At 43.4% G+C, this 526463-nt stretch overlaps 1 protein-coding gene across 4 annotated transcripts; it reads left to right on the top strand.

Moving 5' to 3' along the window:
* The first annotated feature begins 43347 nt into the window (after nt 1-43347).
* NETO1 (neuropilin and tolloid like 1) lies at nt 43348-455055 on the top strand. 4 transcript variants are annotated; one of them, XM_029590887.1, is made up of 11 exons: nt 43348-43417; nt 44812-44865; nt 45907-46044; nt 115650-115898; nt 199880-199921; nt 200037-200164; nt 335783-336011; nt 430713-430826; nt 436116-436674; nt 437759-437833; nt 452862-455055. In XM_029590887.1, the coding sequence occupies exons 1-10, from the start codon at nt 43390-43392 to the stop codon at nt 437817-437819; spliced, it is 1602 nt and encodes a 533-aa protein (XP_029446747.1). In that variant the 5' UTR covers nt 43348-43389; the 3' UTR covers nt 437820-437833; nt 452862-455055. The 4 variants fall into 4 exon arrangements, with proteins under 4 accessions (XP_029446747.1, XP_029446748.1, XP_029446749.1 ...); XM_029590888.1 differs by lacking the exon at nt 437759-437833; XM_029590889.1 differs by lacking the exons at nt 335783-336011; nt 430713-430826; nt 436116-436674; nt 437759-437833; nt 452862-455055 and adding an exon at nt 305820-306738.
* Nucleotides 455056-526463: the final 71408 nt, after the last annotated feature.

The raw sequence follows: 526463 nt of genomic DNA on the forward strand, positions 1-526463 counted from the left end.
AAAATCCCTCAACATCGAAAAAACAGACTGGCTAAAAGACATCCTTCACCCGTACACCTCCCAACAAAACCTGTGCTCCAGTAACACTGGATTACTCTCCATACCCTCCAACAAAATGGCCCACCTTGTCTCAACCCGAGAACGAGCAATCTCAATAGCTGACCCCACATTATGGAACAAACTAGCAGAAGATCTCAGAACAGAACCTTCACCACAGAACTTCAAGAAATCACTAAAAACATGGCTATTAAAAAAAGCCAACCCAACCTACAACTAACACTATGACCCCCACTGCAACTGCCACAAAAAAAGATCACCCAACCCTCATTAATCTTCTAAAAAACAGCCGACGATCCAAATGAATTAACACAGCATTCTAGCTCACTCTATATTGTTGTTTATATTGCTTACATTAGTTTAGTATGTTGAATACCTATATATATTGTTTATATAACAATACAAAGCTTATATCACAGGAATAATGTCAGGAAGTATTTCTTCACAGAGAGGGTGGTGGATGCCTGGAATGCCCTTCTGGAGGAAATAGTGAAGACCAGAACTGTGAAGGACTTCAAAGGGGCGTGGGATAAACACTGTGGATCCATAAAGTCAAGAGGCCGTCAATGAAGAGTGGGTGGCTCGCCAGAATGACGGCTACTGCCTGGAGATAATATCCTTATTCAATAAACATACACATGGTTACTGTGACTCCAACATCGCTCTAAGCTTCAACAGCAAGAGGAAATGTGGAAAAAAGGATTTGCACTCACAAAGTGGGGAGTAGCTGGCTTGTTACGGTGGTTACTACCCCAAACCAAATAAGCCTGATATGTCACTTTCAATGCATATCCAGCATAGCTCTCTGCTTCAACGGCAGGGGAGAAGAAAAACTGATACTTCACGCATAACCAGCATAGCTCTCTGCTTCAACGGCAGGAGAGAAGAAAAACTGATACTTCACGCATAACCAGCACAGCACTCTGCTTCAACGGCAGGGGAGAAGAAAAACTGATACTTCACGCATATCCAGCACTGCTCTCTGCTTCAACGGCAGGGGAGAAGAAAAACTGATACTTCACGCATATCCAGCACAGCTCTCTGCTTCAACGGCAGGGGAGAAGAAAAACTGATACTTCACGCATATACAGCACAGCTCTCTGCTTCAACGGCAGGGGAGAAGAAAAACTGATACTTCACGCATATCCAGCACTGCTCTCTGCTTCAACGGCAGGGGAGAAGAAAAACTGATACTTCACGCATATCCAGCACAGCTCTCTGCTTCAACGGCAGGGGAGAAGAAAAACAACCAATAAGGGTTGTATAACATAGTCTGGGTAAAACAAATAAGCATGGGTGTAGCTTGCTTATTGAGGCGGTTACTACCCCTAACTAATCAAGCTTGATATTTCACTTGGATGCAGCTCCATCACTGCTCTCTACATCAATGGTGGGGGTGGAAGGGAAATAGAACCAAAGAGCTAAGAGAAACAGATAAGTATGAGGAAAAAAAAATGTGTGAAGCTTTCTGGGCAGACTGGATGGGCCGTTTGGTCTTCTTCTGCCGTCATTTCTATGTTTCTATATAACTTTTTACTACTTATATAATACTTTCATTAGTTAGTCCACTTTATTATTTTTACAATCCTTTTTAAAACCCCAAATGATATAACATTCTCTAAACATTGTTATCCTTTAAACCTCTCAACCTAATAGTCAAGATAAACAATAGTTTGCCTCTGTCTCGCTTTATCAGTATTATATATATATATATATGTAACGATACCGAATCTCACTGTAATTACTCTATAAAATAGTGACACCTATAAGCACACTAAATGTATATTATATGTATATATATTATATGTATGTATTGGTAACAAAACTTCACCTCGATGTAATTACTCCATGTTTTGTATTACAAAATAGTGTAGCCAATAATCACACTATCTTACATACATCATGTAAACCGATGTGATAACCAGGGTGAATGTCGTTATATAAAAACAAATAAATAAATAAAATAAAGAGAAAGGAGTTCCATAACAATTGGTCTTGAACATAGAAAAGCTTCTTTCTGGTCATTTGTAGTTGATTAATTTCAGGAGATGGAACAATCAAAAGATGTTGATTTGAGGACAGAGACAGGATGGAGGCAGTCCAGAGAAGGGCAACCAAAAAGGTGGATGGTCTTCATAAAATTACTTATGAGGAGAGATTGAAGAACCTAAATATCTATACCCTAAGAAGAGGAGGAGCAGACTTTCAGATACTTGAAAGGTTTTAATGATCCATGGTCAACAAATCTTTTATGTTGGAAAAAAATCAGTAGAACAAGGAGTCACGATTTGAAGCTCAAGGGAGGAAGTCTCAGAACCAATGTCAGGAAATATATTTCTTCATGGAGAGGGTGATGAATGCCTGGAATGCCCTTCCGGAGGAAGTGGTGAAGACTAAAACTGTGAAGGATTTCAAAGGGGCATGGGATAAATACTGTGGATCCATAAAGGCTAGAGGATGGGACTGAAGAGAAGAGCCATGGGGGTGGAGTACTGGAGTGGAAGCTACTACCTGATGATTAGAACCCTTACTCAATAAGCTTTCACACGGTTAATGCAACTCCAACATTGCTTCAACGGCAAGGGGAAATGTGGAAAAGAGGATTTACATTCAGATAACAACCAACAAGGACTGAACTTCACAATCTGGGTAAACAAATAAGTGTGGGACTAGTTTGCTTATTACGGTGGTTACTACCCTAAACCAATTAAGCCTGATACATCACCTTGAATGTATATTCATAGTTGCTCTCTGCTTCTACGGCAGGGGGAAATGTGGAAAACAGGATTTACATTCAGACAGCATCCAACAAGGCCTTGATCTGTGCAATCTGGGTAACAAGCATTGGGGTAACTTGCTTGATGCGGCGGTTACTACCCTTAACCATTAAGCCTTATGCTCACCTTTGATGCAACTCCAACATTACTCTCTGCATCAATGACAGGGGATGGCAGGAAATTTGAATCAAACAGTTACCAACAAGGGCCCTGAACTTGGTGGTTGATGAAACAGATAAGTATGTGAAAATAAGTGTGGGAGTTTGCTGGGCAGACTGGATAGGCCGATTGGTCTATTTCTGCTGTCATTTCTATGTTTCTATGAGGATCTCAAACAGCGAGAAGGTTGATAAGGTTTTAACGCTGCATTGAAGCTAGGAGGAGCAAGCTCATTAATATCCTTAAACACAAGCAAGATAATTTTAAAAATAATCCTCCATTTAATTGGAAGAAAATGTAAACTAATTAATGATGGGGTAATATGTTCTCTTAGTCTTACCCCTGTGATAACCCTAGCTACTGAATTTTGTACCAATTGTAGGGCTCAATGATTTTTGTGCAAACCCTAAGTGTAAAGAATTGCAATAGTCAAGAGGAGAAAATAGACTGTATAGTTGTTCTTAGGTCTGTCTTGCTTGGAAATGTTTGTAGTCTCCGTAGCAAGTGTAACTTAAAGTAAGATGTTTTAATAACCTTAGAAATTTGCGGTTTCAGAGACAAGGTGGTATCCATAATAAATCCTAGATTTCTAGCTTCTGTTACTATAGGAATTTGTTGGTCATCTAGTACAAAGAATTTTGGCAATTTAAGATCAGGAAATCTAGCCAGGTATAGGATTTCAGTTTTTGACACATTCAAAAGTAACTTGCTTTTAAATAACCATTCTTTCAAGACATTCAAACAGGTTACAATCCTTTTCAAAGAAGATTCGACTGAATCTTGAATAGGTACATAAAACTGAATGTTGTCCACATATAATCGGTAGCCTACATCCAACTGCGCCAGTACTTTACATATTGAGGCTATATAGATGTTAAAAAAGACAGGAGAAAGGGACTGTTTACATCAAAACTTTGTATACCGTTGTGATGACGAAACTGAATGACGGTATATAAAACACGATAAATAAAAAAAAAAAGATCCCTTTGGCACTTCAGTGTTAAGGTCAAATCTATCAGAGCAATTGCCTGATATACAAACGGATTGAAAATGGTCTTTTTAAAAAGAAGTGAACCAATTTAAACATGTATCACCAATCCCAATATTACTGAGGCGATGAATTAAAATGGAATGGTTGAAAGTGTCAAATGTTGCACTAAGATCGAGGAATACTAGAAAAAAATCCTTTATCACTGTCAAAACCTTGCCAATAGGTATCTACAAGAGACAATAATAATGTTTCTATATTAAAATTTGGTTTAGGGGGTGGGGAGAGGGGAAGAGGAAAGAAAGTTAGGTAGAGGGGTAGGGAAGTTCTCTCCCACTCCGCTCCTTAATTGGTGCAAACTGGGAGAGGCCCAACTGTATCGCCGTATGTTTTTAGTGAAAATTCCCCTCCCTGTGCTTGCGGCCATCAGATTTTATAACATGTGTGCACCGGACCTTGCATGTTATAAAATTGGCGTATCCATGTGCCCACACTGGGAACCGCACACACATGGGCGGCTGCATGCAGCTTTAAAAATCAACCCCATAATGTTGTCTTAGATATTGTGATGACCAGAGGTGATAGGGTGAGGTCTGGCCTATTGGGGGCTGTCTTCTGCAGTCTTGGCTTGCCTGGGAATGGATTCTATGCCAGTAAAAACATTTGATCAGGGCACTCAGGACTCTAAGGAACTGGATTTACAATCCCCCATTTTCTCAACAGCTTTAAGTTTCAGTGTATTCTGACCCTTCACTGTTTCCACATGAGGGCAACACTTCCTTATAAGTGTAGTCCAATGGTGCAGACTCACTGTAATTACACCTGTGGCTAAAACCCCCTTCTAGACTACAGGGCAGTTCCCTTAATCTGGCTGTCCTGTCTCTATAAGGTTCCGCCTTTAATTACCACTCCCGCTAGATTTGTCTCTGCTTTCACTCAAAAAAGGGAACATAAGAAATTGCCATACTGGGTCAGACCAAGGGTCAATCAAGCTCAGCATCCTGTTTCCAACAGTGGCCAAACCAGACTACAAGTACCTGATATTATTCGTGATGGTTGTGGGTGGATCCTTGGGCCGGTGACAGATGACCACGCCCACGGGGGAAGATCCCGAGAGGGACCACCGGTCAGGTTCCGAATTGGGAGACACACACACAAGTTCTTTTATTAAACAGTTCTTGAGAACCACCAGAGGTGGCAGTAGTGAGCTGGAGAGCCCGGCTGGGCTGTAGTCCCTCAGGCACTGGAACAGCGATCCCAGAAAGGCTGAGCTGTAGAGAAACTGAGATAGTGAGTAGGCAGAGTATGCAGAGTTCAGGAACAGAACCTTGATGTTAACACTCACACTGTAGTCTCTTAGAAAAGACCAGGAGCTGGAATGAAGTAGGCCCTCAAGGAGCGAATACCTGGTTCCAGGGAAAGCTCTGAGAGAGAGATGGTAACTCACTGGTGTTGTAGGCAGTGGTGACTTCCTGGCAGACGCTGTATTCCGTAACAGGTCCGGGAATGTGGGCCCTCGAGGAGCGAGTACCGGTTCCAGACTTTGACCTGAAAAGTAAAAGAGAGAGTGAGGCCCCCAAGGAGCAGGTACCCCTGGTAAAGTCCGAGGAGGCAGAGTAGCAAGGTCTGCGGAGAGCGAATCCCATCCGCAGCGATACCTGGAGGCAGTTAGGTATGAAACCCTTTGCTAACTCGATTAGTTAGCGAAATGAAAGACCTTTAAATATCCAAAGATGATGATGTCATCTCAGGGGGACGCCCCTGAGGTTCGCGCCACTGCTAGTACTTGAGTCGGGGCCACACCGCGTGCGCGCCCTTAGGCTTCAGGAGAACATGGCGGAAGGCAGAGTCTAGCCAGTCTGGGAATGCTGGAGGAGGTTGACAAGATGACGCCATGGCAGCCAAACTTCCATCAACCCCGGAGGGAGTCACCAAAGGGGTAAGAAGGGTGGAGTGGAGACATCGGGCAGCGACGGTTGCAACAGTACCTGGCAAGTACCCTAAAAAATAAGTATATCCCACGCTACTGGGCTATAGCAGTGGCTATTTTCTAAGTCAACTTGATTAATAGCAGGTAGTGGACTTCTCTTCCAAGAACGTATCCAAACTTTTTTTAAACCCAGCTACACTAACTGCACTAACCATATCCTCTGGGAACAAATTCCAGAGTTTGATTGTGCGTTGAGTGAAAAAGAATTTTCTCCAATTAGTTTTAAATGTGCTACATGCTAACTTCATGGAGTGCCCCATAGCATTTCTATTGTCCGAAAGAGTAAATAACCTTTGTGTAATGTTCTTATTCAGTCCTTTAAGTGCTTGATATAACCCACACTATTCTTATTAGGGATGTGAATTGTTTTTTGACGATTTAAAATATTGTCCGATATTTTTTAAATCGTCAAAAATCATTAAAGAGTGCGATACAATAGAAATTCCCCCGATTTATCGTGAAAAATCGTTAATCGGGTTTGTGTCCACTAACGGGAGTTATTTGGGGGGAGGGCGGGAAAACCGGTATACCAAAACAACCCCTAAACCCACCCCGACCCTTTAAAACTAATCCCTTACCTTCCCCCACCCTCCCAAACCCCCCCAAAACGTTTTAAAATCACCTGGTGGTCCAGTGGAAGCCCCGGGACCGATCGCTCGCTCTCGGGCCGTCGGCTGCCACTAATAAAAATGGTGCCAATGGCCCGATAAAAAAAACCCCACCCTGACCCTTTAAAACTGACCCCTTAGCCTCTCCCACCCTCCCGACCTCCCAAAAAATGTTTTAAAATTACCTGGTGGTCCAGTGGGGGTGCCGGGAGCGATCTCCTGCTCTCGGGCCGTCGGCTGCCACTAATAAAAATGGTGCCAATGGCCCGATATAAAAAACCCCACCCCGACCCTTTAAAACTGACCCCTTAGCCTCCCCTACCCTCCCGACCCCCCAAAAAACATTTTTAAATTACCTGGTGGTCCAGTGGGGGTGCTGGGAGCGATCTCCCGCTCTCAGGCCGTCGGCTGCCACTAATAAAAATGGCGCCGATGGCACCGGCCATCCAGTGCTCCTATCATGTGACAGGGGCCGGCCAATGGCACGGATACCCTGTCACATGGTAAGGGCAAAGGGCCATCGGCGCCATTTTTATTAGCGCAGCCAACGGCCCGAGAGCAGGAGATTGCTGCCCGCGCCCCCACTGGACCACCAGGTAATTTAAAACGTTTTTGGGGGGGTCGGGAGGGTGGAGGAGGCTAAGGGGTCAGTTTTAAAGGGTCAGGGTGGGTTTTTTGTTTATCGGATCGGGCGCAGCCGATAAACAAAAAACCAATCGGGCCGGACGATAAAAATTATAAGATATGAATCGGAACCGGAACCCAACTGATTCCGGTTCCGATTCACATCTCTAATTCTTATTAATAGCAACTTTCCACTCTTTAAGTCTCCTCAATTAAGGATCTATTAACCTTAGAACAATTTTGAATTTTCATACAGTCACTGGGTTTTCCCAAACAATACACACATTTTGTCCTTTAAACATTAGAAATAAACAGAACTCACACGCTATTGCTTAATTACTAACAATGGTTCAGTTCTTTGTATTTTCCCTGTAACATGCTCTACTTCCAATTATTAGCTAGACAATAGCAAGGTTTCTATCTATATTATTCCCCCTTCAACCTAAGTTGGGGAAAAGAGGTACAGCTGACAAATCTGAGGCAAGTCTTTAGTGCTTGACAAAGGTTCAGTGCATAAGCTTTCCTACTGCATCTTCCCCAGCATTGCTTCTATGGAAGGAATAATTTACCCATTTTCCTTTTCATAGGCTATCACACCTGATCCTTTTAAGCTTCAAAATAGCCATACTAACATTCACTTCCTGGAGGTATTATTTCTTTACACCAGTAGTTGCATTTACCCAGGTGGATTTTAGTATCTTCACAGAAACAAACTATAGTCGCTATCTTGGTAATACGAGTTCAGCTATTCCCCTTCCTATCACTTAATAAAAGAAAGGTTTTTTCAACTGTGCTGTCCACTCTGTTTACCTTAATTAACCTTCATCTTTACCTTAATTAACCTTCAGATCTTTATGACACAAAAGATAAGCTTTTACACACAGCCCAACCTTCAAAGCCCATTGAAATTATAATATTGCTTAGCACAGTTTAAACCTAAAACTTTTACTTTGTTCTTTACCCTAATCTCAACCAAATCTATATTGAATCCACTTCACTGCCCTACTCTCAGTGCAAAAGAGCCCTGATTCGGTATTAAAGTCTGTTAATGGCAATCAAAAGGAACTTAGCTTAGATGCTAGCAGTGTCTATAAGTCAGGTAACTCTGGATCTTCCTCATCATCATCAGCAGAGGGTTCCTCCAAAATAAAGCTGAAGATGTTGCTCCTGCTTCCTCCACTATGCCTCTTTGTGTCAGTAAAGCCCTCTCTTTTATAGTGCCTAACAGCCTATAGCAGCCAAACTGCTGATTCTTCATGCTTCAGCTGATCGCTTTTGTTGTACTAGCTGCTACTTCTCAGGAATTCTGGGCAATGTAGTCCTACTGACAATCATTAATTTTTGTCAGCCTGATTTTTCCTGTCTAACCACACTGTCTGTCTTTCTTCTGCACAGGGACTAACCAAGATTCTAGTATATCTGTTACAATGTGCAGAAAAATATATAAACAGTCAATGCTTCCTTGGACACCCTCTTTTCCTGAAGTTCCACTGCCTTTGCCTGTCCTAACCACTTGCTTCTCCACAGCAGTGTCTGATCATTGGTTGATAGCTACTGAAGGGGCCTGAAAGGTAGTGTTGCTCCTTCAAGGAAATGTGAGGCTGCAGAGGAGATAGCCTTGGAGCAATGGTAGACCTCTCCTCTTCAGCATCCTCACTAGGTAAGGCCAACCCCATCATGGCAGAGGATAAGGATCCCATCAGTGCTCTCAGAGAAGGAGGGGGGATCCTCTGTTTGTGGTGGTGGTATTGCTGGTAGCGGCAAAGGTACTGGTGGTGTTGGCACACAAGAAGTCAGAACCATTATGGGCGATGATGGAGCAAGAGGGGAGCTATCAATGGAGCAGGTGGAACAGCATGGGGAGGCACCATCCAGGCTGGTGATGTTGCAGCCAAGGCTAGTGGGGGCTGATTCCTGGTAGGCCTCAGATACCATGAAGTATTCCATGCTGCCAGCAGCTGGCAGAGTGGCATTCTCTGTATCATCTCCCTCCACACTGTAGTCTGGGCCTGCATTTCTTGCTACATGTCTCTCAGATCCTGTAGCATGCCCTAGATCTCCTCTTGGACCACATTTTTCAGGCCCTGGATGTCATGCCTGAAGGCTGCTAGCTCCATCATCACTATAGCATTCAGTTGGACTCTGCACCTCTCTGCTGGAGTGAACTGCATTTTCTCTTCTCTTCTGGAGACAAGGTCTTTCTTCAATGGGCTGACCTTCTCCTCACCAACTACATGCCTCTAGATACCTGGTGTGCAAAGGGTTGCCAACTTCTCCACAGATTAGGATTGGACACTCAAGGACGGAGGGGGTGGGGCCCTCACGCTACCTCATTTGCATAAAATAAAATCAAGAAATATAAAAATATCAATATAGTAAGATTATAATAGGAAAGAATGTTTCAGAACAACTGATGAGTAGAATAACACCAATAAATGAAAGCCAAACACCTCCTGCCCTTTTGGGCTTCCAAAACCTACCCTAAACGTACTATAGCACTTGAGCATTTTTTGTGTTAAAAGTATTCTCCCATCATGGTTATTCCTTCATCATATCTTTTCTGAGACTCACACTCACACACGTGTATGCAGACCAATAGGCTGGGTGGGGATGACTTGCTCTAGATGGGGAGGGTGAGAGGTTGCATTCTGTGTAGGGGTTGTAATAGCTCTCGTGTGTGTATGCTTACAAGATGAAGCCTGGGGAGAGAGGGAGATGGGAGGAGGGGCATCAGTTACTCAAGGGACGTGTGTTGCTTGAGATGGGGAATTTTTCTGGAATAACTGGAATGTTGTGGTACTCGCCCTTTGCAAAATGAGGGGGCAAAATAAATGCTTCTAGTAGGGAGGTATATGGCAGAGAGGAGACCAGAGGGATGCCAGGAAGAAAGGGGTGGAAAGAGGAGTCAGAGAAGACAACCATCCAGGATGCATTGTGCCAGGTCTGGGGTGGTACCACCTACGTGCCTCATCTGGGCAAAAGTAAGGGGGGGGGGGTGGAAATAGGGGGAGAGAAAGGAAGGAAAGGTGAAAGGGGGGAAAGCTGGTAGCAGGGGGAAATGGCTGATGTCAGGTGAGAAGGGGGCCGAGAGAAAAGGACAGGGAGGGGTGATCAATAGCAAGAACAGTGGGAATAGGGGGGACATAGAAGAGGATGGGGAGAGATGAGAAAGTTGGGGGGGGGAGTCCCTCTCCCCAACAGCTTCTTCCTCCTTTAGCAAAATCCTCTTTTCCCTTCAGCCCCTCCCCACCTCTTTGCGCTTACCCCATTCCCCCGCTGTCCTCTCCATTTAGTCTCCCATTCCCTCTCTGTCTTCAGTCTTCCCCCTTTTCTCTTCAGCCTCCCTTCTACTTTACCTCTATTTTATCTTCACCTCATTTCCACTCCAGTCCTCTTGCTCTCTCTAATGCCCCCCCCCACACACACACACACTCATTGCTCCTACTTTTCTCCCCAGACAGCAGCTCTCCTAGTCCTCCCTTCCATCCATTTTCCATTCCTGTGGTCCCTGTCCTGATGGTTACAAGTCCAGCTTGGTTTGAAGACAGTGGCGCTCAGCTGGACACGAGCAGATCCCCACGTGATGATGGCAGGCAGCAGGGTCCTTTTGAGTCCTACACGCAGCATGGCAAAACTAAGGTGGAAGTTCCATGTTGCACACTGTGCACTCAGGGACGTAACACAGCTGCCACTGCAAGAATCAGGAAAGGCTGAGACTTACCAGCAGCACCAGCAAAAAGGGTAAAAACATAAACTGCAATTTTTTTTTTAACTTGCTTGCAGCAGAAATTACATCCGTTGTAAGAAGTTGCAGGCGGGGGAGGATCAAAGCTCATCTTGTCAATCATTTACTGGCAGCAGGTCTCTAATTGGTGGAGTAGGTGGGACCATGATCCCAGTGGACCACCTCTTTCCGATGCTCATGCCCCATAGGCTGTGAGCCTGAGCATGTGCAGAAGCCTTTTTTTGTTTCCTGTATGCATCTATCCAGCCGATTGGTGCAGCAGCCAGAAGGAAAATGTAATCTGATTGGTCCCTAGCCTGGCCAGCATTTTCTAACTCTGCTGCCTGCCTTGACCAGATTTTACAGTGTCCAGTTACACAGTGTATGTTCAACTGAGGGGAAAACTGGACAGTTGGTCAACCTAGGTATGCATGATGGGGTATGAGTTGGCTGGGTTTCCATCTTCTTTTCCTTCTCTTCCTCCATGTCAGAGTGAAGATGCTTAGATGATAGGTGCTCATTAGCTGATATCTCCCCATTATCAGTGTCCTCTTCTGAGCTTGTGGCCAGCATCTGTGAATGCTGACTTGCCCATGGGGGACCACTGGGTACAGGAACATCAAAGTCTTCACCTGCCTCTTCTCCTGACAATAGAGAAAGTGTACATAATTTCAATATACATGTGATGTGGCCTTTTCTTTTCACAGTCACTGGACCTTACTTTTAGCTAACAGAACTGCTCCATGAGCCTTACACTTAGCACTCCCTGCTATTCCACAGTTTATTAAGCCTTCCCATGGCTGAGAAATGTACCATGAAGCACTTGTAAAGCATAAGCATGGACAGAGAGAGAGGACTCATAAACTGGTGTGGGTCTTGACTGCTGACCCTATAAGCCTTGTGCACCATTTAATATTTTACGAAGTTACATATCTATGTGTAAGGGCTGGCCTTTTTCTGACCCATAGAAAATTTCACAGATACTTACAAATATGCTGTATGTGGTTTAAGCTGGTCTAAGCACCTTCAATATGACAGGGTTCTCACTAGACCTAGCTTGTCTGATGTCAGCATTGTGACAATGTGCAATGGAGGAGCAGCATTCCCCATATGATGAGGTGTCTTCCTGAGTAGCAGCATAGGGCTGATATTTCTACAGAGGAAAGTTGAGGAGATGGATTCTAGAATACGAGGAAGAAGTGCAGAAGAGTGAAGAGAGAAAGTGGATCCGAAGCTGTGGACAAATATATAGGGAGAAGCAAGAGGTGAGGCATCCTGCCAAGATATGGTCCCCAGACTCTGAGTCTGATTCTGCTTCTGCTTCAAGTAGCCCTAGATTGTTAGGAGACAAAAAAGGACCTAGGAGAAAAGATTTTGGTAAGCTAATATCTATTGGGGGTCAGCCAAGGAGGAAATGATACCTGTCCTGAAGATGTGACCTGTTTTGGGGTCAAGAGTTGAAAATAAATAATGTTATTGTGTATTTCAGGCTAGAGATACTATGGGAACACTGTACAGAAGTGTTTAATCTTTGGACTTTCATTATCCCGCCATCAGTCAGTAAAGTATTTTATTTTTTACAACAGCACAGCGTGTCTTTTTGGAGATATTAACTAATAGACAAGGAGAGCCTGTATGAGTATTTATGCCCATGAAAATACTCTGCATTCCCCCCTGTTCAGGACCATTGGGAAGTCATGAGGGCCTTGCATGACCCATTTCCCTCCCTGTGTGCTCACATGCCCAGAAACTTAACTTTTTTTGCCTTTCCTATATAAACTACTCACCTTGATGGCCTTCAGGATGCAAAGAGTCCAGCTCTCCCACATCTCTCACAGCTACCTCCAAAATGGTGCTGATTACCATCTGTTCTACTGCAGAGAAGGTGATCAGGTTTGCAGGCCTCTCTGCCTTCCTCCTGGCCTGCTTCTGTTTCACCAGGTGTCAGAAGCCTCTCAACATGAGGCTCAGGTCTTTCACACTCCAGTTATCATGGAAGGTCATTATCAGCCTGTGATTAATCTTCTCCCATGCCTCTCATTCCTGTGTGAATCCTGGACTTCTGTCCATACAGGATATTCTGGACCTTCATGACTTCTTAAACCAGAAAATTGACCTCCCTTGGCTAGAAATTAGACTTCCTAATCAGGGCTCCCCTCCTTCTATCATGGTGCAATTTGGAAGACAAGCACTAGGAGCAAGCCCTTTACACCCATATGTATGCATAAATGTACTTGTATTTATTAAAATGTATTAATTGTCTAACACATGAAGGCCTAAGCAATTTACAATAAAAAACATACATAAAAAAATAATGGCTCAGCAATAACAATAAAAACATAAATTAGATGATCAGACCATAGAATCAACAAAAAAATCAACAAAAGGCCTGCTGTAATAAAAGCCCTTCAACAGGAGTCTGAATTTTTTTACATTATCTTGGAGGCGAAGATCTAAAGGCAGCGAGTTCCACAAGACAGGCGCTGCTACAGAGAATACTGTCTTTCTGGTCGTGGCAAGGTGGGCATGATGTATGGAGGGAACATCTAATAAACCACATTGTGAAGATCTTAATTCATGAGAGGGATTACAGATCCTTAAAAGGGCATTTGACCAAGCGCAAGAGTCTGTGCCTGGTAGTTTAAAAGTAGTTATTGTGATTTTATACCAGATACGCTCTCAAATCGGCAACCACTTCATTTTAGCCAGAATAGGTGTAACATGATCAAATCAACTAGAACTGGAAACAAGACTTACAGCAGAATTGAGAAGAAGTTGTAAAGGGTGAAGAGAACTATTAGGAAGACTTAACAATAGACTATTGCAATAGTTAACATGCGGGTAAATAATTGCACGTACAGTAGTATGAAAATCAGGATTATGCAACAAGTGATGTAAACCGGCCAATAAACGTAGTTTATAAAAAACGGCTTTGATGATTGATTTAATTTGAGGTTGGAATGACAGTGTTGCATCCAAAAAAACACCCAAAGTTTTAATGGGGGAATTCAATGCAAAGTGAAGTTGTCAAAAGAAATTGAGTCGGGTTGAGAAATAGAGTGAGGCCTATGAATTAGCAAGAATTCAGATTTGCAGTATTCAGTGACAATTTATTCTTATGCAGCCATTGTTAGGGATGTGCAGAGGGACGCCATATGTTGCATTCGTGATTCGGATTCGTCGGGCAGCATATATGTTGAATTCGGCCGTATGGCGCCCCGATGCATTAATACGGCGATTTCTATTCGTGTCCCAGCTAAAATTAAAATTAACTACAACCCCCCACCCTCCTGACCCCCCCAAGACTTACCAAAACTCCCTGGTGGTCCAGCGGAGAGTCCGGGAACCATCCCCTGCACTCTCCCACCCTCGGTGCCGGTTTCATCATGGCGCCGATAGCCTTTGTCACAGGGGCTACCGGTGCCATTGGTCAGCCCCTGTCACATGGTCATTGGCGCCATCTTGTGCTCCTACCATGTGACAGGGGCTGACCAATGGCACCGGTAGCCCCTGTGACATAGTATGGGCAAAGGCTATTGGTGCCATTTTGAGTACTGCCATCGGACGCCGGAGTTCAGGAGGTCGCTCCGGGACCTCCGTTGGACCCCCAGGGAATTTTGGCCAGCTTGGGGGGGCCTCCTGACCCCCACAAGACTTGCCAAAAGTCCAGCAGGGGTCCGGGAGTGACCCCCTGCACGCCGGCCGTCTGATGCCAGTATTCAAAATGGCACCGATCGCCTTTGCCCTCACATGTCACAGGTACCGACGGTCGGCCCCTGTGACATAATGAGGGCAAAGGCAATCTCCTGCCAGTATTCAAAATGGCGCCGATCGCCTTTGCCCTCACAATGTCACAGGGGCTGACCGTCAGTACCTGTGACATAGTGAGGGCAAAGGCGATCGGCGCCATTTTGAGTACTGGCATCGGACGGCCGGCGTGCAGGAGGTCGCTCCTGGACCCCCGCTGGACTTTTGGCAAGTCTTGTGGGGGTTAGGAGGCCCCCCTAAGCTGTACAAAAGTCCCTGAGGGTCCAACGGGGGTCCCGGAGCGACCTCCTGCACTCCGGCCGTCTGATGCCAGTACTCAAAATGGCGCCGATAGCCTTTGCCCATACTATGTCACAGGGGCTACCGGTGCCATTGGTCAGCCCCTGTCACATGGTAGGAGCACAAGATGGTGCCGATGACCATGTGACAGGGGCTGACCAATGGCACCGGTAGCCCCTGTGACAAAGGCTATCGGTGCCATGATGAAACTGACACCGAGGGTGTGAGTGCAGGGGATGGCTGCTGGACCCCCCGCTGGACCACCAGGGAGGTTTGGTAAGTCTTGGGGGGTTCAGGAGGGTGGGGGGTTTGTTTAAATTTTTATTTAGGTGGCCGTATAATTCGGGGGAAGATTTGTGTATTCGTGGGGAAGAAGCGATATGTTTCGCTTCCCCACGAATACTACGAATAGTAGGGATGTGCAGAGCAAAAGTTTATGTTCATAAGTCCATAAGTCGAAAGGGGGTCCCATTTGCGGTCAATATGGACATATGGAGAATTCCATAAGTTGAGTCTATGTCCATACGTGCAAATAAAAATGTAAACCCCTCACCCTCCTTAATCCCCCCCCCAAGACTTACCAAAACTCCCTGGTGGTACAGCAGGGAGTCAGGACGCCATTTCTGAACTCCTTTGCGAGGAGCACGTGACGTCGGCGTCACGTCGGAGTGACGAGGCGTCACGTGATTCCCCGCGCGATCGCTCCGGGAGCCTCGTTGCACCCAAAAGGAACTTTTGGCCAGCTTGGGGGGGGGGGTCAGGAGGCCCCCCAAGCTGAAGACTGATGCCAGACTGATGCCAGAGTTGATGTAAAAGCAGTTCTTTTAATTGGGTTTCTAGAATTTCCTTGTGAGTGTCAAGATGACTGAGAGCACCTAGAAGGCCCTGCTGCCACTCTGCCTCCCTGCCATGCCCCAGATGTACCACCTTAGATCTCTTGCTGTCACATGTCTACCTTCCTTACCCCTATTCCCCTGATGGACCAATTTGGGGGGGTCTTGCTGCCACCACTTTGCCTACCTGCTATGCCCCTGATAAACCACCGTAGGAGTTTTGCTATCATATGCCTACCTAACATGTCCTAGATGTATCACCTGAGGGGTCTTGCTACTACTCTGCCTACCTTCCATGCACCAGATGTACCCCCTTAGGGATCTTGCTGTCACATGCCTACCTGCCCTACCCCCTATATACCACCTATGATTCTTACTGCTACCGTTGTGCCTATGTGCCATGCCCTTAATATACCACCATGGTGGTCATGCTGTTAATATACCTACCTGCCATGCCTATTATGTTCCAGCATGGGAATTTTGGTGCCTCTGTGTTGTTTCACATGTGCCTCTGTGTTCCGATTCACATGTGTTTTTTTTTTCATCGGCTCCGATCATGGTTGGCGCGGTTGGCGCGGGCCATCCAGTGCTCCTACCATGTGACAGGGTCCGGCCAATGGCATGGATACCCTGTCACATGGTAAGGGCAAAGGGCCATCGGCGACATTTTGATTAGTGGCAGCCGACGACCCGGGAGCGGGAGATCGCTCCAGGGATCCCCACTGGACCACCAGGTACCTGTAAAAAGTTTTTTTGGGGGTCGGGAGGGTGGGGGAAGCTAAGGTATTAGTTTTAAAGGGTCGGGTGGGTTTTTTGTTTATCGGCTCGGGCGCAGCCGATAAACAAAACCGCGATCGGGCCCAATGAAAAAAAAACACATGTGAATCGGAACCGGAATCCGAACCGATTCCGGTTCTGATTCACATCTCTAGTTTGTTATGGACTGGATTTCAGTATTTACTTCAGGTGTTACTTCAGGCTCCTTAAGGGGGAACAGGTTAGCACTTCTGGATGGAGGTGCTAGCTATCACTGCAGGTTTCTTGCAGCTAGCACATCTGTATGCTTATTGATGGTGCAGGCAAGCATTTCAGGCATGCACGAAGGGGGTGCACAAAGGGACAAGCTGCCTGGCTCTTGCCTCCTTGGCGGTGATGGTGGGAGGGCAAAGGGGCAGTCGGTGGATGGGTGCCAGCCGGCTGGCGCCAGTGTCTTCCTTCTCTCACCTGTTGGGGGAGGAGGTGCCCCTTCCTGCTGCCAGCGGTCAGCCAGCAGGAAGCAGCTCAGCCAGTGAAGCTCCAACAGCGGTCTCTTTCTGGCATGGCTGCCAGGCTCTTGCCTCCTCGGCAGTGGTGATGGGCGAGCCAAGGGGCGGTCAGTGGACAGGTGCCAGCCAGCTGGCTCTGGAGCGCTTTGCTGTTTCTGTGGCTCCAATTCTTCCAGCATCTCCTCTGCACATTCATCCTTCTGCTGCTTCTCCTACTCTCAATACTAACAAAAACAAACCCACTGAGGTGATTATATATATATATAATCAGAAAATATGAATTCACCATATACATTTGAAAGACTATATTAAAAAAGATAAGATGACCATCATATATAGAGACTCTGATGACACTCCCAGAGTGTATATGGTCTTTTTCAACCACATCTATTATTAATAATCACTGGTCATCAAATAGTCATATTTTTGTTTTTTCATATGCAAATAAAAGTGACTTATAAGAAAGCTTTTGTTATGTGTTTCTTCTACATTGAAAATTCATGTAGGCAGCAAATTCATGGTAGGCAGCAAGCAAGAGTGGTCAGGTGTAGGCAGCAGGCAATTGAGGTCAGATCCAGGCAAAGGGTCAGGTCCAAGAGGCAGGAAGTCATGGTCAGGTCCAAGCAAGAGGTCAAGATCCAAAGAGCCATGTGAAGGGTGGAAGATGACATACTGAAGACACATGACAAGGCAGGCTGGAACATAAGGCACAGGAAGGAACCAGGAAAGCAGACAGGATAAAGGAACCAATATACAGGATCAACACGCACTACTTCAGGAGTAGGAGACACATTGCTAAAGCAAAGCAGGAAGGTCTGAGGAATGCTTATATATGGCTGGGCTGCCAATGCCATCCAAAAGTGCTATGGGTCTTTTCCCACCACAGGCCCTTGAAGAGGCAAAGCACAAAGAAGTAGGAGCATGGTGGTAGAGAGTGGCATTGGAGCTGTTGGAAGAATTGGAGCCTGCATGGTCATGGCGGCGTCAGGGGTAAATGCAGTGGCTGGCGGGGCCAACTCACGAGCTGTGAATCTTAACACATTTGGTCTGGTTTGTCTTCTTGGGTACAATAATATTATAGGGACCCTCTTATACTATAACAATTTATAATGGAGACTTATGTCATATCAAATATATCACAATATATTAAAAACATGTATTTTTATTTAATCCAAATTTTTTAAATGCAATATAATTAAACTATAAAGACACACAGATCTCTCTCTCTCTCTCTCTCTCTCTCTCTTTCTCTCTCTCTCTCTCTCTCTCTCTATATATATATATATATATACACACACACATACGCACACACGCATATACACATATATATATATGGGAGTTTAATGCTCATCAATGGCAGGAAAGAGAATTCAAAGTGAAAAATTCAGATCCTACATTATCAGGCATTTACACTAGAGAACAGGGGTGGCAGGAGGTGTCCAGTGAAATTGCCATGTCACCCCTAAGCAAAACAGGAAGAGGGAAGAGAAAGTAACAAAATCAATCAGTTCAAAAATGCAGAAAAGGTGACTAGAAATAGTAGCTGTAAAACTATGACCACAAATACTGGTAGTATGGGCAATAAAATCCCAAAATGGCAGGCCCTAATGATGGAGCTGGACTTAGACATTGTTCATTGAGACATGGTTCATTGAGTTTCATGATTGGGTTATGACCATTCTGGGCTATAAATTGTTAAGGAAGGACTGAGAGGACAGAAAAGGTGGAGGCGTAGCTCTTTATGTCAAAAACAATTTCCAAGCAACTGAATTGCAAGGGACGCTGGGTAGAGAAGAAGCATTATGGACTGTCCCAAAAAATGAAGATGATGCTTCCATTTTTACTGGTGTGATCTACAAGCCACCAACTCAAACTGGCCAGAGATCTGATCAATGACATCCAAAAGGTGGGAAAAAGAGAAGAGTTGCTCTATGGAGATTTTAATCTGCTGGATGTGGATTAGAGTATCACCTCTGCGCAATCTATGAGAAGTAGAGAGATGTGGATGCCCTTCAAGGGTCTCTGCTTAAACAAATGGTAATGGAACCCAGAAGGGAGGGTGTGATACTCTATCTAGTGCTCAGTAAAGTGGATAATGACTCTAACATTTGGGTAATAGCTCACCTGAGCACCAGTAATTAAAGACGGTAAGGTTCAATATCACGAATAAGATACAAAGAAGTCACACAAAGACCCGATGTTGGAAACGTGGACCCTTGAAGCGAGTCAAGTTGTTGCTACCTCTAGGGGACAGCTCCTGTTGCTTCTCGTTGTCAGGAGGCAGTTCTGGAGGAGAAGACCCCATGGGACCTTCACCTGTACCAGCCTTTGTTTCCCGCAGGTTGAGCCTTTGGGTGCCGGAGCTTCCAGGACTTAGGCATGGGTCTCTCAGAGAGGAACCAGAAGACGAATAACTGATGCAGCATCGAGTGATCCAAAGGGGCTATTAGAAAGGCAACAAATCTATATGTAAGAACAGTAAACAAGAGTAAAAAAGAAGCTGATCTGGTTCTCAAAGGAGGCGGTTGACAGAAAGGCAAAAAGAACAGTGTTCAAGAAGTATAAAGAATCCTAAAAAAGGGAACACAGGAATGAATGTCTGTTAAAAGTAAGAAAGACGAAGAAAGAAATAAGGAAAGCAAAAGGTCTAGTGGAAAAAAGGATTGCCAGAGAGGTAAAATGAAGTGACAACCTTTTTCAGATATATCAGAGAAAGAGAGGCCAAAAGTGGTATAGTGAAATTCTATGGTGACAAGGAACAATGTGTGGAGAGAGATGAAGAAATGGCAGAAATATTAAACAAATACTTCAGTTCGGTGTTCACTAAAGAATATCCTGGAGAAGGACCATTGCTGGTTGAGAAGACCATAGTTGGGGAAGGGGTAGATGAAATTCCATTTACAGAACAGATTGTATAGGAGGAGCTAGGTAAACTGAAAATGGACATGGCAATGGGGCTGGATGAGGTACATCCCAGGATACTGAGGAAGCTAGGAGCATGGTGGTAGAGAGCGGTATTATATGGTTTGCAAATCTAGATGGATATATATATGTGTGTCCTCAAATTGACCTACGCATAAACACACTATAACTGGGGCCATCGGAGACCCTGTAGGATCCTACTTTGTAGGGGTCCTATATAGATAATTTTAATGCGGGTGAATGGTATGAGTGAGTGAATGCAATGGTATAAAATACTAAAGAATTATTAGCATTTTTATATGTATTATGATCATTATTGTAATACTATTTGTCTCAATAAATTATTGTAAAGTAAACAATATATCTTTATATATTATTGGTATAGTGTCTTAAGTGGTATTGAAGACAGATGATCATACATAATGAATTCCAGTTGAATACAAATTTATCCCTACTAGTAAATTAATGATTTTCACTGAAGTATAGGACTGAAAACGTTAGCTCACATACATAAAGACCTTAATGCTCCTGCTCATGTCAATTTGTGAATTGAAATGGTTGGTTAACACCACAACACGATTTCATTAGTCTGCTCTACAACAGATTTCGCTGTTACATTGAACCTACTACAACTCAACTATAAAATCAGTATAAAAATAAAGCTATTATACTCTTAATGAACAAAAGTATACTACATTTTCACAATGCCTAATCATGCAACCAATACAAGCTTTGGTCTTTACCTGCATGTGCAGTAGATTGTATATTAAATCTCACAGTATGTTGGCAGTAAAATATGGTGTCATATACTGGTTAAGTCACCAGATAACCTAATCATACATGGTTTTTAACAGAATGTATAACAGGATTTAAATACCTGGAACACCACACTATAATTACTTTTTAAATTAAATAATTATGCTTTTTAAAGGCAATGAATTAAAATGATCAGGAGATTTATGAAAAAGAATGCCTCTGTAGTAAAGCTCTTACTAGATTGTCCACAGCAGTGGTTTACAATGACAGAAAGTACTATTATGCAAAGGTTACTTTTATTTAAATTATATCACAAGAACTTCAATTCTGTGACTGACAAGCCTGAGATTGGGTGACGTTAATACACTCTAACATTTCACATCTCATTAAATTCCATGAATTAATCTCACAGTCTGATAAACCAATCCCTGACTTTTGATTGAATGATTACCTTCACTATCGCCCATATACTGGAACGCAAAACTTGTCAGACAGTGGCCCTGGCCATTACAGTTTTCTTCTCTGTTTCATCCAGAATTAAATATTTCCCTTTAGATCATAAACAAAAATATAAACATCAGTGATTTTGTTCATTATTAAATACTGCAGATAATTTGAGATGGGTGATTTGCACAACAGCATTGTAAGCACATGTGAAGATCCTTTGATCCTTGACCTCTTTTCATTAGCAGGATCACAAACAAACAGCTATAAACACAAATAAAAAGTGACAGCAAACATTTTGCCATCTTGATTTGCTACATAATCTCCATTGAATCTTTTCAGTCGTCTGTATAAAATTAGATAGCGTGAATGATTTTCTATAGTAGAGGTAATAATTATAACTCTTTTCAGCTGAAAACAAAGCACCTTGACTACAATATATTTTTGTTGCACCTATAAAATGTAACACATCCTAAAAAGACTTCAGTTAACACATTTCATGCAATGTATGGAGGTCAGTATTCCAGCCATTTAGTTGGATAACTCACAAGTTACCAGGCTAAATGGCAACTTTTTTGAATATTTGGCCACACATCCAGTTAAATTATAGCTGAATAAGTCAATATCCAGCTATAATTTAGCCAGATTAATTAAAAGGCATTCTGGGGGTGTTCCAAGATGGGCTCAAGTTATCTGGCTAAGGGCTAGATTCATCAAACTATCGCATGCGATAGGAAGAGGGGCGTGTTTTATGGTAATAACCTATTTATCGCAATGTGCGCTATTTTAGCGCTTCACATAAGTATTACCGCAGAGTGCGATAACTTTTTCGCCCTTTGCGGTAATACCACAATTGTTGCAATTCCTACCTACAACCACTGGGGGAGGGGGAGACTCTCAACCTGGTTTATATCGAGGACATCAAATCTTCACAAGAGAGCACTGTTCTGTTTGTATGTCGCACTCTGCATGTCAAAGTGGCCCCTAACCCCTACACTAGTACCTAAACCTCACCTCGAGTTACTAGTTGGGCCTCCAATAGAGAGATAAATACCTAACTACTAGAAGGGCCTTATAGCTAGTCTCTCTCTCTCTCTCTCTCTCTCTCTCTCTCTCTCTCTCTCCTTAAAATACCCAAAACGCTATTTGTGAAAAGATCACAAAGTGTGATCTAGCCATACCACACACTTTAACGCCAATGAAAAAGGAGTAGTTATTTCTGGTGTTAAGACCATGCAATATGTCCCCTAATTTAACAAATTCCCGCCCAAAACTCCTCCCCAATCTCCCCCCCCCCAAAAGATTTTTCTCACAGGATATTGCTTGCGTTAACGCCATAATGCATTTTGAAGAATGACGTAGTATGTTAGCTGGATAACTTTCGAACTGCTTTAGAGCAAGTCAAAGGTTATCTTGGCTTTGTGTGGCCAGATAACTTGCTACTTTACCATATATCTTAAGATATATCCAGATAAGTAGCACTCTAAAACCTAAAAAAATAAAAATCCTATGTGAGTCTGTGGCCCGATTCTCATCCCACTCCCCAATTTCTTTAAACTGGCTCCACTTGGCCGAGCAGCCCCAACCCCTCAACCTTCACCAAAAGAGTGAATTTTATGGGAGAAGGAGGTTACAGATTGCTCCATCCCCCTTCTTCCCATTATATTTTTTCCAAAGCCTCCCTGCCACTCCACCCTCCCCATCCACAACCTCAATATACTGTTTTCTCTACCCCCATGGACCATAAAAATGTCTGCTGGGAGCTCCTGTTCTGATAATACAGGTGCTGGAAGCATAAGGTGAGAGTGGTTTATCTTTCAGAACATGCTGGAAGTGCCCGGAGCAGGTAAGAGGTTACCTCTCTCTCGGCAGGGGTTTTTGAGGTCCAGGGAGGGTGGGGAGTGCAGGTTATTGAGATTGCAGATGAGGAGTGATTGAGGGGAGGCAGGGAGGCTTTGGAGAAATATAACAAAATGGTAAAGATGGAGGTGGGGGAAATTTCCAAACCCCCCCTCCCCCCAATGCCATTCTTTGGTGGAGGTTTTGGGGGAGGGGATTGGTCTGGTTAGCCTGGTAGGGCCAATTTAAACATACTGGGGAGGAAGTGGAAATCAGGCCACAGGGCCACACATTTTTTTTTTTAAGTTTTATAGTGTTACTTAACTGGATATCTTTGAAGGCCAGGGTCAAGAGGCGGGCGCCTCAGGGTACATGCAGAGGTACTATGAGGCTTGACCTGCAAGGCAAACCTTGTGACAGCTTGGACAAAAAAATGCATTACTTAAGACGCATTGCTCATGATCCCACCCTAAAACATGGGTTGATGGTGCTCAAGGCTGACCCTGGAGTCACTTCAAATACTCTGAAGAGAAGATCACTTAGCACCTCTAGTGCCTCTTCCTTCTTCAGCATTAGCTAGCAGAAAAGCCCCTTTACTCTGCAATTATATTATTCCAACATAGATCAAACATTTTATCTCATTTCCACCTCTCTGGGAATTACAGAGATGTCCTCATAGTCTTTACTATTTGCCCCAGCTTCATTACCAAACTAGCTTTTGGCTCCAAATGTCACTTTAAATCTCTTTACTGTGATTTTAAGTCAAAAACATTCAGCATGGCTGGGATTTCCTCTATAGTGACTTCATTCCCCTTAAACTCTCAATCCCAATTTTGTTTGGCTGGTTTCAGCTTCTCTGTCCAAGACACAGAAGCTTTGTGGCCTCAATCTCTCTGACCGCACAGTCACTTTCCTTTTTTCTCCTTTTGAAAAGTGAAAATGCAGCAGGGATTTCAATAACAGCAGCTTTTTATTGATAGTTTTTACACATATGCACCTTTTCACTTTAGCAGATTCATATCATCCACATCTCTCAGAGAGACAGGAACACAGTTCTCAAGACAGAAATCACAATACACTTTGTAGTGAAATACCAGTTGTAGTATCCCCACAGGCTTTAGTAGCCCCCTTCTCCAGGCTTACGCTAAAACATCTGATATTCAGTTAGTGCTGCATGTCTCCTAGCTCTTTCAATGCCTTACTCTTAGTTAATCTCTTCCTGAGACAGCTATAAAAAACAATGCTTGACCACCAGCTGGGCTTCTCTCTCAGCTTTACTTGGTACTGTTTGAGTCCTTAGCACTGCCACACGCATAAGAGCATTAAAACATAAGAAATTGCTAAGTTGGGTCAGACTAAGGGTCTATCAAGCCCAGCATCCTGTTTCCAACAGAGGCCAAACCAGGCCACAAATACCTGGCAAGTATCCAAACACCAAGAAGATCCCATGCTACTGATGCAATTAATAGCAGTGGCTCCTCCCTAAGTAAACTCGATTAATAGCAGTTAATGGACTTCTCCTCCAAGAACCTATCCAATCCTTTTTTGAACCCGCTACACTAACTGCATTAACACATCCTCTGGCAACAAATTCCAGAGCTTAATTGTGCATTTAAGACTAGTTTTCTCCAAATTCCAGAGCTTAATTGTACATTTAAGACTAATTTTCTCCAATTAGTCTTAAATGTGCTACTTACTAACTTCATGGAATGCCCCCTAGTCCTTCTATTATCCGAAAGTGTAAATAACCGATTCACATCTACTCGTTTAAAACCTTTCATTATCTTAAAGACCTCAATCATATCCTCCCTCAGCCATCTCTTATCCAAGCTGAACAGCCCTAACCTCTTCAATCTTTCCTCATAGGAGAGCTGTTCCATCCCCTTTATCATTTTGGTTGCCCTTCTCTGTATCTTCACCGTAACAACTATATCTTTTTTTAGATGCGGTCTCACCATGGAGCGATATAGAGGCATTATGACATTTTCCATTTTATTAACCATTCCCTTCCTAATAATTCCTAACATTCTGTTTGCTTTTCTGACTGCTGCACCACACTGAGCCGACAATTTTAAAGTATTATCCACTATGATGCCTAGATCGTTTTCCTGGATAGTAGCTCCTAATATGGAACCTAAGATCGTGTAACTACAGTAAGAGTTATTTTTCCCTATATACAACACCTTGCACTTTTCCACATTAAATTTCATCTGCCATTTCGATTCCCAATCTTCCAGTCTTGAAAGGTCCTCATGTAATGAATGACAATCTGCTTGTGATTTAATTACTCTGAATAATTTTGTATCCTCCGCAGATTTGATAACCTCACTTGTCGTATTCATTTCCAGACCATTTATATATATATTGAAAAGCACCAGTCCAAGTACAGATCCTTGAGGCACTCCACTGTTTAACTTTTTCCACTGAGAATATTGACCATTTAGTCCTATTCTCTGTTTCCTGTCTTTTAACCAGTTTGTAATCCACAAACAGACATCACCTCCTATTCCATGACTTTAGTTTTCTTAGAAGCCTCTCATGAGGGACTTTGTCAAACGCCTTCTGAAAATCCAAATACCCTACATCTACTGGTTCACCTTTATCCACATGTTTATTAACCTCTTCAAAAAATAAAGCAGATTTGTTAGGCAAGACTTACCTTGGGTAAATCCATGTTGACTATGTTCCATTAAACCATGTCTTTTCTATATGCTCAACAATTTTGATCTTTAGAATAGTTTCCACTATTTTTCCTGGCACTGAAGTCAGGCTCACTGGACTATAGTTACCCTGATCGCCCCTGGAGTCCTTTTTAAATATTGGGGTTATACTGGCTAGGGATGTGAATCGTTTTAGGACGATTAAAATTATCGTCAGATAATTTTAATATCGTCTTAAACCGTTATGGAACACAATACAATAGAGATTCTAACGATTTATCGTTATAAATCGTTAGAATCGTGAGCCGGCACACTAAAACCCCCTAAAACCCCACCCCGACCCTTTAAATTAAATCCCCCACCCTCCCGAACCCCCCCCCAAATGAGTTAAATAACCTGCGGGTCCAGCGGCGGTCCGGAACGGCAGCGGTCCGGAACGGGCTCCTGCTCCTCAATCTTGTTGTCTTCAGCCGGCGCCATTTTCCAAAATGGCGGCGAAAAATGGCGGCGGCCATAGACGAACACGATTGGACGGCAGGAGGTCCTTCCGGACCCCCGCTGGACTTTTGGCAAGTCTCGTGGGGGTCAGGAGGCCCCCCACAAGCTGGCCAAAAGTTCCTGGAGGTCCAGCGGGGGTCAGGGAGCGATTTCCCGCCGCGAATCGTTTTCGTACGGAAAATGGCGCCGGCAGGAGATCGACTGCAGGAGGTTGTTCAGCGAGGCGCCGGAACCCTCGCTGAACGACCTCCTGCAGTCGATCTCCTGCCGGCGCCATTTTCCGTACGAAAACGATTTGCGGCGGGAAATCGCTCCCTGACCCCCGCTGGACCTCCAGGAACTTTTGGCCAGCTTGTGGGGGGCCTCCTGACCCCCACGAGACTTGCCAAAAGTCCAGCGGGGGTCCGGAAGGACCTCCTGCCGTCCAATCGTGTTCGTCTATGGCCGCCGCCATTTTTCGCCGCCATTTTGGAAAATGGCGCCGGCTGAAGACAACAAGATTGAGGAGCAGGAGCCCGTTCCGGACCGCTGCCGTTCCGGACCGCCGCTGGACCCGCAGGTTATTTAAGTCATTTGAGGGGGGTTCGGGAGGGTGGGGGATTTAATTTAAAGGGTCGGGGGTGGGTTTTAGGGGGTTTTAATGTGCCGGTTTTGCGATTTTTAGATTTTTAGATTTTTCACGATTTTTCACGATTTTTCACGATATTTTACCCCCCCATACGGCAACAATACGATTCCCTCCCCCTCCCAGCCGAAATCGATCGTTAAGACGATCGAGGACACGATTCACATCCCTAATACTGGCCACTCTCCGGTCTTCAGGTATAATGGATGATTTTAAAGATAGGTTACAAATTTTAACTAATAGGTCAGAAATTTCATTTTTTAGTTCCTTCAGTACCCTAGGATGCATGCCATCTGGTCCAGGTGATTTGCTACTCTTAGTTTGTCAATCTGGCCTACTACATCTTTCAGGTTTACAGTGATTTGGTTCAGTTTGTCTGTCTCATCACCCTTGTAAACCATCTCTGGAACTGGTATCTCCCCAACATCCTCATTAGTAAACATGGAAATAAAGAATTTATTTAGTCTTTCTGCAATGACCTTATCTTCCCTAAGAACCCCTTTAACCCCTTGGTCATCTAATGGCCCAACCGACTCCCTCACAAGTTTCTTGATTTGGATATATTTTAAAAAGTTTTTATTATGATTCTCACTGCAACAGGTCTTGCCTCTTAATAACATACAGCCTTACCTCAGCTCTAAATAACTGACCAAAAAACCATATACACCTGAAGGGCAGAGCTCTGTATGGTTACACTACATTTTTATTTGCTTAGCTCTATCTGTTTCCCCACAAGCCTTCTAGGAAGTCTTTTCTTTTACTTAACCTTCTCAAGGAAGGACACAGTCCTGAAGCTTAAAGATACCAGCTTTTCTTCTTTCTCTCTCTAAAATGTAAGACTTAATCTCATAGGTTGTCTATCAAATCCTTCTGGATCTGGGTCCTCTCTCTTCCACCATTTCACTGAACATTTGGGCTGAACTGCCTATCTGGTGTTGAGATCTCAACATCTGTAGCTTTGTTGTGCTGTCTGGGTAGCTGTGTCCTCTGCCTCCTCCATTACTGGAAAAACTCACTTTATACAGGTGCTAGCCTACTACTGCAGGAGTGGGTGACCACAGCCTATCTGTCACTCCTGCCTACTTGGGTCTTCCTAGCTGCCTGCGCCCAGGACTTCTTGGAGGTGTGGTTCTTCCTATCATCCCTCTTGGGGCTGTTTCTGGCTCTCTCAGGGGCTCCTGCTGGAGGGGGTCTGGAGATTTTCCTGCATTACAGCGAAACCTCACTGATGGTGCCTGCCTCCCACCCTTCTTCAAGGACAGAGAAGCCAGAGGGGATCAAAGCAGAGCACCACTACTGCTGCCTGCTTCCTCCAAGACTATCCCCCACCTTTTCATTCATGCAGTGCTGCAGCACCTACCCTCCCTTTTGCTCTTGCTCCTGCTCACCCTTCTCAAGCTACCCCTCCCCCTCTTTTCAATTACAGTCCACCTCCCCAGACAGGGCAAAGGAGAGGAGGACAGAAAGTCCTGAGTGTAGTAATCTGAAAACGTCAGAGGTGTAACTTTTAGGGCAGGGCTGGTGAAGTCCAGTCCTCGAGGGCCACCAACAGGCCAGGTTTTCAGGATAACTACAATGAACATGCATGAGATAGTTTTGCATACATTGGAGGCAGAGCAGGCCGATCTATCTCATGTATGTTCATTGTGGATATCCTGAAAACCTGGCCTCTTGGTGGAGCTCGAGGACCGGAGTTTGCCACCTGTGTTCTACTGGGTAAGAGGGTTGCTCTTAGCTCTTGTTTTCCATCTTGTTTTCTTGCTAAGCCTCTAAGACCCTCTTTCCCACTTTCCTGCAGTTGAAGGATTTCTGTTTGTTAGATTGCTGAATTTTTCCTGAGTTCAGTTAATTGCTGCCTTCCACTGTTACCGAGTCAGTCCTTGGGATCCTTTCTTTTCTTCCCCCAGCACATAAAGAATAGCCAGGAAATGTGTTTGTTTTGCGGGGGGGGGGGGGGGGGGTTGTTTTTTCTTTCAGTTACAGTTTGTTTTACTGGGTCTTTTTCTGGGATTTTTCCTTTCTTCCATCCTGGCTAACTATTTTCTCACAGCTTGCTTCAACAGCAGATGCTAGCAATTAACCAATCAATTTCTTTAGCTGAGTTTCTCCACTCCTCCCCCACTGGCTAGCAGGCCCAGTGACCATCTGGGGGAGCCCCTCCTGCATAACCATGCTCTGAGTTTGGAGGGGATGGAGGAACTGGGCCTGTGACAGCACCTGGTCAGAGCTCGGGTGACCAGGGTCGAGGACTTGATAGAAGCCCTGCCCGACATCGTCGAGTGCCTCCTCGTGAAGGCGCTCGACATTCTCCATGTTCTAACTACTGCCATGAGCAAGGGGACCCCACAACCCAGGGATCCCCGCCTGACTGCACCCCCCGGCCTCTCGCTGTTGCTGGTAGAGCCAGAAGGTGGGCCCCCTCGGAGAGCTGATTGTCCTCCTTGCACCCACAGCCTTAGCAGGCTGTGGGAACTGCCACTAGTGAACTTGAACCATGTTTCAGAAGGTTCTGAGCCGGCTGGTGGTACATACCATGCACCACCTCGCCATCGCCCCTCTGCCTGACACGCCATGGTGGGAGTTGTTGGGTCCAGGTGGCGTGGACGGGGCAGCCCCCGCTGGGGATCATTCTATTCAGCGATGGTCCCCGGTTATGAAGGGGACCACTCCTGTAGGTTGGTGCACAAGGACGTGGCCTCCGGCGGTTCAGGGCACAGGCTTTCTGGGCGGACTCCTCCTGTCCATTCTGCAGGCAGGAGGAGAATGGCTGACCCCCCACATGCCCCTGCACAGAAGGCAGATTAGGGGCCCCCCAATGAGATTGTAGGCCCCCTCCCCTCCCCCCCCCCTTTTCTGCTGTCAAGGGGAATGTTGACGGCTCTGGAGGTCCGGAGATGGAGACAGCACAAGGTGAGGTAGCACGTGCCCATACCCCTAGGAAGAATTTGCAAGAAGACAAGGTAAACAGGACAAAAGGGTTCTGGATTACAGGGGAACTTGTGACCCTTTGGTTTGATTCCCCCCTCCCCTTCCCTTTATATTATATTGTCTCCAGTGCCCTCCCTAAGGGTGCCAGAGGAGAGAAGGTTCTGTTTTGTGCCTGACCCATGGAGGTCCGCGGGCCAGTCCCCCACCTACCCCAGGATGCCTTGCAGCGGCGTCCGTGAGGCCTATTCAGGCCGGCTGGCTTCTTCACGTGCTGTTCCCTCTGTGAGGGCGACGCCGCTGACGTTGATCGCTGGCTCCGCCCCTCTAGGCACGCGCGCGCTGGGGCATGAAGTTTAAAAGGACCAGCGAGGGAAACTGGAGCTCCGCCCCTGAAGGATGTCAGATGCCGGTAGGTATTTAAACCCTGCAGCCTGCCTGATTCTTTGCCTTGCAACAAGTTTCTCTCTGCTTCCCAGAGCTTGCTAGTTGCTGTTCTTTGTGTTCCTGGCTTCTGACATAATAACATAAGAACATAAGAAAATGCCATACTGGGTCAGACCACGGGTCCATCAAGCCCAGCATCCTGTTTCCAACAGTGGCCAATCCAGGCCATAAGAACCTGGAAAGTACCCAAAAACTAAGTCTATTCCATGTTACCATTGCTAATGGCAGAGGCTATTCTCTAACAGGCCGATACAGTAAGGAGCGGTAGGAAGAGCTGCGTAAGTGCCGGGCGCACCCGCGTTTTCCGCACGCACAGTCCGGCTCACTTACCGCTCGATACTGTATTAAAATGGCATGCAAATGCAAGCTGCGTCCAAGAAGAGTCCGTGAAGCGTTAGGCCCGCACAATCCATTTTACTGTATAGAGCGCTATACAGCACCTATACAGTAACCTGGGTGCGCTGGTACCTGTCATTTCAGGAAGTGGACGGGTCTCCTACGCTCGGGATTGCCAGTCCTCTCTACCCTCCTCCCGAAGCAACGAAAAGCGAAAAAGGAGAAAAGCGAAATGACATGTGAAGTGTAACTTACTTTTCTTGCAGCCGCCCAAGGCAGTGCATTAGCGAACGCCGACGAAACACGCCATGACGCCAAACATAGTGACGTCACGCCTTGAGCGGCCAAATTGCACACACAGGCTGAATGCATGCAGGAGAAGTGGCCACAGCTCAGTAAAGGATTCTCCCGGGAGCGATCATGTCAGAGGGCCCGTGCAGGCATCCATCTTCGCCGGCGGGGCCGCTTTCACCGCAGGCTGCCCCCGGGAGGCAGGGGGCAGCCCCCAGGAGGCAGGGGAGCCGCGGTGCGTCTCCGAAGGAGGGCTGCAAGAAAAATAAGTTACACTTCACATGTCGTTTCGCTTTTCTCCTTTTTCGCTTTTCGTTGCTTCGGGAGGAGGGTAGAGAGGACTTGGCTGCCCCGGAGACCGGCACCCATGGAGGCAGCCGGGGCAGGTGAGCGAGGGCTGGGGGAAAGTTTGCCGCCTACCCTTACCCCTGCCTCCAATGCAGGGGTAAGGGTAGGCGGTAAGTTAGCAGGTTAAACGCGCAGCAAAACTGCAGGTTTAAAAAGTGATAATCGGGGCACACGTTACTGTATGGGACGGAATAGCTAATCCGATCGTTTACATCTCATATACATGCCGCGGGCGGAAGGGGTTACCCGTTGATTTAAAGAGGCAGTAAGGATGCGTTAAAAGGGTTAGGGAATCGCGGGTTGGACTAACGCGGCCAAATTATGAGTAGAAAGTGGGTTAGAAGCAGGGTAACTGCGGCCGCACTTTACTCTATTGACCTGTAAGTAAACTTAATATCAGGTAATGGACTTCTCCTCCAAGAACTTATCCAATCCTTTTTTAAACACAGCTATACTAACTGAACTAACCACATCCTCTGGCAACAAATTCCAGAGTTTAATTGTGCGTTGAGTAAAAAAGAACTTTCTTCGATTAGTTTTAAATGTGCCCATGCTAACTTCATGGAGTGCCCCCTAGTCTTTCTATTTTCTGAAAGAGTAAATAACTGATTCACATCTACCCGTTCTAGACCTTTCATGATTTTAAACATCTCTGCCATATCCCCCTCAGCCGTCTCTTCTCCAAACTGAAAAGTCCTAACCTCTTTAGTCTTTCCTCATAGGGGAGCTGTTCCATTCCCCTTATCATTTTGGTAGCCCTTCTCTGTACCTTCTCCATCGCAATCATATCTTTTTTGAGATGCGGCGACCAGAATTGTACACAGTTTTCAAGGTGCGGTCTCACCATGGAGCGATACAGAGGCATTATGATATTTTTCGTTTTATTCACCATTCCCTTTCTAATTATTCCCAACATTCTGTTTGCTTTTTTGACTGCCACAGCACACTGAACCGACGATTTCAATGTGTTATCCACTATGACGCCTAGATCTCTTTCTTGGATTGTAGCACCTAAAATGGAACCCAACATTGTATAATTATAGCATGGGTTATTTTTCCCTATATACATCACATTGGACATATCCACATTAAATTTCATCTGCCATTTGGATGCCCAATTTTCCAGTCTCACAAGGTCTTCCTGCAATTTATCACAATCTGCTTGTGATTTGACTACTCTGAACAATTTTGTGTCATCTGCAAATTTGATTATCTCACTCGTCATATTTCTTTCCAGATCATTTATAAATACATTGAAAAGTAAGGGTCCCAATACAGATCCCTGAGGCACTCCACTGTCCACTCCCTTCCACTGAGAAAATTGTCCATTTAATCCTCCTCTCTGTTTCCTGTCTTTTAGCCAGTTTGCAATCCACGAAAGGACATCGCCACCTATCCCATGACTTTTTACTTTTCCTAGAAGCCTCTCATGAGGAACTTTGTCAAACGCCTTCTGAAAATCCAAGTATACTATATCTTAGGGATGTGAATCGTGTCCTCGATCGTCTTAACGATCGATTTCGGCTGGGAGGGGGAGGGAATCGTATTGTTGCCGTTTGGGGGGGTAAAATATCGTGAAAAATCGTTAAAAATCGTTAAAAATCGAAAAATCGAAAAACCGGCACATTAAAACCCCCTAAAACCCACCCCGACCCTTTAAATTAAATCCCCCACCCTCCCGAACCCCCCCCCAAATAACTTAAATAACCTGCGGGTCCAGCGGCGGTCCGGAACGGCAGCGGTCCGGAACGGGCTCCTGCTCCTGAATCTTGTCGTCTTCAGCCGGCGCCATTTTCCAAAATGGCGCCGAAAAAATGGCGGCGGCCATAGACGAAAAAGATTGGACGGCAGGAGGTCCTTCCGGACCCCCGCTGGACTTTTGGCAAGTCTCGTGGGGGTCAGGAGGCCCCCCACAAGCTGGCCAAAAGTTCCTGGAGGTCCAGCGGGGGTCAGGGAGCGATTTCCCGCCGCGAATCATTTTCGTACGGAAAATGGCGCCGGCAGGAGATCGACTGCAGGAGGTCGTTCAGCGAGGCGCCGGAACCCTCGCTGAACGACCTCCTGCAGTCGGGGTTTTAGGGGGTTTTAGTGTGCCGGCTCACGATTCTAACGATTTATAACGATAAATCGTTAGAATCTGTATTGTATTGTGTTCCATAACGGTTTAAGACGATATTAAAATTATCGGACGATAATTTTAATCGTCCTAAAACGATTCACATCCCTACTATATCTACCGGTTCACCTTTATCCACATGTTTATTAACTCCTTCAAAAAAGTGAAGCAGATTTGTGAGGCAAGACTTACCTTGGGTAAAGCCATGCTGACTTTGTTCCATTAAACCATTTCTTTCTATATGTTTATTTATTTATTTGTTTATTTATTTATTTAACATTTTTATATACCGAAATTCATGTAGCAAAGTTACATATCAATTCGGTTTACATTATAACATTAAACAGGCATGACCGAATGCAATTACATTCGTGTTCTGTGATTTTGATGTTTAGAACACGTTCCACTATTTTTCCTGGCACTGAAGTCAGGCTAACCGGTCTGTAGTTTCCCGGATCACCCCTGGAGCCCTTTTTAAATATTGGGGTTACATTTGCTATCCTCCATTCTTCAGGTACAATGGATGATTTTAGGTTACAAATTTTTACTAATAGGTCTGAAATTTCACTTTTTAATTCCTTCAGAACTCTGGGATGTATATCATCCATTCCAGGTGATTTACTACTCTTCAGTTTGTCAATCAGGTCTACCACATCTTCTAGGTTCACCGTGATTTGATTCAGTCCATCTGAATCATTACCCATGAAAACCTTCTTCATTACGGGTACCTCCCCAACATCCTCTTCAGTAAACACCATAGCAAAGAAATCATTTAATCTTTCTGTGATGGGCTTATCTTCTCTAAGTGCCCCTTTAAACCCTCGACCCCTTGATCATCTAATGGTCCAACTGACTCCCTCACAGACTTTCTGCTTCAGATATATTTTAAAAAGTTTTTACTGTGAGTTTTTGCCTCTACAGCCAATTTCTTTTCAAATTCTCTCTTAGCCTGTCTTATCAATGTCTTACATTTAACTTGCCAACATTTGTGCTTTATCCTATTTTCTTCTGTTGGATCCTTCCAATTTTTGAATGAAGATCTTTTTGCTAAAATAGCTTCTTTCACCTCCCCTTTTAACCATGCCAGTAATCGTTTTGCCTTCTTTCCACCTTTCTTAATGCATGGAATACATCTGGACTGTGCTTCCAGAATGGTATTTTTTAACAATGACCATGCCTCTTGGACATTTTTTACTTTTGTAGCTGCTCCTTTCAGTTTTTTTTCTAACAATTTTTCTCATTTTATCAAAGTTTCCCTTTTGAAAGTTTAGCACGAGAGCCGTGGATTTGCACACTGTTCCTCTTCCATTAAATCAAATTTGATCATATTACGATCACTATTGCCAAGTGGCCCCACCACCGTTAACTCTCTCACCAAGTCCTGTGCTCCACTGAGAATAAGATCTAAAATTGCTCCCTCTCTCGTTGGTTCCTGAACCAATTGCTCCATAAAGTTATCTCTCTTGTGTATTCCGATGATACATTTACCCAGCAAAAATTGGGGTAATTGAAGTCTCACACTACAAACAGTTATATATTCAAACACAACGAGTACAATTCTCACTAGAAAGACGTCATTTAATTGTAATTTTTCTTAATGTGCTATTGCTTATAGAGCCATCATAACACCTGCGGGCATACCAGCATATTTTTGCTTAAGGTTTTGCCACTTCAGGTCGTATTTAATCATTGGCCCAAGTCCTTTATTCTTCTGCGTGTTTTTTTTGTTTTTTTAATTTTTGTAAAATTCTGTATCGGGGTGAAGTAGTTGCCCCGTTACTCAGTTATTGCTGAGAGATGCCGGTAAGAGGAAACGGCGGCAAGGTTGGAAAGCAAAAGCAAAACTGAGTAACGGGGCAACTACATCCGTTAAATATAGAAGCGGAGTGTATTTGTTTCAGTCCCTGAAGCAGCAATGCGAAATGCGCGTCGGACTGGACTTTAAATTTCCTTGATACCTTGAGTTATCCTAAGGAAGGTATTCACCCCGATACAGAATTTTACAAAAATTAAAAAAACAAAAAAACACGCAGAAGAATAAAGGCCTTGGGCCAATGATTAAATACGACCTGAAGTGGCAAAACCTTAAGCAAAAATAAGCTGGTATGCCCGCAGGTGTTATGATGGCTCCATAAGCAATAGCACATTAAGAAAAATTACAATTACATGACGTCTTTCTAGTGGTAATTGAAGTCTCCCATTATTACTGCACTACCAATTTGGTTAGCTTCCCTAATTTCTCTTAGCATTTCACTGTCCGTCTCACCATCTTGACCAGGTGGACGGTAGTATACTCCTATCACTATAGTCTTCCCCAACATACAAGGGATTTCTACCCATAAAGATTCAATTTTGCATTTAGTCTCATGCAGGATGTTTATCCTGTTGGACTCTATACCATCCCGGACATAAAGCGCCACACCTCCTCCCGGGTGCTCCACTCTGTCATTACTAGAGATGTGAATCGTATGATCGATCGTCTTAACGATCGATTTTGGCTGGGGGGGGGAGGGAATCTGATCGTCGCGGTTTTGTTTTGTTTTTTTTAAATCGTTTAAATCGTAAATCGGGGGAGGGCGGTAAAACGGTCACACTAAAACAACCCTAAAACCCACCCCGACCCTTTAAAATAAATCCCCCACCCTCCCGAACCCCCCCCAAAATGTTTTAAATTACCTGGGGTGCAGTGGGGGGGTCCCGGTGTGGTCTTCCACTCTCGGGCCACGGCTGCGTTAATAGAAATGGTGCTGGTGCTACCTTTGCCCTGTCATATTTTGGTTCCTGTCCCCCGACGTCACGAGCGCAGGAGATCGCTCCCGGACCCCCGCTGGACCCCCAAGGACTTTTGGCCAGCTTGGGGGGCCTCCTGACCCCCACAAGACTTGCCAAAAGTCCAGCGGGGGTCCGGGAGCGACCTCCTGAACTCGTTGCCGTATTGCAAAATGGCACACACTTTACTAATAGGGTGTAGGCTGCTAGATGACAACCCTCTCAGGCTCAGGCACCTCAGGCCCACAGTCTTAGTAGGCTGTGGGAGATGCCCTAGCGATCTTCGAACTGTGTCTCGGAAGAACCACTGCCTGCAGGTGACCCATAGGCTGCACCGCCTCACCCTCAGTTCCCATCCTGATATGCCCTGATTGGAAGTGTTGGGCCTCAGGGAAGATGAATGGGACCACAGTTGGAAGCTGATTTATAAAACCATGGCCACTGGCAGGTTCTGAGCATGTACTTTCTAGGCAGACTCCTCCTGTCGTTTTTACAGGTATGAGGAAAAGAATTTCCACCTGGGACTGAAATGTCCCAGGTTGACTCCCAAGCCTTTATATAGGTATTATCTTTGGGATTTGGTTAAATTTCATTCCTCCTGATCTATGAGTACATGGCCTGGAGCCCCCTGCATGAAAAGGACACTCTGGTCAACTTTCTTTTGTCCACCACCAAAGAAGCGGTGAGGCACTTGAGACAGGAGAGGTTTCCAGGGGCAAACTCCTGGAGTGTGGGGTCCTCTTCAAGGCCATGGTGCATGCCCGAGTGAAGGCAGTGCACCTTTACGTGATGTTCAGGAGCCGTGTAGAGGAGTTTATCTGCTGGTGGGTGATAGGGTGATCTGATCTCCTCCCCATCATACTTTATTCCTGAATATATAGTTTGGTTCTTTTTATTTTGTTTTTCCTTTTCCACATTATGGTGCCCCTGTTTTTTCTCCATCCCCCACCCATTTAACACCCTAGCTCCCCTGTTTTTCCATCCGCTGCCCCATTTAACCCCCAACCCCACCCCTGGCTGAGGTCGGTGAACTCCTTGAGGAAGGGAGTAGTCACAGGGGGAGCCCCCTCCCATCCAATCCTCCCATCCCTCTGGGGCCAACAATACTCCCTGAGGTGAAGGAAGAAGAAGGAGCCATTCACGTAGTGTATAGTGACTAGAGGTGAGAAGAAGTGAGGTGGATGATGAAGGGGTGCTGTCGCTGGGCTGCATGTGGTAGCCTCTCCTATTGAGCCCCTCCCCTTAATGTCTACCTCCCCATATTTCAAGGGCATGAAAATGGAGATGCCCCGCATACTCTGGAATCCCCCTATTCAATATTCTTTGGATCCCCCTCCCAGTGCTATGGGGATTTCCTCCCCCCATACTCCAAGATCCCCACCCTGATATTTCCTTATAATGGAGTTCTCCTCTCTTCTTGCCCAAGAGACCTCCCCATTCTCCTGAACTTTAAGAGCCCCACTCTGGAGTCCTCTTTTTCCCTGGACACTGGCCTCAGCTCAATGCAGTGAGTTAATGATCATCCCACACCCTGGCAAATCCCCCCCCCCCTCCCCCCCGCCACAAGTTCCTGAAACTTCTCAGCTGGCTTTGACCCAAAGGAGGGAGGAATGCGAGAGGAAACCAGCCACTCAATATGCTTAGCTGGTCAGGGAGGGCCTGGCAGGGTAGGTAAAGAAAATATAGGTCATGCGCCAGCAGGAAAAAGACACCCCTCCCCCCCCCCCAACCTCCACCCTAGCTTGAATGGGAGGGAAGGAAAAACAGCAGGGATAAGAGAAAACTGCAGATAGAAATCTCAGGAATCTTTATTAACTTAAAATCTTTGGTTGCAATCCTTTTTGATCATTTCTGGAAAAGAAAAGTGTGGCATTTGTTCTGAGTTTGGTTCACTCTCCCAATCTTATGGGTTCCCACTAGAGGGCACAAGAGAAAAGAAAAAAAAAAAGAATACTACAAGCGGCGGAGCAACCTTTAGCCACCCCACCCCGACCAAGATTAAAAATAGTGCTAACAAGAGAGACAATAACTCCAAAAGATCCCCTACCAATGAACCTGTGCCATACACCAAACAATGAGGATCCTAAAGTGGCTTAGATTTGTTCGGTGAGAAGTACCCAGCAACAGTAATTTTTATACCTATTCACTGAAATGTCTTCTCCCCGCTTTTATTCTTTAATCAATTTGCTTTTTGTTTATTTATTTATTTTTTTATCCTTTATGAATCTGTCCTTTAAGCTCATAGCAGAGACTTTAACATATCTGTAAAACAGTCTTTAAGCTCTCCTATGTAGTGACTTTCACGCTAATAGAGTGAACACTGTACATATTTCTTTAATCAGTCACAGTTTGTTTTCTTTCCACAAATCGGAAAAAAAACCGCGAATCGGAAAAAAAACCACACCAACTCTTCACATTTACTTTCTTATACCCCCCTCCCCCCCACCATCCCGATCCCTCCCCAAGACTTACTAAAAGTCCCTGGTGGTCCAGCGGGGTCCCGCGAGCGATCTCTCCCTCCATGCCGTTGGGCTGTCGGGCCTGCTATGACTCAAAATGGTGCCGATGGCCTTGCCCTTACAATGTCACAGGGGCTACTGGTGCCATTGGTCAGCCCCTGTCACATGGGGATGACCAATGGCATGAAGCGCCCGAACCGAAACCCGACCGAGCCAGAAAAACGAAGCTCATCTCTAGCTGATATAGTCAACCTGGTAGGAGCATGTGACAGGGGCTAACCAATGGCACCTGTAGCCCCTGTGACATCGTAAGGGCAAGGCTATCGGCACCATTTTGAATACTGGCAACTGATGGCCCAAGTGCAGGAGATCACTCCGGACACCGCTGGACCACCAGGAACTTTTGGCAAGTCTTGGGGAGGGATCAGGATGGTGGAGGGGTGTAAGAAAGTAAAATTGAAGGGTTGGGGTGGGTTGTTTTTTTTCAATAAATGTGCCTCTCCCCCCGCACTAACCCAAAAAACGAATTTTCCCTGAAGCTCGGGGAAAATCCATTTTGTGGTTAAGGTCTCCCCCGAACCACAACGAATTAGGCAATTTCATTGAAATTGCCTAATTTGTTATAAAAGAATGCACACGTCTAATATCAGCTATGGGTTTGGCTATGATGTTGGGGACTTGCTTTAGGAATTTTATTGGGATGGGATCGAGGGGATGTGTGGCAGGATTTGTTTTTTGGATGAGTGTTTCAATCTCAGTTGAGAGAACGGTTTCAAATTGTGCTCATGTGTTCTTGGGTATGATAGATGATTTGGGCGATTCCTTGTTGATGTGAGGGTTCTTTGAAATTAATTTTGATATTTTGGCACTGAGAAATTGGGCTAATTCTTCACAGGTTCTTGATGGATTATCATATGAGAGTGGATTGTGAATTGGTTTTGTCAGGTCAGTGACATAAGCGAAAAGGGTTCTGGGGTTGAATTGATAGTTATGGATTTTCTTAGCATAGAAATCACGTTGGCTTTCTCAGTGTCTGTTCTGTATATATATAATAGAGATGTGAATCATGTGCCAGATCGTCTTAACATTCAGATTCGGCTGGGGGGGGGGGGGGAGAATCTGATCGTTAAGATATGTGAATTGGAATCGTTTCCGATTCCAATTCACATCGCTAATTTTTTTTTTTTTAGGGAGGCCTGCACCGCTAAAAAAAAAACCCCACCCGACCCTTTAAATCGACCCCACCCTCCCAACCCCCCCAAAACCTTCTAAAATTACCTGGTGGTCCAGGGGGGCCTCGGGGAGAGATCCAGGGGGGCCTCGGGGAGAGGAGAGATCCAGGGGGGCCTCGGGGAGAGATTTCCTGTTCCCAGGAATCAGCTGTTCTAAAAAAAAAAAATGGCACCGATGCCCCTTTGCCCTTACCATGTGACAGGGTATCCGTGCCATTGGCCGGCCCCTGTCACATGGTAGGAGCACTGGATGGCCGGCACCATTTTTTTATTATAGAGTATAGTATAATAGGGGCTGATGAGTAAAGATGGCCGGCACCATCTTTAAAGATGGTGCCGGCCATCCAGTGCTCCTACCATGTGACAGGAGCCGGCCAATGGCACGGATACCCTGTCACATGGTAAGGGCAAAGGGGCATCGGCTTCATTCTTGTTAGGCAAGACTTCCCTTGGGTAAATCCATGTTGACTGTGTTCCATTAAATCATGTCTTTCTATATGCTCTACGATTTTGATCTTGAGAATAGTTTCCTCTATTTTTCCCGGCACTGAAGTCAGGCTCACTGGTCTATAGTTACCTGGATCACCCTTATCTGCCAAATTCTTGTCATGTTTTTAGCAAGTTTCTCTCTTTCTTTATGCACTTTTATATATTTTAATGAAGATGACTGCCAAAGTTATTTCTAAACGATTTTTTTAAGTGTTTTGTGCTTCCTTCTGGGAATGTTTGCACTTCTTTGGCAGATATCTGTTTTCATTGAGCTCCATTTTTAATTAATAATATTAGAGCTCTGGATGACATTCTACTGCATGGACCACATGATGCAGGGTCGTATTCAGCAACAAGGCAATGTAAGCAGACCTGACGAAGGTCTTGTGCTCCATTCTATTATTACATCCCTGGCATAGCTTACCTTTAGGTGTAGTCTTCACGAGGCAAAAGCTATCTGTTTGGTATTAGCAAAACTAATTGACACAAACGAGTCAGTTCTTGAAAGAAATTTGAATGCGTCCATACTGCGTAAAGTAAAAAAATAGACTGAGGCAAATGAAATCGGTAACTGAACGTGGGAACACTTAACGCATATTCTAAAAAGTTTTCCGGATGGTTCAGCTGGCGCTGTCAGTGATGTCACTCAACATGTGGGGTATTTTGGATGCTCATCCATGTAGCAATTGGAAGCAGCAACTTCCTCCTTGAACCCTCCCGCTCCCAGCAGCAGGGAAAGGTCAGAGCAGAGAGTGGAATGATCTTGGCATGGGCTCCCGGTTATACTCGACGCCTGTGTACGATGGGGTTAGTGCCACGTACAGATTATAAAGGCTGTCACATTTCCTACTAAAGTATCTGCTGTGCAACCTAGTCACCATTTCAGTCTCCCAGATACCTCGTGTGTATCGGGGGAATGAACTCTGGTGACCAGAGCGTATGAACTAGCGTACAAAGTGGGAAGATGGGGTGTTGGATCCTTGTATGATCGGAGACTCCTCTAAGCCCTGTCCTTCTCCTCCTCACTCTTGCCCGAGGCCACTTTGTAGCCTCTTCCCCTCCTTTTGGAATCTGCCTGCCGCAGCTGCAGGCGAGGAAAAACCATCCCCCTCCAGCCTCGGCAGATAGGGACACTCTGAGAAGAACATCGGCAACAGTGACTGATGTCAAAGCAAAAAAAAAAAAAGAAAATCAGTATAATAGCAAGCAGTAAATGTCTGGCTTACCAAACTTCCCCCCTCCCAACCCTTAACGCAATGCAGAGAAAATAGCCCGCGTAAAGGTACTTAAAGACTTTTTTTTTTCCTATGTATATTGCTTTCTCCTGGAAGCCTGCCCACGATTCTTGTTTGTCTCATTTGCACTGAATGGGATGTGGCGGTGCCGCGCGCTCTGGAAGGGGCAGGATTGCAGCGCGAGGTTCGCCGCCGCTGCTCGGGCAGCCCCCGACCCCTCTGTTGACAAAGCTCTTTGCAGCTCCCCGCCTCCCACTCGCCGACAGCCCTCGCCGGTCTTCCAAGGGGTCTCTGACACCTTCTCTCCGTGAATCTCCCCTCTGCCTGCCCCCACCCCCTCCCCTCCCTGCTGCAGCAGGTGCCCAGAGTACACACACTGGCCGAGGTGAAGAGGAGCACAGTTACTCCTCGCTACCAATTCACGTTCCCTCCACAAATAAAGAAATCCAACCGCCCCCCCCCCCCTCTCCCACCCCCACGCTTCCTCCTCACTTGCCTTGTGTTTGATGTTTCCCCGGTGAGTGCCGCAGCGGGAGGGGGGCACTGCTCCCCTGCACACCCGGGGGCTGCAGCTGTTCCCTCTCACCTCCTCCAGCTTTCGCTTCATTTGATTTGATGCTTTCTTTAACCATTATTATTATTATTTGTTGTTTTTTTTTTTTTTTTTACTCACATTTTTCTTCTTTCCAAAACTACTTCCTTGAGCTGACTCATGCTTTTCAGCCTTGATTTTTTTTTTGTTTTTTTTTTATCCTGATTTTCCCCTGCTCCTTCTTTCTCTCTTTTTTTTTTTTTTTTTTGGAGGGGATGACACGCTCTGCCTTTCAGTATCTGTCACGGGAAGAGCCATAATTACGGCTTGCTGGAAGGATTTGCTGCTGATAAACTTTTATCGCTGGCTTTTGCTGGGGGACACCTTGTATTGCTTTCCTAGGGGCTGTTCTGACAACTAAACAGTTTTATTGTTATTTTTATTGTTATTGTATTGCTATTTTTTATCTTATGAAGTGAAGAATGGGAATAAGCAGTGATATAATGGAAGAGTCTGAATGTTTTCCTCCCCCCCTGTCCTTTTCTATCTTCTCTTTTTTGTTTTTCTTTTTTGGGGAGCAAGGAATATGAACGGGAAATAAAAAGAAGAAAGGATTGCTGATCCCTGTAAAAGCTTTTTTTTTTTCAGCTGCTTGATGGGTGATGCTATCCACCACGCAGAGGGTTTGGAAAATGGATTTGTTTAATTTGAAAGGATTTCTTCCCTAATAAGGATTGCAGTCCAGCAATATTGCAAAATCCCCTATTTATTTTGTAAACCTCATCTTCGGAAGACTGCAAGGTGGAGCCATCGGGGAGAGCAGATGAGGGACCCTTTCGTCCTTCCAATGCATCGGAAGAACGGGGAGATCTTGGAAACGTTTGGCTGGGAATCATGTGAATACTTGGATCTGCTCTTGGTTCTGTATGAAACTGGAGATTAGATCGCTCGGCTGCTAGTGCTAGGTTTACCCCTGACGTGAATGCACAGCATTACTTAAGCCAGTTTCTCTAGTCTGTTCATTCTTTGATCTGTTTGGCTGCACTCCTTGGCGATCTGTTGCGATCATCGTCCCATGCAGCGCTATTGCTATAGGATGGATCTGCTGATGTGATAACTATCTTTGTACTTGTTGTCCCCCCCCCCCCACCCTTCCTCCCCACCCATCCCCTTTTCCCCCCCCCCCCCCCCCCACCTCTTTTGCATGTCGTGATTGTGTTGCTGGTGATTATTATTGGAAGAACTGAAAGGAAGAAGTGCTGACCTGCAGTTGAACGCGGGCTTGTCCTTTCTAATCCATCCTGTATCCCCCCCTCCCCCCTCCCCTCACTGGAAGTCCTCCCCTATCTAAATGGAATTAGTGGAGATCGAAGCGCCTTGCTTACGGACCAGACATGATCCATGGGCGCAGTGTGTTTCCCGGTGAGTATCTCTCTCTCCCCAGCTCCTGCTGCTCCGAATCAGTGATGCTGCTGCTGCCCGGCTGCACTCCTCCTCTCTCCACTTTAACTTCTGCAGCGCTGCTGCTGCTGGGCAGAGCTCAACTGGAAAAAAGCCCAGCACTACCCTTGATGAAACTTTAACAAAAAGGAAAAAAAAAAAAAAAACAACATTGAAATACCTCCAAAAAGTTCATCTCAATTTATGTATGAGTTTTTTTAATCATAGAAATAAAAAAGTGGTTCGGAGGCTTGAGTGAGGAAAGAGGAAGGCTGATTCAACTTGTTAAAATAGAGGTGCTATATATATAAAACCCTTTCAGCCCCTTCTTTATTTCTGCATGTGTGTGTGCCTGTGTCATACACTTACACAATCACATGCACACATATAAACAAAAAAGGAGCAGGAAGAATAATGTTAAAGATAAGAAAGGTGACTTGCTATCTTTCTTTAGATAATTATTGCACCTTACTCTATTTTGGAAGGCTCTTGTTTTCTGATATAATATTAAGAAGCAAGTTTGGTTTCTATATTTTGTGTTCAGTTTGATGATACTGTCTTATTTGCCCAAAAAGATGCCCCTTACAACTCAGTGTTTGTTAGGAGAAATAGCTTATAAAGCAGCTAATCTTCAGCAGTCTAAAAGCAATATATTGCCAGTTCCAAATGTCCTTAACCTCTGCATTTTATGTGGGTTAATTTCCTTAGCTCATTAAGAACCAAGGACAGTGACAGTTCTGTGTGCGTCAATATATCTGTTTTTTAACTTGGCACTGGGCCATCCACCTTCATTAATCCATTAATCTCTTTCTCTCTTTTTTTCTCGCCAGTCTTATGCCAAAGGACCTCACCAAGTGACTTCCCTTCCAAAGAATTGATGTACTGTAATAGATCAGGCCTAGAACATGAGACCTCTTTGCTTCCCATCCCCACCATTCTGATTGTTTTCACATTGGTTCCTTCCTCTTTCCTTTCCTGTACAAGTTGCTCATTTTTCCATGGCTCGGGCCAAGACAATTCAGGAAGTTGCAGCTGCAGTGCTTTGTAACGCATAGAAACGCATTTCTGTGACTCGGAGAGCAGGATTCACAGAGAAATGGGGGGAGGGATCATGCCAGATTATGAGAGATGCTGAGCACCAACACTTTCCTTAGGTCTTTAATAGCAAAAGTAACCCTCTGCAGCTATAGCAAACAGTGAGAATGCAAAATGCTGCTGTCTATCTATCTGGTTCCTAGAGCTATGCAACCACATAAAGAGTTTGAGGTGCTTGTTTTTCATTCAGCTTTGTTTTTAGTTTGAGGAATAGGGAAGATTCAGGTTGAGCACACTAGCCCATAGCTGTACCTCAAAAATCCACGTGTCTTTTGTTTCAGTTGTAACAGGTCTAATCATCCTATATGTGTCTGGGGCAACAAAAACAGGAACAGGTACATGCTTTTTTTATCATTACTATTTTGTTTAGCTTCTGCTTTCCTTCTGAATCCTTGTATGGCTGGTCAACTGTGCTGCTTCCATTTTCTTTATTGATTTCTCACTTTTGGTAGTTACTTTTTAAGTTGAATTTGACCTGTTTCTTCCATCTTCTATTGTGTGCAAATTGGAGTCAATATTTACATGGTTTTTCTGGCCGATTTCAGTACTGAGCTGGACAAACCGTGGATTTAAAATTTCTCTCTGTTCTGACCACCTCTGACTTATCCAACTAACTGTTTAGTCAGTTAAGAGTTAGCTGGTTAAACTGGAGGCATTCCCTGGGTGTTCTGAGGCAGAGTCAAATTATCCATTTAATCTATCTCAGGTGTGGCCAACTCTGGTCCTGGAAAGCCACAAAGAAGCCATGTTGTCAGGCTATCCACAATAAATATGCATGAGTTAGATATGGATGCACTGGCTTCAAAATATGCAAATATATCTCATGCATATTCATTGTGCATAGCCTGAAAATCATGCCCTTTTTGTGACTCTCGAGGACTGGAGTTGGCCACCGCTGGACTTATCCAACTAACTCCAATATTCAGAGTTAGCCGGATAAGTTATCCAGCTAACTCTTTACATGCCTGAAACTAGTCCTAGAATTAGCCAGATAGGTTTAACTGGCTAACTAGGACTTTATCTCACTATACTTAGTGGAGCACCTAATTGGCAGTGCACTGGAAAATATCCTTGACAATTTATCCAGCTATCTTTAGTAGGATGAATTGTTTGCTCACTGTGCTACTGAATATTGACCTCATTATTTTTGTTTGCTTTTGCATTACTAAAGCATGTCCCTTTACTTTTGATCTTTCAACTATTTACTAGGCATGTTTTCGGGAGGGTGGAGGGTATTATAAAAATAAAATAACTGAACTGATGAAAGGCCATGCGTTACTTTATTTATGTAAACCAACCCAACAAAGGATGAAACTTAATTCTGCATACTGGGTTTGCAATGCTTTATTTAACATACCTTTATTTTGTTTTTACAGAAAAGCAAACCAATTCAGAAGGGCAGAAATCATTGCAATGTGGATCTTGGACAAAAGATGCAGATGGGGGCATCTTTGCTTCTCCCAATTACCCCAGCAAGTATCCTCCGGACAGAGAATGCATCTACATTATAGAAGGTAACTTATTAATAAAACAAATGTTCTGACATTATTTGAATTTTTTGTGTCTTTTTTTTTTTTTTTTGTATTACTACATTGAATTTATTTGATTGTGAGTTATCTTGGTTAGGGGAAGCCACATAAAGCCTGACAGAATTAAGCAATAATGTTCCACATTAAAAAAAATATGATGATGCAGGCAGTATTGATTTTGACAAGTTTTTATGACAATCCACCTATTATAAAGGTTTTTATTAGCTTGTAGTTGTAAGCAGGTTGCTAAAAATAGTATACATAATGAAGAATGTCTTATAGATGGGGGTTGCACAAATTGGAGAGTGTGAAGGAGCTTCCAGAGGACTGCCAGCTGCAGTGGGATATTCATCATTAAAAAAAAAAAAAAAGTTGCTGCACAGAGCCTGGAGGGTCTGTGAAGGAGAGAGAAGCACTTAAGGAGGAACTATCTCAATATGAAAGAGTCTCTGATCCTAGAAGCTTTCCTTCTGGCTTACTCTTAGTGGAGGTGGGAGTGCTACTTACTCTTAGTGGAGGTGTTCGCTGGAAACTAACTATGCTGTTCTTGCTCCAATGTGCTTTCCAGCATTGTGGAGAAATGTTTGCTTCATGTGAAGTTGTTAGGCAGCTCTGGTGGCTGCTCCGAGTCTCAGGACAGTGGCACCCTTAATGAGGAGGACTTAACTTCACAGTCCACTAACTGATAGTCTCATTGGAGACTCATGTTAAGAGAGGCAAGGTGATGGAAGAAGATCAGTGTGACAGGGTCTCTGAGAGGCAGGAGATGGAGAAAGGGTCAGTCATTTGATTTGGTTCTCTTGCTGTGTTTTATGTAAGCTCCCAGTAAATGATAAACATGCTGCTGTGGTTGTTTTCTCCCTCTCAGTCTGCCCTGAGGAGAGGGGGACAGAAGGGGAGAGTGAGGGGTGTGAGTGTGTGGTGAGTTTTATCTGCAAGGCATAGAGTCCCCTTATGCCTGTTTGGTATGTAGGTATGAGGGGCATAGGGAGATTCTGAAAGGAATTTTTGGCATGCAGACAAAAATGATGAAATGAAAAGAAAAATCTTTACGGGGCTGCAGCATTTTTGCAGGGCTTGTACTATCACTACAAACACACTCTTTTCCCCCCACATCCTACCCCCCCCCCCCGAGTGTATGTATATTTGCCCTGGCAGGGAATGCTGAAACAGATGTGCAGGTAGCAGGATGAACTTAAACAAAAATCTGTGCAAAGAAAGCTAAACATTTGTGTTGCTCCTTTCATTCACAAAGTAATAGAAAACATCTTTCCATGTTTACATCCTAGGTGCATGGCCTGCAAAATCTCACTCTTTGGCTTTTAATCTTATTTATGTATGTATGTATTTATTTATTTAAGAACATTTATGAAGCACCTTACAGATTACAATAAACCTCTCAAAACAATGTACATCTCAAATTTGGAAGTGGATGCCACAAAGAAGTCTTTTCCAATTCTTTATTAGTGGAGATGTGTAATATGTAACTATTCTTAAGAAGCCCGACTCTGGCCGAGTTTCGCCACACTGAGTGGCTGCCTCAGGGGCTTAATTTAAAAAACAAGTCAGAAGTCAGAAGATATCTCAAACAAACTCATCCGCAATAACAATCTTTCATTTGACTGCCGGAGACCATCAGTATTGTCCGGCAGTCAAATGAAAGATTTTTATTGCGGATGAGTTTGTTTGAGATATCTTCTGACTTCTGACTTGTTTTTAAAATTAAGCCCCTGAGGCAGCCACTCAGTGTGGCGAAACTCGGCCAGAGTCGGGCTTCTTAAGAGTAGTTACATATTACACATCTCCACTAATAAAGAATTGGAAAAGACTTCTTTGTGGCATCCACCTCTTTGTTGTTTCCTCACGGCTTTATTGGATCGCCTACCTTGCTGTTTCTTGGTCCATCTCAAATTTGGGGCATTAAATGGCACTCTTAGGGGGTGGAAAACCCTTGGCATCTCTGCACAAACGTTTAGTAACAATAATCCAATCTGTGTGTGGAATTTCATTTATGAGACTCAACACACACAGATTGGATTATTGTTACTAAAGGTTTGTGATCAGCCAGAACAAAATGCAGAGCCCTTATGGTTAAACTTTGTCATGAATACTGTTCTGAGTGGTAGAATACTTCAACAGATGAATATTTAGAAAATATGTCAACAGTATGTCTAAAATGTAATTTCCAATGCCATATAATCAGTGCACCTGGTCTCCTGTGATATTGTATGAAGGGCCGCAAAATCTGCCCCTTCCCATGGAATTTGCTGGTCCCCCACAGAATCACCCACAGGAGACTAGGGGGGCTGAACTGGGTAGAGAAGGCAGAAGGTGTGTAGCTGCACATTTAGCTCAGTCCTCTGCCTGGCCAATCCCTCCTCCCCCAGCATGCACTGATAGGGTGACAGAAAGAGAAGGAGAAGAGCTGCAGCCTGTCAGGTTACATTCTCCTCTGCTGCCTGGAGTGGGGTGGAGTTGAGCTGAAGATTAGTTTTTAGTATAAGTACCTGTTCCGCACATGGATACGTGATGGGCCTGACTGGGCATGGAATGTCTGTCTGTGTTTGTTGCTTGTGTGTCTTTTTTCGTCTAAATAAGGAATGTCCGTGTTTCTTTGTCTGATTGTGGTGTGGTGTGTCTATCGCTGTGTCTGGACATGCTTTTGTGAATCTGCTGCTGGATGTGTCTCTTTATCTGAGTGTGTTGTGATCTGTAGTCTTTCTGTCTATGGTGTGACTTATGGTCTGTATGTCCTTTGTAATGTGTATTTTTCTGTGTAAAATGGTATATCTGTGTCCCTTCGGATGTAGTGTGTATCTCTTTGGACGTGTCTTCCTGTGTCTCTGTCTGGGTGTGGTTTGTTTGTGTTTATCTGGTTGTGTGGTGTCTCTCAGTCTGATCATGGTGTGGTGTGTGTCTGTGTGGATGGATGTGACTTGTCTGTTTCTTGTGTGAGTAGGTGTGGAGTATCTGTCTCTCTGAGTCTGGGTAGGATGTTTCTCTGTCTATCTCTCTGCCTTTGGGTTTGCATTATTTGTATCTGGATGTGAGATGTATATGTCTCTCTGTGTTTTTCTGAGTGTGCCTGATTTGTCTGTGCCTGTTACTGTCTGAGTGTGGTGTTTTTGTGTTTTTCTTCACTACTGTCTATCTTTCTGTGACTGTCTGGATGGGGTGTGATGTCTGCCTCTTTTTCCATTTGTTTATGTGTGTCTGCTCCTTTTAACAATGTGAAGAGATTCAAAACTGGAACTTTAAACTTTCCGTGTGATTGTCTGCTGCTTGGCAAATGATTTGAAGGCTGATTGGTTGGTGAAAGACTATGATACTAAACCAGGAATCCAGGATACAATTTTTATGCGCATATGCATATGTTTCTGTTTGTATATATATATAGGTGTGTATATATATATATATATATATATATATATATATATATATATATCCTCACACACATAACTATATAATTATATAACTATATAACTATATATATATATATATATATATATATATATATATATATATATATATATTTGATATAACCCAACTCTTGAAAAGGGATCCAACCAACTGCAAGGATAGGAGAAGAGGACCACGGCTCAAAATGTTTGGTCACCCCTGGAATAGGGAAAGACGGATGACTGGAAGGGAAGAGTGCAAAATCAAGTTGTGGAATCTTTTTGCTAGAGGATATGGTCAAGGCAACTAGTACAGAAGGATTTAAAAGAGTTGTAGAGAAGTTCCTTGAGGAAAAATCCATAACATATTCATTAGGCAGGTAGACTAGGACAGAGCTTCTCGACTAGTGTGCTGCAGGAAGATTCCTTCTGTGCTATGGTGGTCTCCTTTCCTCCCATCTTCTTCACTGTGGCTGAGGAGAAGATGATGCTGGTGGGGCGATGGTGGAAACCTTCTCACTGTGACCCAAAAAGCAAGGAGGCCAGATGGGCCCTGGTGGAGCCCATCTCACTGCGGCCCAAAGAGAAGATAAGGTGGGAGGGACTGCGGTGGAGCCCATCTCACCATGGCCCAGGTGAGAAGACAAGCAGGGCTGCAGTGGAGCTCATTTCACCATGACCCAGGAGTTGTGGAGGCTGGAGGGACCTCAGTGGAGCATATCTTACCGCAGCCTGAATAGAATAGGAGGACATGAGTGTTTGTGTGTCTGAGATACAACCTGTGTGCATGTGTATGCATGTATGTAGGTGTGTGAGAACCTGTATGTGTATGTGAGAGAGCCTATGTAGGCTCTCTCACACACAGGGAGGGTAGTGGAGACCTGTAATGACCTTCTGGAGAAGGTAGTGAAGAAGAAAACAGTCAAAGAATTCAAAGGGTCATGAGATAAACACTGTGGATCTCTAAAGTCTAGAGGACGGAAATGAGATGTGTGCGGGGGGGGGGGGGGGGGGGGGAACTTGCTGATATGACAGTTATTACCCTTAGCAGAGTCATGGGAATTACTGCCCATGACCCATTTTGCATTGATGCTTTTAATGCAACTGCAACATTGCTCTCTGCTTAGACAGCAGGGGGATAAGAGGAACTGGATTCAGGTGATAACTGAGAGTCCCAGCTTCCATGGTCTGGGATATTGTTATGCGGACAGAGGGGAAAAAGCACAGAACTACTTCTGTGGCCAATTCCTAATGGAAACAAAGCGTGCATGAGGGTAACTTGCTAATGTGGCAGTTACTACCCTTAACCAATAAGCCTTGATATTTTTAATGCAATTCCAGCATTGCGCTCTGCTTCAATGGCAGGGGATAAAGGGAATTGGATTTAGACAGCAACCAATGAGGACCCCAACTGTCTGCAGAACTGATAAGCATGGGGGTAACCAGCACAGAGCAGCAGTTACTACCCTTAACAAAAGGCATGAGATTACTACCCTTAACCAATAAGCCTTGATGCTTTTGATGCAACTGGAACATTTCTCTCTGCTTTGAAGGAGAGGGGTGGGTGCTGAAAGGAAAGAGAAATTTAGATTGAGGGACAATCAACATGTTCCATGATTTTTTTCTGTCTGGGGTACTGATGCTCAGACATTAAGGAAAAAGCACAGGACTGCTTCTATGACCAAGTCCATAAGCAAAGTATGTCAAGCAAAACTGACTGATACATGGGGGCAAGGCGCGGCTGATATACTACCATAGGAAGCTTGCTTGGTAGACTGATTGGGCCATTGGTGAGAGAGCCTGTGTGCATGTGCATGTACGTGTGTGTGAGAGCTTGTGTATGTGTATATATATGTGTGTGAGAGCTTGTGTGTTTGTGAGACAGGCTGTGTGCCTGTGTATGTATATGTTTGTGAGAACAAGTATGCATGTGTGTGTGTGTGTGTGCAAACCTGTAAGAGCCTATATGTCACATATAATCTCTCAAAGGCACATATGTACACACACAAAGTGTGTGTGAGGGAGACAGAGAGAGGGAATACATGTGAGAGCATGTGCATGTATATGAGAGAGGGAGTGTGACAGTGTGTGAGAGAATGAATGTGTTGGAGAGTGTGTGTGCAGCCCTCTTCCTCCAATCCATAACAATCTCAGGTTGACTGGAAATTAAAAGATCCCAGGTATAGAGAACAGGATATTTTTTTAATCCTTACTAATTTTAATTATTGTGTGTTGTTTGATGTTTCTGCTGGTTTGAAATATTTTATTGGTGTTTTGGCAAATTTATAACATTTTTTAATTACTGGATGTTTTATTCATCAGATGTTTTGAAATATTTTATTGCTGTTTGGGAAATATAACTAATTTATGCAAGTTTATAAAATTATTGGATTTTCATCTTCTGTTTTGACATATTTATTCTTTTTATAAGAATTGTTTTAATTTTATGAATGTTTTATGTCTTTTGGTTTTATTGCTGGGGTTTAGCATGAGGAGAGGAGAAAGAAAATACTAACTGCTTCAGCCTGGGGGGATGAGAGAGCTAAGGTTGAATGGGGATAGTGGAGAAAGGGGATGACTAGCATGGAGTTTCTAAAGACTGCTTTTAGGAAATTTAAATATCAATGAAGAGTGGAAGCATGCAGAGGAATGTGGAAGTATTTATTTATTTATTTATTTAAAAGTATTTATATACCGCTTTTTAAAATAAAATTTTATCAAAACGGTTTACAACATGTTAAAATAAAGTAAAAATAAAATATAACTAAAATAAACTTAAAATACATAAATTTAACTAAATAGCTAGATAAATGTTAGCTAAAACAAATTATTAAATAACAAAATAATAATAATGGTAACATGCCATGGGTAAAGAGTAGGGAGGGTAAAAGGGATGGAGGGGGGGAGGGGGGGGTAGCAACTTATCGAATTGTAATGTCCTAGAAAGAACACGGATGGGATGATAGAGGAGAGACGTTAAGGTAATATGTATCTGATGAGAGAAATTTAGGGGATGGAGTTTCATTTTTGATCGGGGAGATGCTTAGTGGGAGTGTTAAATGCTTGTTGAAAAAAGAATGTTTTTAAAGCCTTTTTGAAATGATGAGGATTTGATATTAAACGGAGTGGGTTGGGTAAGGAGTTCCAGAGAGATGGTCCTGCTACTGAAAAAGCTCTTTTCCTGGTGATATCTAATCTAGCCTGTTGTGGTGATGGAATGTCTAAGAGATTTTGAGTAAGTGATCTTAAGTGTCGGGTGGGTTTGTAAATGCGGAGTAAGGTGCAAAGCCAAGTGGATGTAGAGTTGTAGATTAAACTATGGATGATTGAGATTACTTTGTATTTTATCCTGTATTTTATGGGTAACCAGTGAAGGGAATGTAAAATAGGTGTAATGTGATTGCGAATGGAGGTACCGGATAATAAGCGAGCTGCACTATTTTGAACTAATTGTAGCGGGTGAATTGATGAATCAGATAGACCTAGATAAAGAGCGTTACAATAGTCTAGACCAGAAAATATAAGAGATTGTAGAACAGTCCTGAAATCACGATAGAAAAGAAGAGGACGAAGACGTTTCAGAAGCTGTAATTTGTAGAATGATTTCTTTGTTAGGGAGGAGATTTGTTGTTTCATAGATAAGTCTGTATTTATGGTTACACCTAGATTTATGGCATGGCAGTTAATTGGGATGGTTGAGCCATTGAAAGTGAAATGAGATGGTGGGCCTATAGAGGAATCTGTAATGGATGTTAAATGGACTAATTCAGTTTTTGATGGATTTAATTTTAAACGATTATGAGATAGCCAAGAGTTAATGGTGGAAAGGTAGAGTGAAACTAAAGATAGAGTATCGGACCAGGAAGTTTTGTAGGGGACCAGAAATTGAATGTCGTCTGCATAAATTTTGAATTGTAGGTTGAGTGAAGATAAGATATGACAAAACGGAAGAAGATATATATTGAATAGTATGGGAGATAATGAAGATCCTTGGGGAACGCCGGATGGAATTGTGTAGGGGGTAGAGGATTGATGGTTAATATTAACTTGTTGAGGACGATCTGTAAGAAAAGATGAAAACCAACTTAATACTGTTCCAGTGATGCCTATTGCTGGTAGGCCTGAGATGAGAATTTGGTGATTGACCGTATCAAATGCTGCTGAGATATCTAAAAATACTATAATGTAATCTGTATATGAATCAAATGCCCGGAATAATGTGTCAAAGGTAGATAGGAGAAGTGTTTCTGTAGAGTGTCCCTTTCTGAAGCCGTGCTGGTTAATGTGGAGTACATTTAAAAACATTTTTAAAATTGCAAAGCCAGCTGGGGGAATGAAGCTAAAATCGCAAAAAATATAACACATTGCCATTGATTCTGCTGTGATTCTCATCCTATATTTCTAAACTTGTCTAATTAGATTATAGGATTTTTAAACCGATTAATTTACTTAAAAGTATATTTCCTTGCATTTTCACAGTCACATGACCAGTGACCAGCAGGCATGACTATACGTGACATTGTAAAATTGGTTTTGTTCCACCACGAGGATCAAGCAAACTTGAACGTGTGCCCTGATATTAAAATGGTTGAGAAGCTCTGGACTAGGGAAAGCCATTGCTATCCCTTGGAGTGAGGAATAATAAATTAATCTACTTTGGAATATGCTGAGTACTTGGGACCTGGAATGGTCACGGTCAGAGACATGGTGCTGGGCTTGATGGAGTTTATTATGACCCAGCATGGTATTTCTTAAGTGTTATGTTTTTTATGAGAGAGCAGGAGGAGCGGGAAATCTGACTATAAGAAGATAGGTAGAAAAGAGAGATGAAGGGAAAAATCTTAATGCTGAAGACAAGGTACAGGGATGAAAGTGAGGCAGAGAGGAGAAAAAAGAAATGGAAAATGGAAAGAAAGTTTTGGAGTTAGGAGAATATAGACAAGAGGAAAATGGAAACTAGAAACATGGATCAATACAATTCTAAAAATAAAATGTCCAGACAACAAAGGTAGAAATAAAAATTATTTTCTGTTTAGTGATTGGAATATGTAAGCTTTGGAAATGTACATCTCTTATATCTTTGTATTTTGCTTAGTATATTGTAGGAGGAAATGCATTTCTATTTCTCTTTTTCTAGTGTTGTATTTCAAGAGTCTTGCTTCTTGGGTTTCCATTTCAGTTTTTAGTCTGGCTGTCTACATATTCTAATACTTATTTGTATTTAGTTAGGAGTTGTCTCTGTTCTCCATGTATGACTGTGGTGAAGTATTCTGCTAGTGCATAGTTTCTGTGTAGGAATCTATAGTAGTTTGATGTGCTCTGTTTGCTAGTAGGAAGTATATTGGTGTTCTAGGGCCTACACTAATGTTTGCAGTGCTTCCTTTTCATTGCAAGAGGAGCAGCTATTTGAGTCAGAGCAGTTATTTTTTTTTTTATTTTATTTATTTAAAATTACTTGTATCCCATGCCCTCCAAGGTTCAGGGTAGGTAACATAAAAACACTCATAAAATTGCATAAAGAAACTTACAAAATAAACAGATCGAAGGGACTGAACCCACTATATATAGAAACTTATGTACAATTGTAAGAAATTGGTTGTAGGTTAATTGGTAGGGTTAGATGCTATTAATTCACTAAAAGTGTGGTTAAATAGATATGTTTTTGTAGCTTTCTGGAACATTTTTGGATCAGTGATGTTTCGAAGTTGTGCGGGTAATGAGTTCCAAAGTGTTGGACTGGCTATTGAAAATGCTGGTTCCCTGGTGGAGTCAAGATGAGTGGCAGATTTGCCATATAGTGTTGTGGTCCGGAAGTGGATACTTGGGCCGACCGGCGAAGAGAGACGATCGGTAGGCAGACACTCACATCCGGAGCCGTATCTTCACCTGGAAGTCCGTGACCTCCCCAGAGGAGCTGTCGAGGCCCGGACCGCTAGGTGGCTTCGCCCTGGAAGCCCGTGGTCCCCCCAGGAGGAGCCTGTAGGGACCCGGGCCGCTGGGACTTAGGAGAGCGGCTGGAAGCAAGTGAGGACCAGGACCAGACCAGGATCAGGGCAGGCGGCAGAAGACAGAGACGATGAGACGGACCAGGACCAGGGCAGGCAGCAGAAGTCGGAGACGATGAGACGGACCAGGATCAGGAGAACCAGAACAGGCAAGCAGGATCAGGAACACTTTAACAGGCAGGCAGGATCAGGAGCACTGGGACAGGCAGGCAGGATCAGGAACACTGGGACAGGCAGGCAGGATCAGGAACGCTGGATCAGGTAGGCAGGAACTGCTACTCACTACTCCAGGAGCAACCGCGTTGCAAGGCCCTGAGAGGAGTCAGACGCCGAGTTAAATCCCCCTCGGCGTCTGACGTCAATCCGGGGGTGGAGCTGGCTCTTTGCGCCAGAGGCCCTTTAAAAGGGTTCCCTCTGCACGCACGCGAGCCCTAGGAGCGGGGCCGCCATCTTCCGACGGCGTCTCCCTCGTGGGAGTGCCGCGGGCTAGGCCGCAGCAGGAGCGGCGAAATCGCGGGCCAGGGCGCCCCCCGGGACTGGAGCGAGGTAAGGGGCCGGTCACGAGGAGTGCGACCGGTACCGCAACATATAGGTTCTGAATATTTGCAGGACAAAGTTGTATTAAGAACATAAGAACATAAGAACATGCCATACTGGGTCAGACCAAGGGTCCATCAAGGCCAGCATCCTGTTTCCAACAGTGGCCAATCCAGGCCATAAGAACCTGGCAAGTACCCAAAAACTAAGTCTATTCCATGTAACCATTGCTAATGGCAGTGGCTATTCTCTAAGTGAACTTAATAGAAGGTAATGGACTTCTCCTCCAAGAACTTATCCAATCCTTTTTTAAACACAGCTATACTAACTGCACTAACCACATCCTCTGGCAACAAATTCCAGAGTTTAATTGTGCGTTGAGTAAAAAAGAACTTTCTCCGATTAGTTTTAAATGTGCCCCATGCTAACTTCATGGAGTGCCCCCTAGTCTTTCTACTATCCGAAAGAGTAAATAACCGATTCACATCTAATCATTCTAGACTTCTCATGATTTTAAGCACCTCTATCATATCCCCCCTCAGTCATCTCTTCTCCAAGCTGAAAAGTCCTAACCTCTTTAGTCTTTCCTCATAGGGGAATTGTTCCATTCCCCTTATCATTTTGGTAGCCCTTCTCTGTACCTTCTCCATCGCAATTATATCTTTTTTGAGATGCGGCGACCAGAATTGTACACAATATTCAAGGTGCGGTCTCACCATGGAGCGATACAGAGGCATTTTGACATTTTCCGTTTTATTCACCATTCCCTTTCTAATAATTCCCAACATTCTGTTTGCTTTTTTGACTGCCACAGCACACTGTACCGACATTTTCAATGTGTTATCCACTATGTCACCTAGATCTCTTTCTTGGGTTGTAGCACCTAATATGGAACCCAACATTGTGTAATTATAGCATGGGTTATTTTTCCCTATATGCATCACCTTGCACTTATCCACATTAAATTTCATCTGCCATTTGGATGCCCAATTTTCCAGTCCCAAAAGGTCTTCCTGCAATTTATCACAATCTGCTTGTGATTTAACTACTCTGAACAATTTTGTGTCATCTGCAAATTTGATTATCTCACTCGTCATATTTCTTTCCAGATCATTTATAAATATATTGAAAAGTAAGGGTCCCAATACAGATCCCTGAGGCACTCCACTGTCCACTCCCTTCCACTGAGAAAATTGCCCATTTAATCCTACTCTCTGTTTCCTGTCTTTTAGCCAGTTTGCAATCCACGAAAGGACATCGCCACCTATCCCATGACTTTTTACTTTTCCTAGAAGCCTCTCATAAGAAACTTTGTCAAACGCCTTCTGAAAATCCAAGTATACTATATCAACAGGTTCACCTTTATCCACATGTTTATTAACTCCTTCAAAAAAGTGAAGCAGATTTGTGAGGCAAGACTTGCCCTGGGTAAAGCCATACTGACTTTGTTCCATTAAACCATGTCTTTCTATATGTTCTGTGATTTTGATGTTTAGAACACTTTCCACTATTTTTCCTGGCACTGAAGTCAGGCTAACCGGTCTGTAGTTTCCCAAATCGCCCCTGGAGCCCTTTTTAAATATTGGGGTTACATTTGCTATCCTCCAGTCTTCAGGTACAATGGATGATTTTAATGATGCAATTGACAGTGGATTTTAATGATGCGATTGACAGTGGAAAGAGTTTGTGCAACTGTTACTGAAGTAACACAAAAATTTGATAGGGATGTGCAGGCAATTTTTTTGTATTTGTTCTGATAAATTGTTTCATGGTAGCTTTTCATTTTTAGGGTTTTTAATTTGTTCATGTTTTAATTTTGTTTTCGTCAAATAATGTTCATTATTACTAGCATTTAGTGAGCACTAGAAACAAAATATATACTTTATTTGCAAATAGTGCTCACTATTTGCCGAAAACAAAAAATAAATTAATTTTTTAAAATTACTTTTTGGTTCATTTGAAAGGAAATGAAAATGGGCTCATCCATCCTGTTTCACACTTTTGTTTCAAATGAATACACATCAATAGCATTTGAATATTTTTTGTAGAGAATTGTAAGGGGACATGACATAGTTTTGCTCTACACTTTGAGGGAGTTTCTATGGCTGCAGAACTTGAGGGGAATAATTTATATTATGGTTCTGTCCCATAGGCCCCAGACTTCACTCCCATATAGAAAAATAGAATGATGATGCTACAAATAATTTAAACGGTAGTTTTACTTGATGGTTGAAACAGACTGGGGCTTTTCTTATTGAATAGAAGACCCGTATGATATTTTCTTTCAGTGTTTTATAGCTAATTGGTAGCTCCGCTCTGGACTCCTTTTTAATCTGTATCCCTCCAGAGAGTTTGCCTACAGGATTGATGTAGGGTCTAGGAAAAAGATTTAGAGATGGATATTATTATTTCCTTTTATTTTGCTAGTTATATTCATCCTTCAATTTATGGCATTGTGCGTTCTTCCTATAACCTTATCACTTCTGTTTGAAAGACTTCAAGCCATCATAGATGCTTACCCCATATTCTTCTGTTGTTAGTAATGATCAGTACCTTTCCCCTAAGGATATGCAAACAAATATTTTACATTTTATTTCATGTTTTTCATTTCTAGACCTTTTTATTCAAATTTTCATTTTGTGTGCTTTTTTTTATTTTTTGTTTTCAGGAAATAGCTTGCACTATTTAAGGTGAATTTTAAAAGTTCAACGTCCATCAAAACCAGGAGATACATGAATATGTTGGGCCAGCAAACATTGAGCAGGATTTTAAAAGCTGCCTGGATATGCGTGTATCTCCCGCTGCATGCACAAAGTATTTTTCAAAAAAAGGGGTGGAGTGTGGGCATGGCCTGAGTCATCATGGGCGTTCCTGGACTTCATATTGAAACCACCACGTAAAATACTTATGCATACAAGCATGTGCCAGGGTCTACTGTCACGTAACTTTACTTTTGCTATGGATGGCGTGTAAGTCATAAATTAAAAAAATGCAAAAATCAGCATGGTTTTAAGGGTTGTGGCTAAGAGGGGGAAAAGGGAGGCTATTTAACTAGGGGGTAGGAAGTACTCCTCATGTAGCAAGGAGTTTTACAGACAAAAAATGTGCACACAATCCTGAGTAAAAATATATGCACAGATTAGTGCTTTTCCATGAAAATTAAGGCACTAGTTATTACTAGTGATGTGCAATCGTTTTCAACGAATGTGCAATCTGCAATGCATAAGTCCCTATTCGTTGTATTTGTGGGTTCACAAAACACATCACAATCCCCCATGAATAAAACATATCATATTAGTTTCATTCTTTTGGCTTGCAGTGATTTCTTAGCAGCCTTTTGAAATAGGAGAAGGCCATGTGGGAGTATCCATAGCAAAACCCAGCCCTTTCCTGTGAGTCATGAGTGACCTCACAGCCCTGTCATAGAGTGAGTCAGACAGGTTGGCAAGGAGATGAGAATGCAACATATCAGAGCTAAGCATTTTTCTAATGCAGCCAATCGGCGCTCTCACTCAGTGCTCTGTGACGCTGTTCCTGATGATGCTATACTATTTATACATTAAGTACGTGGCATGCCATGCTCTTTCTTTGTGGGGGTCGTCTGGGGAAGTGGCTGTTCTCAGAGCTAGTCTAAGTGTCTCAAATCTGTATTCAATTGCTAGCTACTTTGATAGAATTTTCCATTCAGAAAGCTATTTGTTCGATTTTGCTGCATTGCCCCAGCTAGCCATGCTTTTTTTGACCTCATATTTTTTTATTGATCTCAGAAGGTCTCTCTGTCTGTCCCACTGAGACAAGCTACCAGCAGTGACATTTTGCTGCTTATTTTTATATTTTATCCCCTGGCGTAGGTTGCAAGCAGGATTTGGATGTTGTGTGTGAGAGATATATTCAATTTCTAGCTAGTTTGATAGAATTTTACATTGCGAAAGATATTTCTTTGTTTTTGCTGTTGTGCTAAGCCAGGCTTTTTTGTTAACTGTCGTTTTTTTTTTTTCTTGAAGTCAGACTATCTCTCTGTGCTCTTTTAAGCCATGAAGGCAGTGCACTGGGCATCCGTGGGCACTGGGCAGTTTTGCAGACTCACATATATTGGTAGAGGAGTGTTCTTTTAAGCCAAGACGGCAGTGCATTGGGTGTCAGTGGGCAGTTTTGCAGACTCACATATGTTGGGACAGTGGTGCTCTATGAAGCCAAATACCCAGTAGGCCTCTTTTGTAGTTACAAGTTTGGTGTGTGCACATACAGTGGTCCCAGTAGTAGTGTACATCCAGGCATTTCCTCGTGGGCCTGTGGGCAGGTTTGCAAACTTACATATATTGGGACAGCAGTGCTCTTTTAAGCCAAGAAGGCAGTGCACTGGGTGTCAGTGGGCAGTTTTGTAGACTCCCTTAATCTTTCTTAGGTGCCAACATTAATGTTTCTAGTACTATAGAAAACTGGTGGAAGTTGCACTCTAGTTCATCCTCTGTGTTGCCATAGTTTACAGAGGCACTGTGTAAACTACAAAGACAACATAGGTTGATATTGTAGATTTGGACCTGAGCAGCGGTTTTCTTATTTCTGAGAGCTCTTCAAGTTCCTCTGTCTTCAGCTGAAGTGCATAAGTACAGTTAATAGCTTTTGGGTATTTACAAGGGCTTGACTTCTAATGCTGTGCCTGTCCATCCAGGCCTTACATCCCTACAAGGGCTTGACCTCTAATACTGTGCCTGTCCGTCCAAGCCTTATGTCCCTATAAGGGCTTGACATCTAATGCTATGCCTGTCCATCAAGGCCTTACATCCCTATAAGGGCTTGACCTCTATCCTCTAATACTGTGTGTGTCCATCCAGGCCTACGTCCCTACAAGGGCTTGATCTCTATCCTCTAATGCTGTGCCTGTCCATACAGGCCTTATGTCCCTACAAGGGCTTGACCTCTAATGCAGTACCTGTTGATCCAGGCCTTACATCCCTACAAGGGCTTGACCTCTAATGCTGTGCTTGTCCATCCAAGCCGTACATCCTTACAAGGGCTTGACCTCTAATGCTGTGCCTGTCCATCCAGGCCTTTCTAGCCTACAAGGGCTTGACCTCTAATGCTGTGCCTGTCCATCCAGGCCTTTCTACCCTACAAGGGCTTGACCTCTAATGCTGTGCCTGTCCATCAAGGCCTTTCTACCCTACAAGGGCTTGACCTCTGCTGTGCCTGTCCATCCAGGCCGTACACCCCTACAAGGGTTTGAACTCTAATGTTGTGCCTGTCCATCCAGGCCTTACGTCCCTACAAGGGCTTGACCTCTAATGCTGTACCTGTCTGTCCTGGCCTTGCAAGGGCTTTACCTCTAACCTCTAATGCTGTGCCTGTGCATCCAGGCCTTATATCCTTACAAGGCCTTGACCTCTATCCTCTATGCTGTGCCTGTCTGTTCAGGCCTTATGTCCCTACAAGGGCTTGACTTCTAATGCTGTGCCAGTCCATCCAGGCCTTACATCCTTACAAGGGCTTGTCCTCTAATGATGTGTCTGTACATCCAGGCCTTATGTACCTATAAGGGTTGACATCTAATGCTGTGCCTGTCCATCAAGGCCTTACGTCCCTACAAGGGCTTGACCTCTATCCTCTAATGCTGTGCATGTCCATCCAGGCCTTATGTTCCTACAAAGGCTTGACCTCTAATACTGTACCTGCCCATCCAGGCCCTGCATCCCTACAAGGGCTTGACCTCTAACGCTATGCTTGTCTGTTCAGGCCTTACGTCCCTACAAGGGCTTGACCTCTACTGCTGTGCCTGTCCATCAAGCCTTACATCCCTACAAGGGCTTGACCTCTAATGCTTTACCTGTCCGTCCAGGCCTTGCATCCCTACAAGGGCTGTACCTCTAACCTCTAATGCTGTGCCTGTCCATCCAAGCCTTACTTCCTTACAAGGGTTTGACCTCTATCCTCTAATGCTGTGCCTGTACGTCCAGGCCTTACGTCCCTACAAGGGCTTGACCTCTATCCTCTAATGCTGTGCCTGTCCATCCAGACCTTACGTCCCTACAAGCGCTTGACCTCTATCCTCTAACTCTGTGCTGTCTGTCCAGCTTGGAGCTTGGATATTTCATATGCTCAATAGTTTTCATGACCTTCATAATATGGGCCATTTTCCCTAGATGTTTCTTAGCTGCCAACGGTATCTCTCAGAGCCCACAGAGGACATGCAAACAGATCTGCTGACATATTGGGCTCACAAGTCCACTGTCTGGCCACACCTAGCCAAAGTGGCTCAGCTATATCTGTCATGTCCACCATCCAGTGTGCCCAGTGAATGTGTATTTTCAATGACAGGGGATATCATGAGCCCTCACTACTCAAGGCTGGCACCAGAGTTGATGGAAATGCTAATGTTTTTTTTAAAATAAACCTGCCTTTGCTTGAGTTTCTAAATTTTCCCTGTGAATGGCATGATGAATAAAAGCAATTGAAAGCCTTGCAGCAGCTCCAACTGCCTCCTATGCTCCAGATATTATCAGCACATGTACCTGACCTGAAACGCTGTGCCTGTCCTTCCACTGTCCAGTCCTTAAGTCACTACAAGGGCCTGACTTCAAATGCTGTGCCTGTCTGAGTTTAGTTCTAGTATTTCTAATTTCAGTTTCATGTATTTGTGCATCACTTCTTTCCAGAATATTCTTTTCCTGTTTTGCAACATTTGGAATGTAAGAACATAAAAAGTTGACGTAAGATGTTTGGAGCTTACATAGTTCATATGCTTAATAGTTTTCATGACATTTATAATATGGGCCATGTTCCCGAAATCTTTCTTAGGTGCCAACATTAATGTTTCTAGTGCTATAGAAAACTGGTGGTAGTTATACTCTAGTTCATCCTCTGTGTTCACATAGTTTACAGAGGCACTGTATAAACTACAAAGTCAACAAAGGTTGATATTTTAGATTTGGACTTGAGTAGCAGCTTTCTTATTTCTGAGAGCTCTTCAAGTTCCTTTATTTATTTATTTATTTATTTATTTATTTATTTATGTATTTAAAATCTTTCCTATACCGTCGTTAAGTTAAATACCATCACAACGGTTTACAAACAGGATTGTCATCAGCTGAAGTGCATAAGTTCAGTTAATAGCTTCTGAGTATTCACTAGATGCCAATGGAACACCACACTCTAGGGGCCAACCCATTTCAGGGAGCCCTTTCCTGCACAAAGGAAAAGGAACTCTCCCCGTGTGTAGCCAGTCTATCTCTTAGTACCCTCTGACCCATGTTGAACCAGAACCGCTGTTCAGATGGAAACCTCCTCCACGTCGACTCGCCACACTTGAAGCCTCGTGATCCACTCTAGGGGCCAACAACCCATTCTAGGGAGCCCTTTCCTGTGCAAAGGAAAAGGAACTCTCCCTGGGTTTAGCCAGCCTATCTAATAACACCCGCTAACCCATATTGAACCGCTGTTCACTTGGAAACCTCCTCTGCCTCAGCCTTGAAAATTCTCATTTGTATATCTGCTATGTCCACCATATTTTAAAAGACCAGCGAGAGCTCACTAGACGCCAACAGAAACACCCCACTCTAAAGGCGAGCCCATTCTAGGGAGCCCTTTCCTTCACAAAGGAAAGGGAACTCTCCCCGGGGCCAGCCTGTCTTGCCCCTATCAAAATCACAGGGACCTGACTACCTCAGCTCTGCCAGCCTCTCTTGCCCCTATCAACTTTCTGCCACTCTGCCTTGCTGCCATACACCAGACGACTCACTCTACTCCTTGTGGTGTCCTTGCCTCTATCATGGTTCTTCAGTGTGTTGGTGCTAGTCTTTCTTCTGCTTTGTCCTTTTATTTGTGCCTTGTGGTTTTTCCTGACACTCTTTCTGCTTGCTATGTTCCCCCTTCATTGTGCTGTAGGATGCTGATACCACTTGTCTTGCCACTTTGCCTGTCGTGCTGCATTTGAGGGTTCATGCAACTTTTATCGGTGCTCTCTTTTGAAGCTGTGGTGTGTTTTTGACACTCTTGCTGCTGCTCTGCACCTCTGTTAAAGCACTCTATCCACTCCTGGTACCCCTTTGCCCCTTTACAGTGCCTTAGGCTATTCATGCCACTTTGGTGTCACTTTGCCACAGTCTAAGTAACTTGAAGCTTTTTTCTCGTTCAGGTGATTGCTCCCCAGAAGTTTCATCAGAATTGTAAGAAAACCCCAATTCTGCAGCCAAAAATAGGCTGCAAATACTTTCCCCTTTGACTTTAATGGGAAAACAGACAACAAATAAAACTAATCAACGAATTTGGGTCCCAGCGAAACAAAAACCGAAATAAAACAAATGTTTTCCTTCTGCACATCCCTAGTTATTACTCCACAATGCAGAGAGATTTTACTCCAGTTTTGTTAATGCTACAATTTAACCCCTGGTCATTGGTAGAGTAAAGTTTTTGGAGTAGTGTTAATCTATGAGACTGAACCTGGAGTTTGTAGTGTTGGGGTCCTATTCGTGGTATTTATGCACATAAAACACGTTGTACACATAGAGGCAGATTTTATAAATCTGCACACACGCGTACTTTTGTTCGCGCACCAGGCGCGAACAAGAGTACGCGGGATTTCAATAGATACGCGTGTAGCTGCGCGTATCCTTTAAAATCCGGGGTCGACGCACGCAAGGCTGCCCAAAATCGGCAGCCTGCGCGGGCCAAGCCGCGCAGCCTGCCTCCGTTCCCTCTGAACTTTCCTTCACCCTCCCCCCACCTTCCCCTCCCTTCCCCTACCTAACCCACCCCCCCGGCCCTATCTAAACCTCCCCCCTACTTTTGTCGGCAAAGTTACGCCTGCTGGAAGCAGGCGTAACTTTGCGCGCACCGGGCCGGCTGCCGCGCTCCATGTTCCGGTCCGGGGGCTGGTCCGGAGGCCACGGCCATGCCCCTGGAACGCCCCCGGGCCGAAACCACGCCCACGGCGCCGCCCCCGAAACGCCGCGTCACTCCAAACACGCCCCCGAAACGGCGCGTCCCTCCCGGCACGCCCCGAGACGCCCCCCGACTCGCCCCTCCATGCAAGCCCCGGGACTTACACGCGTCCCGGGGCTTACACGTGCCGCCGAGCCTATGCAAAATAGGCTTGGTGCGCGCAGGGGGGGTTTGGGGTAGGTTTTCGGGGGGTACGCGCGTATGTTACGTGCGTACCCCTTTGAAAATCTACCCCTTAGTGCACATGTTTATAATCCAAATTATGCTCCTAATTCATGTTTTATAGGTGCAACTCTTAGGAGCACAAAGTAACTTTATCTTCTTAACTCATATGTTCCTATGTTGTGGATTGCAAATTTTATATGCAAAACTTGTTTTGTGCCCACAACTTTAATCATGCTTTTTGCACAGGGATGGTAACTTTAAAACTGATGCTTGGGTTCAAATGTGCACGCAATCACCTGACTGTGCGCAGGGATGTGGCCAAGTTCTAACATATGCACATATATGCATGCATGTTATAAAGCAGACTGACCATGTGCACGCACATGTGTGCGCAATTTTAAATGGAGGCGCGACTGCTTCTGCCACATAAGTGGGGGGATTTTAAAAGACATGCACACCGATGCCATTACCAGTTTTTCCAGTTTGTTCCCAGATCGCCCAGGCAAGGGATAGGACTTCCAAACAAACCTAGTTTAATAGCCTCCCATCTTCCTTGTTAGACCTGGCCTTTAAAGCTCCACTGATCTTCCTAAAATTTTTTGTTTTACAATTTACATGTCATCCATAGCAGAAGTAAAGTTAAGCAGCAGGGGACACATACCAGTGGGCACAACTATTTATATGTGCAAATTTAAAATTTGAATCCAGGAATGTCCAAAACCACACCTTGCCCCTTTTTTGAACTTTTCATTTATGTGCTCAGGGGCTAGTATGTGCATATCTAGGTGGCTTTTAACATCCGTTTGGTGTACGCAAGCCTGACTTGTTTGTGTATCTTCCAGTTATAGTGCATGTTGGGCTTTTAACATTTACCATATAGGAAGCCCAGCTTTCAAAAGTATCTGCAGTACACAATTTCGGGCAGATTTTAAATGCCTGGTGCGTGTAAATTCTGGCCTTTATGCTCGCCGGGCAAATTTTCCAAGAGGCCAGGCCACGTGCATAAAGGCAGGTACGTGCTCGAGTGCTGGGCCTCATGGAAGGGGCGGGTCAGAGGGCAGGGAGGGTTGGGGAGGAGCAGGGGGGGGGCTGGGCTGGGACAGTGCCATTGTTTGCTGTCCCAGAGCCTCACACACCGGCTGGCTGCTGGCACGCACAACTTGCTACAGCTGAGGAACTGAAGTAAGTTGAGCAACAAAGGTAAAAAAAAAAAAAAAAATTGATTTAGGAGTTGGGGAGGAGAGGGGTAGAGGAAGGGTAGGGTAGGGGTAGGGAAGTTCCCTCCCAGTCTGCTCCTTAATTGGAGCGGACAGAGAGGGAACTGGAGAAGGCCAAAATGTGTCGCCGCACAAGATTTGCAAAAATCCTCCTCCCCCCATGTGTGTGTGAATTACAAAATCCAGCACTCATGTGCGTTCAGCCCATCAATTTTATAACATGTGAATGCCATCAACATAACATTTTCAGTGTACAGCAGGGAAGATGGACAAGGGTATTTGTTTTCCAGATCCACATAGACATTTGCACACAAGTGCACATGGATTCTGGAAAGTAGACTGTATTCAATCTGTGCATCTGTTTTCATGCTTGCTTTTGTCAATCTGTTACTTAATATTTTGGTCAATAATTCTATCGATATGTACTGCCCATCAACTATCTGTGTAGACCACTGATTATCAAACCTGTTCTATTGACGCCACAGTCTGGTTTAAAAAAAATTTGGATAAGTTCCTGGAAGAAAAGTTTGTGAATCTCTATTAAAGTAGATTTGGGGAAATTCAAATTGGGATTCTGTCAGGTACTTGTGACTTGGAAGGCCTCTGTTGGAAACAGGATATTGGGCTTAATGGACATTTGGTTTGACCCAGTATGGCAAACCTTATGTTCTTATGGTTTTCTGAATAGTCTCAATTAATATGCATAATCTATATTTGCCAGTACTGAGCATCCTATGTATATTCATTGTGGATATCCTGAAAAGCTGGCTAGCTGTTGGGTCAATAGGACATGCATGGGATCAGTGATATAAACCTTAATGTGTTGTAAGATGCCTTAGTTAAGGTTGCCAGATAAATGAGGAAATGACTTTAAATAAATAATAGGATTATAAAAGAGGACTAGTGCATGGGGACGGCAACTTTGAAACAGTCACGCGGATGCACATGTATGCGCATATGCTGAGTTGTGCCAATGGATGTGGCCATTTTATAACATACACATGTATATGCACGCATGGTATAAAATAGGCTGTGAACGTGTACATGTGCGCACAATTTTATATAGACATATGCAACTACTGCCTCTACCATGTAAGTGGTGTGATTTTAGTAGATGTGCACTGACAGCAATTACCAGTTTCCAAAAGTTTGTTCCCAGTATGCCTAGGTAAAGGATAGGACTTCCTAACCCCCCCTAGTTAACTAGCCTACCTTTAACCCTATTAGCCTAACCCTTAAAACCCCACTAACATCTTTAGCTTTTTTTGTTTCAGGACTTACACAACTCCCGTGCGTGCTTCTGCGCGTTAATACTTATGTGCAGATTTTATTGAGAAATCTAGGAATGCCCATGTCCATGCTCCACCCCTTTTTTGAAAAAAATGTTTTGTGTGTGTACTGGGAGATACACGCGTACTCACGCACTTTTTAAAATCTGTGCAGCATGTGCCTGCCTCACTGCGTATCTCCCACTTTTGGTGCGGAAGGCTTTTAAAATTAATCTTTTTTTTTTTATCTAATTAGATGTCTAGAAATATCAAATCATCAAAGGAAAACTGTTCAGTAGTCAAAGTGAATAACACAGAAAATCCATTCACAAAATCAAAACTTCTGTACTCTACTGTGTAACTGGTCAAACATCTGGATATGTTAAACACTAACATTATTTTCTTATGCTATAAAATTGATGTTCAGGCTACGGGTATGCATCCGTTTTCGATGTGTTGGCGATCCGCAACGTATTTTGTCCTATCCGTTAAATACGTAGGGAGGCGAAACGCATCGCGACTCCCCACGTATTTAACGTATTTTCTGTTTAATTCGGTGCGCCCAGCGGCGCACACTTTTCTTCGCCCCCATTAGCTACTTACTATCTACGACTTGCACAAAATTGGCAGCGCCCCTGCGGTAACCATGCCAACCTGTCTGCCCCTTTCCTGTGAGTCACAGTGACTCACAGGAAAGGGTCGGACAGGTCGGCATGGATACCGGAATGCAGCGTATCCGCGCTGACATTTTCTGAGCTGCACTGAATGCAGCCAATAGCACTGTCATTCAGTGCTCTCTGTCGATTTTACTGATGAGCCAGCACTATATAAACATCAGCACTAGGAGCCACACACTTATTTCCAGTGATGCTGTGGGGAGGTGGGCTAGGTGGAAGAGAGAGGACGCTGAACTAAGAGAGATAGGCTACTAGTAAAGGAAAGAAAATTGTTTTGCTGCAGTGCCAGGGTCAGCTACAGCTAGTCCTGTTTCTTTCAAGCTGTTTATTTTGGTCATCTCTAACTGAGAAGAGAAGCTGTGCTAGGTCAGCTAGCACTGACCACCATTTAGGGTGTTGGGCTGGCTTGGAGAGATATATTATTTTCAATTTCATCCATTTTTCTGGAGTGACAAAAATTCCTGCTTTTTTAAATTCCAATTACTTAGTCTCTCAGTCTCTCAGTGCCCAGCCTGTTAAACTGGGCAGTTTAACAGGCTGGGTCTGTGCAGTCAAGTGCCCAGGGAGTCTGCCTCTTTTGTGCTTACAAGCAAGCAGGTTCTGTGTGCATGCCACACACATTAGTGCACAGCCAGGCACAGTGACAGTGGGCAGTGGGTAGTTTAAACAGACTGATCCTAAGTATTTGGTTGGGTCTGTGCAGTCAAGTGCCCAGGGAGTCTGCCTCTTTTGTGCTTACAAGCAAGCAGCTTCTGTGTGCACGCCACACACATTAGTGCACAGCCAGGGACCGTGACAGTGGGCAGTGTTACTACTCAGTCACATTAAATCCATAATGTCAGGGAAAGAGAGATGTAATCGAGTGATTGGGACTGGCAGAGGTGGCACCTCAAAAGACACTAGTGCAACACCACCAGTACAGCTAAAAAGGCAACTATCACACTCTAAACTCTTTGTAGGGGATGGCAGTTCCATGCCCAAAAAATGAAATCTGACCATGATACATCACCATCGCCACCACTTGATTCTGGCCCTATAGTTTTGGAGGTGAGGGAAGGGGAGGCAGAGTCATGCCAGACAAAATGTAGACACCCAAAAGCAGCAGGGGACAGAAGTCTCGACTAACACTTAGCGTTGATAAGGTAGCACAGTCACTGTTTTCTTCTGATTCAGATGAAGAATCTTCTTGTGTGGGATTCTCATCAGAAACGGAAGAAGTAATAGCTGACGAATCTTCGGTGGAATCAGTTAGTCTTGTCTTAGCCTCCAGAAGCGTGCAGCAGGGGAGAGATGACAGTGATAATGAGGAGGAGGAAGAGCAGCCAGTACAGGCACAGAGGGTGACTGATGCCCCCTCTGCATTGCTTCTCAGGGTGCACCCACTACCTCAACTCCAGTGCCAGCATCCACCCCCAAGGTGTTAGAGAGGGGAGGATCACGAAAAACATCTCCAATCTGGAAACACTTTAAAGTGACGGAAGACCCGCGTTATGCTCGATGTATTTACTGTGCCAGGGATATTAGCAGAGGCAAGCAAATGGGACATCTATCTAACTTTGGCATGAACCATCATATGAAGAGGCAACACCCAACAAGATTACTGCCATCTGGGGATGGTGGCAATTCCAGTCGGGGGACCCCTTCCAACCAGTGTGCAGTGGTAGGAAAGCAGCAGAGTCAGCCCACACCCTCAACCCCTTCTAGTAGTCAGGCGGCAGGCCAGCAACCCCTGACATGTGGCGGAAGCAACAATCCACCATGGAGGAAATGGGGTGGAGTGCGGTAACGCTATCCCGGGGTAGGAGGCAGGCAACCTCAAAAGTTGTAACCAGGACCATTGGGGAAATGATTTCCCTTGATGACCAGCCCTTGCAGCTAGTGCAGAACGTGGGTTTCAAGCATTTTTTGAAGGTCGTACTTCCAAATAACAAAATCCCGTGCAGAACCACATTTAGTAGAAAGGTCATCCCCAGCCTGTACAAGCTGTGTCGCAGTCACATGCAAGCACTGCTAGCTAAGGCAGATGGAAGAGTGCATTTCACCTGCGATATCTGGACCACCATGAATGCTGCACACTCTTACCTCTCTCTGACAGCACACTGGTGGGACATGGCTGAGGCAGGGGCAGCCAGCAGCTCTATTACTGAAGAAGTATCAGGGTGGAGGTGGGTTTTACTGCACACCCACCTGACGGACCAGTCCCATACCACAGCCAATATTTTAGCATGCATCAGACAGAAGCTGGAGTGCTGGCAACTACACCAGCGAGACAGGAAAATGCAGGCAGGATTCTTTGTCACAGACAATGGTGCAAACATGGTTAAGGCAATAACCGATGGGAGGTTTAAGAACATCCGATGTTTTGCACACACTCTGCACCTGGTAGTGAAGTCAACTCTGGGCTTGGAGTCCAATGACAAAGAGAATGAATACCTGCATAGGTTAATACAGAAGTGCAGGAACATAGCAGCACACTTCCACAGAAGTGTCAAGACGGGGCAGGATCTCCGACAAAAGCAGACTGATTTGGATATGCCTCACAAGCGTCTCATTCAAGACATTGCCACCCGGTGAAATTCCACCTTTATGATGCTGGAGAGGTTACTGGAGCTGCAGACACCCCTTCATGAACTTTCTGGTACAATGGACATAGGTGTGCAGAATCCCCTAGGGCATCATGATTGGTTAGTCATGATTCAGCTGGTAAAAATCCTGCAGCCCTTCAAGGATGTCATGGAGGAGCTGAGTTCCAGAAGTGCCACCTTGGCTGACATCATCCCTATAGTTAATTTCCTGGATGAACATTTGGAGGCCTATAAACAGGAAGAGGGAATGACTTTTGAGGTGCTGCAGTGTCTGGATGTTTTGCAGCAGCAGGTGAAAGACAGATTAAGGCCTTTAACAGACGATCGCACATACATGCTCGCCTCTGTCTGTGATCCCCGTGTGAAAGGTAAACTCACCCTACAGTCCAATTGTCTGTCATTTGTGAAGGAGCTGCTGTTAGCAAAGGTCTGTGAACAGGAGCACCATAGGCGGAGACAGATTAGGCTTGAAGCAGAGGTGGAAACAGCAGACATGTCAGAGAGTTGTGTTGCTAGCCCAAGCAGGAGCAGCACTGTGTCAGCGACAGATAGTACCTCCTCCTCCACGTCAGAACGCCCAAGGCATGTTGCCCATAAAGATTCATCAGTTGTGCAACGGGCGAGAGAGAACACAGCTGGATTGAGTGACTCTGAGCCCCCCCAAGCACAGGAGACAGCAGCACAGCTGTCAGTGACACGGTATCTCTCAGAGCCGATAGAGAAAATGCAGACAGATCCGCTGGCATATTGGGCACACAAGTCCACTGTCTGGCCACACCTAGCCAAAGTGGCTCAGCGATATCTGTCATGTCCATCAACCAGTGTGCCCAGTGAATGTGTCTTTTCAATGACAGGGGATATCATGAGCCCTCACCGCTCAAGGCTGGCACCAGAGTTGATGGAAATGCTAGTGTTTTTGAAAGTAAACCTGCCTTTGCTTGGGTTTCCAAATTTTCCCTGTGAATGGCAAGATGAATAAAAGCAATTCAAAGCCTTGCAGCAGCTCCAATTGCCTCCTATGCTCCAGATAATATAAGCACTGCCGCACATGTACCTGACATGAAACGCTGTGCCTGACTGTCAATTGTCCAGGCCTTGTGTTCCTTCAAGTGTTTGACCTCGATTGCTGTGCCTGTTCATCCAGGCCTTGTGTTCCTACAAGTGTTTGAACTCGATTGCTGTGCCTGTTCATCCAGGCCTTATGTCCTTAGGTGGGATTGACCTCTGTCCTCAACTGATTTGCCTGTAGTCTGGACCTTGTGTTCCTTCAAGTGTTTGACCTCGATTGCTGTGCCTGTTCATCCAGGTCTTGTGTTCCTTCAAGTGTTTGACCTCGATTGCTGTGCCTGTTCATCCAGGCCTTGTGTCCCTAGGTGGGATTGACCTCTGACCTCGACTGCTTTGCCTGTCAGTCCGGGCCTTGTGTTCCTTCAAGTGTTTGACCTCGATTGCTGTGCCTGTTCATCCAGGCCTTGTGTTCCTACAAGTGTTTGACCTCGATTGCTGTGCCTGTTCATCCAGGCCTTATGTCCCTAACAGGGCTCAACCTCTAATGCTGTGCCTGTCTGTCCAGCTTGGAGCTAGGATATAGTTTCATGACCTTCATAATATGGGCCATTTTCCCAAGCTGTTTCTTTGTTGCTACATTAATGTTTCTAGTGCTATAGAAAACTGGTGGTAGTTGTACTCTAGTTCATCCTCTGTGTTCCCATTGTTTACAGAGGCACTGTACGGTACAAAGTCAACATAGGTTGATATTTCAGATTTGGACTTGAGTAGCAGTATTCTTATTTCTGAGAGCTCTTCAAGTTCCTTTGTCATCAGCTGAAGTGCGTAAGTACAGTCGGTATTCACTAGACGCCAACGGAATTCACTAGACGCCAACGGTATACACTAGACGCCAACGGAAACACCCCACTCTAGGGTGAACCCGTTCTAGGGAGTCCTTTCCTGCACAAAGGAAAGGGAACTCTCTCCTGGGCCAGCCTGTCTTTCCCCTATCAAAACCACAGGGACCAGACTACGTCCACTCTGCCAGCCTGTCTTGCACCTATCAGCTTTCTGCCACTCTGCTTTGCTGCCATACAACAGATGACTCACTTAACTCCTTGTGGTGTTCTTGCCACTCTCATGGTTCCTCAGTGTGTTGGTGCTAGTCTATCTGCTTGCTATGTTCCCCCTTCATTGTGCTGTTGGATATCAATGCCACTTGTCTTGCCGCTTTGCTTGTCGTGCTGCCTTCGATGGTTCATGCATCTGCTATTGGTGCTCTCTTTTGAAGCTGTGCTGTGTTTTTGACATTCTCACTGCTGCTTTGTGCCTCTGTTAAAGCACTCTTGCCACTTCTGGTATCCCTTTGCACCTTTATAGTGCCTTAGGCTATTCATGCCACTTTGGTGCCACTTTGCCACAGTCTAAGTACCTTGGAGCTCTTTTGTTGTTGTGATGATTGCTCCCCAGAAGTTTCATGAAAATTGATAATAGAACCCCAATTCTGCAGCCAAAAATAGGCTGGAAATCCTTCCCCCATTGACTTTAATGGGAACCGGAAAACAAATTCACATATCGACGTATTGGATTCTCCATGCAACGGAAATGACCCCCGACGAATATGTATCACGAATGCAACGAAATGTTTTTGGCTGCACATCCCTAGTTCAGGCTGACATAGAGACAATTTAATTCACTTATGGACATTTACTTCCATCTGAAATTATTTTTTGCACACCTCCAAATTTCAAAAAACAGTTGTCAAAAGTAGTGGTGATGTCTTTTTTGTTTTGTTGAGGGGGAGGGGGATGGTGAATTATCTTGCAATCAAGGAAAATTTTCCAAATTAAAAAGAAATTTTAAGAAAAGAAAACTCTCTTAAATGAAAAAAAAAAAAGACTAACTTTTCCATTACCCGAGAACTAAATTGAAAATATGAAAGCTTATTCAAATCCATTTGCTGTAGATTTCTTTCAAGAGGGTAAAGGCGTTAAGATCAATGTCTCATTTTGAGGCACTGTTAAATTGAAACAGATTTTTCTTTCTTTGCTTGGCTTTAACTGCAGTAATACTGTGTTGTAGCTAGTACTTTTGGTTTGTAAATTAGAAACCAGAGATTTTCAGAAAACATAAAATCTCATGATAGCACTTACATATTATTCCCTAAATAAAAAAGACATGCAAATGGCAGGAGGTATATCCTCAAGAATTCTACAGGTATTAGTCTGACATGAAATATGTTCAAAAGGAAGATGATATTCAAGATTTCCAGCAACACTGTAAGTCTACAACTTTTATAGCCCAGATGAAGAATTGTAGAATTAGAAGAGCAGATCAATTTAACTTTCAGTTTTGCAATACTGCTAAACAGGAAATAGTGAATTTGCAAAGGGGTTGTGCTTGTAGAAAGGTATACATGTGTGTACGTAGCATGCATGCATATAAGATAGCTTATACATCTTAAGATACACATATGTTTAACCGGGGGAAGAAAGGGGCAATCTAGGGGCATTGCAGGATAGGGTTCAGAAGTGCATGTGGTTGCTGCTGTTTTGTAAGAGAGAGATACATTATCAGATTTATTATTTGACACCTGCTAATTGATGTATGCAAGTGAAATCAGACTGTCTGCAGTTTTTGGGTGGGTGGTTCTGGGCAAACAGGTGGGGGTTCAGGGTGAAGTTCTAGAGGATCCAGGTGAACCAGAGAAAGAATGGGTGAATTAGTGCAGGCACTGGCGAACTGGTGATTCCAGATACATACACAAGTATTTGCAAAACACTAGATGCACAATATTTTATGAAATACCTGCCTCCACATTTAATTGTTGGTGTTTATTTGTGCAGTGTCACAATTAATTGCACATTAAATATAAGCATGTGTGAGACAGCACATGTGGTCTGTGACTTCCCAGAGGACAGAAGCATGCTGAACTCTGACTTTTCTTACATAAACCTTTATTTTCCACAAACAAATTGTCCAATATAAATGGCTTACCTTCAGCCACATTCATTTTGGGCATTTATCTTCATTATTCATATTTTTACAGGAGCTCCTTCTTCTGGAGGCCCAGGGCCTGTCTGTTCTCCTCTGGGCCAACTTCTTTATTACTGCTCTCAGGGGACTCCTCCACAGAGCTACTTGTGTCTCTAGCTTTTAAGGTGGACCAGGCTAGATGCCTGGTCCAGCACTGGTTAAGGAGAGCTTCCAGGGACATTCCTTTACACACCCTCAGACCTGTCAGGATGAGCATCTTTCTCCAAGGACAAGCAGGATGGTAGTCCTCGTACATGGGTGACATCATTAGATGGAGCCCTGATGCGGAAAATTTATGTCAACGTTTCTAGAACTTTGACTAGGCACACTGAGCATGCCATATAACCCGCGTCCACAAGGAGTCTTTCTTCAGTCTCATCTTTTCCACAGAGCTGTAAGCCTCATGGTCTGATTGAGCTCACTTTGGCTGTTTCTGGCCTAGTGGAAAACTTTTTTTCATCATGGTTTTTTGTGGTTTTCAATATTGTTCCATCACTGGGTCCCTCTCTGTGCCTCCCCGTAGTATCCTAGACAGGATTTTTGGCATTTCTGGTAAGTTTCCTTTTGTGGTTGATTCCCTCTTGGCAGCTGTGCCCCAGTGCCATTTCATATCTCTGGCCCTTTTCTTTCATTACATCATGGCCACAATCAGATTTTGTTGATGCCTCCGGTGCCTGAGGATCATGTCCATTACTTATACTCATGAGATATGTGTCCTCTGCCTTGGGACATCACATGACATCGAGAGTTGTCGCTTCTGTGTCGAAATGATCCCGAAGGGATGATGGCTTTGACATAGACAAGATGGATCAGTTCTTCAGGTTGAGGAAGTCCGAGCTATCAACATCGGAGGCATTGGCATTGATGCACCTTGGAGCCGCACCGATGGACACCATGGCATCCATATCAGTTGGACTATGAGTGCCGTCGGTAGATAGGGGTGTCAGAGACTGACCGTTGTCAATCTCTTCCTGGTCAAGGATGCCAGGTTCATCGTCTTCAGCTTCAGCACCAGGGAAAGACTGGGCCAAGCATAGAGGGAAGCCTAAGAAGCATCAGCAGCAGTCCCCTTCGATGCATGGTGCTGAATGTGGGGATGCACCAGATTTTACCAAGATGCCCCAAAGTGACATAGAGAAGGAAACAATCTCTATCAGTGCTGGGGGTCCACAACGATCTCCACCTGTCTTGGTGCCAATCGCTGATCCACCTCATGGATCTGAAAAAGATCTGGCCAACCCTCCTTCCTCCCAGTTGGTGTTGTCATTGCCATGTTTGAGGAGTAGCTGGAGCATCAAGTCCAGCTAGCGGTGGATCAGGTACTGCAGGGCATCAGGCCTGTGGCACTGAAGGCACTAGAGCCAGTGCTGCCTGTCATCCTATTACTACTGGAAAAGCTCAATGTACTCATCAGTGCATTATCGACCCAGCTGGGGCCGATTCCTGGGACATAATTGGTGCCTGGAGGGGCGCCGAGGACTCCCCCTACTGAAACGGTGGTTGTTGGTGATTCCTACAAAGAGGAAGCTCCACCAAAGCCGGCAGAGATGCCAAGGCCTTTAGTCCCCCATACAGTTCTACTGGTGCCTGCACCTCTGGACGAAGGCCGAGCACCTAGGGCCCCATCCCCTGTAGCATATAGTGAGGATAAGGGTCCCTTTCACCCCTGGGGGGATGATCTGACAGAGTCCTTCTCTGAGGACTCTGATGGGCTCCCATCAGACCCTTCTCCTCCAGATGAGTGGAGGAAGTCTCTGCCTGAGGACTTGATCTTCGCAGGTTTTGTTTGGTGATGGTGGAGGCCATCCCATTTCAACTTTTAACAGAGGAGGATGCCAGGCCCAAAATGCTTGAAATCCTCCAGTGTGTGGAACCTCCTAAGGAGATTGTGGCAGTCCCGGTACATGAGATCCTTATGGAGTTGCTGCTGAGGATATGGGAACACCCCCTCATAGTGTCTCCTGTTAACAAGAAGGCAGGCGGGGTCTACTTCAACCACAAGGCTGCCAGATTTGATAAGCATCAGCTGCCTCACCAATTGGTGGTGGTCAAATCTGCTCTCAAGAGGGCCAAGCACTCTCGGACCCATTCCTTGGTGCCCACAGGGAAGGACGACAGAGTAATCGACCCTCTTGGGAGGAAGGTGTTCCAAGGCACCATGTTTATTGCCTGCATCACTGCCTAGCAGTTCTATTTGAGTCAGTACCCACAAGACATCTGGAAGCAGGTGCAGGAGGTGGCTGAGCAGCTGCCTCAACAGCCTCAAGGCATCATCATTTCATTGGTGCACAAGAGTCTGGAGTACAGAAAAGATAAGGTCCATGCGACCTATGATGTTTTTGAAATCGCATCGAGAGTCTCTGAAGCAGAATTCGGCACCCGCAGAATGGCATGGCTGCTGGCCTTGGATCTCTGACTGGAGACACAGGAATGACTCGCTAAAGTATCATGTACTTGAGAGAAGCTCTTCGGGGATAGGGTGAGGGATTCTGTGGCCCAACTTTGGGACTGCCATGAGACCTTCTGCTAGTACTCCGGACCCATCCTCCTCATCCAGGAGGCTGTCGAGACTGGGGTCAAGGATGTCTTTCACCAGAGGAAGAACTATCCTCTGCCTCCTCACTCCTGTCAACACAATCAGGGAACATGCGGCCATCCCAGGCAACAGAGAGCCCCCAAAGCCCCATCCAGCACCTCAACAAATCCGGGGATAGGGTTTTGATTGGGCCAAAGGCAGTATAAGCCAGTTGCCCATACCTAGGACAATAGAGCCTCCAGTCAGAGAGAGACTACAAATGTTTGTAAACCAGTGGCCAATGTATCCTCAGACCAGTGAGTTCTGTCTATCATCTGCCAAGGGTACCAATTGAATCTATTGATTGACCCTCCAAATTGCCTTTCATGATCATATAGGGGGCCAATTGTGCATCAAGAGGTGCTACAAGCAGAGATCTCCTCCCTCTTAACAGCCAGATTGGACAAGCCAGTACCACCAGGGCAAAGAGGGTGGGGATTTTACTCCAGGTACTTCCTGATTCCAAAGAGAACAGGAAGATTCTGTTCCATCCTAGATCTAAGGACCTTGAACAAGTTTCTAAAAAGAGAAAAATTCAAGATGGTTTTCCTGGGCACCTTGATCCTGAGGGTCTTTTTCAAAAAGAGGACTGGCTACACTCCCTTGACCTAAAGGAGGCATAAACTCATATCAAGATCTTCCCTGGTCACAGGAAGTATCTCCGATTTGGGGTGGGAACACAGCACTTCCAGTATTGTATGTTGCCATTCAGGCTCGCATCCACCCTACTGATCGTTACAAAATACCTAGTCAGGTGGCGGTGCACCTCTACAGACTGGGAGTGCATGTCTTCCCATATCTGGACAATTGGCTAGTCAAGGGCATGTCTCAGGCAGGGTCTATCAGGTCCATGCGCTTGACCATTCAGGTGTTGGAATCACTAGGATTCATTCTCAACTTCCCAAAGTCCTATCTTGGCCTGTCACTTCAATTGGACTTCATAGGAGCCCTGCTAGACAATGCTCAGACCAAGGCCTTTCTTCTTCTCAGGAGGGTCGTCGCCATGGAGACCATTGTGGCAGAGATTCAACAGAGCCAGCAGGTGTCAGCTGGCACATGTTGAAGCTGTTGGACCATATAGCCACAATTGTCCATGTTACTCCGTGGCACTTTTACACATGCACAGAGCCCAATGGATGGTGAGGTACGGTGGCACCAATCCACTCAGAGCCTCCAGAATTGCATCTGAGTCAGCCCAATCTCTCCGTGACTCATTGTCCTGGTGGCAGGTATTTTCAAATCTGGAACAGGGAATCTCATTAGGAGTCTCTCCACTCAAATTGTCCTAACCATGGATGAATGTACCCTGGAATGGGGAGCTCATGTAGATGGGCTCGGTATCCAGGGTCTTTGGTCTGCTCAGGAACATTCTTGTCATATCAACTTCCTGCAGCTTCAGGCGATCAGGTACACTCTAATGGCTGGATTTTAAAAAGGTTATGTGTGTAAATCCAGAGGATTTACGTGCGTATCCTGTCTTATGCACGCCGGGTCTATTTTAAAAGGCCCAGCAATGCACGTAAAGCGCCAGGACACTGTTAGTCCCAGGGCTTTACAAAAGGAGCGGTCCAGGTGCGGGGCGGGGGTAGGATCAGGGCCAGAGGCCTCCAACAGAGGGGGGGGGGGGGGTTAGAGTAGGGCTGGGGGGAAAGGTTAGGGGAAGGAGTGGGAAGGTCAGGTTAGGCACAAGTTATAAAATTGGGTTACATGTGCGAGCGCCGGGTAGCATGTGCACCTTTTAAAGTCCACCCCATAGGCTTTCAGAAATTGGCTATCCAACAAAGTTGTCCTGATCCAGACTGCCAACCAAGTAGCCATTTGGTATGTCAACAAGCAGGGAGGCATGGATTATACCTCCTGTGTCAGGAAGTGGTCCAGAAATGGCCGTGGGCCCTGTCCCACGGGATGGTGCTCAGGGCCATGTACCTAGCTGGGATGGAGAATGTGGTAGCAGACATGCTGAGTTGAGCCTTCAGACCCCATGGGTAGTCCCTGGACCAGGGGGTAGTGAATCGAATATTTTGTTTCTAGGGGAGCACGGATGTAGATCTGTTCACATCTCCCTGCAACTGAAAGGAGCCTTAGTTCTTCTCCCTGCACAGGACAGATGGTAAACCAGGCTCAGATACCCTCGCCCATCATTGGGGCAAGGGTTTTCTGTATGCATGCCCTTCAATTCCCTTAGGGGCAAAGACTCTTTTGAATCTTCACGAGGACAAAGGGACTATGATTCTCATAGCCCCTCATTGGCTGAGACAGGTCTGATTTCCACTCCTTCGCGAGTTGACCATCTGGAAACCGATCAGCCTGGGGACTTTCCCAGATATTTCCATGCAAGACCAAGGCATACTGTGGCATTCCAACCTCCAGGCCCTGTTGCTCACAGCCTGTACATTAAGAGGTTAATCCTGCAGCTGCTTCATCTTTCAGAGGATATGTCTTGGGTCCTAGTGGCTTCTAGAAAACCTTCCACTAGAAAGTCCTATGGACTAGAGGAGGTTTTCTGGGTGGTGTGAGCAGATGGCCCTAGATACGTTCTCCTGTATCACATAAAAACTGCTTGATTACCTTCTATAAATATCAGAAGCTGGCTTAAAAACCAACTTCATTAGAGTTCATCTTAGCGCAATTGGTGCACACGACCAAGGTGTAGATGGTATGTCCATCTCTGTACAGCCTTTAGTTATACATTTCATTCAGGGCCTGCTTCAATTGAAGCCTTCCCTAAGGCCACCTGCTATGTCTTGGGACCTCAATGTGATGTTAGCTCAGCTGATGAAAGCTCCTTTTGAGCTGCTGCGCACATGTGACCAGAAGTACCTGACCTGGAAGGTCATATTTATGGTGGCAGTCACTTGAGCGAGCAGGGTCAGTGAGCTCCAGGCCAAATTGACTTATCCATCTTATACTAAGTTTTATCATGACAGGATGGTCTTGCATACTCACCCTAAGTTCTTGCCTAAGGTGGTGATGGATTTCCATCTTAATAAATAAATCATCCTGCCAATATTCTTTACCAGGCCCTATTTGCACCAAGGTGAATGAGCACTACACAGTTTGGACTGCAAGTGAGCCTTAGTCTTCTATTTGGAGCAGACAGAAGCTATAAGAATAGTTTGGGCATTGCCATTGCCAAACAGACACTATTCAGTTGGCTAGCAGATTTCATCTCCTTCTGTTATGCTCAGGCAGGACTTCATCTTAGGGGTCATTTCAAGTCTCATTCTGTCAGAGCCATGGTAGCATTGGTGGCCCACCTGTGAGCAGTTCCCATGGAAGAGACCTGCAAGGCTGCAAAGTGGAGTTCTCTCCCCACATTCACATCTAATTACTGTCTGGATAGGGATGGCCGATGCGACAGTAGGTTCAGCCAATCTGTCCTTTGGAACCTGTTAGAGATATGGAACCCAACTCTCCCACCTTGGGCCCATTGTTTGTGTTCAGGCTGTCTCCCTCTTTGTTACCAACAGTTTTGATGTTGTTGTGCCTGTTGGCACCTGTTTTGGATGTCTGTTGGTCCCATTTTTTGTTGAGGAGCAGCCTGTAGCTAGGGATTCACCCATGTCTGAATACTACCATCCTGCTTGTCCTCGGAGAAAGCAGAGTTGCTTACATGTAACAGGTGCTCTCCGAGGATAGCAGGATGTTAAGAACATAAGAACATAAGAAATTGCCATGCTGGGTCAGACCAAGGGTCCATCAAGCCCAGCATCCTGTTTCCAACAGAGTCCAAACCAGGCCACAAGAATCTGGCAAATATCCAGACGAAACCCATCTGTCACCCCACAGTGTTGGGTTTCTCCTATTTTTATTTTAATCATAATTCTATGTTATGAAAGGGACCCCATATGGATGCATGGTATAGGCCATGCTCAGTGTGCCTAATCAAAGTTCTAGAAACTTTGACATAATTTTGACATATCAGATGGGGCTCCATCTGATGATGTCATCCATGTGTAAGGACTACATCCTGCAGTCTCAGAGAACACCTGTTACAGGTAAGCAATTCTGCTTTACTCAACATGGATATCTTCCAGGGAAGCGACTTCTCTCTTCATTATGCTTTCTTGGCTTGAATTTGGGCTGATCCTTCCCCTGCATTGAACATCTGGGAAGAAGCAAGCTCTCCTGTTTCTTAAGGTCCTTTCAATTTTAAATGTTTCCTGTGCAATTTGTTGGGCACCTTGCCAATTAAACTGAAGGTAAGGGCTACTGGGTCACCAGTTTCCATTCTTACTAGGGTTACCCGTAAACATGATGCTCTTTGCCTAATGTCCCACATAACTTAACATATATCAGGCCACTTATGCACTCCACTTTGTTTCTGTTATTAAACTTAACAATAGCCCATCTGATCAATACTATTTTACATTAGTCCATAAGAAGCTCTGAGTTCCAATCCTCCTCCTCAAGACACATTCTTTCTGGAACCCCTTCTGTGAGGACTTAATTGTATCCTTTAGGGAGCTGCTGCTTCTCTTGGAATACTCAGTTCTTCCTCTGGACTTTCAGAGATTGTTTGCTCAGTTCTTTTTTTATTTTGCTCTTTAGCAAGCTGTGGTTCTGAACTGTCATTAAATTTTTTTTCTTTTCCATCTGCTTCATTACCAATACTTTTCTTCATCTCTTTCTCAGTCTTTATTACATCATCTTCGGGATTCTCTGCCATGCTTCTATCAGGCCTCTATTATTTCAACTTCTATTTTATCGTCAACCAGAAGCAACTCTTTTTTCTCAATTATTAGGGCTATTTTGGCTAGGGGGGAGGGGACCTCAGTGTTTGTTCCACATCTCGCTCTGGTTCTGTTCAGCCAAGGCCAATTTTGGTAACTTTTACCTCCTTACTTTGGGGTTGTGCCTCTTCGGGCTGATCTGTGTCTCTGTTTTTCATTGAGAAACATACTATAAGGCTCTACCGTGGGATTCATTGGAGATGAGCCACAGACACCATGGTTCCCATACTCTTTTCTTGCACTCAGCTGTGCATGTCCTTACAATTCTGTATTCCCTTCTGCCATCTACTTCAATGGTGAATTCGCTGACTCACTTGGCTAATCGTCAGGACTTCATATAGTATCATCTTCAGGTCCCTCTCTGGGACAATCAGAGTGGGCCTCAGCCATTCGTATTTTCTCTCTTTCCTGTACCTCTGGATTTTCATGTTCCTGGATTTTATACCCTCAGTCAGGGGTCTCATGGGGTTGCTGTGCTTCCTTTTTTTTCAAAGATTCCAAGCCTATCTCTGGCCTTAACTTCTGGCATGCAGGCAGTTAGAAGCTCAAGTCCTGCTTCTACCTATTTCCAGATACAAACCCACAACATCTGTCACTGTTCAAGTCTCTCTTGAAGTTGCTTCATTCCTTCCAAAAGGATTTGGTGCCAAACTTCTATTTCCAGTTCAGTCATCTTCTGGGAATACCCCTTATTACTGCTCTCAGGGGAACTGTCCACAGAGCTACCTGTTTCTCTAGCTTTTAAGATGGACCAGTCTAGATGCCTTGGCCAGCACTGGTTAAGGGGGATTTCCAGGGACTTTCCTTTACTGCATGTATTTTTCTATAATGGGTAGAAAATGTATGCATTTTCTGTTGCGGAGCATGCTCATTGGGACCGAGCTTATGGCCTTTGGGTACTGTTGCGGAGCGCACCCTCATGCCCGGTCAGGAACTCGGAAGCGTGATCCATCTGGAGAGGAATGTGAGCCCTTGAACCATGGCCTGACTCAGGGATGAGCCCCAAAAAATACCACAGGAGATGAGCTGGTACCAGCATGGATGAAGTAGGAACAAGGTTGGAGCGAAGACAAGGTGTGGAATATCTGGGACAGGAACAAGGCTGAAAAATACTGATCCTCCACCAGATCTGTATGCTACAAGGAGACCAACAAAGCAATGGTGGTCAATGAACAGTCCTCTGACCATACCAAGCCCTTTCGGATCTGCCGCTGGGTAACGGCAAGAAGCGGCAGGCAGAATGGAGGCAAAGATATGAATACTTGGACGAAGACTCAAACGAAGACATAGGTGCTTGGACGAAGACTCATGAAAAGATGTAGTTACTTGGATGAAGACTCAGGATCAAGATTCAAGATCAAGTCAAGTACTAGGTTGAGGCTGCGACACAGTGCGCCCTACACAGCCCACCTGCGGGACTGGTCACGGATCACACTTGATGTGGGGCAGACTCTAGATGAGATAATGGAGCAAGTGAGGACATGTCCCAGAAACTGAGAGGCCTGCACTGGGGCGTGCCCTACACAGCCACCTGTGACTGGTTGTGGACCACGCTTTGTCGATGCAGGTTCCAACAGCATCTAACACATGGATGGAGCAGACATAAAGAATCCGAGGGCCTGCAAGTTTCAAGGATCAGGAGTCGAAATGTTCAAGACAGAGGACCAAGACAAGACTTGACTTCAAGCAAAGATTACCCTCCGGAGGCTTGCGCTGTGAACGAGGAAGGGTGAACATCAAGGAACGAAAGGTACAGGACATCAAGGCAGGATCACGGGACATCACAGATGTCATGACAGGATCACAATACATCAGGAAGATGGACATCAGGAACATCAGGGCTGGATTGCAAACATCAGGAAACAACCCAAACTACAGATGAAAGAATTCCGACAAGGAACGAGAGCAAGACATCAAGACGAGGAGCCCAGAAACATCAGGATCAGGAACATGTAGAACACTGAACACAAAGCCATCTAAGCAATGAAGACCACGGAGAACCTGGACCAGCAGACAGAACACAATGATGTGCAAGCTGATCCAAAGGCCACGAGGAACTGAAGAGAAGCCCTTTAATAGGGCTGAACCAGGAAATGAGCTGCAGATGACTTCCTGTAGGGCCACAGTCTTTTCCCGCCGCTGGTCCTTTAAATACATTGAAGAGGCGCACACTGGCACCTAAGGAAGGGCCCAGAGTGAAGCAGGACCACGGACAGTGGCAACCTCTGCTGTGCAGGTGAGGAGCAGGCAAGCCGGCAGACATAAGGGCGGCCTTCAGGCCGCAGGATGATGTCGGGGCGGCAGCAGCTTTCTCCTGCCGCTCAGGAAGACTTTGATGGCAGCTCCATGCTGCAAAGAGAACAGCTGATTAATGCGGCCTCCAGGCCTCATAAGGATGGCAATGGCAGCGGCCTGCCACAAAGGGTCTCAGCGTTGGCAGCAGTGGCACTAGGCCGCAACAAATATGGCGTCAGCAGCGGCGGCTCCAGCTGCAAAGACGGAGGACATCAGGCAGGATCAGCCTGCCGCGAAGAATGGCGGAGGCGCGACGGTCCATGCTGTGCGTGCAGCAGCAGCAGCAGCCTTCTGGCCGCTTGGGTGGTCGGCAGCACGGCCATCAGCGTCAGCAGCAGTTCGGGTGAGTGGAGAGGCCTGCTCACGGGAATTAGCTTCGCGGGCAGGAATCGTAACATTTTCTTCCATTGGAAACATATATGCATACTTTCAGAGCAGAAATGTGTAGTATTTTATAAACTGTGCAGCTCCCACTGCACACTTTATAAAATACTACCATTAATTTTGGTGCATCCAATTAAGCATGCAAATGCTGTACAGCGGATAGGCTTGAAAGATGGGCACAAAATTGACAAAAGGAGATATGTTAACCTTGTTAACATTATTATTTTGTGCACTATGCTAATTGTATCTGTATATTCTATAGAACAAAACATATTCTGACCAAGCTATGAAACTACGTAGCTGAAAATGTTGTTAAAAAGTGTAAAAGATCATGTTTTGTGGTCAAAGTGACATCATCTGTAATTGGCTTTGCTCAAATAGATGGATTTTCTGACATCATATTTCAAATGAATGATGCCCTATTTTTGGGAGGAGGGAGAAGAATAAAATGTGTGCACTTTTTATTAAGGCCACCCTCTACATTTTAGAACTCTGAGATCAAGAACCCTTTTAGTTGTTCATGCTTTACATGAAATCTATTTATGTAGTTACATAGTAGCTGAGTATAAGACAACAGAAAAAGGCCAACTGGCTCATCCCTTTTGCCCAGGTATTCCTTTCTTCATTGTCAAGGAAACATCCCAGCTTTCAGCCATAGAGAGTGACTGCCTGTAACATATTTATTTATTATTTTTTTATATACTGACATTCAATCTGAGATATCACATCAGTTTACATTCAGGAACTGTAGGTATTACCCTATCCCCAGAGGGCTTACAGTCTAAGTTTATACCTGAGGCAATGCAGGGTAAAGTGACTTGCCCAAGGAGCGATAGCAGGACTCAAACGCTGGTCTCCTAGTTAGTATCCCACTGCTCTAACCACTAGGCTATTCCTCAATACACATTTTGTTATCTTTCTCCATTATTCTCCTGGGTATCAGATTATGCAAGATTCTTTTTTTTAGTTACCACCCAGCAGCCATGTCCTTCCAAAATAATTCACAAATCTGCCCACAACAGCATGATTGTTCACCCAAACAGTCAGCCTCTTAAGACTCAGTGGCCTTATTGGATGGTGCCATGCCACTGCCAGCCCATCACACCCCAAATAAATCCAAAAGTAACTTACTAGAAAGGCCTGCATGTTCACCAGGTCATTCAGTGACAACCTGACTTTCATACTTTCATAGTTTTGACAGGGATTGAATAGAAACACTACTTTGCAAAAAGCTTACACTTTTGACAACTGCTTAAGAAATTACTCTTGTAATAGCTCATAGTTTTGCACGTAGTTGCCCATGGCTTAAATCTCTCCTTTAGTTTTGCAATAATGGGCAATTATTATGTGACCCTTTGGCTTCAAATCATTAGGAAGAAATTAATTTATAAATATGGATTAACTCATTTTTCATTACCAATCACATTTTCCACAAATTTATGAGAATTTGCATTGCAAATAAGCTAAAAATTAATGGAAAAATAATAGCCATTTCAAGTTAGGAAAAGCATTATGCAATAAGAAATCAAAAGATTTTCACTGAGGCATTTTCATGGATTATTCTAATGGTGTACAGATGTACAACAGACCATGTCCTCCCAGAGTCTGTAGAATTGTATTTTGAAGAATGTTTTCTTAATTTAGAAACTAATATATTAGAATATTGCCATTATGTAATTAGACAAAATTATTTTTGATCAATATATACTGTTCATGATATCTTCTAATAGGAATAATTACTCTGTAATATCAATACTGTGTGCTTTTTTTTTTTTTTTACTTTAAATGAAACACATTTGCAAACATTATCTTTGGAAGAGAATATAACATGAATAACTGCCTGTGGCCACCTCCATGCCCTTTTCAAATGGCAAGTAGCTATTTGAAAATAAAGGCTGTTAGAATCAATCTTTAGGAACCTAAATATTTATTACAAAAATATTTTTATTACTAAGTACATTTTTATAAACACATTTGAACAACAGGGAAGTGCAGAGGCAAACATTATTTTTCAATTCATTTTATAGTTCGCCAACATTCATTTGGTTTACTTCAGATGATAACAAATGTGTTTTTCATTTGTTTTCCATTAAACTCAATGGGGAAACAGTGCAGCATATTTTGGGCTCCAATACTGGGGTTTTATAATCAGCTTTAATGATACCTGTGGGTAGATATCATCAGAAGAGGACGAGCACTGCAACATACCAAGACTGTAGATGAGTAGGGATGTGAATCGGGCTTCGGACGATTGAAAATATCATCGATATTTTCAAAATCGTCAGAAATTGGGGGCTCCCCCAAAACGATAGGAAAGCCCCACGATATTGTTCGTGGGGGTTCTCTTATCGTTTTGGGGGAGGGTGGGAAAAACGGTTAGTACTAGTAAGTCATACGAAGAGGGAATATATTGTTAAATCATTAAGAGAGTCTATTAATAGACCATTAGAATTACTTTCCATGGTAAAAGCAGCTATATCATCAAAGAATAAAAAGACTGTAATTAATAGACCTAAGTGTACAGTGTTATTAAAAGTCACGTTGATAATGAGCAAACATTAGAGCAGGTTTCTGAGGAGAATCTGAGGAGAATCAATGGGATAGTTTTATTCTGATGAGTAACATGGGAGTAGAGTAAATGATTTTTTAACTTAGAGTCAGTGCTAGTCCCTTCAATCCCTGTCCATTTGTGATGATTAAGAATAAATGTCCAGCATTTCTGGATTGTTAAAGTTGAGATATTGAATTTATCCTTGTCAGAGGGGATTGTTCCAGGTATTTTTAAGGAGGCTGTGGTTAAACCTATTCAGAAAAATGCCTCAGTATCCCAGAAGTGTTTGCAAATTATAGGCCAATTTCAAATTTATGTACCTTAAATAATATTCTATAAAAATGGTTTTTAAAACAGTTCATTGAATTTGTATTAGCCCATTGTATTTTCAATAAACATCAATTTTATTTTTGTAAAAAACACTGCACAGAGACTTTGTTATTGTCCCTTTTGGATGATATTTATTGTGCTTTAAAGCTTAAGAAGTCGGGGATACTAGTGCAATTAGATACTGCTCAGCTTTTGATACGGTCTCATGATAAAATGCTAATCAGATTATATGAGTATGAAATTGCAGGCACTGAATTGCAGTGGTTTACCTTTTTAACAAATAATAGGCAGAAAATCTTTTATAGTGGGAAATGTTCTGACAGGTATAACATGACAGCAGAGGTGCTACAGGAGTCTGTTTTATCCCCAAGGTTGTTTAACATATATTTGAGCCCATTGGGTTAATTTATAAGTGCTATGTGGATGATGTGTACAATTCTTTATTCCTAGCGTGATATCAGGTGAAATACCTTTGGAACAATTCTATCAATGTATGAAAGTTATTAAGGAGTGGTTGATGGAAAATGAATTATTATTAAATTGTAATAAGACTATTGTTTTATGGATAGAGAGATCTTATGTGCAGCCTATTTCAAAGATTAATTTTGAGAATTATAACTTAACAGTGATGGATGAGACTCGTAATCTGGGTATAGTCTTGGATTCTGCACCAACTTTAAAGGCACAGGTTAGAAAGGTTGCATATATGGCCTTTTTTAAGCTTGAAGTTTTAAGACCTTTGAGGAATGTTTTGTTATTTGAAGATTTTAGATTGATAGTCCAGGCTTTAGTCCTAAGCTGTTTGGGCCACTGTAATGCTATTTATGTTAGAATGCCAGTTAATTAAACACTGGAGTTAGGGTGATATTTCAAAAAGAATCTAAAGACTTGGCTGTTCAGCCAAGCGTTCCCTGAGAGCTAAGATCTGATGAATCGAACTTTATAGACGCTGGTCCACCTACCCCACTGTATATATGTTCTGAATTGTACTTTGTTTTAGCTAATCGTGTTTGGAATTGTAGTCCACCTTTTTCACTGTAAGTTCATTTTCAACCTGTTCCAATGTATCCGCCCCAGAGGCGACAGTTCAGTTTCTATGTAAACCGGTGCGATATGTATGCTATACAGGAACATCGGTATATAAAAATTAAAAATAAATAAATAAATAAATAAATAAATAAATATTTAAATTACCATGTGGGTTTTCCATTGAGCCGTATATGCAGAAATTACATTGGTTACCTAATACCTATATTGTATAGGGTCCAATTTAAGATGTATATAATTAAACATAGGGACAGTAACTTTCAAAAGGTATGTGGCAGAAAATGATGGCAGAAAAGGACCAACGGTTTATCCAGTCTGCCCAGCAAGCTTATGGTAGTTTCTGCCATGCCGTATAAGTCACCCCCATACTTATCAGTTTCCCAGACCATCAAAGTCAGGGCCCTTGTTGGTTGCTGTTTTAGTAGAGTTCCCCGTTACCTCCTGCTATTGTTGGAGTTGCATCAAGAGTTTCAGGCTTATTGTTTAAGGGTAGTAACAGCTGCAGCATCAAGTTACCCCTATGATTATTTGTTTTCCCTGACTGCAGAATTAATGTCCTTGTTATTTGCTGTCTGAATCTAATTCCCTTTTTTACTTTTTTTCTCCTGCCGTTGAAGCAGAGAGCACCGATGGAATAGCATCAACAATATGAAGGCTTATTGGTTAAAGGTAGTAACCGCCACACCAGCAAGTTACCCCCGTGCACTCATTTCTTCATTTCCATCCTTTAGCCTTTAGGAATATACAGTGTTTGTTAATCCCATGCCCCTTTGAATTCTTTCACTGATTTTGACTTCACCACCTCCTCCGGAAGGGTATTCCAAGCATCCACCACCTTTTCCGTGAAGAAATATTTCCTGAGGTGGGTTCTGAATCGTCCTTCCTGGTGTGAGTCAGCAGAAGCCCAAAGATGTGGCAATTTTATTACACGTTATAAAATAGTCTAGGCACGCATAAACTTATACGTGCCCAGCAGCATAGGTTGGCTTATAGACGTGCAACTGCTTGTCTGCTCATCCAGCCGAGGATCAGTTTCACTGGTTCATCCACCAGTTCAGTTCACCCAGTGTTGTCATAAGTCCTCCCACACCCTGTGGTTATGCAGCATGTACTCCCCCCAGATACCCCAGACCACTGAAACCCCTGACAGACGCCCATATTTTTTTAACTTGCAACTTCTCCATAGTAGAAGTAAAGTTATGTGGCCCCAGACCTGGGCATGCATCTAGGCAGGTAGGTACTTGCATGCACATCTTTTGGCCCCACCAAGGAATGCCCCAACTACGTCCTTTTTTATTTCAGTGCAAGATATGCACACATCTTCCTACTTTATAAAATAGGATGGACACATGCTAGTGCTAGATGCACACCCATCTCCCAATTTCAGCACAAGTTGTTTTTAAAATTCACCTCAAAACGATCAATGTGGAATCATGGGTTAAATATATCTCACTTGTTAAATATATACCCACTCTTACATTACGTTCTGCCTCTCAGGAACTGCTATTCACTCTTTCCCTGCAGGATTATCATCTCAGTTGAACTAGATCAAAAGCATTTTCAATTGCAGAGCTTACAGTGTGGAATAAGTTGCCTGTTAGGATGGTTGAGCAAAACTTCACTCTTCTGGAGTCAGGAAACATGCTGATTCCAGCTTTTCTTCTTGCAACTTAACTTTTATTCACATAAACAGCAAATAAGATATCAATAGACTGAATAGACTGACTACCTTTGCAGTTTACTTACAATACCTTCAGGTTAGGTCAGAAGTATAGTCCTGCCTTCTCCTAAAGAATAGGGGCCTTCTGATCCCAGCTAGGCTCACAAACTTATTCCCCTCCCAGCAGAGTTATGTCCACAGAACTCTCTCCCTCCATAGGAGTTAAGATTGACCAGGCTAAAAACAGGGTCACTTCATCAGATTAACACCCCCCCCCCCACCCCCAAAGCCTGGACCTGTTTCTCTGAGAGTTTTCCACTCCCCCCTGGATTCCATCCAAGAAAGTGCCTCACATCCCCAATGCCCTTCATCTAGCCTCCACCAGCTAGGCTTGGGATCAGGGTTCTTGTCTCAGGCTCACTCCCCACACATTAGGGTTATCCAATATAACAATATTAGTACCACCTACTATGCCCTTTGCTCAGTGTCCACACATAGTCCTTTAATCGAGTCCATTATTGGCTTTGGGTTCCAATTCCATCCTAGTTGGACTCTTTGGACCAGCTGTGGGATTTGTAGTGAACATTCTTCACTCTTCTCTGCAGTGACTTGTGCTTCCTCTGCACCATCATGATCACCATCCTCTGTTGATTCCACCATGCCTCCCACTGACTTCTCATCAGCAGCATGCATTGGATCCTTTGTGGTCCCTTTTGCTGGGGTCTCTATGCTCCCTCTTTCAGGGCTCTCCATGGCCCCTCCTTCTGGGCTTTCAGCAGCATTTCCCTCTGAGCTCTCCATGACAGCTCCTCCATCTGGATTCTCGGTAGCTCCTCTCACTGGGGTCTCTATGCTCCCTTTCTCAAGAGTCTCCATGGCCCCTCCTTCTGGGCTCTCCATGGCAGCACCTCCATCTGGCCTCTCTGTAGCCCCTCTTGCTGGGGTCTCCGTGGTCTGTATGGTCATCCCATCAAGCCCCTTGGCAGCATGTCTCTCAGGCTTTTCCATGCTGCCTTTTTCTGGCTACTCAATGCTGACTCTTGCAGGCCAGTCAGCAGGGTAACACAGGCTTCTGAGCAGTCTGTATTGCCCTGTCCAGGACAGGCTATGAAGCTCTACAATGAGCTTTTCTCTATTTCCCACTCAGGTAATGCAGGATCATTCCTCTGGGACTCCTCTGTGGGTGCTTGCTGCTCAGGATTTGTGTGGGGTTCACCCTCTTTGCTGCTTTCAGCTTCTCTGGAGTAGAGTCTCTCTGAAATATTGAGCCACAGTCAGGTGAATCACACAGTTGCTGTACTCCCTCCAGGCTCTTTGTGGCACTTCTCTCAGGGGTTTCTGCAGCCCCTCTCTCTGACTATTCCATGGCACCTGTTTCTTTGCTCCTGGCAGTGTCTTCAACTATAACAGTGCCGATCAGTTCCTAAAGAGCACATTGCCACAGCTCCCTTGGCACTTGTCCATCTCTGCAGTCGTTGCTTTATTTAAGCTACCATCTGTAGCCATTCCTCTCTATATGCATCTATGGTATCTGGGAGTGGGTTCCCTGGCCCCATTCGCCTGGCTGGTATTTCCATCTGCCACACCTCAAGTTTCAGGTTCTCCCTCTAGTCTGGCTCTTGAGAGTGTAGAATTCCTATCATGCAGAAGTACAAGCCTGCTCACTTTTTCCAAGAAGTCTGGCTTCTTCCTTCCTTCATCTGTAGTGCCGTATACCCTCTGGCTCCAGGCCAGGTTTTTCATAGTACTGCCAAGGCCTCTGGCAGCTGCAGTCTCCATAGGGACCATACCCTGTTTCTGCACTGCTTATTTGTAATTATTTTCTCTCCTTTTTTTTGCATAAAGTTAAAAAATAAAATTTTCTGCATGTCCAATGCTAACTACACTGAAAACAAGCCCCAACTCCAAGTGGAGCTTGTCTCCTTAACCTGCTGAAAAAAACATAGAGCTGAGTTCCTTCCAGATCCCTCAGACAACTCTCTGTTTAAAGGCAGTTTCAGCTTTATTTTTTGTCTCTGTGTACTCTTCTTTGAGCCAGCAAGCTTGTAACTTTCAGTGCTCTGCAGCCATAGCAACTCTGCTGTCCTAGCCCCCTTTCTTAGGCAGGGCTACACAAACCTTTTTTTTTTTTTTACTTTTCTCTGCTTTGCTTCTGTGTGCTCCCTGAGCCACATAATTTTTAACTACTTTACTTCTGTGCTCTTGTACAGATTTTTAAGAGCACTGCTTTGCCTCCAACTTTTTTTGTTGGCCAAATACAAAGCACTTTCTTTCACTTTTCTCCCCTGGAGTCTTTGTGTATTTTTTCTGTGCCAAGCTTAGAAAAAATTCCTGATTTGACATAAAATGTGAGGATGGCTGAGCAAAACTTCACTCTTCCGGAGTCAAGAAACATGCTGACTCCAGATTTTCTTCTTGCAACATAACTTTTAATCACATAAACAGCAAATAAGTTATCAGTAGACTGCCTACCTTGCAGTATACTTACAATTCCTTCAGGTTAGGTCAGCAATATTGCAGGATCTGTCTTCTCCTGGAGACATAGGGGCCTCCTGTTCCTTGCTGGGCCCACACATTTATTCCCCTCCCAGCAGGGAGTTGCCCACAGATCTCTCTCTCCCTCCACTGGAGTTAAGATGGACAGGTTAAATGCTTGGTCCTGCACATGCAAAAAAGGGAAAAAACAGGGTCACTTTATCACATTGCTCTTATGGCTGTGACAAGAACAAGATTATATCAGATTCAGAAAGTTACTGAAATCTGAGCCATTTGGAAAGGTAGGGGAGAGGATTGAGGTTTGAGAATTGGTGTAGGGGAAGTACAATGAGTTTGTTTTGTTGATTTTTTTTTGTTCTATTTTATTTATTATCTTATAGTCTGTTTTTATTTTGTGATTGTGCATTTTTAATCTGCATTGAATGGATTGAATTATATGGAATGGAATATGTTTTAAATAAATACATAAATGGAAGCATCCAAACCCCCAAAATTTAGAGTATGGGGCCTCACAAACAGTACAGATGCATCAAAGCCCCGAAGGTGTAGAGTGTGTACAATTGCAAACAGCATGAGGGACAAGGGAACCAACAATATTTTTATGAATAGCCCTAGTCACCAAAAGAGCATCAAAGGAGGCACCAACAGTGGGATGAATAGCACCTCAAAGCACTGCAAAGCAACAAAAAGGGAGTGGTTAGAGGAGGAGAAACACTGACATTACATCTGCACTGTTGTTGGATGTCACCTTCCTTTCCCTCCCATTGTTGTTTTGTACTCTTTTTGATGTTATCGCACAGCACCCTCAAGCTCTAGTTCATTGTAGGGTGTGTGGCTGAGTATTCAGAGGATTGATGTTACATCTGTGCTATTGCTGGATATAACTTTCTTTTGCCTCCCATTGTGGTTGGAGCGACTTTTGATGTCATCTTGCAGCACCCCCAGGCCTATATTTCATCATTTGACTGAGGTGTGCAGTCATCATGAAGCCAAAGCTGCATGCCATATGGGTGTACCCCTTAAGTAGAGTTTTTTCTTTTAATTAGAAATTTTCTTGATGGGTAGAAAGAGGAAGGCTAAATTTCCAAACCTATCTTCAGCTTCTACTTCAGTAAAAAAGGCCAATGGATGCCCATGTTCAGCATCATTTGCATTCTACTCATAATAATATGAGTGAAGATGGGGCAGAGGTCCTTCTGAGCCCCAAACAACAGACTCCACCCCATTTGCCTCAGCCATCTGGGACTTTGTCTTTGTCTCAGACATCATTAGACTTAGACAATGAATCTACATGTCCTGCCAGTGGGGACCTCTCTGAAGTAAAACATGTTCCGGTGCCAGTTGTAGTACCGCAGCCTCAGGCCCTTCAAGAGGTGAAGAAAGGAGAGGATCCTGATGAGCCTACCAACATCTCCTTGAGGAATATATGGCAGGTGGTGATACAAACTGAGAACACCCTAGCACTGACTGTATAGAATGTCCATACAATTTTCTGAAATGGAACAGTGTTTTGAAGGATTAGATAACAAAGTTTGCTTTTGAAGGGACCATATTTCTACACTGAAAGCTATCTGGGTTGCTAATATTAAAAATCATATGTATTTGCTTAATAATTTGGAAATTATTGAATGTTTAGTTAGATCAAAAAACTTGAGGTTCCTACATTTCCATAAGGGTAGGTTCCAAACCTTTTAAAAAATGTTAAAAGAGATCCTACAGGTTGTATAGGATAAAGATATTCCTTTCTCTAAATGTTAAATGCCTGAATAGAAATGGGTTCCTAATGATGCGGATGGACATTTGGATATTTTAACTCCCCATGATAGTGTTAATTTTTCTGATTTCCTACAGATTTCTCATGATAACATCACAAGATCAACACATTTCATCAGGAAACTGATAGGGATCTGGACATGAAACAGTATTTTAAATATAAACATGAAGTTTTTTTTGTGAGCAGAAAATGCAAATTTACTCAGATATATCTAAGCTGACTCAAGTGCGAAGGAAATGTTTTCTTCAATTAAAACATTGGGTATTCACTTTGGGAGCCACCTTTTTTATTTTAAATTTTCATTTAAATGTGTGTTTGGTTTTCAGGGTAACAAATTTAGGTTTTCTCTGATCCCACTCACTTAGAACAGGTACTTTTTGATAACTCTCTAGTAGCATAATGGCTAGGGTTCTCTTAGGGGTTTAGTTAATTAAATCATTTCAGCTATTGTTTATTTTTCCCTTATGTAATATGTTCCTTATGTTTCTTCTCTTTATGGGGACTTGAAATGTGCTACAATATTTTTATTTGGAGAGACTGAAATCTTAATTTTCCTCGTATAGCTGTTTTGTTCTTTGCTTTAATTCATGTTAATAATTAAATTAAAATTACATTTAAAAATTAAAGTAAAGAAAATTGGTACCCATAGTGGCAGGTGTTCTCCAAGGCACCATGAGAGAGCCAGAAGCAGGCCACTTAGTAATAGTGGCAGACTTAGCAAATTGTAGAGCCAGGAAAAAGATGGGATGAGAGGAGGAACTTGAAATTTTTTTGTGTGTTAACATTTTTTTCTGTGGTTGAAAAGCCTTGCTATTAGCAAGAGAGAAGCAGTGTGGAAGATCGTGGCTGGGATCCTAGGGGATGCACCAAAACAGTAAGGTGGAGAACTAGAATAGAACTGGAGAGGGAGCGTAAACTTGTAATATTTTTTTATTTTGTACATTTTATTTTGGTGATAAAACATACCAGTATAACCAAGAAACAAACAGGGAGAAAGAACTAGCCTAGAATCCAAGTAGCAAGCAACCCAGAGCATGAAGTCCCCCAAGATGTTATGTTAATAGCAGAGCAGCAATCTAAAGTGGCAGCAAAAGCCCCAAGGTGTAGTGACAGGTACCTGGCAGCACAGCAGAATTGCAGCAAGACCTCCAAAGTATACCATCAGGGGCATGGCAGCAAGGCAGAATGACAGCAGCACAAATAAAGTGTAGTGTCAGGAGTAGCGCACTAAGGCAGAGTGACAGCAAGACCCTCAAGGTATAGCATTAAGGGCATGGTAGCAAGGCAGATTTGCAGAAAAACCCCCAAAGTATAAAGTAAGAAGCATGACAGTAAGGCTCAGTGATAGCAAGACTCCCAAGGTGCTTTCAGTAATCCTGCTACTCACATGAAAATTATGGGAAGCCCAGCAAAGGCAGATTGATTTTCAAGAAGACTAACTTTTCCCAACAACACTGACACCAGCCTTGAATGAAGAGTTCTCACAATGTCTCCTGGCACTGAGAAGACACATTTCCTGGTGATGCTGGTTGGTGGGTAGGAAAGATAATGCTGAGTTTCCTTGGCCTGGTCTGGGCAGACTGTGGACTTGTGTGCCCAATATGCAAATGGATCTGTAGACATGTCCTTGATCGGCTTTTTCAGATAGTGTATTACAGAAATTTCTGCTGATGTCTTCTTTGCTGTGCGTGGGTTGACGGTGTGTGCTACCAGCTGCTCTAGCTATGGACTGCATCTGGAGAGATGGTTCTATATGGGCAACATAGCTGTGATTTATTGAGGTAGGGGAAGAAGTGGTAGCTGCCAGTTTGCTGCTCATTCTCACACTACTCTCTACCTCTGACTCTAGCGCCTGTTCACACACCTTAGCCTCTAGTATCTCCTTCATATAAGTGACATTCTGGGACAAAAGGACAAGACTCCCTTTCACCCATGGGTAACAAACCGTGGCAAATATGTAAATTCTGTTTTCTGTAAGGGGTTTCAGTCTCTCTTGTACCTGCTGCTACAAAGAATGCACAAACTGCAACACCTCTGCTCTTATTCCCTCTTGCTCATGGAAATCCTCTAACTTCTCATCCAGATTATTTATAATGGGGATGACCCCACTCAGAGTGGTGCTTCTGGAACTCAAATCATTCGGAAATCTGTGAAGGGCTTCAGGACTTGTATCAACTACTTTATCACTACCCAATCATAATGCTTCAGGAGATAATCCACGCTTATCTCCATTTCCAGAGATAGGTCATCCTCATAAGCAGCTCTGCAGCATGAGAAGAGCTGCTTATGAGGATTCTGAAATTCTGCTTCTCAGAGAAAAGCTGTCCATTGTTCATGCTATGATGAAAATGCCTAACTATTTTCCTGCACCTCTCTAGCAGGTCCTGCAGGACTAGAATCCTGTGTTGCTTGGACCCCAGTCCCAGGGCATCACTTACTGCCAGGTGCAGCAAGTGTGCAAAGCAGTAGATCCACTGATAACCCCCATTTCCACTGCCCTTGTCATATTTGCACCACTGTCTATCACAAACAAGCCTGCAAGAACACTTCCTTTTCTCTAGTCCAGCTGCCAGCCCTTCAGCATCTTTCTTAATACTCTTAGGGCCATATTTTAAAAAGGTTACACGCGTAAATCCGGAGCCAGGTGCAAAAGGAAAAATAAAGGTCAGGGGGGTTAGAGTAGGGCTGGGGGGAAGGGGTAGGAAGGTCAGGCTAGGGGGAAGGGAACAGGGGAAGGCAGCACGGCTCAGCACCTTTCCTCAGCTGATGGTCTTACTACATTGAAAGCACTGAACAAAACACAAGTCCTCTCTCATTTTAAAGTGCCTCTAGGCAAGAAATGTTTTGCACAGTCTACTATCTGTATCCTTGAGTGCTACTGCTGCTGGCATTAGAGTTGAGGCTGAGAGTGGACCATTCCTGAGGGAGTATTGAGAGGAGAGGAAAAATGTTCTAGTAGCTAAAGAGGATTGGTAAATATTGCTAGCTGGGTAATAGTGGGACTTAAGTTTGGGGAGAGGTGAAATTGTGGAGTAAACTAACTTCAAGTGTGTGTGTCTTGACTAAAACCAAGGCAAAGTAATTTCTTTTAATGTGTGTGTGTGTGTGCATTTAATTAAAAACAAAAAAAAAAAAAAAAGACCAGGGAGCTAGGTAAGTCTCCTCTGGTAGCATTGAGAGGAGAAGATCATCCTGCTGGTTTTCTGAAGAGGATCGGTGACTATTGCTTTGGGAAATTGTAAGACTTAAAAAGTTTGGGAGACTGGCAAAATAGTGGGGTATATTCTTTAGTGTGAGTGTGCCTATAATAAAAATCAAGCTAATATCCTCAAACTTAGAGTCCTGCAACTCACTATCACTAGGCCTACCTTCAGGTCAATTAAAACCATTACTACTACAAAATGCCTCTGCAAGACTACTGTTAGGAAAAAGGAAATTTGACCAGTTTGGAATTCCTGGAATATTAGTAGAGGCTTTAACCTTTGTAAAATTCATAGCTTGGAGTATCCTATTTTAATTAATGTGTTTATGTGCTTTTTCATCGTGATCTCATTGATCTGTATTCCTAGATCCCATACTTGCTTAGAGGGTGTGATGTGAAAGTTACCCAGGTCTAGGGATGGCAGTCTAATTACAGATTGGTTTCTCCTTAGCCATACAATTTCAGATTTATTGTTGTTTAGGTTTAGTTTTAGCTGAGATAGCTTTTGCTGTATTGCCTTCACGTATGTTAAGAGTTTTCAGTTGGTTTGGCGATAGGAATGTAGAAATATGTCATCAGCATATAGGAAAAAGTTAATTCCTAGATCTGCTAGTAATTTACATAGAGGAAGCATATACATGTTGAAGATTGTAGCTGAGAGAACAGAGCCTTGAAGGACACCTGTATCGATTGGGAATGTGTCAGAAAGGTGGTTGCTGGGGGCGAGCCAGAGGAGAACTTTTCCTACAGCAGAGCCTTACCGGGGTAGGAGCGATCCTAGCCCCGACGGGGCACAGCTGATTTCTAATTCCTGTCAGCACTGGAAGGGCTATAAGAACAAGCCACACTGTGGCGCGGGGGGCGCACGGCTTTGCCCGGATTTGTTTGGAGTCGGTTGGACTTGATTTATTAAAGTTTGGGATCTTTGCTGCTTTATAAAAGAAAAGAGACTCCAAGGGGACGTTTTGAAATCTCCTTCAGGAAGGCTTAGCCTTTTGATCTATCCTCTCTCAAACCCCCATCAGAGAAGATTTTTTGAAATTGAATGCACCACAGACATAAGTTGCCTCCTCAGTATGTAATCTCACTATTTTTAATTCAAAATAAATAATGCCTCACACCAAGAAGAAGGTTAAATTAAAACCTCCCTCTGGTACTTTCCGAGATGAGTCAGAGGAGTGTAACAGACTGGCTGGAACAACCCCCCCCCCCCCCCCCCCCAGATAACCCCTGTAGAGGAAACTGCTGTGGAAGTGTTAGTAGAGTGGACTACACCCCACCAGGTTGAGGAGATCTCATTAAGTTCAGGGGCACTGGTAACACCTTCCCCACCTGGGATTGCTGGGGACTCCCCAGAAAAAGAACCGGGTGATTCTCAGGAGGTTTTGGGTGTTCTGGATCGGAGATCCAAAAAAGACTTTACATCTAACCAATTAAATAAGGAATCTCCCCTTGAGGCATCTGGATTAGAAGACTCTGCCAGTTCAATTTTGATTCCTAAAGATGAAAGCACACCTAAGATAGAAAAGTTGAGTATGATGAAGCAAAGGGATACAATCAAAAGTTGTTAAATCTAAAGTTTCAACTTCTGTAATAATGAAGCCTCCAAATATCACTTTGGAGACTCTATGGAACTATATAGCTAAGTTGGATACTTCTATTTTGAATTTGACAGATGCAGTAATGGAAGCAAATAATACTATGAAAAGTCAGAAAAGATTGAGAGTCAGAAAAACGAAATTTATAAGATTGAAGTGTAGGGATGTGCAGAGCAAAATTTTATGTTCATATTTTTTATGTCCGAAAGGGGGTCCCACTTGCGGCCAATATGGACATAAAAAAAATCCAATGAGTTGGGTATATGTACATATGTGCAAAAAAAAAATTTAAACCCCCTCACCCTCCTTAATCCCCCCCCCCAGACTTACCACAACTCCCTGGTGATCGAGCGAGGAGTGAGGACGTCATTTCTGCAATCCTTGGCGAGAAGCATGTGACGTCGGTGGCACGTCGAGTGACGCGGCGTCACGTGATTCCCGGCTCGTTCGCGCCGGACGGCTCGTTCGGCCCAAAAAGAACTTTTGGCCAGCTTGGGGGGGCCTCCTGACCCCCCCAAGCTGGCCAAAAGTTCTTTTTGGGCCGAACGAGCCGTCCGGCGCGAACGAGCCGGGAATCACGTGACGCCGACGTCACGTGATTCCCGGCAAGTTCGCGCCGGACGGCTCGTTCGGCCCAAAAAGAACTTTTGGCCAGCTTGGGGGGGCCTCCTGACCCCCTCAAGCTGGCCAAAAGTTCTTTTTGGGCCGAACGAGCCGTCCGGCGCGAACTTGCCGGGAATCACGTGACGTCGCGTCTGAGTGACGCAGCGCCACGTGATTCCCGGCTCGTTCGCGCCGGACGGCTTGTTCGGCCCAAAAAGAACTTTTGGCCAGCTTGGGGGGGCCTCCTGACCCCCCCAAGCTGGCCAAAAGTTCTTTTTGGGCCGAACGAGCCGTCCGGCGCGAACGAGCCGGGAATCACGTTACGCCGGCGTCACTCGACGTGCCGCCGATGTCACATGCTTCTCGCCAAGGATTGCAGAAATGGCGTCCTCACTCCTCGCTCCATCACCAGGGAGTTGTGGTAAGTCGGGGGGGGGATTAAGGAGGGTGAGGGGGTTTATATTTTTATTTTGGCTCAACAATCGCGATTTCCCACATATCGAACATATCTATGTTCGATATGTGGGAAATCCGATCGTTTATGTCGAATCAATTTTTTAAGTAAAAAAAAAATATGAGTTGCGTTTTACTAATGCGGTCAATCCGAATGCACACCCCTATTGAAGTGCGACTTACTAAGATTGAAAAAGTTCAATGTAACCAAATTAAGGTTGAGGAGCAGTTTCAAAGGAAATTTGAAATTTTGGATAACAATATGCGGACACTGAACTTAAGAGTAGTTAACTTTCCTATTATTAAGCAGTTAAACCCTGTTGACTTATTTAAAATATAAATTTCACAGATATTAAAGGTCCCTGACCAGGCTATGCCAGTAATTGAAAAAGCTTTTTATATAGGAAAAAAGAAGGAACAAGAACAAGATTTAATACAGGGTGAGGATATGGATAATAAAGAACAAATAATTTCTGATGAAAATTTAATCAACATTTCAGATTTGCTTCAAAAATCCCAAGAGGAATTTGAGGTTAAACTGCGAAGTACATTGTTAGTAAAAATTTGCTTTCATTACTGACAAAGAAAATGTATTAAGATTTTTCTTTCGCAATAGATTAACTCCATTTTATGGACAAAAAATTTGGATATACCCTGACTTAGTCAGAAATACCCAAATACGTCGGAGGAAATTTCTGGGTATGAAGAAGAGTGTGATTGAGAAGGGTGGCTACTTCTTATTAAAATATCCCTGTAACTGTGTAGTTAAATTTGATGGGAAGGTTTATTCGTTTATGGAACCCGTACACCTGGAGAACCTTCTTGAGAATATAGTAACACCGGTAATAAGTAAATAGGGGGTTGTTTTGCATTATACCTAATTGAAATGTAACTAAATTAATCTCGCTCAAAAAAAAAATCTTCTCTATTTTTCCTGAGATGAGATCTGGATAAATATATACATGTTTTCATATAAGTGTTTAATCTTATGTTATATGGTATATTGTATAAATATGTCCAGTATTTGCAACCAGCAAGTATTTGTTTGTCATTAAAAAACTTTGCAATAAATAAAAAATAAAAGAAAAAAAGAAAGGTGGTTACCCAGTTGGACTTGGAAAGTCCTATCAGCTAGGAAGAAGGAGAACCATTTGAGTACACATCCATCTATTCCAATTTTTTTCATCTGTTGGCATAGCAGAGTGTGGTTGACCGTGTCAAATGCTGCTGTTAAATCTATTAGTACTAAGATATAGGAATCATCATTGTTTAAACCCCTGTAGCACAGGGTCGAATAAATATGAGTAGAATTTCTGTCGAGCAATCTTTTCTGAATCCAAATTGGTTTGGGTATAAAATGTCATTGTCTTCTAACTGATTTTCCAATTGCGATAACACTGCTTTTTACAGAAATTTTGTGATAAATGGCAAGTTGGATATTTGTTCCATTTGTCAATTCTGCCCATTTTATTTTTCAGGATTGGTTTGATTACAGCTTGTTTCACCTTACATGGGACCAGCCCTTCTGAAAGTGAATGGTTGATTATGGTTGCAATTGCTGGAGTGATTATTTATGTGCAATTTTCAGGGAACTTGCCAGCACTGGTTCTAGTAGGTGGATAGCATGTTTAATTTTGGAAATTAATTGATTTATTTCTAGTTTGGTTGGTATGACAAACCTGTTCCATGTAGGACTTCCAGGTTTTTCTTCATGTTCATTTCTTAGTAAGTAAGTAGGGAATTGAGTTTTTACTCTATTTATTTTATCTAACAAGGTGGTGGCATATTCATTGCAGTCCTTCTCTGAGAAATTGTATATTCTCAAGTTGGAGGAAGATGGGGACTTGATTATATTTTTGATGATTTAGAAGAGTAATTTGGAATTAAATATTACTCCATTAATCTGTTTTGTAAAGTAGTCTTATTTTTTTATTATTATTGATTTGTTCACGGTATTTAGATAGAAGGGATCTGTATTTTTCTAAGGATACAGCTGAAGGGTGTTTCCACCATTAGAACATTAAGAACATAAGAAAATGCCATACTGGGTCAGACCAAGGGTCCATCAAGCCCAGTATCCTGTTTCCAACAGAGGCTAAACCAGGCCATAAGAACCTGGCAAGCACCCAAAAACTAAGTCTATTCCATGTTACCATTGCTATTCTCTAAGTGGTTATTCTCTAAGAGGTAGATTTTAAAAACATACGCGCGCGCGTACTTTTGTTCGCGCACCAGGATTTTATAAGATACGCGCGTATCTTTTAAAATCCGGGGTCGGCGCGTGCAAATGGGTGCACATTTGTGCAACTTGCGCATGCCGAGCCCTGCGCGCGCTGGCCATTCCCTCCGAAGCCGCTCCGAAATCGGAGCAGCCTTGGAGAGAACTTTCTTTCTACCCCCCCCCCCCCCCCCCCCCCGCACCTTCCCTTCCCTTCCCCTACCTAACCCACCCCCGGCTCTATCTAAACCCCCCCCCTACTTTTATCGGAAAAGTTACTACTGCCTCCGGGCAGTAGTAACTTACGCGCGCCGGTGCGGCAGGCCCCCACACAGGCCACTGTGTCGGGGCACTCGGCCACGCCCCCGGGCCATGCCCCCAACCACCCATTTTTGCAAGCCCCGGGATTTAGGCAAGTCCCGGGGCTTGCGCGCGCTGCCGAGCCTATGCAAAATTGGCTCGGTGCGCAGGGGGGGTTTGGGGTAGGTTTTCAGGGGGTACACGCATATCTTACACGCGTACCCCTTTGAAAATCTATCCCTAAGTGAACTTAATAGCAGGTAATGGACGTCTCCTCCAAGAACTTATCCAATCCTTTTTTAAACACAGCTATACTAACTGCGCTAACCACATCCTCTGGCAACAAATTCCAGAGTTTAATTGTGCGTTGAGTAAAAAAGAACTTTCTCCGATTAGTTTTAAATATGCCCCATGCTAACTTCATGGAGTGCCCCCTAGTCTTTCTACTATCTGAAAGAGTAAATAACCGATTCACATCTACCCGTTCTAGACCTCTCATGATTTTAAACATCTCTATCATATCCCCCCTCAGCCGTCTCTTCTCCAAGCTGAAAAGTCCTAACCTCTTTAGTCTTTCCTCATAGGGGAGCTGTTTTATTCCCCTTATCATTTTGGTAACCCTTCTCTGTACCTTCTCCATCGCAATTATATCTTTTTTGAGATGCGGCAACCAGAATTGTACACGGTATTCAAGGTGCGGTCTCAGCATGGAGTGATACAGAGGCATTATGACATTTTCCGTTTTATTCACCATTCCCTTTCTAATAATTCCCAACATTCTGTTTGCTTTTTTGACTGCCGCAGCACACTGAACTGATGATTTCAATGTGTTATCCACTATGACACCTAGATCTCTTTCTTGGGTTGTAGCACCTAATATGGAACCCAACATATTGTGGGTTATTTTTCCCTATACACATCACCTTGCACTTATCCACATTAAATTTCATCTGCCATTTGGATGCCCAATTTTCAAGTCTCACAAGGTCTTCCTGCAATTTATCACAATCTGCTTGTGATTTAACTACTCTGAACAATTTTGTGTCATCTGCAAATTTGATTATCTCACTCGTCGTATTTCTTTCCAGATCATTTATAAATATATTGAAAAGCAAGGTTCCCAATACAGATCCCTGAGGCACTCCACTGTCCACTCCCTTCCACTGAGAAAATTGTCCATTTAATCCTACTCTCTGTTTCCTGTCTTTTAGCCAATTTGCAATCCACGAAAGGACATTGCCACCTACCCCATGACTTTTTACTTTTCCTAGAAGCCTCTCATGAGGAACTTTGTCAAACGCCTTCTAAAAATCCAAGTATACTACATCTACCGGTTCACCTTTATCCACATGTTTATTAACTCCTTCAAAAAAGTGAAGCAGATTTGTGAGGCAAGACTTGCCCTGGGTAAAGCCATGCTGACTTTGTTCCATTAAACCATGTCTTTCTATATGTTCTGTGATTTTGATGTTTAGAACACTTTCCACTATTTTTCCTGGCACTGAAGTCAGGCTAACAAGTCTGTAGTTTCCCAGATTGCCCCTGGAGCCCTTTTTAAATATTGGGGTTACATTTGCTATCCTCCAGTCTTCAGGTACAATGGATGATTTTAATGATAGGTTACAAATTTTTACTAAAAGGTCTGAAATTTCATTTTTTAGTTCCTTCAGAACTCTGGGGTATATACCATCCGGTCCAGTCATTGTTTTTCTGATTTTCTCAGTGTCTGTTTAGTTTGTCTCAGCTCTTCGATGTATTGAATTTTCTTTTGTTTTGATATATTCCATTCATTTTGGAATGTTTTTGTATGTATTGGGCTTAGGTTATCAGCAATATCATTGACAATTCTATCCCAGGAGATAAAGGCAGAGGTGGTATTAGATTGATTGATTGAACTCAACTAGTTTATTTTTCAAAGGTTACTCTACCTTGTGTGGCCCCTTTTCTGAGAAGCCTGCCTCTGACCCGACCTATTGCCCACCCCTTTATCCTCCCTCAACCTATCCCTTCCTCCCCCTGCCTGGTTCTCCACCCCACCCACATGTTATGCCCTGCTCCCTTATCCTTCCTAGTTGCAGGGATCTTTCCCTCAGGGTATATCATCTACAACATAATTACTATGGTGTCTAGAAAGATCTGGGATTAATGACCAGGGTGCCTTAACTTTTGCATATAACTGTATAAAGCATGGGTCTTATGATTTACTTCAATGAGCTAATAACTTGTTCATTTGCAACACATATGTAAAATGCAATGAATGAGTATTTGCATTTCATTCATGACCCAAGAAATGAAAGAATGGTACTTGTGAATATCAACTAAAATTTTTGCTTCGTTTGTTTCCCATTCAAGTCTATGGCTCATGTAAAATTGCGCCAGTATGACTGGTAACTATAGCAGCCAAGCTATGCCTGTGAGGTAGTAGAATGAATAGAGGTGGGGCAAGAGAAGAAGGCAAGTACACAGGATGGAGGACCAATGAAGGTGAAACATTTTTCTTTTTTTTAACAATCCTATAACTGGCACCTGGATCAAGTGCCACTGATGTCCTCCCATTGAAAGGTTTGAATATATACAAAGAAACTCAGTTTCCTCAGTTGGATTTCATAGCGAAAGGTTGTATTATTGGAAGATCTCTTAGAGTGAAAGAAAAGGTTTAAAGAAGAAGGAAAGAGAAGCACTTTGACATTGGCAAGGGGCTTTTTGCTATCTTCACTACTGCAGTCACAGTACTCTCAGGGGTAGATTTTCAAATAGTGCGATTTGGCGTACTTTTGTTGGCGCATCAGGCGCAAACAAAAGTACGCTGGATTTTAGTAGATACGCGCATAGCCGCGCATAGCCGCTAAAATCCGGGATTGGCGCGCGCAAGGCTACCGATTCCGTATAGCCGGCGCGCGCCGAGCCGCGCAGCCTACCTCCGTTCCCTCCGAGGCCGCTCCGATTTCGGAGCGGCCTCGGAGGGAACTTTCTTTTGCCCTCCCCTCACCTTCCCCTCCCTTCCCCTACCTAACCCACCCGCCCGGCCCTGTCTAAACCCCCCCCCTTACCTTTGTCGGGGGATTTACGCCTCCCGGAGGGAGACGTAAATCCCCGCACGCCAGCGGGCCGCTAGCGCGCCGGGACGTGACCTGGGGGCGGGTCCGGAGGGCGTGACCACGCCCCTGGACCGCCCGGGCCATGACCACGCCCCCGGGCCCGCCCCCAAAACGCTCCCGACACGCCCCGAAAACGCCGCGCAGATCGGGCCCGCCCCCGACACGCCCCCCTCTGAAAACCCCGGGACTTACGCGAGTCCCGGGGCTCTGCACGCCGGTAGGCCTATGTAAAATAGGCTTACCGGTGCGCAGGGCCCTGCTCGCCTAAATCTGCCCGGATTTAGGCGAGCAGGGCTCTTAAAATCCGCCCCTCAGTGTGTAAGAGAGGCAGAGGCACTACCTTCTGCTTCATTTATAATGTATTCCATTTATTTTCCTGATTTTAAAATACAAATTTAATATGATCACCATAAAATCATGAAAAAAGAAAACCAAAGAAAACTATATATCTAGGGATATTCATTTTCAATTTGTATTGTATTTTACCTGGGAGTTTCAATGTAATAACAAAAAAAGCAGTGGGAAAAGACTTTCTTATAACACACAGGAGGAAAATAAATGAAAAGGCCAGTTTTCCTCTGAATTCTTTTTGTTCTAGCATTTAAATTCCCAGACAAAAGAAAATGAAAACTGAAAATGAAGGTCCATTCATATATGTTATCTTATGATACGTTGCAGGACAAAGCCACAAAAGGATGTGGTACGACAAGCGAACACATTATAGAACTAGTCATTACAGCAGGTGTGTTGCGAAGCTTTCACAACACACCTGCTGTATTGACTAGATCTTATGAATCATTACCAAGTCCCCAATATGAGGGATATCTAAAGAGGAAAATACAAAATAAACACAAGAAAAACTGTAGTGTGCACGGATGGCTGCAGAATTTAAAGTAAAGGGCTACCACACATTTTGAAGTATTCCATATATAGAAAAAGAGGTTTGTGGTTATTAAAACACCAAAGAATGTAGGGATAGCTGTAGGATTTATAGTTAAGGGCTACTACACATCTCTTTGTCAGCTCAATAAAGTTCAAACAAGACTTGAATCAAAAAGAGATCAAAAGAGCCGCCTCTTCGCGGTAGCATTCAACTGGCAGGCAGTCTCCAAAGCCACTTCTCTTCAGCTTTTAGCGGCACAAGTGTCAGGCATACAGGCACATTTTCAAATGCCCACGCATGTAAATTTCGGGTTTACGGTGCATGGCCGGGCCTTGTAAGTGCAGCGCGCATTTTACAACAGGCCCAGCCATACGCGTAAATGAAGGCACATTCCTATAGATAGTGAAGGAGTTGTGTCGCTGTTACAGAGATACCCAACTCAAAAAGCACCAAAAAAATGTTTTGGGGAATTATAAGATAATAATCAAACCTCCTCCATCCAATATTTTTGTTGAAATTGTGTGCAACAAGATGAAACCACCTGTGTAAATTTTTGTTTCACTTTTTTTCTTTTTTTCCTTTAAAATGTCATTGACAAAAGACTTTATCAGATATATTTTAAATGTCCCGACTTATCTGGTAAAAGTTGACAACCCGACGTAGCCACGTTTCTGGTCCTCGAAAGGACCTTTCCTCAGGGGATATTATCCTGTTTTTAAATCAGTCGGTGTACCAAATATTGGATGGAGGAGGTTTGGTTCATGATTATATATACACAAATTGAGTTCCCCCTGGTGGGGGTTTAAAACTCATATATATGAAACCCTTCCTCCATCTTTTATAAATATTTTCTTCTAATTGTAACAGGTAGGCTACGACGGGTCATATACAGGCTCGGTAGCCTTCTGTGAATAGTTGTGGCATTTGGAATGAGATGACTCACGGTTGGTGAGCAACAAAGAATTCATAGATTTATATAAAAGATATTTATGGGGTAATTGAATGTGGTTTGGCTGTTACAGAGATGACACCAGAATTTGAATATTTGTTTTTTTCAGAGAGAGAGAGAAAAATATGTTACAGGGGAAAAGGAAGGAAGCAACAAACTACAGCAACCTTCTCACTTTTGTTTGGAATTTGGCAGCAATTTTTACATTTCTGACAAGAAAGCAAATCTTACTCTTGGGGTTCACATCTACAATAAAGTTCAATATACACAAAGAATTTTGCAGATAAGCATTTACTGAGCAATGAGATAAAGAGAAAACATTTCTCCACAATACTATAAGTACATATTGATTAATCAACAATTTACAGAGGTGCTAACTTGATAAGATGTTATAGAAGTAATTTTCAAAGGAGTTACATGTGAAAAAAATTAGTGTATGCATGTCTAAGTAGCTTGTACTCGCATATAAGCTATTTTATAAACATCAAAAGTATGTGCATTTTTTTTGTATTTATGCAATCATTTATCTGCGTAAAATAGAGTGATCCAGGGGCATTCCTGGTGAGGCCAAGAGGGACATATTTAAGTTCCTATTTTATAAGAAATGTATGTGAATAGAAAACTTATTTGTACAGTTTTACACCTGCTAATTGTCTAGCACAACTGATAGATTTGTCTGTCTGCTATTATTTGGAGGGGGGGTCTGGGTGCACTGGGTGGAATTCAGGGTGAACTGGAGACTGAGTGGGTGAACTGGTGGAGGTATTAGGAAACTGGTGATTTTAAGTATGCAGGTTTCAGAGTTTTACGCAAACAAATTATCGGGTAGATTTTAAAAAGTTGCTCGATAGCGTACTTTTGTTTGCGCACCAGGCGCAAACAAAAGTACACTGAATTTTATAAGATACGCGTGTAGCCGCGCGTATCTTATAAAATCCAGGGTCGGCGCGCGCAAAGGGGTGCACATTTGTGCAACCTGCGTGCGCCGAGCCCAGCGCGCGCTGCCTGTTCCCTCCGAGGCCGCTCTGATTTTGGAACGACCTAGGAGGGAACTTTCCTTCGCCCTCCCCCCACCTTCCCCTCCCTTCCCCTAACTAACCCCCCCCCGGCCCTATCTAACCCCCCCCCTTACCTTTATTGCACGATTTACGCCTGCGAAAAGCAGACGTAAATCTGCGTGTGTCAGCCGGCTGCCCCGTCCGTGTTCCGGTCGCGAGGGCTGGTCCGGAGGCCGTGGCCACACCCCGGAATGCTCCCGGGCCAAAACCACGCCCGCGTCACCGCCCCCAAAACGCCGCGTCACGCCCCGAAACGCTGCATCGTTCGGCCACGCCCCCGACATGCCCCCTCCCGCCCCTTTTAAAAAACCCTGGGACTTACGCGCGTCCCGGGGCTCTGCGCGCGCCGGCGGCCTATGCAAAATAGGCGCGCGAGGGCCCTGCGCGCGTAAATCCACCCGGATTTACACACGCAGGGCATTAAAAATCCCCCCCTATATTTGTTCCTATGAAAAATATACGTTGGAAAGAGGTAGAAAAAGTATGTGCTTTCAATGCATTGTTGATATTTGCACATGAATACACATTTTTATCAATATTATAAATCAAAATTTAGAAAAAAGCATCAATAAGATACATTCAAAGAAAAACCAATAGGGAAGAGATATAATGATACAATAAAAACAGTCCACAATAAAGGGAGGCACGAATAGGTAAAATCAAATGAAAACAAGATTTTTAGAAAAAATGGAGACAAATAAGAAATCATCTGTCAATAATGCAAGAGTTATTTAAGTCTCATCAAGCAGTTGAAATAGGAGAAAACATCACAGGAATGTACTCTAATGGAAAGAGAGGGTGTGAGCTGAGTTGGGTCAGTAAAACACATATTTCAGGCCCTGAGATTGGACAATACATTTACATGGAAATATGTGTATTATATAATCTGGACCGGGTTTTAAAAGCCCTACACTCGCAAATCGCTTTACGTGCACCGGGCCTATTTTATAAAGGCTTGGCGACGCGCGTAAAGCCCCGGACTCATCTAAGTCCCAGGGCTTGCAAAAAGGCGCGGGGAAGTCCGGGGCGGGGCTGTGTCGGAGGATCTTGTGCCTGCAGGCTGCCGGCGCACTCAACCTGCGCCTGACACAGGCAGGCACAAAAGGTGAAATGAAAATTTGGGGGGGGGGGGAAATAGGGTAGGGCTAGGGGGGGGGGAAATTTAGGAGAAGCGGTGGGAAGGTTAGGCTGGGGGAAGGAAAGTTCACTTCCAGGCCGCTCCAATTTCAGATTGGCCTGGGAGAAGCCCACGGGCGTCGGCATGTGCAAGGTGTCTGACCCCTGATTTTATAACTTGTGCACACCTGTGCGCACAAGTTATAAAATTGGGCGTACATATGTGCTCGCCAGGTAGCGCGCGCACATGTACGCCTGCGCGCAGGTCTTAAAATCTACCTCTCTGTGCAGAGTATATACTGTACACTTAGGGCCTGCTTTTTAAAAAACATTTACTCGCTTAAAACTGGGTTTGAAAAAATGTAAATGCACTTTACCCATGTAAGTGGGTGTTTGAAAATTGTTACAATATATGTCATTAAATTGTCTTTATGCTTACCAGTGTTTACATGGGAAAATTACTTTTGAAAATTAATATGAAAGTATGTTACATTTACATGCATAACCTCTTTGAAAATTCACCTGACTGGTTATATAATACTAATACAGATTTTTGTGTACCCACATACATGCATATATGTGGCCATGTGGTGTTCTATGAAAGTTATTCACTATCAGATGTCAATAAATAGCATTGCATCCATTACTAATGATACACAGCAGTGGACAATGGGCAGGCAGTTGCTTAGTCTTTTAGCTTTGCTTGTGATCTCAGAACCCTAGGGTAGCATTTTCAGATATTAGATAATAATATTAGTTCTGGAAAATGACTTCCAGTATAGCCTTTTTGCCTGTTGTGCATCTGACTCTCTAAGCAGGAAGAACACCTATAGTGATAACTGCACGATTTGTTGAAGTGTTAAGGGGTCTCATTTTTCTTAGAGTGACAAAGTTGGAAATCACAAGGGTTAAAATAAGGATGTGCATTTGTTGAAACAAATGGGAAAAACATAACAAAAGTACACATATTTATTTCTTTTGTGTCCTCCTGAAATGAATGGAAGGTGTCCCAGAAATAAAACAAACATTCTTCATCCCATTCATTTGTTTTTTATACATTTCTATGGCCTATTGAAGTCTGTGGCCACATACTGAAGAAAAAAAAGTAACTGTTATCAATGGCAACCAGCTCTTGCCTGTGCAACCTCTCTGCCTTATCAAAGCCAAAGCAGGAGAAGCTGGCAGAGGACAAATCATGGTACATCATTTTTTAAAGAACCTATAGCAGCACTCTGGAACAAGAATGCTGATGTCTTCCCACTGTAATGTGTGAGCATGTGCAAGAAGCACATCCTCTCTAGATCCTCATAGAGAAGCATTTGCTACGAGAAGCTTTCTGAAAGATTAATTTAAAAAAACAAAAACATATTTTGGATTTGGCACTGGTAAAAGGCTACTTCTAATCTTCTCTGTGCTGCAGTGGTCTCATTCACTATACCGGGAAGAGAGAGGCAGTGCAGTGCTGCTAGGGTAAATATTTCTCTTCACTGGGGGAGGATCAGGGTGGGGGTGTGGGAGACAGTGTGGAGATTGCATTTGTGGTAGTCCTAGTGATTTTTTTGTCTCTGTCTGGACACTAGTGATGTGAGCAGTGCATGCTGAGAAATTCAAGAGAAGTCTTACCAGGCTGCCAGTTACATTATTAATGTAACAGTTTTCTGTGTATGTAGTCAGTCAGCTCTAGTACATACAGCAAATTTGATGGTATATGTGCGACACAGCTTTCTATATAGTGAGTGCTACTGTGAGTGCTGATATGGTTGCAGTAGCATTTGAAATATCCAATCCTAAGTAGGTACTGCACTTCAATACATTCTACAATATCATGAAAAATGAGGGAAGGGAATATTGGCAAGGTTGCCGGCTTTGACAGAGGCAGCAAAAAAAAAAAGACAATCCTGCACCTAATTTAAAGTGGGCCATTTTTATGTCCAGAATGGCAGGAGAGGAAAGCAGGTCAATGCAGAAAAAACTGAAATTTAGAAAGCCTGTGCCACCATAGCCAGTTCCTCTCTGTCTTGTTTTGGAGCAGAGGGGAAAGTCATCCAGACTGGCATAAGCAGGGCAGGGGTAGCAGAAATGCAATGTCCCAAACCAGCAGTGTTCTCCTGTTTGGTTCTTGCTTCTACGTCAGTAAAGGTATTATTTGCACCAACTGATTTGTTACACATGAAATCCATGGCAGACCCCGGCTCGGCCCCCTCACTTTGCTACAGTATCTCTAGCTCCTGGTTCCACCTTGCTGGTGGTGCTGAGCCATCAGCTCCGTGCTCGGGCCTCCCCCATGCCGCTGGTCCTGCTGCGGTCCCTCATGTTCCCGGTCCAGCCACCGCTTCCATTGCTTTTCGTTGGGCCTCTATGCATGGCCCATGGAGGGACACTTCCTCTTGGCACCGCACCCCTCCCTAGGCACGCTTGCTTCAGATTTGCTTAAGTAAGGACCATGGTGGGAACCTAGCCTCAGCCCCAGATGATGACATCAACAGAGCTATTGTATTTAAGCGCAGGCTCCGCTTCCTAGCTTTGCCTGTTATTATTTGTGATAGTTGTGGATGGATCCTTGGGCCAGTGGCAGATGACCACGCCCTCTGGGAAAGATCACGAGAGGGACCACCAGTCAGGCTCAGAGTTGGAAGACAGACACACACAAGTTCTTTTATTAAACAGTTTTTGAGAACCACCAGAGGTGGCAGTAGTGAGCTGGAAGAACCCGGCTGGGCTGTAGTCCCTCAGGCACTGGAACAGCGATCCCAGGAAGGCTGAGCTGTAGAGAAACTGAGATAGTGAGTAGGCAGACTATGCAGAGTTCAGGAACAGAACCTTGATGTTAACACTCACACTGTAGACTCTTAGAATAGCCCATGAGCTGGAATGATGTAGGCCCTCGAGGAGCGAGTACTAGAGATGTGCATCGTTTCTTGTGTTCATGTTGTTCTTCGTTTTTCGGCCGCCATGGAAAATGATGTTTTTTTTCGGTTCAGGTCTTTTTTTCGTGAAGGCTCAACATGCGGGGAACGAGGGCTGGTAGTGGTGAAGCTCCAGCTGGCCTCTATCCATCAGCCCACTCCGTCTACTGCGGCCCAACACGATTTAGAAGATAAATCTTGTATGGGAATCTCTGAATCAGATGTTTAAGAGCTAGTAGCTGAAAAGAATTGGGGAAGTTTATTCAGTAGTGTCTAAGTCTCAAGCTCAGTGATAGGGGAGAGAGATAATAATGACAATGCTGAGATTAAGCCCAGGAAGAGCAGGCAGTGCAGGCAGAGAGCATAAGTGATGCTCCTGGTATTTTTCTTCAGAGTCCACCTTCTACCTCTACTCCAGGGCCAACATCAGCCTCCAAGAATGTAGAGAATCATTAGCTTTAGAATCAGGGGAGAGTGCCAGCATTAGCTGAGAACCCCTTCTGCCATTCCAAGTAAAAACCAGATGAAAAGGATTGAAAACGGGAAATCTTTTCCCCAAGCTTTACCCAGCCATGCATCCAAAATAGAAACCCACCATAGAGGGAATGGGGTGATGTTCTGTAGCATTGTCCGGTGGAAAGAGGCAGACAGTATCTAAAATTATTATGATGAGCATTCCATATCTTTTATGGTTTTCTACTATTAAGGTAGATTTTAAAGGGGCCACTCGCGTGCCCATAAATGTGTTTTCTCGCTGCACACAAAAATGCACGCTATTTTATAACCTATGCACATTAGTTATAAAATATTCTCCAAGTGTACATGTTTGCACTCTGCAGCTGTATGCATATAAATACACATGCCACTTTGCTACTGCTCCTTGTTAGGTGCAGGAGTCTGTTGAACACTGAGAGCTTTATAGGGCTTAGCCTGATACTCTATGGGGCAGATTTTAAAAGCCCTATGGGGTAGATCTTAAAAAAGTATGCGTGCGCGTACTTTTGTTCGTGCAACCGGCGCAAACAAAAGTACACCAGATTTTATAAGATACGCGCGTAGCCGTGCGTATCATATAAAATCCGGGGTCAGCACGCGCAAGGCTGCGCAAAATCAGCAGCCTGCACGCGCCGAGCCATGCGGCCTGCCTCGGAGGGAACTTTCCTTCCGCGTCCCCCCACCTTCCCCTCCCTTCCCTATCTAACTCACCCTCCAGCCCTACGTAAATCCCCCCCATACCTTTGTTGTACCTTTGTATACTAAATTAGAACAACGAGCAAATTACTGATTTACCATCATTCGCTTTGCTGCCTGCCTGCCTTAAAACATGTTTGGCTCCATTGCACCTCTCCTAAAATTCCCCCTGATCCACGGCTGTACTTTCCTGTCCTCACTATTTGATTTTTCGCAAGCTTGGCCCATAAAGTAGCAGCTCACTTTCCCCCCAGAATCCTTATCCACTCAGGGCTAGGGAAAAGTGGGCGAAAACTCCATTGGAGAGGGTTGCCAAGGCGCTTGATCATCATACTTGTTATGCTAAGGTGCAGTGTATAAGCAGCCTTTAAGGTGAATTTTTAAAAGGCCGACACACACATTAATTAGGGGATGTGCAAATATATCAGGTTTGCTTGCACACAGCAGACATTAAAAGCTGCCCTGATATGCGTGTAAATGCCACAGCACGTGCACATCACAGAAGTTTACAAAAAGGGGCAGAGGTGGGCGCGGACTGGGCAGGGCATGGGCATTTCAGGGAGTGAAGCTAAGATGTGCATGTAAATACTTAGGCCTCCATGCCAGTCTGAAAGTTATTGTTCCGGTTTCTAGATTGAGAACAAACATAGGCTAAAAATAAGTAAACATCTGCTTTGTTGATTCCTTTCCATACATCAGCATGCTTTCCTTATTTATTTATTTATTTTATTTAAAATATTTATATACCGTTTTATAAAATGAGTTTTTGTCAAAACGGTTTACATAATTAAAATAAAGTTTTTCAAAGAAAGTCAAATTAAAAATAAGTTAAAATATACAAAAATTAGTCAATAGCTAAAAATTTAGCTTTAAAAAAAATAAATCAAATTAATTACTCAAAAACAAAATAATAAGAATATGTTGCCATGGACTTCCTATCGGGGGGAGGAAGGGAAGGAGGGGGGGAAGGGGGGGGGTATGAGAAAATATTGCTGATCATACTTTTGTTCTGATAGTACATTGTATGAAGTTTTCAGTTTTTCATTCAGTGATTACCTTCAGGATCTTGGTTCCTCAAGAATAGCCGGAAAAAATACATTTTTTTACAAGTTGCAATTTTTCTCTGTTAATGAAAAGACTGCATTTAGTTTAGTTTTTTTTTTGTTTTTTTTTTGAATGGGGTATCAGTTTTGCAAGCAATTGTGTTACAGAAGTGTCTGATTCACAGCGGACTTAATTGCTTATCACTTCTAAGTATATATAAAAAATGTAATTTTCAAAGAAAATAAAGCATGCAAAATAATTAAGATTGAAAGCATTAGTAACTTAATATCGCTTTTATTTTTTGTCTTTAGCTGCTCCCAGACAATGCATTGAACTACACTTTGATGAAAAATATTCTATAGAGACTTCCTGGGAATGTAAATTTGACCACATTGAAGTGCGAGATGGACCTTTTAGTTTTTCTCCAATAATTGGACGCTATTGTGGACAGCAACAGCCACCTTTTATAAAATCTAGTGGCAGATTCCTCTGGATTAAATTTTATGCCGATGGGGAACTAGAATCTTTGGGGTTTTCTGCACAGTACAGCTTTATACCTGGTGAGTACAAATATGTTTTTTTTCTTTCTCGTACACATTCTTTCATCTTTTTTTCTTTTACTGTGATGAGGTACATTGTTTAGTTACTGCTGCAGTTTTACTAAGTATTTGTGTAATAATTTTATAATGGTGAATGTCATACTTAATGTGAATGAAAACGTCATAAGGAAAAAAAAAATCATATTGTTAAATGGGCTTTTCTGTTTTATCACTTACTGCTCAGGAATTATATTAATGCTTGTTTATGATCCAGGTAGATAATTTGAAAGATGAGTGCTGTTTTAATAGATGGCATTTTAATGAAATTTTACAGTGAGGTACATAAATAAAAATTACTAAGGAAATATTAAGAGGTGGAAAGATCAATGCTTTCCAGCTGGTAACAGTCTAGTACATCTGGATTTCAGGTCATAAAATCAGCCATTCATTGACAAAGAAGAAAGTCCTATAATATAAATAACTTTTCTTTATCATTTTCATTTCTTTTATAATGTCATTTCCTCTGAACATTGAAATGATTATTCCTCCCTCTCCCCTAGAAGCATGGTACTATAGTATAGCTTGTCCATAATCCAAAATTGACTTGCACACTACTCTAAGGTATAAACAGTGCACATACTGTAAGTGTAATAGGAAGATGCTGTTATACTTTATTTGTATTGCCTAATAAGTTAAATATGGGGTGCAATATTCAAAGTATTTCTGTGGGCAAAATGGTGCATTATCCACGGAAATGAGCTCATTGATTATTGCCCTCCCTGAACGCTGGCAAAATTATACACAGTTTTCAACAGTGTTATTTATACTTTTATCCTCACACTGTGAAGGCATTCCCGGGGGGCTGGTGGGAAAAGGCAGAGAATGAAAGTATGCATAGTTGTTGTTTTTTTTGTTTTATTTATTTTTATTTATTTATTTACAATAAATGACCTAGAGAGAAAGCAGGTGCAAATCTCTGTTGATAATTTTCCATTAGGCAAATTATCAAAGCAAAACTGCTGAAGTAATTTTGCTTTATTATTTATTAGTGCAAACCCCATTCGTAAAAGTACCTTTGGAGTTTGCACCCACAAGGATACTTTTGATATTGCCCCCAGCTTTTGAATCCATTCTATGAGAACATTTTTTTGTGCAAAGTTATGTTAGAATTTTGTATTGCCAATCAGGAGACCTGGTTGTAGCTCTTGGTTTCATGATCATGAGGATCAAGAGCTTGGAATCTTTACATCTGGACTGGAAACACCTCTGAATTAGCACTCGCATCTATGATTGCAGGAGGAGGGATGAACAAACTGTTGTTCTTTAGACAAGACTTAGCTGTTGTCAAAAGAGAAGCATTGCAATTATCTGTGGGAGAAAGAGTCTCCCATAGTTGGCCTATGTGGGGAAAAAGAAAGAACAGAAAATCAGTTTCATTGTTGATGCTATATGTATTATACACAGGATTACATGGTATGGAAAGTTCAAGATGGTCACATTTCCCATGATTCTCCTAATGTTAGACTAAGGAGACTGGCTTTGCTCTGTAGATCTAAAAGATGCTTACACACACATTTTCCCATATATCCCGAGCACAAATGGTTTCTCTGATTTGTGTGGGATCCACACACTTCCAGTACAGAGCACAATCATTTGAACGCTCATCAGTTCCCCACATCTTCGTGAAGTGTCTAGCTGTAGTAGCAGCACACCCCAAATGTGAGATTTACCTATTCCCTTACCTAGACAATTGTCTAGTCAAGCGCAACTTCAGATCAGACCTGAGAACATTAAATATATGTTTGTTTTAAGTAATATCTAAATCCTTAAAAATAATGACGTCAGATATTGGTAAACTGTCCTTTATTCAGAATGGCTAAAACCAGGAATACAGCCTTTGCCTTAAAGAAAATAAGAGCATACCTGACAATTCGTTTTGTAAGCACTACCTCATGTTAATCGCTTTCTAAAAGTGCATAAAGAACAAAAATCTCTACCTGTCAAGATATGTCTCTTTTTATAACTGGGTTTCATCATTTGAATAAATAATGTTTTTTTAACCAAGATTTTAAAGAATGCATACTCTCTTTTTTGTGAGTTTTATACTTATTGTATTGGGCTGTAGATGTAGGTATTTGACTTAACAGGATTACTACATTCTAATTTTCATTGTATTTCAAATTCTTTAAATAGTCATTGCTTCTTGCTGGATATATAGTAATATAGTAGCTGATGGCAAATAAAAACAAAATGATCCATCAAGTCTGTCCATCAAGTTGCTTATGGTAGTAACTGCTGCTTTATGCAAGTTACCCCTGTGCCTTCTGTTAAGGATAGTAATTGCCACTCCATGCAAACTGCCCCATACAGAAGGTACTACACCTAAAGTTAATATAGTTTACCCTAGTTCTTCATTCCTGTGCTGTAGCTTCTATACACACACTGAGGTAGATCTTAAAAAAGTACACAAACGCGTACTTTTGTTCTCGCAACCGGCGCAAACAAAAGTACACTTGGATTTTATAAGATTCAAAAGATATGCTCTTTTGCATTTCAGTATTGTTATTGTCTTCACTACTTCTTCTGGGATGCTGTTCCTGGCATCCGCCACCCTCTCTGTGAAGAAATATCTTCTGAATGTTAGTTCACAGTTGACCCCCACCCCTGGAGTTTCATATTATGACCCTTAGTTCTGCAGTTTCCTTTCCAGTCTTAGCATTTATGGAATTCTATCACTGTTTTATTTAGGGACTATAGATCTTGGGCATGATTCATTTAAAATTGGGAAATACAAAAGTTTAGAGTAGAAAGATATCTACCGATTTCATTGAATAAATTATTAGTGCTGTTTCGCTCCTGGTGGTTTTTGGCTTCCAGAATGTGAATAGTGGCCAATATTGTAAAAAGTGATTTTTGACTGCTATATGGTGTGTTCTCAAACACTTCAAAAGCTAGTTGCAAAAGTTGAATAAAGATAGAACAGCCGATGAGAAAGCCCTTTGGTATTTTCCATAATAAGGTTCTTCTCCATCTCTACTTCTGACCCCAAAGGTTTATTCATGCACCTAGATACAGAGCATTGATTTTTCTCCCCAGGGACTTTATCACAAATATTTTGTATCTACTCAGAACAGTAGTATTGAGTAGTCTTACTTTAGACTGCATAGCTCCCATTATTTCCTATAGGAAGAAACATGTATTTGTTTATTGCATTTCATTTATCCCATGGAAACCAGACTATTTGGGTTATGGCACAACATATCCTTTTACTCTGTGACATGCAGTTCTGTTCACATCAGAGACAGCAGGAAGTGTGCAAGGCACAGCCTAGACTAGATGGCACTATGTCAGTCAATATATACACTGGCTGTATGGAAGGCAGTAGGTTACTTTCAGGAATAAGAATTATGAAGGCAGCATCTCTCTCTATTATGATATGATTGCTGGGGATTCAGATAGATGATATAGTGATGGAACCCTAGAGTGTGAAAGTTGCAAGTGTTATGCGAGTCTGTGAGGTTATAACCTTAGGGGCGGATTTTAAGAGCCCTGCTCGCCTAAATCCGCCCAAAACCGGGCGGATTTAGGCGAGCAGGGCCCTGCGCGCCGGGAAGCCTATTTTACATAGGCCTACCGGCGTGCGCAGAGCCCCGGGACTCGCGTAAGTCCCGGGGTTCTCCGAGGGGGGCGTGTCGGGGGTGTGTCGGGGGCGGGCCCGGTCGTCGCGGCGTTTCGGGGGCGTGTCGGCAGCGTTTTGGGGGCGGGTACGGGGGCGTGGCTACGGCCCGGGGCGGTCCGGGGGCGTGGCCGCGCCCTCCGTACCCGCCCCCAGGTCGTGGCCCGGCGCGCAAGAGGCCCGCTGGCGCGCGGGGATTTACGCCTCCCTCCGGGAGGCGTAAATCCCCCAACAAAGGTAAGGGGGGGGTTTAGACAGGGCCGGGCGGGTGGGTTAGGTAGGGGAAGGGAGGGGAAGGTGAGGGGAGGGCAAAGGAAAGTTCCCTCCGAGGCCGCTCCGATTTCGGAGCGGCCTCGGAGGGAACGGGGGTAGGCTGTGCGGCTCGGCGCGCGCCGGCTATACAAAATCCATAGCCTTGCGCGCGCCGATCCAGGTTTTTAGCAGATACGCACGGCTCCGCGCGTATCTACTAAAATCCAGCGTACTTTTGTTTGCGCCTGGAGCGCAAACAAAAGTAGGCTATTCGCGCTCCTTGTAAAATCCGCCCCTTAGTATAGGGGTTGAGGAATGCATTAAAAGGTGAATTTTAAAAATCCAGTGCACGTCAAAATTAGGGAATGCATGAAGAAGTCGGGCATATGCGCACTGATTGTATTTTAAAAAGTGCCCATAAATGCACATAAATGCCACAGTGTGTACATTTCAAAAGTTTTCAAAAAGGGGCAGGGCATGGTCTGGGCAGAGCATGGGCACTGGCATTTCGGGGCCTGGCTAAGTGATGTGTACGTAAATATTTACGCACCTTGGTACCGAGGTCCCTGCCATGTAACTTTACTTCTGCTATGGATGACATGTAAGTTATAAAATAAAAGGATCAAGCCAATTCTGAGGGGTTTAAAAGCTCTGGGGTAACTGGGGGTGTGTAGGCTATCAAACCAGGGGGTTTGGAGGACCTAAACTGTTAACTGGGAAAACTAGTGGATGAAATGGTAATCTGGGAATGGCATGGTGCACTCCCCTTTTAAAATCCCCCGACTTACGCGGTAGAAGCGAGATTAGGTGCACTTGTGCATCAAGCTAGGCTATTTTATAACATGCGCGCACATACACATGCAAGTCATAAAATAGCCATGTCCCTCGGCGCGGGCCGACTACACATGCACAAGTGGGTGCCTGTGCGCCGGTTTGAAAGTTACCATCCAAGTGCGTAAAGGAGAGATAAGTGGTTATTCATGTGAAAACTATTGATTCATCGAAAGGACAACTGTGAGTGAAGAATGAAGAATAGAGAGCATGTAGATAGGCTATTTTCCACTTTTCTTCTCATTTAGACACATTTTGGCCTTTTATATCATTAGTATCTAAAGACCAGCAGATTGTTAAGGCATTTGTAGTTTCTTTTATGATGTATTAAGAGTTTTCTTGCCATGTGTATGAATGCTGGGGTTTTCTCCACTGAGTAGTAAGAAGCTGGAGTTAATATATGTGTCAGAATATGCAAATGAGGTGGCACATTGATAGAAGTGTAGGCTAGCATTTTTTGACTTTTTGCTCTTAATTAGTGTTGACATTGTGCCCCTTGCACTCTCAATGTGGTTTTTCTGCTGTTTTCTGTTAGGGACCAATGTCACTAGAGTGACTTTGAATGTCGGATAAGGTATAATGAGGTTCATGTATACAGAATTGAAGCAGCCAACGCATTCTATGACTCACAGCAGGGCGTGCCTAAAATGCCTCATTATATACAAATTGTTGCTCTATTGGCCCCTATTCAGCCTCAGATGCCGTCTGGACTCCAACTTTGAATAATGATTAATTTTAATTGCTTGCCTGTACAAACAGCTATTTGCATCTGCTTCCATGTAACCTCAAAGTGACTGTATTGACATCCATGAAATTTTGTACAACTGAAATAGAAGTAAAAAGCATGTTTATACATTAATATCAGTGCAGAAAAAAGGCATGAAACCAATAATGCTTGCCTATATTCACACTGCAAACCTTTATAGCATTCCTTATTTCTAAATACAGTTCCAGGCACAGTTCTCCAAAAGAATCAAAGGGAAAAAGAAGACTTAAAAATATAAATAAAAGTCTTAATATTTTGCAAAGCAATATAGGTTCACATTGTTAGGTTTATTTTTTTTAATGAACAAAATAAAAATCTAAATACTTTCTCCTCATAAAATATTTCATTACCTATATTTACTTTTGAAGTGAACAAAACATTCCGCAGCACTACTAAAACTATATCAGTCACCAGACACTGTGGCCCCATATATTAATTAATGAAAGGTTGCTTGAGAAAAACAGGTTTTAACATGTTTTCCAACAGCTAAAAAGTTCAGATCCAATCTTGCAATTAACGGTAATGCGTTCTATAGTTTTGGGGGCAAAACATGAAAAAACATGGTTTCTTGTTCTTGTGCACCATAGGCTAGTAAGGGGAAGAATACACAGAAACGTTTTAGAAGCAGGTTTTTTGGAATCCAGGTTTAACTTAAGACTCCTATCTCCAGAGTATTTCATTCTGTTTTGTTTTGTTTTTTTTAATTAAGTCTCATGAGTAGATTCCATCCTTTTTTGGATATGAAGTCTTTCAAGTCTGCGATTCATCTGTTGGTTGACTCACAACTGGATTACTGTAATGACCTACGTATGGGCCTCAAGAAGTCCAGAATGCAGCAGCCAGGACAGTGCAGGGGTGTCCTATACATATACCTTCTTTTGTAATGCTTCATTCATTTCTGATTGAAATTGAACTGCATATAAGATATTGGCTCTTACATTTAGGGTGTTGAGAGATAATGGCCCTCTTATTTATTTATTTCATAAATCTGTCTGGTATTCTTCATTATGCTGATTGCAGTCCAACCAAGGGACTTTATAGTTCATGCCCTCCTTTATGGAGGTGCAGCTTGCTAAGGTGAGAGCGAGGGCCCTTTCCATAGTGATCCCTACACTCTGAAATAAGATCCCTCTTGAGATTAGACAGGAACGGATTTACCAGTCATTTGCAAGAAAGTGAAGACCTAGCTCTTCCCTTGAATGTGAGAAGAAATCTTTAGTTTTTTGGGGTTTAGTCCTATCTTAATCGTGTTTGTTTGTACTGATGTTTTGTTGTTTTTGTGTGTTTTATTTTTGTTTTATTTTCTGTTTTTATTATATGTTGTATTCTCCTTTGGGCAGTTCCTTGATCAGAAAGGTGGTGTAGAAAAAGAATTTAAAAAAGAAATCAAATAATTAAATAAATTAAGCTCTCCCTAGCATATAAACATTTAGACGGCTTCTCAAATACATATCCCCCCTCAATTTCAGCAATTTAAAAACTAACAGGTAGATTTTCAAAGTGTTGCTCATGCAATGGCCTGGGGTAGCCACGCTCCCTTGCTGATCGTGGGCACACCTCTCTACTACCTCTCCGGGAGACCCTGCAGGCCCACTTAAGACCAAGCGGCCCGGGTCCCTAAGGGCTACACCTGGGGGCACCTCGGGCTTCCAGTGGTGAAGCTCATCCTAGCCTCTGTCTCCTCCTGTGCTCCACCCCCTGGGGGCAGGTGCTTCCTGGTCCCTACCAGGCAGCCATTCTCCACTGCTCCAGGACAAGGGTCCACCTCCAAGCGCAACATAAACAGCCTTTCTCTAGACTCTATCAAATGTACATGCCTAACTGATGGTATGGTTAATAAATTTTGTGAGAATGATCTCAGCTGGTAAACAGATTGGTATATTTTCAGCACAGAACCAACACATTTAGAGACAACACCATGAATGATTCTGAACTCCAATACTACTATCTTAACTTTTATATGCCCTAATAATCAGTAAGCAATGTAATTTAAATAGCACTGGTATTATGCGCATGTAGTTCTTTGCTCTTGAAATCACTCAAGCAGTTGCATTCTGCATAAACTGCATGGATGTTAATGTCACTTGGAGTAAGCTTGCATGCAAAGTGTTGCAATACTCCAAAGTAGAAGTAACCAATGCATGCATTATTGTCTTAAGATCAAAATCGGAAACTGTTTCAATTGGCAAATAAGACAAAGTTGATAAAATGTGCTCTTTACTATGTATTTTACTTGCTGTCTCAATGACAAAGATATGTCCAGTAAAACTCCTAAATTTCTAATCTGATTTGAAATTAAAGTTGTTACCCTATAAAAAATAAATTTAGAAGGGAGATCCAGCATGATTTAATAGGAAGGTGAAAGAGGCAATTACAGCCAAAAGGATATCATTCAAAAAATGAAAAGCAGACCCAAATGTCAAAAATAGAGAAGAGCATAAGCAGTGGAAAGTTAGATGTAAAAAAGTAATTGCACAAGCTAAGAGAAAATTTGAAAAAAAAAAAAAAGCTTGCCTTAGAGTTAAACACAAGAAATAAAAACTTTGTCAAGTACATTTGAAGTAAAATGCCTATGATGGAGTCAGTTGGGCTCCTAGATGACCGAGGGGTAAAAGGAGTGGTCAGGGAGGCAAAGGAAATAGTTGAAAAACTAAATTAATTCTTTGCCTCTATCTTTACTCAGGAGGATGTTGGGGTCATACCCACATTGGAAACATTTTTTATAGTGATCATTCTGAGAGACTAGTTGGAATTACTGTGAAACTGGAGTATGTAACAACTCAAATTGACAGACTAAAGATTAACAAATTACTGGGACCGGATGGCATTCACTGTAGAATTCTGAAGGAATTCTAAAATGACTAGTTTCTAGTGATTTGCAATCTTCATTTATAACTGCTATAGTATCAGAAGACTGGAGAGTGGTCAATGTCATACAAATTAAAATAAACAAAAAACAGGTTCCAGGGTAATCTGGGAAACTATAGACTGGTGAGCTTAAATTTGGTGCTGGACATTGAAGATATTCTTAAATAATGAAATATTGTATTCATCTTGTCTATTGTTCACTTTGTTATATGTGTAAATTTTATTTGTTGTTGATCTTTTATTGCCTTATGCTTATTTATTCATGTTTTATTTACATCATCTAGCAATTTTATGATAGGTAGTTTATAAATAAAATAAATCAATAAAATAAAATTCTTGACCATATAAATAACATGGTTTAAGGGGGAGAGTCAGTATGGATTTTGCAATGGGAAGTCTTACTTTACTAACTTACTAGGTTTTTTTTTTTTTATGAGGGTGTAAAGAAGCAGGCAAACAAAAATAAACCAGTTAACAGAAAAACAGAACATTCTTATGTTGTCTATAAGCTTGTTGGTTATCTTGTTTGGCTCACTATTTCTTGTACTAAATAAACAGTTTAAACTTAAAAAAAAGAACATAAAAAACTTGCCATACTGGGTCAGACTGAGGGTCCATCAAGCCCAGTATCCTGTTTCCAAAAGTGGTCAATCCAGGTCACAAGTAGCTGGCAAGATCCCATTCTGCTCTCGTGGAATGATAAATATTGGTTATTCTTAAGTTTACTTGGTTAATAACAGTGTATTGACTTCTCTTCCAGCAATCTGACCAAACGTTTTTTAAACTCAACTACACAATGAATTCAAGAGCTTAATTGTGGACTGAGGGACGGATGTTCAGAATTATCCGAATGCGTAGATTTGTGTGCGCAACCTGGCATGCGCAAATGTATGCCCGATTTTATAACATGCGTGCACAGCTGCGCACATGTTATAAAATCCAGGGTCGGCGTGCGCAAGGGGGTGCACACTTGTGCACCTTGCACACGCTGAGCCCTAAGGGAGCCCCGATGGCTTTCCCCGTTCCCTCCGAGACCGCTCCAAAATCAGAGCGGCCTTGGAGGGAACTTTCCTTCCGCTCCCCCCCACGTTCCCCTACCTTCCCCTATCTAACCCGCCCCCCAGCCCTACCTAAAACTTCCCCTACCTTTGTTTATGAGGGCATAAAGAAACAGGCCTCGGTCCCACCCCCTTCCCACCCATTTTTCAAAGCCCCGGGACATACGCGTGTCCCAGGGCTTGTGCGCGTCGCCGAGCCTATGCAAAATAGGCTCGGTGCGCAGGAGGGGTGGTGTAACCCTTTGAAAATCCACCTCGAGTGTAAAATAATTTTCTCCAATTTGTTTTGAATGTGTTACATACTAACTTCATGAAATTCCCCTTAGTTTTTGCAGTTTTTGAAAGAGTAAATAACCAATTTATATTTACCATGCACTGCTGAGTGACTGTCGGCCTTCCCTCATGTTCTAGTTTAAAAGCCATTGATATAGTGTATTTGGCTTTTCAGAAGGCATTTGAAATAGTGTCTCATGAAAGACTCCTCAAGTAATTGGAAAATCATGGGATTGGAGTCAGTGGCCTACTGTGGATTGGTAACTGGATAAAAGATGGAAACAGAGGGAAGGAGTAAATGGTCAGTTTTCTAAATGGAGAAAGGCTGTTAGTGGAGTGCTTCAGGGGTCTGTATTGGAACCTGTGCTGTTTAGCATTTTCATAAATGATCTGGAGAAAGGAACAATGATTGAGATGACCAAATTTGCAGATTGTGAAATACTGCAGTGCAGAAGGAACTTGTGAGACTAGGAGACTGGGATTCTAAATGGCAGATTCAATTAAATGTGGATAAGTACAAAGTAATGCACTTAGGGAAAAATAATCCCAACTACAAGTACACAATGCTGGGTTTCATGTTAAGAGTCACCACCCAGGAAAAGGACTTTAGAGTTCTTCAGGATAATACTTTCAAATTTTCAGCTCAGTGTGAGGCGGCAGTCACAAAGGCAAATTGATGTTAGGGATTATTTGAAAATGAATAGAGAACAAAACTGTGAATATCTTTATGCCCTTGTGTAGATCCATTTTGGGACTGCACTTTCAGTATAGTGTGCATTTCTGATTGCTGCATTTCCAAAAAGACACGGTGCACATGGAAAAGGTATAGAGAAGGGCAACAAAAATAATAAAGGGGATGGGAAAAGGCTAAAGGAATTAGGACATTTTGCTTGGAAAAGAGATGTCTGAGAGAGGATATGATTTGAAATTTAGAAAATCAAGAGGTGGGTGTAATGTGTATATAGGGAATTGATATTTACCCTTTCAAGAAACACTAGGACTAGGGGACTCTCCAGGAAACTAGCAATCAGCAAAATTAAAACAAATTGTAGGAAGAATTTTTTCACCCAGCTCACAATCAGTCTATGGAATCTATAGCCAGAGGATGTAATCAAAGCATCTAACTTACAGGCCAATTCAGTAAAGTCCGCGGGAGAGCGGGCGCACAGGCCATTCGCATGTGCACACGATACAGTATTTAAATGAGGCCTGGTGGTAGAAATGGGCAAAAGGAGGCGCTAGGGACACTAGCGTGTCCCTAGCGCCTCCTTTTTGACAGGAGTGGCGGCTGTCAGCGGGTTTGACAGCCGACGCTCAATTTTGCCGGCGTCGGTTCTCGAGCCCGCTGACAGCCATGGGCTCGGAAACAGGATGCCGGCAAAATTGAGCATCCGGTTTTCGACCCGACAGCCGCCGGCCGACTTCCAATTTATTTTTTTTTTAAACTTTTTTTACTCTTCGGGACTTCCGACTTAATATCGCCATTATATTAAGTGGCTTTTTTGAGTGGTCGACTATTGGGATAAGTATAATTTTTTAAATTTTTTGCACTTTAGCTGTTTTGCACAATTTATTGCTACAAAAGATGCATTAATAATAAAAAATTATTTAGCACTTTAATAATAAAATAAAAAAAATGTTTTTGGAATTAATTACAATGGGAGACAATAAATGATTAAATGAAAATTTGCTCTATAGGGCTGGCGACTGCCTGAGGCCCATTGTGGACGAGAGACAGGAGATTATAACACCTTTGAGCATCTGTTGATGATATTGTCTCCCATTTGTATATAATTTTTTGATTAATAGAATTATATTCTGTTTTCCCTCTCTTTTGATGGGTATATCTCTTACATCTTCCCCAGTGAATACTGAAGGAAAAAATTAATTAGTCTCTCTGCTATGGCTTTGTCTACTCTAAGTTCCCCTTTTACCCCTTGATCATATAATAGTCCAACTGACTCCCTCGCAGGCTTTTACCTCAAATAAACCTGAAAACATTTCTATTTTGAATTTTTGTTCTCATGGCAAGCTTCTTTTCAAATTTTCTCTTTGCCTTCCTTATCAATGCTTTGCATCTGACTTGCCAGTGCTTATGCTGTTTCCTGTTTTCTTCATTTGGATCCCTTTTCCATTTCTTGAAAGATGTTCTTTTAGGTAGTATAGCCTCTCTCACCTCACCTTTTAACCATGCAGGTAGTCATTTAGCCTTCCTTCCACCTTTTTGAATGGGTAGAATACATCTGGTCTGGGCTTCTAAGATGGTATTTTTAAACAACATCCATGACTGAGCTAAATTCTTAACCTTTGCAGCTGCTCCTTTCAGTTTTTTCCTAACCATTTTCCTCATTTTATTATTGTCACCTTTAGGAAAATTAAAAGCTGTCACAGTAGATTTCCTTTTTGTGCTCCCTCTAGTTATTAAGTCAAATTTGATCGTGTTGTGAACACTATTGCCAAGTGGCTCTAAAATTGTTTCCCCTTGCATCAAATCCTGTGTTCCACTGAGGGCTAGGTCTAAAATAATTCCCCCTCTTGTTGGTTCTTGTATCCTGCTACTCCATGAAACAGTCATTTATTTCATCTAGGAACTTTACTTGTCTAGAATGTCCTGATGTAACATTCACCATGTCAGTACTAGGGTAATTTAAATCACCCATTATTACTGTGTTGCTGATTTTGTTAGCTTCCCTATTTTCTTTTACCATTTTATTGTCTGCTAGTTCATTCTGGCCAGGTGGATAGTATTAAACCCCAAGTACTATTTTATTCTCATTTTTACCTGAAATTTCTATCCATAAAGATTCAACATTGCATTTTGTTTCCTGGAAAATATTTATCCTGTTTGACTCAATGCTCTCTTTAACATATAGTGCCACCCTCCACCAGTTTGATCCATCCTATCATTTCAATATAATTTGTACCCAGGTATCACAGTGTCCCATTGGTTATCCTCCTTCCAATAGGTCTCTGAGAAGCCAATTATATGTACCTCTTCATTCAGTGCTATACCCTCTAACTCTCCCATCTTATTTTTTAGACTTCTAACATTTGTATACAACCATTTCAAAGTATTTTTTTTTATTTGTATTAACAACCTGCTCATCAATTGACAAGGGTAATTTGGAATCTTTTCTTAAAGACACTTGGTCCACTTTGACATTTATTGAAACCTTTCTATTGGGATGCTCTATTTTTCCATAATCTCTTAGTATCCTTTAAAGATACATCATTCTGAACCATGCACTTCTGAGTGACAGTCAGCTTTCCATTTTATTCTCATTTTATTTTTATATCCTTCCTAACAATCTATTTGCTTTTTTGGCTGCTGCTGCAACTGAACTGAGGATTTCAATGTGTTGTTCACAAGGACTTCAGCATCCTTTTCCTGAGTAATAACCTCTTAATATGGAATCCAGCATTGTGTACCTGTAGTTACAATTATTTTTTCTATGTGCACCATTTTTCACTTTTACACATTAAATTTCATCTGCCTTTCAGACATCCAGTCTTCTAATCTCACAAAGTCATTCTGCAGTTCCTCACAATCTGCTTCTATGTAGGGATGTGCATTTGTTTGAAATGAATGGGTAAAACATACCAATGAGTTCATATTCATTTCATTCTTAGTCCCCTGAAACAAATGGAAGAGTCACACAAATGAAACAAAAATATCTCATTTGTTTGTTTCTCGTTCAAGGCTATGGTCCATTGAAGTCTATGGCTGTATACTGCCATAGACAAACAATTACACTGCCATAGACAATTAAACAATTACATAGTAACATAGTAATGATGGCAGAAAAGGTACAGATGGCCCATCCAATCTGCCAGCACTCTTCTTATGATAGTATCTGCCGATCCATGCAGGATACCCCTATGTTTCTCTCAAGGATAGTAACTGCCACTCTATGTAGTTACTCCCAAGCCTTATGATAAAAGCAGTAATAATTATAATCAATCAAAACCAACAACTGTCAAACCCATAAATTATTACTAGCAACATTTTTACTGGTTGAGGGTGCTTCTTGATAATTCAGACAATGTTGCTTGACCTTCTTTGATTTGGGACTATAGCAACCAATTCTTGGCTGTGTGTCCTCACAGCCTTGTCAGAGCTGAGTCAGGACACATGGGCTAGGAAACCATAGAGAGGACAAATCACAGTGCAACATCTTTTTAAATAGCCTATTACTGCGATCTGGATCAAGTGATGCGGACTCATTCCCACTTTAAATTCTCTAAGCCTTTGCAAGAAGTTGACTGTATTTCTTCTGTATTGCATTGGAGGTGGACCCTTGGGCTGAGGTGAGGTTGATGAAACCCATAGGCAAGGACCTATGGGTCCCCACTGTCAACAGGTGGAGTGGGCTGAAGCTAGAGGCCGCTGGAGCTTCACCTATACCAGCCCTCGTTCCCCTTGGGTTGAGCCTTTGGGTGCCGGGTCTGGAAGGACTTAGGTGGGCCTCAAGGTTAGCTAGAGGTGAAAAGTAATTCATCCCAGGCACAGCAGCCAGTAGATGGCATAGTCCTACCCTGGACTAGATTCGGTACTGGAACTCAGGCATCAAAGGTACAATGAGTAATTGGAGGCGCTCAAGCAAAGGAAGGCCTAAGCCTTATAAGTCCACGTCTAGAGGATAGGTGAGAGGAGGTGTCACTGACAGGCTAGGATCAGAGCCAGCGGCAAGTGGAAGTTGTGGCAAGCAATGTAAAACTCTGGACACAGGAAAGTCTGTAGCATAGTCATTCAAAGCAAGGGTCAGGGCATGGAGAAGGCAGGCGTAGACAATCAAGGCAATGGTCAGAGCACGGAGAAGGCAGGCATGGTTAGGCATAGCAGAGGTTCGGGGCTGGAGAGTAGCTGAAGAGTAGTCAGGCATAGCAGAGTTCCGGGGCTGGAGAGAAGCTGAAGAGTAGTCAGGAGTAGAGGAGGTTCGGGGCTTGAGAGTAGCTGAAGAGTAGTCAGGCGTAGCGGAGGTCCGGGGCTGGAGAGAATCTGAAGAGTAGTCAAGTGTAGCTGAGGTCAAATCCAAAGAGTCAGTCCAACACATAGACGAAACAGGAACAAGGAGAACAGGAACCGGGAATCGTAAGAAACAGGAAAACAATGAAGAGACGATTCTAGGATCAGCAACGAGTACTCTGAGTACGAGGAGACCTGTTGCAAAGGCAATGCTATGGAGCAAGGCCTGAGCTTTTATATGCTGAAGACTCTGACGTCAGCATCCAGTTCCGAGGCCAGGTTCCTGCCGTGGGCCATTTAAAGAACTAATGATGCGTGTGGGTGCCTAAGAAGGGGTGCGGTGCTGATGGCGGCATCTTTCCACTAGCCACGCGGAGAGGCCCGACAAACATGGACATCTTGACTGGCAACACTAGGCAGTGTGGCAGGGTGGGAGGCACCAGAGGGAACCCGAGGTCAGAGCTGGCAGCCCACTGCCACCAGCGACGAGGAACCAGGAGCTGGATTCCATGTGAAAAGGTGAGAGGACCACGCCGCGGGGATACTGCAGACAGCACGCGTAACATTCTGTAGTTGTTGACAGAATAAGATGTGCTTGTAGAAGCTCTCACATAGTAGAAATAAAAACTTAGAAATGTTTGGATTTGGTACTGGTAAAGGGCTATATCTAATCTTCTTTGTGTTGTAGTGGCCTCATTCACTGTACCAGGAAGAGAGAGGCAATTGCATTGTTGGTGATTTTTATTTTTCTCTTCACTGGGTGAGGGTTAGGATAGAAGATATTGTGGAAATTGAATCAGTGCTAGTGATTTTTTTTTATCTCTGAACAATGAGGTGAGCAAAGCACAGTGACAGATTGAAGAAAAGAAGTCTTACCAGGGTGGCAGTCTTTTTGATGCTTTTAGTGCTTAACTAACACTTATTTTTCTGTGTGGAGTCAGTCAGCAGTATACACAACTTAGCACATATACACAGCATGTTTGTGTATGTTTGTGAGAGAAACAGTTCTCCACATAGTGAGTTGTACTGTGAGTGGGAGTACAGGTACAATATCAAATAAATTTATTTAGAATAGCCAAACCTTCATTAGATCATGTCAGTTAAAGGGAGAGAAGGGAATAGCAGGTTTGGCAGATTTTGCAGAGGCAGAGGCAGTGGTGTAGATCTCTGTCTAGTAGCAGTGATAAAAAATAAAAAAGGCATTAGTCTTGTTCCAAAATGGGAGAGAGACTATTTTACCTGTAGAATAACTGCAGTGGAAAAGCACTGGAAGCTCAAGGCAGAAGCATTTGAAATTTGGAGAGCATGTGCCATCGCTGTCTGTTCATCTCCCTTCTGTTTTGGAGTGAGAAAAAAGGCAGGAGAAACATCCAAGGCAGACAGTGGCAGGGTAGAAACATGGACTGGGGCAGTAGAAGCGCAACAGCCAAAACCATCTGCATGATCCTCTTCAATAAAGTAATAGAAGCACTATTTTCAGCAAATGATTCTACAGAATAATCTTGTCTAGAATTCCATAAATCAAAAATTGAACAGCTAATAGCTGAAGAAAATTTGAGAGGATTAGTCAGTAGGGATGTGCAGAGGGATGCCATATGTTGCATTCGTGATTTGGATTCGTCGGGGAGCAGAAACGTTGCATTCGGCCGTATGGCGCCCCGATGCGTTAATACGGCAATTTCTATTCGTGTCCCAGCTAAAATTAAAATTAACTACAACCCCCCACCCTCCTGACCCCCCCCCCCCCAAGACTTACCAAAACTCCCTGGTGGTCCAGCGAGGAGTCCGGGAACCATCCCCTGTACTCTCACACCCTCGGTGCCGGTTTCATCATGGCGCCGATAGCCTTTGTCACAGGGGCTACCGGTGCCATTGGTCAGCCCCTGTCACATGGCCATCGGCGCCATCTTGTGCTCCTACCATGTGACAGGGGCTGACCAATGGAACCGGTAGCCCCTGTGACATAGTGAGGGCAAAGGTGATCGGCGCCATTTTGAGTACTGGCATCGGACGGCCGGTGTGCAGGAGGTCGCTCCCAGACCCCCGCTGGACTTTTGGCAAGTCTTCTGGGGGTCAGGAGGCCCCCCCAAGCTGGCCAAAAGTCCTTGGGGGTCCAACGGGGGTGCCGGAGCGACCTCCTGCACTCCGGCCATCCGATGCCAGTACTCAAAATGGCGCCGATAGCCTTTGCCCATACTATGTCACAGGGGCTACCGGTGCCATTGGTCAGCCCCTGTCACATGGTAGGAGCACAAGATGGTGCTCATGGCCAAGTGACAGGGGCTGACCAATGGCACCGGTAGCTCCTGTGACAAAGGCTATCGGCGCCATGATGAAACCAGCACCGAGGGTGTGAGAGTACAGGGGATGGTTCCCGGACTCCCCGCTGGACCACCCGGGAGTTTTGGTAAGTCTTGGGGGGGGGGGGGAGTTCAGGAGGGTGGGGGGTTTGTTTAAATTTTTATTTAGGTGGCTGTATAATTCGGTGAAGATTTGTGTATTCATGGGGAATCGCGATATGTTTCGCTTCCCCACAAATACCACGAATAGTGCAATATACGTTGTGGATCGCCAATACGGCAAAAATGAATGCACTAGTGTCTTAACCTTCAGTTCAGTGATGGGGAAGATAGATAATGATACTGACACTGGTTAGAGCAACCCCATGCATGAGAAGATAGTGCAGGTAGAGAGCGTGAGTAATGCTCCTGGCAGTTTTCATCAGGGTCTATCCTCAACCTCAACTCCAGTGCCAGCATCAGTACTCAGAGATGTAGAGTAGAGATTGTGGAAGAAATCCCCTCTCTGGACACACTTTAAAGTGAGAGAGGACCTGGGATTTCCTCACTGCAGAAAAGATATCAGTCAAGTGAAGAAAGTGGGGCATTTGACAAGCGCTGCTATACAGTATCACCAAGAGACCAACTAGCATTGGCGTCAGGGAAGGGAGGCAGGAATACTTTTAGCTACTCCGAGAAAAGTCAGAAGGTTTTCCTGCTACACTGCCCACATGCAATGACCAGATATACCAGCTTAGGGGGCTTGCTGCTACTCTGCCTACCTGCCATACCCCGGAAGTATCAGCTAACTGTTGTTACTGCTGTTCTACCTACCTTCCATGGCCCAAATATTTTCCCTTAGAGATTTTAATGCCACTCTGCCTACTTGCTATGCCCCTTTTATACCACCTTGGGGGTCATGCTGTTAATATGCCTATTTGCCATACCTATAATGTACCAGCATGCAAATTGTGGTGCCTTCACATTGTTTATGCTTTGGATCTCAGCCTAGTTCTCTTGCCCTGTTTGTTTAAACATAGAAATATAGAAACATGATAACAGAAAAAGACCAAATGGCCCATCTAGTCTTCCCATATGTTCAATGTATGTAGCTTTTGTAATTCTCCTCGCATCCTTAGAGATCCCCTTTATTTATTCCATGCTTTCTTGAATTCAGATATCATTTGTGTCTCCTCAATGTTCATTTATTTATTTATTTATTTATCTATTTATTTATTTATTTTTACTTTTATATACCAACATTACTGTAAGGACTACAAATCACATCGGTTTACAAATGAACATAACATCGCATTTGAGCGTTACATGTAACAGAGTGAGAGACAGGTATATACTGGGATAACTGGGACTACAAACTTGCCCGTTGAGAAACATAACATTGCTCTAAATAGAACATAAATAAATAAATACTTCAAAAACGGAACATGATAAATACTTAATAAGCCCAAATAATGTATTTCAAAACCAGGATATAAGAATCAATTCAAGTAGAAAGAAGGTGACATAAAAGTTTCATAAGTTAACTATGGATCTTGATAGAGGTACAAATCTGCAGGCAATCTTAGAACAGGCAGGAACTGAAGATTAGCACAGAGGGTACATAAAGGTCTCTTGGGAATTACTCTCATAAGTGAGGGCTCGATTAAAGTTAGAACATTAGTTAGGAACAATGAACCCCGAAAATAAGGAAACAAGGATGAAGACATAATGAAGGGAATTAGTCAGGTGGACCTGAAATATGAACAGAAGTTTTCATTCTGGGAATGCTAGTGAAGTGTTCATAAGGAGGCCACTGCTATTACTAGCTTAGTTTTTGGGTACTTGCCAGGTTCTTAATGCCTGGATTGGCCACTGTAGGAAACAGGATGCTGGGCTTGATGGACCCTTGGTCTGACCCAGTATGCCATGTTCTTATGTACTTATTCCATGAATCCACTACTCCCACTGTTTGTTGGTTATACTGAGGTGTTTTGTTCTTTTAAAAAAAATACAATTTTCTTTTCCCACTCCACCTTTTTTCTGGTTCTTAATTTTGTTTTGCCCCTGTACAATCCCAATCTAGTTTTCCCACCCTGTTTGTTTATTGGTTATACTAGGGAGTTCTGTCACCAGAAAAAAAAATATAAAAAAGAAAGAAGAATACAAGTTCCTTCTCTTATCCCACCTCTTTTATCTTTCTTAATTTTGTCCTATTCCTCTACAATTCCATTCACTTACCCTGTTTATTTCTAAGTTATACTGGGGTATTGTAGCCCCTGAAAATAATGTTTATACTGGGGTATTTTGTCCACCCCAATAAAGTGTTTAGAAAGAAAAAAATATGTTTATCTTCCTAAACCACCTCTTTTAATGTTTTCTTTCTTGCTGTCAAGACCTAGCCAGGCATTTCTCCTGTTTGCAATTCACTACACTCCATGGCTTGGTATTTTAGACAATGTAATGGTTTTGCAGTTCATTGCATTCCATAATTTAGTGGTTTAGACACGTTTGTGCTGTTTGTGATTCACCTAAATCAATTATTGGTGGTTTAAATACATTTGTGCTGATTCACCTTATACCAGGCTTTGGTTGTTTAGATATCTTTGTGCTGTTTGCAATTCCTTGCACTTTATGCCTTGGAGGCTTTGATATCTTTATGCTGTTTTGTGATGTCAGCACAAATCAGTATATATTAGCTCTATAATTAATCACCACACTTATACAAGTAACTGATAGAAGCATAACTGATTTAATAAGCTATTCCCAGTTTCACTATACTGGCTGTGTGTACATAAGCCAGGGCATCACTTGATATTTACAATTTAACACCTCAGCCCTCAAGATACAACTTGGGTGTATTATGGCTATTCTTCTCACTGTGTTGCTCTGCTCCTTACATTTCATTTTTAATAATTGCCAGCACCAATGCTTCCGCTGCCACTCCAAGCTTGATTTAGTACCTTAGGGTGCATACTCCTCTGCTCTGGCTGTCTACAAATTTCTTTCCAAATCCTTTTCCCTTATGGTATTTTCCAACTCTTGCTCTTACCCTTGCCTTCAATTGCATTGTATTCCATCAGCACCACTCCTTTGGTTTTTGTTACTATTTGTCTTCCACCTCGACACTTAAGATACACTTTATGGGGCGGATTTTAAGAGCCCTGCTCGCCTAAATCTGCCCAAATCCGGGTGGATTTAGGCGAGCAGGGCCCTGCGCGCCGGTGAGCCTATTTTACATAGGCTCACCGGCGCGCACAGACCCCGGGACTCGCGTAAGTCCCGGGGTTCTCCGAGGGGGGCGTGTCGGGGGCGTGTCGGGGGCGGGCCCGGTCATCGCGGCATTTAGGGGGCGTGTCGGCAGCGTGTCGGGGGCGGGTCCGGGGGCGTGGTTACGGCCCGGGGCGGTCCGGGGGCGTGGCCGCGCCCTCCGTACCCGCCCCCAGGTTGCATCCCGGCACGCTAGCGGCCCGCTGGCGCGTGGGGATTTACGTCTCCCTCCGGGAGGCGTAAATCCCCCGACAAAGGTAAGGGGGGTTTTTAGACAGGGCCGGGGGGGTGGGTTAGGTAGAGGAAGGGAGGGGAAGGTGAGGGGAGGGCGTTAGAGGATTCCCTCCGAGGCCGCTCCAATTTCGGAGCGGCCTCGGAGGGAACGGGGGGGAACGGGAGGGAACGGGGGTAGGCTGCGCGGCTCGGCACACGCCGGCTATACGTAATCGATAGCCTTGCGCGCGCCAATCCAGGATTTTAGCGGATACGCGCGGCTCCGCGCGTATCTACTAAAATCCCACGTACTTTTGTTGGCGCCTGGAGTGCCAACAAAAGTACGCCAACGCGCCTTGTTGGAAAATCTACCCCTATGGGTTTTATGGCTACTCTTCTTGCTGTGTTGCTTTGATCCTACTTTTTCAGTTTTTAATAGAGATGTGAATCATGTCCTCGATCGTCTTAACGATCGATTTCGGCTGGGAGGGGGAGGGAATCGTATTGTTGCCATTTGTGTGTGTAAAGTATCGTCATAATCGTTAAAATCGTGAGCCGGCACACTAAAACCCCCTAAAACCCACCCCCGACCCTTTAAATTAAATCCCCCTCCCAAATGCCTTAAATTACCTGGTGGTCCAGCGGCACACTAAAACCCCCTAAAACCCACCCCCGACCCTTTATTTTAAATCCCCCACCCTCCCGAACCCCCCCAAATGCATTAAATTACCTGGGAGTCCTCCGTAGCGGCGGTCCGTGGCTAAATCGGGGGAAGGGGGAGAGCACGAAAACCGGCACACTAGATCGTGAGGTCTTCAGCCGGCGCCATTTTTCAAAATGGCCGCCGCAAAAGGGCGGCGGCCACAGACGAAAACGATTCGACGCAAGAGGTCGTTCCGGACCCCCGCTGGACTTTTGGCAAGTCTTGTGGGGGTCAGGAGGCCCCCCCAAGCTGGCCAAAAGTTCCTGGGGGTCCAGCGGGGGTCAAGGAGCGATTTCCTGCCGCGAATCGTTTTCCGTACGGAAAATGGCGCCAGCCATACGCGTATGGCCGGCGCCATTGTCCGTACGGAAAATGGCGCCAGTAGGAGATCGACTGCAGGAGGTCGTTCAGCGAGGTCCGGAAATCTCGCGAGGGTTCCGGACCTCGCTGAACGACCTCCTGCAGTCGATCTCCTGCCGGCGCCATTTTCCGTACGGACAATGGCGCCGGCCATACGCGTATGGCCGGCGCCATTTTCTGTACGGAAAATGATTCGCGGCAGGAAATCGCTCCTTGCCCCCTGCTGGACCCCCAGGAACTTTTGGCCAGCTTGGGGGGGCCTCCTGACCCCCACAAGACTTGCCCAAAGTCCAGCGGGGGTCCGGAACGACCTCTTGTGTCGAATCGTTTTCGTCTATGGCCGCCGCCATTTTGCGGTGGCCATTTTGAAAAATGGCGCCGGCTGAAGACCTCACGATCTAGTGTGCCGGTTTTCGTGCTCTCCCCCTTCCCCCGATTTAGCCACGGACCGCCGCTACGGAGGACTCCCAGGTAATTTAATGCATTTGGGGAGGGGGGGTTCGGGAGGGTGGGGGATTTAATTTAAAGGGTCGGGGGTGGGTTTTAGGGGGTTTTAGTGTGCCGGTTTTCCTGCCCTCCCCCTTCCCCCGATTTACGATTTTTTGACGATAAATCGGGGGAATTGTTATTGTATCGTGGCCCTAACAATTTTTGACGATTTAAAATATATCGGACGATATTTTAAATCGTCAAAAAACGATTCACATCCCTAGTTTTTAATAATTGCCTGTGTTGCAGCTGCCACCACCACTCTGAGCTTGAACTGGTACCTTATGGTGCTTCCTTCTCTGCTCCAGCTGTCCATGAGAACTTTCCAAATCTCCTTCCCCTATAGTACTTTCTGACTCTTGCTCTTGTCCTGGCCCTCCAGACCTTACCCACCCAGATATCTGTAACAGTTTCATGCTCTCTTGGACATTGTATTCACTCTCCATTCACTTATAGTTCTTGAGATTATTGGTCTCATTCAGTATTTAGCATTTGATAGATTAGACCACATGAAAAGATATCCAGAACAGGACTCCTTCATGATTACTGATTGAGAGGTAATGGAGGCAGTATTTGCAAAAACTGAATCAAAAAAGAATCATTTCCTTAATTATCTGCAGGGCTTCCCCCATTGACTATAATAGGAAATGAATGAACAAATGTATGTGTGTGTGGTATTAATACATTGGAATAATATTGTATCATCTGCAAATTTGATCACCTCACTAGTCATTCCTTTTTTAAGATCATTTATGAATGTTAACAAGCACATTTCCTGGTGCAGAAACCTGTGGTACTCTATTATTGAAGTTTATCTTTTAAAAACTAGGGATGTGAATCGTTTTTTGACGATTTAAAATATTGTACGATATATTTTAAATCATAAAAAATCGTTAGAGGCGCGATACAATAGGAATTCCCCTGATTTATCGTCAAAAATTGTAAATCGGGGGAGGGGGGAGGGGAAGGGGGAGGGCGGGAAAACTGGCACATTAAAACAACCCTAAAACCCACCCTGACCCTTTAAAATAAATCCCCCACCCTCCCGAAACCCCCCAAAATGTTTTAAATTACCTGGGGTCCAGTAGGGGGGGTCCCGGTGTGATCTTCCACTCTTATGGCCCTATTGCCATTTTGCAATATGGCAACGAGTGCAAGAGGTCGCTCCCGGACCCCCGCTGGACTTTTGGCAAGTCTTGTGGGGGTCAGGAGGCCCCCCCAAGCTGGCCAAAAGTCCCTGGGGGTTCAGCGGGGGTCCGGGAGCGATCTCCTGCGCTCATGACGTCGGGGGACAGGAACCAAAATGGCGCCGGCGCTACCTTTGCCCTGTCATATGACAGGGCAAAGGTAGCGCCGGCACCATTTCTATTAATGCAGCCGTGGCCCGAGAGTGGAAGATCACACCGGGACCCCCCACTGGACCCCAGGTAGTTTAAAACATTTTGGGGGGGGATTCAGGAGGGTGGGGGATTTATTTTAAAGGGTCGGGGTGGGTTTAAGGGTTGTTTTAGTGTGCCGGTTTTCCCGCCCTCCCCTGATTTACGATTTAAACGATTAAAAAAAAAAAAAAAAAACACGACAATCAGATTCCCTCCCCCCCCAGCCAAAATCGATCGTTAAGACGATTGATCACACGATTCACATCTCTATTAAAAACTGACTTTTTAGTCCTATCCTTTGTTTTCTGTCTTTTAATAAGTTACCAGTCCACCAAAGTACACTGCCTCCTATCCCTGAGGATTCACTCCTGGGGGACTTATTAGTTCCCTTCTGAAAATCCAAATATACTATATCAGTTTGATCACTTTTATCTGCATGCCTATTTACATCTTCAAACATTCTAGAGATTTGTAAGGCAAGACTTCCTTGTTCTAAAATTATGTTGACTCTTTCCATTAAGCATGACTATTTATATGACCTGCAATTTTCTTTTTAAAATAGTTTTTATCATTTTACCCCACATAAATGTCAGGCTCACAGACTGTAATTTCCCAGATCAGCCCTGAAGCCCTTTCTTAAAATTGGGATCAAATTGGCATCCTTCAGTCTTTAGATATTGTGGCTGTTTTAAATAATAGGTTACAAATTACTTGTAACATGTTTGAAATGTCATGTATGAGGTATTATGGGGTGGATTCTGGGGTGGCTGCCATCAAGACCTGGTGATTTATCACTCTTTAGTATGTCCATCTGATCTATTATATCATTCATTATCACAGATATTTGTTTTAGTTACTCAGGATTATCACCATTAAAGAATGTTTCTGATGTGGTATATTCACAACATCCTGTTCATTAAAGATTGAAGCAAGTAATTCCTTTAATTTTTCTGTTATTTCCTTTTTCTTCCTGAGTAGCTCTTTAACACTTTGGTCATCTAGGATCCCAATTGGACTAGAGTCCTTGTAGGCAATATGGTCAAAACCTGAGTTCATTGTGCAGTAGTGATATAAAAAAGCAAACATAATGTAAGGAATGGAGAATAAAATGGAAAATATATTGTCTTTGTATCAAGCCATGGTATGACTGCATCTTGAATATTGTGTGCAATTCTTATCACCCCATCTCAAGAAAGACATAGTAAAACTAGAAAAGGTACAGAGGAACAAAAATGATAAATGGAATGAAACATCTCTCCTATGATGTGAGTCTATGTAGGCTAGGCTTATTCATAGAAACATGATGGGTGACCTATCACAAAAAATGTGTAACCTATCATTAAAATCATCTATTGTACTTGAAGGCTGGAAGATGACCAATGTAACTCCAATATATCAAAGGACTGCAGAGGTGATCCCATAAACTATAGACCAGTGAGCCTGACTTCAGTGCTGGGAAAAATCATGGAAACTACTATAAAAAATAAAATCACAGAACATATAGACAGACATGATTTAATGGACACAGCCAGCATGTATTTACGCAAGGGAAGTTTGCCTCACAAATTTCCTACATTTTTATGAAGGGGTTAATAAGTATGTGGATAATGGTGAACTAGTAGATATGGTATATTTGGATTTTCAGAAGATGTTTGACAAAGTCCCTCATGAGAGGCTTCTAAAAAAACCAAAACGTTATGGGATAGGAAGAGATGTCCTTTTGTGGATTGCAAACTGGTAAAAGACAGGAAACAGAAAGTAGGATTAAATGGTCTGTTTTCACTGTGCAAAAGGGTAAACAATGGAGTGCCTCAGGGATCTATACTTGGACCGTTATTTTTTAATATATTTATAAATGATCTGGAAAGAGGTAAAACGAGCGAGGTGATCACATTTGCAGATGACACACAATTATCCTGAGTAGTTAAATCACAAGCAGATTGTGATAAATTGCAGGAGGACCTTGCAAGACTGGAAGATTGGATGTCTATATAGCAGATGAAATATAATGTGGACAAGTTCAAGGTGATGCATATAAGGAAAAATAACCCATGCTGTAGTTACACAATGTTAGGTTCCATTTTAAGAGTTACTACCCAGGAAAAAGATCTGGGTGTCATAATTTTTGTTACATTGAAATCAGTGGTGATTTGGCAGTCAAAAAAGCAAATAGAATGTTAGGAATTATTAGGAAAGGAATGACAAATAAAATATAGAATGTCATAATTCCTCTGTATCGCTCAGTGGTTAGACCACACCTTGAAAACTGTGTGCAATTCCGGTTGCTGCATCTCAAAAAAGATATAGTTGCACTGGAGAAAGTACAGAGAAGGGCGACCAAAATGATAAAGGGCATTGAATGGCTCCCCTATGATGACCTTGCAAGACTGAAAGATTGGATGTCCATACAGCAGATGAAATATAATGTGGACAAGTTCAATATATCTAAACATGGCTTAACCACATCCTTTTTTACTGAATTCCAGAGCTTAATTGTATATTAGCTGTTCAAGTCATTTCATGATTTTGTAGACCTCTAACATAGCCCCTCTCAGCCGTCTCTTCTCCAAGCTGAACAGCCTAACTAAAGACTTGAATAGCTAAATATTAAACTGTTATTTATGCTTTCAAATAATGCAAGGACTAAGGGGGCACTCCATAAAGTTAGCAAGTAGAATAATTAAAACAAATCAGAGAAAATTATTTTTCACTCAGTATACAATTAAGCTCTGGAATTCATTACCAAAGGATGTGGTTAAGGCAGCTGGTGTAGCTGGGTTTAAAAAAGGTTTGGATACGTTCCTGGAGGAGAAATCCATAAACTACTGTTAATCAATCTTGCATAGCCACTGCTTATTGCCAGTATTAGTAGCATGGGATCCAATTAATGTTTGGATACTTGCCAGGGACTTGTGACTCAGACTGGCCACTGTTGAAGACAGGATGCTGGGCTTGATGGACCCTTGGTCTGACCCAGTATGGCATATTTCATGTTCTTCTGTTCTTATAAAAAAACTGAATGGCCCCTCTGGTCTGCCCATCCTCCCAATTAATTTAGCTTTATAATTCCCATCACTCCTTTAGAGAGTCCCTGTATTTATTGCATGATTTCTTGAATTCAGATACTGTTTCTGGCTCCACCACCAGGATTGGAAGCCTGTTCCACGTATCGCCCACCTTCTCTGTGAAAAAAATATTTCCTAAGATTACTCTTGAGTCTACTTCCATTCACCTTTATCCCATGACCCCTTGTTTAGAAGCCTCCTTTCTGTTTAGGCTTGCATCCTCTGCCTTGAAACCTTTGAGATATTTAAATATCTCTATCAAATCTCCCCTATCTTGCCTTTCCTCTAGGGTGTATATGTTTAGATATTTAAGCCATCCCCAAATCCTTTAAAATGAAGACCACTGAATATTTTAGTAGCCATCCTATTTATATCCTTTTGACTGTGTGCCCTCCAGAATTGTACACAGTAGGGGATGTGCTACCTAAAATATAAAAAAGTCACCACAAACAAAACAGGGCTTCTGCAAGCCCCCATGCATACCCTCCTCTTCCCAAAGAACAGTCTTGGGGCTGGGAACCACCTCGGCCCCCACTTACCTTGTCCGCAGCAATCTATCATTGTAGAAGGCAGGAAGGATGCCCAATTGCCTTCTGCCCCTAGTTCCTCTGGAATTCAATTACGCTGGTTGGCCCTGAGACTGTCACCTTATTGTGGTGTAAAATGGTAATGTCTAAGAGCTGGCCAGCACCATTTTCTTGTACGGCTGCATGAAATGTGCTTAGAAGAACTGTACCCTTCCTTTCGGTTTTGCATCCTAAATGCATTACTCTGCATTTTTTTTAGCATTAAATCTTAGCTGCCAGACTTTAGAGCATGACTCGAGCTTCATTAGATCCCTCATCGTGTTTTCCACCCCTTCCTGGCTGTCCGCCCTGTTTCAGATTTTGGACTCATCAGCAAAAAGACAAACAAAAGACAACCCTTTCCTGACAGTCCTTCTGCTATGTTGCTCATGAAAATGTTGAAAAGAACCGGTATAAAGACTAATCTGTGAGACACACCACTAGTAACACCCCCTCCTCAGTCAATTTCTAACCCAGTCAGTGATTCTTGTCCCATACTAGGGGCATTACATTTATTTATAAGTTCTCTTATGCTGAACTATGTGAAAGGCCTTACTAAAATCCAAGTACACTACATCTAGCGCTCTCCCTCGATCCAACTCTCAGGATGGATCAAGGTTTGTAAAAGAGACAGCAGTGAGGGGACATAATAGATGTTTATAAAAAGCATGAGTGGGGTGGAATGGGTAAATAAAGGACAATTATTTACCCCTTCAAATAATACTGAAACTAAGGGACATTCCATGACACTAACAACAGTTGTGGAATGTGCTGCCAGAGAAGATTATCAAGGTGACTAGGATAGCAGGGTTTAAAAGAGGTTTGAACAAAACTGCCTGGAGGAAAAGTTCAAAGCATATCACTAGCCAGCGAAACTAAAGAAAGCTATTGTTATTCCTGGGAGTGAGTAACAGGATATTACTTGTGGAATCTGCCAGGTACTTGCGACCAGGAGTGGCCAGAGTGGAAGATGAGACAGTATGCGGAACTTGAAGGGCCTTGTCTGAGCCAGCATGGCAGTTCTTATGTTTGTAGGATCTTATGTACATACATACTGTCAAATTTTGTAAATTAAGCATGTAAGTCTAATCCCTGCCCTAATTCCTGAAACCTGAAATATGTGCATAAATCTACCTGCATATCGAGTTGTAAAAGGTCTACTTTACATGTAAAATGCTATTTTACTAAAGAAATCCATTTGAAAATTACTCTCTCAATGACTGATTTTGTTTACCTTCATTTTCCCTCCCAACATTGTCTCTTAGGAATCCTAAGAAAGGAAGAAATACAATTAAAATGTGTTTTGCTTTCTACAGATTTCTGGGTAGATTTTAAATAGGGTATGCGCGTAAAATCCGGCCTTTACGCGTGTGGCCGGGCCTTGCGCACGCCAAGCCAGTTTTCTAAAAGGTGTGGCCACGCCTGCAAAGGCTAGTAAGTGCACAAGTGCCGTCCTTCTGCAAAGGTCGGGGCGGGCCAGGACAGCGTCATTGTTCGCTGTCCTGCAGCCTCTCACGCCGGCTGGCTAAAGTAAGTTGCAAAACAAGACGAAGAAAAGAAAAGAAAAAAAGGTAGGGTTTGGGGGTGGAGAGGAGAAGGGAAGGGAGGTTAGGTAGGGGGGTAGGGAAGTTCCCTCCCATTCTGTTCCTTACTTGGAGCAGACTGGGAGGGAAATGGGGAAGGCCGGGATGCGTCGCCATGCGAAAATTACAGATGTCTACCCCCCCTTGCGCACGCCGCCCACACATACGCGGTGCGTGCATGTTATAAAATCAGCACATCCATGTGTGAGTGTCGGGAAGTGCGTGCATGTTTCTTTTAAAATCTCCCCCTTCTTTTGCATGCACATTTATGTAAATGTATAAATCATACTTCCGAATATTGTCCAGCATTCCTGTATGTAAAAGTAAGTACTAATGCTATGTAACAGTTAACATGTGTTTACCCCATGATAGTTACGTACGTTGTCTATCCATGGCTGATGATGTGGTTTATCCGAAGGTCCTGTATTTCATTTGAACTGTTTCTGATAATTTTATTCAATCATGCCAAATCTCATCTTTTTGTACAATCATGACTCCTAAAATACAGACTGCTGGAATGGTGCTTGAATTAATTTTTAAGTACAGGATTGATTGCATACTCCAGAGGTATGTCTTGGTTGAAAGTTTTTTGTACTGTGTCTGCAGCTTTGAAATGTTCAACATTTCAAAACTGCAGACACAGTACAAAATTCTTCCTTAAGACACACTCCAAGCTCATTGCTTCAGAAGTCTTCTTTCAACAACAGAAAAGAAAAAAAATAATCCTGTTTGAACACATTCTTTGCAGAGGATTTACACAGTGTGTTGAAGTGTTTTACCTCATGAGGAACTTCCTAAACCTTTGGACTGTAAAGATTTTTAGGATATTAAGTTCACATAATTTGATCCCGTTGGCACATCTATTATTAACAGCTCTTGATAGCCTGACAGATTCAGGCTGGTTGCAAGTTGTTATTCTAGTCACAGCTCAGTCCCTTAGATGGCACTAGGGAGTTAAGTGCTTTGTAGCAGGACTTAAAAACATCATTTGCCAGATGTTATTTGGTAGTAGATGTTCAAAGGACAGTGTTATCAGACATTCTACCTGTCCTGGGTGAAGTATAGTAAATGAATATATAATAGCGATTCCTCATGGCCGCTTTTGATCTTTCTGCACCAGAGTTCTCTCAAAATAATCTAAACATTTTCTTTTACTATCCACATTCTAGATAGTGAATATGTTTGAACATTTTTGCCATGTGTTAGAATTCCCACTTTACATTTCATAAGTCCAGTGTGACAATCCATGATGATTCTATTGAGACTCCAAAGTTCAGCTTCTAGTTTAAAATTCAGTTACTTCCAAGAAACTGGATGGCTTGGCAGATAGAGGATTCTAGAGCCTTTCAAGTCTAGATGACTCTTTCAAATCCAGCTGAGGTTAGTAATGATCAAAATATTAAAGAAGGTAATTTTCAAACTACCGCACTGAAAATTGCCCCCTCCCTGTCCCCATTGTAGTTAAAAGAATTCATACTGTCCATGGCAGGGAAGGGTCAAGGCTAGGAAAAGGGTGGGAAAGTAAACACAGAACTGTTATTTTGAAAGCCCCACTTGGGTTGAAGTAGGTTCATTTGCACCTGCTTTAAAACCAGCGCAAATGTACGCAGCTACTAACTCTCTGTTCTCCTCCTGGCAGAAAGATTTTCAAATGGAAATCCCATGTGGTGTTTTCCTTTGAAAATATGCTTGCAGTCACATGAGTGCATCACATCCATGGGCCTGCATGTACTGTGGGCTGTATAAAAATTGTCTTCACATCCATTTGTTAGCCTGTGTGAAATGAGCAGGTGGACCCAGTTCATTTCCTGGTAGACTGATACATGACTAAAACAACCATTACTGTTTGCCAAGTACATTTAGCACTGGTAACAGGATCAGAAGACAGGCTAAAGGCAGCCCAGGTATGCAGACTGAATTACAATTTCACCCTTGTTGATGGTTCTTCCTTAAGAGGTTGAGGCACATTAGCAGTTTAGTTGGTAGGAAACATCCACTGTCACTACCCATGCTTTACTAAAGATGTGCATTGATTAGAAACAAATTTGTTTTGGAATGAAAGAACAGATTTTTGGTTTGTCCGAATTTTGAAATTTCCATGTAAATGCTTGGCTAATATTGCTTTTATTTATTTATTGACATTTGATATTCTGCTTTTTGCTACAAATGGCCTTGAAGAGGACTACAAAAGAATTAACTTAATAGACAATATCATTAGAATCAGCTATATCTACATTTAATATCAGTTTCATAGTTGGCATCTTAGCAACTGGCCTAGTTATAGGAATCCGCATTTGGAAGATGGTGGTTCTTATTTATGTTAGGTCATTAGGTCAGTGAACAGAAGGTTTCTACAGAGAAGACCTGGCTAAAAAGCCATGTTTTATCTTTTTTCCTGAAGGTAGGGTAGCTGGGCTCAAGACATAGAGTTAGTGGTAGCATGTTTCAGATTAATAATATTGTCATAACTAGTTCAGTGCATGATCTTGGCATAATACTTGACAGTAGACTTTATATGACTAAACATATCCAGGCAATAATTAAATCAGGCTATATGAAACCACATAAAATATGAAGATTTTCTTAAAATATTACAGCCTTTGATTTTTTCTAATATGGATTACTGCAATTCATTATTTTTTGCTTTAGCAGCAAGTAAATTAAGAACGTACAGATGTTGTAAAATGTTTCAGCGTGTGTCCTAACTGGCAACAATAGATTTAACCATATAACTCCCACATTAACTTCATTACATTGGCTACCAATATATTTCCATATCCAATACAAGATATTAACCCTTATTCACAAAATCATCTATAACAAGGATTCAAATTAGATTGGAACAGCCTTACACTTTCACGAACCACGCAAAGGACACTGAGATCGCCCAAAAAAAGGGTTATTGAACATTCCAACATTACAAAATTCACATTTGAGCAAAGTTCAAGATCATGCTATCTCATGCTATCTCAATGGCAGGGCACAAGTTATGGAACATTATGCAAAAAAGCACTTCATATGTCCTTCAATATTAAGATCTTTACAAGGGAGTTAAAAAAATAAAAGAGCTGTATAAATAGATAGTAAGAGCAGTTAATACCATTGTCTTATTTGTAATGATGCTTTTCATTGTTTACATTTAAGCATGCCTTCATTTATGTAATCTGCCCTCATCATATCTGGAAAGATGATATACAAATAAATAAATAGTGAACTTTTTGTGCATAACAGCAGAAGGCCTGAAGTCTAGTACAGTGTAGTCTGGCAGAGTCCAGAGGTAGGGTGTAAAGAAAGGCCTGTTAGGAGGATCAGATTTTTTTTTGTGGGGCTGTAATAGTGAAGAAGCTGCAAGAGGCATTCTAGGGCTTGTTCATGCATTTGAAGTTCAAACATAGGTCTCAGTATTAAAAAATATCAATCTATGTAAGTTATCCAGATAAGATGTACCCGCTAACTTACATGTGATATTCAGCAAGATGGCTAGGGTGCTGAATATTCGTATACAAACTGCTACTTAGCCGGATACGTCTAATTTGGCTAAGTTAAACCTGCACTTTGGCAGGTCTAACTTATCCCATTAACTTAACTGGATAAGTCTGTATATCTGCACTTACCTGGCTAAGTTAACCAGATATGTAGTGCTGTTCCGTTACACCCATTACCCACCCTTGAGTTATCCAGCTATTGACTTAGCTGGATAAGTGACTTATCCAGCTAAGTGGTGACCACTGAATATAGAATGGGGTGGGGGGACATTGCGCAAGGTTATAAGGCTCATCTAGGGCACCTAAAACCCTTGCACCAGCCATGGGTTTGCGGCGGGGGGAGGGAGGGGGGGATTGTGTCAGTTTTTAAAGTTTGTATCACTGAAGGGAGCTAGGCGGTTTTTTTTTGGTGGGCCCGAGACAGAGAATGAATGGGGGGGGGGAGCAAAGTAATTATTCACACAAGGCAGCAAGAAAGCTAGCACTGGCCCTGCATTTCATACTGTATTGTGAGATGCTGTTGAATAAGCTATTGCAGTAGTTTATTCTGCTGGTGATTAGTGTATGGATTACTGTGGCCAGATTGTTTATTAAGGTCATTGTATAGTTGGCACATCTGGCGCAGGTGCATGAATGAAGATCTTAATACCTTGGAGATGTTTGTTTCCATGCTGAGATGTTGATCTAATAGAGGCCGTAGGTTTCCATCTGTTTCCTTGGGATGTAACTGGTTACCTATTATAAGAAATGACCTTGGCAGCTGACCCACAGGAATTCAGATTTGTAGGGGTTCAATTTAAGTTTCTGCTCGATAAGTCATTGAGCTACTGCCACATGACACTTGTTGAGGTTTGTAATGGAGGATGTTTAGTCAGACCTAATTTTGATGCTGTATTGAATGCAATCAGCAAAAAAGATGACCCTCGGTGTTGAAAGCTTGAATGAGATCACATATTGGGAAGATGTAAATACTGAAAGGAATCAGGGAAAGGACTGAGCCTTGAGACACTCCACAGGTCAGAATTCTGAGTTTGGAAGATTTGTTGGCCCTAGTGATCAAATGTGTTCTGTTTGATAAAAAAAAAAAGTCCTAATCAATTAAGGGCAATATTTTCAATGCCAATGACTCCTAAGTGCTGAATCAGGAGATAATAGTTTATTTATTTATTTATTTGTTGAGTTTTATATACCGTCATTCGATAAAGCCATCATAACGGTTACAACATTTAAATTGTAACTCTCTTAACAATTGTGGAAAAAGTATAACAATGTGCATATTAAACAGATGTTAAACATTTCAAGTCCAGAAATTATCATCATGTGGGAGGAGGAGGGGTTGTTTGTTCTGGTTAGAGAGAAGTTATTTTGAGGTTTTTGGATGAAAGTTCGATTGGGAGTTAGGATGTTCAGAAGTATGAAGGTCAGTGTAGAATTTGCGAAACAGCAATGTTTTTAGGTCTTTTTTGAATGTTTTGAGGTTGGGTTGGATTCTCAGATCTTTAGGTAGGGAGTTCCAAAATTTAGGGGAGGCAATGGAAAAGTCTCTTTCTCTTGTTGTTGTTAGATGCACATCTCTGATGGGGGGGATGTTTAAGCATCCTGAGTTGTTTGAACGTAGGTTTCTTTGAGGATTCTGGGGGGTTATGTTTAAGCCATTTAGTCCTTGATGATCATTGTTTAGAATTTTATGAATGATGGTCATTGATTTGTGTTCGGTGCTTGCTTTAATTGGGAGCCAATGAAGTGAGATCAATATGGGTGTTATGTGTTCATTTCTTTTTGTTCCTGTCAGAACTCTGGCTGCTGAGTTCTGCAGAATCTGGAGCAGTTTGAGGTTTGAATAAGGTATTCCAATTAGTAAGGAGTTGCAGTAGTCGAAGGTGGAGAAAATGAGTAGTTGTAAGACCGTTCTGAAATCATAAGGGTTAAGAAATGGTTTTAAGTGTCTTAGGGTTAGAAGTCTGTGATATCCTTCTTTAGTTTTATTTGATATGTGGTTCTTAAATGAAAGTTCTTTATCGATAATTCCAAGGTTCCTGGAGTGGGTGGTGGGGAGTATAGAATGTATTTGTTTGTCAAGTAAAGGCAGGGGTGGCGGAGTTGGATTTGGATTTTTGTCCATGAGTAGGGATGTGAATCGTTTTTGAAAGATTAAAATTATCGTCAGATAATTTTAAAATCGTCCTAAATCATTAGAGTGCACGATACAATACAAATGCCCCCGATTTATCGTCAGGGGCATTTGTATTGTATCGTTAATTAGGGCACGGGAATTATTTGGGGGAGGGCAGGAAAACCGGCACACCAAAACAACCCCTAAACCCACCCCAACCCTTTAAAACCAATTCCTTACCCTCCCCCACCCTCCCGAACCCCCCCCAAAATGTTAAATTAACTGGTGGTCCAATGGGGAGGGGGGGTCCCGGTGCGATCTCCCGCTCTCGGGCCATCGGTGCCATTTTGGCTGCCACTAATTAAAATGGCGCCAATGGCCTGATAAACAAAAAAACCCACCCGATCCTTTAAATCGACCCCCCTTAGCCTCCCCCACCCTCCCGACCCTTTTTTTTTAGGGAGGCCCACGCCGCTAAAAAAAACAACCCACCCGACGCTTTAAATCGACCCCACCCTCCCGACCCCCCCCCCCCCAAACCTTTTAAAATTACCTGGTGGTCCAGGGGGGCCTCGGGGAGAGATTTCCCGTTCCCAGGCATCAGCTGTTCTAAAAAAAAATGGCGCCGATGCCCCTTTGCCCTTACCATGTGACAGGGTATCCGTGCCATTGGCCGGCCCCTGTCACATGGTAGGAGCACTGGATGGCCGGCGCCATCTTTACTCATCAGCCCCTATTATACAGTATAGTATAATAGGGGCTGATGAGTAAATATCACTGGTGCCATCTTTAAAGATGGCACCGGCCATCTTTACTCATCAGCCCCTATTATACTATACTCTATAATAGGGGCTGATGAGTAAAGATGGCCGGCGCCATCTTTAAAGATGGAGCCAGCCATCCAGTGCTCCTACCATGTGACAGGGGCCGGCCAATGGCACGGATACCCTGTCACATGGTAAGGGCAAAGGGGCATCGGCGCCATTTTTTTTTAGAACAGCTTATGCCTAGGAACGGGAAATCTCTCCCCGAGGCCCCCCTGGATCTCTCCTCTCCCCGAGGCCCCCCTGGATCTCTCCCCGAGGCCCCCCGAGGCCCCCCTGGACCACCATGTAATTTTAAAAGGTTTTGGGGGGGTCGGGAGGGTGGGGTCGATTTAAAGTGTCGGGTGGGTTTTTTCCTTAGCCGCACGGGCCTCCCTAAAAAAAAAATTTGCGATGTGAATTGGAATTGGAAACGATTCCAATTCACATATCTTAACGATCAGATTTCCCCCTCCCCCCCCCCCAGCCGAATCTGATCGTTAAGACGATCTGGCACACGATTCACATCTCTATCCATGAGTATTATTTCAGTTTTGTCTATGCTGATTATGAGCGTCAGAGAATTTAGGAGATGTTTAATTGAGATAAGTAGAGTAGAGATTTTCTTGTAGGTGTCTTCGATGAGATTTGTACAATGTTCTCTCCACCTAGCTTGATGTTACCCAGGTAGAGAGTCCATCAAGCTAGGTTGAGAGAACATTGCACAAATCTCATCTTGGAGTGAGTTTCCTCACTGCAAGGGTTATCAAATGTTCACAAGAGACCACTATTCTGTTCGTACGTCTAACATTGAATGTCAAAGGGGCCCCTAACCCCCTACACTGATACCTAAATCTCACCTCGAGTTACTAGGTGGGCCAACTATAGGGATGCAAATACCCTCCCTCCCTCCAGGGTTCCCTGATGGCTAGTTGGATGTTGTGGGAGCTTCAATTCATCTAAATAGGCCTTGCAGGAGCCATCACACACAGCAATAAAACCTTACCACACAGCTAACACAATTCAAAAAGGTGTTGTTAAAATCAGCATTAAGTCTGTGCAATAGCTCTTGACAGGCAAACCCAGCCCACTCCTCCATATTTGCATCATACCATACAATATGGTGCTATCGCATGCATTAACGGGGCTTTTCGCATGCGAAAAAGCCTTAGCACATTTTGATAAATGACCCCCTTAGTGAAAGAAGGAGAGATTCTGTGTTTAGTTTTTTTCTGAATCCATATTGAGTTGGAGGGAGGATGTTGTTTGTTTGAAGATAGTCGTCAAGTTGGGTGTGTACGACTTTTTCAATGGTTTTGGCTAAGAATGATAGGCTTGAGATGGGGCGATAGCAAGGATTTCAGGATCTAAGTTGTTCTTTTTAGTACAGATGTTCTTTTTAGGTTTGTTAACTGCAGATTTGATGCATTTGGGGTATTTACCTTCAGTCAGGGATAAATTGACGATTTTGGTGATAGTTTTAGATATGGTGGGTTAAATTGTTTTGAGGGTTGTTATAGGGATGTTGTCTATTGGATGGCTGGCGGGGTTCATTTTATTTATAATAGATTGAATTTTGAGAGTGGAGACAGTATCAAAATTTGACCATGATGAGGTTATCTTAGTGTTCAGTTTGATGTTTTGGTTGTTGTTGGTTTGGATTAGATGAGATATTTTGTTGTTGAAGAAGTCAGCAAAGTCATCGCTTCCATGTTTGGTACATGTAGAATCTTGGGTGGTTTTAGTAAGTTTCTGAACTATTGAGAATAACATTCTGGAGTTATGATGAAATTTGGAGATTTTGTTGGAGAAGAATTCCTTCTTTGTATTGTTGATATTTTTATACTGTGCTAAGTGGCTTCGATAAATATTTAGTGTGGTTCTGTTTTTGTTTTTTCTCCATTCTTTCTTTTTTCCTGAGTATATGTTTGGCAGTTCTGAAGTTATCATTATACCACTGGTTGTTGTGTTTGGATTGTTGTTTTGTCTTTGTAATAATGGGATTGATGCTGTCTGCTACTAGATTCGTGATATTTAGCCATGATGTTGTTGCATCCTTGGAGTTAGATAGATTTATGTTGATTAATTCGGCTTGAAGAGTTTTTTGTAGAAGTTCAGTGTTGAATGGAGGACGGTAAGATATTTTGTTTGGAATGATTTGAGGTGCTTTAAGGTTGAAGTTGATAGATAAGTTGGCTTGGATTAGGTGGTGGTCAGATCAAGATATCTCTATGGTTTGAGTAGTATTTGATTGCCAGACTTCAGTGTTGATAAAGATGAGGTCAATGGTGTGACCTGCTTTATGAGTTGGAGATTGGATTATTTGCTTTAGGTTTAGTGTTGATAGTGCATCGATGATAGTTTGGCAGGTTTTTGAGTGGTTGGGTAAGTTGAAGTGTATGTTAAAGTCACCAAGGATGATGATGGGTTTGTTGAGAGATATGTTATTCATGATATATTCAATTAGTGGGGAGCAGGTTTTTTTTAGAGCTCTTGGAGGACAGTAAATGAGGCAGATCTGTAGTTTTGGCAAATCAAATAAAGCAATTTCAAATGGTGGAGATATGTTTGAAGGACGAAGGGTCAGTTGAAGGTTTTTTTTTTAGATAAGCATTAAACCACCTCCTTTTTAATTTTTTCTGGGAATTGAGGAGGTGTTGTATTCCTGGTTGGACAGTTGGTTAATTAGTACAGAATCTGTGTTTTTGAGCCAGGTTTCCGTTGATGCGATGAAATCTGGTTTGGAGTCAATGAGTAGGTCATTGAACAGAGGAATTTTTTTTATTATTGAACGGGCATTGAAAAGTATAAATGAGAGTAACATATAGCTTGAGAATTGGATATGTGTGTTGTTTTTGTTGTTTATTGGTTGTTTCAGTTTGTAGAGAGGTTTAGAGGCTGGGTGCTTCTTTTGTGCTGAAAGGTTATTAGAGGGCGTGGGTTGCTTGTTTGGAGGTGGGATTTTATTAGTCATATTCTTATCTTCTGTTTGAGCTTCCTTTATAAATAGCTTCCTAAAATAAAATTAGGAAAGAGGAAACAAACTGGAAGGTGCGCTGAATGGGCTGCGCGAAGGGGCGCACAAAGGGGCCTGCTCCTTTGATGATGTCAAAGGCAGAATCTGATATGTTCATTTTTTAAAAATCCAAAAACAGTTGACTTGTTAGATAACAGTAAATTGAGAAAGAACATTTTCTTTGTCAGGTATGCCTAGTAGATCCAGTTTGTCAGAAAATTAAGAGACCATTGATCATCCTTTGTTTATAAGTCTGCAGGCTGCTTTATTAGATTGTTGTTCTCTGTCCTCTAGTGTTTGATTGTTTTCTTTTGACTTCCTCTGTTGAGGGCTTTTATAAGATTAAATTTAAACCTTTTGTCTTTTTTTTCCTATTGGTGACTTATTGATTCTATATTTCACTCAATCTTTTTTCATCTGAGATGTTGTGTCATAAATGTAATTTTGAAAAATGCATAAAAATGTTAAAAAAAAGAAGACTGACTTTATATCCCACAATAATAGCTGGAGCCTTTTCATTGCATGAAAGAGCCAACCATATCCAAAAAATAAACTGGAAACTGTGATACAGCAGTGCACACACACAGGAGCACAAAGGACAGAGGGACAAGTAAGAGGTATACAACACTGAAATTTTAACTGTGGCTAACACAAAACGTATAAAAACATAGCACCTGCCATACTAGCATACCTGAGAGAGAAAACAACCTCATCAAAAAACACCTTCTGCCAAACACCCAGAAACTGATTTAAATAAGAGACATAGAAAGGAATATACTCAAAATGTAGTCTACATGACTAAGGCTAAACAGATTAGAGCTCTTTAGCTTGGAAAAGGCAACCTAGACGGGATATGATTGAGATTATATAAAATTATAGGTGGGGTGGAATAGGAAAATGGGGGAACAGTTCTTTATGTTTTCAAAAAATACTAAGACTATGGGATACACCTTGAAACTAGCAACTGGCAGATTTAAAACAAATCATATGAAGTTATTTTTTTCACTCAGTAACCTATAAAGCTATGGAATCTGATACCAGAATATGTGGTCAAGACAACTAACACAGCAGGGTTCAAAATAGGATCGGACAAGCTCCTGAAGGGAAAGTCCATAAACAATTATTAGCCAGGTGAACTTGGGAAAACCAGCTCTTATCCCTGTAAGTGAGATATAAGAAAAAAAACAATTATTGGAGATCTGCTGGATACCTGTGACCCAAATTGGCCACTATCTGAGATAGGATGCTGGACTTGGTTGACCATGGTCTGACCCATCGTGGCGCTTCTTATGTTTTTATTTCCTCTCTTTTGCTGCTTTCCTGGTTCTGTGTACATCTTTGGGTCTTCTAGCAGCCACTGGACCAATTCATAACCTGGAGAGAGAGTTTTCTGCCCCATATCAGCAGCATTTCTGGAATCTCTCCCACATCACTTTGGAAAACACACAAAAGAAAACAGTAGTTTCTGTACTAATTTTTTTAAACTTGATCTCAGCCCAACATTCCTGTTTATTCTTACCCAACCAGAAAACAAAGGGAACATTAATAATGTTTACTAATGCCAACAATCAAACCAGTTTGAGCCAAATTGTTTATCATTTCTTATATGAGTGGGTAAGAAAACCCTCTAGTGCAGGGGTGGGCAATTCCTGTCCTCGAGGGCTGCAAACCGGTTGGGTTTTCAGGATATCCCTAATGAATATGCATGAAAAAGTTTTACATATGACTGAGGCAGAGTGCATGCAAATCTCTCTCGTGCATATTCATTAAGGATATCCTGAAAACCCAACCGGTTTGCGGCCCTCGAGGACTGGAATTGCCCATCCCTGCTCTAGTGCATGTCATGTGTGTCTCAGTAGATGGCTGGGTAAAGCAGTTGTAGATTATGGTCGTTTGATTCTGCCATTGTTTGGTGCCGCCATACTCATGGTCAGACAAGCAGTGGTCATCAGCCAGTGAAGTCAATATTTTTATAGAATGCAGTGCATCAAGAAAGAAAGTGCCGCCAAGCTGTTTCAAGGGTCCTTATCTCGAATAGCAAATTTTGCCCTATAGGAACATATTTTGCCATATTTTTCACCACTGCAGATCTGCTTTTATAAGTGGGGTATCAATAATAAGTAGCAGTGGTCATCATTCCATCATTAGATATGGTCATTCCTTTGTGCATGCTGTTTTTTGTCACCATGTCCCTATGCCTGCAGTATCCCTATACAGCTCTATAAAAAAAGAAAGTCCAGCAGGGTTTCCTATTATACAGGCCACTCTTCCAACATGTACAATTCATGTGTTGTAGAAGGTACTTGTAGAAATGGGATGTGTTAAGACAAAACCCCCCACTCTATTACAGCATAATTGCTGTGGATGCAAAGTAATGGTTATAGTGATGGATCCCTGGTGTATGATCAATGAGAATCTAGTGCCCAGTGCCCTGGATTTGCTGCTCTGAATTGATTTGTGAAAGGGGGTTATAAATTGGAGACATGATGACAATAATGTATGATTTGTTTAAAGTGAAATTTCAAAATATAAACATATGCGTTAACTTTGCTTAAGGAAACATCAATTGATGGACAGTAAAATGCCATTCAAAATAAGAAACCCAAATACGGTATGAAAATAATATTAATATGATCTACCCAACCACATTACACCCCCAAAAGAAAGGGGACAGAAACAATATAGGAGATAAAACAAGAAACTTTTCTTTTTAATGAAAAAGAAAAATGCCTTATGGAACAAATCGAAGAACACTAGATGTTACCAAACTAGAAATGGAATAGGCTAGTAGTCTATGATCTCGTTTGTATCCAGGAAACATTTAAGCTGGTTTGGAACAACAAAAACATAATAAATGTTCTGATATTTTACAATGCATTTACAAGGATATCGTTAAAAGGAAAGTAGTCCTCGTCTCCTGGCAGATAAAGAAAATATTTCTCTTTTCTTGCATTGTCCTATCTAAATCTGGAAAAATCCAGATACTCTGTCTCATGAAATCTGTGCGTAGTGAAAGTAAAGTACAGAACCATGTTTAAGTCCTGCTCGAAGACAAATGAGAACAGCAGCATCCCTCTATTATGCTCTTCCTGCTCTGATCTCTCCAAAATGTCTACTAAAAAAAACTGGAATAAAAATCAAGTAAATAAATACATAAATAAAATAAATAAAATACATTAAAACCAAACTATCCAGGGGGGCGCTCTTGAGCAGCGACCAAGATGGCCGCTTAACCAGAGAGCTCCGCCAGACCTCGCATTTACTATCCTGCTAACCCCTTTTATTTTTATATTTTTTGGATTGAGACCGCTTACCCCCATACTAGGATGTCGATGGCCAAAACTGGGAAGATCGATGCGGCGTTTGCGGTGGTTTCAGGGTCGAAACGAGCGAAACCTGACCCTCCTACGCCGGAAAAATCAACCGCCGGTAAAACAATGGCGTCTGCGGATCTTGTTTTAATCGAGCTTAAACAATTAAAAGACATGCTTCAGATAAATACGGATGCAACGACAGCGATTAGAAACGAGCTGAAATCTGTAGCTCAACAAATGGCGCACTTTCAAACACGTTTGGATGACGTCGAGGCCCAGACCTCTTCTTTATTATTAACTGCGTCATCTATTCCAACTATCCGCCAGGAGATTGCACAAATGCAGACTGAAATTGAAGATCTTTCTAACAGAAATAGACGGAACAATCTTCGCGTGCTTGGTATCCCAGAGGGCGCTGAAGGAACAGATATTATAGCATTTCTTTTGCACCTTATCCCATCTATACTAAAGATACAATTTGACAAACCCTTGGAAATCGAGAGAGCGCACCGGATCCCGGCCAGACCTTTGCGAGGATCGAAATACCCGCGGCCTCTCATCTTCAAGATTCTTCGCTACCCTCAAACACAGCTTATTTTAGCGGCGGCGAAATCTCAAACTCCTCTTACCTTTCAAGGTAACACTGTTCTTTTTGTTCCTGATTTCGCTAAGGTAACAGCGGCGAAACGTCTCGTCTCAAGCTTTTAGGGGCACAATACGGCCTACTGTACCCTGCCCAAATGAAAATAACCTACCACAATCGCACGCAAACCTTCACTAGCCCGGTAGCGCTGGAAGAATTTCTGCGGTCTCATGATCCTGCTTCGGACATGATAACTTGAACATGTCTGTTATAGTTTGTCTATACTCAATCAAAATGATCTCTTTCAGACATTTCAGCCAGTGAAATGTTTAGGGTCCTTCTTCTCACGGATATTTTCCTTCTTTTTTTTCCCTTTTACATGTGACCTGAATATAAGGCTAAAGGATTCCAAAGGATAGAATCTACGTTTTTGTTAACTCGCAAAAAGGCGAGAGGATTCTTCCCAGTTGTTACTTGGACACTCTATTCATTACCTCAGCCACTAGAAGTTATAAGAGAGTGGCGGCCACAAACAACAACAACAAAAAAAAAAAAACAATCCCCATATCCCTACTGGTTTTTGATGGGGTTCCATATCGTTGTATATATGGTCTGGCGTGAGCGGATGGTTACTTGTGACCTCTGGCACTACAAGAGGCTCGTTTGTTTAAATCAGCCTTTATGGCTAATAGTTTTCTTCTCATGTGGTTTTTTTTCTTTTGCCTTTCTCTTTTGTCAAGTTCTCATCATGGAGTGTTACAGCATATTTTTTTCATCTTTGTCTTACTTTGTTCACCCAAGAATCAATCTTACATGACTACGCTGACATGCTACCCAACATATGATAACTTTCCAGAATCACGGCTTCATCAATCAATGATATCAAACTCACCTCCTTAAATGTCAACGGCTTCACACACCAAATCAAGAGGAAAAAGATTTTGACCTATCTCCAAACGATCCACACAGACATCGCTTTCCTGCAAGAGATCCACCTCTCTCCTGATGAGGCGCTTAAACTTAAACAACAGTGGGTGGGTCAGGTGCTATTCAGTTCTGCAGTCAAAAAAAAAAGAGGCACTGCGATATTACTCCACAAAAGATTGGATGCCAAACTTCTTCACTCTTCGGCTGATGAGGATGGTAGGTGGTCCCTGGCTCAAATTCAGATTGCGCAGCAAGACTATACCTTATTGAATATTTACGCTCCAAATGTGGATGATCCGGACTTTTTTCAAAACGTGTTCGCATGCATACTTGCTCTTCCACTGTCACCAATAATTATTGGTGGAGACTTTAATCAAGTTTTGGACCCTTTCCTCGATAGAACAACTAAACTGCGCCCACATATAACGAAATCTTGTAAAACCTTGCGGGCATTAATACAATCACATGGGCTGTCTGATCCATGGCGCCTGCTTCATCCCACAACTAAAGACTATTCCTTTTACTCTGCTCCACATAATACTTATTCTAGAATAGATTTTTTTCTCGTTTCCAAACAACTAGTTCAATGTGTCATTGCAGCCTCCATACAACCTATCCTGATATCTGATCATGCAGCTATACAGATCACGATTAAATTGTTTTCTCCATTTTCTACTGAACATAGATGGTGATTCAACCCTTCACTGTTGGCGGATCCCACTTTCATATCCGCCACACAAACACAAATTGAGGAATATTTTCGATTCAATTCTACTCCAGGGATCTCGTCAGATGCTCTTTGGCAAGCTTTTAAAGCAACAATCAGAGGTTCTATTATTAGTCATTCTATCAAGTGTAAAAGAATGCATCGTGATACCCTAATCCATATGCAGCAAGAAGTGGACTTATTGGAGCATAAACATATCTCTGATCCTACTTTGCCCTCCTTAACTGAGCTACTGAAGGCGAGGTATCGCTACAATCAACATTTGAGTTCTCAGGTCCAATTGGGCCTTTCTCACACCAAGGCAACATACTATGCTGAAAATAATAAATGTGGCCACCTGTTGGCTTCATACCTCAAAAAACGACAAGAGCGACAACGAATTGAAATGATTTTATCCTCTACTCAAACGCCCCTGACCTCCGATGCCGCCATTCTTCAGGAGTTTCGTTCTTTTTATGAGTCTCTGTATCAAGCCGAAACGGATTCATCAACAGACGGCATACATCGTTTTCTTGAGAACATAGCTCATCCAACCCTTACTGCTGAACAGACTTCCATGTTAGACAATCCTCTTACCCAAGAGGAAGTTACTTCAGCTATTACTACACTAGCACTGGGCAAGGCTCCTGGACCTGACGGACTATCCACAGACTTTTACCATGCTTTTAAAGATTTACTTGCTCCACACCTATATTCTTATTTTACTTCTCTGCTTTCTTCAACTCCTGATGGCCTCTCTAGTTTCACTGAAGCAAGTATAGTAGTTCTCCCGAAGCCAGGTCGAGATCCAGCCTCTGTATCCAATTATAGGCCGATATCCTTATTAAATACGGACTACAAAATTTTTGCAAAAATACTAGCTACACGATTGTCTCGGATACTGTGTTCCATTATCCATCCTGATCAATCAGGTTTTCTCAAAAGTAGATTAATTGCCAATAATTCACGCATGTTTTTGCATATTTTACATCATGCTCCCTCCTTACCAATCCCAGCTGTGGCCGTATCATTAGACGCGGAAAAGGCATTTGATCGTGTTGAGTGGCCCTTTTTGTGGAATTCTTTGGAATGGTTTGGAGTTGGTCCGGTATTTTTATCATGGGTCAAAACCTTATATTCCTTTCCTAAGGCCTTCTTATTTGTCAACAACCACTCTTCTGCCTCTTTTTTATTACACAGAGGCACCCGACAAGGATGCCCACTTTCCCCATTACTTTTCAACCTGGCTTTGGAACCCTTGTTGTTGTCTATACGGCAATCAGTGAATATAGAGGGCTTTCAGATTGGAGATCATGTATATAAATTGTCAGCTTATGCCGATGATGTTCTTCTTTTCCTTACTAATCCTGATTTCTCTCTTTCTTCCCTGTTTAACCTTATCTCTGCTTATTCGTCGGTTTCTGGATATAAGATCAATTGGCATAAAACTGAGTTGCTCCCTTTAAATTTTCTAGGCTCCTTAATAGACTTGGGTACCCTTCCAATCCAAAAGGTGAAGAGCGGCCTCAAATACTTAGGCATTAAATTTTATATGGACATTGATTTAACGGTTTCCCAATGTGAAGAGTCAACTCTTCGTCAACTCAAGGACGCCATACTAGCCTGGTCCCCTTTACATTTGAGCTGGTGGGGTCGTTTAGACTCAATAAAAATGGTTCTTGCGCCTCGAATCACATATGTCCTATCCATGATACCTATTTTTTTTTTCCAACACCTTTTATAAACAACTAGATCAGATCCTTACCAAGTTTTTATGGCACAACAAGACTCCTCGGATTGCCCTTGCCAAATTGAAACGTCCAACTAAATATGGGGGGGTTAACTTTCCGGATTTCTACTTATATCATCAGGCTTATATTTTACAACAAGGTTTTCACTATTTCACCAAGGAGAAATCTTTATTTCCCTCCCCAAGATGGTTAGCTATAGAACAGTCCCTATTACCCCCGGCCCCAATGGAATACTTTCCAGGTATACCATTGCCACCTCGTGCCAGAACCAATCCCATTTTGAGATCTCTCTATCTCGCAATCTCTATATTTGACAAACTGCGACCACACCACCTTCCTTCCTGGGCTTTCTCCAAGTTTGCTCCGCTTTGGCATAACTTAAGTATTAAAATAGGTGGCCAGGCTCTTAACTGGCCTATTTGGCAAACATATGGGATATGGTTTCTTTCTACAATACTAGACAATGGGCAATTACTCCCGTTTACTTGTCTCCAGGACAGAAATAGTCTGCCCTCTTCTCAGTTTTATGCCTGGGTACAGTTGCGACATGCTTTAAAAGACATAGATGTTACTGCTCTCATGTCTCAAACCGAGCCTTCTTTGCTCTCCTTTTACATGCTTTATGGTGATAAAGGACACCTAGCTTCCAGAATTTATAAACTCCTTAAGGTAAAGATGCCACTCAGCTCCCTTACAGGACTACAATCCCTCTGGATGTCCACTCTAGACGTTCATTTGGATTCTAGCCAATGGCAAAACTTATGGCAGAAATCTGTTCGGATTTCTTTATCCTCGAGTTTGACTCAAACCTCCTACTTTATTATGAATAGAGCATTATGGACCCCTTGGAAGTTGTGCCGGGCGGGACTATTACAGGCTCACACTTGTTGGTCATGCGGTGGCCCTAATGGCACTCTATCCCACATGCTATATTACTGCCCACCAGTGCAACGTTTCTGGACCCAGATCTGGTCCATCATTTCTACTATACTTCCCCTTAACTGCTCTATTTCATATACATTGGTTATTCTACGTAGCGGAGACCCAGCCCTTACTCTCAGTTCCACTCAGGGCAAACTGTTAGATTTTTTGATGCTTACGGCATTACATAATATCACGGCCAATTGGAAGCAGAGCAGCTTACTTTCTGAATATATGTGGTGGAATTCTATATGTATGTATAGTAAGTATGAGAAAGCTATGGCAATTAAGTTTCGTAGACTTGAGTCATGGTCTCAGGTGTGGAAGCCGCTTGACGAGTATACTGTTTCATTGCATTTAGATGCTGGGTAGCTTGGCTTGCCAATATTGCACATATTTTAACTTTATTATGACTATCTTCCTTTCATGGGTGATTGTACTGTTTCTTTTCTCTATATTTATTTTCCTCCTCTTCCTCTCCTACGTTTATTTTTGTTTCCGTTTTCGCTTTTCTTTTCCTTTGTACAAGAAAGGTAAATAATTGGTTCCTACGTATGTAAAGTGTACTTACTGTACTGATCTGATTGTACTCACGATATTGCTATGTTTGTACTTGTTATCTCTTTCAATAAAAAATTATTTTAAACTAAAAAAAAAAAAAAAAAAAAAACCAAACTATCCATAGATATTTGTGACTCTCTCTGCTCAGATGCCTGATTAAATCCTTGTCTTCTTTCCAGCAAAAAGAAAATCTTATTCACTGGCAGGGAACTTCCAGATGGAACATATATAAAACCTCCTGAAAATATTTCTTTAAGCATGTCTCATGATAACATAACATATCTTTTTGAGTCATTTTTTGAGTCTGTAAGTACAGAAAAACAAAAAAGAAGGAGGGGGGGGGGGGGTTTGACTGAAATCAACCCTTGCCCACTGTATCATTCTGTCCAGCAACTGCCTACCCATTCCTCTCACCAGCAGAAGGAACAGGATACTGGCAACGTCTTAAAGGCAAACTTTAAAAGCCCTGCGCATGCCAAAACCGGGAGATGGTATCAATACCCTCCCCCAAACTGGCGCATCTAAATACAGTCAGGGAGCAAGCAGTTTCCTTGGCAGGGCCAAAATTATGGAACACCATACCAACAGAACTGAGAGCAGAGGTAAACCCACCGGCATTTAAAAAGAAACTAAAGACCTGGCTGAGGGGCCGATGCAATACAGTGAGCTCAGCTGAGCGCACTGTATAACCCGCAGTCGGATGCGGGATAAATAGGCGTTAATCCACCACCTAATGCAATAGGGGGATTAGCGCCTAATTAACGCGTTTCCGACGCCGAGTGATGAGATAGCCTCATTCACATGCATTTGCATGTGATGAGCGCTATTACTCATTCACTCCGCATGCAAAAAGATAAATGTGCGTCTCAGACACACATTTATCGCTCAGCTATTATCGCCTGCCTGGAGCAGGCGTTAATAGCTGAGGACAGGTAAAAGAAGTACAGAAAAGCAGAAAAAACTGCTTTTCTGCACTTCCTTTTTAAAGTAAAAAAAAATAAAGTAAAATAACTCGGCAGACCGCCGAGTTATGAAGACAGTCTTCATAACCGGCAGCCGCGGTGGGTCACGTTAGCAAGGAGGCACTAAGATCACGCAAGCGACCCTAGCACCTCCTTCCTAGCATGACCCCCTAATTTACATATTGCATGGCGCCCCCCTTGTGGGTGCCATGCATGTGTTAAGAAAGCGGGCACTGAAAAGTCAGCGCCTGCTTTCCGCGAACATTATTGTATCGGCCCCTATTTCAGCAAGCCTTCCCAGATTGATTTTTCCTCTTTTGCTTTCTTTTAGCATTTTACTGTTTTAGTATTTTATTGAGCCTTTTATTTGTATTTTATTTTATTGAATTTTCTATGAACATTGTTTTATGTATTTCTATGTATGATGTGTATGCTCTATTTTATTTTTATACTGATGGATTTTATTGTATTTGTTTTCTTTGTAAATCGATATGATGTTGTTTCAAATACCATTATAGAAAACTAAAAAACTAACTAAATAGATAAGATATGCTCACAAGTTGGGTCAACATGTGCCGAGCAGATTTTAAAAACCTCCCTTGGATGCACGTTTCTCCTGCTGGGCACACAATTAAAACCTTTCTAAAAAGGGTCAGAGTGATGGCGCAGTCTGAATGGGGCATGGGAGTGGCAGGGCCTGGCCAAGAAATGTACGCATAATTACATGTCCTTGCGCGCCAGGGTCTCTAGCCATGTAACTTTACTTCTGCTGTGGATGGGGTGCAAGTATTTAAAAAAAAAATCTAGGTTAGGCAGTGTGGTTTTAAGGGTCGGAACTAACAGGGGGAAGGATGACTATTAGGGGGTTAGGAAGTCCTATCCCTAAACTGGGTGAACTGGTAATGAACTGGGAAAACTAGCTATGGTGTCGACGTGCGTCCCTTATAAAATTCCCCCACTTACACGGTAGAAGTGGCATTTGCGTGCAACATGAGCATATCCATTTAAAATTGTGCAGACATGTATGCAAGTCCAGGCTATTTTATAACGTATGTGTATGTTATAAAATGGATTCGTCTCTGGATGCGAGTCAGCAAACACATACACATGTGTGCCCACATGCCTGTTTAAAAGTTACTATCTTAGGGGGTCATTTTTCAAAATGTGATAAGACGTTTTTGCATGCGTTAAGGGCTTATCGCATGCGAAAAGCCCCGTTAACGCATGCGATTGCACCATATCGTATGGTGCGATGCAAATTCAGAAAATAGGAGGAGTAGGGGTGGAGAGTGGGCTGGGTTAGCCTGTCTGTGAAGAGCTATTGCACAGCTGTAATGCTGATTTTAACTACACCTCTTTGGATTGTGTTAGGCTGTGTGATAGCTGCTGTGACTGTGTGGTAAGGTTTTATTGCCATTTGTGATGTCTCCTGTAAGTCCTATTTCAGCTGAATTGACAGGTTTAGAGTCTTGGGGAGGGAGTGAGAGAGTAAGAGAGAGCAAGAGAGAGAGTGAGCCTGGCCATAATATTATGGCCCATAGGTAGGTATTTGTATCCCTATGGTAGGCCCACCTAGTAACTCGAGGTGGGGATTAGGTAAGAGTGTAGGGGGTTAGGGGCCACTTTGACATTCTACGTGACACCTACAAACAGAACAGTGGTCTTTTGTGAAGATTTGCTGGCCTTCGGAGTGAGGAAACTCACTCCAAGAAGAGATTTGAGCAATGTTCTCTCAACCTAGCTTGATGTTACCCAGGTAGAGAGTCCATCAAGCTAGGTTGAGAGAACCTTGCCCAAATCTCATCTTGGAGTGAGTTTCCTCACTCCGAAGGCCAGCAAATCTTCACTGTTCTGTTCGTAGGTGTCACGTAGAATGTCAAAGTGGCCCCTAACCCCCTACACTCTTACCTAATCCCCACCTCGAGTTACTAGGTGGGCCTATTATAGGGATACAAATACCTACCTATGGGCCATGATATTATGGCCAGGCTCTCTCTCTCTTACCACATTTTGATAAATCCGCCCCTTAGGTTGCTTTCTCCTTGTCTGACTCATGCTTTGAGCTGTGTTAGATACCATTCTAGTTCCAAGTGCCTTTCAAGCCCCAGGGAGTAGACAAAGAGGATATGTCCCAAGGCAATGTCACTCACCTCCTCCTATCAGGCCAAATCAGTGGCAAGCGAGCAGGTTTACCAGTGACGGGCTTTATTATTCGGTCTGGTGGGCTTGACTGTACAAGGACTCCTTCCTCTGCTTCCTCCTGAGGCTCTGATCAGGGCAATGGCTCTACTTTTTTTCTGTTGAGTCCCACAGTATATATACTGTGTAACTTTATGTAACTGATACATGCACAAAGGAAAAATGGCACATAAATGCATTGTCAGATGCATAAGTTGTTCCATAGAACTAAAAAGAACACATAAAAAGATAGAGAGGTTAATAGGCTTAAGTATATAAATAGTTTAAAAGCTAAACATTAAAAAGTGACTTCATGGGGGGCTGCAAGACGAATATTACAAGCTTTATTTACAGAAGATATAAATTTTAAATTGAAGGAACAAAGCAAATATTTTTAAAAGAGGAAAATAAAGCCATCAGGTTTGAAACTGCATGGTAAAGTAAATCATAGTGCATGTGAAGGAATGTATGTGCCCTGCCAGGTAACTAAGGCAGGGGAAGGAAACCGGAAACTCAAAACCATTTGAATTGTGGGAAATTGTGCAGTGTTGGCAGGTGGGTATAACTTCCCAGGAAAAGTGCTGAATCATAGAGCCATGTGCTACTGTTTTTTCATTTAGGCCTTTGTCTCAGAGAAGGGATCGCAGAGGAAGAGAGCTGCCACTCATGAAAAAACATAGAAATGTGACCATATGCTCCATATAGTAGTCTGCCTATCTGTCCAGTTCAGGGGCTTTGCTGAATCAGAGACTAAGGTAATCTCCCAAAGTGTCCATGAACCGTACGGGGAGGTTTCTCTTTCTGGGTTAAATATTTATGAGTCGATGACAAGAAATTTGCTTGTGGTTCATATGGGCCATACTGTTTCTCAATTTAGATACCATGATACTGGCTAAAATATTATCCATGGTTATACTAGAAGAGGAGTGAGGAGTTGCATTTTAATTTTGTTCTTTAGCAGCATTTTATTTTTATGTTATTCTTTAACAGAAAATCAGTTATCGAGCTAGGAAAGATCAGCTTATGTCCTGGGAGGAATTTAATTTTGATAAAGGGATCTCTGTTGATGAGCATGTTGCATGATCAGATTTTGAAGCTTAGTGATTTTTTTAATTCATTAGCCATTAAAAAAAACAAAAAAAACCACGGTTTGTATGCTCATCCAAACCTTCATCGTGTTTTAATGAGGAATTATGCCTGCTGAAACGTCTTGATTGAATATTTGAAAAGTGCTAACATAAGTCTAAGTCAGATGAAGATAAGATTAAATCCTTGATCAAATCAGGCTTTATAATGAAAGCAGATGCAGCTAAACAAAACATGTTTTCAACTGATATAATGAAAGCAAAAACTGGCCCTGGACATTTATTTAGAAAAGTAAGGGATTGTTGTGCCCTTTTCGTGTGATCAGTTCTCTGGGTTTTCTTTAAGAGTAAATTGTTCACATTCAGAATAGAAATAGTATGTTAAGAACCTAAGGGGCAGATTTTCAAAGGCTACGTGCGTAACATTCGCGCGTAACCCAAGAAAATCTGCCCTTGCGTGCGCCGAATGTCCCGGGGCTTGCAAAAAGGGGCGTTCCGGGGCGGGGCTGTGCCGGGAGCGGGACCGAGGCCCCCGGCACAGCCACCTTGCTGAGGGATGGCACGCTGGCAGCCGGCTGGTGCGCGCAAGTTATGCCTTCCTGAAGGCAGGCGTAACTTTCGAGATAAAGGTCAGGAGGGGGTTTTAGTTAGGGCTGGGGGGCGGCTTAGATAGGGGAAGGGAGGGGAAGGTGGGGGGGGGGGGGGCGGAGGGAACGGGGAAAGCCATCCGGGCTCCCCTAGGGCTCGGCGTATGCAAGGTGCAAAAGTGTGCACCCCCTTGTACACGCCGACCCCTGGATTTTATAACATGTGTGTGCGGCTCCGCACACATGTTATAAAATCGGGCGTAGAATTGTTCGCGCCGGGTTGCGTGAACAAATCTATGCCCTCGCGCTGTTTTTAAAATCTGGCCCTAAATGTGGATAACCTAGAGAAAAGAGGACAAGGGGAATATGACAGAGACATGTAAGTTCCTGAAAGTTTTTAACAATAATACAGAAGAAGCCAACTTTTTCTAATGGAAAGGAAGCTGTAGAACATGATAGGAAGCTCCAAAGAGATAGGATTCAAGAACAATGTCAGAAAATATTTTTTTCATGGAAAGGATAGATGATGTCTGGAATGGCCTGCCAGAAGAGAAAGTGGAAACAAAACTGGTAACTGAATTCAAAACAGTGTGGGTTAAAACACAGACAATCCTGAATGGCAAGAGGATGGTAATGAAGCACTGAGAAACCTGCATGGTGTTAGCCCAGACCCTTAAAACCCCGCTTATCTATTTGTCTTTATTTTATTACTTAGAGGCTTCTATAGCAGAAGTAAAGTTATGTAGCAGGGGACCCCAGTGCGTACCTATGTGCGTAAGCATTTATGCACTAATTGGAAAATGAAATCCAGGAACGTCCTTACCCCACGCAGCCTATGCCCATACCATGCCCCTTTTTTGGAACTTTCCATTTGTGGGTGCAGCGGGAGAAATGCATGTACTCAGGCAGCTTTTAAAATCGGCTTGGCATGCGCCAGCCCAACATATTTGCTTATCTCCTGGTTTTGGTGTGCGTCAGGCCTTTAAAAATGACCTTCAAGTGATTAGCTGGATAAAACTTTTCCAGTTAAGTTAGGGGCATTCTGGAAGCATACTGGGATAGGATAAACTTATATGGATATGTTAGTTGGATAACACTGACACTCAGCATTACCTGACTAGAGCATGGATTTTAAACGCCCTGCATGCGTAAAATCCGGGCTTTACACACATCAAGCCAATATTTGAAGGGGCCCGGCTATGCATGTAAAGCCTAGTATGTGCAGAAGTGCCGGACTTCTTCGAAGGGGCGAGCCAGGCCAGGACAGCGCCATTGTTTGGTGTCCCAAAGACCCGGCTGCCGGCACACGCGACTTCAGTTCGGGAGCTGAAGTAAGTTGCGAAACAAAGAAAAAGAAAAGAAAAAGATAGGGATTAGGGGGTGGGTAGGAGAGGGGAAGGGAGGTTAGGTAGGTGGGTAGTGAAGTTCTCACCCAGTCTGCTCCTTAATTGGAGCAGACTAGGAGGGAACTGGGGAAGGCCAAATGCGTTGCCATGCAGAAATTGCAGAAGTCCCACAGCCCGCACATATGCACGTGGATTATAAAATCCAGCGTGCATTTGCACATCGCCCATGGATTTTCTACCATGTGTGAGACGGCGTACCAACGGTAAAATATCGGCAAGTCCATGTGCGCTCGCGGGGAAGCACGTGCACATGGACGGACGGACGGACGCGCGCGCAAAGTGGAAAATCTACCCCTAAGTTTAATACTTCCTCACAGAAGTTCTAACATTATCCAGTTATGTTTACTGAGAAAGTTTGAACTTTAATCTGTGATATTCAGCATATAGCTGTTTAAGTAGAAAGGGGGACAAATAAGGTGGTAAACAGGGTAATTCCCCAACCCCTTATCCCCTAAAACAAAGCTGTGGGGCTAGCATCTGATCCCTCCACCTACAAATTAATGAAAGAAAAGTAATGGGTCATAGTGGTCCAAGGATTCCCCTCTCTCCCCTCCCACTTTTCTGACAAACTGACAACCCAGACTGACAGCCTCCCAACTCACTAAGATCCCAAACCCCCCAGGCCAGCCAGAGAAGTCCTACCGCTCTGGTTCTATCCATTGTTGCTTTGATGGCAATGCTAGTAGTTGCATAGACTATCACAGATCAATTCCAGTGAATTACTGTTAATAACAAACTTTATTTAAACCACTAAAGAATAAAATGTTTTTACTATTTTTCTGATTTTTATTTTAAATTTTAAAGAGACAAGAACCTCAGCACTGGTAAAACAGGTTAATTAACCAAGTTTTTTTAAAACCAGTAAACTCAATCACGGGTTCCTGTTTTGTCTCTATTTTTTCTTTTTAAATTAAAATATGTTTTGTGATTCTTCATTCCTCATAGAATTCATTATGAATAGTACCACATGGCAATGCTCAAAATTAATTGAGGTACGTTTGTAATTTCTACAGAAGTGTATTGAAACCGTTGACCGGCTTGTAATTCATTGCCGCGGCAGAAATTCTTTGACTGCAAACTTGCGTACTATTCTGAAATTTTCAGAATTGATTTGGTGGTTTGAAGCCCATATCAATAATTTTTTTTTTTTTTTTCACAAAATAGAGGAGACTAGTTCTTTGAGTCTCTGTCTTAGAAAATAAGGTTGTTGCACTTATCTTTAGGACTCGTAGCTGTTTCTTTTCAAGCTTAATGCGAGTCTGTGCCGATTGTCCCCGCCAACGTTAACGTTTCGCAATAACGCTTCCTCAGGGCGAGTTTTATAAATCAAAGAATGTCATATCATAAATTCATTAATGCAAGTTTTAAACCATCATTCTCTTCAATATTTTACTCACAAAACAAGCTGTGATTAAACGCCTATGGGCTTCTTACTGCCGGTTAACATGGCTCTGCTTACTTTATAGTACTTCCAAGTTTTGAATAGTGACCAATCAAATTGCACGTTACCGACGTGCTTTTGCGTATCAACGTTGCTATGTTCTCCATATTATTGCAATGCCACTCGGTATCTGACGTCAGAATTTAAAAGGAAAGCGATCTTAATCTGTTTTGACATTTGGTCATCAATTTTGAACGCTCTAAAATTAAGATGTAAGATGAACATTCAATGAATTTATTTAATCAAACTGTTCCACTCAATTTTGCTGTTTAGTCCCATGGGCTCTTCTGAATTCAACTTGAATATCCACTCTTGTTCTCTTGTATATAATATTTTTTCTCTATCACCACCTCTGATGTCTGCAGTAATGTGATCGATGGCAAACCATCGTAGTTCTTGTAAGCTGTGATTTTTCAACAAACAGTGTTCAACGATTGGTGCTGTTAATCTTTTATTTCTCAAGCAGCTTTTGTGTTCGCTTATACGTGTACTCAGATTTCTACTTGTTTGTCCCACGTATAATTTTTTGCAAGGACACAAAATTATGTAAACAATAAAATTTGTCTGACAAGTTGTGAAATGATGTAACTTAAAAGTGTACCCTGTCTGGTCACATTTATATTCTTTCAGTTCTAAAGTTTGACTGCAAATTTTGTAGTGTCCACATCTGTAATGGCCTTTCAAAACTGAACCATCTACCGTAGTAGAGCTGACATTTTTCTCTTTTAATGCGGAAGGGCATAGAATTTCTTTAAAATGTTTGCCTCTTGAAAAAGCCGCTCTAAATTCAAGATTTTCTAATCCTGGTATTAATTGGATGAGATGCCAGTGTTTGCGCATATTCTGAATGATCTTCTTGGACATTGGAGAATATTTGGTGACACATGTTACCATATTGACATCTTCTTCCTTGGTAGTTGAATTTAACAAAGCTTCTCTATCATAGAAAAGTGCTCTCTTGAATCCATTAGTAATACTTCTTTTCGGGTACCCCCTTAACTTCAATTCGTTGCCTAGTTGTGTTGCCTGATTTTTATAAATAGCTGTGTCTGAACAATTCCGCCTGTACCTTAGAAACTGAGAAAATGGTAGGCTGGTTTTTAAAGGTACAGGATGTGCACTCTGAAAATGTAACATCGTGTTTCTATCAGTGCTCTTCTTATAGACGCTTGTCACTACAGAACCATTTTCAGTTTTTTCCACCAAAACATCCAAAAAAGATATCTTATCATAATGGTACGTCAAAGTGAATTGAATCTTGTCATCACATGTGTTTAACCATTTGCAAAAAGATTTTAATTCTGTTTCGTTACCACTCCATAAGATAAAGATGTCATCAATATATCTTTTATATAAATGGATTTTAGTGCTGAATGGCGAATGTTGTATCCATTCATGTTCAAATTCAGCCATAAAAAGATTGGCCAATGAAGGGGCCATTGTGGCTCCCATCGCGGTTCCTGAAATTTGTTCATAATATTTCTGTTGAAACATAAAAACATTTTTTGTTAATGCTATAGTGGCAAGCGTCATCAGAAAATCACTAGGTATCCTGTGTGGTCGATTCCTTTTCTCTAAGTACATTTTAATAGTTCTTAAGGCTTCGTCTTGTGGAATTGAGGTGTAGAGGGATTTGATATCTAGTGTGACAAGCCATTTATCAGCAATCTCCTCTTTGGCTTCTTCCAAGATTTTTATAAAATGGCTTGTATCTTTGATATATGATTGAATTGTGGGTACGAATTCCTTGAGAAAACAATCGATAAATCTTGACAAAGGTTCTAATAATGAATCATTAGAAGATATAATCGGCCATCCTGGCGGATTATCCAATGTTTTGTGAACTTTTGGGAGAACATATATTGTGGGAACTTTAGGATGTTTGGGGTCCAGAGGAAAGGTCCCGTTGTGATCTTTTACTCTCGGACCTCGGACCTCCGTGCGTTGTAGAAACAAAATGGCGCCGGCGCTACCTTTGACCTGTCATATGACAGGCCGGCGCCATTTTGTTTTTTTTCTCCCCCGATGTCAGGAGCGTAGGAGATCACTCCTGGACCCCCGCTGGACCCCCAGGGACTTTTGGCCAGCTTGGGGGGCCTTCTGACCCCCACAAGACTTGCCAAAAGTCCAGCAGGGGTCCGGAACGACCTCCTGCAGTCGAATCGTGTTGCCGAATGGCCGGCGCCATTTTCCGTACAGAAAAACAATTCGTTCACAAATTAGTTCTCAAAGAAATTAAGATATTAGAAGAAAAACGAGAAAAATACACAGATAACTTGGATCACCACTCCCGTTCTATTTTACACACAATGTCAAAAAATTCTACCCAGATCATAAAACCGGCAGACAAAGGTGGTTCAATTGTCATTATGAACAAGGAAGACTATATCAAGGAAATATATCGACAGATTGAAGATCCGACCATCTATCGCAGATTACCTAATAATCCTACGAGTGCATTGCAGAAGATCATCAGGAAACATACGGAACATGCGAAAGCAATGGGGTTTTTAACAATGAAAACCCCATTGCTTTCGAGTGGTGATCCAAGTTATCTGTGTATTTTTCTCGTTTTTCTTCTAATATCTTAATTTCTTTGAGAACTAATTTGTGAACGAATTGTTTTTCTGTACGGAAAATGGCGCCGGCCATTCGGCAACACGATTCGACTGCAGGAGGTCGTTCCGGACCCCCGCTGGACTTTTGGCAAGTCTTGTGGGGGTCAGAAGGCCCCCCAAGCTGGCCAAAAGTCCCTGGGGGTCCAGCGGGGGTCTGGGAGTGATCTCCTACGCTCCTGACATCGGGGGAGAAAAAAAACAAAATGGCGCCGGCCTGTCATATGACAGGTCAAAGGTAGCGCCGGCGCCATTTTGTTTCTACAACGCACGGAGGTCCGAGGTCCGAGAGTAAAAGATCACAACGGGACCTTTCCTCTGGACCCCATGTAATTTAAGGCATTTTGGGGGGGTTCGGGAGGGTGGGGGATTTATTTTAAAGGGTCGGGTGGGTTTTAGGGTTGTTTTAGTGTGCCGGTTTTCCCGCCCTCCCCCTTCCCCACCCCCTTCCCCCGATTTACGATTTTTTGACGATAAATCGGGGGAATTGTTATTGTATCGCGGCTCTAATGATTTTTGACGATTTAAAATATATCGGACAATATTTTAAATCGTCAAAAAACGATTCACATCCCTACTGTATTTACCTGGAGCAATATAACTCTAACTCTATGACTGGGCTTGGGAGTTTGAGGGGGTTCCAAGGGGTTTGGGATGGTGGAAGTGGTAGGAGGGAGAGGTTACATAAACATATGTAAGAACATAAGATTTGCCATACTGGGTGAGTCCAAGGGTCCATCAAGCCCAGTATCCTGTTTCCAATAGTGGCCAATCCAGGCTATAAGTATCTGGCAAGTACCCACACATTAGATAGATCACAATCTACTATTGCTTATTAATTACCGTCATAGCAGTTTATGTATTTATCCTCTAGGAATTTATCCAAACCGTTTTTAAACCCGGTTACACTGTGCTGTGCTGTAACCACATCCTCTGGGATTGAATTCCAGAGATTAACTATATACTTAGTGAAAAATAATTTTCTTTGATTTGTTTTAAATAGCTACTTGCTAACTTCATGGAGTGTCCCCTAGTCCTTCTATTATCTGAGAGAATAAATAATTGATCTAGTAGTTAAAATTTTTAACCTATCATTAAAATCATCCATTGTACCTGAAGACTGGAGGGTGGCCAATGTAACTCCAATATTTAAAAAGGGCTCCAGGGGCGATCTGGGAAACTACAGACCAGTGAACCTGACTTCAGTGCTGGGAAAAATAGTGGAAACTATTTTAAAGATCTGAATCATAGAGCATATAGAAAGACATGGTTTAATGGAACACAGTCAACAGGGATTTACTCAAGGGAATTCTTGCCTGACAAATCTGCTTCATTTTTTTGAAGGTGTTAATAAATATATGCATAAAAGTGAACTGATAGATGTAGTGTATTTGGATTTTCAGAAGGTGTTTGACAAAGTCCCTCATGAGAGGCTTCTAAGGAAACTAAAAAGTCACAGAATAGGAGGCGATGTCCTTTCGTGGATTATTAACTGGTTAAAAGACAGGAAACAGAGAGTAGGATTACAAGGTCAATTTTCTCAGTGGAAAAGAGAAAACAGTGGAGTGCCTCAGGAATCTGTATTTGGACTGGTGCTTTTCAATATATTTATAAATGATCTGGAAAGGAGTACGACGAGTGATGTCAAACTTGCAGATGATACAAAATTATTCAGAGTAGTTAAATAACAAGCAGATTGTGATACATTACAAGAGGACCTTGCATGACTGGAAGATTGGGCATCCAAATGGCAGATGAAATTTAATGTGGACGAGTGCAAGGTGTTGCATAAAGGGAATAATAACCCTTGATGTAGTTACACGATGTTAGGTTCTATTTTAGGAGCTACCACCCAGGAAAAAAGATCTAGGCATCATAGTGGATAATACTTTGAAATAATCAGCTCGGTTTGCTGCAGCAGTCAAACAAGAAAACAGAATGTTAGGAATTATTAGGAAGGGAATGGTTAATAAAAAGGAAAATGCCATAATGCCTCTGTATCGCTCCATGGTGGGACCACATCTTGAATATTGTGACAATTCTGGTCGCCGCATCTCAAAAAAGATATAGTTACAATGGAGAAGGTACAGAGAAGGGCAACCAAAATGATAAAGGGGATGGAATAGCTCCCCTATGAGGAAAGGCTGAAGAAGTTAGGGCTGTTCAGCTTGGAGAAGAGATGGCTGAGGGGGGATATGATAGAGATCTTTAAGATCATGAGAGGTCTTGAACGAGTAGATGTGAATTGGTTATTTACACTTTCGGACAATAGAAGGACTAAGGGGCATTCCATGAAGTTAGCAAGCAGCACATTTAAGACTAATCAGAGAAAATTATTTTTCACTCAATGCACAATTAAGCTCTGGAATTTGTTGCCAGATGATGTGGTTAGTGCAGTTAGTGTAGCTGGGTTCAAAAAAGGTTTGGATAATTTTTTGGAGGAGAAGTCCATTAACTGCTATTAATCAAGTTTACTTAGGGAATAGTCACTGCTATTAATTGCATCAGTAGCATGGTATCTTCTTGGTGTTTGGGTAATTGCCTGGTTCTTGTTGCCTGGTTTGGCCTCTGTTGGAAACAGGATGCTGGGCTTGATGGACCCTTGGTCTGACCCAGGACAGCAATTTCTTATGTTCTTATGTTCCTATCTTGGGGGGCCTTCAACACTGAACATTCAAAACTTCAAACAAATCACACATCAATATTAAAACAATATAACATTAAAAACATAAAACTGGACAATCCAGAAAAAAAAGATTAAAAGCTTCCCTGAACAAATACGTTTTTAGCAATTTTCCTAAAAATTGTGTAATCACTCAACAAATGTACTTATATAATCTTGGTGCAATGTGAGAAAAGTCTCGTTTAGAAGTGTGCTACAACTGTGCATTTTTAATATTCAGAATCATGAACAACTGTTGAGATTCAGAGCGCAGAGACCTTTAAAGATGATGTATACACCAACTGCTTCAAATAAGCGAGGCTTGAACTAAAGCTAAAATCTCCAAAATGCAATAGGAAGCCAATGTAAATCCTATAAAATAGTTGAAATATGAGCAGATAACAGACAGCCCATGACAACCTGGACAGTACCATTCATCAATATTTGCAATGCCCGCACATAGCACTTAGGTAGGCCTATGTATGGGGCATTGCAATAATTCAGACATCTTAAAACAAACACCTGTATAACCAAGAGGCAATTCATTCTACAAACTCTAGTTGGGCTTCACCATTTGCATCTGGATCACAATAAGCTACACAGATAGCTAATTTACTGGTTCTTTGTAACTTAACAAACATTACTTCAACTCCACTTCTCTGATTAAAAGAGCTTTTAAAAGCTGGAACTTCCTGCCAAAAAAGCAGGGCAATACTGCAATTCTGTTTTTCTGGTTATGACTGATGACAAAAAGAATAACCTGGAGGGCAAGCTTGGGCCAAAAATGAATCATTTGCCTCAGTCAGTCAAGTCTCTGTCAGACCAAAAAGATTGACGCCTTTGCATCTATTTCAGAAATAAGAGGAAGTTTACTGCAGATAGAATGAGCATTAAGCAATAACATGTGCAAACATGAAGGCAAAGGGTTTGAATAAGTTAAATATTTTCTGCAAGGAAAATAATACTTTCTCTTGCGGCGGTTACTACCCTAAACCAATTAATCCTGATACTTCACTTTGAATCATATACAGCGTTGCTCTCTGCTTCAATGGCAGGGAGAAATGTGGAAAAGAGGATTTACATTCAGACAATATCCAAAAGGCATTGATCTGTGCAATCTGGGTAAACAAGCATCAGGATAACTTGCTTGATGCGGTGGTTATTACCCTTAACCATTAAGCTTTATGATCACCTTTGATGCAACTCCAACATTACTCTCTACATCAATGGCAGGGGGTGGCAGGAAATTTTGAATCAAACAGTTACCAAAAAGGGCCCTGAACTTGGTGGTCGGTGAAACAGGTAAGTATGGGAAAATGTGTGGGAGCTTGATGGGCAGATTGGATGGGCCGATTGGTCTTTTTCTGCCGTCATTTCTATGTTTCTGTTTCTCTCTACAACCATCTTAATTAGATGATTAATCAATCTCTCTCTCTCTGAAACTTCCACACTAAAGGTAAGATTCTCCAGATTGTTAGTATTAGAATTAGTGGAATTACCAACAAACTCCACAATCTCTCTTAATATTCTAAATTTAATAGGCTTAAATGGACATAGTCTCTTAGCTCAATATATTTTGTCCTAAAATTGTCAGGTGAATTTTCAAAAGGATTTATACTTGTAAATGCAACTACTATCATAGCAATTTTTAAAAGCCATTTACTATAGTGCACTTACGCAAGTAAATTCTATGGACAATTCAATGGCATATATTGTAGCAATTTTCAAAAAGCTCACGTGAGTAAAGTGCATTTACTCAAGTAAAACCCAGTTTTTCATGTGTGAATGAATGCTTTTTAAAATCAAGGCCTGAATAACCGTCCTAAATTCATCACGATCCAAAATAAACCTCAATCTCCACAACTTCTGTAACTTAAAAAAAACCTCTCCGTACAACATCTGTAATTGTGGCTGCAGTGTGTAACCAGTGTCCAACAAGACCCCAAGGTCTCAGACTGTTTCCACAACAGGAACTTCAACCCCCACTAAAGTGAAAATGGATTAAAGGAGCTAGGTCAATCTTTCAGGTAACTGGTAAAATTTCAGTTTTCTTAACATTCACCAATAAACCATTCTGCTTCATCCAAAGAAGTAACTCCCCTATACTCTGATTCGCATATGCAATTGTCTACTGTATGCTATTAGTCATTGGATACAGTAATTGCAGATCATCTGCATAAAGATGGAAAGCCATAGTCATTCCATCTAACAATTTCCCATGCGAACCTGATATGATCGATTGTTTAAATTCAATGAAAAACACTTTCCAACTATCCCATCCCAATTTCTGCCAACCTAATCAATAATATAGAATGTGACACTGAATGAATTGCAGATGAAATGTCTAAAAAGTCCATAACCACTGCTCGATTCTTATCCAGTTCTTGAAGGACATAATCTGCAATGGACACTAACACGGTTTCAGTGCTATGCGTGCAACGGAATCCACTCTGATTAACATGTAAAATTTCATTATACTCAAGATAAGTAGTCAATTGTTTTAACCCTAACTTCTTAATAATTTTCCCCACTGATGCTAAAACTGAAATTGGTGATAATATCCTGGATCAGCTCTACACAAAAAAAATACTTGAATCCTTTAAAATAGGGTACACTGTCGCCCTTTTTAAATAAATCTGGAAAAAAAATCCTTCCATTAAGGACTGATTCACTAGCATAGATAAAACATCAATAAAATATTCTCTGTGACTGCATAAAAACCAAAATGGACAAGAATCCATAGGACTCTGGGACCTCTTCAAACCTGACAGAACCCTGTCAATTTCAGTCATAGCAGCCGGTTCAAAAGAGCACCACTTTACCTGATCAACCAAATCAAAATTTCGGTGCTCCAATTCTATGCAATCCAAAGCAGTAGCTGTGGCAATCTTAACACTTTTGTTTTCTCAGAATTGGATCAATTTGTTCCCACCAACCCAAACATTCACTGAGCACTCTGAAAATTCAGTCAGTCAAGTCACAAGAGTAAAGAGCTCACATAGCTGATTAAAGGACACCTTTAACTGTGCAGTAAAGTATTATTTACTTGACTTCAAAAATACAAGTTTATACGCAGATCTTCAACAATGTGACATTTTCTCTAAAGACATTCCACGTTTCGCATAATTTTTTTCAATTGTATCAAATTAGCATTAACCATGGCATTCTATGTCTTATGGTTTTATGCTTAATATACTTTAACGTTGCAACTTCATCTATAACCATAGGGGTAGATTTTTAAACATTCGTGTGCACATCCATGTGCGTGTACTTCCTGGTGTGCACACATGGAAGTGGCTATATTATAACACGTGCGCATCTTATAAAATACAAGGGGCACATGCACATGCATGATGGATTTTAGCATCCGTGTATGGCCCACGACTCACGCAAGTGGGAGGGAGTACATTTTTAATTTACGCATGGCAACCTGATGGTCCCTTTTCCCAGTTCCCTCCCAGTCCGCTCCAATTAAGGAACTTCCCTGACACAGCGGAAAATGGCCGCTGTACTAGCCGCCTCAAGCCCTGCCCCTCCCCTTTATTTGGGCCCGGCATGTTGGTGTGTAGCAGGTGTTATGTGCATGGCCAGGCCCCTTTGAAGATGTGCGCAGCGCGTGCAATGCCCAGCCACACACATAACCCCCGTTTTTTAATGGGCGCAGGGGATTTAAAATTTGCCCATTAGTCAATGACTCTTGAAAAGATTCAGCCAGAGCATTAGCTGATGTTATTGCCAGTTGTTTTATTTTTACATTAGCCCACTCCACTGCAAATTTGCTTACATCTATTTCACCTCTTGAGTAACAAATTAAGGGGGTCTTTTATCAAAGTGCTATATGGTGCGATGCAAATTAGGAAATGAGGAGGAGTTTAGGGCTGGATTTCTGGCCAAGTGGGCTGGCTTCGCAATTTGCGAAGCCATTTTGCACAGTTTTAACATGTATTTTAGCTACACCTTTTTCATTTGTGTTAAGCTGTGTAATATGGCTTTATCGCACTCTGCGATGTTTTTGCAGTATTTTAAGCTGCTAGGAGGGAGGGAGAGAGAGAGACAGAGAGAGAGAGACTAGCTATAAGGCCCTCATACTAGGCAGATATTTATACCTCTATATGAAGCCCATCTAGCTACTGGAGGTGAGGTTTAGGTATTAGTGTAGGCATTAGGAGCCACTTTGACATGCAGAGTGTGACATACTAACAGAACAGTGCACTCTTGTGAAGATTTGATGACCTTCGGAGTGAGAAAACTCACACAAAGATTAGATTTGAGCAATGCTCTCTCAACTTAGCTTGATGTTACCCAGGTAGAGAGTCCATCAAGCTAGGTTGAGAGAAAATTGCACAAATTTCATCTTTGTTTGAGTTTCCTCACTTTGAAGGTCATCAAATCTTCACAAGAGTGCACTGTTCTGTTCGTATGTCGCACTCTGCATGTCAAAGTGGCCCCTAATAGAGATGTGAATCGGGTGCCGGAATCGGTTCTGGTTTCAGGATCGTGGACACACAGGAAATTCCGTTTCCCGCGGGTCCGGACGGTTTTTGTTTTCGGCTGTCCCGAACTGAAAAAAAAACAAAAAAAAAAACACCTGACTCTTTAAATCTAATTATTTAGAATTCCCCACCCTCCCGGCCCCCCAAAAAACTTTCCTAAAGTACCTGGTGGTCCAGCGGGGTTCCCGAGAGTGATCTCCTGCTCTCGGGCCATCGGCTGCCAGTATACAAAACGGCGCCGGTGGCCCTTTGCCCTTACCATGTGACAAGGGCTAGCGGTGCTATTGGCTGGCCCCTGTCACATGGTAGGAGCAGTGGATGGAGTGGACCATCCATTAGTGGCATGGTAAACTATAACCACCCCTCTATCTCTTCGTTTACTTTTGGCATGATGGAAAATTGAATAACCTGGAGGACACAGTTGCTTTAATAGCTGGACATTGTAAGAACAGAAGAAACTGCCATACTGGTTCAGACCAAGGATCCATCAAGCCCAGCATCCTGTTTCTACAATGGCGAATCCAGGCTACAAGTACCTGGCAAGTACCCAAAAACTAAGTATATCCCTCACTACTGTTGCTAGTAACAGCAGTGGCTATTTTCTAAATCAAATTGATTAATAGCAGGTAATGGACTTCTCATCCAAGAACTTATCAAAACCCTTTTTCACTCAATTCACAATTAAGCTCTGGAATTTGTTGCCAGAGAATGTGGTTAGTGCAGTTAGTGTAGTTGGGTTTAAAAAAGGTTTGGATACATTCTTGGAGAAGAAGTCGATTAATTGCTATTAATCAAGTTGACTTAGGGAATGGCCTCTGCTATTACTGGCATCAGTAGCATGGGATCTTCTTAGTGTTTGAGTACTTCCAAGGTTCTTGTGCCTGGTTTGGCCTCTATTGGAAACATGATGCTGGGCTTGATTGACCCTTGGTCTGACCCAGCATAGCAATTTCTTATGTACTTATGTTCTTAAAATAGTGAAAGCATTCTAAAGATCAAAATCACAGAATATGTAGAAAGAGATGGTTTAATGGAGAAAGTCAGCATGGTTTACCCAAGGCAAGTCCTGCCTCACAAATCTGCTTCACTTTGTTGAAGGGGTTAATAAATATGTAGATATAGGTGAACCGGTGGATGTAGTGCTATCTTTGCCCTTACTATGTCACAGGGCCGACAGTGCCATTAAATTGACGGTCGGCCCCTGTGACATAGTGAGGGCAAAGGTAGCGCCGATGCCTTTTTGAATACTGGCAATACGGCCCTAGTGCAGGAGGATGCTCCTGGACCCCCGCTGGACTTTTGGCAAGTCTTGTGGGGGTCATGAGGCCCTCCCAAGCTGGCCAAAAGTCCCTGGGGGTCCAGGGAGCGATTTCCTGCACTCGTGACGTCGGATGCCAGGAATCAAAATGGCACCGATAGCCTTGCCTTTACTATGTCACAGGGGCTACCGGTGCCATTGGTCATCCCCTGTCACATGGTAGGAGCACAAGATGGCGCCGATGGCCATGTGACAGGGGCTGACCAATGACACCGGTAGCCCCTGTGACATAGTAGGTCAAAGGCTATCGGCGCCATTTTGATACTGGTACTGAGGGTGTGTAAGTGCAAGGTATGGTTCCCGGACCCCCCGCTGGACCACCAGGGAGTTTTGGTAAGTCTTGGGGGGGATCAGGAGGGTGGGGGAGTTGTTTAAATTGGCGGCCGAGCAATTCGGCAAAAATTTGTTGTATTCATGGGGAATCGCGATACGTTTCGCTTTCCCCACAAATACAACGAATAGTGCAACATACGTTGCGGATCGCCAATACGGTGAAAACAAATGCACACCCCTAGTGTGTGTGTGAGAGAGGAACAAGGAAAAGTGGGCAGTTCCTTCTTTCTCCCCAGATACTAGAACCCATTACCCAACCCTTTTTCTCTTTCTCAAGGCAAGAAACTCCCTCTCTTTTCCTCCCCTTCCCCATTTCAGATTCTTAATCTTCCTCATCTCACATCCTCCATATCTCTAGTGCACTTTTCTTCTCACCCTCCTCCCTTCCTATCCCCATCCCTGAAATTCCCTTCCTGTACGGATACTTGAGATCCCTTCTCTTTACCCAATAAAAAGATAAATGTTACTAATTATTCTATTAATTATACTGGAAAATACTTTTTATGATTCAAAATAAGAAATAGATACTTTTCACGATTTGCTTCAGAATTGTTTTTATTTTTTTTCCTACTAGGGAAAACTAGGGGATTATGCCTTAGACCTTCTGCTCCCTTTTGTCTAATTTTGGAGAGGGAGGAGCACCATCAGTTCCTAGGGGCATCAAAATTCTAAATGCATCACTTGATAGCCTCTAACCGACTAGTGAAATGCTGTCAACATCTTATTGTTGTTGAGTTGTTAAAGTTATTTAAAGTTGTAAAAAGGATTGGAGGTGCTTAATCCAATTTAAAATACCCTAATTAATTTAAGATACTTTATTTTAATCTGTTTGTCAATGACCTGAAATAGTACTACAGGTAATCAATTGCTAAGGTCAGAGTTAATTACTCACTTGTTGATATAAATTGACACTTAGGGCCTGATTTACTAAGGCTTTTCTCCCATTCTGAGTCTGTGGGAAAAATGCTTAGTAAATGAAGCCAATATTGTGAAAAAATTTTCCTCCTAACCTAGGACCTCATTTTCTAAGCATTTTTCGCATAAACACAGAAAGGGAGAAATGTTTTAGTAAATTGGGCCCCTAATTTGCTAACATTCTAGATATGAAACTATGTGACAGAAGTGGGAGGGAGATGAGAAGGGCAGCTTGGAAAATCAAACATTAGTTAGTCTGTAAACAGCTATCATACCTTCCCACAGCAAAATGATTGATTTTGCAAGCTCTTAGCACTTTAATCTAATAACTAGGGATGTGAATCGTTTTTGAACGATTAAAATTATCGTCAGATAGTTTTAAAATCGTCCTAAATCGTTAGAGTGCATGATACAATACAAATGCCCCCGATTTATCATCAGGGGCATTTGTATTGTATCGTTAAATAGGGCACAGGAATTATTTGGGGGAGGGCGGGAAAACCGGCACACCAAAACAACCCCTAAACCCACCCCGACCCTTTAAAACCAATTCCTTACCCTCCCCCAACCTCCCGAACCCCCCCCCCAAATGTTAAGTTACCTGGTAGTCCAGTGGGGGGGGGGGGTCCCGGCGTGATCTCCCGCTCTCGGGCCATCGGCGCCATTTTGGCTGCCACTAATTAAAATGGCGCCGATGGCCCGATAAAAAAAAAAAACCCACCCGACCCTTTAAATCGACCCCCCCCTCCCGACCCCCCCCAAAACCTTTTAAAATTATGGGAAAGATCCAGGGGGGCCTCGGGGAGAGATTTCCCGTTCCCAGGCATCAGCTGTTCTAAAAAAAAATGGCGCCGATGCCCCTTTGCCCTTAGCATGTGACAGGGTATCCGTGCCATTGGCCAGCCCCTGATGAGTAAAGATGGTGCCGGCCATCCAGTGCTCCTACCATGTGACAGGGGCCGGCCAATGGCACGGATACCCTGTCACATGGTAAGGGCAAAGGGGCATCGGCGCCATTTTTTTTTTAGAACAGCTGATGCCTGGGAACGGGAAATCTCTCCCTGAGGCCCCCCGAGGCCCCCCTTGACCACCAGATAATTTTAAAAGGTTTTGGAGGGGTCGATTTAAAGGGTCGGGTGGGTTTTTTTTTTTAGCGGCGCGGGCCTCCCTAAAAAAAAAATTAGCGATGTGAATTGGAATCGGAAACGATGCCAATTCACATATCTTAACGATCAGATTTCCCCCCCCCCCCAGCCAAATCTGATCGTTAAGACGATCTGGCACACGATTCACATCTCTACTAATAACTACTGTTTTCCTTTACATACTATATAGATATATGTAATTTAATATTCACAAATCCATTGTTTGAACAAATTATTTAGCAAACGTTAGCTGGATAACTTGTCATGAATATTCAAGAGGCTAACACTCCACTTAATATTCTTTCCTAAATTGTTTTGGTTACCTTTAGCTGGATAACATTCACACCCAATCGGTTATCTTTGAATAAAAGTTATCTGGCCTTGTGTAACTGAATAACTTGGTTCTTAACTAGCTATACAATGTGGAGACATGTGTGTTGCAATAAAATATATACAGAAGGTCTAACAGCCTCAAAATGAATGTTTTGAATAAGCAATAAATGCCTTCAAAATGTGTACATAGCAAAATTTATTGGAATATCAGTCCCCCGATACAGAACTGTGTTTCGCATGGGCTGCATATGGGAGGGACAGCTTACATGTGATGAGAAATCCATATAAAAGAACAACTGTTGAATACGAATTCTTAAAACAAAAACAAACACAACCTTAAATATAGTTGCACAATGGACCAACAAAGGGTGGCAAAAAACAGGAAGATTTATACATACCCCAAATTAGAAAATAATTATGGTTATGCCATGTACATCAAGACATTCCAACAGGAACCTATAGAGGGTAAATAATAGTACAAAGAAATTAGAGCAAAGCAGACAAAGGCTTTTGAAGTTATAATTTAGACAGGAGGAAACCAAAAGGCATACAAGTTGGAGACAGTTAGTATCCATTTTGAGAATATCTGGACCAGCCAGAAGGTTATACATGCATACCTCTCCTTCAGCACACTGAGGTCAGCTGGCTGAGGCAGGGGCAGGCAGCAAATCTAGGATGGGTAGATACACATGATACAGGTTATCTGTGCTGAACCTCTAGGTGAGGGATATCAGTCATATCTTGATCAATGTCCTAGAATCAATAAAGAAGATGACAGAGGGCTGACAGCTATACCAGAAAGACAGGACTGTTGTTCCTGGAAAAAGGGAGATAAGATAGAGAATTTTAAATACCTCCAAGGAGTAAATGCACAGGAGGCAGGCCTTTTTAACTGTAAAAGATTATCGGTAATGAAAATTCATGGGCTGAGGATGAAAGGAGTTAGGCTCAGGAGTAAACTGATTTTTTTTGGTTATAGAAAGTGGTGCCAACGTAAAAAGGCAGTGGAAGATGGGGTCTAAGAGGGGCTACTTTCTTTGCACACTTGATGCAACTGGCTGCAAATGGAGAAATGCTGTTGTGCAATGACCAGGGGTCCATACTGTTTAGCATATTCATAAATGATCTGGAGAATAGAACAATGAGTGAGATGTTCAGATTTGCAGATGACAAAAAATAGTTTTGATTTTTTAAAACAGCAATAGAAGATGGGAAGCTGCAAAAGGCTCTTGTGAGACTAGGAGACTGGGCACCTAAATGACAGGTGTAATTTAATATGGATAAGTGCAAAGTAATGCACATAGTGGAAAATAATCCCAACTACAGGTGCACAGTGTTTGGTTCCATGTTAGGAGCCACCAGGGAAAGGACCTTGGAGTCCTGGTGACAATATCTTGAAATCTTTGGCTAATAGAAGGTTAGGAATTATTTAAAAAGGAACAGAGAACAAAATTAAGAATACCATAATGCCTTTATATAGATCCATGGTGTGACCAGACATTGAGTAGGTGTGCAGTTCTGGTCACTTCATCTAAACCCCCCCCCCCAAAAAAAAAAAAAACCAAAAAAAAAACATAACAGACATAGAAAAAGTAGACAGAACATAAGAATATTTTATTGCCATGCTGAATCAGACTAAGGTCCATAGAGCCCAGCATAATGTCTCCAACAGTGGCCATTCTTGATCACAAATACCTGGCAGATCCAACAACTAGATGTAATTCCTGTTACTCACTCCCAGGGGTAGCAATAGCTTTCTTTAGTCTACTTGTTTAATAATGTGTTATGGACTTTTCCTCCTGGAACTTATCCAAACTTCTTTAAACTCCACTATGCTAGCTCCCTTGATCATGTCTTCTGACAAAGATTCAACAAGCTTGATAACGTGCTGAGTGAAAAAGTAATTTCTACAATTTGTTTTGAATCTATTAGTTGTTAGTTTCATGGAGTGTCCCCTTATTTTAGTATTATTTGAAAGAGTAAATAACCATCCCTTATTTACCTGTTCTACCCAGCTCATGACTTCATAACCTTCTATCATGTTCCTTCTCAGCCGTCTCTTTTCCAGGCTGTAGATCCTTACCCTGCATAGCCTCTCATCATAGGAGAGATATTCCTTCCTCTTTATCATTTTTGTTACCTTCCCTGCACCTTTTCTAGTTCCGCTATGCCTTTCTTGACATGGGATGACCAGAACTGCACACAGAATTCAAAGTGTGGTTGCACCACAGCTCGATACAGAGCAAATGTGACATTTTCTGTTTTATTCTCTATTCATTTTTTAGAACATTCTTAACAATCTATTTGCTTTTTGACCTCTACCTTACACTGACCTGAGAATTTCAACCTATTATCCACAAGGACTCCAAGGTCTTTTTCCTGGGTAGTATCTCCCAATACAGAAACCAGCATCATGTAACTATAGTTGGGATTATTTTTGTTTCTGTGCATCACTTTGCACATTTCCACATTAAATTTTATCTGGCATTAAGTTGCCCAGTCTCCTAGTCTCACAAGGTCCTTCTGCAATTTTCGCAATCCACTACTGTTTTTAACAAATTTGAATAATTTTGTGTCAACTGCATCTTTGATCTCCTCACTTATCATTTCCCTTTCCAGATCATTCAAGAATATGTTAAACAAAACACGTCCCAGTACTGTGTTACTCCACTAATGACTTTTTTATTTGGAAAACTGACCACTTATTCCTACCCTCTGTTTCTAGTTCTCTAACCATTTATTAATCCACAATAGAGCACTAACTATGTCATTTCAGTCTCTCCAGGGAGACATTGCAAATGCCTTCTGAAAATCCAAATGCACCATATCAAATGGCTAATCTTTATCTAAATATTTATTTACATCTTCAAAAAATTCTAAAAGATTGGTAAGATAGCAGAGTTGCTTACCTGTAATAGGTGTTGTCCTAGGACAACAGAATATTAGTCCTCACACTTGGGTGATATCATCTGATGGAGCCCATGCCACTATCCATGTATCCTCAGTCTCATAACATAGAATTATGAAAAAATAAAATAAACATAGAAGAAACCCAACTCTGCGGGGTGGTGGTGGAGTTTGTGAGAACTAACATCCCGCTGTCCTAGAAGAACACATTTTACAGGTAAGCACCTCTGCTTTCTCCTAGGTCAAACAGGATGGTAGTCCTCACACATGCAAGTGAGTCGAGTGAGAAACAAGGATGGTCGTGGCCATGTGTCCCAAGAGTCGCAACATGCGGATTGCCAAAATCTGCTGGCTCTGTTGGACGACTCTTACAATGGAGACCAATGTGAGCGCCCGATCGCTGGGAAGATATGCTCAGGCCTGAGCCGTGTCCACATGTCGCCAATGAAGCTCATCCAAGGTGATGGGTCGAGCTGGGACCATGTAGCTGGTGATAAATCCCAGGGACCCTAGCACCCAAATGGTCAAGTGCAGAGACCATACTGCTCCCTCCTGGCTGGGGCTTTTGACCAGCTAATCGTCCAGGTAGGGGCATGCCTGCATTCCCAACCTGCAGAGTACACATCCATTATGGCCAGGCACTTGGTGAAGATGCCTGGGGCCAAGGCCAGGCTGAACAGCAACACCTTGTACTGAAAGTGCTACCCACCCACCACAAACTGGAAATCTTGATATAGGTGTAGGTGTCTTTTAGATTGAGGGAACAAAGTCAATCTCCTCTTTGTAGGAGGGGAATTAAGGTGCCCAGAGAGACCATCTTGAACTTTTCTTTTTTTAGAAACTTGTTCAAGGCGCTCAAGTATAAAATAGGATGGAGTCTCCCTGTTCTCTTTGGAATCAGAAAATATCATGAGTAGAATTCACGCCCCTGCTGTTTCAGCGGAATGGGCGCAATGGCCCTGACTGCTAAGAGGGTGGCAAGCTTTGCCACAGGTATTTTCTGATGTGATGACTGACCCCCAAGAGGGGCATGAGGGAGAGTCCTGAGGGACACCTAGGAGGGTCAGCCTGTACCCTCATCGAATGATGGAGAGAACCCATTGGTCTGTGGTAACACTGGGCCAATGGTCCAGGAAGAACCATAGCCAATCTCTGACTGGAGAGCCGTGCAGCAAGAGTACAGGTAGTTGGCTTATGCTCCCTCACAGCCAGTGAAAACCCCATAGCAGGGCTTATCTGGGGTGCCAACTGAGGCCTGAGGGGCCTGCTGCTGTCTAGGGTGGGCCCTAGATCTCACCCACTGGGACCAGGTGGGAGAGGTGGGAGGGTAGTATTTCCTCTGATAGTAGAAGGACCTCCTTGGGCCCTGACATGAGGACCTTCTAGCCGAGGGTAGCAGGTCTGGCGTACTGGCCGCTTCAGGGTCTCATGATAAACCTTCATCTGAGATACAGAATCCCTCATTTTGTCACCAAAGGGGCTCTAGCCAGTACAATGCAGGTCCACGAGCCTCTCCTGCACCTCCAGCAAGAGATTTGAGGCCCATAACCAGGCCATCCGGTGGGTACCAGTTCCTGTAGTGGCTACCCTCATCACCATCTCAAAAGCAACATAGGTGGACCACACCTCATGCTTACTGCTTTCAAGACCCTGTTGGATGACTGCTGAAAAAGCATCCTGCTGCTGCTGGGGCAGGCACTTGTCAAGTCCTGGATCTGCTTCCAGAGGTTCAGAGATTACTGCATCATATAAAGCTGGTAGGAAGCGATGCAGGAAGTCAGCATGGCCCCTTGAAACATCTTCCTACCAGCACATCCAGTGCCCTATGTTCCTGCCCCAGAGGTGCAGAGGCATGGGGTGCGAGAGCACTTGGCCTTCTTAAGGACAGACTTTACCACAAATAACTGGTATGGGAATTGATGTTTCTCACACCCCAGGGACGGGGAAAATGCAGGAGGGATGATCCCTGCTGAGCTGGGGATCGCGCGACAGCAGTTGGCCGGTGTACGCAACTACTTCAGCCCCTGGGCTGATGTAAGTTTTGAAACAACAATGAGAAAATGGAAAAGGTAGGGGGAAAAGGGCGAGGGAGGTAGGGGAAGGGAAGGTGGGGTGGGGGGTCTGGAAGTTCCCTCTGAGGCCACTCTGATTTCAGAGCAGCCTGGGAGGGAACGGGGGAAGGCAGCGTGGCTCAGAGCTGGCTCGGCGCGTGCAAGGTGCACAATTGTGCACCCCCTTTGCGCACTGACCTCTGATTTTAAAAATTGTGTGCGCCTGCACATGCAAGTTATAAAATCGGGTGTACATGTGTGTGCACATGTACACTGTGCACGCTCCTTTTAAAATCTATTCCATACGGTATAGCAAGGTAAATAGATAAAGTATGATAAGGACGTTTGAGGTGTGCTCTTCTGGTCTTCTTCTGTTGCAACGGGTGCGGGGCTTTTGGAGGCTGGATCTGTGGAGTTTGAAGTCTGTATTTCTCACTATGACCTCTGGATTCCTCTCCTAGGGGCTGCTGGAAATGGTATGCAGGTGAGCCTTCTGGGCCCCTTCTGCTGCAAGGGGTATGGGGCCTCTGAAGTTGGGGCTATGGAGGTTAAAGCCTGAATTCTGGAGTCCTCTCCCAGGGGCTGCTTGGAATGGTGTGCAGATGAGCTTTCCAGTCCTCTTCTGCTGGAAAAAGCCAACACGGATTTTGCCAAGGGAAATCGTGCCTCACTAATCTGCTAAAATCCAGATATACTATAATAATAACTGGCTTACTTTTACCTGTAGAGATGTGCAGCCAAAAAGTTTTCGTTGCGTACGTGATACGTATTCGTGGGGGGTCAATTCCGTTTCATGCGGAAGTATGGAGAAATCCATAAGTTGTCAATCTGTAAATACATTACAACGGCGAGTTAAATTAGTGTCCCAGCTAAAATTAAAATTAACTACAACCCCCCCACCCTCCTGACCCCCCCAAGACTTACCAAAACTCCCTGGTGGTCCAGCGTTGGGGTCCGGGAACTCACTCACACCCTCGGTGCTAGTTTCATCATGGCGCCGATAGCCTTTGTCACAGGGGCTACCAGTGCCTTTGGTCAGCCCCTGTCACATGGTAGGAGCACAAGATGGCGCTAATGGCCATGTGACAGGGGCTGACCAATGGCTCGATGGACACAACAACAAGCTAGTTTGAGAGAACATTGCCCAAATCTCATCTTGGAGTGAGTTTCCTTACTCCGAAGGCCATCAAATCTTCACAAGAGACCACTGTTCTGTTAGTACGTCTCATGTTGAATGTGAAAGTGGCCCCAACCCCCTACACTCATACCTAATCCCCACCTCGAGTTACTAGGTGGGCCTCCCATAGGGATACAAATACCTGTCTAGGGAGTAGACATTATAGCAAGTCTCTCTCTCTCTCTCTCTCTCTCTCTCTCTCTCTCTCTCTCTCTCTCTCTCTCTCTCTCTCTCTCTCTCTCTCCAGCCAGCCTGCAGGATACTGAAACAGGCTGTTGTGAACTGTGATAAACCTTTATCAGCCTCTAGTGCACAACATACTGTGAATTAAAGGGTTGTAGCTATTGGCTGTGCTAACACTGTGGCTGTTTCACTGCACATGATAACTCTTTCCTACTTTACATATGCTCCACCCCCTGAATACAAAATTAAAAAATCACGTTAACGGCTGTTAGCACGATTTGCGGAATTATCTCCTGCGGTAACTCCTTGGAAAATGACCCCCTCAGATTGGCCACTGTTGAAAAAAAAGGATGCTGGGCTTGATGGACTCAAAGTCCAACCCAGTATGGCATGTTCTTATGCCAGTGATTTTTGTTTTTAAGAATAGCTTCTACCATTTCAACAGGCACCAATGTCAGGCTCATCAATATAGTTTCCGGATCACTCTTAGAAACCTTTTTAAAAATTGACATCCCATTAGCCATCTTCTAATCTTCAGGAATTGTAGCTGTTTTAAATAAGTTGCAGATTACTATTAATAGGTTAGACATTTCATGTTTTAGTTCTTTTAGAACTCTGTAGTGTATGGTAGCTGGTTCCAATGTGTTGGGTTAGGGCTTGACCCACAGAAAGCCATAAGTAAACTAAACTACAATTGCAATATAGTAAACTTACCATACTGAAACAGCATTAACTGCCAGAATTCAAATAGAAAGAACCCTGCCCATGAAAATGCAACACTGTATATATTACTCCAGGCCCTAAATGTTATAATCTGCTATGCTGATGGGAGGAACAAGCAGATGGGAGTTAGCAATCTGTTGTGCTCAGTTCCTGAAGTGGGAGGAGTGAGCAATCTGTGTAAATCTGCTGCTGGATACTCCTGTAGAGGGAGGAGTCAGCAATTTGTTATGAGTCACCGTGTGGTGTTAGCAATCAGTTAGGGACTGGCCCCCGTGGAAGGAGGAGTTTAACAATTTGATATGTTCCATAGGTGGAACTAGCAATCTTGTTATGATATAGACTGCTGAGTTGGCAATCTGTACCAGCGGAGTGCTAGAGAGGGTACTCAACTGGAAAGGAATGAAAATAGGTGAATCCTTGGGCCGATGGCAGATGACAGCGCCCCCAGGAGGATATCCTGAGATAGACCACCAGCTAGGCTTGGGTATGGAGACAGACACAGATAGTTCTTTTATTAGACAGGTTAGTAGAACCACCAGAGGTGGCAGTAGTGAGCTGATATGCCCGGCAGGGCTGAAGTCCCTCAGATAATGGAACTGCGATCCCAGGGTCGCTGAGCTGTAGAGAGACTATAGATAGTGAGTAGACAGGGTATGCTTATTCATAGCCAGTAGTAGATGACAATCTCACATAGATTCTTAAGGAGGTTCAGTAGCTGGAAAGAGTTAGGCCCTCGAGGAGCGAGTACCTGGTTCCAGGGAAAGCTCTGAGAGAGCGGAGGTAACTCACGAATGTCTGTATCTGAGATAGCTTCCAGGCAGTAGAGAATCTTCAGAGTTTTCAGGAACATGGGCCCTCTAGGAGCGAGTACCGGTTCCTATCTGCAATCTGAAATAGAGACAAGAGAACGAGGCCCTCGAGGAGCGGGTACCTCTGGTAAGTCCGAGGAGGCAGAGTAGCTTGGATGAATTCGTAGTGAGTCCGTATATTTTTGTCCGTATTCATGTCCTTGCTAATTCAAATCGTAAGCGAAAGTGAAGACCTTTTATGTTGGAATGACGTCAATACAGGGGGACACCCCTGAGGTTCGCGCCCTTGCTGGTACATACTTCAGAGTGTGCACGCGCTCCCTACATCGTCAGGAACATGGCAGATCCGCAGCATCGAGCCGGTCCGGGGATGCCAGGGAGAAGCGGCATGGAGACGCCGCAGCAGCAAGCCGTCCATCAGACCCAGAGGGAGTCGCCACAGAGGTAGAGAGGGTGGAGCGAGGGTGCAGAGCAGCCATGAACACAACACTAAAACACCAATATGCATCCTATTAGTAAAACAGACTAGTTAGGCTGCTATAGATTGCTATACAGAAACTATACAGTAGCAGAATATACCTTATTTTTGTCACACAGGCAGAGCATAAAGAAACCATAAAATACAAATAGAAACATGCAGACATACCTCTAGGGCAACTCTTCTTGTTCAGTTTGCCTTTTCTACTGACAGGGTTAATGTAATGAGATCCTTCTTTCGAAATAGGCCATTGACATTTTATGGCCAAAAAATCTGGATATACCCAGATTTAATAAGATCTACACAAATAAGAAGAACAAATTTTTTACAATATAGAAAGGGAATAACAGATAAGGGAGGATACTTTAGTTTAAAATATCCTTGTAAATGCATTGTAAAGCTAGATGGTAAGACCTATTCCTTTTTAGATCCAGATGGTCTCAAATGTCTTCTCGGAGAAGAAAGAGCTGGACTTTAAATAATTGAGTCTTAATTGTGTATTTTCCTTAATAATATGATACTTTATAGAATCGTTCCATTATTTGAGGATTCAGCTAATATTGCCTTAAGCATTATTTTCTTTGACAGGAATTGTTATGTTAATTTTTTGGGTTGAAATGTTATTTCCTTATTATGGATTAGACGTGACCTGTCAAGGATAATGTACCTTGTATATCTTTAGTTATTGTAACATTGTAAAAGTTATAAATAAAGAATTAAAAAAAAAGAAAAAGAAACATGCAGACAAAAACTGAACTGGAAACTGCAACAAGCCAGAATCTGTTTGCAGTGCAACAGAGGAAAAACAGAAACATCACCATTTCTCATTAAACATCAACTGAAAGATATAAAATATAAATCCTAACTGTGAAATTATAATAATAAAAAGAGTAGATATTTCAATACAACTTCCAAATAAAATAGCATTCTATAATTTGTCATAAAAATGTTTAAAGGGTTCCCAAAAATCAATAAAAATGTGAAAACACTAAATAATTAAAACTGAAAATTTAAAAAATTGACCGCTCTCCATCTCCTTCTTTACAGGGTGTGAGCCAATGCTGCTCCTGCTCCTGTCAGCCACAGCAATTGCACCTCCTTCTTCTCACCTCCACAGGCACACATGACACAATTTCCTCTTCCAGACCCATACAGAATGAAAGAGCAAGGAATCACAACCTTTGCAGTCTTGCCACTACTAACTGTGGTTTTTCAGGCAGCTGCCTAGTGCTTCCACTGGCACTGCACTGTCTCTCACTATCCCCACCCTCCCAGACAGTGCCACTTCCTCTCTACTTGCAATCATTTCCCTCTTACTCCCCTCTCCCACCTCACTCATTTCCCCTTCCTTTCCTCTTCCTCACATCTCCTCTTCCCTTTCCTCTCACTCTCACTCATACTCCTTCCCTTCCCAGTCCTTGTTCATAACCCTTCCTTCACTTACACCTACTTCCCTCTAATTCTCTCACATTCTCTCTGTCAACCCCTTCCCTCTTCTCCCCCTTACTCATTCGTTCCCTTACATCACTTCCATCCCATCCCACCCACTCGCCTCATCCCCTCCACTCCCACTCATACACTGAACTCTGCAATTTGATCCCCTCTCCACACATTCTTATTCTCTCTCACTCACTGACCCCTCCAATCCCACCCCATCTCCTTATGTGCACACATTCTCATTTTTTCTCTCTCTCTCAGACCATCCCTTATCTTCCCTCAAACATCACCCATCCACTTGGTCATCTACCCCATGGGCCCTTCACTATCTTGCACCTCAGCAGGGTCCTTTTCCTGCCTTCAGGGTGGGTGGGAACCCCACAGTTAGGTCATCATTTGGCATTGTAATTGTCACAGCAGCTGGAGTCTTTTTTTCTGCCTGCTGACAGGGATGACTTGCCTCTAAAACAAAGTTGAATGGGCCAGGGCTGAGGTGACCTACCCTTTTCTTATGCCTGTACAATGTTGTCAATTCAACTTGAAGAAAGTCTCTAGATCCACTTACAAGTCTCCAGAATGGGTAAAAAGTAGTTAAATGTTTGTTGCTGCATAGTGACATCAGCACAGCTGATAAGCCTGAGATGAGGGTGGTTCACACTCACACACACTAACTTGCTCTCTTAGAAACTGACACACACACATTAGCATTCTTTCAGTTACACATACTTTCTTTGACATGCTCAGACACTGACACACATACAAAGACAGACATATTTCTACTGCTGCTCATTTGTTCACATAAAGGTAGATTTTAAGACCCATGTGTGGGTGTCCATTTGTACATGGTTGCCTGTGCATGTACATAGACGCACCAATTTTATAACATGCTCACGTAAATGCACCCGTTATAAAATCAACTACTTGCGCGCACATGTGAGCCCTCTTTTATAGGGATGTGCAGAAGGAAAAAGTTCTTTTCATTTCCGTTTCCATTTCGCTGGGACCCCAAATTCGTTTTATTAGTTTCATAGGGGGGAAAAAACAATTCATTCATTAGTATCATTCGTTTTGCCATTAAAGTCAATGGGGAAGTATTTGCAGCCTATTTTTGGCTGCAGAATTGGGGATTTCTTATCAATTCTGATGAAACTTCTGGGCAGCAATCATCAGAAGGGGAAAGTACTCCAAAGAACTTAGACTGTGGCAAAGTGGCACCAAAGTGGCATGAATACCACAAATATTACACCAGAATCTAAAATATCAATACACCTCCTATCAGGAAAACAGAACAGGCCAAGCTATTACAGATCCCTACAGAGAAACCACATATTAAAAGAATGCTTCATCTCAGACTTTGCATGCAGAACACAAACCCTCACCAAATGCAGAATAAAGCCACATAAAGTATAAATAGAAATGTGCAGACAAAAACTGAACTGTAAAACGCATCACGCCAGACTCTATACAGTGCAACAATGGAAAAACAAAAATTTCACCATTCCTCATAAAACAATCAATAAAATCAAGATATATTAATCATTAATCATAATAGTAAAATCATACTAATAAAATAATTTCAAAACCGCTGATGAATAGAATATCCAATAATTAAAGACTCATGCAAATTTTGAAAGCTTTACCAAACACCAATAAAATATTTCAAACAGCAGACACATCACATACTACCCAATAATTAAAATGGTAGTCAATCAAGAAAAATGAACTTAAAAAGCCACCTTTACTTACCCTCTTCAGCAGTTCTCCTACTCCTTTCCCTTGCAGGCTCCTACTCCTTTCCCTTGCAGTAGCTGCTCAAGCTGTCCTCACGGTCCTCTTCCTTAGGGACCACAACCAGTCTCTCTCTCTCTCTCACACACACACACCAGTCACACCCTCAGGACCAGTTTCTGTCTCTCGCACACCAATCATCTCCCCAACCAGTCTCTCTCTCTCACACACACACATACCAGTCATCTCACACATACACACGACACCTCTCTGGACAGTCTCTCTCTCAATCACACAATGCTCCCGCTCTCTCTTACTTACACACAGGCTTTCAATCACACACAGGCTCTCTGTATTTCACTTACACACAAACTCTCAATCACATACATATTCTATCTCACTTACAAACATGCTGAATCACACACATGTCCTCTCTCATAGCCACAAGCCAGCCAAAAACATGCTCCATCTCTCTCTCGCACACACAGACACATTGACACACACAAGTACCCTCCCTGACTCACATATATACCACACATATACAGAAACACCCTCCCTATCTCACATACATGAAGCTCCTTCCCTGTCTCACACACAGAAGCACCACCCCTTTCTCTCATACACACCACATACACACACACACAGAAGCACTATTCCTTTCTCTCATACACATACACAGAAGCACCCTTCCGATCTCAAATACATATACACAAAGGCCCCAAACTGAACAGCTCGTCTCCAGCGGAGGCTAGCAGCGCTGTTCTTCTTTTCTTCGGCCCCACCTGCCTGCTCTGCGGCGGCTGGCTGCACCAGTCTTCATTTCTCCGGTGGCGGCTGGCAGTGCCCGTCTTCTTTTCTTCAGCCCAGCTGGCCTGGACTCGGGCGTGGCTGGCTGTGCCGATCTTCTTTGCTTTGGCCCCACCTGCCTGCTCTCTGGCGGCGGCTGGCTGCGCTGGTCTTCATTTCACCAGCAGCAGCTGGCAGCGCCCATCTTTTTTTCTTCGGCCCCGCCGGCCTGCTCTCCGGTGGTGGCTGGATGCGCCAATCTTCTTTTCTTCAGTCCCGCTGACCTGCTCTCCGGCAGCGGCTAGCTGTGGTCTTCATTGCTCCAGTGGCGGCTGGCTGCGCCAGTCTTCTATTCTTTGGCCCGGTGCCCTCAAATGTGAGCAGGAGCAGAGGAGGCCATGTGATCAGCTAGTCCAACCCACCAGGGGAAGCCCGATCCCCCGATAGGCCAATCCGCCCCTACTCTCACATGGCCTTCTATTTCAAATGACCACTAAAACACCAGGAACCAAAAGAATGAAACTAATGATATGTTGCATTCGTGGGGTTTCACCATGCGTTTCACAGACCCACAAATGCAACAAATAGGGACCTGTTAGTTGCAGGTTGCGTATTCGTTGAAAACGGATGCATATCCCTACTATTTTAGAATGTTGCGTGTGAATGCCATCTCGTGTGCGTAAGTGGAGGGATTTTAGTAGATGCACATGGCGATGTAAAAGGCATTTTCCCCAGTTCCTTCCCAGTCTGCTCCAGTAAAGAACTTCTTAAAACCCCTACTTAACGTGCCTCCCTTTTATCCAACTAGCTCCAAATCCTAAAACCCCACTAACTACCCTAGAATGTTTTGTTTTTATACTTACCCGTGGTCTGAAGCAGCAGCAGGCTATGCGGGCCAGTCGGATCCCAATGCGCACTTGTGTGGGATTTAGTCTAATGACGCTGTCCTGGCCACACTTCACTCAGATCCCGCCCTGGCCCACCTTTTTTTAAAAACTCCTTCACAATGCAGATACTCAGAGATACGAGGGTGGCTGCGAGTCTTTGAAAATCCGCACATCGTGTGGCCCAGCTAGCCATGCGAGTATCTCTCCTTTTCACTGCATATAGGGCTTTCAAAATTAGCCCTATAGCAAGTATCCCCTCCTCTCGATTAGCTTACTAAGGCCTGGATTTATCAAAATGCCCTAAGTATTGCATGTGATAGGAAAAGGGGTATGTTTTATGGTAATAGGCAGTTTATTACAATTTGTGCTAATACCTATGGGGTAGATTTTACAAATTTGCACACACACGTACTTTTGTTCGCGTACCAGGCGCAAGCAAGAGTACGCGGGATTTTAATAGATATGCGTGTAGCCGCGCATATCTGTTAAAATCCGGGATCGGCGCACACAAGGCTGTGCAAAATCGGCAGCCTGCCTCCATTCCCTCCGAGGCCGCTCCGAAATCGGAGCGGCCTTGGAGGGAACTTTCCTTCCACCCCTCCCTAACCCACCCCCCAGCCCTACCTAACCCCCCCACCTTTGTTGCACAAGTTACGCCTGTCCGAGGCAGGTGTAAGTTGCGTGTGCGGGCCGGTCACCGGCACGCGATTCCCAGGCCTAGGAGCCGTTTCGGCTTGATGTTACCCAGGTAGAGCATCCATCAAGCTAGGTTGAGAGAACATTGCACAAATCTCATCTTTCAGTGAGTTTTCTCACTCCGAATGTCATCAAATCTTCACAAGAGAGCACTGTTCTGTTCGTACATCTCACTTTGAATGTCAAAGTGGCCCCTAACCCCCTACACTAATACCTAAACCTCACCTCGAGTTACTAGGTGGGCCTCCCATAGAGAAATATAAATATCTATGTAGTGTGAGGGCATTATGGCTTCTCTCTCTCGCTCTCTTTCCCCCCCCCCCCTCCCATGGTTGTAGAAGGCCCTGATAGCTAGGCTGGTTCTCCAGGAGGTAACACCTACTAAACATGGTCACCCCAGTGGTTTTATGTAGGAAATACTGCACGTATCTCAAAGTGTGAAAATGTTATTGCAAATTGTGGTAACATAGGTATTAGCGCAAATTGTGATAAAATGCCTAATACCATAAAACATACCCCTTTTTCTATTGCATGCAGTATTTAGTGCATTTTGATAAATCCAGGCCAGAGAGAGCTTGGCCCTGACATCAGCAAATTTTCCAGAGGGGAAGGGGGCAGATGGGGATGGGAGGGGATAAACTGAAACATCGGAGCCTGTTCTGAGGAGGGAAAGGATTGGATAGCAAGCAAGCACAGCCTCTAGCCAGAGGAGGTCTCACTCTCTTGAACTTTTTGGCTTCCAGATATGCTTTGTAAGTAGGCAACTCAAATGAAATTTAGAACTGTGAGGACATTGCAAGGCTTGCTCACTTAGGTGAGGGGAAGGAGCCATTGCTGGAGGCAACTGATATTTTTTTTTTTGGGGGGGGGGCATGTCCTCTGTGGCCGCCCTGTTTCTATGCCTTTGCTACAAATATGCAAGTAAATGAAATTAAGTAAAAATTGTTTCTTTTGAAGATAAAAAAGACTGATTTGGCACAATACATTAAGAAATAAGACATACAGAAATAAGACATACAGAAGTAAGACATACAAAAATAACAGCATTTAGTAGTAATTCAGGTTCTTTTGCAGTGCTGTACCAAAGATTAATCCTAATCTCAGAGACCATCCTAGCTTTCAGAACAAAAAAATAATTGAAAAAAAATGTTTGAATTTGGTCAATAAATGTAAAATACAAAAGCAAGAATCATCCTGAAATATTTTTTTTCACATTCAATCATCAACAGTATGTACTATGTTTGGTTCCTTTTTAATTAAGGGTTATTTATATATTATATTGTATTTATATTTATGAATCTTTGATATTCTGCATTTTTCCAAAATTGGTCCTAGGGCAGGTTACAATAAATTATTAACATGTTACCATGTTCTGATCCAGGGGCTGGTCCGGAGGCAATGGCCATGCCCCCAGAACGCCCCCGGGCCGAAACCACGCCCGTGGCACCGCCCCCGGATGACGCGCCAACTGTGTCACGCCCCCCAACACGCCCACCCCCAAGAAAGCCCCGGGACTTACTCGTGTCCCGGGGCTTTGCGCGCGCCAGAAGCCTATGCAATATAGGCTCGGCGCATGCAGGGGCGTTTTAAAAGGGTTACGCGCGTAACCCTTTTAAAATTCGTCCCTAAGAATGTCATTTAAAATATTATTCCATTCTGTCGCTAGTGAAAAAATACCTGAGAAATCAGATCTTAAATTATTATCTGAAAATATCAACATATTTTTCTATCATTAATGATCTTTTAGTAGAGTTGAATAATTATTAACAGTTTTTCTACTTGCTAACTATTTAGCGTTGTTCTTTGACAGTTGTTTCATAGTTAAAGGTTAAGTGGCTTATTATTTACTATTGAAATGCAGAAGTAGTGATTGCATTTTTCTTATTTTTTTAGATCCAGATTTTAAGGACCTTGGAGTTCTTAAGCCATTGCCAGGTGGGTGGGCTGGATAATTTTAAGTGTTTGGAAGACATTTTTTTCTGGTATATAAAATACACTTTAGCTGTTATTCAAGGACTTTTGTTTTTTTGTTTTGGCACTGTTCATGTAGTTTGTGAGTTTGAGATGGGAGGACCTGAAGGAATTATTGAATCTGTACAAATTATGAAAGAAGGGAAGGCTTCTGCCACTGAGGCAGTTGACTGCAAGTGGTATATCCGAGCACCTCCGCGATCCAAGGTCAGTCCAATATCTATCTACACTCTGATTTGGCAGTTCATTTATAAAAGTGCATTTATTAATATCTTCCAGCATGAAATATATGTATTTCCTTAGACAACTCTTACTTAATAACTTCTCTATGCTGTATTTGTAAACTATTATTTTGCATCTTACTTGAGAAATAATGTGTCATTTCTTAGCCAAAATAACCTTCAGTGCTTTCAATAATAGAAAGGATAGGGTGCTAGGGAGGTTATTTGGTATAATAGATGATTTCATTTAACAGATGCTTACATTCGTTTAGAGCCAGATGTACTAAAAATCTTTTTCATAGCCATAAAATGGAACAGAAATATTTCTGGTTCTTACTGTTGGTTTTTTGTGGAGATCTGAAAAAGCAGCATATTTGCAATGGCTACAGCAATTGTAGGCGTTTTTGTCTTTTAATGTTCCATGTTAGGGTGCATATTCTTTATGTTTCTGTTGAGAGTTAAATATTCTGAACATGTTTGACTTCTGTGATATATATGAAGTGTAATTTTTTATTGCATATAGCGATTTTTCATTCAAATGTCTGAAAATCATTTATGGCCACTGTGATAGCTAGCTACATTGAAGTAAAGTAGTTCAGAGAGGCATAAAGGAAAGAGTGGGCATAGCAGTCAATGAAGAAGGTGGTAAATATCAAATACTGAAGACATTTAATTCACTATAATGAAGGCATTCTGGAATAGTGAAGTAAATGCAAAGCATAAATTAGAAGTTTAAATTAAAGGAATAATAAGTAAAGCATATCAAGAGAAAAGGATTATTCCAGATGCTTGAGAGCATAGGAGGAAAATGCTATGTTATTATCATGGAAAGGTTAGGAATCAGCTATTTACATGTACGAGGACTGTGAATTGAGACAATGATGTCAGTGGCATTCTCTTTATATTAATTATTATTATTATTATTACTACTACTATTAGTTATAAGAGTTTAAACAGCACTACAAAACATAAATATATAACATAGTAATGGCAGCAGAAAAGAACAATTGGCCCATCCAGTGTGCCCAGCAAGCTTCTTATGGTAGTAACTGCTGCTGCTCCGTGCTGCAGGATATTCCCATGTTTCTCTCAAGGATTGTAACTGCTGCTCTGTGCAGTTACGCCCAAGCCTTATGATAAGAGGAGTAATATTTATAATCAATTAAAACCAAGCAACTGTCAAACCCAGGCACAGCACTGAAGAGACAGTCCCTTCTCCATGGAGCTTACAATCTAATCAAGACACCCAGGCAAGACAAATTCTGAAAGCTTTGTGTAAGGTTCAAGAACCTGATTATTATTTAAACTGGCTAAAATCAGAGAGAATCAATTTTAGGTTTTAAAAGCTGCCTCAAAAAAGGTGGTTTTTAAGCAAGATTTTGAAAGGGCAGTGTTAACTGAGGAAAGGTTCTCTGTCTTCTAAGAATCTGTATAAGAATGCATAATATTTTTATAAGAATAAAGAATGGAATGACTGTTTCCACTGGTGTAACAGAGTATCAATTCAATTGTCTTAATATCAATAGCGTTTTTAAATTCCTCTAGTATATATTGCAGTATCTGCAGCTGAGTCAATCAGTATATAGAACCAGAAGTGTAATATTTGTTAGTTTAGTATTTATTATTTTTTATTTATAGAGGGCTATATGCTTTTCTGTCTCATAATACTTTATAATATGATTGATGGCTTACAAAATTCTGGAAGCCATCCAAACAGAGATCTCTGACTTGGCAGCAGATGACAAGCAACAAGAATTACAGTATTAGGGGAAAAAAAGTCTTTCAACATGTTAAAATGTGTCCTTTCTTGGTTCCAAGCTCTAGCTTAAGCATCACCCCTGAGAAGATAATTTCCATGCATAGTCATGCTATGAATGTTATGCAAAAGGTCAAATTAAAAATAGGTTTTAAAAATAATTTCCAAAGTGGGCTAAAAGTAAACTGTATCTATTTATTCTGGTGTTAGGCATTCAGTACCCTAGATAAAAAGGATCATTTAATTTAGGTAAATGAAGACCCTACTGAGACAGTGTTCTGTATTAAATTAAAGGTTACTGGATAACAGTAGGAAGCTAAACATTGGGTTTTGGTGCTTTAAATTGAAGTGTGACTAAAATATACTATTAATATACTTAATGGGATTAGTTGGAAATAACTGTACTATCTAAAGTGAAACTAATAAGCTCTTCATGAACAATTATTTCCAATCAATTTCTTATTTAACCCTAAACAAAATTCTTACACAAAAAAAACAACATTTCTTTATACTCCATTAAGCATAAAAAGAGACAGTAGAAGTCAAGTTCCTGTAATGATGTTTGGTATCAGCTTCTTGTGGTTTGAAAGCATCATCTAATGTGTCTGATAGGCAATATACGAGCTGATTTACAAATGAAATTAGTTATACATTTTGGTAACAATTCTGGGGGTAATCTTAGATATCAGTGTCATGATATTCACATCTACGGGAAAATATCCTACGGAAAAAAATAGAGAAAGATCAGTTGATATCCTTTCACGCATGCTGGAAGATTTGTAAATCCAAAGTCTCGATACAAAGTTTAACACAGACTGTTTGAATTCAAACACGTGCATGATGATGCAATGAAGGTTTTTACACAAATTTGTTGGGTTTTTCTACCAATTTAGGTGATATTTAGATGTATGAGTTTTGAATAGATGCACTGTATGATTGTTTTGCTGTGCATTGTCTAGTGAGATGTTTATTACTGTATACATTTTTCACATATATTTGGATTTCATAAATGTGACCAGTAACTCAATCCTTATGGAGACAATTTATAAAATATTCACATTGCAGACCTACAAGTATCTTGTTCACATGGGACTGTAAATTAATTTTTAAAGGGAAACTTCCTATGAAAATCTGGGGGGCAGGCATTTGCCTCTGGCACATCTAAACCCACCAACATAGCACTTGCTTTATAGTAGGTGCAAAGTTGATACCATGGGGGATTTCAAAATGAAATCTCTGCAAATTTGTGTAATAGAGGGGACCCTTGTTGCTGCAGTGTGGTTGGCACAGCCTAGGGAGGGAGTGACACCCTAGGCCCACCCCAATATTTGGATGATGGACCCTGGGATGAGACTGGTCAGGAGCGTCACCTTTACCAGCCCCCTTTTTAAAGGTTAGTGCCAGCAGTCTGGTTCCACCCTGGTTAAGGTGGAGCCCATCCCTTCGGAAGAGACTCCCCCCTTCCCCAAAAGGTTCCCCAGTTCCTAACAAAAATGAATCCCTCTTCCTTGCACCATCGTCTCAGCCATGCATTGAGACTCCAGAACTCTGCCTGCCTCTGGGGACCTGCACGTGGAAGGGAACATTTCAGAGAATGCTACCCTGGAGATTCTGGATTATAAGATTTCTACCTAAGAGCCTACATTTGGCTTTCAGAACCTCCTTCCCACATTTTCCTATGTCCTGGTGCCCACATGTCCCAAGACAGCCGGCTCTTCCACAATACTGTCTAAAATCCTATCTAGGTGATCCATGAGGTCCGCCACCTTCACACCAGGTAAGCATGTTACCAGGTGATCCTCATGCCCAGTCCAAAAGATAAAGCAGCGTAGGATGGTCTTGGAATGCAGAGAGCAACAGAAGAATAGTGAGACCAATCATAGAAAAAAGTCTTTATTAGCATAAAGTTAATTAAAATACTCTTCCCCAACTCTTGCCGAGTTTCACCTTAATTAAAGGCTGCATCAAGGGCTGTGAATACATAAAATAAATGTAAAATATATACATATGTTGATTAATGGACCATCATTACATATCTGAAACGGTGACATAATTTAATAGTCAATTAACATTACCACGTAATCTAAAAAAGGAGGGGGGTGGGGAGCAACCGGGGAATAAGATTAATAGTACTGATTACCTTAGGAAAATTGTAATCTGGCTATTGTTAGTAGTTTCCAGACAGAACTGTATGAGGGATCTGAAAAATGTATTAGGTGTAGAGGTAAGTGAAGAAATCATTGTCTAGTGGGCAAAAAACATTTTACATCGTTGGTCTCTTCAGCTTTACCACGCACGGGCTTTAGAGACAATTGGCTACCAGGACATCGACCATGCGGCCATTGTTCTGTTTGCAAAGTGAACCTTAAAACTGATGCAATTGTTGTCAATAAACAGAAAATATCATACATTTCACAAATTGTAAAACAGCAGGAGTCATTTACGCAGTGATGTGCCCCTGTGATAAGTGGTACATTGGTAAGACAATAAGACCATTAAACAAAAGATTGATTGGGCACAAGAGCGTAATAAAAAGAAGATCAGAGGGAAGACCTTTAGTAGTACACTCAATTATTAAAAATCACTCTTTTGAAGAATATACATTTTGTGTCATTGTTAAAGTGGCATTAAATTGGCATGAAGGTGATTTGGGCAAAAAATTACTTCAAATAGAACAAAATTACATTTTTAGATTAAACTCTGTACACCCTAATGGTTTAAATCAAGATTTAGATTTTTTAGTATTTTTGTAATTCGCTTATCTGTAGGCTATCTTTCTTTACTTGTTTCCATCGGTTTTTCCACCTCCACTGTCAGTACTTCTCTTTTTTTTTCCCCACATGTGTCAATCAATCTGCCATTTTGGTAGTGACAACACAATCAGACGCTGGTAGGAACCTAAAAATGTCCAAGAAAATTTTTTTTATATGTATAGAAGGTAAAGACCTCATATAATACTGTGCAGAGTACACAAATCTGCACTCACATTTTCACGTGGTAAATTCCACAGCACAATTTATGTTGGCATATCATTTTTGCCATCCAACATTTATAATCATTGGTCCAGACCCTCAATTTTTTAAATTTTGTGAACAAGCAATCATTCTTAAACTTTTTTGTTTATGTGCTTTAACGTTATAAAAACAAAATAGCACTTATCAAATCAAAGAAAGCTGGATTGTAGCCAATGCGATATTGCAAACATGTAGCACAGCGAGCTGCCCGACACGGCTCGTGTTTCGTCAGCTGCTTCCTCAGGAGCTCTCGATACCATTAGCTACCATTAGCTCCAGTACAATAACACCAGGGTAAGGCAGGCACAAAATTTCAAATGTAAAAAAACTCATTATGGATGCACACATTTTGTTTGCACGTTACTGCATTGGATAATAATAGATAATCACGTCATTTAAATGGAATTTACATGCCATCGGTGGTTTTTTCTACTTTCTGAGTTTTCATGTGCATTATGGATTGGCTAATCCCGGTATTCCATCTGGCATCCATCAGCTTGTCCAAAATGTGCATCCAACCATGCATTCAGCTGTGTGCTGACCGAAGCGCCCGATATTGGATCAGTCCCAATATGATTATAACTTGGTCACCTTTTAAGGCATTACTTGTAGTTTATCAAAGTGTTAAAAAAACAAAACAAAAAAAAAAAAAAAACAGTCATTGAATAACTCAAGAAAATTGTATTATTCTTTCCTGATTCAAGCTGGAGGGAACAATCCAAAGATATTATTCAACATCATGAAATCTGACTATTTTCATCTTGCCACATTCCTTAAACTCTGTGTCTGCCACAAAAACAACTGATGGCAATACTTTTCTACAGTTTTTAACTTTAAAACTAGACTCTATGGGGCGGATTTTCAAAGGATTACATGCATATATTATGTATATCATGTGCGTAACCCCGAAACCCGCTCCTGTGCGCGCGAGCCTATTTTGCATAGGCTTAGTGACGCGCACAAGCCCTGGGACGTGCATATGTCCCGGGTTTTGAAAAAAGGGGTGGTGCGTAGGCGGTCCGGGGCATGGGCGTGGACAGAGGCCTCCAAAGACCTGCTAGGCTGGGGGATCATGTGCCGGTACCTGGCCGGCGCGGGCAGCCTACACCTGCCCAGAGGCAGGCGCATCTTAAATAATAAAGGTAGGGGGGGATTTAGGTAGAGCTGGGGGGCGGGTGCGAAAGGAAAGTTCCCTCCAAGGCTGCTCCCCTAGGGCTCCCCTAGGGCTCAGCGTGTGCACGACCCCAGATTTTATAACATGCGCGCACCAGGTTGCGCGCACAAATCTATGCCCGCGCGTAGATTCGATAATCTGGCCCTATCTCTGCACTTTTTAAGAATGTGCCAAGACCAGCTATTAGGTTAAATAATGAAACCGATGCTAAATAGGAAGCATTTGAACCCACAACAACTAGGGAAGTTTCCAATGTGATTACTGCAATGAATAGTGCCATGTGTCCACTGAATATGTAGAAGGTAACTATTTTGAAAATGGTTAAAGAGACCATCTTACCATCAATCGCTCACTTGGTGAATCTGTCCTTAATTGAAGGTCACGTACTTGTATCCCTCAAGTTGACAGGACATTTTTTTAAAAATTCTGGGTTTGATCAACATGATTTTACACTGGGCAACAATGAAAGTGTTACTGACCTAAAAAGGTCCTACTCTGTAGTATCTTGAGGTGCTGAACACGAATATGACCATGAAAAGTTTTTATTGGCTCTCGTTTTGAAGATATTTAATATAGTTCACTTTCTATGTTTAGTCATGTAAATGTATCCAGTAGGACTGTAAATAAGCCTAGAATGATGTAATATTGCATCATATTGCATAATACCATCATGCACACATCATCCAAAGTTTATTACATCATTTTCTGATGCAATGCAGTTCTACTGCCATGCTGCTGCTGAGTAAGCTGATGTCAGCAGTGTACTATATGAAACCCAGTCAGAAAGGGTGAGCATTTGAAATATTCATGCTGGCTGACTACTGCTGGACACTCCGCAGAGATGCTCCCGAACAGGTGTACAAGAGACAAGCAAAGAAATCTAAGATGTAGTCTATGACTTCATTTTTTCAAATGGTATTAACCGTAGGTCTCCTACTATTGGCATACAATTCAAGATATAATTATATTATTGCATATTACAAAAAAACTAGAGCCAATTTTGTATTTTCACAGTCACATTCATGTTTAGTACATGGAAATGTATAAGAATTGACTAATTTCATTTCTGTAACATGACTTTTGTGAAAATTTGTTGCCCAGTGATTGTCCTATTTCCTCGTCGACTTCTTTAGCAAGTATTTTAAAATTCATAGCATTGAGACAGCTGGAGAATTGTACTGAAAATAATAAAGTCCTCCACAAATTTCAATTTGAATTCAGAAAAATATTATATAGTGAAATTTTTATATCCTTCACTGATACATTTAGAAGAAGTTTTGATATGGACCATAGTAAAGTCTGATCATGTATGATCTCGCTGTGGCATTAGACACCATTGACCACTTAATTTTATTACATCGCCTATGGAATTTAGGCATTAATGGTTAAGTATTATGTTGGAACAATATCCTCTGCTCAAGACTTGTTGCCTATTTTGAATTTACAACTGAAACCAACATATATCCTTTGCCCTCAGGATTCCCACATGGGTAAGCCTTGTCTGCATTGCTGTTTAATATCTATTTAGTCCTGATCCGTGAGGTGCTGGCTGGCCTCTGTGAAGACTTCCAAATTTATGCAGATGATATACAACTTTCCCTGCCCTTGAAAAGTCCTTTGTTTAAGAATTTAGAGAAAATATCAGTTTTTATAATTGAAATCACATCCTGAATGGCAGAGAATAGACTCTCATTAAACTTAGCAAAAACAGAAATTATAGTGCTTCAACATCATGAATCTTTTCCAAGTCTACCTTCCATTACTATTGAAAGTAATGAAGTAAAAATTGTCTTCCAAGCTAGAAGCCTTGGGGTAATTATTGACTCTGGTTTGTCTTTCCGTTCCCAAATCAAGGCTGTTATCAGAACCAGATGCCAATTGACTTCCAACAATTTTTCAGGCAATGATCACTCCACTCTTAGATTATTGCAGTGTGCTGTATTTAGGTTTACCAGCTACTGCATTGAAGTCAACTGCAGCTTCTCCAAAACACTGCAGTTTACTTAAAATCAGTCCTTTCCATTTGCTAGTACATTACAACAGTATTGTCTGACTTGCATTAGCTTCCCATCTCATAGAGGATCAGGTATTAGACTATTCTACTGGTACATAAATTGCTTTCATGCCTAGCAACCCCAGTGGATTCATATCTTTATTATGCCTTATAACCCAATAAGGACATTGTGATCATCTCAGAAAGATCTGTTAGAAGTTCCTTCTGCGTGTCAAGCACGAGTAACTGAAACTTGTCTGTGCATGTCTTGGGAATGGCCTCCAATTTGTGGAATAATCCGTTATCTGAGATACATACTTTGCATTGAACAAAAACTTTTAAGAAGCAGCTAAAGATGCTACTTTTCTTTTTTAATAAGCATATTATTAGACCATTTTAATACCCTGCACTGATTTTATTGACCTTGCTCTTATCTCATCTTATTCGTATTTTATATTTGAAGTAATACTTTTCTCCTTTTATGATTTGTGATGCTGTTCTCTTGTCAAGCGATTTTAATTTTATGTACGTGAGTTGCAAGTTGCTTAGGGCTTAGACATAGGCGGGATATAAATAAAGAATAAACCATAAACCTAGAAAAGTGAAGGCTCGACACGGAGTCTCATGTAAATAAGCCTGTCTTACAGAAGGGACTACCAGAAAACACATTAGCAGAATATAGACTCAGTGAAAAACATACTGGGTAAATAAATTAACGAAATAAGAAGGCACATTCTTTTCTCATTGATTTATAAACCAAGACTAGAATTTTAAATGTAATTGTATATAATATTAGTAACCAACATAAACCCTGAAGCAAAGGAGTCACATGCTCAAAAGATAATCCTCCTAAAACAAGTCTGGCAGCCGAATTCTGTAACACCTGTAAAGCTGGACTTATCAAGTCCCACATAATCTAATGATGTTAATACAAAACTTGCACTACAGTTTGAAAATCATCATGAGTTAAAATATATTTAGGATGTCGAAACATTTTTAAGTTTTTAAAATGAAAACCTAAGGGCCAGATTTTAAAAGGCCTATGCGCGCTGATCATGGGGATTTACGTGCGTATGTGGCCTTACACACGCCAGGGCTATTTTCTTAGGCCCAGCCATGCACATAAAGCTCCAAGATGTGTGAAAGTCCCGGGGCTTTGGGAAAGGGGTGGGGATGGGGTTTGGCATGGCTAGAGGCCCCCGGCACAGTGGCCATTTGCCGCTGTGCCGGGGGATCACGTGCCGGTAAGGTGCTGGCGTGTGCAACCTGCGCCTGCCCTAAGGCAGGCACAAAAGGTAAGATAAAGTTTTTTTGGGGAGTAGGTTAGTGTAGGGGGTTGGGAAGTTCCCTCTCAGTTCGCTCCGAAATTGGAGCGGACTGGGAGGGAACTGAGGAAGGCTGCGAGTGTCGGCATGCACAAAATGCATGTGTGCACCCCCTTGTGCGCGCCGACCCTCAATTTTATAACATGCATTGACCTGCGCGCGCATGTTATAAGATCGGTCATCCATGTGTGCACGTGCACATGGACACGTGCGCGCTTCTTTGAAAATCTACCCCTAAATTTCTAGCAGAGTCCAGAAAAGATATTGAAATACCATCAGTTGATAAGCTAGAATAATCAAAATAACTGAGAGGCATAGATGACCTAAGAATCCATATTGCCTCTATCTTAGATAAGTTAAAATCTAATTATTTCTATAGATCCAAATGTTAATATCAAATAAATATCATTTAGCCAGATCCAACACATTAGGCAGATTATTCCAAACTGGGGAAAACAATTGGATGTTATCTACATACATTTTTAAACAAATATGATTCAATTCCAAGACTGAACACAAAGGTCACAGATAGATATTAAATAAAGCAGACAAGAGCACTGATCCCTAAGGAACACCTGATCAAACAGTAAACCAGGAGGACTGCTGCTCCCATACTCAAACCTGCTACTCCTGATCAGATAAACCAGCAAATAAAATCTCCTCCCATTCCTATCTCAGATAACCTTGTAAGCAAAATAGAATGACTAATTTTGTCAAAGATGGCAGAGATGTCTAGAAATATCACCAGTACTGCCCTCCCCCTCACATCCAGAGTCTAATTCCCAGAGTAAAAATCTGTTACAGAGATTAGTCGGGTCTTACTACTTTGACCAGTGCAAAATCCACATTTGTGAGAACGTAATAAATTACTATCCCTTAAAAATTCACTAAGCTGAACAAAACCAGCTTTCCTGAGCAGGTTTTCTAAAGTGGACAAATTAGAAATTGGTCTACAGCTTGACAAACAATTTACTAGGGATGTGAATCGTTTTTCGACGATTAAAATTATCGTCCGATAATTTTAATATCGTCTTAAACCGTAATGGAACACAATACAATAGAGATTCTAACGATTTATCGTTATAAATCGTTAGAATCGTGAGCCGGCACACTAAAACCCCCTAAAACCCACCCCCGACCCTTTAAATTAAATCCCCCACCCTCCCGAACCCCCCCCAAATAACTTAAATAACCTGGGTGTCCAGCGGCGGTCCGGAACGGCAGCGGTCCGGAACGGGCTCCTGCTATTGAATCTTGTTGTCTTCAGCCGGCGCCATTTTCCAAAATGGCGCCGAAAAATGGCGGTGGCCATAGACCAACACGATTCCACGGCAGGAGGTCCTTCCGGACCCCCGCTGGACTTTTGGAAAGTCTTGTGGGGGTCAGGAGGCCCCCCCCAAGCTGGCCAAAAGTTCCTGGAGGTCCAGCGGGGGTCAGGGAGCGATTTCCCGCCGCAAATCGTTTTCCATACGGAAAATGGCGCCGGCAGGAGATCGACTGCAGGAGGTCATTCAGCGAGGGTTCCGGCGCCTCGCTGAATGACCTCCTGCAGTCGATCTCCTGCCGGCGCCATTTTCCGTACGGAAAACGATTCGTGGCGGGAAATCGCTCCCTGACCCCCGCTGGACCTCCAGGAACTTTTGGCCAGCTTGGGGGGGGCCTCCTGACCCCCACAAGACTTGCCAAAAGTCCAGCGGGGGTCCGGAAGGACCTCCTGCCGTGGAATCGTGTTGGTCTATGGCCACCGCCATTTTTCGGCGCCATTTTGGAAAATGGCGCCGGCTGAAGACAACAAGATTCAATAGCAGGAGCCCGTTCCGGACCGCTGCCGTTCCGGACCGCCGCTGGACACCCAGGTTATTTAAGTCATTTGGGGGGGGGGTTCGGGAGGGTGGGAGATTTAATTTAAAGGGTCGGGGGTGGGTTTTAGGGGGTTTTAATGTGCCGGCTCACAATTTTACGATTTTTAACGATATTTTACCCCCCCCAAACGGCAAAAATAAGATTCCCTCCCCCTCCCAGCCGAAATCGATCGTTAAGACGATCAAGGACACGATTCACATCTCTACAATTTACTGGTAAATTGCCTCTTTTATAATAAGCCTTACGATGACCTTTTCCAGTGTACTAGGAACAATGCCTTCAGACAAAGATAGATTAATCAGTTTAGACACAAACTCCACGAGTAGATCCCTTATTGCATATATAACTGAAAAAGGTCAGGGATCCACTGGACACTGGACCGATAGATGTTTTTAAATTTGAAAATAGAGACTCATTTTCTACCATAGACAAATATTGAAATTTTTCCCAAACTATTACCCTACTCTGTGTCTTGTAGTTCTCTTTCTTCTGCTCCTGCTGTCTGCAAGTTTCACTGAACTTGGATAGAAAATCCCAATTTTTGAATCAAAATAGGATTCATTTTTTCCTGCCTTGATTTTAATGGAAAAGAAATGACTAAATGATATATAAAAAAACAAAACTTTTGGGCCTAAACTGAATTAAATAACTCTTTGAGAGACAAATGAACAAAACCAAACTGTCCTATGTTTCCACTCACTTTCATAGTGAATTATCTGATGATATATGCTGAATGATTCTAAGAGGTGAATTTTCAAAGACTTGTGCAAGGATTTGTGCACATAAAATTGACATATATGCATATAAGTAGCCTTTGTGTGCACCAATAATATTTTCAGAGGACTGCAAGTATGCATGTACTTCCACTGCTATGCAGAAAAGAATGCCCAGACACAGAGGGTATTTCAAGGGTTTTCTGGGGTAGGGTCAGAAATTATTCACACACTCATCTATTTCATAAGCAGAGTACATCAATACTCCTTTTGTTATCACGTGTGTTTTAGTGGATCCTTGGTGCTGTGGAGATGACCATGTCCACAGGGAGGAGCCCTGTGAGGAGCCACAGCACTGAGCTAGACTCTATACACAAAACACCGGGATTGAACTCTTTATCTATACAGCTTGAAGATAGCCACCAGGTGGCAGTGGTGTGTTGTAGTCTCAGGGACCTCGGCAGAGGTCGCCCTTCTCTCCTAGGTGATGTCAGGAGGTTCTGCAGCAAGGAGTTACTGTGGATGAGACAGATGAGAGATTAGAGTACTCACTCGGTGTTAGCTGTTATGGATGCGATTCCACCAAATAGTTGTTGTAGGTACAGGCACTGAGGCAGGGAGAGCAGGCCCTTGAGGAGTGAATACCTGTTCCCTGAATGGCACCTGAAAATAGAACAGAGGGCCCCCGAGGAGCGGGTACCCAAGTTAGTAGTAAAACCCCGAAGGGCAGAAGGAGAGCTTCCCGCAGACAGCAGGGAAGCGGCAGAGTAGCATAGACAGGAACAATATGTGACCATTCGAGCCTTTGCCAACTCAATGAGCTAGCAATCTTGAGAAGTAGATATACCCGGAGTGGCGTGACGACAGCAGAGGGAACACCCTCGAAGTTCGTGCCACCGGGCGTACTTAGACATGGGTTGCGAGCGCGCACACACTCTAGCAGATACCTGGGAGGAGCAATGGCATACGGCTGCACCATAGCCGTTCCGGGGACACCAGAGAAGTCGGCTTGATGACGCTGCAGTAGCCATCTTGCCCAGGTAAGCGGGAGGAGCCGAGATAGGGGTGCAACAAACAGGGTGAAGCCGTCGAAGACCGACAGATGCAACAACGCCATCAAATATGTGTGCATTCTTTTACACTAGTAATTCACAGAAATTCAATCTGATTTCTCTTTTTGTCTGCAGTTTGTGGGTGGGGGTCTAAGGCAAGTTGTGGAGGGTGTGGGTGAACATGTGGGTCAAGTTGTGGAGGTCTGAGTCAACATGGAGGTCTGAATGGTACTTGGAAGTACATGCACAAGTTAGTATTTTCATAAGTGAGATACTCATGGGACTATTACACAAAGAAAGCAGGAGGCTGCCTCTAAGTCACTGAAGTACACAAATAATCCATGTGCTGCAAGAAACAGATGGCACTCTCTCTGTCTGCATCATTCCTATAGCCATTGGCACAGTGTCAGATATAGTGGTAGTCTTACACAGAAATTATAGACTTTCTCCTACTACTAGGAACACCACAAATCACAGATACTCACAATGATAAAGGTGAATTTTAAAAGCCTGATGCATGCCAAACTTAAGGCATACGTGAATATGTCGGGCTTGTGCATGCCGAGCGGATTTTAAAAGCCGCCCGGATATGCATGTGAATGTCATGTGCACATATCATGGAACTTCTCAAAAAGGGGCGGGACGTGGTCTGGGCAGGGCAGGGGTGATACATGGGCATTTCCAGACTTTAATCTGAAATTAGTGCATAAATACTTTATGCAATCCAAAACACACTGAGGTACCCTGCTGAGTAACTTTACTTCTGCTATGGATGGCCTGTAAGTTAAAAACAAAAAAACACAAAAAACACAAAAAAAAACCAAAACTAATGAGCCATTTCAGAGGGTGTAAAGAGTCTGAGGTAACTGGCTATCAAAGCAAGGGGGTTTGGAGAACCTAGCTATTAACTAGGCAAACTGGAGAGGAACCAATAAAATATTTATTTATTTATTTATTTATTTACAGTTCTTATATACTGCACAATGGGTAGGGAACTATCCGTCTAGGCGGTTTACATATTAATTCATACACAAATAATATTATACTAACAATACGTTGACAAATAGATCATAAACATATGCAATCATATTAAAATCATAAAATAAACGTAAAATACAAAGGAATATATGTTATGGTAAACTTAATATATATTGTAAGCCTGAGTAAAAAGGTGGGTTTTTAGTAGTTTCTTGAATTCTGTACGACTAGCAGTTAGACGAATATGTTCAGGCAGTGAGTTCCAAAGTACTGGACCGGCAACAGAAAAAGCTCGTTTACGGGTGAGTGCCAAACTGACAGATTTTATAGAAGGTACTTCAAGTATACATTTATCAATAGAACGGAGTTGTCGAGATGGTCTGTAGATTCGCAATAAAGAGCATAACCAGATGGAATTGATATTATAAAGTAGGTTATGTATTGTAGTTAAAATTTTGTAAGTGATGTGATATGTAATTGGCAATGGCATCGGCGTGCGTCCCTTTTAACATTTTCCCTCTTACACTTTGGAAGCGGTTTTTGCGCGCACAGGTGTACATCTATTTAAAATTAGGTGCACTTGAGTGCGCGGCCAGGCTATTTTATAATATGCGCGCATATACACGTGTATGTTATCAAATTGCTGTGTCCCTGGGCTCGGGCTGACAAACCCATGTATATGTAGGTCCATGCACCGGTTATAAAATTCACCTTTTCGTGAGCAACTTTAATATCACTTTTTGCTTTTATCTTTTTTTGGTTCAAATATTTTTATTAAGAATTAAAACAGATAAAGCAAAACAGCAATAAATGGCTTACATCAGGAGTTTAAAGAATCAGATTACTTGACAAACATAGTGAAACATTGGAGCCCAAGGCTTCTGGGATCAAATCAGACATCCAGTCCATTCAACTGTTGCTATTGCAGATTTATAGATCTGTAACATCATGCTCCACCAAATATTAAAGCATAAAAGTTAGGCATCTTTCCAATGTGTCATTAGCAAATATAAAGTGACAGAAATCAGAAAGTCAAATAAGACATTCTCATATTTTGAGAGGGGCTGAGACAATACTAAGGGGTCGATTTTAAAAGGAGCGCGCACTCGTCCATGTGCAAGTGGTTCCCGGCGCATGCACATGGACGCATCAATTTTATAACATACTCCCGCCAGCACGTGCATGTTATAAAATCCGATGGCCTTGCGCAAATGCACACTGGATTTTAAAATCCACATGCACATATGCGGGTGTCCCATGACTCGTGCGTGGGAGTGGGGAGTTTTACAAAGCAACGTGCAGTGAAGCAATCGGGCCTCCCCCAGTTCCCTCCCAGTCCACTCCAGTTAAGGAGCCGACTGGGAGGGAACTTTCCTACACCTAACTCTATCCTTCCTCCCTCTTCCCCTCTCCTCCATGCCTCCTAAACCTATCCTAACTCCCTAATTTTTTTATTTTAATACTGATTGCTCCTCCAGAGCAGAAGTAATCTGCATGGGCCAGCCAGCTGCCAGCACGCACTTCCCCGGGACAGCAGCTAATGGTGCTGTCCCAGCCCACCCCTGTACTCCACCCTAGGCAACCCCTTTTCCCTTGGCGAACACCTCTGCACTTACCAAGGTTTATGCGCGTGGTTGGGCCCTTTGTAAAATGCGCACGGCGTGCTCAAGGCCTGGCCACACGTATAAACCTTAAAATGTACGCGCGTATGCCTTTGAAAATGTGCTTGTAAATATCTATGTATTATAAATGAAAATGTTATGTCTTATATGGAAAGGAGACACAGATTCAGCGCCAAAGAGAAGATCAAAAATCATTTGCATTTGCATTGTAAAATAGGAAATGAGAAACGGCACTCCTGACCCACATACAAGACCGGCACAGATCAGTACTCTCTTTAACAAATTAATTCATTTTGACCGGGCTCCATACTTCTCAGGGAGCATAAAATAGAGAAATTATGAAACAGAGGTAAGACTGGGAGATCTTTAAGGATTTCTTCCAAAATTCAGACCATTGTGAGTCCTCTAGTTCCAATGCCAGTTCAGATTCCCAAACCTTGACATCAGACTGGAATTAACTTTCCTCAGTTTATAAAACAGGTTGCCACTCTGTTCAAAGATGCTGAAATGGATCTACATGCCTGAGGTAATTTTTTAGACTTAGTTTCCAGTTTGGAGAAATCGGAGCAACTAGAGGCTATGCTGCGTCTCAGTTGCAGCCAGCGAAAGTCCTGAGGATTTGGGAGTGGGGAAATGCTGTTAAAAAGCATTTGTCAGTTGACTAAAGCTCCAAATTCCATATTCCTGTCACCTGGGCCAGTAAGTAACAGACATTTTTTTTTAAAACTTTTTGTTTATGAATTTTAAACTTTAACAAAGCAGATGCATGCCTTGTAAGAGAACAATAAGGACAATAATTGAAGAAAAAAGAAAGCAAAGAAAGTAAATCGAGAAAATATCATATAAGATGCATATCTTCTTCAAATGTCCTTATGTTAAACATTAAGAAACTCATTTGTGAAGAGGCAGAGGGAGATAAAGGGAGTATAGAAGTAACATTAAAAGGAAAAGCATTAACAAGAAGCATTTAAGGAGCCTACTACTAAATACAATTCAAGATTGTCACTGAAATGTCATGGGACATGGAGAAGCATCTTTAAAAAGATTTGAGCTGCTCAGGCAAAAAGAAAACAAATCAGAGTGCAATTTGAGAAAACATTTACATAGGTATCTTAAGGTAAATGTAGCGCCCAATTCTAAAGTTTCTTTCCTCAGAGCTAGGAACTCCTTTCCTGGGCAATTCAGGAAATACCAGGGAAAGTTCTTACAATCTGACCATAAAACAAGGAATTCACATTTTTGAAATAAGGAGGACATCACAAGGCTAACGTCAGATTCAGAAACAATGGAAATTGAGGGTGGCTCTTCCAGCAATTTCTGGCCCAGAAATCTCTAAAAATTCAGTCAAATTAGCCAAATCCGGAGCTAATTGAATCACTTGCCAGAAAACTGAGCTGAAGTTGGCAAAAAGGCAACCTTATTTATAAAGAAAACTTTTCAGAGGAAATCTTTAAGACCTTGGTTAAGTATCTTCTTAAGGTCACCATTGGCAATTCCCTAATAATTTTAGGAAAATTTAACAGAGACATATTCATTTTAAGGATTTTGTTGCCCCATAAAGGTGTGCCCTTGAACGAGTCAGTAGAATAATCCAGCAGCTGCCATTGTAGCCTCTAGTACCAATCTAGATTTCAAGCTAGTGGTCAGGATCATTTCTGATAAGCGTGTACTTTTGTTTGCGCCGGTTGTGCGAACAAAAGTACGCGCGCGGACTTTTTTAAGATTTGCCCCAATGTGTACTACAGATGTGAATCGGATGCCGGAATCATTTCCAGTTTTGTTTTCATAAAACCACGGGAAATTTTGTATCTCCCGCGGTTCGGTATTTTTTTTACGTGGCAAAACAATTTTTTCCGAAAATTCATGGAAAATGCAATCGTTTGTTGGTTTTCCTGAACCATGATATCATACGAATTTCCTAATTCATCAAAAATGAACGCACATCCCTAATGTGCACCTTGTCACATGAGAAAATCAAAATGAAACATTGCCAAGTCTGGAAAGTTCACTCCTCCTCTGTCTTTCAGCAATTTGAGTAAATGTGTTACCATTCTGGGAGGATCAGTACCCTCTCTATCTGACAATATATCAAACAGTTTAGGGGTAATGAAAGCATACTAAGTACATAAATCAGTTTAGGAATTATAACCATCTTAATGGCTTCTAACTGACCCCCACCAAAACAGATATAGGGGGTACCAAAAAGAGATCAACTCTGAGACTATAGATAGTAAGTAATGTGAATTGGGTAATAAAAATTAAAAGTTATTTACCTGCCAGGAGTATCCTGATGTTGTGTTGGGGCTTGGAGGTCAATGAAAATTGGCCCAATTTTTTTTTTTCAGAAGTTGGTGGCCCAAAGTGGCCAGAGGAGAGGCTGAGAGCATGGCTGTGATTTTTGATTTTTATTTAAATAATAGATCTGGGACCAGGGCAGGAGGAGGTTCCTGAAGCAGCTGAGAACTGCAATTAATTGAAAGTGTCTCAGCTATAAAGAAGGGGCAATGCTGCAGGAGCCTGGGGAGCTGCTTGCAGCAAAGGAAAGTGCCACATGGGTTCTAGACTAGAGCAGGACAGCGAATTTGGCTGCCACTTCTGCTCCGGGTCCCCCAGCAAGAGAGGGGCCACAGTGGTGATTGAAAACCAGCTGATTTTAAGTCTGCTGTATGTCATCATGTGAGTAAAGAAACACTTGGCAGCAGCAGCACTGGGGACGATTCTGCTGCAAATTGGAGGATCTGAGAGGCATTGAAGGCCTTAGGTACAGCCCCGGCATGATGTAAGTACAGGCCTGTGGTTCTTGCTGATGTCAGCAATGACATCAGTAGGTGACTGGCCAGAACAGTGCCTGAAGGCAATTTTAAAGTTAAAATAAAATTAAAATATTCTATTTTAAAACTAAAAAGTGATGAGATTCAGGTGGGCAGCCAATGTAGAGGTTCCCACCTAAGTTGCAGCCTCTGGAACTCACTCTGGCGTACTCGGTGCCATCAGGTGTAGGAACCTCCCAAAAATTGATACAAGTTAAAATGTGATGGTGGTGGTCAGGTGAGGTTCAGCTAACTTAACCATGATCAGAATTTGGTCTAAAAAATAAATTAAAAAGATAATTATCCTGTTCTGCATAGGGATCTCAGGGAAATAAAAAGTTAGGAAAATCCTTCACAAACCTATTTTTGTTGGTGGTAGTTACCAAAGAAAGGGATCTAAAGTTATGTTAGATCATTAGTTTAGATTAAAATCTTTTAATTTTATAAGTATTAATAAAAATGGTTGAGGCTGGAACAGTTTTCACAGGTGTGATTGAGTGTGTGAAACCTAGGGAAGATAAGAACCAGGATTGGGGTTGTTTTGAACAATTTGCTTCTTTTAATTTGGGTTTTATGTGGTAATTTATTATTATTTATTTCAATAGATTTTACCATGGCATTTCAAAGTAATGGGGCTGAGGTGAAGAAAACAAGATCCATTAGTAATTTAGTACAAAAATTGGTTCAAGCTGAGAATTCTTAAGCCATTACCATGGAGACACCTTGTCGACTCCATGGATATCGAACATTTTTCTGATGCTAGGTGTAAGCTGGCTTGGATTTATACTTAATTTTGGAGAAATCACAGGAAAGATATTTAAATTATTATTATTTAGGAAAGTTTTAATGATACCTAAATTTCCATTTTGACATATTCATCTGTACCAGAATATTTTTATCGGAGTTCTCAGGTATTATATAGTATACTTAAATGGGTTAGGAGCAATTTGATATGACATCACTGAGATAATGACACCACTGATATAAAAAACAGTGTTAGCTGACAACTTTAGAAACATTTGAGTCTGAAGTTGAACTGAAGAACACTAGGTGCTGCACTGCTAGAGCCAATATTTTAAGGCCTAACTTAACTAAAAAGCACTCAATTTAGTCAGGAAACATAGGATTGTATGTGAATGATTGAGATGTAGCATTTGAATTTAAGGAAACCTTTTAAAAGGTAGTGTTAGCTGAACATAAGAAACTGCTAATCTGTATATTGTTGGCATAATTAGAGGCTTAAAAGTTGAACTGAACACAAACCAATATTATAATAGTTTTCTAACATTAAAGATTTAAGCTTGAGTTCATTAGCCCTTATTTTACAGACTTTGTTCATCCTGTAGATAAAGGACAAGAGACTGAGCATAACGCATGACAGGCTGGCCTTATCTTGTAGATAAAGGGCAAGGGAATCAAATATAATCTAGCTAATTTGTAACTTGCTTACAAGATTTAAGTAATTGTTGTCAGAGAGAACTTCAGGGGGTACATGAATGCTTGAAGATATAAAGCCTGATAATTACTTATCTAAAGAAAAAGCCTCTATAGCAGAGTGATTAGATGAACACATATATGTCTGAGTTCATAAATATTATAATACCCACTTATAAGATATCTTGTCAGTAATAGTACACTGTTTTACAATATTAGTTGTTACATTAACCGCAGCTTCCTTTCAGTATTTTAGTTAGGGAATATAATTATTCTTTGTTTTGCATAGTTAGTATTACAGGAAAGGAAGTTAGTTTCTCTTTTTAAGCTTTAAAGGTAAGTTAGTAGGCACTTGAGCTAAGACATCGGGTTCAAGAAAAAAGAGGCTACAGTCGATGCTTGCAAACGGAGCCTCCCCAGGATTGCATTCAAAATCGCCAAAGCTACTCATCACCATCATTCTGGGTTTCAGATTCCATGATCAGAAACAGCGAATGTAATCTCTTCCCCCTAGCAGCTTCAGCAAGGGATTTAATACATTTTGGGTAAATTTTAAAAGTGCCCCATGTATGCCCATAAACGCACATATCTCGCCGCACACAAAAATACATTCTATTTTATAACCTACACGCATAGGAGCAGATTTTAAAAGCCCTACGCGTGCCGAGCCTATTTTGCATAGGGCCGGCGACGCACGCAAGCCCCGGAACACGCGTATGTCCCGGGGCTTGAAAAAAAGGGGCAGGGCGTGGGCGTAGCCAAGGGCCTCTGTAGGCCTCTAGGCCGGGAGATCGCACTCCAGCACTCGGCTAGCACGCGCAGCATACACCTGCCCCCAAGCAGGTGCAACTTGCAAAACAAAGGTATGGGGGGGGGGGTTAGGTAGGGGAAGGGAGGGGAAGGGGGGAGGCGGACGGAACAGGGAAAGCCATTAGAGCTCCCTTAGGGCTCGGAGCACGCAAAGTGCACAAGTGTGCACCCCCTTGTGCACGCCGACCCTGGATTTTATAACATGCGCGCAGCTGCGCGCGCATGTTATAAAATTGGGCATAGATTTGTGCGCGCCGGGTTGCATGCACAAATCTTTGCCCGCACGTACCTCTTAAAATCCGGCCCATAGGTTATAAAATACATTTTATGCATGTCTGCACACACATAGCTTACGTGCACCACCTCCTTGGTAGGTGCAGGAGTCTGGTGAACATCTAGAGAGAGAGAGAGAGAGTTCACCTCTGTATAGAGACAGTCCGACACACTCTATATATGTACCACTGTAGAGGTGCACTTTGAATTGGGGTGGGTTTTGAAAGGTCGGGTGGTGTTTAACAGAAACATTCTGAGGTATTCTGATCAATTCATAGCATGCTCTGCATAAAGAGGTTTAATAATTTACCTACTTTGCCCATATGCAGAATGTGTATACCTGAATAAGTTAAACTTAATTGCAGAGTGTTGTTCTGCAAAGCTCGCTTCCAGCTGTATATGTGACATTCTTTTATCTGATCATGCTCTTGTATTACAGCATTGAATCTGATGTCAGGTGGAGATGGACCTCCACAGTGGAGAATTACACCATGGCTTTATGAAGATAAGCAATTTAATTTAAAGAAAAATGGAAAGAATATGTTGAATTTAACTCACTGCCTGAAACTACTACTGTAACTTTTTGGAATGTGGCAAAAGCTGTAATGAGAAAACATAGCTTACCAAACAAAAAAAAAAAGAGTGGAATGAGAAAATCATTGATCTTAATAAACTGCTCACAGTTTTAAAGCCAACACATGTTAAAGATATGTCACAAACCTCCAAAGAAAGCCTGTTGTAAGTAAGGAAAGAATTGGATTTACTTTTGACTATCAAAGTGCAGCAGAATCTGACATATTATAAATATAAATTATATCAATGGGGGAAGAAATTGGGTAGGCTGCTGGCATGACTGGTGAAATCCAGGTCCAAGGCAAAGGGTCTAATACAACTGGTATATGACTCAGAATCTCATACAAGTACTGCATCAATACATGAGGCATTTGGAAATTATTATAAAAATCTATACTCAGCAGTTGATCTCTCTGAACATCTAAGATGGTCTTTCTTTGGGGATTTGACCCCTACTCAGTTGAGTGATGTTCAAGGGAATAACCATGAGGTGCCCATTCATTGAAATTAAATATACACAGATATAAAGCAACTTTAGCTAAAACACCAGGTCCAGATGGCTTAGGACCAGAATTTTATAAGATCCTGGGCAAACTCACTCTTGCTCAAGGCTATGTATGAAACAGCATATGCTAATAGAATGTTTGCACAAGGGCATAACTAGTGATGGTGGTGTTGCCACCTAAGCCAAGAAAGGATCTGAGATACTCTGATGCGTATCATCCAATATCATTATTAAACCAGGACATTAAAATTTTGGCAGCACTTCTGGCTTCCAGGTTGAATCATGTAATATAGGATCTGGAGTCTCAGGATCAAACCAGATGTATAAAAGGTAGGAGAGCTAGTAATAATCTCTTAAAAGCACTGTTGGTGTTACAGTCTTCTAGGAATGCTGAATTGGATGGTTTCTTGTTTAAGTCTCAACAAAGAAAAAGCATTTGACTGGGTGGCATGGCCATATCTTATGTGGGTAATGCACACATTTGGCCTAGGAGAGGTTTTATTAGATGGGTACAATTTTAATATACCAACCCTAGAATTCAGTTACTTCTTAACGAGGTTGTTTCCAACTCCTTTGCTTTAGGTAAGGTACGAGGCAGGGATGCTAGCTCTCACCTTTGTTGTTTATTTTATCTCTTGAACCTCTAGCCATAAAACTACATAATCTACAAGTTTTTGAAGGTGTTTCTTTTCGGAGAAATTTTGTTCAGCTGAATATGTTTGCTGATGACATGCAATAATTTTAGGCAATCTTAAAGTGAGCCTCATGGAGATTGTTCAGATATTTAATAAGTTTGACATGTTCATTGGGCTCAAGATTAACTATGACAAGTTGAAGGCTTTTCCATTTGATGTTAAGCTGAAAGAGTGCTGGGAGGGTACTTTACCTTTGCCGTGGACTATAGAACATAAGCGATATCTAGTCATCCAGCTAGCATGCACAGCGAGAAAGCTATATGAATTTAACTTTGATACCATTTTAGAAAAGTCCAAATTCTAAGGGCCAGATTTTCAAAGGGTTACATGCGCCGGGTCTATTTTCAAAAGGCCCGGCGACGCGCTTAAAGCCCTGGGACGCGTGTAAGTACTGGGGCTTTACTAAAGGGGTGGGGAAGGGGCCGGGGCATGGGCGGGGCAGAGGCAAGGTCAGAAGCTCCAGGCACAGTGGTCATTTGCTGCTGTGCCAGGGATCGTGTGTGGGCAGTTGGCCGGCGCATACAACTTACTTCAGCCCCAGGGCTGAAGTAAGTTTTGCATCAAAAAAAAGAAGTAAAAAAAGGTAGGGGGGAAAGGGCAGGGGAGGTAGGGGAAGGGAAGGTGGGGTGGGGGGTAGGGAATGGGGGAAGACAGCCTGGCTCGGAGCGGGCTCGGTGCACGCAAGATGCACAATTGTGCACCCACTTCCATGCGCCGACCCTGGATTTTATAACATGCGTGCACCTTCGCACGCATGTTGTAAAATCGGGTGTACATGTGTGTGCGCTGGGTAGTGCTCGCACATGTACGCCCACACGCACACTTTTAAAATCTACCCCAAATTGAAGAAATGGCACTCGTTACCACTGTCGCTCTTTGGATGGTGCTCATTAGTCAAAATAGTAGCCAATTCAGTGCTTAATTGGTTTACTTCTTTTTTGAAAGGCCATCAACAAAAAGTGATCTTCTATACTGATGAGTCCTTGTTATTTGAAGTTACAACTGGGGTACCAGAAGGGTCAGTACTGTCTACATCATTATTTAATATCTATATTGCCCTAATATGCAAAATCTTTTCTGCACTGGATATGAACTACCGCATTTTTGCAGATGATTTCCCATTTTACATTCCCATTGCAGGCTCATTCTCAACCGTTCTCAAGAAAATAAAATCTACTATTATGGCCTTAAATGCATGGCTAAATAAAAATAAGTTAACTCTAAACATGAAAAAATCTGAAATTCTCTATTTAGCTAGGTTTCCAGACCAACATGTTCCAGCTAATATCTCTATTAGTAGGAATATAATTGCTATTATAAAACAACTTTGAAACCTAGGAATATTAATGGATACTACTTTGTCCTTATGTCTCCATGTAAACCAATTAATTTGTAATTCATTTATGAGCTCCAAATGATACGTAGAATATGTCCATACCTTGATGAGCATGATTAAAAAAATAATACATTCACTAATTATGACACCAGTTGATTATTGTAATATCCTGCTTCTTGTTTTACCACAATCTACATTACATGCCTTACAAAATGTACAAAATTCCGCAGCCAGAATTATTGCTGGCTTCCATTAAGAGAGAACATCACTCCTACATTAATGCAACTCCATTGGCTGCCTATAATCTAGAGAATTAAATTTTGGACTGCACTATTTGTATTTAAAAGAATTAATGGGCTTGTTTCATATGTATTCAATGCAGACCTGAAATTATATCAACCAACGAGACCTTTAAGGTAGGTAATCAATCACTTTTAGAAGTCCCTTCATTTAAATAAATTTGCCTTGATGAATCTCGTGAATGATTTTTCAGGACATAGAGCCCAATTTTATGGAATCTCTTACCTCTAGAGATAAAAAAAGAAATCTTGATGACAAAATTCAGAAAATTGATAAAATCTTTCTTTTTCAATCAAGCTTTTAAGTTACCCATTTCTTAGGGTCAATTTTTATAATCATCACAGATGGTGAAATTTATAACTGTAGACATCTAGGCTGTATTGAGTTTTTATGACTTATATTTTTATTGTCTGATTATTTACATTTGTGTCAAATATTAGTTATTTGTTCTTTGTTTTAATTATGAATATTGTTATTGTAAACCACTTAGAAAATAAGTGGTATATAAGTTTTATCAATCAATCAATCAATCAATCAATACATCCTCCCTAAGTTTCTATACTGTCAACAGATGTTACCAATGTGGATCAAGAACAAGGATGTTAAAACTTTTAGATCAGCGATAAGGGCTTTTATATTGAGTAATGGAAGAGTGCAAATTAGTTTTGATGTGCTACGGTGGAAAGAAAACAGAGTGCGTTAGCTTTACCTGATCTGAAGATTTACAGTCGCATGTCTTTTATGTTATATACAAGATTGGATTTCAAGGCAGAATAAATATGATTCAGAAGCCTTGATGGCTGATTGGATGTACCCTTATGAACATAATAATTTGCTTCACCTTCAAGGGACTAATTTTACTTACTTGTCAGGTTCTGCCTTTTGGCTGACTTCCCTTAGAAAGGCAGGGATTTGTTGGAGAAAGAGTATAGTACACAGTCAAACAGTCTCTGTACTTATTTTCAGTGGGCGATGAAGATTTCTTGTCTGGGGTCAAAGGTAAAATATTCAGAGAGTGGTCCTGAAATGGTTTCAATAGATTGGCACAATGGATTCATCCTTAGAGACAAAGCCTCTATTCTTTTCTACAATTACCGGAGGCCTGGACCATACCCAGTTCCCAATTGTTTGCCTTTTTAGAAGGGCATCACTATTGCAGGCAGAAATGCCAGGGAGACTTCTGATTATCATCATCCACAGATGAGGAGGAGAGTTTTCTAGATATAATTCCTAAGTTTAATAAAAATGCTATCTGGTACATGCATTTAAGAACCAAATTGCCAGATAAACACTTAGCAAAATTAGCAAGGCAATGGAGTGAAGATCTTGGTGTGGAAGTGGAGGAGGAAGATAGGACCCTGGCATTCTTGCAACTCTACAAACATCTACTCTCAGCTAATAAGAGAAGTGCAATTTAAACTCCTATATCAAATCTATATATTACTAGATGAATGTATTTGTGAGATTCAGATTTGTATATAAAGTGTAGTATGCAATCAGGAACCTTGTGCCACATGTTTATGGGGTGCCATACATTTCAGTCTTAATGGTTGCTTATTTGCACCTCCTTAGAGAAGACACTGGAGTATCTAGTCCCTTGGTCAGGCATGATAATGTTTCTTAATTTAATGGATTGGGATTTTCAGCTACCCAGGAAGGGAAAAGTTTGATAACAATGGCGTTGTTAGCAAAGAAAATAATTCTGTCTCACTGGAATAGTGATGCACTGCTCACGTTTTGCTATTTGAAGGCGTCCATAAATAATACTGCATACAGTGCATAGATGCAGGGCCGGCGGAAGCACTAGGCGAACTAGGCGGTCGCCTAGGGCGCCAGCTTCCCGGGGGCGGCACTGCCCCGGTAAAATTAAGAGAGCCGCGCTCAGCCGCTGCCCCGGTAAAATGAAAAGAGCTGCATTAAGCCACCACCCCCCGGATAAAAATAAAAGAGCCGCTGCCGGCAGCCCACCCCAAAAGACCCATCTGACCTCCCCCAGCGGTTCGCGTGCTCCCCGTCTCTCCCGCTGCTCTTTCTTCCCTGCTGCCGTTGCCGCTGGGCTATCAGCACGTTCAAGCCCAGCGGGAACAGCAGCAGTGCAAAAAAAAAAAGCTGTGGCATCCGCGGCTGGCCTTTTCTTCCTCCCACCCCCCCCTGACCCGGAACAGGAAGTGATGTGCGGGAAGGAGAAAGAGCGGTGCCACATGAAAAAAATAGCAGCGACAGCAGCATCGGCCCCCGAGCAATTGAAGCAGCCGGTAATCGGGAAAGGAGTCAGCAGCATGAGCCTCCCGCGGCCGATGGGATTCTTCCTTTTTGGCCTGCGGGGGCTGGAGGAGGAGGCTGTTGCAGCTACATTTGTGCTGGGGGGGGGGAGGAAGTGAGTGAGAGAAAGAGGGAGAAGCAGCCTGCCTGTGTGTGATTGAGAGCCTGTGTGTAAGTGAGAGAATGTATTTGATCGAGAGCATGTGTGTGTGATTGAGAGAAACTGGTCAGAGAGCTGATGTATGTGTATATGTGAGAGACAATGAAAGTGACTGCTCAAGGAGATGACTGATGTGTGAGAGTGTGAGACAGTCAGGGAGGTGACTGATGTGTGTGTGTGTGTGTGTGTGTGTGTGAAAGAGAGATAAAGCATGGAAGTGAGAACTCTGGGTATGTGAGAAAGCATGGGAGTAAGAAGCCTGGTGTTGTGGGGGTGTATGTGAAAGAAAGCATTGGCGTGAGAAGCCTGATTATGTGAGAGAGAGCATGGGAGTGGGAAGCCTGTGTGTGTGTGCATGTATGAGAGAGAGACTGGTTGGTAAGGTGTCGGTGTGACTGGTGTGTATGTGAATGTGAGAGAGAGAGAGAGAATGTGATTTAGGGAATGAGAAGCCTGTGCACCTGGAGAGCGAGCATGGAAATGAGAGAGAGACTGGTGTATGTGTGTGTGTGTGTGAGTGTGTGTGTGTAACAGAGAGAAAGTGATTATGGGAATGAGAAGTCTGTGCATGTGAAGAGAGTGAGCATGGGAGTGAGAACCTGGGTGTGTGTGAGACACAGCATGGGAGGGAGAAGCCTGTATATGTATGTGTGTATGTGAGAGAGAGAAAGAAAGTGATTATGGGAATGAGAAGCCTGTGCATGTGAAGAGTGAGCATGGGAGTGAGAAAGCTGGGAGTGTGTGAGATACAGCATGGGAGTGAGAAGCCTGTATATCTGAAAGAGAACATGGGAGTGGGAAGCCTGTGTGTGTGTATGCATGAGAGAGATCAGGTGACTGGTGTGTGTGTTTGTGTATGTGTGTGAGAGAAAGAAAGTGATTATGGGAATGAGAAGCCTGTGCATGTGGAGAGAACAAGCATGAGAGTGAGAGACTGGTGAGTGTGTGTGAGAAAGAGAAAGTGATTATGAGAGTGAGAAGCAAATATATGTAAGTGGAACACAGGAGTGGGAAGCCTGTGTGTGTATGGCATGAGAGAAACTGTTCAGGAAGGTGACTGGTGTGTTTCTCAAAGACTGTTTGATGATTGGTGTGTGAGAGACAGAAACTGGTCATGGGGGCATGACTGATATGGTGTGTGTGTGAGAGACATGGGCCTTAAGGAAGAGGACCATGAGTATAGAGCTTAGCCACTACTGCTGCTTCTGGTGTGTACTACAGCCTGCATGGAAGAGGAGTAAGAGAGCTGCTGGAGGGGGTAAGTAAAGATGGCTTTTTAAGTTTATTTTTCTTGATTGACTGCCATTTTAATTATTTAATATTATGTGATGTGTCTGCTTTTTTTGTTTGAGCAACAAGTATAGCTTTGGTTTATGTTTATTTTATTTATTTTTATTTATTTATTTATAAAAGTTTCTATACCGTCGATAAGACAAATCATCTCAATGGTTTACATGGCATAAAAATGTCAAATAAGTGTTCTGTTATAAATACAGACTTCGTTATTTTCATTAATGCACAATGTAAGTTAATTGTGTGTGGAGGCGGGGGGGGGGGGGGGCGGCATAGCTGACGTTTCGCCTAGGGCGCCTAATACCCTTGCACCGGCCCTGCATAGATGGAACTATTAAGACAAAAGAATATCCAGAACCTTAAACATTTGGCTTTCAGAAAGGTTACTTTTGATTGAGGGAAGACTGTGCAAGGATAGTATAATTTGGATTATTAGTATTTATGGAGTGATACAATATTCTAGTCTTCCTTGTTTCACAAAGGTAATTTGTAAAAATAAATTGAATGGAGAACCGTCTGGGTGTGAATGTGTGATGAATGTGGGAGAAAGAAGAGGAGGGAGGGGAATGGTATAAAAAGAACATAATACTGCTAAAATGGGAAATATCAAGAAGTATGTTACAACAATGTTGAAATGGTATTGTAGCTATTTGTTTTTCTAAGCTTTATAAGTTGTCCTCTTAAGAGGACAAGTTGTACATTTTTCTTCTTGATAAATCTAAAAAAACAAAGATTAAAAAAAAAGAACAAAATGATGAAAACATTGGGGTAGATTTTTAAAACGGCGCGTTCGCGTACTTTTGTTCGCGCTCCAGGCGCAAACAAAAGTACGCTGGATTTTAGTAGATACGCGCGTAGCCCCGCGTATCTGCTAAAATCCAGGATCGGCGCGCGCAAGGCTGCCGATTTTGGGCAGCCGGCGCGCGCCGAGCCGCACAGCCTGCCTCCGTTCCCTCCGAGGCCGCTCCGAAATCGGAGCGGCCTCGGAGGGAACTCTCTTTCGCCCTCCCCTCACCTTCCCCTCCCTTCCTCTACCTAACCCACCCCCCCGGCCCTATCTAAAAACCCCCCCTACCTTTGTCCGGGGATTTACTCCTCCCGGAGGGAGAAGTAAATCCCCGCATGCCAGCGGGCTGCTGGCGCGCCAATATGCAACCCGGGGGCGGTTCCGGAGGGCGCGGGCACGCCCCCGGACCACCCCGGGCCGAAACCATGCCCCCGGACCCGCCCCGAAACACCGCGTCCCGCCCCCAAAACGCCGCGTCGATCGGCCCCGCCCCCAACATGCCCCCGACAAAAAACCCCGGGACTTACGTGAGTCCCGGGGCTCTGCGCGTGCCGGCGCGCAAGGCCCTGCTCGCGTAAATCCGGGTGGATTTACGCGAGCAGGGCTTTTAAAATCCGCCCCACAGATAGGAATAGTTTAATGGGACAGAGCCAACATGGATTTAGCCAAGGGAAATCTTGCCTCACAAATTTGCTACATTTTTTTTTAAAGACATAAATAAACATGGATAGAAGGTTAGCCAGTTAATATAGTATCTCTGGATTTCCAGAAAGCATTTGACAAAGTCCCTTATGAGAGACTTCTTAGGAAATTAAAAAGTCATGGGATGGAGGCAGTGTTCTATTGTGAATTGCCAAATGGTTAAAAGATAGAAAACAGAAAGCAGGGCTAAATGGTACATTTTCCCAATGGAAAAAGGTGAATAGTAGAGTGCTCCAGGGATCTGTTCTGGGTTCACTGTTTTTAATACATTTATAAATGACCTGGCGATGAGGACATGTGATGTGATTAAATTTGCCAATGACACCAAAGTATTCAAAGTTGTTAAATCACAAGAGGATTGTGAGAAATTGCAAGAGGACATTGCAAAACTGGGAGCCTGGGCATACAAATGGCTAATGAAATTTAAAGTGGACAAGTGCAAAGTGAAACACTTAGGGAAGGGTAACCCAAATTATAGGCCCACATAAGGAGTCACCACTCAAGAAAAGGATCTAGGTGTCATCATTGAAACTACGTTGGAATTTTTTGCTCAGTGTTTAACAGCAGCCAAGAAAGCAAATAGAATGCTAGGGATTATTAGGAAAGGAATGGAGAATAAAACAGAGAATACGATAAAGCCTCTGTATCTCTCTGTGCCAGGACCTCATCTTGAGTATTGTATGCAGTTTTGGTCATCACATCTTAAAAAAAGAAATGATTGTAAACATAACACAGTTCCTGACTGAATGTTCACAATAGAGCAAATAGGAATAAAACTTACTTCCCATTCAAAAATGCAGTCCAGGTTTTTTCACAGAGGGATCTTTCCATAACAATACAAATACAATTGAGAACAGGACTTCTGGTTGCAGACTTAAGACTTCACAATTCAGTTTCACATTAATACATATATGTCTCCTCCGGGATCCCACACCCTTTTTTTTTTACTTCCATGATGTTTATGGGAACAAATGTGAGGTGTCCCAGCACTCCTTTTGAGTCCATAAGGACCAATCCAGATGCTCAGGAGTGGGACCACACAGCAAGCTATCTTTAGTTTGGAGTTGACTATGTCTAAGCCATTCTGTGGCTCTATGAGTAAAATCACGGCCCTGAAGTGGGCAGACCCCGGCTCAAACACAGAGAGCCAGCTTTTTTTTCCCTGACACAGGGAAGGTGGCAATGCGAGCCTGGGGATCTTTTATGCCAGTCAAAGTAAAACCCAGAAGAAAAAGTTTGAAAAGGGGAAGACTTCTTTACAAGCTGATCCCACTGCCCTTCCTGCAATCACTTGGCAGGCTGGCAGTCATTCTGCTATGCATCTGCAGTGGAATCCCATCATAGAGGAAATGGGTGATGGTCCATAGTACTGTCTCAGGGCAAGAGGCAGACGCCTTCTGAAGTAGTAATGAGCAGAGATGTGCTTCATTTTTTTACTACCGGGTCGTTTTTTGAGTCTGACACTTCGGGGTAAAGTTCGGTTTTCCTCGGTTAGTTTTTTTGACAAACGAGTAAAAAACTAAGAGAGAAAAACTAAACCGGCTCAAAAAACAATGCGGGAAAACAAAGCTAAAAAAACCCCACCCCAAGCATTACAACGTACTATAAAACATTAAATACACCCCCCCCCATCCCGATCCTCCTCAACACTTACCAACATCCCTGGTGGTCCAGCTGGGTCCTGCGAGCGATTTGTCCCTTCGTGCCCAGCGTGCCTGCCTCGCTCAGAATGGCGCCAATAGCCTCTGAATTACTATGTCACAGGGGCTACCGGCGCCATTGGTCAGCTCCTGTCACATGGCCATCGGCGCCATTGGTTGGTTGCTCCTACCATGTGACAGGGGCTGACCAATGGTGCCGGTAGCCCCTGTGACATAGTATGGGCAAAGGCTATCGGCGCCATTTTCGTTACTGGCAGCCAACGGCCCGAGGGCAGGAGATCGCTTCGGAGGCCCCCCCCAAGCAGGCCAAAAGTCCCTGGGGGTCCAGCGGGGGTCTGGGAGCGATCTTGTCATTGGCTGCCAGTAATCAAAATGGCGCCGATAGCCTTTGCCCATATTATGTCACAGGGGCTACCGGCACCATTGGTCAGCCCCTGTCACATGGTAGGAGCACAAGATGGCATCGAACTTCAGGGTTAAATTGCAGGATAATCTTGCAATATTGAAGATTAGGTGTCCAAATGGCAGATGAAATTCAATGTGGACAAGTGCAAGGTGATGTATGTAGGGAAAAAGAACCCATGCTGTAGTTATACAATGTTAAGTTCCATATTAGGAGTTACCACCCAGGAAAAAAATTGAGGCATCATAGTGGATGATATATTGAAATTGTCAGTTCAGTGTGCTGTGGTGATCAAAAAAGCAAACAGAATATTAGGAGTTATTAGGAAGGGAATTGTGCATAAAACAGAGAATGTCATAATGCCTCTGTATCAATCCATGGTGAGTCTGCATCCTTAATACTGTGTGGAAATTTTGGTCACCACATCTCAAAATACATATATTTGTACTGGAAAAGGTATAGAGAAGAGCAACCAAAATGATAAAGGGGACAGAACGGCTCCCCTATGAGGAAATATGTTGTGTTCCGCGGCCATGGAAGGCCACGGCTGCGGTCCCCTACCGTGCCCATGATGGCGAACCGCCGCAGGAGTTCCGGGGGAAGCCCCTGACTCTATGCCCATCACTCCGGCACGGGCTCCAGTCATGGTCGCCGGGTGGGGAGCCGTCCCTGCTCCTCCCTCGCGGCATCCAGCAGCGTTTCCTCCTTGGAGAAAATCCAAGATGGCCGCCACCATCCTTTGGTGAGAGGCTGCGCCTCCTCATCAGATTTAAAGGGACCTGATCCCTTTAACTACAGCTGTTCCCTATGAGCCAGAGCAGAGGAAGTATAAAAGGAGGCTTCCTCTGCTCATTCCTTGACTTGGCAACGTCTTCCTACGCTGTCTAAGTCTGCTTGCTTCGGTGGGTCTTCTAGTGTCTTGAATCCTTGTTCTTGGTTCCTGTTTCATCTTTGTGTACCTGGTTCCTGACTTCGGATTGGCTAGCGGTGATTCCTGGTGTGTGACTTCGGACTGGCAAGCGACGATCCCTTGGTGTGTGACCTTGGACTGGTAAGCGACAACCCTCTGGCACTTGACCTTGGACTTCTTCTTGACCATTGTCTCCAAGGGCCCACCTAAGTCCCAGCAGCCCGGGTCCCTACGGGCTCCTCCCGGGGGGACCGCGGGCTTCCAGGGGTGAAGCTCCAGTCAGCCCTTGCACCGAACGCTCGTCTCCTTGACCTCTCAAAGGTCCACATAAGTCCCAGCGGTGGTCATGTACATGGATGGCATTTTGATATTCTCGGACTCCCTGACCGCTCACCGTCAGCACGTCGTCCAAGTATTGCAACGCCTCCGAGAGCATAGACTGTATGCGAAACTTGAAAAGTGCTTTTTTGAACAGGAGTCTCTTCCCTTCCTGGGGTACATCGTCTCCAGTGAGGGATTCCGTATGGACCCCCAGAAGCTGAAAGCCATTCGGGAATGGCCACAGCCATCTGAATTAAAGGCAATCCAATGGTTCTTGGGTTTCACCAATTATTACCAATCATTCATACCACATTATGCGTCCATCGTTGCCCCGATGACAGCCCTGACTCGGAAAGGCACGGACCCCAAGAATTGGCCTCCAGGAGCAGAGGCCGCCTTTTGTCGCCTCAAGGAGGCGTTCCTGCAACAAACGTGCCTTCGGCATCCGGATGCTCAGCGGCAGTTTGTCATCGAAGTGGACGCGTCCTCAGAAGGCGAGGGGGCCATTCTGAGCCAGAGTTCCAAAAGTCATAAGTTACGCCCGTGTGCCTTCCTCTCCCACCAGTTCTCTCCAGCAGAGCGGAACTACGCCATAGGCGACAAGAAACTCTTAGCTATTAAGGTAGCCTTAGAAGAGTGGCGCCCTTGGCTAGAGGGGGCACAACATCAATTTACGGTCTTCACAGACCATAAAAACCTAGAGTGCCTGCATCGGGCACAATGACTCAACCCGCGACAGGCACGTTGGGCCCTATTCTTCACCAGATTAAATTTTATTCTCTGTTATAGACCCGCCGGGAAGACTATCAAGGCCGACGCCCTGTCACATGTTTTTGAGTCTACGGAGAATTCTGATGAACCGCAGTTCATCATCGAGCCGTCATGCATCCTTTTGTCTACCACCACAACCATCCCTCCTAGGAAACCTCTGGTCCTGCCGCACTTGCGGAAACAAGTCCTGGCATGGGCTCACGATTCCCACTGTTCCGGTCATCCAGGACAATCACGGACCTTACAGACCCTGCGCCGATACAACTGGTGGCCAAAGGTCAACAAAGATGTTGGGGCTTACATAGAGTCCTGCCAGTCATGTGCTCGCCATAAGAGGATCCCCGGTTCAACCCCAGGCTTGCTTCAGCCTTTACCAATGCCTTTGGAACCATGGACTCATGTGGCAACCGACTTTGTAGTCGATCTGCCACTATCCAGTGGCAACACGGTCATATGGGTGGTCGTCGACCAGTTTAGTAAAATGGCATACTTTGTGCCACTCCCAGGAATGCCGTCCACACCACAGCTGGCCCAGCTGTTTGTCCAGCACATCTTCAGGCTACATGGCCTACCAAAAGGGATCCTTTCAGATCGAGGGCCTCAATTTACTGCCAGGTTTTGGAGGGCCCTCTGCCAGACGTTTGACATTACCTTAGACCAGGGGTCGGGAACCCATGGCTCGCGAGCCAGATATGGCTCTTTTGAGGGCTGCATCTGGCTCGCAGACAAGTGTCGCCACACTTTCCCGCTGACCCAGCTGCTCCCTGGTCCTCCTCCGCCCGGGCTTAAAATGCTGTCAGCCCGGGCGGACGGAACGCGGCAGGACAGCTGGAGTCAGCGGCACCAGCGTGCTCTCTTCTTCCCCCCCCCCCCGCGGCCCGGAAGAGGAAGTGGAGCGTATCGGGTGCATGCGCGGCAAGAAGAGGCCACGCTAGTGCGCTCGGCATCGGCCCCAAGAAAAGAAGACTGCAGCGCGGCTCGGAGGAAAATGAAGAGCTTCAACCGTGGCCGATGGGACTCCGCCTTCGCGAGGGCTGAAAATGAAGGAGGTTAGCGTTGGGAGGAGGCTGCTGCTGCCGCGAGTTCCCGGGGTGGGGGTGAGAGAGAGTGAATGAGCGAGCAAGCATGTGTGTTTGCTCGCTCATTCACTCTCTCTCTCCCCCACCCCCACCCCGGGAACTCGCGGCAGCAGCAGCCTCCTCCCAACGCTAACCTCCTTCATTTTTAGCCCTCGCAAAGGCGGAGTCCCATCGGCCGCGGTTGAAGCTCTTCATTTTCCTCCGAGCCGCGCTGCAGTCTTCTTTTCTTCGAGCCGATGCCGAGCGCACTAGTGGCCTCTTCTTGCCGCGCACACACCCGATACGCTCCACTTCTTCTTCCGGGCCGCGGGGGCCTGTGTGTGTGTGTGTGATTGCATGTATGTGAATGATTGAGAGCCTGGGGGCCTGTGTGTGTGTGTGTGAGATTGCATGTATGTGAATGATTGAGAGCCTGTACATGTGAAAGAGAGTATGTCTGTGATTGAGAGCCTGCCTGTGAGAGAGAGAGCATGAATGTAAGTTTACCATTGGGAACCTGTATGTGTAAGTTTGTGATTGAAAACCTGTTTGTGTGAAAGAGTATGTGTGTATGATTGAGATCCTTTGTGTGTGAGAGAAATCATGTGTATGTATGATTAAGAGCCCTTGTGTATAAGTAAGAGAGAGAGCATGTGTGTCTGTGTGTGATTGAGAGCTGGTTTAGGTGATGGAGTATGTGATTGAGAGCCTGTGTGTAAATGAGAGAAAAAGAAGACATGTTTGTAAGCATGTGAATGAGAGTCTGTGTGTGAGAGAAAAAGACAGCATGTATTTATGTGATTGAAAGCCTGTGTGTATGTGTAAGCGTGAAAAGATAGACAGCATGTGTGTAAATGTGTAATTAAGAGCCTATATAAGTGAGAGAGAAAAAACATGTGTACATGTGAGTACTGAGAGCATGTGTGTATAGGTGTGTAATTGAGAGCCAGTGTGAGAGAGAGCACTGGTATGTGACTGAGAGAGGAGAAAGTTCCAAGCAAACCACCCCTCCTCCTGCTAATTCAGAACAATCTCAGGACACCTGGATATCAAACGTTCCCAGGTATGCAGAGCAAAAAAAATTTTGTATCCTTATTATTTTTCATTACTGGGTCTTTGTGTCTGCTATTTTGAAATATTTTGTTGGTATCTGGAAATGTTTTATATGAGTTTTTAATTATTGGATATTCCACTCATCAGCTGTTTCGAAATATGTTCTTTTTGTTAGTACAGTTTTACTGCTGATGATTTTATATTTCTTGATTTGTTTTATAAGGATGGGTGATGTTTCTTTTTTCCTTTGTTACACTGCATACAGAGACTCTGGCTTGTTGCAGTTTCCAATTCAGTTTTTTCTGCATGCTTCTTGTTATGCGTTTTGGTCTCTTTATTCTATGTTAGGTGAGGGACAGCACGTGATTCAGGTGAGGTTTTCTGCTGGCGTGTAGTTTCTGTGTAGGACTCTATAGCAGCCTGGCTTGGTCCGTTTTCCTAATAGGAGATGTATTGGTGTCTTAAGGCCTGGTGTAATATTTTCAGAGACTTATTGTACTTTAAAAGTGTGATCTTACATAAAATGCACACATTTACTTGTATTTAGTTTTAAACATATTGTATGGCTCTCATGGAATTACATTTTAAAATATGTGGCGTTTATGGCTCTCTCAGCCAAAAAGGTTCCTGACCCCTGCCTTAGATTATACATCTGCTTACCACCCACAGACCAATGACCTTGCGGAGAGAACAAACCAAACCTTAAAGCAGTTCCTCCGTATTTACGTCAATGAGAAACAGGATGACTAGGCTAGCCTGCTACCCTGGGCAGAATTTGCACTTAATTCTCATCTCTCCATGGCTACCAGATCCTCGCCATTTCAGATAGTGTATGGGAAGCAGCCATGCCTGCCGCTGCCAGTTCCCATTTCAGTTATGTCCCCGGTAGCCCAACTCTCTGCAGACGAGTTACACCGCCTGTGAATCTCCACACAACGTGCACTGATCAAAGCCAGTCAGGCGGCAAAAAGGTATGTCGCCTGACTGGCTTTGGTCTTCTTCGATCAGCGAAGAAGACCATACCCGCCTCTCAGGCCAGGCCAAAAGGTATGGCTGAGCACACAGTTCATCCACCTGAAGCTGCCATCAGCGTGACTGGCCCTGCGATTTATTGGGCCATTTCCCATCATCCGACAGGTTGGTGCCATTTCATATCAGCTTTGCCTTCCACCTTCCCTCAAGATACACAACACGTTCCATGTTTCCCTCTTGAAGCCTCTGGTATTATCATGGCCTTCCAGCACGCCTCCGACTCCCCAACCTATTGCCTCCGAAGATGACCTCACCTATCAAGTCCGAGAAGTCTTGGACGTGAGGAAGCATAGGAAGAAATGGGAGTACCTGTTAGCATGGGAGGGGTTCGGCCCTGAAGAAAACACCTGGGAGCCGTTGGACAACATCTTAGTCCGGGGCTTGCTTGAGCAATTCCACAGAGACCATCCGTCTAAGCAAAGGCCTCCGGGGAGGTGCCCTAAAGAGGTGGGTACTGTTGTGTTCCTCGGCCGTGGTCCCCTACTGTGCCCGCGACGGTGACCCGCCATGGGAGCTCCGGGGGAAGCCCCTGACCCTAATCCCATCACTCCAGCACAGGCTCCAGTGATGGTCACTGGGTGGGGAGTCATCCCTGCTCTTCCCTCGTGGCGTCCAGCAGCGTTTCCTCCACGGAGGAAATCTAAGATGGCCGCTGCCAACCTTAGACGCGAGGCCACGCCTCCTCATCAGGGACCCGATCCCTTTAACTACACTCAGCTGTTCCCTATGAGCCAGAGCAGAGGAAATATAAAAGGAGGCTTCCTCTGCTCATTCCTTGACTTGGCAACATCTTCCTACGCTGTCTAAGTCTGCTTGCTTCGGTGAGTCTTCTAGTGTCTTGAATCCTTGTTCCTGGTTCCCGTTTCGTCTTTGTGTTCCTGGTTCCTGACTTTGGATTGGCTAGCGGTGATTCCTGGTGTGTGACTTAGGACTGGCATGTGGTGATGCCTGGTGTGTGACTTTGGACTGGCAAGCAGTGATTCCTGGTGTGCGACTTCAGACTGGCAAGCGAAAATCCCTTGGTATGTGACCTCGGACTGGTAAGCGATGACCTTCTGGCACTTGACCTTGGACGTCTTCTTGACCATCGCCTCCAAGGGCCCACCTAAGTCCCAGTGGCCTGGGTCCCTACGGGCTCCTCCCGGAGGGACTGCGGGCTTCCAGGGGTGAAGCTCCAGTTAGCCCTTGCACCGAACGCTCGTCTCCTTGACCTCTCAAAGGTCCACCTAAGTCCCAGTGGTCCGGGTCTCTACGGGCTCCTCCTGGGGGGACCACAGGCTTCCAGTGGCAAAGACACAGTTCCTCTCCTCGACATCATGACTCTTCGTCTGCTTCCACAGTCGTCTCAGTCTTCAGTGTTGAGGGTCAGCTGGTCACATCTTCTGTTCTGCCTCGCCACCCAATGGGAGAACCTACGGATCCTCCTCCTAAGTATACCATCCTCCCATCGGCCCAAGGGTTGACAAGCCTGAGCATAACAAAAGGCTAAACAGGTTGAGGTATTCAGCTTGGAAAAGAGAGGTCTATAAAATCATGAGAGGACTTTAATGGGTAAATGTGAATCATGTTTAAAATAAACAAGAACCAGTTTGCTGATTTGCCTTATCCCTGCCATGCCGCCAAATATCCTGATTCATAACAGAAGGCCTTGTAAAAGACAAAATTCTAAAAGAAAGCAGTTGGCTCACAAGGAGCAGGGACATTTTTTCCCCACAGTCAAATATTTTATTTTGGTTGGCATTTTGAGGTTATTTTATTTGGTATTTATGATATCCTTATATTGCATTTTGAATAATAAGTTATTTTTTGTAACCTGTCCCAAGCTTCTCCTTTGGCCTAGGAAATCATCTTTAACTAAACTTAAACAAGCATAAGAAAAGCCAGTGGAAAGGGTTGGTGGAAAAGAACATAAAGTCTTGCTGGAGGAGTTTTTCTGGCTCTGACACTTCAACGGACTGATAGAAGAGCCTGGCAGGCCACTTATTAATGAAAAACAGAGATAGAAGATTTTTATTTACCTTACAGCTGTCCTAGTTGAAATAATAGTTCTGTTCAACACTAGGTTCTCAGCTAAGTTCCTGATGGATGAATAAAAAAAGCCAAATCAAATCCAAGGCTTTCACTTGGTTTCTAAGAAGGCAAGAATCATAGCATAGTTTGCTTCTTCTTCCATCCTAACCAATGAGTTTACAGAACAGCAGGCTGGCTTAGAGATCTTTAGGGTAGGAATCCAGGAATATGAAAATCTTCAGAATTCCTTTTGGCCACAAACAAATACAGAATATGTTCAATTAAAGGCTTTTAAAAGAGAATCTGCCAGATGCTTGGAGAAAGAGTGAATTGAGTTAGACCTGTGAGGAACTAACTAAAAACATGAAGGATTGATAGCTAGGATCTGGAAAAAGAAAAACTCTGTTTGTCCAGCTGTGAGGTCAATTTTTAAACAGCCCTTGACCAAGCAAGATAACCAGCCTATTTCAGTTGGTAATCTTTAGCAAATATTCACCTGAAACTAGCTGGTTAGGTTTTCAACTGAGTATTTGTCTCAATCTAGCTGGTAAAATTTTACAGTTAGATTTACTGTGGCTCTTTGTCCCAACTAAAGCTAGCCAGTATGCATGTGCAGAGTCAGAATTTTGTTTCAGTCGCATGGCGAGAACTGATGATAAAAATGTATTATCAATTAGGGATGTGAATCAGGCTTCGGACGATTGAAAATATCATCGATATTTTCAAAATCGTCAGAAATCGGGGGCTCCCCCGAAACGATAGGAAAACCCCACGATATTGATTGTGGGGGTTCTCTTATCATTTTGGGGGAGGGCAGCACCATTTTTAATGATGGCGCCAGCCATCCAGTGCTCCCTCCATGTGACAGGGGCCGGCCAATGGCACGGATACCCTGTCACATGGTAAGGGCAAAGGCCATCGGCGCCATTTTTATTGGTGGCAGCCGATGGCCCGAGAGTGGGAGAATGCTCCGGGGACCCACACCGGACCACCAGGTACCTGTAAAATGGTTTTTTTTTGGGGGGGGGGGGGGTCGGGAGGATGGGGGAAGCAAAGGGATTAGTTTTAAAGGGTCGGGGTGGTTTTTTGTTTATCGGCTCGGGCGCAGCCGATAAACAAAACCGCGATCGGGCCCAATGAAAAAAACACCACATGTGAATCAGAACCGAAATCCGAACCGATTCCGGTTCCGATTCACATCTCTATTATCCGTCCCTACAGTTAAGACAGCTCGATTACAAGAGACACATTTGAGAACCTTTTTAGGAGCAGGGCCTAAACTGTGGAACTCCTTACCTGCAGCCCTGAATAATGTCAATGACAGTGTATTTAGTAAAGTGAAAGCATATTTGTTAATGCAGACTTTGAACTATAAAGTTAAACATTGCTCTTTGGTGTTTATGTAGGAATTTACATTTTTTATTTTAGACTTTGTATAATATTATTGATTTTAAGTTATATTTTTAATGTATATATTATATGTCTATGATTGTTTTAACTGTGATCCACCTAGCACAATTTATTGCTACAGGCAGAATATAAACATTTTAAATAAATAAATAAATACATAAATAATTAAATACAACTACTAACAAAGAAAGTTTGTCTTTAAAAGCAGACCTAGAGAAAGATGGCTTAAGTTAGGGACTACATTTCCCATGAGCCCTAAAGAGGTAGAGGGTGTAAACCTGCCCTGGGATATGCAGGCTGGGGGCAATGAATGATAGCTTTGAGGTGCTTTTAATGAACTTTGCCATCACTCAGAGGAAATGGAGAAAATGCCTTGGGCAGAGAAAGAGGCAGAAACAGTAAGAGAAGCTGGAGCTGAGCCTTTGGGGAAGAAAAGCACAGAGTTACCAGATGTTCCTCTACAATCTGCATTCGAGGATAGGGATTAAAGGGAGGGCTTTGCAGACCTAGAACTGTAAGTAAATTAACTATTTTTGTCTACCCTGCTCTGGGAAAGTTAACTCTATTTAATTAGAGGTGGGAGGATGGTTGTGTTTTTTTTTTATAGAGCAGTCAATTTAAATGCTACTAAAATCTGAAGAATATCAGTATAATAGTGGAATCATTTAATGAACTTTTTTTTTTAATAAAACATTGCTAGTTGCAAAGTGGACATCCATGTATTTGTTCAGAGAGAAGAAAAGTATTTAACTGGTTTTTTTTGTTTAACAGTAAGCAAAGGACCTGGAAAGGAGTTTTCCTTGCTAACCAGTTTGCCAGCAAGAAGGGCTTAGACTGGGAACTTTAGCAGACAATGTCCACATTGTGCTTGCTATGTTTAAGGATTATCTCTGTACTGTGCCAGAGTAATATTTTACCTTTGATCCTGTGGATCTAACTCTGCTCATCAGAGGAAGACAGTCTGAGTTTTACAGCTTTTTTACTAGGTAAGAAAATAACTGTAGCACCTACCCAAAGAGGAGCAGCCTGACAAGCACTTGCAAGAAACAGAGGCAAATAAAACTTGAGTATCTGCAGTGGCTAATAATTAGGGCAATAGATTCTAATCATGCTTTGTGAATAATTTTGTGGAACATAAAATATATGCTTGTTTTAGTGGAAGACTGTCATGCTTGTTGAAAACTTTTTTTTTTCCTTTCCTTTTTTATGATATAGTTTTGTTATGATGCCATCTTCATGAATATAATTTGATTGTTTCAAAGCTTTTTCCGAACAACACAATCAATCATACTGTCAGGGCAAACTTTCAATAACTGATTAAAAGGAAGATCAAAAGTGATTTACTATGAAACCATATAATCTGACTACTTTACTAGCTTTCTCTATTATTCATAGCTTATACACCTTCTTTTTCTTTAATGAATGCACTGAGAGCTTTCTGTTGTCTTCAGATTTAAATAAAGAATTGTAACACTTTAAAACACATTTCTTTTCCCATTATTCTGCTGATAATATAAACTTTAAAGGTGGCAGAACAATTATTTAAGTCATAAAGTGATGAGGAATGTAAATTAAATGTGTCATGACTATAGAGCAACTTTATCATTTTTGTGCTAATGACATTGGCCTTTGTTCTGACATCTCACATCCCATTGAGAAATTGAATATTATCTCAGAATGCTCCTTGCATTTTATCTGGAAAAGATGGACCTGATACATTCCAAAATGTTTTTATTGAACTTCTGCAGTTGAACTATGGGAAAAATAAGTGTTTTTTGTGGTATATGGTATACAGTATAATGTGATGAGATCTATGCACCCAATGAACGAAAGAGAGACTACTTTAAATCAGCTCTAGGGGAAATGAAAAAAAAATGCTTAGGGAAAAAATCCCTAGAGAGAATTCCAGGAAGGGTTCAGAAATGGTCTCCACCCATACTTATAGGAACCATATTCAAGATAACATTTTTATTTTATTTATTTATTTTATTTATAAAACTTTTAATATACCGACATTCATAGGGCACATCATGCCGGTTTACAAATAACTGAAGCAGGTAGAAAATACAATGAACAAGGGTGGGGGAGAAGGGGAGCAGGCAAGAAAAAGGTGAGAGGTGGGCAGGGGAAGAGCAGCAAGAAAGAATAGGGCAGAAGGAGAGAGAGGAACAATCAACTTGATAAATATAATAAGAGGAACATAGTGCTAAGGGGTAACTAGGACTCTTGACTCTCTCTGCATCCGCCCTTTTTATAACAGAATTAATAAGCACACAATAACACATAGAACTTATTTAGTGGGAACAGGCCACAGCTTTATTGCCAAACACAGCACATCAAACATAGCCTGAGTCCAACATAATAAACCATGCATCAAGCCCTGGTGGTCATCCACTCACCCAAGCAAGATTTATGTACCTCAAGGCCACCCAGCCTGTAGGTCACTGCCAGTCCCATGATACTTCAGTGTACATTCCTCGCCATAGCCCAGCAAGGAGCCATCCCTGCAGCTACTATGCCAATCATGCCTGGCAATCAGTGTTCTCAATGCTGAGCATACAACCAATCCAGCTAACATGGTAGTACCATGCTGAAACATAATTTACCAGGCTTAGCACGCTTGGGCAACCCACTTGCAAACCTAGCTGTGGCAGTCATGACCAAAGAATTATAACAAAATATGCAACAAGGGTGGGTGGGAGGAATGTAGCCTGTTTGGCAGCCAACAAAAACAGGAAAGATCTCTGACTCAGTTCTTTATTGGCAAATGACTCTTCCCTTTCCCCTTTGTATTCTTGTGGAGCCTGACCAATCTAGCAACAAGACACAAGGATACCTTGTTCAAAAAGGCACATCAAAAATGCTAACTCCAACAATCCCATGGATAGACAAGGCCTGTCACGAGATCCCTCCCACCTTAGCTCAAAGCAGCACAAGGCTGAACCTGGTACCCAAGTTATGCAGTGCAGTACAGATTTGGCCCCATCTTCCCTTCTCATAACAAGGATGACCAGGACTCTGGCCTTATCCTGCATCCACTCCTTTTGCAACCTGCATAATGGGCACACGATAGCACACAGAGGTGTGCAAAACACAGCACATCAAATATAGCCAAAGCCTAACATAATAAACCATGCACAAAGCCCCAGTGGTTATCCGCCACGTCCAAGCAAGATGTACGCACCCCCAGGCCATTCGGGATGCTCTCTACTGTCTCTCAGTAGAGCCCCCACCACAGCCCTGCAAGGAGCCATGCCTGGAGCAACTGTGCCAATCACTCCTGCCGATCAGTCTTCCCAGTACTTACCATACAACTAACCTGGCTAATCTATCAGCAACACCCTGAAACACTAACCAGGCTCAGACAACCTGCCAAAAGCATAGGAAGGTATCCTGTGAATCCCCAAAGATGTGGCCTAAGATTCCACAAACAAAATGTCTTCCAAGGCCTCCTGAAATTAATTGTTCAACAAATCCTGACCAATGAATGACAAATGTGCCCTATCTGGCCTAAAAAGGCCACTGCAAGCATCCCACGACGAGTATGTTTAATATGTCTGCCTCTTGTCAAACATAGCCAAGACTAGAAAAAAGAGCCCAAAATTTCCACCAATACCAATAGTGAGAGTGACTACCAAAAAGGAAATCCCAAACCAGCCATCAGATTAACACTCTCGTCTTGCAAAAATAGTTGAATAAATGCATCAGGAAGCCTGACGTCGTACCTTCTCACTAAATGGGCCGCCTGGACAGCTCCATCATTTGCAACAGTCTTTTTCTTATAAGTTTTTCTTATTGTGCATTTAAAAAATTACAATGTAACTAATTCTTAGTGATCATGGCACAACAGCAGCTGTTGTTTCACATAAAGCTTCCTCAAGAGCCCCAGGATCACTTGAAATACTCTGATCTTCCCAATTATAATTTTCTTATATGCATTTTTCTACAATCAAAATGTTCTAATTTTAATAAATATCTTACAAAGCTGATCTTGTTTAAAATAAACAAGAACCAATTTGCTGATTTGCCTTAGCCCTGCCATGCCGCCAAATATCCTGATTCATAACAGAAGGCCTTGGAAAGATATCAGACCACTGTGGGGCCGATGCAATAAATGTGAGCAGAAAGCAGATGCTAAACAGTCAGCACCCGCTTTCTTAATGCACCTCCTGACACTCCCCCTGGAAGCACCATGCAATATTTGAAATTAGGGGGTCATGTTGACAAGGAAGCACTAGGGTCACTTGTGCGCACCTAGTACCTGTTTGCTAATGAGAACCCAATCGGCATTGGCCATCTGCCGGTTAGGAAAACCAAAATCTAGTTTATTGGCATAGATTTTCCTAAATGCAGTACAGCCGCACAGCCAGGGGGTTCAATAAATAGACGCTTGTCAGTAGGAGGCAGTACAGAAAAGTATTTTTTTCTGCTCCAGGCAGGCATTAATTTTTGATCATTAAATGTGCATCCTAGATGCACATTTTTTTTTTTTTGCATTGGGAGTGAATACCTAATAGCCTCATTCACATGCATTTGCACGTGATGAGCTCTATTACATTCACTGCGTGTTGGACGCGCTTTGTAGAGGTGCTAATCCCCTTATTGCATAAAGGCCAATATAATCTTTTGCCAGGAGATACTTCTTATAGCTTTTTATAATACCCTTATGTCTTCTAGAAAGTTCATGGTACGGGATTTCTCGGATGCTACTAAAGATAATAGATATAAGGGGGTGGGTATTTTGTTCTCTCAAGATTTATTGGTAGATGTGAAAGAGGTGCGTCAGGACCAGATGAAGAGATTCTTACTCCTGAAAGTTGCTTTACATGGGGAATTGTTTACATTACTTAATGTATATGCACCAAATTCTGTGCAGGATTCCTATTTCAAGGCACTTTCCACTCTGTTAACTAACTGGGTTGAAGGGCATGTTATCCTGGGTGGGGATTTCAATTTGGGTAATTTGGCTAAAGTTGATGACCATACTAGGCTACCACAGTGGAAGTTGAAGGCTCTGTTATCAGACTGGGGACTGGTGGACGTTTGGCAATTGCAGAATCCCACTATGAAAGATTGCACATTTTATTTCAAGCCTCACCAGTCGTATTCAAGAATAGATTATTTTTTCTTGGATAAAGTTCTTGTAGAGAGGGTTACATTGTAATCTATTGGAAATATAACTTTGGCTGAACATACTCTGATTTTTCTCGGACTGAGGGTGGGTAAGGAACTACCCAGAAGGATGTTTTGGCAGCTTAATAAGAGTTTACTTCTAGATAAAAATTTAACATCTGAGCTTATTACGGCAATAGATGACTATTTCAAGTTTAATGAAATGGAAAATGTCAACCCCATGGTGGTCTGGGAATATCTAAATGTTATGGCCGCTGGTTGCAGCGGTCCGCAATCAGGGCCAGCCACTTACCCGCGGCGTCGGGATGCTCCCAGGGCACCCGCAGGAGCAGGCAGCCAGCTCCGACGCTCGACACATGGCCATGGCCGCTGCTGAGGCCTGGCCGCATCCCTGCCGACATTCTCTGCTGCTGACTCCTCTCCCGCAGAGCGTGCTTAGAGCCACGTGCTTGGCTAAGCAGGATTCTTAAAGGGACCACTACCGGATATTGATTTAAGCTTCTTCCAGTGAACTCCCCTGCTGGTTCACTATTTAAAGGCAAGGTCTGCCCCTCAGACCTTGCCTTGGTATCCTGGCTCCTGGTTGGTGTTCCCGTTTCCTATTCCTTGACTCCGCTTCTTGTGTTCCATGGTTTTGTCCTTCTGGTCCTAGTTCCTGCTTCTCCTCTTGTTGGACAGACTCTTCTGGCTTCGATCACTGGACCGGCTTCCAACCCTTCTCTCGGCTTCGACCACTGGACTTGCTTCCGACCTTCCTTGGCTTTGACTTCTGGATTGCATTATGACCTGCTAGAGGCACCAGCGGCCTGGACTCCATGACCTGCAGGAGGCACCTGCGTCCAGACCTATCTTCAGTATTCAGGAAGTCTCCTAAGTCCAAGTGGCTCGGGTCCCTACGGGCTCCTCCTGGGGGGACCATGAACTTCCAGTGGCGAAGTAACTGTTCAACATCTGCTTCTTGCATCTGGATCCATCTTCAGTCTTCAGGAAGTCTCCTAAGTCCAAGCGACTTGGGTCCCTACAGGCTCCTTCTGGGTGAACCGTGGGCTTCCGGTGGCGAAGTAACTGTTCATTGTTGGATTACCTGGCCTTGCCTTACGAAGGTAGGGACCTAAGAGAGTTTATTCTCCCTTAAGTAACATCAACTCTACCTCGGACTAAGGGTCCACCATCAGTTCCATAACACTAAAGGTGGTAATTAGGGGTAAGCTGATTTCTAAAGCCACTTTTTTTACAGAGGGAAAGAGATAAAGTCAGGGTACAGCTCCTGTTAAGATTGGGGAAACTGGAGGTTCAACACAAGAGGTGTGGAGATACTTCTACTCTGGCTTTACCTGAAGCTACATGACAAGATTTGAGGGAGCTTGATGCCACTGCATTGGTTTATGGTTTAGAGTGCACAAAGCAGACATTTTTCAAATTTGGGAATTAGGCCAGCAGACTCTTGGCTAGAAGACTGAGGGAGAAACTATTGCTTAATCAGATTCTTAAAATTAAGGATAGGAGGAGTCCCAGTTGAAATCATGAATTTAAAAGTGGGGAAAGCCCCAGAACCTGATGGTTACACAACCTGTTTCTACAAGTCATGTAAGCAATTGTTGGGACATGTTTAATTTTTTGCGGGAGTGGAGTCAACTTCCGGAGGGTTCCAATGTGGCTGGGATTACGGTTATTACAAAAACAGGGAGAGATCCTACCTTGTGTGGGTCATACAGACTCATATCACTTATAAACCTTGATTTAAAGCTTCTTGCGAAGGTGTCTTGAAGGCTTAGTAGGATGTCTTTGCTACTCATACATGGGGATCAATCCAGGCTTGTCCCAGGAAGGCTGGGGAAGATAATGTGCATAGGTTCCTTAATATTATGTAGCAGGTCAAGAAACAGAAGAAACCTGCTGTGCTGTTGGCAGTTGAAGCTGAGAAAGCATTTGATAGAATCAACTGGCCCTACTTATTTCAAGTTCTCCATAAGCTGGGTTTGGAGTCTTTGTTCTTGCCCTGGGTGAAAGCACTTTATTATCATCCTAAAGTGAGTATAAGAGTGAATGGTGGGTAGTCCGATTTCTTTGAAGTGGCTCGAGGTACTAGACAAGGATGCCTACCCTCCCTACTATTGTTTGCTCTATCACTTGAATCCTTTGCCTCTTGGATTAGAGTTCTGGATGAGCTGGGGGCATCTCTATTGGGTCACACTCTTGTAAGCTGTCTTTATTTGCTGATGACATGCTATTTACTATCTCTGACTCTGTAGAGTTTCTCCTAGTTCTTTTGGTTGAAATGCGGAAATATGGTCAGGTTTCGGAGTTCAAGGTAAATGAAGACAAGACAGAACCTTTAAACCTAACATTGGGAGATGAGAGTAGGTCCAGCTGAAGTGCACACTTTCATTTAAATGGGTTACTGGGGATGTTAAATACTTAGGAGTGAGATTAAGTGCAGATTTTGGAAATTTGTGTGCTCTCAATTATGGGCCTTTGTGGAGGGGCATTCTTAATGATCTGGATAAATGGGAGTGCCTACAACTTTCTTTGCTAGGCCTAGAAAACTAGGTAGTGCGCACTAATGGGACTTAATGCGCACTAACATGGAATTAGTGCACACTAAGCCCCGTTAGTGTGCACTACATCTGAAATAACTACCTCCCGAATCATTATAAAAATGAAATTTGACAGTAAATGACCCAAAACGAAAAATGACATAAAAAAAATCAGTGCACATCTCTAAAAATCAGGCCATCTAAATTTAAGCCTGCTGCCATGATGAACAAAGGACAATAGCCCATGGAGCTTGGAGTGAAGTCTGCCTGCCTGCCTATGCCGTTGCCTTGTGGCTGCAGACATCTGCTGCTACAGCCTAGAGCAAGTGCAGTGATATCACCAGAGGGCACCTGCTGCATAAAATTGCCATGTCTGAGGATTTTAAGCCAACTTTCATTACACTACAGACTATGTGGACTGCTGTTACAATTATGGAGCAATCTCTTACAACTAGAATTGATAGAAAAAGATATTATCTTTTGAACTATTTCATTAACAAGTTGGTGCTAACTCAGCTATTTCAGGAAAAGCAAATATAGATAGAGTCTTAAATTATTACCTTACAGAATTATTCTGTAGCTTTGATAAAGAATAATAAAATATTTCATCATAAAATGGAGAAAAGAGAGAATTTTTCTAGATGGTTTAATTTATGATATTTGAATTTTCCTAAAGTTGTCTCCATTTCTGCTTTAGATATGTTAACAAAATTTTATGTTGAGTTGCTTAAGTTTTCTCCTGAAGCTGTTCCTTCCTTTGTTAAAGTTTTTTACTTTCCTATTAAAGGGATTGACGTGCCTGTTTCTATTCCTTCAGTGGGTCTTGAGGCACCAGAAGTAGGTTATAATTTGCCTATCCCAGTTCATGAATCTCAGGAGGATTGTCCCCCAAGTGCAACATTACTTGTTACCTATACTTTGCAGGGATGCACATTTGTTTGAAACAATAGTCAATTGTTTCATGTCATTTTCAAAATGAAACAATAGAAAAAAAAACATGAAATGTTTTCTTTTCTCTTTGTTAGTGCACACTATTTGGAAATAGTGTGCATTATTTGCAAAATATTGTGCACTGTTTGGACATAATGTGCATTCTTTGGACGCAATGTGCACTCTTTCTGAAACATTAAAAAACAAACAAAAAAAAAGGAAAACAATAACAATGAAAATTGACCTCCAAATGACATAAGATGACACGAAACAACATTTTGTGGGTTGCACACCCCTAAATTGCTTTGGAGACCAGTAAGGATTGAACACAAATTACTTTTTATGCTTAAGGAGAAATGAGGTTTTGATTGCAATTTGGTTATTTTTTCTGACGTTATCAAGGTCAACCAGCATAGGTGTAAAGTTTTCTTTAGTGTAAGCAGAGGGTACTTGCCTTGAGAGCTAATTTTCTTTTAAATTTCCCATACAAATGTTACATTAAATTAGATGATGCAAAAAAAAAAAAAAGTTCTATGATCCTGAACAGCTTGAATGATTTCTTCAGAATAGGTCAATTAATACACAAGTTTGTTTATGAGGCCTTTAAGTAACAGTTTTTAATTTACATTTTTATTTTTTTCTTGAAGTTGTTCCCTGTAACTGTGGTCTTTATATTTGTGATTATATTGTTGTTATTTCATACTATATGTTTTTCATCTTTAATTTGTATTTTCTTTAGTATGATTACTTTGGTTCTAGCAAGTTTTCTTGATTTATGTAATACTGGAAATTTCAATAAATATACATTTTAAAAAAAAAAATGACAATAGTCCCCCACCTTGATCCCCTCCCTAACAGCTGACGGTAAACAAAAGAATTGCCCATCTCCCAAATCCTCTTCTATTGAACTGATGTCTAAATCTTGCATCCTGATTCCCCACTCTCCCTTCCAGGGGTCAAGAAAAAAAAATCCTCATCCTTGGATATGCTAGCCCACCCAATCACAGATTAAAGCCCCTATCCTCTGAGTGCCCTTCTACCATTTCGGAAGCAAAAACATAGCTCTCATCCACCTGATCAATGAACAGAATTTGTCATCCTCTCGTATCTCTTCAAACCCTTATGATAAAAAAAAATAATAATAATTACATCATCATCTACTGATAAGAAGGATCAGTAGATAAGGAAAAAATAATCATCCTCTTCCAAATGTTTCTAATGCTGAGCCAACAGGAGGAGACAGTCTTACTTCGTACCAAGTAATGTACTGGTTCCATCTACTAGACGGTTATGAGGGGTGGGGGGCTCATGAAGGTGTTTATTTTTTTTTATCAGTTTGGTAAGTATCAGGGTTATTTTTTACTTCTTTTTGTGGGAGAGAGATCTAGAGATAAGGGTTTCTATTTTAAGTTTGGTGAGAAAGAGGGACTGTTGGGTGTGAAGTCTTATTTATTACTAAGATTTGTTAATCACTTCCCTCCTGGATTATCAGAACAAGTTATAGATTTCCTGCATTATTTACATATAAAATGAAAAACAAAAAAGATAAAACAGTACGTGTTACTTAAGTATATTCACCCCAGAGTTCTGAAGGAACTAAAAAATAAAACTGCAGACTTGTTTTTGGTGATTTGTGACCTATCATTGGGGATCTTCATTTTCAGTTTTTATTTTATTTTGTAATGACTCTACTGGTGTTCATTCCAATAGTGCCCTTGATTTAACTCCTTTAGACATAGATTTATCATTTTGCTATAAATTTCATAGGAATAATGCCCACAATAAGAAAAAGGGGCATGGTTAGGGTAATTTTTGAGATACCCCAACAAGAGCTATTTTAGCTCTTCACATAGATATTTTACTGCAATGCGTGTTAAATGTATTGCACCTGTGATATTTTTCACATCACAAGCTGCAAAGTGCCCAGACAGGCATTTCTATGGTTTGGGCTGCTCCTGGGGAGAGAGAGAGCAAGAGAGAGAGAGAGAGAGAGAGAGACTCTTTATAAGGCTCTCATATAAGTTAAATATTTATACCACTGTAGGCAGCTAGGGCAAGAGTACAATGTACAAATCTCATCTTTGTGTCCCTTTCCTCACTCCGAACTTAGAGGAGATATAGGAGTTTCTTCCCGATTTGAAATTTTTGGGCCTGCCTTTTGGGCTCAGGGACTCCGCTTGGTGTCCTTAGGCAAAGTCGGCAGGCTGCTCTTCAAGATCACTCCTATGCTTGTAGGGTTGGCATCCTGGATTATTTTTCACTTTTGCTGGATTTTTCTTTGTAAGAAGCTGCAAGACTCCTGGGTGTTGCCTGCAGAGAGGTCATGAGGAAACCTTTACCTGGTGGGCCCAGGATAGGGAAGACCTTGCCTGCCCCTCTGTACCTTCCTGGAAGGTGGTGATGCACTGCAGAGAACTTCTGGTGTTTTGGACTCAGTTTTGGAAACAAGTCTTTTAGTTGCAAGATCTGGGAGGCAGAGATTTGCTGTCCCCTTCCTGCCCTAGAGGAGGAAAATCAGGGAGCAGCATGGTCCTGAGGGTATACTTTTCCAGCAAGAATCTCAGAAAGAGAATGAAAGACAGAGAGAGAGAGAGAGAAATCTGGGCCATGGGAGAACTGTGAGGAAGACCAATATTGAACTAATTCTGAGGACCTCCCACTTGGTCTTCTCCCTGGGACAGAGGAAAATTGGAACTCTCTGTGCTTAAACTGTTTTATCATTTTTATAGTATTGGAGAGGTTTTTTCTGGCCACACATTACACAATGGTATCCTGTCATCTTGGACCTCATGTATCATGCACTGGAGGGTGAATGTTTCCTTTGCCCTGGTAATAAAAGACCCTTGCACAGATAGGAAGGACTGTGAACAGCAAAGTTCAAATTGTGGTGCTAAGAACTGTGTTGGAACTGTGCATTTACTTATATGATTCACCTTTAGAAAAGTTGACATTTTGGACACTCATCTCCAAGCCTCCTGCATGTTATTGGAATCTATAGTACACACAGTGGTAAAGGATTTATACTTCTCCCAGGGAAAAGAAATACAGTGTCGCCCCTGTCATGCCAGGCCTTAAAGTGGAAATTATTTCTCCCCATCAGCAAAGAATCTATGCCCTTGGGAAAGAGATTTGTGTAAGAGCTATTGTGAGTGGATCTAGCCCCTTAGGAACTATAAATTCATTTATGGCCTCTTTGTAGTTGTCACCTCCCTAAGATGGGGTTACATAGAAACATAGAAACTAGGGATGTGAATCGGGCTTCAGACGATTGAAAATATCGTACGAAATTTTCAAAATCGTCAGAAATCGGGGGCTCCCCAAAACAATAGGAAAACCCCACAAAATTGTTTGTGGGGGTTCTGTGATCATTTTGGGGGAGGGCGGGCAAAACGGCACACAAAAATAACCCCTAAACTCACCCCGACCCTTTAAAAATAATCCCTTAGCTTCCCCCACCCTCCCGACCCCCCAAAAAACTTTTTACAGGTACCTGGTTGTCCAGTGGGGGTCCTGGGAGCGATCTCCTGCTCCCGGGCCGTTGGCTGCCACTAATAAAAATGGCGCCGATGGCCTTTGCCCTTACCATGTGACAGGGTATCCGTGCCATTGGTCGGCCCCTGTCACATGGAGGGAGCACTGGATGGCCGGCGCCATCTTTAAAAATGGCGCGGGCCATCCAGTGTTGCTACCATGTGACAGGGGCCGGGCAATGGCACGGATACCCTGTCACATGGGAAGGGCAAAGGCCATCGGCACCATTTTTATTACTGGCAGCCAACAGACCGAGAGTGGGAGATCGCTCCCGGGACCCCCACTGGACCACCAGTTACCTGTAAAAAGTTTTTTGGGGGGTTGGGAGGGTGGGGGAAGCTAAGGGATTAGTTTTAAAGGGTCGGGGTGGGTTTTTTGTTTATCGGCTCGGGCGCAGCCGATAAACAAAACCGCGATCGGGCCTGACGAAAAAAAAACCATGATGTGAATCGGAACCGGAATCAGAACTGATTCCGGTTCCGATTCACATCTCTAATAGAAACATAGAAGTGACAGCAGAAGAAGACCAAACGGCCCATCCAGTCTGCCCAGCAAGCTTTCACACCTATTTGTTTTCATACTTATGTGTTACTCTGACTGCTGAGGTCAGGGCCCTTATTGGTAACTTTTTGGTTCCAATTCCCTTCCACCCCTACCATAGATGCAGACAGCAGTGCTAGAGCTGCATCTAAGTGAAGTATCTAGCTAATTGGTTTGGGGTAGTAACAGCCGTAATAAGCAAGCTACTCCCGTTTGTTTACCTTGCCTGTGCAATTCAGTCCTTGTTGGTTGTCTGAATATAAATCCTCTTTACTTCATTCCCCCTATTGTTGAAGCAGTGAGCTGTGCTGGATATGTATTCCAAGTGAAGTATCATACTTAATTGATTCGGGGTAGTAGCCGCCGTAACAAGCAACTACACCAATGCTTATTTGTTTACCCAGACTATGTAATTCATTCCTTGTTGGTTGATGCTGAATATAAATCATCTTTTCTTCATTCTCTCTGCCATTGAAGCAGAGAGCTATACTGGATGTGCATTGAAAGTGAAGTATCAGGCTTATTTGGTTTGGGGTAGTAACCGCCGTAACAAGCATTCCAAGCGAAGTATCAGGCTTAATTGATTCGGGGTAGTAACCGCCGTAACAAGCAAGCTACACCCATTCTTATTTGTTTACCCAAACTATGTAATTTATTTCTTGTTGGTTGATGCTGAATATAAATCATCTTTTCTTCATTTTCCCTGCCGTTGAAGCAGAGAGCTAAGCTGGATGTACATTGAAAGTGAAGTATCAGGCTTATTTGGTTTGGGGTAGTAACCACCATAACAAGCAAGCTACTCCCCGCTTTTTTGTGGATGCAAATCCTTTATTCCACATTTCCTCTTGCCGTTGAAGCATAGAGCAATGTTGGAGTCGCATTAACTGTGTGTATGTTTATTGAATAAGGATATTAATCTCCAGGTAGATTAATATCCCGCAAGCAAGCCACCCCCTTGCCTCTTCTCTTCATTCACATCCTTTAGACTTTATGGATCCACAGTGTTTATCCCATGCCCCTTTGAAATCCTTCACAGTTTTGGTCTTCACCACTTCCTCCAGAAGGGCATTCCAGGCATCCACCACCCTCTCCATGAAGAAATACTTCCTGACATTGGTTCTGAGTCTTCCTCCCTGGAGTTTTAAATCGTGACCCCTGGTTCTGCTGATTTTTTTGCAACGGAAAAGGTTTGTTGTTGTCTTTGGATCATTAAAACCTTTCAAGTATCTGAAAGTTTGAATCATATCACCCCTGCTCCTCCTTTCCTCCAGGGTGTACATATTTAGATTCTTCAATCTCTCCTCATAAGTCATTCGATGAAGACCCTCCACCTTTTTGGTCGCCCTTCTCTGGACCGCCTCCATCCTGTCTCTGTCCCTTCAGAGATACGGTCTCCAGAACTGAACACAGTACTCCAGGTGAGGCCTCACCAAGGACCTGTACAAGGGTATTATCACTTCCCTTTTCTTACTTGATATTCCTCTCTCTATGCAGCCCAGCATTCTTCTGGCTTTAGCTATCTCCTTGTCACATTGTTTCGCCGACTTCAGATCATTAGAGACTATCACCCCAAGGTCTCTCTCCTGCTCCGTACATATCAGCCCTTCTCCCCCCATCGAATACAGTTCTTTCGGATTTCCACACCCCATGTGCATGACTCTACACTTCTTGGCATTGAATCTCAGCTGCCATATCTTCGACCATTCTTCCAGCTTCCTTAAATCCCATCTCATTCTCTCCACTCCTTCTGGCGTGTCCACTCTGTTGCAGATCTTAGTGTCATCCGCAAAAAGACAAACCTTACCTTCTATCCCATCCTCAATGTCGCTCACAAAGATATTGAACAGGACCGGTCCCAACACGATCCCTGCGGCACTCCGCTTAACACTGATCTCTCTTCAGAGTAAGTTCCATTTACCATCACACATTGTTTTCTGTCCATCAACCAGTTTGCAATCCAGGCCACTACCTCGGCACTTACTTGTAAGCTTCTCATTTTATTCACCAGTCTCCTGTGCGGGACCATATCAAAAGCCTTGCTGAAATCCAAGTAGATTACATCGAGTGCTTGTCCTTGATCCAATTCCTTGGTTACCCAGTCAAAAAAGTGGTTTACGCACGTGGCCGGACCCGTTTGAAAATGCACACAGCACGTACAAGGCCCGGCCACGTGCATAAACCCCAGGTTTTACACGTGTGGGCCTTTGAAAATTTGACCGATAGTGTATTTGGATTTTCAGAAAGAATTAGACAAAGTCCCTCATGAGAGACTCCTCAGGAAGTTGAGAGTGTTCTATTGTGGATTGCTAACTGGATAAAAGACAGGAAACAGAGGGTAAGACTAAATAGTCAATTATCTGAATGGAGAAAAGTCATTAGTGGAGTGCTCCGTTGATCTGTATTGGGACGTTTGCTCTTTAGCATATTCATAAATGATCCGGAGAAAGGAACAATGAGTGAGGTGACAAAATTGCAGATAACACAAAATTGTTTTGAATCATTAAAATGGCAGCAGATTGTGAAGAACTGCAGAAGGACATTGTGAGACTAGGAGGATGGGCTTCTAAATGGCAGATGCAATTTAATGTGGACAAGTGCAAAGTAATGCACATTGGTAAATATAATCCCAACTACAAGTACATGATGCATGGTTTCATATTAGGAATCACCGCCGATGAAAAGGAACTTGGAGTTTTTATGGATAATACTGTGACATCTTCGGCTTAGGGGTTGATTTTTAAAAGTCCATGCGCGCGTCCATGTGCATGTGATTCCTGGCACGCATATGGACGTGCCAATTTTATAACATACGTGCGCTGGAAAATCCAATGTCCGCATGCACATGCAAACTGGATTTTAAAATCCACACGTTCATGTGCGGGTGGCCCACAACTCGGGGACTTGGGGGGGGGGGGTTATAGCCTATGAGCGAGCACACAATTAGGCCTCCCCCAGTTCCCTCCCAGTCCACTCCAATTAAGGAGCAGACTGGGAGGGAACATTCCGATCCCTAACCCTACTCTTCCTACCTCTTCCCCTCTCCTCCCTGACCCCTAACCTAACCTTACCTATCCCTCATTTTTTTATTTTGTTATTTACTGCTCCTCCAGAGCAGAAGTAAACTTTGCACGCCGGCCAGCTGCCAGCATGCATTCCCCAGGACAGCGGCTAATGGTGCTGTCCCGACTCACTTCCCAGCCCACCCCTTTGGAGAGGCCTGGCACTTTGGCACATAACGGGGGTTATACAGATGGCCAGGCCCTTCTGAAAAGTCATGCAGTGCGTGCAAGGCCTGGCCACCCTTATGGCCCTTTTAAAATTGGGCCTTTAATGTGCAGCGGCAGCAAAAAAAGGCATATGGAATGTTATGAATTAGTTGGAAAGAAATAGGGAACAAAACCGAGAATATCATTATGCAGTTCTGGTCGCTCCATTTCAAAAAAGACAGCAGACAGAAATATACAGAGAAGGGCAACAAAAATGATAAAGGGAATGGAAGAACTCTCTTATGGAGAAAGGTTAAACAGACTGGGGCTTTTTAGCTTAGAAAAGAGAAGACTGAGAGGGGATATGATTAAAATATATAAAATCATGAGTGGATGGAACAGGTAAATAGGGAACAGTTGTATTTACTTTTTAAGACAACATTAGGACTAGGGGACATTCCAGGAAGATAGCAATCATCAGATTTTAAACCAATTATAGGAAGTATTTGTTTCATTCAGCGCACAATTGAGTTATGGAATCTGTTGCTGGAGGACATGGACAAGACAACTAACACAGTGGGGTTCAAAGGAGGATTGGATAAGCTCCTAAAGGAAAAGTCCATAAACAATCATTAGGAAAGCATGGGAAAGCCAGTACTTATCCCTGCGAATGTGATACAAGAAATAGATCTATTGGGGATCTGATGAGTACTTGTGGCCCAGACCGGCAACTGTTGGAGACAGAGTGCTGGGCTTGATGGACGTTGGTCTGGTCCAGCATGGCATTTTTCTTATGTTCTTAGCTAAAACCATATTCTTGAAATTCAGATAAATTAGCTGTATATCATCAGCATAAATGTTAACATGGATCCCTCAGTTGGCAATAATTTTACAAAGGGTCAGCATATAAATGTTCAATAAAACAGATAACAAGGCAGAACCTTGCAGGATTCCAGTTTTGTTAGTGTACCAAGCATCCACATTTATCTGCTTCTTATGATTGGCCAAAAACGTTTGAATCCATTCTAGTATGTTGCCACCTATACCAGTAGTAGCAGGTTTTTACAACAATATCAGATGGTTGACCATATCAAAAACAGCAGAAATGTCAAGAAAAGCTATAATAGAAAGATCTCCTACATCTATTTATGCAACATAAGCAAGTCAATCACTGATACCTGTAATGTTTCTGTAATTTGACCAGCTTAATATCTCACTTGATGACAATTTTAAATACCATTATCTTCCAGGAAATAATTTAATTGATTTAAAACAAATGTTTTCTAAAAGTTTGCTTAAAACTTAAAGGTTAGAAATTTGTCAGTAAGAAGGCTTCTTGGTATAAAATTATCCCTTTTAGGATTAGGTTGAACATATGCCTGTTTTAGCATATCAGGAATGATTCTTTCATTAAGTGAAAGTTGTCAAATTGCATAATTATACATAGAATAACTTTCATGCCCTGTAAAATGCAAAAAGGACAAATATCTAATGGGCAGAATTAATTCTTAAGGAAAACAATGCCTTTTCAGTCTCAGAGGATGCTACATATGCAAAATTATCTCATAAGACTCTTTTATCATGGTTAATGGCCACTACAGTTTTAATACATACAGCTTCAGGACCCAAATGATGCAGAATTCATCCTTTTGAAATTTTACAACCTTATCCTCACACAAACTAGTAAATTTGTCAATGTCTAAAATAGCTGATGTAATCACAGATTTCACTGATCACACTAAATTTTTAACAATAGAAAATAACTCAAACAGACAATTCAATAAGCATTGGAGTCATGATATATAATAAGGTTTACGAACTGCATCGAATTTTGTCTTATAAATAACCCAAGCTGACATATACTCAGCTTTACACTCTACAGACTGATTTTTCACTACTCATCCCATTTTTAATTTATCTGTGTTCAAATCCGAAGAAAACCAAGGAACCCACTGGCTGAGTTTGCCTGTGTGCTTCAGTTTTTATGGCACCACCACAACTATGGCTACTAGTTGGTTTCCACAGATATCACTAAGGCTTCCTTAGAAGTGTAATCAATTGATGATGAGGATGCAGACTAAGACTCTGTAATTTAGTCTTCTTGAATAAGATGGGCAAACGTATGTCATGTCTAAGGTTTTCACTGCAATACAAGTGGCTACCCTTTGTAACCTATACTTAATGAGACAATGGTCAGACCACACATTCCATGTCCCCTCAGCTACCCACCTCTTGGGGACAATCATTAAATCAAACGTATGACCTCGCTGATGTGTAAGTTCATTAATAAGAATTTCTATTACATTGCAAGCTGCAAATAAGGCTAAAAACTCCTGTGTTTGGGCTTTATATAACTCTTCCTAAAATCATGAGATCATCACAACTAATATGCAAATGGGTAATAAACTCTAAAATGTAGGAGAAATTAGCATGGATTATATCTGGAGGACAATACATTAAAAGCTAAAACCCAGGAGTTAAGGCTAATCACTAGTTCCTCATAGCACAAAACCATTTTTACTGAAATCTGCTCTACTTGAGAAGTTCACTTCTGAATTAAAACTACTCTCCCTCACGCTTTTTCTCTTCTTCCTGGCATGAGGTAGTCATACATTACTATGGGGAAACAACTGATTAAATAATAATACTATGGGTTTGTAGTGATTTTGGTAATGGGGTAAAACCTCTCTCATCCAGTGACAACCACAGGGAATAAATCAACCCCATTCTTTTCCTTGCCTCTATAAATTCATCCCTGACTCTTCTGAGTCTCACTCACTATACTACTTTTGCACTTTGTCTTGTCATTATCCTATCTAGAAAAATGTCTTTCCCTTCCCTCCTTTTACCATATTTGCTATTCTTTCTTCTATTTCTATCTTTGCATTCCGAACTACTATTCCCAGTTATATTAGCTTTTCCAGATATTGTTGTCTGCCTTCCTCTTTCTGCAGTCTCTTGAAGTTTATGAACACTATCCTTTATTTCCTTACCCCGCCAACTTCTTCTTCAGAAAACCATTATGGCCAGTTTTTCCTCTTTCCTTTATTTACTTTCTTAACAGAAAAGTTATTTGCCCTTACAATATTTCCTTTTGCTTTTTCCCACTGCTTTTCTACTTCACTTAGATTTTCCTATCATTGAGGTACTCTTCCATTTTTGCATAGTTAGTTTTCCTAAAGTCTAGGATTCTCACCTTTAATGAATCTTCATTGTCTGCACTCTAATAGTGAACTATACTATCTAGTGATCACTAGAACCCAGATGATCTTCCACAAAAAATTCAAAAATATTTTCCATTTGTACACACATGATCCAGTAATACTACCTCCCATATGGGTTCCATTTTCAGTTAATGGAACAGTTCTCCCTGTAGAGAATCCAGGGTCACTTTGCTTCTAGAAAACATTGTAGCTGGGGTGTCCCAATCAACATCTGGCAGATTGAAATCCCCTAGCAATTGAACTTCCCCTTTCATAGCAATATTTTAAATATCTTCTATTAAATCTCTATCTATTTCTTCTATCTTTGATGGAAGTCTATATATCTCACCAATATAAAGAGATCTTCCATTACCTCTTTCTAGACTAACCTACAGTGCCTCCTCCTTACCTCATAAGCTCTGCAATTCTGTTGCTTTACTTTTTATATAAAATGCTGTGCCTCCTCCCTTTCTTCCTATATTGCCCTTCCTGAATATATTTCAGCCCACTATAACAATATCCCAGACATGATTTTTGTATGCCATGTCTCCATGACAGCCACTACTAGGGGTGTGCATTCGTTTGCAACATATTGGCAATGCGTAACATATATTCCATATTCGTTGTATTCATGGGGGTCACGAAACATATGGCGAATCCCCACAAATACAACATATCACTAATGAATAAACCCCCACCGTCCTGACCCCCCCAAGACTTGCTAAAAGTCCCTGGTGGTCCAGCAGGGATCCTGGCGTGATCTCCTGCACTCGGGCCGTCAGCTGCCAGTATTCAAAATGGTGCCGATAGCCTTTGCCCTTACTATGTAACAGGGGCTACCGGTGCCATTGGTCGGCCCCTGTGACATAGTAAGGGCAAAGGCTATCGGCACCATTTTGAATACTGGCAGCTGACGGTCCAAGAGCAGGATATGGCTCCAGGTCCCCTGCTGAATCACCAGGGACTTTTGGCAAGTCTTGGGGGGGTCAGGAGGGTGGGGGGTTGTAGTTAATTAAATGTAAAGGGTTGGAATGGGAGTTTTTTTGGGAAACAAATACATATGTAACTAATGAACAGGTTGGGGTCCCCTGAGAATGGATGCAATGGATTTGGGTCCCGACGAATACGAATACCGAATGGGACAAATCCATCCCTAGCCGCTACATCCAAGACATCCTCTTCCATGACTGTCCCTAGATCCTGGAATTTATTTCCCATGCTATGAGCTTAACTATATATAGATTTCCAGATTTTGCTCTTTCTTCTCCTTTCTATACAAGTGTTTAATGTTCTGCTTACTAGAGAGCTCTGTTCACCTAACCCCAGTGATCCTAGAATAAAGCGATCCTCAGCTGGTTTGTCAGTCTGTTCTGGAAGACGTTGCATCCCTTCTTTGACAGGTGGATTCCATCTTTGTTCAGCAGTTCATGAAACATCATCCCATGGTCTAGGAAGCAGAAACACTTTTGTTAACACTAGCTATGCAGCCATTCAATCATGTCCAGAATGTGAGAATCCCTGTCTGCACCTTTATCCTTGACTGTGAGGACTGAGGAAAATACAACCAGTGCACCTATCTGCTTTAGCCTCGCCCAGAGCCATGAAGTTACTTTTGATCTGATCTATGCGGTACCTAGCATGCCAATATCATGCCAACATGGATAAGCAACATTGGATAGTAGTCCGTAGACTTGAGGATTTTCAGCAATCTCTCCATAATGTCTTGGATTTTCACACCTGCAAATATTACACTTCCTGGGACATGTTTGGTCAGCAGATGGATATCTCTGTGCCCCTCAGAAGCAAGTAAATAACCACTACTACCCTTTTCCTTCTAGGTACAGTAGTTGTTAAGCCTGCAGCTTGTGATTTACAAGTTTCTTTCCTCCTCACTTTGGGATGGTTTCTCCTCCTCCTCCACTTCTAGAGCTGCAGTGCATACTGACTCTTCAGCTCAATGGGAATTGGAATCAGTTTGAAGGGTCTTATAGCAATCAGGGTCCATCTGTCATCTTGTGATCCAGTTACACTTTTCCTTCTGCTTGAATTTTCCATCTTTGACCCATTGATATGCATTTCATCAGTGTAGTCCTCTTTCTTCTAGATGCTTCTGTCTTGCCACCTCCTCTCTGGGTTTTGCTACCTATTTCCTGAGAAAGTTGACCTGCAGACATTTTTCACACTGAACTGGTTCCTCACTGTGACTCAGGACAGCATAAGAAGTATTAAAAGCAGTGATAGTTTTGACAATATGATGATTCCTGGCCATCCTTTCAAAGCCTCCATCTTCCATTGCCTTTCTCTTTTTTTTTTTTTTCTTGCAGCACTGTTTCTAACAATTAGGAACTAGACCTACTTCTCTGGTCTAGCTACCAATCCTTCATCATCATTCTTATTGCTTTTAAGATAATGGTTGAATTATAGCTGATATCTATCACCTAGGTGTGTAGCACAGTCCATTTATACCCTGCTGGTCTGCCCCCATTAGAGCTGCTGCCTGTCCCTGCTTCAGACAGCTGCCGCCATTATGCCATCAAAAAGAAGTAGGTGAGTGTGGTGTTATAGCTAGTCCAGATGTTGCTAGTGAAATGAACTCTTTTCTTGCTTGACCAGACATGCATGCTTGCAAGTACAACACTGGATGTGCAGGCTATGGTTAACCTGTCTTCTGAATGTTGTCCTGGAGGGCACTTTATAACTGAAGACTAAGAAGTGCAACTGCTGCTTAAAACTCATGTTCTCCATGATCTGCAGGGCTGGTCATAAAAGCTATTCATTTCCCTATTGTACTTTATAACCACTTTCAATGCTGCTTGCCTCTTGCTCCAGGATAACGATGCAGAATCCACCCTATCTGCTCCATGATGGATTACTGCAGCTGACATATTAGTGTGGGCTGCTGGCCTACCACCTTACTGGTGGAAATGACCAGGGGGGGCTGGTTAGCTTTGAAGCAGACATCCCCTTTATTCTGACATTCCTGCTGCTGCTCCTTTGAGCAACAGATGGGATCTCAAGGTTAGAGCCAGCACCCTGTTTGAAGTTAATGCTAATGAGTGTTTTTGTTTGTTTTGTTTACATGATCCAGCATGACACTGTTTGTAAGTTTCCCCATTACCTTTCCTCTGCTGATAGCCTTAAACCAGTGAATGCTGTCTGGAAAACATGAGTCCTCTCTGCTTCTAAAGTGCCTTCAGACCTTAGATGTCTTGCGGGACTTCCTCGCCCTCTCTGGATACTTGAGTGCTGGAGGTGAGGGGTGACTGGGAGGTAAAATGTCTGGGGCACCTCTCACACAGTCCAAATGTTCTGCCTGCTTTTCCTTCACAGTACCTTTGGCCCTGTTAGTAGTACTTTGACCTCCTGCGCTGATCACAGGCAGTTAGGATGCTAGTAAATAGACTTCCTATAGTGTCTTCAGCAACTAGTTCAATATCCTCAGATTCTGACATTTTTCATCTGAAACTATGCTTTCTATGTTCCACACACTAAGAAGCAATAATCAAAGAGGAGTGTTGTGCTGCTTTTCGGTGCTTCTCTACTAGTGCCCCTGCTTCTCTATTGCTGGCACCACCCTCTACTGACTCTACTGCTCTCTGTCCCTGCACCAAAAGAACATAGGAGGAAAAGACAGATGATCCAGTTTCAGCTTCTTCTGACTTGACTTTATTTTTGTTTATACCTGCTAAAAAAAAAAATCTTTCTTTAGCTTGAGTGCAGGATTCTCAGTCTTCTCATTGTTACCATTGCATTGCTTTAGGTGTTTCTGCAGGAAAACCCTTTCTTTTTTCATGCCATCTTTTTCCCACTGCCATTGCCTGGCAGTGGCATGATGGAATTTGAAACAGCCACTGGTAGTACTTTGCTCACAATGTCTGGATGCGCATATGTAGGCAACTGAACAGATTGTTCACAAAGCTGAGTTACAAAATGTGCCAAATGGTGTGCTCGTTGTCTATACCTATACACTAGACCTACTAGTAACTGACACAGTGTGTAGAAAATGTCTTAACATGTACACACACCAACACACACACACACACACACACTTTGTATACTGACTATTTTTCCCACATTGAAACCAAAGAAAAGAGAATCAGGCAAGTGTTCTACATGGTCATAGTCCCTGAAGATCTGATCTGATGTACTACTGTTTTACACAGCGATCATTCTTTTCAGCTGTGCAACAGAGTGCAGAAAGAGGCATTGAAGGACGACTCCACACAAACACAGTTGTTTGCTGGTTATGTATTAATAAGCTCTTGGATAAGACTCTTTCACAATGAACAAGTTTGTAGTGGAAAAGATTTCATAATGATCAATCATTTTTAATGTTACCGATTATAAGAGGTATAGTGACTATACTAAAACAAAAAACATAAATTAATATTCATGATACTAATATACAAAGTGGAGAAAACTATAAGCAGCATTGGTGAGGAATTTTGTCCTGAGAGCTAAACGTTGTTGCTCTGAAGAAGCCATGAATTAGTGAAACAAGAGCCTCTTGATAGGGAGTGTATGCTAGAATTCTGGAGGTCCATATTCAAAAGTTATCCCTCTAAATGGAAAATGTCGCATATTCAGCCACTTATCCATCTAAATTATAGCCAGATAAGTAGTTATCTAGCTATAATTTAGACGGATAAAAAAGGGGTGTTTTAAGAACATTCTTAGGAGGGGTTGAGTTATCCAGCTAACTTAGCCAAATATCTGGTATATTTGGATGGTTAGCCGAGTAACTATAGGTCTGCTTCAGAGCATGCTAAAGTTATCTGGCCTCATTTGGCCAGTGCTTTTTAGAAAAAAAAAACTAAGTCATTGGCCTTTCAGCCTGAAGCCCATTCCCCACCACCACATATATCTATCCCCCCTCCTCAGTTGTCCCACAACTTGGCAACTTTAAAACTTTCCTAAGATGATTGCCATCGACACAGGCCTCCCCCATTAAAAAAACTTTAAGAACATAAGATCACAAGAAAATGCCACACTGGGTCAGACCAAGGGTCCATCAAGCCCAGCATCCTGTTTCCAACAGTGGCCAATCCAGGCCATAAAATCTATTCCATGCTACTGATGCTAGTAATAGCAGTGGCTATTTTCTAAGCCAACTTGATTAATAGCAGGTAATGGACTTCTCCTCCAAGAACTTATCCAATCCTTTTTTAAACACAGCTATACTAACTGCACTAACCACATCCTCTGGCAACAAATTCCAGAGTTTAATTGTGCATTGAGTAAAAAGAACTTTCTCCGATTAGTTTTAAATGTGCCCCATGCTAACTTCATGGAGTGCCCCCTAGTCTTTCTGTTATCCGAAAGAGTAAATAACTGATTCACATCTACCCGTTCTAGACCTCTCATGATTTTAAACATCTCTATCATATTCAATGTCCCCCTTCTGCCTCCCCCAGACATTTCCCTCCCCCTCCCCTGGCTGACAGCCCCTCCCCTATCTGTTACCTCCAGAAGAGGACTGTGGACATTCTTCTCTATGCAGGGATCACTGTTCACAGTGATCCTGGACGCTTCTATCTTAACTTTGGCTATTACTTATGTAACGCTTCTAGACTTACAAAAATAATAACAGAAGCATACGGTTTAGTGAAAAGTATACCCATTATTTCCACTTTATATAATGGGCAAGTTATCCAGCTATTAGGATTTGTGGGTTTCGAGGACCCTTGACCCGAGCTGAGGGTAGAAACAACCCGCGGGGTGGAGCCCCATAGGTCCTCACCATCGGGAGGCGAGGTCAGATGCAACAGGGGACACAGTAGTAGTTAGTAGAGAGAGAGAGAGCATCCTGCATCACTGCCACATGATCGCAGGTACTTGCACAGAGAGTACTGTGAGGCATCCCGAGGAGTGGGACATAGAGTCACAGTTCAGAGGAGACACAATACTCAGTCAGGACTGGAGAAACAAGTATGCTCTCAAGCTGAAAATTGGTGCAAAGGTCTGCCAGTAAAAATGCGCCCCAGGCTTTGTCCCAAAGCAGACAGTTTGAAAATTGCTCCTTAAATATGTTTACCACTCAAAAGGAAATTAATTTCAAAATCATTTTAAGGGGAGGTTAGGGAATGATGGTAGCCTATAGGCATGAACAAATATGATGAGTGTAATTTTCAAACTATTTCAGTCAAGCAAGATGGGGATAGGTTGGAGGAAGGGAAAATAGATGTGAAGATTTCAGGGTTAAATACCTGTGCCTACTTTTATCATGGCTTCTCTGCATCTGCTTCAAAGCATGCAATACAAAGTACTAGTTTGAATATTAAACTTTTGGCCAGCTTGGGGGGGGTCAGGAGGCCCCCCCAAGCTGGCCAAAAGTTCCTTTTGGGTCCAACGAGGGTCCCGGAGCGAACCCGCGGGGAATCACATGACGCCGCGTCACTCCGACGTGACGCGGCGTCACGTGCTCTTCGCAAAGGAGTTCAGAAATAGCGTCCTGACTCCCTGCTGTACCACCAGGGAGTTTTGGTAAGTCTTGGGGGGGGATTAAGGAGGGTGAGGGGTTTAAATTTTTATTTAGGGAATCGGTGCACGTATGGACATAGACTCAACTTATGGAATTCTCCATATGTCCATATTGACCGAAATTGACCCCCCCTTTCGACTTATGGACTTATGAACATAAACGTTTGGTCTGCACATCCCTATAAGTCAGTTGTTGTGCACAAGTATGAGCCGGGATCTGATGACCACGTAAGTTGCTGCTGCTATGGACTGTGGGTAAATAATAAAATATAACATTTAGGGTAGTCAGAGGTTTTAGGGGTGGGGGCTATTAGGGTAAAAAGGAGGCAGGTTAAGTTGGGAGTTTAGGAAGTCTGCTCCTTTACATGGGAGAACTGGGAAGGAAAAGGGAAATAGGCCCTAATGATTCACCGCACGCATCTACTAAAATCCCCCTACATACGCGTGCAAGATGGCAATCACACACACACACATATGCTCACGGCGATATAAAATCGTGCAAGCATGTGTGCATGGGTAGCGGATTTTATAACATGCGCATATATGCGCGCATGTTATAAAATCAGCACATCCATGTGCAGGTGCTGGCAAACGTGCACACACGTGCGCACATGAGCAATTCTAAAATCTACCTTAATGTGTCAAAATGTAAACATGCAATTAGCACAACTGATTGCCTACCACATTAATTTGTGCTTTACCATGAACACTGGTAGGATTCTCATAATTCTTCCTTGCAACATTCACGTGCATGTAAAATGTTTGCGTCAACAGATATTCAAGTTAACAGGATGATTCTTAAAAGCACTACTTATCTAGCTATCTCAGATCTAGATTCATCATTTTACTAAGAGAGAGAGAGTGAGATTCTTTATAAGGCTGTCATATAAGTACACTAGTTATACCACTGTAAGAGGGGCAACTAGTAACTCGGGTTGAGGTTTTTGTGGTGGCCTAGGCTTTTGGGGCAGTTTTACATGTACAGTCAGAGGTAAAAACAGCACAGTACACATCAGTAAAGATTTAATGTGATTTGGAGTGATGAAAGGTACACAAAGATGAGATTTGTACATTGTCTTTTCAACCTAGCTTGATAACAGCTAGGTAGAGAGTAGAGATGTGAATCGTGTCCTCGATCGTCTTAACGATCGATTTCGGCTGGGAGGGGGAGGGAATCGTATTGTTGCCGTTTGGGTGTGTAAACTATCGTGAAAAATCGTTAAAATCGTGAGCCGGCACACTAAACCCCCTAAAAACCACCCCCGACCCTTTAAATTAAATACCCCACCCTCCCGAACCCCCCCCCAATGCTTTAAATTACCTGGGGATCCGGCGGTGGTCCAGAACGGCGGCGGTCCGGAACGGCCCCCTCAATAGAATCGTGTTGTCTTCAACCGGCGCCATTTTTCAAAATGGCCGCCGCAAAATGGCGGCGGCCATAGACAAAACGATTCGACGGAGGAGGTCGTTCTGGACCCCCGCTGGACTTTTGGCAAGTCTTGTGGGGGTCAGGAGGCCCCCCCAAGCTGGCCAAAAGTTTCCTGGGAGTCCAGCGGGGTTCCGGGAGCGATTTCTTGCCGCAAATCGTTTTCGTACGGAAAATGGCGCCGGCAGGAGATCGAGTGCAGGAGGTCGTTCAGCGGCGGTCCGAAACCCCCGCTGAACGACCTCCTGCAGTCGATCTCCTGCCGGCGCCATTTTCCGTACGAAAACGATTCGCGGCAAGAAATCGCTCCCGGACCCCGCTGGACTCCCAGGAAACTTTTGGCCAGCTTGGGGGGGCCTCCTGACCCCCACAAGACTTGCCAAAAGTCCAGCGGGGGGTCCGGAACGACCTCCTCCATCGAATCATTTTTGTCTATGGCCGCCGCCATTTTGCGGCGGCCATTTTGAAAAATGGCGCCGGCTGAAGACAACACGATTCTAATGAGGGGGCCTTTCCGGACCGCCGCCGTTCTGGACCACCGCCGGATCCCCAGGTAATTTAAAGCATTGGGGGGGGGGGTTCGGGAGGGTGGGGGATTTAATTTAAAGGGTCGGGGTGGGTTTTAGGGGGTTTTAGTGTGCCAGTTTTCCTGCCCTCCCCCTTCCCCTGATTTACGATTTTTTAACGATAAATCGGGGGAATTGGTATTGTATCGTGGCCCTAACGATTTTTTGACGATTTAAAATATATCGGACGATATTTTAAATCGTCAAAAAACGATTCACATCCCTAGTAGAGAGTGCACCAATCTAGTTCGAGAGTACATTGTACAAATCTCATCTTTGTGTCCCTTTCCTCACTCCAAATCAAATCAAATCTTCACTGATGTGTAGTGTGCTGTTCATAACTCTGACTGTGCATGTTAAACTGCCCCCTAAAACCTAGACCACCATGAAAACCTCATCCCGAGTTACTAGTTACCCCTCCTATAGTGGTATAAAAAGTTGAGTAATATGTGTGCCTCCCCAAAGGCTTGCTCTCTCTCCTTCTCCCTCCCTCCTTCCCTGCCCCCCCAAATGGGATTTGTGATGTTTAGCGCAAATCCTGTTTTGGGGCATAACGCACAGGATAAGCAAGGAAAAAATGTGAAGTTATTTCCGACATTAAAACCCACAATAATGTGTGTTACACTGTTTGCACACAACGCTAAGTACCCCTCATTTTAATTTACTCTGCCCCAAACTCCTCCCATTGGGGAAAAATTTCAAAATTTGCATAAGTATCTCGTGATGCATTATTTATCGCGGGCATTAGGGCCCTAACACCCAAATAAGGCCCTAATGCAATTTATTGAATGACCCCCTTATTTTGCTGAATAAGAAGCACATTTTAAGACTAGTCCAGCTAATTGGCTGCAAGCAGCCACTTAGCCAGAGAAGTTGGAAGATATCCAGCTAAATGGTGACCATTTTAAAAATAGAATAGATGCAAAATTTAAGAAGCACTTACGTATGTAAGTCCACAAATTTTCTAACAACTGCGAATGAGTGAAATAACCAGTTTTACCAATTAGTCCATTAGTTTGCCTATTCCTTCTTCAGGTAATCAAAACCCTCCTGGTTCTTCAGCCTGAACTCTCCCCGATTCACCAAGACTTCCTACCCAGTCAGAACTACACAATAACGTGGTCTATATCGCTTACGCCAGGATAACAAGCAGGGGTAAATATACGTGAGAAAATAGCCAAATTTACACCCGTAATTCTCTTCTAAAATAGCAAGCTGCTCATGTAAATGTTGGCCCAACCCTGGAACGCCCCAGACCTCCTCTTTTATACACAAGTTTAATGAGACGTGAACCGTATTTTTGCATATATATCTGAGGTTTATAAAATAGCATATATGTAAGTAAATGCTATTAACATATGTATCATGTCATTATTCCATGTGAAAATTTTAGAAAATTAACCTTTACATTTTTACTGACTTGACCAGTAAAATTTCTTTACTGTACTATTTTTATAGGCTTCTACATATTTAATATATGTGGATATATCTATCTAGTTTATTTAAAATAATTTGAAAATAACTCTAGTTTCTATGCAGGTAAAATCCTTTTGAGAAAGATGAGATTTAGTACATGATTTTTTTCAATGGCCAAAATAAGTAAGATATGCTGAGTTCTCTTATTTTTACAGATACATCCTTTCTCTCTGTTATTGTCTCTTAATGGCAAACATATTTTACTTTATATTATTAATTTTGCTATTTTGTTTTGTTGAATTTATATAAAAGTTAATTTTCCCATCTTATTAGACAATTCAAAATGTTGTTTTGGAATCTGTTTATTTTGTCACTTTAAAATTTGTTCTTGTAAACATTTCTTTACATTTTGGCAGCATCATTAGCTTGAAAGCATTGCTGGAATTGCTTTCTGCTGTGCTTGTATTTAGCATAGATTGGGGTTTAAGCACCAGTTACTGAAAATAAAACAGTTCAAATAGTTGCTGGGGCTGGATTTAAGCTTTTGGCTTAAATCCAGCCCCGGCATCTGCATCTTACAGATCTTAGGCCTTGTACAGTAGCACTGTTCACACTGCCTACTGCTTACCATTCATTGCAAATATTATATGGCAATGCAGGAACTGGTGGTTGCAGAGAAAACAAATGATGTTTGTTTCCACTTCACAGCAGTAATTTCCCTCTATCTACTTGATTTTGTATTAATTGTGTGCACCATAATGATGGTGTTCTAAGTCCACCTATCTTTCTCAGGTATAAGCTATTCATAAGAACATAAGAAATTGCCATGCTGGGTCAGACCAAGGGTCCCTCAAGCCCAGCATCCTGTTTCCAACAGAGGCTAAACCAGGCCACAAGAACCTGGCAAGTACCCAAACACTAAAAAGATCCCATGCTACTGATGCCAGTAATAGCAGAGGCCATTCCCTAAGTCAACTTGATTAATAGCAGTTAATGGACTTCTCCTCCAAGAAATTATCCAAAACTTTTTTAAACGCAGCTACACTAACTGCACTAACCACATCCTCTGGCAACAAATTCCAGAGCCTAATTGTGCATTAAGAGGTACATTTTAAAAAACAGCGCTCGCGCTTACTTTTGTTTGCGCAACCGGTGCGAACAAAAGTACGCCGGATTTTAAAAGATACGCACGTAGCAGCGCGTATCTTTTAAAATCTGGGGTCAGCATGCGCAAGGCTGCGCAAAATCAGCAGCCTGTGCATGCTGAGCTGCGCAGCCTGCCTCCGTTCCCTCCGAGGCTGCTCCGAAATCTGAGAGGCCTCGAAGGGAACTTTTTTTTTTGTCCCCCCCTCACCTTTCCCTTCCTTCCCCTATCTAACCCACCCACCCGGCCCTACCTAAATCCCCCCCCCCCCCCACCTTGTTCGATGGAGTTACGCCTGCCTCTGGCAGGCATTACTTGCGCGCACCAGCTGGCCAGGCCCTGACACAGGCCACTGTGTCGGGGCACTCGGTCATGCCCCCAGATCGCCCCGGACTGCAGACATGCCCCCCCGGGACCGCCCATTTTAGCAAGCCCCAGGACTAATGCGCGTCCTGGGGCTTTGCGCGTGCCTGCGATCTATGCAAAATAGACGTGCCGGTGCGCGAGTGTCCTGTGTGCGTAAATCCGGCAGGATTTACGCACGCAGGACTTTTAAAATCTACCCCTAAGTAAACAGGAATTTTCTCTGCTTGGTCTTAAATGTCCTACTTGCTAACTTCATGGACTGTCCCTTAGTCTTTCTATAATCCGAAAGTGTATATAACCGATTCACACCTACTCGTTCAAGACCTCTTATGATTTTAAAGACATCTATTATAGCCCCCCTCAGCCGTCTCTTCTCCAAGCTGAACAGCCCTAACCTCTTCAGCCTTTCCTCATAGGGGAGCTATTCTATCCTCTTTATCATTTTGGTTGCCCTTCTCTGTACCTTCTCCATCGCAACTATATCTTTTTTGAGATGCGGGCAACCAGAATTGTACACAGTATTCAAGGTGCGGTCTCACCATGGAGCGATACAGTGGCATCATTTTGTTAACCATTCCTTTCTTAATAATTCCTAACATTCTGTTTGCTTTTTTGACTGCTGCAGCACACTGAGCCAACAATTTTAAAGTATTATCCAGTATGACCCATAGATCTTTTTCCTGGATGGTAACTCCTAATATGGAACCTAACATCGTGAAACTACAGCAAGGGTTATTTTTCCCTATATGCAACACTGTACACTTGTCCACATTAACAAGAAAATGTTGCATCTTGGAATTCATATGGCATCATACCTATTGTGATATATTTTGGCATTGTCCTCCCGTATCAACACAGTACTATCTGCCAACACTCAAAGAATAGCAACCCTACCTATGAAAAAGAATACCACAAATATTACACCAGAATCTAAAATATTGATACATCTCCTATCAGGAAAACAGAATAGGCCAAGCTAAAGCTACTACAGATCCCTACAGAGAAACCACATATTAAAAGAATGCTTCATCTCAGTCTTTGCATGCAGAACACAAACCCTCACCAAATACAGAGTAAAGCCACATAAAGTATAAATAGAAATGTGCAGACAACAAATGAACTGTAAAACACATCACGCCAGACTCTATTCAGTGCAACAATGGAAAAACAAAAATTGCACCATTCCTCATGAAACAATCAATAAAATCAAGATATATAAACCATTAATCATAATAGTAAAATCATACTAATAAAATAATTTCAAAACAGCTGCTGAATAGAATATTCAATAATTAAAAACTCATGCAAATTTTGAAAGCTTTACCAAACACCAATAAAATATTTCAAACAGCAGACACATCACAAACTACCCAATAATTAAAATGGTATTCAATCAAGAAAAATGAACTTAAAAAGCCACCTTTACTTACTCTCTCCAGCAGTTCTCCTACTCCTTTCTCTTGCAGACCACACCAGAAGCAGCAGTAGTTGCTGAAGCTGTCCTTACTGTCCTCTTCCTTAGGGACCACAGCCAGTCTTTTCTGTCTCTCACAGACACACACACCAGGCAAACCCTCAGGACCAGTTTCTATCTCTCGCACACCTATCATCTCCCCAACCAGTCTCTCTTTCTCTCACACACACATCAGTCATCTCCCTGATCATTCTCTCACACATATACACATCACCTCTCTGGCCAGTCTCTCTCAATCACACAATGTTCTCACTCTCTCTTACTTACACACAGGCTTTCAATCACACATAGGCTCTCTCTATTTCACTTACACACAAGCTCTCAATCACACACATGTTCTATCTCACTTACAAACAGGCTCAATCACACACATGCCCTCTCTCACAGCCACAAGCCAGCCAAAAACATGCTCCATCTCTCTCGCACGCACACATACATTGACACATATAAGCACCTTCCCTGACTCATATATACACCACACACACACAGAAGCACCCTCCCTATCTCACATACATAAAGCACCTTCCCTGTCTCACATACAGAAGCACCATTCCTTTCTCACATACACACCACACATACACACACACACAGAAGCACCATTCCTTTCTCACATACACACACGCTGAAGCACCATTCCTTTCTCACATACACACATATACACACACACACAGAAGCACCATTCCTTTCTCACATACTCACACATACACACACACACACAGAAGCACCATTCCTTTCTCACATACACATACACACAAAGGCCCCCAGCTGAATAGCTCGTCTCCGTCAGTGGCTGGCAGCGGTCATCTTCATTTCTTCAGCAAATTCTTGGGCTGCGCCGATCTTCATTTCTCTGGCGGCAGCTGGAGGCAGCCACCTTCTTTTCATTGGCCTAGTCTCGCGCTGTGCCAATCTTGTTTTCTTCAGCCCACTGGCCTGCTCTCCGTTGGCAGCTGACTCCGCTGGTCTTCATTTCTCTGGTGGCGGCTGGCAGCGGCCATCTTCTTTTCTTCGGCTCTGCTGGCCTGTTCTCTTCATTTCTTCGGCCTGGCGCCCTCAATGGCCTGGAGCAGAGGAGACCATGTGATCCGCTAGTCTGGCCCACCGGGGAAGCCCGATCCCTCAGTAGGCCAATCCGCCCCTATTCTCACATGGCCTTCTATTTCTAAAACACCGTTGCATGAACCAAAAGAATGGAATATGATATGTTGCATTTGTGGGGTATCACGATATGTTTTGCGGACCCACAAATGCAACGAATAGGGACCGATACGTTGCAGATAGTGCATTCATTCAAAACGAATGCACATCCCTTCCAAATATGTGTATATATGGGCGTGCACATAAATGCTGCAGTATTTTATAACCTGCACATATACAATGGGGTAGATTTTTAAAAAGTGCGCCTTCGCGTACTTTTGTTGGCGCATCAGGCGCAAACAAAAGTACGCTGGATTTTAGTAGATACACGCGTAGCCGCGCGTATCCACTAAAATCCTGGATCGGCGCGCGCAAGGCTGCCGATTTTATGTAGCCGGCGCGCGCCGAGCCGCACAGCCTACCTCTGTTCCCTCCGAGGCCGCTCCGAAATCGGAGCGGCCTCGGAGGGAATTCTCTTTCGCTCTCCCTTCCTCTGCCTAACCCACCCCCCCCCGGCCCTGTCTAAACCCCCCCCTACCTTTGTCGGGGGATTTACGCCTCCCGGAGGGAGAAGTAAATCCCCGCATGCCAGCGGACCGCTAGCGCGCCGAGACGTGACCCGGGGGCGGTTCCGGAGGGCGCGGCCACGCCCCCGGACTGCCCCGGGCCGAAACCACGCCCACGGGCCCGCCCCCAAAACGCCGTGACCCGCCCCCAAAACGGTGCGCCGATCGGCCCCGCCCCCGACACGCCCCTTCGAAGAACCCCGGGACTTGCGCGAGTCCCAGGGCTCTGCGCGAGCCGGCAGGCCTATGGAAAATAGGCGCGCAAGGCCCTGCTCGCGTAAATCCGGGCGGATTTACGCGAGCAGGGCTTTTAAAATCCGCCCCAATGTATGTAGTTTATAAAATACACATAAATGTACCTGGGAGTATGCATATGCATGGAAAAATCTGCAAATATAAGTAGCAGCACTTTTCCAGATACAAAATGATTGAGAATTATGCTCCTCTTTCCACAACTTTTTAGATGTTCTGTCAATTAAGTTAGTTCATTTAGCAGAATCACGAGAAGATATGTTTGGGGTAACCAAGCCCTTATTTTGGAATTATTTGCCAGAGGAGATAACAGCAAAGCTGCAACTTAGCTGGCTAAGTTTAAAATGCTACTTATTCAGCTAAGTCTAAAAAGAACTACTTATCAGCTATTTCACTTAGCCAAATAAGTAATGTATTAAGATTTATCCAGCTAAAAAGCAGATTTGCTACTATCTCCTCTGGCAAAGAATTCCAAAGTAAGGGCCCAGCAACCCGAAACATATGTTTCCATGATTCTGCTAAATGTACTAGCTTAATTTACAAAATCTTTTGGAAAGAGGAATTTAATACTCTATTGGGGTAGTATATTGTATTTTTAAAACTTCATTAAAACATTGAGGGCTAATCCATTGAGCGCTTTGTAAAATACTGTTAAAACCTCAAAGTTATTCCTGTAGACCAGCCAAAACTGGATGATGGATATATTCCCCTGACTGGAGTTGCAGTGACTAGATATGTTGCTGCTGGGGTGTACAGAGCTAAAACAATTATTTTCATTTTTTTGTTTTGTTTTCAGGGGTTTATTTTCCCTCAAATTTCATGTTGTTTAATATTTATTTTGTTTCTTAAAAAAAATGAAATAAACATTAAAAACTCTCCCCAGAAACAAAAAAAAAAAAAAAAAAGAAACAGGGTCTCCCAAGGCCTTGCATTCCCACCATCCATCACTCCCGCATGGAAAATTGCCAGGGCCGGGTTCCTCCCCGGCCACCACTTATCTGGTCTGAGATGGATCTGCTGGCAAGTCCTAGGCTCTAGCTAAAGCTTCAGCCTTGCATATGCCTAAGACACAGAAGGCCACCGCGACCTTGGTCTAAGACCTATGCAAGGCCCAGGCTTGAAGGTCTGGTCCTGATGCCTTGGCCTAGGCTCAATGCCAAAGCCTAGACTGCATGCCAGGGCCTTGGTCTCAGCCTAAGCTCAGGTCTGGTGCCATTTTCTGGTCCAGAAGCTGGGCTGCGATGCCTGGGCCTCAACATAGGCCAGAGACCAGAATCAGACCTAACTAAGGGGCCAAGCCTGGAGCCCAGGTCCTGATACCTGGGCCTCGGGGTCTAGGCCAGAGCCCAGGTCTAGGTCCGATACCAGAAGCTGGATCCAAATGCCTTGGCCTCAGCCTAGGCTAGAGATGGATCCAAGCTGAAGGATGAGTCTTGATGCCTGGGCCTTGACCTAGGCCAGAGCCCAAAATCAGACTCAATACTGTACAGTACCTTAAAGCAAAATGGTACCCTCTACTGAGGATGATGTGCCAGAGTAAATTTACTCCAGCGTGTCCCCAGCAGATGGTGTCATTTATTTATATAAGCATGTACCGACATTGTAATGGCACTTTTGTAAAAACATTTGTAACCAAACTAAATATATGTGCCTATATGTAAGCCGTTGTGATGGTGCATTACTAAATGATGGTATATAAAAGATTTTAAATAAATAAATAAATAAATAAAAGAAGATTGAAGAAGGAAGAACGAAGAATCCAAGGAGCCCTGGGCTCCAGCTTCCAGGCTTGGGCCTGACCCTAAGCTAAGATCTCAGCATTGGGACCCAGCCTCTGGGCTGGGCTACAAGTCAGGCTTGGGCCCGGGCCCAGATAGCAGAACTAGATCTCTGAGCTGGCTCCTGGCATCAGGATTGTATCTGGGCTCTAGCCTAGGCCGAGGCCTAGGCATCAGGACCCTGGCATTGGGTCTGGGCTTGGGTACGGCATTGGATGCTTGATGGATCAGGTAAGTGGCATAGGAAAATTTCCCAAACCCCAGCAAAAGTTTTCTGGGGGCTTGGTCAAGACCTGGCATCAGGCCCAGGCCTATGTGAGGCTCCAGTATCACACTCGGGATAGGCAACTGCCCCTGCTTTGAGACTTGACCTCTTCCCTTGGGGGGGGGGGGGGGGGGCGGCCTCCGGCCTAAGTGTAGGCCCAATGGGAGATTTTATTTCTTTTATTTTTTTATGAACCAAACAGATAGGATTTGTTTAATTCATGAGGCCCCCCTCAATTTGTTTAGTGGCCACGCAAAAGGAATAAATTTGCCTTATTCATTTTTTTTTTTATATTTGGGTAAAACAAATGCACATCCCTAGCAGCTGCATCCTAGAATAACTGCAAAGATTTTAAAGTAGATTGAGATAAGCCTAACAGTAAAGCATTCACTAATTAAGTAGTCTAATTACTAAGATCTGAACTGCGGTTCTAAGGTATCATTAAGAAATAGTTTGAGATTTTCAAAAGGTGTAATTTTCAAAAAGCATTTATTTATTTATTTATTTATTTTTAATTTTTATATACCGAAGTTCTTGTAAGAACTACAAATCACTCCGGTTTACATAAAACGATGAAATGCCCAAAAAAGAGAAGGGGGCTTTACATTGAACAATAGAACCGAATGCCAATTTAACATAGTAATAAATAAATATTATAGATACAATTTAACAATTTAATGTAGTAATAATGAAATATTAAAGGAACAATATAAATACAATATAAATACAAGAAACATTTCTTACCACATTCTTTACTTCAGGACATAATAAGAATGAATTTAAAATCACTCCTAAATTTTGACATTGACATAAAATTGGAATTTGAATACCATTAAAGGCAAGACACTAGGAATCTCATCCAGAGAGTAGTGAGACAAGAACAAAATTTCAGTATTTTTCAAATTCAAAGGAAGATTATTTAAAAATAGTCAGTCATTGATAATAGAAAGACAAAAAGCAATCCTTAATAATGCAGTTTGAAAAGTGCCGATGACTGGAAAATAAAATTGAATATTGTTAGCCTAGATTTTCTTATCTACGTCAAGACCAGCAAGAAACCAACAAATTGGAGCAATATAAATGTTAAATAAGATTGAGAGGGCTGAATACTGTGATACTGTAGCTCTCAAGAAGATGACAAAGGTTCCCATAGTCACTCTCTTACAGCGACCCTGCAAATCTGAAGAGAACCATCTATGGACTATGGAAGTAATACCTAATGAAAATAAGCATTCACGTAAAATAGCATGATCCAAGTTATCGAAAACCGAGGAAACATCTAGAAGAAACAGAAAATCCCTGGTGAAAATTTTCCTAACTAGAAATGTGTGAAGTTTCTATAATATGTGCAACTCTAAATCCAAACTAAAAGTCTTCCAGCAGATAATTCTCATCAAAATAGATGCTATGTTGCTTCAGGACATTCTTCGCTATAACCTTTGCTAAAAATGTAAGCGATGAACCAGGACAGTAATTATTCAGATCATTTTGGTCCAAATCAAACTGTTTCATGAGTGGCTTAACAGAGCCAATTTCAAGATACTAGGAGAATGGTCTTCCAATAATGATTCATTTACAAAATTAGTAATCAACTTACTTAAATAAACAGGAATGGTTTTCTTCAGCACAATAGATCATTGATTCATAGGGAAAAAATTAGTCTTCAATTTGATATCACTTCAATGATTGCAGAAGAGGAAGTAGGTTCAAAAACCTTCCACCTAATTTCTCTTACCATTAGATCTTCCTGAGATAATGGCTTGCTAGGAAAATATATTTGATTAATTAACTTATTTACTTTTATGGCACAAAGAATAGAAAACTGCTCACAAAATTCTTCAGATGTATCACAAATAGAATTATTACCAAGTGCCATCAGTGAATTAATTATAGAAAATAGCTAATGAGGGTGCTGCTGACTCAATGTTTTTGGAAGGTCATAAAGAATTCTAGCACATCAGCAAACGACTGTTGCAAGACCCCCACCTTCGAGCACTGATATCCTCCTTCACTATAACTTCCCCAGTCCCAGACCCCCTGCTGACTCTTCTTCCTTCACTAAATAATGCCTTCTTAACATTCTAGAGGGTCTCCAGTACTGAGCTGGAGAAGTGTTGCCTAGCAGCATCATTGTGAGTCCAGCAACAGTGCTGTCAAGAGAACTCTCCCAGACCTACTGCTGGGGAGGATTGGCACTGGGGATCCTTGGGAATGGTAGGAAGCCATTCCAGAGGAGATAGGTTTGGCGTTGAGCTATTTTACCTTCTGAATGATACCTTGATCATTATTATTCAGGAAACTTTCATTGCACTCTTTTTTTCACTATTCCCAGAACTTGGTATGTTAGCAGGGCCAGTGGTGCAAAACAGTTGTTGTTTTGTAGGGATGTGCAATCGTTTTTCCTGAATTAGGCAATTTCAACCAAATTGCCTAATTTGAAATGGTTCTGGAGAACCGAAAAACAACTGAATTTTTTCTGAAATTTCGGAAAAAAATTACTTTTCTCGTTAGTGCACACTAATGGGAGTTAGTGTGCACTTACCCGAAAATTGGGGCCACCGAAAAAAAAAAAAAACCCTAACCATAGGAAAAATGAAATTCCCACGAGGGGGGGGGCCCCGAAATGAAGCCCGACATGATATAGAAGCCTGAAACATATCTCTATTGTTTTGCACCACTGGCCCTACTACAAAATTTGCAGCATGGCTCTTTCACTTTCAAAGAATCTTATGTCTGCACATCCCTATAAAGTGTATGGGTATCAACAAAAAATGTTGGGATACATTTTCAAAACATTTTGTTGTTTAAATGTGGAGATTATGCATGTCACTGATTTAAATAGTATTTTACAAGAGTCCAAAATATGTGCATGCTAACAATGTCAGGTGCAAATGTGAAAGGGGAAAAAAGAGGCAGTTTAGGTATATTCTGGGGCAGAGTCCAGAGATTTGCACACAAGCTAGTATTTTGAAAGTGGTTTGCTCACATTAATTACTGAACTTGTCTGTATGATTTTACACCTGCTAGTTAAGCTATGGAAGCAAAATTGAACTCTTTTGCATGCTGTTTTGTGGTGGTAAGTCTGGGTTAAGTGGTGGTGGGGTTAGGGTGAAGTGCTGAAGGGTCTAGGATAACTGGTAGAGGTCTGGGTGAACTGATGGAGGTGTTGGAGAACTAATGATTGCAAGTGCATGTACAAGTAGATATTTTTAAAGCAGAGTAAGCACATTCTTTGTAAACTGCATTCTTCTGCTTATAACTCAGGGTTATTATGCACACGTTTCATTTATATGCATGTAACATTTAGTCACATAAATGTATAAAATCAATAAAGAAAGTATGCATATTCCTGCATTGCAAATATACCTATGTACTGTCATAAACGTGTACTTTTGCGTAGAAAAAAATATTTTATAAACTGTGCAACTTCCACCACACAGCTTAAGAAGTACTACTGTAACTTTAGATTTGCCATCTTATATAGATATGTTCAGTCTTGTTCTTGAAAATTATCCTCTTTAAGTTTAATTACCTGGATTCAACTGCCAGATTTTTTTCTTTAGATGCAGTATTTCCTTGTCAAGTTTTTGCTTCTGTGCTGAGCTTAAATTGATGGTAGCAATAATAAATTCCTCTATTTCATCTTATATCTCTGTGGAACACATGAATAATTACTCTGTGCTGGAGCTCAGGGTATTCTCTTATTTTAGCAGTGATATGTTTTTGCTTCACATGAATGGCTAATCCAAACCAAAACGATGCATTTTTTTGGTTCAGACTAAACAAAACAAATGTGTCAGCCCTGTGAAAGCCCCTTCTTAGTGGTTCTGGCAGAAGAAAGGTGCAGATTGCATTCCTACTTGCTCCTGCCCTGCTAGAATCCTTTTATGTTTATATACATTTATTGATTTCAAGAAAACAGATACAAAATTGCAAAACCATATCACATAAACAGGATCAGGTTAATTGGTTTATATTGCCTAAAGCCTGTGTATGTATTGAGGCAGATTTTATAAATGTACGCGAGCGCGTACTTTTGTTCATGCACCAGGCGTGAACAAAGGTACGCTGGATTTTATAAGATGCGCGCGTAGCCGCGCGTATCTTATAAAATCCGGGGTTGGCGCGCGCAAGGGGGTGCACATTTGTGCAACCTGCGCGCGCCGAGACCAGCGCGCGCTGCCTGTTCTCTCCGAGGCCGCTCCGAAATCGGAGCAGCCTCGGAGGGAACTTTCCTTCCGCCTCCCCTCACCTTCCCGTACCTAACCCACCCCCCCGGCCCTATCTAAAACCCCCCCCTACCTTTGTTGGCAGATTTACGCCTGCGGAAAGCAGTCATAAATCTGCGCATGCCAGCGGGCTGCTGGCGCGCCATCACCCAACCCAGGGGCTGGTCCGGACGCCTCGACCACACCCCCAGGCCCGCCCCCGACACGCCCCTCCATGCAAGCCCAGGGACTTACGCGCGTCCCGGGGCTTGCGCGCGCCGCCGAGCCTATGCAAAATAGGCTCGGTGCGCGCAGCGGGGGGTTTGGGGTAGGTTTTCGGGGGGTACGCACGTATCGCACACGCGTACCCCTTTGAAAATCTACCCCATTATGTACCATATCTCATCCTAACAGAACTTTCCCAACTCTAGTTTCTCCCCACCCCCACCCCCACCCCGCCTAAGAACATAAGAACATAAGAAATTGCCATGCTGGGTCAGACCAAGGGTCCATCAAGCCCAGCATCCTGTTTCCAACAGAGGCCAAAACCAGGCCATAAGAACCTGGCAATTACCCAAACACTAAGAGGATCCCATGCTACTGATGCAATTAATAGCAGGGGCTCTTCCCTAAGTAAACTTGATTAACAGCAGTTAATGGACTTCTCCAAGAACTTATCCTTTTTTGAACTCAGGTATACTAACTGCACTAACCATATCCTCTGGTAACAAATTCCAGAGCTTTATTGTGCATTGAGTGAAAAAGAATTTTCTCCAATTTGTCTTAAATGTACTACTTTAGTACTTGCTAACTTCATGGAATGCCCCCTAGTTCTTCTATTATTCGAAAGTGAAAATAACCGAGTCACATCTACTCGTTCAAGACCTCTCATGATCTTAAAGACCTCTATCATATCCCCCCTCAGCCATCTCTTCTCCAAGCTGAACAGCCCTAACCTCTTCAGCCTTTCCTCATAGGGGAGCTGTTCCATCCCCTTTATCATTTTGTTTGCCCTTCTCTGTACCTTCTCCATTGCAACTACATCTTTTTTGAGATGCGGCGACCAGAATTGTACACAGTATTCAAGGTGCGGTCTCACCATGGAACGATACAGAGGCATTATGACATTTTCCCTTTTATTAACCATTTCCTTCCTAATAATTCCTAACATTCTGTTTCCTTTTTTGACTGCAGCAGCACACTGAGCCAACAATTTTAAAGTATTATCCACTATGTTTCCTATATCGTTTTCCTGGGTGGTAGCTCCTAATATGGAACCTAGCATCGTGTAACTACAGCAAGGGTTATTTTTCCCTATATGCAACACCTTGCACTTGTCCACATTAAATTTCATCTGCCATTTGGAATACAAATCTTCCAGTCTCGCAAGGTTCTTCTGTAATGCATCACAATCCGCTTGTGATTTAACTACTCTGAATAATTTTGTATCATCAGCAAATTTGATAACCTCTCTCGTCGCATTCCTTTCCAGATCATTTATATATTATATATTAACCTGTTGGCATGTTATCAAATGTAAATTACATAGAAGGTGGTCAATAATCATTAGGGATGTGAATCGTGTCCTCGATCGTCTTAACGATCGATTTCGGCTGGGAGGGGGAGGGAATCGTATTGTTGCCGTTTGGGGGGGTAAAATATCGTGAAAAATCGTGAAAAATCTAAAAATCTAAAAATCGCAAAACCGGCACATTAAAACCCCCTAAAACCCACCCCCGACCCTTTAAATTAAATCCCCCACCCTCCCGAACCCCCCCCCAAATGACTTAAATAACCTGCGGGTCCAGCGGCGGTCCGGAACGGCAGCGGTCCGGAACAGGCTCCTGCTCCTCAATCTTGTTGTCTTCAGCCGGCGCCATTTTCCAAAATGGCGGCGAAAAATGGCGGCGGCCATAGACGAACATGATTGGACGGCAGGAGGTCCTTCCGGACCCCCGCTGGACTTTTGGCAAGTCTCGTGGGGGTCAGGAGGCCCCCCACAAGCTGGCCAAAAGTTCCTGGAGGTCCAGCGGGGGTCAGGGAGCGATTTCCCGCCGCGAATCGTTTTCGTACGGAAAATGGCGCCGGCAGGAGATCGACTGCAGGAGGTCGTTCAGCGAGGCGCCGGAACCCTCGCTGAACGACCTCCTGCAGTCGATCTCCTGCCGGCGCCATTTTCCGTACGAAAACGATTCGCGGCAGGAAATCGCTCCCTGACCCCCGCTGGACCTCCAGGAACTTTTGGCCAGCTTGTGGGGGGCCTCCTGACCCCCACGAGACTTGCCAAAAGTCCAGCGGGGGTCCGGAAGGACCTCCTGCCGTCCAATCGTGTTCGTCTATGGCCGCCGCCATTTTTCGCCGCCATTTTGGAAAATGGCGCCGGCTGAAGACAACAAGATTGAGGAGCAGGAGCCCATTCCGGACCGCTGCCGTTCCGGACCGCCGCTGGACCCGCAGGTTATTTAACTCATTTGGGGGGGGTTCGGGAGGGTGGGGGATTTAATTTAAAGGGTCGGGGGTGGGTTTTAGGGGGTTTTAGTGTGCCGGCTCACGATTCTAACGATTTATAACGATAAATCGTTAGAATCTCTATTGTATTGTGTTCCATAACGGTTTAAGACGATATTAAAATTATCGGACGATAATTTTAATCGTCCTAAAACGATTCACATCCCTAATAATCATTCAAAATTATGTAACAAAGATTGCAGATAGGATTCCGATATATGTAGGAATACTCTACGTATCCTGGTCAGATCAACTTTATCTACATATTTCTTATTCATGCACATAATATGGATTTGATTTCTCCAAAGCATCAACGTAGGGGGATCTTCCCCCACCCAATGTGGTACCAGCTGTTCAGACTGGTGCCAAATGTGACATAAAAATGGCACTAGTGTCAGGGCCGGCTAGCTGATGCCATTTACTTAGATGGCAATATATTTGTACACTCATACAAGAAAATGGGACTGGTCATCAGCCCTGAGGCCAGTGCCATTCCAACATCATACTACTTGCCAGTCTCAGGCCTGGCCAGTGACATTTTCAAAAGAATTCTAGCAGTGCAGGAATGAGTGGGGATAGCTACAGTACTTTTCTGTTACCTGAATCCCCATGGAAGTGGTGCATGGGAACTGAGGGCCTCTCCAGTCCTGGTTGATTTTTTTTATTTATTTTTTTGGGGGGGGGGGTGGGAGGAAGTTGGAGGTGGCCCAGGGCGGCTCTGGCTGGGCTTTGCTCAGCCCAACTGGCTAGACTGGCTCCTGTTGTATTGATGAGAGAGTTGACGGGGTTAGAGGTGCTCAGGAGCCCCCAGCTGGTCTAAGCTTATCCCAATACCACTGTCTTGGTGGGCTGCCTCAGGAAGTGGCAATAAGGGCCTGGGGATGCACTATTTGTTTCTTTTTTCTTTTGTTTTGTTTTTTTTAATGTTCATCTCTGCTCACTAAATAAAGGAAACCTAAATAAGCATTACAATAAAATGAAAAAATTACCTCCCTTGAAATGAGAAACAAATCAAAATGAAATTCTTTTGACTGCACATCCCTAGCTTTCAGAGTGTCCACCTCTGTTGGTGCTGTTGTGTGCGAGTGGGATACATTTATAGCCTTCATCTATTGTTCTTCCTGAACCTTGAACATCACAGAATATGATTATTTTTCCTAAACTATTCTTTCTACATTGCTCACAATTCTCATCTCTTTCAGAAAATGTAACTCTTGGTCCTAGCTTTCAGTCTTGCTCCATGGTTATTTCAGTTTCCAAGCACATTTATATCACTTTCTGTAGCACTACAAGCACTCTAAGTTTATTTTTTATCTCTGATCTCAACCATTGTTCTGTTGCCTCTGATATTAGAGTCAAGTAAACCTTCTGAATTACATGAGTGACTTTTAATTTTGAGATCTGCTATAAATTGTTCTATTAACTTCCTTTCAAACCGTGCTCCTGAAAAGAACATGCACTTTCCCTAGGATAATATTTCTAAAGTTGAAATATGCATCTGCTACAGGGTAAATAAAGCCCTTTGACATGAGGTTGGTGTTTTCAGTGTTACTTTCTGAAGCCAGCAGCAGGTGATCGCTTCATTAAGACTGGGCTCCAAGATTATAAAATGCTGCATGTTGACTGGAACGGTAGAGAGACTAGAAAAATGATACTTGCACATATAGCCCTATCAGAATGGTGGAAATGATTTATTTATGTGCTTTATATACCGACATTCCATATGAAATCACTAGCTCATAATGGTGTACAGGTTTGACATTCATAAATGAATAGTGAAAAACGGACATAGGCATACGTACATGTAGTAAATTAGGGAAACATTTAGAGATAGAGGGTGCGTATCAAAGGCAGATGCATTTAAGGAAAGACATAACTGGTTAGGTTAAGGAGAATCGGTCTGGACATTTCTGATTATCAGACTCATTCCATACTGGAGTTTTCTGTCAGACAGTAGGCATTTGTGAATAGCCAAGTTTTTAACTTGCTCTTAGGTTTTTTAATGTCTGTTATTGTTCGCAGGTCCTCTGGCAAGGAGTTCCATAGTTTTGGGCCAGTGACAGAAATGGCTCTCTCTCGTTTGCGTTAGATGAGAGTTTCTTATGGTCGGGATTTCAAGAAGGCCTTTGTTTTGTGATCTGAACGTTCTTGGTGAAATATGTGGTTTAAATATTATTCCTATCAGATCACTGTTCGGATAAATGTTATTGAATATTATTGTAAGCACTTTGTAGATTATTCTTGATTGAAAAGGGAGCCAATGTAGAGCAATCAGAATTGGGGTGATGTGGTTGTATTTCCTTGTTCCAGACAGTAGTCTAGCTGCAGCACTTTGCAGTAGTTGCAGAGGTTTTAGGTGACTAGTCATAAGTCCCAGAAATAGGGAATTACAGTAATCAAGGTTTGAGAATATTAATGATTGTAATACCATTCTGAAATCTGCTATGTTTAGTAAAAGTTTCAATCTGCTCAGGATTCACAACTTGTAGAAACCTGATTTGATCAGATTACTAATATATGCAACAAGCATACCTTAAAAGTTTTCATAGGACATATGTAGATACAAACTAATAATTCACCTGTATGTAGGGAATGTAATTCTAAAAGGCATTGGTTTAAGAACATAAGAAATATCATGCTGGGCCAAACCAAGGTCCATCAAGCCCAGCGTCGAGTAAAAAAAAAAAGCTTTTCACTCTCTAGCTTGGAGAAGAAATAACAGAGAGGCTATGATGGAGATTTATAAAATCAAGAGTTGGGTAGAATGGGTAAATAGGGAATGATTACTTACCCTTTCAAATAACATAAAGATTAGTGCAACCCCCGTTCCATTGGGGTCATCTTCCCAGCCTTGGGGAGCACCGGGGCCACCCTCTCAAGGTGAAGAAAAAAAATCTCCTGGGCCATGGGCTGGGGGCAGGATAACCTACAGGACCAGAATTGGACCAAGGAACTTCCATGAAATAAACAAATGCCCAATCAATATGTGTGCTCCAACATGAAAATAGTTTACTGTGGCTGATTCAGAGTGAAACATGGTGAAGCAGTGCAATAAGTAGAAGTAACAAAAAGAAATCCCAGTCCCTAATCAGGTCCTCTCTCCTCACATCACATTAAATACGTCTTTCCCTTTGCATAGTATTTTCTTCAGCCTACCTTGGCCCTCTTTCTCTTTCCATTCCCAGACTAAGTTAGTCACAATGTCCTTATCAGCTCAAGGAGGAAATCCCTCTGGTTCTGCAGACAGAACTTCACCAAGCCCTGCAGCAAGTTCTTGCTGGCACAGTTTGCCTCCTGATCCAAACAAGTTCCCACCACAGTTAAATTAAACTTTTCTTCCACTCTTCAAAAGAGCCTTTAAAAAACTGTAGTTTATTTCAGGCTTCCTGAAACTCTGGGAGAGAATCTCTGCCTGAACCCCTGCTTCTCTACCTCTGTAACCCTGAGAGAGCTTCACAAATGCATCCTCATGTTTACTTTTTTATTCTGGAGAAGCCCCAGACTAAGGATGATCAGGGTTCTTATAACCTTCTCTTAAACCAAGCCCAAAGAGCTATAACAGGCTGTCTGTGAAAAGATGTGTGGAATAGCTTCTGTCCAAAAGATGACAGTCACTGGAAGCTTCTCACATTACTTCACTGCCCCTTTATAGACTTCCCATAAGAGGAAAATCTCCACTTTAACATAGGATATCCTTAGAACAACAACTTTTACACGTCTGTGGCACACAGGGGTCACATCTCTCCCCAACCTCAAAACAAGAAACATTCTGAAGTTAAACCATAATAATTTTTCTTACACATAGAACAATAGACGTGAAACATCATGGCGGAAACCATTAGATGAAGCTGGGTTTCCTTCCAAGTGGAAGATATCAAGTAGCCAACTTGAGTCGATAAATCTTGTGTCCAGCACAAGAAAATCACCCGAGAAAAGAAATGATGGAATCCAACCTGTAAACACAATAGGTTAACAAAGCACAATTTCAATATCACATAATATAAGTTATTTCCTTTGGGAGAAAGGAAATTATAACAAACACATTTCTTGGAACTCCATAATACCTCCTCACCACCAGTACCCTGGGAGGGAGCACATATACAAGTACCCCACTGTCTCATTTCATCGAAAATCCTATTCACCATTTAGATCCCAAGTGGGGATCAGAGTGGTCTTTTGTAGTTGATTTACCAATGTTCCATTTTAAGAACATAAGAACATGCAATACTGGGTCAGACCAAGGGTCCATCAAGCCCAGCATCCTGTTTCCAAAAGTGGCCAATCCAGGCCATAAGAACCTGGCAAGTACCCAAAAACTAAGTCTATTCCATGTTACCATTGCTAGTAATAGCAGTGACTATCTTCTAAGTCAACTCAATTAATAGCAGGTAATGGACTTCTCCTCCAAGAACTTATCCAATCCTTTTTTAAACACAGCAATACTAACTGCACTAACCACATCCTCTGGCAACAAATTCCAGAGTTTAATTGTGCATTGAGTGAAAAACAATTTTCTCCAATTAGTTTAAATGTGCCACATGCTAACTTCATGGAGTGCCCCCTAATCTTTCTATTATCCGAAAGAGTAAATAACCGATTCACATCTACCTGTTCTAGACCTCTCATGATTTTAAACACCTCTATTATATCCCCCCTCAGCCATCTCTTCTCCAAGCTGAAAAGTCCTAACCTCTTTAGTCTTTCCTCATAGGGGAGCTGTTCCATTCCCCTTATCATTTTGGTAGCCCTTCTCTGTACCTTCTCCATCGCAACTATATCTTTTTTGAGATGCTGCGACCAGAATTGTACACAGTATTCAAGGTGCGGTCTCACCATGGAGCGATACAGAGGCATTATGACATTTTCTGTTTTATTCACCATTCCCTTTCTAATAATTCCCAACATTCTGTTTGCTTTTTTGACTACTGCAGCACACTGAACTGACAATTTCAATGTGTTATCCACTATGATGCCTAGATCTCTTTCTTGGGTTGTTGCACCTAATTTGGAACCTAACATTGTGTAACTATAGCATGGGTTATTTTTCCAAATATGCATTACCTTGCACTTATCCACATTAAATTTCATCTGCCATTTTGATGCCCAATTTTCCAGTCTCACAAGGTCTTCCTGCAATTTCTCACATTTTCCTCAATTCAATTCACCAGTGGGTCTTGAGAGGAAATTTGAGTGGTCTCTCAGTTTAGCAGTACATCATCAATATATTTCCATAACTCTCAAGCCGAAAAAAAGGATCTCTAAATCATTTATACAGCATCCACTTCAACTTTTTTCTCCAGAAATGGGAAAATGCAGCTTTAATACTAATCAGTAGTATGTTATCTATTGTGGTTTACCCTTGAGGGGGGGGGGGGGGGAATTATTAATACTACACACCATAATTTCCATCTTTTTTCCCTGTAAAGAAAACTTAAATTAGCCAAGCTTTCCTTTAAACAACTTTAGGGTATCCAAAAGTATAAATCACAGAGAGAAATAAAGAGAGACAGAAATTGGAGCATTTTGTTTCATAATTTTAAACTTTTTTTTCCAATATTTTTTCAAAAGTCTTTTGTAAATCTTTTTCAGAATTTTTCTTTTTCAAAACAGTATTGCATTAATAAATCACTGATTTTGTAACATAGAATCACAGACTAACTTTGATACCAATGCATGGGTGCACATGTACACGCGTATGTTGGCTCACTCTAAAGGACATGGCCATTTTATAAGATATGCGTGTATATATGTGCATAGTATAAAATAGCTTGAACATGCATACGTCATGTGCACAGCTTTATATGGACACACGTATGTGCCCACAAACGGGGGTATTTTTATAAGGGATGTGTGCCAACACCATTACTAGTTTTCCCAGTTTGTTCCCAGTTCACTCAGTTAAAGGAAAGGACTTCCAACCCCCCCTAGGTTATTAGCCTCCCTTTCCCTCTGTTAGCCCCAACTCTTAAAACCCTACTGAGTAGCCTAGTGTTTTTTTTTGTTTTATTACTTATACGCCATCCCTAGCAGTAGCAAAGTTACCCAGCAGGGGACCCCAGCATGCTTGTGCACATAAATACTTACGCATACATTTCATGTTAAATCTCAGAATGCCCTTGCATACCCAGACCATGCCCACTCCGCACTCCTTTTTTGGGCTTTCTCACTTGTGCATTTTTAAAATCCGCTTGGCACATGCTGGCCAGACATAATCGCGTATCTCACGGTTTTGGCGCATGTCAGAGCTTTTAAAATTCACTTAACATTGTATTGATTTTTCTTACTTGTGAGCTTAGGCATACTAAGATAAACAAACATCTAGCACATGAAAACAATTTCTTGTCTTCTAGCAGTCTTGCAACTGGCTGGTCATCTGCTTCAGGGTTTTTAGACCCCTGTAACAGTTCCTTTAAACTTTTCAAACAAGAACATCTTCATTGGTCTGCTAACCTGGCTGCTTCTGAAATAAGGCACAGACAAAACAGGACAACTTAGGACAGCACAATGAAATTTACATCTTTGCAATCATTTGCACTTCATTGAAGTCTTCAGTCTCTCAAGGGGAATACCAGGTGGGATTGGGTATTTGCATACAGTTTCCTCCTGAAGAATTTGGGTCTCTGAGTAGGTCCAGGGTCTTCCCTTGTTTCCCATGATGACCACAGCATGTTTCTGGATGCTACGGCCTTCCTGCCACAGGTGATACTGCTTATTCACCATGTCAATGATCACAGGATGATCCCAGGATAGAACCTTGTATGCCACTTTTCGCTTTATTCAATTATAAATTTCCAGGCAAGTCCTCTCTCCAACTCTCTATCACTGACAGTGGGACATAGGGATACAAGGGGCCCCACAACTCATATGGTTCTTCTAACAAATCTTTTATCCCAAGACCACTGCTGTAGCTTTTTTGCCCCTAGGGAAACTGGGTTCCACCCACAGGGTGGTGCTCACCTCTTTTGTGGCTAGAACCTGGGCCAAGTCCACTATGGTCTTCCTGTGTTTCTAAGCATGGGATCCCTCATGGTAGCCCCAGCATTCTATGCCATCAGGATATGGTGCCACTCGCTTTGGACCTGGTTTGATTTTGAGACTAGAAGTGGTCCATCCTGGGGAGATCCCAGTGCTAGTGGAATCTTCTACAATAGACCCCCCATCACCAGCACCATGAAATCCAGCAGGGTATGGTCATCTCCAGGTGTCCTCCTTCAGGGTCCTCGTGCACCTAACGGTGATAGATATTTGTTCCATTGCTGTGGACCTCTGGGCCTCACATCATTCCACCCTTGTGGTTCATGAACTAGAGGTGGCTTTACTAGCCGTGGACAGGGGAGATGTAGTTCATCTCCATTGGCTTTCACTCCTGTACCCCTTCTTGATGTTCATGGTGGAGAAGTTAGTGTAGGCTGGGAAACAGGTACTGGGCTCAGAGCATATTGATGTAGCCAATGCAGCTGCCCTTGGCCTCTTCCTCTTGCTAGAGTTGATTGGTTGCAATGCGGGGATCAAGGGAATCCACTCCTCCTGCAGGTTACCAGGACTGACCTCCCCTATGGTGGTGGTCTCCTCCTGGACAGTCTCCAGTATTGTTCCAGCTTGTTCCTCAGTACCTGCTACTGCCTCAGTTTCAAATGGGCTTCCCACAGCAACATTCTTCTCAAGGGCCTCCTGATGTTTTTCCAGAGACAGTTTGGACAGCATTCTCATGGTCATCAAGGTGCCCCAAGTTCCATCACTGTTGATGCTACAGGTCCTGGCCAGAAGCATAGAGGCCATCCTCAAGCCACTTCTTCTCTCTGAGAAAGATGATTATCATGATGGATTATGCAGCACCATCGCCTTTTAGCACCTCACTGACATCCTCTTCCAGCACGGTCCTCATAGGTGCTCCGCCAGTGGTTATAGCTAAGCTGGCCTGTTGCTCATACAGGGCCACACAGCAGAATGTGCAGGACACCCAGACTGAGACTGATTCCTGTAACTGGTGGCATTCTTGACACTCTGCCTGGCCAACAGTATTGCTGTATTTGATGTTAAGCCAAATTTGGCCATGGAACCAGTAGGCCATCTAGCGGGGTTGATAAGCTATTTTCTGGTACGTCCAATTGAAATTTATTGTGTCAAATCACTAGACTCCACCATCTCGTGATTCTCTGCCAAGATGGCACCTGTGATGTGCACAGGTTCACTCCTCCCCATTTCTTGCTGCCAAAGCCACTGTAATTGGTTTTGCCTAAGCCTGAGGCCTGACTAGACTCAGGCCTCAGTAATGGGACCTGAACTTTGCTGGGCCTTGGTATCAGGTCTGAGGCTATACCCAAGGCTCAGGGAAAGGCCTAGGCTTTGGCAATGGGACATCACCTTGGTTATAGCTGGGGCTCAAATGAGGCTGGGTTCCATTGTCGAGGCCCAAGCCCAAGTCCTGGCCCGATGCCATTTCCAATTGTAAAGACAGAGGCACAGCTGAGGACCAGGCCTGAGGCCTTAGTCTAGCCAAGGCCTGGTCATTGTCAAGGCCCAGCCTCTGAGTCCCAGAACCAGGCTTTTCGCCATCTTTTCTTCTTTTGTCCTCTTCAAAATGATGCCATCCATTAGATTAGATGGATGCTCCTCAGTGATGTCTCAGAAGTCTGGGCCTAAACTGAGGCCAAGTACCAATCGCGAGGCCCAGGCATAGGCCCAGGCCAAACGCAAAGGCCTGACCAGAGGTCAGATCTTATTGATGAGGCTGAGACTGAGGAGGTCTCAACCCTAATGGGGTATGGCTGAGGCTGGATCTTCCCACTGAGGCTTGGGTCCCAGTGCCAAGGCCTGGACCTAAATTTTGGCTGGATGCTGGAGCCCAGTCCTAGGCATAGTCCTATCTCCAAGGCCTTGGCCAATTCACTGAAGCCAGCCACTGTGAGGCAGCGTGAAAACATGCATCCAAACTGGGCACCAATTTGTTTTTAACACGTGCACAGCCATGTTTCCTAGGCGCATTATGCAGTATGGTAATGAAGTGCCATGCTAACATGGATATGCTAGGGATTAATTGTGTGTCCCTAGAAAGTCCTTGGCATCGGGCATACAGCCACGAGTCAGGAAAACGGAAGCTCAATTTACGAGTGTCCATTTTCCTAAACTGTATTCAGCCATGGGTTAGGAAAATGGACGCTGGTAAATCGAGTGTCTGTTTCCTAAAATGGTCGTTATCAAGACTTTTTTTTTTTTCATTTTGCTGCTTTCTGTGGTTTCTGCTACATAGTATTGTGAGGATAGTAAAAGAAGGGGGAGTCACAGAAAGCAGGATTTTTTGATTTTTAGTGAGCCTTTGACACATGGCAAGATTTAACACCTACGCCAAAGGCTGGTGTTAAATTTGCCATGTTAAAAAGTGCACATCGGACGCAGAGCAATTTTTTGCATTGGGGGTAATAGCCAATAGCCTCATCTACATGGTATTTACATGTGATGAGTTCTATTAGCTATGCATGAGTTTGGATGTGCGTTTTGGATACGCTAATGCTTATTGCATTGTGTGTTAAGCCTAGCTCATCTAAAACGCATGTCCAATTGCTGGTTAAGCTGAGTGCTAGCCTGAGCACCAGATGCTGCTTTGGCCTCTTTGTGTTTTGAGGCTACCGCGTGCTTTGAGGCCTACAAGTAGCCCTTTGAAGAAGCAGCCCCAATCTCATAAAACAGCCTTCAGCAGATAAGCATGCAGGAAGACCAAGGCAAAAGTACTGTTCACTTCCATCTCATTTCCAGCTCCAATTACTAACAGAAGGAAATGGGGAAAAAAGAGTGAGAGGGCTGGAGCTGAAGCAGCTACAGAGTCTGGTGATTGCTGGGCTGCTGGGAACAGTGATAAACAAATAAACAAACAATTAGAGAACTGTGTCTCTGGCTTGAGATCTCCACCTCAGAGCACATTAATTGGAGGAAGGTCAGGGTAGAGGAGTAGAAGGGGGGGGGGGGAAGGAATGAATAGCAATTTATATCAGCTGCTTGAATAATGCAAATCTCTGAAGCTGCAGTCTGAAAGGCAAGAATAAATGATACAAGCTCCTATGTTAATTACTAGCCACAGGGCAAATCTAAGGACATGTATCCAGCGTAAATGAACAAGTAAACACAGTTTACAGCAGCATATTGTAATGTGCAATCTGAAGAAATAGTTTACATCTCCAGAGATGTAAATAAGTGGTAAGTGTTTCTTATCTGAGAAAAATCCAATCAGGCAAAGGTATTGGCATAAATTGAAAGGCAAGAAAGCTGGAGACTCTGGAACTGTGATTAATCCAGATGGTTCACCCTGCGGTGACTTTAGAGCTCTCTTGAATTTAGCACTGTCAGCCCTTTTCAGCAATTAGCTCAGTGTTTCACAACCTTTTCAAGCCCAAGGCACACCTACATTAATAAAAATGTTGTGTGGCACACCACCCTCCACAGGGCTAGAAATGAAGACACACAGAGGGCCCATATGGTTAAAGAAGAGAGAGGGATGCACTGAAAGTCCTACCAGACTCTCTTCCAAATTTGGAAATAAAAGGGAGAGGGGTATGGAGACAAATATGACCCCATTACAGTAGACCAGCTCCCTTTATATACAAATGCACCAGAAGGGAGAAGGTAGTGTGGCTAGGCAGCTAGATCAGTTAGTGGCCTTGGTTGCTGCAGCTCCACATTCAGTGCTTAGTACCTGTCTGGAGATAAGGCAAAGGATGGTAGGACGCAAAGGAGGAGAATCAGGATGGGGGGAGGGGAGGTGCGGTAGATGGTGGAGGTGTGCTACAGGCAATGTGTGTGCTACAGAAGGTGAGACCCTAGCTACTTGTGCCCTGCATCCTGCCCATTAATTCCCGCACTCTAGGGCTCATGCTGTAGCTAGGAAGGAGAAGCATGCTTTACTATGCTTGCTCTCAGAAAGGAGGTTCCCCCATGTTTGCAAGCCACTTCTGGTGTCTCTTGTTACTGTCAGATGCTGAGAGCAGAACCCAAGTGCTGATCTAGATCTAAACATCAGGCTGTGGTGACTTTTCCATGGTACATACGGTCAGGTCTGATGGCATACCAATGTGACATGGAATACTGGTTGGGAAACACTGGCATTAGCTGAAGGTACACTATGCAGAAATCTGAGATGTTTTCCCTGACCTCTGCATAAGAGATTTAATATCTGAGCACAGTTTACATTAAGCAAACCTACATGTGCCTCCAAGTTGGCAAAATTAAGCAGAGAAGAATCAGGAGAGAACAGTCATGATATAAAACAACCTGCAGACAGAAATGCAAGCAGTGGTACTAAAGATCCTCAAGACCTGCCAGTGATAGCTGCTATCATGGTTGAACTGAAGCTGATGGCAGCAGAGTTTTCAAAAACAGTGACAGCAGCAATCAAATGTTAAGCAGCTCAAGGATAAAATGATTCAAATACAAGCAGATAAATGCGTCAGTCAGCTTCTTTTAAAGGATTAAAACTCTTGAGACAACCTCTAGCAAACTTGGAGAGGCAATATAACTTGGAAAACAGGCAGCACAGAGTGAATATATGGATGCTAGAGATTCCTGAAAATGAAAGCAATGTGGATACAGAGATGGTAATTTTCAAACGGATGCACGGGCGTACATCTACACATGTGCATCGGCGCACGCCCAGAGACACTGACATTTTATAACATGCGCACACATATGTCTATGTGTTATAAAGTAGCCTTGGCGCGTGTATGTATGTGCCGGATTTTAAGTTTTTGGGCACCCAGCAGCATAAGTCGGCTTGCAGATGTTCAACTGCCTGTATTTTAAAACAGACACGCATCTAGCCAAGGAACAGTTTCACCAGTTCGCCTAATGTTCTGCTAGGTCCTCCCAAAGCCCTGGTTATACAGCCTGCCCTTCTCCAAACCCTCACAGAAGCCTGTATTTTTTTTTTTTTTAACTTTACACCTCCTACATAGCAGAAGTAAAGTTAAGCGGCACTGCACCTGGGCACATGCCCAGGCACGTAGGTACTTGTGTGCACATTTCTTGGACTCACCCCGGAACACTGGTGCCCTACTCATACCATGCCCATTTTTCTTCCAATGCGAGATGTGTGCACATTGGCACCTGTGTGCGCAAATAGGATAGACGCGTGCTGCTGCTGCTGTTGGATATGTGTTGTGCTACTGCTCATGGGAGAGCCGAGGGACCGGCCTTACTCACCCCAATGCTGCCTCTGGCTCCTGAGTGGTCTCGCCACCACCATCTCCTGATGCTGGCGGACACCACCTCTACCTTTCTTGCACAGCCTGAATCGCCGCTGACCCCAACGCCATCTGAGCCTGGCTGCTGTTCTCCGTGGCTGGAGAGGAGCCACCTGTTGTTCTTCGTGGCCTGGAACTTCGATTGCCGCTGCTGTTCTGTCCTTCCTATGTGCACACGCATGGCCCTGCTTGGAATTTAAAGAGACCGTGGTGGGATAAGCCCCGCGGCCCCTCCTGATGACATTACCACTTCAAGCCTGTAAAAGGCCACTTCTTCCATTACTCCAGGCCTTCACAAGGCTGCCCATCCTTCAAAGCCTCTTGTTTGGTGTGGTTTCTGTTTCTAGTCTAGGGCAATTTCTAGTTTCTAGTCTAGGGCAATTCAGTATATGGAAAAATTAATGGCTTTACGGAGTGATACTGTTCATAGATTTCAAGAAGTCTGGAGCCCCTCAAAGACTAATGGATTAAAAAGTAACAGTTACGGTCTGTGGACAACGGTAGAGAGGTACAAGATTGGAAAGGAGTACCTCGGTGATCCTTAAAATTGGAAGATCTTTACTATATATAATACAAGCCGTTAAGCCCGTTAAAATGGGCTACATAACATTTTGTTTTCAGTCCATTTTCTAACACAGCACCCTTCTACACTTTTTCTCCCTCTCTCCCCCTTCCCCTCGTTCACTCCTCCCCTTTCCTCCACTCAGTCTTACTCACCCTCTGTCTCCCACTGCCTTCTTCCCCTCACTCTCACCTCCCTCCCCTTCCCTCAGTCACTCCCACCTCTCTCCCCTTCCCTCAGTCACTCCCCACCCTCTCTCAATCCCATCCCCTCCCCCTCAGCCCTCCTCCACTCCCTTTTTCTCTGCTCCACAACTTCTTACCTTTCCACTTACTCACATCCCTGTCTCTCACCTCTCCCTCATTCTCCCTCTCCCCCTTCCACTTACTCACATCCCTGTCTTTCACCTCTCCCTCATTCTCCCTCTCCCCCTTCCACTTACATCCCTGACTCTCACCTCTCCCTCATTCTCCCTCTCCCCTCACTCTTCCCCACCCCCTCCCACACACTCACCCACTCCTCTCCCTCTCACTCACCCACTCCTCCCTCCCTCCCTCCCACTCAGTCCCTCCCCCTCACTCAGTCCCTCCCTCCCTCCCAGTCAGTCCCTCCCTCCCAGTCAGTCCTTCCCTCCCACTCTCTCTCTCCGTCCCTCCCACTCCCTCCCTCCCACTCAGTCCATCCCTCCCTCTCTCTCTCTCCTCCCTCCCTCGCTACTGGCCGCTGCCGCCCGCCGCCGCCGCTACCGCCGCCACCCGCTGCCGCCGCTACCGCCGCCGCCACCCGCCGCCATGTTTTTTTTTTCCTGACGCTGCCTAAGACCGACGTGCTCGCCCACACATGCGCAGTAGAGCTGCTCTCTACTGCACATTTGCGGCACGTCGGTCAAGCGTCGTTTATCTAGTTAGATGAGAGTCTGGTGGTGGAAGGAGGGAGGGATGGGGCTACTCTATTAAAAAAAAAAAAATTTGAATGTTTGATATTGCTATTGTGGTTATGCCAGCGATGTGAACTATGTTTAATATTTGAATAAAGGATTCATGTTTGCTCTTAATTTTAAGCCGTTTGAGTAAACATAATTCACACATCTTCCTTAGGACTTTGCTTTAAAACACAAAGGTAAGTGGATTTTAAAGCATGCTTTTACCCAGTCTATTTCAAGGTCATCCAGACCCATCTGGCTCTTCAACCTACATTCCACCCAGTTGACCCAGACCCCTTTCCCTGTCGTGTTAGGCCTAAAAAGCGATTTCTGCAGACTTACTCCTCATCAGGAGCAGCGGTAAATATACCCAGCTAACAAGCCCCTGAACACTGTGAACACTGGATTTAAAATGCAGATTTACATACGTAACTATTGGGCCCACCCCAGAACGACCTGACACTCCCTAGCCCTGCCCCTTCATTTTTTATTCATGCTCACATATATATGTGCTTAATTAGCAGCATTTAAAATACTTGCTGCTCACAAGCAGCCCAGAAACACTTTAGCACAAAAAACGCTTTTAGATTTCACTCCAAAGGGTGCACTTCAACAATATTTTGTTTACAAATCCTCCTTGAAAAAGTTAAGCAAAATGCGAGAATGAACAATTCCTACCCTCTTGACTTTGCTTTTAAGAAAGAATTCTTGTTAAGGCCTTTGCTAGATTGATCCTGCTTTGCTTTCTATTTTAGCTTTGATTTATTTCACTGTATTTTTCTAACCATGATGGTTGTACCCTGGGTGATTCACTCTGCTGGGATTGGAGTTTTCTTTGTACTAAGCAAATAGAATTCTTGAGTAAATCAGACACATCAATATAGCACTATAAAAGTGAATTAAAATCAAATATAACAATTCCTTCTTCAGGTGGAAATACATCCAGGCTGGAGCCCTGCCACATTCACACAGCTGTCATCACTAGCAATTACAATAATTTTGACACTTTTTAAACATTTTACATGTAGGAAAAATTAGGAAAGCAAAGTTTAACGTAGCCTCTTTTTTTTTTCTATCATGTTCTCCAAACACAACAGTGATCTGATTAATCCAATTGAAATGGAATGATGCTTATCTACAGTATTTTGGGCTATAAGCAGATAATAGGTTGCAACTCACACTGCTGGGCATCCATTAGATCGGAAGAATTCAAATTGTAGTATGGAGGGTTTTAATGTCTTTCCCTGTCATGCATTGACCATTTCCTAAATAATTGTAACATAGCCACTGGCTTATCCTTCAGAGAAAAAGAGAGCATGACGAAAACAATTCACCTTAAAAAGAACCTTAAAGGCAAATTTTAAAAACCCGACGCATGCATTAATTAGGGGATGTGCCAATATGTCAGCCTCATGCATGCCGAGTGGTCTTTAATGCTGCCCGGATACACATGTATGACCTGCAATGCGCACATCTCCAAAGTTTTCAAAAAGGGGCAGAACCTAGGCGTTTCAGGGCATGAACCAGAGATTGACATTTAAATACTTACTCAATCCAGCATATGACAAGTCTCCCTGCTGCTTAACTTTACTTCTGCTATGGATGCCGTGTAAGTTATAAAATAAAGATAAATAGGATAACTGGAGTGTATGAAGGCTATGAAACCATGGGAGTTTGGAGGTCCTCCCTTTTAACTGGGTGAACTGGGAACAAACTGGTAAAACTGGAAATGGTGTCAGCACACACCCTTTTTAAAATCCCTCAATTTACGTGGTAGAAGTAGCATTTGTGCGCACTTGCATGTGCCCATGTGCACACGGCTAGGCTATTTTATATGCACACAAGTTACAAAATAGCCCCATCCCAGGGTGCAGGCCAAACATTAGGGATGTGAATCGTTTTAGGACGATTAAAATTATCGTCCGATAATTTTAATATTGTCTTAAACCGTTATGGAACACAATACAATACAGATTCTAACGATTTATCGTTATAAATCGTTAGAATCGTGAGCCGGCACACTAAAACCCCCTAAAACCCACCCCCGACCCTTTAAATTAAATCCCCCACCCTCCCGAACCCCCCCCCCCCCAAATAACTTAAATAACCTGCGGGTCCAGCGGCGGTCCGGAACGGCAGCGGTCCGGAACGGGCTCCTGCTCTGAATCTTGTCGTCTTCAGCCGGCGCCATTTTCCAAAATGGCGCCGAAAAATGGCGGCGGCCATAGACGAAAAAGATTGGACGGCAGGAGGTCCTTCCGGACCCCCGCTGGACTTTTGGCAAGTCTCGTGGGGGTCAGGAGGCCCCCCACAAGCTGGCCAAAAGTTCCTGGAGGTCCAGCGGGGGTCAGGGAGCGATTTCCCGCCGCGAATCGTTTTCGTACGGAAAATGGCGCCGGCAGGAGATCGACTGCAGGAGGTCGTTCAGCGAGGGTTCCGGCGCCTCGCTGAACAACCTCCTGCAGTCGATCTCCTGCCGGCGCCATTTTCCGTACGAAAACGATTCGCGGCGGGAAATCGCTCCCTGACCCCCGCTGGACCTCCAGGAACTTTTGGCCAGCTTGTGGGGGGCCTCCTGACCCCCACGAGACTTGCCAAAAGTCCAGCGGGGGTCCGGAAGGACCTCCTGCCGTCCAATCTTTTTCGTCTATGGCCGCCGCCATTTTTCGGCGCCATTTTGGAAAATGGCGCCGGCTGAAGACGACAAGATTCAGAGCAGGAGCCCGTTCCGGACCGCTGCCGTTCCGGACCGCCGCTGGACCCGCAGGTTATTTAAGTTATTTGGGGGGGGGTTCGGGAGGGTGGGGGATTTAATTTAAAGGGTCGGGGGTGAGTTTTAGGGGGTTTTAATGTGCCGGTTTTTCGATTTTTCGATTTTTAACGATTTTTAACGATTTTTCACGATATTTTACCCCCCCAAACGGCAACAATACGATTCCCTCCCCCTCCCAGCCGAAATCGATCGTTAAGACGATCGAGGACACGATTCACATCCCTACCAAACATATGCACACGTGCACTCTCACCCTGGTTTGAAAGTTTACATCTTAGGGTGAAATAATTTCTTAATGGAAATAAAGATACCCACAGACCTTGACGACTGGGAGGAGAAAAGCTGTTGGATCACTGGAGTTCTGAAACCTAGAGGACAGTAGAGATATGCTTTAATTTGCAAGGAGATAGACACATCAACAACATTGTCAATATTGTTTTATGTTATTTAAAAAAAAAAAGATAGAGAACAAAATATTCTTTTCCTCTTGTTTTTCGTGTGCACTGCTTCTGCATAGCGTGTATTATTTGGGGTGAATTTTAAAAGCCCGGTGTGCCCCAAAGCCGGGAGATATGTGGCGAAGTTGGGCTGGTGCGCATTGCTGGGATTTTAAAATCGGCGGTAGCACATGCAAAGGGGGGGGGGGGGGGGGGGGTCGATTTTGTCAACATTCGCGCAGCAACGGGAGGGAACTTTCCTACCCCCAACCCTAACCTCCCTTCCCCTTCCCCTCTCCTCCCCACTCTCTAAAATCCATTTTAAAGTTTACCTTTTATTTTTCAAGTTATTTCAGGGCCCGACCTGATGAAACTTGCATGTGCCGGGACAGCGAGGAATAGCGCTGTCCCAGACAGGCCCCGCTTCGCCCCCCAGACCACCCCCCGGACCGCCCCGCTCCACCCCCGGACTGCCCCTTCACAGAGGCCTGGCTCTTGCGCGTGTAATGGGGGTTAAGCGCGCGGCCTGGCCACTTCTAAAATGTGTGCGGTGCGAGCAAGGCCCGGCTACAGGCGTAACCCCTATTTTTTACGCACGGAGAGTATTTAAAATCTGGCCTTTAGCTTTTGGTATTGCTTTCTCTTAAAACCAAGCCCAATCGTGGCTGTTAATCCGCCCATTCTTAAATGCCCGACGCTGGCAGCACTTCGGTATCACTGCTGCTTCAGGGTTTAATTTACATCACGAAAACTTCTGTGATCAGTGGCGGTCTCCAACCCTTTCCCGCTTTCACTCTCTTTTTATATAATGCTAGTGTTGGGCATTAAAATAAAAAAATTAGAACAATAGAAAAATATAATTAAAATTGAGATAAAAAATTATTAAATAAAATAGGGAGGCTGTAGGATACTTGGACCTATGATTAAGATTCACAGGACTTGATGGGATGTAAGTCCCTATTGAGTTTAAAAAGCTGTTCTGAGGCCCTTCTATTTACAATAGAGTGCACAAAAGAGGGAATCAGTTTTTGACTGGATTGTATATACATGCATGCACGTACAGCCTATTTTATACCATGGCACATATGTGTGCGTATGTTATAAAATGTTGTGTCCTTTCGTACAAGCCGGAATCCACGCATACATGTGCGAAAGCTCACCAGTATCAAAGTTACTGTTCCCGAGAAGAGCATATTGGGATAGATTTTCAAAGTTGCACACGGTTCGCATAGCGGGCGACATGGATTTTGCATAGTCAGCGCACCTGTGCATGCACTATGCAAAATTCACGTATGCATTGGCTGTGATTTGTGCACGCGAGTGTACTTGTGCACGTAAATACACTTGTGCTCCTCCTGCAATCACGTGCGTGCCTGTGCGCATGCAACGCAAGGGCCGGACATCGCGAGTCACCGGACGCACTCCAAGATGGCTGGGAGAGGAAGGCAGCCAAATTTCACCACCAGGGACATTGAACTGCTGGCATTCCTGGTGGTGGAGAAGGAGCGGAGCCTGTTCCCCATCCAAGGCAGGAGGACTAAATATCCTCAACTTCGGTGGGCCTGGCCGCGAGTACAGTCCCTCTTCAATGAATGTGCCTCATGCCGCAGTGGTGTAAGTAGACAGTCTTTACTACAGCAGATGGGGGCACTGTGGGAGTGTGAATGACAGGTTAGGCCTGAGAGGAGGAACCAGACAGGGTGTTATAATTTAGGGTTTTGGATGGAGAGTGTAATGTTAAAAGATTATTGGCATAGCTTATTACCTACATGAATGTTGAAGCTCAGTATTCTGGTCCTTCATGGTTTATAAATGTTGTTATACCACTCATTGTCACATTCCAGTATGCAGGTCCTATTAGCACCATCAGAGTACACTCATGGTTCTCTCTTCCTTTTCTTCTAATAGATAGAGGACTTGAAGAAGAAGGCCCAGTGGCTGCGGCTAAAGAGGAAGAGGTGGCTTGAGCGGCTGCGGGCAAGCGGGCTGGGGCTGGTGGTAAGTTATCCTTCCATGCTAATGGAATTTTCGGTCTTCTTTTTGAACCTGAATGTACAGTTTATTCTGATCTCTCCTTTTGTTTTAAAATGCTACAGACCCTGAAGAGGCCAGGCCCAGCTCCAGCACTCCTACCAGCAGCAGCCACTCCGGGGGGAGAACCGGATTCTCCCCCCCCCCCCCCCCCACCGGTGAAGAGACCTCACAGGCGGTGGCCACCTCCCCTGCCATTCCCCATTTGCCTGGGGAGTTAGGGTGACGGGGGCACCCAGGGGACAGCCTTTGCTGGTCCAGGAAGGCATTCCCGGTCCTCTCGTGCCTCTACACCCCCCCTCATGCCAGCAGCGCAGAGGCTCATCATTGGGAGCACGTTCCCCCGAAGATGAGCCTCTGACTTGCCGTTAATTTTGGGCTTACATGAGGAGGATCCGAGAGGCACTGAGGGCTATGGCTATCTTCCAGGAGGGGAAGATCTGGAACGCGGATCAGATCCTCAGGGCTGTTCAGCTGTTTGGCGCAGCTGTATCGGTTCTGGGGAATCTGATCCGTCGGTCCTGATCATCCTCCCTTGTCCTTGCCTTCCTAACTTCCCGGGGGGGGGGTTCTGTAAATAGTTTTACTCCTTAGTTCTCCCCTTCCCATCCTTTTTTCTTTTAAAAACTGTGACATTGTGAAATAGTTTCTGAAAAGATTTTATTAAAAATTATTTATTTTCTAAACTGGTGTGTTCATTTCAGATGAGGGCATGGTGCTTGGTGGGAAGGGGAAGGGGAGTATAGGGGGCGAAGGGGGAAGGGGGGGTGAAGGAAGGGGTGGGGGAAGGGGAGTATAGTTACATTAACACTTCAACTAATCATCCAGTGGTCAAGGAGGAAGAATCAGCTTGGAATGAAAGGAGCGGTATCGGAGTCCGCAGCATCATCAATTAAGATTGCCAACACCATCTCCCGCAAGATATACAGCTGAGATGTTCACTGACCTGGACATGCAAGACATATAGGAAAAGAGATGACTAAGAATTTCCTAAATATCTTTACATTTCTTGACAGCTGTGGGCTGCAGGGAGGCACTCAGGGCAGTGTAGGCAAAAAGTTATTTGCTGACAATACAGCTGACAGAGCAAAAAATGCATACTAATGGGGGTAGGTGTACTGTAGATATGGATCATAAAGGACACATGATGAAGGAGGGACTAAACACATTTGTACTTACAAACCCTATACCTAGTTTTAGTCTGCATTACTATACGCACCTTGAAGCCATGTAGAGGGGGCAACCATAGGCCCAAAAATATCAATAAATCACACTCTCTTTAAATATCTCAGCACATACATAGTCAATTATAGAAACAGAGTACTCATTGCTACCTATCACTTGACAATTCTTTCATATCCACATTTTCAATGTTGTACACCCTAAATACATGGTCATATTTATTTAGGACAAGAAAAACGAAAGTGTTTTGGTTACCTCACCACTGTTATAGAGTTTCAGGATGCTCCCAGCCTGGCCACAAAAATAAGTTATCCTAGGTATATAATACATGTTCCCTCTACCTCTCATTAGGTTTCAACATAGCAAACAATAGAATATCATTGGGATACCAGGAAATCAGAGCTCGTATAATGGCAAGAGAATCAAGTGACATACAAATGTGAGCTGCTACAAAACATTGATTATTGAACTCACACAGGCAGGTGAGAAGCAGACAAGACATGTTTGAAAGAGAAAATATGGCATGGATCCCCTTTCAGAGCAAACACAGAAAAGTACAAACCAGAGATATAAACTCTATTCACAAGTATCCCAGAATAAAAACATATTTTCCCTTGTCAGGATGTATTAACGCCTTCTTACCTAGACATTTGATTCTGGTTCCTCCATCTACAGCAATCAACAGACCAGTATGTGCACATACTTGTGAACACTGCAGGATCTGGTTTGCAGGGTCACAGATAAGGTCAGCTCAATCATGGCCAGCTGCTAATCAACCCCCTCCCCCACCCAGCAGGGCACTCAAGTCCTCCCCAGGGTTTAACAGTGCATGGAGACAAACTCGATTCTGGTAGGTGATTACTTGTAATTACCCATTGGGGAAAAGAAACAGCATGCAAATGTGCGCCAGCGTTTTCAAGTGTAAAGCACACAAATCAACTCACACTCACATGTTGCATATAAACCATAATATCTGTACGTACACATTTTGCAGGACGCACAGCTTCATTGATGTTAATAGGCAGTGCGCACAGCTCCATTAAAGTTAATAGGCAGCATGCACATCTTCATTGAAGTTAATTGGCAGTGCACACAGCTTCATTGACGTTAAAAGGAGGCGTGCACAAATCAGCCAGCGCGCACAAGTTCTGCATCAATTTTAATGGACAGCGCGCGTAACTGCAATCCGCGCAGATAGGACCCACCCGTGCGTGTACGTGGGTGTGGGAGGGAATGCGCTAATTAGGCTGCCTACAAAAGGATCATTTGTCCACTCAATGGCCACCTTCACCACATCTCAGGTACGTGCAGCAATGATTCATAAGCTGAACTTCTTACCAGCTGAGGTTGACATGCTTGTTGAGCATGTCATTCGGAACCAGAATCTGTTTTATGGTCCACAGTCTAGGACGGTGGGTGCATACAGGAAGGAGAAGATCTGGAAGCAGATCAGGCATGCTGTCAACTCTGTGTTCTACCACAACCAGAGCATTGGAGACCTGAGGAGACTTGTGAAGTGGAAGCAGGCCAGGAGGAATGCAGAGGGAGAAGGCAGCCACATCAGCTTCACTCCCTCTGAGCAGCTGATCCTCAGCACCTTATCTGAGGCAGCTATGGGAGGAGTTAGCCAGCTTGACACCATGCCTCGTGTAGGGCAGGAAGGTGAGCAGAGTAAAAAAAATGTTTCTGTAGTCTGTACTCATATCCATCTAGAACTTCTAATTAACCATGCCTTTTTCTAGCTACTCACCTAGTACATGTTTTCATGTACTGCATGGAAAGCAACATTGGTGACATCTGTAACTATCTGTATATACATAGTATAGAGTACAGCAGTTTATGTTAGGCTTTGTAAGGAACACAGTGGCCATTGTATTTTGAGCATTCATTATCCTAGGATAGTAGGAATGCATGATCTTCACATGTATTTACCAAGCCAGCACACAGCTTATAACTACTGCAGCTTTGGTCATATAAGCTAGGTCAAAGCGTTCAGTGGTCTTTCATGTGTGTATGAACAAATGCAATCTGTATGTATTATGGGCTAATAAAGCTGAGTCTTTAAGGTGTATTTGCATAGCCTGTATATTAAAATGCATAGGGGAGGTTCTTAGGGCCTATGCAGGCTGACCGAGTAGCTGCTGCTCAACGTGAAATACCAGGAACATGCTCCTGGCTTTCCACAATGTATGCTATGAGATAGTGCTCAGATTTTCATACAGGGATCGCTAGAGAAATCAGAACAGTTTCACGATGAAAGCAATTCTGGTCAGACCTACACTGGATTGGCTTGTCCCCCTTGACATGGAGTTGTATGCTCACCCTAGGCCTAGCTCCTCGACAACTTCACACCTTACAAGGTCCCCAGCAGATAAGAAATGTCATGTGCCCCTGCAGTGCAAAGAACATTGGTGGTCTCAGCTATTTTTTTAAGGTATCCAGACACTTTCCAGATTCTTCCAAGGACAGGGCCTTGTATTTGTGGAACTGGTAGACTATGGCCCAATTCTGTGTAGTACAGTGACAATGCTCTGTCTCCTCTGAATGTCATATTCCCCAAGAACTCTGTTGCGTGCCTTAAGCCCACCCTCTGCCACAAGGAACACCACCTGGAGTATAAAGCTGGGTTGTGGACTATTTAGAATGCCTGGGGCATTCATAGCTCTATACCACTGGAGTAGTGGTGAGGTCTATGTACTGTAGCATGCATCCCATATGAAACAAAGTACATAACACACCGATTGGCAGTGTGTGCTCATTTGTTTATGATTTTTTTTAGGGAAGCCAGATGATGAACCACCTGGACCTGCACCTAGACAACCCCAAAGGCTGTACCGTCATCTGTGGGTAATCTCTGACTCGTCAGAAGAGGAGGAAGGGGGAGCCTGTGAACAGCCAGAACAGCCTGCAGAGGAAGAAGAGCAGCAGCGGCAGGGAGAGAGCCGGAGGACACACTGGTTGATCTGCATCAGGATCGCCCGCAGGACAGCAGTGCGTTGGACCATCCCAAACCTGAACTGGTTGCCAGTCAGGCTGAGAGACTGCTATTACAGCAGAGCGCCAGGCTCTTGGACACTATTTCAGGCCATCCTGATCTGGTGCGGCAGGAAGCAGAGTCCCTCCGTGATACCATCAGGGAGGAATCACAAGCCCTCCATGATACCATCAGGGAGGAAGGACAGGTGATTCAGCAGGCGATCCAGGACCTTTTCCGGGCTACTGATGAACAAACTGCGGTGTGTAGGGAGATGCTGCAGCGGTTGCCTCCTGTGCAGCCGCAGCCACCAGCAGCACCATGGCCTTTCATGGGGCCCTGGATGCATTACCCTCCACCTTATGGGCCACCCTTCCCATGGATGGCACCTGCCTGTGCAGAAGAGCCCGCCGTGGGACAGCCACCTGCACCTCAGCCTGAACCAGGCTATCCATGGATGGCACCACCACCCCCGCCTACACAACCTGCATGCTTCTGCCACCACCACCACCAGAACTGCTGTTGCCACCAGCTGTACCTTCCTGCAGCCATGAACTGGAACTGCCCCAACCTCCTCCACCCTCTGAGGGTAATGTGAGCAGTGGGAGGAGTCCATTGGACAGGAGCTGCAGTTTGGGGCAGCCTAAGCTTCATGAAGCTAGAAAGTGATCTTTTACTTTGTTCACTTATATTTATCTGCACATTTGTACATACATTCACTAAATTTAAATACGCACTTTATTATAAATAAATCCACTTTCACCTTATGAAATGGCTTTCTATGAGAGTGCTCCTTTGTTGTATAGCCTGCCTTTGACTAAAGCAATGGATTTCTTGCAATTCCTCCTGAGTCAGATGCTCCTCCTCCTCCTCATTCTCTTGAAGGGCCTCCTCTGGCGAAGGCATGTGTCTGTTAAGGTTAAGGTTATGTAGCATACAGCAGGCTAGAAAAATCTCACACACTTTAGGGGGCTATAAAGAAGGCATCCTCCAGATATTTCTAGACAGCGAAAGCGTGACTTTAGTAAGCCAAATGTTCTCTCTATGACAGCCCTGGTCTTACGGTGTGCCCTGTTGTAGCGAGCCTAAGCGGCAGTTGCGGGGGAGGCAATGGGGATCATGAGTCAGGTTTTTAGTGGATAGCCTCTGTCACCTGTAGAAGACACAGAAAATCAGAGTAACATATTCCTTCTGTGTTTCACTGTGGCACAGCTCTCAGGCCAAGTAAATAGGAGCCCTGTTTTGGACCATACATGTAAAGTTGACAAAAAGATAGCTGGGAACTATGTATTGGGCCGATACAGTAAAGTCCGCGGGAGAGCGGGCGAACTCCCGCTCTCCCAGCGCACGCATAGGCCACTCTCCTGTGCACGCGATTCTCTATTCAAATGAGGCCCAGCGGTAAAAACAGACAAAAAAAAGGCACTAGGGACACTAGCGCATCCCTAGCGCCTCCTTTTGGACCGGAGCAGCGGCTGTCAGTGGGTTTGACAGCCGACGCTCAATTTTACCAGCATCGGTTCTCGAGCCCACTGACAGCCACGGGCTCGGAAACCAGACGCCGGCAAAATTGAGCGTACGGTTTTCGACCCGACAGCCGCCAGCCGACTTCAATTTTTTTTTTTTTTTTACTTTTGGAAACTTTCGGGACCTCCGATTTAATATCACCATCTGCTTTTCTGTGCACTTTCTGCGCACTTTCCCGGTGCCCGAAGAAATTAGCGCCTACCTTTGGGTAGACGCTAATTTCTGAAAGCAAAATGTGTGGCTTGGCTGCACATTTTGTTTTCTGAATCGCACGGGAATACCTAATAAGGCCAACAACATGCATTTGCATGTTGCGGGCGCTATTATGTTCGGGGGGGTTGGATACGCGTTTTCGGTCCCTTACTGAATAAGGGGTAACGCTAGTGCATCAAAAACGTGCGTCCAATAGCGGGTTAACAGTGCACTCCGTCGGAGCGCATTGTACTGTATCGGGCCCGTATGTTAGAAGTGTTGGTTAGCTTACTACCTAGGAGCCATTCCCCAGTGATGTGTCCTTGCTGGAAGTGGTCATGAATTCTGGATTGTGATAGAATGTAGGCGTCGTGAGTGGATCCTGGAAAGTGAGGCATCACATTTGTGGTGATGCCCTTGGCATTGCAGATCACTTGCATGTTTAAGGAGTGGAATCCCTTGCGGTTGAGGTAGGTGGCCTCATCTCCTGGTGCCCTTAGGGGCATGAGAGTGCAATCGATACTCCCAAGACTGAGGGGAAGCATGCAATTTGAGAAAACTCTGTCATTATTTCTTATTGATCCTGTCTTCTGAAGGGGAAGGAGATAAAGTGTTGTGTTTCCCGGAGGAAGGCAGCGAGGACCTGCTCTAGACACCTTGAGGTGGCAGACTGAATGATTCCAGATGTCACTCTGAGTGGTGTTTGGAAGGTGCCGGTAGCAAAAAAGGCCAGAACAGTAGTCACCTTGATGTGTACTGGCAAGGCATGGCCCCTTTGGGTGATAAGTTGCAGGTCAGGCTCTAACATTTGGCAGAGGTACAGTATGGTTTCCTTATTAAATCTGAACCTGCGCATTACTTCCTCCTCAGACAGATGCAGAAATTGTGTGCAAGTCCTGTAAACTCTATGTAAAGTTTACCTCCTCAGTCTCAGCATTTTTCTTCTCCTCTCTCTTTCTTTTCTGAGCCGTATAGATCAGAGGACCCATGCAGCTATTATAATGATGTGTAGAAACAGGAATGCTCAAAGAGAATAGCTGTTCCTTGTGTTTATCACCTCCTGAGGCAGTCCCTTATCATTAGACACAAATCAACAGTGCCTAGGGAAATAGTTTGCCAGTTATCTCCAGTAAGCCTCTTCCTTCCACCTTCTGCCTTTCCCCATAATCACGGGTCCCTGAGCGATCAGGCCAAGAAACCGCAAGCAACCGAAGACACTTTAGTAGTCCCTTGCGCACACAGGTAGGCAGTAGTAAATATACGTGCGTGAGATACACTGAACACGCCGGGGGATTTGCGCGCGTCCCTTATAAAATACCTCATAAGCGTGTAAGTTATGCACACGTCACCCGAAACGCCCCTTTTTTATTCATGGAAGTTTGTATGCGCTGGGTTATTTACATGCACAAATACCGCTATGCAAAATTCGGTTTGCACGTGCCCCGGCAATTTACTTGCGTAAGTGCCATTTTTTGCGCGTGTAGGGCTTTAAAAATCCAGCCCATACTGTTTATGAATAGCTCTCACTATAGTGGTAACTTTCAAAGTGACGTGTAAGCACGCATGTGCGCTGGTTGCCAATGCGTACACATGGATGCGCATTTTTGTGTGCATGTTATAAAATCAACTACCCGTGCATACATGCGGGCACAATTTTATATTGACGTTTGCATGTGCACGCGAATGCCACCTCAGGTGCATAAGTAGGGGGATCTTAGTAAATGCACCCGGTGGTGCCAATATCCATTTCCCCAGGCCATTCCCAGTTTAGCCAGTTAAAATATAGGACTTCCATACTCCCCCAGCTAACCTGCCTTTCTTTTCCTTTACCTGCCCCGACCTTTAAGACCCCACCGACTAGGCAAGATTGTTTTATTTTTGTACTTACACGCCATCCACAGATGAAGTAAAGATATGTGGATAGGGCCCCCTTTGCTCACCTCTGTACATAAGCGCTGGTGTTATTGGTAAAAACAGGAACACCCAAGCCCCTCCCAGACCAGGCCCACGCCATGCCTCCTTTTCACAAAACATTTTTTATCCACATACCGGGAGATACGCGTGTGGCTGCGGGCCTTTTAAAATCTGCGTGGCCCATGCGCCATCCAAGTCACGTGTATATCTCCCAATTTTGCCGCGTGCAAGCCATTGAAAATTCAACTCTGTTTGTCTAAAAAAATAAACAAAGCAACAAAATTCCCCAGAACACAGCATTTGCACAAGAACATCCCGTCAACAAAACAAAACAAAGATAATTTTTGACCTGATCACCCTTATAAAACTGTAGATATGATTATACCTATTAAAGAAGAGGTTGTCATGACCAAAGGAAACTCACTATGGGGTGGATTTTAAAAGGGTTACGAGTGTAACCCTTAAGAAACCCCCCTGCACGCGCCGAGCCTATTTTGCATAGGCTCGGCAGCGTGCGCAAGCCCCGGGACGCGCGTATGTCCCCGGACTCACAAAAATGGGTGGGGCCTGGACGTGTCCAGGGATGTGGCGGTGGTCCGGGGGCGTGGCCAAGTGCCTCGACACAGCGGCCTGTGTCGGGGCCTGCCGCGCTTGCAGACAGCCGGCGTGCGCAAGTAACTCAACAAAATAAGGTAGGGGGGGATTTAGGTAGGGCTGGGGGGTGGGTTAGATAGGAGAAGGGAGGGGAAAGGTAGGGGGAACAAAAAAAAAAGTTCCCTCCAAGGCCGCTCTGATTTCGGAGCAGCCTTGGAGGGAACGGGGAAAGCCATCTGGCCTCCCCTAGGGCTCGGCACGCACAAGGTGCACAAGTGTGCACCCCATTGCGCGCACTGACCCTGGATTTTATAATATGTGCATGGCAGCGTGCGCATGTTATAAAATCGGATGTACATTTGTGCGTGCCAAGTAGCGCGCACAAATGTACCCCCCGCGCGTAATTTTAAAAATCTGTCCCTACGGTTTTCAGCGGAACTATATCAAATAAAACCTAGAACTGATAGCTAGAAAAATGATGGAAAAAATGTTTGCTGATGACAAATTGGAATGTCAAAATTACTTAGAATTAATGAGGAACATTGTAGACGAAAAAGGAATTATTCCTGAACCCATGTTAGCAATGCAAAAAAACCCTGCAACTGAGCTGTTTGCCACTCTAAAATCCTTTCAGACCTTAGCAACAGAAAAATCCAGCATATCTCCTGAACAATTTAATTGTGACACTATTTCTATTTCTGATAAGATACTACATACTACGAATCAGTTTTCTCTTTGCCAGTCATTTTTAATTGAGGCAAAGAGCTGATTAAGTTTAAACTGCTTTTGAATGAGAACTTATATCTGGTCTTAGGTAATTTGCTTTGAGTTTACTTCATCCAGGGCTAATGTGTCTAATTAATGAAGCTATGAGTAATTACAGATAGGGCCAGATTTTAAATCTTTTGCATGGGGGGTACATTTGTGCACGCTACCTGGTGAGCACAAATGTACTCCCGATTTTATAACATGTACACCCGATTTTATAACATGCACGCGCTACCGAGGGGAGCCCCGATGGCTTTCCCCATTCCCTCCAAGGCAGCTCCGAAATCGGAGCTGCCTTGGAGGGAACTTTTCTTTTGGTCCCCCCTCCTTTCCCCTATTTAATCCACCCCCCAGCCCTACCTAAATTCCCCCCCACCTTATTTTATTTTTTACACCTGCCTCTTGCAGGCATATCTTGCGCGTGCCGGCCAGCTGCCGGCGCGCAAACCTCCAGCACGGCTGCTGTGCTGGAGGACTTACCCACGGATCAGCGCCATGCCCCCGGCCCCACCCCTGGACCATCCCGGACTGCCGCCCTGCCCCCTTCCCGCCCCTTTTTCAAAGCCCTAGGACATACGCGCATCCCAGGGCTTGTGCGTGCCACCGAGCCTATGCAAAATAGGGGTAGGTTTTTGGGGGTTACACACATAACCCTTTGAAAATCTACCCCATAATTAATTCCTAATTATCTAGAAGGATATTGCATTCATCTCTTAAAAAAAAAAAAAAAAAAACTAAACTTATTTGTCCCTTATTAAAGATGCCTGACTTTGACCCAGGTGATTTAGACCCATCCCCAATTTTCTTCTGTTAGCAAAAATTGTGGAATATGTGGTAGCACTTCAGGTAAGTGAGTTTGTAGGGGATGCAAATATTTTGGATGCAAGGCAAGCAGGGCTAAGATGAGGCAACAGTATGTACGTGGAACTTATTTGATAGACTGGGTCAACTGTGCAAAAGTTGCTTCCTGGCCGAATTTTTAAAAAGCCACACGCAACAAAAAAAATCTGAGTTACATGTGTGGCCGGGCCTTGCACGCACTGCATGCATTTTCAAAGGAGCCCGGCCACGTGCATAACCCCCATTATGCGCAGAAGTGCTGGGCCCAGAGAAAGTGGCAAGGAGTGGGCAAGGCTGAAGGCGGCCGGTACAGGGCCATTTGCCGCAGTGCCGGGGAAGAGTGTGCCAGCAGTCAGCCAGCGCTTGCAAGTTGCTTCTGCTCCAACAGAGCAGAAAGCAATGAAACAAAAAAAAAAAAAATTAGGCGAAAGGGTTTAGGGGTGGGGGAGGACAGGGGAAGAGGGAGGGAATATGGGTAGAGGGGTAGGGAAGCTTCCTCCCAGTTCGGTCCTTAATTGGAGCAGACTGGGAGGGAACTTGAGGAGGCCGGATTGAGTCGCCGTGCATAATCTTACAAAATTGGACCCCTGCACGCACCACCTGCATATGCGTGAAAGGATTATAAAATCCGGCGCGCATGTGCGCACGGATGTGTGATTTTTAGGAATGTGAATCGGGCTTCGGACGATTGAAAATATTGTCGATATTTTCAAAATCGTCAGAAATCAGGGGCTCCCCCAAAACGATAGGAAAACCCCACGATATTGTTCGTGGGGGTTCTCTTATCGTTTGGGGGGAGGGCAGGAAAAACGGCACACAAAAATAACCCCTAAACCCACCCCGACCCTTTAAAACTAATCCGTTAGCTTCCCCCACTCTCCCGACCCCCCAAAAAAACTTTTTACAGGTACCTGGTGGTCCAGTGGGGGTCCCGGGAGCTATTTCCCGCTCCTGGGCCGTCGGCTGCCACTAATCAAAATGGCGCCGATGGCCCTTTGCCCATACCATGTGACAGGGTATCCGTGCCATTGGCCAGCCCCTGTCACAGGGTAGGAGCCCTGGATGGCCCGCGCCATCATTTTAAGTCAGATGGCACAGGGCCCAGAGCATAGGGAGTGCTTCAGGCCCCACCAGACCACCAGAGTTTTAGAGGCATGACCAGGAGGGGAGAGGAGATTCAAGGGAGTTACAGAGGCTCGGGGGAGGGAGGTCACTTGTTCCCTTCCCAACCACACTCCTCTGGTGTGTATATGTACATACAATTATATATATATATATATATATACACACCACAAAAAACCCTTAAAAAAGGGGGAAGGAAAAAGCGCCTATATTCACTTATAATATTTGATACCACTATTATTTAGAATAAAAACTCATGTTTATTGAAAAAAATCTTTTATAAAAATGTTTTGTTTGTATACAATACAAAATCCTCATACAAAAATGTAATATAAGAAATGTTCAATTCCTAAACCTAAAAACCACTGTTCATCTCTCAACTCTAACTAATCTCTTACTGTCACTAAATGTAATCTCCCTTTATACTTAAGCACAGCCGACTACTACACCCTTTATATAAACACAATACATCACTCTATATATTTGAGCATAATACATGTATAACCCATTTCCATTACTGAATATATAAATGTAAAACTTACACTTCATGAAATGTTAATCCTTAGTATTACAATACAGCATTAAAAAAGGAGCTGTTATGCCTGACCATAACTTTTCATCTCTTAGTATCACATTATGTGGTTTAAATGGCATAACTCATCACTCGCTTGTCCCTATCCATCTCCCACTGTGTCCAATGATGGCGTATTCACTTATTTTTCTTATCCCAACAAGGCCTCGTTTCGCCTATACGGCTTCTTCAGGGGAACTTTAATTTTTAAGCAAAACCATCAGCTACACATGGAACACTTCAATCTCAGTATAAAACTGTATTCCATATCCAATCAGCTTCTAAGTGTCCATTAAAGCAACATTCACTCGATCTCAAATACTCATCACATTGCTGTTAAGAAGGGCTCCGATATTTAAAGGGGCACAAATGTTAAAGATGTTTGAAACAAAGTTGATTCCTTTGCTCCATAACAGCTCTCTTAAATGTTTCCTCTGTGCCGGCCAAGCGGCTACAAACCTTTATTTCCATACCGGTATGGAAAAGTTTGTAGCCAGCACAGAGGAGAGTAGAGAGTCCGTCAAGCTAGGTTGAGAGAACATTGCACAAATCTCATCTTTGGGTGAGTTTCCTCACTCTGAAGGTCATCAAATCTTCACAAGAGAGCACTGTTCTGTTCGTACGTCTCACTTTGTATGTCAAAGTGGCCCCTAACCCCCACACTAATACCTAAACCTCACCTTGAGTTACTAGGTGGGCCTCCCATAGAGATATAAATACCTGTCTAGTGTGAGGGTATTATGGCTAGTCTCTCTCTCTCTTTCCCTCTCTCATATATAGCTTGGCTGGCTCTCCAGGAGTTTAAACCTACTAACCATGGTACCCCCAGTGGATGTATATGGGAAATACATCAATTCTGGCACTTATCACAAAGTACAAAAAAGTTATTGCAATTTGCACTAAGATAGTGCTTTGCATAGGTATTAGTTCAAATTGCAATAAACTGCCTATTACCATAAAACATACCCATTTTCCTATCACTTGCGATATTTAGTGCATTTTGATAAATCCAGGCCAAAGAGGGTTATTTTCCAAGCCGCAATAGGCTCTTATCACGTGTGTTAGGGCCCTATCGCAATGGTAAGATTTAAATTAGGGGGAGGGGAGGAGTCAGGTAGGAAATTATTCTAAGCAGCAGTGGCATCGCTGCCAACCATAATGTTTCAAACATTATCACTGGCAGTAGCACAGGGAATAGCACCACCTTTTACAGTGGCACTATGCCCATGATAGCCTGCAGCTGGCCGCACCACGGCAGATGAAACCGTACCACCACAATGATGAATCCTAGCCAAAGTGAGCAGACAGGCTATTACTATGGGGGGGGGGTTGGGGGGGGGGGGAGAAAGAGAGACTATGTATAAGGCCTTCATAGTATTCAACTATTTATATCTCTATGGGAGGGCCAGCTAATAGCTTGAGGTAAAGTGTTGGTGGTGGTTTAGGGTTTGGGGGCCAGTTTTACAAGCAGAGTGAGTCGTATGAATTGCACAGTACACTTCAGTGAAGGTTTGACATCAACTGGAGTGAGGAAAGTCTCACAAAGATGAGATTTCTACAATGTTCTCTCATCCTAGCTTGATGGACTCTATAACAGGATACCCTCAAGCTAGGGTGAGAGAACATAGTGGAAATCTCATCTTTGTGAGACTTTCCTCACTCCAAATGATGTCAAATCTTCACTGAGGTGTACTGTGCAGTTTGTACATCTCACTCTGCATGTAAAACTGGCCTCTAAACCTTAAACCACCACCAACACCTCACCTCGCGCTATTAGCAGTCCCTCCTATAGTCATATAAATAGTTGAATACTGTGAAGGCCTCCGCAGAGGTGCTTTCTTTCTCTACTCCACTCCCCTCATCTCCTCCCTCCCTCTCTCCCTCCCCAAGCCCAGAAATGGCCAAAATTCAATTTGCAATATTGCAAATTACGTTACGGCCATTTTGGATATTTCACACAGCTTAATGCCAGGAAAAATGGTATAGTTAAAACCGTGCAATAGCATTTGTTGTGCTATCGTATGGTGCAATATTGCCCCTCATTTTACTTAATCCAGCCCAAACCCCTCCCCAATCCCGCCCCTTCAAAAAATTTGCATTTGCAGCATGCGCTAATCATGTTATCGCATGAGTTATGGCGTTAACACATGCTTTAACGAGTTATCGTGTGCATTAACACCTTATCAAATTTTGATGAATGACCCTGTTGGCTTGGTAGATGACATTCATCTGATAAACCCACATATTTAAACTTCAATTATATTAATTATGAAGGTTTGGAAGAAATCACCAGTTTTAGTAAATAATAATATAGTACTGCCATCATCTGAGGATTATGCAGTCATTAGATTCAGGGCTTAAATTGAATAGACATATCTCCAACATCTCAGGAAGCACATTTTGTTCTCCTAGGGGTAATTTTCAAAGCTATGTATGATCATAAAACTTTGTTTCATGTGCATGAATGGCTTGTTAAAAAAATGTGCTGGCCTTTGCTTGCAAAACGTATGCTTGTAACTTGCTTTTTCACATACATTTCTACGTGCAAAAAGGAGGTACACCAGGGGATGGGGAGGTGGATGGAGTACGGATTTATGTGCATACTTTCCTTTATAAAATTTATGCACATAAATCCTCATGCATATGTTGTGGCATGCCATTAATACCTACAGATATTCTCATCTTTGAAAAAGATCCTCCCCAAGTCTATTAAACTGGCCATTCTTATTTGAATCCAAATGATTTTGCCCCTGTGATATGGGCAATGATTATATCATGTTTAAACTATTGCAAATATCTGACAGGTTCCTCTGAAAAATGTATTCAAAGCTTGCCACTTATCCAGAACTCAGCAGTCAGAATCCTTGCTGAGATCAATATCAAAGAACATACTAGGCCTGCTCTGTTTAAATTTCACTAGTTTCTAATTTGCTGGCAACTTCAATTAAAAATCTAGTTCTGGCTGTCAAAGTTTTCATATGGATAGACCACTGGACCTCCAGCACTTGATTATTCCATATATGCTGCGACATCATCTATGGTCATTGCCAGCTGTCTTTTAGACAGTACCCTCATTGAAATCTGTGTAATTAGCTCATACTCAACAAGGAGCCATTTCTTGTTAGCTTCCAGTATAGAGGAATACCTTGCCATTTGAGGCCAGAACTGAAAATAATTTGACTCATTTTAGAAAATAGTCACAACCTGGCTTTCTAATAGGGAAGTCGAGAGAAAAAAAGTTGTTTCAGTTTATTCTTTTTTTTTTTTTTTGCAGGTACCTCAATTAATTTTATTAGTTTCAAAACTAAAATAAAAGTGTTCTTCATTTTACTTGTCCATTTGTTTGCCACTAAAGTCAATGGGGAAGCGATGGAGCCTAATTTGGGTTCCAGAATTGGGTCTTCTTTTCAATTCTAATAAAACTTATGAAAGACATCATGAGAAAGGAGAATGAACTGCAGGGCATCTAGACTGTGGCAAAGTGGCACCAAAGTGCCATGAATAGCCTAAGGCACCGTATAAAGTCAAGGAGTACCAAAAGTGACAGGAGTTCTCCAACACATCATCAGAGGAGCAAAGAAGCAGAAAGAGGGTAAATAACAACCCAAAACTTCAAAAGAGTGCACCAAAAACTATGGCATGAACCCTTGAAGGCAGCACAATAGGCAACGTGGCACCAAGAGTGGCAACAGCCTAAGCACCATAAAGGGGGAACAAAGCAGAACAGTTAGCAGCAAAAAAAACCCAAGGCACCGATAAATGGATAAAGCTGCACAAAGTGTGGCATCAACACACCAAAACACCATGAGAGGTGCAAAGAAGATGCCAGAGAAGCAAGAACACTCCAAGGTGTAAAGTCTGGGATATGTCAGCAAGATCTTCAAGGTGCAGCATCAGGAGTATGGCAGCAGAATGGGAAAAAGACTCTGAAGGAAAAGAATAAGGAGTATAGTAGCAAGGCAGAGTGACATGGGAAATGTCTATCTTCCTGCTGAAGCACTTCCTTCTTGTCAGATTTAATACTTGAAAAAGATCTATTATCAGTATAACTTTTCAGACATAAGCTTTTATTCCTTTCTATACTTGAAATTCATATTGCCACTGGTGGAATTTTGGGTTTCTTGTGAAATGTGCTTTCTGATTGAAACTTAATCATAAACAAAACATGTAAATGCTCTGTCCCCAGTGTGGTTTTCCTAGTAATTTGTGAGGTTTGCTCTATTAAGAAAGCTTTTCCCATATTCTGTAGCTAAACACAGTCTCTTCCCTTTCTTGATTTTCTGGTGTTTCATTAGTTCTCTCTTCCTAGTGAAACATTTCCCACATTCAGAACATAGGGAATGTCTCTCCTCTGCTTATTTTTGGTTGAAGCTGCATTTCTTTCTTCTGACTGAGGATTTTTGGGAACAATACACCCCAGTATAAATGAGAAAGAAGAAAGGTAGGAAAACTGGGCTTGGATCTGAAAAATCTACAACAAAAATGGCAAGGGAAAGAACCAGAAAAAGTTGCATTTTCTTAACTTTGTTTAAAAAAATTTTGGGGGGGACAAAACAGGATGGTATTGAAGAACCAAATGAAGAACCATAAAATAGGAAAAAAGATAGGAGAAATTTATATTTATTTTCTTTTTTCATATTTTTTTTTCTGGGGACAAAAAACCATCCCAGTATAACCAACAAACTAACAAAAGCAAATAATATGGAGACAGCAAAACTTCAATATTGATACATAATAGGCATGGCAGATAGGCAGAGCAGTAGCAGTAAGACCCCATAAGGTGGTATAAGGGGCATGGCAGGTAGGTAGGTCAGTAACAGCAAGACCCCTAAGTTGCTATGTAAGGGGAATGGCAAGTAAGCAGATCAAAAGCAGCAAGATTCATAAATTTGTATATCTGGGTCATGGCATATGCAGATCAGTAGCAGCAAGAACTCCAAGCTGATATATAAAGGGCATAGCAGGTAAGCAGATCAGTAGTAGCAGGAACCCTAAGTTGGTATGTAAGGGGCATGGCAGGTAGGAAGATCAGTAGCAGTAGTTTCTTAAGTTCATGCAACTGGGGCAATGCAGGTAGGCAGATCAGTAGCAGCAAGACCCTTAAGGTAGTAATATAAGGGGCATGGCTTGTAGGCATGTGGCAATAAAACCCGTAAGGTGGTATAAGGGGCATGGCAGATAGGCAGAGCGACTGTAGAAATACCCTTAATGTAGTGTATCAGGTGTATGGCAGGTAGACATGAGACCAGCTTTTTCTTCAAGTCTGGTGCTACTCTTGAGAGATGAGGGCTCACAATGTCCCCTGACATTGAGAAGACATGTTCACTGTGCATGCTGGTTGGTAGGCAGCTAAATTGTGAACTTATGTGCCCAATATGCCATCTTGATGGATTTACATTGGTTACACATTAGCAAACGTATTAAGTACAAAATCACAGCCATTACTTATAAATTGATCTCTAACTCTGTTTCTGCATGGGGCAATGCTTTATTACATCTATTAGAGATGTGTATCGTGTGATCGATCGTCTTAACGATCGATTTCGGCTGGGGGGGGAGGGAATCGAATCGTCGAGGTTTTGTTTTTGTAAATATCGTGTAAATCGTAAATCGGGGAGGGCGGGAAAACCGGCACACTAAAACATCCCTAAAACCCACCCTGACCCTTTAAAATAAATCCCCCACCCTCCCGAACTCCCCCCAAATGTCTTAAATTACCTGGGGTCCAGTGGGGAGGTCCCGTTGTGATCTTCCACTCTCGGGCTACGGGTGCGTTGATAGAAAATGGCGCCGGCGCTACCTTTGCCCTGTCATATGACAGGGCAAAGGTAGCACTGGCGCCATTTTGCTTCCTGTCCCCCGACGTCACGAGCGTACGAGATCGCTCCCGGACCCCCGCTGGACCCCCAGGGACGTTTGGCCAGATTGGGGGGGCCTCCTGACCCCCACAAGACTTGCCAAAAGTCCAGTGGGGGTCCGGGAACGACCTCCTGCACTCGAATCGTGTTGCCGTACTGCCGGCGCCATTTTGCAAAATGGCGCCGGCCATATTGCAAAATGGCGCCGGCCATACGGCAACACGATTCAAGTGCAGAAGGTCATTCCCGGACCCCCGCTGGACTTTTGGCAAGTCTTGGGGTCATGAGGCCCCCCCCCCAAGCTGGCCAAAAGTCCCTGGGGGTCCAGCGGGGGTCCAGGAACGACCTCCTGCACTCGAATCGTGTTGCCATACGGCCGGCGCCATTTTGCAATATGGCCGGAGCCATTTTGCAAAATGGCGCCGGCCGTTCGGCAACACGATTCGAGTGCAGGAGGTCGTTCCCGGACCCCCGCTGGACTTTTGGCAAGTCTTGTGGGGGTCAGGAGGTCCCCCCAAGCTGGCCAAAAGTCCCTGGGGGTCCAGTGGGGGTCCGGGAGCGATCTCCTACGCTCGTGACGTCGGGGGACAGGAAGCAAAATGGCGCCGGCGCTACCTTTGCCCTGTCATATGACAGGGCAAAGGGAGCGCCGGCGCCATTTCTATCAACGCACCCGTGGCCCGAGAGTGGAAGATCACAATGGGACCCCCCCCCCACACTGGACCCCAGGTAATTTAAGACATTTTGGGGGGGTTCGGGAGGGTGGGGATTTATTTTAAAGGGTCGGGGTGGGTTTTAGGGATGTTTTAGTGTGCCGGTTTTCCCGCCCTCCCCCTTCCCCTCCCCCTTCCCCCGATTTACGATTTTTGACGATAAATCGGGGGAATTCCTATTAAATATCGCCTTTAACGTTTTTTGACGATTTAAAATATATCGGACGATATTTTAAATCGTCAAAAAACGATTCACATCCCTAACATCTATATTTCCCCACTTGACAACTTCATTCCTCACAAAGAGACCTTCTTGATGTACCTTCACCATCCCATGCCAGGCTGCAAACTACCAGGGAAAGTGCTTTTTCTGTTGCAGTACCTATTTTGTGGAACACCTTTCTAGTGGAACTGCACCTAGCAGACAGTTTAAAAACTGTAAAACTCCTATTAAAAACATGGCTGTTTCAGCAGGCTTTTTATTACAATTTGGCATTATTGCAAACATCTCCTGATCTGACCATTGTCTGTCCATGTTCAAGTATGTTTGCTGATACATGTATGTAAGGTATAATCATTATTTTATGTTTGCTTTATGCTGTACACTGCCATGGTTTTTTAGGTGTTTATTAAATTGAAATAAAAGATAACGATAAAGCATGTACTTTCAGAGCTGTGTTTTATAAACTGTGCAACAACCCACTACACAGTTTATAAAATACTAGCATAAATCTCTGCATGCTTTTACTTACACATGCAAATCTAGTAATGCGAATAGTTTTGAAAGTTATCCTCAAAAATTTAATGACATGTCTGCCAAAAAATATTTTAACATGAGTTTATTACATAGGCCCCAAAAGTTGTAAATCATCATTTTAATAAAAGGTTGTATATTTTACATTAATTTTACCATGCTTGGAAATATTTTGTTAAACTGTAGATTATACAAATGGAGCAAATTAGAAAAATCAGTAAGAAACTGATAAATTATTAGTACATTTTTTATTTTGACAGTTTTTATACACTGTAGTTTGGAGCAAGCCTTCACCACGGCTTACTGTTAAAACAACAGGATACATTGAACTGAGCAAATTAACTGATTACATAATAACGAGAATAACAGATCAAATTAACTGATTACATTATAACAGGTAATAACAAGGAAATAAACAGAGCAATAAACAGAGTATTAAACAGAGCATATTAAGTGATAGCATTATGGTAATAAATTAAGGTAGGGAGATGTGGGGGGAAAACAACTTCACATTGTGAAGCATAAATATGTACCTTATACCATTAGAAGAACAAACACTTGGATCTGCATTGTGTGGATATTTGGGTGCCATGTGCAACATAAAAACAATTGGCTGTACAAAATGGCTTCCTGATTTTTTTTTATCAATTATTTCTCATGCTAGCAAGTCAATGCACAGATAAATAAAAATGCCTAGAGCTTTCAAAGTTACATCCTGTAAAGCAGATCCATCGTTACCCAATGTGGGAATAAATTATCTCAGATTCCAAAAATAAGGCAAATGTTAATGGACTGAAACTGAAACCAAGTAATGGTAAATAAATATAGTTGAAATATAGTGCAAAAACACAAATATAGTTCAAATATCATAGACATAAAAACCATGAAAATAGTGAAATCAATGAGAAATCTCTAACTTGGAGCAAAATGATTTTCCATATATTGTTATACTTATACAGTCAAGAATAAATTGGATAGTATGGAACCAAAAATACTACAAATTAATACCTGCATCAAGATATAAGTTTATTGCTAAAAGAAAAGAAAATCTATTATATTAAAAAGATTTTCATGTTTTCATAGCCATTTGCCCTAGTAAAGAGTGTTTTACCTGCGTAATTCATCTGTTTGAATGTTATTTTCAGACAATCTAGATAAAATATGTCTTGGGATCCATAGCATGTATATCTTTAACTCAATTGAGGGGAGACTTTCTTGAGGACATGTTTTGGGTGGATTAAGAAACATGCATAGGTTGGATTTTCAAATTTGTGCAGCATGTTTTCTGCAATTAAATGTTCTTGCATAAAAAACAGGTACAAAGTCCATAGGTATAATGGCTGGCCGGTGCCATTTTAGAAAAATGACACTGATGGGGCATCACTCCTACTCCCAGAACCTTCCTTCCAAGCGATGGGGTAAGCAGAGATGGGCAAGAAGTGTCACACTCACTCTTTTAGAGGGCAGGGCTCAGCAAGCTCATGCCATTTTAGTTTTTAGCGCACATAGGGCTCTGGGCTTAGAGTGATGGACCACTAGCACCATCAAGGAGTTGTTATTATGGGAACTGGAAGAGGGGCACTGAGTCACACCAGTTTATGTCATGTGGGGCAGCAGAACATAACTACATCTTTTTGAGATTTAATTATTTATTTTTTTGTGAAGACAGGCCCACAAAGCCTCTGGCCTCATCAAGGAGTTCTTACTATGAGGACAAGGAGGGATGACAGGTCACATAGACCCTGTAGGCCATTCAACACCTTGAAACTTAGCAATCCCCGATGGGGCTGCCAATAAGAGAAATGTTTCACACATTCCTAGCCATGGCAATGCAAGGAACATTTTGCATGAAATTGAGTTACAGTTGTAAATTATTTCATTGGTAACAAGAACAAAAGAAATTGCTATGCTGGGTCAGACCAAGGGACCATCAAGCCCAGCATCCTGTTTCCAACAGAGGCCAAACCAGGCCACAAGAACCAGGCAAGTAAACAAACACTAAGAAGACCCCATGCTTGGGATGTGCAGCCAAAAAGTTTTCGTTGCATTCGTGATACGTTTTCGTGGAGGGTCGATTCTGTTTTATACGGAAGTATGGAGAATTCCATAAGTTGTCGATCTGTCAATACGTTTCCTAATTCCCATTAAAGTCAATGGGGGAAGTATTTCCAGGCTATTTTTGGCTGCAGAATTGGGGTTTTCTTATCAATTTTCATGAAACTTCTGGGGAGCAATCATCACAACAACAAAAGAGCTCCAAGGTACTTAGACTGTGGCAAAGTGGCACCAAAGTGGCATGAATAGCCTAAGGCACTGTAAAGGTGCAAAGGGGTACCAGAAGTGGCAAGAGTGTTTTAACAGAGGCACAAAGCAGCAGTGAGAATGTCAAAAACACACCACAGCTTCAAAAGAGAGCACCGATAGCAGATGCATGAACCATCGAAGGCAGCACGACAGGCAAAGCGGCAAGACAAGTAGCATTGACATCCAACAGCACAATGAAGGGGGAACATAGCAAGCAGATAGACTAGCACCAACACACTGAGGAACCATGAGAGTGGCAAGAATACCACAAGGAGTTAAGTGAGTCATCTGGTGTATGGCAGCAAAGCAGAGTGGCAGAAAGCTGATAGGGGCAAGACAGGCTGGCTAAGTGGAGGTAGTCTGGTCCCTGTGGTTTTGATAGGGGAAAGACAGGCTGGCCCAGGAGAGAGTTCCCTTTCCTTTGTGCAGGGAAGGACTCCCTGAAACGGGTTCACCCCTAGAGTGGGGTGTTTACATTGGCGTCTAGTGAATATTGTTGGTGTCTAGTGAATTCCATTGGCGTCTAGTGAATTCCGACTGTACTTATGCACTTCAGCTGATGACAAAAGAACTGGAAGAGCTCTCAGAAATAAGAATACTGCTACTCAAGTCCAAATCTGCAATATCAACCTATGTTGACTTTGTACCGTAGAGGTCAAACACTTTTAGGAACACAATGCCTGGACTGACAGGCACAGCAATCGAGGTCAAACACTGGTAGAAACACAAGGCCTGGATGAACAGGCACAGCAATCGAGGTCAAAGACTTTTAGGAACACAAGGCCTGGATGAACAGGCACAGCAATCGAGGTCAAAGACTGGTAGGAACACAAGGCCTGGATGAACAGGCACAGCAATCGAGGTCAAAGACTTTTAGGAACACAAGGCCTGGATGAACAGGCGCAGCAATCGAGGTCAAACACCGGTAGGAACACAATGCCTGGATGAACAGGCACAGCGATCGAGGTCAAACACTGGTAGGAACACAATGCATGGATGAACAGGCACAGCAATCGAGGTCAAACACTTTTAGGAACACAATGCCTGGATGAACAGGCGCAGCAATCGAGGTCAAAGACTTTTAGGAACACAATGCCTGGATGAACAGGCACAGCAATCGAGGTCAAACACCGGTAGGAACACAAGGCCTGGATGAACAGGCACAGCAATTGAGGTCAAACACCGGTAGGAACACAAGGCCTGGCTGAACAGGCACAGCAATCGAGGTCAAACACCGGTAGGAACACAAGGCCTGGATGAACAGGCACAGCAATCGAGGTCAAACACCGGCAGGAACACAAGGCCTGGATGAACAGGCACAGCAATCAAGGTCAAACACTGGTAGGAACACAATGCCTGGATGAACAGGCACAGCAATCGAGGTCAAAGACTTTTAGGAACACAATGCCTGGATGAACAGGCACAGCAATCGAGGTCAAACACTGCTAGGAACACAAGGTCTGGATGAACAGGCACAGCAATTGAGGTCAAACACTGGTAGGAACACAATGCCTGGATGAACAGGCACAGCAATTGAGGTCAAACACTTTTAGGAACACAATGCCTGGATGAACAGGCGCAGCAAATCGAGGTCAAAGACTTTTAAGAATACAATGCCTGGATGAACAAGCACAGCAATCGAGGTCAAACACTGGTAGGAACACAAGGCCTGGATGAACAGGCGCAGCAATCGAGGTCAAACACTTTTCCGAACACAATGCTTGGACTGACAGGCGCAGCAATCGAGGTCAAACACTTTTCCGAACACAATGCTTGGACTGACAGGCACAGCAATCGAGGTCAAACACCGGTAGGAACACAATGCCTGGATGAACAGGCACAGCAATCGAGGTCAAAGACTTTTCGGAACACAAGGCCTGGATGAACAGGCACAGCTATCGAGGTCAAACACTGGTAGGAACACAAGGCCTGGATGAACAGGCACAGCAATCGAGGTCAAAGACTTTTAGGAACACAAGGCCTGGATGAACAGGCGCAGCAATCGAGGTCAAACACTGGTAGGAACACAAGGCCTGCACAGTAGACTGTCAGTTACAGTGATTCATGTCAGGTACATGTGCTGCAGTGCTTACATTATCTGGCACATAGGAGGCAATTGGAGCTGCTGCAAGGCTTTGAATAGCTTTTATTCATCTTGCCATTCACAGGGAAAATTTGGAAAGCCAAGCAAATGCAGGTTTACTTTCAAAAACACTAGCATTTCATCAACTCTGGTGCCAGCCTTGAGCGGTGAGGGCTCATGATATCCCCTGTCATTGAAAAGACACGTTCACTGGGCACACTGGTTGGTGTACATGACAGATATCGCTGAGCCACTTTGGCTAGGTGTGGCCAGACAGTGGACTTGTGTGCCCAATATGCCAGCGGATCTGTCTGCATTTTCTCTATCGGCTCTGAGAGATACCGTGTCACTGACAGCTGTGCTGCTGTCTCCTCCTGTGCTTGGGAGGACTCAGAGTCACTCAATCCAGCTACTTTTTCTCTCGCCCTTTGTACAACTGATGAATCTTTATGGCCAACATGCCTTGGGCGTTCTGACGTGAAGGAGGAGGTACTATCTGTCACTGACACAGTGCTGCTCCTGCCTGAGCTAGCAGCACAACTCTCTGACGTACCTGCTGTTTCCACCTCTGCTTCAAGCTTAATCTGTCTCCGCCTATCTCAATTCAGGTTCCGCAAATCTTAAGCCCAGAAACCCTCCTCCTTTCCCTCACGGATCACATCATCATAGGCCTGGACAAAGGTCATGCATTCCTTCTAGTTCTACTTGACATCTCGGCAGCATTCGATATGGTGGACCACTCCACTCTGTTAAACCGCCTCTCAGTCATCGGTATATCAGGATCCGCACATAGATGGTTCAATTCCTTCCTAAGCAACCGAAGCTTCAAAGTCAAAATCAACAACAAAGAATCACCCAGCATCAAATCCTCGGTAGGAGTTCCCCAAGGATCCTCATTATCCCCCACCCTCTTTAACATATACTTCCTCCCCCTCTGTCAGCTGCTAACAAACCTAAAATTAACACATTACCTCTACGCAGATGACGTACAGATTCTGATCCCCATAAAAGAGTCCCACTCAAAAACACTTTTTATTCTGGGAAAATTGCCTTAAATCTATCAACCACCTCCTTAACAGTCTGAACCTGGTCCTAAATGCTTCCAAGACTGAACTTCTTATTATCTCCTCTGACCACACCGACACCTCGCTTCAGTCCCCTCTCACAACCCAAATCACACATGTAAGAGACCTCGGAGTAATCCTTGACAATCGTTTAAATTTAAAGAAATCTATTAACAACACGACGAAGGACTGCTTCTACAAACTTCAAGTCCTAAAAAGGCTCAAACCCCTCCTTTACTTCCATGATTTCAGGACAGTCCTCCAAGCCACGCTCTTTGCCAAGATTGACTACTGTAACACACTTCTTCTGGGGCTTCCCCTCGCCACCACGAAACCACTACAGATGCTCCAGGACGCGGCAGCTAGAGTCTTGACCAATACTAACCACAGAGATCACATCACTCCCGTCTTACGGAACCTGCATTGGCTACCAATAAACTATAGAATCTTACACAAGTCCCTCACCATAATCCACAAAACTATCCACAAACAACTCCTGCTGGACCTTCAGATCCCCCTCAGACTCCACACCTCATCCAGACCCATCAGAGAAATATACAAAGGATCTCTTCAAGCCCCCTCAACCAAAGCCACACACCACGCCGCCACCAAAGAACGAGCATTCTCGATAGCAGGTCCTACCATTTGGAACAATATTCCACGGGACCTCAGACAGGAACCCTGCCTACAAACATTTCGGAAAAAACTCAAAACCTGGCTATTTCGCCAAGCTTTCCCATAATCGGTCCGAATCAGGAACCTCGCAATTTAAGCTCACCTTGCTATATATGTAGCCAAGCCCCCTTATACTCACAATGGTTATCTCTCTCACTTTTCTTTCTTCAGTTCCCAAATTTTGCTTCTCCTTGTTAAATGTAATTTTGCCTCCTGTGAATGACCTATTGTTAATTGGTTGTTAAAGAATGTTAACCCCCAGGTTCCATGTAAACCGATCTGATATGACACAAGTCATGAAGGTCGGTATATAAAAAGAATTAAATAAATAAATAAATAAATAAATAAATAAATAAACAAAAAATAAATAAATAAATTACCTCCTTGTCACATCAGAAATGCATGTTTTGTTGCGGTTCTGGCCGCGAGTACCACGGCCAGGCCCTTACCTCCAGGCTCCTGGACCTGCTCCCGCTTCCAGAGGCCTGGGTTGCGGCCTGTTTGGCGGCATCCCCACTGGGGTTGCACCGCTGCGAGCCCTCCCTTGGTCTCCTGGCTCCTAGGCGGGTGCGCGCGCCACTTCGGCGCTTTTCTAGGCCGTTTCCCGCCAGTGGTGACTCCGCCCAACTCCTGACGTCAGACGCCGCGGCCTTCATAAGCCGGCCGTGGCCATCCAGTCTTTGCCTTGCAATGAGTTAGCCTCCCGGTTTCCTGTTGCGCTGTGCCCCGGAGTGACTCGCTTGTTTCGTTGCTCCGTTCCTGCTACAGTACCTGCTTGGTTCCTGCCTGCTTGCTACAGTACCTGTTTGGTTCCTGCCTGCCTGCTACAGTGCCTGCTTGGTTCCTGCCTGCCTGCTACCCTGCCTGCTTGGTTCCAGTACCCGATTCTTGCTACAGTTCCTGCCTGGTTCCAGTACCTGAATCCTGCTACAGTTCCTGCCTGGTTCCAGTACCCGAGTCTTGCTACAGTTCCTGCCTGGTTTCAGAACCCAAGCTCAGTTACAGTGTTGCTACTGTCCTAGTCTAATTCCAGTTACCTGTCCTGATCCACAACCCGCCTAAGTCCCAGCGGTTGGGCTCCTACAAGCTCCTCCCGGGGGAGTATCAGCTTCCAGAGTGAAGAGCATCTACATCCTGCCTGAACATCTGCCTCCCGGCCTGCTATTCATTAGAGACATTGACCACCTTTCCCAGTCTCCAGCAGGTCGACCCAAGGGTCCACTAAACAGAGACTCCCATAACAGATTGCAAGGCCATGGACTCAGCGGATGCACCCGCTCCCTCGGATTTGGCCGGGATGGCCCGGAAGATGCTACAGCACCAGAGCTGCATGGATACCTTGGCAGCCACAGTGGAACGACTATCCTTGCGCCTGGAGTCCTTGCCTTCCGCTGGTATCGCCCCCGAGGGTCACAGCTCCTCTGTGACTCAGTTACCGGCACCCTCTCGTTACGCTGGTGATTTGACCTGCCGCGGCTTCTTGAACCAATGTTTTGTGCAGTTCTCTTTGTTGACTCGGCAGTTTCCCTCGGATGTGGTGAAAGTGGCATATATCCTGCCCCTGCTTGATGGGAAAGCCTTAATGTGGGTTTCTCCCCTCTGGGAAAACAATGATTCTTCGCATACGGACTTACAACAGTTCATTACAAACGTTTGCCAGGCCTTTGATGAGCACGCCCAAGTAGCCACAGCTACATCTGACCTGCTGCAACTTCGTCAGGGGGGCTCGCTCCTTGGCAGATTATGCAATGGAGTTTCGGACTTTAGCCCAAGAAGTAGGTTGGCAAGATGGTAGTCTTAAGGCCATCTTCCTAGAAGGCCTCTCTGGATGCATAAAGGATGAAATTGCTGCTCGTGATCTGCCGGAGGACCTCAACACCTTGATTGAGCTGGCTGCCCACACTGACCGCTGCCTACAACAATGGGCCAAGGAGCAGTGCTCCTCTCGCCATAGTCCAGCTCGTGGGACGGGACCTGTGCCCTCGCCCAAGATTTCTCGTCCAGACGCTCCCACCTGCGAACCTATGCAGCTGGGATGGGCCCCGCTTTCTGCTGAAGAAAGGCAATGTCGCCGTTCGTTGAAGTTGTGCTTGTATTGTGGCCAGAAGGGTCACTTCTTGGCATGCTGCCAGGAGCATGCGGAAAACGCCAAAGCCTAGGAGGTCGGAAGGAGCTCCTCCTAGGCTGTGCTACAGCTCTTCAATGTACTGTCCCTGTTACCTTGGAATATCCCGGAGGCTCCTTTGAGACGATGGTGTTCCTGGATTCCGGAGCCGGAGGTAATTTCATCCTGCAGGACTTAGTCTCCCAGTTGCGAATCCCTACGCATAGACGGGAGGTCCCGTTACGAATTACCTCTATCCAGGGGAAGCTTCTTCCAGGACCTGTCCAGATGTCCACAGCACCCATTACGGTCCGCACTGGAGCGATCAATTCGGAGGAGATAGCCTTCCTAGTGTTGGAGAAGGCTGTCCACCCTGTGGTGCTAGGGTTGCCATGGTTACAGAAACACTCGCCCACGATTCAGTGGGATACGCTACAGATTGTCACATGGAGTCCTTTTTGCCTATCTAATTATATGAAAGTGCCTAAGACTCCCGCACTTCCCTTGATGCACTCTGCATCACTGAGGCCGAGCATAGACTATCGAGGCCTAAATTCTATTACCAAGCGAGACCGCTACCTACTCCAGTTAATCCCGGAGCTCCTTGATCGGCTTCAAGGAGTGAAGATTTTCACAAAGTTGGACTTGCAAGGAGCGTACAATTTAGTCAGAATCCGTCCCGGAGATGAGTGGAAAACCACGTTTAATACCCGAGACGGGCATTACGAGTAACTCGTGATGCCTTTCGGCTTATGTAATGCCCCGGCTGTGTTCCAGCACCTGATGAATGAGGTGCTGTGGGACCTTCTGAATACCTGCATAATTGTTTACCTCGACGATGTATTAATCTACTCCCAGGATCTATTGTCACACTGTCAGCATGTCCGTCAAGTGCTCCAGATACTTAGGGAGCATGGTCTGTACGCGAAGCTGGAAAAATGTAGCTTTGAGAAGACGTCCCTGCCATTCCTAGGCTACATAGTCTCTGCAGCTGGCTTTTGAATGGATCCTGAGAAAGTGGCGGCTATTAAGAATTGGCCCCGGCCAAGGGGTCTTAAAGCGTTGCAACGCTTTCTTGGCTTCTGCAATTTCTACAGTCACTTTATTCCCAATTACTCTCGTATTGTGGCCCTGTTAACTGCCCTCACCCAAAAGGGGGCTAATGCGGTGGATTGGCCTGCTTCTGCCTGTCAAGCTTTTGAGGCCCTTAAAGAAGCCTTCTTGTTAGACACCTGCCTTCGCCATCCGGATCCCAGCCGGCCCTACATGGTGGAAGTTGATGCCTCCAATGTGGCCGTGGGGGCTGTACTGAGTCAGTATTCTGATTCTGGACAGTTGTTGCCCTGTTCATATTTCTCAAGGAAATTCTCCCCAGCAGAGAGCAACTACTGTGTTGGTGACAAAGAGTTGCTAGCCGTGAAACTTTCCCTGGAGGAATGGAGACAATGGTTGGAAGGAGCCAACCATCCGGTTACGATTTACACCGATCACAAGAACCTAGCATTCTTGAAGGAAGCCCAACGTCTGAATCCAAGACAAGCCCGGTGGTCACTGTTTTTTGACTGGTTTGACTTTACGTTACGCTACAGACCTGGCTCGAAGAACGTTCGAGCTGATGCGCTCTCGCGCTCCTCTGAGGTCGAAGAGACTCCTGATACACCACAATATATCTTGGACCCTGCGAAAGTAAGTCTGGCTGCAACCTTAATGTCCTCCCAAGGGAAGACCGTCGTTCCACGTCGCTCCCGGAGAGCAGTTCTCGCTTGGGCCCATGACTCCCTCACTGTAGGTCATGCTGGTTGGAAAGGGACTTTAGGCTTGTTAAACCATTTCTACTGGTGGCCAACGGTGAGACAGGAAGTGCAAGCTTTTGTGGGCTCATGCCCTACCTGTGCTGTTCAAAAGCCGCTCATCGGGAAGCCCAGGGGCCTGTTGAAACCATTGCCCATCCCGGTGGAGCCTTGGACACACATCTCCACCGATTTCGTCGTGGACCTTCCTGACTCAGGAGGTAATTTGGTCATTTGGGTAACTGTGGACCGATTTTCCAAGATGGCGCACTTTGTCCCTTTGCCTAAGCTACCTTCTGCACCTGACCTGGCCGGCCTGTTCGCCCAGCATATCTTTAGACCACAGTCTCCCGCAGGATATAGTCTCCAATCGAGGACCACAGTTTACAGCTCATTATTGGAAAGCCCTATGCAAACGCTTTAATGTGCAACTTAGTCTTTCGTCAGCATTCCATCCTCAAAGTAATGGGCAAATGGAACGAACCAATCAAACCTTGAAGATAATTGGGCTAAGCTACTTCCGTGGGCGGAGTTCTCGTATAATAATCACATGCATTCTGCTACTGGATGTTCGCCATTCCTCGTTGTTTACGGGAAGCAACTTTGTCCGCCCTTACCTTCACCTGAACCTAGTGCACTCCTAGTGCAACTCTCAGCCCGCCAGCTTCGTTCCTTGTGGATCTCTATCCAGGAAAAGATCTGTAAAGCCACCCTGTCCGCTAAGAAGTGGGCAGATAGGCATCGTCATCCAGCACCCATCTTCCTCCCAGGAGACCGTGTCTGGCTTAGCACCAGAAATCTACAGCTACGTATCCCGTCTAGAAGACTAGCTCCAAAATTCTGTGGGCCTTTTCGAGTCACCGAACGAGTGGGAGCAGTCTCATACCGTCTGCGCCTACCCTCCTCCATGCGCATACATGACGTGTTCCATGTCTCATTGCTGAAGCCTCTTGTGTTATCCAGGTATCACTCCCGGGCTCCTGAACCATCGGATCCTTCAGTACTGGATGAGGTCACTTTTCAAGTGTGTGAAGTTTTGGATGTCCCGTGCCTCCTGCAACGCCTAAAGGACATTGGCATTACAGGAGCAGCTTTCAACTGGTTCAAATCGTTTTTGGAGAACAGAACATACAAGGTCAAGATCAATAACAAAGAGTCTCACACCATCGAATCCAAGAGGGGGGTTCCGCAAGGATCATCCCTCTCTCCGACTCTCTTCAATATTTATCTGCTCCCGCTCTGTCAACTTCTCACGAACCTCAAGCTAAAACATTTCCTATATGTGGATGACATACAAATCCTCATCCCTATAGAAGACTCAATACACAAAGCCATGTCATACTGGAATAAATGTCTGTCGGCTATCAACAACCTACTCACCAGCATCAACTTGGTCTTAAACACAAACAAAACCGAAATCCTCATTATAGCACCGGAAAACTATGCCCCAACCACACCTCCTAACGGTAGCCAAAGTCCAGATACCACCGTGCACTCCACCTCGCAACAAGTAAAAGACCTGGGAGTCATCATAGACAGCAAACTCAGCCTCAACAAATTCGTTAATAACACAACAAAAGAATGTTTCTTTAAACTTCAAACCTTAAAGAAACTAAAACCACTCTTTCTATACAGAGACTTCCGTATGGTACTACAAGCCATCATACTCCCAAAACTGGACTACTGTAACGCTCTCCTCCTAGGCCTACCAGCATGCACCACCAAACCACTCCAGATGGTCCTGAATGCCTCGGCAAGAATTCTCTCTAATGCCAAAAAAAGAGATCATATCACCCCAATCCTTCATCATCTCCACTGGCTCCCGATTAAATACAGGATCAAATTCAAGTCCCTAATGATGATACATAAGGCCTTATATAACATCGCTCCTCTCAACGTTTCAAATTCAGCTACACACATCCGTGAAACCGACTAGAAGCGCGTATCAGAACAGACTAATCACCCAACCGGCGAAATCCTCCCTGAGGAAACGCGCACTATCCACAGCGGGCCCTTCACTCTGGAACTCGCTCCCTCCAGACCTTCGCCTTGAACCATGCCACGCTACATTTAAAAAGAAACTTAAGACTTGGTTGTTCAAACAAGCTTTCCCTTAGAGCGAAGAGCAGGAAGAAAGGCATATTTCATCGTTTCGCTCTTCCCCCAGTCCCTAGCATATAACCTCCTGATGAGATAAATATTGAAGTTGTACTCTATCATATAATCATGTTTTTAGACTAGTTATATATATATAATCATATATACATATATTCATGCTGACAAACATCTCTACCATGTTATATCATCTTACCTCATGTTATATTTATTGTTACCATGTTATATACATTTATTAACTCATAGGCTTATTAACTGTTATGTACCCATAGGGGTAGATTTTAAAAGAAGCGCGATCAGCCTACTTTTGCTTGCGCATCAGACTCAAGCAAAAGTACGCTGGATTTTAGTAGATACGCGCGGAGCCGCGCGTATCCACTAAAATCCTGGATCGGCGCGCGCAAGGCTATCGATTTTGTATAGCCTGCGCGCGCCGAGCCGCGCTGCCTCCCCCCGTTCCCTCCAAGGCCGCTCCGAAATCGGAGCGGCCTCGGAGGGAACTTTCCTTTGCCCTCCCCTCACCTTACCCTCCCTTCCCCTACCTAACCCACCCACCCGGCCCTGTCTACAACCCCCCCTTACCTTTGTCGGGGGATTTACGCCTCCCGGAGGGAGACGTAAATCCCCGCGCGCCAGCGGGCCTGCTGCGCGCCGGGCCGCGACCTGGGGGCGGGTACGGAGGGCGCGGCCACGCCCCCGGACCGCCCCGGGCCGTAGCCACACCCCCGTACCCCGCCCCCAAAATGCTGCCAACACGCCCCCGAAACGCCGCGACGACCGGGCCCGCCCCCCGACACGCCCCCCTCCGAAAACCCCGGGACGTACGCGAGTCCCGGGGTCTGCGCGCGCCGGTAGGCCTATGTAAAATAGGCTTACCGGCGCGCAGGGCCCTGCTCGCGTAAATCCGCCCGGTTTTGGGCGGATTTACGCGAGCAGGGCTCTGAAAATCCGCCCCATATTGTACTCATATTGTTACCATGTTATATATATTTATTAACTCATAGGCTTATTAACTGTTTTGTAATATACTCTAATTTGTTACTTTGTTTTTAATCTGTTCAATGTAAACTGCTAAATTGATGCAATAGTTACTGTTACTTGTAAACCGGGGTGATATGTATATTATACAGGAACCGCCGGTATATAAATCCGTTAAATAAAATAAATAAATGTCAGGTTTCATCAACGCCAATGGGAATACTTGCTTGCCTGGGAGGGTTGAGGACCCGAGGATAATTCTTGGGAACTGGCCCGTAAAATCTTCGACAAGGACTTATTTCGGCAGTTCCATCTGGACCCCCCAAGTAAACCCAGACCGGCTAAAAGGGGGCTTAAGAGGGGAAGTACTGTTGCGGTTCTGGCCGCGAGTACCGTGGCCAGGCCCTTACCTCCAGGCTCCCGGACATGCTCCCGCTTCGAGAGGCCTGGGCTGCGGCCTGTTTGGCGGTGTCCCCGCTGGGGCTGCGCCACTGTGAGCCCTCCTTTGGACGCCTGGCTCCTAGGCGCTCGCGAGCCACTTGGGCGCTTTTCTAGGCCATTTCCCGCCAGTGGTGACGCCGCCCAACTGGCGGGAAATGGCGCGGGGGAGTATCAGCTTCCAGGGTGAAGAGCATCTACGTCCTGCCTGAACATCTGCCTCCCGGTCTGCTATTCATTAGAGACATTGACCACCTTTCCCAGTCTCCAGCAGGTCGGCCCAAAGGTCCACTAAACAGAGACTCCCATAACATGTTTGATCACATTTTTTTATGAGGGTTACAGTCCTGCTCAATGTCTTTGTGAGTGACATTGCAGAGGGGTTAGAAGGAAAAGTTGGTCTTTTTGCGGATGATACTAAAATCTGCAATGGAATGGACATGGCTGAAGGAGTAGAGTTATTGAAAAGAGATTTAAAAAAGCTTGAAGAGTAGACCAAGATTTGTCAGCTGGTGTTCAATGCCAAGAATTGCACAGCCATGCATTTGTGCTGCAGTAATCCAAAAGAGCTAATTGCAATTAGTTGTGAGATAATAATGTGCACGAGCCAGGAGAGGGACCTAGAGATCTGAATGCAGCAAAGCAATGTGAGAACGTAGTGGCTAAAGCCAGATGGAATCTGTGCTACATAGAGAGAAATAACCAGCAGGAAAAAAGAGGTGTTAATGCCCTTGTACAGATCTTTGGTGAGGCCTCACCTGGTGTACTGTGTTCAATTCTGGAGGGCATATCTCAAAAAAATAGAGACAGGTTGGAAGCGGTCCAGAGAAGGGCGATCAAAATGGTGTGATGTCTGTATCAGAAGACCTATGGGGAAAGATTGAAGGATCTAAATATATATGCCCAGGAAAAGAGGAGGTGCAGAGGAGATATAATACAGACATTCAGATATCTGAAAGGTATTAATGATGCACAAACTTCAGACCTTTCCAGGGGAGCTGACTGAGAAAACATTAGAAAATATGTCTTCACAGAGAGGGTGGTGGATGACTGGAATACCCTCCTGGAAGAGATGGTGAAGACGAGAACAGTATTGGAATTCAAAAAGGCATGGGATAAACAGTGCAGATCCTTAGAGGCTAGAGGATAGGGTAAAATATATGTGTAACATTTCTGCATGGGGAGGAGGTGGTAACATGCACAAAGTGGAAGTTGTTACCTCTAATAGAAGGCATGGAGGATGACTGTACAAAGCAGCATTTACTACCATAAGCTACTTGCTGGGCAGACCTGATGGATCATTTGATCTTTATCTGCAGTCAGTTACTATATATTTGTTTTAGTAAATGTTTTTGTATTTGCAGATATATCTACGGTTCTTGGACTATGAGATGCAGAACTCAAATGAATGCAAGCGAAATTTTGTGGCAGTCTATGATGGGAGCAGCTCCGTGGGAGATCTGAAAGCGAAATTCTGCAGCACAGTTGCGAATGATGTGATGCTGCGCACAGGTCTTGGTGTAGTCCGCATGTGGGCAGATGAAGGCAGCAGGACCAGCCGGTTCCAGATGCTTTTCACCTCATTCCAAGAACGTAAGTCTTCAGACATTCTTCTATTTATCTTTCAGAATGTAAGGTAGTGCAAGCCTCCAAAACTGTTCACAGTGGTATTGGCTTCGGGCTGTGCTTGCGATATAACAATCTGTCAAAATCAAACAGGAGACTTTTGTTTCTTTGTAATTTATGTTCCTATTGCTGATTTATAAGTAATATAGATGCATTATAAAAGGCACTGTGCATTATGAGGTATTTTTAAGCTTTTCATACAAAGAGGTTACCAATTTAAGTCTGCTGTGCGCATACATAGGGATTTCCATTTTAGCTGCAACTTGATATATGGTAACTTTTAGTATTTTTAAGCTAATTTTTAAATTGCCATATAAAACTTACACAGTAGATCAGGGGTGGCCAACTCCAGTCCTCAAGAGCCATAACTAGGTCTGGTTTTCAGGATTTCCACAATGAATATGCATGAGCTAGATTTGCATAAACTACATGCACTGTATGCAAATCTATTTCATGCATTTTCATTGCGGATATCCTGAAAACCAGGCCTGTTTATGGCTCTTGAGGACCGGAGCTGACCAGCCCTGCGGTAGATCAACTTCAGACAGTTTCTTCTGTTCATGCTAAATTAAAATGCATGTTTAAGAGATGCAGAACAGCAGGAAGAAACAAGGGTGAAAACTGGATGTTTTTCAAGTAAATAAATACAGTGAATATACTGACAACTATGACTGAAAAGAACAAAAAAAAAAAAAAACCAAAACAAAACAATATGGTCACTTGTTGTGAGGCACGGTTTGTCTTGGAATGGGGCCCAGGGATTTTGTTCCCCCAGGAAGTGGTTTTCTCCCGCCAGAGGATTGTATCTCAGTTAATTTTATTATTTATTTTATTTTATTTTTAATTTTTTATATACTGAGGTTCTTATAGAGACTACAAATCACTCCGGTTTACATATAACAATAAACTGCCCAACAAGATAAGGGGCTTTACATAGAACAGTGGCACATATGTAACAATATAACTGGATGACAATAAAACATAATAATAATAAATATTATAGATTAACATTGTAATTAATAAAATTGTGTAATATAATCTGTATAATTTAACTATTTAACTTGGATATAGTGACATATTAATTATCTACTGGCTGTGTCAGACGTTGCGTGTTCAGGTATTTAATTATCCTGGTTGGTACAGTAGGCACCTGACTTTATTGGGTTTGGTATTTCTGTCCCACCTTGGGCAGGCTTCCTTGCTCGGTCACTGTTGGTTTGATTGCTTAGGTTCCCTGCACCAGACCTCCAAGTACCTTGTTCCAGGATCCCTGCCTTAGTTCTTATCTAGCATGAGTACCTATTTTCTTGGATTTCTTGGACAATGTATTTCTTGACCTTGCCTTGTTTTCCTTGAACTGCCTTGGTTTTCTGCTAAGGTATGTTAAGATTAAATTAAAATATTGCTCACTCTCTTGTTGTTTCTAGCTCATGTTTGGCGGGTGTTCCCAGCAGTGGACAAGTGGATTCTTAGTTTATGTTGTCTACCTGCGTCTCAGCATAAGATGCCCTGACACATGCAGGAATTCATAAAATTAACTGCTATTCATTTATCTGAGCTTGAAAAATGTATAGCCAAAAGATATGCACTGAGCTTGTATAATAAAAGTGGTTACAGTCTGTGTTCAAAAAAAATGTGATGATAGAATTAATTAGCATGTGGGTGTCTCTGGCAGACTACAAGTGCAGTAGTGACTAGAAGTTTGAAACGTGCAAGCATTCATATAGCTGGTTCTGTCTGGCAGGCTATACAGGAGACATAGGATGCCAGATGCTCAGGGAAACAGTATGAAGCTATTGGTAGACATTTAGATAATTATAAAGCCATGTGGTTAGACATGGGAAGGGAGGGGTGCTGGGTTTGAACTAAGTTGGAGATTCTGTAAGCTCCTATATTCAATATGGTGGAGCAGGAATGAGAAGGATGAAAAAACTGCCATTAATAAGGGGATATATTTAACAAGCAGTCATGCCCCGTGACTGGCAATTGGGTTATATCCTTAGCAACAAGTTAAAATAAATGTAGCATTCTGAATGTGCTGATTAGTCTTTGCCACCATTGTCTGTTATGTTATACTATGAGGCTCTGAGACTCTAGATGTTTTAAGAAATCCATATGAAATGCTGACATTCTGGTGTTTAGTAAAATTAACAAAAAGTAGGGAGCTATTGTATAAGAAAATAAGAAGTTGCCATACTGGGTCAGACTGAGGGTTCATCAAGCCCAGTGTCCTGTTTCCAACAGTGGCCAATCCAGGTTACAAGTACCTGGCAAGTACCCGAACATTAAATAGAGCCCATCCTTCTAATGCTAGTAATAAGCAGTGGCTATTCCCTAATTCAACTTGATTAATAGCATTTATGGATTTCTCCTCCAGAAACTTTTCCAAACTTTTTTAAACCCAACTACACTAACTGTCCTAACCACATCCTCCAGCAATGTATTCCAAAGTTTATTTGTACGATGAGTGGAAAAGAATTGTCTACAATTTGTTTTAAATGTGTGCTTGCTAACTTCATGGAGTGCCCCCTAGTCCTTCTCTCATCTGAAAGAGTAAATAACTGATGGACATTTACCTGTTCTAGTCCTCTCCTGATTTAATAGACTGCTATCATATCCCTCCTCAGCTAGGGGTGCGCAGAGCAACAGGTGCTGGAGAGAGAGAGAAGAGGAGAGGGCAGGAGAGCTAGAGAAGGTGACCCCAAGGGGTGGAGCCATGGAGCATCAGCATGGGAAGCTGATGTCAGGTCTAGCTAGAATGTCCATATGTCTTTATTAAAGGAACAGAGTGACACTGCCCATAGAGCAGGGAGTGAAGTAGAAAGTCTTAGAGACATTGGGGTGCCACATGACTATGCAGTGGGGTTTGCCCATGGAGTAGTCCTCTGTAGAGATGAACAGTGATGGCCTGTAGAGCGGGGTACACTGGTGAGGGTTCCTCAGTAGCATAGACACGACAATGCTCCACAGAGCGGGGTATACCGAAGAGGGTTCCTCAGTAGCGTAGGCATGGCAATGGTCTGCAGAGCGGGGTACACCGATGAGGGTCCCAGAAGCGTTAGTAACACAATGGTCCGCTGAGTGGGGTACTCACTGTAGTAGAGCAAAGTTCCAGAGGAAGCCGTGGAGAACAGGGCACGTAGCGGTCCAAGAGGCAAGGCCATCCAAGGAGCAGATAATCAGAGACAAGGTAGGGCCCCCAAGGAGCGGGTACCCGGAATGTCTCTCATCAAGGAAGCTGGAGCTGCAACACAGGTCTGAAGTGAGTGGATTCAGCAATGAGGGAACTCATTGCCAAGTCGTAGGCGAGCAGGGCCAGCCGGTTTAAATGTCCATGAGGAATGACATCATCTGGGGGGATGTTCCGAGGTTCCCGCCATGACGTGGATAAACTGACCTGAGAGCGTGCGTGCCTAAGGAACTTCCAGGGCAAGGTGGTTGGCAGCGTCCATGCTGTGCAGGAAGGCCTGGTAACTGGGGCGTGCAGGCCAGCGATAGCTGGCGGAGGCAGCCAATCTCCCCAGAGGAGTTGATGCAGGAAGGCATAAGGTGAGCAATAGTGGTCACAGCCATCTGCAACCAACGGGTGTAACAGGGCTCCTGTCTCCATGCTGAGCTCTGCTGTCCTGGTCCTACTGCCTTACCTTGAACTTTGCTGCTGTGGCCCTTGGGCTGTCCCCTTTGAGTATACACTTTCAACATGAACTGTCTGGGGCCTTTACATTTAGACATATGGTAGTGCTGCATGTAGCTGTTATTTTACAGCACTACTATAGGTTTTGGGGTGCCATTTCCTCTTTCTATTTTCTTAGTTGTACTAATGATTGTGCATTAAGGATAACACCTATTAGAAAAATTCACCAAGTGAAATTAACTGATCATCATCTAAAACACATCAAACACGTGTCTACTAGAGACCGCTCATTTTCCATAGCTGGTATCAATATCTGGAACAACATGCCGTTAGACCTGCGTCTTGAACCCTGTCACAAAACTTTCAAACAAAATCTCAAAACATGGTTGAACAAGCCTTCACTCCATGATTCATATCTAAACTAAAATTCAACCATCACTCATTCGGATTTACATTCTCCAGGTTCTACGTCTCCACTTTTATTTCTACTAATCATTACCCCCCATTTTCATTTCATTTCTGTTTATTGAATTTAATGTGACATTGTATTTCGCCGTTGACAGTTAATTTACTCCTGCATAATTCTTGAACTTGACGATATTATGGTTAATATTTTTAATGAAGTTAGCATATTACATTGAAACCCGTTATAATTGTAAAGCCTGTCGCTGTTTAATGTTCTAATGTTTCATACTGTTATTTGTAAAGCCTGTTGCTAATTTATTGTTTCACTGTAAACCGAGGTGATGTATAACTATACGTACCACGGTATAAAAGAATCTATAAATAAAATAAATAACATGCAATGCCTGTACATGAAATGATGCTATTTAAATCTATTAATGCAGTGGTTCTCAAACTTTTTCTCATCATGACATACCTGACAAACCATGCTCACATGTATGACACACTGCTCATTATAATTCATGGCAGAAATAAAGGTCCAGTATTATTTTTATTGTAAAGAATGATACAAGGAAAGATAAGTATTCTGTCTGAACAGAAATTGTATAAATAGTAAACATCCCATACCAAAACAGCACCAATTTTCAGCACTCAAACAGTAACCACATTACCTAAGAAAAAGCAACACTGAAAATATTACACCAGGCCTTAAGACAAAAATATACCTCCTATTAGGAAAATGGACCAAGCCTGGCTGCTATAGAGCCCTACACAAAACTATACGCCAGCAGAATAACTCACCTCAGTCACATGTGCAGATCCTCACCAAACAAAGAATAAAGAGACCATAAAGCATAACTAGAAACATGCAGACAAAAACTGGACTGGAAACTGCAACAAGCCAGAGAGACTGTATGCAGTGTAACAAAGGAAAAAGAGAAATTTCATCAATCCTCAAACAAGTCAAAAAATATAAAATCAATAGCAGTAAAACCATGCTAACACCCATTCATACACTTACATTCATGATATCTCTCTCACACACACACAGGTTCTCAATCACTCACATACATGATGTTTCACATACACACACACACACACACATATACACAGGATATCAAACACATATGCTTGCTCACTCACCCACACTCTCTCTCTTCCCCTACCCAACTAGTGATAGTAGCAGTCTCTTCAACTTCCAGCCTTAGCGGCAGCAGCAGCCTCCTCCTCTTTCAGCCCTTGTGGCCTCGAGAAAAGACTCATATCTGACATGAGGGCTAATGTTGTTCCTTTTTTTGCTCCATGCTGTGCTGCTCTTCTTTGGGCCACCCCCTCTTCTTTGGGCCAATTCTGCACACACTAGCATGTCTTCTTTCCGCTCGCACAGCCACTGTACACCTCTTCTGGGCCGCGGGGGGGCAGGAAGAAGAGACCCTGCTGGTGCTGCTGACTCCAGCTTGGGCTATCAGCATTTTAAGCCCGGGCAGAGGATGAATTGCTATTTTGCTGTGGAAGGGGGAGAAGCTGGGTCGGCGGGGAACTGGGAAGCGTTGTGACACATTGGTGTGTCGTGACACACTGGTTGAGAACTGCTGCATTAATGTACAGGTGTACACTGAATGTGTTGTTCATAAAATATTCATAGTTTTTTGCTATTTGTTATCTGCCTTTACGGAATGTGATTACCTAAGACATTGTCTTAATTTCACACAGTGCAATCCAAAAGCAATACCACCCTCACACACCGAATGAGCAAGCCACACACAGCACATCAGTCACCAAGTCTCACACTCACTTATGTTAACAGTAGGGACTACATGCTACAGTTCAGGCACAAACACATGTGCAAAGCCGATGTTCCACCGATGTTTACCATTAAACAAAAAATAGGTATGTGCCAGCTTTTTGTAACAGCTAATGAGTCTGTGTAATTCCTTCCTACACAAGCATTATCTCTAGCTGCACATAGGTAACACTTCTATGACAGGCATATATCACCCCTACTTAGTGCAAGATTATGACATGCACCCGTGAAATGCTTAGGTGGCACAAAATGCCTGTTTGTTAAGATTGCAACACGTAAAGGCTATCATCAATCATGGCAACCACATAACATGTGTGGGATCAGTAGGTCTATAGAATGAACATGGTGTGGCACTTATTATGGAGGCAGCCTGTATGCTCAGCTGACCACCCTAGGTCAACACAGATTGCAATGCACAGTGGACTACATGAACTGTGTAGGACCAGAGCAGACCACCTCACAAATAACAGTAGAAGTGTGTAACACCACTTATTGCAGAGCCTACAACATAGCAGCTGTTCCGCAGTCCACAGACGCATGTGTATCAGCAACGCCATGCAACCATGAAAGTATGGAAATGTGTGCACTGATGTTGGTTATGGTACTGTATGCAAAGTGTTTTGGACAGGAGTGAGGAGCCAAGGTGCTTTAACAGGCATGTGACATCAAACCTGCAGTGTTACAAGTAGTTGGTGTAGGTTAACGGTGTAGATTGTGCATATCATGAGGGTACAAACAAATGTGCATATTGCTGCACCACATAACTATCTGTGACTCATATTGCACTATTACCTTCCAGCATCATGCCATCTCCAGATGACAGTGAGCCTATGTGTGACACAGCAGTTTAAGGCATTTAAACCCTTGACCTATATGATGTGAATGTTTTATGAGGATAGATGTGGCTGCAATAAGAGTGGTTATTAACTATACTGTCATGGTGACATGTCAGAGATCAGAGGAAATTACAAGTGAAGGCAGGACAATAGTAGATTCACAATCCTGCCTTCACTCACCTCCAAGTGCTTCCTCCCGTAGGTTTCCCCAAGAAGGGGATGTGGCCTACATTATATCATGACAGGCAAGACCCTCACCTTTTGCACATCAATTGTGATACATTTCCTAGCTTGCTGTTCTAGGATGCATGCATGTACGGGTGCATGCATTGCAAAAGTGGAATGCTACCTTTGAAGGAGCTGTGAACATAGTAAAAGAAATGCACCAGGTAGCACTGTTGCTTTCAGCCAGGCTGCAATGGAAGGTGTGATCCCAAAACAGTGTGATGTGTGTAGTATTGTAGCCACCTGTCCTGAATGTGAAGTGTATACTGTGAAAATTTTATTTCAAGTACACTGTAATGGTGCATTGCCAACACAAATACTGAGCAGCCCATATGCGCTTTATGCTACATGATGACCTCCACAGCCAAGAAGTGAATGAAAGGAAAGGGCTAGCAAGTACAGCAGCAGCTAACAGGCTTCAGGTGGACCTCCTCTGGAAGGGGAATTGCTATGTGAGGCCTATCAGTCAAGGCATGTTTGTATAAGGTTTTGCCAAATCTGGCTACCACGCAGCGTGGTCTCCTGGGCTTATGCAGGGAAACATGGGGGATACCTTGGGAGATCGCATAAGGCAGTTGTGATGCCACTGATTGTGTACTCCACCATAGGCCCCCACCTATTTGGGTGCCATTAGCCACATACCAATAGGCAGAGATGGAATTGAGAAAGAAAAGTGTGTGTCTTACCTATGAGATAATCATCACCATTCAGGCCGGCCTCAAAATTGTCAAACAGGCCCGATAACCTTAGTATAAAGGAATCATGCGCAGCTCCCAGGTACCTGGCCACCCCATACAGGATGTGCATTTCAGCATCGCAGACCACTTGCACATTGATGAAGTGGAAGATCTTTCTGTTGCAGTACGTCTCCTCCCTCTGATGGGGTGGATCAATATCCACGTGAGGGCAGTCATTAACTCCGACAACATTGAGAAAGTGTGTGAAGGCATAGAAACCTCTCTTCAAGTCCATCAAGTCCTGCCTGTGCAAAGAAATTTAATGTATCTATTAGTGCAGTCAGTGACTGCTTTGATGACCTGGTCCAGGCAGTGGAAGAATGTGGTTTGGGACATTTCCCCCACGACCCCTGTGGTTTGGAAGGAGCCGCTTGCCATGAAATGGAGGGCATCCAAGAGTTTGGTGAGACCAGGGACAGTGTAGGATAATGTAGTGATTCGATCCAGATCCCCCCGGATGTCTTCATATAATTCCAGGATTGCCCGAGAGCTGAGGTGATACCTGCTAACCACAATGTTCTCAGGCATACCCAGCAAGGATGGTCGTGGAGGAAAGATACACTCCCTGTATCTCCAGCACCGTGGCTACCCATGAGCCGGCAGCTGGGTGGGGGCCTCGGGCCACAGCAGCAGAGCCTCTGCTTACACTGCAAGTACTTCCCTCGGATGTCTTTGACGTGGTCTTGGCTGTTCTTCTTTCACATGTTGTCGTCTGCAGCGAGCCTGGCGAGGCATTAAGTATGCATGTACAAGTACACTTGACTCTCACAAGATGCTTTTAGGAAGGTTGAGCTGATAAAAACAGTCGTTTTTATTGGTTTAGGAATGCTTGGTAGGTGTGTCGGTAATGTTTGGAGTTTTTATCGCGCATGATAATACCGTGGTCCGTGATACCAACCTCGATAAACACTTTTCGGACCGTACCACCAAGAAAAAAGGTGTAGCTATTACCCATGTTACTGACCTGTGATAAAGTGTAATACCTATCACACGTGGTGCTACCTCCCCAACTTTACATTTATCCCACCCCAACTCCTCCCACTTGAATATAATTTTTAAAATTTTGCATACACAATTTGATGAATGACCCTGTAAATTACTTAGCCATGTAGGCTATGAATATCTACTCTTCTGTTATATTTATCCACCAAGTTCATTTCCCAGGGTGTTCCACTTTCAAACCTATCATCTGTACAGCATTCATGCGCATAAGTAAATACATGGAGATTAATGCTAAAATTTTAAAAACTGTGTCGCAGGAATGGCAGTTTGTAAATGTCATCTATTTCTGCTCCAAAAGTATGTGCATATATTTCCGTTGGAAAAGAGGCACTGACCCTTTAAAAATTGCTTTTGTATAGGAAAGATAGGGATGTGCAGTAGGGAGGGATTCGTCCCATTCGGTATTCGTATTCGTTGGGACCCAAATCCGTTGCATCTGTTCTCAGGGGACCCCGATCCGTTCATTAGTTACATATGTATTTGTTTCCCAAAAAAAAAACCCCATCCCAACCCTTTAAATTTAATTTACTACAACTCCCACCCTCCTGACCCCCCAAGACTTGCCAAAAGTCCCTGGTGGTCCAGCGGGAGTCCTGGAGAAATCTCCTGCACTCAGGATGTCGGCTGCCGGTATTCAAAATGTTGCCAATAGCCTTTGCCCTTACTATGTCACAGGGGCTACCGGTGTAATTGGTCGGCCCCTGTCACATGGTAGGAGCAATGTGACAGGGGCCGACCAATGGCACCGGTAGCCTCTGTGACATAGTAAGGGCAAAGGCTATCGGCGCCATTTTGAATACTGGCAGCCGACGGCCCAAGTGAAGGTGATCACTCCAGGACCTCTGCTGGATCACCAGGGACTTTTGGCAAGTCTTGGGGGGGGGGGGGACGACTTCTGACCTCCCCAAGACTTGCCAAAAGTCCCTGGAGGTCCAGCGGGGGTCCTGGAGCATTCTCTTATGATTGGGCTGTTGGCTGTCAGTATTCAAAATGGCGCCAGTAGCCTTTGCCCTTACTATGTTGTCCCTCCCCTTTCTAGATCCAAGTTATTTCTCCCTGTTTCATTGTAACTTTCTCACATCCATACTATTGTTTACGATGTTTGAACTTTGAATATTGATTACTATGTTACTCCCTGCCTTATTCACATTGTTAAATGTAAACCGGGTTGATGTGATTCTTGTCATGAAAGTTGGTATAACAAAATAATAAATAAATAAAATAAATAAATAAATACTATGTCACAGTGGCTATCGGTACCACTTTGAATACCGGCAGCCGAAATCCCGAGGGCAGGAGATCGCTCGAGGACCCCCGCTGGACCACCAGGGACTTTTAGCAAGTCTTGGGGGGGTCAGGAGGATGGGGTTTTATTCGTTAGTGATATGTTGTATTTGTGGGGGTTCACCATATGTTTCGTGACCCCCACGAATACAACAAATATGGCATATACATTGCAGATTGCCAATACGTTGAAAATGAATGCAGACCCCTAAGGAAAGATAATCTAGTGTTTAAAATTAATGGATAATGTTATAAACATTTGTGTATTACCTAATGAAGTAAAAGGATAATTTTTTTCATGCTATCTTTTCTATCATTTTCCCAACATACAATAGTTAAGTACAATAGTTGTAGCTATATGAAGCAGATCTTTGTCTGAATTCAACAGCACTGCTATCTGCTCTCCAATTTGTCAAATGTATTCAACCATGCTGCAAGCTACTGAATGTTTTGTATTTTATAGCCTTGAGTAATGAATCAGTTTACAACTAAAAACACAAAATTACAATTGCCAAAGTGATTAAAGAGGCTAAAGAGAACAATTTTTCTCAGAAGCTTGAATTAGCTAATTATAAACCAAAATAATTATTTCTATTCTCAGTATGTTGAGTGCTCCAAAAACAGCCTCTTCCAGTTTAGGTTTTGCCTTGGACCTTTGTAATGATTTTGCTGAGCACTTAAAAAGTAAAGATACTGCACCAGAGGAAAGAAGTGACTCCTTCTGAACAGAAGGTGAATGTGGAAATGAATATTCATGTTTCTTTGACACCAGAAGATTTACAGGAGGATCAGTTCTGATATTATGCTTGAAGATGTTATCTCTGGTGAGGTATCTTCAAGCCATTCCCTTAAGGAGATGGGGGGTGGGGTGGGGGGTGCGGTTGGGAATGACTTTCAGCTTATCTATTCTGCTTCTTTAAACTATTTTAATACTGAGATGATTTCCATTCGAAATTGGTTCATGGAGAAGAGGCTTTTATAGTCCTTTTGGACTTTACTATTGCATTTATAGAACATAACATAAGAACATAAGAAATGCCAAACTGGGTCAGACCAAGGGTCCATTAAATGGAGTATCCTGTGTCCAACAGTGGCCAATCCAAGTGACAAGTACCTAGCAAGTACCCAAACATTAGATAGATCTCAAGTTACTATTGCTTATTAATTATTACCATCAGAGCAGTTTATACATTTAACCTCTAGGAACTTAAACAGCTTAGGATTGCTTAGAATAGGAAGGTGTACCTTTCAATGGTTGAAGTTCTACTTTGTGTAAGAAGCCCCAGAGATTTGGTAGGCAATTTTCTCTCTCCATCCTGGGCTTTTTCTTGCAGAATTTTACGGGGCTCAATTCTCAGCCCTTATTTCTTCAATGTAATTATGCTTTCTTTATGTGGTTTGTTAAAATCTTTACAAGTGGGCTACAACCCCATAACAGAACATTTTTCAGTGAAAAGCAGAAATTTAGAGGTACAAACATTTTTTCATTAATGAAAGTTTATCTAAAATGCCAAAGTGGTGTGAAGAAAATTGGTTCAAGCTAAACCCCAATGAATAAGAAAATGTATGTGTTGGTCCACCCAATTTAAAAGTCTGATTATTCAGTCTCATTCCTTACTCGGCAGTTGATATCTACTAGGGTGGTTTGAGACCTGAGGCTTTGGTTTGAGTCTAATTTAGCAATGCATGATCGCATATCATTTGTAGCTAAGCCTGCTTATTACCATTTAAGGAAAATTCATCAAATTAGGCATTATTTGTCACAATAAGATATAAGATCAATTGTTCAAGCTTTAGTAATTTCAAGAATAGATTATTGTAATATAGTTTTCTTGAACTCCCAAATACATTACTAGCCTAGGTACAGCTTACTCAGAATACAAAGGCTGGACTGACTGGGGGCTTTGACATGAGGGATCATGGTACACCAGTGCCCCAGGATTTCCAATACCTTCCAATTCAGTTTAAGCTATCCATGCTGCTTCTTAAGACTCTGCAAAACCAAGCACCGCAATATCTTGTAAGGAAAATTGAGAGGTATGTCCCAACTTGATCTCCTTGTAATTCCAATAATTAGAGAAATCAATCTGGAGAGACAAAGATCTAGAAAGTTTTCAGTGGTAGCCCCCAAAATCTGGACTTTGTTGCCATTAAGACTGAGAACTACAGAGGATCTTTTTGTGTTTTTTAAAACTTCTGAAAACTTGATTTCCCAAGCTTTATGTTAATATCATTGACTACTGAGGAGAGAACAATCTGACTTACAGAGTTATTTTATATTGTTTGCCCTCAGAAGTGTTGTTAGGTGATGTGTTTTCTGAATTTTCTTCTCATTTAATTGTATTTTTTTTTATTTTAAATTATAAATCTTAATATTTATTGTAAATCACTTTGAGAACTGTTGGCAGGTAAAAAATAAATTTGGCAATATTATTAAGAATAATGATGTTCTTGGAAAAGAGTCTGAGTGGATTATCAGTATATATGTTCTGAACTGTCTCTCAATTGCAGCCCTCTGGATAATACTCCTTTAGAAATGAATGATTATTCCACAAGATTCTACTCTGTCTGTTGTCACTGATATTTTGCGATCTCATCCATGTCTTCACAGATTGTATTTTCAATTAACCCTATAAGATCTGTCTTTATAAATTATAAAGACTATTAGTTACAAATAAAGACTACAGCAATAGAGGCAGCCATGAGATGTGACATTACAAACCATTATGGAACTAGCTTTGAAGAGATTTGACTTCAATCTATTTTCATAATATTTTGACATGGCAATAATATATAGATAATCTTTTTATGCTTTGGCAAGGTGATAAAAATGATTTGAATGTTTTCAGACTTTGTTAAATGGATGTGATTCTAATCTACAATTTACAATGAACAGTCATTCCTATTGTCTTGCACTCTTGGATTTATGAATTCATTATGATAACAGTGGGTTTCATACATCCATTTATCACAACCCAACAGATTGCAACACTTGTCTACACGATGAGAGTATCCATCCAAGAAAAGTTAAATCTAATTATGAAAGTCATTCTCCTCAGCTAAGAGGTCATTATTTTTATAACTGCAAATGACCTGCTGATAAATGTGACTAAAACTGGAGTAGTTTTCCACAGGTCAAGAAATGAAAGTTACAGTATCTTGTGTGGCTATGGCTGAACAGTTTAATTTTTGTTTCATCAGTCCAAAGCATTTTGTTCAAAAAGATTCAGGCTTAATCAAGGTTTTTGTTTTGCATAGTTTAGACAATGACTTTTGAGGTTGTAGAAAAGATTTCCTTCTGGAATCTCTGCCATGCAGATTGCTACATACAACCACTAGGGGGACCATGTTTAGTAGGTTTAAGGAGAGAGAGAGAGAGAGAGAGAGAGAGAGAGAGAGAGAGAGAGAGAGAGAGAGAGAGAGAGAGAGAGAGAGAGAGAGAGACTAGCCATAATGCTCTCACGCTAGATAGGTATTTATATCTCAATGGGAGGCCCACCTAGTAACTCGAGGTGAGGTTTAGGTATTAGTGTAGGGGTTAGGGGCCACATTGACATTCAAAGTGAGACGTACGAACAGAACAGTGCTTTCTTGTGAAGATTTTATGACCTTCGGAATAAGGAAACTCACCCAAAGATGAGATTTGTGCAATGTTCTCTCAACCTAGCTTGATGTTACCCAGGTAGAGAGTCCATCAAGCTAGGTTTGTTCCCAGTTCACCCAGTTTAGGATAGGACTTCCAAACCCCCCCTAATTTATTAGCCTCCCTTTCCTCCTGTTAGTCCCAATCCTTATTACCCCGCTGATTACCCTAGAATATTCTTATTATTTACACACCATCCATAGCAGTAGTAAAGTTGTGCAGCAGGGGACCCCGGCTCACTCCTATGCACATAAGTATTTACTTGCATATCTCTTGGCCTTCCTGACACACCCATGCTCTGCCCAGATCATGCCCACACCCTACCCCTTTTTCAAAACTTTTGACTTGTGCGCATAGTGAGATATACATGCATACTTGGGCATCTTATAAAATCCACTCAGGGGTTACCGGCCCAACTTGTGCCCATATCTCCTGGCTTTGGCGTACACAAAGCTGTTAAAATGTGCCTTTTAATGCAATCTGTAGGGTATGATTTGCAGATATGACCCAGTTTTTGGGCAGTTTTAGCAGAGATTTTCTTGGTCTTCCAGATTTTGTTTTGTCTTCAACAGTTCCATTTCTTAGCAATGTTCCTGACAGTGGAAATTGCTTGCTGGAAATGTTTAGAAACCTTTTAGATAGCCTTTCCCTGTTTAGGAGCTGCCCCTCCATCCCCAGGTAAAGGGAAGTGGGCTACAGATGTAGGTTTGCCACCTCTGTATCAGGGAGAGGGGCGGAGGTGATGGGGTGGACCAGCAAGCACAATTTAAGCTTGGGTCAGTTCACCCACCAGCTGCTTCTTTCAACATTTTTTGGGGGAATGCATCTTCCAGGTTGTGTCTGCCTTTGCCTTCTTTCCTTTTTCCTGGGCCTCAGCTTTGCAGGTTCCATGGTCCATTGCTGCCTTGCACTTGGGTGTGGCTCTCTTCTGATAGTCCCCTCCCACTGATGCTGGCGCAAGAGGAATCCATCTTATGCCATGATGGTGAGGAGGGCATGACCAGGGGGTGGGTTGGGGAGCTGTCCATGCAGGCAGGCATGCAGGCTCCAGCTGTGATGTGCATGTTGTCAGGCTTGGGTTCTCATCGGGTGGTGCAGGTGGTGGTTTGGGTGCCTGTTTGGAGGGGTGGTTCCAGGAACAAAGGAAAGATTGGCTGTGCATGTAGTTTGTTTTCTTGATTGCCCCCTCGTCTAGTGGGGGTAATGGCTATATGGCCCTTGTGTCTCCTGCCTCTGGTTCCCTACTGGATCCCTGGTGTTGGATGTGATGGGCCTTTTCATTTCAAGTTGCCGCCAAGGTTTGGTCATCATGAGGATGTTTTCATCTGGCAGGAACTCTTGATTAGAGCTACCATGAGGACAGCAGTGCTCCTATCAGCTCCAATGTCTTTCCCTTCCCCTTCACCCCAGCCCAAATGAGTTGGCGCTAACTCAGAGGTAGTCCTCGGCTGCCTGATAGGCCATGATAGTGTGGCCCACTAATGCAGTGACACTGGAGCAGAGCAAGAGTATATCAACATTTGGGTGGTATGGTTGTGAGAATTTTGCAGGCCCCACGATGACCTGGGCTGTGAGGCAGTCATAGGAGTGTGGGACTTCTGCTTTTGGGTTGCCTTGCTGGTGCCTGAATGATAGTTAATTACAAAAAATATATGGAGGGCTCAGGGACTTTTCCAGTTGGCTGCAGGAGAAACATTGAGTTAATGTAGACAATAAATTTTAATAAATACAAATACAAAATACGAATACAGCTGCTTTGGGCTCCCATTTGGTTGCTATGGCTCCTATAGCCTGAGATAGATGCCAGGGAAGCTTGCTGGTCCCTCAGCCATTTGCTGGGACTTGAAAAGAAGCAGACCTGGTGCTGGTATGTGGTCCTTACCTCTGCCTCCTCATATGTATCAGCTGATCTTGCTTAGGCTATAAACATACAGGAAAATAACTTATAAGTACAGAGAACTTTATTGGTCCACATTCAAAGTTTCATTTATGAAGATTCACAATTTCAAAAAGCAGCAAATTCCACTGTATATATGTAAATTCTTGTAAGGGTCCCCCGACACGGACCCCGTGTTTCGCGAAAAGGCTGCGTCGGAAATCCAATAGAACTAGGGGTCATGAAACAAAACTTGAGAGGATGACTCAGAAGCAATGTCAGGAAATATGTCATCATGGAGAGGGTGGTGGACTCCTGGAATGCCCTGCTAGAGGAGGTGGTGAAGACAAAAATGGTGCAAGATTTCAAAAGAGCATTGGATAAACACTGTGGATCTCTAAAGGCAAGGGGGAGGGGAATGAAGTAAGGCATGGGGGTATCTTGCTGGTGTGGTGGATACTACCCTTAACCAATAAGCCATCACATGGGGGTAACTTACTGGTGTGGCAGATACTACCCTTGGCAAATAGACTTCAAAATGTGATGCAACTCCATCATTGCTCGCTGCTTCAATGGCGGGGGGGGGAGGAAAGGAGGAATTGGATTCAAACAGCAACCAACAAGGACACTGAACTGTACAGTCTGGGAAAAAAACATGAGCATGGGGGTAACTTGCTTGATGCAGCGGTTGCTACCCTTAACCAAAAGCCTGATACTACATTTCTGATGCTACTCCAACACTGGATAAAGTGGATATTGCTCTCTGATTCAACAGCAAGGGGGGAGGGAAATTGGTCTCATTCAGTAATCAACAAGAGTCCTGACCTTGGCGTTCAGAGTAACTGATAGGTATGGGAAACTGATAACTTTGGGAGCTTGCTGGGCAGACAGGATGGGCTTTAGGCTTTTTTTCTGCCATCACTTCCTATGTTTCTATGTGATTTGGGTCAGTTCATCTGAATCATAACCCATGAAAACTGTTTCCAGATCTAGTAACTCCCCAACATCTCTTCAGTAAACATCAAAGCAAAGAATTAATTTAATCTTTCCACAATGACCTTATCTTCCCTAAATGCCTCTTTCACCCCTCGATTATCCAATGGTCCAACTGACTTCCTCACAGTCTTCCTGCTTCAGATATATTTTAAAAAGATTTTATTATGAGTTTTTGCCCCTATGGCCAACTTCTTTTCAACTTCTCTTTTAGCCTGTGTTATTAATGTTTTACATTTAACTTGCCAATGCTTATGTTTTTTCCTATTTTCTTCAAATAGATCCTTTTTCCATTTTTTGAAGTAAGATCTCTTAGCTAAAATTGCCTCTTTCATCTCACCTTTTAACCATACTGGCAATCATTTGGCCTTCCTTCCACCTTTCTTAATGAGTGGAATACATCTGGACTGAGCTTCTAAGACGGTATTTTTTAACAGTGTCCATGCCTGTTGTATACTATTACACCTTCCCTATATATATCTCTCTTGTTTTAAATACCTTTGAGCTGCCCTCTTTCTGACTTGATATTTTTGATGTTCATATTTAGACTTTTGGGAGTAAATTTTCAAAATATTTAAGCATATAACATTGGAAGTTACTTATGAAAGTAGCATGTGTGCAATTAAGTAGTATTTTGCAAGTCCTCGAAGTATGTACATACTAGCAGTGTCAGATATAATTGTGAAAGGAAAAAAAAGGGCAATTTATAGACAATCTGGGGGGAGGTGGAGGTTTGGAATTTTGTGCACAAGTTAGTATTTTGTAAGTAGCAAGCACGCATTCATTGCTGAGCTTGTCTATATCTTTTACACCTGCAAAATAAGTCATGGAAGCAAAATTGTACTTATCTTTTGCCAGTTGTTTTTGGGTGGGAGGTCTTGGTTAAATGGTGGTGGGGGGTATCCGCGTGACTCTATGGATTGTCTAGGTAATCATTGAACATCTGGGTGAACTAATGAAGTTGTCAATGAACTAGAAATTGCATACATACATACACAAGTACTTTCAGAAGTGCAGTATGAGCATTATTTATAAAATATATGCCTTTGTGTATAACACAGGGTTATTATGTGAGTGTTTCAATTGTGGGTCAAATATTTGTGCATATTTTTATAAAAAGGGTAGAAAAAGTAAGTATGTTTTTTCCTGCATTCCATATATGCACACATACTGAAACATACATTTAGAATACCTTTGGGGCATAAATATGTGGTATTTTATATAATGTACTGCTCCTACCACACAGTTTATAAAATTCTGTTATAACTTTAGAAAAAACTATCTTACTTTTGTATATGCTGATTTACGCACACTATTGAAAATTACTGTTTGGTTTGTGATATGTGGCAATCAAACTATAGATCAGACCCACCGGTGTTTTTATGTCATTTCCTAAGAAACTAAATTTGAGAGAAAAATCACTATTTACTGGTAAGTAAACATGCTGCCAGTCCCAGATTGTGCTCCAGAGACCAATTATTAATTGCATTTTCCCTAATTCAAGTCTGTATCTGAAATCCAGTCATGCAGAAAATTCTGTAGGAAGACTGATCAAGTGTTTTCAAACAATCAGTTTAATTGTGCAGGCCATAATTCATTTAAGGAGCACAGTGAAATGGACAGAATGCATTGCCTCTGAAGAGCTTCTATAGTGCCATAAAGAACAGAGACCACAAGAAATGAAAAAAACACTAATGCTTACAGACTTGAAATCATGTTTGGAATAGCCATGCACCTAGGTAAGAATTTAAGTAAAGTCTATCTTTTTCTGCATTTTGTAAGCTAAAAGTCTCTATGGGAGAATGTCTTAGGAATTGACCCACTTTCCCAGAAATTATTAGTGGTGACTTTGAATATTCTAAGAATTTGTTTTATTCTTTGACTCATTAGGTGTAAATGAAGATCTATCTGTCAGGAACACAATTAGGATCTCTGTATGATATGGTTGGTCAATTCCACATCCCCTCTTCTATAGTAGAATGTTCCTTGAATGACTGATTCGTATTGATATATGAAATGTAGTAAAAAAAAAAAAGACATTGCATTTCTGATATCAAAGCAAGAGTTTGTCTGACATGCCATATAAAAGAGATAAGCAAAGAGTGTGTTCCTAAGAGGCCTCCAACTAGGCAGTACTTGGATTACTTGGAGAGTGATGATATGATCCACATCAGGGATGTAATTTCCATTCGCTGCAAGCTTGAATTATACAGCAACATGAATTATTAGAAAAATAGACACCACAGTAACAGCAGTGAGCAAAATCACAAATACGAGACCAGTGGTCCCTAAGCATAATCCCCCATGCAACTGCTTGTCTAGAATCAGAATAACATAGCCTTTCAGTGTGGTATTAATCCCCTGCATCAGCTCCTGTAGCCATGTAAGTGTTTTGTATTATAGTATTTTGTTGACTAACAGCTTGGAAAAGTATAAGAATGACAAGCTGTTTGTTTTTTTTGTGGATGCCATTAAAGTAATGGAATATTAGAGAAATGTAATAAAGTGGCTTAATTTTTCAGTATGTCAGTGTCTACATGAATTAGTCTTCTAGCAGAATTATTGTAAAATAAGTTGTGCAGAGTACTGCATAACCTTTAGAATATCAATATTTTCTGCAACGGTTTCTACTGTAGTATAATATGTATCAAGATGATCTATATGATAACTGTGTCATCAATAATAATTGCATTCACAGTATTGGGAGGAAGTAAGATCTACTAGTTACAGGCAGAAGATTCAGTTATGGCAGGGCAAATTTTATGTTCTCTATTGAAATCTCCCCTTTATCACTGTTTCGATGTGTGATCCTGGGCTAGACACTTTATCACCTTGCAACTTAAAATACCTTGTTAGAAATGGGTAGCATTATTATTTCTCTCCTATTGTTTTTATAAGCTATTGTAGAGTTAAGGTGCCAAAAACATGTTGCCAAGTTATCTACCTCAAAGATAACTGCATTTATGATTTTTATACTAATAGTATTATATACTAGAGATGTGCTTCGTTTTTCGCCCGAGTTAGGAAATTCAATGAAATTTCCTAACTCGTTGTGGTTTCGGAGGCCCCGAAACCCGAAAAGAATTTTCCCCGACTTTCGGGGAAATTTCGTTTTTCGGGTTTGCATGGGGAGAGGGACACTTTTTTTTTTTTTTTAATTAAAACCCACCCCAAACATTTAAATAAACTATAATACAACACCCCCCCCTGATCCCGATCCCTCCCCAAGACTTACTAAGTACATCCCTGGTGATCCAGCGGGGTCCCGGGTTCCATTTGCCCTCCGTGCCCGTGCTACTTGCAAGCCGTGCTCTTTAAAATCATAAAATGGTGCCGAATAGCCTCTGAACTACCATGTCACAGGGGCTACCGGCGCCATTGGTCAGCCCCTGTCACATGGCCATCGGCGCCATCTTGTACTCCTGTCATGTGACTGGAGCTGACCAATGGCGCCGAAAGCCTCTGTGACATAGTATGGGCAAAGGCTATCGGCGCCATTTTGATTACTGGCAGCCGACAACGAAATCGCTTTCGGACCCCCGCTGGACCCCCAGGGATTATTGGCAAGCCTTGGGGGGGGGGGTCAGGAGGGGGCTCTTGACCTCCCCAAGGCTTGCCAATAATCCCTGGGGGTCCAGCGGGGGTCCGAAAGTGATTTCGTTGTCGGCTGCCAGTAATCAAAATGGTGCCGATAGCCTTTGCCCATACTATGTCACAGAGGCTTTCGGCGCCATTGGTCAGCTCCAGTCACATGACAGGAGTACAAGATGGCGCCGATGGCCATGTGACAGGGGCTGACCAATGGCGCCGGTAGCCCCTGTGACATGGTAGTTCAGAGGCTATTCGGCACCATTTTATGATTTTAAAGAGCACGGCTTGCAAGTAGCACGGGCACGGAGGGCAAATGGAACCCGGGACCCCGCTGGATCACCAGGGATGTACTTAGTAAGTCTTGGGGAGGGATCGGGATGGGGGGGTAGTTTGTAAACTTTGTATTTATGTAGAAAACTGATTTTAAATGCTTGGGGTGGGTTTTCTTTAAGCTTCCTTTGCCGTTTCGTTTTTTGGCCCTGTTTCGGGTTTCCTCGTTTCGTTTTTCAAAAAAACAAAAGAGAAAACCCGAAATTTACCACGAGGTATCAGAGTCAAAAAATGACCCGGCAGAAAAAAACGAAGCACATCTCTATTATATACATAGTAACAAAGAGGTACAATATAGAGAGAACAGGTATAATTATTATGTTTAATATAATAAGAACTAGGGATGTGAATCGTTTATCTGACGATTGAAAATATCGTCCAATATATTTTCAATATCATCAGATATCGGGGGGTCCCCGATAGCGATAGGAAACCCCACAATTAATTTAGTGGGTTTTCTTATCGTTATGGGGGAGGGGGCGGGAAGAAAGGGCACAACCTAAAAACACAACCTGCCTCTTTAAAATGAGTTTGTTAGTATCCCCTCACCCTCTGGACCCCCCCCCCAAAAAAAAAATGTTTAAATACCTGGTGGTCCAGCGGGGGTCCCGGGAGCATTCTCCCGTACTCGGGCTGTCGGCAGCCACTAATCAAAATGGCGCTGATGGCCCTTTGCTCTTACCATGTGACAGGGGCTATCGGTGCCATTGGTCAGCCCCTGTCACATGGTAGGTGCACTGGATGGCCCGCGCCATTTTTAAAGATGGCGCTGGCCGTCCATTGCTCCTACCATGTGACAGGGACCTGCCAATGGCACGGATACCCTGTCACATGCTAAGGGCAAAGGGCCACTGGCACCATTTTGTTTACTGGCAGCCGACAGCCTGAGCACGAGAGAATGCTCCCGGGACCGCTGCTGGACCACCAGATACCTTAAAACAATTTGGGGGGGGGTTTGGGAGGGGGGATTCAAACTAATTAAATTTAAAGGGTTGGGGTAGGTTTGGTTTTTTTTTCAGCACGAGACAGACAAACAAAATCGCTAAGAACCGCGGGAACGAAGATTTCCCGTGGTTTTTCCTCGAACCTGATACTGGAAACTAGTCCGTTACTGATTCACATCCCTAGTTTTTTACTTTGTCTAATTGATTTCCAGCAGCATTTCTGTATTAGTATAAATTGTTTAAATTGAATAAAAAGTTTGAAAAAGTAAGTTATTTACTCTCAGATAATAGAAGGACAAGGGGACACTCAATGAAGTTAGAAAGTAGCTCATTTAAAACAAATCAAAGAAAATTCTTGTTCACTCAGCGCATAGTTACACTTGTGGACCCTTGGACCAAGAGGGAGTTGATGATATCTGTGGGGAGGAGCCCCACAGGTCCCCACCGTCAATAGGCGAGGCAGAGACCCCTCTGGAGCTTCACCACTACCAGCCTATGCTCCCCTTAGGTTGAGCCCTTGGGTGCAGGGACCAGCTGGACTTATGTGGGATCTCTATGATGATGGAGGTCCAGGACAGGGAGAGGTGCTGGAGAGTAGGTGCCCCATTAGATTGGGCAGCAAAGTATGAGGGCAGGCTCCAGGTGAGGGACAAGGCAGGCGGCGAAACTCATAGTCAGTATCTGGTCCGAAATCGATAGCCAGGGCAGTTCAAGGAGCTCACACAGTGCACAAGGAGCAAGGTGAACTGTTGCCAAGTCATCAGATGAAGGCAGTGACTATCCTTAAATAGTCCCTGGAAGATGATGTCATTGATTAGCCCCTTGGGGCTTTTCCCACTACGGGCCTTTTAAATCTAGCATGGAGGAGCACACCTAGGGGGTCGGAGTCTGAAGCCAAGCATCGGCGGCGTTCCTGCTACAAGAAAGCAAGGATGGTGTTGGCTGGTGGCTTAGAGCCACATGGAGGGCCGCAAAAGGGGGGGCATTGCGTCGGCAGCAGCTCCCTGCTGCTGCCAGGGAGCCCAGACCTGCTTCTTCTGTGGTGGCATGGCGATGGGTGAGTGAGGCCAGTCACGGGGCTCCACAGCCGGCTAGCGTAACAATAGTTAAGCTCTGGAATTCATTGCCAGAGGATGTGAATACAGAAGTTAGTGTAACTGAGTTTAAAAAAGAAGGTTTGGATAAGTTTCTAGAGAAAAAATCCATAAACTGCATTACGGTAATTAATAAGCAATAGTAGGTACTTGCCAGGTTCTTGTGACTTGGATTAGCCACTGTTGAAAACAGGATACTGGGCTTGATGGACCCTTGGTCTGACTCAGTAGGGGTCCGAGCAAAGGTCAGTTACAGGCGGTGGTCAATGTGGTCAGGCAAGCAAAGGTCAGTTACAGGCAGCAGTCAACGTAGTCAGTAGGCAGGCAGTGGTCAGTTCCAGGCAGTGGTCAAACGTAGTCAGGCAAGCAAGGGTCAGTGCAGTGAATCACTGAGAAGGTAAAATATATGCATAAAATTAAATATAAGTACCTACTTTCAGTATTTATAAAATATCATATAATCTATGCATCCCTAGTAACTGATGGTATTACTTGCTTGCTGGAATGGTTCAGGACACAATTCTTTTCTCAAAGAACCAAGGTGCTATTACATACAAATATTGTATATATAAATGTGTGGGCATGTATATATGTGTGTGTGTGTGTGTGTGTGTGTGTGTGTACATATATACGCGTGTATATATTTACACACAGACACAACACAAAGATAAACAAATAAAGGTGCTGTTACCTACTTAACCATCAATAATAAAACCTGAGGTGATGCTAAAGATAGGAAAACCCAGTGAAGACTTCACAAGAAGGAGTAGATAGCTGACATATCTAATACAACCATAACCAAGAAAAGTGCAGGGAACTTGTATAGTCCAAATTCTTGTGAATTCTTTATTTTATACCGGCAACTCCACTGGTATGCAGTCGATTATCATCAGGCATAACACAATATGTCCCCTGACACGGTCCCGTGTTTTGCCGAGGCTGCGTCGGGAGGGACAGTGAATTTAATCAAGCAGTCCACAATAGAAAATGAAAATGGACTTTGTAAAGATTACCACAGCGGCACAGATCTTAATGACACAAAGATTAAATACAAATTACATACCTTACAGTAGACTTCAAAGAGTTCAACAGGGAGCGCGTCTGAGCGCTTAATCTAAAGGGTATTTAACAGAGGGAAAAAGGCGCGTGAATCAGGTCAGCCAATCACACTTCATCCGGGAACAGCCAATCGGGAGACAGCCTAGTTAGCCAATCATATTCAGATAAAGTGAAACCATTCAAGTTCCTTGTTCAGACCAGCCGGGACTACAGTGTTTAATAGGGATGTGAATCGTTTTAGGACGATTAAAATTATCGTCCGATAATTTTAATATCGTCTTAAACCATTATGGAACACAATACAATAGAGATTCTAACGATTTATCGTTATAAATCGTTAGAATCGTGAGCCGGCACACTAAAACCCCCTAAAACCCACCCCCGACCCTTTAAATTAAATCCCCCACCCTCCCGAACCCCCCCCCCAAATGAGTTAAATAACCTGCGGGTCCAGCGGCGGTCCGGAACGGCAGCGGTCCGGAACGGGCTCCTGCTCCTGAATCTTGTTGTCTTCAGCCGGCGCCATTTTCCAAAATGGCGCCGAAAAATGGCGGCGGCCATAGACGAACACGATTGGACGGCAGGAGGTCCTTCCGGACGCCCGCTGGACTTTTGGCAAGTCTCGTGGGGGTCAGGAGGCCCCCCACAAGCTGGCCAAAAGTTCCTGGAGGTCCAGCGGGGGTCAGGGAGCGATTTCCCGCCGCGAATCGTTTTCGTACGGAAAATGGCGCCGGCAGGAGATCGACTGCAGGAGGTCGTTCAGCGAGGCGCCGGAACCCTCGCTGAACGACCTCCTGCAGTCGATCTCCTGCCGGCGCCATTTTCCGTACGAAAACGATTCGCGGCGGGAAATCGCTCCCTGACCCCCGCTGGACCTCCAGGAACTTTTGGCCAGCTTGTGGGGGGCCTCCTGACCCCCACGAGACTTGCCAAAAGTCCAGCGGGGGTCCGGAAGGACCTCCTGCCGTCCAATCGTGTTCGTCTATGGCCGCCGCCATTTTTTGGTGCCATTTTGGAAAATGGCGCCGGCTGAAGACAACAAGATTCAGGAGCAGGAGCCCGTTCCGGACCGCTGCCGTTCCGGACCGCCGTTGGACCCGCAGGTTATTTAACTCATTTGAGGGGGGTTCGGGAGGGTGGGGGATTTAATTTAAAGGGTCGGGGGTGGGTTTTAGGGGGTTTTAATGTGCCGTTTTTGCGATTTTTAGATTTTTAGATTTTTCACGGTTTTTCACGATTTTTCACGATATTTTACCCCCCCAAACGGCAACAATACGATTCCCTCCCCCTCCCAGCCGAAATCGATCGTTAAGACGATCGAGGACACGATTCACATCCCTAGTGTTTAATGTAAATATCCACTTTTGCTCTTTTTGGATTAAAAGCTCTGAAAAGTTGCCCCCACGAGTGGGGGGGGGGGGCAACAACTTCCAATACAAAAAAGAACAAGTCAGAAGGAGAATGTGAAGATTGAACCCAATGTTCAATGAGTGGTGCGTTTTCACGTAGCCTATTAATATTAGACTTATGCTCAATAATTTGTGTTTTTATCATCCGTGAATTCTTCCCCACATGTAGGGGTAGATTTTCAAACCGCGTGATTTGGCGTACTTTTGCTGGCGCATCAGGCGCAAGCAAAAGTACGCGGGATTTTAGTAGATACGCGCGTAGCCGCTAAAATCCTGGATCGGCACGCGCAAGGCTATCAATTCCGTATAGCCGGCGTGCGCCGAGCCGCGCAGCCTACCCCCGTTCCCTCCCCTCACCTTCCCCTCCCTTCCCCTACCTAACCCACCCGCCCGGCCCTGTCTAAACCCCCCCCTTACCTTTGTCGGGGGATTTACGCCTCCCGGAGGGAGACGTAAATCCCCGCGCGCCAGCGGGCCGCTAGTGTGCCGGGACGCGACCTGGGGGCGGGTCCGGAGGGCGCGGCCACGCCCCCGGACCGCCCCGGGCCGTAGCCACGCCCCCGGGCCTGCCCCCGGAACGCTCCCAAAACGCCCCGAAAACGCCGCGCGGTTCGGGCCCGCCCCTGACACGCCTCCGACACGCCCCCCTCAGAAAACCCCGGGACTTACGCGAGTCCCGGGGCTCTGCGCGCGCCGGTAGGCCTATGTAAAATAGGCTCACCGGCGCGCAGGGCCCTGCTCGCCTAAATCCGCCCGGATTTGGGCGGATTTAGGCGAGCAGGGCTCTTAAAATCCGCCCCATAATTTTTTGCACGGACATTTTATAGCATAAACCACCCCCTCTGAGGTACAATCTGAAAATTGTCTTAAAGTGAAAATCCTACCCGAGATCGGATGTTCAAAAGATGATATTAACATTGTCTGAGGACATATAGAACAATGCCCACACGGTTTATGTTCTCCTACCGAATTACGATTGCTATTAACATGGTCATGTCGGAGTGTACTAATAAATCACGAAGATTTTTACCTCTCTGATAAGTGAATCTTAATCCGCTTTTAAATACATTTCCTAATGTCAGCGAATTCCAGTGCTTGCGAATGATACTAGTTATCAACTTACTCTTGGTGGAAAAAGATAATATGCAATTAACTGTGGTGTCACTTGCATGTACTTGAGGCAGGAACAACAAGTCTCTATTCACATAGAGAGCTCTTTTAAAAGCTTTCCTTAAAAGCTTTTAAAGGTTACTGTCCGTTTTGGTGTGCGGTTTGAAGACATCCATTGATATACGTATCCTTTTTTATAGTCGTACTCATCTCTCTGAAATTTCTTGTATTTAGATAATTTTAAGTCTCGTTTGAATTTCTCCAAATTCTCTTCAAATTCCAAACATTGCTGTCCCTCTCTCTAAAAACCGCAATGTCATCTCCTTAGCTTTTAAAAGGAACTCAGGTTTAGAAGAGCATAGCTGTCGGAGTCTCATAAATTGGCCCGTGGGGATGTTGTCTTTAAGGATCTTTGGGTGGCAGCTATCATAAGTCAATAACGTATTATGGTCCGTATCTTTCCTAAAGATGATCGTAGAAAAATGCCTTTGATCAAATGAAATTAATAAATCCAAAAATGAAATCTGAGAGGTATGAATATTAAAATTAAACTGTAAATTTGTTTTGCAACCATTTAGCCAATCCAAAAACATCTATGAATCGTAGCCATAAATGAAGAAAACCTGACCAGTTTGAGCCATAAATTAATGTTTCTTCGAATTCTGCAACATATAGGCAGGCAAGGCTTGGTGCCATGGTGGCGCCCATAGCAGTACCTTTAACCTGTTTGTAGAAAGTGCTATTAAAACTAAAGTAATTCTGTGTAAGTGCTAGTCGGGCTAGTTGTAGTAAAAAAGAAGTGGGTAGTCATTCATTTGCCTGTCTTATTTATTTATTTATTTATTTATTTATTTATTGTTTTTGTTATACCGAGTTTCATGATAGGCATCACATCAACCCGATTTACAAATAACAAGGAGTGTAAAGCATAACGTAACGTAAAAAACAATATTTTCAATAAGAACCTTGAACTTTAAATACAGTGAATCAGAAAAAGGGAGAGGGAAAGTTACAAAAAACAAGGAAAATAAACTTGGGATGGAAGGGGAGAAATTGAACAGCACAATATTTACATTTCAGCCTATTGATACATTAGAATAGCAAGTGAAAAAATAAGACTATGAAACAGTACATAGGTAATCAAATGAATAAATATGACACAGTTGTGAATGGTAATAGTATGAAAAATATTCAGCAGGAATTAGTGAGAGAGGGTTTGAGGTTGGTTGATTCGTGTTTACATTCCATTATTGCATACGAGTTAGTGCTAGTGAGAGGAGGTTTTATTCAAGGCTTGGAAATGCTTTTTGAAAAGCCAAGTTTTTAGTCTTTTCCTAAATGTTAAAGAGCATGGCTCTTGTCTCAAATCAGGTGGGATCGAGTTCCAGAGAGCTGGACCTGCTGATGAGAAGGCTCTGAGACTCAAGGATTTATGTTGGTAGGTTTTGGCCTTTGGAATTTGGAGTGACTCTTTGTAGTGTTCCCTGATAGGCCTGGCGGAGGTGAATTTTTTAAGTGGTATTTGTAGGTCGAGTTGCGTGTGTTGGTTGATAGTTTTGTAAATGATGTTAATGGTTTTGTACATGATTCTATAGTGGATCGGAAGCCAATGGAGGTTTTTGAGAATAGGTAAAATGTGGTCAATTTTCCTGGAATTTGTAAGGACTCTGGCTGCAGAGTTCTGAACCATTTGTAAAGGTTTGGTGTAAGAAGCTGGGAGGCCTAATAGTAATGAGTTGCAATAATCTAGTTTGGAAAAGATTATTGCTTGCAAGATTGTTCTGAAGTCCTGAGTGTGAAACAGTGGTTTTATTCTTTTCAGGATATGTAATTTGTAGAAGCAATCTTTGGTGGTTTGGTTAATGAATGTTTTGAGGTTGAGACGATTGTCTAGGATGGCTCCTAAGTCTCTTACGTGGGTTGTTTGAAGGAGTGTGGGTGGTTTAGGAAGTGTGTTATTGTTTTCCGGTGATATGAGCAGGAATTCTGTTTTCGAAGCATTGAGTACAAGGTTTAGACTGTTGAGGAGAAGTTTAATTTCTAATAGGGAACTGTCCCAGTATTCCATTGTTTTTGAGATTGATTCTTTTATAGGGATTACGATCTGTACGTCGTCTGCAAAAAGGAAATGTTTCAGGCTTAATTTTGTAAGTAGTTGGCAGAGTGGTAGCAGGTAGACATTGAAAAGGGTGGGTGAAAGTGATGATCCTTGCGGCACTCCTCTATTAGAAGGGTGGTATTGGGATTCTTTATTATGAATTTTGACTCTGTATCCTCTGTTTCTAGAAATGTTTTGAACCAGTTTAGTGTGGCACCTGTTAAACCAATGTTTGCCAGCTGTTTTAGAAGAGGGGCGTGGTTGACGGTGTCAAAGGCCGCCGAGAAGTCAAGGAGGATTAGTAAATATGCTTGGCCTTTATCAATACCAGAGAGTAGGTAGTCCATGAGTGAAATTAGTAGCGTTTCGGTGCTTGCGGCTTTGCGAAAACCATATTGGTTTGGAGACAGAATACTGTGGTCCTCTAGGTAGTTGGATAGTTGGGTGTTTACCAGTTTTTCCATGATTTTAGCTATAAATGGTAGGTTGGAAATAGGGCGGAAGTTGTTGGGATCACATGCATTTAGATTTGGTTTTTTTAGCAGTGGCTTGATTGAGGCAGTTTTTAGGTCATCTGGGTAGATGCCATGTGATAAGGAGCAGTTTATAATATCTGCTAGGGTTTTTGCTATTGTGTCCGGGATAAGAAGAAGCATTTTGGTAGGGATTTGATCAAATGGGTGTGATGACGGTTTCATTCTTTTTAATACATTTTGTATCTCTGTGATTGTGATGGGTTCAAAGGCATTAAGCTGGATGTCTTTATTTTGGGGAAGATATGTGTTATCTGGAGACGTAGTGTTTGGAATCAGCTGATTAAGGAGATCCGATATTTTTTTGTTAAAATGAAGAGCCAATTCGTCTGCTTTAGTCTGGGCTTGTTCGGGTGGTATATCTGGAGTGATAGGTTTAGTGAGGCTGGAAACGAAGGCGAATAGAGCTTTTGAGTCAAAGCTGAGATGATGAACCTTTCGGGCATAGTAGTCTCTTTTGATTTTCAACGTGGTACTTTTGTAAAGATGGAGTGATCGTTTGTAATCAGAGAGTGAGGCTGGTGAAGGGGCTTTGCGCCATTTTCTTTCTTTTTGCCGAAGTAATTGTTTGAGTTTTCGTAGTTCATCATTATACCAGGGATGTCGTTTGGATGTATTAACAGACCTTGTTTTGGTTGTCAGTGGGCAGAGAGTGTTTGCTATAGATTTTGTTATTTTGGACCAGGATTGGAGGGCAGCGTTAGGGGTAGATACTTCAATGAGTGGTAGATCCGAGGTTAGAGCTTTACTTAGATGTTCCGAGTTGCAAGGTTTTCTGTATAGGAAAGAGGGTCTTGAGTTGAGTTTGGAGTCTGATCGAGGTAAGGAAAAGCTGGTGGAGATTAGAGAGTGATCTGACCATGGGACTTTTTTGCAATTTGGTTGTTTTGTAAGAGAAATACCAGTGTTTGTAAAGAGTAGATCGAGCGTGTGGCCTGCTTTGTGGGTGGGTTTATTGATTTGTTGTCTGAATCCCATCGCTGACAGTGCGGTGAGGAGGGCTTCACAGTTTGTAGAGAGGGGTCTTATATTCAAAACCTTTTCGATAGTGCTTATATTCAAAACCTTTTCGATAGTGCTTATATTCAAAACCTTTTCGATAGTGCGGTCTTATATTCAAAACCTTTTCGATAGTGCTTAGTGCTTCTTCCTGTGGGATATTAGAGTATAAGGAGATAATGTCCAATGTAACCAAAAAACAGGATGATGAGAGAATATCAACAGTATTTAAGATGGTAATCAAATGAGACGAATCACAGACGTAGGATCTAATAAGCGGAACAAAAGGTTTAAGAAAAAATGTCCACAAACTGAGAAAGAGGCTCTAATACAGAACCAATCCCTGAAACTATCGGATGGCCAGGGGGGTTGTGTAATGTTTTATGAATTTTAGGTAATACATAGAACACAGTAGTAACGGGATATTCAATAGACAAAAAATTGGCTTCTCGTTGTGTGATCCAATTGTGTGTAACAGCTTCTTGGACCAGTGAAGAGATCGTATTCTTTAAATCGTTAGTGGGGTCATTTTGTAACTGTAAATAAAAATTCCAGTCACTAAGTTGACGTTGAACTTCATCAATATAATCATTTTTCCCCATCACAACTATTCCACCACCCTTGTCAGCGGGTTTGACAATTATCTGTGGGTCAAAAGCCAAAGCCCTAATCAAAGACTCATCATTTTTAGATAAATTAAAGTGTACATAATTATTTGTTGTCAATAAACTTTTGATATCATCTTGTACTAATCTTTCAAAAAACATTATATTAGGGTCAACCGGTCCAGGAGGGATCCATCTTGACTTCACATGAACTAATGACTCATCCTGAACTCTTGGGGTATCAGCAAAAAAAGAGCTTCAATTTAAGAGATCTAAAAAAACAATACAGGTGTTTCTGTAAATCAAATTCATTTATATCGTATTGTTGGTACAAACGACAACCCTTTCCCCAAAATTCTGTATTCATCCCTAGACAATGGACGGGAAGACAAATTAAAAACAATATTAGAGTCTATTGCCATGGGTCTGTTTGCTGTCTCGTTACACGTGTTACACGAGGTGGCTGAGATATTGGTTGACGCCCCCGAGATCAGGTCCCCCGGTTTCCATGTTGTGGCTGGCCCGAATCTAAAAAAGATGAAGAGACTACAGATGAATGAGACGAGGTAGCCATATTTAAGAAAGGTCTCTGATCGTTCCGGGAAGTCTGGCGAGAGCTGGATTGTATTTCTTTCCTGAGGATTCGTCTGAAGATGTCTGAGCGAAGGTTTAAAGGTTACTGTCCGTTTTGGTGTGCGGTTTGAAGACATCCATTGATATACATATCCTTTTTTATAGTCGTACTCATCTCTCTGAAATTTCTTGTATTTAGATAATTTTAAGTCTCGTTTGAATTTATCCAAATTCTCTTCAAATTCCAAACATTGCTGTTCAAAAAGTTCCAATGGTGAGCTGTTCTTAATTGCTTCAACTGTGCATCCAATTCCTCCTTCAAGATAATTGTCAATTGTTTAGTAGTCTCAATAATAAGTAACATTAAATCAAAAGAACACTTGTTCAGAATTTGATTCCATCTGGTAACAAAGTCAGTGTTCTCAGCATGTAAGAGTGGCTCCTTCTGTACTCTGAGACCTCGAGGAATACGTCACACTCTAAAGTATTTGATAAGTGTTGATGCATGTAATTCTGCACGAGTCAAACGTTTTTGTAGGTTGATCGCATCTAACCAGGACACAGACTGGAGTTCATCTGTGACTGAGTCCGTGAAGAAGGGGGTATCAGTTAACATTGCCTTGAACGCATCCTCTAAGTAGCTGAAGGTTTGGTCATCGGCCGTGGATGCCATTCACAGTGTACAAGGAATAATTCCAAACAAACACGGAGCCAAACTGCACTCAGCAATCAAATCATAACCAAGAAAAGTGCAGGGAACTTGTATAGTCCAAATTCTTGTGAATTCTTTATTTTATACCGGCAACTCCACTGTTATGCAGTCGATTATCATCAGGCATAGTACAATATGTCCCCCGACACGGTCCCGTATTTCGCCGAGGCTCCGTCGGGAGGGACAGTGAATTTAGTCAAGCAGTCTACAATAGAAAATGAAAATAGACTATGTAAAGATTAGAGATGTGAATCGGAACCGGAATCGGTTCGGATTCCGGTTCAGATTCACATGTGGGTTTTTTCCCCATCGGGCCCGATCGCGTTTTGTTTATCGGCTGCCCAGCCGATAAACAAAAAACCCACCCCGACTCTTTAAAAGTAACTCCTTAGCTTCCCTCACCCTCCCTCACCCTCCCGCAAAACCTTTTTACAGGTACCTGGTGGTCCAGTGGGGGTCCCGGGAGCTATCTCCCGCGATCTCCCGCTCCGGACCGTCCTCCGGCTACCAGGTCGTCCTTTGCCCTTACCTTGTGACAGAGTATCCGTGCCATTGGCCGGATCCTGTCACATGGTAGGAGCACTGGATGGCCGGCACCATCTTGTGCTCCTGCCATGTGAAAGGGGCTGACTAATGGCACCGGTAGCCCCTGTGACATAGTAAGGGCAAGGCTACCCGACGGCACGAGTGCAGGAGATCGCTCCCAAACCCCACTTCCTTTGCCCTCACTATGTGACATATGAGGGCAAAGGCTAGCGCCGGCGCCATTTTGAATACTGGCAATACGGCCCAAGTGCAGGAGGTCACTCCCGGACCCCTGCTGGACTTTTGGCAAGTCTTGTGGGGGCTCAGGAGGCCCTCCCAAGCTGGCCAAAAGTCCAGCTTGGGAGGTCCCTGGGGGTCCAGCGGGGGTCCAGGAGCGATCTCCTGCACTCCGGCCGTCGGGTGCCAGGAACCAAAATGGCGCCGATAGCCTTGCCCTTACTATGTCACAGGGGCTACCGGTGCCATTAATCAGCCCCTGTCACATGGCAGGTTACCCAGGTAGAGAGTCCATCAAGCTAGGTTGAGAGAACATTGCACAAATCTCATCTTTGAGTGAGTTTCCTCACTCTGAAGGTCATCAAATCTTCACAAGAGAGCACTGCTCTGTTCGTATGTCTCACTTTGAATGTCAAAGTGGCCCCTAACCCCTACACTAATACCTAAACCTCACCTCGAGTTACTAGGTGGGCCTCGTATAGAGGTATAAATACCTACCTAGTATGAGGATATTATGGCTAGGCTCTCTCTCTTCTCTATTACACAGCTTAACACCACTGAAAAAGGTGTAGCTAAAATCTGCATTAAAGCCATACAGTAGGGCTTTGCAAAACAGTGAATCCCACCCCTAACTCCTCCTCTTTTTCTGATTTGCATCACACCATATTTTATGGTGCTATCACATGTGTTAAAGGCATTTTTGCATGCATTAAGGGGTTTTTGCATGTGTTAAAAGTGCTTAACACATGCGAAAATGCCATAACGCTGTTTGATAAATGACCCTGTTAGATTGATTTCTGAAAATATGAGTTCTAGCAGGATTTTTATTGTTCAGTTACTGTCTTCTTAGGAAAAAAGTAGAAGAGTGTCCCAGTTAGATCTGCAAAAGCCTGGTCCCACTTAGTTTTTCATGCATGTACAGAAATTAATTAATAAGGTGTTCAGCTTCAAATAGATTTGCTTAAACTAGGCAAAATACTGTATACAGGAGCTTTCTTATCCATGATCCTTCTTGAAGTGTGTCATCGCTATCATAGAATAGTAATTTCATTCACTCCTTTGCTCTTTCAAGAAGGAGTTAAAATTTATTCACAGAAAATAGAGTAATACATTCTGGAGAATAGCATTTTTTGTCTTTTTTCAAATCTGGTATTTATTTTATTTATTTAAAATCTTTTTTATACCGTCGTTAAACTAGTTGCCATCACAACGGTTCACAATAAGGCACATAATTTCAAACTTAAATGTGTTGAGTTATATTAACTAAACAGGTGCCATCAAATACTGTAACATAGTTTCATATTAAATATTATTTAGTGGTTGTGATAAGTCATGTCTACTTTAAGTATATCAGCTATAAGATAAATTAACACTTAAGTCTGGTCCTCTGTTGTTGCAATCTAATAGAGGTAAAGTAAAATAGAATATATACACACACACACCATTCGAGTAAGCTGATGTGTGTGTGTGGGAGTTCTTCGGACTGCATCATACAATTCCCTGGATCCTACTCTCCATTCTCTTTGTGGTATGCTTGCTTAAATAGCCATATTTTTAAACTTTTTTTGAATGCTTTGATGTCTCTTTGTGTTCTGATTTCTAAAGGGCATTGTGTTCCATATTATAGGTCCTGCCAGGGATAGGGCCCTATCCCTTACTTGAGTTAGTCTGGCTGTTTTTATTGAGGGAGTAGTTAGTAGGGCTTTGTTTGCTGATCTCAAGTTTCTATTAGGGACGTGTACGTGAAGGGCTGTGTTCAGCCATTCTGCCTTTTCGTCGTGTATTAATTTATGTATGGTGCATAGAGTCTTGTATTGAATTCTTTGTTCAATGGGTAGCCAGTGTAGTTCAATTAGGGTTTTAGTGATATGGTCTCTTTACTTTTACTAGTTAAAATTCTTGCAGTTGTGTTTTGTAATACCTGTAGTGGTCTTATTGTGGTGTGGGGTAATCCTAGTAGAAGGGCATTACAGGTAAACTGGAACCTTGTACCTTATTTATCTTCCTGCACTTTGAGCATGTGAAAGATGCAGAGGAGGGGACCATCATCATGGATTTGCAAAAAATGGCATACACATATTTTGTCAGCATCTGCTGATTATGAAAGTACAAGCCGTTAAGCCTGTTAAAACGGGCTACATTAAATTTTTTTTCAGTCCATTTTCGAACACAGCACCCTTCTACACGTTTTCTCCCTCACTCCCCCTTCCCCTCGTTCACTCACCCCCTTCCCTCCACTCAGTCTTACTCACCCTCTGTCTCTCACTGCCTCCCTCCCCTCACTCTCACCTCCCTCCCCTTCCCTCAGTCACTCCCCACCCTCTCTCAATCCCATCCCCTCTCCCTCAGCCCTCCTCCACTCCCTTTTTCTCTGCTTCACAACTTCTTACCCTTCCACTTACTCACATCCCTCTGTCTCTCACCTCCCCCTCATTCTCCCCCCTCTTCCCCCTCATTCTCCCTCTCCCCTCACTCCTCCCCACCTCTCCCACCCACCCACACACCAATCCTCCCTCCTTCCTCCCACCCACTCTCTCCTCCCTCCCACCCACCCACTCCCTCTCACTCACTCACTCACTCCCTCCCTCTCACTCTCTCCTTCCTCGCTACTGGCTGCTGCTCCTCGTCGCCGCCGCTGCTACCACTCAATGCTGCCACTACCGCTCGACGCCGCCCGATGCAGCCATGTTGATATCCAGCTGACGCTCGCTGAGACCGACGTGCTTGCCCGCACATGCACAGTAGAGCTGCTCTCTACTGCGCATTTGCGGCACGTCGGTCAAGCTTCGTTTATTAGGTTGATATACAAACTGATTCCCAGGATGGGTGCTCTGATGGTGCTATTTGTCATATGAATATAAGGAAATAAGAAATGCAGTGCTGGGTTAGATTCAGATCCACTGAGTCCAGCATTTTGTCTTCAACAGTGGCCAGTCTGGGTCTCAAGTATCCATCAGACCCCCCAATAGTAAACTATTTTTTGTATCACATTCTCAATGTACGCTTTGTTGAAGCGGGTTCCATTGCAGCTGCTTTCCCTGGAGATGAGGCTGTCTCAATGGGATTCTAGGCAAGAGGGCTATAGGGTAGAGTTACTTGGGCTGAAATACTTTCGCTAAGAAGAGTGGCTGTGACAGGGATAACTTATAAACTCTCTGAATGATTCACCATAATGTCCAGCATAAGATTCCTCCCTTAGACATCTAACCTTTTGACATAATTAAAATGAAAAACATGATACCAATGCATTAGTTTAATATAATACTTTGGAATTTAATAAAGTCACTTCCACGAAAGAGATTTTGCACACAACACTCAAGTACAGCCAGAAGCACAATTCTAACCAACATGAGGTTTGGCTTCCTATCTTCTAATGTGATGCTAACAATCACTATATTCATTACAATAAAACTGCAATCTTCTTTCTCAGTGCTCCAATATACTCTCCGAACACCTACATAAAGACAATGTAGATTGGTTTACATTTATAGTGTCAGTCTTAATTTTCCCAGGTATAAAGTAGTGTTTGTAATAACCACATTGGTAAAGGGCTCACTAGGCTAGCTTCTTAGCCTTAAATGTAATTCTCAACAGCTTTAATTGTTTAGTACCAATAACCCTTTTACAAAGTTCCCCAGCCGGGCTCATGGACAGTACAAAAACATCTCAAAAACTTAACTTCCATGGCTATCTGAACAACCTCAACAATTCTCTTTCAGGCATAAAATCCCCAATCACTTAAAGTTTATAGTGACTATATTTTTAACCCCTGTCCATCTTTAACCAGCTGCAAGCCCAGCTCCTGAGAGCACAATCATTTATTTATTTATTTAAATAATTTATATACCGGAGGTTCCTGTATAATATACATATCACCCCGGTTTACATATAACAGTAACAATCGCTACATTTTGCGGTTTACATAGAACAGTATTAAACAACGAAGTTTTACATTGAGCAAAAAGAAGTAAACAAGTTTTAACATTGAAACAAACGAAGTAAACAAGTTTTTACTTTGAAACAACTTAATAGAAGTAGGCAAATAGTAAATACTATTAAACCCTTAATAGACATGCGGTTAATAAATCAAAAAATAACATGGAGATATGTAAGTCCACATGAATGTGTATGAATGTGTATGTATGTAATGTTAATCATAATTAACAACTCCAATTAAAGGACAGAATGTTTCAGTGCTTTAAGTTTTATAGAAGCAGCAATAGCAGCTTAAAGGTATCTAAGCATGTACTGATCTATTTTCTCCTTCCTATAATGTAATGAAAATCTAAACACTTTGACATAGCCCCTAGCTATCAAGTATTGTTAATCACTCTCACATTTCTTTTTTTTTTTTATGGTAATTCCTACTTGGTTCAGTTATGCTTCAAATGTTGTTAGTATTCAACCTAGAACTTTCTAACTCTTCTTATTCAGTAATAGATATAGCAACTGAAACCCATTAACAGTGCTACAGGCTCCAGGCAGGCATCCTTGCCCTTTCTCTTATAGGCTACTACACGAGAGGTGATAAGGAAAGACAATCTTAGGAGTGACATAGTTTTAGACTAAAGATATGCCTGGGCCAGTTCTTCTTCTACCTCTGCCTTGCCATCCTCCTTACCTGCCATTGATCTCAAAATTGGATTATCTGCTGCCTGAATGTTTCCTCTCAGTCCTGAAAACTCTCTCTGGTTCTCCTGTCTGGGTGTTTTCGCCCTATTTCATGGCACCTGGCTGCCAGTTACTGGATAATTGTGCTGAGTCATTGTGAATAAGCTCTCTTGCTTATGCCTAATGGGAGACTATGTGCAAGGAGAACTGGGAAATGTAGTTCCCCATATTGCCACCTTAATTTTATTTCATTTAGAAACCAGTTAAATTCTACTTTAAGACTCGAAGGAAGAAGTAACTTCTGCACAGAGACTAGTTCAACTAATGCTCAATCCATCACAAAGCATAAGTGTTGACTTTACCAAGTCTATTTCGCTAATAACTGTCTATTAATTTTTCCTTCAGGAACTTATACAATCCTTTTTTGAATTCCACTATGGGGCCTATGCAATAAAGCCGTGTAGAAAGTGGGCGCTGAACAGTCAGCACCTGCTCTCTTAATGCGCCCCAGGCACCCCCTAGGGGGGCACCATGCAATATTTAAATTAGGGGGTCGCATTAGAAAGGAGGCGCTAGGGTCGCTGGTAGAAAACTGACACCGATAAACTCGGCGTCAGTTTTCGTGATGGGTCTGACTGTCTTTTTTTTTTTTTTACTTTTTTTGTTTCTTTTATTTTTCATCCTACTTAATATCACAACGATATTAAGTAGGAGGCAGTATAGAAAAGCAGTTCACCTGAGGGCCTCCTAGGGTGCGCGCGCCTGCTACCCATGTCTTTATTCCAACATTGGTGCGAACCTTGGGGGCGTCCCCCTCGAATGACATCACAACATCCGGGTATTTAGGTTGCCCATTTGCTGACTGACTTTGAGTTAGCAAGGATTGGATTTGTTCCGGTCTAAGCTGCTCTGCCACTTTTTGCTGCTGCTGCTGGAAGCTCTCTCTACCCTCTGGGGGTCTACTAACTTGGGTACCCCTCCTCGAGGGCCCTATGCTTCTTTCCAGGTGCCTATCCAGTATCCAGGTACTCGCTCCTTGACGGCCTGAGTTGTCTACCTTGGTGCCTGCTACCATTACTTCTACCTGCTGGGAACTCCACTATTATAGCTACAAGAGTGTGGGTAATCTAACATCTACCAGTATGTCTCACCTACAGCTCCTCATTGAAAATCTGCATCAGAGCTCCCTACACCACCATTGTGGGATGGATCTCCTCAGCCGATGACCCAAGACTGCTGCTGCAGGAATCTGCTCATTACTGCCACCTCTGGTGAACTCTATAAGCTGTACAATAAAATCAATCTCTGTGTTTGTGCATCTGAGTCTAGCCTGGTACTGCAGTTCCCCATGGGGCTCCTCCCTGTGGAAGTGGCCATCACTGCAGCACTTAAGAATCCACTAAACACCTCAAAACCCTAACACTTGTTCTCTGCCTGCCTGACCCTTGCCTGGTACTCTGACTTCGCTTGACCTCTGCCTACCTGACCTCCAGCCTGTTTCCTCATCTTTGCCTGTCTGCTGCCTGTCCTGACCTTTGGCCTGCTCCTGGTTATGTCTGTCTGCCACCTGCCTTGACTTCTTCCTGCATGATGCTGCTTAGCCTTCTCCTTGGACTCCTCAACGTGAGAGACCCGCACCTAAGTTCTGCCGGCTCCAGCACCCAAGGGCTCAGCCTGCGTGGAACATAGGCTGGTAAAGGCAAAGCTCCAGTTGGGTCTTCTCAGCCTTCATTGCCTCCCGATGATGAGGACCACTAGGGGCCTTTCGCTGTGGTGGCATCTACCTCGTCTCAGCTCAAAGGTCCACACATGCAACAGTGAAGGCCCAGCTGGGTTACCAGCCAGACATCACCAATCTCACTAAAGTTCAAGGGTTCACATTCCTTGACACAAATTTGGTCACCTCACTCGGCATTCCTTTCTCCAGATTATTTATCAATATGCTAAATAGCACATGTCCCAATTCAGACTCCTGGGGCAATACACTAGAAACTTTCTCCATTTGGAAAACTGACCATCTAGTCCTACCCTCTGTTTCCAGTTACCAATCCACAATAGGATACTGCCTCCAATCCCATAACTTTCCAATTTCCTGAGGAGTCTCTCATAAGGGACTTAGTAAAATGCTTTCTGAAAATCAAGATACACTTTATCAACTGGCTCATCTCTGTCCACATGTTTGTTTACACTCTCAAAAAGATCTAGTAAAACCTTATTTCATCGGCCCCAAAGTGGGGTTCAAAAAAGGATTGTATAAGTTCCTGACGAAAAAATTAATAGACAGTTATTAGCCAAATAGACTTGGTAAAGCCAACACTTATGCTTTGTGATGGATTGAGCATTAGTTAAACTAGTCTCTGTGCAGAAGTTACTTCTTCTTTGGAGTCCTAAAGTAAAATTTAACTGGTTTCTAAATGAAATAAAATGAAAATAAAATAAAATTATAAAACTCATGTGACTCTCTCCTATTAAACCATGGTAAGTAATTTTATTTTTAAGAATAGTTTTGGCAATTTTGCCCAGTATCAAGGGTCAAACTCACCAATCTATAGTTTTCTGGATCACCCTTGGAGGCCTTTTTAAAAATTGGTGTCACATGGCCACTCTCTAGTTTTCTGTACCTAAGCTATTTTTATGACAAGAAACAGGCCTGAAATTTAATTTTGGAGTTCCTTCAGAACTCTGGGGTGAATATCATCCTGTCCCAATGATTTGTTTTCCTTTAGTCAGTTAATCTGATTTATTACATTCACCAGTTTCACAGTGATTTCATCTAGTCAACCAGTTTCATCACCATCAAAAAATGTTTCTGGTGTGGATATGACCCCCGACATCCTCTGCAGTAAAGACAGAGGTAAAGAATTAATTTAGCTTTCCTGCTATTTCCTTATCCTCCCTGACTAAACCTTTTACCTCTTGGTCATCTACTTGTAATGGGGGTCGTGGATGTGGACCCTTAGTGCTGAGGTGTGGTTTGCACTACCTAGTGGGCAAGCCCACTAGGCCCACCATATCAGCTGGTGGAGGAGTCTGGAGGCAGGACCAGCTTGAACTTTGCCTATAACAACCACATTCTCGTAGGTTGAGCCCTTGACTTCCAGCAGCTAGTAGGTCTTAGTTTGATCCCCAAGGCAATCCAGAGGTGAGTCCAAGGTGGAGCAGGAGTCAAGACAAGTGACAGACAACAGAGGCAAGAGATAGGCCAGAGGTCTGGTCAGGCAGCAGACAAAGTACCACAATTGCCTTTTCATGTAAGGTAAGACATTTAGAACTCTCTCTTAACCCAAGATTAACTATGAAACCCGAAGTGCAATCAGTTGTTCAGAGTTCATTTATTAAATTTAAGTTATTTTGTCACCTCAAGCACTTGTTTGAACCAGTCAATGTTTATACTGTCCTTCAGGCCCTGGTCCTTTCTGGAATCAACTACTGTAATGCTCTATACACTGATTTGCCTCTTGCAATGATACGCCCCCTCCAGATTATACAAAATTCAACAGCTCACTTTCTGACAGGATCACATACTCATGATCATTTATGCCTATTCTCAAATCATTACATTGGCAATGGCTACCATATCTAATATAAAACTGTTGTCATTATTCATAAACCCTTTTATAATGTTTCCTCCCCATGGATTGAATCTACCTTAAGAATTCATACTCCATCACACCCATTACGCTTCTCTGGCCAATATTTACTAGACAGCCCCTCTTCTTGGATAGCATGCCTCTCCATAACCAACAAATGTTCCTGCTCCATTTTTTGGTCCTACATTTTGGAATTCCTTGCTTAGTCATATTTGTCTCTCCCAAGATGGTAAAGACTTAAAAAAATTGTTAAAAACCTATTTGTTTTCTGGGGCCTTTTCCGATAAATAACTCCTTAAGCTGACAACCTTAGACACCATGCTGGTCACAGCAATGCCTGTAACAGCTTGCTTCATTATATGCTTCTGGCTCTAACCCTTGCTTTTGGCCTTTCTCCTCTCTGATTGCCTCTTGTATCATCCTGGAAAATTGAAGTTATTTTATTTCTGTTGTACTGTTTTAATAGTTATGTGTGTTTTTATTGCACCCCACCTCAAACTTTTCGGGAGGGAGTAGAATATAAATACTTTTAAATAAATAAGTGCATATGATTCAGTATGTGAGAATATTTCCATTGTTACAAAATGCGTACTTTCTCTACACAATTTATTAAGATAGAAGTGTATATTTTAGTTGTATAAAAAATATAACATATATAACTTTCCTTTCTGGGGATATAGACATAACAACACTGATTTATACACAGAGGCAGATCTTTTATAATGTAAGTGCATAGACCGTTTTGAAAATACATGCATGTGTATTTGAAATCACCAGTTTGCCAATACATCCACCAGTTCACCCAACACATCTCCTGTTCATATAACCTGTCTAGCAGTTCACCTTGTACCCCCACCAGTTCACGCAGATCTCCTAATCTAAATCTGCAGCAACAGACAAGTTCAATTTCACTTGCACGCATCAATTAGCAGGTGTAAAAGCATCCTCATAAGTTCGGTATTATATCTTTCTCTTATAAATTAGCAACTACCGTGTATTCTCTGATCCCCATCCCAGAACACCCCTACTTTCTTTGCTCCTTGTTTCTACCAGAAAAATGTATGTGCAAAATGGAAAATACGTGCATGCTCTCGACGTTTATAAAACAGCATATACACGAGTACATGCTACTTATGCATTTTCAAAATGCAAAATATCTTTGAAAATGTACTCCTAAGTGTGCACACCTACAAACATAGCAGGTTTGGCCACACTAGGAAAAACACTACAAGAAAATCTTAACATACTAGTACATAAGGAGAGAAATAAAATAAAGATAAGATTAAGCTAAGAAGTAACTTGCATATGGAAAGTATTGAAGAGAACCTGTAAAGGGGAGCTCCTCTTTCTTCTGCTGACAGGGATTGAGAAATCTACAAGCACAATGTCCTTCACTCTGCCACTGCGTGGCACTTGTTGGGAATCCCATCAGCATTCAAGCCTTAAAAGCCACTGCGCACGAACAAAAAAAAAATAGCATGGGCAGGAAAGGTTTGGTGGCCAGAAAAGATTGTCCTGAAAATTGAATGTTGCCCACAGGCCAGAGTTTTGGGACCTCTGTTATAGGGAACATCAATAGTCAGTGAATTAGTTAAGGATTTAATTCACTTGTTTGTAGGTGATGCAGAATTCTATCCAACCTTCTTTTCTGAGCTCTGTCTCAGGGATCCTTCCAAATTATTTAAGTGGTAGCCTCTTAGCCTAATTAATAACATTCTTCTACCTTGACCTGATTTATTTCCCTTTCAGAGCTTTTAAATGAATACTATTTATTTTTCCATTCTTATCCAAGGAAGACTGTCTGCTGCAGCCTGTAACTAATGTACCTCCTCAGAATTGACTCTGTCACACTATGCAAGACGTAATATAAATAGCTGCCTATTAAAATAAATTCTAACCAACTTACAAAGCATATAAAAAGCTAAAACTGTGGACATTAAAAAGGTTTTGCATGGAAAAATTAGCATATATATGCATGTAAAAATGTTGCTATTGTAATTTGTTATGGATTTGACAGTTGCTTGGTTTTGATTGTAAATGTTACTACCCTTCTCATAAGGCTTGGGAGTAACTGCAGTTACTAACTTTGAGAGAAACATGGGGGTATCCTACACAATAAGATACTACAATAAGAAACTTGCTGGGTAGATTGGATGGGCCTCCTGGTCCTTTTCTGCACTCATCCCAGGGACCCATTGACGCATCACTGCTCTTTGTGGAGGCAGGAATGCCACTACCATGATGACTTCTGTTCCCTAATCGGTGTGCATGCAGTGTGCACCTGTTGTTAAGGGCTCCATGGAGGGAACTTCCGAGGCCAGTGCTGCCTGATGGTGTAACCCAATATAGGAAATATAGACCTCTTAATGAGATGCAAATTTCTTTTGTGTTAAAATTGTCATGCTAAAGAGAATGCAACCATTGTAATGCAGCAATATCTTAACCCCTGCCCCCTCGTTTACTGGGTCAGAGATGTGGCCAAGATAGTGTGAATTGTAGAAAACTTGAGTGGTAGGGTGGGCAGCCAACAAAGGAATTATTTGCCATCCCATCGCTTCTCTTACCATCATAAATCCATGCAACAGTGCCCTTTCTCACTCCCCATCCACCGGCCCCACCTTCCTCCTGAAGTAAACATTGGAACTCTGTTGCCCACAACCTCACCCACCCACACACACCCACACACACACGCACACCCTCAAACAGACTTTAGGTCTATTTGGCCCATCTTTCCCCTCCCCCTAAACAGACTTCAGATCTTCTTGGCCCATGATTTACCATCCTCCACCACACCCCAATTTCCAAAAAAGCCTCCATGTCCCCTGAATCTTTACCAAGAGAAGGAATCCAATTTTCCTCCTGATATCAGCAACACCAATTACAAAACAGCACTGCAAACATAACGTGAATACAAAGACTTATAACAAGATTGCTGTTGAATTTTTTATGGGACCAAGTCAAAAAGGTTTGTGAACCCCTACAGTAGGCTTTCTTTATATAGTTTTATTTGTACTGCTAGATTCTCCCTAGCATGTTTGTTCTAGGATTTAGGAATTGATCACCAACCTTTTGGTACATATAAGTTTGTGGGATCACTAAACACCCAAAAATGCATATATATTGTGATGGATTGACAGATATGTCTATGGTCCCTGCACTGAAAAAAATGAGCAAATCTTTTAATTTCTCTTGGTTGAGGTTGTTTGGGCAAAACAGCATGCATTAGGGTGGCTGACCTTAGGAACTACACTTCTCAGAAGTCCTAGCAGCCAGCTCTTAGAAGGATTTGATTAGGAAGTAGTTGGAGGCAAGGTGGAGTCACTAAGGCCTAGATTCATCATTCTGCTATATTTATTGCAGAATGATGACCCACAAACAAAAAAGGGGTGGGGGGGTGATAATGTGCAGCTGGCTGCATTGCGGCTTTGAGGTTTTGCCTGCCATAATACAGTGGAGCCACACACTATTGCCCCCATAGCGCCACTGGAAAAGGTGTAGTTATTTCCTGCGGTGCTCCCAGCTATAATGTGAAAAACATTATTGCCTGCAGTGCTGCTGGGACATAACTCCATCCAAACCCCGCCTTCACTCCTCCCCTTCCCTTAATTTGAATAGTACCGCTGCGATAAGGCCACATCACAGCTTGATGAATTACTCGGTAAATGTGTAGCAATAGGCTGTCAGGTGAAATAAATGAGTTGCCTGGTGTTTGCCAGACAGCAGGAAGAGAAAAGGAGAGGAGCTGGAGGGAAGGAACCAACTTTCTCAATGGAGTCTGAGGCTGATGAGGAGGCAGAAATAAAGTCAGGGGAACTTGTCTGCATTCAAAGCTAAGTCCATTTCATAGCCAGCTGTAGAGAGACATTTCTACTTACTTAAAAAGTGACTTTATTTGGGAAACGTAATACCTGTTAGTGTTGTCAGAATTTATAAGCAGCAGTAGGAAAGGCTAAGCTTGCATGGCACAAGTTAGGCAAAGGCCAGAGAAGAAAATGCCACAGTAAAAGCTCAAGATTAGTTCCTATAGATCTCACAGAAACTGTGAGTGCGATTCAGTATTTAAATGAGGCCCGGCGGTAGAAACGGGCAAAAGGAGGCGCTAGGGACACTAGCACATCCCTAGTGCCTTCTTTTGGCCCGGAACGGCGGCTGTCAGCGGGTTTGACAGCCGACGCTCAATTTTGCTGGCGTCGGTTCTCGTGACCGCTGACAGCCATGGGCTCGGAAACTGGACGCCGGCAAAACTGAGCATCCGGTTTTTGACCCGACAGCCGCCGGCCCATTTTAAATTTGTTTTTCTTTTTTTTTTTTTACTTTTTTTACTCTTCGGGACCTCCGACTTAATATCGCCATAATATTAAGTCGGAGGGTGCACAGAAAAGCAGTTTTTACTGCTTTTCTGTGCACTTTCCCGGTGCCGGCAGAAACTAGTGCCTACCTTTGGGTAAGCGCTAATTTCAGAAAGTAAAATGTGCGGCTTGGCTGCACATTTTACTTACTGAATCGCGCGGGAATACCTAATAGGACCATCAACATGCATGCGGGTTGGACGTGCGTTTTCCTCCCCTTACTGAATAAGGGGTAAGGGAAAACACGGGTCCAATGGCAGGTTAACAGTCCACTCTGTCGGAACTCACTGTGCTGTATTGGCCCGTGTGTGCTTTAAAAACTGTTGTGTAATGCTGATTGTCTGTGCTTGTGAGAAATGCTGCATTGTGAACTCCAAATGGAGAATGTTGTGTCTTTAGGCATTCTTTAATGCATACTTTAAAAGTGGTGTTAGAACCAGAGCTGAATGGGAAGTACAGATAGCATATAAGTATTATGAATAAACTCTGGCTTTATGAGTCATTAAGGGATGAGAGTTCAGCTTCAGTGCTGCTTATAGAGGCGGGTACTAGAGCAGTTACAAAAAGGTTGAAAAGGTAGAAACTTAGGGATGGTGTTCATATCACAGGGTCTAAATTAGTGCCTCAGTGTGGTCTATGCCCATTACACTAAGCATGGGCATTGCACTAGAAATGGGAAACCCACTGATTTAAAGAATCACTCTGTCTCCTTGAAGTTAAAACACTCCAGATTTTAGAAATCACAAAGGTTTCTTTTTTTTTACAGAAGATTGCCCCCAGAGTCCTGGGAAACAGTGGCTGCAGACCCCTAATCATTACACACATCTTTTGTCTTCAGACAAGTAAAGAGCTATTAATGAGACAATCAATATGACTTATTCTAAGACTTTTATGCTTAAAGTCATTGATCAGCACTTGTTCAGTAAAACTTGTGAAGATGGTAAGGAATAGCCACTGCTATTAATTGCATCAGTAGCATGGGATCTTCTTGGTGTTTGGGTGATTGCCAGGTTCTTGTGGCCTGGTTTGGCCTCTGTTGGAAACAGGATGCTGGGCTTGATGGACCCTTGGTCTGACCCAGCATGGCAATTTCTTATGTTCTTTTGTTCTTAATGATAGCCACTTTCAGAGAGATATGTCAAACAATATAATCAGATGATCTTAAACCATGTTGATAAGTAAAGTAACACAACTGATTTTCAACTGCAGTATTTACATTCCTTGCACAGGAGGCCTATAGCCCTTAGTTAATAATAGATAAAATGCTGAATGAATCATTATATGACAGAGTCCTTAAATGATGATTTTAGTCACCTACTGATGGGGCCATACCACCAAGTCAACATTTAATTACATATCAAACCACAGCTTGAACTTGTTAAGGATCAGTACACCAGTCTTTCCATCATCATCAACAACTAATCTCCAAAACAGAATTTACTAAATTAGTATTTTCATGCTCTTATAAGAGGGACTGCTGCAAACATTTTAAGATGACAGCATGTGCAGGAAATGGTACATTTCCCAAAGAGTGCATTGATGATTTGTTATATACAGAGGCCCTATTTTCAAAAGACATTTCTCCGTTCTGCATCTGGCAAATCCTGTAAGCACTGGCTAGAAAATCTGAATGTGACACACTTCTTACACTGAAAGGAAAAATAGAATCCTACCAGGCAGGAGTGAAAGGCACCAGAGAGACTATTCAAAAGGGTAAAGAGGTTTGTGGAACAGAATTGTTAACATGAATTCAATAAATCTGTCTTTAGACAAATGCACCAATTTAGAATCTGTTATCTCTAACTATGATCTCATTAAGTAAATTATACTGTATACACACCAAGAGATTTCTCCTATCTCTGGCCTAAGGTCTTATACATCTGCTTATAGATTAAAGCGTGGGTGAATCTGCTCAGAAATGCACAGCTTCTTTAAAAATCTGTGGCTCTGTTGTTTGTCTGACATTAATCAGGATAGAGAACCTTGTCAAAGTGGATGTAGACAGATGAGAAGGATTAGTATGTGGGAAAGGAGACAGCTATAATATATCAATGTAAACAGCCTGGGAGGGATTGTTTTTCAAAGTTCAGATGAACCCTCCTCTCAGCTGTTAATCCTCCATGGCATTCATATTAGAGGTTGCAGGACACTTGATCCACCCTCCAAACTCCCCCTCATGTACAGGATGACAGAGCACATGAGGTCATTGAATGTGATTTTTTAAATTTGCAAGCAGTGGGAGAGGAGAAAAGACTGCTTCCTCCTGCTCTCAATTTATATAAAAGAACTCTGAAAAGATAGGCACTACTATGTGTGTGTAGGCAGGGGGAGCTGTGGGTAAATTTGCGGCCACAGTGCCCCATTATCTGGATTTCAGAAGATGAGGAGGAGGAAGGCCTGTATTCGTTGCTAAATGTTGGGAGGGAGAGAGGGTGGGAGGGTTAAGGTTCAGAGGGATGCTTCAGCAATCTGAGGCATGGAGGGGTTGTGCATTTGAGGGCAAGATGCTAAAGATCTAAGACCCCATGGGACAATCACCTTCACCTCTAATGGCTAGCATTAAACTTAACTGCATCTTTTGAGCTATAGTTCAGTTTTTGTATTACTGGTAGACTAAGCAGTTTGTGTTACAAAGAAACATAGAAAGGATGGCAGAAAAAGACAAAAGGATCCACTCAGTCTGCCTACCAAGCTTATGCCAGTATCTGCTGCACTGTGCAAGTTGCAGATGTGGACCAGGTTGTAAGCTCCCCTGAAGTCCAATTTTGAGAAGAATGTTTCTCCTTGTAGCCTGTTGAAAGGCTCTGAGATTAAAGGCAGTGGGTAACGGTCCTTGACAGTGATCTCATTTAGGCCTCGGTAATCGATGCAGGGGCGAAGAGAAGTGTCCTTCTTCCCTACAAAGAAGAATCCTACTCTTGCGGGTGAGTTGGAGGGCCGAATGAAGCCTTTGGCCAGGTTCTCATGGATGTACTTTGACATAGCCTGAGTCTCAGTTAGCGATAAGGAGTAAATCTTACCCCGAGGAGGCTCCATGTTGGGCAACAAGTTGAATGCACAATCGTAGGAATGATGTGGGGGTAAGGTGTCCGCATCCTTCTTAGAAAACACATCAGCGTAAGAAGAGTATTGCAGTGGAAGGCCGGGAAGAGAGAGAGAAGTGTTCAAGCATGGAAGAGGCGAGACGGACTCTAGACAGTTGTCGTAGCAAGAGGAACCCCAGCGGGAGAGTTGTAGGGTGGCCCAGTCAAACTGCAGAGTGTGTTGCTGTAGCCACGGCAGTCCCAGGATCATGGGATGTATGGCCTTATCCAAAATATGGAAGGAAATGGTCCCTGTGTTCAGAGACCCTGTGCGGAGTAGGATAGGGGCCGTGGTATGAGTGACTTCTCCAGGTAATGGTTCTCCATAGATGGACGAGAGAAGTAAAGGCACTGGGGAGCGGATGGTGGGGATCCAGAGATGCTCAGTCAATTGACGCAGAATAAAATCCCCCCCCCTCCCCCCCAGCCCTGGAGTCAACCAAAGCCAGAGTGTGGAACTCTTGATTGTCCAATTTTATGGAGATGGGTACTGTCAATGGAGGAGAAGGCAATGTCAGGCCTAGGAACAGTCCTCCTGCTGAATCTAGACCCAGGAGTTTCCCGGACAGATGGAGCTCGAGGCAATAGCATGGCCAGGTTGGCTGCAGTACAGACAGAGGCCGGATTGTTTACGACAGCGTCATTCCTTGGGAGAAAGTCTGCTCCGACCCATCTGCATGGGCTCAACCTCAACTTTGCTCGGATCCATGACCAGTCTGGGAGAAGACTACCGTTGAATGCGAGCCGAGCTTGGCGTAGGTTTCCTGGAGGCTTTGGACTCCTGGGAGCACTCTTGCACGCAGCGGTCGATACGGCCAGCTAGGTCTATTAATGAGTCCAAGGATGCAGGTAATTCACAAGCTGCTAGCTCATCTTTAATACAGGAGCTCAGACCTTCAAGGAATATGGATCGTAGGTAGTCTGAGTCCCAGTGAAGTTCGGATGAAAGGGTCCTAAATTCAATGACATAGTCAGTTAATGGCCTTAATCCTTGTTGAAGATGGAGGAGAGAAGACCCAGATACTGCTCTTCTGCCAGGGTTGTCAAAGACTGAACGAAACAAGACAAGGAATCCAGGCAGGTCATGAAGAACTGGATCAGCAAGCTCCCAGAGAGGTGACACCCAGGCCAGGGCCTTACCATCCAGAAGGGACAGGATGTAAGTAGTCTTGGTGATCACAACTGGGAAGTAAGCCGGTTGCAGTCAGAAGTGCATATTGCATTGATTCAGGAAACCCCTGCACATAAGAGGGTTCACCGAGAAGTGATAAGGTACCAGCAAGGGCACTGTAGGCCATGGAACCGGCATGGTGATGGAAGGATTGAGTTTGGAAGATGTCGTGGTGGAAGACACGGTAGCGTCTAAATGAGAGCTCAAATTTTCAATGGCTGCTACCAGAGTTTCTAAGAATTTTTGCTGTTCACTGTTTCTTTGCACCAGGCCATGAATGGCTTGGAGGGCTAAAACCTCTTCTGGGTCCATAGACTTGGCAATCTGTTAGAATTTGTGGACTTCGTGGACCCTTGGCCCGAGGTGAAGGTTGATACCACCTGTGGGGAGGAGCCCTATAGGTCTTCACCTTGGGGGACGAGGCCAGCTGTAGCAAGAGATCAGTGAGTTGTGGCAGAGATATGGAATATCCTGTGACACAGCCACATGATCCCTGGAGCTTGTAGAGAGGATACTGTGAGGAGCCCCGAGGAGCGGGGTAGAGATACAGTTCAAAGGGAACCCACAGTATTCAGGCTGAGCAGGATATGTGAGTGCCAGAGCAAGAGGACCCGACAGAGGAGCGCTGGGCAGGCCCCGAGAAGTGGGGAGCGTGAGGCAGGTACTGTAGGTGAAATGCTGCAGAGACTGTCCCGAGGAGTGGGGCAGCATAGCGAGTGGGGCTCTGGTGTGATGATGTAGGCAGACCCAAGGAGCAGGGAAGCCCGAGTCGAATCTCCGAAGCAGTGACATAAGCTGCCCCAAGGGGCATGACTGCACACAAGGTATCGCAGATAGAGAATCAAGGGACTGCCCCGAAGTGTGGGGAAGCCCGGAATACAGTCTCTAAATAGAACGTATGCACTACCCCGAGGAGCGTGGAAGCATGGAGCACAGTCTATTGTAGAATGCAGGCACTGCCCCGAGGAGCAGGGAAGCATGGTGTGCAGACTCCTAGACAGGAAGGTGGTCCAAGAGGCAACCCTGAGAAGCAGGAACTCTAAAGGCACAAGGAACTCTAAAGTCACAAGGGCTAACCCGAGAAGCGGGGAAGCCTGGAGGCGTAGTCCCCAACTGGAGCGCGAGCAGGCCCCTGAGGAGCAGGTATCCAAGTTAGAGTCCAGAGCCAAGGCAAGTCCGATGCAGGAAGCATGATCCGAGGAGACAGGAGCAAGCACTAGCGAAGGAACTCATTGCCAAGTCAGTTAGCTATGGGAGAAGGAGGTCCTTAAGAATCCCAACCTCGTGATGTCATCAGTTGGGGACGCCCCCCATGGTTCCCACCATTGGGCCTTTAAAGAGAGGTCTGATGATGCGTGCACGTGCCTAAGAAGCCCGGAGTCGGTATGGGTGGTGGTGGCATCCAGGCCGCCACGAGGAGCCATAAAGTCGGAGATGTGCAGCGGTGGCAGCTAGCCCTGGCCACGAGCTGACCTGCAGAGGAGAGCAGACCTACACATTTCGTGAGTTGGATCGGTCGCAGCTGTCTGCGACCGATGGTCATAACACTAGTTATTCCTCTCTCTATGCAGCCCAGCATTCTTCTGGCTTTAGCTATCACCTTGTCACATTGCTTCACTGCCTTGAGATCATCAGATACTACCAAACCAAGGTCCCTCTCCAAATCCATGCACATTAGTCTTTCACCACACATCACATTTGGCTCTTTTAGATTGCCGCACCCCAGATGCATGACTCTGCACTTCTTGGCTTTGAATCCAAGCTGCCAAATCTTCGATCACTCTTCAAGCTTTCTTAAATCACTTTTAATTATCTCTACTCCTTCACATGGGTCCACTCTGTTGCAGATCTTAGTATCATCCGCAAATAGACACACTTTACCTTCTATCCCTTCCGCCAGGTTACTCACAAAAATATTGAACAGAACCAGTTCCAAAACCAATCCCTAGGGCACTTTACTTAACACTATTCTTTCTTCAGAGTAGGTTTCATTTACATTACATGCTTGTCTCCTGCCAGTCAACCAGTTTGTGATCCGCGCTACTACCTTGGCACCCACTCCTAAGCTTCTCATTTTGTTCACGAGTTTCCTATTTGGGACAGTGTTAAAAGCTTTACTAAAATCCAACTAAATCACATACAGCGTTCTTCCCTGATCCAGTTCTCTAGTCACCCAATCAAAAAAATCAATCAGATTTGTCTGACAGGACCTTCCTCTGGTGAATCCATGCTGCCTTGGGTCAAGTAACCCATGGATTGTAGATAGTTCACTATCCTTTCCTTCAGCAAAGTCTCTACTTAATTTTCCCACCACTGAGGTGAGGCTAACCGACCTGTAGTTTCCAGCCTCCTTTGATACTTGAACCCTTATTTGGGAGCAGTCTGGGGTGAGCGGGAAGCATTTTGGGGTAGGCAAGAGTTAACCGCATAACTTATGTGGCTAACTTTGATATCTGCTTAACCTATGACAGTAACTATGAAAGCAGTGCATGGGTCAACAAGTGCAAGCTTTCGTCAGCCCATGCCCAGGGACGCCTACATTTTATGTATATGTGCGTATGTTATAGAATAGCCTGGACATGCATACATTTGCACTCAATTTTAAATGGATGCCCACATGTATGCACAAATCCCGTATCTACTGTGTAAATGGGACATTTTACAAGGGACGTGCACCGATGCCATTCTCCATTTTCCCATTTCCATCCTAGTCCACCCTGTTAAGCAATAGGATTTTCCAATTTAATAGCCTCCCTTCCCCCCTGTTAGCTCCTACCCTTAAAATCCTGCTGACTTTCCTAAATTGTTTGTTTTAAATCTTACACGTCATCCATAGCAGAAGTAAAAGTTATGCGGCAGGGGACCCTGGTGCACACTAGTGCACATACGTATTTACACACTCGTCTCTTGGCCAGGCCCTGACATGACCTCGCCCTGCTCAGATCATGCCCATTCCCGCCCCTTTTTGTAAACTTTTTATTTTTGCGTGCAATGGGAAATACACGCGTACTCAGGTGGCTTTTGAAACATGCACCAGCCCCACTTGTAGGCGTATCTCCTGGTTTTGGCATGCACTAGGCTTTTAAAATTCATCTATATGCAGCTAACTCTGGTTGCCCCATAAGGCTGTCCTAAAGTTAGCCAGGAATACTTTTCTGGCTAACTTTAAGATAGCCAGGTACATTGAGTGGCCCAGCCGTGCCAGTCACGCTACTGAATATGCCAGTTAAGTTAGCCGGTTAGGTATAGCCATCCAACTTAACTAGTCTCTCTGCGGCTGAATATGGACCCCATTAAGTTGCAATAATCAAGTGTTAAAATCACTAATGCATGAATGTTTTAAAATCATCAACATATAAAATAGACTTGAAATATCATAATAGATAAAATTTTGAAAATGCCTTTTTAACAACAGCTTTCCTTTGTGATCAAAAAAAGACAAGGTATTATCAAGAAGTACTACCAGGTTCTGAACTTATGAAAGAAACAGAATTTGGGATCCGTCAACTGACAAAGAATATGGAAGATCTTTTGGAGGAAACCGAGCCAAAAAAACAATCACTTCTTTTTTTCTAAATATATTTAGCAGCAACCCACAGACATCCAATCTCTAATGGCAGTTAAACAAGACAACAGCTGACACATAATATATCAGCTATAGAACTTACAACAGGAAAATAAAACTGTATATTGGTGCAAAGCCATTAGCCAATCCCCAAATTTGTCAAAAGCTGGCAAATGGGAAAAATATACAAATTAAACAGTGTTGCCAAATGTGAAGAGCACTGAGGAAACAATGCACCACTCATCACTACCCTCTGGGACAGATTCATTAAGCAGGATGAAAACCAAGTGAGAACGGTAGAAGCAAACTCATGCTGTTGTAATGAGGCCAAGAGCATCTCATGATTTAGTGTATCAAATACCAATGATACATCTAAAAATATAAAAAAATTAACTTTTACCTTCATCAAACCCCCAATGAAATGCATCAATACTAGATAGAAACAGGGTCTCTGTATTGTGGGCTTTATGAAAAACAAATTAAAAATTAACCAATAAATTATGTTCATCAATAAAGGCAGTTGTTTTAATACTATTGCCTCTATGACTTTTTTAGATAAAAGTAACAATGAAATAGGTTGATAATTATTACAATCTGCTGGGTCTAAACCTTCCTTTTTAAAAATAGGTAGTCCTGAAACCTCTTTGCGAGATACTGGCAAATGACCTTCATTTTTAAGCTGGCCAAGAAATCAGACAAAATCTTCTCTAAACGCTTTCCTTAAAACAGTAGAATAGACACACATGGGACTCACAGTACTATTTATACCATCAATAACCTGTGCAATCTCTGAAGTGGAAACTGGATCAAAAGACTCACATTTTCACTCATCACTTATTGGAAGAGTATCCAACTTCAGATATAAGTTGGAACATTTAGATCTAATCATATTAACATTTGGGCCGATTCAGTAAAATGCGTAGGAGAGCCGGCACTCCAAGGCGACCGCCCACTCTCCCAACGCGTGCCCAGGCCACTCTCCTGGGTGCGTGATTCAGTATGCAAATGAGGTCCCGTGCTAATAAGGAGTCACTAGGGACACTAGCGCGTCCCTAGCACCTCCTTATTGGCAGAAGCGGCAGCTGTCAGTGGGTTTGACAGCCGACGCTTAATTTTACCGGCGTCAGTTGTCGAACCCGCTGACAGCCACGGGTTTGGAAAATGGACGCCGGCAAAATTGAATGTGGGTTTTCCAACCTGTGGGCCATGGGCAGATTGTTTTTTATTTTGGGGGCCTCTGACAATATCGCTATGATATTAAGTCGGAGGGTGTACAGAAAAGCAGTTTGTTCTAGGGATGTGCAGAGCAAAAGTTTAGGTCCATATGTGCATATGTCCAAAGGGGGTCCCATTTGCGGTCAATATGGACATAAACAGAATTCAATGAGTTGAGTATATGTCTATATGTGCAAATAAAAATTTAAACCCCTCACCCTCCTTAATCCCCCCCCCCCCCAAGACTTACCACAACTCCCTGGTGATCCAGCGAGGAGTGAGGACGCCATTTCTGCAATCCTTTGCGAGGAGCACGTGACGTCGGCGCCACGTCGAGTGACGCCAACATCATGTGATTCCCCGCGGGGTCGCGCCAGAACGCTCGTTCGGCCCAAAAGGAACTTTTGGCCAGCTTGGGGGGGTCAGGAGGCCCCCCCAAGCTGGCCAAAAGTTCCTTTTGGGCCGAACGAGCGTTCCGGCGCGACCCCGCGGGGAATCACGTGACGCCGCGTCACTCGACGTGGCGCCGACGTCACGTGCTCCTCGCAAAGGATTGCAGAAATGGCGTCCTCACTCCTCGCTGGATCACCAGGGAGTTGTGGTAAGTCTTTGGGGGGGGATTAAGGAAGGTGAGGGGTTTAAATTTTTATTTTGGATCAACAATCGCGATTTCCAACATATCCAACATAGCTATGTTGGATATGTGGGAAATCCGATCATTTATGTCTCATCACTTTTTTAAGTTAAAAAAAAAATATAAGTAGTGTTTTACATATGCGGTCAATACAAATGCACACCCCTAGTTTGTTCTGCTTTTCTGTACATTTTCCCAGTGCCGGTCAAAATTAACTCCTGCCTTTGGGCAGGCATTAATTTCTGAGAGTAAAATGTGCGGCTTGGCTGCACATTTTACTTTCTGTATTGAGCAGGACTAACTAATAGGCTCATCAACATGCATTTGCATGTTGAGCGCGCTATTAGTTTCGGGGGGGTTGGATGCACATTTTCCACTCGCTATTACCCCTTACTGTACAAGGGGTAATAATAGCGCATGGAAAACGCACGTCCAAACGGGGGCTAACGCTGTGCTCGGCCTGAGCACACCATACTGAATTGGCCTGTTTGTCATTAAAAAATGTGACATCTTTTCACAGTTCTTCACTGTATAACCATCCTCTTTTTCTCAACAGGGGCAACTTAAGGTTTTCACTAAGTGGAATATCTCATCAGGCTGATTGGCCATGCTCTTAATTTGCAGGAAAAAATAATCCCTCATTGCAGAATAAATTTCTGCTTTATAAACCTTGAGATAGAGTCAATATGACTTGGTGACCTCCAGGTATTTTAACCTTCACCACAACTACTCTGAGCACCTCAGTAAACCATTGGGTATGTTCATGTGATGCACTGAAAATGGAGCTAAGGAGTCTAACACAGTATTTTAAGGGAGTTCCCCCAGGTAATTGCCATTTCAACATCAGGCATGGAAGTAGCATTTAGCTGAGGTAAACTTTATCAATATCAACATGCCCCCATTTAAAAATGATCTGAAAGCCTAGAAATTGCTAATTTGCCGGCCTGCGGGATATCCCCACTGGCCGTCACATTCACCCCTGACACCATAGGCAGCTGGGCCTCTCCTCCATGGCAGGTCCTCATTGAAGTTTATGCGTGTGGCAGGACAAAGCCGGGGCTGCTGTTGATGTTGCTCCTCCACAGCCATGCACATTTAAAGTTCCTGAGGCAGGAAAAGGCCACGGCACTCTTATATAATGTCCCCAGCCACCATTCTAATTAAGGGCTGCCAGGACACTCCTTCCTTGCCTCAGGAATGGATCACCTGCATCCAGTATGTAGTGTGAGTTGCTGCTTCCTGATTCCTGTGTTCCTGATCCAACCTTGCCTTCCTCATCTCTCCAGCCTTGCCTGCCTTGTTTCTCCAACCCAGCCTACCTCTTCTCTCCAGTCCAGCCCACCTCGTCTTATCCAGCTGTGCCTCAGCAATGGGTCACCTGCATCCAGTGTGTATATTAGTTGCTGCTACCTGATTCCTGTGTTCCTGATCCAACATTGCTTTTCTTGCCTCTCTAACCTTGTCTGCCTTGTTTCTCCATCCCTCATTTCTTCTCTTCAGTCTAGACCACCTCATCTTATCCAGCCTTGACTCCTACTTGTCCTGCTATGTCACTCTTTCTCCTTCGCTTCCAACCTGCTTTCAGACTGACTTCTGGATCTGACCCTAGCCTAGACTTTGACCACTCTTTTTTTCTGCCTGCTCTTGACTCTTGCCTGTATACAGATCACTCTTGCCTGCCACCAACTCTTGACCCTTGCTTGGATACTGACATTGTCTATGTCATTTCAACAAATGCATATCCTTACCGCATATGCTCTTGCCTATTTTAATCATTTGAGTCTGCTTTCCATTTTTAAACAATTTCCTTTTCAGCTTTAACTGACTTTTTTACCTCACCATTAAAATATGTTTACAGTCATTTGGTCTTCCTTTAACCTTTTTCAATGTATGGAATACTTTTATCTGGGCTTCCAAAATGATATTTTTATAAAATGTCCATGTCTCATGCAAACTTTTAACCCTTTGCAACTGTTTCTGCTTGTCTGAGAATTTAAGTGGGACTTCCCCCTGTCCCCACAGCAGTCCTCATTTCTCCTTGTGTGACCTGATGATGCTTCTGTGCTGAAACCCTAATCTACCTTTAATCATTTATTATTCTCCTTTCTGCACCTTTTAATTTTATTTTTATTGTAGTGTTCTTACTGTTTTATATTTTTCACTTTTTATTTTAAATTATTTTCTGTATTTGGCAACACATAAAATTATCATGGCAAAAAAGTTATCTAAATTTAGACTACTACCAACCTTCCAATTCCTTTCAGCTCTGTGGGCCACTGCCTGGGTCTTTTGGCTTTGCTGCTATTCCCCCTGAAATAGCTGATTAAGGTGAGGATCTCACTCCTCTCAGTGCTTCTCCCTCTCAATGCTCACTGTTTCTACCCATGCAAACCAATGCTGATTCTTTGCTGGAACCCCCTCTGCCATTTCTACAGTACTACCAGCCTCCTGCAATCCTTGAGTTCAGAGGCCCATCATGTAGATTCAGCTCTTGGCAGAGGCAAAAGCTACCATGACATCAGAACAGGAATCTAGGCACCCCTCATTTTTGTATATAGAAAGAGATAGTGATCTCAGGCAGGTGTTTAATAGCTGGGTATCTGGGTCTATTAATAATTTGATATGAGTATAGCCAGAAGTGAACAAATTCCAATAGGAGAGTATTGGACTCTGATTCTGCCTCCTGCCATTTCCAAATGTCTGGTTCCAAACAGCCTGAATAGCTGTTGAAAGACCCCTTTTACAGCTATAGATATTTGAGAAAGTCCTATATATAGCTGCTATTAACCTTCTGGGACACACACTTCCATAATTACAGGGATTCATTTACAGACAGAGTCTGATGAAGCTTTCTTTTAAATAGGCAAAATTTTTATGCTTGCTTTCCCAAAAGAATGATTACTGTAATTCTAAAATTGCTTGTTTAGATTTTTTCATGTCTTCCTCTGCTATTGCCCTCCAATACGGTCATCCGAAATACCAAATCAAGTTTAATTGGCGGTAGATGTTATATATGTTGAAAGAATAAACCTCTTCCTTCGATCTGCTTATACATATTTTGCATTCCATGGTTGTAATAAAAACCCTGTCTGTGATAAATTGCAGTCTTTGGCTGATGGTTCTATCACCTTATTACGTTCTTCTGGAACAAAGAAATATATGTATCTGCAAGCAAAGAAAATCTAAAATGACTGGGATTTATAGTATCTTCGTAAAAAGCAATATACCATATCATGTTTCTCTCACTGACCCTGCTATCATCTTTCTGCATATGAACCAAGCATGTGATAGATTAAATTGGATAAATTAATGTCAGTGTGTAGTAAAAAAAAATATGATTTAAATGGCATAAATATATTAGGAAATTAGTGGCACTTTTTTTATCTTTATTTATCTGACATGTTTATAGTTAGGTGAAATAAACTGTTAAAAGACATCAACCAGAGCATAAACAGATTTTTTTTTTCATTAAAAAACCCACTGTGGCCCACTGTGGCCCTCTGCCTGGGTCATTCGGTTTTGCCAGACACATGTTTCTTTGACAAACTCATGTGATGTTTCAGAATGTAAGAAAGGGAAGGCGCTATAGAATAAACAAATATCTGAAACACACTTGTGGGGAATGGAAAGAGATTCAGGAGTAAAATAAGTTTTGTGTTTTTTTTCTCCAATGGATGCTGTAAGATATATATCAAACAAGGAAGAGGAAAAATGCTTGAAATCATTGTTGATTCATTTGTTTGGCGGTGAGAGCTGTCAGAGAAACCTGTATTCACCTTGAAATAACACCTACACTTGACAGCTAAAATAGATTACAGACCTTGAAATATCCCGTTCAAGAAAAAAATGAATATCCCCACAAAAAATACTTCTGTTCTTTTTATGGTCTTTCTTTGTCATTCCTTTCTAGCTTAGCAGACCAAGGATCTTGCCATTAATTCTAATGTATTTTACTGGTCAGTAAAAATCTTATGCTATAATCTGAACTGATTGCTTTGGTGCAAATTATGATGCCCAGTTAGATGTACTAGTAATTGTACATAATAGCTATGATAACTGCTCATTATTTTTTCAACAGCAGTACAATAACTGCAGCAAAATCCCAATAAAATGTGTTTTTCATTCTAGTCATTCTGCCCTTGTTCCAGGTTGCTAGCCAAAGGATACTTGAACACAATTTCTGGTAGGATTAATGCAGGATTTATGCATGCATAGCAGGTTAATTTGAAGGGTAAACTGGTCTCTTCTCTTTCTAAACTTAGATGTAACACATTGGCTTTCTTAAGGTATGGAGCACATATACTTCTCAGCACTCCAGTCCAATAATCACTAGGGATGTGCATTCATTTGAAATGAATAAGGCATCCAAACTGAAAAATTCATTCAAACAAAATGAATCCTACCTGCTTATAAACCCAGTAAACTTTTGAGTGTTTTTGTTTTGGGAAATACTGGATGCTATTAATAAATAATGTGCACTAATTGCTGAGAAAAAATAAACATGGCTCCTGCCGCTAAGCAGGAGCTGGGGCCTACCTGGCTGATGTGAGTCAAGCCCAGCTGGGGCCTCCCCAAGCACCTCTGACACCCCACTCTGAGCCAATAATTCAGGATCCAGGCTAAGTCAAGCTCAGCTGGGGTCTCCCCCTCCGACCCCCCTTAAATTAGCCAGGATAGGGGATTTTCCTGGCCCCCACTTACCCTTTCTGCTGGGGTCCTATAGCAAGAATGGGGCAGGGGCAATGCATACTCATTACTGCCCTACTGTATTCTCATTAGAAATGGTGCCAGACAGACAGCCTTGAGAATTGTGCCAAAGAGACATAAAAAATGTGCCATTCTCAAGGCTGGCTGGCTGGCAAAAATTTTCATGTATAGCCATACAAGAAAATGTTGCTGGACAGCCTAGAGACTAACACCATTTTTATGTCACTTTGATGCCAGTTTCAGGACCGACCACACTATTTTTAAAGAGACTACAGTGGGCCAGGAGCAAGTGGATATCACTTCTGCTCCTTTCTTCCTGCAGGACTCCCATAGAAGGGTAAATGGGGGTCCAAGAATGTCCTCAGCTCCATCTCATTTAAAGAAGGCAGGATGGAGAATCATATAGGACTGAGGAGGCCCCAGATGTGCTTGGCAATTGGTTCATTAGGAATATTAGTTTTTTCCCCCCATACTTGGTCCCTATGCCATGCAATGGCACTCAGTGTTAACTACATTTAACCATCTTATACACATTTAAGTCTTAATTTTTGTAATCCACTTTGAGAACAAGCCTGGAAAAAAATGGAATATCAAATGTTCTTAAATAAATAAATAATATTGTACCACATAATGGCATCAGCCTTGGTTTGCTTGGCAGCCATTTTGAAAAAGCTGTAGCAATGATGGGGTAAAGTAGAGTTGGGGGAGGTTCAGGGGTCCTGGGCTGGGGGGGGGGGGGGGGTCTTTGTGTAAGTGAATATTTAATGGGTGGGATGAGGAACCATGACACAGACCTAGACACCGAGATTTTTTTTTTTTTAATATATTTAACCTGGACAGTGAGTGAATATTCAAAATGAAATGAAAGAAATACAAGCAAAATTTAGTTTCCTATTCTTATATTCAATTTTGAAAACAAAACAAAATGACATTTCAATTGACAGCACATCCATAAAATACAGAGAGGCCAATACTGAAACACTATTTAGAGCAAGTCTTACTTAGCTGGATATCACTTAACCATCTAAGCAGAAACTTATACATAGATATTCAGCAGCTGAAAATTCCATTTAAGTTAACAGGACAAGCCTTATCCTGTTAACTTAAATAAATTTTTCATTTTGAATATTGAGCCTAGAGAATCCCTAATAGCAAGAAGATGCTAATGAAACACTGGAGTAACCTGTGGTAACTTTTCAGCTTGGAGGTAACTTGCATGGAGTGGCAGATAGAACCTTGAACTCTTTGCTGGGCAGATCGGATGGACCATTTTGGTCTTTATCTGCTGTCATTTACTATGTGAACATGTTACTATGTAATAGTATAGCGACAGCATTTTGAAAAATAACCAAAAACTATACAATTTGAAGAACTAATGAGGCCTTAGTTTTATTACATAATCAAATGTAAAATACGCAGTTACTAATGCATTAAACCTTAGCATCATTTTCATATTAACATACCATCAAACAGTTCTTAGTCCCTCCAGTTTAACTATATGGGACTAAATTCAGGGAAATTCTCTATCTTTACTGTTCATTGCTGTTTAAACTATTCTTCCGACCATGTCAGTGGGTGCTTACTTTAAATGGATTATCACTCATTGAGTCAGTAAGATGCCCTACACGAGCAAAATATTAATGAGATGGGTCATATGTAAAGCAGTTAATATTAATACTGAGTAATGGAAACATAGAAATATGAAGGCAGAAAAACACTGTGTGGCCCATCCAGCCTGCCCATCTGTCCAATCAATTTAGCATTGAAATTCTCATTACTTCCTTAGAGATCCTCTGTATTTATCCCAAGCTTTCTTGAATTCCGATACTGTTTCTGCCTCCACCACTTTCACTGGGAGTCTGTTCCACACATCCACCACCTTCTGTGTAAAGAAATGTTTTCTAAGATTACTCCAGAGTCTACCCCCGTCAACCTCATCTCATGACCTTCTCCTTTCCATTGAAGAAGGCTCATCTCTTGTCCATGGAAACCTTTGAGTTATTTGAATGTCTGTATCATATCAGATCAGATCATGTAATAAATTTCATGATTCATGTTTATCCATGGAAAGTTAATGACATCTCAAGAGGTGTCCTTAACTCCTATGCTCTCTGCCCCCCTCCCCCATCACCACCCCCTTCCAACAACATTGACAGGCTGAGACATATTGAATAGTCTCAGGCTTGCCCCCACCACCATGATTCATATAGGAGCAGTAACACCCACCACCACCATGGTGCAAATTGTCCTACCACCTTAGATGTCCCCAGCTCTCCCTTAATGGAGTAGACTCTGCAATGAATATAATCAGTTAATCCCTGTGCTCTGGTTGAAATCTCGGGTCCATCTAAAATTTAATAAATTATTCCCTTCTGTAGTCTCCCCCACCCTGGACCTTCCCTTATCTTATTTTCCAGAGTCTGGGTTCCACCAGGGGCAGGACCAATCCACATCACTCCTGTCCCATTGGCATCTTATTTAAAAATGATACTGGCTGATCCAAGGCTCTTTTCCCCTCACCTGTGGGGGGGATCTGGCATCATGAGCTTTCATTTTCAATTACCTTGGCATTTTCCCCTTTTTTGTAAAGACCTCCCCCCCCAAAAAAAAAAACAAAACTTAGTCTGGTCCCAGCATTGACATTCCATGTACCAGGGTTCCTGCTGGAGCCCTGAAAACATGTGCTCTGAATCTGGACACCTGGTGTCCCCTTAAGTAATGACCATGACTCCCTCCCTCCAAAGGCTATGAATGCTACACTGCAGTTTTCCCAACTTCATTTGACCTGGGGGTCTGGAAAACCTGATTTGGTGAATAGACTGGAGACCTTCCATATGAAGGTCACTGAGCCATTATATATCTAAGGGAAAAAAGCTTAGGGAATTAGTCCAAGAGACTTATTTTAGAATGTATCCATTAATATAACCGATGACACCTTTAATATGCATGCTAAAGCATATTAGCATATTGCATGCTATTCTGCATGCATGCTAATTGGTCTTAGCGTGCACATTAAACTTAAGTGCATGGGTCCCTTAATATGCAATTTTGCTCAATAAATTTAGAAATAGAAAACAAATATCATGGTATTCTATATCTGTCTAATCAGAGCTTGGTTACTTTTCTCTTTGCTAGAGTTTCTCAGAGTTTATGGAATCAGTTTATTATTGGTATATTATTTTTTCCCTGTAAAGCAGCAATTGAACTTCTGTCAACAAGCAGAACATGGATAATTAATTAATTGTATGAGAGGTGAGAACATTGTATTAAACAAACCTAATAGCAACCCATGGGCATCTAAAGGAATCTCAGCATTAGTTGTTTAATACTGATAGAAAGATATAGGTATATTTGCATAAGTGTTATCCCTTTTTCCAGGAACTCCTAAGTACCTTCAAATGCAGAAAGGGTTAAGGAAAACCTGGTTGCAATTCCAGATCAGGATTCTTCTTTGGGAGACAGCAGGACTGTCAGATCCAATGGATTCTTGTATACAGTATCTCAAAAACCAAATGTTCACAACTGGGTGTAGTTCCAAAATAAATATACTTTATGAAACCAAAAATAAACAGTCTAGCAGTTCAGAAATGCAGAGAAATATTTCAGCATTACAAAGCTCAGTTTCTTAAATGGAAATATAGAAATGAGGGTAGAAAAGGACCAGTGGTCCATCCAGCCTTTCCAGCAAGCTTCCCTGCTGAGTTGTGCAGGTTACCCTCATGTATCAGTCAGTTTTCTGTGACATGCTTTGTTTATGGACTTGGCCGTAGAAGAAGTCCTGTATTTTCCTTAATGTCTGTGCATCAGTACCTCAGACTGTAAAAATGTCATGGCTCATGTTGGTTGTCTCTGAATCCAAATTCCTCTCTCCTTCCACCCCACTCCCCTCCTTTGAAGCAAAGAGTGATGTTGCAGTTGCATCCAAAGCATCAAGGCTTATTGGTTAAGGGTAGTAATCCTAGGACTTTTGTTAAGGTTAGTAACTGCTGCTCTGTGCAGGTTACTACCAGGCTTATCAGTTCTCCAGATCGTAAAAGTTGGGGACATCATTGGTTGCTGGCTGAATCCAGTTCCCATTTTCTATTGCCATTCAAGCAGAGGGCAGTGTTGGAGTTGCTTCAAAAGTATCAAGGCTCATTGGTTAAGGGTAGTAACTGCTAGGGATGTGAATCGTTTTTTGATGATTTAAAATATCGTCCGATATATTTTAAATCGTAAAAAATCGTTAGAGGCGCGATACAATAGGAATTCCCCCAATTTATCGTCAAAAATCGTAAATCGGGGGAGGGGGGAGGGGAAGGGGGAGGGCGGGAAAACCGGCACACTAAAACAACCCTAAAACCCACCCCGACCCTTTAAAATAAATCCCCCACCTTTGCCCTGACAGGGCAAAGGTAGTGCCGGCGCCATTTCTATTAACGCAGCCGTGGCCTGAGAGTGGAAGATCACACCGGGACCCCCCCACTGGACCCCAGGTAATTTAAAACATTTGGGGGGGGGTTCGGGAGGGTGGGGGATTTATTTTAAAGGGTCGGGGTGGGTTTTAGGGTTGTTTTAGTGTGCCGGTTTTCCCGCCCTCCCCCGATTTACGATTTAAACGATTTTTAAAAAAACAAAACCGCGACGATCAGATTCCCTCCCCCCCCAGCCAAAATCGATCGTTAAGACGATCGATCACACGATTCACATCTCTAGTAACCGCCACATCAGCAAGTTATCCCCATGCAAGCTATCTTTGTTTTCTTTAGGACCTGACCGTAGAAGCAGTCCTGTGCTTTTTCCCTTATGTCTGAGTAACAGTATCCCAGACCATGGAAGTTGTAGCCCTCAGTTATCATCTGAATCCAATTCCCCTTTTCCCCCTGCCATATAAGCAGGAAGTGATGTTGCAGTTGCATTAAAAGCAACAAAGCACATTGGTTAAGGGTAGCAATCTCCATGCCTTCTGCTAAGGTTAGTAACCACTGTACCAGCAAATTACCCCCCTGCACACTTATCACATTTCTTTAGTCTTTAGAGATCCACAGTGTTTATCCCAAGCCCCTTTGAATTCTTTGATGATTTCTTCTTCATCACCTCTTCTGGAAGGGCATTCCAGGTCTCCACATCCTCTCCATGAAGAAATATTTCCTGACATTGGTTCTGAGTCATCCCCCAATAGAGTTTCATTTTGTGACCCCCTAGTTCTATTGTTTTCTTTCCAACAGAAAAAGTTCATTTCATATCTCCCCTGCAGCTCCTCTTTTCCAGAGTATACATATTCAGATCCTTCAGCCTCTCTTCATAGGTCTGCTGATACTTATGAAGTAGATAGGTATCACCCTTCTCTGGACCACCTCCATCCTGTCTCTATAGACCGGTGAGCCTGACTTCAGTGCTGGGAAAAATCATGGAAACTGTTATAAAGAATAAAATCCCAAAACATTTAGGTAGACATGGTTTAATGGGATACAGCCAGCATGGATTTACCCAAGGGAAGTTTTGTCTCACAACTCCTCCTGTTCCGGTCTTGACGCCGCCCCGACTACGCCTCCATTTAGTGGTCGCGTGCAATCGCTTTGGAAAATGACCCCCTTAGTCACTTAATGACTTTATTTGGTTAAATTTTATCTGGTCAGTGTGGTGAAATATTTAAACCCCAGATTTGTCTAGCTAAATCAAAAACTTAACTGGACAAACCCTTTTGAATATTGATCTCAACTTAAACAACTTTAAGTTGTTTAAGACTTTTGGTGACTTTTATCCTGTATAATTAAAAAAGTTGAGGAAGAGCCTATTTTAAAGAACTCAAGAAGGTCTATCAGGTGCTGCTGTGAAAAAAATTATATTTTAAAACACACTATTGAGACAGGTTATCTAATATGGGGAATACCGTAGTCCTCCATTGATTTTCCTTGCAGTTGTCACAAACCAATTAAAAATATTAATATTTGGTTTGGAGTATTTTGAACGCCATGCATGAGGGGTAGGTCCTGTAAATGTCACATTTGAAACTGGATTCAATTTGAAAATAAGGAGGTAGATTTTAAAAGCCTTGTGTGAAAAACAGCCACATACGAGCGTAAGTGGGCTATGCAGGAGCTAAGTGAATTTTAAATAGCCAGGAAGGGCATGTGTACACTGAGATACACACGCCCAGAAAAAGTAGGCAGAAAAGGGACCGGCATGGGTGTTCCAGAGGCGAGGCCAACACTGACGTGCCTAACTCCAAATTTTCCTCAGCCGGCGTGTGTATGTTAAATGTGCCATTTTGCTTCAGATCCTCATTAGGTGCAGGAGGCTGGTGAACATTGGGGGAGGGGGGTAGGGAAGAGAGAGAGACTCTTTATGAGGCTCAACCTGATACAGACACATTCAGAGGTATTTATTGTTAAATGGACATCATTAAATAATTTTTTTACCTTATAAGAGATGAAAAGGAGTTGATTTGTACAATGCAGCTAGCAGACAGTGCAGTGTACCAATCAACTCCTCTTGTTTGAATTTTCATCACTTCTAAGGTCTAAAATTCTTTAATGATGTGAATTTTACAATGAATGCCTCTGAATGTGTCTGTAACACTAACACCCCTAACCCCAAACCACTTCCCAAAACCTCACCCCCGATTCAAAGTGCCCCCGTACAATGGTCTATATATTAAGTGTTAGGCTGAGCCTTATTAAGGACTCTCTCTCCCTGATGTTTGTTCACCAAAATTCCTGCACCTAACGAGGAGGTGTAGTAGGGATGTGAATCGTTTTTTGATGATTTAAAATATCATCCGATATATTTTAAATCGTCAAAAATTGTTAGAGCCGCGATACAATAACAATTCCCCCGATTTATCGTCAAAAATCGTAAATCGGGGGAAGGGGGAGGGGAAGGGGGAGGGCGGGAAAACCGGCACACTAAAACAACCCTAAAACCCACCCCGACCCTTTAAAATAAATCCCCCACCCTCCCGAACCCCCCAAAATGCCTTAAATTACCTGGGGTCCAGAGGAAGGGTCCCGGTGTGATCTTTTACTCTCGGACCTCCGGTGCGTTGTAGAAATGGCGCCGGTGCTACCTTTGCCTTGTCATATGACAGGTCAAAGGTAGCACCGGCGCCATTTTGTTTTTTGTCCCCGACGTCAGGAGTGTAGGAGATCGCTCCTGGACCCTCGCTGGACCCCCAGGGACTTTTGGCCAGCTTGGGGGGGCCTCCTGACCCCCACAAGACTTGCCAAAAGTCCAGCAGGGGTCCGGGAATGACTTCCTGCATGCGAATCGTTTTTCCGTACGGAAAAACGATTCGCGTGCAGGAAGTCGTTCCCGGACCCCCACTGGACTTTTGGCAAGTCTTTTGGGGGTCAGGAGGCCCCCCCAAGCTGGCCAAATGTCCCTGGGGGTCCAGCGGGGGTCCGGGAGCGATGTCCTACGCTCCTGACGTCGGGGGACAAAAAACAAAATGGTGCCGGCGCTACCTTTGACCTGTCATATGACAAGGCAAAGGTAGCGCCGGCGCCATTTCTACAACGCTCCGGAGGTCCGAGAGTAAAAGATCACACCGGGACCATTCCTCTGGACCCCAGGTAATTTAGGGCATTTTGGGGGGGTTCGGGAGGGTGGGGGATTTATTTTAAAGGGTCGAGTGGGTTTTAGGGTTGTTTTAGTGTGCCGGTTTTCCCGCCCTCCCCCTTCCCCTCCCTCCCACTGGACCCCAGGTAATTTAAGGCATTTTGGGGGGGTTCGGGAGGGTGGGGGATTTATTTTAAAGGGTTGGGGTGGGTTTTAGGGATGTTTTAGTGTGCCGGTTTTTGATTTACACGATTTACACGATATTCACGATATTTAAAAAACCCAAACTGCGACGATCCAATTCCCTCCCCCTCCCAGCCAAAATCGATCGTTAAGATGATCGATCACACGATTCACATCTCTAAGGTGTAGTAAAATGGGGTGCATAAGATATGTGCGTAAAGCTGCAAACATGCACACATAGCTTAAAGAATAGCACATATTGATACATGCATTTATGGGCACACAGCCCTTTTAAAATGTAACCAAATATGAATTATGAATCAGTTATTCAGATTGACAGCTTCCTATTATTTCTTATGAGGGTGGAAAAACTGACAGTTGTATGAGGAAAGATATTATTTTCATTAATATCAAATTAAACTAGACATGTTCTACATCAAAATATGTGGAAGGGAAAGTTATTTGAGACAGAGTGAGAACTAATTTTGGAACAGAACAATTCAGCCATCATTTTAATTTATTTGATTGACAGGAGCTCCAAAATTCAGGCAAAAATGGCACCATTCAACTGAAATGATATTTTATGAGGAGGATTTAGTTAATTTAATTTTGGAAGTTTATGGAAGAAGTGGGGGTTTTTGGTGAAGCAAAATATGTTTGCAATCAACTCAAAATACTTAATGCTGATGGGCTAGAAAGCAATGACACACCGTTGAGATCAGCAAATTCTTCCTAAGGACATCTGTAATTTTGGGATGCTGGCCATGCTAAATAGGTTTAAATATTTACAAATGGCAGGAATCCTTTTCTGCCAACAATTGTCTCTTGCAGAAATCATATAAAAATGTCAGTCAATGGAAATTTGAGGGAGTCTGAGGCTGTTATATCGTGGGGAGGCTTTTCTGTAAAAGGGATGCATATTCATAGAGATGCATATGTAAAAATTAGCCAATAAATGGGTCAATAGTTTGTACTCATGCAATTGCTATTTTCTAAACATTGAACGTACACACATACATGAAATTTCATATGCACATAAATGCATGGAAAAAGATGTGGTTTAGGGGTATCATTGAGCGGGGCAAGTAATGTAAGTACATGTGGCAACTTGTTCGCATAATTTTCAACTTGCTAATTGTCTTTATTTATTTGATATCTGTGTATTATTGGCTGGGTTGGAGGTCTGGGTGAACTGGGAATTCAGGCTCAATAACCTGGAGGATCTTGATGAACTGGAGAAAGACTGGGTGAACTGGCAGAGGAATCAGAAAACTCATCATTTCAATTGTGCACACATTTTAAAATATACTGACGTCTGCATGTAAATCAGGTTTTATGCAAGCAAGTCCTATTTTTTTTTGTGCATAGAATATGCATATGTATATTTTTAACATCGGTAGTAAATGCATTCATTCATTCATTTCACTCACTTTCCATGCATTCCATATATTTATGAGTAAGTATAATTACTAGGGATGTGAATCGTGTGCCCGATTGTCTTAACGATCGAAATCGTCTGGCAGGAGAAGAAAATTGTGTTTGTCACGATTTTTTAGTAAAAAAATTGGTTTTTCCGATTAGTGCGTGCTAACAGGAACTTAGCGCGCACTAACCATTGTTAGTGCGCACTAACAGAAAATGATACAATTTGACACTTTTCAGGGCAGTTAAGGTCAGTTTAGGAATGAATATGTATTCCTATTGGCTGCCCTCTTATTTATTCATGTTACCAAGGTTCCCACTGACAATATATGGGGGATGAGAAATGGAAACGGTTGGAAGCTTGACAAAAAAAGTAATGTGATCAGTCAATGTGACTAGAACTTGTGCCCTATCCTGATACCGGGAGTGTTGTGATCTTCCTGCATGCAGTGCCGTATCCCTGATACTGGGAGTGTTGTGATCTTCCTGCACGCAGTGCCCTATCCCTGATACCAGGGGTGTTGTGATCTTCCTGCACTCAGTGCCATATCCCTGATACTGGGAGTGTTGTGATCTTCCTGCACACAGTACCCTATCCCTAATTCCGGGAGTGTTGTGATCTTCCTACACACAGTGCCCTATCCCTGATACCGGGAGTGTTGTGATCTTCCTGCACACAGTGCCCTAACCCTGATACCGGGAGTGTTGTGATCTTCCTGCATGCAGTGCCCTATCCCTGATACCGGGGGTGTTGTGATCTTCCTGCATGCAGTGCCCTATCCCTGATACCGGGAGTGTTGTGATCTTCCTGCACTCAGTGCCCTATCCCTGATACTGGGAGTGTTGTGATCTTCCTGCATGCAGTGCCGTATCCCTGATACCGGGAGTGTTGTGATCTTCCTGCACACAGTGCCCTAACCCTGATACTGGGAGTGTTGTGATCTTCCTGCATGCAGTGCCGTATCCATGCAGTGGCCCACCTAAGACCAGCCAGCCCTGGTACCCAAGGGCTCAACCTGCAGTAAATGCGAGCTAGTATCGGTGAAGCCCCAGCTGGCTTCTGCTTCTTGTATGGCTTTGCCTGCTGACAGGAAGGACTGGAGGGGGTCTCCCTTTGGCAGTGTCTACTCCTCCCTTGGTCCAAAGGTCCACGTTCCCAACAGATTGCCAAGGCCATGGACTTGGCTGCAAACCATACCGGGCCTGGCACACAAAATCCAGGAGCAGCAGCGATTCTTACATTCTCTGGCCGCTTCCATCGAACAGTTGAATGCATGATAAGACTCCACTTCCCCTTTGGCTATGCAGGCACAGGCTGGTGTGAGCCCGACTCCACAGGGTGTTCTCATGTGGTCCTCTATACCCCTACCCACACCTCCACGTTACTGCAAAACTATGTTGAGGCTTCATCAATGAATGCTATATGCACTTTTCTCTGCTGCTCACGGCTTTCCCAGAAGAGGCCTCCAAGTTGACCTTTATTCTCTCCCACTTGGAAGGCAAGGCCCTGGCATGGGCCTCCCCACTCTGGGAGCGAGTGTATGTTCGTTTTTTTTTTTAATTTTTATTTATCTGCATTTTAATATACACAAGTAAATCTTGCTGGGAAATAGCAGTGCTACATAGTAATAGAAAAGGTAAATACATTAATAATCAACATATTAATAAGCACTGAATAAAATAAAAGAAAAATAGGGGGGCTTAGAATCAGAGCGCTGTAATAGTAAAAGAAGATAAACAGTAATAAAGGTAGCTTGACGAGACTCTCAACATTTCCTTAATGCCAATCATACCAGGGACTTATTTAGGAGTGCCTATCCAGAAATACTCTCAATTGAGATGGATCGAAGAAAATATATTTCTTTTTATTTATTTATTTATTTATTTAGAACTTTTCTATACCGATTTTCCAGTAACAGAATTACTGATCAATTCGGTTTACATTTTGAACAATAACAACAGTGACAAGTAAATGTCTTACAAGGAACAGGAAGAAAATAACTTGGAAATAATATGTGGGTTGATAACATAAAAAGTACTATATACAAAGCCTAAAGGTGGGTAGAGGCACTAAACAATGGCGTGGGACTGTCAAGAGGGTGGGTATTGGGTTTTGGACTGCCAAGGAGTTGGAGATTTATTATACCTAATGCAACATTTACATGGGTATCTAAGGACAAAAAGAGCTCCTTTTTGTAAAACATCTGGATGCATGTCTAAGAAATGTTTTCTCCTAGACTGAGTGGATTTAGTAAGATCTGGAAAAATCCAGACCTTTTGGCCATAAAATAAGGTTTGTCTATTACAAAAAACAATCTAAAGATATTGTTCTGGTCCATTAGAAATGCAAATGAAATTAAGAGGGGTCTTCTCCTAGCAATTCTAGTTTCTTAGGAAAACTCTAAGATCCCAGAAATGTCCAGCAATATCGATTGCACTTCAGTTTCCTCATTAGCAGGTATAACTTGTGGTAAATAATATGCCTTGGTAATCACTGGCATAGCAGTGTCTGGGAGCTTCAGCACATGAGAAATATATAATTTAAAAAGTTCCAATGGAGAAATCATCTTTATCATAGGAAAGTTCAAAATTCTTAAATTATGAGATCTTAGGGCATTCTCTGTGTTTTCCAATTTCCTATTATTTATTAAATCATTTTGTACCAAGTTATGCTGAATCTTTTCAGATATGGTCAGATGCTGCTCCATAGCTTCTATTTTATTTTTTTGAGAAGAAAGTGTGTTTGCATTCATTACTACTTGATTTTTTTGTTTCCAAAGTAATTTTAGATAGAGAAAGAATTGAAACTTCCAAAGATTTCAGTGCAGACCATATTGTGGCAAAGGTCATTTCAGGAGGAGGCTGAAGATTAATCTCAGAATTTAAATTTTCTGGGTTCATTCCTCCTAATCCCATGGATATACCAGCTCCATTCCCCATACTTGGAGGCAGTGGTAGTTCCATCGATGATCCCATCGAATCATGAAAGCCTTGTCCCCCAACTCTTTCGTGTACATGGGGGAATGCCTCCTCAGTTCTTCCTGTCCCTCGAATCTCGTGGCGGGGCTCTTTTGGTAGCTCACCAGCCATGTCTCCTCGCTGAAATCCTGGGGAAACCATTGTGACTGCCGGATTCCTACCCATCTCCTGGCCTGGTGGAGCTGGTCTGTTTGGTGTTCCGGGACTCAAAGAGATAACCAGTAGGGATGTACAGATGGAAAGTATTCGTTGGATTCAGTATTCATATTTGTTGGGACTCAAATACATTGCATTTGGTCATTGAGGGGGAAACCCGATCCGTCCATTAGTTAAATTTGGTATTTGTTTCCCATTAAAGTTGTAAAAACAAAAAAAAAAAACCACCCCAAATCTTTAAATTTAATTAACTACAACCCCCACCCTCTTGACACCACCCCCCCTCCCCCCAAGACTTGCCAAAAGTCCCTGGTGGTCCAGCGGAGGTCCTGGAGCGATCTCCTGCACTTGAGCCGTCGGCTGCCAGTATTCAAAATGGCGCCAATAGCCTTTGCCCTTACTATGTCACAGGGGCTACCGGTGCCATTGGTCGGCCCCTGTCACATGGTAGGAACAATGGATGGCTGGTGCCATCCATTGTTCTGTCACATGGTAGGAACAATGGATGGCTGGTGCCATCTTGTGCTCCTACTATGTGACAGGGGCCAACCAATGGCACCGGTAGCCCCTGTGACATAATAAGGGCAAAGGCTATCGGCATCATTTTGAATACCGGCAGCCGACGGCACGAGTGCCATTGGTCGGCTGTTAGAAACACATCCACATAAGAACATAAGTATAATTGATTAATAGTCATTAATGGACTTCTCCTCCAAGAACTTATCCAAACATGTATATGTTATTTTTTAATCCTTGTGAATATGCACATACTTGCAGTATCACACATAAAAGTGAGCAAGGAAAAAAGGCTCGGTTTATGGCATTCTAGGTGGGTTCACATACAGCTGTTTTGTAAGCGGTATACAAAACTTATTGAAATGCATTTACACCCTGCTAGCTGACCTGAACAATTAAAATCACTCTTTCAGCTGCTGTCCGGGTCAGCTAGTTAGCTGGATAAACATATCTTGCTAACTAGCAGGCTATATTCAGCGGCTAACTTTAGGACAGCCCTACAGGCCGACCAAAATTAGCCACTTTGGTCAAGCGGCTAACTCTGAATATCGGAATTAATCACATAATTTAAGGCGCCCTGAAACGCCACCCGCCTGCCTCCAGAATGGACTTTTTAGATGGATAACCATTACATTATCTTTCTAAATGGCTTTTGAATATTGACCTCATAGTTTTTAGCTGAGAGGACTGGGTGAAATGATGGGGGTTCGGGTGAAGTACTGGAGGGTCTTTGTGAACTGATAGAGGTATCGGTGAATTGGTGATTCCAAGTAAGCAGACATGTAAATATTTTCAGAAGTAGAATACCCACATACTTTATAAAATAGCTGCCTTTTTTATTTGATTCTGGGTTATTCCACAAGCATTTTTAAATTTAATACACTTGTAAAATATATGTCTGTACTTTTATAAAATGGGTAGAGAAAATATATATGTTCCTGCATTACAAATACGTATGTGTACTTTCAGGAAAGAAATTCATAGTATTTTATAAATCTTGTGCCCTTAAATCTTTTCTGGTACCCAAAGATTTCCATTCTGTTGACAAAGCTATATTGCTATTTATGCTGGATTACTGTAAATCGGTTTATTTAGATATTCCACTGTCTACATTAAAGAGGCCTATTAGATGACTCCTCCAAGCTTGGCTTGCTGATACAAGAGAGCGGGTTTTCTCTGTGGCGATCATAGAAATCCTTGCCTTGGGAATTATGGCTAATTAATTGTGTAAAGACCTTTAAGACAGGGCTTCCTACCTAAACCTGTCTGGGGGATCCCGACAGCCAGTCAGATTTTCAGGATATCCACAATGAATATGCACAAGATAAATTTGCATATACTGAGCAAGTTTATGTCATGCATATTCATTGTGCATATCCTGAAAATCTGACTGGCAAATTTGGGATCCCTGCTTTAAGGGCTTGTTAAAGCCTTTCTTATTTAAGCCAGGTTTTCTATGATGCTATGACTATCACATGTGTAAGTTAATGGGCTTCATCCAGGTCTGTGTTTTGTTACTTATTTTTTGCTGTCTTGATATATATTTCTTTTTCATTATGGATGTTTTTATGTATGCCACAAAGGACCTAGGTAAAAGCAGGTTACAAATGCTTCTAAATAAATACATTATAAAATAGCATAAATCTCTGTGGACCCATGTATGCATGCAAAAGTTTACCGTGGACAGTTTTAAATGTTGGGCTCTTAAATCTAACATTTTTAAAACAATATGGATCATAGGTCTACTCAAGCATACCACACTTTAGTTATAATATCCTGGAAACAGCTGTAATTTAGATGTTTCTAAATTAGACATCACTTAAAAATTGGTGCTCACTGGTTAGTTAAAATTCAGAATTAAATTAATCATGATCAAGTATTAAGTTATTGTTGACGTGCATCATGAATTAGGTAAAACTCCGTCCTGAAATGGTTTTTATTTTATTTAAATTTTCTTTACTTAGAAGCATAGAAAAGTCACAGCAGAAAAAGACATTATGGCCTATCTAGTCTGCCTATCCGTCTAACTAATTCAACTTTACAGTTCCTATTACTCCCTCATAGATCCCCTGTGTTTAACACATACTTTCTTAAATTCAGATACTGTCTTTTTCTCCACCATCTCCACAGGGGAAGCTATTCCATGCATCTATCACCTTCTCTGCAAAGAAATATTTCCCTAGATTACTCCCCAGACTACCCTCCTTCACTCTCATCCCATGACTTCCCCATTCTAGAGCCTCCTTTCTGTTGAAAGGGGCCTGCCTTCTGTGCAAGAAAAACTTGAAGACATTTAAATGTCTATAACATTTTCCCCTATCTCTCCTTTTCTCCAGGGTGTACATGTTTAGATCTTTGTCTGTCCCCATTTGCTTTATTTCACATATATTCTGCATTCCCAGGCAATACTTTAATGATAATTATCAATTAGATAGTGCAGTTGGGTGCAGTGCCTTCTAATTATAAAATCCATGGCATTTTATGCAAATTGTGTCACTTTAATTACTTGTACACCTTCCATCTTACTTTCTTTAATCAGATCTGACACACAGTGACAGCAGATACAAACCTATACTTGTGCTGACCTTCTAAATTCTCTGAAAAGGCACAGGATGTCTGTCTTCCACTGCTTGTCCCAGTTTTTTTCTTATGAATGGTGGCTGCTTCTCCCTCTATCCCACTGATATCTTTACAGGCTTCAGCCATCAGACCTGATAAGGGAACGGAAGGTGAGGGATAGATGAGCAAATTCAATATTAATTGCACCCCTGCAATAATGTATGAGGGAGCTCATCTTCATATTAATAGCAGCTGAGTAATTTATCTACTATTTCTTAAATGGATTAATTTCCTCTCCCCCTCCCCCTTCTCTCCAAGATTTTGGCCTCCAGGAAGTGAATTGCAGCTGAACATCTAGTGTAAAAACAGGAAATATTCAACACTATTGAATGCTTTTTCAAAGTCTTAAAAAGTTATATGCAAAAGCCCTAATAAAAAACATATTAGAAGCAAACAAAAACATAGTGTCAACCTGTCTTTTACATTGTTGGGCTTCATGCCACCACCAGCCCTGTTCCCAAAGGCGTATTCCCCCCATACAGATACACAGCTTTTATTTGCTTCTTCAAGGCTTCTACCCCAAATAGATTTATTCTACTTCAGAGCAGGAATAAGTCCGACCATTCTCACTCTTGACCATGTAGTTCCCATTACTTCCTATCAGAGAAAACCAATGTATTTTAAATTTTCTTTTTCCTCCCATGGAAAATTATGGTAGCTAGCACATCTGCATAATTTTCTTTTGTTCTATCAGGATTGGAATTGGAAGAAAAGTATTAAGAAAAAGCAGAAAAGTTCTGTTTGAAGCCATTTCTTGCCACTTTTAAAGAGAGAGGACTGTAATGGCCAAAGAGCATTGCAACACTTTTCTGTTGAAAATCAGCCTTGACAGTCCCTGTCTGCTGCATAAGCCTCTAAACACATTATCCACACTTGTCCACCCTGAACTCCCCCATGCCCATTCATATCTCTTTCTCACAATTACTCTCTCAGAAAAACCTGGGCCCACCCTGAATATGTACTCACTCTTCTGCATTCACACCTATTGTTCAGACATACAGAGTACTAAACAAGGAAAACCCAAAGGGACACAAGGAGGGTAATTTCCAAGGGGACATCTGAGGGTAAAACAGTGCTTACCCACAGAAATGGCTCTTTCATTATTGCCCCCATCCCCCCATATGGGCATAAAATTATGCACATACACCCATTATTGAGTGTAATTTCACATGCATTCTGAAGGATAGAATTTTTGGTGGCATTTGGAATTGCATACATATTCTATCACCTTTTAAAAGTACATGAATACATTTTACTGGACAAACTCCCCACACAAATTAGCAGGTGCAACTATTACATGGAGTTTTGCCAGCTAAATTTTCAAAGCAGGTTTACGTACATAAGCTCACTTTGAAATTGTAATTATTGTAAGCAGCTATAAAATTACCCCATAAATGACAAGCATAAAGAAATCATTTATTTCTTACAAGTAAATAAAAAATTATTCACCCTTCCTGAGAAACAAATGGGAATTAAGATGCCAAGTTTTAGGAGCATCAGTGGGGGATGGGGGGTGGAAGTGAGGATCCTGGAGCCAGGCTATAAGCCAACATGAAGGGGGTTTAGTATTTTTATCCCCAAGATAGGCAGAGCATTTAAATATTTTTGGGGTTTTTTTTTTTGTTTAGTTTTGTTTTTTTAACAGTCTTACTGTTTTTACTTGCTGAAGTCAGCAAATGATTTTCTGCTAAGAGTGTTTCAAAGTCCAGAATTTTGGTGAAACAGGCCCATAAGAAGCATGCCATACATCACTGAATATCTCATGGGGCGTCCCTGCTACTGATAATAAGGATGAACATTTGTTTGAAAGGAATGCATCTTTCAGAATGAAAAAGATGATTATTTTTGTTTGCTCTGAATAGAATAAACCGAATCAGCAGTGCCTCCAAAAAGATTGAAAATTTGTGTTTCCATTTATTTTCAGAATGTTGTGTATGCGATTTATGGTTGCACACACAAAAAGCACTCTCTTAGCACTTCCAATGTAATGCCATAAATTGCCACCAAAAGGGTCTCTTTAAATCTCAGGGGGTGCACAATATCAAAGTGCAAAAGGCTATTTTGGTCTGCCGGTAGTCGGTAGTCGTGAAACCGCCCAGAGCTTGTTTTCTCCCCTTGAACAGAGAGGGAAGCCTTGGCTATCAATCACTTCATTATGTTCCAGTGACGTCATCTGTTTGGAGTTTAATATTGATTCAGTTCTTCCTACTGTTTGGGCTCCCTACCTCAATTAAGCTGTCACTCCCTGTTACATTTTAGTCATTGACTCTGGCCAGTCTTGAGCCTGTTTATCAGGTAAGTACTTTGCCTCCTAATGCAGGCATTGCATTGCCGTGAAGGTACCTCTGTAATAAATGTCAGCTTGAGAAATGATGAATAAAATAAAATATCCACCCGACACAGCTGTATTTCATAATGTCCATGTTCAGAGCAATCTATTATTTGTAAGATCAAATCATCCTCATAAATAACTTGAGATAAAGATTCTCAGCTGCCTATGTGTTGCGCACTAGGGGGTCAATTTTAAGACCTGCATGCTCAGGGGTTTCTGGTGCACGTACATGAATGCGCTGATTTTATAACATTCGCACCATACATGTTATAAAATGCGATGGCCACGCGCACATGCGTGCCGGATTTTAAAATCTGTAAACGCATGTTCGGATGGTCAGAGATTCGCACCAATAGAGGAGGGATTTTACCAAAATACCCGCGGTGACGCGCTCCAATTAAGGAGTGGACCGGGAGGGAACTTTCCTATCCCTAAACCTACCCTTCCTACTGCTTCCCCTCTCCTCCCTGACCCCTAACCTAACCATACCTATCCCTAATTTTTTTATTATAATACATACTGCTCCCCGGGAGCAGAAGTAAATCCCACGTGCCAGCCAGTTTCCAGCAGAGCCAGGACAGCAGCAAATGGCGCTGTCCTGGCTCGCCCTCAACCCTCTCCACCCAGACCATGCCCCCTGGCCAGCCCCTTTTGCAGGGCCCAGCACTTTGGCGCGTAATGGGGGTTATGCGAGTGGCTGGGCCTGTTCTAAAATGCGTGTGGCACGTGCAAGGCCTGGCTGTGTGTGCATTCCCAGTTTTTTACGTGCATGGCCTTTTTAAAATCGGTCTGTAGAGGTATATTTCCTTTCTTTTTTGAGGGGGGTTTCCCACAAATTTCATTTCATTTAATGTTTATTTTGTTTCTTTAGTGTAATAATAAATGAAATAAACATTTAAAAAATGGGGCCTTCCAAGGCCCACCACCCATTCGTCCAATGCGGAAAAATGTCAGGTCCAAGATCCTACCTGTCTCCCATGTACCTGGTTCAGGCAGGATCCACAGATACGGCCTAGGCTCAGGCCAAAGCCTCAGCCTTGCTTAGGCCTACGCCATGGTAGGTCACTGCATCCTTAACCTAGGCCCTACACAAGGCCCAAACTTGAAGGCCTAGACCCAATGCCTACGCCTTGGCCCAGGTCTGGCCCAGGCCCAGAGCCCAGTCCTTAGAGGTCTTCTTCTAACATCTTCTTTCGTTTTTATTCACTTTTCAAATGATGGCGTCCATTTGGGATGCACTGGAGTTAATTTACTCCGGTGTATCTCGATTGAACACCATTATTTAAAGAGTGAAGAAATAAGATGTCAGAAGAGGACCTCTGAGGCACGGGCCTGACCCTAGACTGCAGCCCCAGTGTTGGGATCCAGCCTCCAGGCTAGTCCCTGACATCGGGCCTGGACCTCAACTCAGATATCGGGTCCTGGCCTATGAGCAGGGCCCCCGTGTCGGGCCTGGACTTTGGCTGAGGGTCAGGGGTCAGAGGATCTCTTCCAATGTCTTCTTTCTTTGCTCTTCAAATGACAGCATACACTTGGGATGCACTGGAGTACATTAACTCTGGCCCCCAGTTGGGCCTGAATTTGGGCTGAGGCCTAGACATTAGCCTCTTGACCTGGCCCCAATGTCAGGCACCTCATGTCTAGGCCAAGACCCAGACATTGGGACTGAGTCTATGGGCAGGGCCCTGGATTCAGGCCTATGTCCGAGTCTTTGCTTAGGCCAAAGCCCAAAAAATCAAATCTTTAACTCCTAATGCAGACTAATATGTGAAACACTGCTTCAATTAGCTCTCCTTATTTCATAAATATGTAAAGATGGACAAGTGGTAGTTTCATATATTAGCCAGTCAAGGCACCCGAGTGGTTGCCTGATGCTTCATGGATTATAATCATTAATTAACCACTAACCACCGTTATTTAGTGCAGTTTTACAAAACTTTTTTTTTTTAAAGTTTTTGTATTTATATGCTGTGCCTCTGTTTATAACGTGTAGATCCAAACTTATTCATGATAATTTAATTGCAACAGGTAATTACCACCTCTAAATTGTACCAGTTCAGTATTGTTGGTGACCTTGGACATCTAGTCGCTGTATGCACAAATTCCTCAGCAGGAAGCCATAAATGTGGTAGCAAGATATTTAACTAATGATTCAGTTCCGCAACGGGTACCTACATCTTTTTTGGTACAGTTTGGAGGTGGTAATTACCTGTTGCAATTAAATTATCGTGAACAATTTTACAAATTTACACGTTACAAGCAGAGGCTTCTAGGGGTTTAAATGAAGAACTGATTGGGTGTTGTTAGTTTGATGACGTCAGTTCAAGCTTCCATTGATAGTTTCTAAGTCACATGTTAGTATATAAATACTTTAAAGGTTTGGAAACAACTTCCTCATGCCATTTTATTGTATTCATTTCTTCTCAAGCTGACATTTATTACAGCATAAGAAAACCATTTATTTGAGCCATTGTTAATGGACTCTCTAGCACATTGACCTTTTTTTGGTCATCATAAGATAAGTGCACTGTTTTTATATTGCAATCAAACATTTTTTTTTCTAAAAATAAATAGGGGACTTTGATGGAACTGACTAGTAAGACCAATGATTAAAATACAGAGTTTAAATTGTCAGGAGTAAATTATTAGCCTGTACAGCAATTTTTAATGCTCCTCAATAAAAGGTGAATTTTAGAATCTGTCGTGGGCGCACATGTGCGCATTTATCTGCTCACACCCAGGGACGCGGCTATTTTCTAACATACATGTGTATATGCATGCATGTTATAAAATAATATAGCCTGGCCACACACACACAAGTGCACCCAGTCTAAAGTTGACGCACGCCTGTGTGAGCAATATCCGCTTCTACCGTGTAAGGGACGTGCGTCAACACCATTGCCTGTTTTACAGTTCCTCCCAAGTTCACCCAGTTTACAGATAGGTCCTCCATCCCCTCCTGGTTTGATAGCCTGTACACACCCCAGTTACCTCAGCCTCTTTACACCACTCAGATATGCTTGTTAGGGTTTTTTTTAAAAAAAACTAACATTGCCATCCACAGCAGAAGTAAAGTTAAGCAGCAGGGAACCGCGGCACACTTCAGATCGCATAAGTGGTATTTACGCACAGATTTCTGATTCAAGTTTCAAAACACCCAAGCACCGCACCCATTCCCTGTCCAGGTGATGCCCATTCCATGCCCCTTTTGGAGAATTACTAAGATGTGTGCGCAGCAGCATTTAAGCGCGTATCCAGGTGGCTTTTAAAATCCACTCGGCGCACACCAGCCCGACATGTTTTAGCACATCGCCCAATTACTGTGTACATTGGGCTTTTAATTTATCTTTAAAAGTTTGCTCCTTTGCCACAGTGGTCTCAATCTATCAGTATTACATTTTGACAGTTCTTTTTTTTTCCTATGGTAGATGCTCACATTAAGGTGGTATACTTTTTAATAAAAAGGATTTTTCACCTGATAAGGATTGCTGCAATTGAATATTCGCTCACATTTTGCTTTGATAGGCATTTGAAAAAAAATCATTCTATCAGAGTAAGAGATTGACTTTTTTGGTTTATAGCAAGCCATTGCAGCTGCACTCCATTATTTTCTGTTAACCCATGGACAGTTTTGAATTTGATTTGATAGTTATTTATTTTTGTGCTCCAGTTTTTTAAGAACATAAAAAGTTGCCATACTTGTTCAGATCGTGGGTCCATCAAGCCCAACCTATTTCCAACAGTGTCAGTGGCCAATCCAGGATATAAATTCCTGGCAAACACCCAAACAGTAAATAAATCCCTTGCTTCTAATGCCAGTGGAGGCAGTGGCTATTCCCTAGATCTATTTGATTAATAGCAGTTTATGGATTTCTCCAAGAATTTGTCCAAACCTTTTTTAAACCTAGCTATGCTAACTGCCTTAACCACATCCTCTTGTAATGAATTTCAGAGCTTAACTATGCATTGAGTGAAAAAGAACTTTCTCTGTTTTGATTTAAATGTCCTACTTGCTAACTTCATGGAGTACCCCCTAGTCCTTATATTATCTGAAAGAGTAAATAACCAATTCAAATTTACCCTTTTTTAGTCTTTTTATGATATTATAAACCTCTACCATATTCCCCCTCAGCTGTCTTTTCTTCAAGCTGAACAGCCCTAACATCTTTATCCTTTCATCATAGGAGAGTTGTTCCATCCCCTTTTATCAGTTTGTTGCCCTTCTCTAAATCTTTCCCAATGCAGTATATCTTTTAGAGATTCAGTGACCAGAATTGCCCACATAGAAACATAGAAGTGACGGCAGAAGAAGACCAAACGGCCCATCCAGTCTTCCCAGCAAGCTTTCACACCTATTTGTTTTCATAATCTGTTACTCTGACCGCTGAGGTCAGGGCCCTTATTGGTAACTTTTTGGTTCCAATTCCCTTCCAACCCCACCATCGATGCAGACAGCAGTGCTGGAGCTGCATCTAAGTGAAGTATCTAGCTAATTGGTTTGGGGTATGTAACCGCCGTAATAAGCAAGCTACTCCCGTTTGTTTACCCTGCATGTGCAATTCAGCCATTGTTGGTTGTCTGAATAAAATTCCTCTTTACTTAATTCCCTCTGTTGCTGAAGCAGTGAGCTGCACTGGATACTTATTCCAAGTCAAGATTCATGCTTAATTGATTCGGGGTAGTAGCCATCATAACAAGCAAGCTACACCCATGCTTATTTGTTTACCCAGATTATGTAATTCATTCTTTGTTGGTTGATGCTGATATAAATCATCTTTTCTTCATTCTCTCTGCCGTTGAAGCAGAGAGCTATGTTGGATGTGCATTGCAAGTGAAGTATCAGGCTTAATTGATTCGGGGGTAGAAACCACCGTTACAAGCAAGCTACTCCCCTGCTTTTTTGTGGATGCAAATCCTTTTTTCCACATTTCCTCTTGCCGTTGAAGCATAGAGCAATATTGGAGTTGCATTAACTGTGTGTATGTTTATTGAATAAGGATATTAATCTCCAGGTAGTAGCCGTCATTCCCGCAAGCAAGCCACCCCTTGCCTCTTCTCTTTATTCACATCCTCTAGACTTTATGGATCCACAGTGTTTATCCCACGCCCCTTTGAAATCCTTCACAGTTTTGGTCTTCACCACTTCCTCCGGAAGGGCATTCCAGGCATCCACCACCCTCTCCGTGAAGAAATACTTCCTGACATTGGTTCTGAGTCTTCCTCCCTGGAGTTTTAAATCGTGACCCCTGGTTCTGCTGATTTTTTTGCAATGGAAAAGGTTTGTCATTGTCTTTGGATCATTAAAACCTTTCAAGTATCTGAAAGTTTGAATCATATCATCCCTGCTCCTCCTTTCCTCCAGGGTGTACATATTTAGATTCTTCAATCTCTCCTCATAAGCACACAGTACTTCAGGTGCAGTCTCACCATGGAGCAATACAGAGATACTATGACATTCTCTGTTTTATTCACCATTCCTTTCCTAACAGTTCCTAACATTTTATTTGCTTCCTTGATCACTGCAGCACACTGAGCCAATTATTTTAATGTATTGTCTACTATGATGCCTAGATCTTTTCCTTGGTGGTAACTCCTAATATGGAATCTAACATCATGTTACTACAATGTGGGTTATTTTTCCCTATATGCACCACTTTGCACTTGTCCACATTAAGGGGCGGATTTTAAACCCCCCTGCTCGTGTAAATCCGGCTGGATTTACGCGAGCAGGGCCCTCCCGCGCCGGCGCGCCTATTTTGCATAGGCCGCCGGCACGTGCAGAGCCCCGGGACTCGCATAAGTCCCGGGGTTTTTGGAAAGGGGCGTGTCGGGGGCGGGGTCTAATGACGCGCCATTTCGGGGGTGGGACACGGCGTTTCGGGGGTGGGGCCAGGGCATGGCGCCAGCCCGGGGGCGTGGTCGAGGCCTCCGGACCAGCCCCCGGGTCGGATGATGGCGCGCCAGCAGTCCACTGGCGCGCGTTGATTTACGTCTGCTTTGGGCAGGCGTAAATCATGAAATAAAGGTAAGGGGGGGTTTAGATACGGCCGGAGGGGTGGGTTAGGCAGGGGAAGGGAGGGGAAGGGGAGGGCAGGCGAAAAAAAAGTTCCCTCCGAGGCCGCTCCGATTTTGGAGCGGCCTCGGAGGGAACGGAGGCAGGCTGCGCGGCTCGGCGCGCGCAAGCTGCCCAAAATCAGCAGCCTTGCGTGCGCCGATCCCGGATTTTACAGGATACGTGCGGCTACACGCGTATCTTATAAAATCCAGCGTACTTTTGTTTGCGCCTGGTGCACCAACAAAAGTACGCGATCGCGTATTGTTTAAAGATCTACCTCTAAGTTTCCTCTGCCATTTGAATGCCCAGTCTCACAAGGTCCTCCTGCAATTTATCACAATTGCAATTTTGCCAACCTATCTTTGTTTTCTGGAATCCAGTTTGAGGTACATCAGTATTATATATCTTGATCAACTCAAAATGCTAACTGAATAAAAAATGTGCAGTGTATAAGCATTGCATAGCTCATTCATATAATTATATCTCATCATCATGCAGTCCACATGAATTATTTTGGAGATTTTCTTCATCTATTGAAAGTAATAGTCAATATGAATAACAGAGATGCAAATAACTTGTTAAGATACATTATTAAAGGAGATCACATCAGTCAAAAGAAAATTTAATATTTGTTTATATCTTGTAAAGATTCTACCTCATGGAATCTGTTTTACACAATGAATCTGTAAATCTGTAGCTGTACAGATGTGACCCTAATTTGAGTTTCTGCAGCAGAATGAATTTGGTGTTGCTGGCAACTTAGAGCTCACATCAGTCTCTGAGATTTACCAGAAAAATAATTCCTGAAAATCACAATCTCCAATTTTTTAGATACTGTATCATAAGACATTGAGGGGGTCATTTATCAAAATGCGCTAAGGTGTTTTTGCATGCGCTCTTTTAATGCATGTGATAGCACCATATCGTATGGTGTGATGGAAATTTGAAAAAGAGGAGGAGTTAGGAGCAGGCTGTGAAGTGCTATTGCACAGGCTTAATGCTGATTTTAACTACACCTTTTTCAGTAGCATTAAGCTATGTGATAGGTTGCATCATATTTTGTGATGTCTTCTGAAAGGCCTGTTTTAGGAGAGAAAGAGGGAGAGAGAGAGAGACTAGCTGTAATGGCCTCTTCCTAGATAGGTATTTGTATCCCTATGGGTGGCCCACCTAGTAACTCGAGGTGAGGTTTAGGTATTAGTGTAGGGGGTTAGGGGCCACTTTGACATTCAACGTGAGACGTACGAACAGAAAATGGTCTCTTGTGAAGATTTGATGACCTACGGAGTGAGGAAACTCACTCCAAGATGATATTTGGGTAATGTTCTCTCAACCTAGATTGATGGACTCTCTACCTGGGTAACATCAAGCTAGGTGGAGAAAACATTGCCCAAATCTCATCTTTGGGTGAGTTTCCTCTCTCCATAGGTCATCAAATCTTCACAAGAGACCACTGTTCTGTTCGTACATCTCATGTTGAATGGCAAAGTGGCCCCTAAACCCCTACACTAATACCTAAACCTCACCTTGAGTTACTAGATGGGCCTACCATAGGGATACAAATACCTATCTAGGGAGAGAACATTATGGCTAGTCTCTCTCTCTCTCCCTCCCTCTCCCTCCATTTATAATGGTCCTTTAGTGGTTAACTGCAGTTATCACAATTTGTGTTAACTTAGCTCTTCACATAGGTAATTAGCATAAAACACACCCCTTTTGCTATCACATGCGATACTTATCGCATTTTGATAAATCCAGGCCTACGATAGTAACTGAAGTTGCTATTTTATTATACAGTCACCTTAGTATTATGCTGTTTTCTCGCTAAATGCTGTTCTGAGACAATTTTTATTTGCCTCATGTCAGCCCTTAATGTTACTAAAGCACAGGATCCCTAATAGCATAACTCATGAATACTCAACAGCAAGAAAAATATGTTTGTTGGACTGTGGTAAACTAAGCCTATGAATAAAACCTTAAAGTCTCACATGATGACTAAAGGGTCCAATTTAATACAAGTAAACATTTTTGTAGATAAACAGTGTTTTATTTTTTAGTATGTGTCCCCCAAAGTCCTCTTTCTTATAACACAAAAAGCATCTAATGTGAAAATAAAAAAATTTAGCTAGTGAATTTTCTCATACTCCTAAAAGTGCCGAAAAAAGCCCTGGCATGGTGCTGTGTTTTTTAAAAATCCTGCATCAGGGGATCTGTACCACAATTCTTTAACATTTTTCAAATGCTCCTGCTCTTCGTTCACATGACTCCCTGATACTTGAGACTTAGATTGGGCTTTTTCTAAGCAGCCATTTATGTTACCAAGGGAAGACAGGTTGGAACCAGCAAGGTCAACTTCCCATTAACCAACTAGGCCAATGCCAGTAGGCTGAATACCACCCAGCAGCTGGATGCTCAGAAAACAGCCGTATTATTTTGGGTAATTCTTTAATTTATTACATAGCCATTTGGGAAGACATGGAATTGGATTAAGTAATAGAACTTGGCTGGCAGCTAGGATACTTTTTTTGCAATGTAGACTCTTATAATGGACAGATTGGATGGGCCTTTTGGTCTCTATCTGTAGTCATCTACTATGCCTTGTTTGCAAGAAATATTATCTTCTAACAATAAAGTCATTAATGCAAGCAACTCTTTGATCAGATTTAAAATATTTCACATCCAAAAGAAAGATGGAATGCAGTATCTTAATGTCAAAGATAAATTGGTCTGATTTTGTTATTGTATATGTATACTAGAAAAGAAATACATTGCTGAAAATTTGGTAAAAATATTCCTTCCTCTCCTCACTGTGTCCTGATACAGAATAATTAAGGAGTCTGTTATGTCTTTCTCTTGGGTATATTCTAAGTAAATTACTCTTTAAAATTGTTATATATATATAACAGATAAGGACATAAACTACAGATACTCTAAATTTCATTTGGTAATCATACTGCTGAGTTTATACATGCTGAGGTTTAAGATATGACTTCGGTTCAACTGGTGATAGGGCTCCATCATGTGGCCAGCCTTTCAGTTCTTATAGATGTTAACACCTCTAGTCAATCTTGTAAGCTAACAGTACTGATACTACAGTCAGGCTTTTGAACTATATAACAGAGGCTTTGGAGGCAATTTTCAAAGGAAATTGTAAATGTAACATACTACTGTAGCAATTTTAAAAGCTCATTTACTCGTGTTAAGTGCACTTACGCAGGTAAAACCTATTGATAATTCAATAGCACATTTTATAGCAATTTTCAAAAAGGTTTTCCCTACGTTATGTGCAGTTAACACTGATAAATGGGCTTTTGAAAACTGCTATTATGGTATGCTACATTTACATTTTCCTTTGAAAATTACTTCTTTTTTTTTTTTTGGGGGGGGGGTTTGTTTGTTTTTTTTTTTTTTGCATCAGGGTGAAAGCTCCAATGATGTCAAAATGGACTCTGGGTGGATTGCTTGTTATTTGCCCATTACCAAGGTACATTTTTGCCCATTTATTTAATAAAGTGATTCATAGAAACATAGAAATGATGGCAGAAAAGGTCCATCCAGTCTGCCTAGCAAGCTTATGGTAGTATTTGTCGTGCTGTGCAGGTTACCCCCATGCTTATCAATTTCCCAAACCATAAAAGTTAGGGCCATCATTGGCAACTGTCTGAATCCAATTCCCTGTTACCTCCTACCATTGAAGCAGAGAGTAAATGCTGAAGTTGCATCAAAAGTATCAGGCTTATTGGTTAAGGGCAGTAACTACCGCATCAGCAAGTTACCCCCATGCACTCTTTTCTTCATTTCCCCCCTCTAGGTTTTAGGCTTCCACAGTGTTTATCCCATGCCCCTTTGATTTTTTTTTTAATAAAGTGATTTACTTCCAGTATTTTGATGTGAGTCATTCTTTTTCTTCTTTTTTTGTATTAACTGTCTGAATAGAATGTGCTGTTTTGGGGAGTTTGCAAACAAACTGTTTTGGATTTTTTTTTTTTAATCCCACTAAAAGAAATGTCCTCCTTCTTCTGGTGGGGGGGGTTTTTTTCCCCACCTTCCCTGCAGTCTCCTTCATGTTGGCCTCTCAGTTTAAGCCTGTTTTCTCCTCTTGGAAGGTTCCCTGTCTCCCAGGGCCGTGAAAGAGTTTTATGGGCTGTGCCTTTAACTCATCTGTCTCATGCTTCCTGAGCTTGCAGTGCTTCTTTTGAAGACTGCTGCCCCACAGTCTCTACATGATACCACACCATTCCCAGCATATGTATTGCCTTTTATCTGGAAAGAAAACACATTTAATCCCTTGCTAACTTCTTTTTTTTTTTGCTTCTTATAACTGCTTTGTCTGCTCTTTCTCCTCCCAGCTATTCCTCTCAGAAGCTGAATAAAATACTACATGTAACTGGCCTAGAATATCAGCAAAGGGAATTCTAGGTACTGACTTATCCTCCATAATGTCTTTAATTCAGCAACAATGCAGAACAATTTGAAGTAATTTTGCACACTTTAGAAAAGTATGTACTCCAAACGCTGTCAAACATACAGTGAACAGAAAAATGATTTTACTAATTGCTTGCAGTGCTCATGCTGTGTAAAGAAGGGATAAAGTAAAAGCCATGGATTTTATAGCACTTTGACCCTTTTAAAATGGCCTATTCCCACCAAATGTGAATAAAATGAACCTTTCTCCACAATCCCGTCAACATCTGTGATGAGGAAAGCAACCCATTTTAGATAATCCATCAGGTGTGTAGTATCTGTGGCATAACAATTTGTAACCATTTTCTTGGGTGGTTACAAATAGGAAGTTGTCCTTACTTTCTCTCAGGAAAATTTTATACTAATTGTTATCAGGAACCTCATGGCCAAAATCTTTTGCCCATAGGTGCTTAACTCTCTTCAGAGGGATTGGTGAATATTTGAAAAAGTTATCATACCCTTAGATTGACAGGCGAATGCATTGAAATATTATTATAGCACTTTCAATCCTGGTTGAAGTCTTAAAAATGATATTGTGTGGGTGAGTGGGTACATATATAGGGGTAAATTTTAAAAGGAGCGCGAGTGCATGTTATAAAATCGGGGGTCGGCGCGTGCATGGGAGTGCAGAATTGTGCACCTTGCGCTTGCCTAACCTGCGCCAAGCCACGCTGCCTTCCCGCGTTCCCTACCTCCCCCCACCCCACCTACCCTTCCCCTTTCTCCCCCGCCCTTTCCCTTTCCCTCTTACCTTTTTTCTTTTCTTTCTTCTATTATAAAACTTACTGAAGTAAGTTGCGCGCGCCGGCTGTTGGCCGGCGCGCGATCCCCGGCACAGCGGCAAATATTGCCGCTGTGCCGGGAGCCTGACCCTACCCCCACCCTGTCCCGGACCGCCCTGTCCCGCCCATACCCTTCCCATGCCCCACTCCTTTTTGCAAGCCCCGGGACTTACACTCGTCCCGGGGCTTTATGCGCGTCGCCGGGCCCTTTTAAAATAGGACCGGCACGCATAACCCTTTTCAAATCTGGCCCATATTGAGCAATACTATAGATAGAGATGTAATTTAACAATGGGAAGGACAATTTTCAAAGAGAATATACAGGTAAAATGTATGTTAATAAGTTGTTTGATAATTATCCACATTCAAAAAAATAGCTAAAATATTCTTTACATTGCTCTATAAAATGCATGCTTGTAGCCACATTCAGAGGAGGCATTCTTGGGAATGCCTCCTCTGATGACATTTCCAAATCTACTTTTCCAGCAAAATTCTACCCATACCAAAAGCAGATGCAAGTGTTCAAACATACAGATGAATAAGGCAATAGCAAAGGCCAGAAACATGCTTGGGTGCATAGGGAGAGCAATGGTCAGCAGAGAAATAGGACAAGATATTGCCCATGTATAAGAACATAAGAACATAAGAAATTGCCATGCTGGGACAGACCAAGGGTCCAACAAGCCCAGCATCCTGTTTCCAACAGAGGCCAAAAACCAGGCCACAAGAACCTGGCAATTACCCAAACACTAAGAAGAACCCATGCTACTGATGCAATTAATAGCAGTGGCTATTCCCTAAGTATAATTGATTAATAGCCATTAATGGACTTCTCCTCCAAGAACTTATCCAAACCTTTTTTGAACCCAGCTACACTAACTGCACTAACGACCTTCTCTGGCAACAAATTCCAGAGCTTTATTGTGCGTTGAGTGAAAAAGAATTTTCTCCGATTAGTCTTAAATGTGCTACTTGCTAACTTCATGGAATGCCCCCTAGTCCTTCTATAAGTCCATGATGATACTTCATTTGGAATACTGTGTACAGTTCTTGAGAGTGCATCCTCCCAAGGATATAGACCGGATGGTGCTGGTCCTGAGTGTAGCCACTAAAATTATCAGTGATTTCACTGTAAAGTTTATAGGAGAAGACTTAAAGATCTAAACCAGTATACCCTAGAGGAAAGGTGGGGTAGGAGTGATATGATAGATTCATTTACATGCCTCCGAAGTATCAACACACAGGAGGTGGGTCTCTTTCTGCTAGGAAGGGTCATGAAATGAGGAGGAAAGGATATAGATTCAGGAGTAATGAAAGGAGAAATGTATTATCAATTATTAAAAGTAATTTAAATTGTGACCACTGTACAAATGCCAAAGGGTGCAAAAAATTAACAAGTAGATTTTCAAAGCGCTCCGTCTGCTAAAATGGGGGGGGGGGGGGGGGATATGCATGTGGCTGGGCCGTGTGCGCACCGAGCGCATTTTAAAAATGCTCGGCCATTAGCGTATCCCCGGTACGTACAGAAGTGCCGGCCGAGGGAAAAAGGGTGGACCGGGGTGTTTGGTCTGGGTGGGGAGAAGCGGGACCAGCCGGGACAGTGGCCATTAGGCCCTGACCAGGGGAAGCACGGGCCAGCAGCCAGTCTGCACGCGGAACTTACATGTGCTCCTTAGAGCATGCAAGTAAAAAAAATATATATATATAGAAAAGTTAGGGAGGGTTTAGGAGTCAGGGAGGAGTGTGGAAAAGGTAGGAAGGGAATGGCAAATAAAACGGAGGATGTCATAATGCCTCTGTATTGCTCCATGAGACCGCACCTTGAATACTGTGTGCAATTCTGGTCGCCGCATCTCAAAAAGGATATAGCTGCACTGGAGAAAGTGCAGAGAAGGGTGAGCAAAATGATAAGAGGCATGGAACGGCTGCCCTATGAGGAACGGCTAAAGAAGTTAGGGCTGTTCAGTTTGGAGAAGAGATGATTGAGGGGGGATATGATAGAAGTCTACAAAATAATGAAAAGACTTGAACAAGTTCATGTAAATTGGTTATTCTCTCAGATAAAAGAAGGACCAGGGAGCACTCCATGAAGTTAGCAAGTAGCTCATTTAAAACAAATCAAATAAAATTCTTTTTCACTCAGAGCATAGTTAAGCTCTGGAATTCATTGCCAGGGGATGTGTTTACAGCAGTTAGTGTAACTGGGTTTAGAAAAGGTTTGGATAAGTCCCTAGAGGAAAAATCCAAAAACTGCTGTTATGGTAATTAATAAGCAATAGTAGCTTGTGGTTTATCTAATATTTGGGTATTTGCCAGGTACTTGTGACTTGGATTGGCCACTGTTGGAAACAGGATACTGAGCTTGATGGACCCTTGGTCTGACCCAGTATGGCATGTTATTATGTTCTTATGTAGGAAGGCCGGGTAGGGGTGTAGGGAAGTTCCTTCCCAATCCACTCCCTTATTGGAGCAGACTGGGAGAGAACTTGGAAAAAGGCAAATTGTATCACCGTGCGTGATTTAAAAAATCCCCTCCCCTGTGTGCAGAAGAGCCCACTCACCCGCACATGCAGGTGCAGATATTAAAATCTGGCACACGTTTGCACGCGGGAATCAGATTTTATATCATGCGCTGACACGTGCATATTATAAAATAGCCACCTCCATGTGTGCGCCAGGAACCGTGTGCACATGGATGTACACATGTTTTGGGTTTTTTTTTTTTAATCTACCCCTAAGAATATAGGGGGATTATACTCATATGTGACTACCAGCTGAAATAGACAGTATATCATGAGGTGCCTCTACCTAATCATCGTATCCTTCCTAATGTTATAGTCAGTCACTTTATATATTTTTATATGCAATTAAAAACTTCTCATAGATTGTTTACTTTAAAATTGTATTCACGCTGGCATTTTAAGATAAATTGAAAACACCCGACATAGGGTGCATTTTGAATTTTGTCTTCATCAGGGAGATGTCTCTCTTACGAACACTGCTTATAAGTTTCTTCAGGAAATATTTCTTTACAGAAAGCGTGGTAGATCAATGGAACAGCTTCCCAATGGAGGTGGTGGAGATAAGGATAGTATCTGAATTCAAGAAAGCATGGGATAAGCACAGGCGATCACAAAGAGATTGGTAGGGATTATAGGGTTGAGTAGTTGGGTGCAGATAGGCAGACTAGATAGGCCATATGGTCCTTTTCTGTCATCATATTTCTGTTTACTTTGCACCTATGCAATTTTCAAAGCAAAAGTACTTGTGTGCTTTCCCTTTGAAAATTGGTTCAAAGAGTCCAGCAAAAATATACACTTGGACCGTGCCCAAGTGCAGGCAGTTGGAAAATTGTTCCCGCCTCTAAAGGAAGAGATTTTTTTTTTTTTTTATAAGAAGAAATCTTTTTTATTTTTTACATAGTGGCTGCAAATCTCAATTTCTAGAATAATGTTCATAATCCCCACGCTTCCAGAGTATGCCCCTTCTGGAAGTTTCATTATACCAGATTCTAAGCCTCAGCTTGCATATATTCTGTCAAAAAATGCTTTAAAATGAATACCTTTGGAATCTGTCCAGTTCATTTTCTTGCTGATATAGCACTGGTTAAAGCATACAGTTTGTCACATTTTGTTAAATGACTGATTTTTTTCAGCATTGCTTCTGAATTAAATACAGTGTTGAGGGTGAGTCAGTAAGCAGGATGATCATAGCCAATAATCCGTTTGTGCAAATTTAAGTTGGAAAGATAGCCACTTCCTTTTCTCATTTGGAGATGGTTAAAACATACAAACATAAAAAAAATGTAATTTGGGGTTGTGGTGTGTTATAATTTAGGGATGTCTGTGTGTGTGTGTGTGTGTGTGTGAGTGTGTGTATGCTTGTGTTTGGTGGGGGGGGAAGGTATATATTTTATATTGCTACAAGCTGCCAAACTATTTTTCAGTAAATCCTTCAAAACATTTTGTTGCCAGTATAATGAGGGATAATGGTATGAACACAAAGAATGCAGCTTGGTGTTTTAAAATATTATCAGTGAAAACAGCAGAATGAAGGTAATGCCTTTTTCCCCAATAGACGCAGGATGAAAGCGGTCCCTTATTATGTCTGGACCCCCATGTATTTTGATTGACATGTGATAAAGCATGACCAGATGGCTTCATAACATAAAAGAACAGGTTGAGTCGGTCCTCATTTTCTTTCCATTCCATCAATGGACTCCTAATTCTAGTTTCTCACTATTTATTTACAAGTTCATTGGTGTGCTGGTGAAAAGCTACACCTGAGCCTGTCCTGAAGACACAAAACCATCTGGTTACCATATTGACAGTTTTTATTAGCCGGCACATCATAAAAGAAATATTACTTTCGTGGTATTCAAACAATAATCTGTAATAAGCACTTCTCATGCATGGAATCATGCTGTGGTAATATGGCAAGTCAAACCATGTATTGTATGTTTGCCCTACAACATCCTTTTTCAAGTATTTTATGATGTATAATGCTTATATAACTGCCCTAGTGATGTTTCTTATTGCTCTCTTGTCTGTTTCATGCTATTAAAAGGATAGCATGCACTGCATAAAATCTTACATTTAGTTTTGTGGGGGCAGTTTCCTCCTCCCCCTCCTCTTTTGGATTTCCAGAACCAGTCCTTTTTTGTCTTCATTTGTAATTACCCAGGTTTTCCCCCTGGGTGACGGAGGGCCAATAAGTTGTGAGGGTGGAAAGGAGCGTGAGAAAAAGTGGGAGATGGAGGGTAAAAAAGCCAAAGATGGTGATTGAAAGAGGGAAGTATGTGAGAGAGCCATATTCACAGGAGCAGTGCAAGAGGGGAGGAATGTTTCTAGGGGGAGTGACTAGAAAAGGGAAGGATGTTGGAGGAGGACTGGGTATGTGAGAGCCAAAAGGGGTAATGAGAAAGGGTGTACAGGAGAGGGCCAGAGATGGCACTGGAGGGGAGGGGCCAGAAGGAGATAGAGTAAGAAGGAGAGTGGGCAGAGGAGATACTGGTAATGGACAGAGGGTGGTGGGGGGTGGGGGGTGGGGGATGGGAGGGGGACAAAGAAGCACATAGGGCAGGGAAGAAGGCATTAATGTCAGGGCTGCCAAGAGACAGACTGGTAGGGACAGGATGGGAGATTGAGAGAGAGACTGATGGGGATAAGAGAGAGAGTGAGACAGATAAAGGACAGAACATGGATAGAGAGAGAGAGGGGGAAATGCTTGTCAGAGAGGTGGGAACAAGGTGAAAAGTTTGAGAGAGATATGTGGGAAAGGTATAGGGGAATAAAGAGAGAGTTTGATGGGAGGATTGAGAGAAGAGGGGCAGGATGGGGTTGAAGGAGATGGGAGAAACTGATGGGGACAGTGTAGAGGAATTAAGAGAGAGTCTGTGGGTGACAGAGACTGGGGTAGTAGTAGTGGGGACTTGAGAGAGGCTGATGAGGAGGATTGAAAGAGACTCGTAAGAACAGGGTGGGAATGAGAGAGAGACTAGTGGGGAGAGGTGGAGGGAATGAGAAGGAACTGTGGAGGGATTGAGAGAGAGACTGTGGTAAGAGGATGGGACTGAGAGAGAGACTGGTGGGGACAGAGTGGTGGATTGAGAGATACCTACAGTCTATTAAAAACATGAGGCTCTTAGGGACTGCACATTCTGATTCCTTGGCTTTGGGTGTGTGAAAGGTTGGCCACCGCTGTTGTATGGCATAACTGTAAAAATAAAGCAATCTATCAGATAGATTGGTGAGACTGTTGCAGTTACATTAAGCACAAGATCATTTACAGTGTGGAAGATGACATAATAATGGCAATCAGTCGAGAATAAATCAATCAGTATTTTCAAAAAGTAACATTTTAAATACATTTTAAGAATTAGAGGAACATGGTGATCCTCCAAAGGGAAGACAACCTTTTTTTCTAACTAGTGCCTACAAATGCACATTTCCAGAATAATGTTGAGAATACCTACAGCTCTACAGTGTGTTAGCTCTGGTGATTCCATTCTAGTATCCGCTTCTAAGCCTGAGGCAATGCTGCTATGCCCCTGGCTTACAGATCTTTTATACAAAGATGCTTTCACATTTATGCCTTTAGGATCCTTCTATTCTGTGTTGCTTATTACTTCCGTCAGGATTTTGTGTGCAAATTTCAAGTCCTGTCTGAGGGAAGCACATCCTCCTGAAAGGATTCAATACAATTTAAGTAGGACTGGAAATTCAGTGGCCCAGTCTAACAATTATCTTAGAGCATGTCAAGCCTATGTCTAGCCTAAGAAATAATTGGCATACAAAAGTAGCCTGTGTCAGATACATGTAACATATCATTACTTTCAGGACCACATTCAATTTCATTTTCCATTTAACTTGTTTGGTGGCTTAATATCAACCAGCTTATGTTTTCATTATTGTCTATAATTCTTTTTCTCCTTTTCAGCCCCTTGCGATGCCAGTACATTCTTCTGCCATAGCAACATGTGTATAAATAATACATTGGTCTGCAATGGAGTCCAGAACTGTGTGTATCCTTGGGATGAAAATCACTGCAAAGGTAACACACGCTGTATCTAACTGGAACGTGCTTGGTTTTTATGTTAGGTTTGTTTTGGAAGTGGGAGGAGCTGAGAAGTTTTAGATGTTTGTCTTACAATAAAAACTCATCAACAACCAACCCTCAAGGGAACTCCCTGATGTGTGGTGATGTGAGGTCGCTATATTAGAGCCAACCAGGTCCTAAAGCTACAGGTCCTACAGCAGCTAAGACCGCTCTTACACTTCCATGATTTCCGTTCAGTTCTTCAAGCCATTCTGTTTTCAAAGATTGACTACTGCAACGCTCTACTACTAGGTCTCCCCGCCTCATCTACTAAACCTCTACAGATGCTGCAAAACGCAGCGGCCAGGATCCTTACAAACACACGTTGTAAGGACCACATCACACCAATCCTAAAAATCCTACACTGGCTACCCTTCCATTACAGAATACTCTTCAAGACTCTTACCATCATCCACAAATCTGTCTACCAGCAATCCACACTCCAACTCTCCATTCCTCTCGAACTACATGTTTCCGCAAGGCCGATTAGATCCACATACAAAGGCTCTCTCCAGGCTCCCCCAATCAAATCCTCGGTTCACAACTCCATTCATAAATGAGCACTATCGACAGCGGGACCGCTCCATTGGAATTCACTACCCCTGGATCTACGCCAGGAACAATGCCATCTTTCCTTCAGAAAGAAACTGAAAACATGGCTGTTCGCGCAAGCATTCAGCTGAACGAGACTCAAATCAATCAGTACTGACTCTCTCACCCTCCCCCCCTCCTTCCTACCAGTTTTCCCCACCACCTCGCCTCGCCCTGCTCCAGTCCCTGCCCTCCCCTCACCCACCCGGTTCCTCCCCTGCTCCTTTACCCCACAGGAAATGTTATCCTAGTAACTGCTTATGAAAAATTACCCACAGAATCAAGCAACTCGATGTTTATCTATATATGTACCACTACTTAATCTACTGTTCGCTGCTCAACTATATTACTCTCCAGTTGTATTCGTTTGAACTTTGTCTTCCTCTCTCCTAACGCCCAAGTTTATACTCCCTGTTTATTGTAACTTTGTCTTCTCCATAGTTGTTAATGTGGTTTTTCCCCTAGTTCCATTGTAAACCGGTACGATAAGACTTGTCTTGAGCATCGGTATATTAAAAGAATTTAAATAAAATAAATAAATAAACCACTTTGTGATTGTCTCTTTTAATAGCTCCCATGTTTATTCTTCAAATCTTTTATTGTGAATATTTTAGCTTATTTCATTTTTTACTTTTTCTTTTTCTCTTTTATCTTCATGTGCTTTATGTCTGGTTTTTAATATCCTTTCCTCGGCGGTGAACCCGACCCACCCTGAGCGTTCTCGCTTCTATTTATAGGTACTTATCATCAATGTCCTTAACTCTGGATGGACTCCTGCCACTTCTTTTATTCACAATAAAAGATTTGAAGAATAAACACGGGAGCTATTAAAAGAGACAATCACAAAGTGGTTGGCTCTAATATAGTGACCGCACATCACCACACATCAGGAAGTTCCCTTGATGGTTGGTTGTTGATGATCTCTTGATAAAGGGAATGAGGTTTGTTGTTGTTTAGTGAATACAGTAAAAACTGGCAAAAATAGCTTTTGAAGGACTGTGGAATTCTAGAGTAAAAGGTAACCAGTTCAAAACCTTTTAGTCTCTGGCTTGGATATAGTTATGTTGGATTTTTTTCTTTTTTTGTTGAGAAGCATATTATTTCTGAGGTTGTACTTTGAAAAAGCTTTGATCTAAATAGACAGTAGTTATTAAAAAGTACCACTTTAGTCAAAGGTACCACAGCTGGGATGATAGACGTTGAGGACCCAGTTTTTTGCCTATTGTATTTTCTACCACCTGTAATGCTTCACATTGTGGAATATTTGTATATAGAGCTTTAATGTCCATTGTGGCTAACCAGACAGTATCACTCATAAGCTGACATGACTGCAATAAAGCTAAAAATGTACAGTATCTTTGATGTAAGATAAGATAGATAAGATCCTGGCTGCAGGATCTTATCCATAAAGGCAGCCAGTGGTTCAAGAACTGCCCCATTTAATGACATGATAGTTCTAATAGGAGGAGACATAATACTCTTATGAATCTTAGGTATGGAGTAGATTACCAGTCTTTTTAGATGTTCCACTATAAATATTTATCTTTTTCTGTCAAACTAGTGGCTGTATGAGAAATCTGTTCACGTTTTCTTGTAATTCCTCAGTGGGATCTGTTCCTAATGCCCGAAAGAAATCTCTGATCATTTAGATGTTGCAACATGGTATCTACATACTGTTGTCAATCTTGGATGACAATTGCACCACCTTTATCTGCAGGTTTTATTATTAAATCAAAGGATCTACTTAACAATGTAAGGGTTTCCTGTTGTTCCATAGATAAATTATGGTGTCATTTTACATGCTTGGCCTCATATTGGCTCAAATCCTGCAACACCAGCTGATGAAACGTGTGAATATGAGGATCCACCAGTCCTGGAGGATTCCGATTCAACTGTGGCCATACTACTGATGTATCCGTAGAGTGACTTGGATATTTGTGAAAATACAATCTTAAATTCAATAGCTCTGAGATTAAATTACCTGGAGCTTTCTTTTTTTATACATTGAATACAGTAGGTCCTATGGGCATGAATGAAAAATTGAATTGGATATCATTGGTATAACCATTATTTATGTGTAACGTGTTTGAATGTTCACATTTAATGGTGATTGGACCTTGCACTTGTCCCATATTCTGATTGGTGCATTAAACAGAGGTGATTTTGATTGGTCAGTTCCAGGTCAGATGACATATATGTAAGAAATAGATGCTATTTAATGCTTACCCATTGCATGGATTTTCAACATGGTGGAGATAATTACATTGGTTCACACATCGGCACACTGATAGAAAAGAAATAGCCTCTGAAGGACACTGTTCGAAACGCAGATTCGTTGGGAGGATAGTAAGAAATTGAATATTTTAGATAGATGCCTAGTTCCTATTTTAGATAGATGCCTAGTCCCGCTACTTTCAAACATGAGGATGATGTCAGTTCCGGGTGACGTGGTTTCGACAATATGAATTTTCGAAGGCGTAATTTCTGAAGTCAGTGGTGATATAATGAATTTTCAATGCTCTAGTTGAAGATGCTGTGTCATAGACGCCAAATTTTGAACTAAAATAGTTGGGAACTACTATGTGAATGTGATCTTTGCAGAATTTTGAAAGAAGATGGAGTCCTGGTTGGGATCACATTTAAGAATTTAAATGAAGTGGTTTGGTTGGAGTGTTTGCTAACGAGTGGATATGGTTTATCAGCACACCCGTTGAGAGATACATAGAAGTTGGTGAATTTGAGGTGTTGGTTCATCCCTGAAGAAGCCTTTGAGAGATCAGGCGAAACGAAGATCTTTGTTGGAACATATATGAGCTAACATTTGTTCATTTAAATTAATAATTGGAAAATATTATATGTATTTATAGATTTATAGAAGAGCATTTGCACTTTACATGTTTAATCTTAATATGAACTTTGTAAAATTATATTGTTACATATATTGTAATTGATACATTTTCATGTTTTTTGATGTATTATGTTTTTATGTGGGGGTATGTATGAGATGAGTGATTGTGTTAGATAGTTTTTAATGTTAGATAGGTGAATGTTCTTTTTGAATAAATAAATTAAACGGATCCTCTTTTTTGGTGATACTTATATATAGTTTTATCAAGAAGCATTTCTTCACCTACTATGCCTTTATGCACATGCATATGGAGAATCTTATAAAGAATAATATTAAGAAGTGCTTGAAAGCATATTTTTAAGCTTCCTAAGCTTTGAAAAAAAATTATAAAATTGTCATTAAAAAAATGATTTTTTCTAATAAAATATAAAAGAATTATTTTTCAGTCAGAATGGATGTTGGTTGGTAGTTAATGATTATAATTACATCATAGCACTGATTACCTGGGTAAGTATTATATATCTCCATTTGATAAAACAATTTTTGCTAAAAAAAATTATTTTGTCCATTTCTAACACTTGAATTAGCAGGTGTAATATTTGCACACATTGGTGTACATGGATGTGCACACATGCGCACATCCATGTACATACACTTTCTGGTGCGCACACATGGATGCAGCTATTTTATAACATGCATGTGCACGCAGCCCATAACTTGTGCGCACGGGGGGGGGGGATGCATTTTTAATTTACGTGTGGCGTCGCGATGGTTCCTTTTCCCAGTTTCCTCCCAGACCTCTCCAATTAAGGAGTAGATAGGGAGGGAACTTTCCAAACCACCTAACTTTCCTCCCTCTTCCCCTCTCCTCACTGCCCCCTATCCCTATCCCATCTAACCCCCAAATTTTTCTTTTACCCTTTGCTCCTTTTCTGGAGCAGTAGTAACTTGTGTGTGCCAGCAGCAAATGGTCACTGTACCGGCTGCCTCCAGCCCCACCCCTCCCTGCTCCCCAGACCATCCCTTTCTCTGGGCCCAACACTTCTGCACATAATGGGGGTTACGCGTGTGGCCGGGCCCCTTTGAAAATGTGTGAGGCACATGCAAGGCTCAGTCACACTCCTAGCCCCCATTTGTTATGTGCATGGCCAATTTTTACATTTGGCTGATTGGTTTCAGGGTTACACTTCTTTTGTGGTGAGATTAAATATTGATGTATCAACAGTGACAGACCATAAGAGTGTGGTCCCAACTGCTTTATGTAGAAATGTAATGACATGATAGGATTATTATTGGTGACTATTATATTTTAAATTATGTTAATAAAGCTACAGCTCTCCAGAAATCAGATGGTCAGTATGGCAGACTGGTGGCAGGGTACCATTTAGAAAGTCCACTGGAACTAGGAGGCTGGATGTTTCAGGCAACAGCTATATGCTAGTGGTGGCTATTTAGACTTGGGAAAGTATGGGTGCTTTATGTGAACTAAATAAAGGATATTGTATGCTCATCTACCCAAAATAATGGGAGACAGAGAAGGAAAAACAACAAAAACTGTCTTGGAAAAGAATGACATCTAAGGAATCATGCACTATGGCTAGAAGCTGGAATCTGTCCTTGGCAATGTGTATAGGAATAATGGCAAATTAGATGAGTATGTTGGTGTTTTTGTGCCATCATCTACTATGTTACTATATATGTTACTATGATAGAATCAACAGTTGTATTAACAGGTCAAAAACACCCTGACCAAGCACATTATCAAAACTTAATGTAATGCACTTTTTGTTTCCTTTATCATGCAGAAAAAAGAAAAGCTAATCTTTTTGACCAGCTTACCAGTACCAGTGGAACCATAATTGGGGTCACTTCTTGTATTGTTGTCATCCTCATTATTATCTCTGTTATAGTACAGATCAAGCAACCTCGTAAAAAATTTATCCAAAGGAAAAATGACTTTGACCAAACAGTATTCCAGGAGGTGTTAGAACTTCCTCATTACGAGTTATGCACTCTTAGAGGGACAGGAGCTGCTGCTGACTTTGCTGATGTTGCAGATGACTTTGAAAACTATCATAAACTGCGGAGATCATCTTCAAAATGCATTCATGACCATCACTGTGGATCACAACTTTCTAGCACTAAAGGCAGCCGTAGTAACCTCAGCACAAGAGATGCTTCTGTCTTGACAGATATACAACCCCAGCTTGTTAAGCCTATCATCCAGCCCCTGAGCAGAAGGAATATCCTGGTCATGAAGCATAGCTACTCACAGGATGCTGCAGAAGTGTGTGACATCGATGAAATTGAAGAGGTTCCCACTACGAGTCACAGGCTGTCCAGAAATGATAAAGCTGTCCAGCGGTCAGTATCACTAGATTTTTAATGGCGACTTATAATGTGGGCTTGATTGACCGAAAATACTCTCTCTTCTTCCATTTTGTTTCCTTTTATCATTATTCTCTTTCATTTTCTTTCTCTTTCCATTGTACACACACATGCATAGGCATGCATACACATACACACAGAGATATATAGATACAGTGTGTCTATATATAAGATATAGATATAGATAGATGAGCAAAATAAACTAAGGTACAATTTTTTATAACCAAACTAAAGATAGGTTTAATTCTAGACTTCTGAAAGATCTAAATGCATATAACTTCTTTATTACTAAGAAAAAATCTCAGGTCTGAATTACAGAAAAAAATTGCATTAGTTTACTGAAATAAGTACTTCTCAACTTCTTTTACATATTTGTTACTGAAAGGTGATGGGTAATTATTTTAAAACACTAAATATCAGTTTTGTTGTTACTTATATGATCAATGATGCTTGTCATGCCAAAATATATAATGCATTGCTTTAGAAAGTAGACTTCTTAGTTGAGAGGAAATGAAGAAAAAGCCAGAGATCAAATGATCTCTGAGATATTGCAACAGAAAAGGATAATGAGCAAACTAGATAGACCTGGTGGTCTTCATCTGCTGTTGAATTATAAATCCTATCTGAAATTTAATAATATATATTATTCTATTATTACTGTAGTTGAGAAGGATTTTTCTATTAAGGGAAACATTGAAGTCTGGCATGGTTTTCTAAAGAATCATTTTTTCATGTGTATTGCATCTTCAGTGCCTGTAAACAACTGATTAAAAGTTACAAGTTAAAAATGCAGTTACAAACCAATTATTTGAATTCTCATTCCTCAGACTCTTGATGTGTGCCAGTGCTTTGTGCTGCATGCATATTTTATGTGGTTTCATGTCTGTGTGCATGCACTACCTGCTTTCTTTCCACATTGAAATTGCCTTAATCTCTAAACCAAAATCTCTTCACTTTAATGCTTTCTGCATGCCACTGTAACAATCTCAGATTATTATCAGGTATATTTATAATTTATATAAAAATTATTGTATTGAATGAAATAGCCATAACATTCCAGGTTCTGCCTCATTGGGTCTCTAAGCAAACCCGAGTCTGAATACAACACAACTAGGGTCTAAAAGAGAAACACAAGGTAAGCAAAGATGCATAATTAGTCAATAATGGCTTGCATTCTATTTTGTTATCTGCATGAATATTTGTATCCATTGTTAAGGAATATGGGGGCTCATTTATGAAGTGTTAGCCCTAGTGTTAACTTTTGTTTGGCGAGACCTGCAGTCCTTATCAACACAGCCACTTTTCTTTCTCCTCCACCTCTACATACATGCTTCCATTCTAGGAATATTACTGGTAGAGTAGAGGCAGCTGCAGGAGAGGAAGTGCAGCACTCTCTGGAGAAAAGTTTCAAAAAGCCATATTGACCCTCATGTGTTCTTGTGACCCACTGGTCTGGATAGGCATGACTTTCATGGTGCACCATCCAGTACATCTCCCACCATAATACTCCTCTTGGCTTTTAGCCCTACATTGCCCCCCTCTAACTATCCTCTTTCATTACCGTTTCATGTTCATTGATTCATCTCTCCCCACCTACTTTTCTTCTCCCTTCCATCTATCTTTCTCTCCCCACTGTCTCTTCCTACTATTCCATCTTTCAATTTCCCACCTTTCAATCTCTGCTTCTTTCTTACCCATTCCAAGCTTTCATCCCCTGCACTGTCCCAATATACCTTAACCATTTCTCTTTCTTCAACATCTCCCCGTGCAGATTCTTATACCCCTTTATCTCTGTTTGTCTTTCTCTCTTTCTCCGCGTCTCCCCACTGTCCATTCCCAACCTCTCCATCTTTCTTAACACTCCATGTTCTCTTCTGACTGTCCCATTGACTCCTTCTCTATTGCCCTGTATCCCCTACTACATCTCCCATATCTGTCCCACTTCCTTATGACCTCCTTTCATTCACTCCCCTCCTCCTCCATCTTCTAACCAATAACTAGGTGTCACCTCCTCCACACTCCTTTCCCCCTAAAAAAGTAAAAAATACAATATGAGCTTGAACATACTAAATGAATGAGATAAGAACTAGCTGATCACATCAGTTCCATTTGTCAGTTGTTACACATAGAGGGGTAGATTTTCAAAGGGTCATGTGTGTAACCAACTGCCGGTGCATGATCCCCCCACAGCGGTAAATGAATGCTATGCTGGGAACCTCTGACTCCGACCCCAGACCACCCCACCCCTATAGTAAAGCCCTGGGAATTACACACGTCCCGGGGCTTTACGAGCATTGCCGGGCCTTTTGAAAAGAGGCCCGGCGCGCATAAGCCTGGTTACGTGTGTAAATCCTCCAAAAATCTGGCCCATAATGTATACAGAAATGTCTTATACATACAGAGACAGTGTGTGTGCTGCTGTCTACCTTTGAACACATTTAAAAGCTCTCAGAGAACAGTCAGGCTCAGGGCTCTGGCTGCTCTTTGTTCACTTCAATCTCTGCAGTTAATAGTATTTATTTTAAAAATATATATCCCCCTATCTAAAATATTATGTGAGTTACAAAGAAACTCACATAATAGCATATTCATTAACACATATGAACATTCATCAAATCTAAATAATTAATATAACAAGAGGTAAAACCACAAAAAAACAAAATCATTATAATAAAAAAATAATCTCAATAAATACATCTAAATATTAACCACTAAAACACCACTTCCTAGTACAATAAAAACAACACTTATTACATTAATTATTTATTTTATTTTTTTTTATATTTTTCAATTTTCCAAAATACATCAAGAAAACAATCTTGTATAAAAATATAAAAAATTCCTATTCCTTTTCATCCTCTTCCTATTACTCCAATCAGACCAGTCCAGACAGAGGAGACATCTGTCCTGACCTCAGTTTGCCAGTATGCTCTGTCTCCAGCAGATGGTAGGTGAGCGCCCGCTTCCCCGACGCATGCCCAGGCACCTCTTCTGGGCACGTGATTATTTAAATTAGGGCCCACGCTAATAAGGAGGTGCTAGGGTCTTCACATACGGCTTCACATACGGGTCTTCTAAACTATTTGTATATAAGTTGTAATCCCCCAGTTCTTTGTTAACTTTCTCCAAGTTCATCCCCCCTGTTCTATGTAAGACATTATAAGCTATGCGTTATATTGTCATTGTAATTGTTGAAATGTGAACCGAAGTGATTAGTAACATTGTTACTTGAACTGCGGTATATAAAACTGTTAAATAAATAAAATAAATAAATATAGATAGCAGTTTCAACAATCCAACATTTTACAACTTGACACAGTAACATCTTTTCCCTAAACCATCTGCTTTAAAGTCCTCGTCAACATGGAGAGATCCATTACTCTACCTCAGGAATACAACATATACAATTAACAAAATTAACGGGTCCTATACAGGAGATTTCTACTATTACGGATCCAGCTGTAGACTAATAGTACTTAGCCTTCCAAAACAGGAGAGGAAGTTATTATATCTAATGAATGCTTTTTTAGGAAATTCTCCAACTGCTCAGGTTGAAAAAATATATACGAAACATTTTTATATTTTATGTAACATTTGCACGGATATTTAAGAATATACATGGCTCCCATTTTTTGTACTTGTGGTCTCAGTCTCAGAAATAATTTTCTTCTTAGTTGGGTTTTTGCTTGAATCTGATCTCGATCTGATTCAAGCAAAAACATCACAATAAGAGTTGCTGGCTTCACTTGCTCTCTCTGGGTTATTTCTAACAACTTTGTTACATCCAAAACTGGAGTTTTGGTTGTATTTGATATCACTGGAGTTAGAAGTTGAAAATCTTTTTCTCCTTCCTTCTCAATTTTTTTAAGAGTTGGTATGTAATACAACTTAGATGTAGGAGGAATCAATTCCTCTGAGATCTTTAATATCTGTACCAAATATTGCCTCCACATATCTCGTGTCACCATAGGGTCTCTGGGAAAGTTTATTAAGTGTAAGTTTCTGCCTTTTATTTGGTTTTCCATGTTTTCTAAACTGTTCATTAATATAGAGTTTTCTTTTATGATGTTACATTGAAGATTTCTCATCTCTTTCACTTCATTTGCAACCTTTTCTCCATTTGCTTATTCATATCTTCCTCTAATTTTCCCATTCTCACCATGGTAGTATTTAGCACTGAAGCCAGAGGATTTATCTAATTAAAAAGATTATCATTTACTGTTTGTATTGCTTCCCATATCTTCTCTAAAAAGAAAGTATCTGGTTTTGTTAATTCTTTCTTTTTAGGTAAAGTTAAAAGTACTTTCCTTTCTGTTGGAGACTGTATCGTACAGCCTACAGCATCTCCTAGGCCAGTCTCTTACGCAAGGTGTGGCCTCTGTTGTTCCTCCCTGCCGCCTTCATCATGCAGCCACGATTCTCCGGTGGTTTCACTCTCATTTTCGCGGTTGAGATTCTTCCTGTTTGCTCCTCCCAGAGCTGCAGGATTTCCTGGGGGCATCTGCGTTACCAGGGATAAGGTCATCTGGATCTCATGTGAGGAGGTGGTTTCTTCTTCCACCCGCTCTCCTCGCTGCAAGCTTTCCACCGGCTTCTGCTCCCATATTACGTGGGATTCCATAGGTCCCTGAATCCAACCCTCTCTAGGTTCTCCCAGGCTTTCTCTCTCTTTCGCTCTTCTTTTTCTGCCAGTATGAGGCATTTTACTCAAAATATACGTTACTTCTCAGAGCCATGGTTTACCCACGTCTGGACCCATCGGCCATCTTGGATCTCTCCTCTACATAAATTATTTAAACAAATGACTGCCCAAAACATATCATCTCTTAACAATCTGCTTACTATAGAAACCATCTAAAAACAGCATGGTATCAAACATAATATTTCAAATGTAATCACCATTCACCTCTTCAAATGTGTTACAATATACAGCCTTCAAAAGAGTTAAGTGCTAATTAGAATTGTTGAAAGCTTGTAAAAGCTTTTAAGAGCTACCTAAATCTAATAATGGAAGTTTTGGCTTTTAGTTTCCCAGGTACTTTGTTCCAGAGGCAAGGTCCTGACACATAAAAAATCCTTTCTCTACATTCAACAAGCCTTACTTGGTGAACTAACAGGATTTCTATCGATAATTGTGAGGCAGACCTTAAATTTCTCAGAGGTGATAAATCTTGAAAACAGAGTTAAAATGTACAGGAGCTGGGGTGGGGATAAGATGGCATCCTAGAAGCTGAATGCTGTAATATCGAGCTCCTGTATACAAGTCATTTTTCTTCACTAATTTGGATTTGCTTGGACATGCTTAGGAAGAGGAAAGGGGGCATTCACCCATCTTTTCTCCAAGCTTCCTCTGGTCCTTTATTGCAGCAATTGATTCTTTGATTTGCATATTTGTAGCTCACAGCATCCACTTCCAGGCCAGAGTCTCTTGCTACCTGGAGTGGGAAAGAGAACAAGGTGTTGCACAGCCCTGATATGTAGTCCTTTCCTCCGTTCTCTGCATTATCGGAGAGCCTGAGTATGGTGGCTCTGGGTGCCATGGCTTACTGTAAGAAGTGGAGTCACACAGTTGTCACCCAGGGCAAGATGAGGCCTTTAAATTTAACCTCGTTGGTTGGTGAAGCAGGAGGTGGTTTGAGGAAGGAGTTGGCTGGAGTGTTGATAATGTCAAAGACCTCCAGTGTGACCAGATTGCCCCTTGGGCAAGTTTTCTTCTTTCACTCCTGCAGCCTGGACATGGTGTGAAGGTTTGTGGAGGACAAGGGGAGATTTCCCTAGAATCCATCTAGAATGCTGTTGGTGTTATGAACTCTTCCATTCCTAAAAGGCTTGAGGGCATTGAATCTCTTTTAAGAGAGGATAAAGATCACACCAATAGGGTGGGAGAAGTGTTAATACTCACACTGAGAAAATACAGACATGTGAACAGACATTAGCATCTGTACAGTTTTCTAATATGGCATTAATTAGGGATGTGAATCGTTTTTGAACGATTAAAATTATCGTCAGATAATTTTAAAATCATCCTAAATCGTTAGGGTGCACGATACAATACAAATGCCCCCAATTTATCATCATAAATCGTCCTAAATCATTAAATAGGGCACGGGAATTATTTGGGGGAGGGTGGGAAAACCGGCACACCAAAACAACCCCTAAACCCACCCCGACCCTTTAAAACCAATTCTTTACCCTCCCCCACCCTCCTGAACCCCCCAAAATATTAAATTACCTGGTGGTCCCGTGGGGGGGTCCCGGTGCAATCTCCCGCTCTCAGGCCATCGGCGCCATTTTGGCTGCCACTAATTAAAATGGCGCCGATGGCCCGATTAAAAAAAAACCCACCCAACCCTTTAAATTGACCCCCCTTAGCCTCCCCCACCCTCCCGACCCCCCCCCCCCCAAAACCTTTTAAAATTACCTGGTGGTCCAGGGGGGCCTCGGGGAGCGATTTCCCGTTCCCAGGCATCAGCTGCACTAAAAAAAATGGCGCCGATGCCCCTTTGCCCTTACCATGTGACAGGGTATCCGTGCCATTGGCCGGCCCCTGTCACAAGGTAGGAGCACTGGATGGCCGGCGCCATCTTTAAAGATGGCACCAGCCATCTTTACTGGGCTGATGAGTAAAGATGGCCGGCGCCATCTTTAAAGATGGCGCCGGCCACCAGTGCTCCTACCATGTGACAGGGGCCGGCCAATGGCACGGATACCCTGTCACATGGTAAGGGCAAAGGGGCATCGGCGCCATTTTTTTTTAGCGCAGCTGATGCCTGGGAACAGGAACGGGAAATCGCTCCCTGAGGCCCCCCTGGACCACCAGGTAATTTTAAAAGGTTTTGGGGGGGTTGATTTAAAGGGTCGGTTGTTTTTATTTTTTAGCAGCGCGGGCCTCCCTAAAAAAAAAACTAGCGATGTGAATTGGAATCGGAAACGATTCCAATTCACATATCTTAACAATCAGATTTCCCCCCCCCCCCCCCCCAGCCGAACCTGATCGTTAAGACGATCTGGCACACGATTCACATCTCTAGCATTAATGAAGGACAGTAATAAAATATAACATACGTTTAAAAGTCTGGAGAACAGTTTGAAGGCTCTGAACCTTTGGATTTTGAACTTTCCTAACTCCTCACTGATTAAATTGGATGAATTATTTAAGTGATATTTAGCTGAAGTTTTGAAAATGCCTTCTGAATCTCATATTCTCCTTTAAATAAAATATATCTGCCTCAGAAGAAACATGTTGTGAACCCTGCTATCAATCAGATGATTTTCAAAATCATATCACTACAGACACTTTGGACTTCATTGCCTATCTTGAGAACTCTTAATGTGAAATAGAGACTAGGGCCACCCTACTGATTTCCTTTGGAAACAGAATGCTGGGCTTGATGGACACTTGGTCTGACCCAGTATGGCATTTTCTTATGTTTCTTATGTTCTTATGCGTCTTTTCTTTAGAAATAAAAATTATGTGTTTATGGGTCAAAAGATATGGATTTTTCCTGATGTTTCTTTTGAAACTCAAGATGCAAGCACTTTCTACAGTTTCATCAGCAGGAATATATGCTATGTGTTTGTTGACCCTAACCAATTGAAGTTACTCGCGGAAGCAAAAGTTGCAGTCCATAATGCTAATGCTATCCCTTAGGATCTCCAGACCGCTTTTGGTATGTGACCTCTAGATTCCGCCTTTGCTTTACTAAAACTTTACTATTTAAATTTTAGCTCCCTTTTTTTTCTCCCCTCCCCCCAAAATTTCTCTTTATTGTGGGCTGAATAGAATTTTGCAGATTTGTTTGTTTACTTTTTCATAATTGCTTTTTTAAATGTTTAGATACATCTCTGTTACCTATTTATCTTGAAAATTTTTGTTTGTTGATTAATTTGTGTTAATTCAATAAATATAAAGTAAAAATAAATGTACAGGAACTAACCAATGAATAGACTTAGTTTTTGGGTACTTGCCAGGTTCTTATGCCCTTGATTAGCCACTGTTGGAAACAGGATGCTGGACTTGATGGACCCTTGGTCTGGCCCAGTATGGCATGTTCTTATGTTCTTAACTTAAAAACAAGTAAAATGACTTTAAACTTGATTCTCAAGTTATCGGCAGCCAATGCAGATGTTCCAAAACAAAGGTAATATATTCATAAATACTGAAACCTGAAACTAGCCCTGGTACCACATTTTGAATTTTAGCTGCAGAAGCAGATTACAAGACTAGACTGCAGTGTACTGCAGTGAATCAGAGCATAACTTTAAAACCTGCCAGTTTTTGTGGGCCCTTGGGCTGTAGTGGGAAGTACTGCAGCAGGTGGATGAACCCCGATGGGGGAAAGACAGGAGCTTCTCCTTTACTAACCATCTTTCCCACAAGTCAGGCCCTTGGGTTCTAATGGCCGGCATGTCTTAAGTGGGTCCTGGGGTTTGTCCAAGGAGCACAAGTCAGAGTACAAGCTAAGATAAGGGCAGGTTGAATATAGTTGAATAAGAGAGTCAGACCAGGAGTTGAGGAAGGTGCAAGCAGCGTAATCTGAAAGGCAGGCTAAGGTCGGGGCAGGTAGCAGACAACAAATCCAGGCAGGGGTCAAGAGTGGGCAGCAATCCAGGGATGTCCAAGTCCAGACCAAGGTCAAAACCAGAAGATCAAGGAGAGACGAACAGGATGAACACGGGAGCCAAGAACAGACCAGACAGGGGCAAGAGGCAGGTTCCCTGGATGTCTGGCCAAAGGAGAATCATGGGCTCACCTGATGTTGGGGAACCACAGTCTTCCCTCTGTGTATGGTGGTGGCGGCAACAATGGAGAACTTGGCTGGGTCAATAACATGCCAGGGTGGGTTTGGGGAACTGTAGATGTTGAAGGACCTAGACAAGGTGTCTACCTGTCAATTCTTGTCAGCAGGGCAATAATGAAGATCAAAATTGAACTGGCTAAAAAGCAGGGACCATCTGGCCTGGCATGGGTTCTTGTGTTGAACACACAATAAATATTATACGTTCGTGTGGTCAGTAAAGATGGTCACCTTGTGGCTGGCTCCTTCCAGGAGATGGCAATGAAAGGCCATTTTGATAGCCAGAAGTTTGTGGTCCCCAATGATATAGTTTTTCTCCAGCAGAGAGAACTTCTTGGAGAAGTAGGCACAAGTTATTAGTTTTCCAGCATCATCCTGTTGCAAGATGATAGCCTTCACCCCAAGGGTGGAAGCATCTACCTTGAAGACAAATGGCTGGGTTGTGTCTGAATGCCATAGACATTGCTCTTTGATGAATTTCTGTTATAGCCATTGAAAGGCCTTTACCGCCTCCAGTGTCTGTACCTTTCTTGGTTAGGGCTGTAAGTGGGGCCACCAGGGAGGAGTATCCATGGACAAATTGATGGTAATAGTTTGCAAAGCCCAAGAACCTTTCTAAAGCCTTAAACTCTACCAGCTGTGGTCAGTCCCGGATAACTTTCAGTTTATCAGGATGCATACGCAGCCTTGTTCAGGAAGCAATGTACCTTAAATAGGGTAATTCATCTTGGTTAAAGGAGCATTTTTCCAACTTTGCATAAAGCTGATGTTCCCGGAGGCGTTACAGCACCTGCTATACATGTCTTTTATGTTGGTCCTATGTCTTGGAAAATAAAGGATGTTGTCCAGGTATATGAAAATATGTGAGTACAAGAGGTTCTGGCATATCATGTAAACCGACATGATACAAACTCCGTGAATGCCGGTATAGAAAAATCACAAATAAATAAATAAATAAAATATGTTGATCACCATGGTTTGGAAAATCACAGAGGCATTTCATAATTCAAAGGGCATAACTAAATACTCATAGTGCCCGTCCCATGTGTTGAAAGTGTTTTTTCACTTGTTCCCCTCCTAGATATGGATTAAATTGTACACTCCTTTCAGGCCCAGTTTCATGAAGATCTGTGCTCCTTTGAGCCAATCAAAGAGTTAATTGATAAGCGGAAGGGGGTATCATTTTTATTTTGTAATGGCATTGAGCCCCCAAAAATTTATACAGGGACGTAAGGAGCCATCATTTTTTCCCACGAAGAAGAACCCTGCTCTTGTGGGGGACGAGGAAGATCTAATGAAGCCCCTTGCTAAGTTATCGTGGACATGGAGGGACATAGCTTCAGTTTATGGGGCTGACAGTGGGTAGACACTTCCGCATTGAGGCATCGTGCCAGGGATCAGATCTATTGGACAGTCATGCTCTCGGTGTGGAGGAAAGTTCTCAGCTCCCCCTCTGCCAAATAAATCTGCGAAGTCAGCATAGGAAGCAGGTAGGCTAGACATTATAAGGAAGGAGTATAGGCTAAGGGTCAGTGATCGGACTTCAGTTAGGCAATGTTCGTAGCAGAGAGAACCTCATTTGGTCAACTAGAAAATTCCTCAGTTGCTGTGGGGCTGGTATTGGACCAGCCATGGCAGCCCCAGGATTACTTGCTTAAATGTCATGGGCAGGACATAAAATTGGAGCTTTTCCTATGTAGGAGACATGTAGACAGCATTAGAGGCACCCGTAATTTGGGTAATCCTCCTAGATAGAGCCTCGCCAGAAACAGAGGAAACTGTGAGGGGGAGGGTAGATGGCCTCCATAGGAAGATGGAATTTCCATATAGTAGCTTCATTGATGAAGTTTCCGGCAGCACTGGTATCAAAGAAGGCCTAGAGGTGTATCCGGTCATTACTCTGGGAGAAGGTAACAGGAAGTAGACTTTGGGGACAGGTTCTCGAGTGACCAAGGGTGGCCTTTACTATCATACCTTGGCCTGGGAGTTTCCTGCTTTGAAAGGGCAGTTGGTTGCATAGTGTCTGGGACCAGCACAGTACAAGGATAAGTTGAGCTAGCAGTGGTGCTGACATTCCTCCAAGGAACGTCGCAGGTGATCAACCTGTATGTGTTCTTTGGGCAGCTCCTGAGCTTCAGGGTTCAGGCCAGAAGGACTGGACGCTGAAAGCTGGGAGCCAAGCATATAGGATGGTATACTTGGACCCTCTCCTGGGCTTGCTTTCAGAAGCATAAGTCCAGGTAGATGGCCCACTGAATAAGGTCTTCCAAGGAATCAGGTGGGTCCTACCCCATCAGTTCATCCTTAATTCGGTTGGCAAGTCTGTGTCAGAAAATAGCCATTAGGCTGTCCTCACTCTAATGTAATTTAGAGGCCAATGTCCTGAAATGCACCTCATATTCTCTCTGTGCAACATTCCAGTCAAATCTGCAGACGTTCAGAGGCGGCAGACGTGGAATGACCGGGCTTGACGAAGACCAAGCGAAAGACTTGTAGGAAGCAATTTAACTCATCTAGTAATGGATCCTCTTGTTCCCAAAGGGGCAAGGCTGAGGCCAGTGTAATACCCACATCAGAGTCAGGATAAAGGGAATCTTAGCCTTATAGGTTGGGAAGAGCAGTGCCTAATTCATAGGGCACTGGTTGATTTACCCCAATACTCGCATGGGTCTCGGTTAAGCATGGTGGAGGGGGAGTTGCTGCTGGAGCAGGAGCAGCAGGAGGAGCTGCTGACACAGTGAAAGCATCCATGCATATAACTAGCCTTTCCAGAACTCTGGTAACCTGATACAGGACACCTTATTGTTGCTGGATCCAAGATGGTAAGCCAGGGATAACAGAGCTGCTAGGTCCACCAGCTCCAAGGCCTCAGAAACCTGTCAGTTTTCATAGATCCTTGGGCTGTAGTAGGACACTCTGCAGCAGGTGGATGTACCCCGATATAGGATGGACATGAAATTTGCCTTTACCAATTACCTTCACCTCAGTTTGGGCCCTTGGGTTCTGATGGCCAGCAAGTGTTAGGTGGGTCCCAGGGATTGTCCAAGGAGCACAAATCAGAATCTAGGCTAAGATCAGGGTAGGCTGAATATAGCGGAATCTGAGAGTGAACCGGAAGTTGAGGCAGGCAGCAGTCAGCATAATCCACAAGGCGGGCCGAGGTTGGGGTGGGCAGCAGATAGACAACAAATCCAGGTAGGGGTCAGGTGCAGGCATCAATCCAGGGAAGTCCAAGTTCAGGCCAAGGTCAAAATAAGAAGATCACTGAGAGAAGAACAGGATGAACACAGGAGCCAAGAACAGACCAAAAAGGGACAGGAGGCAGGGAGGCACAGGAGCACATAGAGAGGGCACCACAGAAGAGCACATGCAAGGCAGCAACAAACAGTGAGGAACGAAACACTCAGATGACCTGTTGCCAAGGCAAGGGATGTCAGAAGGAAGACTCGTGCAGCTGACAGTTGACGTCATCCAGGGGCGCCCCTCAGCATGTTTACACCACTGCACATATTTTATGCACCTACTGGCACTTGGATACAGCTAAGGCTTGTACTGACCAGATCCCAATGTTGCAGCAGGAACCAGGTGAGTCCGTTGCTTCTGTATAGAGTTTTGCGAGCCTGAGAGTCTAACAAAACCACTCCGTGCAGCCACACATATAGGTATATATAGTCTTGCGGAGAACTACGACAGTATTTTATAATCTGCATGTATGAGATATGTGAAAATTATAAAATATAAATATCTCTACCCCAAATATATATGCATATGTATGTTTATACATGAATAATTTTAATGCATTGAAAACACATGCTTTTCCTACCTATTTTAAAAACATATGCAGGTATCTTTTACGAGTGAAAAACATCACAACTTGCTCACGTAAAACCCTGTTTACACATGGAATTTGCTATATTTTAAAACATATGCATGTATTTGTAATCACAGGTTTGTCGAAACATCTGCCCATTCATCCAATCCTTCTCCAGGTCATTGAGACCTTCCTAATTCTTTACACTGAACTCCTCCAAGTTCCCCTAGACCTCCCACCCAACCAATAATAAACAATTGACAAGTCTGATATCAATCGTACAAAATAATTAGCAGGTATAAAATTATGCAAATAACTTGACATGTATGCACACAAGTCTCTTATAAAATAGCAACCTGCATGTGTAGATCTTGGCCCTGCTCCAAAATGTACCTAGACCGCCTTTTTTTTTTGTGCATAATTTTGATGTTTTTAATATAGGGCCAGATTTTCAAAGCCCTATGCATGTAAATTGGGTTACGCGCACCAGGCCTATTTTAAAAAGGTTCACAAATAATATACCCGTGTTTACAATTAAATATTTCAAATTTTATTCCTTATGATATTTAAAACACATAAAACATACCCTACTATGTAAACATTCATACCTCATTCATTCATCTAAACATCATACCAACACAATATGTTAAAATTCACAATACATCACCATTTCACTTTAACAGTCAATGAACAAATTTTACAAAAATATTGCAACAATCCCTTACATTGTAAACAATTTATTTCACAAACAATTTTGTAACAATTATTTAATGTTAATGTTCCCTAAACTCTCAATTAACTGCTTGTCGAACAAATATCCCTTTTTAACCTAATTTAACAGATGTCCCTTCAATATTAATTACTTTTTAGACAAATGTCCCTTGTTGACCTTGTTTAGCAAATGTCCCGACAGGAAGCTCCTGTTTCACCCGTTGGTTTCTTCAGGGGATTTATTCTTATGCTTACATCCGGCGACTTCCAAATAATGTCTTCTTAGACATACAACTCCAATTCCAAATCAAAGTTATTGGGGAACCTATATTTCAATCCTTACTCAATATCTTCCCTTTCCAATTCCTCTTTAGCCATTTATTTATTTCATTGTTGCCATCTCCTTACTTTTTTCCACTGAAGCCATTCCGTATTGTCTGCACTCCACTCACATATTCACGCCAAACATTGATACCAAAAATTGTTTACACCAAACCACTGTCATTACTTCCACTTGCAACTGAGACCGCAACGGCTTATCATCCTTCCATCCTTCCATCCAGTATAGCTTAACACTATTTTAAAAAGGCCCAGCAATGCGCGAAAAGCCCCGATTTCAAATTGCCATGTACAAGCCTAAATTTAACCTCCAGAATCTTCCTCTTGTAACCTCTTATGAAGAGCCAGGGCTGGTATGTTCCATTAGGTGAATGAGGCGGTCACCTAGGGCACTAACCATTAGGAGGTACTGAAGAGCAGCCATGTGGAGCCACGAGTGGAGCTTATCCTCTATCACTACTTCTTATCTCCTTCCTTTCCATCTCTCCACATGCTGTTCATGACTTACAGTCACACTTATCATTCCTCCTCTTCATTTCTAGTCTTTTATCCATCTCCTTTATCTATTATCATGTCCTTTATTTTTCCCTTTCCCATCTCTCTTCTTCATCTCTTATCCTCTTTGCCTTCTTACATTCTTCCATCTTCCTCACTTCATCTTCTCCCCAATTTACCTCTCCCAACTTCCTATCCCACAATTCCAACATCTCTTCCTACCCCTAAGCTACCTCCCTCATTCTATCTACTAGTCTCCATCTTTCCCTCCCCATTCTCAGGCACCTATTTTATTTTCTCACCCCCTTTTCCATCTTGCCATCTCTCTCCTTCACCCTAACTTTCCACCTACGTCTCATGTTCTCTTATAACTCTCCATTGCTCTTATTCCATCCCAGTTATGTGTTTTTCTCCTTACCCCTCTGTTTCTTTCTCTCATTTCCAGTCCTCACTTGTACTCAGACTCTCTCTTCCCTCATCCTACCACTCCATCTCTCAACATCTCTTCCAGTTCTCCAATCCCTCTCTCATTTCTCACATGCTGCCTTCCATACCTTTCTTGCTCTCCATTCCCTGATTACTCTCTCTGTCTTTCTTCTCTCTGTATCTCTATCCCGAGAGACCCTATTTATTACCATGCCCTCCAGCTCTCCCACTCTCAGTCTCCTTTTGTAACTCCCCCTCACTCAACTCCCTCTGTCCCTTATCAGCTCTCCACTCCAAGACAGAACAGACCTTGGGAAAGATAGTAAAACAGATTGGCATTCACTGATCTGTAGACCTTCTTACTTCAATCTTATGACCATTAGGATAGAGTAGAAGCCTGTGTCTTAGGAGACAGAGCTACAAGGGTAAGGAGTGCATAGCTCTCTATGTGTATTTGCATGGCCTGTATTGCCTCAGAATGAGGAAAGGATGGACTCAGTATCATTAGAGTACAATAGGTTGGGATTTCACCACTGCAGTAGATACTTAGGTTTCTTTTCAGTGGTTAACCTTCTCCATCCTATGGATTGAAGCTGAGAATCTCCTCTGCCACCATGGAGGATCAAGTCAACTTTTTTTTTCCTTTCCCATTGAAATGATCAAACTCCTTCTCTTTCTGCATTTCTTATAAATATAAGAAATATGCCTCTGTGCCGGTGGCATGCGCCTTCTGGCTCCATCTCATCCTATAGAAGTTTTCCAGGCCTCATGTTTGCTGAGCACTCCCAAAATGTTTCCATGGTTGATTGGACCACAGAGCACCCAGATTAAAGGCACTTCTGTGCACGAATATCAAAGTTTTGCACTAGCACTGGCTAAAGCTAATTTAGCATCTGCCTCTGCATTGCCCAAAGACACACAGTGAGGGATGTTCAGCATTAGTATGAATAGTGATAGCATTATAAATGAGCCCCATATTATTTTTTTTTATTAAAAGGTGTTTTTTTTAATCTCTCAGGTAATTTATATATTGTGGAGTTTATAATAATATACATGTCATTATTGTATCATTATTAATTTCATATGAATATTATTAGTCATAAGCAGCATTGTAAGCATCTCATATCCCTAAATAATATTATTATGATATTATTAGAATGATGTATATTTTCTGCTGATATGGAATTTCACTTTATGTATGAAAACCTAAGGCAGCATGAATACATTATGTTTAAACTGGTAATCTTCATGATGGTTACTCTGGAATGCATATGATAGCATACTATTGTGCTTCTACAAATCAGCACAAGGCAGAAATTGTTTTAATTGGTTTATTTTAATCTTTCAAGAATTTTGAGAGGTTAATTTTTAGGTGTAGAGATTTATTTTATAACAATTTGCCTAAAGTTTTGTATCTGGGCCACTGGTCTTGTGGCTCATTTTCATTTCTGACCACCGTTACCATTTTTTTGAGCTAATAATAATGGAACAATTTTGACTGTGATGATCTTCTTATTCTTGTTATTAATCTTTCTAATCACTCTTTAGGAAATGCGATTTAACTGTCTCTTTTGTTTTCACAGAGAAGAACTGTTTTTGCAAACGTAGGACTGCAAGAGACATATTCTAGAGAGAATTGTGTCAGCTCTTTGCAGAAAGAAAAAAATGAGAAAAAAAAAAGATAAAATATTAATGATAATAAATAAAGAATGAAAGCAAAAAGAAAAAAAAGGTGGACGCATTTCTAAACTCATCCCACTGCCGTTCTTCAAAAGTAGGAATTACAGACATTTTTTTTCTCGCAACAAGATGTCTCCCCTTCTACACAGAGACATGTTTCTTTTGTAGTTTGGCTGCTGGCCACCAAGTGCTCCTTAGTTTTTAAATACATTTTGAGACTTACTGGAAACTTGAAGATGAACTGACTTCCTGATTGCAACAACTATCCCAGCTTTATTTTCTTATCCATTGATCTCTTTCAGTTTTGTATGTTCTCTGTCTCTGGTATTCATTTCTATATATATATTGTACAACATGGTAAAAAGAAAACAACCTGACATTTGACTCTATTCCATCTGACTCTGCTTCGGAAATAATGTGCCGCCGAGTGGCTGGAAATGTGCGACAATGAACCGGGAAAATATTGAAAAGTGGGAAACACCAGCTTGAGTTGTTATGGACTACTGTGTATAAGCAACTGTTCTCATGTCATGATAAAAGGCAGCCAGCAGGACGGAGTAATGGTGCTAGAGGACAATGAGAAAAACTGGCATTTTTTCTTTGTCACTTGCTCTTTTTTATTACATGACAGCAGATGCAGAGTTTCAGGAATAATGTGGTGAAATAAGGTATTTAGTCACCCATAAGCATTTCAGTGATTTTTTTTTAAGTTTGTTGGAGGAGATTCGAGAAAAACTGATGCCTGGAAAAAATGATTGACTATGTATGTTACCACAGAATTGATATGGCAAAAAAAAAACAAAAAAAATCCTTGGATTAGTTATACTATGAGCTGAATTTTCAAAGCCATTTACAGACATAAAACCCAGCTTTATGCTCACAAATAGTTTGATTAAAATAGCCCAGGACTCAGTTCACACAAACTAGGAAGAGGCCCTCCAGGGGCTGATGCTGAAACTTATGTGCGTACTTTTTTTTTTTTTTTATCAAAAGTATGTGCGTAAGTTCACCTGCACACCTTAGGCCCTCCGAAGAGCTGGTATAACTTTGTGCGGGTGAGTTTGTGTGCATATGATGGCATGTATATGGAAATTTTCAAAGCAGACTTATGCATACAAGGTTGCTCTGAAAATTCTTCATAAACTCTACACATAAAAGGTAAGCACAGATTTTACCCATAACCGCACAGTTATAAAATTACACGCTATAAGGCATACATTTACTGACGTTACCATTCTTTGCTGCTTCTAATTTTATGTGTGTGTGTGTGTGTGTGTGTGTATGTAATTCTATGTATTATAATTTCTTAATTTAAATTTTAAACATTTTCATTTAAAAAATTAGATTCTAGGGGTAGTAATACAGAAAAAAAACAAGCAAAACAAAATAAATTATTACATTTATTTGCATGATCTGCTTTTTGATATATGAGCTAGTATGATTGATAATGGATACGTTTGTTGAGGACCAAGCAGGCCTATATTATTTAAATATATTTCCTTCAACATGTCTGCCTTGCAAAGAATGTCATCATGGTTTTTCAAGATAGATTACAGGAAAAATAATATGATTTTGTTACCTGCATGATTTGCTGTTCAGGTTTGTAACTGGTCACTGGGTTGATTTATGAAAACAATGTTCTTATTAGAGGTACTATTTTCACTTTTTTCAAGAGGTTAAAAAAAAAAGCTAAACTGAATTTTTGTTTATACGAAATGAGAAAAAAATGAAGTTGAAAGGGAACACACGCATAGCTGTAAATTTTGACTTTTTCATTATTACCAGAATTCAGCGAACATAATGTGAAGACAAGCGAAATTAAATCTGGTTTAGAAAGATAGATTGACAGAAAGATATACAGTGCCAACTTCATGTTTTGAAGTGGCTCGGTTTTCTTTGATGCACATACATAGGAATAATCTTGTATATGAAGTGTAAATGCCTCTTATAATTCATCCATGCATATAACATACAGTACTGTAAAAAGTTGTTATTTATGCACCTTGGGTTTGAGTATGATCAGGAACAGAATCCTTCCCTCAATGCTATGCCTCATTTTTACTCGATATTTGAAGTAAATGGAACTTTTTTATTTTAGTTTGACTTGCTTCTTTTTATTAAGAGTTTATGACGTGGCCAAAAGATGCCCATGCAGGTACCTAAAAAAAGGCAGCAATCTTGAGGGTTTTATGGGGTCTAGAGTAGCTGGGGGGAGTTCAGGCTAAAGAACCCAGCAGGTTTTGAGGACCTAACTCTAGACTGGGTGAACTGGTGGTCAAACTGGTGAAACTTGTCATGTCATGGACACACATCTGTTATAAAATTCCTCTACTTACACGGCTCATACCCTACTTTATGCGGTTCTGTGCACCCACTTGCAAAATTGGGCACACACACAGAGGTAAATTTTAGGACCCTCGTGCGAGCGCACATCTGCGCACATTGCCAGCTCACGCACATGGAAGTGGCAATTTTAAAACATACGTGCATTTTAAAATTGGCTATTTGTGCGTACATGTGTCCAGGATTTCATACTGACGTGTGTATATGCTCACAAATGCCGCCTCACTCACGTAAGGGGGGGGGAGAGATTTTACTAAATACACGCTGATGCAATTACCTCTTTTCCCAGTTCGCCTCAGTAAAGGAGAGGCTCGCGCTTACGCACATGTGTATATGTAAACCCCGTGTGCCTGTTTGAAAGTTACTGTCTGGTTCTAAAACACAGTACTTAGCCTGTGATTATATTGCTCTTCGCACCTGGTCATTTTAAGTCTTGTTTGATATTCATCCCTGGAATTCATCTCAACATTCATTAACATGCATTTATATGACCAGTTTGCTGGATTTGAAGGTGAGATTGAATCTGATGGAGAACAGGATTCTTTAGCCATTGGTTAAAGGTGCCATTTTTTTTCATAGTGAAAAATTTATATCCAATTGTATGCTCTTAAAAAAATTCATGGCAAAGTTATTTTTCCTAAAAGAAATTTGCAAACACACACACACACACACGATATCTCAGTCACACAACACAGACCATCACCAAATGCAGAATAAGTGACCAGGAATTAGAAAAATACAGTCAAAACAGAATTCTTCTTAAACAGATATTTTTACCTTCCTCTAGTAATAACTGAAGTAAAGGAATGAAAAATGTTTTCCTTAAGTTATTCCTTGCAAAATGTGAGGTTCTGATTCACTAGGCTGTTTTCCTATCAACACATAATGGGAAAACACATTAGGGAGTCGGGCATGGCTGTAACTAGAGGAAGGCAAGAGAAGTAGCTGCCCAAGGTGCAAAGTCCTTAAGGAGTAAAAAAAAAAAAAAGGATGGAAGTGCAAGCCTAGGCAAGCAGCTGATGAAAAGTCAGGAAAAGCCCAGTTCTCCTCTTGTCTTCCAGGTTGGGGGGGTGGGGGTTCAGAGTGGAAGGAGGAGGGGCAATATGATGGGGGGGGGGGGGGGAGAGAATGCAAATATGTGCTCCTGCCTCGGACACTAAAACGTCTATTTATGGTTCGGCATCAGGCCTTTATTGTTAACACCAAGACTCTAAAGAACAATATAAGAGGCCAATTTTCATACCCTGCAGGGATCATTTAGGCATGCAAACTGATTTTCAAATGGAAACTCCCCACAGAGTTTGCCTTTCAAAACTGTTACCCCATTGGGGATCATGGTATAACAACACCTGCAGCATTTACAGGTGCAAATTCCTGAGTGGGAAGTCTGCGATGGAAGTTAAAAAAAAATAAATTTTTCACATGCACTTTGCTGGGACAGCTCTAGCCCCAGCCTCAACCTCACTTGTGTTTGCTCACATTGTGTGAGCAAACACAAACATCTTCACATTGCTCACATTGTGTTTGCTCACATTGAGATGTGAGTTATTTTCAAAGGAGTTTTCTTATCCATGGAGAATCCTTTTGAACATTTTACCCCAAATGTCTGAAGCTCAATGTGAGTCTTATTATGCAGAAATGTGTTTTGAATTTAAAGCTTCAAAAATATATCCCTGTGTAGTTTAAAACTAGCACGTAGTCATTCCGTTAGGGTGAATACTTCTACATGCAAAAATCTATTTTAATAACAGGTTGTCTGTTAAATTTGAACATGTTTTAAGAAAATCAGCTCATCACTGATAACTTTGAACAGCATTGATATTAAATCTTTCACCTCCCATGCTTGGAAGCTTTCTAATGGGGCAAATAGCATTTGCAAAGTAACCCAGTAGATGACAGCCAGAAAAGATCATGCAGTCCATCCGGTCTTCCCAGCTATTCTTCCCATGCTAAGGATAAATTCCAGCTATCAGCCATAGAGTATGACACCTGTAAGATTTCTCCTTATCAGGGCCTCTTTATCCACTTATGGGCCCCTAGGCAAACTTTTGTGGATGGGCCCCCTTTTTTTTCCATATTGACTTCCACCCTTCCTCTCCTCTCTAACCTCAAATCTCTGCTCCTTTCCTTCCCACCTCTTAATCTGATGCTGTCTGCACACTGCTGCAGTTTTCTTTACCCTGTATATCATCTGGTGGGAGGGCAACCACACACCACCTCCTCCTTCCAGTCTGTGAGAGCCAATACAAGCAGGCAATGGTATTAGGCTTTAGGTGAACCTTTTGCCTTGCACCCTCCCCCATCCATTTAACTTTAAGACCAATTGCCTCTCCTCCCACAATTTTGATAACTAAATTCAACAATCATTATGACTTTACTATTACCTCTCCCAAAGTAATCCTGTAAAAAAACATGTAATTGAATCTCATAGTTTTTAACATTAAACTATGTTTCGGAGATATATATAGAGATAGATAGATAGAGATATAAATAGATATAGATATATAGATTTATAAATAGATATGTGACCGGTCTCTAAATTTGGTGCTTTATTCTTCACGTTGGGGTGGTGTGGGTTCAGACAGGGAGGAAGAATAATTTTCTGGAGCCCTCTGGCATTCTATCCACTCTTTACTCTCAATGCCCACACTGAAGGTAGAGGACCTCCAATAGATGCCAATTAATTCAGAGAAGGAATTTTGGCAAGTCTTGTGGGGGTCAGAAAGGTCCCCCAAGACTTGCCAAAAGTCCCTGGTGGTCCAGCAGGGGTCCAGGAGCAACCTCCTGCACTCGGACCGTCGGCTGCCAGTAATCAAAATGGCGCCGATAGCCTTTGCCCTTACTATGTCACAGGTGCTACCAGTGCCATTGGTCAGCCCTGTCACATGGTAGGAGCACAAGATGGCGCTGATGGCCATGTGACAGGGGCTGACCAATGGCACCGGTAGCACCTGTGACATAGTAGGTCAAAGGCTATCGGCGCCATTTTGATTGAGGCAGGCCAGACAGACCGAAGGTACGGAGGGAGAAATCCCTCGCGTGACCCTGCTGGACCACCAGGGATTTTAGTAAGTCTTGGGGAGGGATCGGGATGGTGGGGGGGGGGGGGGGTTTGTATTTAATGTATTATAGTAAATTTTAATGCTTGGGGTGGGGTTTTTTGAGCTTCGTTTTCCCGCGTCATTTTTTGGCCCGTTTCGTTTTTCCCATTTAGTTTTTGTTCGTTTTTCCAAAAAACTAACCTAGGAAAAACAAACTTTACCCCGAAGCATCCAACTCAAAAAATGACCCAGTAGAAAAAAACGAAGCTCATCTCTACTAAGCACCAGTTTTCCCTAAAGAAAGTTCTGTATCATGGGTGGTAACAAGACATAATCCAACAGGTGTGTTGCAAAATCAATTGCAAATGTCCACGTAAAACAAACCAGAAAAAACTATTTAAACAGGAAAAATTCAATAATTCCAAAGTGCCAAATCTTTATTGAAATGTCAGTCCCCCGACACGGACCTTGTTTTGCAAAGGCTGCATTAGGAGGGACCAATTGTATATGAAAGAGGGAGCATGTGTGATAGCATATGTATGAGTCTGAGCATGTAGGTATGAGAGAGAGATCTTGTGTGTGTGTGTATGTATAAGATGGATATGTGAAAGGGAGCGTGTGCATGAGAGAGAATATATGTTTGTATGTTTGAGTGTGTATATGCATAGATATATACCTATTTCTATGAGAGAGGGAAGAGAAAGCTTGCACCTCCCTCCCCCACTAATCTACAACAATCCCAAGATGACTGGAAATAAAAAAAATTCCTGGTATAGAAGGCATTAATCCTTATCCTTATTATTTATTAGTTTTAATTTTTAGATATTATTTGATGTGTCTGCTGTTTTGAAATATTTTATTGCATCGCAGAACTATATAACACTAAATCTCCCTGATGAGATGGTGGTGTCCACATTCTGTATGGCTCCGGTTTGTGATAGCTTGTATTGAAAGCATTAAATTTCAACAGTGTAAGAACATGCCATACTGGGTCAGACCAAGGGTCCATCAAGCCCAGCATCCTGTTTCCAACAGTGGCCAATCCAGGCCATAAGAACCTGGCAAGTACCCAAAAACTAAGTCTATTCCATGTTACCGTTGCTATTAATAGCAGTGGGTATTTTCTAAGTCAACTTAATTAATAGCAAGTAATGGACTTCTCCTCCAAGAACTTATCCAATCCTTTTTTAAACACAGCTATACTAACTGCACTAACCACATCCTCTGGCAACAAATTGCAGAGTTTAATTGTGCGTTGAGTAAAAAAGAACTTTCTCCGATTAGTTTTAAATGTGCCACATGCTAACTTCATGGAGTGCCCCCTAGTCTTTCTATTATCCAAAAGAGTAAATAACCAATTCACAGCTACCCGTTCTAGACTTCTCATGATTTTAAACACATCTATCATATCCCCCCTCAGCCGTCTCTTCTCCAAGCTGAAAAGTCCTAACCTCTTTAGTCTTTCCTCTTAGGGGAGCTGTTCCATTCCCCTCATCATTTTGGTAGCCCTTCTCTGTACCTTCTCCATCGCAATTATATCTTTTTTGAGATGCGGCAACCAGAATTGTACACAGTATTCAAGGTGCGGTCTCAACATGGAGCGATACAGAGGCATTATGACATTTCCGTTTTATTCACCATTCCCTTTCTAATAATTCCCAACATTCTATTTGCTTTCTTGACTGCCGCAGCACACTGAACCGACGATTTCAATGTGTTATTCACTATGACGCCTAGATATCTTTGTTGGGTTGTAGCACCTAATATGGAACCTACATTGTGTAACTATAGCATAGGTTATTTTTCCCTACATGCATCACCTTGCACTTATCCACATTAAATTTCATCCGCCATTTGGATGCCCAATTTTCCAGTCTCACAAGGTCTTCCTGCAATTTATCACAATCTGCTTGTGATTTAACTACTGTGAACAATTTTGTACCATCTGCAAATTTGATTATCTTACTCGTCTTATTTCTTTCCAGATCATTTATAAATATATTGAAAAGTAAGATTCCCAATACAGATCCCTGAGGCAATCCACTGCTCACTCCCACTGAGAAAATTGTCCATTTAATCCTACTCTCTGTTTCCTGTCTTTTAGCCAGTTTGCAATCCACGAAAGGACATCGCCACCTACCCCATGACTTTTTACTTTTCCTAGAAGCTTCTCATGAGGAACTTTGTCAAACGCCTTCTGAAAATCCAAGTATACTACATCTACCGGTTCATCTTTATCCACATGTTTATTAACTCCTTCAAAAAAGTGAAGCAGATTTGTGAGGCAAGACTCGCCTTGGGTAAAGCCGTGCTGACTTTGTTCCATTAAACCATGTCTTTCTATATGTTCTGTGATTTTGATGTTTAGAACACTTTCCACTATTTTTCCTGGCACTGAAGTCAGGCTGTAAATAACTCTCAATCCCCACACCTCTTGATGTAAACAATTAACTGCGCATTCCTAATAGACCTTCATAATAGGCGTCATTGTGTGGCAATCCATGCCTGTCAATCACTCTGCCTTATGTTTAATCATAGGTCAGTCCATAATACATTTTTTTTAAGGATTTTTATAGTGCTGTAGTGCTCCGTGTGTTTAAAATATTAAAATTATCCACTGTGCTATTAACACCTCTAACCCAGCTTTATATCTTCTTAGTACTTAATACTCAGTTCTTTGGTACTTAGCTTTTAGTTGCGAAATCACAACTCCTGCCCCATTTTTTCCAATCGGATAATCCAGCAATGCGACCGATACCACATTGCTAAGTCTGTGCCCAGACTGATTGGAAAAAATGGGGCAGGAGTTGTGATTTCGCAACTAAAAGCTAAGTACCAAAGAACTGAGTATTAAGTACTAAGAAGATATAAAGCTGGGTTAGAGGTGTTAATAGCACAGTGGATAATTTTAATATTTTAAACACACGGAGCACTACAGCACTATAAAAATCCTTAAAAAAAATGTATTATGGACTGACCTATGATTAAACATAAGGCAGAGTGATTGACAGGCATGGATTGCCACACAATGACGCCTATTATGAAGGTCTATTAGGAATGCGCAGTTAATTGTTTACATCAAGAGGTGTGGGGATTGAGAGTTATTTACATAAGTTACACTGGTTCCCTTCTTGAATTAAAAGTTAGAGGACGACATTAGGGTTTCATTGTTTACACTGAAGTCAGGCTAACAGGTCTGTAGTTTCCCGGATCACCCCTGGAGCCCTTTTTAAATATTGATGTTACATTAGCTATCCTCCAGTCTTCAGGTACAATGGATGTTTTTAATGATAGGTTACAAACTTTTAATAATAGGTCTGAAATTTCATTTTTTAGTTTCTTCAGAACTCTGGGGTGTATACCATCCGGTCCAGGTGATTTACTACTCTTCAGTTTGTCAATCAGGTTTACATCTTCTAGGTTCACTGTACTTTGATTCAGTCCATCTGAATCATTGCCCATGGAAACCTTCTCCAGTATGGGTACCTCCCCAACATCCTCTTCAGTAAACACTGAAGCAAAGAAATCATTTAATCTTTCTGCAATGGCGTTGTCTTCTCTAAGTGCCCCTTTAACCCCTCAATCATCTAACGGTCCAGCTGATTTCCTCACAGGCTTTCTGCTTCGGATATATTTTAAAAAGTTTTTACTGTGAGTTTTTGCCTCTATGGCCAACTTCTTTTCAAATTCTCTCTTAGCCTGTCTTATCAATGTCTTACATTTAACTTGCCAACGTTTATGCATTATCCTATTTTCTTCTGTTGGATCCTTCTTCCAATTTTTGAATGAAGATCTTTTGGCCAAAATAGCTTCTTTTACCTCCCCTTTTAACCATGCCGGTAATCGTTTCCACCTTTTTTAATGTGTGGAATATATCTGGACTGTGCTTCCAGAATGGTATTTTTTAACAACGACCACGCCTCTTGCACATTTTTTACTTTTGTAGCTGCTCCTTTCAGTTTTTTTCTAACAATTTTTCTCATTTTATCAAAGTTTCCTTTTTGAAAGTTTAGCATGAGAGCCATGGATTTGCATACTGTTCCTCTTCCAGTCATTAATTCAAATTTGTTCATATTATGATCACTATTGCCAAGCGGCCCCACCACCTTTACCTCTCTCACCAAGTCCTGTGCTCCACTGAGTATTAGATCTAAAATTGCTCCCTGAACCATCATTTATTCCATCCAGGAACGTTATCTCTCTAGCATGTCCCGATGATACATTTACCAGGTCAAAATTGGGATAATTGAAGTCTCCCATTATTACCGCACTACCAATTTGGTTGGCTTCCCTAATTTCTCTTAGCATTTCACTGCCCTCTCACCATCTTGACCAGGTGGATGGTAGCATACTCCTATCACTATAGTCTTCCCCGACACACAAGGGATTTCTACCCATAAATATTCAATTTTGCATTTAGTCTCATGCAGGATGTTTATCCTGTTGGACTTTATGCCATCCCGGACATAAAGCGTCACACCACCTCCCAGGTGTTCCTCTCTGTCATTGCAATATAATTTGTACCCCGGTATAGCACTATCCCATTGGTTATCCTCCTTCCACCATGTCTCTGAGATGCCAATTAAGTCTATGTCATCATTCACTGCTATACATTCTAATTCTCCCATCTTACTTCTTAGACTTCTGGCATTAGCATACAAACATTTCAAAGTAGAAGGGCTCATCGGGGAGAGTTAGTGTTGTATAGTTCTGCTATATAAATTGAAGGTGTGTGACATTATAAGGTACTCAGATAAAGGATGTGTGTGGATGGAACTCGGCTTGAAGAATGTATTGTATCGTGAAAATCCCTGAGAAGGATGTTTGGATGACGCATAATCTGGAGCAAGCAGGTGTCGGTGTGAATATCAGACAATGCCATTGGATCAGTGCTGGTGCAAGAGCCTTTTAAGACACCCACTGAGGAAACCCGTGGAGGGTGAAGCAAGGGATCTTGTTGGGTTTTGGCATACAGTGGTGGTTTGAATAATTGGTGGGATTTAGATATGGGGATATAGTATTGTGTTATGGGGAATACTTATGTGGTTTGAGTGTGTATAACTGATGGGTAAATGCGGGTTATTGATTTACAAACAAGTTAACAACTATTATGAAAATAGTGATTTTATGATATACGGAGATAATTAATTTATGTTTGTGTATGTACACTTTAAGACTATTCTAATTTGTAATAATAAATATAATAACATTTAATTATTAGATGCATGTTTGAATGGATTAATGTATTTAGGATTTGGTGGGATGGTCTGCCAGTGTTCTGCATGTGGGAGCAAGGAGAGGTATTCTGTTAGCATTTAGGGATCTACAGCAGCTTAGTTTGTTTTGTTTTCCTAAAAGAGGTGTATTGGTGTTTTAGGGCAAAGTGTTATATTTGCTGTTCTGCCTTCTCAATAATAGGGCTCTTCTTTTTAAGTGCTGGCAGTTAGAGCTGTTTTGGTATGGGAGGCTTATTATATTTGAATTGTAATTTACTCATAGCTTTCTGAGGGTCAAGTCCACACCCAACACGTGTTACAGTAGTCCTAATGCCATATGGGTTCTAAGTGTCTTTTTTTTTCTAGGGTTTTCTGGTTGGCACCATAGCAGTGCATGTAAATATAATATACATGTTGATATTTTTTAACTCAGAAGACTGTACTTTGAATATTCTTTTTCATGTAAAATCTATTTTGAATGCATATTTTTAACTGTGTGTGTGGAGAGGGTGGGAGTGGAATGGAAGGGTATAATGTTCACCTAGGGCACCTAACACTCTTGCACTGGCCATGGTTTCTGGGGGGGGGGGGGGGATGAAGACCCGGAGGTGGGGGGGGGGGGGTGGTAACAGTTTTTAAAGTTTAGGTTGCTGGAAGGAGCTGGGCTGTTTTTGGTGGGCTCAAGACAGAGACTAAATGAAACTGTGTGTGTGTTTGCGGGGGGGGGGGAAGCACAATAATTGTTCGCACAGGGCAGCAAAAAGGTTAGCACCGGTCCTGGGAAGGAGACTGGAGTCCAAGGTTGGTGTTCCCAGGTTATCAGGGAAAGAAGAGTCTTGGAATTGAAAAGAGTTCTTTCCTGAGAAGTCTTGCCCACTTTCATGGTCCCACAGCAGGCCACGGGATGACCTCCCTCATGGTAGTTGCTAGTCCTGCCAGGCCCCGGCGTCCCACGGCGGCAGTCGCCAGGCCTTCCACTGTGCGCTGGGCCTCACGCCAAGGTTCGGCATCCTCAGCCATCTTGGCCACGCCCATACACGCGCATGGACTGCCCGGATTCGTGTAGGGCCAAGGGCGGGTCCCAGCTCCGCAGCGTGTCCTGATTGATCCCTCGATATAAGGAAGTTCCTGTCTTCACTTCCTTGCCTTGGCAATCGGGTCGGTTTCCTCTGAGATTGCCTCTACACTTGAACTTGTGCTTGCTTGTCCTAGTCTCGTTCCAGGATCCTTCTGTTCCAGTTCTGTTCCTGACTCGTCCCTGCATCCTAGTTCCTGTTCCTGCTTGTTCCTGTGTTCCTCTGTCTGTCTACCCAGGTAGTACCCTCGGACTGTTTGTGATTTTCCTGCCATCAGTGTCAGTAAAGACTTTCATTTTTCAACAACACTTTTGAAGTCAGTGTGACGATTTTTTGACTGACACTGCTGGTGAGCAGAAGAGTCCCTAAGGGTCTTGAAGAGTGTGATCCTTTGCCCCCTCTGCAGGAACCCAGGGAGATCCTGGGGCCATGTCTGGTCCATGAGCCTCCCAGTGAACCCCAGAGTCCAAGAGCTGACAGGGATGGTGGCTAATCAAATTATTAATAATAATATCAATATTATGAGGGGGACTGGGTGTGTGTGTGTGTGTGTGTGTGTGTGTGTGTGGTATATGTGGATAAGGGTGTCTAGCAAATTTGTGAGGATTATAGAGTGTGTTTTAGGGAACAGGGGTGTGTGTTTGTGTAGGGTATAGGGCTATTTGTAGATGTGGCGGTCTATGTATGTGGAGGAATGGATCTGGTGAGTGTGCGTTTGGGTGAGCAGGGATAGTTTGTGGAAAGATTGCATGTGAAAAGGTGGGTTATGGTTTCTGTGTTTTTTGGGTCATGGCTTTGTTTACATGTGTAGGGGAAGTGGTTATGAGGATGTGGGTAGGGGTGTGTTGGTGGGGGCTGTATTTGTGTTGGGATAGTATGCATGGAAGTAAACATTTGGGGGCAGATCTTCAAACCTGCGCGCAGGCGTAGATTTATTCGCGCAACCTGGCGCGAACAAATCTACACCCGATTTTATAACATGTGCGTGCTGCCATGTGCATGTTATAAAATCCAGGGTCGGCGCACGCAAGAATTTGCCCAATTGTGCGACTTGCATGCACCGAGCCGCACAAGCTTCCTCCGTTCCCTCTGAGGCCACTCTGAAATCGGAGCAGCCTCAGTGGGAACTTTCCCCCACCTTTCCCTCTCTTCCCCTAGCTAACCCACCCCCCAGCCCTACCTAAATCCCCCCCCCCCCACCTTATCTCGTTGAGTTATGTCTGCCTCTGGCGCGCTGGCGCGCCATCCCCCAGCACAGACCGCTGTGCCAGAGGATTCGGCCTCGCCCCGGACCGTCCCCGAACCACCGCCAGCCCTTGCCCCGCCCTGGACCACCCCTTTTTCGAAGCCCCGGGACATACGCGCGTCCCGGGGCTTGCGCACACCGGCGAGCCTTTGCAAAATAGGCTTGGTGCGTGCAGGCGCAGATTTTCTCAGGTTACGCGCCTTTGAAAATCTGCCCCTTGGGAAATATGGGTATGCATTTTTGTATGTGGTGGGAGTTGAAGTGTGCATGTGTGTGCTTGTGTGTGTGTGTTTTGCAAGTACATGGATTACAACTAATCCAGAATATGGTAGCACATATTCTTCAGGATCTGATTCCATGTGATCATATTTCACCTATCTTGAGGTGTTTGCATTGGCTACCCATGAGTTTTAGGGCAGATTTTACTTTGGTTTTTAAAACATCATACATTTTGGCTCTGAAATATTTATCTGAGCAACTATGTATGTATGTTCCCAGTAGAAATCTATGCACGATAAGGGTCTACAGACTCCGTTTTTTAAGGAGTTGAAGTTAGTGGAAATGAGGAAAAAGGCTTCTTCATCTTCATATGTTGGGCTATCTGGAACTCGATATCTAGGGAAATTTGTCTAATCACAGATTACCTGACCTTTTGTGAGCACAGTAAAACATGTATTTTTTACTTTAGCTTTTGGTTATTAATAGTATTTTTAGGAAGACCCAGATGGTATATTAGTCTATGTTGCTATAAAGCAATTAGGGACCTTTCATTTTTTATTATTCTTTATTTTTCCTGAGAATTTATCAGGGTTTATTATGACAAGAACAAAAACAGAAGAAAATAAATGGAAAAAAAAATTGACTCATTTTTTCAGGTAAATATCAGAATCTATTTTGGTAGATTCTCCCACCCACCCACTCAGAAGCATCCCTAACTCTACTCCCATTCCCTGCTTCCCCCTACACTTCCACTCCAACAGCAATCATCCTTACCTGTGGTGGCTTCAGGCTTCCCTTCTCTCCTTCAGCAGCAGGCTTACAGAGGCTCCTCCGCTCTGCAGCACTGCACTTCTGATTTTCTACAAGGTCCTGGAGCCTGCTGGAAAGTGCGTCTGGTGAACAGGGCTTGCTTCAAACACATTCACAGCATCAGCTGTTATAAGACTGAGGAGGTGTAACTTGAAGCACAGCATAAGTGGCACTGGGGGATAGTGCTTTGATTGGTGGGGACCAGGACTTGAAACATAGCAATAACTTTGGCTCATATTGGCTTGCAGCAATGCTGGATGCCTCAAAATGCTCATTTGCAGTTCTAGTCTGGAGCAGTCACCTTTGGGAAAATCCAGGAATTTATGAATAAAAATTGGTTTAAACTGAAAACGAAGGACCCTAAAAGTAATGTTTTGTGACTATGTTATATTGTTATTTTACTGATTGTCCTATATGGTATATTTTATTATTTTATGGTGTCTTTATAGTTATTGTTTGTTTTTGTTAATAGTATATTTTATATTTTATGTTGATGTTTTTATAAACCTTCCTGGATGTAAACCTTTTTTTGGATTAGCAGTATATATAAACTGAAGGTACTGGAAGGAAGAAGGTACTTTTAGAATAGAGCACTGGTCACCATTCTGCAGCCTGAAACTGTTTCCCATAGAAAGCAATGGGGATTTTATTTGGGGAAGGCTCAGTTCTCACAAAATTTCTAAACCGGTTTTTCTAGTTTACAAAAATATAACTGAGATATTCACATTTTCTTCTTGCATGCCAAATTTGGTCTCTATTTAGGAATTGATTATGCCTAAAGACAGATAGGCAGACATACAGTCATTGATTATTTTTATATAATTATTTCCAACATTTTATTTATTTATTTATTTATTTATTTATTTATTTTATTTTATATACCGGCAACCGTTTGCACATCGTGCCGGTTTACAGATAACTTACAACCAAGGATATATAGGCAAAGCCTTTACAAAGAACAGTTTGTAACAATAAACTCAGTAACATAGCAATAACCAAGATAAAAAGGTGGGGAGGAGAGGTATATAGGTAGACAAGACAAAGGGAGGGGGAGGGGGGAGGGAGAAAAGGATACATAAGGAAAAGGATACATAAGGAAAAGGCATAAAAATCAATACTAAATACTAGAAGTAGTATCAGCACTATTGAAATCTTAATGAAGGACTATCACTTTGATAAAGTTTGCTTCATGGTTTATTTTTTATTTATATTCGGCCTTTCAGATAGTTTCAAAGCAGATTATATGCAGGTTCTTAATACCCGCATGTATTTCCCTGTCCTCAGAGGCCTCACAATCTAAGTTATACCTGAGGCAATAGAAGGAAAAGTGATTTTCCCAAGGTAACAAGGAGTAGCAGTAGGGATTTGAACCCTGGTTTCCTGCCTATTAGGCTCAGGCTGCTCCTCCTCATTAAAGGTTGTTATTAAAAAAAATTTGTTCAGAGAAAAACTGAGATTTGAATATGGCTTCGCTTTGTCCAGGCAATGCTGATAAAGTTAACTGGGTAACATTATCCAGACAATTTTATTCAAGTACAGTTACATGGCTAATGTTATCTAGGTATATTCAGAGTAATACTTGTCCAGGTAAGTGCCACTGAATATCTGGTTAAAGTTACCCAGTAACTTTACACACACAACTTTAGCACTCACTGGCTTACTCAGTATATACGTTTTCATTTATCTTTTGCAAATGGATTGCCTACACTTTCTAGTGAGGATATTTCAGAAGTTAAACCATTTCCCATTTATAAAAGCCAAAGTGACCTTTATATCTTTTAATGACAAAAATAGTCATGGCAGTAAAGGTCTCACTGCTGAGTTTTATAAGTCTCTCTATGACTTCATGCATAGAGATTTCCTTTATAATGACGTGTTAGAGAAATAAAGTCTAAATAAATCTCAGTGAGAATCATTACTCATTCTCTTGTTCTGTTGTTTGCCAAAAATATTCTTGTGTACTTAACGGCAGGGGAACAAATTGAACCAGTGCTCAATAAGGCTGGTCAATAGAAATAATGGAAAGCCTCATTATCTGAGCACATGAAGTCAAATAAATATGGGCAATAGTAATTTTTCTTTTCTATTTTTTGTTTGCTTCTATTCTTTTCCCTAGAATCAGCTATTTCATGTTTGTATGGCTTATTCACCATACATTCAGGGGGATGTATGTTTAATTTAGTAAAGCAAAACTCATTATTACCTGCTCACAACTAAGGGGCTCCATTTATTGTCAGATGTGTAGACTTCCTCTAGGTGAGTATTGGTCAACAATAATTTTTTTTTCTAAATAGTTGTAAAAGGTGATCTTTGGCTGCTATTCAGTTTTGAAACACTCAAAACATTATTAGGAAGGGCCTGAAAAACAGTTTATAGAGTGTGAAGGAGGAGATCTCCATTGCTGGGCTCTGCTCCACTTCAAACCCCACTTACAAAGTCTTATTCACCCACAGATGAGCACAGCTGTTATTATTCAGCACCCCAGGTTTCTACCCTGAATTCATTTAATCCTCCTCAGAGGAGTAACTATGGGCTGTCTCAATTTTGCCTGCATTGCTCCCATTATTTCTTATAGCAAGACAAGTAAACAGAGGGTGGACAGCTGGGGTGGGAGCATGAATGGTTCTGAAGGGGGTCACACTGGCTGTCCAATGAGAGAAGAAAAAATAGCTATGCTGTCAATGCCATGTTGGCACTACAACAGTAGTGTGCAGAGACATTTATAGCAGGGGATTCAGTCTCGCTCCTTCATTCCCCTTTACCCTCCCACCTATGCTGCCTCTCTGCGCTCTGCTCCCTGGACTACAGCAGTCTCATTCTATCACCAACTCTCCCCTAGATTCCAAAGACACATGGAACCTATATGGCATTAGGCCTCTTGTAACATGTAATGGGTGTGTTAGGATGTGTAAGTATGTGGACCCTTAGGCCGAGGTGAGAGGTGGTACTGCCCAGGGGAGGAGCCCCAATGAGCCTCACCATTGGGAGGTGGAGTCTCGGCTGCGGGATGGATTACAGCAGAGATGGAGAGTGTAGGAGAGAGTGACCCTTGGAGGCAGGTCATGGAAGAATAGTTCAAAAGCTGGTGATGGTACAACTTCAAGGGCAAAAGATAGGCACGGAATACGGCACTCCCGAATAGTCTCACACCACAGAAGCTGAACCGGAACAAACGCTGAGCAAGAGTAGGTAGTATCAACAGGATGAACTCGTTGCCAAGTCATCAGCTATCTGGGCCGATGAGCTTAAATATCAGAGCAGGGTGATGTCATCATAAGAACATAAGAACATGCCATACTGGGTCATGCCAAGGGTCCATCAAGCCCAGCATCCTGTTTCCAAAAGTGGCCAATCCAGGCCATAAGAACCTGGCAAGTACCCAAAAACTAAGTCTATTCCATGTAACCATTGCTAATGGCAGTGGCTATTCTCTAACAGGTCTATCCAGTACCGAGCGGTAGGAAGAGCTGCGTTAGTGCCCGGCGCACCCCCGGTTGCCGCACGCACAGTGCAATTGGCTGCTCAAGACGTGACGTCACGACGTTTGGCATCACGGCATGTGACGTCATGTCTTGAGTGGCCAATTGCATGCACAGGGGCCGCTTTCCCCCGTGCTGGCATCCATCTTCCCCGGGATGGACGGCTGGAAAAAAAAGTAAGTCGTGCAGCGGGAGGCAGGAGAGGTCCGATCGGGGCTTCGCCACTTCACACTGTCAGTCTCTTCCCTCCTCCCGAAGCAGGGCGCGAAAAGCAGCCTTGCTCCGGGAGGAGGGAAGAAGAGACTGACAGTGTGAAGCAGCGAAGCGACTTACTTTTTGCTTTTACGTTTTTTTTCGCTTTTTTTTTTTGCTTCGGGAGGAGGGGAGAGGACTGGGGCTACCCCGGAGACCGGCACCAGTGATCGCGGCCGGGGCAGGTGAGCGGGGGCTGGGGGAAAGCTTGCCTCCTACCCTTACCCCTGCCTCTACCGCAGGGGTAAGGGTAGGCGGTAAGTTAGCAGGTTAAACGGGCGACAAAACGGCAGGGAAAGATAGCGATAGTCGAGGCGCGGGTTACGGGATGCTAGGGAATAGCTAATTTGCTCGTTTGCATGCAATATACATGCCGCGTGCGGAAGGGGTTGGCCGGGGATTTTAGGACGCGGTAGGAGTAGGTTAAAGGGGATTCGGGATCGCAGGAAGGGATAACGCGGCCGGAAAGTGAGTAGAATGCGGCTTAGGAGCAAGGTAAATGCGGCCGCACTTTACAGGATAGACCTGTAAGTGAACTTAATAGCAGGTAATGGACTTCTCCAAGAACTTATCCACTCCTTTTTTAAACACAGCTATACTAACTGCACTAACCACATTCTCTGGCAACAAATTCCAGAGTTTAATTGTGCGTTGAGTAAAAAAGAACTTTCTCCGATTAGTTTTAAATGTGCCCCATGCTAACTTCATGGAGTGCCCCTAGTCTTTCTACTATCCGAAAGAGTAAATAACCGATTCACATGTACCCATTCTAGACCTCTCATGATTTTAAATACCTCTATCATATCCCCCCTCAGTCGTCTCTTCTCCAAGCTGAAAAGTCCTAACCTCTTTAGTCTTTCCTCATAGGGGAGTTGTTCCTTTCCCCTTATCATTTTGGTAGCCCTTCTCTGTACCTTCTCCATCGCAATTATATCTTTTTTGAGATGTGGCGACCAGAATTGTACACAGTATTCAAGGTGCGGTCTCACCATGGAGCGATACAGAGGCATTATGACATTTTCCGTTTTATTCACCATTCCTTTTCTAATAATTCCCAACATTCTGTTTGCTTTTTTGACTGCCGCAGGACACTGCACCGACGATTTCAGTGTGTTATCCACTATGACACCTAGATCTCTTTCTTGGGTTGTAGCACCTAATATGGAACCCAACATTGTGTAATTATAGCATGGGTTATTTTTCCCTATATGCATCACCTTGCACTTATCCACATTAAATTTCATCTGCCATTTGGATGCCCAATTTTCCAGTCTCACAAGGTCTTCCTGCAATTTATCACAATCTGCTTGTGATTTAACTACTCTGAACAATTTTGTGTCATCTGCAAATTTGATTATCTCACTCGGGGGTGTCATCAGGTGATGACACCCCCGAGGTTCCCACCATGATGTGGTTAAAGCAGGTCAGGGAGTGCATGCGCATGCTTAGGGAACCCCATGGGTAAGATGGTGGTCGGCAGCATCCATGCTGCACAGGTGGGCCAAGGAATGAAGACCGGAGGGCCAGTGGTAGCTGGCGGAGTCCACAAGTTCACCCAATGGAGCCAAGGCAGCAAAAAAAGAGGTGAGCAATAGCGGACGCAGCCATGTGTGGCTGTGGAGCATAACAGTACCCCCCTTCTTAGGATCCCCCCCAGAGGTTTGGGTTTTCTTGGATGAGAAGAATGAAACTGCTTGATCAGTTCTTTATCGAGGATATTGGCCGCAGGCTCCCAGCTATTCTCTTCATGCCCAAAGCCCTCCCATGATATTAAGTACTCCCATCGTCTACCTCTTTTCCATACATCCAGGATGTCCTGAACTTGATATGTAATGTCCTCCTCAGATGCCAGAGGCTGAGGTGGATGGATGGCCTTGTCCAGCACTGGAAAAGAGATGGTCTCCATCTGCATTCGGATAGAATGAGAGGTTTCAGTAAAGAAACGTGGAAGGCATTATGAATCTTGAGTGAAGTTCGTAGGCAAAGGCTGTATGTCACTGGGCCCAGATGACAAAGTACGGGGAATGGCCCGGTGTACCTGGGAGCAAAGCGGACTGACAGGAGTTTCAGACGAATAAAATCGAGTACTAAGCCATGCCTTATCACCAGGAGAGAATTGAGGAGCTGCTCAATGATGGGTATTATAATATTTCTTGGACTTCTGAGCAGCTTGTTGAATAAGTCATTTAGTGTCATCCCACAGCTGATGCAGTTCTTGGGCGGAGGCTTGCGCTGCTGGAGAAGCCGCTGTCAGAGGTAGTGGAAGTGGAGGCAGGGGCTGACGTCCGTATACCACTTGGAAGGGTGAAGACCCAGTAGATGCAGAGAGATGAGAATTGAGGGCAAATTCAGCCCAAGGTAGTAACTTGGACCAGTCATTTTGTCATGAGTTCATGTATGCCTGGAGAAACTACTTCAAAGTCTGATTTGTCCTTTCCGTCTGACCATTGGCCTGTGGATGATAGGCCAACGTGAGGTTCAAGGCAATATCAAACTTTTTGCATAAGGCCCTCCAGAAACTGGTCATAAATTGCACTCCCTGGTCTGAGACTATATGCTTTGGGAGCCCGTGGAGGCGGAATATATGGTGAATGAACAGTCTCACCAATTCCGGTGCAGAAGGTATGCTAGGCAGAGCCACAAAGTGAGCCATTTTCTAAAAGTGGTCCACTGTGACCCAAATGGTGTTATTGCCGCTGGAAGGAGAATGATCCACTATAAAGTCAGTGGCGATGTGAGTCCACGGTGCACTGGGCGCAGGGAATGGCTGCAACAGACCCCAAGGTCGACCCGTAGGTGGATTCTGATAGGCACAGGTGGGGAACGACTCCACATATGCTTGAATGTCCATCTTCATGGTCAGCCACCAATAGAACTTCTGGAGTGAGGAAAGGATTCTGGCTTGGCCTGGGTGGACAGCTAGTAGGGAATCGTGTGCCCATCGAAGAATCTTTCTACGGAGTGGTCGGGGAACCACCGTTTTCTCAGATGGCACGGTGAACATGGAGGAGAGAAGAACTTTGTCTGGATTGATGATGTGATGCGGGACATCTGGGACATCCTCCTTGGTAAAGGAGCATGACAGAGCATCGGGTCGAGTGTTCTTGTCGGCTGGCCGGTACCGTAGCATGAAATTGAACTGAGTAAAAAAGATAGCCCAATGGGCCTGCTGGTGGTTAAGGCATTGTGCATGGTGCAGGTACTCAAGGTTCTTGTGGTCGGTATATACGGTGACCTGGCACTGAGCCCCCTCAAGCCAGGGGCGCCACTCTTCAAAGGCAAGCTTAATTGCGAATAATTATTTGTCCTCGATTCCATAATTGCACTCCGCAGGTGAGAAGCAGCGAGAAAAGAATGAGCAGGGATACAGGGATGCGTCAACCTCGACGATGAAGGGTCGTCGGGGATCCAGGTGACGTAAACAGGGCTCTTTAAGGAATGCGTCCTTTAGTTTTTGAAAAGCCAACATGGCTTCAGATGACCATTGCAAAGGGTTAGCTCTTTTGCAGGTCATAGCTGTGAGAGGGCGGTCAGTGTGGAATAGTGGGAAATGAATGATCGGTAATAATTATTAAACCCTAGGAATCTACGGAGCTCCTTGAGGCCCGTTCGCTGGGGCCAATCCTGGATGCTCTTGGTTTTCTGGGGATCCATCTGGAAGCCTTTACTCAAGACCACATAGCCAAGGAAAGGAACGGTCTCTCGTTCAAAGAACATTTTTGTCCCTTAAGCACTGAAGGACATTACAGACATTTCGGCGATGGTTCTGGAGATCTCATGAGAATATTAGGATGTCGTCCAGATATACTACGACTCACTGATAAAGCATGTCTCTGAATACCTTATTCACCCTCTCTAATGCTGGGGCATTAGAGAGGCTGAATGGCATTACCAGGTATTTGAAACGTCGCAGGTGTTAAAAGTGCTCTTCCATTCATCACCCTGGCGTATTCGGACCAAATTGTAGGCCCCTCTCATGTCTAATTTGGAGAATATTTTGGCCTCCTGGAGCCTGTCAAACAGTTCTGAGATTAGATGCAAGGGTTATCGGTCTTTCTGAGTAATTTCATTTAGGCTGTGATAATCTATACACAGCCGGAGGGAACCATCCTTTTTCCCCACAAAAAAGAATCCCACTTCTGTGGAAGACTTGGAAGGCCAAATGAAGCCTTCTACCAGATTATTTTGTATGTAGTCTGACATGGCTTTAGTTTCAATTAGCGAAAGTGGGTACACCTTTCCGCAAACAGGCTCTGAATTCAGACTCCCTTTCTTTGTATCCAATCCTCCTGGAATAGATTTCAGCCCAGTATAACTTTATCCCCTTCATGGTTTTCAGCTTTGGTGATTTGATATTTCCAGCCATTCTTCAGCTGTTGAGATCTTCTTATACCTGTCGAAAGAGAATGAGACACATCTACCAAAGTTCTTACTATTTTCTCAACTGACCTGCAAGTAAAGGTTAGCTAGCCTATGGAATCTAACTTCCATTCCCACACTAAGAATCCCTATTTGAGTCCTGCTTGCTTGTTGCTAAGAAGTATAAAGTGTCACATCTTATTTTTTCAGACTACAATATTTACTTATACATGTTTGAGGTGTAATGTTTAGTGAGCTGTCTTTGTAGATTCTTGTTCCTTAGGGGACACCCTGCAGATTTGTTCAAAAGATTAAATTAAGAAATGTGAAAGTTTCAGGAATGTTTATTCTGTGGCAGACTGTAAAATATGCCAAAATAAGCTAATTATGTGATGTCTCTCACGGTAGCTCAGTTGTGGGATGCTAGAGACACTGATCCTGACATTCTAGCTATGGTAACCACAGGATGATTGTAAAATGTAGGGCGTAGATGAGATCTAAACATATTTGTCATTATTTGTCATTATTTGAATCACTGGACCTGATAAGGGGGAGCCATCTATAGTTTCTACTTCCATTTCCTTCTCTTGTAATGAAACCTTGTGTTGCTGATCAAAGGTGAGATCCATGAAACACACTGCAGCTCATGAATTGTTCATAGTGAGAGCTTGTAGTCCCCCCCATCCCCACTTTCAAGACAACTGGATTACAATTGTCAAGTGGGAGGTTTGAGTTCTCAATAACATGTCTGGTCTGAGAGGGTATATCAATGCTTGTCCCACATTCCTCCCCTTCTACTGGACTGTCTGCCCCCCCCCCCCACCCCCACCCCCTTTCAGAACTCTGAAGAGATTCTGGTTATTGGAGCAGCTTTTTCATTGGGTGCTCTGCAAGCCATTGCTATTACTAGCATCAGTAGCATGGGATAGACTTGGTTTTGGGGTACTTGCAGCCTGGATTGGCCACTGTTGGAAACAGGATGCTGGACTTGATGGCCCCTTGGTCTGACCCAGTATGGCATGCTCTTATGTTCTTAATGGAATCTCTCCATTTCCTCTACTGACAGCCAGTGCCTCATGCCGTCCATAATCATGAGCTTATCTGGAGGGTATTGCCTACACGAGAGAGATGCACTTTTTTCGGGACCAGAGGTTTTTCTTCTTCTCCTGGTCAAACATCTGTCAATTGGATACAAAGAGTGAATGGAGCCTCCAGACTCACAGAGGGCTCAGCCATGCTTGCTTATCCTTTAAGTAGTCTGAGAGGTGGTGGCTATAAATTGGTCCACATTGTCAAGGATCAGACTCTCTTGCTCTAGTAGTGGGGTAGCCCAGGCCAGCCACTGTAAGAGTCTGTATTAAAAATATGTGGGTATAGTCAGAACCAGAGTTTACACTGATTGTGGAAACTACAGAAATTCTTTCTTCTTCCATCAAATTTTTCTGGGAGTGACATTTGAGGGTCTTCATGCAGGTGTATGATTGGGAATGACCTTTCAGCCCGGATCTGGTTAGACCTCTGTGGGGAACTGGAGGCTGTAAAGTTGGGCCTGAACTTCTTGAATGGTATTTAATAAATCCTTCAGAATGTTGTGGATGTCCCGGCCACCTTTTCCATCCCAGCCTTATCTCCTATTTTGGGCTGGTGCAGACTGTCAGAGAATGTCCAGTTGCTAGAGAATGGTACATTCAGAAGCAGCATACCTGAAGATGCTAGCTGGCTGGAAAATTAGGCCTAGCTTAGGAGGCATCTAGATATAGAGCAGTTAAACTGGGACTACTGAGCTGGATGCAGAGCATGAACACTGCGTCAGGACTTCAGAGCTGGCTGCAAAGTAGGAACACAGAGCAAAACTGCAGAGCTGGATGAAGAGCAGAAGCACTGGAGCAGAACAGCAGGGCTGGATGCATAGCAGGAACAGCCTTACAGTGAAGGTAGTGGAGTCAAGAACAGTATCAGAATTCAAGAAAACATGGCACAAGCACAAAGGATCTCTCAGGACAAGGAAGAGATTATAAAGCTAAGCAGGTGATATGGAAGGGGCCATATGTTCTTTATCTGCCCTCATGTTCCATGTTTCTGTGTACACTGGAGAAAGACTGCAGAGCTGGAGGTAATGCATAATCAAGGCCAGATGAGCAGAATTTCCAAAGGAAATATCCTAAGAGTCTGTTGTATCTGCAAATGTGTGTCTTTGTTGCTGTCTTTATATACTAGAACCAATCAAGGTAAACCTGCTGATGCAATGGGAACTTCTGAGGGTGCATCTTACTACTTGGCAAGTGAAGAGTAAATATGGCCTGACCTTTGTTTAACTGTATGGTAACTCTGCAGCTTCCTGGCCTCTGCCTTCAAGGGCTAGCTATTCAAACCCCATTAATCGTGATAGCGCTAGCAAACCAGTATATAATATTGTATAAGCAGCATAATTTTCACTTCTTTCCTTTTTTTATCTATTTTATTATGTAATTATATCAGATGGAGGTGAAATGTTTTAATTGACAGTGAAGTCTGTTCCTCAAAACATGCTACACATAAAATTGCACAGCACTGAAAAAAGATTAGGTCATGTTAAAAACGAGGAGTTTGCAACTTATCCGTTTTCTAGTCAGGAACAGCATGACTAAAGATATTCATTTGCATACTTTTCTTTTGCACAGAGCAGTGTTAAAATCTCGAGAGACTGCAGAGTTTGCTGTGCTATTGCTGTTATCAATGACGGATTACATCTGCAGTAAGTGAAAACTTTGACTAAGCCTGGAAAATTTTGAAGATTATTTCCACAGTTACTCATTATTGGCCACTGTCAGATCTAGGCTCATGCTTTAGCTCAGGGAAGCTGGCTTGTCCCTCATCCTACTGGATCATCCAAGCTAATAAATTCTGAATTTCAGTTATATTTTAGCACTTGCGTACGTCTAATGGAGATTCCTGTTTTCATTTCAATATCCTTTATAAGTGCATGTGAAGAAATCTACAACTATTATTATTAAGAAAAGAACTTAAATTCTAATACAATTTAGTTACTGGGACAACTAGAATTCTGTCAACAGAGACCAAAGTTATTGAATATAAAAAATCTTGTTGTACAAGAATTATGTTGTTTGAATCACCCTTCATTCTTTTTAAGGTTGATGTATTTTTGGTCTGAACAAATCTTGTCAAAGTGATTGATAATTCTAATTGTGATATTATTTCATATCAGGTTACATTCAGTTATCCTTCACCACAAACTGTTGCTCTTACATAAAATCCAGAGTGTCATCTCAACAGAATACTATTAAGGGGCCCAAAATGTATCAAAGTAATTGAATTTACTGCCAGCAGGCTCCTTTTCAAAAATTTAAATTCCAAAAGCTCTCCATTTGGGAAAGTTTTAAGTTTATATGTGGATTTGTATTAGCTATCTCTTCAAGGACACACAAGCATAAAGAAGAAAAATGCTATCGGTACCTAGAATTCTTGTGCAAAGACAATACGAACAAAGGAATTCCTTACAAATAATTTTGAACTTGATATAGCATCAAATATGTTTAGAAAAAAAAATAATTTATAGCAATTATAATATGGCAATTATGCAATTTGTGAAGTACTTTGCCTTCAGGAAAATATATTGCAGAAACCCAGTGAAAGAATCATGTTTAGAAAGGAGGCAATTTTCAAAGAGCTAGTCGGCTTCTGCACACATACAATAGGCAATAAGCTGCATACTTCAATCCAATCCGCTGATTATAAATTTTCAAACTGCACAAGGAACCTACATCTTTTCATTCACTGGCTGAGACCATGTGTGTCCAAAAGTGGAAGATCAGGGGTGTTTCAAGGTCATGTTTCAGAAATATATACTTCCCGTTTCAACACATCAAATAAAAATGCATCATCTCACCTGTGTGTGCTCACTTGCACTAGGTATTTAACTGGGTAAGTCCAGCACACTTTGTCCTTCTTTGACTTGGCAGCTGGTAGTGAGGCGTTTGGTGTTATATGTTTTTCTGCAATGAGTTCTCATGTGTGAGTTTTGAGATGCTCATCAGAGGAGGCCAAAGTATATGCTTTCTGAATATATCTACTGAACAAGTGTTCATTAGTTTTAGATTTAACAAACAAACTATTTTACATCTCTGCCAGGAGTTAAAGGCAGATTTGGAAAGTCAAAACCAAGAAACCAGGCATTGCCTGTAGATCTAAGTCACCATAGCTTTAGCCTTCTTAGCTATAGGCAACTTTCAGACCATTGTGGAGGTCATCACTGTGATTACCCAGTCAACCACTTTTCACTGTATTGAACAGTTCATTGATGCTCTTCTCAGGAGGACTAATCAATATATTTATTTTCCTTGAGAAATATTTCACTCTTGGAGACATTTGATTGTTCTTATATTGTCTCAGAAGTGTTACAGGAACAGGAAAGCTTTTCCATTTCCTCACTATGCAGGTAGTTTCAATGCCAAAGGTTTCATTACTTAAGTGTTAGATGTGCATCGTATTTGATGTTATGATTCTTCCATTCTCAGATAGTGTAGGCTAAAACTGATGTTTGATAGTGGGCAAATTAGAGATACAAAGATTCTAGGTAAGTACATGGTTTCAAATCAGTATCTTGGAATGCTCCAAACCTTTTGCTCTGAAAGGATCTCTAGATTCCAAGCAGTAAAAATTTGGTGTTCTGCTGGGTGGCACCATTTTAGCCTTATGTCCTCCATCCATTGGAACTGAAAACTAGATGATATTTCTTGCATTAGAAATCTAGTCACACAAAGTATATGTCCAGTATGTATTTTTTTACCATAGATTTTGAGAATGGTGTGGCTTACATAGCAGCTCTTTGGAAATTGGGGTAGTTTTAGGTGCTTGGAGGGATGCAGCTAACTTCCATCTTAGTACTATACAATAAACATTGTACTGTATTTCGCTATCATTTTAATGGAATGATTCTTTAATATTTTATGGGTTCAGTACATGGAGTCTCAGGTTTCATAAGCTTTGATACAGAAATCAATTGACCTTTACTGAAAGATATTACTCTATCAATATTTGATCAACAAAATTAATATTATTTCTTTACTTTTTTGCTTATTAAATTTTTATTTCTAAATTTGTTACCAAACTATATAGTGAGATAGTATGAAGTCAATAAAGAACCAGTCAATAAAAGCCATTGCTATTACATGACTGGAAAGAGCAGATTAGGAGCACACTGAGTGATATACTACCAGTTTCTGATCAAGGATTTTCACCAGTTTGCTATCATGAGTCTCTTGCCAGCTCTGCTGCATTTAGTGAGACATTCCTTCTTTTGTTACAATTGAGTTGCCCATGTGCTCTTTGAAATCCCCTCTAACACATCAGTGATCATACTGAGAACAGATTACAACAAGATCTACATGATATATTAGCTGAAAAGTAGAAACTGAAAGTAAACACTCTCATCTTTCTAGAAAGGATCACTTTAAAGAGATATTATCCAGCATGACATTTGTTTTAAATATTAAACTTAGAAGAAAGTTATGTATTAATTTTGCATTGACATCCACAGGGCTGCTTAATGTGAACTAGTCAGCAACAGAACATAATACAAATGAAAATTTGTCATGCAGTATGGTTATATGCCATTATTCAGTAAGTCTTCTTAGATTTTTAAAGAGCTTTCCTGAGGAGCTACCACTATTAGATGGCCCTTGGTTAAAACTATTGTTATTCAAAATATTGCTTATTGGTCCCCATATTTTCCTTTTATTTTCCTTTGGGAATCTATCTGAATCAGAACTGATTCTTACTGTGGCTATGATGGCCTTCCTGAACCCAATAATAATCCTCTAGATGAGTAAAATGGACTGTTGTCTCCTCCAGAATCCAGCAGAGATTCACACTTAGAATATGTTACATGGACCTCACAAATTTTCTTTCAGAAATTCCCATGTTTATGCACCTTGACCCTAATTCACAATGGAGAGTCACTTTAAAATAAATAAAATAAAAACACTGAGTGCTAGCTTAGTTTAGCCTGACACTCTTTGACTGACTGTCTTAAGCTAAATTTCAACCAAACTAGTTAGATATATGGCTGAAAATTATCCTAAATCTGGCTGGCTAAAACAGTCATCTATATATAGGCCAGTTAGTCTTGAGTGCCTAAACATAGGGCTGGATTCATCCAGTGAATAAGGGGGTGGGGGGGCGAAGGGGGGCAGGCCTGCAAAAGGCCGCAGCTGTTCGCACCACGGCGGTGCAATTTTGCTGGCCGCAGTGCAGCCAGCTGCAGCCTTTCACACAAATAGCACCACCGTAAAAGGTGGTGCTATTTGATGCCCTACTGCCTGCGATAATGTCCCTCACTTTATCGCCAGCAGTGGTGCCATGTCCGACTCCTCCCCTTCCCCGCCCCCACTCCTCCCCTGCCCGCCCCAACTCCTCCCCTCTAGCTTATTTGCATCCTATCGCACGTGAAAAGGCCCTTTTCGCATGTGATAGAGGTTTATCATGTGCGTTAGGGCCTTATCGCATGTGAAAAACGTTTAGAAAATAACCCCATAGTTGGCTGTCACTGAAAATCAATCCTAGCTAAATTCTCTTAAAAAACACCAACAAAATCATTGATACTTCATCCATTCCTCCTGGTACCATCAAAAGAAGCATCCCCAAAATTCTGATCTCTATACCACCTAAAGAAATTTCTCTCCTTCCCTCCCTTCCTCCCTCTTGGCACCTGGATCCATTCACAAAACATACTCCTCAATAGCAGAAGAAAGCATGCTTAACTCCTCCCAGCTCCAGCAATAAATGAAAAATACAATTCATAATAATACAGTTCATAAAAAACAAATTCATAATATAAATGCAAAATAATAATTATAATAAAATCTCATAATAATAGGTACAAATGCACTCAAATAGACTGTAGCAGAACTCTTGTTAGGCTAATTTCAAATCAGACTCAAGAAATATAGAAGTGTTCAAGCAGTTTTGCATGTGGTGAGAGCAGTGGGGTATGAAACAGGAGACTAGGGTTCAAGTCCCACTGTTGCTCCTTGTGACCCTGGGCAAGTCACTTTACCCTCCATTGCCTCAGGTACAAACTTAGGGGGTCATTTATTAAAGTGCTATATGGCATTTTCGCATGAAAAAATGCCTTTAACGCATGCGAAAATGCCATATCGCATAGTGCGATGCAAATTAGAAAAAGAGGAGGAATTTGGGGTGGGATTTGTGTCCAAGTGGGCTGACTTCATAATTTGCGAAGCCATATCGCACGGCTTTAACGCGTATTTTAACTACACATTTCAGGGCCTTTCTACAACCACTGGGGGGGGGAGGAGAGAACAGAACAGTGCTCTCTTGTGAAGATTTGATGATCTTCGGAGTGAGGAAACACTCAAAGATGAGATTTGTGCAATGTTCTCTCAACCTAGCTTGATGTTACCCAGGTATAGAATCCATCAAGCTAGGTTGAGAGAACATTGCACAAATCTCATCTTTGAGTGCGTTTTCTCACTCCGAAGGTCATCAAATCTTCACAGGAGAGCACTGTTCTGTTCGTATGTCTCACTTTGAATGTCAAAGTGGCCCCTAACCCCTACACAAATACCTAAATCTCACCTCGAGTGACTAGGTAGGCCTCATATAGAGGTATAAATATCTACCTAGTATAAAGGCATTATGGCTAGCACTTATCACAGTTTGTGATAAACTGCCTATTACCATAAAGCACACCCCTTTTCCTATCGCATGCAATATTTAGTGCAGTTTGATAAATCCAGGCCTTAGATTGTAAGCCCTCTGGGGATAGGGAAATACCTACAGTACCTGAATGTAATCCACTTTGAAGTGCTGAAAAAAGTGGAATATAAATATACACAAATAAATAAAAGATATAGGATCTAAGAACTTTCCCTTACATCAAATGGCAACCCTGCTTCATTTAAACCAAAATACTTACCTTGCAGACTCCTGTCTAGAAGTGAACTATGATCTACGGCATTCCCCCCTACAAAAGCATGTGCAAAATCTTTTCTGAAAACCTCTTAAAATGATCCAAGGTGAGTGCCCGCTCTCCCGATGCACACCGAGGCACCTTTCCTGGGCGCGCGATGTTGTATTTAAATTAGGGCCCGCACTAATAAGGAGGCGGCTGTTGTCAGTGGGTCCAACAACCGATGCTTAATTTTACTGGCGTCAGTTTTCAAATCCACTGACAGCGACGGGTTTGGAAAACGGATGCCGGCAAAATTGAGAGTCTATTTTTGAACCCGCCAACTGACGGGCAGATTTTTTTTTCTTCTGCTTTTCTGTACACTTTCCTGGTGCTTTCTATGGTTAAGGCCTGCCCTTGGGCAGGTGTTAATTTCTGAGAGTAAAATGTGTGCCTTGGCCGCACATTTTACTTTTCAGTATTATGGGGTAATAACTAATAGGCTCAGAAACATTCATTTGCATGTGATGAGCGCTATTAGTTTTGGAATGGTTAGCCACATGTTTTCCACGCGCTATTACTACCCCTTATAGTATAAAGGGTAATAATAGCGTGTCTATAATGCACGGCCAAATGGGGGCTAAATGGTGTGCTTGGCCGAGCACATCATTCTGTATCGACCTGAAAGAGGGTAATTTTCAGTGGCCTGAATTTTCAAAGTGGACTCATGTGCTTTGGAAATTAGCAGGGTGCACTAAACACTACATGAATTATGCATACACATTTACAGCTGCTCGTTAGCAAGTATAAACATGTACATGTAGATTTTACAGGTATTTTCAAAAATCAAAAGTATGTGTATAAATTGTTTCCCAGCTTCCAACTCCAGTCCTGGAATGCCTCCTTTTAGTAAACATGAAAGTATGCATGGAATCACTTCCACACATGTTACAACAAGCACAATCTTCTTCCATCCCCTCCTCCCCAGGAAATGTTCAAAAGCCCATTTATGTGCATAAAAACCATCTTTATTATCCTTTTGAAAATCAGACCAAAAATTTGCAGTGTACTTGCACTATGTGTTACAGATATTTGCAATCAGGCCGAGTGCACCGTTAGCCCCCGCCTGGACACTCATTTTTGACGCGCTATTATTACCCCTTATACAGTAAGGGGCAGATTTTAAAAAATTGCGCGAGCGCATACTTTTGTTCGCGCAGCAGGCGCGAACAAAAGTACGCTGCATTTTATAATATACGCACGTAGCCGCGTGTATCTTATAAAATCCGGGGTCGGCGCGCGCAAGGGGGTGCACATTTGTGCAACCTGCACGCACCGAGCCCAGCACGCACTGCCTGTTCCCTCCAAGGCCGCTCCGATTTCGGAGCGGCCTCGGAGGGAACTTTCCTTCACCCTCCCCCCACCTTCCCCTCCCTTCCCCTCCCTGACCCACCCCCCCGGCCCTATCTAAACCCCCCCCCCCTTACCTTTGTCGGCAAAGTTACGCCTGCTTTCAGCACACTTTCATGGTGCCGGCGTCGGCCAGGTGCCCCGCTCCGTGGTCCGGTCCCGGGGGCTGTTCCGGAGGCCGTGGCCATGCCCCCGGAACGCCGCTGGGCCGAAACCATGCCCCCGTCGCTGCCCCCCGCCCCCTAAACGGCGCGTCATCCCGACACGCCCCCGACAGGAAGCCCCGGGACTTACGCGCATCCCGGGGCTTTACGCGCGCCGGCGGCCTATGCAAAATAGGTGCACCGGCGCGCGCGGGCTTTTGAAAATCCACCCCTAAGGGTAAAAGCGCAAGGAAAATGTGTGTCCAATCCGCCAAAATCTAATAGCGCCCACAACATGCAAATGCAATTTGATGAGCCTATTAGTTAGTCCCACGTGATACAAAAAGTAAAATGTGCAGCCAAGCTGCATATTTTACTCTCAGAAATTAATGCCTGCCCAAAGGCAGGGTTAATTTCAGCCGGCACCATGAAAGTGTACAGAAAAGCAGAAAAAAATGCTTTTCTGTACACCCTCTGACTTAATACCATAGTGATATTAAGTTGGAGGCCCCAAAAATAAAAAAATAAAAAAAAATAAAAATTGTAAAAAAAAAATCAGCCCACGACTCGTGGGCTGGAAGACGGATGCTCAATTTTTCTGGCGTCCATTTTCCAAACACGTGGCTGTCAGCGGGTTCAACAACCGATGCCGGTAAAATTAAGCGTTGGCTGTCAAACCCGCTGACAGCCGCCACTTCTACCAATAAGGAGGCGCTAAGGAAGTGCTAGTGTCCCTAGCGCCTCCTTATTAGCGCAGGCCCTCATTTGAATATTCAATCCTTCACCCAGGAGAGTGGCCTAAGCGCTTGTCGGGAGAGCGGGTGCGCGCCTTGCAGTGCCGGCTCTCCCGCGCGATTTACTGAATCGGCCCGAGTGTGACTAAGTAATGATTAAAGTAACTGCTTTGTAATCCCAGTGTAACTAACAATGAATAACTAAGAAATAAATAATGAACAACTACAGTACAGAGATCAACAATGAATCCTGTAACTACTATGCACACTGTAATAATTTCAGTTTCACTAAGCATTGTAATGCGGTGTCTCATATATACATATATGGGTACATTTTTAATCGGCCACGCGCATTAAAAATGGGGGTTACGCATGTGAAATTTCTAATCTATTAGTTAAAATTTGTAACCTATCATTAAAATCATCCATTGTATCTGAAGACTGGAGGGTGGCCAATGTAACCCCAATATTTAAAAAAGGCTCCAGGGGCGATCCAGGTAACTGTAGACCAGTGAGCCTAACTTCAGTGCCGGGAAAAATAGTGGAAACTATTCTGAAGATCAAAATCATAGAGCATATAGAAAGACATGATTTGATGGAACACAGTCAACATGGATTTACCCAAGGGAACTCTTGTCTAACAAATCTGCTTCATTTTTTTGAAGGGGTTAATAAACATGTGGATAAAGGTGAACCGGTAGATGTAGTGTATTTAGATTTTCAGAAGGCGTATGACAAAGTCACTCATGAGAGGCTTCTACAAAAACTAAAAAGTCATGGGATAGGAGGCGATGTCCTTTCGTGGATTACAAACTGGTTAAAAGACAGGAAACAGAGAGTAGGATTAAATGGTCAATTTTCTCAGTGGAAAAGGGTAAATAGTGGAGTGTCTCAGGGATCTGTACTTGGACTTGATCTGGAAAGGAATACGAAGAGTGAGGTTATCAAATTTGCGGATGATACAAAATTATTCAGAGTAGTTAAATCACAAGCAGACTGAGATACATTACAGGAGGACCTTGCAAGACTGGAAGATTGGGCATCCAAATGGCAGATGAAATTTAATGTGGACAAGTGCAAGGTGTTGCATGTAGGGAAAAATAACCCTTGCTGTAGTTGCATGATGTTAGGTTCCATATTAGGAGCTACCACCCAGGAAAACGATCTAGGCATCATAGTGGATAATACTTTAAAATCGTCGGCTCAGTGTGCTGCAGCAGTCAAAAAAGCAAACAGAATGTTAGGCACTATTAGGAAGGGAATGGTTAATAAAACGGAAAATGTCATAATGCCTCTATATCGCTCCATGGTGAGACCACACCTTGAATACTGTGTACAATTCTGATCACCACATCTCAAAAAAGATATAGTTGCAATGGAGAAGGTACAGAGAAAGGCAACCAAAATGATAAGGGGGATGGAACAGCTCCCCTATGAGGAAAGGCTGAAGAGGTTAGGGCTGTTCAGCTTGGAGAAGAGATGGCTGAGGGAGGATATGATAGAGGTCTTTAAGATCATGAGAGGTCTTGAAAGAGTAGATGTGACTCGGTTATTTACACTTTTGAATAATAGAAGGACTAGGGGGCATTCCATGAAGTTAGTAAGTAGCACATTTAAGACTAATCGGAGAAAATTCTTTTTCACTCAACGCACAAGAAAGCTCTGGAATTTGTTGCCAGAGGATGTGGTTAGTGCAGTTAGTGTAGCTGGGTTCAAAAAAGGTTTGGATAAGTTCTTGAAGGAGAAGTCTATTAATGGCTATTAATCAAGTTGACTTAGGAAATAGCCACTGCTATTAATTGCAGCAGTAGCATGGGATCTTCTTAGTGTTTGGATAATTGCCAGGTTCTTGTGGCCTGGTTTGGCCTCTGTTGGAAACAGGATGCTGGGCTTGATGGACCCTTGGTCTGACCCAGCATGGCAATTTTTTATGTTCTTATGTGGCCGGGCCTTGCGCGTGCTGTGTGCCCGGCCACACGCAAAACTCCTGTTATGTCACAGGTACCGACGGTCGGCCCCTGTGACATAGTGACATAGTATGGGCAAAGGCTATCGGTGCCATTTTGAGTACTGGCATCGGACGGCCGGAGTGCAGGAGGTCGCTCCGGGACCCCCGGTGGACCCCCAGGGACTTTTGGTCAGCTTGGGGGGGCATCCTGACCCCCACAAGACTTGCCAAAAGTCCAGCGGGGGTCCGGGAGCGACCTCCTGCACGCCGGCCATCCGATGCCAGTACTCAAAATGGCGCCGATCGCCTTTGCCCTCACTATGTCACAGGTACCAACGGTCAGCCCCTGTGACATAGTGAGGGCAAAGGCGATCTGCTGCCAGTATTCAAAATGTCACAGGGGCTACCGGTGCCATTGGTCAGCCCCTGTCACATGGTAGGAGCACAAGATGGCGCCGATGGCCATGTGACAGGGGCTGACCAATGGCACCGGTAGCCCCTGTGACAAAGGCTATCGGCGCCATGATGAAACCGGCACCGAGGGTGTGAGTGCAGGGGATGGCTCCTGGACCCCCCCGCTAGACCACCAGGGAGTTTTGGTAAGTCTTGTGGGGTTCAGGAGGGTGGGGGGTTTGTTTAAATTTTTATTTAGGTGGCCGTATAATTCGGCGAAGATTCGTGTATTCGTGGGGAATCGCGATACGTTTCGCTTCCCCACAAATACTACGAATAGTGCAATATACGTTGTGGATCGCCAATATGGCGAAAACGAATGCACACCCCTAGTGTGCATATACAGCAGTCTCAGTTGTAGTGTACATCAAGGCACTGTACTGTGCATCTGTGTGTGTATGTGTGTGTGTAGTTTTCCAGACTCACATATATTGGTACAGAGGTCTTCATTCACCAATAAAGAAATAATTATTTTCATTGGCATCCCTAGTAGGCAGTGACATTAAATCGATGATGTCAAGGAAAGGTAGATGAGTGATTGGGACTAGCAGAGGACGCACTTCAAAAGGCAGTGCCAGTCCCCCATTAAAGTTAAAAAGGGAGCTGTTCCAATCTAAAATCTCTGGAGGGGCAGGCAGTTCCATCTGGAAAAAAATGAAATTTAAAGACAATGCACTGCCATCATCTGTTTCTGACCCTGTTGTTTTGGAGGTAAGGGAAGGGGAGGCTGAGTCATGCAAGACAAAAGGTTGAGACCGAAAAGCAGCAGTGCGACAGCAGACTCTAGTTAGCACTGAAAATGTAGCACAGATACTGTTTGCTTCTGATTTTGATGAAAAAACATCTTGTGTGGGATTCTCATCATCAGAAATGGAAGAAGTAATAGCTGAAGAAGGTTTAGGAGGATTAGTTAGTTCTGTCTTAGCCTCCACTTCAGTGCTGCAGGGGAGAGATGAAACTGATGGTGATAATGAGGAAGAATAGTCAGCGCAGGCACAGAGTGTGACTGATGCCCCTGGCATTGCTTCTCAGGGTGCACCCACTACTTCAAATCCAGTGCCAGCATCCACCCCAAAGACTATAGAGAAGGGATCACAAAAGAAATCTGTGATCTGGAGCCACTTTAAAGTGACGGAGGACCTGCGTTTTGCTCAGTGTAATTACTGTGCCAGGGCTATTAGCAGAGGCAAGCAAATGGGAAATCTAACTAATTTTGGCATGAACCATCATATGAAGAGGCAACACCCAACAAGATTACTGCCATCTGGGGATGGTGGCAGTACCAGTCAGGGGACCCCTTTTCCAGGCAGCGTAAAATGGTTGAAAAGGAGCAGAATCATCCCACGTCCTCAGCCCCTTCTATCAGTGAGGGGGCAGGCTAGCAGCCCCTGCCATGTGTCAAACGCGACAACCCAGCATGGAGGAAATGGGGTAGTGTTCGGTAATGCTAACCCAGGGAAGGAGGCAGGCAGCCTCAAAAGTTGTAACCAGGAGCATTGGGGAAATGATTGCCCTTGATGACCAGCCCTTGCAGGTAGTGGGGAATGTGGGTTTCAAGCATCTGCTGAAGCTCCTAGTTCCAAATTACAAAGTCCCCTCCAGAACCACATTTAGCAGAAAGGTCATCCCCAGCCTGTATAACCAATGTTGCAGTCACATCAAAGCGCTGCTAGCTAAGGCAGAGGGGAGTGTGTATTTCATCTGTGATATCTGGACCGCCATGAATGCTGCACACTCTTACCTCTCCCTGACAGCACACTGGTGGGACCTGGCTGAGGCAGGGGCAGGCAGCAGCTCTATTAGTGAACAAGTATCAGGGTGGATGTGGGCTTCACCATACAGCCACCTGACAGATGAGGTCCATACCTCAGCTAATATTATATCATGCATCAGACAGATGCTGGCGGGCTGGCAGCTACACCAGCAAGACCAGGGATCTTCAAGCAGGGTTCTTTGTCATAGACAATTGTGCAAACATGGAAAAGGCAATATGCAACAGGCGCTTTCAGAACATCTGATGTTTTGTAAACACTCTGCATCTGGTAGTGAATTCAGTCCAATCACCAAGAGAATGAATACCTGCATACATTAATACACAAGAGCAGGAACATAGCAGCACACTTCCACAGAAGTGTGAAGGCGGGGCAGGTTCTCTGACAAAAGCAGACTGATTTGGAGATGCCTCACAAGCATCTCATTCAAGACATTGCACCAGGTGGAATTCCACCTATATGATACTGCAGAGGTTAGTGGAGCAGTAGACACCCCTTCATGGACTTTCTGCAGAAATGGGCATAGGTGTGCAGAGTAGGGATGTGAATCGTTTTTTGACGATTTAAAATATCGTCCAATATATTTTAAATCGTCAAAAATTGTTAGGGCCACGATACAATACCAATTCCCTCGATTTATCGTTAAAAAATCGTAAATCGGGGGAAGGGGGAGGGCAGGAAAACCGGCACACTAAAACCCCCTAAAACCCACCCCCGACCCTTTAAATTAAATCCTCCACCCTCCCGAACCCCCCCCCCCAAATGCTTTAAATAACTTGGGGATCCAGCGGTGGTCCAGAACGGCGGCGGTCCGGAACGGCCCCCTCAATTGAATCCTGTTGTCTTCAGCCGGTGCCATTTTGCAAAATGGCCGCCGCAAAATGGCGGCGGCCATAGACAAAAACGATTCGACGCAGGAGGTCGTTCCGGACCCCCGCTGGACTTTTGCCGTCTTGTGGGGGTCAGGAGGCCCCCCAAGCTGGCCAAAAGTTCCTGGGAGTCCAGCGGGGTTCAGGAAGCGATTTCTTGCCGCGAATCGTTTTCCGTACGGAAAATGGCGCCGGCAGGAGATCGACTGCAGGAGGTCGTTCAGCGGGGGTTCCGGACCGCCGCTGAATGACCTCCTGCAGTCGATCTCCTGCCGGCACCATTTTCCATACGGAAAACGATTCGCGGCAAGAAATCGCTTCCTGAACCCCGCTGGACTCCCAGGAACTTTTGGCCAGCTTGGGGGGGGGCCTCCTGACCCCCACAAGACTTGCCAAAAGTCCAGCGGGGGTCCGGAACGACCTCCTGCGTCGAATCGTTTTTGTCTATGGCCGCCGCCATTTTGCGGCGGCCATTTTGCAAAATGGCGCCGGCTGAAGACAACAGGATTCAATTGAGGGGGCCATTCCGGACCGCCGCCGTTCTGGACCACTGCTGGATCCCCAGGTTATTTAAAGCATTTGGGGGGGTTCAGGAGGGTGGGGGATTTAATTTAAAGGGTCGGGGGTGGGTTTTAGGGGGTTTTAGTGTGTCGGCTCACAATTTTAACGATTTTCACGATAGTTTACACACCCAAACGGCAACAATACGATTCCCTCCCCCTCCCAGCCGAAATCGATCGTTAAGACGATCGAGGACACGATTCACATCTCTAGTGCAGAGTCCCCTAAGACATCATGATTGGTTAGTCATGAGTCAGCTGGTAAAAATCCTGCAGCCCTTCAAGGATGCCACAGAGGAGCTGAGTTCCAGAAGTATCACCTTGGCTGACATCATCCCTATAGTTAATTTTCTGGAGGAAAATTTGGAGGCTTTAATCAGGCAGAGGGAATGACAGCAGAGGTGCTGCATTGTCTGGACATTTGCAGAAGCAGGTGCAAGAGAGATTAAGACCTTTAGCAAAAGACCACACATACATGCTCGCCACAGTCTGTGATCCCCGTGTAAAAGGGAAACTCGCCCTACAGTCCGATTGTCTCACATTTGTGAAGGAGCTGCTGTTAGTAAACATCTGTGAACAGGAGCGCCATAGGCACAGACAGATTAGGCATGAAGCAGAGGAGGAAACAGTAGGCACTTCAGAGAGTAGAGCTAGCCCAAGCAGGTGCAGCACTCTGTCAGCAACAGCTAGTACTTCCTCCTCCACTTCAGTATGCCAAAGCCATGTTGCCCCTAAAAAAGCATCTGTTCTGGAAAAGGCTAGAGTGAAAGCAGCTGGCAAGAAGGACTCTCAGTGGGGGGGGGGGGGGCAGAAAATAGAAGCATTTAGAAAAGAAATCTCGTATTTGAATAATATAAGATGGTTATGCCATGTAGCCGAACTTATAACTATGCTGATATCTCGGTGGAGCTTACACTGACCAAATCCCTTCTAAAGATATCTTCTGAGGATAAACCATTTGCTTCAAAGTCCCAGCCTCTATTTGTACTCCTCCCGCTTTCACCTTCTTTCCTAGACTCACTCCCATACCTTGTGCTGATATAAAAGTCACCAGTCATTGTTCCTCTTGCAAGGAAGCCGTTCCCAGTTCAGAACCTGTGGCTGAAAACACTTGTGGTTCTCTCCGGAGACCCACATTATTCTCCAAGGTTTTCCTCCATTGCTCTGTCGTCGCCTCACCCTGCAGCGAATCCAGGGGAATTCCTGCCGTTGCCAGCAGCGTGGAGAGCTCCTCCATCTGGCTTGGGATGAGCCGGCCTACTTGGCGCCCCCACGCTCAGAGTGATGTCGAGGGTCAAGGGGGACGGCGCATGCTCCAGCGCCATCCCTCCAGCAACCGAGCCCTCTGGGGAAGAAGTTTCGGCTCCTGCGAAGAAGCCCTCAATGCGGGGTTGAAGGGGGTTCACACAGAGTGAGTCAGCACTCACTCCCCTTATTTTCCCCTTTCTTTTTGTGTGCAGCATGAAGTTTTAGACAAAGAAAAACTTCCCGAAGTGAAACCAGCAAGGGAGAGCTCCGCCGCAGCATCCTGCTCGGCAGTCATCTTGCCCCCCCCCCCCCCCTGCAAGAAATAATATCTGTCTGTATCTTTTTTGCAGCCACTGGCATTGTCAGCAGCAGTGAAAGGTTTACCTTGATGATATACACTGTAACGCTTTTACAGAATTGCAGACTTTCTTCTACGCACTCCAAATTGTAGTGTCAGTGATTCGAAACACACATTTTACTTTATCCTGTATATTAAGCATTTTCTTTATATTTTCTTTTACTTTAAATTTTTGAGCAATGAGCTTGTTAATCTCTGTTTTCTCTCTCTGAGATTCCGCAGAGGAATGACTGAACAAAATGATCACTGCTCTTTCAAAAAGTGCTCATTGTTCTGTTCTTGCTCTACATTTTTTCTTAGTGTTGCTAGACAGACAGATAACTGTTGTTCCAACTTTAGATATTCAGATCCACTCATGTCTTAACTTCTAAAACATTTATTTTAAAACAATGAATAAAAACAGAACTTGCTGTAAAATGAAATGAAATCAGGAATAGCTGTACAGATTCTCTGAATTGTTACAGCTGTGATGATTATTTTGGGAATATTGTAATAGAAAGTAGATGGATGCAATTGTCTAGTTGCTAATTGGTTAAAAGACAATGCGTCTTTGGGTCTCAGAGAAAGAGTGAAGGCATGCTGCAGGCTTTGCCTTTCTCTAAAACTGAGAGTTCCCTTCCTGAGATAAAATTGCCCCAGGGAGCTCTAGGGGGCAAATTGTGAAAAAGATTACACTATAAGTAAGGAAATGTATAGCAAGGTATGTTAACTCAGAAATGTCAAATCAATAGAATGTAGCTCTAATAACCTTTTACAGGGGTGGCCAACTCCGGTCCTGGAGAGCCACAAACAGGTCATATTTTCAGGATATCGATAATGAATATGCATGAGATAAATTTGAATCCATGGAGACAGTGCATGCAAATCTATGTCATGCATATTCATTGTGAATATCCTAAAAATCTGGTCTATTTGTGGCTCTCAAGGATTGGAGTTGGCCACCACTGACCTATTACATCAAGGGTTATGTGCCCATGAGGTGAAACTAAATCAATCAGTACAGCAGATGTCACCAGGTGGCAGTGTAACAATGAAAAACATACACAGTATGAACTGTTGTAGGATCTCTATTAGATGGCCGTAGTTCCCTGCCCTTGAGTTAGCCAGATTAGAGGGAAAATCCATTCTTCTCAGCACTTCCCTTTTCAATTCCTCCAAGTTTAGGCTCCCTGCCTAGATAAAGAAGGGAGAGACTCTAGGCCTACCCAAGTCTTTGGTTAAAGACTGGAGGGAAGAGAGACAAGGAGATTTCTGGTCCTTTTGGCTAAGTTTGTGTGAAATGTTGTGTTCTGAAACCAGTGCCTTATGAGAGGTTGAAATCCCATCTCCAGGAGTGTAGAAGGGAGTTGTTTACCCCTTTGCCCCTGTCCAAGAGGAGGTTACAGGAACCATAAGAAAGAAGAGAGAAGATTGTTTTATTTCCCAGGCCTAATTTTGTTGGCCTGAATTTGGAAGAAAACATTTTTCTGCCCCCTTCGTTACTCAGAACTAGAAGTTTAAGAACTGCTTCCAGTAAAGACCTTTCATCCAGGAAAATCCCCTGCTCTCAGTTAGTGAAGAGGAGTTTGCGGGAGAGAAGAGGAGGAAAACCCCTGGAGACCCCCAATGGAGATTCCACCCAGGACACCAGACAGTCTGGTTGGAGCTCAGGAGTACCTTTTGGACTTTAAGTACTATGGGGAAGGGGAAATCTGTCAAGGATAGGATATTCCAGCCAACTTGGGACAATTATCATTCTCCCACAACAATCAGGTTCTAAGCCGCTGTACTAAGGGATCCCTCCAAGGAGGGAGATACTCTTTAAATCTGTTCTCTCATTTGGCTAAAGATCCTGGACATAGCTGGACATTCTCTTATTTACACATCTTAATTCTTTTGAAATCAATCATAGTAAACTTTTATTTGAACATTCCTCCAGTGAGTCCAGCCTGGTTTGCACATGTAACTGCCCCAAAGAGCCAGAGTTCCATACAACTGAAAGTGGATTCTTTTTACCTGCCAGGTCCTAGATGGTCATCCTTTCACCCTGTAGACAATAACACACCCCTTGGGACTGGAATATGGGGAGAGAACTGGTTAGAGATGGCCTCAAAATATAAATACTTTTATGGACCCCTAGGATATAGTCCATCCATTAAAAAGGGATTTACATAAAATGGCACCCAACATGGTACTCGAGGGCATGGAAAAAGTGGAATTGTGTGTTATTGAAGAAAAAGTGATTTTTTTTGCAACTGTACCTTTATTGTGGGTGTTACGAAGTAAAAACACAAAAACTAGTAAAATGGCTTCTTTTCACACTTTGGGAGAGCAGTGGGAAACAGACCGTGCCAGAAGAGAGAGGATATGCAATTCAAGCAAATGAGGTCATCAGTGATGACTGTGATATAAAAGCCAATGAAGCCCTATAAAAGCAGTGGCACATTAATGATGCACAGATTAGCACGAGGAGAGGCCTGTGCAGAGTGTAATGGTGGTGCAACACAGCAAACAATTGTGTGATAACATGAGTGGATGGCTGACACGTATGGCTTCCACCACGCCAGGAAGGGTAATGGCAGTCCACCGCAGCACACTGAAGACAGGAGGCCTAGAGATAATGGGGCATATCACCATCAGTGTGGCTGCAACCAGAATAATGAGTGCCAACTTGTTTTCAATAAGTGGATTGCACATGTGTTTGAGGTCACTGATCTGGACAGGGTGTTACAATACTGTGGATGTTTGTGAATGTCCCTGGCAGGCGGTGACACAATAATGGTGGTGGAATGCACAGAATACCATGCTTGTCAGCATCTGAAAGCTATCGACATTAGCTGCCATCTCTGCAGTGCAGCCCTGCTCATGAAAGCTGGGGCCAGCATGAGCGCAGTGCATGCCAGAAGCAACACAAGCCAAAGAACAAACTGCGTTCTTTTGTGGGCTTGACCAGGTGGAGGCATTAGCCCAGTGGGGAACACGGGGTGATGCCAGCAGCAAAAAGTAAAGCCTTGGGCAAGGGAAGGCCCTACTACCAAAATCTTTGGGGACTGCCTGACCTTTGGCAGCTCAGTGGACCCAATCATTGGAAAGGTCACTCAGAAAAGAAAGTGAGAAAAACCAAGACCGGGCCCAGTCTGTAGATGAATGGCCTACCAATTTAGAGTTCTCAGGGGGATCAGCACCTGTGATATCCAGCCATTGCACTGACCGGAGAGAATGTTGTATGGCAGTCAAACTCAGGCAGGCAAGAGAGATACACACACTGTGGTTACCCCCCCAGATGTAACTTTACTGGTGCTGGGCCCAAAATTCTATTGGGAACTTTGTCCTATGGGCATGGAAAGCCCCCTTTCCAGATCTAGTTAGTGTTTCCTCAAGGGAAGGTCATCTGCCATCAAGTGGGTCAGCATTACCCACTAGCAGAGGGACACCCTCCTCAGCAGTCAGCGATGTCTCTCTGGGGTACCTGAATCATTGGTGGATGATGTACTGCTTGATCAGTCAGGGACCAGTCTTCGGTGGCCCCCAGCAATTCGGAGCCTGAAAACAACATTTCTATCAAGCCTCATAAGGAGAATACCTTTTCTGGAGGAAAGTTCAAGGGATGTTCGGCTTACAGTACCCTCATGTCCCAGTTTGAATTTTGTAGAAGAGAACAAGGATGATTGGCTAGCTGAACATTCCAACAAATGTGTGGCAAAGACGTTGTCCTGTTCAGGTCTTTGGTTAAAGACTGGAGGGAAGAGAGACAAGGAAAGATTTTTGGACCTTTTGACTACATTTGTTTGAGATTTTGTGTTCTGAGACCTGTGCCCTCTAGGAGGTTGGAACTCCCTTTCCAAGAGTGCAGGAGGAACATGTTTACCTTTTCACCCAGGCTAATAGGAGGTTGCAGTAACCATCAAAGAGAAGAGATTAGATTGTTTTGTTTCTGTGTGCTTGGTGGCTCATGGTCTTCTACAAGGCGCTGCACTCACCACTGCATTCCCTGATGCCGGGGAAGTCATCCCACGGAGCAGGAACACTGAACGCAGCCTTCCCTCTGCTTGTGCAGCTGCCACTGTGATCTCCTCGGCTCCAATACACTGTTTTCTTAGGCATGTGTGCGCACAATCCTGCCCTTCTTAAAGGGCCAGTGGCGGGCAACGGCTGCCCAGCACCCATCAAAGACATCACCACCCCAGGGCTATTTCAAGCTGGCTCCAGCTTTCAGTCCTTGCCTTGGCAATGGGTCGACTCCTTAGGGAGTAGTGGATTGCCTGCATTCCTGTCTTTGATTCCTGGATCCTGTTTCCCATGGTTCCTGAGTCTGTGTCTCCTGCCTGTGGTTCCCGTCTGTGGTTGTCCTTGAATTTCCTCCTCCCTGGTCAGTTCCTCTTGTTTATCATCAGTGTCTTCATGTTACTGGTGCCCTCATCCTTCTCCTCTTCATCTCCCTTTTTGATTTAGCTTCTGGCTTTGACTCTGGACTGGACTCCGACCTTGATTCTCACTGCCTGCCTTGACTATGGCTTGGACTCTGACTTTGCATTTCGCTGTCTGCCTTCGTCCATGGCCTGTATGCCAACATTGCTCTGTTCCCCCTGCTTTAATCACCAATTGATTCTGGGCTGTCCCTCTGCTGACCCTTCAGTTTGCTGGCCTGCAGTGTTCCTGTCTGCTGGACTTCCACCACCGCAGAGGGCCCCACTTAAGACCAGCTGGTCCCGGCACCCAAGGGCTCAACCTAAGGTAACGCGGGCTGGTATTGGGGAAGCTCCAGTTGGGTCTCTGCTTCTACCAGCTCCATCTGCTGATGGTGGTGACCTATGGGGCTCCTCCCCACAGGTAGCACCAACTCCCCCTCGGCCCAAGGGTCCACCACTACAACAGTTTCTCAAGCCTATTTTTGTTGACCTGAATTGGGAAGGAAGATTTTTTCTACCCCTTCCTTACCTAAAACTGGAATTTTATGAAATGCTTCCGGGAAAGACTTTTCCTCCATGAAGTTCCTCTACTTTCAGTTGGTGAAGAGGAGTTTGAGGGAGAAAAGAGGAGAAAGACCCCTCGAGACCACCAATGGATTTTCCATCCCAGGACACCAGACACGATTAGGATACCTCAACTAATTTGGGACAGCTATCATTCCCCCTCATGGATGATAATCAGGTTCCAAACCGCTGTACTGAGGGATTCCCCCACAAAATAGAAACACTTTAAATCTGTACTCTCATTTGACTAAAGAACCTGGATGTAGCTGGACTATGTCTTATTTACTCAACTTAATTATTTTCAAATTAATTAAACTTTTATTGAATACCCATCCAGTGAGCCCAGCCTGGTTTGTACATGTACCTGTCACAAAGAGTCTGTTATGCTCAGGTTGTGAACCCTTGGGCCGACGGGAGGATGATGTACCTTAGGTAGTAGATCCGTAGGTTCTCCCGTCGGGTGGCGAGGCAGGACAGAAGATGCGACCAGCTGACTCTCGGCACTGGAGACTGAGGCGACTGAGGATGCAGACGAAGAGTTGTGACGTCAAGAAGAGGAACAGAGTTTTCAACACTGGAAGTCTGCGGTCCCCCCAGGAGGAGCCCGTAGGGACTCAGACCGCTGGGACTTAGGTGGACCTTTGAGAGGTCAAGGAGTCAAGAGTTTGGTGCAAGGGCTAACTGGAGCTTCACCCCTGGAAGCCCACGGTCCCCCCGGGAGGAGTCCGTACGGACCCGGGCTACTGGAACTTAGGTGGGCCCTTGGAGACAATGGTCCAGAAGAAGTCTGAGGTCAAGTGCCAGAGGGTCATCGCTTACCAGTCTGAGGTCTTACACCAAGGGGTCGCCGCTTGCCAGTCCGAAGTCACACACCAGGAATCACCGCTAGCCAATCCGAAGCCAGGAACCAGGAACACCAAGACGAGACAGGAACAAGGATCCGAAGTACAAGAACTCACCAAAGCAAGCAAACCTGACTACATGGGACGTTGCCAAGTCGAGGAATGGGCAGAGGAAGCTTCCCTATATACTTCCTCTACTCAGGCCCATTAGAAACAGCTGTGAGTAGTTAAGGGGCCTGGCCCGTTTAAATCTAAGGAGGAGGCATGGCCTCGCGCCTAAAGATGGTGGCGGCCATCTTGGATTCCTCCGCGGAGGAAACACTGCAGGATGCCACGAGGGAGGAGCACGGACTGCTCCCCACCCGGCAGCCAGACCGGGGACCCGCACTGAAGCAACGGTCACGGCTCAGAGGCTATTCTAGGAGTTGCCATGGCAGGTCGCTGCCGCGGGCAAGATAGGGGGCCGCGGTCGTGGTCATCCATGGCCACGGAACACAACAGTACCCCCCTCTTTAGGGCACCTTCCCAGAGGCCTGGGCTTAGACGTTTGGTCTCTGTGGAATTGCTCAATCAAGCCCCGGTCTAAGATGTCATCTTCGGAGGCAATAGGTTGGGGAGTCGGAGGCGTACTGGAAGGCCACAATATCACCAGAGGCTTCAAGAGGGAAACATGGAACGTGTTGTGTATCTTGAGTGAAGGCGGAAGACAAAGCTGATACGAAATGGCACCAATCTGTCGAATGATGGGAAACGGCCCAATAAATCGCGGGGCCAGTCATGCTGATGGCAGCTTCAGGTGGATGAACTGTGTGCTCAGCCATACTTTTTGGCCCGGCCTGAGAGGCGGGTATGGTCTTCTTCGCTGATCGGCATACCTTTTTGCCACCTGACTAGCTTTGGTCAGCGCGTGCCGTGTGGAGATCCACAGGCGGTGTAACTCGTCTGCAGAGAGTTGGGCTACCGGGGACGTAACTGAAATGGGAACTGGCAGCGGCGGGCATGGCTGCTTCCCATACACTATCTGAAATGGCGAGGATCCGGTAGTCGTGGAAAGATGTGAATTAAGTGCAAATTCTGCCCATGGTAGCAGACTTGCCCTATCATCTTGTTTCTTATTGACGTAAATAAGGAGGAACTGCTTTAAAGTTTGGTTCGTTCTCTCTGCAAGACCATTGGTCTGTGGGTGGTAAGCAGACGTATAGTCTAAGGTAACGTCGAACTTCTGGCAGAGGGTCCTCCAAAACCTGGCAGTAAATTGAGGACCTAGATCTGAAAGGTTACTTCTTGGTAGGTCATGTGGTCTGAAGATGTGCTGGACGAACAGCTGGGCCAGCTGTGGTGCTGATGGCAACCCTGGGAGTGGCACGAAGTGCGCCATTTTACTAAACTGGTCGATGACCACCCATATGACCATGTTGCCTTTGGATAATGGCAGATCGACCACGAAGTCGGTCGCCAAATGGGTCCATGGTTCCGAGGGAGCTGGTAAAGGCTGAAGCAAGCCCGGGGTCGAACCGGGGATCCTCTTGGTGGCGGGCACATGACTGGCAGGACTCTACGTAAGCCCGGACATCTTTGTTGACCTTCGACCACCAGTAGTATCGGCACAGGGTCTGTAAGGTCCGGGATTGTCCTGGATGACCGGAGCAGCGGTGGGACCAGAGTTTTCCCGGGAGAGATGGTCGTGGTGGCGGACAACAGAATGCGTGACGGCTCGATGATGAACTGCAGTTCATCAGAATTCTTCGTAGACTCGAACAGACGTGATAAGGTGTCGGCCTTGATATTCTTCCCGGCAGGTCTGTAATGAATATTAAAATTGAATCGGGTGAAGAATAGGGCCCAATGTGCCTGTCGCGGGTTGAGTCATTTTGCCCGATGCAGGTACTCTAGTTTTTTATGGTCTGTGTAGACCGTAAACTGGTGTTGTGCCCCCTCTAGCCAAGGGCGCCACTCTTCTAAGGCTACCTTTATAGCTAAGAGCTCCTTGTCGCTTATGGTGTAGTTTCACTCTGCCGGAGAGAACTGGCGGGAGAGGAAGGCACACGGGCGTAACTTATGACTTTCGGAAGTCTGGCTCAGAACGGCCCCTACGCCTTCTGAGGACACGTCCACCTCGATGACAAACAGCCGCTGTGGATCCGGATGCCGAAGGCATGGTTGTTGCAGGAACGCCTCCTTGAAGCGACGAAAGGCGGTCTCCACTCCTGGAGGCCAGTTCTTGGAGTCCGTGCCTTTCCGGGTCAGGGCTGTCATCGGGGCATCAATGGACACATAATTAGGTATGAATGATCGGTAATAATTGACGAAACCCAAGAACCGTTGGAGTGCCTTTAGTCCAGACGGCTGTGGCCATTCCCGAATGGCTTTCAGCTTCTGGGGGTCCATACAGAATCCCTCACTGGAGACTATGTACCCCAGGAAGGGAAAGGACTCCTGCTCAAAAAGGCACTTTTCAAGTTTCGCATACAGCCTATGTTCTTGGAGTCATTGCAATACTAGGATAACATGCTGAAGGTGAGTGGTCAGAGAGTCTGAGAAAATCAAAATGTCGTCCAGGTACACTACCACACACTGATACAAGAGATCGCGGAGTATCTCATTCATGGTGTTCTGGAACACCGCCGGAACATTACAGAGCCTGAACGGCATCACTAAATACTCATAGTGGCTGTCTCGAATGTTGAAGGCCGTCTTCTATTCATCACCCTCCTTGATACGGATCAGGTTGTAAGCCCCTCGGAGATCCAACTTGGAGAAGATCCTCGTACCTTGCAGCTGATCGAAGAGCTCGGAGATGAGGGGCAAGGGGTAATGGTCCTTGACCGTTATAGCATTCAGGCCCCGGTAGTCAATGCAAGGGCAAAGGCTTCCGTCTTTCTTTCCGACGAAGAAGAACCCAGCCCCTGCTGGGGACGTTGACTTCTGAATGAAGCCCCTCTCCAGGTTCTTTTTGATGTACTCTGTCATGGCCTGCGTCTCTGCAGGCGAGAGGGCATAGGTGCACCCCCGAGGAGGCTCAGTGCCAGGGAGGAGGTTGATGGCGCAATCGAACGATCGATGAGATGGAAGTATCTCGGCCTTTTGCTTTGAAAAAACATCCACATACGAGGCATAGGGGGCCGGCAGGCCCTGAAGACTGGTGGAGGCAATGGAACAGGAAACTGGAGTCACTGATTGGAGGCAATTGCCATGACAATTCGGCCCCCAGCGAGATAGCTGCAAGGTCTTCCAGTGAACTGAGGAGCGTGCTCCTGAAGCCAGGGAAGGCCCAGGATGACTGGATGTATGGAATACTCCAAAACATAGAGTGGCATCTGCTCCCGATGAAGGATTCTGACCCTCAACTGGACGGGAACCGTGGTTTGTGTCACACGTTCCGGAAGAGGTTTACCTTGGATTGAGGAGATGACCAAGGGAGATGGAAGACAAACTTGTGGGATCTTTAAGTGTTCCACCAGGCTCTGCATAATGAAATTGTCGCCGGCGCTGGAGCCCACCAGGGCTAACGTGTGGAACTCACTGTCCACAGAAGTTAATGCCACTGGTAGCATTAGTGGAGGTACAGGTGACGTACGGCTCAGGAAGAGACCTCATTTAGGTCCTAGGCCCGGGAGTCCCGGCCGCGTCAGGCATGTGGCTATTTGATGGCCCGCTGCGCCGCAGTAAAAACAAAGTCCTTCCTTAATTCGCCACCGGCGCTCTTGAGGAGAAACTCTCCCATGGCCCAACTCCATGGGCTCCTCGGCAGGTGTTCGAAGAGTTCTCGATGCGCCTTTGCGGAGAGCGAAGGCAATCTCTCTGCCTCTACTTCTGGAAGGTGAAACCGCATGTGATGATCCACTCGGTTGGCCAAATCTATCATGCCATTGAGATCGTCCAGGAGTTCCTTTGCTGCTTATTCATTCTGCAGACATGGGGCCCCTCCATGAAGATCCCATGGAGGCAATCCTCTCTCCAGTTTAGCTCTGCGGCCAGGGTACGGAACTCTATTGCGTATTCGGCCACTGTCCGAGTACCCTGTCGCAACCGGAGTAGTTCTGAGACAGCAGTAGGTTTACGGATAGGCTCATTGAAAATCTGTCGGAAAGCGGACAGAAACTGATTTAAGTTTTCCAACACCGGGTCTCTTCTCTCCCATAGGTGAGAGGCCCAGATCAAAGGCTTCCCATCGAGCAGGGACATAATGTAACTGGTTTTAACCAGGTCGCTAGGAAATTGAGCAGGTAACAAGGAAAAATGGACCTGACACTGACTGAGGAATCCCCGACACAACTTCGCGTCTCCGGCGTATCGAGAGGGCGCCGGGAGTTGCGTGGGAATTACTTGCCCAGGATTGCCCACGGTGGCCTGAACAGAGCCCTAGCGAGTAGAGCAGCCCCCCGGAGCCACAGGCAGGGACATCAGAGCGGGGTTCATGGGCCTTAACGCTTCAATGCGTTGGTTCAGGCCCTCCACTGCAGAGACAAGGATATCCAGGGTCTTTTGCTGGTCCATCAGACGCTGGGCCATTCCCAGAATGGCCTGGCAGGTGGATGCCTCCGCAGGGTCAATGGACTTGGCAATCTGTTATGCTCAGGTTGTGAACCCTTGGGCCGACGGGAGGATGGTGTACCTTAGGAAGTGGATCCATAGGTTCTCCCGTCGAGTGGCGAGGCAGGACAGAAGATGCGATCAGCTGACCCTCGGCACTGGAGACTGAGGCGACTGAGGATGCAGACGAAGAGTCGTGATGTCAAGAAGAGGAACAGAGATTTCGCAATTGGAAGTCCACGGTCCCCCCAGGAGGAGCCCGTAGGGACTCGGACCGCTGGGACTTAGGTGGACCTTTGAGAGGTCAAGGAGTTAAGAGTTCGGTGCAAGGGCTAACTGGAGCTTCATCCCTGGAAGTCCGAGGTCCCCCCGGGAGGAACCCGTAGGGATTTGGGCCGCTGGGACTTAGGTGGGCCCATGGAGACGATGGTCCAGAAGAAGTTTGAGGTCAAGTGCCAGAGGGTCGTCACTTACCAGTCCGAGGTCTTACACCAAGGGGTCGCCGCTTGCCAGTCCAAGGTCACACACCAGGAATCACCGCTTGCCAGTCCGAAGTCACACACCAGGAATCACCGCTAGCCAATCTGAAGTCAGGAACACCAAGACAAGACAGGAACAAGGATCCGAAGTACAAGAACTCACCAAAGCAAGCAGACCTGACTATGTGAGATGTTGCCAAGTCGAGGAATGGGCAGAGGAAGCTTCCCTATATACTTCCTCTACTCAGGCCCATTAGAAACAGCTGTGAGTAGTTAAGGGGCCTGGCCCCTTTAAATCTAAGGAGGAGGCGCGGCCTCGCACCTAAAGATGGTATTGGCCATCTTGGATTTCCTCCGTGGAGGAAACACTGCAGGACACCACGAGGGAGGAGCAGGGACGGCTCCCCACCCGGCAGCCAGCCCGGGGACCAGCACCAAAGCGACAGGCACCGGCTTGGAGGCTATTCTAGGAGTTGCTGCAGTGGTTCATCGCTGTGGGCGAGGTAGGGGATCGCGGTCTTGGTCGTCCATGGCCGCGGAACACAACAGAGTCAAAGTAACACAGAGCTTTTACCTGCTTGAGCCTAGAAGGTCATCCTTCCCCCTAGTAGACAAGAACCCACCACTTGGGACAGGAATATGGGAATAGGACCGGTTTGAGACAGCCCCAAAATATAAATACTTTTATGGACCTTTAGGATATAGTCCATCATTAAAAAGGGGTTACATTATGTACACAGAATACTCATACTATTAGTTTCACTTGAAGAAAAAAAAAAAAAGGATGAAATCAATCCAGGCAGCTGTTATCTGGGATAGATTGACTGAGAAAGTGTTGAAATATAAATAGCTGTGCTCCATGCTTGTCTCATGCCAACCAGTTCTGCTTTATCCAGTATGAAATAAAAAAAATATATATATAAATATATTTATTTCGCTCCACATAAACTTTAATAGGACCAAACTGAGTGGGCTGAAAAGGATGTGGATATTTTGAAGGATAGTGCCCATTCAGACGGACTGACCCAAACCAAACTGAAAATTACTTCGTCCAAATCCATTTTCACATTTAGATCATCTGAATGCACATCCCTACATATTGTATTGGCATGATTTCACTTTCTATTTTTCTTTTTATAACTACTTCTTGAATGATTTTAAATTATGTAATTTAAAATAAACATTTGAAGTAGAACTGTGCTGCAATCTCAATAAGCTGGGGGCTTCCAGAGCCAATATTCTCTCCTTCCAAGCTTGGAGCACCTCCTCAGATGCACCACTGCAGCAGCTGAAGTTACACCTGCAGGTGGCGTATTCAGGTGATGCATCCAGGCTGTGAGCTCAATCCGCTGGGGGCTTGCAGGGAGGCTGTTCCCACCTTTCAAGCTGGCCTTGCTCCGAGCACCCCCAACTTTCTATTTTTCTCTTGTGCTTTGAAGACTTTAACTGCTAATTATTCGTTTTTGGATGGCAGATTTTGCCAGGTTGTTAGTGGAGTATTTTTCTCACTCATTGCAATTGTGCTAGAATTATTACTTTCTTTGTCAATAAGATAATAATTGATCAGAGACATTTAAATAACTATTCTTATATGCCATGATTTACTTGTGTTATATATGATGTTTTAAAGTATTGTTGCTAGTCATTTATTTGCATTTATAAATGTATTATATATGATTTATGAGTATATTTTTATAACCCACTCTGAACTATATACTGGAAGTAGTGGATATAAAAGCGATTAAAGAAATAATGAAAGAAAAGGATTTTTATATGTAATAAAGTTAAGTTGTTTGGGAGGGATACATCTGAATTTATGTTCTGCTTTCCTTTTTCTTCTATACTTTCTCTCTAACACTATATAAGGAGATAATTTCCAAAAGGATTAACATGCGTAAAAGTAACATATATCATAGCAATTTTCAAAACCCATTTATGCATGTAAAGTCTATTTAATGTGTAAACATTTTAAAAATTGCCTTCTTAACTTTTAAAAGTTAGGGTGCTTTTCAGATAGGAGCTAAGGGTAACTTGTGGTGTTAAAATTTGCTTACCCTTTATGTAAGTCCATGATCAATTTATCATCTTAAATAATATAGTTTAATAAGTACATATAGACATTCAAATCCTAATGCCAAATATTTCTTATTGTTTCCTCACCCCATAATTTCTACACTAGGATTGATTATGTCTTTGTGGAAAGGAACACTTTTCTTCATGTACACAAAGTCACTATCAGAATTAATTTCCTAGTCAGACCATGCTCCAATGTCTGTGAAATGTGTGATAGGTCTAAACATACTTTTTTTGGGAGCTGAAAATTGGATGACTGCCTCCTAACAGATGCATTGGTTTGTGAGGCTATCACTTAGGGTACAAAGGAGTATTTTGAGACTAATGATAGAGGACATGTTGCACCTGTATCATAGGATGCTGTAAAAGCAGTCATTAGAGGTAAAATAATAGCTTTGAGCACGTCAAAGAAAAGAGCATGTAATACCTTGGAATGTAATGCCAGCCAGCCAAGAAGTTGGCAGACTTGAGAATATGAATGAGAGATATGGTTCATCATATCTAGAGGAGACAGTTTTGAACAAAAGGGCTAAATTAAATCCTATTATACATGATATAGTAGGAATAAAATCAGGAGGATGAAACTGAAATATTACAAGAGGGATAAGGAAAATTCATTGTTGGTTCATAGACTAAAATCATGTTGGCTCACTCTGTAAGGATTCTGGGTGGGGTGTGATATATGATAATAGCCAAATCTGAAACACATTTGGGAAATATTATAGTATTTATGTTATTATAGTGCATTGTATATCTTAGAGCTGAAAGGGAGTGAGACTGAATCTGAAACATTTTGCCCTCATTAGCATTGCTCTCATTATCTAGGGATTCTTTGCTAGGTCTTTAAACTATGGTCACATCCCAAGAGTTAGGGATGTGCATTACTTGGAAATTAAATAGGAAATAACAAATATGACTAAAGTTTTGTTGCTTTTCATGTTTCTTTAAAAAAAACAAAACAAAAAGTGACTTTGTCAGGCCTAGGCCCAAGGCTAGGACCTCACCAAGGGATAGGCCAAGGCACAAAGCAGGAGCCACAGCATTCTCCTGAGCGTGATGCCAGCACCTCAGCATAGGCACAGGCATATGCTCAGACCCGATGCAGGGGCTGTGGCCTACGCCCAGGCAAGACACAGGGGCACAGGCCACAGCCCCAGTCCCAATGCCACGTCCTTGGCATAGGCCTAATTCCAAGCCTAGGCTCAACACTGGGATCCAGACTGGAGGCTGGGTCCCAACACCTAGGCCTAGGCTCAAGCCTGGAAGCCAGAGACTAGGCTGCAGAAGTGCACTTCTTTTTTTTTTCTTCTTAAATTGACATCATCTACTGAGGACTCAAGCCAGAATAATTTAATTCCAGTGCCTTCTTCCTAAGTGGAAGGTGCCATTTAAAGTGCTATAAATCAAAATGGTAAACTCTGCTGAATAGGAAGGCACCAGAGTTAAGTTATTCCAGTGCATCCTCAAGTGGACAACGTCATTTTAAATATAGAAACATAGAAATATTTGCAGAAAAGGACCAATAGTCCATCTAGTCTGCCCAGCAAACATCCCATGGTAGTATCTGCTAGGGGTGTGCATTCGTTTCTAGGGATGTGAATCGTTTTTTGACGATTTAAAATATCGTCCGATATATTTTAAATCATCAAAAATCGTTAGGGCCACGATACAATACCAATTCCCCCGATTTATCGTCAAAAAATCGTAAATCGGGGGAAGGGGGAGGGCAGGAAAACCGGCACACTAAAACACCCTAAAACCCACCCCCGACCCTTTAAATTAAATCCCCCACCCTCCCGAACCCCCCCCCCCCAAATGCTTTAAATTACCTGGGGATCCAGCGGCGGTCCGGAACGGCGGCGGTCCGGAATGGCCCCCTCAATTGAATCGTGTTGTCTTCAGCCGGCGCCATTTTCCAAAATGGCGGCGCAAAATGGCGGCGGCCATAGACCAACACAATTCGACTGCAGGAGTCATTCCGGACCCCCGCTGGACTTTTGGCAAGTCTTGTGGGGGTCAGGAGGCCCCCCCAAGCTGGCCAAAAGTTCCTGGGGGTCCAGCGGGGGTCCGGGAGCGATTTCCTGCCGCGAATCGTTTTCCGTACGGAAAATGGCGCCGGCAGGAGATCGACTGCAGGAGGTCGTTCAGCGGCGGTCCGGAACCCCCGCTGAACGACCTCCTGCAGTCGATCTCCTGCCGGCGCCATTTTCCGTACGGAAAACGATTTGCGGCAGGAAATCGCTCCCGGACCCCCGCTGGACCCCCAGGAACTTTTGGCCAGCTTGGGGGGGCCTCCTGACCCCCACAAGACTTGCCAAAAGTCCAGCGGGGGTCCAGAACGACCTCCTGCAGTCGAATCATGTTGGTCTATGGCCGCCGCCATTTTGCGCCGCCATTTTGGAAAATGGCGCCGGCTGAAGATAACACGATTCAATTGCAGGAGGCTGTTCTGGACCGCCGCCGTTCCGGACCGTCGCTGGATCCCCAGGTAATTTAAAGCACAGATGCAGCTTTGATTTCTTTAAGAGAAGCGGGACACGGGAGTTGGATAAACCTGTCTTACACAAACAGTGCAGTTAGCCACCTTTGGGCAAACTCAGCTGGAGCTAAGCTAATGAAATATATTAGGGAAAAAATTAAGTAGAGCAAGAAATAAGACCGCTGCCGTTCCGGACCGCCGCTGGATCCCCAGGTAATTTAAAGCATTGGGGGGGGGGGGGTTTGGGAGGGTGGGGGATTTAATTTAAAGGGTCGGGGTGGGTTTTAGGGGGTTTTAGTGTGCTGGCTCACGATTTTAACGATTTTCACGATACTTTACACACCCAAACGGCAACAATACGATTCCCTCCCCCTCCCAGCCGAAATCGATCGTTAAGACGATCGAGGACACGATTCACATCTCTATTCGTTTCCAACATATTGGTAATCTGCAACGTATAGGGCCATATTTGTTTGATTCGTGGGGCTGCAAAACGTATCGCGATTCCCCAAGAATACAACAAATCTTCACCGAATTATTCGGCTGTCTAAAGGAGCAAATTTAAACAAAACCCCCACCCTCCTGACACCCCCAAGACTTACCAAAATCCCCTGGTGGTCCAGCGGGGGGTCCGGGAGCCATCTCCTGCACTCACGAAGTCGGCTGCCGGTATTCAAAATGGCGCCGATCGCCTTTGACCTTAATATGTCACAGAGGCTACCGGTGCCATTGGTCGGCCCCTGTCACATAGTAGGAGCAATGGATGGCTGGCGCCATCTTGTGCTCCTACCATGTGACCGGCAGCCAACGGCGTGAGTGCAGGAGATGGCTCCCGGACTCCCCGCTGGACCACCAGGGAGTTCTGGTAAGTCTTGGAGGGGTCAGGATGGTGGGGGGTTGTAGTTAATTCAATTTTAGCCGGGAAACAAATAAGAATGAACGCATGAACGTATCGGGGGCCCTCCTTGCTGAATGCAACGTATCTGCCCCCCGACAAATACGAATACTGAATGCAACGTATGGCATCCCTCTGCACATCCTTAGTATCTGCTGTGCCGTGCAGGTTACCCCATGTATTAGTCAATGCTGCTTGATGTGCTTTGCTTATGAACTTGGCCGTACAAGCAGTTCCTATGTTTTTTCCTTAATGTCTGCTTATCAGTACCCCAGACTGTAAAAAAGTCATGGCTCATATTAGTGGTCTCTGAATCCAAATTCCTATTTCCTTCCACCCCCCTTCCCCCTCCTCCAAAGCAGAGAGCAATGTTGCAGTTGCATCAAAAGCATCAAGGCTTATTGGTTAAGGGTAGTAATCCCATGCCTTTTCTTCAGGGTAGTAATTACTGCTGCTCTGTATAGGTTACCCCCATGCTTATCAGTTCACAAGAGCATAAAAGTTGGGACCTTCATTGATTGCTGTTTGAATCCAATTCCCCTTTTCCCCTGCCATTGAAGCAGAGAGCAATGTTGGAGTGCATCAAAAGTTTCAAGGCTTATTGGCTAAGGATAATCACCGACACACCAGCAAGTTATCCCCATGCACCATTTTTTCGTTTCCTTTAGGACTTGGCCACAGAAACAGTTCTGTGCTTTTTCCCTTATATCTTTGTGAATATAACCAGTTAGGATGTAAAGTTATCTGATTGCCTAACTTACCACTTAATCAGATATCATGAAAAAAATATCTGCTTTAGTGAGAGTGAAAAAAGAAAAGGCCTCGGACCCAATCCCTTAGCCCCGTACCCAAAAACACTAAGAAATAATTGGAATGGTATCACCCAACTCCCATCTCAGCCCCTCCCCTCCCAAGTTTAAATAAAATTAAGCAGTTGGGGGATAACACTCTGAAGCTGGAAACTCCTCTTCCTTCTCTTTTTTAACAAAATAATGAGCCATCCACTTTTTTCCCCTTCCCCACCAACCTCTAAGCAATACTTCAGCACTACTGATGAACACCCAAGGACATCACACAACGAACGAAAACCCAGAGTGAAAGTCTCTTACCCACTCCTGGCACTTCCAGAATTGCTCTGGCAACAACACTGGAAATGCCAGTAGCCCATAAGCCTATATCTTGCTCCTGGCTGGGAAAGAAGGGTGAATGACCAAGAAGTTGCAGGTGGGTAGAGGGTGGGATGGGGAGGCAAAAGGAGCCACATTTTGATTTTAAATGTAAACCTTTGTTGGGGGAGGTTCAAGTCCCTAGGTCACATAAACTTCTTTATTCTTCAGGGCTGCACCAGCTTGCGTTTCTCCCATCTCTCTTTGTCCCAAAAGGTGGGTCCTTTCTGTGGGGGAAAACTTAAGCTTATGCCTACTGTCAGTCCGATACAGTAAAAGCCGTGGGAGAGCAGGCGAGTGCCTGCTGTCCCGGCGCGCGCACAGGCCACTCTCCTGTGCTCGCGATTTAGTATTCAAATGAGGGCCTGTGGTAAAAAGAGGCACAAAGGACACTAGCGCATCCCTAGCACCTCTTTTTTTGACAGGAGCGGCAGCTGTCAGCGAGTTTGACAGCCGACGCTCTTTTGCCAGTATTGGTTCTCAAACCCGCTGACAGCCACGGGTTCGGAAACTGGACACCGGCAAAATTGAGCGTCCGGTTTTCAACCCACGAGCCGCGGGCTGATTTTAAATTTTTTTTTTAAATTATTTAATTATTAATTAACGCCTACCTTTGGGTAGGCGCTAATTTCTGAAAGTAAAATGTGCGGCTTGGCTGCACATTTTACTTACTGAATCACGCGGGAATAACTTATAGGGCCATCAACATGCGTTTGCATGTTGTTGGCGCTATTAGTTTCGGGGGGGTTGGCTGCGCATTTTCAAAGGGGTAAAGCTAGCGTGTCGAAAACGCGCTTCCAAACGTGGGTTAACAGTGCACTCCGCCGGAGCGCATTGTACTGTATTGGCCTGTGTGTGTAGTAACTAATGTGTGTAGTTAGAGGTCATTCCCAAGGGACAAAAAGGCAAGTCAACTTGCTGGGTGTTAATAAAAGTTTATTGATTCTTTAAAGTCCAATTTTCAAGAATGGAAAGATACTGTTGTGATGTTTACAGATGACTCTCTTTTTTTGGGTAGGTGTCCTTTCTCTTACTCTCCTGGGGTTTAGCTTACCACTTTTACTCTGAATATATAAACTGTCCCAGCACTGCAGTAAAATCCTATGGTAGGTAGGATCTCCTTTATGATAGAAAAATCCCACCTTGGTTCAGATGTTCATTCCCAATCACCCAGACTGTGTCCTGGTCCCATAAAAGTGGAGATCTTGCAGGGGTCTCCAAAGATCTTGCACAATCTCTTCAACAATTAGATAGAGGTGACTTCTCAGAAGGAAAAATCTTCGATAATCGGGAACCAGGCTATTCCAGCCTTGGATCCCCATTAAGAAGGGGGTAGATCACAAAACCCTTCCCATAAAACATTACCAGAATACCTGCTTGCTGCAAAATCCTCTCAGTGATTGCTGCTAAACTGCCACTGGTACTTACCCCTTTTAAGGAGTAGATTGTGGCTCACAGGTCATCAGCCATTGCCCATTGTGTCCAAGGGAGTCTTCTCTAAAGAGTACATGGTTTAAACAATAGACTCCTCTAAAATTAGGATACATTTTAACCATAAAAAAATCTCACGCTGTTGGGTACTGTCATCGGTGCTTGCCTCATTTAGGGAGAATAGACTCACAGGTATTCAGTCACTTGACAGGTTTCCTCAAAAGGGATACAACAAAATCTACCTCACTGCAAAATATATGAGGGAGATCCTCTGGCAGGGAGGGCACAGTAAGAAATTTCCTTCAAACTATATTTTCTGATGAAGCAGGGAGACCTCACCAGGGATATGAAAAACAGCATCCTCACTCTTCTGACATTAACTGACACTGACCACACTGACTATTAAACCAGTTTCACTAAATAGGCTGAGGCAGCCAATCCCAGCCCTCCAGGAAGGGAGGGGCTGAAAAGTATGGAAAGTTCACAGAGATGATGACTATTCAGACAGGGACTTAGGGCCATCTAGTGACCGACCCAAGGTAGCATAACATAAAAAAATGGGGAAGGAGGGAGATGCAGTTTTTCATATTTTGTGTTTGGTGAGTTGTGGCAATGGTGGTGGGGAGGACTAAGTGCTATGCTGGCACGTATCATTTATTGTTTGTAGACCTGGGGGAAGCTCAAGGTTTGAGCCTGAAGACCCCAGAATTTTTTTTTTGCTCCTCTTTGCTGCCTCTTATGTTGCGCGCCCCGTCTGCGCCCAGCCTGCGCACAGGCCTGCTTACCTCTCTAGCTCCTCTGCAGATCCCGGGTTGGCCTCCCCAATGGCAGCCGCAAGCTCTTCCAGGCCTTGGCGTCCTGCGGCGGCAGTCACTGAGCCTTCCACTAGGCCTCACGCCGCAGTTTGGCGTCTCCCGTGGCATTGGTCACGCAACTACGCGCTTGTGCGCATGGACCGCCAGTCCTCTTGTAGGGTCAGGGGCAGGTCCTAGCTCCGCGGCGCCCCTGATTGTAGGAACTTCTTAAGGAAGTCGCTGCATGCACTTCCTTGCTTTAGCAATCGGGTCAGCATTGTATTGTGTGCTAGATTGTCACTGCGCTTCCAGCCTCGTTCCAGGATCCTTCTGTTCTAGCCTTGTTCCTGCATCCTACTGTTCCTGCATCCTACTGTTCCAGCGTCCTTCTGTTCCAGTATTTGTCTGACCGTCTCCCCAGGTAGTACCCGCGGACTGTCTCTCTGGTACTGACCTCAGCCTGTTCGTTGACCACACTGCCTGCTGCTTGCCTTCTGATCTCTGTCTGCCTTGTGACCTCGTCTGACCTCCGGAACCTGACCTCTGCATTGTTGACCACTCCTTGGACTGACCCTCGGATTCTGACCTCTGCCTGATTGACTACGTCTCCTGATTCTGGCTCTGTCCCTTGCCTTGTCATCGCCTACGTTGTTCTGGTCTTCCTTGCTCCATCTGACCTATGATCTCAAGTCTGACCACGCTTCCTTGCTGTCCGTGGGCATGCCTGTCTACCACCTCTCCAGGAGACCCTGTGAGGCCCACCTAAGTCCAAGTGGCCCAGGTCCCTCGGGCTCCTCCCAGGGGGACCTTGGGCTTCCAGTGGTGAAGCTCATCCTAGCCTCCAGTGCTCAGCCCCCTGGGGGCAGGTGCTTCCTGGTCCCTACCTGGGTGGCATTCTCCACTGCTCCAGGACAAGGGTCCACCCCTGAGCGCAACAAGTTGCCAAGGCCATGGACTCGGCGGAGTCTCCCGCCTCCAGGGCCCTACCGGGTTTGGCCACCACAGTCAAAAAACATCATCAAGCTTTGGAATCACTGGTCTCTTCGGTGGAAGAGCTTCGTTACCAGCTACGAGATACAGCTCTGGCCAATCCCGTGGGCCTATCAGCCTCTATGCTTCCCAAGGCATCGTTGGCACTCCCTGCACCTCCTCAATACAATGGGGACCCACGCTCCTGTCGTGGCTTCCTTTGCACTGCAACCCACCTTGTTCCTGAAGGAAATCACCAAGGTGACCTTCATCCTATCTCGCCTGGAAGGGAAGGCTCTCACATGGACCTCTCCCTTATGGGAACACTCTGATCCCATACTTTCCAAGTTATCCAAGTTTGTTACTCTCTTCAAGCAGACCTTCAGAGACCCAGGCCGCCAGGCTATAGCCAGCCATAACCTACTCCACCTTTGTCAAGGGTCACGGACCCTCTCTGAGTATACAGTGGAGTTTAGGACCCTGGCCACTGAGCTTGGGTGGCAAGAAGATTGTCTGTGAGCCATCTTCCTAGATGAACTCTCCTGCACTCTCAAAGATGAACACTCCATCCGTGAGAATCTCATGTCTCTAGAGGACCTCATTTCCCTTACCGGGAAGATCGACCATTGTCTCTGGCAAAGGCGCTCTCCTACACCGCGTCCCACATGTGTCCCGAGTCCTCCAGTCAAGACTTAAGCACCACCACCCTCTTCCATGGTGGAACCTATGGAGGTGAACCGTGGGTGACTGTCTCCGACCGAACATCTCCATCGGAGGAAGGAGGGTCTTTGCCTTCACTGTGGCACTTCCAGACATTGTCTGCAGTCTTGCCCAGTTCATCCAGGAAACTGCAATGCTTTTGCCCGGCAGGGGTTCCGAGCTTAGGTGCTACTGTCACCGGCCCTCAACTCTTGCTTCCAGTCTCTCTGGGTATCAAGGCCCACTCCTTTGCCACCACTGCTCTTGTCAATACCGGAGCAAGTGGCAGCTTCATCATGGATAACATTGTCAAGCTTCTGAACATTCCTCTTCAGCCATTAGATGTGAGCCTCCGTAATGCCTTCCTTCAAGGAGAACCTCTTCCAGGGCTCATCACCCACTGAACAGTGGCTGTTCATCTGACCGTGGGCACTCTCCACGAGGAGGAGATGTCTTTCTATGTATTAAAGCATTCTACACATCTAGTTAGCCTGGGGCTGCCTTGACTCCAAACCCATGAACCCCAGTTCGATTGGCATTCTCTGCAGTTGGTGCTGTGAGGCTCTACATCCCAGAAGACATGTCTACATTCAGTATCTCCAGTAGTCCCTGTTCTGAAGTCTAGCACTCTACCTGGTTTACCTCCTCAGTATGCTGACTTCGAAGATGTCTTCTCGAAGCAGAAAGCGGATACCTTGCCTCCGTTACGCAAGTTCAATTGTCCCATACATCTGCCAGGCACAACACCTCCCAAAGACAGAACCTATCCACTGTCTCAACCTGAGACCCAAGCCATGTCTGAATATATCAAGGAGAACCTAGAAAAAGGGTTTATCCGTCCATCTGATTCCCCTGCTGGAGCAGGTTTTTTCTTTGTTAAGAAAAAGGACGGCAGTCTACACCCTAGTATTGATTACAGAGGGCTCAACGCCATAACCCACAAGGATTGATACCCCCTGCCCCTTATCAGCGAGCTGTTCAACAGCCTTGAAAGGGCAAGGATCTTCATCAAGTTGGATCTGAGGGGTGCATACAATCTGGGATGCATCCAACCTGAAGATATTTGGGAAAACTGCATTCAACACGAGGGATGGTCATTATGAATATACCGTGATGCCCTTTGGGCTATGCAACGCCCCAGTGGTCTTTCAACACTTGATGAACGCAATTCTTCGAGATCTCTTGTACTCCTTCATAGTCGTATATCTCAACAACATCCTAATCTTTTCCAAAGACCTTGAATCTCATCGAGAGCACACCCAGACTGTTCTTCAGTGTCTAAGAGAAAACCATCTTTATACCAAGTTAGAAAAATGCCTCTTCGAGCATAATTGCTTACCCTTCTTAGGGTACATCATATCTGATCGAGGTTTCTCCATGGACCCAGAGAAAGTCCAGGGGATCCGTGACTGGCCCCAGCCAGTAGGCCTACGGGCCTTACAATGTTTCCTTGGCTTTACTTATTATTACCGGAGCTTCATTGCCAATTATTCTACCCTAGCTGTTCTGCTTACCGCCATGGCCAAGAAAGGGGCTAACACTCGTGAATGGACTCCCAAAGCACAAGCCGCCTTTCAGATGCTTAAGGAAGCTTTCTGTTCTGGCCCTTGTCTTCAGCACCCGGACCCAAGATGTCCATTTGTAGTTGAAGTTGTCGCCTCTACAATTGGTGCAGGAGCTGTCCTGAGCCAGTTTAGTCCCAAGGTAAATTGATACCTTGTTCATTCTACTCACACAAATTCTCTCCTACAGAGCAACGCTATACTGTTGGTGACCGAGAACTTCTCGCCATCAAGTTGGCACTCCAAGAGTGGCGCCCCTGGTTGGAAGGGGCGCAACACAAGTTTACCATCTTCACTGACCATAAGGACCTTGAGCACCTCAAAGAAGCTCAACTCCTGAATCCTTGAAAGGCCCGATGGGTGTTCTTCTTTGAACGATTCAACTTCATTCTATGTTTCCGCCCAGGTTCCAAGAACATCCGTGCTGATGCACTGTCAAGATCATTTGAACCTGAGGATGTTCCTGATGTCCCTAGCTACATCATAGATCCTGCCTGTGTATCCCTTGCTGTGACCACTACAGTTCCTACTGGGAAAACCTTCGTTCCACGTAGATTACGTGAACGAGTTATGAAATGGGCTCATGATTCCAAATTGGCATGCCACCCGGGTCGTGCCAGGACCCTAGAGATGTTACAGAGACATTATTGGTGGCTCAACATGGTGCCGGATTCCCGAAACTATGTAGATTCATGTCCCATCTGCGCCCAACAGAAGCCACCTACCGGACAGCCTTGGGGCTTACTCCAACCACTTCCAGCACCTACTGAGCCATGCTCCAGCATCTCAATGGACTTTAGCACAGACCTGTCTCTGTCCCAGAACAATACCATAATTTGGGTCATCATCGACCGTTTTTCGAAGATGGGTCACTTTATTCCCTTGCTGGGCCTCCCATCAACCCCAGAATTAGCCAAGTTGTTTTTGAAACACATTTTCCATCTCCATGTGCCGCTGGAGATGGAATTTCCCAAAGGAAATTATATCTGACTGAGGACCACAGTTTGCCACCAGATATTGGTGCTTCCTATGTAAAAAGTTTAACATTGCACTGAGTTTCACGTCAGATTATCACCCACAGGCCAATGGTCAAGCTGAAAGGACCAATTGTACCCTGAAAACACTCCTTCGCTCCTATGTGAATGGTCAGCAGGACAACTGGTCTGATCTACTACCTTGGGCTGAGCTGTCACACAATACCCACGTCGCTGCGGCCACTGATGTATCTCCATTCTCCGTGGTATTCGGACGACAACCTCGGCTGTCTCTTCCAGTTCCCCTGACTGTTCCTTCTCCAGCGGCACAATCCATGGCCCACACTATACATCAAATGTGGAATCAAGTTAAAGAGCAACTTTCCCAGGCCGCTGAACACTCCAAGCGTACATCTGATGCCCATAGACGCCCCGCTCAACTCTTCCATCCTGGCCAGAACGTGTGGCTGAACGCCCAACACATAATATTGTGACTTCCCTCTCATCGCTTGGCTCCTAAATACATTGGTCCGTTTCTGGTGATTCAAAGAGTGGGAGCAGTATCGTATCAACTCCAGCTACCTTGTGCCATGGGTATCAATAACATGTTCCATGTTTCGCTGTTTAAACCTTTGGTTCTCTCCTGGCCCTCACATAGAGTTCCCTCTCCTCCACAGGTCTCTAGTGAACCAGATACATCTCTACAGGGAGTAGCTTGCTTATTGAAGCAGTTACTACCCCTAACCAATTAAGCTAGATACTTCACTTAGATGCAGCTCCAGCACTGTTCTCTACATCAATGGCGGGGGTGGAAGGTAACTAGAACCAAAAAGTTACTAATAAGGGCTAAGAGTAACAGATAAGTATGAGAAAAAAAAAGTGTGAAAACTTGCTGGGCAGACTGGATGGGCCGTTTGGTTTTCTGCCGTCATTTCTATGTTTCTATGAGAGGTCCTCGACGTCTGTCGGCGTAGAGGGAAATGGGAGTACCTCCTAGCCTGGGAGGGTTATGGGGCGGAAGAGAATTTGTGGGAACCTTCCCACAACATCCTTGATAAGGAACTCTTCAAGACCTTTCATAGGACTTACCCTGACAAGCCACGGCTGCGTAGAGGGAGGCCTAGAAGGGGGGGGGTGTACTGTTGGGCGCCCCGTCCGCGCCTGGCCCGGGTCGGCCTCCCCAGTTGCAGCTGCAAGCTCTTCCAGGCCTCAGCATCCCGCAACAGCTGTCACCGGGCCTTCCACTGCGCACCAGGCCTCACGCCGGAGTTTGGCATCTTCTGTGGCGTTAGCCACACTCCTATGTATGCACGCGCGGACCACCTGGCCTTTTTGGGCCAGGGGCGGGTCCTAGCTCCGCAGCGTGCCCTGATTGAAGGAACTACTTAAAGAAGTCACTGCCTGCACTTCCTTGCCTTGGTAATCGGGTCGGCATTGTATTGTGTGCTAGATTGTCACTGCGCTTCCAGTCTCATTCCAGTCTCGTTCCAGTCTCGTTCCAGTCCTGTTCCAGGATCCTTCTGTTCTAGCCTTGTTCCTGCATCCTACTGTTCCAGCATCCTTCTGTTCCAGCCTTATTCCTGCATCCTACTGTTCCAGCGTTCTTCTGTTCCAGTGTTCATCTGTCCATCTCCCCAGGTAGTTCCCTCGGACTGTCTCTCTGGTACTGATCTCAGCCTGTCCTTGACCACTCTGCCTTCTGCCTGCCTTCTGACCTTGTCTGACCTCTGGAACCTGACCTCTGCATAGTTGACCACTCCTTGGACTGACTCTCGGATTCTGACCTCTGCCTGATTGACTACGTCTCCTGATTCTGGCTCTGTCCCTTGCCTTCTCATCGCCTACGCTGTTCTGGTCTTCCTTGCTCCATCTGACCTATGATCTCAAGTCCAACCATGCTCCCTTGCTGTCCATGGGCACGCCTGTCTACCACCTCTCCAGGAGACCCTGCGAGACCCATCTAAGTCCAAACGGCCAGGGTCCCTTTGGGCTCCTCCAGGGGGACCTCGGGCTTCCAGTGGTGAAGTTCATCCTAGCCTCTGTCTCCTCCAGTGCTCCGCCCCCTGGGGGCAGGTGCTTCCTGGTCCCTACCAGGAGCCTTTTTCCACTGCTCCAGGACAAGGGTTCACCCCCGAGTGCAACATCTTAACCAGATATCTTTTAAATATATCAAGTAAGTAGTAAGTTATCTGTCTACATGCAGCCAGATAACTTTATAACCTAACTATTATATTCAGACATAGTCAGTTAGGATTTTAAGTTACCTGGCTAAATATAGCTGGATAATTGTAGGCAAATATAGGGGTAGATTTTCAAAGGGTTACACGCGTAACCCCGAAAACCTGCCCCTGCGCGCGCCAAGCCTATTTTGCATAGGCTCGGCGGCGCGCGCAAGCCCAGGGACGTGCGTATATCCCGGGGCTTTGAAAAAGGGGTGGGAAGAGGGCGGGGTCATGGGCATGGTGCCGATCCGGGGGAAATCCGGGGGCGGGACCGAGGCCTCCGGCACAGCGGTTGTTCCAGGAGATGGTGTGCCAGCAGCCAGCCGGTGCGCGCAAGATATGCCTGACAGAGGCAGGCGTAAAAAATAAAACAAGGTGGGGGGGGGATTTAGGTAGGGCTGGGGGGGTGGGTTAGATAGGGTAAGGGAGGAGAAGGTGGAGGGGGGAGTGGAAGAAAAGTTCCCTCCAAGGCTGCTACGATTTCGGAGCGGCCTTGGAGGGAACGGGGAAAGCCATCGGGGCTCCCCTAGGGCTCGGCGTGCGCAACGTGCACAAGTGTGCAACCCCTTGCACGCACCGACCCTGGATTTTATAACATGCGCGCGGCAGTGCGCACATGTTATAAAATCGGGTGTACATTTGTGCACGCTGGGTTACATGCACAAATGTACCCCGCGTGCGCTCGTTTAAAAATCTGCTCCATATTCAGTATGATGTTTAACATGTTTACAAGCCAGTGCAGTATCACGCATGTAAAAAGGTGCGTCCAAACTGGGCACCTGTTTTTCAATGCACGCACATTCATTTCTCCTGGTCATGTGATGCTATATTTTAATGAGCTGCTGCATTAAAAAGGGCACATTAAGATAAAAATTGTGCGTTCCTAGTGCTCCAATGCATTGGATACCAGGGAGACGTGACTGTGCGTAGGCCAGGATCTGTTTTACCCACGACAGATAACTCCCGCACATAATATACACACATGCCTGCAGAGTGATTAAGATGTCATAGTTAATCTTATTTCATAAGCAATGATCCCAACATTTCGAAAAATACCCTATCTGGTTGGCAATTCAATATAAAAATATAAATATTGCAATAACATTTGGCAGAAAAATCTTTCTATTCAACTATGCAAGCGAACAGTTAGAAGACTTTCTTTTAAATAGTTTCTTTTATTGGGAAATGGTGCCCCCGTGTGGCAATTTCCCTAATCACTTTTTAAGAGCCTCTGTTAGTAGCACTATGTTAAAATCCCATGAGTAAGCTCTGAATTCTGTGACTTTGAGATTATATTTCTTTAGCTTTCTACTCCAAAGCACATTTATTTAAACTTTTAACACCTAATTTACTAAGAGGTAGATTTTAAAAGCCTTGCTTATGAAAAAACTGCCACATACACGCTTAAGTTGCCTGCGCGGAAGTTACACAAATTTTAAATAGCAAGGAAGGATGTGCACACATTTATATATGTGCATCTAGAGAAAGTAGGTGGAAAAGGGCATTGTCAAGGTGGGGCCAGCACTGACATATGTGACCCCTAATTTTCCTCAGCCAGTGCATGTTACTGGCATAACTTTGCTACAGCTCCTGTGTAGGTGGAGAGAGAGAGAGACTCTTTAAAAGGCTCAGCCTGACACTCAATATATGGACCATTGCAGGGGCCGTGACCTAAGTCCGAGTGTGACGTCGGTACCTTGGCCTAGGCCCAAAGCCGGGGCCTCATCTAAGGCATAGGCCGAGGACCAAAGCAGGGGCCGCAGCCTAGGTGTGAGCACCATGCCAGGGTCTCAGCAGTGGCATGGACCGATGCTGGGGCCTCAGCTGAGACCCACAAAATGTTTTAAAAACCCCAAACTTACCTGATCCATCAAGTATCCAGCAAAAGCTGGGTCCCAACGGCAGGGCCTTGGCCTAGGTCAGGGCCCAGTCCCAGGCACAAAGTTGTGACCCAACCCGATGGTTGTTGCCCAATACTGGGCTCAATGCTGTGATCTGACCCGAAGGCCAGGTCCAGATGTCGTGGCCTCTGCCTAGGCCACGGCGCAGACCCAGGCTCAACACCACAATCCGACCCAGAAGTCAGGGCTGATGCCTAGACCTTGGCCTGGACCCAGGCCCAATGCTCCAACCTGTCTTGAAGGCCATGTCCTGACACCAGGACCTCAGCCTAAGGCAGGGCTCGGACCCAGGCCTGAAGCTGAGACCCAACCCACAGGTCAGGGACTGATGACAGGGCTTCAGCCCAGACCCAGGCCCGACGTTGTGACCTGACCCAAAGGCTGGGCCCCGATGCCGGAGCTTCAGCCTAGGCCAGGGCCTGGAGACAGGCCTGATGCCGTGACTCAAACCATTGGCCAGGTCCTGACATTGGGGCCTATGCCAGGAGGGCGGATCCCAATGCTTGGGCCTCACCACCCATACCTGAAAGCTCCACTTCTTGGATCCTTTTCCTTTTCTGGTGCTTGAAAACCAAATGGATCCATCCTCTGGGGCTGCACCAGAGTTAATTAACTCTGATGTAATCATCCCAGTGGACAATGTCATTTTGAAGTATGGTAATGCCATATAATGCTGTACATCAAAATGGTGCAGTTCGCTGGGGTGAATACACCAGATTTGGATAACTCTGGCGTGATCGTAGTGGATTGCATCATTTGGCTTTCAAGCACTGAATTAATTAACTGCAGCACAACCCCAGCAGATGGCATCATTTGGCTTTCAACTGCTGAAGAAATTAGAGGACTCAAGAAGAGCAGGTCCAAGGCTTGAGCTTTGAGGCTTGGGCCTGACCCTGGTCAAAGCCCAGGCATGAGACCTGGCCTCCTGACTGTGGCCCCAGCATAGGCCTGGGTCCAGGCTTAGGCCCTGGCACTGGAACCTGGGCTCTGGGTTGGGTTGCAACATTAGGACTGGGTCCCAGCTGAGGCCCCAGCATCAGAACCCAACCTTCGAGTCAAGTCACGGCGCTGGGATAGTGTCCGGGCTCCAGCCTAGGCCAAGGCCCAAGTGTGAGGCCTGACCTCCAGGTCAGTTCACTGGATCAGTCCTGGGTCCAAGCTCCAGCCTAGCCTGAGCTGCAGGCATCAGGCCTGGCTTAGACTAAGGTTTCAAGCTTAAGTAGGTTGATGCCATGGCAACCTACTGTGGGCTCAGACTAGAGAAGTCCAAAGATTTGGCCTAGTCCAAGCTGGCAGATCCCAACTGGACCGGGTAAGTGGTGGCCAGGGAAGGATCCTGCAGCATTTTTCTGGGCGGGTGGGAGGGAGGCATAGTTTTCATTTTTTCGCTGTTTTTTTTTTTTGTTGTTGTTTGATTCATTTTTTTCACATGAATGAAATGAAGCAAGCTATCCATGAACCAAAATTCATGGGAAACAAACCTCCCAAAAACAAAAAAAATATCTTCCCCTTGCGCATCCATGCTTCCCACTCCCACAGCTCCCCCACCCTTTATGCTTACCCAGTCCCTAGGATCCAAATGGATGAGCAATCACCAGTTGCTCCTGTCCCATTTGGACCTCAGCAAATGGTAAGTTTAAGAGGGGATGTGCAAGGCAGTGGGAGGGATTGAGGGGTTCTCCCAGGACAAGCAGGATGGTAGTCCTCACATATGGGTGACATCATCAGATGGAACCCTGCCCGGAACACTTTTATCAAAGTTTCTAGAACTTTGACTGGCACACTGAGTATGCCCAGCATGCCACTAACCCTGTAGCCACCAGGGGTCCACCTTCAGTCTCTTTATTTCCGCGCAGCAGTTGCCTCGTGGTTTAGGAGCTCTGTGAGAAATGTCTCACAACTTTCCTCACGGAAATATTTGAAGTTTATCTTCTTAAGAAATCCCTCACTGGCGTCCCCCATCGCACTCCGTTCCCTCCGATGTTCGGTGATTTTTACGGTACTTGCGGTTGGTTCCCAGTGGCTTACCACTTCAGTGCCCGATGGTCACCGAGCATGTGCTCGCCCGCCAATTTTTGACATGGTAAATGGGTTTAGAAAATGCCCCAAGTGTCCGAGGACCATGTCCATAACGGATCCGCATGAAGTTTGTGTTTTGTGCTTAGGTCCCTTGCACGACGTACGTCGATGCCCTAGCTGTGCATAAATGACCCCCAAAGGGTGAGCTCACCTGGACAAAATGGAGCAGTTGTTCACTTCAAAACATACTGCTCCATCGATGCCAGTTCAAACGCCACTAAATGTGGCCCTTAGGCGGTTAGCTCTTCGCAGTGTGCGCCCCATCCTCGTAGGCTGGCATCCGTGGTGAGCAGGATCCAGGTCGGTGAGGATAGTCTTGTTCTCTGGCTCAGGTGGTCATCTTGTAGCCACCATCATAGTTGGGTCCAAACTCTGCCTGGGAGCTGTAGATGTACGGTGTAGTTCTGAGACAGTGGATTCCATCGTGATAGGAGAGAGCGCTGTAGGGGTCTCATGTGAGCTCGTGCCCATGGTACTACCTCCAGAGTGGATGCCATGAGCCCGAGGACTTGTAGGTAATCCCACGCTGTGGGGCAAGGTTCGCTCAGCAGGGTTTGCAACTGGTTTCTCAGTTTTGATCTCCTTGTCGGTGTTAGGATGACCTTGTCTTCCTTGGTGTCGAAGCGGACTCCTAAGTATTCTAGAGACTGTGAGGGCTGCAGACAGCTCTTGTTTGTGTTGACCACCCATCCGAGGCTCTCCAGTAGAGTTTTGACTCTGTTGATTGCCTGGTGACTTTCCTCTGGGGATTTCACCTGATCAGCCAATTGTCCAGGTAAGGGTGTACGAGGATCCCTTCCTTCCTCAGTGTTGCCGCCACCACCACTACGATCTTGGTGAACGTCCAGGGTGCTGTGGCTAGCCCGAAGGGTAGCGCCCGGAACTGATAGTGATGGTCCAGGATTTTGAAGCGTAGGAAGCGCTGATGATCTTGATGGTTCGGAATGTGTAGGTATGCTTCCGACAGATCCAGGGATGTGAGAAATTCTCCCGATTGTATCGCCCTTATTACGAAGCGTAGGGTTTCCATGCGGAAGCAGGGGATCCACAGATGACGGTTGACAGACTTGAGGTCCAGGATGGGCGTGAATGTACCCTCTTTCTTGGGGATGATAAAATAAATGGGATAATGTCCAGTATTTATTTGTTGTGGAGGTACTGGGGTTTTGGCCTCTAGGGCCAGTAATCTGTTCAGCGTAGCCTCCACTGTCACCCACTTGTAGGGGTCATGGCAGGGGGATTCCACAAATTTGTCTAGAGGGGTTCGGAGGAAATCCAGGTAGTACCCCTCTCGAATGATGGTTAGGACCCACTTGTCCGAAGTTAAGTCGACCCATTTCTGGTAGAATAGGGCAAGTCTGCCCACTATGGCTTCTTCCTTTGGACGGGTCGGCTGATTCTCATTGTGGGGTGTGGCTGGGGCCTGGACCCGAGCTGGTTCCCTTTTTGTTGTGCCTGTTCCAAAAGGACTGGTTCCTGCCTGTGGGACGAGCGTTTCTGTATGGATTGAAGCACTGTGAACCTCTGCCCCTGGCGGATCGGGGGAAGGGTCACTGGGTTCTCTTATTCCTGTCCTCCGGTAGCCGCGGCAGTGGGGACTCGCCCCATTTGTCAGCCAGTTTCTCAAGTTTGCTGCCGAATAGGAGGGATCCCTTGAAGGGCATCCTTATGAGGTTTTTTTTTGGATGATGCATCAGCCGACCAGCTTCGGAGCCAGAGTTGCCTCCTGGCTGCCACAGCTGATGACACTCCTCTAGCTACGGTGTGCACCAGGTCGGAAGCAGCATCTAGGAGGAATGATACTACTGGCTCCATGGCTTCCCCAGGGGTGTTGCTCCTGGTCTGTGATAGGCAGGCACTTGTTACCACAGTGCAGCAGGCGGCTATCTGTAGGGACATTGCGGCGATGTCAAAGGACTGTTTAAGGATGGATTCCAGACATCTGTCTTGGGCATCTTTGAGTGCTGCGCCTCCCTCCACTGGCATAGTAGTGCGCTTCGAGACTGCACAGACCATGGCATCCACCTTTGGGCATTTCAGAAGGTCTTTGGCCGCCAGGTCCAGAGGATACATGGCTGCCATAGCCCGTCCCCTTTGAACGAAGACTCTGGAGCAATCCATTCCAGGTCAATTGGCTGTTGGACGGCTTGTAACAGATGGAAATGGCAGGAGGTCTGACGGAGTCCCTCTAGCAGGGGATTCGTCTTGGGTTCCCCCGAGGCACTTGTGCCCGGGATAGCAAGCTCCTTCAGGCTGCGGGTGACCAGGTCTGGAAGCTCGTCCTTGGTGAAGAAGCTTCTCATGGTCCGGTGAGGCTCTGTCCCCGGGGGGAGTTCCCCCTCCTCCAGGGGCTCTGATTCCTCCTCCGAGATGTCTGTGTCCCTGTACGTGGGACTCCCGGGTGGTGGATTCACTTCCCTGGGCCTAGAGGGGCCCGGAGCGTAGAGGTCCTCTGGTAAAGGCTGTGGCCGTGATATTGGAGGTTCCGTCTGCATGTGAACGAGGGTGTACAGGCCTTTGAAAAATTCCACCCAGGAGATAGATGCTGGGTCCAAGCTAGGGGGCGCTGTGTCCCTGGGGGGCCCCCTTTGAGAGCACGAATTGCTCTCCCCCGCTGCGAATTGCTAGGTCCGGAGTACTTAATGAGGAACTAGCACTCAGGCCTGGATGGGACTGGCCCTGGGCTTGATCCCCCAGGGTCTCCTCACACTGGATACACAGGGCGTCAGCCTCTTCGTGTTGTGCGGCTCTGATATGGCATGCTGGGCAGAGGCTCTGAACCTTGAGTTCCTTTTCCGGCGGTGCCATGGATATAGGTGCGTAGAATCTATTATGCGCTCCAGTGCGTCGAATATATGCGCATGGATGGATGTGCGCCTAGGATATGTGCGCTGGTGTGAGCACAAGTCGCAGTTATGCGCCCGGCTCAGTAAGCACGAGTTGCGCGCGTAACCTGTGCGTACGGTACTTGAGCATGCAAGTTGTGTGCACAAGGAATGTTGTGCGCACAGCTCGTCTTATGCACACGGATCGAGACAGCGGACAGGGTGGCGAACAGGCCAAAATGGCGACGGCGACCACGCGGGCAAGATGTCGACCACCTCGGAGGGTCTCCACGTGGGACAGCCCTTGGATCTAACCGGGGTCTAGCCCTGCTAGGGCGGATCAACCTGGTGGCACTGGTCCCAGCCGGCGACCTGTGCGACTCCTCGAGCTTCGGAGACCGGAGTCTTTAAACAAGATTTCTACAATACCTTGTCGGCGCTTCCTGGTTTCGCTCCAGGCGGTCTCCGGCTGCGGGGGGAGAGGGCAAATACATTCACCGCCGCACTCGAGGTTGCACCTGCTGCCTCTAAGCCGCGCCCGAGATTGGGGGCTAGGTCCCCGCTGAAGGTCGGCTGCCGGACTGAGGCTCACTTCCGAGGGACCACGGAAATCACCTTGGGAAATCTCAACTGGGGGAGGGACCCGAGGGTTTCACCGCAGGAGAGCGGAGCTCGCTGATGAGGTAAGTTTTCTTCTTATTTTGGGTTTTTTGTCCGTTAAATTTTGCTCTAATGCTGTGAGAGCGTGCAGGTAGTCCTTAACTGCTATGGAGATGGAAAATACTGAAGAGCTGCACTTCCTGCAGGGGGTATATGTACAACTGCTATCAGGAGTACACTATACCCATTGGTCCTGATTCCATCTGCTACACACTAGGAAATATGAGTTTGTCTGCTGTGCAGCTTCATCATACCCTGATTCGTACCACTATGACACTTCCCTGCCTGCAGATCCCTCCAGTGAACTCTGCCCAGAGCTATTCAAGTCATCTCCTCAATGACTTCCTGAATCAGCCTTTCTTGCAGCCTCCACTATGCCAGGAGTCCTCAATGAGCTTCACCTTCAGCATTGCCAAGTTCCTCCTCTGCTCACATCTCACCCAAGCTCCTGCCATGGAGTTACCCTCGACTCTTTGACCTGGCCACAGTTCACTGCCTTACCTTGTGGCCTTTGGGCCTTCTTGC

This window comes from Rhinatrema bivittatum, chromosome 2 (genome assembly GCF_901001135.1).
Source record: "Rhinatrema bivittatum chromosome 2, aRhiBiv1.1, whole genome shotgun sequence".
Classification (NCBI taxonomy): domain Eukaryota; kingdom Metazoa; phylum Chordata; class Amphibia; order Gymnophiona; family Rhinatrematidae; genus Rhinatrema; species Rhinatrema bivittatum.

Coding starts and splice junctions, on each gene's coding strand:
- NETO1 (XM_029590887.1), top strand. CDS start 43,390: ATGATCCATGGGCGCAGTGTGTTTCCCG. Junction 44,866..45,906: donor GGCAACAAAAACAGGAACAG/GTACATGCTTTT, acceptor TTGTTTTTACAG/AAAAGCAAACCAATTCAGAA. Junction 436,675..437,758: donor AATGATAAAGCTGTCCAGCG/GTCAGTATCACT, acceptor ATAACATTCCAG/GTTCTGCCTCATTGGGTCTC.